Source organism: Tetrao urogallus (assembly GCF_951394365.1).
Source record: "Tetrao urogallus genome assembly, chromosome: 11".
Lineage (NCBI taxonomy): Eukaryota > Metazoa > Chordata > Aves > Galliformes > Phasianidae > Tetrao > Tetrao urogallus.
Genome location: NC_136824.1, coordinates 6493567 through 7070282, shown reverse-complemented (window position 1 = coordinate 7070282; position 576716 = coordinate 6493567). Strand labels below are relative to the sequence as shown.

The following is a 576716-nucleotide window of genomic DNA, read 5'->3' as shown; positions in this document are numbered from 1 at the left end:
CAAGGGTGGGCACCCAGATGGCTCAGCCAAGAATTATGTCCGCTCCATGGAGGTCCTGGAGATTCAGATATGCTTTCCATCAAACCCCATGGGTTTGGGGTCATTTTGAAAGGACTCTCAGTACTGCTTGGTGCTTATAGTCATGACTATTTTGAACCTGAGTCCTTAAAAGGGTGCCTTGACAGAGGAGCTTGGCAAAGAACAAGTGTCTGGGCACAGAGCCGAGCAGCCATAAGCATGTACCTGGGCCTTTTCACAAAGGTTGCTCATATCAGAGCTGGGAGAAAAGCCACCAGAAGTGGAAGGCTATGTGCTCAGAGCCTGTGTGGAGTTAAGAAACGGCCCGCTTACTTCTTCATTTGTTTTTTATAATTTTGTGAGACTGATTCTCTCTTTGTTTACATCTACTTCAGAGCAGCCTGCAATTGAAATCAATATCCTCGATTGACTTTGATGGATTTGCAGCAGGCCAAGAGGGAGACTCAGACTCTGTGCAGCTAGCCTATGCATTATCTTCTCTCGCTATGAGACAGGTCTGTAAGAGAATGACTTATCAGCCCTCCAGTGCAGAGCTTTTTGATCTGGCCCTACCTGATCTGCACTCTTGTCCAGATCACAATTGACTGCCTGGTAAGAAAGGCGCTCCATTTGGTAGTTACATGTCTTAATGACACCATTTGCAGCGCAAATTGTGAGCCTGGTTTATTTGTTTTTAATTGTCGTGGAGCAGGCAAGTTATGCAGGATTTATTTATAAGAATTATTTTAGCAGTGAGTCAGAGAAGAAGTGAATGAATCATATTGACTAACAGAACTTCGCTACCTTTTTTTGTGGACAACTTGTGTATAAAGCAAAAAAAAAAAGGAGAGACAATTCTTTGGCATAAATTAGTTGTTACAGCAAATGACTCAGCCACTGCTGAAAAAATATCATTGTTATCATTTACACCGTGTTGTTGATGCAAATGAGGCTTTAGAAGCTCATGAAATTGAGACCATTACCACAAAGAGTCGTAGATCACACTCCAATCAGGATATCCTGCAAACACACCTGAAAGAAGTCTGTTTTAAAAGAGGGATTGAGCAGGAAGAAAGGTAAGAAACAGGAGGCCGGGCCAAGCAAGAAGAAATGGCATGAAGTGAAAAGCTAAGGGAGGGAGGAGCTGATGATGACAGAAGCAGGAAAACAGCTCTCTCTGGAGAAAACAGCTGTATGTAAAGGGGGTGAAACCAACAGAAAATTGATACTGGTCATTTCTAGGCTATAAGAGAAAGCTGCTGATGGTAGAGGGTAGCAAAAGTAAAAGAGAAGGTTTCCATGGGTTTCTTCTGTTTCCCTAGGAAGCTGCATGTTATTTGTGAATTGAGAGTCCAAGGAAAAGAAATCCGCTGGAAATACAGCACCTAGCTAGGCTGCTGCTTGGGAGTTGGAAAGGAGGAGGTGTGAGGAATTAATTTCAGATCTAGTTCCAGTTGGAACACATCATCCAACTTAAGTTGTTTTGCATTTTGCTGCAACATAGGTACTGTCACTGTTCATGGTTTAGTCTGTTTGGAGTTTGATTTGTCCATTTACCTCCCACTGTAGTCATCTGTGTTGAAACACTGCATCATGTGCAGCCAGGTTTCAGGAGTATTATCAAACTGTGGTTTTAAGGATGCTGGCTGTGATGGGAATCTCAAATGCAGTATTTGCAGCATCGTTGAACCCTTCTCTTCCTTTCCTGACCCCCAGGACTGAATTGGAAATGAGACGATAATTGGTATATTAGATTCATGAAATAGGCCCATGCAAGTTGCTGATTTGTTCTCGTGTGATTGAAATGCAGTTGCTATTGGAAAAACATTGTTTTCACTGCACGCTGTCTGCTACTGGCCCTACAAGCTCCACCTGAGATTTCTAAGTTGAAGGGGTGTCTTTCTGCCTTGACTTTGCCACATATAAGACAGAATCTGTAATATGAGTGTAAAAGATGGGTGAAGAGTCACTGGATCAGTCATGTAAGCAAAAAAGTTCTGGCTTTTTCAGGCCCCTTCCTGGGGGCTGGTGCAGAAACACTACCATGATGCATGAGAAATGTAGAATTCATCTTGTCCCCTCTTTCTCTTCCTTTATATCCCTGGTTGCGCTGGGCCTGCAAGGTTAGCAAACTAGAATATGTTTGTGTCAAGAACAGAAGCAGATGCAAGTAAGGGACACATGGGAACAAATACAGGGAGGAAGAAGTTGCTGTTTTTAGACAGCCGCTTTTCTGACTGAATGCACTTGAAGCACAGATCAAGCCATCCATTCTGCAGAAGGTTCAGTGGAGGTTAGGTAAGATCCCATTGCAGATCCAAGGCCGCAACCCTTCTGCCTTGAATCTTCTAGAGAAGAGGAAAGCTTTCTGCTTTGGAAGCAATTTGTAAAAGGAAATGTAGCCTCTCCGACTTGCCCTCTTGCTAACAGCCTTACTTACCCACGTGGCAACACGATTGAACTGATGCTGTGGGGCATTCCCAACCTGTAGGTCAGCTGTTGCCTGGTGTGCTTCATGTGTTATGCAGAGTAACAGAGGAGGTGAGGGTTGAAACGTGGTCTCCGTGTGTTTGCCTTGATGGACAAGAAAAAAGGTGAAGGATCTGCCTGGCTCTCCTTCTCTATCAGACAGTGATATAGTAATCCTCAAACAAGGACTGCAATATGTTTCATTTTAAGCCAGAGTTACTTCAGTGCTGTGCGTTCCCATCCTTCCTGTAGATACAGCACAGCCTTGAATGAGTTCCCATCATGTTGTCAAGTCTGGTTATTTTCCTGTCGGGTCTTGCAGTATTTCCTGCATAGATTCTTCCTTTGAACTGTCTGGTTGGCTTGTTTTTATAAGTTAATGGTACAAGGGGAGAGGAAAATAAGAGAGCGGTGCTTATGGGAAGGCAGTTTGCCTACACCTTGTCAGCAGGGCTGACCACAAGGCAGCTGAGATGGATTAGCACACCAGTGCCTGCCTAAAACAAATAAACACCAGCTGTTTATCAGACAGGGCTCTGCTTCCTCCAGGAGGACGTAAACAGATTTATGCAGATGAACCTCCCAGGTGCCCTTGCAGCACAGCATCTTTCATGGCTATTCGGCCTTCCTTATGAATTACGGCCAGGACAGACAAGCAGAGAATAGATGCAAGGTTAGAGCAATAACAGCCATTTGTACGGCGCCGGGACGCTTTGTCAGTGCTTTGTGTTTAAAGCTCATATTTAATAATAATGCAGGATTAATCACGGCGCTGATCTCACTGTGAATGGGAGAATTTGATGTAAACTTCAGTATTTTAAGCCTATAGCATGTGAAAAGGCAATTTATTATAACTCGCTTATTATTCCATTTGTGCCTGAAATACTGTGATGGAAAATTTACGGCCTTTCAAGGTTGAGAGAAATTATGATCAGCAAAAGAGCTTTTCTGACTGTCCATTAAGATTGTCCAGTTACTGTCTAACTGCTCAACTTCCCGGACCTATTATATATATGTTTTTCATAACCATCCAAGTTTACTCTTAATCCAGCAGCGCTGCGTGGGTCTGCTATCTCAAAAGGATTACTCCTCCCTTGGTTCATCTCCTTCTGCCATAATATCTTCTTAAATTCTTCATATGCGTTTTCCCTGAAGCTTCACAGGTGACCCTAACAATTTGCTGTGAAATCTGGGTTTTGAAGACAGATGGGATATTATTTTAATAATGTAGACATAATTACACAGTCTGGACGCTGGCTCTCAGAAATGTCTCATCATTTATTAAGACGTTGTTGAGAAGCAAAATTGGGAGCTGAAAATTTGGGGCAAGACCTCAGGGAGTTTGGGAAGAGAGGTCTACTTCAGTTCTCACGATGTTACCAATTATGAAAAGTGTTAATAATTTCAAATACCATCACTGATTATTCTGAGATAGTTCTTTATTTTTTTTTAAATCTCTCATTAAATAGGTCAGTTGTATTGCAGTGCTGCATTTCTGTTGGGATTGTGAGTTTTTTAGTATACGTGGATTCTTCTTAATACAGGATTATTTGACTGTTGCTGATCAGGAGACAAAGAATACAAATATATGGCTTGTCAGTACAACAAATCCTGGATACTACTGCGATGAGTGCTATAGAAATACATGCCAAGAGGAAGAAGAAAAAATGCTTTTCCTCTATTAAGTAAATAGTAGCATTTGAACTTTTCTCAGATTAGGATTTTCCTCACCCAAGTGCATTGCTTAACATTTCAGCATGTAATATTTCGGATTTCTCAAGGTACTCCTTAAACACTCAGCTAAACTAGATGGAGAAGGCAAAGTCCACATGTGATGTGTTCTCACTCATTGTCATTGCAGACTCAAAACCAAAGTCATTTTGGATGTGCCTTCCATTCTGTTCCTTAGTGTTGATAATATTATTAATATTGGTTACTAACAGTTTTCAGTCTATTGAACGATTAATGAAAAGGTCAATGAGATTCCTCTATAGAAGCATCATTTATTACAAGGCCCATTGCCTATGCAATCTTGCTACATTCATCTTCCTTAACAAGCAAAAGGGCCAGAGATTGCAGCTTCTTAAACCTGCCTGTGAGCTCCTAATGAGAAATCTTAATTGTATGAAAGCCATTATGATGTTACTCTTTCACTCTGCTGGCTTTTGGATGCGTTGAGTTGTACCTGGGCTGCTGTGAGGCGTCAGAACTCATGGCCCACTATTGGTGCCTACTGGATCAAGGGTGGCAGGAGCTGGTGGTAGGCTGGGATTGCTGTTCGTGATGCTTCCCTGCAGCCAGTGTGAAACCTGCTGTCAGCCACTCTTGCTTCCACATTGTCCCAAGGAAAATGCATCCAAGCTGATGGTGGCTGCTCACACTGGCTCCTGTGGCATATGGAAGAGTGGAAAAGATTCAAAGTTATGAATTCCCCAGGGTGGGAGAGGGCAGTGTCCCATCTAATGCTCCTGCCTGAGCAGACCTCTGATGTGTCAGCTTTGCTCACCAAGTGCTGGGGAAGAGTGTACAGCTCTCACTGCCCTGCTGTGACCGTCAAGCTGAAGCTGTGGGTGATCTGTTCTGCAGCAGTTTCCGAGGCAGGCAGTTAGCTCCAGTGAAGGGAAATACAGAGGGATAGCCAGCTGCCTCTAGCTGCCTTCATAGTCCATTTCAGGCATGAAAAAGATGCCTCTTCATATTGCCAAGGCAGCTGTATGGGCACTGTGATGCTAGAAAGATGCTTAATGTTTTGGCAGAATGTAGCTGTGCCCTGGTGTTATCCCCAAAAATGAGCATGGAAACCCTCAACTTCTCCTTGCAATCAGTGGCATTTAATCAAGACCCTGCATTTGTGGAGATCTCGCTGGTCATTTGTTTACCCTTTTAGATACCTACTACTTGGGTACATCTAGCCCTTATGAATGACCCTGTTAGGTGATGTGTGAACATCTGGTGCAGACCAATCTTTATGGGCTTCTGTATTTCCATTAAATTAATAGCTGTGGCTCTTCTGAGTCTTTCTGGAGCCTCAGTTGCTGTTCTCTGTCAACCCTTGACATCCTAAATGTCAGTGAAAAGGATCATTGAAATTAATGGTTTGAGTTCACCCCTTGTACCAGGGATTTGTCCTGGGGTGACCTGGAGGGAATGGTTGTGTGGAAGATGGATACAGGTTGAAGCATTGCTGCAGGATAGTGCTCGGTGCTCCCAGCCACCTCCTGCTAGTGCCCTAAGATGCTGGGGTCATTGGTGCTCTTCCTCTTGGGAACACTTTGACTTGGCAATGTTTTGCCTCAGAAATCTGCCTGAGTTTAGGTTATCCACACTGAAATGCAAAATTCAACAGCTTCTGGAAACTCAACCTTCTAATCTCACCCAGCCTGGCATCAGAAGTATGTGACCTTTGCCTTAGCAGCCTTTGCTCCACAGGAGATTAATTATTTCCTGGATCGTTCCAGAAAGATTCAGGTCTTCATAGCTGATTTTGCCCCAAAGGTTCCTTTCCCTGAGGACTCGCCTGCTTCAAGTTGTAGTGAAAACGTGATAAACCTCAAGTACTTTCCTCACAGATGTTTTGCATAAGCCTAGCTCCGTCTCAGAGATGGCTGCATTCCGTGGGTGGGTGAAAAGATCCCCGTAAGATATTTTTTGCGAAGCAATTTCAGCTTGCTAGAAAATTGAATTAATTGTTTTCCATTCCCTGAATTAACCCTGATTCGTTCTTCCCTCAACCCTCTCCCTCCCCTCCCTCCAACAGATGTCCAGCATATTAAGAGGAGAGACATCGTTTTGAAGAGGGAGCTGGGAGAAGGTGCCTTTGGGAAGGTGTTCTTGGCCGAGTGTTACAACCTCAGCCCCACCAATGACAAAATGCTGGTGGCAGTGAAGGTAAATCCCAAGGGCGAGTGGCAGAGAGTACAGCAGGGGCTGCGTGGGAAAGGGAGGCAGGGGAGGGCTGGGGGCTATGGGATGAGATTTATCTGATGCCGGAGATTGTGGTAAATCCACTTAGTCACACAGAGTTCCAGCGTTTTGCTTCAAGGTCGCCTGTTCTCGCCAATGCCAAAGCTTCTCTTCCTGTCGACGCGGACAGGAGACGTGGAGGAGGAACGGGGCTGGAAGGGCTCGGATCTGCGCAGCCGTAGCAGCAGTGGGGAGGCTGCCTTCCCTCTGCGAGGGACTGGGACCTTCTCTTAAGGGACTTGACTTGCTGAAGATGAAACAAAAAGAGGCCTCAGCAAAAATAAGCACTTGAAAGCTAAGCACGGCCAACCAGTTTGCTGGGAGCAGTTTGCTGGGACAGCTTTGCTGTAAGATGAAAGAAGTAAGGCAGCAAGAACTGCAAGATTGCACTTTTCACCTCTGGGACTGGTTAAAGCCAAGGTAGCACAGCTACCCACATCATTAATCACCTAGTTATGTGGCTGGCATCTGCCCATCGGTGTCAGCCGATGCGATCCCATCTCTCAGGTCTCTACTGATCTTCATTTGCATGTAGGCAGAAACAGCATCCAAACTTGTTTCCGTTAATTGCTACTATGAGCTTACATCTCCAGAGTGCCTTTCATCCCAACAGATCATACAGATCCAGAACTGGAGCGGAGCCTTGAAATCAGGCTTTTTGCCAGCTGTGTGGGGGGGAAGCATTCTTCTAATTTGGGCCGTGTTTTATGTTGTAGGTTTTTTAAAAAATGGAAAGGAGTAAAGAAAAGGGGAGAAAAAAGGCTTCACAGATTGAGCTGAGCTTTGGCTGCGTTTCTTGAAGATCTCATGCTCCCAGCAGAGGGTGGAAGCCACTTCCATGGTCACTGTAGCTCTGAGCAGCAACAGGACATGCTGCTTAGGATGTGGGGTCTGTCCCTGCTGCGTTCCAGGGGGCTCCTTCCTAGGGCCAGGACTAGGCAATGAAAGACTGTGGCTAAATGCACTCAGATTTCCAGTGGATTTAAAAACTGCAGCCTTGCAGATCAGCTTTTGATGTGATGGCGTGGATAAGTTTGTTCTTCTGTTCAGCTTGCTTCTGAAAACATTCTAAGAAGCACTAAAAAAGTATAGTCAGCAAAAAGCATTGAGGTTATAAAGTCAAGTGTTAGCAATGCTGGAGGGGCTGCTATTCGGGGCACGTCCTCTGAACACATATTTTTCATTTCTCTATGGGTTTCTCCTTTGTGATGACGGCTCTTGTTTCTGAGAGCTCTCTAGAAGTGAGTGTGCTTGTTTTCACGGCCATCCAGCTGGGTGCTGAGGTTGCATGGTCCCCATTTGGCAGAGGGCAGATAGAATCTCAGGGAAATTGAGGGGGCAGAATCCACCTCGCTGGAGGACAGTGACCAACCTGCCTTTGCAGCCAGACTGCAGATATCAGACCTACATTGACGTTAAATGTGGTGCTTGTGGAGACCTGGCACTCTTGCCACATGAGCAGGAAATTCCCAGGAAGCATCAGCAGAGCTGGCAGCTTGTGACAATGACTGCAACCTGCAGGCAGAGTGAATGGCTTGATGTCACATAGCAATCCTGTGATGGAGACACAAATGCAACCCACCCCAAACCTTCCTAGGAGAAGCATTTTTACTCTGGATTTGGCCTCTTCCTTGAGCCTCCATCTTCTTTTACTGGTGGTAGGTGGACAATTGGACTAGATGATCTCAGTCTTTTTCTTTCTACCTTAGTGATTCTATAATTCTTTCCTGGTTCTACCACTTCCAGTTCTTGTTTCCTTCACTTCTAAAGGCTGTGCAACCTTAGCAATGTTTTTTTAATATCCCATTTTGTGTGATATTTACAAAGTCACAGTCCTCACACCTCGGGGAAGTGACAGAGTGTGAAGGAGATGAAACCAAACTCGCTGCAACCTGAAATATTATGTGCAACTACAGGAGAAAGGGGAGAAAGGAGTCATGGGGGAGGGGAAGTGTTTTCCTGGAGAGAAAAGAAATAATGGGAAGCATCAAAGTTATGAAGATATTAAATGACTAAAAGTAATTGGGTGCCTGAGATAAGGATGGATGCTTTGCCATCTGCACAGCGTAACTATCATCCATCTAAATATCTCTAGTCAAGCTATCCCAGAGGACATAGAATTACAATAATATTATGCCATGTGCCTAGCAGGGTGAGGGCAGAAAAAGGGAATGAGAAAGTGTCCTAAGGCTTGGGTAAAACCTTGCAGGAGATCTGCTGAGTGGGGAAAAGCAGCTCCTGGGGAGGACTCGGTACTTCTCTGTATGTGAACTCAGCACAGCCATCAGGCCTCACAGCTCATCCATCTTGTCCAATATTCTGGACATCCCGACTTTTTTTGCTAAGTGGCCTCCCTTGATATCCTGTGATGACAACACTCTGCTCTCCTATGAAACTGCCCAGTTCCTCATGGACAAGCTGGCCTTCAAGCCTGGTAACCTGCCTCCATCAGCAGCTGCATCCACAGCAGCATCTTCAAAGCAGCCCTGCAATGCTAGGCTGCAACCTAGCTTGGTGTACTCACGTGAAAGACAAGATATTCTCAGTTAGGATACTGATTTCAGCATCAGTCTGCCAGGGGGACTGTTACAAACAGCGGGGAGTGAAAACATGATTTTAAAAATTATGAGAAAAGTCTTGACAGTGTCCTTCTTCAGAGGCAGTTTGAAAAATCCACACAATAACTGCACAGCCAGGCAAATCCATCTTCTGAATAAAGGCAGTATAGTCAGCTATTTCAAAATAAAAGACAGATAGCGAGGACTGGCTGGCTCAGGAATTTAATAATAATGAGATATGAAGCCATTCACCCCTAGGTCACCAGTACAAATCCTGCCCAAGCTGGGAATAATTGGAAGCTATTACCCTCTGTGGCATGTTTGCTGCTTCCTGGGAAATGAGTTGGAGACCCCACTGGGCTGGTAAACATACGAACAAAATGCTGAGGTGGTGCCAGCAGTACCTGCTGCTAGCTCTCCCGATGCAACTGGGTGATGGCAGTGGTTCCTATCCTCTCCTGCCCTCATCAGCTCTTCCTCAATGCCAACACCCCTTTGGTTTTGGCCTCCTCTGGTTTTGCCCATCCCGTACATACGTGTCCCTTCTTTCAGGCACTGAAAGACCCCACCTTGGCAGCCCGCAAGGATTTCCAGAGGGAGGCAGAGCTGCTTACCAACCTGCAGCATGAGCACATCGTCAAGTTCTACGGTGTGTGTGGTGATGGTGACCCGCTCATCATGGTCTTCGAGTACATGAAGCATGGGGACCTGAACAAGTTCCTGAGGTATGTGCAAAGGAGGGCATGGCAGATGCAGCACAGCTGTACCCCTGGGCTGCTTGTCATAGATCTGTGGTGCCCAGAGAGCCATAGACGTGTGCATAGTCCTCAGCAGATCTGATGCTTGAAGTCCAACCCCAACATTTCTTCTTTGGTAGTCCCAAAGGTTGTCCGGGTGAGCTGTGGAAACCAGATGTTTCTTCTCCCACCCCTGCAAGTCTGAAGCTGGAAGGTCAGCAGCCATGACTCCCCATGCCACCCAGATACTGGTTCGATAGCACCAGAACTAAAATACTCCTGAGAGGATCTTCCTGGAGTCCTTCATCTGATTGCTATCCTGGGCAGTTTGCATTTGCAGTTCGCATTTCTAAATTCAGAAAGGAGAGGAGAAATTTAGGAGAGGCCTCAGGCAGTGTCTGTGCAGTCCATCCTTGGTCCTTGTGCCCTGGATCTCAGCAGACAAAATTTTCTAACCAGTGGCACCTCACTACTCCAGAAGATGGGCAATGACAGATGAAATGCCATAATTGCCTTCTATGCCTCTAGAGAGATGCAAATTGCTAGACCCCCACCAGTCACCATTCATTAGCAGATAATTTGCATGCCCTGAATCTGCCACTGATGAGGGGCAGAGAGCAATGGTGGGAGGATGTTTGTGGTGCTGCTCTCTCACGATACAGAAATTATGCTCTGGAACCTGCATGCAAGTGGAGTGGTACTTACCTCTTGAAATAATTAGTAGGTTTATTTCCCAGTATTTACAAAATTGGACCCTTGATATTTTCCTGCTTTGACTGCTAAGTGTGAGCATGATTGCAGCGGGAACAGGAAGCTCAAGCACATCACATCTAGGTTTGGGGCCGGGATATACTCTGTGCTTATGTTTCCACCATCACAACCCATTTCTGCCCAAGGAAAACAAGGGAACAGATCTTTTCATGAAGTTTTCATTTTGAAGCAATCACCTACACCAGAAGGGCTATGGGGAAGGACCCCATGGGCGACCCTGCCTGTGGGCAACAATGAGGTTGGAACTAGATAATCCCTTCCACCCCAGATCATTCTATGAATCTTTCAAGCAGGGCCAAGCTGTCTGCAGCTCTCTTGAAGCATTCACAAGACAATGGCGGAGCTGGGAACACACCTGCACTGATTTCCCCCCTCAATTTGGCATAGTAGAGGCAGACTGAATATGAACTTATAGGTCATCCTCTGTTTCATGCTCTGGATGGATGACATTTTTGGCCAGGTCGGACTCAGGATGGAAGCTGCAAGGGGGTCAAGAGGGTGATGCAGGATTCAGGTTTCCCTTGGTGAATAGTAGGTTTTACTGGGGCTCTGGAGAAATACAGACACAGCACTGCTGGAAGCACAGCATTTCTAGGGCCGGCATTCATGGACTGGGGGCTTCTGAGCATTCAGATCCCATTCTGAAGGCCTGCAATAACTGCATTCCCTCTCGCCTCACCAAATATCTCCATCACTTCCTCCCTTTCCTTCAGTACACACACATAGGTTATTTTCTTCCTCATATTGATAAAAGCCTCCACCACTCCCTAAGAAAGAAGAAAAAGGAACAAGAAAACAAAACCAAAAGCCACGCTTCTTTGACAGGGACCAGCCAATCTTATGATCTTGGTGTAAAGCTGAACCAAACTCCTTGCTCCAAGAAGAGATGGGCAGCTTCTTTTCGTATTCCCTACATCTTCTTGATGCAACTAGATGCACTAATATCCCCCCAGTTAATCTCAAGAGTAGGCTGATGCTCCTTCCTTTAGGACTATACCCATGTGGGATGGAGGAGGGGAGGAAGGAATATGTATTACGCAGGACATACGTAGATAAATCCTGTATAGTAAGATGTAGAGAGACTCAGTGAAAGGAATGATGTTGGCTGATCACGTTTTAAACATGACCTGTTCCCATCAGATGCAGACAGTTCCTTGGAAGTAATTATTGTATTTGAAAAAGGTGGCAGTAATGAGATGGCGTTATGTCCTTCACTTCTCATCTTGGCATAGTTACTCTTGATGACACCAGGTATCATCCACAGTTAAATATGGTGTAACTGCAAGGCACGTCTGGTATAAAATGTCCAGCATGGTTTTAGAAACCACTGCTTGTCCTGCCCATCCCACACTCACTGCAGTATTGCCCACTTACAGCTTCCCAAAACACTCCTGGCTCCTCAGCCCTCATTTCTGGGCTTCCTCTCCTCTTCCAGCTGTTCTGGGAGGAGATGGCAAGTGAGGACCCTTGGGGCTGTGCTTCTGGTGGCAGGGCAGCAGGAGATAACTGAACACAGCAGCAAAAACTATGGGTTGGACCCTGAATGTCTGGTTTCTTTGATTTGCCCTAAGCCCAACAGGGTTATCAAGAAACAAAGGAGAGAAAAAAATTGGGTCTTGTGTGTTGTTCAGTCCCATATCAAGAAGGAGGGAAAGCTCTGTGTGTGCATTTTCATTTGTAAGCTCTCTGCAGGGCTGACAACAGGGTGAAATGCCAGAAACTATTTCAATGAGAACAGTTTCAAAGCTTCAGCGGAGATGCAGCACTGCATCTTAGTCGCGAGGAGGAAAGTCACAGCAAAACCTCTTGCTTTTCCCTAAATATGAGGGCTTTTGTTATTCCACCTTCAAAGAGGCCACAGCAATGTGAGCTCCGTCGGGGAAAGAGACATCACAGAGGGAGCACAGCAAAGACAGGCCTGGTACACAGCTAGGGAGAGGATTTAAAGGGGGACAGGACAGGAATGACCCTGACCTCAAGTTCTGCCTTTACAACATACTTTGTTCAGCAAAATGTTGCCTTTTGTTGTCCAGGTTGTTCTCTCCATCTGCTGACATTCAGACATTACCCCTACACCTCTTCTTGTGTCTTCAGAGTTTACAGCACCTGTGTTACCTCTGGGACAGCTTAGGGTATAAAGGGTACTTTCCAGGGATGCTGGTGTTCTTCTGAAACCTTGCCTGTGATCTCTGGTTGTGTTGGTATATCAAATGAGAGGAGGTTGTTTGGTGATAAGGTGTGCGGATGGAATAGAAGAGGCTGTATGGAATTAATAAAGAGAGTAAGCAGCAAAAATATGATGGCTGGGGAAGAAAACTCCACATATATAGCTCCACACCTGGGAATGTTTCCAAGGTAGAAGAATTAACTGCAGCAAACACGTAGATATCTGGAAGCCAATTCATTTTACACAGGTCCTGCCGAAGAGTAGAATGGCCACAGTGCATCAAGCCACTGGTCGCTCTGCCCTAGCAATCTGTCTTTCACCTGTGGCCATAAGAGGTTTCTTGGAGAAGAGTAAGGATAGAATGATGTGTGGCACCTACTCACCCACCAAATGTTCACCCAACCTCTAGTTCTGTAAAATTTTCTTTTTTCTTTCCTCTGGAGCTGTGTGCGCATCCTCACACTACAGAGCTGGGGGCCAGTCCCCACCCCAGCAGGAGCAGCAATCATATGGGATTCCTACCTCCTGGTCACTTTTGAGACCCAACTCTATGCTTTTTGCTTCTTCCTCTCTATAGGGCACATGGCCCAGATGCTATGATCCTCGTGGATGGGCAGCCTCGACAAGCCAAAGGGGAGCTAGGGCTATCCCAGATGCTCCACATCGCTAGCCAGATCGCCTCTGGAATGGTGTACCTTGCCTCCCAGCACTTTGTCCATAGAGACCTGGCCACCAGGAACTGCTTGGTCGGAGCCAACCTGCTGGTGAAGATTGGAGACTTTGGGATGTCAAGAGATGTCTACAGCACTGATTACTACAGGGTAAGGCAGCTCCAGTGGCCATCCAATGCTCAGAGCGAAGGGAGACTAGGACATGTGACAGTAAATCAGTTTTTGGAGCTCTTGGGCTCACTCATTTGCTTATTCCCTCAATGAAACATGCACACAGATGTCTATCAGGCACACTTGTGTTTGCCTGATCCCCAAACCATTGTCCTCACTCCTTTTGGTCCTGGACACGCCTGTAGTTCAGACATCCAAGCAGATGCCTACACATAAGAGCTCCCCGTGATACCCCAGCACAGTCACACACTTCGGGATGACTCTGATGTCATCCTGATCTTCCTTCCTTCCTATTTTTCTTCCTCTTTTTTACACAGACTTTGATAAATTGGAGGTAATCCAAAGAGGGTGACAAAGATGATTAAAAGACTACAGTCTGTGACCTCTTGTGTTAGATTAAAGAAACTTAATACAGGGACCTAGAGAAAAGGCAACTGAAAGACTGACTGATAAGTGCATAAAATATGGAAAAGGAAATAATAGGCAATTTAAGCTCAACCTCAAAAACACTTTTTTTCCAGCAGGGACATCATTTAGACAATGGAATAATTTGCCAGAGGTAGGTTGCTGAGGGCCTGTCATTGAAAAAGTCCAGGAAGCAACTAGATAAAAATGCCTGGGCTTAGTGCAGAGGCTAATCCTGCACAAGTCTCTGGGGACTGACTCAGTGAGTCAGAAATGACTTTCCAGCCTTATCTTCTGTGATTTATGCTCATGATGTCCCCTTGCCTGTGTGTCCAGCTGCACTGCCCTATCTGCCCGGGGTGGCAGCAACCCTGGGAGGAATGCATGTTTCTTACTCTTCCTCAGCTTGAGAAAATGGAATGTACAAAGCGTTCGGAGCACAAGTGTAGGGATTTGTGGTTGGGCCACCCACCAGGAGAGAAGGGCTTTTCAGCAGAAAGAGCAGAGATTTTTGCCTCGTGCTTGGTGTAAGGCTGGTTTATTTCTGGTTACAGTGCAGATGTTTGGCTCAGAGGCTGATTTCTATCAGTTACCTAAGAAAGGGTTGACCTGTGGGCTTGATCTGATGGCAGAGGTTTTCTTTATGTGATAGGAAGTTGCAAAGTGGAGTTGATGAGGAAAAAAAAGATGATAAGGTTTCTGCTGAGACATGTCATCTCTCCAAGGCCAGGGCACTGCCTTATCACTAAGTTTAATTACTAGTGAGGGAACCAGTCTTCCCTGTGCAGCACAAAAGCCTACGTTGGGAAAAGGTCTCAGTGGACTGCATGAGGTAGCTACAATCCCAACACTGCAGAAACATCAGTAGATAGCGAGTGGGGAAGAGCAGTGGCCAGGGGAAGATGAGAAGCAGCTTGTGAGATCACCCATGCTCTTGCTTGGGTCCTTCAGCAAATGAGAATTGGATGGGGAACCCCCAAGAAGTGTGAACTGCAGAGATCTTCATAGGCCAGCTCACCATAGTGGGATTTGTCTTCTCTGTGGTGTCCTGTAGACCTCGTCCTGTCTGTGCAAAGTGCTTTGCCATGGTTGCTCTGTGCTCTCTCATGCCATGTCCTAAGGCTCTGTTAGTGGACTTCTCTCTGTTCACACAAATTGCTGTGTGTGACCAAAGCAATAACTGGTTTATCCTGCTTACCAGACTTGTGGTACTTTTAGAACTCTAGATCACCAACTCAGTCCTCTATATACATGGAGACCTTTTCTCTGTTGCTATCCAGAGAGGGATCCTAGGAAATTACGCTTTTGATTACTCATATTTACTTTGTTATGAAGAAGCATTTACTTTCTCCTGCAACATGGGTAAGATAAGCAGTTTGGTTTCACTAACAGTAGTGCATTTCTGCTCTGTATTCCTCACCATTTTAATTCCCAGCATCTCTGGCAGGAAAGCTGTCTCTTCCAGGCTCCTGAGACAGTCTTTTCAAGTACACAGGCCCATCACAAAACCCACCAAAATACCCTAAGTGAGGGTTTTTGAACAGAGAGAGAAAACAAATGACCTCAAGCATTAGAACCAGACTGCCCCTGGTCCTCCCCCATGGAAGGTGGAGATGTGGCTGTAGAGTTAAGCTTCAAAACTCCTTTCTGCAGTCCCTGATCGCATCCACAACCAAAATGGTAAAAACTCCCAGGGCTGCTTCTCGATGTTTGTGCACAACATCTCTGCTGTTGACACAACCTGCCATTCCCAGAGGCAAAACCTGGAGCAAAGTTCTGTTTCAGGTGATTTAGCGTGCCCAAGCTGCAGCCTAGGGAGAATTCCACTAAATATCATCAGTACAATATCATATACAATATCATCAGTACACGGTGGAGGGTTACACCTCGAAGCTGACCACAAGTGACATGTCTGGAGGATCTCACTCTGATGGGTCCCTGCATTTGCTGCTGCCCAGGCCATACGAGCATGGATAGATTGGCATGTGGGTATATGAGTGTGTTCCAGGTTGATGATTAACTCATAGGCATTTAATCTCTTTCTTTTAAAATAAAGGAAAAACACCATCTGCCTCCTGCATTTGTGGGATGCAGAAGTGCTTTACAAAGGTGAACTGCTTAGTTTCCTGTCACACATTTGGGTAGGGGAAACAAACGTTTGTGTAACAAAAGCAGCAGAGAGGTTTGTTTCTTCTCTCTCCAAGGTTCTCCATGCTCTGCCTGAGCACAGGTGCATCTTTTTCCTTGTGCATCAGATTCCTGATGGTTGTGGAGGTGTAGGCAGGGGAGAAGTGAAATGGCATCAGGTCAGAAAGCGGAGGAAGGTGGAGGTATAGGGGAGGCTGGGAGAAGTAGCCCACCCTTGTGTGACAAGTCAGGGATGCTGAAGGGTCATTTCTGGGGTGTGTTGTGTAATGTGCCATGCAATCTTTCATTTAGGTCTGTATAGGAATGCAGGGTGAAATAGATCTGTAAGGGAGATAAAAGGTTCGGGAGGAGTTATTTCCCACTTGTTTTCCTTCTAGAAAACATGTGAGCAAGTGACTTCTTAGGGATGTGTCAGGACTGTGACACCAGGTGGTGGGGTGCTGTGGGTCAGGAACATTGTGCCGCAGTCACACTGAGCACATCTGCTGCCTGCCCATGGAGCAGGACCAAGATCAGTCGCCTTTCTTCCCCCAGAATGAGTAATCCAGCTCCCAAACAAAGTCATTTGGCAGCCACTCAACGAAAGGGCAGTATTTCTTTATCTTCAGAAGAGAGCAGCCTTAAATCCTAGTCAGCAGTCCTTAATAAGTTCCAAGGTTACATGCTGCCATGGGTTGGACATCAGCAGCAAAGACATGGGTTGAGTAGAGGAAGGATTAATGCAGGCACTGAATGTCATGAAGACATCCCTCTGTCCAATTCTGCTATGTCCTACCCCTCTAGCATCCTGCCCCAAAGCCCAGGCAGGGCTTGAAACCTCTCAGGAGTTGAGCACCGTCCTTTTGCAGAGGTCTGTCCTGAACGTGCTCCAGGTTGCTGTTCATCATGGGGAGGACACCTGCTTGTGAAAAAAACAAAAAACAAAAAACAAACAAACAAAAAAAAAACCAACAAAAAAAGTGCACGTGCTGGGTTTGCAAATGGCTCTGAAAATAAGTTTCTGACAACATAGAACTAAAAACACAATCAAAAAATGCATTGAAGAATTCTGCATTTTCAACGCTATGGAGTGCTCTATGGATTTGGGAGAGACGAGGTTTACAGGAAGAAGCAATATCTTTTATTAAACATCTGATATTGTTGGAGGGGGAAGAAAAGAACATTTTAGACACACAAGTCCTCCCTAAGCTTTTTTTTTTTCCTTCCTTTTTTTGCAGTGATATCAGTTGATTTAATAAAAGATTAATATCTCTTCCTATGAACCTTGGCTCTCCCATCCTTAGACCATTGGTGCCAAAACAACATTTCTGCTGTGACTTTGGCCTTAGGTCAGCGTTCCTTAAAAAGGGATTCCTCTGGCAGATGCCTCCTCCTCTGAAGCGTGAAGGTTTACTCTGCAAACATTTTCTTTCTTCTCTTTTCTTAATATGGCCAGATTTAAAAAACAACAACAACAACATATTTTTGATAATTTTCAGTGCTCACTGTCAGATTCTCTCTCTCATCTAGACCAACTCTTTCTCTATTTCTTATTCCCTGGAGATCAAAACTGTTTTCTTTCTCCTGGGCTGCAGTCAACTATTTATCCGGTGAAGTTTCCGTGCAAGTAATAGATCAGTGAGGTTTAACAGCTGCCCGGTTCATGTTCCTTTAGAGACTCATTCAGCATGGTTGATAAGACTAATAGGCGAGGCTTGCAATGAAAGCAGATTTAGAGACTCGATGCTTCAATGTCAGTGGGTTAAAGAACTAGATGATCTTTGAGGTCCCTTCCAACCCAAGAGGTTCTATGATTCTAAGAAGGCAAGCTCAGTCCCTGGCTGCACAGACAGAGGAGAGGAGTCTTGTGTAAAAGGTACAATGCATGTACTGCATTCAGCTTCCAGCAAAAGGTCAATTTCCAGCAGGCAAATGCTATGCAGATGCTAAGTGGTTAATCATTTCCTTTATCTCTTCTGCCTCTTCTCACATGGAAAATGCTCAAGGAGGATGTGGATGTCCCATCCCTGGATGCTTTCAAATCAAGGCTGGGCAGCCTGGTCTGGTGGTTGGCAACCCTGCACATAGCAGGGGGTTGAAACTAGATGATCATTGTGGTCCCTTTCAACCCGGGCCATTCCATGATTCTGTTGTTCTATGGAATACAGTGTGCTACTCTCTCTCCCTCCTATCTCACAGAGTTTTGGGAAGGTTTCATATTTGTAAATATTTGTTACACTAAGGAGAGACTTAGAGGTGAAAGAGCATCATTTTCTCCTGTACTAGGTGAGATCATGAAGGGCATGTGCTGTCTCTAGATCATACATAAGTAAGAACAGGGAAATCCTGGAGTGACCTGGAGATCTCCCATGGAGACACGTAGTGATGGTTCAGATGGGCCACTTGGGCAGGGCCATACTCCTACTATGTGCAGGAGTCTGCATATACATGTTGAAAATATTATAGCATCTGTTTACTCATGTGTCCCCTTCCTCCCAACCCCTGATTTCATTATTTCTGTCCTTGTTCTCATGGCAGTCATTCCTTCTGTGTGTCCCATGAGCTGGATTGCTCGCAGCACAGAGGCTTACAGCTGCTCCACTTAACATTTTGGGGGCAAAAGAGCCAATTTCCATTTAAGCAGCAGTGAGACTGGAAAGAGGGGAGGTGAGGGAACCGCTCTGCTGTGGGGGCATGGGATGAAGTGTCTTTGTGCTCATCGTCGTCTGCTCTGCGTGCAGGAAAATCAGCATGTATTGAATGTGCTGGTCTCTGGCATCTCCGTGGCTCCTATAAAAACCTCTGCAAATTGAATTTGTGGCACAGTTCCTCATCTCCTGGAAGGAAGATGTAACAACATCATCTTGTGTTTTAGACAGACGTTTTTCCTCAACTCTTGCCCGTTTCTACGCTGAGGGAAAAACAAATGTAGAAGAGTCTCTGTTCCCCCACCCCTCCCTTCTTCCTGTTTGAAACATGAAGAGCCCTTCACACAAAGCAGCTCAAGTGCAGAGGAATTAATTGGGGAAATTAGGTGGTGTTGTATTTCTGGCATTTTCTCAGAAATGGTAATTGCCCTCATTCTCCACCCTGCCAAGCCCTCTGCCTGCACCTTGTCCCCCCCTCCCTTTTCCTCACTGTCAACCTGTCTTTCTCCTGCTTCAGTGGCTGTTTTCATGCTGTTACCATTTATCTCATTTCGGTAATGAGAGGGATATGGCAGGTAAAGAGCTCTTGGAATCTACTGACATCTTCTTTGAAGCAAAGACACAAAAGAGCAGTTTGTTTTTGGGAAAACTCCCTGCCACAGCACTTGACCTCCATCCTCACCACTTCTCCTGGCTGGGATACATTGCTGCTGCATTGCAAGTCATTTGGCTCAGATATTTTATTTAATATAGCCTTAGTGTTCACTCAAATGTTTAACCTCTCCATGTGTCTCCTAAACCTTCACACACTCATTAAGAGCTAATCAAATGTATGATCTTTCAATCCAAACCCAGTCCATTTTCCAGAGCTTTGAGCTGAGGTTCACTGTTCTGTATGTCCTGATCTAAGACAGCTGCTGGTGTTCATGGTGTCAAACAGAGGTACTACAGTGGGTAGTAAAGTGCTGGAACTCCTTGTCCTAGGACATGGTAGGTGCCAGCAATTGAGATGGACTGAAAAAGGGATTGAACAGTTGTGGAAGCAAAATAATGTATTAGGGGCTATCAAACACAACAAGCAGATCTAGACAGGTGAAAGAAACAACTTGTCAACCTGACTGTAGCAGAAATGCTAAGTCACAGCTTGAACCAGTGATTAAACACCTGGTGGGAAGACAGGGCCAACCCAGGGGATCTCAGGTGCATGTAACGAAGTGCACCTGAGTGACCAGAAGGGCTGGAAGTAAGATCCACCTCTTCCCAGACCTCATTTAAGGGTTGGCATTGGAGATGAGGGTATTTTGCAGCAGATCCCTTGTGTACCTGAGGTCTTCTAAAGGTAGGCAAATTTTCTTTGTTCATTTCTGTATCTGTAGCTGCTGCATTTGGACTTGTCTTCGTTTGCTGTAGCCAAAGACTTTGTCACCTTGCTATTATTGCTGTACCTTCCATCATGTTATAGCATTACACTAACCTATTCTTGAGTAGGTTTTTTTTTGTTTGTTTGTTTGTTTTTGAGTAGTAGAATCATAGAATGATTGAATTGTAAGGGACTTCTAAAAGCTGTCTAGACCAACTTCTCTGCAATGACCAGGGATGTCTCCAGGCAGATCAGAGCCTGGCCTAGCAGAGTTATCAAAAAGACCCACCCATATAGTACACCCATCCAAGAGTAAATATCCACCTATTTCTTGCTTGTAACGTTTTCCATTCTTCTTGCTGTTCCTACTCATGTTCAGAAAATCAGCTGAAAAACTGTGATAAACAGAAAAAAGCTAGACAGTCTCCCTTGATGGAAATCTAGCCAGAATATGTTCCTCTGGGGTGCCACCAGAAACAAGGGAAGGTTTTGTATGGGGCAGTCCTCAAGAGGTAACTGTTCCTGGGCTTTACTAAGGTGTAAGTGAGAGCAGTGGAGAACCAAATGCCAGCAAGCTGCATTATTCTAGCCCCAGGTGCACCAGTAACCATGATTTTTGGACATACTAAAAAGAACAGTTTGCACTCTGGAAGAAGTATTGACATCTAAGGGAGGCTTATCTTCTCTTGTTTATGTTGTTGGACCCATTTCCCTGTTGCTTCCCAGCTGTTCAGTGGCCTTCTCCTGCCTTCCCACCTGCAGGACTATGGCCCAGCTCTCCTTGCATTGGGGCGGCCATGAGATCACAAACTAGTTGGGAGAGGTGGGGAGCAGCCCCAACCCTCAGTGCAATCAGTGAGAGGACTGGAGGCAGAGAAGTTATAGGCTAGTTTAGTGGGAGTGTGGATAAATTATGTCTTGGCATGCTTTTTATTTATTTATTTTCCTCAATGTATCATGTGAAGTAGTGGCTTTTCAAGCAAGGAAGACGTAAAGGTTTTCCCCAGTGTGGCAGGCTGCACTTCAAGGCAAACTGAAGACTCCTTAATTAAGTTATTTACATGGAAGGAAAACATTTCTTTTTCTCCTTGATTCCTGCATGTTCAGGACTCCCATGGGCTTCTACCCCTGTTCCCTCCCTGTTCCATAGTCCAACCTCTCAGTCACAGAGAGCTCCTTCTCCTTGCCAGCTGGATGGAGAAAGCCCCTGTTTGTAAGCAGCTGTCTTTAATAAACAGGCTGCTTAGGACTAGGCTGTCAAAGAGAGCATGTTCAATGTACAATCAAGGGGCAACGATGCACAAAATTGCACACACACACAAAACAGGAATCTCTTCTTGGTGTGTGTTGAGCTTTGAACGCTTAAGTGATTCCACCTCTCTCTTTCCCATTCAATTATGCGGGCAACACATGATAAGATTGCTAAAGGAATTAGTGAGTGAAATCTTTATATTGCCTAATCAATATTGTTCTGCTCAGTACAAGGCATCTCACCCTCCTCTTGGCCCCAGTTGTGTTTTCAGAGGGCAAATAAATGAAAACACAAGTTCACCTTCTCCAAGCTGCGGTGACCAAGAGGAAAAGCAGCAGCGTGTCTGTTGGAAATGTTTGCCATCAGAGTTTCTTCCTTGCTTTAGAAGAGAAAAGATGTGACACAGGAATTATTACAAACCCAGCCAAACCCATGTTTCAGGGCCTTAAAACGACCTGCAAGGCCTTTCATCTGTTGCAGTTATATGGCCTTACAGAAAAAGCCAGCAACCTTACAAGCAAAGACAACAGATGATAATTTTTCTGAGCGTCAATGAGGCAAGACGCCAGATTTGATGGGCCACTAGACTGATCCAATATAGTAAATCCTGTGTTCCACTGTGGATTGTGGGACCAAATCATCAATTAATGTGAAGCTTTAAAAAAATAAAAAAATAAAAAAATCCAAATCCCTTTTAGTTCCCTGCAGTCATTAGTGACAAGATACAATATCTATAGCTCAAATGCTTTGCCAGCATCCCCTGGCAGCAAGGCAGAAACTCCACTCCTAATTTTTCCAATACATAGAAGAAAAACATATGAGATCAGTGGTTTTTAGAGTCAGATTCGGCTGCCTCTTCATATTTATTTAGACGGAGGAATAAATCAGGTTTGGGTTACTTCTGGGTTAGTTATTTGTTATTGGAATAAGTGCATAGTAATAGACCTGACAGGGGAAGATGTTTCTCTTTCAGCTCTGTGTTTGAGGTAGAATTTGCTTTGTTCTGCACTATATTATATTGATGTTTTTTTCCCACTGCTGATGACTTCATCTGCTCTGCTTCCTCCCAGTGTCCATGCCTCTGCCACAGCTGGCTTTAGGATGTGGATTTATGCGAGAGATCTTTCTTCCCCCCCCCCAACTGTAATGCCATAATGCAGAGGCAATTTAAACAACCATCATGAAACAATTTGCTAGGCTTCTCCCCCCACCCATTTCCTACCTCAACTTCTCGGGGAGGGAGGCGAATCAGTCAGTCACGGGGCAATTCCCTAAGCACAAAGAGCTGTCAGCTACATTTAGCAGCTCAATTTTCACCTCTGGAGAAGGGTGGGAAGGCACCCGGGGTGATGACTAGCCAGGCACACCCTAAGCCCGTATTTTTGATTTTCCCTGGGCAGCTGTCAGCCTGAGCTTCTAAGGACTGCAGCCAGAAGTCTCCCCTCAGACCACTGTGCTTTCATCTTAGGATTTTGTTTCCTTTTTGTCCTGGTGGGAACACAAAGATCTGACTAAAAAGCCAGGAGACCTTCTGCTAGTCATTCACTTTTAATTTGTGCACTGAGATCCCTAACCCTTCTCCTCCCTCCCATTCTCCAGATCTTCCTGCACTGATACACAAAAAATGTAGAGCTGTGTTTTCCACTTTCCTTATCCGTTCCTAGGGTTCAGCTGGCAGTTTTGTGGGTGATTGGAAGATGTGGGATGAGGCCCTTTCTTCTTCTCCCAACCTCCAGCAGTACCAATGGGACAAAGACTTTTGGAGAAGAGTAGAATGACGTACCAGGTGCTTCATGGGGATGTTGGGCTAGAGATGCCCTCTTGCTTGGCTACTTAAGACATCAGGCTTGGGATTTTTCTGCAGGCTGAGTTGGACAGGTCCTTGTGCCATGACTGGTGATGGATAAGGAACCAGATGCTGAAGCAGTAGTTCCACAGGAACCACTCATGCCTCCTAAAACTTCTCCAGCTCTTCTGGCTGTGGAAAAGATACTCAGGACCACCAGGGGATGGGGCTTGGCTGGTGGGGAGATGTCTGAGGAAGCCAGAGCCTCACTTGGCTCTTGCTCAGCTTCAGCGCTCATCCCTTACCCTCCCTCTGCACTGATGCAGGTGACAGTGTGGGATGCAGCTGGCACAGCCATGGGATCTCACCCATCCCACACCCTCATAGCGTTGCAGAGCATTGGGGTCTTGCAGCCAGTGGAAGGCATATGGTTCAGTTAAAGACATACCCTTTCCCTTCTTGTCCCCTCGCTTCATCACCCCCATCCCTCCCTCCCTCTCTCACCCTCCCCTTCTCTTTTTGTTTGTCTCCTTCCCTTGTTTTCACCCATTCACTGTCAGGAAGGGCCGCGTCCGAAGGGCCAGCTCAGCGCAGCGTGGCAGCGACACAGACTGGCACCGCCGGCAGCTGCAACAGTGAGTGGATCCTGACCTGTGGGGGACTGTGCCACTGGGGCATGGAATGACACGTGGGGCTTTGGGACTAGGTTGGGTCCAGTGTGTTTGGCAGCCCAGGGGCTCTCGTTTGCAAGGGGAACTGCTCACGCTTCTCTCCTGCAGCAGCTCTCCAGAGCTTGGCTGTATGGAGAGGGAATGTGGGACGAATGCAAGAGTCCTCAGTGCAACCCTCCTCCGTGGGTGTTCAGGCTGTGTCTGCACTAGTGAACAGTTTGGGATGTCCTCTTCTTTATCTCTATGCAGCTAAACCTCTCCTGCTCTGATCAGGATGGTGTTTGCTCCACCCAGTAGGAGTTATTGACTCATAGAATCAATAAGGTTGGAAAAGACCACTAAGATCATCTAGTCCAACGCTGACCCGTCACCTCTGCTCACATGTTCCCTCATCAATAGCTTGGATGCTGTTCAATTGGCATGACCCAAAACCTGTCCATTTAAACAGCTGGACCATTTCATTATCAGCCTGAGTGCTTTTTATTTGCTAGTCTACACACAGCAATCTGCAGCTTGGAGCTGTGACTGAGTGGACTGAAAGCATCCCAGTCCCACCACTCTCCTCCCTCAACTGGTGTACAGAGTTCTGAGTTGGGTTCTGCCGGAGGATCTTGGGTTGGCCAAGGTGGTGGCTGAATCTGTTTGGAATTGAGCTAATGCACTCAAAGACACTGCAGAGTGTGATGAGATGGTTCCCCACGTTACTTCTCAATGTCTTCCCTGTGCCAGAGCAGGGCTCTGCTGTAATCGTGCCAGGGTGCGAGTTTAGTTATCACTGATTTTACAGGGGATATGTCAGTGGGTAAGAAGATGTGCCACCAAAAGGTGATTTTTTTTTTTTTTTTTTTTTTTTTTTTTTTTTTTTTGGTTACATTTATCCCTTTCTAAAGCAAAATTGAATTGCAGGGTGTGGATGGGAATTTAGTTCTACGCTCTGATGTAATTTTGTATCCTCAGCCCTGAAGGCAGTTTTTAAAAAATGATTTCCCTCTGTGCCCTGACACTATTTTTTTTTTTTTTTTTTTTTTTTTGCCTTTCAATCATGTTCTTATGACAGAACAAATATCAGAGTTGACCTTTGCAATGCGACATAATAATATGTGACTTCTTTATAGCTCTTTTCATCCAAAATGCTTAGCACACTGCAAATCTGATCCTGCAGCCACTTACCACTGCACTTCGCACTCATTGTGTGAGCGATGCCTAGGGAAACCTGGGGCAAAGACACCCAGAAGTGCTGTACCTCCTTTACTTACAGGATCAGGCCCTAGAGCTGTGCAGCACAAGCCTGTAAACAGCCACATTTTGCAGATTTCTCCCCCCTGTCAGAGTTGCACGACCAGTGTTAATACGACAGCTTCCCCTTGGCTAAAATGTCACAGCAGGTCATGCTTATGTCATATTTATAGCTATCATCTACAGCTATGTTGCTTTTATTACTTTCTCCCAGCCTTGAATGCATGCTAATTAATAAGCTCCCTTAGCTTGTTGTGCACCATTTGATCCTGTAGAAATCACAGCATTTTAACTTATTAGCAAACGGCAATTAAAAATTATAACTGTTCAAGGGGGAGAAGGAACATAACCACTTGTCTTCTGCATCCCTTCTGAAACAGCCTTGCACTGATGCTTCAGGCTCAAGTCCTTTGGCTTGATAGAGGGTGGAAATTCCAGGCTGCAGAACACTTCTGTTGAAAAACACTTTCTGCTCTTCTATTCCTGTTTGAGAAGGGAGGCCTCAGGTGCATGGGAAGGAAGAAGTGACATTCCAGCCTTGGTCTGGGCTGTGGGTTCTATCAATATCCTGTAACCATAGAAAATTTGGCGTGTCTGTTTCCTACTCTTAAAAAAAAGTGATCTCATCTTCACCCAGGAGATATGTACTTAAAAAAAAAAAAAAAAAAAAAGATGGCAAAGGTTTTAAGGAACACAGTTGTTATGGTGTTGGGAGACAGGTAAGTACAGTGGTAATATGTAGGGAACCTGAACGCTGAGCTTTTTGCTGTGCTGGTTTGAAGCAAGTTAATCTTAGAAGTCCTCAGTCGATAGGATCCTGGCACCCATCTCTTTTTGTTTCATTCAGGATAGTCAGAACCTGGAGGGGGCTCTTTTTCCCCCTCTTGGTGATGGGAAGTGGTCACATTTGGGGTTGGAGACCCACCTGCCATCAGCAGGCATCTGTATGTTCTGCTGTTTTCTGCCACCCTTAGAAAATAAATTCATTAAGAGCAGAGAGGACTGGAAGGGATTCCCTGGATCATCAAATCCAATCCCCCGTTGCATCAATCACTTCAGATTTATCTTTTTCATAATCAAGTGCCACTATTAAATGCGCTCCTCAGGGAAAACAGCCCCAGAATCTCATTGCTTTAACTTGTAGATCCTTCTAATTTCCAGCCTATGCTTAGTCATGGCCTGCTCACTGAACAGCAGGTACCTGGCACAGGAGCAAGAAATTTAACACAGTTTTCTTAAAATAACTGCCCAGAAATACTATCCACAAGAAATGCTGAAGCTGCAAAAGGGAACATGCAAGGTCAGGTAATGACAACAGCGGGGCCTTAGCTCACACTTTGTGTCTCTGCCGTGTAGGACATACTTTACATCATCACCTGCCATTAATCTTGTACGATCTGGTGAAGGTACAAGGCAGAAATGCTCGTAGAACGAAAGAACTTCTTTCTGTTCTTCTCTGTAATATTCATTGTGTAACCCTCTGTCTCCTTTACAAAGCGTAACTAAACCTGAGCTAAACATTTGTCTTTTTTTCCCCTTCTTGGCAGGCTTCTTCATGCCACTTATTGCTTTATTGTACAAGCCATTACCTGCACAGCACCTTTGAGAAGCCAGCAAACTGCAATGCCCTGTTTTACAGGTTAGGAAGGGAAGCACAGAGCTATCAGCTGCACTGCCCAAGGGCACACAGAAAGCGTGACAAAAGCCAGAATAAAATTCCACCCATGGAGCTGCAAAGGCAGTAGAGGCATCTGTCCTCTCAGATGCCCCTGCTTCATTCGGTGCGCTCTTGTTCACTCCAAAGCATCAGCACTCATTAGCTCTGACCCAGACAACAGAGCAATGGCACATGAAGAGCCATCCAAGCTTGGATGGAGCATAAACTGCTGGAGCTGCTCAGGAGGAGGTCTCACTTGACAAAACCACATTTGCTTATTTAACTTGGCAGGTATTCAAGTGAAACAGGCATGGGTGGGAGGTGTCAGAGCTGATCTGGGTACCAGCACGGGATTTTGGCGTTCTATTTCAGTGTTCCTGTTTGGTAAAGAAATCTACTCAAAGCCTTCCCCTCCCCCCCCTCCCCCCCCCCCCCCAATCAATATTTAAATGTCATAAGAACTGTGCATTGCCCACCTCGATGCTCCTAACAAATTAATGTATTTTATTAGCCTATAATCTGGAAATCATTGCTGTGGCTGCTATAAAAGCCTGAAGCTCTTCAGTGGGAAAGATGTCAGCAGGTCTAGAGTGTATGCAAATATATGCCATTGCCATAAAGATCCCAGGGGTCAGTAGGCAGTTTCCAGCCTCCAGCAGCAGCAGCTGAGTGGAGCATCCTGTGATGGGGAGCGGGAGTGCAGAGCTCTGTTTTGATTCTCCTGGAGCTGTGATATGTGAATGCCTGGAACTGTGCATAGCTGCTTCTGATGGATTCAGAGGAAAGCATTGGTGCCATTGACAGGGTGACTGCAGGGTAAGGTGATATTGTGATGGGTGGCTACTGAGCAGGTCCCATGCCCTGCACAGAGCCCATGACCTCTTGCAGGTTGCTCCTCATTGGCCTGGGTGAACCTCAAAAATCAATTACCCTTTGACCAGTTGTATTTCCATCTCTGCAGGAGGCTGTGGTGGAAAAGAGAAGTACCAGGATAATTTTCTGTGGTGTTACACAGCAGATTACCCTGTACTTATGGGGTCACCATTTACCATGTAATTAAGACCTCTGATGCAGGGCCGTCTGCTGTAGGTTTCAAAGCAGGGCTTGGAGGAGCGATATCTGCAGGAGGTTGGGGATGAATAGCAGCAATGGCTGCCAATGCTTTCCAGGTTCCATTAGAGACAGCTCTGCTGGTGATGGAGGATCTGCTGATGTGCCCTGTATGTAGGATGGTGCCTGAGGGATGCCCAGGGGTCAGAGCAAGAGGCAGGCAGCAAGACCATGTGCTCTGGACTGCAACTCTTTGTCTTTCCATGCACCCAAATCAAACACCTGGAGCATTTTGATTATCCACCCTAAATTCCAGTAGCAGCTCATTTTACCTCTTGGGTGACAAACACCAGCCAGCCCTGATCGATGCGCAGCATGTTGCTGTGAGGTGAGATTGTGATCACCCTGCCATAACCTCAAAAGCCCCTGAAGAGGTAAGGCAGAAGCAAAGAAGGGATGAAGGAAATGATTTTTGAGGCAAGATAGAAGGAGCTGTACGTAAAGAGTTTGGCTAAGAATGGTCAGAGTGGGGAGATCATAGCATCAAAGAATTGTTTGAGTGGAAGGGACCCTTAAAGGCCTTCTGGTCCAACCCCAAGCACTGAAAAGGGGCGCCTACAGCTGATCAGGTGCTCAGAGCCCCATCCAGCCTGATGTTGAGTGTCTCCAAGGATGGGATATGCTGCCTGATGGCAAATATTTGCAAAGCTGTGAGCCTGAAGATTAGAATATGTTATTGAGAGAAATATGTAAGTTAGTACAGAGATAATGCATTGAACGTGTTGAAGATGAGGCTATGTGACAAGCAGGAAATTTCCATCATGTAAGCAACATTTGCTTATGACTTCCTGAGGGAGACTGTGGGTTGCCACTGGGATATTTGGATTGATGCCCACCAATACCTTAGCAAATCCTTCAGGTCCCTCACAAAGGAGAGGTGGCAGAATGGAATTTAACAGATTTTTTTCTTTTTATTTTTTTTCAGCTCTTCTCTTTGGGCTGTAAAGCTGTTTCATACACAGACTTGAATGTCATTGCCTGTGCATGCTGCATACACATACCCAACACTCTTGGGCTCCAGCAGCTTATCCAGAGGCAGTGAAACCCGCCAAGGCTTTAAGCCCAGTATTTGTAGTCATGTTTTCCCTTGGAGTTGATGCTCCAGCAATTACATAATTGAGGACTGTCCCCATCTGCTCAGCATTCATCTGCAGGGGTCATTCATCCTACCAGACACTGCAGAACATTAGTGGTTTCTTTAGACTCATTCTCCCTTCCATCCTTCCTCTTGTGGCTAACACTAATGGAGAGCTGATGACTAAGGACTCTGCTAGGAAAACCTGCATAGGCCTGAGAGCTGACCAGCAAGGAAGGATTGTCTTATGGCAGAAACAGTCCGATGTGTCCTACTGGGTTTGTGAAGTGAGCCCAGTGGGGTGGGATGTTTGAGGCAGGAATGGAAAAGACACATTCAGGACAACACGAATGAGTCTTTAGGTCTCAGAAAGTTTAACCCATAGCATCATCTAATAGCCATGTCTCTGCAGTGGCCAAAATCGTGTGTAGGGGCTTTGTCTTTTTGGTACAGCACAGCTTACCACTGGCACTGATGAATTGAATCACTTTGTTAGTAGGTGTGATGCTGCAGCCTCCAATAATGAGCTCTTTATTTCAACATGGCTTGCAACGTGTTTGTGTGAGATGCCATCTGTGCTTGCGCTGTGTTCATTAGGAGAAAAGCATAAGCATCTTCTGGAGTTGTTCAGTATTTCTGTCATATTTCCCTGCTGAGAAACCATCATTCACTGAAAGGGTGAGAACTTGTACCCAAAGAAAAGCACTATAACCCCAACAGCTTAAACAGGCCAGAAAAGCCATTAGAGATTGCGTGACTGGAAACCATCCTTGGCTGGCCTATAGGAAATCAGCTAGAAGGAATGATCCAGCTACTTCATTGCTGAAAGTTTTTTTGTCATGGCAAAGCACCAAGGTTCCATCCTCTGATCTGACTGTATGTTTTCAGAAAAGGAAGAGCAGATTTCAATTTTAAATAGATTTCCAACTTTTGTGCCTGCCTACTATGATTGCACGTAAATGTTCTCCCCAGTTTTTGGCTATAATAGGTGCTGTTAAGATTTGTATGAGCAGAACTGAGCATCTGACCCCTTTAACATCTTCATGTGCCATTATATATGTGTGTATAGGCACCCTGGTAAGCAAACAGGCAGCTCACCCAACACACAACAGCAGGCTGTCAGATCCCATGCAGAAAAGGACTGTTCCTACTGGGAGATCCCATGCCCTGGGTTGTATTAAATTTGTGTTTCTGTGCTGCCAGGCCTTTGCTCACTGAAACTGACTTTTAACAAGAAATAGATTCCAAGCAATCAAGCCTAATGAATTTTGAATATTATTATGATTGATGCCAAGGCAGTTGAACTGGTTATCCGACATCCAGAAGTTAAGTAATGGAGCCTTATCTAAATCATGTAGAGTTGTTATTTAGAATGGCTCTGGCTACAGAGAAAGCATTACTGGTTACCCAGAGGGGGGGCACTGTCAAGACAGAGAGAGGGACGATGGAAGGGGAGATTATGAGATACCAATCTGAAAATATTTTATTAGAGAGTGATAGCATATGCAAGCACTTTATTGGTACTATTTCCTAGGCTACATTTCTTAGGCCACTTTGAGACTTCATTTTTATATTAGCAGGTTAGGATTTATTGGTCAAATCTTCTTCCTACTTTCTGGAGCCAGAAACTGAGCTGATTTGCATTCTCTGTGTCGCCAAACGAGTAGAATCCTGATGGATGTGTTTCTTACATTGTGATGGTTTAACTTAGCCTCTATCTGATTAGTGTTTAGGCTATTAAGTATTTCTTGTAGTATTACCAGCTCACTGCAAAATGATAATGCAGATCAGTCATGGACGATTTCTGTTGCTACTCGCAGTCTTTGCAGAGTATGGATTCCCTTTGAAGTTGGAACCAGCTGATAGCTGTACTGTTTCATGGGTATTGGCACATCCTTGAGATGTCTGCCCTAAAAACGTGCAGCGTCTCCTACCTGGTGGAAACAAATTGGTTAGTCCATGTGGTGCCTGACAAACTGGCTACATGGTGACAGGAGTTCAAATGGGTTTAATGCTGTAAGTGAGGTGCCCATATTAGGGCTGTGGAGCAGAAGACCACGGAGGTCACCATCTGCATAGCAGCCCACTGAACCAGCCCAGCACCATTTGCTTTGCAAGCTACAGTTACTCTGCCCCTGTCCCTTCCCAACTGATGAGCGTGGCCCAAGGTCCTCACAATCCATGTGCTGTGTTCATGTTGGAGATCATGATTTTTGGCAGACCCCTCTCCTAGCAGCGGGTAGCGATGCTCTGAGTTATGGGAAGAGAGAGAAGGAATGAGCTATGGTAACGAACGCACCAAATAGATTATTGGCAAACATAATTAAAAATAGATGCACGATTACTCCTCTGTTTCCCTTTTCTTAACCATCCTCTGCATTACCTCTGGCATTTTTAGATGGCAGATAATATAACTGAGAAGACTCTTGGGTACCGGCAGCTCTTGGAGAAGCAGTGATTTATCTCAGGCCTTTTTGAGGTAGCAGAATTTACCTCTAGCTACAGCCACCCCTCCAATTCTGCCCTCCTCCTGTCATTTGCATAAGTAATTGGCAGCTTGTTAATGGCTCATTAGGAATGCTGGAAACCGTGGGATTAAAACATACTCAGTGGAGCAGAAATGAGGGGAAAGGGGAGAAAGGCCACCGTCCCTGCTTGCAAATTATACCACTTGATTTCAAGGCGATTCAGAATTACAGGTCATAAAGCAGCGAGATTGCTAAATGAAGGAAGGAAAAACAATGTCAATGGCAGGCTTTATTCTTAGACTCGTGTTTAAACACAGTACATGCGTCTGGGGGGAAGAAACAGTCCCTTGCCAAACAGTTCTACTGACAGCAGGAAGGTTTCACCCCCATCTCAGCGTTGTGTTAACCCTGCGGAGCTCTCCCTGCTCCTCAACAAATCCATCTGGCTCTTCCCATCACCTCACAGCAGGGACATTTGGTTCCTTTCCCTGCACAAGTCCAACCCTCAGGCAGTGGTGACCCGCATCTTCCCTGCTTCGGGCTGTGTGGGACACTGAGTGCAGCTGTAGGCATGCAGGACACACAGTGACAGGTCACTTTGTACCATGTAAACCTTCTGAAACCTTCTATGTACCGTAAGGTGTCTTTGCTCACTGGTGAAGCAGACAGCAGGCTGCCAGGGAGAAATGGTTGGCTGCAGGGTGATGATGGGTTCAGGTCTGCCATTCTGGGACAGCAGAGCAGGCGTGCAGAGTGATGCATGGTGTGTACAGGGCGCATGCAGAGTGCGGACACAATTAAGCTGAAATAGTTGTCAGAAGCTTTTTGCTGCTTGTTAACTGTTTTTAAGCCCATATTGAGCGCAATGGGAACAGCAAAGGCACAGGACCTGAAGGCAGGAGCTGTGCCGAGACTGTTTGCAGGAAGATCTTTAGAATAGCTTTGAAGAGGAGGGGGCAACTAAGGCTTCAGCCTCAGCTCAGGGCTGGTACTGCTTCAGGCTTTTCAGAGTCAAGAGAAGAGCTTTGGGATTTTGGAGGGTAATTCTTGAAATGGTGCTGTCAAAGATATAGCTAACGCATTTCTTTCCAATGAAACAGAAAGGAAATTACAGATAAAGTGCTGGGGAATCACATCCAGTCACAACGTGCACTTAAATGCAGCTACCTCTAATGTAAACTACTTAGGGACTTACAAGCTTGGCAAGGTGACAGTTGAGGCCATGAACTATGGGACAGCTAATGTTCAGCAAAGCTCAGATCAGTCTGCATGTCAGAATTAATCCCTCTTCTTTGCACAATGTGCCCAGGAATCTATCAGGACTCACGCACGTGAACTGCCGAGAGGACACAGAACTGCCTCAGTTCTGCTGGACCCAGAGCTGATGGAAGGAAGGAGTCAGGGCAGAGCATTTCCCAGGACCATTCAGCACTTAGGACATATGTTCCTGTGCAGCCCAGCCTGGGATGGCAGCCAGGTCTTCAATTAAAGAAGAGCCCAGGTCATGCAAATCTACAGCAGTCAGGGAATGTGTGTCTTATCACTAGGTCTAGAAAGAGGTGATGTGTTGAGTGCATTCTCCTGGAGAGAAATAGCAACAAGGTTCTCATGGTGGGTAGGGTTAGGGGCTGCTTTGCGGTGAGATCCCAGAGCTAGTAGGGTTCAGGAAGGAGAATGTGGGACTGCCTACCAACACCCACCTGTTACTGCTTTGAGAGCTGCATTCCCACGCATCCAAAGTTCTGAGGGTTTTTCAGCCCTGCTCTGGTTTTGATTGTCCGTGTTCTCTCTGTATATTGCACTGCCTTTGCTGAACACTGCTGTTCCACTACCTGCTGCAGCGCTGCCAGGCTCATCGGGGAAGATGTGTCATCTTCCCTTCCTAATCAGCCGGATGTCATTCAGAAAGCTGGGACAAGGAGAACTCTTTCCCTAGACACCAACTTTCCTTCCTAGCAGACAAACCTAGAGCCTTACAATGCTACGTGTATGTAGCACTTATATAGCTTTACATCTTCAAATTGCTGTACTAGCATTAAGTAATTATCTCTCTCCCTAATGGCCATTAACGCTGCCCTTTCCCCAACCTCCCCCAGCTCCCCAGGGTTCAGCTGTAACACAGCAATGAGCTGCTCTGAGGGAGCGGCTGCTTATCTCGCAGTCTGTGGGCTCAAGCATGTAATGAGGCTTCAGAGCACAGCCCTGGTGCCCTGGAGCATCCCAAACATGTGCCATACCCAACATGTGGTTGTAGCCCAGGTCATGCCCTTGTGAGTATCCGTTAGGAAGCGATGGAGATGATATTGCAATTTGGAGATGGAGACAGACGAAGGCAACTTTGGCAGCTGAGAGGATGCGCACTGATTGCTCTTTATTACTAGGATAGTACTGCAAAGTGAAAGAGCGAAGCAGTGGGGAAAACATGTCAATGTGGGCATGGGGAGTTGATCTAGGGAGAGAAAGTTAGAGAGCTAAAAATGTCAAGTGAAGCTCGACAGCCATGGCAATGGGATAAAGAGGCCAGTCTGCAGGTCTGTGAAGCATTAAAATAACAAGGAAAAAGGGTGAGCTTGGCAGCATCAGGATTTAAGGGGGGGGAACAGCAGAGGATTTACTTGTTGTATTTACTTGAAAGCAAAACTCTCTTCCAGGCTGTGTAGTGCCTCTGGGAGAGATGTGTCAGTGCTGCTCTCTGAGGGCACTGCATCTGTAGCAGCCTTGGGAATTGCACCTGAGTGGTGGATGGGATCTCCCAGCATGTGCTCTCAAAAATGTGACACCCTATTGGAGATGCAGAGGATACTTCTGAGGTTCCCACCGATGAACACATCTGAACCACATGTTGTTATCCAAGCAGTGCTGGGCGTTGCTTCATTTTATGTTTCCCCCAAATGAATGTACTCGTTACTACTGGATTTATTTTTAGTAAGACACGACACTCTCCAGACTCGACAAGTCTCACATGACACTGAGGGTGAAGATGAATATTTGACAGTTGCTGGACTCTACCACATGAGCTTAGCCAAGATTGTGTTGTCACATCCCTGGGACAGCTATTGACTGTGCATGTCACTTTACTGGCAATTTGTCACCCAGATGTGTGTGGAGGAGATGAAAGACCTCGACTGCATTATAGTTTATTACAGCTAAGATGGGGTTACTGGCTTCTGTGCTGCTTTCAGGGCCACTCTCAAGTGGTGTGACTCAGGGCATTCCCATGCATGCAGTACTGCTTGAGCTGCTTGTGTAGGCTGAGGATCTGGTTCATAGATTCTGATTGCCACTAGATCGGTTCAAAAGAGTGTGAGATGGGCTCAATGCATTGTGTTAGCTGTAATCTCTGGTGATTCTCCAAGATTCAGGATATTGCAAATGTAGAGACCTTTGTAATAAGTAATCATCTTGAGACCGCTGGAAAAATAAGAGAGCTAGGGCTACTTAAGGGGAAAAAAATAAGCATTAGCTCAAAACAATTTCTGCAACAATCAAGTTTGATGTATGTCGTGTTCTATCGATAACATTTCCTTGGAGCCCTTCACTAGAACAGAAAGCAACTTGTAAAAGCTAGAAATGAAGGAAGGAGCTAAAATTGCAACCAGGGTTTCAAAGGAACAAAGAAAAGAACATTTCCACTTCCATTAAGGGAGTTCAGAGCAGCAAGCTTTGACCACGCCAGCTACGGCGACTCTGCATGGGAAGTGTAGAGCTGCAAGGAGTTTTATCTCCATGCATTGCAGTTCTGAGTATCTCTGCACTTAGGAATGAAAGATGCTCCTGAGACCTTTTGAACTGCTTCTCTCTTTTGCAGCAGGAGGCTGTTTGTGAGGTAGGAGCAGGTCCACAGACCTCTAAGCGCAGTGCTGTGAGCCCAGGTCTGAATGCTGGCAGATCTCAGAGGAATCTGGCTGGTATCCTCCATGCAGAAAACTGCTAAGCATCAGACCCATCTCACAGCCTATTCCAGCACTGCTCCCACAGCACTGTCCCTCCTGCTTCCAAGAAATGGGGCTTGCCTTTGTACTGGCCCCTCCTCACGCTGGTTCAGTTTTAATCAGGCGAAGAAACCTGTGGGAATGTGGGGAAACCAGGAGCTTGGGAGAGAGTTTTGTTTGTAGGAGAAAGATTTTCACTCAAACAAGCATGCAACAATCTCATTATTTTGAGTAGCCACCCATATGCAGAAATCCTAGAAATTTTCTCCCCAGAATCTTTCATAGGATAAAGAGAGATTTCTGCCTGTCTGAATCAGCCACAGTGCTACCAGGTTATTAGCAATTGCTGTTTTGGTGTCCATAATGAGGCGAGCAGGCTGCCAAGCAGCACCACAAAAGCCCCATCTCTCATCACCGCTAAGCCCTCAGCCACTTCATCCTCAGCAGAAAGAAGTGCCGGACTGGTGGCTGTGTGGCTCCCTGCGCCGGCTGGGCTTCTCAATTAGCTGCTTCCCCACAGATGGTGCTTCTTGTGTAGGACAGAAGAGAGAAAAAAAATTTGCCCTGCTTAGACACACTTGTTTAGAAATCTCTAGTGAATCTGAAGGTATATCCATCTGCTTTCAAGCTGTTTGCGTGCGTTCACCTGCTGCATTCACGTGCCTACTGAATCATAGGATCATCTGAGTTGGAAGGGACCCTTCAAGGCCGTCTGGTCCAACTCCCCTGCACTGAACAGGGACACCTACAGCTGATCAGGTGCTCAGATCCAGCCTGACCTGCAGTGTCTGCAGGGATGGGGCACCCACCACCTCTCTGGGCAACCTGTGCCAGTGCCTCACCACCCTTATTGTATAAACTTCTTCCTTATATCTAATCTAAATCTCTCCTTTTTTTAGTTAGAAACCATCTCCTCTTGTCCTATCGCAACAGGCTCTGCTAAAGTGTCTGCCCCCTTCTTTCTTATATCCCCACTAGATACTGAAAGGCTGCAGACCCTGATGGAGAAAGGACCTTTCTCTCTGAATACTCCAATGGGACTTCACCTTTGGCCTCCTCCATTTCCAGTCTCTCCAAAAACTGGCTTTCCTACCTCCATTAACCACTGGGCATATCCCTGCATGCACAAGCCTATTCTTTACAAACAGGCCTCCTTTTTGCATTGCGGTCCTGCAGTCATTTACATATTCATAGCACTCTTCAAAAAGGCCTGTAGCACAATTTTATGAGCATAACATCTTTCACACAATTAGGTGATGAGCAGAGGCTTGCATTCGGCTTTTAGCAAGCCTCAGCAAGGAGCAGCAAACCCTGCTCTGTATTTCTGGTGGGTGCTGAGGCCCTGCAAAACCCACTGCAGCACCCCACAGAACATTCTGCTCCTTGCCTTACCTCCTGGTTCATCACTATAGGGTTTGAGCACACCCTTGGCATTTTGTTGTTTTATTACTTTACAAGCCCATTTGGGGAGGAGGGGACATCATTTGTCTTGATACATTTCACTCCCTATCCATTGTGCTAACCAGGTGGGACTGGCGGTTAAGCCCATGGGCGGTCGGGGAGGCTGTATCCAACCCAGGTCTTTTGAGCAGCTCCGTGTTGATGTATCTCATGGGGAGGCCCCAAGTCCGTCCATATTCCATCAGAGCTGAGTGCTTCTTCAGGTCCTCAGATCTCCTCATGCCTTTTTCCTCATGCAGGTTGGAGGACACACCATGCTGCCTATCCGCTGGATGCCTCCGGAGAGCATCATGTACAGGAAGTTCACAACGGAGAGTGACGTCTGGAGCTTCGGGGTGATCCTCTGGGAGATCTTCACCTATGGGAAGCAGCCCTGGTTTCAGCTCTCGAACACAGAGGTACAACAGTGCTGAGATACCTCAGCTGGAAATTGTGTTTGTTACCATCTCTCCTTTCCAGACTTCTCATGCACTAATTGTTCCCACCTTGGCACCCATGAGAGTTCCTTACTATGTTGTTTTTCAGGCATAGAGATAAAAATCATAGAATCACAGAATGGCCAGGGTTGGAAGGGACCTCAAGGATCGTGAATCTCCAAATCCCCTGTCACAGGCAGGGCCACCAACCTCCCCATTTAATGCTAGACCAGGTTGCCTAGGGCCCTATCCAATCTGGCCTTGATCACCTCTAGGGATGGGGCATCCACAACCTCTCTGGGCAGCTGTTCCAGAACCTCACCACTCTCACAGTAAAGAACTTTCCCCTGACATCCAACCTAAATCTTCCCTCCCTCAACTTAAAACCATTTCCCCTTGTCCTGCTGTTATCTACCCTTTCAAAGAGTTGATTCCCCTCCTGTTCGTAGGCTCCCTTTAGGAGGAGGTCACCCTGCAGCCTTCTTTTCTCCAGGCTGAACCAGAGGAGAGCCTGGAGAGGAACCAGAGGGAGCCCAGCTCCCTCAGCCTGTCTTCTTATAGGAGAAGCTTAATTATCTCCATTGAGAGCTGGAGAAATTGAGACATGCAGGAATGAAAGAGCTCTACCAAAGCCATGGGTCATCCCTGGTCTCTGCTTTCCAAATTCCTGACATACCTCCATAATAGCCATCTTGGGTGCTGACACAAAACACAAATTATTGCTGGGATGTGTGATGCTCTGCATGTCCTCTGCTCTCCTTCGCCTTATTTTGTACCTGAAGCTCTTACTGCATTCTTCATTTTCTGACAAAGTGTTTGAAGCACGTTGTATGGCACGTGGCACACTTCTTTGGGTCTGTTTGTCACAGGGATACCTATTCTATGGTTTGCCCCTGTTCACTGAGGATGGGACCCAAGGGGGGGGGGGGATAGTTTGTCCTTGTTATTTCTTTGAGTAATAAAAGCTGCAACCCATCAGTGTAGGGCTGCGCTATAAAAAAAGTTGAGGGAAGGATGGCTAGCATTAGCAGTGTCAGAGCTGAGGTTTGAGGCACATCAGCAGAAATGCTTTGGAAGATTTTTGCTCGGAATAGCAGGGGGTATGATGGAAGAGGAGCAGGATGCATTGACAGAGCAGTGCGTGGGAACCTTGCAAATTTTCATCCTACTGTGTATCTAATGGATTTCAGAAATTTCACCTTTTGTAATGAGAAACAGACATTTTCTGCTTTCTGGATACAGATCCCTTAATTAAGTGAGTTGCAGAGATGGCAAATCCAAGGTGTTGCTTTACATCTCTAATACTTGCCCATTTGTGTGCTCAATGGGGCCTGACTGTATATCCCAAAGTAGCACACGCAAACATTTTAGAGACACAAACAATGGAATAGACAGCGACAGAAGTTATTTGTCACACTATTTAATGAGCTGCTCTTGCATTTCCCTAGGAAAGTAAATACAAACACAAATGAGCACATGTAGCTCCTACCCAGGTGAGAGGCATTCTGGAAGAGAGCTCAGCTGCCTCCATGCCTCGGTTTCCTTTGCAGGTGATAGGACTCAGAAATGTGCCCCATGTCTTACAGGAGAAGAGCTAGTTAGGATCTGCACAGATGCAGCTGTATTGGTTTTCCTACCATAGAATCACAAAAGCATTCTGGTTGAAAAGACCTCAAAGGTCATCTAGTCCAATCATCAGCTCATCCCCACCTGACCACTGACCATGTGCCTCAGTGCCAGGTCTTTACACTTCCTGAACATCTCCAGGGATGGTGACTCTGCCATCTCCCTGTGCAGCCCATGCCAGTGCAGCACCACTCTTTTGGAGAAGTGTGCAGAGCTGCTGCCTCTACCAGCTCTTGCACACTGAGTCATCAGAGAAGTGGCTCCGCAACCCTACAGCCCAGCTGGCCAAGCACCAGTCCCTTGGGTGAGGCCATTAGCAAGGTGAGCATGATCCCTCCTGCAGGTTCTGCATGGTCTCCAAAACACTTTTAGCAAGTTTGTTCAAGGCTGGCAGAAAGATTCTTTCTCAGCAGAAGGATGAGGTAAGGAGCCACTTCATCTGAGAGCCTCAGACAGTGCATTAGCTTCTGTCCATGCCCTTCTGTTGTCCTGGAGAGGCAGGACCCACTACTGGGCTCCTGTGTACATTTAGGATGCCTGCCAGAAACCATAAGTTACCTTCAACCTCTCCCATATGTCAACACTGCCAACAGCCTTAAAGCCATGCAGGCTCTTCTCCACACTGCATCCTCCTCGGTCCACTTTAAGCAGCTCCTAATCTCCCCCCTCCGCATTTATTTGCAAGCTAAGGTGATAATTATCTGCTGAGCTGTGCAGCAGGTCCATTACTATTCATAAATGATAAATTCCAAACACCCCTCGCTGGGTGGCTTCCCTCAACACACTGCTTGGGCTCTGCGTTTGTCTGCAGAGCGTGGCAGGTCACTCGTGCTCCGCGACGCTGGGACTTATCAGCTCCAACCGAGGAGGGCAGGAGGTAATAGCAGCTCCCTGACAAATCATGCCATGGTTTCCTCTGCATCCATTCCTCCAGTAAGCAAAACACAGACACTTAGGGGATGCCAGTGGCATACTTCTGAATAGCATTTCATGCTGTCCAAGAGCTCACATTTCTCTCATTAGCAGCACTGACCTGATCCAGAGCAGAGCGTTAGCACTGCAGGTCTTTTTTTCTCTAGCAAAGATGTGATATGAGATGAAATGCTATTATTAATTTTTTTTTTCCAGCTGCTTTTCTATTGCAAAATGAGGCAAAGCTGCCCTTGGAGATGAAGGTAGAAAGAGATGTGCTGAACTCTCTCGTAGAACTCTCCTGGGCTTTGCAATGGAAAGGGCTCTCAATTTTCAGGGAAATAAAACTGCATTTCAGCTGTGTAAAATACGAAAATATTAATTTAGCTTGTGAATTTAAAGGCTTTTTATTTTCTTTCTTCAATTATCAGGAAAGTACTGACAACTTCAATTAAAACTTCATGTAATTTGCTTGTGACCTCCTGTCTGGAGGGTGCATTAAAATAGATAGGTGTCAAAAGAGCAAGAGGCAAGGTTGCAGAAGGAAACAAACTTTTCAATGTTAAAGCATCATTAATGACTCACAAACAGGTGAGCAACGAGGATTCGTAAACTTCTTGGCTCCTCAGCATTCCCATTCCCTAAATGAAGCCCTGGCACAGGTTGCCCATAGAGCTGTATATGTCCCATCCCTGGAGGTGCCCAAGGCAAGGTTGGATGGGGCCCAGGGCGGCCCTGAGCTGGTGACGGCAACCAGACCATGGCAGGGAGTTGGGAATGGATGGGTTTTAAGGTCCTTTCCAACCTAAGCTATTTTATGATTCAAAATGGCACCACGTTAGTCAAGAAGCATCTGGGACAGGACACGATCCAGGACAGGATATCATCCAGGAACTGCCCAGCTTTTTATTCAGTGTTTCTTTTTCTTTTTTTCTTTCAGGTCATTGAGTGCATTACCCAAGGCCGAGTTCTGGAAAGACCTCGAGTCTGCCCCAAGGAGGTTTACGACATCATGTTGGGCTGCTGGCAGAGAGAACCTCAGCAACGGCTCAACATCAAGGAGATCTACAAGATCCTCCATGCTCTGGGCAAGGCCACACCAATCTACCTGGACATCCTTGGCTAGCAGTGGCCACTTGTCAAAAGTCCCTGATCCTTCCTTCCGTCCTTCCTTCCTTCTCCCCTTCCCAAGTCCTTTGCCCCTCAGCTCCCAAACAAACATCTTCATATAAACTCAAGTGCCTGCTACACATACAACACTGAAAACAAAACAAAACAAAAAGCAAACCAACAAAATTCCCAGAAAACAAAGACCTGTAAGGCAGTTTGGCTTATATATATTTATAAATATCTCTCTCTATATAACTTCCACACCAATACAGAAAGAAGCTGCTGTTACAGAAAATTATAAGACTTTAAAAAGAAAAAAAAAGAAACAAGGGAGAAAAAGTTCTTATATATATATATATATAATTAAAAAAAAAAAAGGAAAGAAAGAAAGGAGAAGGTATCTTTCCCCAGAGCAATGAAGCAGTGAGTTGTCATCCTGCTGTGAGTATGGCTCGGGCTGCTGGGCAGGGCTCGAGTCTGGCTATGGCAGCAGTGTTAGCCTGAGTTGGTGCTCTGGGAGGAAAGCCCTGCCCCGGTTGTATGATATGATATGCACTGAATGTGTGAAATCAGTCCTCCCTTCTTGTCCTTGCCTCCCTTCCTTCTTCCCAGCCCACAGGTGATGGGCACAAAGACAGGGCAGTGCCCCTGAACAAATTCTCTTTTACCAAACTTTTCTTCCCTCTCCATCCTTCCCTGTCCCTCTCTGCCTTTTTCTTCCCTTCGACATTTCAGGACAATTTTTCTAATTTGCTGATTCTTAACTGTATAGACTCAAGGCTTTCAAACACACAGTCAAAGGATTGTGGCACCTACGGGTATAACACACCGGGAACCAGCTGCCCACCCGCAGCCAGCACATCGGATGGGCCCAGCCCTCCCTCCTCCCTCTACAGTGGAACTGAACCCCTCCCCCCTGCTGAGGGGGGTCCTGGAGACCCATTCCTGATTCATCCCAACCCATTGCGGTATGCAAGACAGGAGTGCCGTTCGTCTCAGTGCCCAGTGGAGATGGTGAAGTTGGGAGGAACCCCTTATTCCCCCATCCCTGCCTTTTCTCCCCACCCTTCATTTTTGTGGGGCCATGGGACTGTTACCAAGCCACAGCCAAATTAGTGCGAACCCTCAGCAGATAGGGTTGCATCCCCTGTTCCCTGTTTGAGGGAAGGCTGCAGCATGTAGCTGGAAGAGTGCCCGCATCACAGCTGGGCACGCCTTTGGGGTCAGCATATCCCAGTGCCCTCCCTCCTCATCCTCTTCCCTTCCCCATCCCAGCCCCATGCCTTAGTCCAAGCCTTAGGCACAAGCCAGCTTGAGGCCAGGGAAGGGGACAAGGCTAGCGAGATGGCTGGGAACCTCCCAACACCTGCCTGCAGACCCCTTGCAATTCTCCTCACGTCCCCATCCCCTGAAAGGATTGATGCATCTGCCTTTGAGCTGTTGTGAAATGCAGAGGCTGAAGAATAGCTCCACAGGCAGCCCCGGGAGGAGGAGGGGAATGAGGGGAAGGTGCCTCCTGGAGCAGACAGCTCAGCGGATGGCTGCAGCAGCCAGCCTTGCATCTCAATGAGGATAAAGGCCTGACAGGCAGCGACAGGGGGTGCTGGGGACAGCCATGGAGAGGCTGAAGCATCCTCCCTAAAACCCATCTTCCCCATGCAGGATATTATCCTGACCCAGGGAAAGACTGAGTCAGAAATGAATCTTGCCCATCCAGGCCGGGCTGAGAAAACAAAACCTTCCTTGGGTTGTTTTTTTCCTCTAAATAGTGGAGGCTGAGGGGAACCTCAGCCTGGCAGATGCTCTCAGGAGGCAGTGAGCAGGCGCCACAGGCACCGTGAAGGCAATTGAGAAGGCGACAATTGCCAGCACAAAAATAACCTGCTCCGATGTGGTTCTCATCTGAAAGGGAATGCAGACAGGGGAGGAGGCGATGGAGATGGGATCTTGACTCCTTCCCCATGGCCAGAGCAGTGTTCAGGGCCAGGATGCAAGAGAAGATGCATGAGTCTGAGACCTTATTACAGCTGTCTACTGAAAGGGAAGATTTTGCATCCCTCCTCAACCTCTCTGTCTCCTGCCAATCTCTACCTCCTACCCCTGGCTCTGGCATGACCTCGCTTAAGGTTTCAAGTGGGGCAGGGGACGCTGCTACAGGGTTTGTGGAGGCTGTGGGTTTAGACTGTGCTTGTGCAAAGAGCACCTCAAGCTCAGAGTGAGAGAGGATGGGTGGCAGTAAAAACATGCAACCTTCCCCTTTCTGTTAAATCACGGACAGAGAGCCAGTCTCATGCAGCAGAGGCTGGACAGACTGCCACTGGACAGACACCAGCAGCTCACAGCATGGGCACCAAAGGTGGTATGGTCAGGGTCAGGGTCAGGGTGTGAAATGGCAGTCCACACACACAAACAAGGTGCCATGCCACCCCTCCGTAGCAGGTACTCGCTCTGTTGGGAGAGGATATCTAGTTTTCCTCATCTACAACTTAGGTTCATCTTTGAAGTGAGAAAGATTAGTCGAAAAGTTGCCAGATCTGAAATGGCTCTTTTTGTGTGTAGGCTGCTTTGGCTAAAAGGACTGGAGACTGTATCCAGGGAAAAATACGTGATGGTGGTACTAGCCCAGTGCCTCCAAAAGAAAACTCTTCTCTGGGGCTGCCTGCCCCATACCCCAAATGGTCTCTTGCTCTTGTGGCTCTCAGGCACAGTGCCAGATTGTGCAAAACCACTGTTTTGTCCACCCTCCCCTCTTGCTCTTATGCTCTCATTCCTCTTTCAGCCAATTTCGCTGGCCTTTACACAGGCAGATTACCTACAGTCACTGTGTTTCCATAGTCAATGCTTAATCCCTTATAATTATTCTGCACAACAGCTAATTCTCCTTTCCCTCCTCCTTTCCTCCTTGTGTCCTCCTCAACACCACTACACATCCCTTTGCCAGCTCTTTGTACTCCTGACATTGAGGTGAGCTCAGGAGCCGAGCATCACACCTGGATTTGGTGCAACGTGGTTAGGAATAAATGGTCAATGAGAGGCAAGGAGATGGGCCACCAGAAGATGTGAAATGGCTGAGACCAAGGTTCAGGCTGTCTGACTGCTTTACCATTAGCCCCACCAAGTGCAATGACTGCTTTGACAAAAGGTCTTTTTGTCAGAGCTAATCGGGAACAATTGCTTAGAAGAGTAGAATAAGAAGTGCCGCAGAGCTGGCTCCCAGCAGCTGCTGCGTTATGCCCAGTGGGCTGGTGCTGCTGGATGGAGGTTTATTGGTGGGGAGGGAGGGAAGGCTCGTTTTTGTTTTGGAGACATGACTGAAACTGCTGCATCCCTTTTCGGTCTGACAATTTTGGATGGGAAGAGGGAAAGCGTCCGTGCTGAGTTCCTGGTGAACCTTGAGACCTCATTTCAAGAAGGACTTTCCCTGGAGCAAAAGTGGAGCTGCTGATCAGCATGGATGACAGTACCTTTCCTGCAGGAAGAGGGGCTCCTGTGGGGGCTCTGCCACTGCTCCACTGCAAGCGGAGGGAGGAAGAAGAGCAGGTTTGGAGGGAAACCCTCACCGAATGCTACAAATCTAAGTGTGGGAAGTATGTGGAGGCAAAGAGAAATGAGTTCACCGTCTCCATTTTGAAGAGAGATACTTCCTACAACCTTGTCTGCCACGAGGGGAGAGCTGGTAACACATACAGGTCTCACCCAGGTCCAGGGCAAACCAGACCTTATTGCCAGCAACTTTCTGGAGGGGGTTGTTGAAAAGGAGATGGGAGTAGTGTTTGTTTGGGGACTGCTAAGAAGGGGCCACGGAGTCTTCCCCAGCCCAGCAGCATCCTGCTTTCAAGCACCAACTCTGTCATCTATGGGTATCACTGACACAATGCCTTCTTGGTGGTTAAAGTGCTATATGGTACAGATGGCAATCTCATGCCAGGGCTGCAAACAGTGGGCAGTGAATGTGTCTCCAGTCTTAGGGGCTCATCTGTGACCTGTCTCGTTTCTTCCAAACAGTTTTCCTTCCACCATAATCTATCAGGTTGAGAGACAAAAGCTAAAGCACAGCTAAGGGAAGACATGCAACGATCTGCCAGACTAGAAGCCCATCCTGTCTCCCTCAAAACTTACCATTTGGTCCTCTAAATGTCCCCTGATGCATACATTGTGGGGTCAGAAAAGAGCCTGCACTGCCTCATCTCAAGCCTGCGCCTGTGCCCACGGGGTGCTGAATTGCAGACAGGTGATTCTGAGAACATTTGCTGCAAGACAAACACAAAAAATGTGGAATGCCTTTAGAGAGGCTGCTTGTTGAGAGACATCATTAGCTTTGAGCTGTCTGCTTGTCCCCAGGAGTGGGTGGAACAAGGTGAGAAAATATGTGGGGAAATAAAAAAGCCAAGGGAAGGGAAGGGCTGGTTGTCGAAGGCAAGTATCTTGGGCTGGGAAATTGAGACTGGTTTCGGGAGTGTGGCATAGAATTTTAAGTAGCACAGTGGTTACAAGCAGAGAAAAGCAAAGGAAAACAGCAACATGCTAGAGCACCAGGAAAAGCTAGCTGTAACACAGGGCAATGCTGGTTAAAAAAGGAGAGAGAAACCAATAAAAGCAAGGGACCATTTACCCACGCAGAAAACAAAACAGCCAAGGTTTACGCTTGTTCGTGATTATTTTCTTTTTCCGATACCTAAATACAACTGTAAAACAGCATTAAGAAGTTATTTTTTGAGGTCATAGACTGGAACATGGTAATACATGAGCTGGTTTCTTTCATGTGAAAGGCTATTCCTAGAAATCAAGTGTGTGAGGTTCCCTGAATTCCAGCTATGGCTCAAAGAATGCAGACCTGGGTCACTGCAAGCCTACAAAGCCATAGGTAGTTCTGAACACCTGATCATCAGACATTCATGTGCAAATCTGCATGGAGACAGTGATCTGTTTAGCAGTATGATTTTAAAAAGTTTTATTGAATTGGGCTCCATTTTTCCCCTATAGAATGTCTACATCCTTTGCCCCACTGTGTGTTCAACCTGGGGATGCAAAGGTGTAGCAGAAATGCTAAGTCATGGCCTGAAGCAGTGATTGAGCACCTGGTGGGAAGGTAGGGCCAACCCAGGAGAGCTCAGGTGCATGCAATGCAATGCAATGCAGCTGAGTGACCAGAAGGGGTGGAGGCAGGATCCACCCCTTCCCCAACCTCATTTAAGAGTTGGCAGTGGGGGTAGGGGTATTTCACTGGAGATTCCTACCCACTGAAAGTCTTCCAAAGGTAAGCGGGTTATTTTTTATTTTTATTTTTTTTCTCTTGTTTCTGTGCCTACAGCTGCTACATTTGGGCTTGTTCTCATTTGCTGTAGCCTAAAATTGTGCTGTCTTGCTATTAATGCTGTATTTTCCATCGTGTTACAGCTTTGTCTTACAAAAGGCAAAGCAAATAGCTAAGTATTTGGTGAATTATGCCTATCTGTTGAGAGGACAAGGAGAAACTGTTTCAAACTAAAAGAGAAGAGATTTCAGTTGGTTATAAGAAAAATGGTTTGTTTTTTTTGTTTGTGGGTTTTTTGTTTGTTTGTTTTACAGTGAAGATGGTGAGGCACAGGTTGCTCAGAGAGGTGGTGGGTGCCCCATCCCCAGAGACACTGCAAGTCAGGCTGGACAGGGATCTGAGCACCTGATGGGCTGTAGGTGTCCCTGTTCAGTGCAGGGGAGCTGAACCAGATGGCCTTCATGGGTCTCTTCCCAATTCTATTCTATGATCCAGCCAGGAATCAGCTAAGCTAGTAAAGCCATTGCTCACACCGTGTGCTTCTGTAACAGCTGTAGGTGTGTTCTCTTGTTGTAAAGCAGTGGTGAGCATAAACAAGAAGCATAAATGGGCTGCTGGCTGTGATGCTATGCTACAATGGCTCCTTTGACAGCCAGAAGCTAAGTACACTAACAGGGCTCCTCTATGATAGGCACAAGCATACTTCAGCAAATCCCAGAAAGGGTTGTTCCCTATTCTAATGCAGTGGCTTTCTGGTGCAAAAGTATATGGCCTTGGAACTGTAGCATATAATGCAGCTAGTCTCCAGAGGAGTATCAAAAATAGAGAACTCCAGACTCTGCTTTCCAAGAATGCTCAAACTTGATGAACTTTAAGGTGTCCCTCCTAGACTCTTGCATCAGTACACATTTAAGGCTTATTTAAGCAGCTGTGAAGTCCCCAAAAATGGGAATGTCTCCTGTATTTCCTTTGCCATTCACACTGCATGTGGGAATCTCAAGCCTGGTGAATGTAGGAGTCTTCAAACATTCATTCAGACTGGCAGTGTCACGAGTGACACAGGCTGTCAGTTGCTGTTGCAAGAGGAAAGCGGGAGCATTCAGTCTCTTCTGTATGTTTCTTATTTCCTCCCAGTACACTACTGAGCAGTGAAACATCTCTGAGAGGAGTGATAGGAATCCCATTGCTTGCAACTCTGAAAAACTGAACCAAGAAAAGGGATAAGAGACCAAAGAGGAAGAAAAGAAAACAATCTTACTGCTTTTTTTTTTTTTTACTGCTTTTTTTTTTCCTTCCCCTTTTTCAGGGGCTGAACTAACCAAGCTGATAAGTTGCTTCCATCTCAATGTCTTTAATTTCTCACAAACCTAATCTGAGAGGTCTTTTCACATGGAAGGAATGAGCAGTGTCTCCTCTTTCTTCTGCTATCCCCACAATATTAGCATATCTCCATGGACAAAGGAGGCACAACATCTCTAACTTCCTCACATCATCAGGAATCCTCTGTGGGAACCGATCTCCTGCCCTGCACAAGTGACTGATCCTACAGCTAAAAACTTGAGCAGTTGTTCAGTCGGGGTGTTTAACTGCAGAACTACTGCTTTCTTAGGACAAGGTCCCAGCAGGGGAGGACTGAAATACCTCTAAAGAAAATCATAGCTCCGGGAGGTCCAGATATATATGGTTTTTTTTTTTGCACGCTTTCTCTCACTGTCGGCTGGTTTCCAACCTCAACAATCTATATTGCTTGATATTTAGATAGCTGAGTTGCTGCATTCACTCCCTTTTGAGTACAGAGGGCTGGTGAAGCTGTTTGATTTTTGAAGTGGTAGGCAAGATAAGGCTTCTCCCCTGCCCTCTTCTCTTTCTCCCTGTGCAGCTCCTGTCCTTGCAGTTCTCAGGACTTGACTAGCAGTTTTTAAATGAAGCGAAAGTCTTAATGTGAGGTGAATCCCGAGACCACAAACAGTCTGGACTTCAAACAGTGAGAAAATTGGCGCCGAATGATTCCGCACACAAAGCAGAAAACTTTCATTTCCTGCAGGCAGGATGGAATTGACTGTTATATTAAGACTTCAGAAGGAGCACTGCCCCGGAGTAATTTCACTGCTGTCAGGCAATGTTGACATCTAGATTAACCTCTGTGCAGTGAATTTTACAGCAAAGCTCATTGTAATGCATGTGGGGTATCTCCTGTAAATCCCAGCTGAAGCCCACAGTGTCCCACCCTTCTGCACAAGGGAAAGGGTTGGGGGGCAGCCACTATCATTTCTGACCCCAGCAGAGCGTGACTCTAACCTCATCCAGGCCATTTCTGCTGAAACTGATTTCCTACCCTGCCACAGTGACAGTAGTTCCAGACAGTACTTTTTTTTTTTTTTTTTTAATTCCCAAAAGAGGCTTACATCACAAAGCTGACTTTTTTTGTCAGTGACAAACAGCTCCCTTCACACATCCACCCAACAACACAGATTCAATTAAAAAGCGCTAGTTAACTAGTGGCAATTAGCTGCTTGCACTGATTAACTCCAAAACATGCAATCCCTGCAGTGCAGTGATCAGACCCGAATGGCAGATAAACTCCCAGCTGTCAAGAGACCATGGCATCCAACCCTACTCACTGGCCCACAGGTGCACTATTGGCTCTGCCTACCAAACCAGAACTGCATGAATTTAAAAAGTGAACAGTGCAAATCAGAGGATGTGGCAAAAGAAATCTCCTGACTCCTGAACTCAGTGCTCATGCTGTCAAGATGGAAGTTTAGGCCAGAACCAAGCTCTGTTGTCCTTTAGTATGAGATTGGGCCAAGCAGCAAGAGTTCCCAGGCAGGAGCATCACAGCTTCTTTGCACTTTTACTTGTAGAGACAATCCTTTCTGTGGTAGACAAGATACACCTCTGAGATCTACTTCTTCGTGGAAAAACAAACCACTAACATCTAAAAAACTGGAAGAGGAAGGGAAGGGAGTTATTTGTTATAGCTGCACTTTCTCCTTCATCTCCTCATTTTCAAACTCTGATATTGCTCTACAGACTTATGCAGAAAGTTCTAGGCAAGACAGGCTATCAGGTGCAGAATAGATTAGTCACTAACCCTAAGGGCACAATCTCACTAGTAGTTCTAGAGCACACCCATCCTTTCACCAGTAGTTTTCTTTTATGTGTTTGTCAGTCTTTGGGTCACCTATGAAGAGGTGACTTGTCTGTAGTTCACCTCATCTTCAAGTGGAGTTGTGTGCCCCTGGCATTTCTGAAATCAGTCCCATCAGGAAGATTTCTTCAGACTAACATTTACTGTTCCCAATCAGAGTACAGCTGAAAAGGCTATCCAAGGTTATAGAGAAGGTCAAGCTGTTGCTTTGGACTGAGGAAGGAATTTGATGGACCAATTTAACCACTGCAGCACATCAAAACCTGGTGGCTTCATTTAAAAAGTAATCAGTATTGTATTTCGCTTTAGACATCCGTGCATTAGTGTTCTGCAAATATGATTTCCTCTTTGTTTGCATTATTGATGCCATAAAATGTCAGACACATTAAAGAAAAAAAAAAAGAGGCCAACCTTTGGGGTTTGGAATGATTCTGGTTGAATTGCAGTTGGGTTACTTTTCCTTTTATTTCCCATGATAGTGATGCACTCTTATTCATTCTGCTATTGCTTTACAAAGAGTTCTCTGTAAGTGTATTTATTCAGCCAACCATATTTCAGGAAATGCATAACCTCAATTTTTTTTATTTTTTTATTTTTTTTCTTTATGTGGAAATATGTGTGTGGCTGGGGGGGGTGGGGAGGGGAAGGGTGTGGGGAAAATGGGAGGGTGGAGCTTTTTAAGAGCCTTCAGATGCCTGGTACTAAGTTGTTTTTCTGCATTGCTGTGTGACACCCTTTTGCTCCAGTGGCTGGATTGATTTCATCTCAAGAATTGACTTCAGTGATTGTGATTTGAGGCCTTATGGTTTCGCTCTGCCCAGAATCATAGTCATCTGCTGTCACCATTCAGCAGCCATCTGCTGTCCACAATGGTGCCTAGATGTCTATACCACACAGATTACACAGTACTTGAGTCTCAGGCATGTGACAGAGGAGTTCTAGCTCCTTCGTGTCCTTGAACAATGGTGAGCTTGCTGATTTAGTTTGGTTCCTAAAGTCCTCCTCACTTGAGGCTCCCTAACTACTGTTCCCAAGGCAAACACTATTATCTGTTAAGTGCTTTTTCTCCCAGATTATTAAAGAGCACAGGCTTTAGTAGCCATATACCTTCTATGTTAGCTGTCTATAACAAATGCTGATCTATTGTTCAATATTTCTATGATCTTTTTGGAAGAATATTCTCTCTTAAAGTGAGGGAAAAAAGCATCCTCCTAATTTTTGCACTAGTTTTTTGTTCCTTACCTTTTCAAAGAATTTTGACAGGCTAGAGAGAAGACTTGTCTGTCAGTCTGTCCTGTTAACTTGTTTCTGCTTTGATGCACTCACCAGGGAGCTCAAACACGTGGTTTGTGTGGTTTCCCACCAGCTTACCTAGCATGAGAATTAAAGCATCTCTGTCTTGAAAGTAAAAGCGGAATAGGGTGGAATTCTCTCTCCTTTGCAGTAACTTTCATCATTGGTAAGATTTCTCTTGAGCTTTCATCCTTGCAGTGATGATAAGATTTGGGAGGAAGTTGAGAAGGATGCGATGAAGGAATTTAAGGAAGACACTCAACTAGGAGCAGGACTTCAAGGTTATCTGATCACCTGCTAAGCCCTCCCTTGCTTGGTAAAACAAAAAGCTCTCAGCTTTCCATTAGCAGCTTCTGTCCAGCTTTCATGTTCATATTCCTGTTTTGATGGCCTTCAGAAGGCCTCCAGATCTTCTTATCTCCACAGATCTATCTCTATGGTATTCAAACATCCCAAAGAAGAGGCAGTATATAGTCAGAATGGGCATTTAATTCAGCATCCTTCTGCTCCTTTTTCAAAGGCGTAAAGATGGTGAAAGTGTCAAGACAGAAAAAGTAGTGCAGTTTCTTTTTAAACTGAAATATTTAAGATGACATACAGCAGTACCTATAAATATGCCTTAAAATGTTGAATGAGCACAAGAAGTCTATTTGATTTTGTTTTTATGCCTGTAATTTCTCTCACCAAGAATTCAGCTGTTACTCAGCCCCCAGCAGGTTGTTCTGATTGCTGGAGAGATGGTGAGGATTGATTCTAACTGGGATCTGTTTGACTCTAGCCTCATTCTCATGCACTTAGATTGAGACAATAGAAATAATCGGCAAGGGACTGAATTGTTGTTCCTGTGTAACTAAATATTCTTGTGCAACAGCAAGCTAAACTCTGAAGGACTTGAACACCCATAACTTTGTCTGAAGTCAGTGAAAGCTGTGGATACTGAAGATCACTGAGATGTTAGGAAGAGAACAGCAGGAGAGAAGGAAAATTCTAAAAGGGGATGGGGGGGAAAAAAAGCCCACAACACTGTATATAAAAAGAGGTAAGATGGTTTATAATATGAAAAATCCACTCTTGTAAAAATAATAATAATGATAATAATCAGAAAAATAAACAGAATCCTCTCAGCAAAGAAAATTGGCCAGCAAGACGGGAGCAAACCTCTGTCTTACAAATTTCCCCTCACTTTTAATGTCCTTTGTCTCTTTCTGCTAATATAGGTCAAATCTTGTCTTATAGCTTTTGAAATCTGAAATTAATGTAAAAGTCATGTCTGGGAAAGAGAGATCAAACCCTATAGGATGATCTAACAGCTGTGTAGCCCGGTGTCTCTTCTGTGACAAATGTTTGTTGCATTTTTTTTTTTTTTTTTAAAGTCCCTGTTTGAGGTTCAAGTATGATTCACAACAACAGCAAACTACTTCAATCCTCAAGAATAACAAAAACAACCGTTATTAAGGGGGGGGGGGGGGGGAGGGGAGGGGTCGGGTCCATGTCTGACCAAGTGCTGGAGCAGCTTCCCTGCGGATCAGCACCGCGGACAGCGGCCCCACTGGCTGTGCTTGCTTTCATTGCCAGGCCCCAAATCCTTGGCTGATATCTAACAATTAATCTAAGACAACAGTCATTCCCAGAGTTAAACCCTCTAACACATTTTTTTTCCCCACATTATTTTTCCACCACCACGTTTAAGTCTCTTACTCAGAGTGTGAAACATTATCTTCTAGGCTATTGGGACAGCCTGGTATACAGAGACTGTTCTGTTACAAGTTCAGAAATTGAGCATTTATTTTAAAGACTGAATCATGTGATTTTTTTTTTTTTTTTTTTTTTTTTTTTTTTTTTTTGCCTATCAGCTAAATTTGCTGTTTGTAAAGCACAAGGAGACAAATTTATTGGAAAATTCAAAGCAAGGGGCATAAAAAAATACTGTGGACCCTGGAAATCATCTCAAGATCAATCTATAACAAAGTCGCATTACTATGTAATGTAGAACTGTCAGAAAAGAGTCAGAAAGAGTCAAAAACAAACTACAAAAAGAGCAAGCATCAATAGACAAAGCTCTGGATGGAGATGCAGTTATATCTTGCATCTTTTTAAAAAAAAAAAACAAAACACTTCAGTATTCAGATTTTTCAGCTGGCATTCTGGGAATTTCATCTGTGTTTTCCAGATGATATTGTAGAGGATATGACTTAAATTTAGGGCTGAACATCTCTTAAACTTTGTCATCTTCATGAGAATCTCTTTTAAAGGGGCATGAAGGTCCATACACTGATCAAGAAAGGTGGGGTATTACTCCCTAACATATACATCTTTCTGTAAGCAGTTCTCTCTGTACTCCTTCCTCTACATCCTCCCTGCAGTGACTACATCCTGCAGTGACTGGCAGTCATGACTACAGGACCAGCCTGAGACATGCTTGAGACACAGGGCCTGAGAACTTGTGAGTAACAATATTGAGAACAAGGAATTGTGGTCGTATTTCTGATGCTTATGTCCATCCAGAAGTCAGAGGGTGTGCACTTGCAGTGGACTGCAAAAGATGACTTAATAATGAGCTCAGAGAATTAATGGAGGTGAAGAAAGGGAGCAAGGAAGTCTGCTGGAATGCATGGAGAGGAAGGAAATGGTCTGGGATTCAACTGTGAGAGGTCAGACATCACGAGGGTAGTGCAAGTCGGATGTGATCAGATGTGAGGCAGGAGGCAATCCTGATCAGGGATGACTATGAAGAAGCAGTTACTACAAAGTGATGCGTGTTCACCTGCACGGTTCCTGAAGATGTGGAGAAACCTTGCCAGGCTTCTCTCAGGGCCTTCTTCTCTGCAAGCACTATCATTTTCACTGTGTTTATTCCTCTGACAGCTGTTTCCAGCATAAACAGGCTGCCTTGTCTTTGCGCCCCTTACAGCCTCTGCTCAGCTCCCCCACTCTGCCAATTCCCTGGGTGAAAGCAAATTGCCTTTTCTTCTTCTTTTTTTTTTTTTTTTTTTAAAAAAAAAAGAACAACAGTAAGTGTCCTTTAAATTTTCAGTTAAACTGGGAGGCAATTTCTTGCATGAGAGCTCTGTCTAGATAGGCTTACAGCTGAACAAAAATAAATAAATACACTGAATAACCTCTCCCATGCCCACCTTGTCTTAACAAAGTGCTACTTGACAAGTGTTATTTCAATAGAAATTTTTGAACAGGCCAACTGATACTGATTCAGCCTTCAGCAAGGACTACAGCTCCCTCTGTCCCTTCTGTGTCAGACAGGAAGGAGGCAAAGTTGCCCAAGGTTAAGAATGCACACCACCTTCCTGGGCAAAGACTGTACGGGGTCTTCAAGCCATGTTCTGAAATAGATTTCAGGGTTTCCAATGTGCCTCCTGTGATTTCTGTGTGACAGCTGTGTTTGGTTGCAGTGTTGTCATCCAGCAGTGGTTTGCGAGTCTATATGATGACTGAGGCAGAGAAACCACTGTGGTTGCCCATGCTGGCACTCTCTTTACAAGGAAAAACACCATCCTCAGAACATTACAGTCAGGGCACTGCTCCTATACTCAGCTGAACGCTTCAGCTTCACAGGCAGGCATGCCCCCACAAGGTGCTGATCCACATTTCACTCTGGCAGAAGTGGGGCTAGGAGAGGTGGATGAGGCTAGATCTCAGAGGAAAGACATTTTGATAGGGATTGTGTTGTTACTATTATTTAAACCAGCTTGTTTTAATCTCTGTTAATATTAGTGAAAGTCTGCATGAGCAGAAAACAAATCCTCTGGTGATGCGTACTGAATTATTTTTGTTTTAACCCCATGCACTAATCCATGCGTTTGCTTAGTTTGGGGTTTCCTTTGCGCCTTTCAATTTCTATTTGCTGTTTTGCAACTGAATTTGCTGGTTCTCAACCTTTTCCATGCTGCACGCTCCCCCTTTTCCAAAACCTCACTCTTCTCCCCAGCTGGGAACAATTCAGGATATCCCTATAGAAAGAGCCCAGCAAGAGCATCATGGCTGCTATTTCTGCCTGCCCAACCCACCTCCACAAAGCAAATGAAGTAGCCTGATCTGCGTATTGGCCACTGTAGGGTCCCTGCTTCTCCTCTACCTGCCACGTTGTATGCATTAAGCACACTGCCACCATGGAAGGGGATGACTGATACAGCGCTAGTCAAACTTAAAGACTTTTTAAATTCAAGATTTGCAATGAGGTCAAGGGACCTTTTGAAGTGCTGAGGTATTGACTCTCTCCCAGACCTTCCCTTCCTTCCTGCCCTTCGTTGTCCCTAATCCTCTCCCCAGCCTTGAAATGAAACAGAAAATTATTTTTTTAAAACTGCGTTAGTATGTTATGTTTAGTATAAACAATGATTTTATGGCATCACCAAAGGTCATTTTTTTCATCTCTACGTTACCACCCCAGCTTCTGAAGCCACATGCCCTCTTCTCCCCCTTGTACTACTGGCCCTCCCTTTCATTCACCGTCAGCATTCCCCCCCATTCACCACAGCACCTCACACCCAGAGATGTGCATCAGGTTCACCCAATGAGCGCTGGAGAACAGATTTCCCACCAACTGGAACCATTTCCACGTTCAAAATAGTCAGTTGCTGCAAATGAAAAGCAGACTCATTTCTTATGTAATTTTTTTTTAAAGCCTTTTATACCTATTTACATGTGTGCGTGCACCATGTGTACACAGGGGTATCTGTGCGTACAGATGCACAAGAATCTCTCTCTCTCAAATATGAATATATTGTATGTTAGAGCTGTAAATATTCCTTGGTCACGCGTCTATGTCTTCTTCAAAGTATCATATCTCCTCAGTGTTACGTTAACAACTCCACTTACTGATCGATGAAGCTGTGTGTAGACCTGTACCCTACTGACATAGTTTATGTAGCTCTCTCTTCTCAAATAAAGTACAAAACTACTTACTAGCTGGTCCTGCTTTCTGTTCTACGTCGGATATTCTGCTTTAATTTATAAAAACCTATGCTGCTGCATTTTCCAACCATCCCAACAGCAGAGGCACATCCACATCATGCTTTATTTAAACCTGGTCAACAAGTATGACAGCTATAACAAAATATAGTAATCTATAGGTGAAGTGTTGCCTCAAGTACTTTAAATGACCTTATTCACTCTTCCCACCAACTCCCAGGCGCAGCCTTCAACAACCACAGCTCACTTCAGCCCAGTAGAGATGACAGAGCCCGTGCTGCTTTTCCCCTGGCAATGGTGTCCACACCCCTGGATTAAGCAACTCCTCACTGTGCAGAAATCTCTCTGTGACTTAAAAAGGAGTCAGTAGCTGCCCTGTTGTGTTGTTGGTTTGTTGTTGCCTGGAGAGCTCAGCACCTGAACTCAATACCCCACATAAACCTTGGGGCAAGGAACAAGATTAAAGAACATAGCAAAATTCACCCTTGTCACCGTGACTCTTGACATTGGTTTCATGGAGAAAGCACCAAGACCAGAGGATATTTCACCACTGCAAGCTGAAAAAAAAAGCCTTTGCACAGCTACACTTACAGGGCAAAGCCATAAAGGTGATTTGTGAAGTAACGTTTAATTTACTGCAAACGACACCACACTCCAGCTGCCAAGAACTTGACTGACAATTCCTATTTATTTATATCCTGCTATACAATATCTGCATTAATGTTGTAAATTTTTCTGATTGGAATTTTACAGTGTCTGCCTCGATATTTATTGATCATAAAATTATCTGCACAACCTGCTATATTCAAGGCAGGGAGAATGGATGCCAGAGAAATCATTTGACAGGATTTGGGTACCTGTGTCCAGGTAACAGAAGACGCTCAGATGATATTTTTATGGCTTTATGTATTAATCAAGAACCAGCCTTTTGAGCTGCTTTTCTGCCATACCCCCAAAGCCTCTTCTGAAACATTTCCAAGAGCCTGCTATCGGTTTATCTACCAGCAACTCCATATGGACCCCGCAACTTGCCTCATTTGCAGCTTCTCACTCTTGAGAAATCCCACCTTCACAATGAAATCTGGTATTTTCACAACTGTTCACTAAAACAGCCTATGAGGGAAGGATTTGGCTTTTTCAACAGCAGTGAGACCACCCTGTATCTTTTGATTTTGGCAGGAAAAGACAGAAGCATAAAATTTCTGCCCACAAGGGAAAAATTATGAAACGTATGAAACTCACCTGGGAGTTTCCCTATTGCCTGGTAAACAGTCTTCTCTTTCATTCACAGTTTCAGCCATGCAGCTTTCCAGCATCTTCAGTGGATTCTGCCTCCTGAATTTGGGCTTTTTTGTCGTTGTTGTTTTTGCTAGAAGAGATCTTTGGTCCCCTGCAGAAATCAGAGTAGTGCATGCTGGAAGGAAGCACACAAGTGTATCTGCCTGTGTGCTCTTGGTCACAGTTAAGCCCACCTTCCATTCATCAGCATCATATAATCACTAAGGGTAGAAAAGACCACGAAGATCATCAGCTCCAACCATCAACCCATCCCCACCATGCCCACTATGTCCCTCAGAGCCACATCTCCACTGTTTTTGAATACCTCCATTGACACCACCCATCCTCCCTGTCCACCCCTCCTTTGTACAAGGCAGCACCCAAATCTTCCTTCCCTTCAGCTTCTGTAATCTGCCATTGTACAACACCTGTGCAAAGACCCTTGGCAGCCATGTTGAGCCTGCAGGTGTGCACATACATACATACACATCCCTACTAATCCAGTAAGGATATCACCAGCTCAGGACACACACAGATTCTCATCCACCCTTCTGCTGTCCCCAAGGCACCCTTCCTTTGAGCACAGACACCTTCTCTCTACACAAATACACATCTCATGCCCAATCCACCACACAGATACCTTCTCCCAGAGCAACCCTTCTACAAACCCAGCACACATACACCCTGCTACTTCTGCCCACCACTCCTCTGCCTGCTCCTGCTCTCATTCATTAAGAGCCCAGATTTAGCTCGTTCCTCTCCCCATGAATGCTGCACTAGCTATTTATTCCTGCTGCTTTCTAAGACCCACAACCTCACCCCTCATTAAACAGCTTTCTCTTCTCTACATCAGCATAACAAACCAGAGGCTGACAGTTTGCATTTTAACCTCATTAGCTGTGGCCTGGCAGCTTGATGGACAAGGTTCCCTTTTGCTATTGATTTAAGGCATTTATGCAATAGAGACCCTTTGAAATTCATTAAAAATACAGTAAAAGAAAACAAAAAAACCTCTTCTATGTGACCAAGTTCCCTAGGAATCCCCCCATAAAATGCCCCCTCCCTCTCAGTGCACATTACAGGTCCCTGCTATTTGTCTTTGCCTATCCTGGATGAGGTGGTAACATGAGTGTGCAGCAGCTGGCGGAGCATCTAATGGAGCTGGGAATAAAACCACACCAAAGTAAAACAGCAGCTGAGGTTGCCTACAACTGGGCTGTCACAGCAGCACATGCCCTGGATCAGACAGCATCCCCTACGGGCAGGGAGGCAAAGAAAGGACGGGTTCTGCTCGAGGCTCCCTGCACTTCATTCCTGCCACAGCCGCTGTCAATCGGCTCAGGCATATACAGTAACCTTTTCAAGCTCCATAAAACCCTTCACAGATTATCCTTTAGAAAGCAGGAGAGGGAAGCAGACCCCTCTGTCCCCTCCGGGCAGATGGAAGAGAGAGGTCCCGGCCTTCCCCTGGGTTGCAGAGCTCCAGACGAAAGGTTAACGGCACGGTGCAATCATAAGGTACAAGCACAGGGCAGGAGCAGGGGAAATTATTTCCTGCTGAATTGTGGCTGCCGTTATTCCCAGAGAAAAGCAGTGGGTATTCAGGAGCTTCTCATTAGACAGCATGATTTCCATTAGGCTGTCTATTAACATTTTGTGGCCGTAATAAACACCTACATAATTAACACAAAAAAATGAGCTCTCTCTAGGCTAAGACAGGAGGCCAGAACAAGCTGGGAATAGCAGAGACAGGTTGGTTCCTGCCTGGAAATTTCTGCCTGCAAAGGAATTGCTCCTTCCATCTTCCCATGACAAATTCCCTTACAGAGTCAGGATTTAGTGTTCCAGTCTTCCTGGCTCAGTCTACACTTACCTCTAGCATGCAAGCCAGAACGCATTCTTACAGAGCAGGGTAGAATTTATCTTGCAGATCCCACAGGGGAAATTTGGGGCAGCCTGGTATTCCCCAGTCTCCTGCCACAGCAGTGTCTTCCTCCTAAAAACTGATGGGGCAAGAAATACCTTGGGAAACACGCGTGTGATCCCAGCTAGCAGATGAGCCTCAGGAGCTCGTAAAAGGCCCCCATGGAAAGAAGATGGGCTTATTACAACTTGAGCGTGTTTACAACCATGAAGTACTCCAACACTTCAGGTCTGCAGTGAATTAATGGGAACACTGCAACAGAGAGGGAAAAACAGACCTGCCTAGTGGCTCCATCACTGGCTTTCCGTGCCTCCTCCATCCTGCTCCATGCCTTAACAGCCATTTCTGAATATTGCAGTCACAGGGGGAGCTTACAGGTTGCTATGATTCCCCCCCAACCCCTCCTCCCCAGCTAATTGCCAACAGTGCCATGGGTAACCCCATGCACGGGAGGCTGAGGACGTGTCACTTTGACAGGGCTGCCTGTCCCCCACCTCTGGCTTCAGACTTCTGCTACTAAAAATACGTGTGCCCTTTATCATGGCTTTGAAATAGAGAGAGACACTTTGGAATTCAATTAGTCAAACAGTTGCCACAGCAACAAAAACATATAAACTTAAATGATTTATACTTGCAGACACCACTTCAAATAGGAATAAATTTAATACAGCAGCTGGGAATGAAATGCATTGTACAATAAGAAAATTGTATTTTTTCTCTCCCCGATGATAGGCCTCAAGGTCTTAATGCAATATAGATGAAAAAAGATATTTAGGCAGAAGGAAGCAGAATACATTGTGCTGTATGTACAATGCCTGCTTGGAGAGTACAACACATAATGAGCACGTACATCTAATCACAGAGCTCCAATTCTGTTTGCAGACAGCCACAGATCAAAGATTGCAGCTAGCAAATTGACTGCTTGGTTTCACTTTCTTTCTTTGACTCCCTTCCATTTCATGAAACCTTTCCTGTCAGCCCCCGCCCAGGAGTGAAACAAATCTAACCTTATTCCAGCAGCTTCTCTATCTGCTATAGAGCCAAGTCCCAGCTTGGTAAAGCGAGATTTGTGCCTGTGTTTATTTTCAAGCAGAAATGCTTTAGTTCAAGCATAGTTCTAAGATTCAAAGTAGAAATTAATTCCAAGAAATGTGCAGGAAAATATTTCTTCTGCAGGAAAACTGCAAAAGCTTGCAAGCAGATCTAGAATAGCCTATCCAAGTGATAGCCACTCGCAGTAGTTTTGCCCATGACAGGCTGGATGTGTGGTGAAAGCCACCTTTCCTGCAGCTCTCTTTTGATTCCAGATTCTCTGGAGTCTACCTCAATTGAGGCACTAAAGCCAGCTGCTGTCAGTGCCTGGATCAGTAACAGACAACATCCAGAGCAAAACGAAGTGGCTCCAACCACTGCCCTTTTACCATTTACCATCACTCACAAGCAAAAGTTACCGTTTTCCTAGGAGGCATTTTGGAAGCCATTGCCTACACCCAACAAAGCCTGATCAACATCGAAATGCACTACCTGCAGTGGGAAAGAGGTTTTATTCTAACCATGAACAAATAAACAAACAGAAAGGCTGCAATTCTACCGGAAGTCACAGGCTCCTCAAAGGAAAAAGAAGAAGAAAAGAAAAAAAAAAGCAAAAAAACATCACACAGTGAGGTTTTTTTTGCTTGTTTTAGGCAGGAGGTCAAGAGTACTGCTCATCATCAGAGCTGGCAGGCGGGGAGAGAGTTCATGATGCTTTGGGCACAGATCTAGGTTAACACCTGCAACTCTCTTTAGCAGCTTTGGAAAGGAAAGCGTGCAGATGCAGAACAACAGCTAAACAAAGCTAATAATGCATTCATATTTATGTAGACAGGAAGGAAGCTCAATTGCCAGGAGAGTACTGAAGTCTACAAGTGTAAATACATACCAAATAAGTCAGCTTGATGAGATGCCAAGTTTGTTCAGCAGAGTGTGGCACTTTACTGCTGAAGTGCTCCTGTAGCAGGGAAACCAGGAAAATGTCAAAAAGGTCAATGGGTGAAATGTGTAGCTCCATTAAGAAACTATGAAAACAAGTTTGTATCAATACAGTTTAGTGCTATCTTTCTCAATTGCAAAGTGCCCATTGGTCCTGCCATACTGAAGCACAAACATTTTGCTCCAGAGCTCTGTGTACTGTTGATCTACAGCTCGCTACTCTCCTCACAAGGCAAAAATAGAAAGAACACATTTATAAACAAAGGAGCAGAGTTACTGAGTTTAACAGCTGGAAGGCTCCAGATTTCATGCACAAACTCACAGAAACAAATTCTGTCATCCGGCAACACTGAGATCACCAGGGTTGTAGATGTACAAAGATGATCCATGAGGATGCACCATCCTCATAGAAGGCACCTCTCTTCTAAATAGGGGACAAGAGATCTGGGCTTGTTCAGCCTGGAGTAGAGAAGGCCCCATCCCTAAAAGTGTTCAAGGTCAGGTCAGAAGGGGTTTTGGCAACCTGGTCTAATTGAAGTTGTTCCTGCCCATGGCAGGGGGCTGGAAATCCATCTTTAAGGTCCCTTTCAACTGAAACCACCTGACAATTCTATGATGTAGTGAAGCCACTGCGTGAAGATTTGTAGGACACGCATCGCCAATATTTGGCTCCAAAAAGTAAATTAGTAGTTTTACAATATCTCTGAGCCTCTTCTCTCAAACTGGACCATTCACAGGCTCCAAGTCAAGGTTTAAAAAAAAAAAAAAAAAGGATATATATACTGTACATAACAGTACAACACATCTCTTACGATGTTTAGAGCCATCACAATATTTAGACCATGAATCAACCTTCCACAAAGATTACCAAAGATCCTGAACAGTTAGGGGATAGAAATAGAACAAAAAACTAACATTCAACTTGTGAAAGCAAATGTCTTGACTCAGCTGGGAAGCCCCCTCCATCTCCCTTTTCCTATGAAGGTAACATCTGTTCTACAACTTCCCTGCTCCATCTCTCTTCAGTACAATAGCACGAAGAACAGCAAGCTGGCATGTCCAACCCCACGCCACTGCTTCTGGATTAGAGGACGAAGGAATTCAGCAGCCAGCTCCCCAAGCCACAAACTACATTCATCATCATCTTTACAGGCCCATACACAGCTGGCTCTCCTGATGATAATGTGTTCTACAGTCTCCCTTGCTGGCGTGGCTTATGTTAATACTCCATTAACATTGCTAATCAGAGGCAGACTTCTGGCAGCATCTCCAGGGGATGAGCAAATGTTGTCCTATGCCTTTTACTTTAGGAGATCAGACTTTCAGATAAAATCCATTCCTAACATCTCTGATTTCAGCAATTAAATGAAGTTGCCACATCTGGGAGCTGTTCAACGCTGGATGCGTGTGCTTCTCACTGCTCCAGAATAAGCCCTTTTAAACCCCTTTTATGCCAACCCTCAGAAATATGACAGTTGGAACTTTAATTCACGTGGGAAATCAAAGGCTGCTAGAAAAATGAGATGAAATCAAATCGAAGATAAAAGGTACAGAAGGCCCTGAAGGTCCTGAAGGAAGCGCAGGCAGCTTCACCCCAAGAGATGAAAATCTTCACGTGGCAAACCTCAGTCACAAGGGATGAAAATCAAGAGACGCGATGCAAGACATCCACAGAGCCCCAAGCAGGTGCAAGGATTTCTCCTAACTGCAGTATGGCTACTATGTGTCTGATGCCCCCCAAGTCCTGCCTTCAGGAGCAGCTTCCTAAAGGAGACCACCAGCCAATTGTCGAGCCTTAAAGATATCTTTGCCCTCCCTTTCTTCAGCACATGCCCGGTTCTGCTTACCCCACTCAGAAAACTAGGCCTTAGTTTGATCTAAGATCTTCACGGTCTCAATTTGCACCAAGGGAGGGTCAGATTGGATATTAGGATGAATTTCTTCTCAGAGAGAGTGGTGGGGCATTGGCACAGGCTGCCCAGGGAGGTGGTGGAGCCTCTGTCCTTGAGGGTGTTCAATGAAAGGGCAAATGTAGCACTTGGGGTCATGTTTTAGTGAGCAATATTAGCGGTAGTCAGGCTAGATGATCTTAGAGGTCTTTTCCAATCTCAACAACCCTATCATCCATTCCTTCCTGTATTTTGGGAGTATTCTCAAACCTCCTATTGCATTGCAAAAGGAATTGATCTTTAATTGAATAAAGTAGTTCCAGGCACCTTGATATGTTCTGGTATCAAGAAATTGCCTGGAAGTTCTAGCCGCATAGATAATAGCAAGGCAACCTCCTTCATTAATACAATTTTCAAGCTACCTCAGATTTCAGGTGGACTGGGATTCTCCATAAGACTCAGAGGGTAAAATTAATGTTTGTTAAATAGAGCAGGCAAATGCAAAAGCCTACATGGTGGAAATAAAGTTATTTCCAAAGAAAATATCATAAATGAGGCAGAACAAAACACAAACATTGGAAAGGAGACGTGCACCTCCCCAGGTCCCTCAGCAACATGCAACAGATGAGCAGAGAATGATGCAGCTGAAGTAGTGCAGCGAGTCTGATCAGCAAATTCATGCTCTCATTCAAACAGATGCATAAACCCATCTCCCAGCCAAAATTAGGGTATGCTTTCTCTCTGCTTTTCGCCTTCCTCTCCCCCTTGCAGAATTCCTCCACCTCTTGACATCTTGTCTTAAACGGATCTTCCATCTCAGGAAGTGAGTTCTCAGTGATACGCACATAAGGAGGAACAGCTTGGTTTTAACAAGCAGCTGCAGACCAGTCACATCTCACAGCAAAGCCAACTCTTGCCTTTCCCCCCAAAAAAGCCAACTTAATTAACAGAAAAGAAGGAGAACTCACAAACAAACAACCATCAGAATCTAAATGATTAAGTGGTATATGACTCATAGCCATTTGGAAAGGTTTCTCCAGAGCTCCCCAGGCTTCACCAGAACCCATTTAGATGCACAGATCAGATATGCAGGAGCTGCAGGGTTTATTTCAAACACTTCAGGAGTGTGGTTTCTGCGCTCACTCCTTTTAAAGGTCTGAATTTCCATTTCAGCCGAGGATGTTCACCAGAGATGATGAAAACTGCGCACACATACAAGGTCCACAGCACACCCATACAACCTTCAGTCACGGCTCAGAAGTGATTTCTAATACAGTCATCATTTAATACAGTAACATGCTTTGGAGCCATTAATTAACTCATTGTTCTCTGACAAAACTCTCATTCTCTCCACCATTCACGTCTACCCAGAAGGACTGCACAGCACTGCATGTAGAGGTGCAAGGTTTCTGGGGGATGAAGCTGAGCAGACTGTGGGCAGGTGCTATGAAAACTTCCTCGCTCAGCACTTCAGAGCATCTCCATCGCCTCCTGCAGCACCAGTCCCAGTGCTTAGTTCAGTTCCCTGTGCCCAAAACAACAGCTACCACAGTATCCCCAATCTAAGGTCCAGGATTTGCTTTTTCTTGCCTCACTGAGAAATGCCAATAAAGGGAAGATGAAAAATAGGTAGTGAAAAATTGCACCCGTTCTTCCTCTACATAATTTGTCCTCTCTCATTTATACATTATTCAAATGCGCTCACCAGATCATTTACAGTTTTGTTACATGTCTTCCATATGCAGCGTCATAGCATGAGTGAACAGCTAGTTCATAGATGCCGCAGCTCTCCTCCCAGCTAGATGAGGGTTAACTGCCTCGAGCAAGAATTGAGACCCAAAATCTAGCGACGATGCGTGCCTCCTCTACTGCTCTGCAATATTAACTATTCTGCAATTCACTTCTGTTTTGTTTCAGCAGCTTCCCTCCTTGAATCATCACAGAGCAAAATTGCTTCAAAAAAATACCCAGCTATGTGGAAGGCTATTTGGAGAGGGAAAGAGCAGTGTTTTACTCCAGATTTACATAGTGCCTAACTGCAAGCAAAATGTGTGAGTTAAGTCAACTAATGCATATTTCCTCCCCAGAGCCAGCACCCCAGGAGCCCAACCTCTGCTTTCTGTCATTACGGACAGAACACCATTCCTTACACACAGATATCTCTACTGCAAAGGTTTTCAGCTCAAGAGGGGATTTTTTTTTCCCCAGTTAGGAACAGTAATGAATGGATTTTAGGTAAACTCAGGCTCCACACATCCATCTAATATTGCAGGTTAGTACTTCTGAAACCCATAATAGAGTGGTCCTGTCACAGCATATAACATCTCTGGGTTTGCCTAACATTACTGCATGCTCCATCCAGCAGATAGAGAGTACATTTGTGGGGTTTCCACTGCACTTGTCTCTCTCTTTTCACGCATACAAATGAATCTTAAAGTACAGATTAATATTTAAACAATCAGGACTACAAATATCTTCCAACCTGCCCAGACAAGAAAATTCTTGTATGGAAAAACAGAGTAGTGAAAAAAAAAAAAAAAACCAAAAACAACATCTTTGCAAATAGGAATTTACTTTTCATTTCCGCTCCCTTTGATATAACTAGGATTAACTGCATTTCATCTCCTTCTAAAGGACATGTTGGGTCCCCAGCTGTTTTTTCCCCACAGTCAGTCCTTGGAGAACAAAGATTAGGAAGTTAAATGAGTATGGGAATCTCATCTTCGCTTTTAATTAATTTGAAACAAATACATGCTGATGACAGCACCAAAGCAAGACTGCCAGAACTTTCTCCTTCTGCGTAAGGAACCAAGCACCAAAGAACCTGGGATCTTACCACTGGCTTTAACCCTTACTTGCTGCAACTACAGCCCCAGAGTTGGGGTGGAATAAGCTTTGAGAGCTTTAGCAGTTGTCAACTCCATGCATCCCATGTAGACATCCTCTGCTCCAAGCAAAGAAGTGATCCAGTCCTACAGTCCCTTCCCCAATGGCTCTCAGAGACCCTGGAAGAACAACAGCACTCAGAAATGCATCTCACTGGGTTGGAATCATAGAATTGCTTTGACTCTGAGGAGCCAAACTGATGTTTCTCTGCGTGGAGCCGTATCTCCAGCTCTTCCACTTTGTGTTACGTGAGTCATAAAACTACAAACACACTTTGAGTTTTCATATGAAGAAAGGGGAAAAAAAAAAAAAAAAGAAAAAAAAAAAAAAAAAAAAAAAAGAGGAAAACCAAACCAGCCTGGTCATCCTATTTTCTTACCAGCAGCAGTACTGGTGGTGTGACAAAAGCTTGCTGTTTTTTTTTTTTTTTTTTTTTGACTCAGAGTCAGGCTGAAGCAAGAAGATAAGTGTTCTGCTGTTCTGGTGCTGATGAAGTGAGCTATGGTAGGAATGAGAGCATTAGACCAGGAATACTGAAAAGCTATCTGGAACTGGAGGTTAAATCTGAAAACAGCCAACTCTAATTTTGGCAGAGTTTACAAGCGTTGGGGAAACCATTCTGCAGGGACTACAACCCTGGCTGTCAGAAGTAATAAAAGTTCAGCTCAAACAGCAATTCAGAGATGGTCGACGGAGAGGACAGGTAGGAAAGTGGTCTGGATTTACTGATCTGACAGCAAGATTCACTTACACTCAGCCCCAGTAAAAGGAAAATGGAGTGGGGAGCACATTTGCACTGGAAATTAAGCCAAAAGAAGTGGATAATGTGGGAGAGAGGATTCATACCCATCAAGCCATGTTAAAGGTCTTCAGGATAGACCTTAAGCACTACCACAGGGGAAGGAATTAGCTTAAGCACCACAACCCCTGCTGGGGGCTAATTCAATGGGTGCCTCTCATCCATCACAGCTTTGTTCTGCCCCTCTCGTTCTTGTTTTGCCAGAACAAGATTAGGCACAATGACATGGGCTACGGAAGTAGAGATGACAACAGATGGGAAAGAACCACTCACGTGAGTGACCTTCGATACATAGCAACTCAAAAACCTACATCTAATTATGTTGCTGAGAAGCCAGGCACACACAGACAGCGAGCATAAAAATTTAAGAAAGAAAAAAAAAAAAAATAAGCATGCCTAGAGGAAGATTTTGCTTAGTGAAGACCTGAGGCACCAGCACCGCTACAATATGATTCTGTTTGTGCAGGTAACCAGCCCACAGTCTGAGGTTAATTTCAGAGTCTTCACAGATGCAGAAAAAGATTGCCTCACTTAAATTAAACAAAGATTCCTATAGCTGCTGCTGTGCAGTCGCTTCCCCTCTGCCACTGAGCACTGGCATATTTACATGGGGGCTTCTGTGGTTGGGTGCAAGCTGTTTTCAAGATATTTTTTTCTGCTTGCAAGGCAATCTATGAAAAAGGATGAGGCTGGATGTCTTGGAATGCAAAGCACTGAGCTGGATTTTAACCACAGCACAATAGCAAAAGGGTTATGCTTGGCTTTTTTTTATTTATTTATTTTTACTGTTCAGCTGGTAGCAATAAACCAGCACTTGGCTCACTCCTTTACGGAGCGAAGTTCTTTATCTTGAAATAACAAAAGGAAAGAAAGGCCTGTAAAAGAAGGAGGCAGGCTTCTGAAGAGTCATTCTAGAAGCACAGCAGATGTAACTGCTCTGCCTCCAACCCTCACAGGGACAATTCTCCTGGGTTCCTCAATGCGCCTGTTAGAATGTTAGATGTTAGAAAAGCCACAGTTCAGTCTTGTCTCTGGCTAGTAAGAAAAGCCTGGATGTGCCACGTATAGGGCAGGAGTACAACTTGAGCCAGCAGTAAAGTGTAGGGAAAAGCCCTTCTAGGCAGCAGCAGTACACAGTTTTGCTCATACTTTGCACAGATGCCCGCAGAAGTGCACTGTTAGCAGCACCAGTGTCTGGAAGGATGATGTTCACCCAGAGGCTCCTAATCTGAGCATCCACTTAAGGCAGAGAAGAGACAGTCCTCAACAGCAATGAATAGAAAAGGCTTCTTAAGTAAGACTGATGGGCACAGACAGATCTTCTGGCGCTCTGCTTCGCCAGCTCCCAGATCTGTATCAGCATCACATACATTATATGGTCCTCTTTCTGGCTAGGGGCACAGTCATGGTTCAGTGTTTTAATTAGTCTACTCTAGGCTATCTCGGCCATAAAGGCTCACAGAGAGAAAGATAAACACTATGCAGAAATCATGTTAATTTATAAAATATTCAATTAAGAAAAACAAACAACATAAACTAAGATCATCAGAGCTAAAAGACGGGGAAGCCATCCTGCTGGGAGTCAGCTGCTTCTGGCCTTGGGCAGGAGAACACATTCCTCCTCTACACTTCTTGCACCAGAAAGGCTCAGGAAGAACAGGAATGCCTGGGAGGTGAAGCTACAGAGCAGGTCCTGGTGCAGGAGGTGTTGGCAGCACCACCCAGGCCTCTTCACACCCTAGGGAGCAAGATCACTTGCCTTCAACTCATGTTTTTCAAAGCAAAGAGAAGCACAGTCCATCCCAAGTTAACTGATACGCAATGAACTTACATTTCTTCAAACCCTAGGCCCACGATGTGCAGTTCAGATAAATGTAAACAGCTAAAGCTTAAAGCTAAATTTCAGAAGTTTCTCCTGCACCTCCTCCCTCCAAGACAGGCCTCTCGAATCCCGCTGAGAAAGGACCGTTCGACGCAGGGGCTGAACTAGATGACCTTTAAAGGTCCCTTCCAACTCAAATGATCCTACAGTTACGTGATTCTAAATGGGAGAGAGGATGGATGCTGGGAACAAGAGCAGCAGCACGTCCTGCAGATACATTCAGGGCTAGATGTCATAAAGGAAATGAGGAGTGAAAAAAATCACCACGCTTAGGGATGGAAAGGTCCATTTGATCTCTCTCCTAGCCCACCAGTGACAGATCACTCCTCTGTGCTTTGTCCTGTGTTTAATGACTCAAGCAAACAGGGCTTCTGTTTACTCTCTCAGGGAATGACTCTCCAGCTTCAGGAAACTCCAGGGGAAGAAATTTTGTGGTTGCCCCAGTTAAATAAGTGGGGTGGAAAGCAAGAATGAGGGTAAATAGCACCTTTAGCCTGTTCTGTGCCTCTGGAATATGTGGGGCAAGCTCAGCCTTCCCACCATCAGTACTCCAAGAAACCCTTTTTGTCCGTGTGGATCCCAGCTGAGAGCTCAGCATCAGTGCTGTGCAGACAGTCCTTCCCCGCCAGGCTGTGAAATCAGAGTCTGCCTGAAGCCCAGGAAGGCACAAAGCAGCAAGCAGAGAGCCGTCTGGGCTGATGGCCCTTGGCTTTCCTCCTACACCACTTCGCCATCACTCTTCCCGTAGGCCCAGTGTTGCTTCCAGAGAGGGGTGAAAAGCAGTGACCTTGTAAGCATTACAGAGCACTAAGCCTCCTTTGGGGAACAGAGAGACAGGACTGCTCTGGCCTCAATACACTGCATGTGTTACTATCTAAGATTCTCATTATCTCCAATAGAAGCTGTGATTTGTTTCTCAGTTCTCATTTCTCTTTGCACACAGTTGCCTCTCTTTTAAAGGCAGCTTTTCCTAGAAGCTCTGGCCTCAAAGGTTCTTCCCCTTCCCCCCCCTTGTGTGAATTACAGATGTCACAAACACCTCTGACATGGCGCATGGTTGCTCATTCAAATGCAGAGTAGCTGAGGGGGAAAACAAGTCTTTAGATCTATAGCATCCCCTGGGGATATCAGCTTAGGACACACGTGCGTGCCAGTGATAAGCCAAACTAGACACTGGATGTCACCAGCACTCCACTGGAAACACAGAGGAGGGAGCAGGTATCTGGCAGTAAAAACATCCACTCTTAAAGCAAAAAGTCTGGATAGCTAAAGGAAGAAGAGTTGGCAACGCATGAATTAGCGAGGATCATCTAACTATACCCTGGGAGCCAGAATAAATCCAGCAAAGGAGATCCAACTGAGGAGGCGAAGGAAAGGGTGAAAGCAAATTTCCGTTCTAGTTTGGAAGGACAAGCAAGACCAAAGAAGGTGCAGGAACCTCCCCGACATTCAAGAGACAACAAGCCTTCAGAAGTGGCAAAGAAAATGAATGGCGGGTTGGAGAAGTCCACTCTTTTCCCCGCAGATCCTAATTGCCATCACGTCTGGTGCTTTCAGGAAGGGTCCAACCTCACAACCACATCGTACAGCTGCTTCCTGCAAAAATGCCTGCATTACAACGTGCACAGCTGCTTGGGCAGACATAACCCACGCTGGTCTGCCACACTGATAACACACAAGTATGGATCTCCTCAAAGCTCTACAGGATTGCAGGCAGAATCCTTTGAATGCTGGAAGACTTAACGTACCAAATCCTTATAAAGAGGCATTCCCATCTGTACGTGTACATTCCTTAGGAGGAGGGATTCCCACCTGTAAGAGTACATTCCCTCTGGATGGAAAGAAACAGCTCAACTGCCCAACACAGACTCAGCCAAAAAACAGAACAGAGATCCCTGTGAATGCACAGAGCTTTGGCAGCAACAGATGAGATTTGCATACACATCTCCCTTCTTACTCTGCCATAAACATTTGGGTGGAGGCATGAAATACAACATCAAGCTCTGGACAGATGTGGCTTTATTCCAGTTCAGGAGGTGAAAGCTCCCACCACGCTTTTCCTAACATGAAGGGCTTTCTCCCTGGCTGCATAATGATGCAGCGTGCCCAGTTGCTTTGTTTGGCCACCCCATTTAAGCATGCTCCTTTTGAATACCTGGCTCTGCTGGAATTATGAGGAAGGCATGCACTAGAACTGACTGCCACTGTAAAGGAAAGCACGAGCTGACCTTCGGAATACAGAGGCATCAAATTAAATTATAACATTGCTGATAATCACCAGACCAAGGATTAAACTGATTGGGGCCCTGCCAGTGCAGATTTAGCTTTCATTAAGTTCTGCCCGCAAATCAGGCCTGCCCATACCCTTACTCTCAAAGTTATCATGTGCACAAATGCACAGAGGGAGAGCAGAAACCAAAGTACTTTACTATTTAAAATTCTAATCCTTTCAAGGTCTGGAAATACCTGGGGTCCAGCTACAGCACCGCCTATACAACATCTGCCCTTAGAAGTGAAAAGCTGAAAGCAAATCATTTACATGAGGGTTTAAGAAGGATGCAGAGAAACTACAAGAGCAAGGATGTAATCAGATCAAAAAAATCAGAAAAGGTCTGAAAAGAGCTTGTCGATCCCTATGAAATACAGCAAGAGGCTTATTTTTTTTTCCTTGTGTGTGTAAATTTCCTAAACAGCTGACCTAAATGAGTTCTTACCACGATCTGATAGCCTAGGACAACAGAGTAATCCTTCTAATAGGATTACAGGCTGTGCTAAAGGAGACTTCAGGCTTTTATGCTCTGCATTGTAATATGTATACATGCACACAGATACCATGCCTAGCACCTGTAAAAATAACATTTTCCCCATTCACCCCTCTCAGTACTCAGACCTTCTCCCCCCATCTCATTTCCTCCACAATTGCTATAAAGCAGTCATCAATCCGAGACTGAGAGAAGGGGGGGAAGAAGTCCAAGAGCTGAAATCAAAACTGGACAGATAGAATTGCAAGGAATTAGCACCCAAAGAGGACCATTTCTGCAGGGCTCCAAGGGGACAGGCATTACCTGATGCCCTCCAGTGCTTCCAGCACTGTTCAGGAAGGCAGAATAAAATGACTGCCACTAAGGTTTGCAGGAGACACAAAAGCAGACACAGTGATTCAGCAGGAGGTCCCACAGAGCTTTGCAGACCTCCTGGTACGCCAGGCCTGTGCAAATCAAACACTTTAAAGTAAACACACAGGTGCACACCAAGGAACAAACAAATTAGGACAGAGCTACCTTCCAGCTGTGGGAGGTAGGAGGGAGCGTCTGTGCAACGAAAAAGCAAAAGCAAAGCACTCCAAACAGCATTATTTTTTGATACGGAAGTAACTGCATGAGCTCTCAGAGAATTATGTAGTCAGTAGAGTCTATCAAGGAGTCAGCCTTCAGTTAAATGCAAAGGGATGGGGAGCTGGCTTGCAACTTCAGACCGCACTGGTCAGACCGACGCCAGCACACCAACAGCAGCTTTCACAAATGCATTTTGCAAAGATCTTAAAGGAGTGGAAAACTTGGAGATGATGATGGAGAGAATTATAAAGCCACCCGAGGAAGTGGGGAACATGTTTTGCTGCGAGGGACTAAAAGGAGCATCAAAAAAAGATAGTTGTGAGGAACAGCAATTTAGCAACCTCCAACAGCAGAGATCTCAAGTACCAGACAGGTTTCTGCTTGCACACAGGAAAGCAGAGCAAGAACCAACCGCAGCTGGAAGATAAAAGCAGAGAACCCAAGTGGGAAAGCAAGCACTTTGTTTGCAACTATGAGGACAAAGAAGAAAGGACAGGTTCTCTTATGCCTTGAAATCAAAGACTGCAAAACAGCTGGTGGTACCCCTGGAAGGTGTCATTGAGCCAAACATACTCCTTTGCTCAATGCAGGAGAAAGCAAACAATGCTCAATGCCCTGCACTACGTCAGAGAGCACCATACATCAGGCACTGCTCGGCAGACAGGTCTCTGCTGCAGGGTCATCTGGTCTGTGCCACATGGACTTCACCCACCTGGAACCACAAAGACATCTCACAGCTCAGCAGAGAAGTTGTATCCCAAAGGAACAGGAGAAGCTTTTGAAAGATTTAGGGATGGTTTGTTACTTGTCCCGGAAAGAAGCTGCTGGAAACCTGGGTCAGCAGCTCTCCTGTGCTTGTGATTGAGGAGGTGACATCACATAAATGACTGTGGTTGAGAGTTAATTTACTTTACATCCCTTATAAACGTGAACTATCTGGCCAAAGCATAATGCCTACAGAGTGACTGGGAACTGCTGAAGTATTTATAAAAATGAGGGATAACTTTGGACTAGCTGAAAGAGGGGATTCACGCTTCTCTCCGCCCTTTTTTTCCTTGAGGTTTCTGAGAAGGAAGCTGGGAGAAAAATACAAAAATGTAAAAGGCACACAAGCTCCAAAATCACCCTGCACAGCCCCATATGCATACCTACAGCATGCAACTAATACACAACCTAGCACTCCTCTCCCACAGAGCTGCACGCATCCCTCAGTGGTAGGACTACATGGTCAGAATTAATCGCAAAGGGGAAGACAAGGAGCAGGCATGGGATCCCCTTCCAGATGCTACAAAAAGCCATTAAACATTCACATGGCTGAAAGCACTGAATGAAAAAAATACTCATGAAACCAGGAGAGTTCCCATGCACTCTTGGTGCAGGATTAAACCCATATTTTCTCCAGCTGGTCCCACCTATTGTGCTTCCCTTGCAACAAGAGACAAAACACAGAAAGGCTTAAGGTTGGAAGGGACCTTAAAGATCATCGAATCTCCAGACCTAAAGTCTGCGTCCAGACTCTTTCCTCTGAACAACCAGGCAAGCAAGCACGCATCCCCACCTGGGGAATGACCCCATCTCATCCTCACTGGCAATAAGGAGGAAACTGCACAACAAAATCCTCACCTCACTTCGTTGTGGGCCATTTGAGCAACTAGGAAGCAGCCTCTCACCCACATGATCAACATTAATTCATAGAACAGCATGGGTTGGAAGGGACCTCAAAGCTCATTGTGCAGCACAACAAAGCAATGACAGTGCCTTCTACCAGGATACAAATGCTACAGAGCAATAGAAGATAACAAAGAACAAAATTTAGCTCACCCCTTCCAATGACAGGTGATGCCTCAAGAGGAGTGCAATCAATCTCTGTCCAGCTGCTAGCCCTTAAATGAGGGTGAGGAGGGGCAGGCCCAGGGTCCACCCCTTCCAGTCAGTTGGGTACATTGCTTGCACCTGAGCTCCCTGGGTTAGCCACACTGGTGCTCAATCATTGGTTCAGGCCATGATTTCACTGCAGTCATCTAGGTCTGATCCCCCTGCTGTGGACAGTGTTGCCAACCAATAGATCAGGCACCAGATGAATTCACTAAAATTCATCCCAATCCCATATCTGCCCCTCTTCCTCAATCCCCACTTTCTCCATTCCCAGCCCAGCATCGCTTCCCACGAGACCAAGAACACAGGGCTCCTCCTGGCAGCTCCCATCAGCAGCAAGTCAATTGTGGGAAGGGTTCTTAGTGAAACAGGTCTCTCTGCATTGTCTGGGACTCAACCACAGCTCCCAGGCACACAAAAACCACTGGCTGAGAGAATGACAGAGCTGGGTGAAAAGCAATGTGACGGGTCACGCGTCCGGCAGCACCGGTACTTCAATAGCAATGTGGGGAATTTTGAAAGGCATTTGTTTATCGAGGCCATGTGCCACCGTTTGATTGTCTGAAAAACCCAGGAGGGCACCTAAACACAGTATCTCCAAGAGAGTGACAGTCAGGGCAGTCATCACTTGGTATTAAACAGACACCTTCAATACAAAGGGAAAAGACTACAAAAGAGGCATTAAAACAGCAGTTACATCTTCCTCTTAACCCTGATGCCTGTTTCAACTTCTCAGCCTGTCATTAGGGGCTGCCCCAGGGGACAGCACAGTGGATGAGCAGCAGGAAGAGGCACAGGCAGAGAGCAGTGCTGGTCCCCCAGCCCAGTGCAAAGCAGGGCAATGGCATGCAGCTACCAGCGCCCACTACCAACACTGGGCAGACCACCCTTTTCCCCCTGAAAGCAATGATAAAGCAAAGGTAAGGCTGTTTTTTCACCATGCAAGAGGAATGCCATTGCTGGAAGTCTGCTCTCACATTTTTTGTTCAGGCCTGCACACTGGGAAAGACATCACAATGGCCTCATCTTCTGTGGGCTTGCTTCCAAGAACAGCTATTAAAACTGGTAGTAACTTTGCAAATCCTATCCTGCCTGTTCCCAAACTTGGTACTGTTCTTTAAGAGAAACCAAAGGCAGAAAAAATGGTTTTACAGTATGCAAGTCTGAGCTTTTTCTCTCCTCTTTTACCACTTGGGCAAAGAGGCAAACAGTAAAAAACTCGGAGCCTTCAAGATAAAACCTGCATTCCTCATGCAGAGGACTCAGGGTTGGTTTAAAGCAATGAACAATTCCTCGTGTTCAAAAACTGCACTGTCAAACCTCCTCACAGAGCCATTCTGACAAGCTCAAACCATAAGCCCTGTAATGTTTGCTGACCATTAGCATTTTCAGATGATTCCTTCCTCTATTTGATTGTCACCAAATGCAAATATCAGTTTCTTCCAGATATTCTCATGCCCTGTAATGAAAGTAAGGAAGCCAGAAAATAATCTGAATACCCACAAACAAGCACTAAGTCCATCTATAGCTATATTGCCCAAGTTTATCATCCTCTTTGACAACTCCACACAGGTAAACAAAATGTATTTTTACTGTTTTACACAACCAACATTGCATGCAGCAAGACAGAGCTTGAGGGCATCTCCTCCTTCAGCTTCCAGGGATTGCAGCTGCTTGTTGCTTTCCAACACCTGGGCTGGTCCAAGCCCAACAGGGAGTTACAGGACAGGGATGTACTCTGCATCCTTTCCCACCCTGTGCTTCACAGTGAGGTTTGGCTGACAGTGTCAGACAACAGCATAGATCAGCAGGGCTTTACGTGCCTGTGAAAGCTACATCAGTAAACGTACAGCCGAGACATGGGAGTGCAGGGACATAAATATATATGATTAGATTCCCATTGGCTTCAAAGTTAGCTCGCACAGACTGCCTCTAGGCAGCAGCTTCCCAGCTAATTTAAAGCAACTGATACACACTTTCAAGCCTTCCATATATTAAAGAAGGGAGGTGCCCGCATCCCATCTCTCATCCTCTTCACGTGGCTCATTTTTAGCCAGGCTCTCTCTCGCAAGAGCCATCCAAGGACACCTCCTCTAGCTGCGTGGGGGGACCTGCATGTCTGCAATGCACCAACGCCTGAAAAGTGAGGGAATTGTGCAGAAATGAGCCTTTGTTCCCTCTCTCCTCTCCCAAGCATCAAGCGTGACCGGCTGCTGCTGCTGTCTGCAGCTCAGGTCCCACTGTGCAAACACCAGTCCCTGTGCTGGCTGGAGACACTGCCTAGATGCTGCAGAAACAAATGAGAATTTCACCTGGATGAGAAGTGCATAAATAAAACCGATAAAAAGTTTTAGGGCTCGTGAAATGTGCATAATGCATTTTATCGGAGATAGCTGCTCCCATGCTTAGTGGCTGCCAGGGAAAGAAAAATAAAAGGTCTCTTATAAAATTATTACCTTGTCGTTTAAGTCAACAGCAGTGATACCATGATAGAAGCAAGCAGTTATGTCACATTGTTTTATCACTATAATTACATCAAGAACACAGTAACTGTCTGTGAGAGATAAGATGAGGAAAGCAGCCCTTCTGAAGTCTCCTATTCACAGCATTGGGATTTGTAGACTGGTTTGGGCTTTGGACATTACATTCAATTACTGTCCTTGAGCTCTGAAGAGCCTTGTCACCAGAGAAATACAAGCACAGGGCTCCACTGACTCCAGCTCTCCTGATTCCGTCTGGGTTTGTGAGTGATATCAGAGTTGGTCCATTGGGTCACAGAGGACAAAGGTGAGGGAAATCGGCCTCTAACAGGTGGCAGCCATAAAGCAGGCTCCCCAGGGCAGCGGTGGCGGCACTGAGCTGCCAGAGCTCAAGAAGCATCTGTACAGCATTCTCAGACAGAGGGTCTGGTTTTTGGGTGGTCCTTTGTGGAGCCAGGAGTTGAACACAATGATCCTTATGGGTCCATTACAATTACAGATATTTTCTGATTCTACGACCACATTCAAAAATAGAGGCAATACGAGCCCAGTTCACCCACGCCAACCAAAAATGACTGGCAGTCCCATCACTCTCACACATACCCAAACCTCTTATACCACACCACATAGATGCCAAGTGGCACAACCCCTGCTGACCTCATGCATATGCATTTCCCAAAGAACCTAACACCCAAATGCTCCTGCAAACAGGATTTGCCCTAACACCCTGTGGAGTTGTCACCATTTGCTGTTCTCTCCATCCTCCCCCTCTGCTCCAGCAACACGTTGCAGTGACGTTCCTCCCTAGCAAACTCTCCGCTCCTATATCATGCTGGCAATTCATCTGTTTTTATCCCTGTTTCCCATGAATCCCTCTATTTACTGTAAATTGTTCTGAGACACTAAGGCAAAAACGTGTGGAACAATAGAACCTGGAAAGCTGCAATTGCTACAGCTTTTAGTTGTCAACTGAGACTGTGAAAGCAAATAGTAAAAATGAGCTTCGCAGAGTGAGTAGATTTTCTTTTTTTAGTTTTTTAATAGTAAAAGAGAAGAAATGTCACTGATGATTGTTAAGGGCAAAAAAAAAAAAAAATAATAGAGGAAAGCTGCCAAACTGGACCCCAAACTGCTTTCTCCCCTTACTCAGAAATGCATTGATTCATATAGCTGGACAAACAGAATTCAGGCAGCAAGTATATATGAGGCTTTTCTTCTGCATCCTGATTGGAAAGTGTGTTTTAATTAATATTTGTTATCTCTTTATTTACAGATAGGAGGGAAGTAATAATATTACCCCTCGGTAGGAGCACCAGCAGAAGGGACAGCCAGAAGATGGCATCAGCATGGTGGGCACGTGCCTAGCTGACATCGAATCCATCTCCTGCAGGAGATGCTGTCCACTTGGCAGCACTGCATCAGTGCTATTCTGGGCTGCAGAGCAGTCCCAAGGGAACCTCAGTGCTGCAGAAGACAGACCTGGGGACCATCTCCTTTGCCAGACAGACTTAACGCAGAGGGAGATGACGCTAAGGAAAACAAACCTGTTTACTGTTTACCACACTTCTCACAAAGGATTGAAATAGAACGTCCTCATGTCTGAAGTTAACAGCAGCAGTGCTGTTAAGGATGATCTGTCAGGCCACAGAGCTTTATCACAGTAATTACATCAGGAACAAGTTTACTGTTTGAAAAAAGAAAGATTACAAGAAGCAATCCACCAAAACAGCAGCAGTGTCACAGCAGAGAGATATGTAGAAGAGAGAAATGCATTACATAAAAGAGAAGCTGAGAATGAATTCAATATGGCAAGAGCTATATTTCACTGGTCTGCATTTGGAGCACCGGCATGCTCGCAAGCACAAGATTTCTGTTTGCATTCATGTGTGCACCTCTGTTAATTATAAAAATTCACCTCCAGAGGGCTTCCAGAAAATTACAGAAGAACCCAGAAATTTTCCCAGATTTCTAAAAGAATTACACAGATCCCTTCTCACACCCCTCCTTTAGCCTAACCAAAATCCCAACAGCTACCCAGGATGAAACTGTTACACATCAAGAAAGGATTGTGCTTGCATACCCCACCGACATCTCAGATTAACAGCACAGCCATCAGACTGACTGAACACTTGACCTGCCAGTGGCTCAGGGGAGGGACCTCACTGGTTTTAAAGCCCTGTGCAGGCACATGGGGGATGCAGAACAGGGATCTTGTACTGAGCCCATTCCCAGCTTGACAGGAACACACACCAGAGAAGCAACATGTTTTCTTGCCTGCAGAGTGAGGGTTGTGCATCTGTGAAACAACATTTTCTTTGCTCTCTTGGACTAAGGAAATTCTTGAAGGTAAGCATCATGTAGCCTGAGATATCAGGAAGGGCAGCAGCAAACCCAGTGGCAGGCTCCAAGTAGCAGCCATCAGTTAAGGCCATTATTTTTTACCCTGGAGTTAACCGTGGCTCTTGCTCATCACAGTGGCCTCTGCTGCTCACCCTATGCGACCTGCAGGCACACGGGTAGAAAACAGGGAGCAGAGAAAACCATGTGGGCTATGCTGATCAAGGATGTGGAGAACAGGAAAAGAAGGACAGAAGGAATTTTCAAGCTGACGCAGCTTGTTGCATCTTACGAGGTCACCAAGCACAGCTGAGTAAGACCAGAGGACGTCAGTTCAATTCCCTCATTCATATGGCTTGGGAATTTCTGACATCTGTTCACAGGGTACAACCTGCTGCTGTACCCTCACCTTTCTTGGAGAAGCACAGCTCTGAATTGGGAGCAGGAACATGATGCTACAATGATGATGTAGGAGACAGAGCAGAGAGTCTTCAAGCCAACTCAGGTTGCTGCTGCTGAAAAGCCAAAGCAGGCTGCTGTTAGCTTTCCTCAGACCTGAGGAAAACTCCCCAACTATGAGACACATCCTGATCTGAGCCACTCTGAGCACCCAGGGAGAGCTCAAGGTGCACAGATGAAGACATTCACCTTTGCTAGAGGAAGACACAGAAAGGAGTTGAAATGCAAGGAGAAACATAATCAAATTGAAAACAGAGCCAGGGCAATGGGTCCCCAAGAAAAGCACCCCATGACTAATTTATCTCATTTATAAACTTCTACTTGCTGTTCCAAGCAAGAGAAAACACTTCAAAAGTTCTATAATTTGTGGAAATACCTTTTAAGTGCTCAGTGAGGTTGGTAAAAAAAACACAGGTGGATTAGGAAAAGAGTTATTACAGTGTGGGGAATATTGTAAGAACAATGTGCAAAGGATAAACACTCATGTTAAATCTGCTGCTTTAAAATAGGAGAAAATCAGTTTATGCACATGTGTGTGTTTGCAGAGGACAGGAGGTGTAAGAATGTTGCTTGATTGAACCAACACCATCCCAACAGCATCAGGTCAGGACCCAGACAGGCTGACAATGCGCTGCTATGCTGAGAAAAACAGCAGCTCTCTGTATCCAAGGCTTTCAAGCTGCTACTTTCACTTGGGCTTTAATCTCCAAAATCAATTGAAAACAAAGCAAATAAACCCAAGAGATCGTCTCCCCTGGGCTTCTTTCAGCCTCATAGGCAGGAGAAAGATGATCCTTCATGATATCATATTGAAAGCACATACTGGAGATGACTGTCACTCAGTCATTAAGCACAGTTTTGCAAATTCACCTGTCGTTCCACCAACCAGGGTGATTTCTGCATGCTCGATGCATGAGTAACATGCTGGAGCTTTTTGCATCCCATATGAAAAGCCATTATAGATAAAACAGCCAGATCCCTGATAAGGCCTCAAAAGGGCTGGGAGTGTATTGCCTTCAAAAACATTGCCATACCCTTCCTGAGATAAGTTGCACTCAAACCTGACTCACACCCAAGCTCACTTTTACACTCCAGAGCTTCGCTTCTCGTTGCTGTGACTGCACACGTCATCTTGTCTGCAAAGCAAGGACGTATGAACAGGTAGAAACCAGCTCTTCCAGTAAAAAGCCACTTTAGTCACAAAGCAAGAGATGCTAGATGCAAGACAAGTTGTCAGACACTGAGCTGAGTCACAGTGGCAATTAGCGCTCACGTCTGCGCCTGTTGGCACTGGCAGGTGTCACCTCCTGGGCAGTTTGAAGACAGCACTGCAGATAGGGCTGAGTCATCCCACCATCACACAGAGACCTGCCCGCTGACATTGCTTGTGTGGATGCGTCTGATCGCACTGAGTCACCACGCACAAAGCTCCTGGCCTCGACTCCTGTCGGCTCACCTCTCACCTGACGTGCTACTGCCCTCCACCAGCAGGTGCCAAGGGCTAATCCACGAAGGGAGGTGATGGGTTGATGGTTAGACTAGATGATCTTAGTGGTCTTTTCCAACCTCAACGATAAGAATGATGGAAAGACTTGTGTTTTGTTGCTCTGTTTTATAAGAAGAGATCATTCTTTAACAGCGCTTGAAATATCTGCCGCTAGGACTTCACAAACACTCCCACAGTAACACAGCTCCCATGCTCCGTAACACACTTCTGAGCGCTCCCTTCAACTAAAGCTGCAGAGACACCAGCTTGTTAATTATACTGAGATAAAGAGGAAATATGGCAATTAAGCTCCCATTTTTTGCATGTGTCCCTGGTAGGCTTTTGATAACGCTGTCTGCTGCCTCAAGGCAACATTCTCTCACATGAGGTTTCCTGGAAACCCGCTGCTATGACTAAGGCTTCCATCACTGCTGTGCGTTCATGGGCTCACACCAGGAGGTAAGGATGCTCAGGCTGTGGTGGCCATTGTAACCCAAACTTTCAGAGCCTCTTAGGTCGAGTTCCTCTAGGTGCCAAAAGCCCAATAAAGCAGTATTTAATGACTGCCATCAGGATCTGAGGGATTTTTTGCTATTTCATCCAAAAGGGATGAATCTCAGTGACCTGTATCTGTGTGTTGGCTCTGGTGGTTACTCAGGTTTGATCACTGGAAAAGGAGAAGTGATGGAAAAAGGAAAAGCTGGGAATTTTAGTCTGCTTACATGCCCAACAAAACTCCCTGTGCACAAGCAAATACAAAGGTAAGTGTATAGCACATGCTGAGTCACTTCTTGGTGGTTCATTTCTCCTATTTAAGTGAAGGAAGAGGACTTCAGGGTGACTCAAGTACAATAATTAAGTATTGTTTTACTTCTGCAAGCCAAGAGCCATTGAAACAGAGGAAAACACGGCAGCAGCAAAAGCAAAATACACAGTATGGAGCATTTTTCTACCGTTTTTCTTCTTCAGGTTCAACAGTCACTGTAGCATCGAAAATTTTGTTCTAGAGATAAATAACCCTTGTGAAGCAGTTGGCACATGCCACTGGTAGTGACAAGACATAGCAAAAAAACCCTTCATATTTCTCATCCCTACCACGTGCTTCCCAGGCTTCTCCAGCAGAAACAGAGCAATAGAAGATAAATTCTGAGCCATTTATCTGAATGGAGGGAAAGCATGCCTTAATTAAAAGAACTTGGAAACTTTAACCACCATGATCAGGAGTGGATTTATTATTTTCTGAAGATCAGGAGGAGGAGGATAGAGGAAGTTGAAGTAGAGATAAAAGCCTTACGTGTTCCTCAAAGTGGCCGTCGAGGTCCCCATAGTCACCATAAAAGGAGAGGGCAATCCACCACCTCAAAATACAGAGCAACACTCATTTTTAACTGTCCATAGATATTCAGTGCTTTGAGGCTTTGTACTGCTCAGTATTTAAGTGGCATTATAAAAGGGAAATTAAGACATGAAGGAGAGGCGAAGATGTACCCTTGTGGGCTAAATACAGCATACCTTGGGGAGAGCAGGAAGATAAAGATCATCGCATCCATTCAACCTCATGTAAGCATTTGCTCTATCAAGGAGAACCAATTGGCAATGGAAAAAAATAACAGGTCTTCCTGTTAGGATGTCTGTAAATGGTAGTTTGTTACAAACGGGATTTGCTAGGTGAATTTCAGCTGTTGCAGTCTGACAGGCACATGCCCATCTATCACCTTTGTTAGTGCTCCCCAGGCTGCTCACGTACCAGGTTTGGTGCCGTGTGCTTGCTCTAATGCAACACTTGAAAGCCCCCTGCTGCAAACAGGGCCCTCGTGTACATAGCACCGTATAACATGAACCAAGAAACACTCCTCGTTCCACCAGCAGCAGCTAAACAGGCAGGATGGACAACAGCAGGAAGAAAAGCAGCACCATCTCCACTTATTGCAAAGAAGCCAAGCCACAGAGCAGCGTGTACTTAGAGCTGATCTGCTGTGCCAGTGATATAATCAACGTGCCTTTCTTGTTTACCTGGACATGCCAGGAGGTCCCGGCGCCTCTGTGATTCCCAGCATTGAGTGAGCGGGCTCCCAGCACGGTATTTGTTCAGATTTGACAACAAGAAGAAAACCCAGCCCCTGCACTCCCACACATGCCACACCACTGGCAAGGAAGGCCAGCTGAATGTAAACTGAAATGCACAATGATATTTAAAATTATATATATAGTCAAGCTCTTGAGTCAAAGCTGAAACTAATCCTTAAATTGCTCTCCAGTTCTGTTTGTCTCAAAGCTCTCTTTAGAAAAGAATGTTTGTACCCTTTCCTGATGAACAAAAACACTGGGAACTCCTATGACATGCTGAGATTTTCCAGCAGTTCCAAATACCAACTGCCTGCCGTGGGACCAATAGGCGCCAGGCTGAGCATCCCTTAAGGGAGCACCACTCAGTGGGACAGGCTCCATTAGTGAGGTCTCTGTCAGTTTGCTGCATAGCAGGCCATGCACACCTGTCCTGACATGCACGCAGCAAGGCCTGCATCTTGGCTAAAGAGTGGCATGTTCCTGCTGAGACATACCCTGAGACAAATCAGCTTAATGGCAGCTCTGAATTCAGCAGATGAGAAGATCCTGCTCATTGTACTGCCTGCCTGGGGAAGACGACTTTCTTGCCTCAGCAAAGGACGTAGCATTTGCAGGCTACCTTTCTACAAACCCATCTTGAGCTGATTTATAGCATGGTGCAAACAGGTCATGACTTGAAATGTGGCCAAAGTGATCAGACTCAAAAGAGATGAAAAGCACACGCTCCAGAGCAGGCATTGGCTTTATTCTTGCTGCATCTGCCCACAAATTCCCACTCTGTTATATTTGCACCAAGCAGTTTTTCAGCACGGCCCAGTCACCTTAACTTATGCTTCCCACAAGCTTCCTCTCCCTTCTCACACGCTTTGGCCAAGGGAAAGCAGATGTATCCCCCTAGATCTCAGAAATGCACTTAACCCTAAGAAAAGAAAAGGGATTGTTTGATATGGGTCAGCCCAGGATATCAGAACCAGCCTTTCTGCTCTACTTATCCCCTCCTGCACAATCTCCAACTGGGTCAGCAACTTCATGTAATTAGGAACACCCAGGAGAGCTGATGGGTCTAACAACATCTCACCTTTGTTGCTATCACTCAGGGAGCCAGAGGCTCTCAAACCCATCTCTCCCTTAACACCTCCCTCATTCCCTCCACCATCCTCTTATGTAGAAGTTTCATTGACAGCTTTGCACAGCCAGATACTCTACAAACCTAATGCGAGCGGACAAACAACACCTCTATCTGAATGATTGGCTGATAATCACAGATGTGGTCTTTGCCAAGGTTTTTTTTTTTTAAAAAGCACTGAACCCAGTTCAGCTTCTTCCCACCAGCACCCCACTGCCAAAGCACACAAATCACATCAGTTTGAGCAACAGGTCAAAAGAAGAAATCAAAAACACAGCTCCTATTGTCTGCTTTCAAAGGGGGGCTAAATATTGTAAAGAAATGAAAACAATTTGGTTTGGATGATTGATTATAGGAAAATTGCTTATAACTCCAAAGCGTGGCATTTCCAATCACATCTCTGTTTCATTTGTCAGCACCGAATTCAGTTCCTCCGCTGGCACAGAGCCTGAACTGTCCTGTTAGCTGCATTTGGCACACAGCATCCCATTGCAGCAGCTTCTTGTCCCACCCCAATCCCTCACGTTGCACCACCAGGGCTGCCAAACAGGAACACCTGAGGCAGCTCTCCCAGCTGCTCACATTAACCCCCAAACCACGCTCTCTGCAGTCAGCACAGTTTGCAACCTTGGAACAGTCAGGATGATTTGCAGCACCTGAGGATTTGCAGACCCCTTTCGGAAGGTCTTCCCAAAGATGGAGTTACATCTATTGCAATTATGCCATTTTAAACAGAGCTGTGACCTTCACGTCTTAAAAGGGACAGCAGTAACTGCTGCGCAGCAGAAAAAGCACCGGGATGAAAGAGGCACACGTGTGTCAATAAACAGCAGAAAACAGCCCCGCTGGGGCAAAAACGCTTCTGCTCCCCCCAGCTCCTAAAATAAGAAAACAAAAGGGATCTCCTCGCCCGGGACTCCACTACAACAGGCAGTAGCTCTATATAATCCTTTGAATTAATTTTGCGAGCTCTGTTTTAAAAACAAGTTCTGATTTTTGCCCGCAGCATTCCCATTATAAAAGGCTGTTTTAGAACATTGCTGTTCTGACAGTTCAAAACTTTCTTTCAATTTCCTGCCTAATATATGCTTGGCCAGTTTTATACTCATGTTGCTACACCAGCGCTGTTCTTTAGTTTAAAGAATTCACTTCCCTCCTGATGTTTGCTCCATAATGATACATTAACGGAGCTGTCACATAAGGCACGTTTAACCTAGTTTTATCATTAAAAGATTATGACTTCTTCTAATTATAGACAGATTTTTAACTCCTCAAGGAAGAGTCTGTGTCTTTATATTGTACTTAATTATAGAAATGTATGGCGGAAAGGCATCCCATGGGATCATCAGAGACAGGATCAAATATACTTAAGTATTTGTCCCGATTGTTGTTTGTCTAACCTGCTCTAAGATCCACTGAGAAGGGAGATGCTGCATCATCTTACTGGAAAAAAACCCTCTCCAAAAGAGCAATGATGCAGTGGCACAGGCTGCCCAGGGAGGTGGTGGATTCACCGACCCTGGAGGTGCTCAAGAGCCATAGAGATGTGGCACTGAGGGACGTGGGCACCACTGGTGGTAGGTGGACTGTTAAAGTAGATGACCTTAGATGCCTTTTCCAGCCCTAATGAATCTGTGATCCTCCCCAAGCAGCCTGCTTCAGTGTTTTACCCCTCTAGGAATTAGATGGGCTTTCCTAATAAACACTTTAAATCATCTCCACTATAAATTCAAGCAATTTCTTTTTTCCACTCCAGTGACTATGGAAAACACCTCATCTCCAGCCTTTTTATAAGTACTATTTATGTGTAAAAAGACTTACTGCATCCCATTTCCATATTTTTTTCCTCCTAAAATAAACAAATGCACTGTCTTCAAGCATTGTTCACAGTATTTGTTTGCCTAACCTCTCATCATTCACCTTCCCCCCCACACCCCTCACTGGACCATCCCTCCCAATTTTTGAATGGGTGTAGACAAAGTTTCTCATCAGTTCCAGACACCCACACTTGGCTGAAGCTCTGCCAGCCCCGAGCAGATTGCAATAATTGCCTCTCATATCTGGCAAAGAGCACTCTCATTAATACAGTGTTGGGTACAACGAGCTGTTTTGCAGCAGCAGTGCAGGGTTGATTCATATTCTGCTTGTGAAGCAGCACAAACCCCAGGACCTCACCTGCCGTACTGCTGCCTTATCACGTACTCCCTGTTTTGTTTGTCTTCTGTTTTGCCTGTCTAAAAGGAGCACTTTGCACTTGTCTTAATTTCATCTTTCTTGCTTTCAGGCAAGATCCCTCATTTGTAAAGGCTGCTGTAAATGCTGAGCCTTTTTAGCAAGGTCCCCTATTTACCTGCAGCTATGACAGGAGTGCCTGAGAGCTCCATAGAACAAGGGTACAATGCACCCACTGTCAAAGCACGCTGCTCTCCAGCACAGCTCAGTCAAGAAAGGAATGATATTTCACACCTAGATACATCGATCTTCTAATTAATATTCAGGTTATGTTCTTATAGTCCTGATTTTTACAGATAAGCTCCCCTGAAAGGACTCACCTTTCTCCTGAGTAATCTCCTACTACAGGATCTTCCAGTGACCTACTCCAAGCTGTTCAACCATGTTGTCCAGCAACAAAACCCTTCCCCATCCGCTACGCGATCACAGAATGGCTTAGACTGAAGAGACCTTAAAGGCCATGGAGCTCCAACCCCTGCTATGGGCTGGTTGCCCTCCACCAGGTCAGGCTGCTCAGGTCCCCATCCAACCTGGCCTTGAGCACCTCCAGGGATGAGGTATCCAGTTTTTCTGGACAGCCTGGGCTTTCTTCCCTACTTGCCCCTACCAGCGCCCTAAATCAGCCACAACTTTCTGCAAAACAACCACATCTTGCTACCCAAAGCTCTAACACGATCTCTGACATCGCTTTCTTTTAAAGACAGTTTAAACACCAAGTCAAAAAAACAAACTTACCTTGTGGTCACCGAGTCCTTGCAACATAAGGGCCTCTCCTGCTCTGTCATCCAGAAGCTTTCAACATCTCTGTGGACCACAGAAAAAGAAAACAACCTCAAGTGCCCTTCTTCCTACCTCCAGAAAGGTTGGCCTGGGCACTGAAAGGCTCTCAGGAGTCTCCCAGCCCACTCCAGCTGCAAGCACTCAGCTATCAGTTCTCTTTGCTCACCACCCCCTCTGAAAATGCTTCAGAAAATGAGGACAGTCCAGGAGAAAGCTCTGGACCCAGCAGCCTCTGCCTTTTAAGAGAACAAATCCTCTGCATGGTCCCAGTGGTCAAGGAACAAGAAAAAAAATGCTTCCATCACCCTCTTTTGTTTGACATAATTCTAGTTCTCCCCTCCTCAGCATTTCACAGCTCATTTCTGGCAGAAAAGGCAGGGACACTTAAAGCTGGAGGGCTGCAAAGTGCAAATCCTGCACTGGAGACATGAGGTTGGGTAACTGCACCCCTACACCTCTTGGAGAGACCTTTACAACACAATGAATGCCACAGTCCTTCCCTAAGACGCTATCAGCTCATTATGAGCAGAAAAATAAAAAAAAAGTCCTAGGGCAGCTTGGTGCTGGAACTCCCATGCCTCTAACAAGGGAGAGCAAGCAGTGTGTCAGCAGAAGCACTGGGCTAAATGGAGCAGCCTGCAGTCAGGCAGCACTGTTGCTCCTTGTAGAGCAATCTTGCAGGATCTGGCTGGGAAGCTGCTCCAAAGCATTGCTGTGGACAGAAAGCTGATTCTCTGCCCAGGTCACTCACCCATTGCTACACTCCAAATGGCATTTTCTTGTGGTTGTTTAGTATGGAGCCAGCCTTCCTCCCTGCCCCCCATGCTGCATGCACCCCTCTGCTCCCCAATCACTCTCAGGTGGGGCAGGATCTTTTCTGCTTGCCAGAGATGCAAAGCCAATGTAAATTACTTTCCCTTTTGCAATGAGGGAAAGTCTTACTAACAACCTATCAGATGTAGACAGCTGCTAAGGTGCTTTATAAGAAAAATTAAATCAGGCTCAATCTCAACAGATAGATTCTTGTCCCTCCTGAGGGCCCCGCACGGGGCTCTGGCCTTTTTCTCAGTAGTGGAGATCAGCAATATTTTTGTGTTGTTCTCCCCCACCCTCAGCTGAACTCGGTCACTTCAAAACAAGCATGTGGAAGAGACTAATACAGCATAAAGCAGCCTGCTATCACTGAATACTAGGTCATGAGAAGATTGGTTCCCAGGCTTTTAGCCAAAGACATCTCACAATAAGCTCACAGAGGAATTATTTGATTTCATCCTTGAAATCCAACTGCCTCCAATGTTGTGAGCTGGTGGGGCAGTGGAGTTCAGCAAAATCCCCCAAAGCAGTTTGGGTGCCAACAGATAGTACCCCTCCCAGATCAAAGGAACAAAGAAAGCATTTTGCTCAGTGGAGCAAGGTTATCTGCTTTGCAATCCAGGGTCCCTCATTGGCTTTTGATGTTCCCCCTTCATGTCATGGACTCAGCTTCCAAGTGGAAGCAGGGACCATGGAACTGCTGTGGCAGTGGTAAATTACAACCACTGTTCCTATGGAATGCTCATTTTCTCTGTTGACTTTCCCAGCACTGCATATCACCAGATTTGCTTCTATTTTGAGGCCTGATGAGCTCTCAAGCCAACGTTATAATGTGGCCACTCAAATCCACGAGGAATTCAGCAAACTCAGGCTCCAGAAGCTTCATGTATTTATCTTTCTCCATGGGGGTAGAAAAGACTTACTGCACACAGATAAAATTAATAGCTGCTCAGATCCCTTCTCACCTCCAGAACTTCTGCAGACTGCGTGCTAGCAGAAACTATCTGTGTTGTGCATTTGATTTAATATGGTGACAAAGCAGTTCATTCTCTGAGTCTGGAATCCCCCCTGGGTATTCTTTGCTTTGCAAGGCTTCACCTATTTTGCATTAGCTTTAACCTAATTCTCATTGAGGTCATGCTGGTGGATCAGGGGCTGTGCAACTGTACTGCTCTTTCCTTTGACAGGTTATCCTGAAACTAAGGGCTTAAAAAAGGGGAATGAAGACTGGTAGCCATGCCAACCCCTTCAAGTGAGACAGGACTGAGTGCTGGCAATGCTGGGATCACAACCAACAGCAACTGACCTTGCATGATCCCACCTATTTATCAGATAGCAACAGTCACATTCTGAGGAAGAGAGCAGATATTTGTGTCCAGATCTCCAGAAAGCTCCTATGCCAAATCCTAAAAGAAAATGGGATGCATGGGTTCTGCCAATACTCCCCCAGGATCTAAGCCTGCAGGGACAGAAAATGTCTCAAGCAGAAAGAAAGGAAAAGGAGCAGCTGAAAGAACTGTAAATTCTCTGTGTAGGCAATAGTGAGAAGGCTGGAGGAGAAAAGAGCACAAAAGATAAAATCACTGCAGCCTCGAATACAAGTTGCATTTTGTACCATGGATTCTGGGGAGAGCCAAATATGTCAGCTGTTATTATCCAAAAGATCAACGCGGTAGAAGGGCAATACAGGAGAATAACAACAAAGAGGCTAGCACAAACAGAATGGCCTTACAGAGGAAAAAGAAAGGTGCTCACCCACCTCTATGGTCGCAGGGAAAAAGCACAAGGAGGAGATCTCCAACCAGAGATCCTTCTGCAGTAGGGGTCAGCACTTCAATGAGGTCTAAGAGAGGTGCAACCAGGCTCCACCCCTTCTGATCACACAGCTGAATTGCCTTCACCTGTGCTTCCAGAGCTGACCGGGTCCTTTCCCCAGGTGCTCAATCAGTAGTTCAGGCCGTGACTCAGCTGTTTCCATATATCACCAAATTCTTCATCCTCTTGAACAGAGATGATTGAGTCAGTCTTGAGAAAGTGGAGATCATGGGAAGGAGAATTTTCCCCTCCTCGGTCTGGAGAAGGTGTATGCAACAAATGAATTTGCTTGCCATGGTTCCCCTAGATAACAGGGATGCATCAATGCACAGAGAAAGCTTGACTTCAGTATAGTGCAATGGCTCAGTTTTACAGTCCATATGACCATTTCTCCTTGTCCTGGTTCTGCAGTCATCCCTGGTTACCTCAATACCTCCTCTTTCCCAAGGATAGCGGTCTCGTCCTTCCTCATAGCATGAATACCATTGAGGTAGCAAGAGAGTGGCAGAAACAGAAAGGAACACAGACGTAACGTTTCTGCTCTCTCAAAGCAACATACAAATGGTAATTCATAGCCACAGTTTTTCTGACAGGAAAAGAAAGCTGTTCTCTGAGGACCCCTGGACACTGGCAGTGTTCCTCACTGCCTTTATAGCAGCAACACTGACTGCACCTCTGCGGGGGAAGGTTTTATGAAAGTCAGAAGTGATGAAGACAGCAGATATCAGGAGGTAGCAAGAGTCCTTCTTTTTCACATCATTCCCATCCTGCTTCCACAGCTTACAAGCTGAGATACAGCTATGCAGGGTCACAGCTGCATTAGCTAACTCTTATGCAAGTCACACAGCAGCAGACACACTCACTCCCATGGAAACAGGCTGCTGGCCTATGCTGATGATTTGCCCTATACAGAACTGACACATTTTAAGATCTAATTATTATCACAAAGACCTAAACATCATGGAGCAGGCACTCGGCCTTTGCTCGTCAATGCCCAACTGCTCCCACTGATCTCTTCTTTTGGAGCAGCAGTTTGCTTGCTGTAGGAACAGTCTGTCATTTTGAGCTCGGGAACTAATAAGCCAGAAGTGGCTCAGCCCAGGATTTGACATCCTGCTGCCAGAGGCTCAAATTTGATGCCCAAATCTGACTTAATGACATTCTAGATATTTGGATCCCAGTCCCATGTGAGCCATGAGATGTTGTAAGTCTTGCCAGTCAGTTCATAGCCTAAAAGGACGAGGATCAGTTGAACTTGAAATGGAATAGGTTTAGGATTAGGACCATCTGTAAAAAGGCACTGTTCAGATACAGTTTGTGTTGTCCTAGTCTAATAGAAAGTCTCCTGTGCCAGCATGCTCTCAGGAGTTTGCAAGACATCAGCCCCCATACAAGCTGGCTGGCTGCTTCTCCAAAATCAACCTACACACATTGGCAGCACAGCCTGTCACTGGTCCCTAGAAAACAACCCTCCATGAGCACTAAAAATAGCTATTTTTCAAAAGAATCAATTCGTTACTCCTAAATTCTCATGTCAGAAATAGCTGCCCTCAAATTGGCCTTTTATTTTCATTTACCTGTTGCCACATACGTCAGTGATGTCAGACTGCAAGATCCAGACAGTCTCTGCAAATTAAGTGGGGTGTGAACCTTCTTAGGCCACAGAAGATCGTGAAGGTCATGCATGGGGATTTGTGCCACTAGTTTGTTGCTCACAGATGAGCAACCCCCCAGTTGGAACAAAAGCATCCGGCATAACCAAATGCCAAGGAATAAGTAGTGGGTATTTCAGCAAATCAACCTCAGAGCCCTTTCTCTTATTAAATCCCACATTTTCCAAAGGTCACGAGTAGCACTGAGGTCTTCATAACAGCTTCATAATGCTGCAGAAATTCATGCCCAGCAACTCTGGAAAGGCAAAATAAAATATACAATTGCTCTCCCAGCACAATACACCAATATTACCTACCAATATGACTTTTTTTGGTGCAGACGTCACGTCCATTAATTATGTTCCGTGCTTTTGGGAAAAAACACTCGCATTTCTGTAGGAACAAATTTTATTCTTCTACTGCACTCAGTTCAACTTCTGTAGTATGCAAAAGGAATGAGACAAAAAAGTCAGGGGTTATTCCATAGAGATCAGTACATTTTCCAAGGGAAAAACCACACTGGATCAACTGATAACAAATCTACTAATTATCATGAAAACAACTTTTTTTTTTTTAAACAAACCCTCATCCCATCCAGTTGCAAGAATCCAAGTCAAAACTCTGCCACCATCTAACCTCATTGCAAAATATCATTTTACACATTATAAAATATCCGTTGCCTTGCAGCACTTGGATTCTACCCCCCACCCAAGGTGTGAGCTGTAACAACCCTTTCTACTTGCTTGACATTTCTGAGCTTCATTGGCTCAAAGGCCAGCTTGAAAATAAATAAATAAAATTCTTATTTGAACTTCAGCTCCGGTTCAATTACAGCCTAGGGCAAAAACTCAGGTTGATTTCATTTTATCCCAACAGTCTATTTCATTTTTAATTTGTCCCCCTGTCCTTGTACCTGTTATAAAGATGTACAGAAATCAAGAAGGCCTTAAATTAACAGTCCCTCATTTTAACAATGCTCAAAGGCCTTTCACACCAAACACAGATGTGTCTTTATTTGATTTCATCCTTGTATACTTGGGCCTTTAGTGACTTTAACCAGCACGGTGACTACAATAAAGATTACAAATTAAAGAACGTTTTTGAAACCTTGCCCGGTTTCCCTATGATAAAAAAAAGAGTAAGTTTTAAAAGGTGAGGAAATACTGTGCTGTGTTGCTATCAACAGACAACCCCTCTAACTCAGCAGTCTCAGTTTTTATCACACACACACACAGAGCTCATGAGATAGTAATCAATTAAGCATTTTGCTAAAGCACTTAGTCAGAATGAGAACATCTGGAGCCAAAATTCAATTGTCCAGAACTATCTGCTTGCTAATTAATATTCCTTCAAATGGCTCTTGTATCAAGGTGTCTCTCCTGTTTCACCAGCTATTCCCCTGTGGCCCATTCCCCTGCCCAAGCCTTGTTGAGAAACAGTGGGAACAAGAAAGTTGAGCTACAGAGACTGTATTTCAGCACTGTCCCAGGTACATCCACCAATACCATGAAAACATCAGCTCACTTCAGCAATAACAAAAACACATGAAGAAACGTTCAAGAAAATGTGTTCATACTGCAACTATAGGACAAGGATGAGGAGAACATTTTTACTATCGTAAGACCTTATGAGGATTCACTTCCAGTTCTAATATTTGCATTTCACTATTCTCTCTAAAGGATCACATCACTCAGAGTCCTCTGGGTCATGCTCAGGTGCAACTCAGACACGTACCTTCTACGTGGCTGCAAGGCCAAGCCATGCACCTCCATCTGGCTTACATGTGCAATTTCAGGATCTTCAAGCATAAACTGATGCCTGTATAACTTTCCCACAGATAGTGGCTGCTGCTCCTTAATGCAGCCTAGAAGCATCTCCCACTGAACTGCAAATATTTCACTATCGCCCTGAGCGCTGGGAGCAAGGGAGTCCCTTCAGCTGTCCAAAGATTATGTTGTGTATCAAAAGAACCATGCTTTCTAGTTGCAGGAAAACACAATAGTGAGCCTGGAGGACATGCATAGACTGTACATAAAGTACATAAGGGATGCATTCACAAATATTGATAGATCATAAGGTAAGTATTGTTAACAAGCAGCTGAATATCTTCACCCAAGGAACTCTTGAGTACTTTTCAACTTAAGGCGAGTCCGTCCATTATTTTCTTACCTTAATTTAGCCCTGAACAATCTCCCCTTGACAAGTCTACTCACTACTTTCCAGCCCCATCATGTCTTCACAAGTCAGTCCCAGAGCATTTCCCATCGCTCTCTTCATTGAGTTAAGCTCTGAGGAAGGGTACGAAAATTAAAATGCCACACAACCCGAAAGCCCAGATACATCTATTTGATTTAAAGTACATTTCCAATCTCCCTAAGCTTCCAGCAGAGAGAAGGGGACCTGATTCTAGGCAATCTTATTCACACTGCTCTTCCTCCTGCTGCCATGAAAGCATAACGTTGCCTTCTCAGCAAACATAGTCTGATTCCTCGGGGTCTATGCAATGATTGCTTAGCTGAGCCCCATAAAAATCACACTAAGACAAGAGAGAAATCAGAATGTGCCCCTTTCATTCTTGGCTTTTTTATTGGTTTTCAATAGAACTCGTCGACCAGAGACATTTTAGTTTTTACAGAGCTGCTTCTTTTCCCTTTGTAATTTGGGTCAAATGCTATCACCGAGCTCTGCTAAAGATGTTGCAATATTAGCATTGCCATCCCCAGCCTGTTGTGGATATGACAGGTAAACTTTGCTGAGCTGCATCCCAAATCCAAACTGGAATATCAGGAGGGCTGCAGAAAAAAGCTGAGGCTCCCTGGCTCCAGGAGGCCTGAGGCTGGAAAGGAATGAGCCAGCAATAAACAAATCCTAAATGCACCTTGCTGGACCACCTCCTGCAAAATCTACATTTCTGGGCACTGACAGAGTCTCTTCTGGGAATCCTCCTCTTTCTGTCAAGAGATATACTGGAAACATCAGTCTCTAAATCAGAGTAGACAGGGTCAGGAGGAAATAGACAGTGACAGCGGAAGGTCAGATGGACAGGTGAGGCAAAAATCACAGTAAAGAGAACAGAGGCTTCTTGTTGGGCTCATTCTGATGGTGCATAGGTGGGAACATAAGGGGTGCTACGATGTAATTCAGGCTGGTTGTTGCTTAGAAATGGCTGTTTCCCCAAAAAGAAAGCTCGCCTCCTTATTTCTGGCAAAAAAAAAAAAAAAAAAAAGTCAATATGGAGAAGAAAATGAGCAGGACGCCACAGGCTTGGAGCTTTGAAACAACAGCTGAACAGCTTAAGTTACTTTAGGGGACACAACTAGTGATAATTGCACTCTTCACCTTAATTCAGAGCAACAATGATTTTGAATAAGCATCTGCAGCATAGGTAAGACTCTTTCAAATGTACTACACTCAAAGGATTCCTCATGCAGCAAGTGGGAGGAAAATGTTCTCCTCAATAAGGACATGGGATTCTCCTTTTCTAATATCCTTGTCTTGTTCCCACCCCTCCTTTGCTCTGTATCACCAAACATAAGAGGAGGAAATGAATTAAGAAGCCTCCTATTCCTGCTGCTCAGGGACTCCCTGCAAGATTCAGCCCTATTTTTCCCTTATTGCATTTATTACCCTTCTCATTATTGCCTCAATACCTCAGAGTCTGTGTGGAACCTTGAGGACAGACCCCATATGGAAGATATAAAGTGACTCAGTGGAGGACATACACCTTGGAGCATATGGCACATGTGCTGACTAACACAGTAGATAATGCCAATAATAATTCTTTATAGCATGCACGGGCTGAGCTGCTGAACCTTCCAACCGAGGAGTTAAATGCAGGCCTACCTGCTGCATTGTTATTTTTATGTCATACATTAAAAACGAGAAGATGTAATGGGATTATATTTTTGAATGGGCTTCCAACTGTGCCACCTGGAAGTCATGGAGATGTGGGAGGACAATAAAGAAACCTTTAGGTCATAAAAGCTGCAGGAGAAAGCCAGTCAGTATTTGATAACCCAGGTTTATCTTCAAGGTAGAATCATAGAATCACTTGAATTGGAAGGAACCTTTAAAGGCCATCTAGTCCATCTCCCATGAAATGAACAGGGACACCTACACGTGATCAGGTGCTCAAGAGCCCCATCCACCCCTATCAGATACCTGTGCTCAGATTCCATGCAGTCCATGGAAACGCTCGAGGTTTATTCTTGCAGATTGCTGTAGCCAATTTGTTTCAGGCTCTTGGAGGAAGCTCAACAAATGGCTTAGTGGTGGAAGATAAGTCCTGAGAACAAACCATTAATTGTACTTAATATCTCAGCTCTGACATCAGTTCTAGAGCTGAAACTCACTGCCTTCCTGCCCTGCCCTCTCACTGTGGAGGTGGCTGTCACCTCGCACACTGAACCCCAAGCTGTGGGTAGATTGAGCAGCTAGGGTTTTGTGGTCTGTAATTGAGAGAGACTCACGGAATACCTGTGGCAAAGCAAATTGTATAGAACAACCAACAGATAGTCTTCTCCCTTTCACAGCCTCTAATGAGCCCTTTGCTTCTTATCAGAACAACAGACATCCCTACAGCTCCTCCAGCCCACCGTCAGCCTCTCTCTGAGGACCTGGGGATGAATCCCTAAGCAATGGAGTTACAAACATTGAGCTTTTCTGAACTCATTTGTCTGCTGATAGGATTCAGGCCTTATTCCAACCTGCAAATGGGATGTGCTTCACTAGTTCTAAATCACTCAGCAGGTGATAAGTGGTTAACGCCTGGAGCTCTGAGGTGCCTCTGAAACATAATTGCTTATTAAAATAAAACAATAATTAAGTGGAGGACACAGAACCCTGTGCTTTCTGAAAACTGGATCATTTTTTACAATGAGTCACTGAGGCTGAGCAGACAAAGCATAGCCACAAGACGAGGAAGGCACGTATTGCTCTGGTGCAGGAGAAGAGAGGAAATGGCAGCACCTGAGAGCACCCACATGAAGGATGCTGCAGGACAGCACCACAGAAAAGGCATAGATGTGTCTGACAAGCAGGGGGCCATACAGCTTTTCACTGTGGAGAGAGGGGAACAAGCTTCATGCTCATGAGTTCCCAAGCCAATACAGCGCATCTTTTCTGATCTTTACTGGGATTAAAGGAAAGGGTTACTTGGAGACAGCGACACAAATCTTGCCTAGTTGTGTGACCACGTCCTTGATAGTACGGATGGAGATCTACAGCTGCTCAGTTCCCTTCAGGCTCCAGCTGTCTCAAAGCTCAGCACCTGGCTCAGATCCTTCTGGAGCCAGCATACGTCAACCTCCTCACCCTCCTAGCACCATCCATCAATGGTTGATCTTGTCTGTGTGGAGATCTGCATGCCAGAAACTCAAAGAGGTCATCCCTCACAGAATTTTTATATATTTCAAGTGCCAGAAGATGTTTTTATCTTCCTGCAGTTCCTTCCTTACTCTCCTTCCAAGCACAGAGACCAGAAGTCTCCCTCTCTTCTTCAGGCAAAACACCACCCACCTCAAGAGCTTTGATTAGTCAGAGTAAAAACCACTTCATTAACAGCTCAGTAAGTAAACACCCGATTGTTTTCTTCCCCTTTACCGCAGTGTGAGCTGCATGGTTTTAACTGTGCCTTTGGGGCTTAATCCTGATTATTTCATTGCCAGCTGCGGGAACATATCATTACTTACAGTTCTAAAGTATTGCTGAGTCCTTCTGGTCAGCAGGTGAGGAAGGAGCCTGTGTTTGATACCATGTGTCTGTGACCCTGCTTCTCATATGATGGCAAAATCTGTAAGCCCTGAGTTGAGAATTAATGAGAAATCATCAGTGTAATTCAGCTGGAGCAGGAAAGGCCCTAAGCTTGCAGCCTGTCCAGCTCTGCATGCTCATAGCAGATCTAATCCCACAGAAGAGAAGCAAGAATGTACAAGTGTAAGTGTCACCATGTACCCTCCAAACACACCTTGTTTTATGAGTTCATCACAGACAGTAACAGAGAGATGGCGTTACACCAGGGGACTCCTCCATGTACAGCAAGATCAGTACCTCTGTGCAGCAGCTTTAAAACACCTTCTCTGGATCCAGCCGCAATTGGAAAGGAATCACATCACAAAACCGTGCTGTTAGCCCTTTGTTAACAGCTTCAGCGGAGTTGAGGCCGGGTTATGAAATGGAGAAATTGTCTCTAGTGCTCTTCACAGACAGGTTCCTCTCCAGGCCAGGGTGAGAACACCACTCCATCATCTGCCCCAGAGCTCTGCGCACTGGAAAAGAGATACCAGACAGCTTTAACTTCTAAATATTTCCACGTTAAAACTTACTGCCAACACCTCGACAGATCTCTGACCTCGGCGAGCGGGAAGGAGGCAGCAAGCAGCTAAAGGCAGGGGCTATTTTTAACTTAGGCTCATTTCTTAAGGAAGAAATTATTTATAACCTGTATGCATGCGGCGCATCAGGTACAAGGCAGGCTTGGCTGCAAACACTGCTTCATGGTGCTGCCAGCTCTCTCTTTTATACATCAGGAAGCAAAGGTTTCTCTCACAGCCTTACAAAGGGTTGCAGTGAAGCCCTGGAGGTGAGATGACCTGCTTCATGTGCATCTGCACTAACTGTAATATGAGACACAGGAGAGGCTTTGAGGCACATTACCATAGGATCATTAGGTGGGAAGGGACCTCTATGAACATCAAGTCCAACTGTCTACCTACCACCAGTATTGCCAACTAAACCATGTCCCTCAGTGCCACAACCCCATGTTTTTAGAACACTTCCAGGGATGGTGACACTCTCTCTTCCCTGGGCACCTCTCCAAAAAGCAGACACCTCTTTTGCCCAAGGCAATTCACGCTGTTCTCCAGTCTTCATATGAAGAAAGTGGAGATTTCCTGCACCTGCAAGCCCTTTCCTTGCAGCCCTCTCACTTCTACCACCACATACATCCTTTGCCATAATCAGTGGTCAAATGCTTCAGGCTGAGCAAGGGCACAAATCACTTTCAACTGCTGCTCTGATAATTGGGTTTGGCAGGCAATATTTGCCTTTAAGACCTCTCTCATCTTTCTGATATGACTTTTATGAAGTGCATGCTCAAGGATTTCAACTCAAAAGGTTGGAAGGAAAAAAAAAAAAAGACTATTATGATCATTTAATCTGACCTCCCACTTACCTATGGATGTAAAAATTCACACTGTAGCCTTTCACTGAACTCAGGGACTTCATGTTGAGCTGGAACACCTCTTTCAGAAAAGTGATCTGAACTTGATATATCAGATTTCAGTAGCAGAGAGCCTACCGCATCCCTCAGGCAACTGCTCCAGAGGTTCATCATTCCATTGTTAAAAACATTCACCTTGTTTCCCAATTGGAAATCAATGTTAAATAAACACAGATGTTGGATCTTGTTACATCCTTTTCTCTACTGGTCTAAAGACCCTCCTAACATTAGGAATTACATGTTTTCTTCTGAACTGAGAGCAAGCTATTCCTACCATCTATGGGCTATACCTGTTTTAGAGCAGGATACACATAACAGATAGCAGCTTTAAAATATACTTATTCATCATCAGCCTGTGGACTTTGGCTTTTCAGTGTTCTGCTTGGAGAGCCCCAGGCTCATGCCTGTCCCTAAGATCAGGCAGCTGCTGTCACAGTTACACATCAGCCAATTCTAAAGTGCTGCGTGCCACTGACCTCATCCTAGCAGGAATTTTGTTCACGTTCAGCATACAGACTAGATTAGCAAGTGTGCTTTTGGTTTGTATTAACCTAGCCCCCCTGCTGTGTTTCAGGCTCCAGAAAACCTAGAGCACAATTATTATTAAAAAAAAATAAAGAAAGTTTGTTTTTGCTGCCTAAAATTGGGCTGGGAGTCTCCAGATCTCTTGGGATGGAGGTGTGCATTGGGAAAAGAAAAGGAAGAGAGTAAGAGCCAAAGCTCTGATGTCAGCCAAAACACTTAGCCTCTGAGCTTAGCATACAAACAATTGCAAGTCACGTTTTCAATCCCCTGCTTAATGATTCCCAGGATCCACAGATCATTTCTAAGAGTTCTTAACAGGTTAAGAGAGCAAACAGAGCCATGAATTCCTAGAAGATCCATTATGCCACTCAAAAGCTTTGGGGGCCCAACGCTGAGTGCGGTTGAGACCCGTTGATTACAGGACATTACAGATGCAAAAACACAGCTGAGAAGGTGTTTGCAGTTCTCCTCCACAGTAAAGGGCATTTGCTTCTCACTAAAGAAAAACGAACAACACCAGAAACACACATCCATTAAGAAGATATGGGTAATTCCAGCTACCCCTAGAAAAAAACTGGATAGGAAAATAAATATATCAAAATATAGCTTTCATTAGTCACGCACACCAGTCCAACAATCTTCACCCTTAAGTGTTCCTAAAAATAAAATAGGAAAAAAAACCAACAACGAACAACAACATTGCAAACTACACATAAGAAACAGCTTAAGGAGGAATCAAAGCCAACTAGAGTTTAGGGGCAGGAGAAGGAAAGCTATGGAAGACAGACAAACAGAAAAGCCCTGTTTCCTAATTTGAAACTTAGACTTGCATGGGTTGGGTCTTTAAAGTGTGCTGAAGAAATGGAGGCAAGTGATTGACCAATGCCCACCAGCTGGGCCGCCTTGCTGGGCCCCACGCTAAGCCAAGCAGATGTGTGCCTCTCTCAGGCAGCTGAGAGGGCTGGGTTTCTTCCCTATTCTCTTCTCCCCTCATTTATTTCATGAGCTGTTGACTCCAGCAAGTAGAAATATACCATATACTGAACTTGTTGTGTGGAGGTAGATTGTGCAAGTGGGATGAAAGACCCAAGGTGAAGCAAAATAATACTAATAAAAACCCATCTGTATCAGGAGCTCTGAAAAGTCATCTTCCTCTATCTCTGGATATGCCCAGCTCCATCTTTCCCATTTCTATCAGTCCCGCATTGCTCGCTTGGAACTTCTTTTCCTGAAAAGAAATGTGAGGCAAGTTTTTTTCTTGTTTTTTTTTTTTTTCCCTTTTTTTTTTTTTTTCTTCTTGAGAAGAAAAAAAAGAGCAGTCTTCGTATGAATCCATAAAACATAACTTTTATTATCCTCCCATCTGCTTTCCCACCGAATGGCACATATTTGCAAAGCAGCCCTTGGAGGCAAGGGAAAAAAAGGAAAGCAAGAAAGTTGCCGTGAAGAAATCCAGAGTGATGGGAAGATCTTAGGGTAGCTGTTGTAATTTATAATCAGCCCATTAAATATGGAACACTAATGCACAGCTGCTGAGAAAACTTGTCCAATATGTTTCTGCAACAGCAAAAAAGGCCTCTGAGGTCATCTTGGCGCCTACATTATGGTACAAAGAAACTGTCTAATTGCAGAACCTTGTGTAATCTTCAGTATTAACCTCTTTCCCTCACAGCCAGCCAAGCAGCACAGATCTCTGGTTTAGAAAGTCTGGAGCAAGAGAACCAAGGGAAAATGGATGAATAAATCCAACATGAAGAGTTTTTATTGCTGATCTTAGATTTATATTGGGAACAATCTGTTTGTTTTTTTTTTTTTCCCCCTGAGCAGAGGACTACACTGATCACAAAGCAGGACTCACCATAAGACTAATAATGCCTTCCAAGCTCCATTCTCCCATCCAACTTGCCAGTCTTGGCCATAATGCCTTTGGCTTATTATACGAGAACTGAACCTGTAAATTCCACTGCATCTTATGTTCCCATAGTTTTAGGATGCTCAATGTCTTATAATTCCGTACTCAGACAGAACATGATTCTCCAGACAGAATATTATTAATGTCAGGGATGCCCTAGGCAGAACAGGGTGTAGAAGAGAGCATCAGAGCCCAGAGCTTTGAAGCATCATTCAGTCCCTGAGTAGAGGACAGGATGGTGGTTCAAGCAGCTCTGAGACTTGATGCGGATGGAAACAATTTGTAAAGCAGACCAGTGTCTCTGGAGAAGCGAGAGAACTTGGAAAGAAAATTGGAGAAACAACTAAGGAGACCTGTGAGCGCCACACTTCTCAGGTGACCTTGTGGTTTCTAAAGCACCATCATCCAAAGCTAAAATGGAATGACTTCTGTCTCAGAAGTCCAGGAGCTCTCCACAAACCTAAGGTGATGTGCAAATGAGCCTTAGCTGACAGCCAGAACCCAGCGGAGGAAAAGCAGTGAGGGCTGCAGTTTCAGCTCTCAGTGGTCTACATGTGAAATTTCCCTGGCTTCTACTTTGCAAGGCCTGCGTCCCTGAAATTGAGGTCTGAGACAGGCCTCAACACTTGCTCATAACTTCCATAACCTGGCTGGCATCCACCCAACACTAGAAACTGTTGCTGCCTCTCTCGAAATTTGGCTCAGACAACACAAATCCCAGCTTCGGGCTAAGTGAACATTTTGCTAACCATTCAGCACGGCTGGCCTGAGTTCCAGTTTGCGGCTGATTTGTTTTCTGTGGGAAGAGGCGAGCCAAAGTCACCCACACAACCCGAAGGCTGGCTGCTCTGCCAGAGGGAAGCCATGGCTGAAACTGGCTCTGTGTCTGGAGGCCTGACAAGCTCGGGGTTGTGCAGACAGATGCTGGACCTGGCTGCTGACAGCCATACAGGCAATCAACTGTAGATAGAAGGTGGAGCTTGTAACTTCTAATCATGTTATATAAATTATGTTGACTGTACAATCTTGGGTTTGACACTATCACAGCGTAGTCTTACAGACATGCTAAGTTTCTTAGTAACCTTCCAAATGCTTCTGCAAGAAATCAAAAGTACCGACAACCTTTGAGTGCTTGTTAAAGCAGATTGTGCTGAGACTGTGCTGAGACTGTGCTGAGGGGAGGGCAAAAAATTATGGCTGAGCTAGCACCAGGCTGTCCACAAAGCCTTCTCCAATTAAAAGCAAAATGGTTATGTCAAAGATAAGGCAAAGAATTCCCATGGTATTAAATCTTGTCTAATTAGCAATTGTTAAGAACCAGCGAGCAGTTTGATTTGGGTGAATACAGAAATCTATTAATAAAGTTATTTGTGAAAACAAAGTTAATCTGAGATATGGTGGTGTCACTGTCCCTGGAGGTGTTCAAGAATCATGGAGATGTGGCACCGAGGGACATGGTCAGTGGGCATGGTGGGGATGGGCTAATGATTGGACTAGAGAGTTTCAGTGGCCTTTTCCAACCTTAATAATGCAATGATTCTATGATATCACGCAACAGAAAAACTTAACGAGACTAGAAAGTTTTTGGAAGAGCCTGCCTCTTCTCCAGAGGAGGTAACTATCAGCTCACAAAATGTATTTGGTTGCTCTGTGATCATTCTTGGGCGACCCTGAAAAACGAGAGGAGTTCAAATAATAAATCTACTGGACTACACCTGCTTCCTGTTTGTGGTCCAAATGTGGATTAAGGTCTCCTGGATAGTTATGACTTCTACTTTGCTGAGGTTACTTCTTTAGACCTTTAGCTAACATGAAACCTCTAGTAACTACTACGGGCCTGGGACTCTTTCTTCCAAGATCCAGACTGGCTGCAGATAGACTGATGTGCCCATAAGTGTAAGCCTCAAAGGGCTTATCCTTGCAGTTATTTTCCTAGCTACAAGAGGGTGACATTGTCACACGTAGCTCAGCATTAATGCCACTGTAACTGGAAGAAGACACATCCTCTTTCTCACAGTATTTTTTCCTCGTAGTACACATGAGACAAGAGACTTCAGACAAAGTCTCAGAAACTCACAGATTTTTGAAAGTTCAGGGAGGAAGGATTTCTATTTTGCCAGCACTTCTAAAATTTACCTCCTTTCCAGTCATTGTAGCAGTGAGTATATTTTGAACTCCAATAACTTATGGAATAATTCAGTATATTGGTTTTCATGTTGAAATAAAGCTACGCAGGCACAACACATGAAGTACAGAATGCCTGGGGCCTTTTCTCATATTTCTGGGAGCTGCTATCAATTTTGTCCTGATAGATATTTGGCTCCATCATACTACGCAAAATCAGTAAAAATTGAAAGAGAAAAGCATCTTTTGATTCATCTCTGTGAATCAGAATGTCCTCATTTGGATGTCACGGGAAAAGTCCCAACACCCAAGTGGCCAGAAGGACAAGGGTCATTTCAGAGAGATTGGTAGGTGAAGAAGTTGAAAACTGGATTTTGTGGAAAGACTTTGTGGAGGATCTGAAATATCCACTGGGAATTTATTAAAGCCAACAATGCAGCCATTCTGTAGCTTTTCGAGGCATACAGAGGATCAGGTTTTCAGCCTTTCTCAAGCTTATTTCCGCACTCGAAATTGTACTTGTTATCCACAAAACTGGCTGCAATTACTGTGCTGGGACAGTTCGGGTCTTCACTGGCCATATCTTTGTACACACAACCTCAGGAGAACTAGATGCAAATGCAGACTGCTTGTATTTGCATGCAAAAATTGGAATTTTCCATATCGAAAATGTGATCCTCACTGCCTCACCCAGTTTGGAGCACGAAGCGATAAACACCTGCTTTTAGAATTGATTGAGTCATTTTTGTCTTTCCTTTACTTCAGTCTTGACATAAGAAAGTGTTTCCAGCTCAGTAATTCATTGCAACTTCCAGTGGTGCCTGGGGCAGCTCTGAAGGAAAACTGCAGCAATTGTCTGAGCTTGATTTCTCTCCTCCATCCTTCCTTGGGCTCTTTTCACTCCTCTTTCTCTTCCTCTTTTTGGGCAGCTTTGTGCACCACTGCCACAGCCATACATTTTCAATTTCTTCCCTCCTGCTCCAGTCCCAAATGGCTCTCCCACCCTTCCCCTTATACCTCACTCATATCTCAGAGCAGTCAGCCTGTAGGTGTGCTATTTGCACACACTTTTCTAGACCTAACAACTGAATTTTTTTCTCTGTGTGGCTAAAGCACTGGTTCAACTCCACAGTTATTCCCCTTTTTCCAGTTTCATCTGTTAAAATCCTCTCCCCAGCTGCACAGACTGTGACATCCTTCACTTTGAGTTCTTTGTGTACGAAGCTTCTGGGAAAGGAGTTAGCTGAATTTTGAAAATCAGCGATGAGTGGGCTGAGGACCGGGCTCTCGTGCCACTGCAGCATCAATGCTTCCTCATTATTCGTCCTTCTTTTTGCCTATATTCATTCAGGCGTAACATGAGAAGCAAACAGACTCCTCCATCTCTTTTGGTTCCACATGCTACCGTTTACCCATAGCAGTTTTATATGAATTTATGATAATGACTTTTTTTTTTTTTTAATGCTTTTTCACGATAGCAGTGTTCTATCTTTATCTTCCCAGATCAGCTATGTTCATCCTAGCACAGCCAAGCCATGACTGAACCCATTGACCATTAAAGCACCCATTTATATTTATTAACATGGGAAGTCTGGCCATGGCCCTGCGCTTAGACATGTGTGCTCTGTGCACACACACGTTGCTCACACCCCACTCTGCACAATTTTGAGGTGGTAAACGTCTGATTTAATTTGTGAACACATCTCACCTTGTATTGGCACTCAGAGAGTTAAAGCCAGCAGTTTATTTCTGTGTTGTTGTTGTTGTTGTTTTAATAGTGACAGCATGCTTCTCAATTTCTGCATTATTCACACCTCAACAAATCTTATTTCATTAGATTTTGGGAAATGCAATGGTAATTTTGGTGATTAACTTTAAATTGGGGATAATGCACGAGCAGACATTAACATAATGTCAAAACAATTTTGTACAATTGTTACTTAACCTTGGTCAAATCATTTTCACCCCCAGCGTCCTCCCAAATGGACCTTTATTAATATGACACAGACAAACATAAGAGAACCCTGGGCTTGATGCAGGGAAATGATTAAACAAGAACACTTATCGGAAATGATCACGCAGGGTAACAAGGCAGCAGGGCAGATCACTGAATTCTCATCTTCTCCAGGCTGCATCTGGCCTTTGGAGGAACGACAAGCGTGAGTCCTTGACAGGATGCTCAAGAAAGGTGTCATAAATTGTCCTGCCTCGGTGACAACCAGCAGAGGCTCAGCAGCAAGATGTTTAACTTCTTGCATTTATTATACACAGGTGATTTTTAAAGCTGATGAATGGGTATTAATTACTGTTGAGACTCAAGATCTTTAATTCTATCCTGATGCTGCAGCTCAATGTGAGAGGAACATATTTAAGGGTTGAAGGAGAGCTTGTTCTCAGCAGCCACTTCAGTCCATTTACAGCCCCCAAAAAAGCATGAAAAGCACCCAGCAGCGATGTGCTGGGGCCATTCTGGTGCTCTCACAGCCAGGGAACATTTCCTCCCTTGAAAACTCACCACCTCCTCACTGCGTGGGTCAGCACCACTCATCATAGAGCCATTATGGTTGGAAAAGACCTCTAAGATCTGGTCCAACACTCCACCTACCACCAATAGTGCCCACTGACCATGTCCCTCAGTGCCACATCACCACGATTCTTAAAGGGGAAAAAAAAGATAAAGAAAGGAAGAATAATTCTGGTCCATATTTTCTTTAGAAACCTCCTTTTTTGGTCTTAGTCCATGTTTTGTTAGAGATTTTTTTATTATTATTATTTCACATAATCGGTCTGAATGGAACATCATAAATCTGAGAGGGTAATAAACAGCTCATAAAAAATCACTTTTCAAACTGTTGCTAAAACAACCTCCCAACAGTTGGTGCTCTAATAGCTCACTGGAGGGATCAGAGAAAGCTGAGGTGAGCCATGAGCTCCAGGGAAACAAAAAACAGTGTTGTGAGCTCAGTGCCACAGCTATGGAAAAGCCAGTACCAGTCCACATAGAAAGCACAAGGCAGCTATTAGGAACTGTTTGCTCCTTTCTTTGCCTTTGATCTCTTCCATTTTTTTTCTCTGTAATACAGTACCATTTTGAAGGTTTTGAGTTTTCTACACAGGGTCTGAGGTTTATGAGGAGGTCTTGCAGGGAGGCGTTTTGTGGCTTGCAGCAGGTAGGGGATGTGGCACAGATGTTCCAGGGAATCGTCTGGGCTGAACATGTGTGAAGGGGTTGGCAGGGGTGTGAGAAACACAACGTGATGCACAAGATGGTCTCTTCTGCATTAACAGCTGCTTTTCCATTTGACGTCCTTTTCTGTTTCAGATGGATGTGACCACAGCATATGCTTTTACCATGTCTGCATTTTACTTAAACCATATTTCTTAAGGGGAAAAAAAAAAAAAAACAACGCAAAAGGACACTTCTACAAACTCTCACAGCATAAAAGTGCTCGTCTGAGAAGCAACCCTTGCTGCTTCTAGGTGTCACTGAAACAACAAGCCCTCAAACAGAGAGACCATGCATTAAACAAGGAATCACGTTGTCTCTGCAGGCATCCGTTTGGGTAAGGAGGAACAAAGCATGAGTCACCATGACGTGCACGAGAGAAATTATGAATGACAGGCTAAAAATAAAATGCTTTCAAATATAGTTTGACTGAGGAGCATATTCCTCCAGGGGGTTGATACCTGCTTATCTCCAGCTGGGCAGCACTGCCAGCCGCAGAAAGGTGTTGAAGCAAACAGCTCCTCATTGTCCAGAAGCTGCAGTGGGATTCAGTCCCATTGGATGTGGCCAACACCTCTGTTCCTAGGGATTGGGCACTGTCTGGCTGTGGGTAATCATTCATCGGTCCTTTGAAGGCCAGACATCACCAGTTTAGAAGAGTCCTCTTCTGTGTCAGCTCAGACAGCATCCTGTGAGGCTGTCAAAATGTTACGCTTTCAGCCTGCACTCAGTGGAGCTGAAGTTCAACGTTAAATACCAGTGATGATGAAGTCTCTCTCTCCGATAGGTGCTGTGAGTGGCTAATCAGAAAACATGTACAGAGCTGTCAATTCCATGAAGCTCCTCCTAAGCTCTTAGTACACTGATATTCTACAGTGTAAATTGCTTCATCCCCAGAGATGATCCTGCAATGACTTGAGTGCATAAATCCTAAGGTCCATGCTCAGTTTTTTGTGTTTACTCACTTTGATTGAGCAAGGGTTGGGTAAAGCCTAGACAATCCAGGAAGACCTGATGGCATCCTGTCAGAGTCTAAATTCTGTCCTCTTCAGGTCTGTTGTGATGGAACAAGGGGAAATGGTATCAAACTAAAAGAGGGGAGATTTAGATTGGATTTAAGTAACAAATTTTTGCAGTAAGGGTTGTAAGGCACTGGCATAGGTTGCCTAGAGAGGTGCTGGATGCCTTGTCTATGCAGATACTACAGTTCAGGCTGGATGAGGCTCTGAATGCCTGATCATCTGTAGGTATCCCTGTTCAGGACATTTCCCCTTGTTCCATCACAACAGACCCTGATACAGAATCTGTTCCCCTTTGGGTCCTGAGGGGCCAATCTCAGGTCTCCCCAGAGTCTTCTCTCCTCCAGGCTGCACAGCCCCAGCTCTTAGCCTGTGCTCATAGGGGACGTGTTCCATCCCTCCAGTCATTTTTGTGGTCTTCCTCCGAATGTGCTCCAGCAGACCCAGAATTTGACCCAGTCTGCGTCAGGCTGACACTCCAAACCAACAAACAGCATCGTGATGTCAGAAGGACAACATCAGGTAGGACCAGACCAAACCCACATTGAGGTAGGGAGCAGAGAGCATCATTCAGTTGTCAGTGTGCAGTGCTGGCCCCCCTCACTACTTCCCAGATGTAGAGAAGGTGATAAATGAGCACCAAGCAACCATGTTAAGTGATTCATGAAATCTGCAGATATTATCACAAGACACAAGAGTCCGGGGTACTTCTAGGGCTGTGAGACAGACCTCAGAGAAGAAGATAGCTTTGCCTTGATTTTGAAGACTAAACGTTGCTAACTTCCACAGGCTGGGAAGGGGATGGTTCTCAGATCTTGAGGAACAATGAGGAAGCTACAGGGGTGTCTGACTAGCCTTTTTTTTTTTTTTTTTTGCTAATGAGCTATTAGAAGTTGTTTTTGAGCCATACTCTTTGCCCTCATTATAACTACATTCCCATAAGCAGAACTTTCTGCCTGTTGTAATGAGCAGAAATCTGGTCAGATGTGTGGTTTTAATGAGATACGGGGTAGATGTAAAACAGAAAGAGTAACATCTGAAGGGAGGCCTCAAAGTGGAGTAACAGAAACAGGTAGAGAATTTACCACAACAGAGAAACCTGGGTAGGACAAGAGGAACAAACCATCTTCCTGTCACAAACAGAACAGAACTTGCCCCCCAAAATTGAATGTGAATTTAGGAGGTGATTTCTTGAAGGAGGTAATTCACCAGGAGAAAAGGAGGGAAGCCAAAATCAGATCCAGCAGCTAATGACACCTAAGAGTTCAATGGAAACACTCGCTGTCGATTACACCAGTGAGGAATGAATGAAGCAACCAGCAGAACAGTTCCTTTGTTCTCGTCTCATATCGTTTCATGAAAATTAAAAGGGCAGTTTTCACAGCTGGTGAAAGACTTTTTTTTTTCTTTTTTTTTTTTTTCCCCCTTCGCTCTGCCATCTGATGCTGTCTCCGCTTTGAAAACAGCAAATTTATGCCTGAAGCTGAACGGGTAAAAATTGGACTCTGTTGCCTGTGGGTATTTCGCCATGAAGAGCAGCAGGATCTGATGAGAGATTTCATCCAGATCAAATCAGAGAATATTCAACAATGTCTCTGTTTTCACAGGAGACTCTTGGAAAGAGCCAGGGCTCAGCTGGGAATGCTGAACATCCTCAGTGCTACGTGGGGGGATGCTGGGACTGTCAGCTTCATGCCTCCATTCTCTGATCCCTGTGAGACAGAGTGATATGAGAGAGATCTCCAATCTGAACCCAGACGGAGGAGTTCTTTGCCATGCAACCATGCTATGTCTCATGATCTTAGAGTCACAGAATCACAGAATCTCAGAATGGCTTAGGTTGGAAGGGACCTTAAAGATCATCAAGATCAAAGGCCCTGCCGTGGGTGGTTGCCAGTCACCAGATCAGGCTGCCCAGGGCCCCATCCAGTCTGGCTTTAAACAAGAGTAAAAATGTGTGTTAATTCCCAAATTCTCTACCAAATTTCCATCTGATGGTGATCTCCAGTCCTCTCTTCTTTGTTAGCATCATTCTTCTTCTAGAAAGATCAGTAGTGAAACATTCACCTAGACTTACCCTGCAACAATTACCATCGAGCACCAGGACAGGTCACAGCTACTGAGCAAAGTAGGGAAGAAATCTCCGTTCTTTCAGAAATAAACAGACCTTTATCCTGAACCTGGATTTATATCAAAGCAGCACTATTTCTTTCTCCTGGTGCTTTGTGCCTGCTCAGACTCATTCCTGCTGCTTTGAGCTGTGCATAAGTGTATTCACGTGGGAAGCACAACAGTGGCCGTGTTCAGAAGAGAGGACTTGCAGGCACAAGGGATACAGATTTGTGATATTATCTTCAATGAAATTTTAAACACTGCAATTGCTGATATGGCTGGCTTAGCATCCCAGTGCTGATTGCCTCGTTCACACCCTGGCTCTGACTCAAAGTGTTTTCATCCCCATGTGTGTCCCTGAAATGGTTTCTGTCCGAGGGCTTCTAGAACATCCCATAAATGGGGAGTTATTCTCTGAACCCCAACAACTGCTCCCATCTCTCTGTCTAGATGAGATTGTAGCCAGACTTCTGCAGCTTGTCATTAGGAGGGAAGAAGCACAAACATTGTGCAGTACTTGGCCAGCTGCAGCTCATGGCCCCAGAAGCCTGTGTGATGCATTTCCCAGCCTCTGCGCCTCCCAACACCTTCTCCTCACCAAGAATTGCTCTGCTGTGACTGTGTCTCTCTATTTGCAATAGGACAGCCAGCACTGGTGTTTTCTGCACTCTCCCTCGAGCTGGTGTTTGGGAAATGCAGGATTCTTGTTTTATTTTTGATCATTAGATGTCGAAGATTCAAAACGGAATGGCTCTGAAGGGTTCTGTTACTGCAGATGCTGTTGGTTTGTGATGTAAAATTATGCTTTACATCCCTGCATCCCACCTGGAATGGCTGAGAGGAGGCAGACAATGGGAGAGCTGCTTTTACTAGTATTTTCCCCATTAGCAATCAGCAGAGAAGCCACTGGCATTAGGGGGGTGCATACATTTAGGTTGGAGTATATATATATATGCTGACACGCAAGCATGTGTAAAATGCATGCAGTGTGAATAGGGCACCTGAACATCATCAATATGCGCATGAACAAAGGATGCCTGTGCATTCTTGTATTCACCTTTTATTTTTGCATATGCATAAATCTGCACTCCTGAATGGAATTGCTAAGGGTCATTTTGGGTTTAACCTCCAAGACTAAGAAAGGGTCTCTTTCACTGCCTGCAGGAGTACATATATATGTTCAGGAGGACATCTGTATTAAAGGGGCAAGGCTCTGTTTGCATGTGGCTTAAGGACTCAAGTGCTGGAAGGCTTGTAAAGCTTTCACGTGGCGCAGAATCTGGAAGGCAGAGATAGACATAAGTTCAGTGATATGGAAGGGCAACATCATCTCTACTGTAAGACCTAGGAAAATGTGGCATCCACCTCCAATGGGGGCTAGGTGCCCACGTTCCCTGTGACAAATCCCTTTTGGCTGTGCCCTGATCTCCCTTTAGACCTGCAGGGATGCTCAGCTCAGCTCTCACAACACGGTCTGGATGCTGGTGCCCATTCAGTTCTGGAGCGTTTCCACTCTTGGCAAGAAGCTGTTAAAAATAAAGGGGTGGTGGGGAAGGGGAATGTATCACCTAATTGATTAGCTCCGTGAATCATGGAGATGCTGGCCTGTCAAAGAGTAAATCACTGAAGCTGTCTTTGATGTCTCCTTCGGTCAAGGACACATCAGCCTGCTGCAAATGTTGTCTTTTCTTTAATGTGCCTTCTCCCCTTCTTTCTTTCTTTTAGGCTTGTGCATGTAGGGATTTTCTTCCCACTGGGTGCATGCAGCTGCCATACCTTGTGTTTTGATTCCTTCAGCAGCAACCAGCTAAGCAGGGTTGGGTAGGCCTGCAGAGGAGAGATCACTAAGGAATGGTAAATGCATGGAGGGCTATTAGGGACTTCTCAAAGAAACTCTCTCCCTCCTACCACAGTGCTGTCATGCACTCTGAAAAATACCTCCCATTGTAAATAATCTTCCTGAAGCTAAAGAAGACCTCGGTTAAATCTCTAATCTCATGGTAGCATCACTACATTGCTGGAGAAGTGCAGAAATGCAGGTGGGGATTCTGCTGCTGGCAGAAAGGCATTTTTGCATTGCAGATCTTTTTACATTATCTAAGGAGCTGTTGGTTGTTTCTTCCCATTTCCAGCATGGCTAGAGGTGCACTAGCAGTCATATAGTGCTGAAAGGCTACAATAACAAACTAAGAAATGATGAAGCTTTTGTGATGGAGTTTCAGTGCTCACAACAGGAAAAGAAGCCAGAAGCCACGTGAAAAAAAAAGAAAAAAAGGAAGGGAGGAAGGGAGGAAGGGAGGAAGAGAAGAAGGGAGGGAGGGAGGGAGGGAGGGAGGGAGGGAGGGAGGGAGGGAGGGAGGGAGGAAGGAAGGAAGGAAGGAAGGAAGGAAGGAAGGAAGGAAGGAAGGAAGGAAGGAAGGAAGGAAGGAAGGAAGGAAGGAAGGAAGGAAGGAAGGAAGGAAGGAAGGAAGGAAGGAAGGAAGGAAGGAAGGAAGGAAGGAAGGAAGGAAGGAAGGAAGGAAGGAAGGAAGGAAGGAAGGAAGGAAGGAAGGAAGGAAGGAAGGAAGGAAGGAAGGAAGGAAGGAAGGAAGGAAGGAAGGAAGGAAGGAAGGAAGGAAGGAAGGAAGGAAGGAAGGAAAAAGAAGTGTTATTCAGACAAAAGAGAACAAGTTAACCAAATTCCTCTGAATTTAAAGTCTGAGCCATGTGCTGCATCGGATGGAAGATTGCTCCCCAGGAATGAACTGCTTTTCCTTGGCTTCTAGCCCATGCCACCTGTCCAGCTCTGCCTAGGTAGTGCAGCACAGTGCTAGCAAGCATCGACTCTGTGACTTGGACCTGGGCCAGGCAGGGAGATGGCCTGTTAGTAGCTGTCACTCACATGACTGAGTTGGTTGTGTGGCTGTACGAGAGGATTTGGCAATGGAAGACTCCTGCCAAGATTTCCTGCATGACAGCATCTCTATACAGCAGAGCACAGCCTGACCGAGCTTTTTCCTGCACTTCCTAAGAGCTGGCTGCAAAGGTAAGGAGTTGTGACATTTCCAAACTGCCCTATTTGGAGGTCTCTGCAAACACAAGCTGCTCCCTGTCAGAGTGCTGCAGGCTGCATGTTAACAGCATGCAGGTACTGGCACAGAAAGGGAGAGAGTGGGGCGCTGGCACCAGTTTTACCCTCACAAGGTGGCCTGCCCCTGTGCATGTAGAAGGCTGTGCTCCCAGAATATGCCTCACTGTCATTTCTTCTCACTCAGCTTCCCTGGAAAGCCATGCAGGGAATCATCATCACTCAGCAGGCTTAAAACAAGCCCAAAGCATCAAAAACAAATGAGAAAAATGGCTCAAGGCAAAGGTTGAAATAATAACAAAGGTAGTACTGAAGAAAGGTGAGATGATGGTGGAAAAATGCTTTATGATAAATGCACAAAACTCTTTAGGCTTGTAGCTTCTGCTCCTGCCATAAACTCCACTGGAGAAGGTATTCTAGATTTTATTGTCTCCATCCTCCTCTGCGAAATGAATGTGATTTTCTCCTTGGGTTTCTCTCCTTGAGGACAATGTCAGCCCATCAGCTTGTCTCTGGTAAGGTACCTGGATAAAGGTCCTGGAGTCAAAGGCAACATTTCCTATCTTTGGAGGGATTACTGTGGTTTCTCTGAAGCACCTTTTATTTCCCAACAGCTTTCTTGAACTGTGATGACCAGCACATGGTGCAGTATTCCAGCACAGATCCCTGCCTGTCATTAATACCAGCTCACTCTTGTTCCTCTTCCTTCTCTTTCTCTTCAGGCCATTGTCTTGGAGGACAGTGAGTTTATCTTCTAGACTAAAATCACCCATGGATGCCTGCTTCTAGAGATCACTGCTTTTCAGGAGAGCTAGAGGTCCTTGGAGGAAACAGTGAATTATTTCCCTTTACATTCCCCATCTCCATTTTGCAGTCTGTCAGGTTTAAATCTGCTTCATCCACACCACGCTAATCCTGCTTTGTTCTAAATTCCTCCTCAAAATGACAGTCAGTATCTATTCAAATGCTTCATATGGCAATCTTGTTATCATTATCAACCAAACGTGTAATTTTCTCCTCCTCTCCTCTCCCCAAAAGTATATGATCTTAGTTTATTAGATTCTATTTCTATAAAACAAGCCATAGTATGAGGTACAATAAAAATATAGAGAAAGGTGATGAGGCATCTTATTGCCACCTCTGAATTCTGATTGGATTCCCAGGTAGGCAAGATATTTAGCCATCAGAAAGACTAAGCATGTTAATCCCTCTTAAAATCTTGGCTGCCAAAGCAGAGGTGAACGCTGGAGGCTCTTCTAAGGGCATAATACTGTTGAACTTAACAGGAATGTAACTTCTTGTGATTTCCTTGTGTACTTTTAGTTAGAAACTCCTGACAGGATGCTTATGTCTGAATTCATCTACTGGAGAAGAAGTGATTATTGGAAATGTAAAGATGATGGTTTCACATTACAGTGTATGTGTAAGTCCTTTATTGAGACTTGAGATCTTTAAGATCCTCTCAAAGGTAATCAATGGCACTTTAGTATCCTTTGAAGCTTTTATTCGCAACACTTTCGTGCTACTTTGTGCCACATTGACTTAACTATTTTCCTCCAATTTAAAAAAAAAAAAAAAAAATTACTCCAGATCTGCATTTAAGATGCTGCAAACATGGTGGGTGATCTGTCAACCTCTCTCACACAGTGCATCAGGTGCTGCCTTTCTACGGTAAAACCTGGGGTCATCATCACATTTTCATATACCGCAGAACAGCAGTGGGCTGATTGATTGTTTTACTTTGTGCTAGCCATTCTGAGAGCTGGTCCACTGCATCTTCAAAGAGCTCAGCAGGACTGGGACTGACTTACTGAGTTACAGTGCTCGAAAATACCTGATGAAGCTCTAATGTAAACGGGGCTGCAAAGCTCTGAATGTGCTATATTGTATACGCCTCATGAATGAGAGCTGGATGCTCTTTAAAAATGTGATTTGCAAATTTTAAGTCTTCACAGATGTTTAGAGGTTGATTTGGGACCTTAAATAGGCTGCTTCTTTCCCCCCCCCCCCCCGACTACAATTTTAATCTTGCACAGCCATATGAGCTATCAGTGTCAGAAACAGCTGCTTTGGTCCAGCCCATAATATCTTTCCTGAGAAGGAAGAACTGTCACAAACAACCTGTAAGAGATGTTAGTCACGTTCCTTATGTAATACTGGAAGCATCCAGTTATTATGCTGGTGAAAGTGGTGTGAGAGTCAATTTAGAACAAAATAAAATAGCTATGTGCAAGATCTTTGAAGAAGAGACTGTAAATGTGCAACATGAAACAAGGAAATTGTTTCAGCTTCCTTATGATTTTAAGTCATATTTCATTTACTCTGCTACCATTGCAATCACAGCAATAAGAACATTATAAAGGCTGTCAGAAGGAGCTGAGATGGCACCGTACCTCAAGACTCACTTTTCATAATCTCTAAAACCTGCACTGTCCTCAAGAAATCTTACATCCCTTTAAAACTATAGGATCATTAATGTTGGAAAAGACTTCTAAGATCACTGAATCCAATCCCAGCCCCGCCCCACCCCCCATGCCCACTGACCACGTCTCTGAGCGCCACATCCCCATGGTTCTTGAACACCTCCAGCAATGGTGACACCACCAACTCCCAAGCAGCTGTGCCACTGCATCACCACTCTTTAGGAGAATAATTTTTCTGTAATATCCAACCTGAACCTCCCCTGGCACAACTTGAGGCCCTCACCTCTTGTCCTGTCACTGTCACATGGGAGCAGCAGCCAACCCCCACTTTGTCACAGCCTTCTTTCATGCAGTTGCAGAGAGCAGTAAGGTCTTCCCTGAGTCTCCTCTTCTCCAGACTGAACCACCCCTGTTCCCTCAGCCACTGCCCATAAGATTTGTGCTCCAAACCCTTTACAGCTTTGCTGCCCTTCTCTGGATGCGCTCCAGGGCCTCTGTGCCTTTCTTGAAAGGAAGGGCTCCATCCCAGAATCAACCACTCTGGTTTTTCCTTTTTTCCTTTTTCTTCTTTTTTTTTGTCATATCACTCTCTGCAGTGCTTAATAACCTCATACTTTTCTGTTGATTTCTTTCTATGGCAGAAGTCAGAGGCATTTACATTTCATGGATATAAATTGCCAAACTACACCTTTGAAAATATATCAAAAACTATAATTTATTCATCTGCCTAAGAGATGCCATGAATCTCTCGTTCTTCCATACCTTAAATTCAGCAAAGCTCTTCTGCAGGCAGTTTTCCTTGTAGCTCAGCCTTATTTCAAAGGAAAGCATCTTCCCATGCACAGCGTTGTGCCCCACCTGTGAGAAAGACCAGGAAGAGTTCAGGGATCAGCACCCCAGGGTCATGCATGACCCATGTTGGAGTTGGCAATGCTATTCCCTGTGACTGGGAGCACAAAAAATTGGAAGCGAGGCGTGAAATATTTAACCAGGCTGCCACTATGTAAAAATGATAGAGTGGGGCCTGAGCGGAACATCTGTCAGCGAGGTGGCAGCTGGCGGAGCCCGGCAAGGATTTCCTGGAGAGAAATGGGGCATAACTTACTAATAGTTGCAATGCTGAGCTGTGTGGGAGGGCGAGGGAAGCATGTGTGAGTGAGCGTGAAGAGCAAGAAGAACAAATGCCCTGAGGAACCTCATTTGGAAGGGCAAACATGAGTGCTGCAGCATGAGAGAGGAGATACAGATGAGAGCAGGAGTGTGTGCACCTAGAAGGGTGATTCCTCATTGCCCAGAGGTTCTTGCTACCCTGGTTCTGGCAATGAAAGATGATCCTAGACCTCCTTCCTTGTAGATTTTTGTAGGTGCAGATGTCTAGCTGTGGAAAAGGAGAAGCCCCAGGCTTTTTAAGAAAGGGAGACAAAGAGCAAGCTGATGATTTTCCTTGGTAGTTCCACTGCAAATGGAAAGGCATTCAGGGCACAGCCTAGCAAAAAACAAGAGCTTTTGAGTTTAAACATCATCCAGCATGGTATGGGGGGAGGGAGGGACGATACTACTCTTCTTTCTGCACATGTACTTTCAAAGAAGCTCCAGCTGATCTTCCCCAGGACAGACAGTGAGTGGCCCATTGCTGGCTTGCTCCTTGCTCCTGCAAACAGCCCACTTCTCCCTGCACTGAACTCATGATAGGATGCCTATGGGAAGGGACATTAGCAGCCACTTACACTCAGCAGGTATTACACAGCTCTAGGTCATCCCCTCCAGGGCAAATGGAGGTGAGACTGGGGGAAGAACGGGCGCTAGGGAGAGGGTGAAACCACATCTGAGAGGGAGCAGACTGTGGCTGCTGAGGAGGGGTGCCTGGAGTGACCTTCAGGGATGAGATGCAAAGGTTAAGAAATGCAGAAATTAATTTCCCCACCGTTACCACTGCCCTCCTGCAGATACTACTGCTGTCTGCTGAGTTTAGCAGTGCTTTACGAAAAACTATTTCCAATTTTTGCACTAAGGCAGAGAATGCCAGGCACTGGCAGATTTATCCATGGCCCAGAGTACTGGAAAGGGTTAATCAGCCAGGGTACATGGTTAAGAGCATGAGTGTGGGAGACAATGAGAGAACAGAGTTGGACTCAACTTTGCATTCTCCCCCACACTCATTTTGGAGGGTGTTTCAGGGACAGGCTGTGAGGAATGCACACTATCTAATCTGCATGTATAATGTAAATATGCACATTTTTATTTGCTCTCTCCATCTGCAGGGAACTTGCTGGCATCAGAGTGGCCATGTGGTCTCATAGCAAAGTTTTCTTGCAAAAAGAAAGGAGGAGACTTAGCAAGGCTGCTTGCTCTTCACTTCATGTGCACATTGTGCAAATGAGTGCACACAGACCATCTTACTTGCACTTTCATGTGTTTGCTCTTTGCTCCTAGGGCCTTTAAATAAAGGTTGGATCAGTCTCCTTACATTTGACTGAATGGGAAAATCAGGGTGGAGGGTGGGAAAGAGAAAAAATTACACCTGGCCACTCTTAAATGATACTTTCTAATCTCTTTGTCCAGCTAAGCAAGAAATAATTAATATGGGGTAAATTGCTTTAGTCTTTTGGCATACCAAAAATTAAGTGGAGGTAAAATCAAAAATGCTAAGTTTTTTTTCAGGCTGAGAAAATCAAAATGTTTCATCTGAGATCATCAAAATAAAGCTTCCAGGCTGTATTTTTGGCCGTTTTTCTTTTCCTGATTGCATTTGAAGCAAGTTGACTAATTTGCAGATTCACTAAACCAGCCTGATTCTGCATTTTTGCTGAAGAATAATTTCCGCCAAGAGCTTTTCACCAGCTTCATTGTGGCCTTCTGAACAATGATGCTTGCACTGACTGGGGAGCACCACCAGCAGCTGGAGTCACTTGCCCTGTCATCAATAGCCTGCAGTGCTCAAAGTCCTGCGTGCCCTATTAATTGTCTGTCTCCTGACTGGCTGAAATATCTGACTTTGTTGTGTTAAACTTGCAATTTGATGACTTCAAATCAGGGAGAGGTGTTGCTGTGCAGGAGCTAAGGGTGTAACAGCCCAGAAATTTGCACAAAATCACCTGGATCTAATTAAAAAGTTCCTTTATAATGTCTTCCAAGAATCTACTTCTGCCTGTCTGTTTTTGTTTTTGTTTTTAAGGGCATGACTGACTAAGAAGTGTTTTTAATCTATTTTCCATATTGTTCCACAGCATGCATGTGTATGTGTGCAAGGTATTTGTGTGTATGTGGTTGTGACAGTATAAATATTAATAGCACAAGGGTGAGAATACATGTGGCCCTCAAATGAGGTTATATAAACACACAGCTGCTGTGCTATTTGTAAATTTATAAAGACACATTTCCATCAAGAGTGTGAAAGTCAAATAAGCATGTAGAGAGAGAGAGCACATATGCTTCATAAACTGTGCAGGAAGCCTATAGGAATTACATGGTGCTGCTTAAATCATGGTCCCACTGAGGTCAACTGGAGCCACGTCACTGACTTCACTGGGATCAAGACTTGGCACAATGCACTTGCTGTGATTTCCCTGGGTAAACCAGATCAAGCTACTGGAAAAAGCAAAGATCACAGTCCTATCACAGTAGCAAAAGAGCTGCTCCCTAGTGGCTGCCTGACATCTGAGCCAGATGGGGACGATGCAGCCATGTAGCAGCCACAGCAGATAACCTCCACTCTGGCTTCTCACAGACTCTGCTGCTGTTGAGAGAACAGAATCTGGATAGGATGCTGCACAGGGAGCTCTGCAGCTGCCTCCCTGCATTCCCCTAAGCACTGAGCTGTGCTAGAGAGATGCAGTGGTGGTACATCAGCCAGGCCAACAAAAGAGCATCGCTTGTGTATTTGGAAGGGTGATATGTTGACAGCACGCAGGGCAGATATGTGAACTGCCACACAGTTCCATTGTTGTGGCTTCAGCAGCTGCTTGCACTCACACTTTCCCCAGGGAGGTTTTATAGTTACTGTCAAACCTCATTCTGGATGACAGAATTTGATGGGTTTCATCCCAGAGACAAGGTGGAGCACAAAATGAGATGAGTCAGAGGCAGGAAGGTTTCAACTATGTGTAGAAATTATTTGGCCAGAGAAATGGATTAAGAAATTTATAAAGCCTCATCTTCTCCTTCTGCAGTATTACATTTCTCCTACTGCAGAAGGTGATACTCAGAGCCCAGCAGCAAGTCTAGGATCCTTCTTTGAGCTCACAGAATGATCTTGGCAATGACAGCAGCATTTGAGTCAGGGACATCTTCCCTAGAGGCTATTCTCAGCCTGCTGCATCAGAGCAAGTCCATGCCCAACTCAGAAAAAGGCCCTGCAGTGTTGGTATACATTCTGTACCCCTCAAGTTATGGAAGAATTGGAGTTATGTGAAACCATACCCTACATTTCCACAGCCTTCCTGGGTCAGCCTCCCTCATAGAGAATGAACGGTTCTGATTTGGTACAGTGTTGGCCCAGAACTCTTGAGAACCAGTGAAGAGAAACAGGTAGGGCCAGGTGGCAGCTCAGACCTTAGGTGAGCTAAGGAAGGTGGGCTGAATTTGATTCTGTCTTTGGCTGGGAAAGCTTACCTTCTAATGTCTGACTTAAATTGTCCTCAATGGAGGGGATCCATCTGGGGGAGTAATTTTGCAGCAGGTTGGGTTGTGTGTACTGCAGTGTTGCACACTAACCACCCTCTGTGGTCAAGACCCGATACTGAAATGAGAATAACAGCTTTTCAGGTAATTGAATTTTCGGTTCACTAGCAGTAACACTTCTTTTCTGTATTGTTTTTGACTAGTTGTTTTCAAGCTGAAAGTTAAAGAAAAAAAATGGTCTTAGTTTGATCAAGACACTTTTTGTCCCTTTGTAACAGGTAATAGCTGGGTTTTGAGCACAACTTTAAACATTAAATGTAAGGTGATTTCAAATTAAACTAAATATACAATGGGAAGAACAAAATATTTTGTTGGAAAATCACAAAATGTAACACTGAGATGCAAGTGACAAGTTTGATGTCAAAATGAAGTTTCTGAATTCCCCCTCCAGCCTCTGAGATTCAGTGAAGCAAATACAAAATTGCAAAAAAGTTGCTGTGCTACTAAAACTGCATTACCAATGAAAGAAAATAATCCCCAAATGTCTTTCCGATCTAAAAAGTGATTCCACAAATGCAAGAGATCAGGCAGATGTTTCTTGGACACAGTGTGGAACTGCTTTAGTTACGGTTTCAGCAAGTCACCCCTAGGCTTTACATTAATGTCTCTGCTCAGTGATCACGAACCTCTTGTAATTTGGTACATAAAAACGTCCTGCTAGCTCCATCAGGGATGGAAGATAGCTCCCCTCATTCAGACCACAGTATAGCAGCAATGTGGGCTTGATTTATCATACCTTTCTTGCAGTTATTTGTATTTGTTCCAGCCAGCAGACTGGCTTTTGTGATGTTCAGTTCTAATGTGGGGAGAAGGCCCTGAAGAGAGCGATAGAAATTTTATGAGAATGGTTTGCATTTCATCCCAGGGGTTTCTCTGCTGTTTAAGCAAAACATGAGAGAAGAAAGGGAGTGAAGGGAATCATAGAAGCATTTGAGTTAAAAGGAACTTTTAAAGGCCATCTGCTCCAACTCCCCCACACTGAACAGAAACACCTACAGCTGATCAGGTGCTCAGAGCTCCGTCCTGCCTGACCTTGGGTGTCTGTAGGGACGGGGCACCCACCACCTCTCTGGGCAACCTATGCCAGAGGGTTAGATATCCAATAGTTTTAGATATCCAATCTAAATCTCCTTTCTTTTAGTTAGAAACAGTTTTCCCTTGTTCTATCGCATCAGACCCCGCTGAAGAGTCTGTCCCCTTCTTTCTTATAGCCCCTTTAGGTACTGAGAACCCACTCTCAGGTCTCCCTGGAGCCTTCTGACCCTGAGGCTGCACAGCCCCAGCTCTCGGCCTGTCCTTTTAGAGGCATTCTATCCCTTGGGTCATTTTTGTGGCCTTTTGAACACACTTCAACAGGCGCACATCTCTCCTGTACTGAGGACTCCACATCTCTTCCCTCATCTGATTTCTGTGTCTGTGCAGTGGAGGAGGCACACGGGTTTTGCAGAGGAGGACTGGGGATAAGTTAGGAAGTCAGGTCAGAGGTCGATATTCCATTCAGTGGACAAAAGAAGCAGCCAGCCCTCCTCTGGGTGTGTAACATATTTGTAGGCAGGGAGAGAAAAACCTGGAGTGGGAAATTTCACCCAGCCTATGGACACACACAGAAGAATGCCAATCTCTCGATGCCTTCTGACTCAAGCATGGTCACAGAGACCTCATATTGCATTGTTTGGGGTGGGATTTGAGGCAGACGGAGGGAAGGAGCCACTGCCTGAATCGAGCAGGGTGATTGCATGCTGCCAGAGAGCCGCTCTCCTCAGCACAGCTCTTCAGGCCTGTACTTAGCTCAGCTGGATGGCCTGGCCTGAAGCTCCTGCTCTGTTATTATCCAGATGGGGGTATTCAAAGCTGCTCGAAATGTCCGTGATTGTGCAGGCAGTAGGTGGCAATTTGCAGGCGAGGGCCCTGCACTGAGGTTGACAGGACAGCAGGCGACCGGCAGAGGTGGCAGCAGACCTTGGGCAGGCGATGGCTGCGTGCTCCCCCTTCTCAACCTCTCAATTCATCCCTTCTGCATGGGAGATGGCAATGCAGGCTCACAAAACTCGTTTTCGCCTGGCCGTCTTCAAACACATGTGACAGAGGAGACAGTTTATCTCGTCGTGGATGAACTCAGGAGCTTATTCGGTTGAAAATTTTCCCAATTACAGCTATCTAAACATCTACAATGCTCTCTGAGCCATGAGGTCTGGGATACGACCATGGGGCCATCAGCCTGGCAGTTTTCAGGAGCTTTGGTCACCTGGCATGCATGCCCTGCTCGGCTTTAGCTGTGGTCTGTCCTCATTGCCGCCCTTCAGATGAGAATCCCCTGTGATTTCTCCATGCTCCTCTGATGCATGCACCTTTCACTTTGATTTTCCTCTCCTGTCGTTGGCAGCACAAAGAGCTGCCAAGCATCCAGGCTATGTGATTGCATATTCCCCACATCCCTTCATGATGGATATTAATCTGCTCTGCTGTATTTCACTCTGATTTCCTTCAGTAAACACTACTAAGGAGTGCATGGGAAGATGAAAGGAGACATCCTGCAAAGTCAAGCATGACCCCTGGAAGCAGCAGGGGTTCAGGGATGAGCCTGTGCCTACCCCAGAACTATACCCTGAGCCAGGCTGAGAAGTGATGTGTAAGAAGTAAAATTGGGTACAACTGCTCAAGAATCACATTACATTTGATATCCACAACAGAGAAAAATGTAGGTATCTTTGAGAAGGAAAGTAGTTTCCACAACCTCACTGCTGGCTGAGGAAACTGGTGAATGATCAAAACAAACAAGAATCTGTGGAAGTATCTCTAGGAAAACTGCAGAAAAGTCATTGACTTTGTTAATTGTTCCATACCAGATTATCTGTTCCAATTATGTTCTTCCAGAGAAATAAACTGCTTCTATCCCCACCCTGATGGTTAGGAGCAACGGAGTAATTACCTGCAATATTGCACTTGAATAGCAAAGCCACCAACATTATTAAAGCTACAATAAACTATAGGATACAACTGACCTCCGCAGTTCTTCCCACAATATTTGTCTATTTTGCAATTCTGGATCTATGAACTCCTGCTATTCTCTGTCCCTTTGAAATAACAATGTCTGCTCTACACTTTGCTTTTCCACCGCAGATCTCAAAATGCTTCACAAAGGCAAGTATCATTACTATCATTTTATGGATGAGAAATCTGGATGCAGGGAGGTTAACTGCCATTGTGCTACCCTACATTTACTCTTCTTCCAGCAGATCATCTGTCTACGATGCAGGTCAAATTTCTCATTCATTCCTGGATCTCTCTCCCTTCAGTATTACTTCCCTGTTCATCCCAGTAGAATCCAAAAGCCTATTCAGAGGCTTAAATTTATGTAGAGTTATTGACACTGTGTTCTGCTCTTTGTCTCCCTGAGGTTCCTGGAAAATTCTGCTATTCTTGCCTGCTTTAAAAAGAGCTGAGATAATTTCTTTTTCTATGAGCACAGATTAGAAAAACAGATCTGATTCATGTGTCTCCCAAAGTCTGACGGAGCCTGACTGTGGGAATCCAGTCCAGACTCCTTGCAGGATAAAGCATGATTATTCATTATTTTAGATTTAGGTTTCTACCTCAGCAAAGTGCCTGGCTTCACAGGATGAAGTGGTGGTGTCTCTTCATATTGGATCCTTCTTGGCCCATCTTTGCTCAATACTTAGGTTCATGCTAAAAAGTTCAGAGGAAATATATTTCAGACTGCAGCCCAAACCTGACCTTTTTTCACCCAGCACGGCGAGGAAAGAAAATGAATCTTTGCCTTTGAATGATAAACTGTTTAAAAATAGGGCTCATAATGGCAACATTGACAGACTTTCATTTATGGCAGCTTCGGTATGATGAGGATAGTATATTTCATGGAGCTGGAAGGAGCAACAAGAGAAAAGAGAAGAAGAAAATAACATAATTTCTCTCTGAGGTGTTGCTCCTGGAAAACCAATTACTGGTTCTGTACTTCTGGAGGATGTGAAGTGGTTAGCAAAATATCAAGCAATGGTGCAGAAGATACTTTTGTCACATCTGAATTTCTCTTTGGGAGATTGTGGATAGGACACCAAAGGCAGAATAGGTAAAAGGACATAATTCAGTCTGTCGATCTACAGATGCTTCTTTGCACAAGAACCTTCACACCCCAAAACCTTTTCTGCAATGTACACTTTGGAGGAAGCAGAGTGAGCTCATCCTCATTAGAAAACCACTAAAATAGCTGTGCAATGAGAGATTAAAGGTTATTCAACTCAAAATCCTGTCTCTGATAGGGTTATAAATAACAGTATGAGAATAGGGCAAATATTTATGCCTCCTTTACAGCTTCCTGAATTTCTACTGGTTTTAGCCTTGCATTATTTTAGTTCCCCTGTTGCAGTCCCCTTGCACAGATTCTTCTAGTTGCATATCATGGTACAGTACTGATGTTTGCACCTGAATCTTACATCTAACTATGAGCCACACTGCATACAGTTTTTGCAAACCAAGGTCAAAGGCATTTGCTAACTAGTAGACATGACTATGCAAAGTCTTCAGAGTAATTCTTAAGGACAGAATAATTAGAGGCATGGAAGTAAATGCAAAACAGGATTAAATGTTAAATAGAGAGATACAGAGTTTCAGGCTATCTCAGTATCCTTCTTTCATAAGATAATTGATTTTCTAGACAAAGAAAATGCAGTAGATCTAATCTATCTAGATTTCAGTAAAGCATTCGATACGGTGTTGCATGAGAAATTGTTTCATTGGATAATATGGGGTATAGCACAGGCATTGTAAAACAAACAAGGAAACAGCTGAAGGGAAAACAACAACAGGTTTGTTCCAAGGATGAAGTGTCAGCTAAAAGGAGGGGTAGTGTGGGGTGTCCTAAAGAGGCTTCCTGGAGGCTAATCTGGCTTAAACTTTCATAAATGCTCTACATACAAAAAGTGCAGATACTTTTCTGTGAGTACAAACCTGGAAAACCTCAGCACTGGTTAGACTGCACTTCGAGTACTGCATTCAACTTTGGGCTCCTCACTACAAGAAAGACTTCAAAGCCCTTGAGTATGTTTAGAGAAGCTGGTGAGGGGTCTGGAGCACAAGTTTTATGAGGGGCAGCTGAGGGAATTGGGATTATTTAGTTTGGAGAAAAGGAGGCTCACAGGTGACCTTATTGCTCTCTACAACTGCCTGAAGGGAGGTTGTGGTGAGGTGGGGGTTGGCCTCTGTTCGCAGGTAACAGCAGTAGGTTGAAAGGGAATGACCTCACGTTGCACCAGGGGAGGTTCTGCTTATTATATTAGGAAAATCTTCTTGTTCAAGAAGTGTTTGGGACATGGCTTAGTGGGAAATACTGGTGATAGGTGGATGGTTAGACTGGATGATCTTTGAGGTCTTTTCCAGCCTTGGTGATTGTGTGATTCTACGAAATGGGAAGAAGGATTGAGCTGCCATACGAGAAAGGTTACATGATTTTGAGAGTTGGAATAACAGAAAAAGGATGGGATCCACTAGTATAGATTGTAATATCATGAACTGAAGTAGCAGAAAAGGAGAAAAATATGGATGTTGTGACTGATGGCAAGGTAGATAGCTATGACTCATCAATGTGATGTCATAATTAAAAATGACAGTGTGAGGTTGGGGTATAGCAGCTAGTGTGTTTCTGCTTCATAGTACTGAACCTATTGTACAAGGCTGGATCTTTGATCTGGTGACTGACTCTGAAGAGGTGAAGTCAGAAAAAGGAGCTGCCACGGAACTGATGTGATTGAGAGACTGGAGTCATAGTCCTACCAGACAGCCTGATGTTGAAGACTGAGATAGCTGTGTTTGCAATTCATGAATATATCAGTGCTGTAAACACCAGGTGGGAACAAAACCACTTTAACCTAAAGGGCAAGGCTGCTAAAAAAAAAGGTACCTGTTAAATAAAAATGTATTCACAGACACATTCAGCTTAAATTTCAGAGAACGTTCTCATTCCACCAGAATAGTGAACATCAATTTGGAGAAATGATTTTTAAAAAGCCTGCTAAGTTGAAGATGGAAAAAGCTTGGCTATATCATAGCTGGTCTGGGGGACACATGCATAGTACATTCCCAGAATATTCCACCTCCATCACTGTTTTTTAGCCACTTTTTAATCAGCACGTAGAAATGAAATCATAAAACAGTATGACTAAGGAAACAAACAGCCAATGTCCTGGTTGTATGTTCTATCAATCCCCTGCTGGTACCTTGGCTTAGAATTATTTGTGTTCATTCTCAGTGTCCCATATCTTACCAGTTCAGTTTCTAACACGTATTTTTGCACTGCAGTTAGGTATGTTTTGCTCAGACTGAAATACAATATTCACAACTCCCTGATAGCTGTGAGATTCCCTTTAATATGAATTTCAGAGGTGAATCCTACACCCCAACAACAGAGACACATTATTTACGTTTTAAAATGACCTTGCCCTTCATCCAGACAACAGTGGTCAATCTAAATTATGTTGCTCCAATAAAATGTAGTTATAGCTGATGAGGTCAGATACATTATTTTTTCTTCTCTAGGCATAGCCTGCAGCCTCAGTTTGTAGTGGGTTAGATGGCACTTATAGAGTGATCTCTGCACTGGAAGAACAGATTGACATGATGGGCATGAACAGTTTAGCAGGCTGGAAACTGGTAAGCTGGTGTTTACAAGCAAATCGGTGTAAGTGCAGGCTGTTTCGTTTTTGAGAACAACACCAGGGGTGCTTTGAAGTCGCATGCTGCAACAGCTGCTTAACAATTAACTGAAGGGAAAATCATAAAAATAAAGACAAGAAAAAATAATAGCCTTTGAAAAGTGACAAAACATTGTCTAGTCTTTGAACCCATATAAGGATGTAGCATCCAGGAAATGAAGAATGTGTAGGAATAGTAATCCAGGAAATGAAGAATTTGTGTACAGGACACCTCTTCCCATATGCTCTCAACTTACCTTCAACTAACTTAATTTGATAACTCCTCATTTTCTTACTGTAAAAGTCAGTGAATTTTAATTCCCTATTGACATTTTCTACAGTGAAATAACAGTGGAAGGAGACAAACTTACTGCGTCCCATAGGTTTTGGCCACTCAGACCTTTGAGGACTATAGATTACACCTGCTGCACAGCTGGAACAATTCAATGGCAGAAACTAGAGCATCTTGAAGACCCTATATTTTCTTTTCTTTTCTCCCTCTAATTCCCAGACTTATTTTGAGACCGATCCATCCTACAATGCCAATGCAACTTGCAGGTGTTTCCTGTCACTATTTCTGACCACAATGGCTGAAGATAACCTCATAAAGGTAACAAGGGTTATGCACAAGAAATCTATATTTTTGAGCTCATGATGATAATAACAGGAGCCGATTTGTTGACAATGTCATAATTTCCCTATGAATAGTATCATAACATAGTCATGGAAGCATAGCTAATTGAAGTCTGACTTGAAACTAAGGGGAATTTGGCCTCTTGTTTAACAGCATTCACTTAATTTACTACTTTCTAAAATAAGAGTCAATAAGCAAACAAACAAAAAAGCTTTTGAGTTCGTTCAGCAGGGAAAGAATTATGACATGAAGGATAATGTCTCCCTATTTTATAATAGCTCTGGCAATAATACACTGAAATCGTTATGAAGCCATGATCATATCAGAGACATTGAGCAAAGAAACAACCACAACAAAACTCAATTTTACATATATTCCTTCACATGAGAGAGAAATCAATCCATTCTCATAAATAATATACAAAACCCTTGAACAGCTCAAAATTCAATACACTTATTAGAATGTCACTAGAGCCCTGGGAGCCATGTGAATATAAACTTAGGTAGAAACAACGATCCAAGCTCCATCATTTCAAAAATTCCTAGATAAAGAGTGGCCATTAAAGATATCATAGGATTTTATTGGTGGGAAGGGATTTAACACACTACAGGGACCCCACTCTTTGCTCTCAAGTTGGTCAGCTGTGTTTGTTGGGAAATTACTAGGTTTTATGCAAGGCAGATGAATTTGGAAGAGGATGTGGGTAAGACTGTGGATTACACAGTCAATTTATGAGGCTGCTTGGGCAAAGGAGGCAGTAAATCTTTTGTAGTCATGTATGATATCATTTTTCACTGGTTTGAATAACCTTTGTGTCCCAGCAAGGTCACACGTAAAGACATTTTTCTAAAGACAAGGTCCTCTGTTTTGCCCTTCCATTCCTTCAGGCCTGATTAAACCCCGGTGCCCCAGAACGAAAGGGCTATAAGCACAAGTTCTAAGTATCTAAATTAAGCTCATTCATGTCGAAATACCATGTCTTTTCCTGCTCATAAATAGAAGATGCTACAAACAAATGGGGTTAATAAAAATTATCTCTGGTGCTCTTCCAAGCAAAGCTGTTCTTTTTTTTGTTGTTGCTGTTTTCTTTCTTTAACTTCAGCAGTCTCATCTGTACAGAATTAGTAGCTATCATGAATGCGAAAGATTAAACTGTTCTGATTGCTATCACAAAGGCATTTCACAGTGGAGGTGTTTTTGTTGTTGTCTTTTTGTTTTTTTAGGGCGGGAATGATTTTTCCTTTACTAGTAAAGATCTAAAAGGGACAGTAATGGTAGTAACTCATTCCATTACTGAATAACATGAGAAATTCCTGTGCACTGGAGGATATGTGCCCATGCCCTCAAAACCCACCAAGTGCATGTTTTACTTCGAGCATCCACTATTTGTTGATATTCCAGTAATCCACAATCCAGAGGCAGTTTCTCTTCCTTGCTCATTCCCTCTTCCTGGTGACTAAATCTGTATACTGGGCTACCATCTCCTCCAACCATGCCTACCTGTGGTGCATCTATTCTAATTTGCCTCACCAAAACCTTCTCCAAATTTGCGTGTCCTCTTTCACAGGCAGAGGAGAGTGAATCTGTCACCCATTCCCATACAAAAAGCGGGACTTTGTGTAGGACGTGTGGCTGACAGAGCCACCAAATCTAAGCATTATTTTATGAATTGCACTGTTTGTTTTCAAATGCACACACTGAAAGATATATCTTATGTTGAGCATATGACTGCCATAATAGTCTGTCTCATAACAAGATTGTTAGCCAGAAGGGAGAGTGAAATTACTGCTTTTTTTTTTTTGTATGTGTAACTAACCATGCCTGGACAGAAGGGCACATTTGGCATCATTTGAAACACTGATGTGTCTCAGCAAAAGCTCCTCCTCAAGGCTGTGGGAATACCTCACTGCATCTGTGCAGCTCAGAGAACTGCAACAACTCTGCCTGTCATGCACAGAAGTTAGAGAGGTGGAGTAGCGAGTGAATTACTTTAGACATGCAGAAGCTTCTCTTGACAATGACAAGAATGGCAGGAGCTCAGACTCTGAATCCTGAATACACTAAAACAAATGAGACAATTCCTGCTAAGTAGCAAAGTGTATTATTATTATTAAAAGGAAAGTTTTTAAACGCAGAATCAAGAGGACTGAGTAGAGCTAATGCATCAAGAGCACGGAATGCTGATTCTCTGCCATAATAAAAACACTGATATGAATGAGAGGAGGAACAAACCATACCTGCGTAACTGGACAGCTTATCTTGTGGTTTGCCTCTGCGCTTTGGATTCGATTCCTCCTATCTTCACAGCCCATTTAACCAAGTCCAAGTGCTTCCTTTCTCTGCCTGCCATCCTAATCTATGTAAACCAGCTCAGTCAGGCATTTTCCATTGAATTAATACATATTAATGGGCAGTAATACATTTGTACTATTGCATACATTTTCTTGAAGTACAATTTTCCATCTAAAGCATTTTGTTCACATTGCTGCATGGTAACTGCATCCACAATAATATCTTTAGTGATTATTCATTACAGGAATAATACAACTGTGCCAGACACTGTACTTTATGTGGCGTTATGCTGTATTCTTGTTTTCTGTTTGCTCGTTTTTTAAATGAATATGCAATTGTGTTTGTAGACTAACTGTATTATTGTTATTAACCAAAGAAAATACTTTTCTACTCAGCTATTGGAGAAAGCAGTAGACAGGTAGAAATCAGACTTTTTAGGATACGGACAGAAGTTCTTTTCAGGGCAGTAGATGTAGGCTTTAGACTAAGCTCCATACCATGAGTTTAATATATAGATTATAATGCATATGAAATGCAGTAAAATGACAAAAACTAGATGCCAAATGTTATTTTAAATTGGGCAAAACTGACGCTTAGATTAGGCGACAGGAGAGTTGTCAAATAGACACACATCTCATTCACACTGGGGTTTCCACATACTGGCAGAAATCTCATAGGAGTCTGTGTTTAGGCTCAGATAGGACTGGATGTGAATCAGGGACAGTTGTTGTTAACAGTCAGATGCTTTCTCAGTGCAATGGAGCAATGTGTGCAGTGCATGTATAATAAGTAGATGTTGGACATCCTCTTTTTTCCTTTGAAAAAATGAACACTGTGTAACGAAAATGGAAGCATGCAAAGAAGGTAGTGGAAGGAAGCCTGACTTCCATTCACAGTGACTGGTCTTTTCTCTGGGCTGGCTCACCGTTTTCCTTGTGCCCTGTAAGATGCCCTCTCCATGTCACAGCCCACCCTCAGGAAAAGAGACAGACTGTTAGGAGTGCTGCAGTCAATTTGCCACCGCAGTAGGATAAAACAGAGATACAAGACACCATGTGGAACAAGATTGATGGGGTAATAATGTGTGTCCATCTTTCTCACTGGAAAACTTCAGCATCAATTATTGTGTCAGCTGTAATTGTGTTGTCTGTTGAGCAGAGGCAGACAGTGCCTTTGTTCTAACGAGACAGGAGGTTCTGTCCTTCCCTATCATGATCTGATATCTTTCTGTAGGGAGTAAAGGCATCTCTTGAAAACTTAGCCACAAGTAAACAGGCAAACCATAATTAGCTGCAGCAAAATAATTAGCAGTATAAACACCCTCAGGCAATAAACAATTCAAGTTACTGCTATGGAAGCAGCTTGACCTCACTTAGTGTCTATTATCTATAACTTCCTAGTATCTATTGATACTGTAGTGCCAAGACCTATGGAATCTGCCAAAGTTTGTTTCTATAATTTAACGAGGAGACAGTCATTCTACAGTTACTTAGGAGATTAATTAACTTGTCAAATCATTAAGTAGACAGACAGTAATGGAGGTTCCCATTTCATAATTGATTTATCATTTTAGAAGCCTCCCAGATTTAGCTTCTTTGGATGAAGACTTCCATCAAGAGAAAAATATTAAGATATGGCTGAGACGAGGGGAGCTCTGTGTTCATTTATTTGACCTGTCTAGAACCTATGATTTTCCCCAGGATTAGAGAGAGACACAATAAATCCCACACGTATTTCTTTAGGATAACAAAGCGTGTGTCGTATGTGAGCTTTTAGATCTGGATGAGTATCATTTTGGCGGCAGTGTATTAGCACTGACTGAATGACAAGATCACAGCTTGAAAGTATGCTGCTCCTGGGAGTGTTAAAGTGTCCTGGTCAACTGCTGGGCTCATGATCAAGTGCTGATTTTGGCAGACCCAGGTTCAACTTCCTCCGCTATCTGTGCAGTACTGGTCAAGTCCCATAGGACTGTGAGAGGTCCTGCCTACAAGAACCACATTCAGAGCAGCTTAGCTCCCACTGCAGCATGTAAAAGCAGATTTTCTAGTTTCTTTCAGCATCTAAAAGACTGTCATTTTCAGGAGAGCCTGTGCCCATTGAGAATGCGAAGATCTTGGAAAATCTTTGGCCCTTCATCACATTGTACCTCATCTACGAGACAGGGATGAATAGGTTTGCCCAGCAGCCTAAGGGAAGTGGGTCTTCTGGGAGATGGCATTCAGTGATGAGCTGAGTACTGACTGAGTTAACACTTTTTATGTATTCTGGAGCACAATTATTCCCTCTGAAAGCATTTCAGACACTTCAATGGCTCCTAAGGAATTTGTACCATTGAGTCTCCAAAGTCTCCCTGGCATATTAGTTATCTGAGAAGAAGGCAGTAAATAGAAATACCAGGCACCATTCACCTTGCTCCTGAATGCGGAGGTTCACGTGAAACTGTGCTACAAGGGACTATGAAAGCTGACTCTGCTGATAAGATAAGCTCATTTTCTGTTATTTTGTTAGAGGCATATGTATTACTTACATGAATATGCTGACATTTTGTTGGAGCACATGTGAAAACCCTATCTATTTGCCTGCCAAAGATCTTCCCAGGAAAACAGTTGTTCTAACCTGTTTAGAGAAAGCATCCATAAGGATATTAAAATCCTGGGTGAGTGAAAAATACATCAAGACATAAATCTGAGTCCAGATTTGTTTCTGTATCTGTTCTGAGGGGACAGTGGCCTGGGACAGTTTATTCCAACCTCTAGTTGATGTGAATAATTGTTTTGTTTCAGGCTAGAAACCCTCGACTATCAATAAAAATGTAGTTGGTGTGCTCAGTCTCCTGTGTGGTACCTAATGATCCATAAAACTGTTTAAAGTGAAGCTGCCAACCTGGTTTTGGCCCAACCTGTAACACTAGTTTTGATGTATGTATATTATACAAATGCAGATTCTTGCTCTGTCTTGGCAGCAAATTTCAAACTTCAGGAAGAATAGGACTGCCTGCACAGACTTCATTTACCTCCTTTATGCACCTGCATTTGTGTATTATATTTCACGACATGATCACAACTGCAACTTACAGTGTTCTATGATCCTTCTCCCAAAGCGCTGGGAGATATGGCAACTTCATTGTAGGATTGATGGAAAATGGACAGGGCAATGAAAGCGCCTGTAAAAGCAGCCTCCACCTTCAGTACCTCCACAGACAAGCATAAGCTGGCTTAAAAGCATTGCTTTGCTTGCCTGGCCATAGTACATTCATACATGTACATTGTTTGCTCATAATCAGTCTCTTTAGGGAATCAGAGAAGAACACCTTAATTATTGCTGATGAAGAGGCATGAGCCAGGTGAAGCCTGGTGGCTCTGCTCTCTGTATGTTTGCATGTCCTGCCTGGAAGAATGTTAAACCTGGCTAATTGCACTTTGTGGTGTCTAGACATCTTTAGCAAATGCTTCTTTCCTTTCCCAGCAGTGCTTAATATTTACTTTTGCTTGTTCCACCTCATTCACCCTGCACAATCTCCAGAAATAGATACACTGTACAGATCTTCATATTCAAAAAGAATGAAGACAAGCTTCGAGGAATTTGGAAATTTTACCATGAGGATAAGCCATGATGCCCTGGCTTCTCCTGCTTCTGACTGATCCTTGCACCAGTTGACATCACTTGCGTCAACAAGGGCGCCTTGCATCAGATTCTAATCTTTGCCTTCAGCCTCCCAAGGAAGATAAATCACAGACCTTTCACTACAGAATCACAGCAGACTCCTATAAATGGTATCAGCTCATTCCCTACTTGCTGTTATTTCTCTGTCACAACAGAAGGGCTCCAGCAATGAGCAAACAATACTTCTTACCAAGAAGCCATCACATCATGTGAATGTAGACATTTGTTACTAATAATGAGACAGCCAAATGCCCAAACCAAATATGCAAAGTGTGATCGTGGGAACAGACACTTACAGACGCAGAGCTGTGAAAATGTCATGGGGACATCAGTGGAAGAGCTGTGTCAGAAAGGAATTCTGCTCGCCCTCATCCCAGCATCTCATCTTCCAAAGAGGAATAGCATTAAGGTGTTGCACAAAGCACACAGTTCAGGCTCCCAACTGCTAGCTCTGCTTGAGAAGTCACTGCACCCTGAAAGAGAACCTGGAGTTGTGCAGCCATATCCATCCTCCCCTGTATCTTCTCAGGCAGTCTGCTTGGTTCCTGTTACACCATAGCCTGGGTATGGTCCTGAGCTGTGCAGGATACCCTTCAGCAGACTCTCCCCTCCCTCTGCTTGTGGAGAGCATGAAACATTTTCTAAGTAGCATTGTAAAGAAAAATCCTCTAATTTGTCCTTCAAGAAGTACAAAGAAGCCAGATGCCCAGCATATGATTTTGGTAGATATTAGACTAACACAGAACAGACAATTATTTGGTAAGAAATCACCCCATTGTTAATGAACCCTTCAGGAATATTAGCAGACTGCACTGGCTTGTGTAAGTTTCTTGAATTTCCGCTGTTCTTCCCTCCCATATTCAACCTTCTTTTTCTCCCCTGATAGGTAAGTGTCTCTTTAGATCCTTTTCACCTGCCACTCCATTTAGGCAGCTTCCTAATTAATTCTCTCAATCACGCCCCTTCCCTCAGCATTAATAGACAAACATATCAGTTCTACCCCTGGAGGAGGGAAGGCAGTTTATTTTTCCCAGGACCAAAAATAAAATTAAACAATTGCAATTCAATTATCTGCCTATTTTGTGTCTGCTTGGGAAAATCTGACCCATGTATTCATGTGTGTGGTTATTACTCCCCAGGTGCAGAACTCTACCCTTGCCTTTGCTGAACCTCATGAGGTTCCTCTTCACCCAGCTCTCAGCCTGTCCAGGTCTCACTGGATGACAGCACGGTTTTCTGGTCTATCAGCCACTCCTCCCATCTCTGTGCCATCAGCAAACTTGTTGAGGGTACATTCTATCCCTTCGTCCAAGTCACCGATGAAGATTTTGAACAGTACTGGACCCACTACCACACCCTGCACCACTGTTACATCAATCACCCTGAAGTTCTGGCAGGATGTCACATCACGAAGCAGTGGCCTGTTGCAAAACCGCTATTCACACTTTGCCCCGGGGACATGTTTAGGTCAGAGCTGAAAAGTTGTGTAATATCTTCCATTAACACTACTATAAAAAGGCTGCATTTGAAGCTAGCAAGTTAAGAGAATTGTTCAGATTGGAAAAGAGCTCTAAGATCATCTAGCCCAACAGTCCACCTACCGCCAATACTGCCTGCTGAACCATCTCCCTAAATACTACATATACCCTTTCCTCACACACCTCCAGGGATGGGGATTCCACCACTTCCCTGGGTACAAATGTTGATGTGACAACTTTTGAATAGTATGACAATTATTTTTTTTTTTTCTGAAAAAAATTCCTTGTCTTCAAGCAGCATTGCTATTGAAAAAGGATAATGTGTACTTGCTGTCATAAAAACATTCAGGAAAACATTTCAGAATAACAATGTGCAGATGTAAAAATGTGTCTCTTGAAACCCTCATATCCAATAAACAAAACAGGAGATTTCTAAGGAGTTGCATCTTCTAGATGAATTTCAAAAGCAGTGGGTTTGAAACTGACAAATGCTTCCCTTAAGCTCCTCGCTTACCCCCCATTTTACCCTCAGACTGGCATTCATGCATGGAATGCAACATCAGAAACAAACTCTGCCACTTGCTCATAAGTGCCTACCCATTAAACACTACACACAATGACTACTGAAGAAAATGGGCCCTGGGTGACTCTCTTCCACTCACAACGGTTCGTGGGCTTCATTGTAGTTATTTCCAAAGATAATTGTAGAGATAACATCATTTAAAATATCTAATGTTTTATTCAGTATTTTGGTGCGTTTCAATTATTTCCAATTATAATTCCACAGTGTTCTATTTAACACAATCATTGTCCTTTATAACATGTTTCAAATCAAATAAACTGTTTGCCTTTATTCATCACTGCCTTCTCCTATAGATGTTTATTCTGGATTTCCCTTTGTTGTTTTTTTTTTTCTTCAGTTCTCTATTAACTTGCATAGCCTTTCATTAACTCCTTATGCTCCCTCTGACTCTACAACCCAATCATGCCTCTGACGAAGAGCTGTCTGTGCAGCTCTTGAGACAATCACCATCAATTAAACTCATTAAAAATCAACACGATCCAATAACAAGCACCAAGATACAATTCTGGCTGGCTGAAGAGTGTTGGGGTTCTTGGAGTTAAGCATAGGCCACCACGGGTGAGGACCATCCCAAGAGCAAACAAGAACAAGTTCTTACAGGAACATGAGCGCCATGGGAAATATGCTTCAGTCCACCTAAAACATGGGATCAGGCCATTCTTTGCTTCATTGACTCTGTAAGGAAATAGTGCGTGAACTGAAAGAGTTTCCTAAGATATGCACGCAGCGATTAGAGCCTTTACATGATTTTCCTGCTTCTTTGTAGCATAAAGCATATTCATGCCTTGATAACAGGAATTGGATATCCTGTGATTTTGAGGGAAAAAAAAAATGTTTGATCTGAAAACTATTTGAATCAATGAAAAAACTACCACTTGATATGGGACAGGAACAAACCCTTCATTTGCAAATTGTTGTCACCTTGCAGTTCTTTGAAGGTGAGAGCTCCCAGTTCAATAGCTTTACGTAACTGTCGCAGCTAGCTGGGAATAAAAAAGTTTATTTTATGTAGAAGCAGAACAGACGGAGTCTGTCCTTCATTTAACTCCTTTTTCTTGAGGAAAAATTGCCACATTTTTTAAAAAGTCTTAAAAAAAGTCATTGTACATCCCCAGAGGGGGGAAAAAAAAAAAAGAAAAAAGCACAAATATTTCAATTAAAAATCACACAAAAAATATGATCATTTTTTCTTGGTGAGATATTGTTAAAAATGAAGCATTCATACTTCTGTTTGGATTTGTTGCCTCAGTGTTTTCTGTTAAGTAGGACTTGTTCCCACCAAAAAGAAATACGTATTAGACTGCAAACATCCAGAAAGCTTGAAAATTTTCATTTGGGATTCTTGTTAGGAAATGGAAAATTAGAAGAAATCAAAATAGGTCAGGTAAAGATTTTCATCTAGCCAAAATAGCACTTTTTAATTAATTTGTTCTGAATCACAACATTTCTCTCTGCTCTAATCACTGGTCTGAAGTCACCCTGCAGCATTCAGGAGCTGATTTAGATGCTCCCGTGGGTCTCCAGGAATGGGAAGAATAATCAGTCAGTCATCTTCCTGCTCCCACAGTTTGCTGTTGTTGAGTAATTCTCAAGATCACACTACCCTCTTGCTGAAACACTTTGCTTGCCTTACACTTTACCTAGCAACAATGACTGCAGTAATTACGGCCCCAATCCAGCAAAGCACTTTACACATATTCCTTACTTAACATGCTTTCCCTGCTGTTAATAAGATATGCATGTACTTACAGCTAAGCCCAAGCCTAAGTGACTTGTTGGATGGACTCCTAAACTCCTAAATGGGAGGTGCTGCGATCTGTTTTGTAGGTGTGTCCACAGGGTTTTAGGAAATGCATCTTGATGGTGGACAGAAGTTGAAATGATTCAAATAATTCAGTTCTGAAATTGATGAAGATTCACTTAAGCATCTTCTTTTCCAGATTCCTTGTTAGGTTGCTTTAATCAATGTCCTCCAAGCAGTTTAAGAGTGGGGTTGGCTCTGTCTGACCAAGCTCATGAATTATTTGCTCAGCACTTGCAAGGATCTGCTGAGAAGACAGACCAACTCATAGAATCATTAAGGCTGGGAAAGACCTCAAAGATCATCTATTTCACCCGTCCACCTACCACCCATGTTGCCCACTCAGAGCAACACGATGCTGAAATGCACAGTGCTTGTTCCTGGACACCCTGCTCTAATCACCTTGCTGAATGAGCAAAGTTAACTTTTCTGACGTTTTGTACAAATTATATGCTTTATAGCTATTTTACATCAAAGCGATCAGCCTATTTTGATCAAAGCTCCATTTGAGGTGATATAAACTGGAAATTACTGTAATGTACTCTGCTCCAGTAGTACTTACATTTAAGGAAAAAAAAAAAAGAAAGAAAGAAAGAAAAAAAAAAGCATTATGCATAGTTGGAGGGCAAAGACTGTTCTTCCTACCTTCCTGCACTGTGTAACCTTATGGATCCCTCTGACAAGAAGCAAGTGACATTAGTTAGGTTATGTAAATACAGCCATTCAGAATGCAGTGATATTCCTGTCCCCTGGGGCTGTCAAAATAGTAATAATAATAATATCGCCTTTACAAAGAAGAAAAAAATCTCTCTTGAAAGTCACTGATGAACTGTTTCAGAGTTTTCCTGCAGACATACTATTCTCAGAGAAAAAATGCCTTTGAAATGGCAGGTCAAAATGTTTTAGGGACAAGTCTTCCTGATCAGCGAAAGGAGGCACATTACTGACAGTGCTATAGGGAACAGGTATCTCCTAAAAAACAACAGCCAATACTTTCGCCTTGATCTGAGAGGCAGGTAAGACAAATTGCAGAACATAATGTAGGTCCATTGCTGGGCAAACGTAATACACATTTGGGTGATGTCAGGGAATTGCATTTAAACCAGCCCCAGTTCTCACCTGTTATATTTAACATATACTCCAGCCACACAGATGTAAGTATTGTTGGTACAGGTGCAATGGCTTGCCCTGTGCACACAGTTGATCCCAGTCATGCTGAGTAGCCTGTAGCCCTCTGCAATTTGATTCTCCATGCTCTTTCTTTCTACTGCCCCTGTAAAACCAACTTGAAGTTTAGGGGCCTCTCCAAAAGTCTGAGAAAACCGGATCTGTGAGTGAGATATCATTCCGAGCCTGTCAAGTACAACAGAGTAGCACACTACATTTTACCACTTGCAGATTAATCTCTTCTCTCTACAGAGATATACTATGAAATATCAATATATTAAATCTCTAATTCAATGATTTCAAAATTAAAGTCTCTGTCTTTTAAATCTGAATCCAATCACAACCATCCAGACACAAAGAAGACAGGTAAGAAATCCATAAGTACCACTATGTGGCTAAAGAAGAGCTATTCAAGATAGCGCACAAACATCAAAGCAAGGACAGACTGAAGTTAATACAACCAAGCATATTTCAGTTGCTTCACAGGAATAATTTTGAGAGACTTCCTAACTGAATCATCTCCTGCTTTTTCAATTCATCCTTCCACAAAATCTGTTCTCTCGTTTCAGGATGGAGCAGCACCTCTATCCCAGTTTGGAGCCGTAAGACTTGGATTGCTGTTTATTGCCCCTGCTCAAAGCCAGCTCTCTCCTCAACGCTACTCAGTGTCTCTTGGTTCCTTCCTGAAACCTGCCGGCCTGACAGCCCTCACCTGGAGCATCCCAACATGCAGCTGTTTGCAGCTTGCATTAGCAATGGGGACAGGTAGTCAGGGCATGCTCACCTGAAACAGAGCTGCTGCTGAGGTGAAGTGATTAAAGTATTAACTGCTGGAATAGCTGTCCATCCCACTCATCTCCATCAGAAGCAATTAATATGGATTATATATATTTTGCAAGAAGAATATCTTTCATTTCGAACCTTGGAGTAACTCCAGAGAGGATTAAGTGGAAGACTGAATGAGCTAATTTGCATAAATTAGGTAAAATGTGAATAGTGATTTGCATTCAGAAAGGCTCTCTTTGACACTTTATGATATATTGATGCCATCTGGAGAACCTAGCTCTGAACCAGACATTTATTGGGCTCATTTTCCCCAGGCTGTTCCCACAAACTTTGTGGGAATGTTCAGAAAAATTCCCCTCTCCTCCTGTTGCTCGCAGCAGGGTTAAAGACCTTTTTATATTATTATCCCTTTTAATTCAGCAGAGGACAATTCAGACAGCTTAAGTAGAAATAGATGGTACACTGGAAATACTCTAATTGCAGTTCTTCACCTGAAGCAAATGCTCCCGCAGTGTTGTATTGAACACCTGTGTTAACATAGCAGTACAGTGCAGAGATAGGCAAAGGTTCAGGTTGGATTTTCACATCAAATTTCTTTCCTCACCTTATTTCATTTCCTTGGGAAGACATTTTATGAGCTTCTTTTTACCTTCCTCTAAGTCATATAGCAGTTTGCCTGAAGCATCTCCAGGTCTTATGAACGCTCTTCTAAGACAGAGGACTTTTTGCTGCTGCTTTTGGAGCTGTTGCTGCTGCCATCACAAAGTACCTCAGTAGACAGTTTAAAAAGTGCAGTTCTCCACCAGCTTTTCTTCTGTGCTGCTGTGGCTCACAGTATTGACATACTGAGCCTCAGCACCACCGCTTTACACAGACAACAGCATCTGGCTGGAGCTAAACCAAGCAGAGCTACCAGCCACTCATGGGGGAATGACAGCTAATGGCGTGAAGAACATCCATGCCCCAAGGTTTTTAGGGTGAAGAGACAAAGAAAAGGGTCAGAGAAGTTCAAGATGCCAGAAATAAGCAGAAAACCTTTTTAGATGCAACCTTTTAAAAGTAGGGTGGTAAAGAAAGTTGGCATCAGGTTTTGGATGTGATTTATAGTATTCTTATGCAATCAGAATTGTCACCAGCCCCCCCAGAAACAATTCTTTTTCACAGCTCTGTTCAAGACAAATGTGTCTGAGCTTAGAGACAAACACAAACGGAGGTATGAGTCACTTGCTCGTGCAATTGCCAAGTTCACAGATTGAACTCTGAGACAAGTCAAGACTGCATCAGCTGCCCATGCTTGAGAGGTTGGATTTTAAATATCTGAGATTAACAGCATTTGGCTAAAACTCAAAACTGGGCTAAAGGTAATAAAATCAGATTCATTCCAAACAAACACCTTCAGAGACCATTTGAGATGTGAAAAGGATGGATAAGGGTTTGGTGATGATATGATAATTGTATAAAAACATATTTATATATCCTGAAATAAAATCCTGAGAACTATGGAAAGCTCTCAGAGCTGAAGAATTAGAGGTCATTTCTATGTGACCCAGAGGCTGAGATGGTATCAGAAATACTTAAGAAGTTTTAGACTGTGAATCTCTGTTTCTCCCTACCTCCTTCAGACCATTCTTTTCCTTTTGAGGATGCAAGTAATAACTTTTTTTTTTAATGCAACTCCTGGTGTGATATATAAACTTTTAATAGTAAATGGCAAGCTGACAATTTTTGGACTAGAAGTTTTCTTCTTGTTGAATGTTGGGAGGTCAGTATAAACTGTTAGTAGAGGAGTTCAGTTTAAAAGAATTTCCCCTTTTGGAAAGAACAATTTTTTTTAAGTGGCCCAAACGTCCTCTTTCCTCATTTCCAACAGCTGAGTTAATTATGTTTTCATTTCAGAAAGCTCACCACAATCTAAATGAAACATTCTGAAATGTATATATGAACTGTGCATGGATCTAAACTGTACTTTTTTCAGATTATTGGTTGACAAGCAGTGAGGTATCCAGACGGAGAAAAACATTTCGAAGTCTTATAAATTCTTATAGATAGAAAAAGCATTTCCTTCACCAATCTACTAACAAATAGCAATAATAACGATTGTCATAATTACAGTGATGGTGAGTATGGTTATTGGCAATTTAATCAAACTTCTCCCAGAAAACAGGAGGAGGTGGGAAGGAATGAAGTGGGTGGATGACGGCTTAGAAGGATGTTCATTGATCAAATTGTTCATGGTGGATTAACTCAGGAATGGAGAATTAGATTTTCTTTTAGCTTTATCTGTTGAAAAGACATTGAATATTTGCTTAATTTTATTGCATATGTGCGGCACAACTCGATGACTGCACACAATTTATACAAAAGAATACAGCAAAGCAATAAAATGCCTATTATGTTAATGTTCCCAGCTTGGGAGGAGGACCAAATTCTAATTTGTGGTCTTCTCCAGCTCTGCACTCTCCGCTCCCATATTCCATAGCTCAACCTCTACAAAATTGGCCTTAGTGGCTTTACGTTGTGCCAGGGGAGGCTCAGGTTGGATATTAGGAAAAATTTAATTTCAGAGAGCGGTGATGGAGTGGCACAGCTGCACAGGGAGGTGTAGGGTCACCATCCCTGGAGGTGCTTAAGAACTGTGGGGATGTGGCACTGAGGGATGTGGCCAGTGGGCACGGTGGGGCTGTGCTGGTTGCTGATTATCTCAGAGGTCTTTCCAGCCTTAATGATCCCATGACTCAATGATTCTAATGAGCTGAGCTCAGATTGAACTGAGAAGTAACAAAAACTTCCATGGAGGCCCTTTTTGAACCCACGGAATGTTTAGGGAGGTTGTTCAACCAGGCAAAGTAGGAGGCTCTCCTTGACGCTCCCTAGACTGAAGGACAAGCTGTATGCAAGTTTATTTCAAGCTTTTACAATTTGTTGGCCATTACAACCTATTTACTTTTTAAGCATAAACCTGAACAATTCTGAGCCAATAGCTTTTAGTTTTGCAAAATTTATAGCTGCCCTCTGCAGACCCTTTAGGAATAACCCATCTGACTTCTTTGGGCTGGTGGGTGGAAAATCACTGATTTGCACTGAAAGTCTCCTGGAGAAGCACTGCAGGAGGGGCAGAGTAGCATCCTGAACACGCTGAAGTGAACAGAACTAATCTCCACTAGATATAATGCAGTGAAGAAGCAGTTACAGCTTTAAAACTGCCCGCTTGGGTCCTGGTAGCTACACAGCATGGTGTGACCTAAATTCCTTTCTTCTCTGGCAGATCTGTGCTGGGCTCTGCACTGCTTGGTACCACAGCACTGCTGGAACTTCCTACGCAGGGAAATGTAGACAGATCCCAACCATGTTTTTCTTGTAGTCCTTAGGGCCTTTTCTGTGTGTTTTAGCAGGAAACTTCAAAAGTCCCTGCCATGAAAAATCAACAGTTTCTTTGTCTGGGATAAGACTTGTAATGTAAAGTTGGCTCTGTAGCTGCTTCTGTAGCTGTGTGGGTACAGGATTCACCTACATTCACTGCACTTTCCACCCGGGAGAAAATGGTACAGCAATACTGAGTCTAATCAGGTATTAAAAACAAAGTGAATTGCGCTTGCTGTAGAATCAGGGGTAAATTACTAGAGCAATGATAGAGCCCTTCTCCTGTTTTAATCCATTTTAATCTCATTGTTGAGTTAATAAAACCTATTGGTTTACTAAATCAATGTAGGGTGTGATTCATTATTATGCGTGCTGGTACAGAGATCCTAATGCAAACTCTCTCTGCTATAGACTGGTGCATCACTGATCCAAAGGAAACTGGCTCCAGGGAAAAATTACCTCTTACCAACTGTCATAGAAAGCTACTTGCTATGGTAAATTTTTGCTTGTGAGAGAGATTTTGTTTGACTTTGTTGATGTTGACTGCACTTGAGATATTTTTACAAATGATTTAATCTACAAACAGAAAAGATACCTCCCCTTGTTTGAGTTCATATTGGATTCATTTGTGACCATTAGACAAAACAGCCATGTCCTATAATGAAGAGGGATTAGTAGGGAAACAAATATATTTGTTATTTTTATTCCTCCCCCTGCATTTATCAGAACAAGCCTGTGTTTCCAGTTTGCATTTCATTTTCTTTATGGCAACCTGCTGAAGTCGAGGCGTAAGTTAAAGAGACAAATTTACATTAACTCTGATTTTTTGCTGTTTTTCTGTCTCAGATCATATCGTTCCTGCCAACTGTCTTCATTCAGGGGGGTCAATCTGCATTTTGCTAGAGAAACAGATGCAATTTTTTTTCATGCTTTTCCTCCCAGTAATTCTCTGAAGACAATGAAGTTCTATGAACTTACAGAGTATTCCTCTATTTATACCTTTGCAGATGTCAGAGATTTGACAGAAGCTTTTTATTATTTGAAATCCCTTTTCAGTCTTTCCTTTTTTAAAGTTATTATTATTAATTTTTGTAAAAAGACCTGGAAGAGCATGAAAATACTGTTGGGATGTGTACACTGGTTTTCCTGGTCAATAAAATTATCCAGTCTGTCACAGCTCCTGTACACCTGTGCTACGTGCAGCCACAAGTCCTCGTATGTAAGAATACATCCCAGGGTGACAAAACCAGGTCTCTCAAGGACTTCATGACAGCTGTGAAGGACTCCAGGTTCTGACACAAGATCGAGTGAGAGCAGCTTAACAAGCCACCAAATATCAGAAGAGTTGAGGCAGCAGTTTGGGCACACATTCTTGGCTTGTTGCAAAGATATAATAAATGCAATTTTACTCATCTGACAGTGAAACAAGATGAAGGTACATCGTGTTATTTTGCATTAGCTCCAGGCAAGGATCACATGCATGGACAGGTACGTTCACCCAGCTGATATGCAATAACATATTAAATCTCCATGACCTGATGTTTCATCCAAACGATAAATGTTGATGTTCCTGCCTGAACAGCCTCAAGCTTTCACCACATCAGCCAAAGGAGATTCTTTAGCCAAGGCTGATCAGGGAAAGGTAGATGAAATAATCATAAACAAGTCTACTTGGCGAGCTCCGGCCATACCAGCATGTTTCTGCTGCTCCCAGCACAAAGCTGTTCCTTGTGCACACACTGGAAATGCTCACGTACCCTTGATAGTAAACTTATCTCAGAATACCCCCTTGTGACACCAGCAGCTGGCAGCCACTACTCAGCAGAGCCTGAGCAGCACATGGGTTACAACTCCTTCCTAGCACAGGGCACTTCCAGCAGGGAACAGACACAAACTGTGTTTTGTGTCATGGCCAGAAGAATCGTCACGCGCAGAGCTTGTAGGCAGAAAACTCATTTTGCTGGCGCAGAACTAAACTCTGGAGTCCTCGTAACACCTGGAGGATTGTTCTTCTTAACCTACTTGCATTTTATTTTGCTCATCTCCTGTTTCCACCTCTGCCACTTGAAACGATAAGTTACAAATCTGTCTAGTAGAGGAATTTCTGCTCCGTCAAATGGCCTCTCTGGGCTTTAGAACTCCATTAATTAGCATCTTTTAAATGGTTGGGTAATATTCGTTTCTCCTTTTCTGAGACATTTCCCCAAGCCCTAATTTTAATAAAGCTGGTGCTCATGAACATTTGAATATTAAAGCCCTTGGTTACAGAAAGACGAAAGATGCATTTCAAAAGACGGCCAAAAAAGGATGACTTAAATGGCTGACATAATTTTGTGTGTATACGTGAGTGTGCATCTGCGAATGTGCAGCGCCTCTGAGAGACAACGTTGTCTTCAAGGCATTTCTGTGTCAGTATCTATAAGGTCAGGATAAGTGCAATTTGGGAGGCGGCTGTGTCTGTCAGGGTAGCAGCAACATCAGGGGCCCCCAGGAAATGTTGTTCAGTGCAATATGTTTAAGTGTGGATGTCAGTTTATTCCAAAGCACACTAGAAAGGGCCCTCTTTGCTTTGTATAGCTGCATGTGCTGTTTTGAGAGGAAAGGTAAGGAGAAAAGTTACCGTATGCTTAAAGGTCTTATCCTGGGAAGGGTGTTCAGTTGTTTTTATTGAGATGATGAAATTGGGGTTTCTTCAGATGGGATTAAGGGAGGTGACTGTACCTCTGTATTAGCACAGGTGAGGCTGCACCTCGAGTGCTGCGTTCAGTGTAGAGCCCCTCACTACAAGAAAGAATTGAGACCCTGGAGTGTGTCCAGAGAAGGACAATGAAGCTGTGAAGGGTCTGGAGCGCAAGTCTGATGGACAGTGGCTGAGGGAACTGGGATGGTTCAGTTTGGAGAAGAGGAGCTCAGGGGTCGCTCCCTACAACTGCCTGAAAGGAGATTGTGGTGAGGAAAGGGTCGGCCTCTGCTCCCAGGTAGCAGCGATAGGATGAGAGGGAATGACCTCAAGTTGCAGCAGGGGAAGTTCAGGTTGGATACTGGGAAAATTCCTTCTCAGAAAAGTGGTGATGCAGTGGCACAGGCTGCCCAGGGAGGCGATGTTCCTGGAGGTGTTCAAGAAAAGCAGAGATGGGACACTGAGGGATGTGGTCAGTGGGCATGGTGGGGGTGGGCTGGAGTTGGACTGGATGATCTTAAGGATCTTTTCTAACTTTAACGATTCTATGATTCGCTGAGACTTTATAACCCTCGGCTGTGGCTGTTGGTACCGAAGAAGGAAGCAGTGTGCCTGATTTTGCACTTTGATGTTTGGGACGATGGTACTAAAACCAGGTAGGTAGGTAATCCTTTTTCTTTTTTGCACTGTCAGATTCAGTTGGTTGTCACTTGCATGGATTTCCTCCCTTGCCAGGGGAGGACCAAGGTTACCAGTGGAGGTGTCAGACCGATTATGTTTTCTGCCATGTTGATACATCTTGTCAACTCCGGACAGGGCACAGACTTCTCTCATTCATATCTTACAGGCTAGCAGAGAGGTATCAGATAGCGCTGATTTCTGCCTTATCAGAAATCTAAGACTGAGTGATCAGTGAGGTATAAACATCTCTTCAGATACTTCAGCTTGGGCAAGATTTAGAGCAGTATCTTTGCTGAAAGCTTTTGTACACTGTCAAACCTCTTCTAAATCGGAAAGCTGCCTATCAACGTGCCATATTTGCTCAGAAAGCAGCTGTGTTTTCCTGCTAGATGTAATGGAATGGCCATGATTTGTAGCAATTTGTAGCTGTTGTAAAATGATGATAATCTGTTATTCACAGCCCTCCAAAAGTGTGATCATGGGGCTTTGCTGAGCTGTGCCTGCTACCCAAGAGAATATGATATATTAAAATACACTGGGAAAACGATTCTTCTTCAGATTAGATATTAGGAAAAAAATCTTTTCAGAAAGAGTGGTGATGCAGTGGCACAGGCTGCATTGGGAGGTGGTGGAGTCACCATCCCTGGAGGTGCTCAAGAACCGTGGGGATGTGGCACTGAGGGACGTGGTTAGTGGGCATGCTGGGGGTGGGTTGGGGTTGTGCTGGGTGATCTTAAGTGTTCTTTTCCAACCTTAAAGATTTTATGATTCTATGATTCTAATTCACCTGCCAAGCCCCATTCTCACCGTCTTCTCTGCTGTGGCCATTGCCAACCCTGACAGCAGTCCAAGGAGAGTTCTTTGAGCTAATTCCTCCTGCAGAGCAAAGGACACGCTAGGGATGCTCTTCACCTGTGAAGGAGCTAAGACTCATCCAGAAAGACTCAAGTGGAAGAAATAAATCATTTTTCAATAATATCATTCTCTGTATTTGAGTCAGTGACAGTCTGAGATAACAATTCTGTCTCTTAAACCTTTTCCCTTCTAATGAAAAGGCTTTTCAGGAACAATGAAGCACTGCTACTCTTGCGTAGGAGCAATACTTGATGCGACAAGGATGCGTGTGCTGCACTAAGTCCTGGTCCCCTCTGTCAAATCATGGACCTCTATCAACTTAAACTTAAGGAGGTAACTTAATCCTTTAGGTAACTCTGCTCACGGAACAGTCACAGGTCAACACCGTGCAATGACTTGGGAGACAGAAGGCCAGTATCTTGTGTTCAGAGGTCAACATGTTGAATTCAGAGGAACTGTAGCAAAAACATAATGTCAGAGAGCCCTTAGGATTCCATGCTAGACCTAGCACCATAAAAATGGCTCCTTGTTGCTGTGCTATTTCCCTCTAATCCACTGAAAACCCAAACAGCGCAGAGATTCTTTCTATAGGAACCTGCAAAAAATGTTCATGTGTGGTCACCAAAACAAAACAAGCCAGAGCTTTGCTTTCCCTTCACCTTGCTTCTTCAAGCTGTCTGTATGATTTGGGCTCATTCTGAAAGGACATTTTGCAATGCTTCTCAGTCCAAACTCCAAGTGAAAACAGAAGCTGGGTGAAACAGAAAATGATTCGACTTTGCTGCAAATGAGCCTAAACAGAATCCATGAATTAGAAGCTACCAGCAAAATGTCTCATGTAGTGGAGGAACTGTTTGGGTAATCTGGCAACAGCCACACTGTGGCCCTTCAGTGACATGTGGACTGCAAACAGATCTACATTTCATTGTCACTTCTTAAGAAGTATCCTATCATCCTTCAGCAGTGAATGCAGCAGAGCAGCCATCACTGTGCCTCACTCCTTAAGCTCTGCTTCCTTCCAGCATATCCCACATATGAAGGGCTGATGCAGGAGGTTGAACTTCTCTACTTGAAGTAAAGCAACCAGCTGCCAGGCCGGCTGCTTGGAGGGATGCAACAGCAAATGGAGTGTGACAGCCAAGCATTTTGCTGAGGTTTCTGTAGGGCTTTACCAGCTCCATAGTGCATAGGATGTGCCTTCCTTGTCTTTAGCACACAGGGGTCCTGTGTGCTTCTCTTATATTTTCCTTGTGATTAAAACTTAGGATGTTCTCTTTCAAAAGCACAGCCTTGCCCACACTCGTGTTGCAGAAGAAATCTGATCTTAAAGGATGGGAAAAAAAAAAAAAAAAAAAAAAAAGAATATAATTTTAAATGTTCAAAGGCAAATATTTGCTTTCTCTATCTTATTTCTCAGCATCTGATAAAAGAATTGCCTCGAAGTAGAGACCCTTCTAGGTGAGATGGAGAAGAATACATTTTTTGTCTGGGAGATGCATAATAGGTGAAAGAAATTATTACTGGTTCTAAGCATAGAATAAAACCCAGCTTCAGGCCTCCTTGGCCTGGGATGAAAATATCTTTTCATGATTTGTACGTGCATGGAAGAAAGTGAATCCTTTTCTCTTGTCGTAATTGCATTTTTAGTCACAATTGCCTGTTATCTTTGCATTTCCCACAGGTGGAGATATTGGTTTCCACGGCAGGCTTGCTGTAGCTGTTCATCTCTAAAAACCCTTTGTGATGTTACAAAATGCCAGGCTGCCAAGTAATCAATGTGGTTGTTTTTTTTTTTTTTCCTAATGAACACACATGTGCAGGCAGTAATTTGTTTACTCAACGCCTCATGCAGGTTTGCAATTTACTCCAAAAGTGAGCAGCAGAATACGGAGAGAGCAGATTGAGGTTGGGGGAAGAGATGGAGTCCCTTCTCAGGGGCTGCCCCAAACCCATCCATTCGCTGCCAGTCCATGACACCTCACTGCAACCACGCACATGGGAACCTGATCAACTTTTCCCCATTCAAAGATATTAAACTATGCCTTTCCCGTCTCATTCACAAAGTCTCTTTGACAGAATGGAAATAATTCTAATCACTTACATTTATTTGTCCCTTGCTCTGCACTTTTACTGCAGTCTGATGAAACTGGTTTGGTCAGCTTCCCATTTGTTAATAGGCAGATTCCCTTTCTGATTTTCAGTCACGCACAACACAGCAAGAAAACAGCTCACGGGGGTGATCAAAACACCTCACTGAAACCATTTCTGCTTATTTTGTGTTTTGCAATTATTCTTTTTCCCTTTTTTTTTTTTTTTTCCTTCAGCGCAGTGGAAGTGTTGAGTCAAAATTAGGTTGCCAACATCACTTAAAAATAGATGAATTATTTCAAATCCCACCTCAGCATTAGAATCCATAGGCAGTCTTAGGAAAAAAATAAAAACAAAAATAAAGAAAACATTTCTCCTCTGAAATCAGAACAATTGATATAGTTATTATTTGCTTTACCTAACAAGCCCTGAATTTCAGATTGCTTGCTTGCTTGCTTGCTGCTAGAGCTGGTGGATATCAAAAGAGTGCAAGCTAAAACAGGATCCTAGATTGCTGGAGAAAAAAGTATTAATCTGCTTTCCTCTCCTGCTTCGGCCTTAGTCTGTTGGGAGAAGTGTGGAGGTGAAAAGGGCAGGGAAACAATTTCTGGAAACCTCTGCAGTGGCTACAAGTGAACAGCATGAAAACAGGTCTGAAACTCCTTGAAGTATTATTTTATCCCTCTGATAACCTCACTCAAACTGTCTTTCACCTCTTCTTTAGATTCCACTACAAAAGGAAAGGAAGAAAATAGGCCAATGAAGGGGGCTGGGAGAGATCTTTCACACACTTTCTCAGAGATGTGATGGTAACAAAGAGGAACGGACCGATTCCCTGGATAAATGCGGGGCTCTGTGTGTTGTGAAGATCCAGTTTGCACCAGATTTCAACTCCACAAGACCAGAACCACCCTTTTGTTGAGCAGATCTTTGCCCTGATCCCATCCCAGCAGCTAAAGGAAAGCTGACAATACAATGGATGAGATGTCTTGACTTGGTTTCCAAGCAGGGCCAACAAACATCCTTGGGTAGATAAAGCCATGTTCCTGGGCTCCATAGTGTCCTCCTGCAAGGAGAAGGGAACTGTGACATCAAAATCTTTGCTCCCTTGGGCAGAGACCTATCTACCTGTCACAACTCGATGTGTTTTCAGTGCAGTTTTATGTGATGGATGGTTTGGGTCCCCTACATTTACTGGCCAAAAGTTAATGTGAATGCTCCAAAAATTTGCAGAGGAAATGAAAGCCCAGGATGTTTCTGAAATCTGGGAGACAATTAGTGTGATTTACATCCTTGGCATTACAAGGAGCTTGAAATTTCTTGTGTTCCCATGAAACGTTATTGGAGAAGTGGGGCTTGGGAAAGTTATATTGGCTGAAATACATCAATCAGGATGCTTGTGAATAACGTAGCTCCTAACACAGATGGAAAGCTGATAACAGGCTAAGGGGGTTTCAGATCACGCACAAGGACACATTTTTACAGATGCTGGAACTGCTGAGCTGACTGCTTTTCATTTGAAAACTACTGCTTTGAATGGGCAAGAAATGTCTTTGCTATACTTAGAGGTGGATTAAGAGATGGAAAAAAAAAAATAGAAGGGCTACTTCATGTGCCAGCACATGAAGCTGCCTCTGAGTATTGCCAGAAAAGGAGAAATGCACAGCTAAGACTTCTCAAAATCTGGCTCTAATGAGGAGCAGGTGTGAATTTTGCTCAAACATAGGTTGCAGGATGGCTCCAGGGAAAAGGCAACATATTAATGCAGTAGGAAACGGGAACACAGAGGAGCAGAGAAGTGGGAACCTCTGGACTCCAGCCGTTAAGAATTAATTTGGTGACACATGACAAACTATTCCATGGTCACATTTCTTAGCGATCAGTCACTCTCATCACGGGGACTGAGGGTGCACGGTTTGGTAGAAGGACTGCTAGAGATTGGGAAGGTCTGAAAAGCACCGGGTGAAGGAAAATGCTGCTTGGCAGAGGGGAGCACATGCATGATGGAAAAGTCTCCAAGCTGGCAGCTCCGGAGCAGAACACAAACATGAAGGAGAGGCAGCCAGAAGTGAGGGATGCTGGTGGAGCTGGGCTAATAAGGGGATTTCCATCTTTATAGATCATTTAGGGAACTAGTCAGCGTGATGGTGCCTTTAATTTTTTAAAATATAATTTAACTTTGCACATTTTTGCCCTATATAACCTTCTCTCGCCTCTCCCCAAAGAGAGCATTTCAGTTCACAGTGGTGAGTCACCATGGAGACCACAACCATGTGATGGCAAGACGTGACTCCACACTGCTGCAGCCTCAGAACTTAATTATTTATTAATAGGCTTTTACCCTGGTAGCCTCGAGAGATGCAACATCTTGTTACCAAGGCTGGGAGAGAAACAAGAAATAAAGGCAAAAAAAGGGGGAAAAACAGAAGCAATTACAAATAATTAATTAGAAGCACTATAAACATGCCAGGAAACATGTAAAAGGAGTAGAAATTGAACTCAGAAACCTACAGGTCAATATTGTTTGGCTGAGGAAAGGTCTGGCAAGGTGGAGGGGGAAGATTCGATATAAGGAAGGTGGTACTTGTGCTCTTGTTTGCAGGGTCAGCTCGTTGGGTACTCCTGCACTCTGACATGGCCCTTAGGGGAAATACGTTGTGCACGTTCTCAACTTGGAAATGAACCCTAACAACAAGATGGGCCTGCTCTATCTTTGAAACCTCGCCATATTTTGATCATCCATACAAGGAATAGGGACCATGGAGACACCAGGACCACGTGGCATTGATACTGAGTCACAGTTCTGAACTTCAGAGTCTAACGTTCATGCAAACATCTCACTGCCTGAAATGCTGGCTAAAATGAACCTGGCAAATAATGGGTCAAATCACAGCAACGAGTGTCTGTTTACATAAAAAGGTCACGATGCACAGCGAGGCTTTCTCACTTTGCATTTGTTTTAATTGAACAGCTAATCCAACCTCTCATAACAGAGCGTAAGTAAAGGCTGAGGACTTCTTGAGTTGTCTCCTTAGCATCTCTGCACTTCACTTTTCCAATAGACCTCTGTTAGAGTTACAGGGCAGCACTGTACCATATTTTCTGAAGCCTTCTGCCCAGTTTGATTAACCCTGAAATGTTCTTAGAGATCCCCACAAGTGTGATAATTGGTGACTTGGCACTGCGAGGAGAATGAGACCATGTTAGCATGTTTAGAAGGCTTGTAAGGGGACACCTGTGCCCTCAAGCTAAATATCAGATATGACAAGACAATGGACTGGGCAAGAAAAATGAAAATTATTTCATAAAATGTCTTCAAAGGAAAAAAAAAAAAATCATTAAAACATATATTGCAATCCCAAGCACAACATAAAGCAAATCTAGAAGAACTGCATGGCACAGAGCCAAGCAAATTTAAGGAACAAATCTAGCAAACAATGAAAAGCAACAGCTCTGACCAAAAACAACCATTAAATGTTAAATGCTGCTCTTGTAACTGACAACACCAACAACTTTAAAGGGCTGTTTTACTAGCATGCCTATGTGTGCGTGGGGAATAGATAGTCTGTCAAAGGGTTGGCTGTAAATTTATATTTCTTTCTTTCTTTTTGGATATTTTAATTCCTTTACTACTTCGTGGTAATTGAAGGATAAATCCAGAGCCCAACTAATTAGCCTCAACAAGACTGGAGCACTTTGCACAAGGCCCACGTGGGCACGAAGGGCTGTAGGCACAAGTAACTCTCCGGAGCAGAGTGGGGAGTGAGGATAGGGCAGTGTGAGAAGTAATTTTCTCTTGTCCTGAGCATCCTGAGCTAAAACACTCATTCATGGTGTGGGAAGAAGGACTTCACTTCTTCACTCTTTTCTTATCCTCTCGTCCATCCCCAAGAACCCCTAAGTCTCTATGTTTGCCCCTGCAGTGAACTCAGTGGTGTATTTAATCATCCTTCCCCCTCCCTCAGCAGGTGGTTTTTTGGGAACATCTCCTACAAGCTGTTGTGTTCTTCCACACTTGCCAGACTACACTCTAATCATACGTAGTGCTGCAAGATTAACCTGTCATTAAAAATATAATTGTTCTTCAATTTGCACTTCTTTCTTAAACGGATGTTGAGCAGAGCTCCAAAGTCCTGGCTGGAACTTTGCTGCAAAGCCTCTGGCAACAAAAAAAGCTTATTATTTGCAAAAGAGAGGATCCTAATTGGAAAATATGACGGAGAGAAAATAGTGAATCCCCAGTAATCTCCTTCCAAAATGATAATGCACGTGGCATAATGAATATTAATGCATCGTATTTATGAAATGGGGACACTGGAAAGTGCAAGATAAGATTTCCTTCTCTGTGCATTGTACTTGGCAAATAACACTCCACAGAGTCACGTTCACCCAGCAGAGTCATTCTGCACACTTCTGTCACGTGGATAAAACTGAACTGCTGCTAAACAAAAATGCACCCACAAATTCCTATATCTGTGGCATTACAGTGACCAGCATCCCGCCTCTGGTGCACCCTACCCACCAGCCTCCACCTGATTGTTAACTGTCATACAAGCAACACACTGTTCACACAGCCCTTCCCATCCCCATAAAGCCAGGAGGGCTCATGAACAAAAAACATGCAGATGCTCTGGTTTCCACTATTGCTTAACAGTAGGCATCAGCCTGAGTGATCTTGGAGAGAGGGAGATGTTTCATCTCTATTAACAACATAATTAATGATGTTAACATTAACAACATAGCTGCACATTAAAGTCAGATTTGTCATCCCTTCCTGGCCAGCGTCATTCTATTCCTTCTCAAGACCCTGGAAGTACCTATGTGAGAGAGTAGGTGTCAAGCTAAAAAGTCAAGAGCTCATAATCTAGCCCTTAATTATTCAGATATTAAACACTAAGAAGTGCCCAAGTACCTCCTGAAGTCTTTGGAGGAGGTGCTGTTACCCAAAGATCCCTGCACTGGTTAAATTCTCCCTTCCAGCACTGTAACCAGAGTACATAAAATTTTCTAGGACAACTGCCTCTCCCTTAAGTATAGTCATTACCTGTTCTGGCAGACTTCTTTGTAATTTAACTTTTTAGACTTCAAAAATAATTCCCAGAGAATTGAAGTTTATTGGGGAGAATTACCCTTTTATTTACTTGCTCATTCCCACACTAATATCTTCCTGCTATCTGCTTCCTTTGGAATCAAGTGGTTAACATAGTTGCTGTGTAGAAATGTAGATTTCCCCTGGCACTCCTTGGAGTGAAGAAAGCATAATTTCAGACGTTTTCCTCTTTAGGTAATGCATCTGCCAGCGCTATCTCAATATTTCTATGGGACAAATGAGACTGACAGCCTGGGAGAGCAGCAAAGGAAGAGCCATCCTAGTGATAAAAGCCCTGTCTGGGTCTCCAGGGATGTGCACTCAGCTATGGCCACAGTCTCAGTGTGAAACCTTAAGGAAACCACTTAGTTTACTCATTCTTTAGTTCTCTACCTGTCAAGCATTTGACTTTCCTTCCACTCCTTCTCTACCACGTTACAAGCTCTTAGGTGCACCCTGTATCTCATCCTGTCATGTTATTTAGCAGAAGGAACACCGGTCTTTGCAGGAGACTTTAGAAGCTGGAGTTGAGATAACAATAGCATCGACAACGAGAAATAGCATCCTCAGAACTACAAAGGTGATTCCCTGCGTTCTGATTTCAGTCCTCGCAATCCCCACAGAGAATCAAAATGTCGTAATCATCACGTGGTCCCACCAGGATTACAGAGCAACGATTCATCTGCCAAATACTTCCCCAGTTAGCACTCCTAAGATGACAGTTTGAAGTGAGGGGTGGCTTTGAGGCCATCCTAGATCTTTGAGAGGGTTGAGCACGGAGTGTGATGGCAAATCATGTGCTGTAGCTCTAACCCTTATCCCTGTAACTTCTGACAAAATAACCTGCTGCTTGGAGCCTACAGCACAGGCAAGACCAGCTTTGATTTCATCCCTGACTGAGCACTGTACACACAACACAGTGACACACATCTCATGGGGACAAGGAGATGTATCCCACTGCAATAGCTTTGGGATGAGCTTCCTTCATTTTAGCCCCAGTGAATGCTAGGATTTGCATCTACACGTGTTATTTCAGAAAGAATCTAGCACTGTGAGAATAAGCTTCCCCCAGGCTACCCAGAAACTTCAGTTTCTACCATTCAGGACAATATATATGGAATAATTATTTTAATCAGGAGATGTGTTAGAAATAGGACATGTGCAGCTGTCGTGTGGTTCCCTGCACATCCTGGAATGGCTGCTTGAAAAAGTGGATTAAAACTGTAGGTGGAAGGGTAGTTGCCATGGAAACTGCATCATTGGAGGCTTCATTTAAATCTTTTCTTCTTTCTGATAATTTTCTACCCATTTTACCACTCTGGCCTTGGACCACTCCACCTTGGGCCACACGTGCCCCTATCAAACTATCAGTGATGCTGCAAGCCAGGAGTTGGGGATAGTAAGACAAAACACGGGAAAGCAGTGCTGAGATTGCAGTATTTTGTGGGGGTCATGAGACAAGCTGACTTCACTCTAGGCTCAGAGGTCAACCAAATGACCCCAAGACGTAGGAAGGACAGATTCTTTCTGTGCTAGCACTGACAAAAGCCACGTCAGCCCTTGCTGTGAGCACACTGCTCTGGGGTACCAGAGCCATCTCAGGCATTCCTGCCTAGAAGACCCGTGCCCTCTGCACAAGGAGCAGTGGACACGTGCCTAGCTGCTCATGGACTCATGGTGTTCTGGGAGTGGGAAAGAAATGGTGTTTTTTGAGCAGCCAGATGCCATTTTAAAATAAGAGGAGGATATAAGAGAGGTCATCTCCAGGGCAGCAGCCTCGAGCAGAGCAAGCACCACCAGCCAACATTTTCCATGAGAACATGTTTGTGCTGAGGACTAACTGAAATTAAGTGCCTTGGCATATCTCTCTGACAATGAAATAAACCTGAATTAAGCCAGCTACTGAGATGAAAGTGCAACACAATCACGTCCCTGGGGCTGGTGTGGAGCATGAAGCATGTTTTCTGCAGCTGGAAAAGGACAGAGGAGCGAGGTTGGACTGAGCAGATTCACCCAATGTGAAGTGAAATAAAACACGGAGGGCAGGCAGCTTACCGTGCTTCTGGAGGAAGGTGCTAGCTGGCCTCTGGCATTCACAGGGTCACACTTTGAAGTCTCTAATGCAAGAACCTTTCAGTGTTTCTCTGAACCTCGCCAGATTCATGCGCAGTAATTCCGTTTCAGACTCGAAGAGAGGGATAATTGTTGTGCAGAGACTTCCCAGAGGACTCGAGGACAGCTTGCTTTGCAATGTAGCAAACCAAGGAGAGAACCTAAAACTTTACTTCTCGGTCTCCTTGTCTGCTCTGTGGAGCTGATTCCTCCTGACACCCCGGGCTGTACAAACATGTTACCAGCTTTGTCTGGCTGTTCTGCATTTCACAGCTGCCACTTCAGGGCTCTGCTGTAGTGCTACATCAGGGCGTGGAGGTGGCTTTCCAGATTTCTTCATGTCTGCGATGGAAGCCTTGGCAGAATCTGATGAAAAATGAAGAAATTAAAGGATAGGAGTGAAATCCATTTACTTTCACAACCGTAATGCAATCAGTTTTTCACTCCTTATTTTTACAGTGATCCTTGCTCTTTGTGACAGCTCCACTACTTCATTAATATCATGTATTCTGGCATTATCTGCACAGCCTCTGACAGGTCAGCTGGCTTTTCTGGGATTACTCATAGAGGTAGGAAGCCTGAAGGTTCATTCTGCATATGCTGAAGCACAGGGTTTGTAACAACCCTTAAGCCTCACTATTCACCGCAGGGATTTGGCTGATGAATTTGCTTGCTCAAGGGGGCAAATTCCAAATGCTATGAGATAAATCATTTTATTAGCTAATTTGTTTATTCCTTTCCTCCTTTCAGGAGGGGCTGGGGTTGAGGGGAGTTCATGTTGGTCTAGCATTCCTGAAAATGGCAGTCCTTTTGCCAGCATAGAACATAGCCCTACACAACGTAGATCTTCAACTCTGTGTCCAGCACAGTACCCGTTCTGGGTCATACATTCAGAAACATAAGCCTGCTTTTACCATGAGCTTTTTGCATGCTCCAAAACCAGGTATGGCAGTTAGAAAAGCAACTTCAGGAAAATCACCCAAAACCAACCTAAATCAAGCAAGACACCTGTCACTAAACCTCCAAAACTTCCCAAATGGCTCCATTTGCACTGAGAACAGACGTATAGCACAGCTTTGAGAGAGCATCCTGCTTGACTTATCTCCATGGGGCTCTGCACAAAAGTAGGTGTTTCGGTACCCTCTCTGGGACCCCACTCTGAGTCCCACTGTTGCTTTACATTCTCATCCTTTCCAGAGTCCCTTAGCTCTCTCCTCCTGCAGGGTGTAATGTGGGCCAGGGCCACACAGACCATTAGGTCTATAGTCCCTCTCTTGGCTTCAAAATCTCTGACTTGCCAATGCTTAGTCAGTGTAGCTAATGGTTCTGATACTGGCATCCTCGTGGTGCTGTGTTATTGGTTCAGTACGTTATCTTAACCTGCAGTTTGTGCTGAGAATAATTTTCCTTAACCACATGGCTGATTTTCATCTCCTCTTCATGGTACAGCACTACACAGGTGAGTGAAACTGCCACCAAGAAGTCTGGTGCAGCATTAAAGAAAATATCCTGAAAGGTTATTATCAGCATTTTCCTTGCATATTATTGTTCTGTAATTAAGCAATACGCGTGGCTTGAAAATCCTTGACAAATCTTAACATGATTTATAGGGATCATTTGTTTTAACTTTTTGCTAAATGGCAGCAGATTTGGAGCTTTTATTATAAATTGTTTTCATTTAGACTTTAACCATCCTCTAGCCTCTGGGTAGAGCACTTATTTGCTGCATGTCATTTTTTATCATTTAGGTGCTGGACCTAAAACAAAAATAGAATGGAAGAACAGTCCCAGCAGAGAGAAGAAAATGAGAGAGGCAGAGGGGTGAAGAGAAAAAAAGAGTAAAGGAAGAATCACACTGGGTGACTGATCCTCCAAGGAGAGAGCTGGAGAAATGGTGGGTGAGAATGGGGGCTTAAATGATCTTCAGATTAACTCCGGTTTCGACTGTTTTCCCCCAAATACCCAGAGAGCTCCAGTGCATCCAAACAATGTTCGCAAACTCCAAGAGCTTAATGAGCTCCATCTAGGTCATTATTCAGATAAAAAAAAAAAACAAACAACACAAACAAATCAACTTTCCAGAAGGTGCTTCTTTTGTTGTTGTTTTTAGCACTTTTCTACCCATTATTCTCGGTTTTGGAGAAAAAGCAAAACCACGTGGTTTGAGAAACCAATCAAACCATATGAAAACTGAACAATTGGGACTAACGAACCTGAAAACGATCGGTCCAAATTATTCAGTAAATATAGCACTTAAGAGTAATGAAGCTACTTACGCAGCACTGGGACTGGTTTCAGAGCTATTTGCCAACCAGACAGCAGTCTAAACTTGAAGCAAACGCTGGGCCTGATTCATCACTTTGTTTTCTATCCCCACATGGCTCCGGTGACTGTATCGCAGAGTAATGAGTCAACTTCATTACTCGAGATGTGCAGTCCCTCTGCTCACACTCAACCTGCTGCTTCCTCTTCACAGAGGTCTGGCAGAACTAAGTTGGATGTTATGCAAAATTTAACAGCTTCCACTAGATTTTAGCGGGTGCAAGAAGGGCTTGGTGGTACACAGGAACAGGAGCAGAATCACTGCAGTGTTTTGACCTGATTATGAGCATTTTTCTGCTGTTTCCTCGCCATGCCTCTATTTTTTCTCCCAATACTTCCCATCCTATGGTCTTGGATTTATCTGAGGAGCAGAAGGACAATGATGAAGCTGGCTTGGCTTTGCAGGGTTGTCTCTGCATTGTGTCTTTACAGTGCTCCTCAGAGACCTCTGGCAGGAGGAACATCTTCAGTTGAGCATCCTGGGCAGGAGGACATCTTCAGATCTACAGAAGTAACTCCAGAGCATGAGACCACCAGAACAAACAGGTTTTTCCTCACACCATCTTCAGATTTTCCCCATGCAAATAAAAATAGAACTGAAATCAGAATTGCATGTTTCAATGCTGATTTAATACTGGAAACTTCAAATTCAGCATCAATTGAGATGATTATATTCTGTGAAGACTGTTTAACTGTTCTCAATACTAGCAGTATCTGATAATAATAGCAGTGATTTGTCTGTGTTGGCGGCAGTGGGAGGAAGGCTGGATGGCAGATATGAACAACTCAGACTCCCAGTTCATAGAATCATTTGAGTTGAAAGGGACCCTTAAAGGCCATCTGGTCCAATTCCCTTGCAGTGAACAGGGACACCCACAGCTTGATCAGGTGCTCAGAGCCCCGTCCAGCCTGACCTTGAATGTCTCCAAAGATGGGTCATCTGCCAGTTGGCTTATGTGAAAGTGCAGCCAACAAGATGAACTCTGCATGGATGAGAACAGTGGGGAATGGATATGTAAGGGAGAGGTCAACCACAAGGAGTGTCAACCCCAAAATACTGAACCTCTTCTGGAAGGGGAATGGTTGGAGCTCTGTTTTCATGAGTCAGAAACTTCCTTGCCAGTTGCCTGCATGCCACATCCGTAATACTGGAGTGAGGATGTGGAAGGATTTATAAGCATAGAGGGTGATAATCTAGTTTAGTGTGACAAATAGGCCCATGAGCAGGACAGTCACTGGCTCACCATAGACGTCACTTGGAGAGCCTCCAGCCTTCCAGTGCCGGAGGCGCTGGCTTCCTTCCCAGCACTTCCCTCTACTCACAGCCCTCCAGTGAGTTTTCATCACTTCAGCCTCTTCCAAAACAATGACCCCGATGTACTTAACACAAGGTGTTCTCAAGATAGCCATGATGCTTAGCAATGTGTTCAGGTGCCAAACATCAGTTAGGAATTTAGATGGTGCATTGCTTTCTTTACCGCCTCTCCATGTCTTTTCCCTCCTCTTCTCTTCCTCCCTCTCTGTCATCCTTCTACAGAAGCTTGAGATGAAGTTAGAGGCTGCTCTCCACTCACTTCTCTACCCCTACTACTAACTCTATAATAACCAGCAACACATCAGCTTCTGTAACAGCTCTTCTGTGAAATGGGGATGGTATTTGCTTCTCCTGCTGTAGCTTGAGGCTTGGCATCTGAAATTTTTCAATCATGCCTTGGAAGAGAGTTTCAATACCCCTTGCACCAGATGCTTGCCTTTATCCACTCCAGATAAGGTGGGCTGAGGTGATCTCATGATTTCAGGAGTATCTTCAAAGAGGCCTCAACCCAAAATATTACAGCAAGGAGAACTTACTGAGCTGTTTTTTTTTTTCCTGATAAGCAGCAGCATCAGGATGTGCTGAGGTGAGCAGCCAGGTGTCCTTCCAAAGTGCAGAATCATTTTGCTTGAGTACTGTAGGTAAAACCAGGTAATCATCTGCACCTGCAGGAAAGGTGTGCACAGATGACACTGATAGATAGTAATCTCCACTAATACATGTAACACACCCTGATGTGTTGTATCCCAGAGTAAGTGCTTTCTAATTATGCCTGAAAACTCAGCTATTGCATTCTCTGAATCACTGCAGTCCAGCTCTCATACAGAAATCATTAGCTTATGGAAATGCTTTCTTTTCTACCAGCAGATGAAGCCATATGCTCATCCAGAGGCAATTACTCTTCTAATACAAGTTCTATAATAACCTTAAACAGTACAGAATAGCATAATAGTTTGCTTTAATAAATACTCTGGAGTACTTTAGCTGCACTGTAAAATGGCCTCACAAAATCCTGTTGCAGTTTCTTCATCTTCCAGTCTCTTTGCAATGACCCCCATTCTTCTGGCCAAGACTTTTTTCTTTTTTTTTGTTTTTTTGTTTTTTTGTTTTGTTTTGCTGTGGGGTTTTGCTGTGACATCCAAATAGGGGAGTTTTGAATCACAGATGTGAGAAATTAAGAATTCTTTTAAACGACCTTTCATCATATGTTGGAACCAAGTATCTGTCAGGGTAAAATCAATGATAGCTCCCAGAACTGAAAGAAAATGCCCCAGACTTAATACACTCCATGCACAGCCACCACGGCTCTATCTGAAAGGAAGCTAATAGAGTGACTGGTTCTGTGAGTTACCAATGTTTGAAATAAACCTGTTGCTAAAATGCTAAAGAACAGTGTAATGTTTTTCATTACAACAAAAGCAGGACTCCTGCTTCTTTGCCTTCGTGGAGCCATTAACTATCGCTCTCAGCTCTTGAAATCTGCACACCTGTGCCTGCTAACAGAGAGAGAATGAAACCATCTCCTTCCTTTCCTCGCTCCTGTGGGAATGTGTATGATAAGCAAAATGCTGAATGACCAGGACAGATAGGAACTGAAGAAGCATGTCCCTGTGCTGGGACTTAAGCATCCTGTTGCCGGTTTGTGTGAGGCTGAAAGGAAAGGTGGGTGACCCTCTGGTCTGTTCTAATTTGTTTACATATTTCAGGTGGGCCCAAGGTTTCTGTTTCCATCTCCTCTTCCCTGCGTGCTGTGAATCAGGCAGCGAAGCTGGGAAGGATCCTGTGGCTGACAAGAGCTGTTATTTAACATGAAATGACTCATGTGAGAACCGAACTTCTTTGGGGACCATCTGAGTGATATCCACCCCACGCAGACTGTGTGCAGATGCAACCTTTGCCCCATGGAACTGCCCGGGTCGGGCACCCTTGGTTCACAACAACTTTGTTCTCAGTCCCTCTGTGAGGAACAGGGCACAGCAGGACTGCCACCTGCATAGCAACCAGAGAACACCGAAGGAAAAGGCAGAAAGACATTTCTTCTCTCCCTCCCAGGTCCTGTGATGTGATCCATCCAGAATACATAACACTCCCTGTGTCCAAGAGGAAAGTGCAACCAAAAACCACCCGGAGACATAAATATTGTGGCTGCAGCTCATTTAACTAGTATGTAGATGGACAAAACAGCAACAGCATTACATATAATGCAGGAACATTAAAGAAAATATACTACTTGCTGGAAAGCATAGTGCTGCTCTCCATCTGCCTTATCACTGGATTCCAATGGTTGGGTGCCCGCAGACCTTTTGCATTAAATTTTACATTGATTTTTATGACTAGTTATTACATCTAATGTCTGAGTGCTCCAACTGCTCTGTCTCCTCCCCGGTGTGGTATGAAATAAAGTTCATGGCAGAGGTATAATGGATGGTTCGGGCCAACTCCAAAAGTGGGGGTTTATCAGGTAATTATTTGGGGGGAGTCAGAAAATGTGGTTTTTTATGTCAATATATAAAAACTCCATTAAGTTTGGAAAGAGCCAAAACATGTCATACCATCGGTTCCCAGTGCTTATTACTTTAGCCCCATTCCTCGTTCCTCCTTCTCACTTCCAGAGCAGTGTTTCTAGGCCTCTGCTCTGTTGAGAGGAGGTCTATTCCAGTTTCCTGTCATTCACAGCCCAAGGAGAAAACTAGTTGGATCCTCCATTACATTCCTTCTTGGAGCACCTGTAGGTAGTAGGCTGGATAATGGCAGATCCAGGCTTCTTAGCAGCCAGAAAGCCCAAAGTCTACAAAGCTCCTTTTAAAAGCTATGAGACTTTCAAACCCATCAGTGCTAAAGCAGCGTTAGTACAGCCTTTGGTAAAGATGTGCTAATACTCTGTGCATCCTGGGACATTATTCACAGCAAAGGCAACTCTTGATGCTGGCCTTGAGAGGAACTCCACTCTCACTAGCAAGGGCTAGAAGAGGTTGGGTATGCATAGGCCAGCTCCTGCCCATGGTGATGCAGTGGCACAGCTGCCCAGGGAGGTGGTGGGGTCACCAACCCTGGAAGTGTTCAAGAACTGTGGGGATGTGACACTGAGGAATGTGGTCAGTGGGCATGTGGGGGTAGGCTGATGGCTGGACTGGGTGATTTAGTGCTCTTTTCCCATCCTAATGATTATGATTTGCACTTTTTTTTTTTTTTTTTTTTTTTTTTTTTTAAAACCTGAACCACAAAACAATAATTATAATTAATAAATAAAAGTCGTTACACTGTGGTAGTTCAGGTTTGAGGGGGAAGCAGTGTCATTTGGCTGTGGCAGAGGAAATTGTGTCTTTTCTGTATATCTCATTTATATCTATCTAAGAGGAGCTGAGCCCATTGTCTCAAAATTGCTTTGAGATGGGACAGGTTGAGCAGGCTGTGGATGCATGAGCTATTAGAGCTATTAGTGATGGTGATGTTAGACAGTATCGCCTGTCGGTCTGCTTTACAGTTATAAATGTGGATCATTTAAAATACAATAAGGGGCCAGATGCTCAACTACTGTCTGACATCTATCTACTAGGTTGTTGCTGCTGCAGATTTAGCATAAGTCAGTGTCTTTCCAGGGCAGATAAATATTAAATTTTTGTTGTTGGTGATGGTTTTGAGATCCAATCCATGTCCATGACATCTGGACTCATTCATAGAATCATTTAGAATCATAGAATGGCTTTGGTTGGAAGAAATTTTTAAGATCATCCAGTTCCAACCCCCTGCCATGGACTGGCTGCCCCCCACCAGATCAGGCTGCCCAAGGCCCATCCAAGCTGTCCTTGTCGGGTTGCATCTCATTGGGATGATACTTGGTTGTGTATACATTGTCCTGAGCTTGCAAATGGGGATTGGAAAGCAGGGTCCAAAACCATAAAACTGCACATCTTCAAGGAATGCTTCCTTGTTCAAAAACAGAAAGTTTAGGTCAATTTTTTCCAATGTGCCATGGACCAAGTAATCCATTTTTTTCGCCTGGCTGGACGCCTTACCTCAGCAAAATGCCAGTTCAACATGTGTTAAAGAAGATGAAGAGCTCTATGAACCACAGTCCTTAGGTTCACGTCACCTACACGCCTGCATAATGTCTTTGGACCAGCTGCTGAACATTATCTGTGGCTTCTAATCCTCTAATTTCAGAGTTCTTTTGTGCAGATTATTGCTAAAAACTTCATGTAATTAATATCAATTATTTAGATTTGCAGTTTAATCAGTGTCAGATATTTCTCAGCTCAGAAAGCAGCATTATTCCTGTTGCTATTATTACTAATTGCTAGTCTCGGTCACCCAAATAGAGGATAACAGATACAAATGTAGAGCCAGTTAATACTAGGACTGTGCATGACACAAGCTGACAAAAGCCAGGAAATTCACAGGAACCTCATTTTCATTCTCCTTGCTTTGCCTGAATCTGTCCAGCCTGATAAATCTCGTCTGTCTGTACCTTCTACGTCCCTTTGTTGCCAGGTAGCTGGTGGATTCAATTTAGTTTATTGTCAAACCATTCTCAATAAATACACATTTGAATACTACATTTACTCACATAAACGATGCCATGCTCCTCCTTTTCCTACTCCAGATCACTCTCGAACCTGGACTACAACACTCATACCCTTTTATTTTAAAATGCTGTCAGCTGTGCTTTCTGGACACAAACTGCAGTCACATAACAGTCAATATGTGTCCATGGTCATCATGTTGGCACATACAGCAACGTTTTTTCCAGTGGACTACAAAGCCAGGTGGATGCTAGTCCCTGACCTAAGTGCTAAGGGAAAGATGTCACAGGCAAACCAAAATGTGGTTTGCCTAAGAAGGTGCAAATTTCGATGGCTGGACTAGATGATCTTAGGGTTTTTTTCCAACATTAATGAGTCCATGATTCTATGAACCTGATGCTGGCAGCTCTGGGATTGGAACTAACATCTCGTTCAGTTCTCAGACTCAAACTGCCCCCTGCCTTACCAGCTCTCTCTCTTAGGATGCCTGGTACTAGGCTGTCCAAACGCTGTAGAATTAACCCTGGCAGATGTAACCAACTATTTGAGATGAGGAAGCTCGTAGAGACAGACCTTGTGCCCTGGAAAATGGGAATGAGCATCTTGGACTGTGCAGCTTCACGGAATTATAGAAGTACAGAATGGCTTAGGCTTAGGAAGAGACCTTAAAGATCATCTAACTCCAAGCCCTGCTGTTGGCAGGGCTGCCAATCTCTAGATCAGGTGCCCAGGGCCCTATAGCTTACCTTGGGTAAACAGGACCACAGCACAGAGAGGGAAGGAGATGAACATTAGTCACTGCCAGCAGATTTCCAGGGTTTCAGTGTTGTCTGGGCTGCACCTGGAGGCAAAATAAAAATGTATTTCTGAAAGAGGACTAGGGAAGCTGTAAATGCTTGTATTCTGGTAAATATTGAGGCCAAGAAGGCATAGGTTAGTAGGGCAATAATTGCATAAGGTGTTGGGTTATGCACGGCTTAAAGCAGAATGTTTAGATGCCTGACTTCTCCCCAGATGCATTTGCCCTTTTCAGCTTTCTTTGTTTCACTGATATTTTCCATGCAATTCAGTCATTTACAAGTATCTCATGTTAGAAATCCTTTGCTTTACTGATGTTAAGAAATTCCAGAAGCAATTTCATGGAAAAATTCGACAGTCCACATATGCTGCAACAAGGGTGAAAATGCTGTTATGTGGTGAGGAAGTGATCCTGTATCAGAAACAAGGTTTTCTCTATATCTCATCTACCCACATTTGGCCAAGCTAAAAGCAGCAGAAGAGACAGTACAAAGCACATGATGTGTCACAGTGCTTATATTTCCAGTGAACTACCTTCAGACAGAGTGGTAAATTGTAATTGTGGCGTGGTTTAATTTACAAACACTTGATTTTATGGCCTTAACACCCGCTCAGTGCAATATCTTGCATGTAATGAAGAACTTCATTCGTCTCTCAAAGGGACAGTATCTTAGAGTGAGTTAGATGCTAAACTCCTACTCAAGTGTCCAGAATGCTTTGGAAAGTCAATAGGAGAACAACTGATAGTTTGCATCTTGAGGTGTTCCCTGAGCAACAGGATATATAAATACATAGGCATGTTCAGAGCATATCATGCACACCCAGCAACAAGAGCTACAGTAACTGCTGGCACTCAGATATGGGATATTAGATATAGCCAAACGTTGTTATTCCAGGCCATGACTGCAATGCACAGAGTGGAAGGATCCTGGCTTGCATTTAGTAAGGCACAGGAAAGGTTCTACTGGTGAGACCCGCTGGCTTTTTTTCTTGACTCCACATAACATTGATCTCCATTTTATGCAAATGCATGCATAAAAATTTAAGTGTTTTCATTTAGAAAAAAAGAATAGTGAAAAAAAACACACACAAAAACAACAGAGAGAGAGAAAATCACAGTCCAAGTGAAGTGTTTATAATAAACCTATCATTTTGGAGGGAGAGAATGTGGCATTCTGCACTTTTTAAGAGAGCATCAGCTAAAAGCTATGCATCATTCTCTTAAAATGTTAATGTCCCATTTCTAACTGAATAAATAAACCTCTACAAGTTGTATGCAACTAGTACTAATGAATCAGAGTGCAGACTGGGAAAAAAAAGAACCAGCTTCTGACTGCAAAAAAAAAGCACCTTCCAAAAGAAAAAAAAAGTCATTATTTAAAAATTGCTCCATTAATATGTTGCAAACAAAGGGCTGCAAGCTTGAAAGGACCAAACAGCTTTTAGTTCAGAGTACTGGATTTGCAGCAAGATTATAAACAAGATCCTCAGCACACCCGTCACACAGAGCATGCGTTATTAAAACATTCAGAAGCCTTTTACCCATTTACCATTTCCTTGAGATGCTTTTGTTTTGCCTCCCTAATGTATTTACAATGAGCATGCAGTCTCCACATGGTTTAACATCCAAATCAAAGATGTGATGGAGGCAGACAGCTGCATTTCATGTCTCAGTTTTATGGGTTTCACTGAGTTCCTCGTGCAACAAAACCCATTGCAAAGATCAAGATAATGCAAGATCTGATCTCATATATGCTCATGTCGAGTGCAATGTCAAATGAAGACTCCAGGCTATTTTCATCATCCGAGTGCTGAAGTTTATTATCTGTAATAAATTCCTGCCTAGGAGAGCTAAACAAGGTCGTGTTAGACACTAAAGAGCCACCTGGAGTTCTTGCCCTCAGGAAAAGCAAAATTGGACAAAACCAGTGGAAGGTGGGAGAAGGCAGAGAGGAACTGATTCATTAAGGCATGCAGAGCAGGTTAGTGGTACTGCAGCAAGTCAGTGTGCATTGAGTTAGTAGCACTGTCCTGGTGACAGTGCCTTCAAAAGTCATGCTGAGTTCTGGCACAGCATTTTTGGGGCAGCAAAGTGCTTGTGATTTGCTTTTCCAACAGCGCAGCTCTGGGAAGCTTGTATCACTGGATCTCCCTCAACAGAGAGATCTGAAGGAATGCCTGAGCATCATTCTTGAGCACACTGCCTTCCCTCTGCTGCCTCCGAGGGCGGAAACATCCATGGGATGGCAGCACTTAGTCCTGCCCGTGCTGCTGAGAAACCTCCAGCCAGCTCTGGGAGGCCAATTGGCTCCTGCTATGCCTGGTGAACAGTATGCTTATAGATGTCGCTGGCCTGAGGACAGCTGATTCCTGTTTCTCACGTGTGCTTCAGCCTCTCTCTTCGTTTTTTTCCCCCCATGAATAGGCAAGTTCACTGTCAATGTCACTTTTGAGCGGGTTGGTTTCAGCGAGAGCTCCCTGAACGCTGTGGTTCCTATTCTTTCCAACACAAAGAAATTTCAGAAAGAACTCTGCAATTTCTGAAGCAGGACCTTACCATTTTGGAATTTCTCATATAATGAAGATTCCTTTTTCCCAAACAAGTCGGGGTTTTTACAGATGTCCTCATTGCAACACTTGTTGTTGTAAAATGTAATTCATTTGAAAGTCAATGTGATGAGGCTGAAACAAAGTGCTTCAACCTTACCCAAGCAGAATGTTAAATAAAAGTCAGATGATATTGATACTGTCCCCTGAAACATTCAGACTTCTCAGAATCAGCATTTTCTCATAGCGAGCTGTTCCAGATCTCCTGCTGGCAGCAGTCTGAGAGACATCAGTTTTTTCTGGAAAAGCTTGAAGAGCCGGCTATTATTATTATTACCAGCAGCAAAATGCATAGCAAATGGAACTGGAAAACAGGCAGGAGGCTAAACTGCTCCGACTTACTGGTTTGCTAGTAGTATGGTTTTGGGTTTGGTGTCACAAAGAAGATGAGACTTCACCTCTGCAAAATACTCTCAACTTCTCTGCTTCTATGTGTTTATTTGTGACTTACATGCACCTTCCTCCATCTACATGCTACAATTGTCTGGCACAATTTTGAAACTACTATTGCCTTTTATGCTTTTAGCCATTATTATTTTTTTTTTTAACCAACCGAGTAGAATAGAAAGGTAGATCCAATGTGCAGGAGAGGGATGATTTTGGACAGGTGAGTTCAATGACACTCCAATCAGCTGAGTGAGCTGGACTCCTGAAGTGTGATGAGGCCATTGCCACTTGCTGGCTGCAGAGACTCATTCAAAATCTCTGGTTGTCAAGTGCAATTAAAAAGCCTCTAGAAGTGTACATGCACAGTTGTATGATTTCAAGAGATGGTTAAGCCTGGATGGAGGATGGCCATGGAGATGAAAATGGGGCAGGGTGTGTTGGCGCCCCGTGGCTGCTCTCTCACACCTGAGTAGCAGAAGATGCAGCAGAGAGCAGAAAGATGAATATAACCGTCTCTGAGGGTTTTCATCCCAGCTGGGGACCTGTGGCTGCCATTACCTTCACATAACATTAAGTCTCCAAATGGCATTTATAAATGTGTCTTCCTTTCAAAGGGATTATTGACCCGCATGGCTGACACATATCTTTCCAGGCTGGGTACTTCATTTGTGAAATGCATTGTCTTCCCCTTTAAGGAGTTTACTGCCTCACTGACCTTTATATTCTACAAAGAGGCATTTTAATCTCCCACACTGCTGTGCTGCTAAGTGGTTTCTCATTTGACTGATGCTACTCAATGGTCTTTCCATGTTGACGGGCTCTATTAAGACACTGGGAGTTAGTCTGAAGCTCTTCTAAGCTGTTATTTGCAGTAATAACACTCCTATTTGTTCCCCACATTCGCCACACCCACAGGAGGTGGGAGGAGATGTGGGCATACAAATTCTCATTTAAAGAAAAAGCAATTTAGGATTGAGCTACCTCAAGGCAACTGGAAAGGGACAGAGCACTGGTTCCAGTATGAGCCAGGTCAGACTGGAAATCTTTGCATCCATCAATCCTCCCATACAAGAGTTTCCCAAGATGGTATTTATCACTATCACAGCCTGTTGGGCAGTTTTATGCTAAGCACAGAGAGCATCTCAGTGTTTTACAGCTGAACATTGTAGCTGTTCACTCCTATAAGCCTTGCCTCTCTTGTGTAGAGCTTGTACATAAACAAATTGTGAGTGCTCGTTTTTCATCGTGCTTTTTTCCATGTAAAAGTTGCCAGTTGCATGAGATACAAGCCTTGAAAGGAATGGGGAAGAAAAATGTGAGAAAGAACTGGGGGAAAAAGTCTCCATGGAAGAAAAAATGTGTTCTCCAGCAGACTTGTTACCTGTCCCTCTATCACAGAAACCATGGGAATGGCAAGGTTCTATGTCTTGCATGCAGGAGCCAAAGCCATGATTTGGTTCATCCAGTGCAGGTAAGTAAGGTTATGGACAGAACTGGGAGTCAGTCTGCCCAGATAATTCTTTGTGCACGAAATTGAAATGAGCCTTTTCCACAGCTGTAGCCACTGGGGTCCAGGTCTAGTGTCCTCAAGCACAGTAACAATCATTAGCAGACAGGGATGCGTCTGCTTGTTTTCATCACCTAAAGGAAGGCCGTTAAAGTAACCAGCCCTGCCTTGGTCAGTGAGATTGTTAGTACTGGAGGATAAGAAAATGCAGTGGTGAGGAAGCCAGCTGCAGATGATGCACTAAGACCTCTGCCGACTGAGCAACGTGCCAGGAAAGCCTGTTGGATGGAGCCACCAAGATGAGGCACTGTTAATTACAGGACGGTTGGGAGTGCAGCATTATAGCAGAAGACAGATGCTAGGATGTAGCCTCAAAAACTGGCTGAATTCTACCCAATACTCTACCTAATACTTTACTCAATATTCTACCCAATACTTTACCCAATACTCTACCTAATACTCTACCCAACAATGACGTTCTTCATCAAAGGCAACAAATGGAAAACAAAATAAGGACTAGGACAAAAATTGTATTTCTCCCCAAAATGCTGGGGATGAACCTCTCTGTCTTCAATAATGAACACCTTCATCTTTGAACTTTTCCAGAAGTTGACAACAGGAAGAGCACTGCCGGGCCTGATTTCTCCTAGTCACTGAACTACATGAAGTTTTTCTCTGCTCTGTTCTCCAGAAACAACTCAGACTGGAGGTCAGCACAGAGGCATGTACTCATGGTGACACATCAGCCTCAAAATGCACTTGTCTGGGTGAGCTTTTCATCATTATTTTCTGAGCTAGCCTCAATGAGAATGTATACATGTATAGTGCAACAATAATATCAACCTGATAATGGCTAGGGAGAGAATAAAAAATGTGGGCTTTATCAAGAAAGAAAAAGATCTCTTTTAACAACAAATTGTAACTAATTAGACTTTGAATGGGAAATCAAATGAAAGTGCATGAAGGCTCAATTTTCCATACAGCTGACGATCTGACCTTTTTAGGAGTAGGAAAGAAAATTATTTTTAATTAACATGACTAATCATTTCCTGTCATTTTCAGATAATTGGCTTTGTTGAAAAAATGGAGCTGTTTTGGGGGAAAGTGGGGGTGACACTGTCAGCTTCACTGGCACGCTTAACCTTTTAGTTCCTGCCTACAAATAGAATTTTGAATCCTTATTGTCATGAGGAAGAGGTTTTATATGAAAACGTGGTACCTCACCCCCCTTCCTTTCCATATGGCTCATAGAAATTCATGCATAAAGAAAAATATTTGACATGCCACTAGACTTCTCTCACTTTGAAACAGTCCTTTATTAAAAACTGCAGAGGAGACAGTTTAGTTTAACAGACTGTTTTCAGCAACACTTCAAAGTCACTCTTGTGATTTAGGATGCAGGGTCAAATCTTGAAGTCTTTAATAGCATCTTATGCTCAAGCTGGTTGGGAAGTTGGCTTGGCTGACTGCAGCCAGCTCCTATTCTGACTAAACTGTGAGCAGCTGAAGGTGTCCATGCTAACTTCTGTAGAGACTGTTTCATTGTGCTTGCTTACCTGAGACGTGGAAGCCTGTAATAGAAATCTCAGACCATGAGATATGACTTCACTCTCTTTTAAGCAGCAACAAAACCGGGTGCATTGGAGGCTTTCCTAGGCAATCAGCATAAGGTTTTAATGCACACTTCAAGGGCCAGGCAAAGAGATTGAAGGGAGACCAAAGGAAAGCAGGAAGATTGAACGTCTCTGAAACATGACCTGCAAGCAAAGACTGAACAGCCTGGGATCCCTCAGTCGAGAGAAGAGAAAATTCAGTGGGGAACTTAAGTTTTGAATAACACAAAAAAGGCACTTAGAAAGGCTATAATTTGCCCTCTGCTTTCACAGTTAGAAGAGTATCTAGAAATAGGAATAAATTGCAGCAGGAAAGACTCAGAATATATATTAGGAAAAGCTTTCAAGTGAAGAAGAGAACAAAGCACCAGGGATACGGTAGAGTCCCTGTCCCTGGTGGTCTTTAAATGGGACAAACATCTGTCAGGGATGACATGAGGACAGTTTGTCCTGCCCTGGGGCAGAGAAATGGATCTGCAGCACTGCTGAGGTCCCTTCTGCATGTGATGTCCATATTTGCATGGGAAAAGGAAACATCCCTGTTTGATTCCAGATAAAACTCTAAAAATAACAAGCAGCTTTTAAAACAGAAGGAAGGCATGAGCACATACATTCAAAGTGAGTAGCAATGGACACTGAATATAAATGCAGGCACAAAAGAACACTGTAGCTCAATAAAGTGAGTCCACATATACAGATCCTTTACCCTGGCCAGGAGCTGCTGATTGCAGCATGGTGCTTGCAGGATGAAACTGCTGAGTGGTTTCTGGGTTGGCCGCTAATGCAGCCATAAGTTGGCTTCTGATATAGTTGATATAAACAATATCCCTTAATACTGTTTGTTAACTTTCAGCTAGATCATGAGACCAGGCCTGGTGGCATACACCCCAGTGTCTCCTGAGATATAGGGGTGATGTTAGTCTTTACAAATGAGGGAAGGAACTATTCAGCGTGTTGCTGCCTTCAGTTTCTTCTCCAACAGAGTGGTGATGCATTGGCACAGGTTGCCCAGGGAGGTGTTGGAGGTGCTCAGGAAGATGGTAGTTGTCGCACTGAGGGACGTGGGCAGTGGGCATGGTGGGAATGGGTTTGGGTTGGACTGGATGATCTTAGTGGCCTCTTCCAACATCTATGATTCTTCAGAAAAAACTGCGCTCACAGAATGGCTCACCCATCACATCCTACCACCAAAAATGAAACCAGAGAGATGTGAGTGGAAGCTGAACGGGTACCCTATGTAGAAGTATCTCAGACTTGAAGTTTTCCTAAACCCCTCTCTTGTTGCTCCCACTTGCAAAGCTCTCCAGTCATAGGACGATGAGAGGCAAGCAGGACAAATGCCTGAACAATATAACTACAGCAACTCCTGTCTGTTCTTCTTTAACTGACATATTCCACAGCCATGCATTCCCCTGTTTTATTGATATCAAACCATGAAGTTATTTCTATTCATGAAGCAGATCAGAACAAGTTCCACTAATGACTAAGAGATGTATTTGGAAGTAGAGAATTCTGCAAATTAGCAATCAAAGACAATAAAAAAAAATCAAAGATACTGCATTACAAAATACACTTTGTTCATTTATTTTAACAAGTATCACTTATTTTCAATTATTTACAGTGCTAGTTAGCATACTCATAAAAGTACTGTGGCACATTGAGTTAAAAGTAATGGATTCCTAATGCTGTGAGATCTCAGCAGAACACTGCTAATAAATGGCAGCACAAAAATCAGGGAGGGAATGTCACAGTGGGTTGCTTTCTGGTTTCTTTTTGCTTGTTGGGGAGGACAGTTTGATGAGATGAAGATAATTGGGTCTGCAGACTGAGTTAAGAGTTGGTTGGGTTCTCACTGTAGTTTTGTAAATTCCTGCATTGGGCTTTGTGTCTTCCATCCCCAGCTCCCACCCCCAACCTCCCTTTAGGAAAACCAGCACTCAGGGCCCTTTAACTCAGGGTGCCCTTTCAAGTCTGAATTCTCCATCTTCCTTCAGCTGCTCATCCTAAAAAGACAGTTATTTTTTTGGCATTTCATTTCCTGCTTTTTTCCCCTTCTTCTTGCATCTTTTATAGATGGTGATAAATGTGAATAACAATGCGTGCAGTGTGAAAGGCAGAGTGTAAAACTCAATTCCATTCGATTTCTCTTTTATTCCAACTTTAAGTCTCAGATTTACCCATGTCTCACTCCACCGGACCTGTCACCTGAATTAAATAGAGACTCTTAAAACTGATTGCTGCAAAGAAATAGATCTTAGGAGCAAGAATGTTGCAGCATTTTGAAGAAAATTTCCTAATAAACATTGAACCTCATTTAAATTTTATTTCTACCCCAGAGATATGGAAGCAGCTCCGTGCTAATCGGAAGGGGAGGAAAGTGACCTTAATTTCGGATGATCTATTTTCAAAATCCTGTTGAAAGCAGCAAAATACTCTGATAATTCACACATCATGTAAATGGCAGAGAAAGGGAGGCCGGCAGGCAGGGAGGACTGAGACACACTTGTCTGCTTTGACGCGTCACTGCTGACACCTGCTGCGTCCCCGGCTGGCACAGCCGGCTTCCTGAGAGCAGCCAAAGGAGCAGCTCCTGCAGCTCGGTCAGGGGAGTCCCTGCTTTGACAGCAGCTGGGTTGCAATGTCAAGCTTGTCCACTCCGTGACAAATATAGCAGGTTTAACAGTGAGAAGAAAAGCAGCTGTTTGGGTAGGAAAAGCTCTTTCCAACTCCATGCTGCCTTTTTTTGTTTGTTTGTTTGTTTTGTTTCCCCCACCCCACTATTTTGATTTTCCAATTTTATCTTCTATTTTTTGGCATATTACTCTATTATTCTACGATTCTATGATGTGCTGCTGTAGTGAGAGCTGATACAGGGGCAGGGAGTTCTAGTTTAGAAAGGAAAGTGGCCGTCTCAAGCAACGGTTGCTTCTTTAGCACATCTTTCCTGGTCTTTGAATGGGCATGGGTTAACTTGGTTGTTGGCTCCTTGCCAATACACAGGAGTAGCTCTGGCAAAAACTATGGCTTTCTCTCTGTTCCCTCTGTAAAATGTGGAGTTTTCACCTGCCATAAATCCTCATGCTGTAAAAGGCTTCTCAGCAGAAGGAGAAGCCCGGCGCAGTTATCATCGTTATCTGATGTGACACAATAAGCGTTTGGGAGTCGGCTTACTTTGGCATGGTGGCATAATGAGGAATCTGATGGACAACTTGTATTAACATCATGGAGCATGGGAGGAAAAAAATGAAATAGAGAAGAATTTTCTCTTTAAATAGGTGCTTGATAAAGAACAGAGGCAGGTAATGGATAGATTTGCTTTGTTAAAGAAATGTCCATAGTATTTGCATTTTATAATTGTTCCTGCAAAGGTTGGTGTGAGCTGAATCTCTGTTTAGCTTTCTTGTGCTTTTTCTTTTCTTCCACTGTGGCATGGCAGAATGCTAAATAGCTTTATTTTCATCGTGCCAGGGGTTACAGCGTGATCTTCAGGCATTCCTCTCCTGAATAGCAAACCAGAAGCTGGACCTAAGTGAGGGTGCAGAGGGAGAAGCCTGGCAGGAGCTGACCCCAACAGCACCTCAACTCATCCACCTCGCCCCGAACAAAACCAACCAAGCAGCAGAACTAAAGAACCATGCTCCCTGTTATTAATCCCTCTGTGATTCTAAATGTCATGCTATTACTGTACGCACAAAGATACTTGAAGGTTTCCTGATTTCAATTAAGATTATTATCTCCTCTGAGAGATGTTTTTCCTGCTGTTGGGAAATCTCTTCAGCTGATCTGCTCTGAAACAGCAGCAGACAATGGTAAATAGGCCTATTTCTATTAGGTTTGCTTTCCCCCTGGACTCTCTCTGCCTTGTAGAGGTCCCATTGCTTTGCCTCCCCGGAAAGAGATGGTCAGAGCTGTGGGCTGTGGGCAGCAAGGATTGGACACTCTGTCAGAAGCACCCTCTTGTGAAATACTTGGGAAAAGCAATCTACTGCAGAGACAACGCTGTGCAGGATTGGATACAGGGACAGGTAAGGGGAGCCCAGGTGAAATGGCCTCCCAGCACTGCTCTACTCAAGCTGTTTGTGAAAAGGATGATACTATGAGGCCATTCCCTATAATTTCCCAAGAAAGGGAACACACTTCAGGTAGCAGCACTTGTCACAACAAAGAATCATAGAAGTTGGAAGAGGCCACTAAGCATCTCATCCAACCATCAGTCCATCACTGCTGTAACCCAGATCAGTAACAGCTGAGCCCTGAGACCATCCTGCAGCTCTCCAAGGGCCTCAGGGACCACCTGAGAGCCTTCTTCCAGCTCCCAGGGCACGGGTGTCTGCCCTGAAAACTGACCAGAAGAACTCACCACCTCTCTGTAAGTCTCAGCACTGAAACCAAGAGCTGAGCTGGCCAGGAGTAGAAATCACAGGTAGAGTAAGAGAAAGACAAATGACTAGCAGATGTGCGCCCTGATATTCCACATGAGCTGTGGCTGAGGGGTCAGCCAACTGCAGTCTGCAGGGTCTAACTTTTCTTTGATACTAAAAATGCTGAATATTCAGTATACTAGATACTTGCTGATTTCTGTTCCAGTGTGTAAGTCTGTACAAGCTTACATCTGCCACAACCCCAATCATTGTCACCTGCCTTACTACTTTCTGGATACGAGCTCCCCTCTCCTCCGTGACCATCTCCAGAAGTTTCTCTCTCACACAACTTTAGGATGAGAAACATTTTCATCTCAAAATGACTTTCTCTTTCTTTCTTCAGTTTCACTTTCCCAGAGCAAAGTATAACCAAAGGAAATGAAGATACATCCTAACACCAAGGCTGCCACTGGTTACCATTCCTTATGAATGGTCACAGAGCCTCCCAGATACACATTAAGCTTGATGTGGACTCTCTTAATCTCAAGAGCATTGAATAAATGGGGAATTAGCCTGACTGTGTCATACCAGAGATGAATGTCTTACATCGACACAACCTCCAATGAGCACCGCACATCATTTAATAAATATATTTATTAAATACATAAAAGATTTGTAAATGGGGCTCCTGTCTTCTCATCTTCATCCTTATTTAACATTTATTTTCTTGAGATGAGACAATATTTGTTAAATCTTGAACACGTCATTGCAAAATCCGCCCATGGTTTATTCAGCCTGACTCTAAATATTAAATTTCAACATTTGCTAGACCTGGCTCCTTGTTTAATCTACCAAGATCTCTAACAAGCGCAAGGAAAGATTTGCTAACTCAAAAATAACTGTTATTGAATCTCCAGTGGGTTTGTAAAAATCTACATAATATTTAATAAATCTGCCCTAAGATTTGCTTAAATCTGTTTAACCTCCATTAAAATGGGAAAAGGAATTTGTCAGAGTCCTTGTCGGATTCATGCAAAACTTGGTAAGTATATCAGATGTTACCCAAATCCTATTAAATTGTCATGTGAGCTTTCTGTTTCATTTCTCATCATTGTTGATTATTAATGTATTTGTGCATAAATAGCAGCCGTCTTTTCCTGAGCATGGCAACCCTTCTCCTGTCCTGCTCAGTCACTGCTGTGAGAATTCGGCTGGTGGGAAATTATAAGTCACTGCCAGAGGTGATCTCACAGCATTCCTGCTATGTCACCCCTCCAACCGCAGCCTGTAATTTTGCAGCCCTTTGCTGGGAATGGATAGATTGCCTTCGTCAATTTTAGACACCTTCTCTAAGGAGAAGCATTCTTAGAAAAAAGTAATCATGCTGTATCAATAGCAGAAACAATGCTCACCCACCTCTTATTATCCCAGCACTTGCCAGACTAAGGCAGACAGAATAACAAACATTGTACTTAGTTTTCAACCTGCATGCAGAGCATTTTTATGTCTCTATTTGGTTCCAGTATTTCTGTGGCAGCGATCCCAAATTATCTTTGGCCCAAACCCTCTGCCAACTTGTCTTGCAGATCACCCTGCACCCTGATCATAACATTTCACTTGAAAAGAGAAAATTGAAAGCAATTATGTTTTTGTGTAGTTCTCTACAACACAATTCCCTTGGTCTTTCAGCACCCAGGGATGGTTAAAGCAGTCTGAGAACTCTCCAATCTTTTCGTTTCTCGACTGTTGCCAAGAAATTCCTTCTTCTTCATGACCATTAACACAGACCTTTGTAGAAGGGCTGAGCTCGGGGCAGGTAGCACAAGGTAGCAGATGATATGCTAACACTCAGCCCCAGAGATGGAGGTTCAAACCTGCTCAAGGCAAGGGTGGAAATGAGCTCAGGCCCTGAATCCAGTCCCAATTTGCCAATAACAGGAAACATCCCACCATTTTTCCTGCTTGGCAATGTGTATGCACAAGGAGATAGCAGAAATAGGACAGCAGTCAGTGCTGCAGGATGCCTGCACGAGGACTCATCACCTAATAGCAGTAGTTCTGCAGCACAGAAGAATTTTCACTGAATGCTATGGAAATGTGTGGGTAGGATAGCCATCAAGAGCAGCTGTTCTTGGAAACGTGCTGGCAGAAGCGATTCCAGTACATAATGGGCAGATTCAGTGCTCTTTCCAGGAGTTTCATGGCAGTGCTATCAGACTCTCCCTTCAGTGCTTATCAAAATCCTCTTGCAAAAACATGATGCCAGTATATTATTTAATATAAGAGCTTTGATATGACAGTGAAGAAGACCAGACAGGCCAGACATGACAGATAACTGTTAGCAGTTAAAGCTTCCACTAAAAATAAAGGGATGGATTACAGAGAAAGGTTCTGCTTTCCAGCGGGTCCCACGCACAAGGGCCCACATATTAAACATCTGAATGCGAGCTCAAGAAAAAATATGTAAGACTCTACAGATCTGTAATTTTGCATCATTTGCTACTGGGTTCAGGCCATCCTCATCACGATTTATACTCTTGGATGTTCCAAGCGTTATTTATCACTACAGATCCTGGAGCCAACTTTGAGGAAGAGCTGGTAAGGATGATACAACCCTGGGGTATTTGGGGATTTCTTAAAATATCATTTATGGAGTTGTGGAGTTGGGAGAAATCTTTGAAAGTGGAACAGAAAAACACAGGCAATGGAACTGCACGTGTTCTGTAGTGGTCAGTGGTTTTCTGAGTGCCTCTTCCATGTTATCTGTGGCAGGTGCACAGCGTATGGATATGCAGTATGCATTTCCACTTCTGGAAACGCAGTCTTGTGAATGGAAAATGCAAACAAAATAAACAAATACAAATAGAAATCAATCAACCAACCCATCAAAGAAAGTACATCACCACAAAATGCCTGAAGGAGATCTGAGACTGCTTGTGTTCTAACCCAGTTATTTAATGTACGATCTGTTTCATCCTGAAAAGAAATCAAGTCCCAGGCAGGCATAATTTTCCCATTAATTCATGTCTATGTATTGAGGCTGATGAATATAGAGATGCTGAATTAACGGTTTTAAGATACCACAGGAAGAAAAACAACTCCTGATTCAGTCATAGCCAGTACATGGGACTGGATTCAAGACCCAGCTACTTTACAATCGGTCTGTAATAACAATTCAGTTCAATTTGACAGTCTTGTAGGATGGATGAACAAATAAACAACCTCTTCGCTACAGTGGGATTAGCATTTACCTTGAGAGCAAACTTCATAAAAAACGAGGAACAAAATCAACAGCTAAGAGTGTAAAAACTTTTCCCGTGGCATGAAAATTATAGGCAAGATCACATTTGATGCTCACTAAAATTTATCGCAACAAAAATAGCAAAAGGAACAAATACAGGCAAAAAGGCTATCTTTGGCTCAGATGTAGATTAAAAGGAAAAATATATATGCTAATAAAATAAAATAAAAACCCAATCCACATCCACTGAAAATTGGGACAAAATAGAGGAAAAAAAGAATAAAAAACCCATCAAACTTGGCCGAGTCCCATGTTAAATTTATCGCACGGTACGGCAAAAAAAGTCTCCTGAAAAGCACTTGAACTAACAATTCAACCACATGAGAAACAAGAAATTTGTCAGATACTTTACGCCGGCAGTTCATGATCAGGGTGTAATGGGTGCTCAAAGAGGAGAAGGCTGTAATGCAAAGCCTCGATAAATTCCTCTATCAGAGTCCACCAGGGAGGAGATCAGAAGTTTGAGAGGAATGGACCTGAAGCGCTCCCAATTCGAAATGTACATCAAACAGCTTTCAGGATGTTTTTTATGAAGTGCGTGGTAACAACCTTCCCAGGCCAAAAGCACGCTCAGCGATGATAACTGCGAGGTGAGGCACATGAGGAAAATCAATTTTAACGGTAAACACACAGCAACAGGTTCTAAATCAGCTGGCTTCTGGGAATCACTGCAACTTTCTTCGAAAAACTCTGTTTAATGCTCAGCAGATGTCAAAGGCATATAGAACATGTTAGGAACCGTCAGAACAGAATCAGAGAATCGTTAAGGTTGGAAAAGAGCTGTACGATCATCTAGATCAACCATCCACCTACCACCAGTACTGCCCACTAAACCACGTCCCCAAGTATCACATCTGGCCTTTCCTTAAACACCTCCAGCTTGGAAAACAAACAAGTAAGGGGTGTATGGGTAAAAACATAAGTAGCACAGAGGAAGTGACTGTAAGCAATCATTCGCTGTTTCTCATCAGGCAGAAATCAGAGGCGCCAAATAAACTGATCAGGCCATAGATTTAAACAAACAAAAGGAAGTCCTTCTCCATGCACAAAGAGTAATCAAACTGTAGTGCTCATTGCCCAAAGTATAAACGAGTTCAAAAAGCAATTAGACAAATTCATGGAAGAAAAGAACATCAAGGGCTTATTAAACACAGTGAAGTGGATCCAAGCTCTGATGTGGGACTCTATAAGCTGCAGATTAATGAAAAATGGGGAGGGCGGTTGGCAGGGAATTTTCCTTCTCTGTTATTCTTCTTTCTTATGTTAATTTCTAAGCACCCAATAATGGCCACGGACAGACAGAACATCCTGGTATGTCTGAATGTTTGCTCTGCAGACAGAGTTCTTTCCCACTGTAAGAACTGCACCTCTTCCAATAGCTGCCAGCATTGCTTCTCGGTGCAGTTTCCTTTTGCCCCTTGCACATGACGAGCAGTAAGGGGAGGCCTCTATAGGAAACCTTCCTGTTAAGGCAACACCAAAGGATGAAGGTGGGCAGTGGGTTGTCCCATTGGTGCTGTGTTCTGCACTTGCTGGGTGGATAAATTGTCAGAGCAGCTGATTTTGCTGCTTAGACAAAGCTGGTGCTCAAAAGCATTCGTTGTGCTATCTACTCCCAACTGAGAGATGACTGCTGATTGTCTCTGAAGACCTTTCGAAACCGAGCTCCAATGTATGTTGGCGGGTCCAAAGAGTGACAAATACGTAGCACCAAAGAACCTGGAAACACCGTAGCGCTCCTATCACAGTTAATCTTTGGAGCTACTTAATCAGGGTTCTCTAACAGGGCTCTCAGTTACTGAGGTTCTTTTTAATTTAGAGTGAGAGCGGTGTGGTAATTAGCCTTAACCAGGTCACTGATCTGAGGGGAATATACTCTCCTAGAATCTACATCCATCTTGCATACTGGTGGGAGGGGAAGGGCTGATAAGCTTGACATCTGTGCTCACAGTATTAACAAGGTAAGTTAATACTGACCTCCTGTTAGGGCCCTTCACACCTAGCCAGCAATGGAAATGCAAGGGCATTTCTCCTATAAACCTAATCATTCCTTTTCACCCAGTGGTATGATTGCACTGACACGAATGGAGGGTTTTCACCTTTACCTGAATGGAAGCACATAGGTGTTCTCTGTGACCCACCTTTTGCTTCACAAATATCACTGACATGTATGAGTTTCAATAGGAACTCTGTTCCCTCCCTGCTCCTGCTCATCCCAGGGGCAAAGCTCAAGTCCCAGGTGTGACCTGCTGCCACATTAACAGCTGAGATAGCAGATTGTGCCATGCAGCTTTTTTGGGGGTGTAAGGACAGGGATGCTGAGAACCCCAAATGGATGTATTCATCTCAACAGCCCATGCCTTGCTACTAGGACAGGGAGATAGGGGCCCTGCATGGGCACTGTTTCACACAACATTTTCACAGCCAATTTCTTCATAATGAGAGAAGTCCAAAACATTTGGCACTTGCTGTTTCCTCCCATGAGCCACTCACTGGTACCAACCTGTTGCCAATGGTAAGCTCCAGCCCATGGTCAAGCAACAGTGCTCATCCTCTACTGTGCACCAGGTATGAAGAGAAGGTCAACATTAACTCTACAGGGTTTCTTACAGGCCTTACATTTCCAAAGTTCTGCTCAGCAAGGCTCTCTTTTGCCTTTTCAAGAATCTGTTTTTATTTTTGCAACCTTGGCTCTGCAGGAAACTCTGCAGGGACAGGTATCTCACTTTCTTCATACAGCCTTCATGGGAGACCAAGAGGAGGCAGATTGACCCTTTCCTCTACCCAAATTTCCACATGTTGTTGTTGTCATTGCCAGTATTTTTTCCTTTCTGACTCTCCTGCCAAACGTATGTCTGCTTTGTCAATTTTTTTTTTTCTAGGAAAAAAAAGCCCGTTTAATCTTAATATATATATTTTTTTTCAACTTCAATAGCCTTAAAATTTTCCGTAGAGAGTTGTAAGCCCTTTAAGTGTATTTAGGTTGCCAGATTTCTTATGTTCTCTCTCCAGGAAGCCAATTTTGCTTCTAAGCTCTTGAGAGAGGGCTGGTCTCATCTTTTCTTGCACTTTGAAACCATTGTACAACACCTTCTCTCCTCCCCCTCATCTTTTCTTCATCCTCTTTAGGTTTAGCATTTGTCCCTGAGGTAGCATAAAGGCCAGAAACCCTTCCCAGGCTTGTGTTAAGCTCCTTACCCACTCTGGGCCTTTTCTGCACACGCTTGTGAGTCACTCCAGTGTTTCATAGTGATCGTCCCCACGTGCACTGCTTTACACCAGGCTAAAGACACGAACCAGGACTGCACAATTCCATGGCCGTGTGCCCTGCTCTGATTCAGATATTCTATTTTTTTTTTTCTTTCCAAAACTCATCTTTTAGTGAATTCAGCATGGTTCATTATCTCATTTTTTCCGTACCAGTTTTTCTGTAAGACAAAGATGCTGTCCTACTCCTTTTTTCTTTTTTTTCTTCTTTTTTTTTTTTTCCTACTCAATATCACCCCTGGAATGCTGGGCATTCCAAGGTCAGGCTGGATGGGTCTCTGAGCACCTGATCAGCTGTAGTTGTCCCTGTTCAGTGCAGGGGAGTTAGACCAGATGGCCTTTAAGGGTCCCTTCCTACTCAAGTAATTTTGTGGTTCTGCGACTAATAAGACACATCCCCTTTTTTCAGATATCTCAGTTTGGTTCCATACTGCCACAGCATGATCAGATAAAGATACAGTGCCTAAAACCTTTCACCACACATGTGGGGATGAGCTTGTTTCAATTACAAAAGGAAAATGGTTCCACTGTGCAAACTGAAGGCAAGGCAGCTTGCAGTGTCTGTACTGAACCAATAAATGAGTTCTGTAATGCCCGACCTCTGGGAAAAACACAAGTCCCTTCTTCAGATGTTGGCATGTTTATAAACAATGCAAAAGCAAAAAAAAATCAAAAACAAACAGAAACAAGCAGTTGAAGTTTTCTGTGAGGAGAAGAAAGATTTACACTGCTGACTGACCGGCTTCGTGCTGAGATTGGAGCAGGGTAAGCAATGTATCTTCAGGCACTGGGGAACGGCCATGGCTAGTCAAGAAAAAGTGCTGTTTATTTTGTGAAAGGTTCTAAACTGAGAAATTCTCAGCTTCTGTAACTCATGATGACAAAATATTTGCGGGATCAATGAGGTTACTTTTTACTGACCCCCTATTTAACATACATAAAATATGCATACATTAGCATGCTTAAGTAGCAACATTCCAAGCACATTTGGGAACAAGTGCTTTGACTTGTGCTGTAATACATGGGGGTCCACCTCAGAGGGGCTGTGCCTCCCTGGGATGTGCCAAGAATAGGTATGGCAAGGATGTTTCACACACCCACCTAGCACCCTGGAGATGGGAAATTGTCCCCTGGGGCTCATCAGAAAATGGAATGCCCATTTGATAGAGAAGTTTGGTTAATCATGAACCAGGACAACAAATTAAACCTTTCTTTTTCTTCTTTTTTTTTTCCCCCCATAAACTGAAATATTATGAAAACATTTCTTTTCAGTCTTATCAGAACACTCAGCCATAATATTGTATTGCTTGCAAATCCATTCAAATAATAATTCTGGTGCACTCATGTACAGCAAAACATGAGACCTTTTGCACTTAAAATCTCAAACCACTGCTTGGTTAACTGGCGCTCTGCAGCATGACCTTGGGCCTGAACTCTAAAAAGCAGCTTATGAAAGGAAAAGTTCCAGATGTAATTACGGCAGGAGCCTGGCTACTGAGAAACACAGAGCAAAACACAAATGGGATTAGTTTCCATGAAATCTTGACGACGGCTGTGTAATTCATACAGGATTCTTTGGCTTGTCGGCATCGTTCTTGCTTTCTAGGCTCCACTCGTGTTATCTCTGAGCAGAAGAAGGCCACTATTGTTCCCCTGCCAGCCCCAATAGCCCTTCATTAGATTTAAGAGGAAGTGGCTGTGGGAAATGAAGATTAACATTTTGGGAGCAGGTGAGATTATCTCATTGAAGGTTATTATAGTTTCTATAAATCGAAAATAGATGTCTACGTATACAAGAACTACTGCCCAGCAGATCTATAGCATGAAGTATAAACAGAAAGCCTGGGGAATATTTAATCACAAGGACTTGTAGTATGTGTCTGGGCAAGGCAATGGGCTGTTTAAGTGGCAATGCTGAGGATGGGACTGGCTAGAAACTGCTGGGGGAGATGCAGGGCAGCATGCAGATGTGCCTTAAAGTTAACTTTGATGGAAGAAGAAAAATGAAGCAAACGGTAATTAAAAAATCTTCACCCTATTTGTATAGAAGGGATTTTTCCATGAGTGTTTGTACTATGGCACGGGGCCAGTTGGAGCCCCGAGTCTGAAGGCTGCTTTTATTGATGCATTTGCAACCATGAGGCAATTACTGTAGCCTAAACCAATTTTTGATTGCTCTGTTTGGGACAGGATTATTGTTCTCTGTTGTAGATGGCCAAATTAATCACACGGGTACATAAGGCACAGTATGCATACTAAATCTTCATCTCATTTCACCTGTATCTACCAGGCCACAAACAGCAGACACACAACAACAATTGTAATTAGAGATGGACCAGAAGAAGGGTGTGCAGAAATGGGACAATTCACATGGTCTGGCTTAGGAACGACAGCTGCACAACAGTCAGAACTTGCCAGGCAAAAAACAGTTTCCCTGGGGTCATTCTGCTAGGCTCCCCAACCTCCAGCAGTGCAACCACCCCCTGTCCCTGAACTGTACCAGTTGTAGAGAGAGTCAGTGGGAGAGCAGAGGTTTGTCAAGAATAGAAAACACATGCCTCTCTTCTGTAGCTGTAGTGAAGACCTGTATGTCTGGTTTAAATGGGAAAACCATTTTGCTGTTTAAATCTGCTGCTAGACTTCAGAACATATCCAAGTAAAATGCAACAGGCTATGAGTTTAGCACAGGGATCAAGAATTTGGGTTCTGAAATCACTGCAAGCTACTTTCCTTATGATCTGTTTCTTATCACACCTGCAGGTGACGAGATAGGTTTGTACAGCAGCTTGCAGAGAAGTATTGCATGTGCTGCATGCATTCAGTCCCCTCGTTACGTAGCAAACACTTGCTGATTGTGTTCCTCTCATTTGCTGCCCAGGGAGTAGGTTGCCAGTCACCTTCTATTTGTTTGTGATCAGCTACTGATCTGGGCAGCCTGGAGGAGAGTGAGCAAATAATAGCAGTGTTAAAGATCCCAGAATGGGGAATTCACTGAAGGTGTTGCTTACTATGGAATAAGGAGGCCATAAGCCCTGTTCCCTCTGCAATGTCATCAGTCACTGAACATTTGCACTGCAGGGAGGTGACTTTCTTCTATCCCCTGGAACACAGTTCTGGCACTTTTGCCACTTTGTGCTGTTCCTTTCACCTTAGTGCAGTTTTTAAGCACAGTGAGTGCTTAAGGATTGCACAGGGGGAAAATGAAATGCTGAAGAGAGGCCCATCCAAACATGGTACCTCCTCTGGGATACTTCTGATCTCCTGCACTGCCTTTTTGCTCTTGCCCACAATGGGCTATTGGGTCAGTGGATTCCCCAGTGCCACGAAGCAGAAGGACAGGCACGAATTGCTCAATATTCTCTCCACTGGAGCAATGCTGCTGCAGCAATCCAAATAGCCACTGGCAATGTTAAACAAGGCTCTGCTCAGTTTTTCAAGGAGACTTTAAATGGGCTTGTGCTTTTACTTCTGAAATAAATGGGAACAACCTGCTCACAATCTGTGCAGAGAAAGAGACCTTCCAGAGTGGTGGCCATCGTCTTGGCATGCCACTGAGGCTTCGTGAAGTTTTGTGGCAGGAAGAAGTATGAGTGATTTTCAGTAATCATCTGAGTCATGGCACACTGATCTCATCAAAATAAAAAGAAGATATCCCTCATTTTCCTTCTTCTGTTAAAAAGAAGCTTCTTGTTGTATAATTGTTGTTGCAAATAATTCAGACTTGTTTATTACAATCTCATGGAAAGGAAGAGAACATTAGAGGTGGAAATGTGATAACTACTTTTGTTCACTTCTGTTATCAGAAAGGCAGAAACTGCTAGGGACAGGCTCCCATCAGGATCCGGAGGTAGGCAGAAACTCTCCAAGCAGATAGCAGTCTTGGAAGGGCAAGGGAGAGATGGGATTCAAATGGGGTTTTCTCTTGACTTTGCTATCTCAGCCCCAGGAACTATGGGCCCCTCATGGTGGTAATGGTGATGTGAAAGAAATGAAGGATGACACAGAGGAATGTAGTAACATGAACATATACAGGAATCACTTGCAACCAGGGATCCTTAGTCCCAGCAGTATGTCACCACCAACTGAGATATGTTTCCTCCTCAGAAGGGAATATGGTCTCAATGAGACAGGACAGCAGTAATAGGAGGTATTATTCTTCCAGTGTTACACATAGGCAGCTTAGGCAAGCAACTAACTCACTCCTCTTCAGTGAGTCTGCAAGAGAAATTGGTCTTAAATCTACACATCCTGGGGCCTACTGCAACACTTACGCCATAAAATCATCCTTCCCTGTAGACTGGCTTTCTTCTTCCGTTTACAAATGCTCCATCAGTGCCTAGTTCTGCAAAAGGGACCTGGCCGTGCCTCAGGACAAGTCTCTCTTATGAGAGACTCAGTGCTGCTCACTTGGAAATGCTCTCGGTAGGCTGAAGAGTCAGGGGGAGCCCTTGAAAAACTGCCCCTTTATCCCTTGAGTTTCATCCTCCATTTCACCTAAGCAGAGACTTCCCACAGTAACCAAACAAATCAGCCACACTTTATTTAACAACGACTTCTAATAAGAATCACACATGGCAGTACCTTCATGCCAGTGTTTCCTAGCCCCCATCCACCAGAGACAGCTTAGCCAGGTTGCTCATATCCTCTTCCTTCGTGCCAAGGAGAGGTTTTGCCTCATTCTTTCTGTCCATCTTTCCCATCACACTCTTTTCCACCTTCCCATTTCCCTTAGATGAGAAAAGCAGTGCAAGAATAGGGCAGCCTTTACTTTGTGGTTCAAATGACACTTGAGGTCGTCTTAAAACTGAGCTGTTTCCTGCAGTCCAAGTGAGTTTAGGACAGGATCACCCATCATCTTACCCCCACACCATTTTCTGAAACCGGAGATATAAGTGGTCTTTTGGGCAGATTGAAATTCACACAGCTGCTACTTGCTCCTGTCTTTCCCGTCTCTCTCATTTGCAAACCATGCTTTGAGGACATGGAAAGAGGCACGAGGCAATATGTTAGACATATGTCATCTCTAAGCTTTTCCTTGTGCTTATTAATCAGTGCTTTGAGCATGCTCCTATGGTGAAAAGGATAAATAGTGAGAAAAGAGATACTGTAAGTGAACCTGAGAAAGCACGGGTAAAGATTTAGCTGGCTGGACATCACTCTGAATCCTATCAGAGCCTTCTGAAGTTCTGGCATCTGGGAAAATTTGCTGGGAAGGTTTCAAAGATACACTCCCTCATGAGCAAATGTGCATGAAGAAGTGATTTTTTTGCTTCGCTTGCAGTTCTGGAAGATCGGAAAAGAGATTTCCTTCAGACTAATCCAAAGCATACATTTTAAGAAGTGTTTCCAATAAATGAAAAGCAAATTGCCACAATTCAGAAGAAAGATTTTTGTTGAACTGAAAATGAAGTTTCTTTCAACTTTTTTTTCCCCCAATAAAACTGCATATATCCCCTAATAATCACTTTTTTATTTCAGAGCATTCTCTTTTTTAAGCTAAAACAACTGAAAAAGTTGACCTACATTCATGAAATATCTGCACTAAATTGACCAAGCTGTATTACAGTTCGAGAAACAAAACAAAACTGCTTTTATTCAAGAAATTCAATCCAACCAGGAAAAGAAAACCACGATGCCATTTCAGTTTCATTGTTTCACTCAGAATGCCATAAAAAATAACTAAGTTGAATGATTTGCTGAAACTTGCTCTAGTTTAGTTTTGGACATAAATAACCTCTGTGAATTTGTCTCTTTTACCTAAATGCTGCTGTCAGCTTTTACAGAACAGGCAAGCACACTGTCTTCCTTGTTTAACAGAATTTTAAAAGGGTTTAAATCAGCCCCTCAAAACAGAACAAAGCAATTAAGAAGGCAAATTCAAAGACAAATTGTTAATAGGACCTGACCACTTAAGATCTCTTAATACTGTGTCTGGCTGCTAAATATTGGTAAATCTAATCAGGGCTGGCAGTAAATAAAACATGTGTGACATCAACAGTTCTGCCTGAATGCTCAGCATGGAAAAAGCAAGGCTCTTTATCATCAGTGTGGAATCACTGGTAACTTGGGGGCATGGGAGCCTCGCACAAACCTTCAGAAAGTGCGTGCGTTATTCGTGTCTTTGACTAATATTGTCAACACTTTTGAGTTTGCAGATCTGGGCTGCAAATCTAACATGCTCTTGGCATGCTCATGCCATTATCAGGGCAGGATATTGACTGTAGAGGTCTAAGTGGAAAACACCATGGAAACACCTTTGCTTTGGCATTTCTATGTTTTGCGTGCTGAACAGGAGTGGGAGGAACAGCAATCACCAACACATGCATTTTAGGTTACGTACCCCACCCCCCATTCCCCTTTTTGAATGAGAAATTATCCTTCTTTCTGAAATTAATTTAAAGAGTTGAAGGCAAAAAAGTATCTATCAAGGAGACCCATAGCATCTTCTTTCCTAGCACAGATGTGGCACTGAGGGACATGGTTAGTGGGCATGGTGGTAAAGCGTTGATGGTTGATTTTAGTGGTCTTCCCAACCTTAATGATTCTATGGTACTAGCCATTGCATTTTAGAATACCAGTGGGGCAAGTACTGCTGCAGGGTCAGCACAGGAAAAAATAAAAAAGAACAACAACAACCCATTTGTCAGCTAAATTTAAATAAATAAGCCCAACTGAACACAGAACCTAAGCATCATCACATAGACCTCAGCACTCTCTGTCTTTGCTCACAGTATGGTAGCAGCTTCACAGAATCACAAGGTTGGAAACGTCCTGCAAGATCATCTAGTCCAACCACCCTCCCATTCCTATTAGTACCACAAGCTACTAAACCATATCTCGTAGCTCCTCATCCAGGCAGTAATCTGTACTGATGTTTATTGATGCTTAATGGCATCAATACAGCTTATCCTGCTTGGCCTATTGATGCAACTGGGATCACAGCTTTGTCCAAAAACACCCAATTTCTCAACACAAATGCTTGGCCACGTTCCTCTTTGGCTTTCAGGGCACCTATGAGCAGAAGAAAACTGAAACAAGCACTCTGCAGTGTGAGTCACCTACAACATATCTATATGGCAGGAGATGAGGCCTTTAGAGGTAATTTCAGAGCTATTTGGGAAGAGCTCCATTAAGAGAAGATGAAATCACTTGGTCAACTTTCGGGCATGCTCCTTTTTGAGCCATGGATTTCATAGCTCCAAGTGAGCCATGGATTGCTGCTGGGCTTCTATAATTAGTCCTGTGCATGCTGTCCTGCCTTGCTAGCACATCACTAGCAAAAAAGCATTAAGATGCAATGAAAGCCTGGATTGGATTGAAATCAGCTGCTGAACTCAGCTGCTTCTGGTGGAAGAGCTCACCCATTTGCTTTGCAATCCAGTCACCCCATACATGGAAAGAGCCATCTTGACTGTCAGCTGTGTCAGGACCACTCTGAGAATTACATTTGCTTTGCTCAAAGGACATTGTCACTTACTGAAAGAGAATTAGGAGCTTGAGGCCAGAGATATTGCTGTTTCTCTAGTAAACAAGGGAAAAAGGATGGCAAAGGATAAGCAGAGATGCTCTCTACTGAAGTACATTTTCTTACTTTTTTTTTTTTTTTTTTTTTGCTCAGTACCTGTTAATTAGGATAAAAGTGGGAAACACTATCTAACAAGGTTCCTGGGAGCAAATTGGAAAAAAGCATTAATGAATTCAGCATTACAAGATGGTTTCTAAGCAACAGAACATTTCAGTTGAATATTAACCTTAGTCACAAGGAGAGAAAAAAATGGTCTCAGGAATAACCTAAATGTCAGTGAATTAAGACAGCATCTCCTCTGTGCAGAATTGCTATTGGACATCTTAAGGCAATTGTGGCTTGGTTATTTGTTGAACAAACTGGTGGTTGACAGTTTAATTTCCAGACTTTTTTTCAGTTAATTTGCTGATTTAGTATGAATCATAATCATGATTGTAATACAGGTTAATTGTCATAGAAAAAAAAAAAAGTGTAAATCTTCTGACATTAAATTATGTATAAATATACTGTTAAGAGTTTCCAACCACGATTAGATTAGCCACAGTGCATCTTCAGGTAGGAAAAAGATGAAAGTTGAAAAAGCAGTGGGACAGGATCTTGAGGATGTAAGAGATGAGAATAACAACACACGGATTCTGTAGCTATTTGGCTGGTGAGTACGTAGCTTGACAGGTCAAAAAAATGGCTCAGTGCAAAAAGGGGGATCACGCAACTGAAAACAGGCTATCATAGCCAACAACTGAGTAACAGAGAAACTGATCAAGGGGAAGAAATCCATTAAACAATGGAAACATGATCACTTTCAATCATAGCACCATCTTCTCAGACAAAAAATCGCAAGTCCACCACTGTTTTCTGCACTGAAGCAGTCTGTTAAAGGCCTATGAAGAACACAAGCTTTTGATCCCTAAACTTACAACTCTTATTCTTTGAGGACACGATGAAATTTTTGAAGGTGTATGAGTAAATAAATGAGTTTTTATGAAATAAAAGTAATCACAAACAGTCTCTCCAAAGAAAAGTAGCGTCTGAGGAAACTTCCCTGTTTTAAAAGGACTGCAAATACAAATTCATGTGAACCAAGAACATACAGTGTGGTTATATTTAAATAAATTAGACTGATTGTTGTAGCTGAGTCGGTGTAATTGTCCTGAGGTTACTGACTCTCCTCTAGTCCATAGCTGAGGGAAAATCCAGTGTCAAACAAACAGAGATAAATGTGAAAGCCGAGGCAAGCTGACTGGTATGTTTTAGCAGCTCTATGAAGAAACAGAGAGAAAGTCCCAGTTGTTGGTGTCTTCTGGCTGGTATCTCAGAGCAGTTGCTCATAGCCAAGTTCTCACAATAAAACACACTAAAAAAAAGGTCTTTAATTTTGGTAGTATATTTGTAGAATTACAATGAGTCAAATTTAATATGAAAACCTGTCTTTAAAAATTAATTAAAAATACAATTTTAGGCAGGTTCTGTACGACTTCTAATCTGTAGCAAAATTCTGTAATAACAGTCTCACTGGGATTCTTTACCACTCTTGTATGAAATTTCTGATAGTTAAAGAAAAACAGAAGAGAAATTGAAAAACATTCCTAGACAAAAACCAAGCTAAAAAGTGGAATTTAAATTACATCATGAGCGTGTAACATATGGGTGAAAACTTTTTGAAAGAGACTGCAATTAGCCCCTAAAGCAAATCTTACAAACCCCAGTGGTTCAGAGTTATTCCACTGGAAAAAAAAAAAAAAAAAAAAAAAAAAAAAAGAAAAAAGAAAAAAAGAAAAAGTCATTTCACATTCAGGTTGGAAAAGTAAATGTGATAAGCGATCTCAACTCTACTTGCAGTGCTGATACTGGGGTGAAAACACGTGAAACATAATTGAATGAGTCTATAAAGACTGTCACTTACAAGCTGGCTATACCCAATACCCATGAGCATAACAACTTCTTTATTCTATGGCATGCCAGTGGCCAGGATTGGGTGGCTCAGCATTTCTTCATGATTCATGCAAACACTGGAGCAAAAGAGCTTTGTGCATGATGGCGAGGAAGAACACAGGATCTGGGCTGCTGTATGTCTGATTTTCCACCTGTTTTTTGGCTTGGTCCATTGACCAGCTTCTCTGTGTCTGGCCAGACAGTAGATAAGTAGTGACCACCTAGATAACCTGCTTGTATTCAGGGCAAAGCATTAGCATCCTGCACTGAGGACTGTAGCAGACACTTGGCCCTGATACATGCTATGTCTCTCCCTAACTGATACCTCCCTGACTGATACCCTCTTTTGCAGAAGGCAGCAAGAGACAATTTGGCTTGGGTGAATTAAAAGTATGCAAAGGGCAGGGAAAGAAAACTCTGCATGACAGAGTTCACCATGGAGCCGGTTCTGCTTCACTAGGAACTGCTAATTGTCCTCCACATGGAATTAACTCTCCAGTCATCCCAATGCTGCATCTAAATCTTCCCTTTAATGGGCTCTCAGGGAGCAAGCGGTGTGCAACCTGAACTGTGCGCGCCACTGCATCCATCTTCCCCTCATCACTCTCACGCCATGCAGCAAGAAAGAGGAACAAACACTGAGTGGAGCTGCTTGCTCCAGCTGTAATTCCCAAATCTGAGCTGCTGCTCTGATGTCTGAAGAGGAGATTTCCTCAGAAAGGAAGGGAGCTTTGAAAGAGCATCTTCCACAGCAGAGAAAAACCCGGAGAAGAGGGAAGTAGAGATGCTCTGCTGGGCAGTGGAAAACAAAAATGGCTCTGGGAGAGCAAAAGAGTTGGACTAGATGACTTTTAAGGGTCCTTATCCAACAACAAGATAATCAGTTGTATCACAGACATGCTTAGGCTGAGTTCAATTCTACTTCTGTTTCACAACTCTGGTTTTCACCGTACCCAGCACAATGAGTTCTAGAAATAACACTGAATGTGGTTGGTTTGGAGAGAGAGCAAGAGAAGGAGCTCATTGGGAGAGAGTGTCATTCCCATAAATGACAGGGAAATCACTTTTGTTTCTATGAATGCCATGGAATCCTAGCCGGAGAAAGAGGTTGTTTAATTACAGTGGGTCAGGTATGCCCACCCTCTGTCAGGATCAGAAGCATGTATATGCGAGTCTGGAAATCCAATAATTGGTTGCAAGAAGCAAAGGATCAAAGTGAAAAACATTCCATGTTAAAGTCTTGAGGTAATTCCTATAAGACTGCCATCTAAACTCTAAACAGTCCAGCTGGCAAATATGAAGTCAAGAAATGCATTTACAAAAACAAAAAACGACCAAAAAACAGCACAACACAACCCCACAAGAAAAGTCCAGTTGATAGACTGTCCTGTTTACATGGAATAAATTCTCCATCTCTGCTAAGAATGAAGGTTCAGGGCTAAGCCACTGATTTCACAGGAGAAGGGTGGGAAGTGAGCTGTTTTCCCCCATGACCAAATTACATGCTTTCCATTCACACATCCAGGTGCAAGAGCAGCTTTTCTGTAGACGTTATTTTTAAACAGATTAATTAATATTTCCGTTTGCCTTGAGTAGTTCGTAGAAATTAAAGGAAAAGAAATACAAGACAGTGTAGAAACACAGGGAAAAAAAGGGAAGAACAGCCAGTGCTACTCTAACACTGACAACAAAAGTCACCCTTAGATGAATTAGTGATAAACTCCCGGGGAAGACTTCAGTTCCATATGGTGATATTTAATATCAGTCACGTAGATGTGGCCAAATCAACTCCACATCCTGCAGTACCTGTGGGACCCGCTCCTGCCTGCTTAGCATTCCACTGCGCCCACCCATGAAACGCTGCAATTGTCTCTCCTGATATAAATAAATAACTCCAGAATGCCAAACAGAGAGGGGTGGGGATGGGAATGATAAATCCCCAGTCAGGAATGACCGCTTGAGAACAGCAGGCCATGGCTGTGATTTAGTGGTGCTAACGAGCCCCGACAGAAAGAGCCTCCAAGCAGCCCATGGTGGTAGCGTGGGTCCTGTCTGATGGAAAACAGGTGTGAGGGTTTGCAGGCTCCGTGTCTCTGCCCTGCTTTTTCGTTGCTGAATTATTAGCTAGAAAAGCAACCTCTTCCTTCACACCAGGGGATGGCTCCAAGCCTGCTGGTCAGTGTGTGCATCCAGACCCGGCTTAGTCCCACAGAGGCTCAGCACGTCTGACAAAGTGAGAACAGTGCCTTTCTGGGTTAGGTTCTGCCCTGCACAGCCATTGTTTCAGAAGTTGCATGTGCAAAACTCACTTTCTTTGAGGAATGAGGTACCTTGTTTGTCTTTGCTCCCCGGTGTTCCTGCTAAAACCACCGATCCTGGCCAAGCATCCTGTCTGCTGGAGCACAACCCAGGCAGCCTCAGGACCAACTGAATCATCCCTCTGCCTCTGGTGGGGCCACCACAAGCTCTCTCCAATTAGCGTTAAGCCATCAGTGCATCCGGATCTGTTTTCAGGAACCGGATAGAAGCTCTGCTGAGCACTGTGCTTAATCCAGGCTTGTTTGCTGTGTGGCCCTGCTTCTCCCTCTTGAGTGTGATTGAAAATAAATTAATATGATAGGATGAGAGGGAATGGCATCAAGTTCTGCCAGAGGAGGTCCAGGTTGGATATTAGGAAAAATTTCCTCTCATAAAGAATGGTCATGCAGTGGCAGTGGCCCTGGCTGCCCAGAGATGTGGTGGAGTCAAGAACCAGGTGCTCATGAACCGTGGGGATGTGGCACTGAGGGACGTGGTCACTGGGCATGGTGTGGGTGGGCTGATGGTTAGATTAGATGATCTTAGAGGACTTTTGCAACCTTATCACTCATCACTGTCCAGAACTGTCCTATTGACTTCCAAAGGGCAAATACTCACGGAAGACTCCAAAGCTGCAAAAGGTGCAAAAGTGGACAACTCCTAGCATACTATCATTTTTGTGGATTTTGTTTATTCTTCTGATCAGTGAAGCAGCACCCAGCAATAGAAATAAAGCCTCAGGTTTGGCAGCAGGTTCTGACTGAGACAAATATCCCAGGCAGCAGCTTAGGTCAAGTTCTACCTTATTACCCTCATATGTATGAGTACCTCCCCACATGCACTCACTACAGAGAAATGGGCCACGTGCACTTCCACAGTATTTATAACCACAGTTTTTCTTCCCCTGCCCTAAGTCAACTTATTCTTTGGTTTCCTACTGCCCTGAAGTCCATCAAAGCCAGTTGCCATGGAAATGGTTGTGATGTGCTTCCACAATGTGCTCATCTGTGAGTGCATATCAAGAGCTCTCTCTGCTGGTCTGGAATAACCATCCCTCCCTGCTCCTGTGGTCACAGCACTGCTGGTCTCTGGAAGCTCTCAGAATTACAGCCTGTGTTTCTAAGCATCATCTTTCCGAGCTAACGGGAAGCACTCAGCTTGCATTCAGCTGTAACACTCAACTTCTGCTTCACCCAACGCTGAGCATGCTTGTCCAGGGGACCAGGGGAGTGCTGGGGAAGGAGAGACCTTGTCTGTGGTGGGTCTGCTAGGGAAAGCTCCAAAGCAAGATCATAGGAAACTGGGGATGGGGGAAATGCAAAACACATATATTTTCTACTTCAACATGGCTGTTTGCTTAGGAAAACAGGCATTGAGCTAATCCCTTGCTTAAGCAGTATTCTTCATTTCAGTAAAAGTTGGAGTTCCTTGTTCTCTTTTTCACTTCACCAGAACCTCCTTAGGAGGAATCACCGTCTGACTTTAATCTCATGGAGTGTCAGTAATTCTTCCATGCGCTGGGCATGCTTTGCTGCCTCCCAAATACTCCCAGGAGCAGAGGAGCTAAGAGTTGTTACTAGCATCATTTGTTACTATTATCTCCTCCTTAAACTATGGCTTTTTAGGAGACCTGCACAGGATGGTCTGCCCCAAAGTCCCAGACATTCTCACATGCAGAAGGTTTGCCTTTCCACAACCTGGAGCTGCATGGCCATTAACAGATATGGTCGCTCTCAACCCTCTGATTTCCCTTTCTGCTTGAGTGCTCACTCTGTATGGTGGGAACTCAACAAGAGGTTTCTTTGCAATGCCTTCTGAGAGTAGAACTCTCAGAAGCACCACCTTGAAAGACGTTAGGATCTGACTTATAATTGGTGTAATTACCATATAAAAGAAAGAAAGCAAGATTTAATTAACAGGGAACTTCTCCTAAGCTTGCTTTCCACTAAGCACACAGCTGAAGAGCTAAGCACAGTATTTCTCAGAATGTTTGATATATTTTGGTGTCATGGAGATGACATCTTTCTGATGGAGCCAATAGCAGCAAAACAGCAAAGACAACCACTGAGGTGTTACCAGTTGTCTGCCTTCCACTTTTTGCAGCGCAATCTAATTGCTAGCTTTCAGCAGAGCCCAGAAAGGCTTTTTTTTTCTTCTTTTTTTTCTTTTCCTTAAATATAACAATTCCAAGAGTTGTTTATTTTTAAGGTTTTATTTTCAAATTCGTCACTTCAGAAGTGCATGGTTGTGTATGAACGCTGCTTCTAGTCTATGCATAAATAATCCTAGGTGCTTTCCAGCCCCCCATTCTTTGTTAAAGCTGTTTGGAGTCACAATTAATAAGGGACCTCTTGTTTCCTCCAACCACTTTCCCTTTGCTTTAGGAAAAATAAAGGGGAAAAATAGCCATGGATAATTTAGGAGGGAAACGTTGCAATTACACAGTGCAATGGAAGGATTATGGGCAAAGGAAGCTGCTGATGTTAGCATCTAAAAATCTCAGATAAAAACATTGACCAAACACAGATTATTTTCCCTCCCGTCCTGATTCTTAGTTAATAATTGGCACAAATAATCAATTGGAACCATAGCACAAATACAGCAGAGAGGCCTCAGTAAATGATTCTCTTCCACGAACTTATTAGAGCTGATTAAAACCTTGCCATTGATTTTTGGGCTGTCCTGGGGAGACCAGACACGAGGTCAAGCACACAGTGGATAAAGTGTGTCATTGAATACAGTCCTTCAGAGAATTAAGAAGAAACGCCAAGAAATTACATGGAAGTTTCAAATGCTGATCCTGAGATCTACCTGCTTCATAATGCTTCATTTTGACAACAGCCATCCCCTTCACATCCCTCATCCCAAACTAATGAGATATTTAGTCACTGACAAGAGAGCACTGTGCTGACAGTGCTCACAGCATTTTCAGCCTAGAAGAACAAAGCCAGACCGCTTTCAAGCCCCTAAAATAAAACCTTTGCATTGTCCAGTCCTATTTCTTCTCCACCCATTTTTCGGTCTCTCCATCACTTGAGAGCATGACATAGCAAGACTGAGAAAGATGCGCAGCATCCCGGGAGAGAAGAGATGCTGCCAAGAACGTGCTGTGAGTGCAGTTTACTTTTTTTATCCAAGTCCATCACCTGGATGTGCTGGTTTCTCCTAGTGAGTTAGCCTACAGCAGGTAGGCTCCTTGACTGAGTACTGCACCAAGACATTACCATGATTTACAAGAGCTCAGGAGGAAATTTTGGTCATCTACTGCTGTGTATCAACATAGGTCCCGCTCTCATATCACCCAGTGCAGAGTAAACAGTGCCTGGTGCCCTCTTTTACACGCTTGGGACTGCTTACCCCAGTTAGACATTTAACATTAAGTCAGGGCAATCTGAGTGCAACCCTTGCACACAGATTTGAGGTACATGTATTAAAAATCCTCAGACACCACAACTGTTGTACTGAAATGTATATAAATGCCTTGAGGTGTGGAGTACCATAGCAGCAAGAAGCCTCCTCGACAAACTGTTTGGATTCCTGGCTTGTGTTGCAGTGTGCCCAAGTAAAGGCAAGGTGAGGGCTAACAGAGCCATGTCAAACTGCTAGCCAACTTTTGCCTTTTTCTGTGAGATGCCGAGCGTGTTTGGGCAGCCAGATACCCTCTGGGGCCACTGAGGATTGAAAGCACGTCGAGCACAGGTTTGGATCAGGCCCATTTTTCCACCTCTTAATCTGCTCCACCTGGCACAGCAAAGCCTTTGCTGCAGGAGCGGATGGTTGGTGCACATGAAGCCTGGAGGCACCTGCAGCTCCCTCGTACCTTAGCACAGTGCTGCTGGGGAGCTTGGGACACAGCCAGCTTCCTCCAGCAAAAATGGGCAAGATGCTGCCTCATGCAGACCTCATTTGCATTTCTACTCTAGATCAGTTTCAACTCCATCATCCATGTGTTTGTCACAGAGGATAGGCAGAGCAAAGAGAGAGGAAAGCAGCTGAGTGTCTCTTCTCAAATCACTGCACTCTCATTTTGTCACTGACTTCCCTGTCATTCCCCCCCCCCCCCCCCCTCCCGGCCCAGATCTCTTCAGAACCTTCCTCTCCTCTTCACTGACGTCAGATCATCATTAACACTATGAATCCATCCCTGGAAACATTTTCCCTTTGTAAGGAAATCAGATTTAAACTAACAACCCCAGCACACCATCTTTTAATCTACCATCATTTTTACTGTCCCTTCATGAATGATTTAGGCTCAAACTTTGGGATGACGAACGGCAGAACCACGTGGAAAGTAAACGGACAACGAACTTCAGTAACATAGGAGAGGTCACATCAGTTCAAAGCAAGTGATTTAAAGCAAAGAGATTTTTTTTTAATTCCTTGCATTGGTAGATGTGACAGGTTCAGCTGGAGAGGAGGGACACGAGCTCCCTGCATTGCCAGACAATGATTCGTCAGCATCTGATGCTCGGAACAATATTGCTCAAGTGTGAGCAAAACAAGGATTCCATGAGCAGTGTGTCATCAGTCAGACTCTTTGTGAATCTATGGGGAGCAAACAAACAGCTTTTTTTTTTTTTTTTTTTTTTTTTTTTTTTTTTTTTCCCTCTGGAGAGGTGGGATGAAGAAATCCAGGAATTCCCAGTGCTGCATTTCTGCTTTTCTTTTAAACAAAACCTTTTGAGATCCTATTTTGGAAGCAGACATATTTTTCTTTTAAAGGTTAAGCCAAAGATAAAAATGAAACACAAATTGTGTCACTTCAAGTAAAATGGGTCAGCTAGTCTGAGCACATATTTCCCCCTATTCCAGCAAACAGCATGAAAACAGCGTGCAGTGCCCCAGCCCTGGATTGGTACTGCTGCCGAGACCCTCAACCTTCCTCAACCTTCCTCAGCCAAAGGGAAAGTCTGGAAATCACACAGCAACAATCAGATCTCTCTGTTCAGCTTCTTCGTCCACTGCTGAAATGAACAACATTTTCAGCATTGGTACTGCTGAAAAATGTAGCACATGGAATCATTAAGGTTGGAAAAGACAACTAAGACCACACAGTCCAATCATCAACCCATCCCACCATGCCCACTAACCACGTCCCTCACTGCCACATCCCCACAGTTCTTGAACACCTCTCCAAGGACAAGGATAGGAGACATCATCACTTTGTCCTGCTGTCTTCTCCTGGGAAGATCAGCTGCACTTTTTTATCTTTTTCAGCAGGTCACCTGATTTGGGATGCGGGACAGTGGGACATGTTTTCTGGTGCTGTGTGGAGCAGCTGTTCTGCAAATATTTCTCAAACTCAGTGACCCAGAATGGTCCTTCCCAGTCCTACATCTCACACAGCTGAGCAGTTTTGTACTGGTCTCAGGAATCTCTCAGACATTCTCAGGGATGTTAATGAAACAGGTCAGTGCAGTGGCAATGCAAACCAAAGCTTAAGATAGCGCAACTCCTTCCTCACAGTTTTCAGTAACTTCCTTCCACATAGAATTTAGTTTAGAGTTAACTGATTAGCAGAGGCCTTCAAATGCTTCCACAAGGGACTGGCTTTATTTTGGACTCACAAAAAGCCAATCAAAACAGTAGAGAAGCAGAAAAGCGAGTCAGTGACTCACATTAATTGTCATAGAGAGTAAGGGGTGGGAGGGGGAACCAAACAAAACAGAAAGGCAAAAAAGAAAAAGGAAGAAAAAAACTACAGACTACACCTCTTAAAAAGCTTTGCTCGCCCCAGACGTGGAGCACTGGATGAAAAATTGACTCTGTGAATTGCATTATAGATTTTGAAGATGGGTCTGTTTCTGAGAGTCTCAGATTGGAAGTCTGGGACGTGCTGCCAGAGCTTAGGATGGCAAGGAGCAGCCTACACCAGGAAACTGCAGGACACAAGCAGAGAGCACAAGGCTCAGTGCACAGATATCTGAGGGGTCTCTGACACTCTGCCCATTCCATTGGGTTTGCTGCATGCACTCACACCCTTTGCCCCCTGCAATAAAAGAAGCCACACGTGCACAGCAGGCACACAGACACCAGCTGCACATTGGAGCCGAGCTTTGCAAGAGCAGCTTTACAGACAAATGTGCCATCAGCATCACATAACCAACACAATGTGCATCACTGCAGATTTGCCCCTTCAGTTGCTGTGGTCAAGGTCCACCTCTGAGCACTGCTGGCTGCAGTCATGTGGCAGATTAAATCCTTGCAACTTCTCACCCCAGATGAGCAGAAAACACCTGCCAGAGCGTGTCAGTGCAAAGGGGGCACTGCAAAATGCAGTCAAAACAGGAAAAACCGATTAAGCCACCTGGTTTATCTCCCTGTCAGCAAAGAATTTAGGTCAGATTTCAGGTCTGCTTCCCCATCTCTCACTATTTTTTTTTATTCTTAAATTAGCCTGGCATAAAAGGTGACATAGGCTGGTTTGCTTAGCAGTAAGGATCAGTATATTAGTTTAAGGATCAATATATTACTTTAGCAAAAGGAATCAACATGCACCGGTTCTAAGTTTCAATTTCAGCTTCACTTGGTGTGTGAACAGCCTTGTTTTTCTCATGATTCTGCTTCACAAGAAGCACTGGAGCCACAACAGACAACTTTTATCTTTTGCTGTTTCATACATGCTCATATACAATGCTCTTTTATACATTTTCCTCGGATTTCACATAGATTGATTTGGAAATTGCTCATTATGGCCTAACAAGCAATGGAAACTTGGCCAATTGGCAAAATACAGCTAAAGGTCAGCCAAAAGTTGCAGTGATGAAGCTGATGGTGGAAAAATGGGGATAAAGGAAGTGGGAGTACAACCACCCTAATGCAACCACATACTCAAGGAGGGACATTAGTGTGAGTTGTTGGCATGCAGATTCCTTCTTTTCCAACACACTACATACATAGGTCTTAATTTCTTGGTCCAAAAAGTTTTGAATCTTTTTACAAGTTTCACTTTTCTGATGGAAACCCCTGATTTTCCTTGCCCACATAGTGGGTTAACAAGAGTGAGCAAGAAGATATTTCCAGTTATTAGAAAAGATATTTCCAAAATTCAGAAAGCATCTAAATAACAGATTTCCTTGAGATTTTCACTCAAAAAACCTCCAATATATTGAGACATCAGTTTTCTTCTAAAAATACGAGACAGAAATATTTTTGAAAGATTTGGACAATTTCATGGGACAAAACCTAATTTTCTATTTCTATTATAAAATCCCTAGAAGGTAAAAGATTAAAACTGAGCTCCGTATTTCACTTCCACAGTGACAAAAATATATATATAGTAGAAAGGGAAAGTGATTATTTTATTGGTAGGAAATGGTTATGCTAATTTTGATGGGACACAAAGGATCAAAGATAATATATCCTGGCCAAGTAAAACACTAAAAACTCCTACATGAAGCTCAGAGTTTTCTGTTTTATTTTTCTGTTACAAAGATTTTAGCAAGCAATGACAAGCTCCAGTGGCAAGTAACTCCAATTAAAAATCGTTTAATTCTTTTATTAAAGGTGAAAAAAAAAAAAGGAGAGAAATACCAGCTAAAAGTCTTTGTAGTGTATAATATTATGTAAAGATTTAATTTTACAAGTTCTCCCATTTCTTCTTTCTTTAGCAACAACTTCAATTGCTTAAGATGACCCCTCCGGACAATTTTTTGGGTAGAATTAAGAATGGTATTTACTATTCTTTATGGGGAAAGGAAAAAAGTACTGGGATACTCAGCAGCTTTGTGTTCTTGCCCTATTTTCAGAGCCAAGGATTCCTCCTTAAAAACAAGTTCAACGTGAGGACCAAGAAAGACAGCTAATAATGATCCCTCAGTGCTGGATAAGGGCAGGTGAGTTCTCGGTCACCTTAACCTCTCAGAAACTGAGCAAAATCATGTACCTGCTGGGTTGTTTGAGATGCTGCTTTCACCTGTCTTTTTGTGCACTGTCATTTTGCTGTGCTATTACAGAGATGCAGCCTTGATCTGTTTTTTTTTTGGTTTTTGGTTACTTTTTTTCCCCTTTGTTTTAAAGGCAAGAGCTCATTGAGTTGAATTTGTTCTCCCAGAGCAAGACGACAAAATCTGAATCATCACAGTTCCAGATGATCTGGTGGTCCAGCATGTGCACTGGTAGAGCCTGTTTCATCTCTACTCCTTTTTTCTTCATACAAGGGTCCCTCAAGGATGGAGGTGAATGGCCTAACCTCTCATCACACAAACTCCCCAAGCAAACGAAGAGAAGCTCAGAAGAAAACAGATGTTTCCTGTCTTCTAAATGAACTCCCTGCCCACTGGGACATGCTGCAAAATCTGCCTTCCAGGATATCCCTACCACCATATTCACAGTTCTGAAAAAGGCAAACGAGCCACGTCAAAGAGAGCTCAGGCCTGCTGAACACATGTTCCTGTTCTACCTTCCACTTGTCACTTCTCATTCAGGTGATGAAATAATCTGATTAGATGAGTTGGGAATCATCGAGCTTCACTTGCTGTCCATATTTTCACATCACAGGCAAAGTCAGAGCTTGCTGGCAAACCGTGAAGCATGTGCTGAGAGCCTGGTTCCATTCCCTTGGCCCCAGTCTTAGTTCAAACATCGAAATATCTGAACTATCTTGCTCTTTTCAAAGCTCTGCCTGTCTTTCAGACAGTGAGAGCCTCTTTGCACAACCCACTTGCACACTCAAGCGTCCTTTCCTCCGCTCCCTTCAGCACGATGAAGCTTAACTGGTGAACTTCAGTTTAGTCATTATAGTCATCAACTGTATTTGTGAATAATAAGGATAGAGGCTGAGACTGATTAGAAAACAAACCAAACATGCTTGAATATACACATTGAAAGCAATAAAAATATTGCTTTTATGGGAGGAAAAATTGCTGCTGTAGACATGATGACCCCATGGATCTCAATACACCTTCACCCATGAATACTGCGATGGAGAAAAAGCAGCAAAGATAACTCAGATAACTTATTACTGCATTATAATCCAACTGAATGCAATGTCTTAATGACCCCAGTTATAGTTATCAAATCATAAAGATTGGAAAAAATCACTAAGATCACCAGCTGTTGATCCACCCCTGCCATGCCCACTGACCACATCCCTCAGTGCCACATCCCTACAGTTCCTGAACACCTCCAGGGACAGTGACTGCACCACCTCCCTGGGCAGCTGTGCCACTGTATCACCACTCTTCTGGACAAGAAATTTTTTCCTAATATCCAACTCGAACTTCGCCTGGGGCAACTTAAAACTATTACCTCTTATAACTATATTTTTCTGCATGCATTCTGCTCCATACATCTTCAAGCATGTGGTTTTTAAGGTACTGAAGAAGCAGATAGATCAGACCTTATGTGTTTGTCATGCATGAGCTACTTGTGGGCTGACATCAGGCACCTATGAAGATTGTGTCACAGACAGTAGCAAGGACTCAACTTTATAGATAGTCTCTTGGGAACTGTCACTGGCTATTAGTTATGTGTCTTGGAAGGCAGAGGCAGGGTAGTCAGGAAGTGGGAGAAGGGCACAGGGATGGGAGGATCTGTACTTCAGCTGAAGCTTAATCATGGCAGTCAACTTCCACTATCATAATTAAAAACGAAAATGAAGAAGCAGTAACATGGCACTGAATCCTTATTGCCTTGCAGGAGAGCAGACTGCAGCTGCTGCTTCCCTACACAAACTGCCTCATCCAAGCCAAAAGCTTAGAACTTCTGGCTGGAGGTGGGCAATATATTAGAGTAACGACTGGATCTATTGCAGTGAGTCCTACATGGATTCATTAATACAAAAGCAGGCAGTAAGCACTCTTTCCCCCTTTGCCTGCACTTCTCTGCAGGTGAGCAGGGAAGATGCATGACCCAGGTTTCACAGCCAAAGCATTTGTGTTTGCTATTTTTGTTATTGAACTCTCTCATATGAAGATAAAATAATCCCAGAAACTGGGCTGTAGGATGTGTCAGAGGGAGCAGAGGCAGCCAGAAGCACGCTGATCGAGGCTGTGTGTAGCAAGCAGCATGGACATCATCACACAGCCAGAGCATTTCAGATGCAAAGAAAAACACTAAAGGTCCTGGAAACACAGAAAAGATACAGCTGGATTTAAAGAGGAAGGGGAGATTTCTGGGGAAGGTCTCTCAGCAGACATTTTTCTCAGATTTATGGCACAACTTTGGAAAAGTTGCTTTGCATCTTTACTCTTTTGCCTGCATAAAGCTTTGGTGTACTTGAATGCTGACTCTCCCTTGTGATAGAATGGAAAAAAGCTTCCTGCCCCACACAGCTGCATGTGTGAGAGGGATTTTCTGCAATTATTGTGGCAAGAAGCAAGAAGAAAAAAAGAAGAATGAATCTTTTGAAAGTGCCTGACATCCCTACTGATGGAAGGTTTTGTTTTGTTCGGCTTTGTTTTTGAAAAACTAATCAAAGAATGAATTCCACCTTTCTTTTTGGCTGGATTTTGCTTTATTACATCTCTTTATTTCAATTTTGTCTGGTTTGATCAGACAGTTGAGGTTTCTTTACTTTCCAGCTGGTTCCATAAATCAGATCAGCACATTTCAGACTGCTGCACCAGTTTTCCATGAGCTGGAATGTAAGAGACATTGTTACAAGCTCTCATTGAACCTAGCTGGCAGTAAAACTCATGGAAAACATGAGAAGTGAATGATGAGAAGTTGTTTAAAACTTGAGTAAGTATTCACCAGGGGAAACAAAAAGTCTGTGCTACTTTCATATAGCTAATATTAATTTACTGATTTCTTGATTAAAATGAAAATGGAAAAATGATTCCCAGCAGGTCCCTCTTCTTTTGCTAAGTTAATAGCAAGGATGCCATTACACTGCAAATGATGCTAAAGCCTAGAAATGTTTTCATCTGTTCAATTCATTCACCCAGCAAGGCTTGGTCATGTTCCACTTGGATAGGACAATCTTTCTGTCTTTGTCAGATGGAAAGAGAAGGTTGGAAGAGCAACTCATCATTGCACACACTAACAACTTGCTGCTAATGGGAGTGAAAGAGCCTGACATGGTGAAATCAGTCTGGAGAGACAAGACAACAACCATCCAGCTTCGCTACTGGCCAAAGTGTCCCATGGAGGAGGACAAAAGAGCAAAACTTCATGGGAGAAACAGGACAACATGGGATCTCTAACTCCAGAAGCATAGAAGATAGATGCCTGATCAAAGCACAGGAAAGCTTCCTCTTGGAATGTGTTCTTTACAACAAACTCAGTTCAAGGTAAAGACAGAGGGAGCTCTGGGAGGGGCTCTTGAACACATGGAGCCCAACTAATTTCCTTTCAGTAGTATCTCTAAGCTGGCAAAGTGCTTTTTACCTCTCTTTGGTGCTTATCTATCTCTGTTAATATTGATGCTAATAGCAACTGAAGATTCAGGTCCTTTACAAGAAGTTGATTGTTATTTATTACTTGTACCACCATTTTGCTGTCATCCTTTTATCTTCTCAAGAAAAGCTAACTCCCGAAGATGAAGTCAAGAAGTTATTTCAAAGGGACCCAATACCTCCCTCTGATGCTGCTTCTGGGAAGACTCATAAGGTTAGAAAGGAGAAATCCAGCTTCAAAAACTCATGTCCAAAATACCTTCAGACTCCTTAAGGGTGTGCTCCATGGCCTTCAACTAATGTTTTTCAAAGGTCAAAGATCTCCACTGGGTCCTGGATGTATCTGCCAGCCTGTGCTGCTCTTGAGCACCTAAAATGTCACACCTATACTCAGATGCTTGGATACATCTCAAAATGTCAGTGCCTTTCTATCAGTTATGCAAGAAGGACGTTTATCTTCAAGAGGAAAAGTGAATCCCTGAGGCAAAGCACTTGAATACAAAGGCTGTGATGAGATACAGGGGAAGCCTACAAGCACAAGTACACAAGTACCCAACCCAGAAACATTATCACTATTCAGCAAAAGTCTTGGCTGTTCCAGCTCAAACAGTGATTCTTTCTGGGCTGCCAAGATGACATGAAGCTGATACACATGCTTGCCATACACCACAGCTAAGTGCTGCCCACACATTCTGGAAGTATCTAAGGCAAAAATGGTCTCTGCGATGGAGTTAGCACAAGATAGCAACCAGCAAGCGTAGCTCTGAATCAGCTATCTCTGGAAAGCAGAATGCATTTGAAAAGGCCACCGCTAGCAGCTGTGCTTCTCCAAGATGAATTTTGCATTTAACACACAATTATTTTTCCTTTGCAGGAATAAAAAAAGAGACACTGAATTCCTTGGGGACAAAAAGCTCTGTGAGCTTGGCCAGTGGGCAGGATGTTTGTTAGAGACTCTGGGTCAGGTTGGGGCTGGCTGGGATGGTATCTTTCACTTCAGATGTTAATCTGGATGCGCATTTATCATTGAAATTCCACCCATTTGGTATTGTTTGTTACTTGTATGGCTACTATGCCTCTAAAATCCATGTAACGTTAAGCAGTCAGGCCATCATAAGGTTCAGTCTGTCTAGGTGAATGCATAATAAACTTGGACTTATGGCCAGGTTTGCTCTTGCAAACCTTACTTTTAGTAGGTAAAAGTAAGGATGAGTTTGGCTTTGCAAAAGAGTGTTACTTGAGCCATTTGTTTGCACACTGGCTGGAGGAGCAGTATTTCATGTGTGCCCCACAGTGCCTAGACTTCACAGGCTGGAGAACAAATGAGGTAGGTCCAGACAAGTAAAGTTTGTCCCAACACAAAAGCAATACTAAGGATCAAGAACATAGAGCTAAACTGAGTTACACCGTAACAGTATAGATGTAGCCTCCAAGGCCCTGGACTAGCAGAGGAACATCTAACACACAGCACTGTGGGTCAAAAAAATGGTACCCTACAGGTTATGACTGAAGAAGAAATCACTCCAGAAGACAAAAAGCAATGGAAAAGGAATTGTGACATATCCTGCTGCTACAGTTCCAAGGCTGCACCTTGGATCAAGAAGTTTCCTGAGGAAGGAGCATGGTTGTAGTCCCCGCCTTAACAGGGAGCAAAGAGTACTATCAAAGTGATGATGATTCTGAACCACTATGAAATAGCTGCTTAGATCCCTCAGGGAGCAACTGAGCAACCTGCTCCTGGCAAACACAGCTCCCTCACCCTACTTTGTAATAGGTCTTCTTTCTTATTTTGCACTTGTAGGAAAATAGAAACCTCAACTGAGCATACCATACAGGGCATGCTGTAGGAAGAGACCGCAGGCAAAAGTATATAGTAAAACCACTAAGTCTGTGCTGTGCCCCAGCTGCAGGTACCCTGGAACTCCAGGGAGCCACTTGTGACTTTGATATGCTTGAAAACTACAAAAGGAAAACATAAAAAAAAAATCACAAATGCATCAAAAAAAGAAAAGAGTCTGCTTTTTCTGAAAGGGCTCTTTAGATGACCCAACTTTCAAGTCCTCCATGCACAGAGACAGCATAGCTGATAAAATGATGTATTATTGGATTAAGCCTGATAAACACCAGCAGAACCCATAGCACTGAGCTGGAAGAGCTGCTCTGCCATGTCCTCCTAGAACACCAGCTAGGCTTCTATTTCACTTCCAAGTCTGCAGTTCTCTCCCCCAAAAGAGCTGAGGAGCAGCACTGTGGAACACTTCCACTTCGCAGAGGAGCTCTGAGAGCAGGAGCTGATGGAGGGAGGCAGCTTGCTCGACTTAATGCAGAGCTCAAAGGCAAATTCCGGCTCCAAAGAGCATGTGAAATTTGCAGTTTGCTGCAGACGTTTTTTTGCTGATTGTGTCACACTCAGTTTCCTTAGGAGGAAGCAGGGGAACTCAGCCTTATTTGCATGAGTTTCACATCCTTCTCCTTGGCTGAGAACACACTGTGCTATTCGATGGACAGCTCCTTTCTGATTCACTGCTCTAATTATGTTTTACAGCCGAAATATGGTACTTATGTCAAAGCTGATGGGTAAAATTCTACTGAGAAGCAACAACGTTTTGTAGCATTCTCCTGTTGTTCATTTCCATGGCTTCCCTTCATTTTTTTTCCCCCAGTGCTCATTTTGCAGGCACTAGTCATTCTGGAGAGAGATGTTCTCACCTCCTCGATGTTTTCTTTTGACTAACAGCCATATACTTTCTTTTTATTTGTTTATTTATTGGAAGTTTACAGGCATAAGGTGACAGAAAGAGAAAACACATAGAACAGGCTTATGATTTGTCTCAAGTAGCTGATAAAGAACTGGAGTATTTGCCTGCAAACAGACTTCCACAGTGACAGTCTTTTTGTACAGGATAGGACCACACAGATTTGGTGACACGTGTACAGATTTTACAAGTCTAATTCAGACCCTTGTGCTACCTGGGCCTGTCTCTCCAATATGCTATTATCCCCCAAATGCAGAACCTCTCCTGGGCCACGTACCAAGGGACAACAGCCATCAGTCAGCATCTCTTCTCACTCCACCAGTGAGAGCTGGGCAGTTATCTCCTGGATCTTGACAGGGACTATCCCAAATTAAGGACGTAACTCAGCTTAGGCTTGGTTAATTCTCTTGAGAGGCTCAAAGAAGCCATCATTCAACTGCAAATCTCATGCAACAGACTCACAGTGTTTCTCTCGAGGGAGAATGTCTGGTGTGATTCTCTCCCATTCTATCAGAGGAGGCATGGCCACATCCAGTACAGGACTCGAGAGCACCATTATGGCTGGATTTAGCATCATGCCATTTCCCTGTCTCCTGTTATTTTCTTTAGCTCAACTGAGGTTAGAGCTCTTCCTGAGGATCAGTTTTTACCTGATAGTTTCATGCTACAAGCTCCAGCAGGACAACATGCTTTTACTTATGGCCAGACACCCTGAGCACTTCTGCGTGTGTTTCTCAGCTAAAGTGGGGGGGAGAACATTCACTACTGCAACAGCAGCAGGAACACAGCTTGGGTAACAGAGAAGAAAAAACCCAAAACATGATCTCTCATTTAACGGTGCTAAATGACAAATTGCTTACAGGCAAGGCCGCCCACTGGGGGAACCAACAAGAAAGTGATTGCTTCTCATTTCCTAGAGACTGCTGACCAAAGGAGGGAAGGAAAGAAGGTGCATTTGAAATGCTGGTCAGGTGCTTTACAGTGCTCAAGTGTAGCTATTTTCTCCATCCTCACAAGAATGTTTGGCATGACGTTATTCTTAGTCCTTGCCAACATTCAAATGAAAACTTCAGGTGACCATTTCAAAAACAAAGATAATTTTCTTTCCATGCTCAACTCCAAATTTAGTTTCAGCAGAGCTTGAGGTGCAGATGGTTTTCTTTTCTTTCTATTTTTTCTTTTTTTAATGCAAGTCAGCCAAGTTTAGAGTTCAGAGATCTGTCTTTTCACACCGCACCTGCTGATGGTCCAAGCACCTACGCTGTGCTGGAACAGTATGTTTGCACCACCCCTTCCCTGCCAAAAAAACCCCACATTCTGCTGTTGCTAAGGAAATCTTTTACCAAATCTATCAAGGATAAATTCTTAATTAAAAAAAAAAAAAAATCATATATATATATATATTTTTTTTTTCATTCTTTTGTTATATTTGTTTGGTGTACCACAAAGTGCCTGTTCATAAAGCATAAAATTCATTTTCTTAGAATTATAGAATAATTTAGTCTGGAAGGGGCCTCTGGAGGTCACCTAGTCCAACTGCCTGCAGAGCTGACTTCAAAGCTGGATCAGGCTACTCAAAGCCTTTTCAAACCAAATCTCAAAAGCCTCAAGGATGGAAATCCCTATCTCCCTGGGCCTGTTTCAGTACTTCAAAACACTTCCAGCAGTTTTTTTCCCCTTTACATCCAGTCAGAAGCTCCCTTGCTCCAACCTGTGTACTCACTGACTCTTGTCCTCCTACCGTGCACTGAGTTTGGCTCTATCTTCTGTATAATCTCTCTTTCAAAGGTCTCTAGCCAGTCACTATGGGCACACAAGGATCTCCCTGCCTCACACATACGTGTTTGCTCTTCACTCCCCTCCATCCTGTTCACATTTTTTGCAGTTTTTGCCTTCAGCTTTGCTTGAAATGACCCATCCCACACATCCCAGCATGACTGGGCTGAGGAAGCCTACCAGATGGAAGATGTGAAGGAAAAATAGATGAGGTAGATCTGAACAAAACAGCAGTATAGGCATCCAGATGGGAGAAACAGTCCTCATGAATCCCCCATACCCATTTGACCTCTCAGATGGGACTGACTGGCTGATGACTATTCTGCAAGCATCAAGAACTGCCACCTTTTGCTCCCCACTGTTAAGAAGCACTTGATAGAATTAGCATACGCTAATTAGTATATCCTTTGTGTCATAACAGGTTCTTTGATAAATTTTGATTATATTTTGGTGCTTGATCTTTACGTTTCAATTTCAGGATGCTTCATATTGTGTTTTTATTCTTTTCCTCTGACGCATCCTGATCAATACATTTCTGAATTCTGGCAGGAATCCTCAGGAGTGTTTGCCATACTTCTAAGCAGGCCAGAATCTCTGTACTTGACAACTCAAAGACTCATTGAACTTCCTTGGGTTGTACAATGACAGCCATGTTAACAGCTTTGACTCTATTTTCCAGACAAATTACAAATAACCTTTCAATAGTCTTATGAAGGGATTTCTCCAGAGACTATCAGGCCAGATTTGTACTTAGAGATCATTCTGTTCTCTGAATAAACTGAGCTTACCAAGAGGCTGCAGTTTAACAATGGCACTGTTCTTAATTCTCTGAGATTGCAATAGTGCTTGGTCTGGGATGTACTGATGCATTCCCCAGTTATTCTGTATAAAAAGAACCAGTAGCTAGCAGCAGTTGATACTGAGGAAGGCCAGGTTTGAATTCATGGCTCAAATTATGGAAAAAAAGAGCTCTGTAGCCTTAGTCTTCTATTATTTTGTTATACCAACGTGTTTTGTTTTGTATGCAATTGAGTATCAACAGTAGGAGAAAAAAAAACGCCAAAGGGAACAGTCTGTTGCCCTCTCTGTCAAGAATGTTTTAAAATGGTTCATTAAATGAGATAAATTGTTTTCTCATTACTATTCAATCCAGTAAATAATGCATTTTTGAAGAACACTTTATTAATTAAAAATGTTTACGTCTTTACTAAACAGAATGCAACAACTCTTTCTAATATCAAAGTTGTTACTTCCCTGGTGTTGTCATTTGCCTACTAAATTATCATTAAACAAACCCAAAACATTAAATATTTACCCCTAGTGTCAAACTCCTCCTGTAGAGCTATACAGAGGGCAGCTGTTATTGCCTAACATCCCAGCTGTTTATCTATGCGTAGGACCATGGCTGGAATCCCACATTATCTGTATGGGGTGAGGGAAGTCTATAGCTTGGGCTTGAAGAAAAATACCAGAATGAGAAGGGCAAACACTACAAGAATAGGGAGAAGGGCTACTTATCTAGCAAGCACTTTGATGTGTCACTGATGAAAATAATTCTGGGGATGGAATCAACAAAGATGGAACCAACATGGATGGAACCAATTTTGCCTCCTGGCGCTCAGAAAAGCATTTGTCACCTTTCTAGTGAAAAACAGAAACTGCCTGGCTGCTTCACAGAAAATACAGTCCTTTCTTCCTCATAGCAAGAAATTCTAGGGTTGAAAAAGACCTCCAAGATCATCTAGTCCAGCCACACACCCATCACCAACGGTGCCCACTAAACCAAATCCCTCAGTACGACATCTAAACGTGTAAAGTTTAGACCAAAAGCAACAGAAGTTTCTACATTAAGAAAAGGTAGCATTACTTTATCAGAGAAATAAGAAAAAAGATCATTCCTTCAGCAAATTCCTTCTAAATTCCTTCTGACTCATCCCAAGGCAAAGTGTCATCTTTTCAGCTCATGGGAGGTATTTAGCATTGCTGACTCAACTGTTGAGAAATAAATGATTTTTTTATTAAGGGAACTTCTGCTTTATGCGGGCACATTTTACTGTCCTTAATACAGCATTCCAGTAAGGGTTTGTGTCTGTCCTCTCTGCTTGATAAATTCCTTCCTTCTCCTAGCAAGACACAACATGCCTCTGTAATGAAAGATCTGATGTTCTATTTCTCTAAAGGTCTAGAGGTTACAGTATTTCATGATTGTCGTTATTTATGCACAGCCCAGTTAAAAGGTAGGACTCAAAGCAACTTTAAGCTGATGAGCTGAAGTAATAAGCCTCTCTTTCTGCCAACATCACATCAGAGAGTGCTCCACAGCAAGGCTGTATCTGTCATAGTGTGTCTCCTTACAAATCATCTGCTTGGAATTTTTATGAAAGGAACAGAAGATACAAACATTCGCCCTTTTGGGAGGGATTCCTCCTTCTATCCTACTGCTGTGACGTGATCCTTTTTACATGCGAGTATTAAGTAAAGCGACAGAGAGATTAAGTCATGACATATCACACACACTGCTCGGTACAAGATGTAGACTAAAAATTTCATGGCCTGGCCCTTCTCTCTCCCCCAAATGAGCAGAAGAACACATCCAACATAATTTGAGATGTGGAGCTCCCATTTGACTGAAATAAGAGTAAGAGGTGAGCAGGAGAGGTAGTACTGTTAAATGGAAAAATGAACAAGGCAACATAATTACTCCAAAGTTACAGGACTTTGGTCACTGTGTTGATTGCTTGAATGCGTTTCTGTGAAAAGCTTTTTCGTAAGGCACAGCTTCATTTCCAAAATGTTAACAAAGCTAAGGCCCCAGGAGCAGGCAAGAAAATTAGAAACGTTCACGTATTTGAAAGCCTACAAAAATAATCTCCTTCCATTTTCAGGACAAATGCAGGGAGCTGCAGCAGTATGTATCACCCTACTGAGGGTACTTGAGGCTCTGCAGAAGGGAGAAGGGACCATGAGAAAGCTGTTTGTCACCCATTTTTCTGAGTTCCAGTCTCATTTTGTCCCAGACCCCTCGGTCTGTATGGCACATCACCAATTCATTTCAATTATACCATGTTTTTCCAGCTTGGGCTAGTCAGAAGGTCTCCATAAATGCTTACGAGTGCACGTAACAGAGCTTGGTCACCTCCTGCTGGAGTCATTGGTGTGGAGGGGAACAGAGGGCCAGGGGACAAACTGGTTGCTGCAGACAGGAGGCTGCTAAAAAGGGACCAGGAAATCAGTGACAGCCTTGCTCAAAGGGGTAGAAAGACAATGAACCTAATGAACCCAGCATGAACATCCCAGCTATCTGCGTGGTCCTTACACCAGGAGTCTTACTGGCTTGTGCTTTGATCGTGCCCCTCGGGGAACAGTATGCATGAGCTGGAGAAAGAATCAGGACGATGCAAACAGATCGGCAGCAAGGGTCTGACAGAGGAGACCTGCAGAGGCAGGTGATGAAGGATTTAGAAGGCAAAGGAGTGAGGAGGAAGGCAGCCAAGGAAGGTAAGGCAGCAAGGAATTGCAGGGCCCTGCTGGGGCTGTGATTGAGAGGGAAGAGGAAGCAGAGGTGACTGATTAAAATAATGCTGGCTCTCAAATGTGTCTGACATTTGGATGAGGCAGTGTCTCTTAGTAAGTATTCAAAGCAAGAGCTGCCCTGACTGGTTTTCTTCACCAAAGGAAAAACAGCTTTTCCCTTGATAGAAAGACAAAAACCCCGGTTTGATTATTGTGGGGAGTGCTTTGAAAATTTTTTTAATTACCAAGTAAATTAAGAAGCTTAGAGGCAGACGAGAGTCCAGTCAGGTCCCTGAGCACTTCAGCTGCTGAACCTGCCTGACTTAAGACTATCCTACCTTCCGTGTACCTCCCATTTGAAAAAGACAATTAAAGGGGACCAGAACAACCTCGAATTCAGGAGGAGGAAAACTTGCTCGGAGCACACGTTTCTGTCTTTGTTCCAGTTATTTATTCCTTTTGTCTTTCAACATCCAGCAATCAAAGGAATTAAAAGGATTAAAAAGCACGCACAAAACAAGTGATGGCTCAATACATCAAAGCAGGTGCGACAATGAGTGGAATAGGAGCCAGGCAAAGCGACAGCTTCAAATTAGAGCCGGAAAGCCGACACGTGGAGCGGCTGCAACACAACGCACGGATCCCGTAAAACATAATCGCAATTCAAAATGCAGCCTAGGATAAAAGCAGAGCAAAACGCACACGATGGATGTCATCGAGCCCCATGATGCTTCAGATGAGAGTTCAGCAAGGCACGGCCCCTTCTTTAGCTCCAGCCAGCACAAAGCTGCTTGCCCAGCATAGCCCCAGACATACAGGCAAGTTCAATGCCTCTGCCCACCCCTCACCTCTCAGGTGTTGTCAAACACTCTGCTCCTAAGCTGAACAGATTGAACAGTGTGCTCCTTCCTTTCCTAGCTGCAGATAATGGCAGAGACCCTAACCTGCAGTGACAGGAGTGTCACAGCACAACGTTCCCAGACACATTCAGCCTAATTAAAACGTCCGCTGAAGTAACGTTCAAAAGCTGCACGCGGCTTTTTAAAAGATCCCACACGGCTGTAAATTGAGTGCTTTCTCACACTTGCAGGAAAGGTTCCTGGCTTGTCATGTGTTCCAAAGTGATCTACAGCTACACCCCGCAGGGCTGCAAATGAGAATGAATTAACACGGGGTTCTGGTGACCCACACTGCTGTGCGTGGAGGTGAGGAACAGGTTGAGGGCACTGCCAGCCCATCTTCAACTCTACCACTCTCAGCACCTGGCGAAAAAAAATCCACAACCTGAAAACCTCACATTTACTGCATACAACCGAGGATATAACCAAAGCAGGGCAGTCACAGAATTGCCTCCAGCATAGTCAGCATGTCTGTGCAGATCAGAAATGATCACCCATAGCTGAACACCACCACCTACCAGCAGGAAGCTGGCTTCTTCCCCGCTCCTACCTCTCTCTTACAGAATTGTTGTAACGTATTGTGAAAGCACTCTCAATTGTTCCCTGCAGATCCAGTCTGCCCAGCTTAAGACTCCTCCCTTGGGATATGTTGTTGTATCACACCGATGCAACGTTGCTACAATTGGTGTTCGGAGAGGAATGCAATTTCCATTCTACAAAATAACCAAGATTTCCAAACACACTTGGTGCCTCTAAGCAATGCTTTGAAGCTTTGCTGGATCGGGTCCTCAGTGTAGGCAGGATCAGTACAGTTCATTGTTATGAACCATGATATAGGATTTCAGTGCCCTGATTTAAGCAGCTCCTGGTCACCTGAGACCCAACGGCTGCCTGGGCCATTACAGTGGAACATCTTGTGGTTACTCAACAGCATCAACACACTGCAATGCAGCGTGCAAGTCGGAGCACTTGGCCACTTTCAGAGAGTGGCTGGGCTTCTGCCAGTGCGCCTGGCAATACTGCTCCCAGTGACTATCACCAGCACACAGTACAGAGAAGCACTGACAGCATCAGCCAGCTTTGTTACACACTGAATGGAGGAGAGAGACGTTTTCCAGACACGCAATAAATCTATGCAAAATGAATATTGTATTTGTTGTCCAAAAATGTGAAAATGTTGTCTTCTCTCCCATTGCTATCTTGAAAATCCAAACTCATGGGGAGAGAAGCAGCTTGGGATGCACTGCCTGAAGGACACACTATTCAACCTGTCACAGAGGCCAATAGCAGACAGACAGGTTTTCAATTAACTCCCTGTGTGTGACAGACTCAGATAGCTCTTCTATTAGCAGTGCTTGAAAAGGCCACAGAAACAGCAACACTTGTTCCCTTGAAGAACCACAACTTCTCAACACTCTCAAAGAGGTTTGCAACTTCAAATAAGCCCTGAGCCAAAATTGGATCTTGATTAGAAAGCTATTAAAAGGTTAAAAAAAAAAAGTGCAAGCGGAACAGAGGATATAGTTAAAGGTACATCTCTAGGTTTCTAAGGAAAGAAAAGAAAGGGAGTTCATTTCTCATCAGTGAGTGGATCAACACAATTTGCTGGTCTGCAGATGAGAGCCATCTCTGTCAGCAATGCAATTGAAGTGCAGGGCTGCGTGTGGCTAAACAAGAGTTGGCCGCAGATCTTCTTTCTCAATAGGTATTAGTAAGGCAAATCTGGTCATTGTAGGAGACACAATTCAGATCTGAGATCTGATGATAGGATATTTCTCTCCAGGCTGGGATCTTCCAAGGGAGAGTTCAAGTGAGGTAACTCTGGTGGTCTTTGGTACCCAGAGTGATAACGAACACTGTCCTTAGAACATCTTTTAACAACAGGACTCCTTTCTACACCATCAGGATTACAACTGAGCTCAAAAATCCTGCCCACAGCAGGGGTGTAGGAATTAGATGGTCTTTAAAGGTCTCTTCCAATCCAAGCCACTCTATTGTTGGAAACAAATGAAATTTGTTTTCCACTGGGTTAGCATCCTACCTCTCTGCTGGCATTAAGCCGAGTTCTCACTCATGGCTGCTCATCACATACAACGTATGTTGGCCCTGAAATCCCCATTTCTTTGTCTACAACATCTGTATAAGGCAAGAAAACATTCATCTGATTGGTGTGCCAGCATGTGCTGGCCTTTTGAACCAGCACAGGGCATGTAATAATCACTGCAAACCTCCAAAACATTGCATGTTCCCAAGGAGCATAATTTCTTCTGTCTAGAATGGCTGAAACTGGTCAACAAATTCAGAAACCAATAGAAGAATACTGAGCAACTGACAGACAGAAGATGAGAGCACACATGACTACAGATTCTTAGCTTCTTAGAAAAACAGACTAAAAATAGAAATAGACTGAGAAATGAGCAAACTATGAGACTCCCTGAATTGTGCCCTGCAGAGGTCTGTCTGCAGCATCTCTGAAGCTAAGGCGGATGGAGAAATCCTTCTGAAAAACTTGGAAAAAGAAGTTCATCAGGAGAAAGGCAATGCTTGCTGTTATCTATCTATTCCCTGGCCTCTGGAAGTCGATAATTGCATTTCAGCTTAAGTGTAAGGAAAAAAGGGTGAGATCCTCCCAGCCTTTGATCACATAAAATGTTTTACTAAGGAGAATCATTGTCTCCCCCTACAGGGTGATCCATATCAGAGGCTAATGAGTTTGCTAACGAGGATTACTACAACTGCAGATTTCCAGCCTCTCACAGAGCAAAGTGTGCAGAGTTCAGTCCCTGAGGGAGAACTACTGCACTGGGACACCCCGGGGTTACATTGAATGTAGTTACATAGGGTGACTAAAGGAATCCTGTGCTGCTAAATATTGCATGACTTCACTGCAAATCTCCCATTTGCTTCTTCACTCTTGTTAAAAGTCAAGGGAAGGAATACATTCTTCCTTCCCCCAAGCAACACTCATTTAGATGCAAGTGGGAATTTCTTTCAATGCTGTTCCTGGCTCTTCTATTCAACAGACAGGAGTGCTTATTAGGAAAAAAATAAGGGAAAACCTGATCACATTCCCAGTGTTAGTCAGGCAAAGTTCAAGTAAACATCTGTCCATCCTTCAGTGATGGTCTTCCCAGGCAAGTTCAAGGGCAGCTTAACCTCAAGCAGTGCGTTAGGTAACATCACAACGAGAACTGCTCATCTCTACAATTATCAGACCTGGTGTCCTACTCTCTAGCTTAGAACAGGTCAGCATGACAGAACCTGATCCTTAAACTGCACTACAGATGACAGAATCATAAGGCTGGAAAAGAGCAATAAGGTCACCCAGTCCAACCCCAGCTCACCCCCCCTATGCCCACTGACCATCAGTGCCACATCTCCACTTCCCTTGAACACCTCCAGGGACAGTGACTCCACCACCTCCCTATGCCAATGCATCAACGCTCTTCCTGAGCAAAGTGAAACTTTCTGCTGCCAGAAAGGGGAAAGAGCAGGAAACAAAGAAAAAAGAACCTTGCGAGAGGTGTGTTGCTGTTATAGGAAGAAAAAAAAATAAAACACCAACCAGAAACCTGATCAAAAAGGTCTGCTTAAAGACAGTACATATGCCAGCTCCAGGGTATTTCAAATATTTATGGTTTGCTACATATTTAATCTTTAGGAGTACCAGGGATGCTGCACACAGAACATGATGTGAGCACACCCTGTGTCTGACATGACTGTAGCTTGTAAACCACTGCAGCACGAGAAGGAGAAAGCAGACCCCTGGCAGGGGTGTGAGGCTCACCTTGCTGCAGGCCTCATGCTTTTTTCCCTAGAAGCAAAATCTCCCTGCAATAGGGCCAGATTTAGCAGGAAGGGGACTGTTTCTACCCCTAGTTATTCAGTTCCAGGCACACACATGGCACCTTTGGAAGTGCTCTTGCGGCAGGCAGAAAGGTGCAAAGGAGATGCAGTGCAAGATGATAGCCTTAGGCCCACTGCCACCTCCCCAAGATGTGTTATCCCACCTCTGTCACAGATAACAAAAGACTGTCTTGCTTCTACCACACGGCCTTAATAGATTTCGTGCCTTCCAGATGATTAATAACCTGAAGCAGATTAATATTTAAGATCACACGGGGGAGTAATTTGCAAGGTACAACGGAGGTTTTGATTCTTCTCATCCAGGAACACGGACTGAAGTGCTGTAGCAGGAGTTGGTGCGTGTGCAGAACACCTTGGGCACACACAGGACTAATGCATCTAACACAGGTGCTGTAACTCATGATTATTTCAGCTCATGTCAGCTTCGATTAAGGGAGATGTCAGGTTTGCTTGCTCTTTTCCTCTACCCAAGTTTGTGGAATGAAACCCACAACTGAGGCAGCATTTCAAGAAACTCAGTGGCTTTTGCCCACTGCTTGAGGGCTGCTTTCTGACTTGGGGTGGAGCCTCATCAATTATTCAAACTCTTGTATTTTAACTGCCAGAGAAATTTAGGATCCTTAACCCATTTACCAACTCTCACGTGAGCCAAGGGCACTAGGGAAAAAGAAAGAACTTCATAGAGGGTAGAAGTGTTCATGCTCACAAGGAAAATATACGATGTGATGATCTCAGGTATAAAAACCATGCCCTGCTCTACTTTTCTTAGAAAGGCTTTTACTTCGACTTGCTCCAAGCAGGCTGTAAAAGCCTGTCAGCATCAGCACTGCTGGGGAGGTCACCACTGAAGTCATCCCTTGGTGATTACTACCAAGTCTCAGGTGATGACAAGCCAACACTGCGGCAGATTCTCCCTAACAGCCCTGTAACTACGTGTTATTATTCCAAATAGCAGCATGAGCTTCAGGTGTATCCCTGCGCCTTTCACACACATCACTGAAGGTTATAAACCTCTGGGTTACACCAGGAAAGAATTATAGCAGGAGAGAAGCACACCAAGACTGGCCTGTCCCCTTTCCCAAAAGGACAGGTAAGATGCATGCTGAGTGAGCTGAGCCCTCCCACGGGGAGATCTAAATTACAACATGTAGTACTCTTCTGCAGTACAAAGAGATTGATAATTTCCCCTGCTTTTTGCCTGCCTGCTGTATTCTGGCATGGCTAGGCAGTGCAAGGAAAGCTCATTTGAGCTGTAGTTAAGAGATTACAACTGGACCGTGTCTCACTGTGCTTTCTTTCCCTTTACAATGACCAGGTCATCATTCAGACAGGAATGATGGTGCTTAGCGATGTGGAGAGGCATTAAGCTGTTGAGCTTCTGGCACCATGATCAGGTAGGTTTTGGCAGGTTTCAAAGTTCAGCAGCTTTTAGGACTGCCTGAACAACAGCTTCCTGCTGTGGCACAGCCATGGAGGTGCAGGGCATTTCTGCAGAGCCAGGCTGTGCTACAAAGAGCCAAGGAACGGGCATGGCAAGAGCCAGAGGAAAACAAAGCGGCATGGTCAAAGTGCTCAGCCCCAGCAGTTTCTGCAGTGTTGATTATGCACACCACAAAAAAAAATAAAAAATGAGGCTGAGCACTCAAGATTAGTTTGCTAAAGCCCCATCTCTATTCCCATACCAATGTGTGTGCTGGGGAGTTTTACCATGTAGTCTTCTCCCTTTGTGAGTAGTCAACCAAGTAAAGCACAACTGCTTTGCAAGACTGCCAGCCTTAGCCCACATAGTATTTGCATTAGACTATTTATCACTAGCACATTCTTAATACAGTGTCATACAATCCTCCCAGCAAATGCCTGGATGCTTCAAATGTACAAATTTTAAACAATTTTCACACAGAGGGTGCTGACACACTGGAACAAGTTGTCCAGAGAGGTTGTGGATGCCCCATCCCTGGAGGCGTTGAAGGGCAGGCTGCATGTGGCTGTGGGCAGCCTGGTCTGGTGGTTGGTGGCCCTGCACATAGCAGGGGATTGAAAATAGATGATCATTGTGGTGCTTCTCAACTCAGGCCATTCTATGATTCTATGATAATTCCTAAGACTGCAACGCACAGAAGTTGGTCTGCACAGCCTAAGAAAATCTCAGCAATTTTAATGTAACAATTTGTCAACAAATAACTGGCAGTATGTAAGACCCTGCAACTTACTGGCTTGCTTGGAAATAGCTTTCCAGACATTTTTTTAATAGCTATGTGTGGGTGAACATGGATTCCTGTAAAGAGATTCGTACAAAGGGAGTATAAAAATGTTTGACTACAGGTCACAGAAAGAATATCCCAGACATCTTTTAAAAGCAACCTTCTATTGATAAAACATCGGTATTTTCCTTCAATTCTACATAGCTTTGTGTTTTGAACATCCTGTGAACACCATGTGACTTCAGAACGCAAACCTCATCTATGCATTTCTTGAAAAAAGAATCTCAATTTTCTGATTTCAGATGATTAGTTAGTTTAAAGGTATGCTCAACATTTTATCAAGTATCAAAAGCATCAAAGAACAGAAAATGCCCCTTTTTCTGTTGAGGAGACTACCTGGAGATTTCAACCGTAGTTCCACCATCCTGAAAGACAGATTATGAAAGGTTATTAATCTGCCTTCCATCTATCTATAGCAGCCTGGGTATCATCTCCATGTATGCTAAAAGCCCCCCGAGAAGCTACGCTGTTCTTATCAGATGTGGCAGCCGGTGGAATACCAGACGTGGAAGATAAATAATAAACGAGCCTATATTTTTTAATCTTATGTCAGAAGATGTTAACTTAATGTGGATAATGGAGACTTCACAGCCTTTAATACCCTGCCCATGAACTTCAGGCAGCCTTGCTCTGATAGCCCTGACTTTTCCCTGAAATCATGTTTTTGAAGGCATCAGCATTTCTCAAGGGCTTTCTCAGAGGAAAGCACAGCACCATGCTAAATGAACTCACTCAGGGCTGACAATTAACATTCTTCAACTGCATTTAAAATCTCAGGACGTGTGCTTTGAGACATCAGAAAACACTTCTGGTTCTCCTGACATCTTTTTCCCTACAATCTCCCCTTCTATAAGGGTGGTGAAGCAGCTGGGGCCTCATTCTTTTGAGTCAGCCTTTTCATCATCATGTATTTAGCTGGAAGACAAGCAAGAGAAAACAAGGTGCTACAAGGGGTTTCTGGAGGGAAGAGGCTTAGGAGCTACGGGTGCAATAAGAGAAATAGAAGCATCAATTTAAGCCAGTCTCTGGCTGATTACATCTGGTAGTCACTGATGTGATCTAAGCAAGCTTCAGGTGCCCAAAACAACAACCCAAAACAGCAGCAACACTCAGCCCTCTCTGCTGAGAAAACAAAGAACAAAACATTTCTCTCTCCTCATCCAGGCCAAAGCAACATGCAAAATAGCAGCCACTGTACAATTTCAATGCACTGGGGATGTCTGAAATAGAAGAAAACAGAGAGAATTCAATTCACTTTTTCCTTGTCAGAACTATCGCCTTCCTGGAAACAAGGAGTTAAACTCTACCGTGCTACACTGCACTGAAGAAGCAAAAACAGGAACATAAAGACAATCATTGGTCACTGAAGAACCCAGTTTTGGCAATTCCTTAAAAAAAGTGAAAGATGTTGACATCATGTGTCACTTTTGCTACCTGTAGCATCAAAATACAGCATGTGCTTTATTTACAGTGGCCATGAGGGAAATATAGTCTGATGTAATTGTTAAAGATCTGTTCGTATTCCAGGCAGCAAACTACCATTTACAGGATGAAATTGTTTGCTGTTTAAACACTGCCAGTCAAGGACATTAATTGCTGTGGGTTAAATTAAACTAGATGGCACAGCAATGAGATTTGAAGCCTGGGTGGGGGTGGGGAGGAAGGAGGAGAAGAGCAATCTTCTCTCATAAATAATGATATCTGAAAAGAATCTTCATAGGGACAGAATAAATCTACAAAGGACCGAGTTCAAATCTAGTTCAAACCCTATGGGCACTCCAAGCAGCCCTTGAAAGGGCAAACACTCCCCCACCCCAAAAGGAAGAGCTGAAGCGTCTATAGGGGTATTTATTTCAAATACCTGATCAGCAGCAATGCCATAACTGAGGCTGGCTGCCTTCCAAGTTGGGAAAGGGAGAGAAGATGCTGCTTTGCCATTTGTAAAGGAAGCCGTGGTAACAGCTAGTGGCAGCAGGCAAGGAAAGGGGCAAGTCCTCATGGCTTTGCTTCTGTTCCTCACAAATCTCCTACATGCAGAGATATACAGAGAGATGTACTCATATGACTTTGTTGGGGGTAGAGATAATTTTGGTCCAAACATCTTGCACTTGTACCCACTCTGGGTGCCTTGCAATAAGCTCCCTTTCCCAGCTCACAGGAAGGCATGTTATTTATTCCTTTACAAATGTAAGCCCATTGTAAATAAATAAATAGCAGCTCTGGGCACTTTTTTTGGAGCTGTCTTTAAAAACACTAATCGAAATGTAATGACAGGCTGGCAGCCAGCTCAGCTATCCAGGCTGTTGATAACCAGCTAAGCTTTCCAGCTACAAAATTAACATAAAGCCCGTAAAGAAAACTGTCCTCCTGTCAGTCATTCCTGTCCCAAGCCTCTGGGAAAATGGCAAAAAGTGCAAAACAACAAAAAACAAATCAAGCAACCAAAACTACATACAAGAACTTTGCTGTATGATTTAAAGGTCAGGAAGTTATGGTGTAATTTAGATTAAGCAGGGACTTATAGAATCATTAAGGTTGGAACAGACCTCTAAGATCATCTAATCCAACCGTCCACCTACCACCAATATTGCCCACATCCACGAATGAACCTACACTGTGACCAGCCATGGATACTTGCTATTTCTGCAGTCTCCATTAGCCCTATCTCTTCTGGCTGTGCTTTCCTAAGATGTTACTATCAGCAAATGCTTAACCTACTATAACCATTAGATATGCCAGAAGGGAAGGGGCACCGCTATTGCTTATGGCACCTGTACAACACAAGCTGCCAGAGGATGCTGGGATCCCAGGACATCTCAGCCAGTTCTGCCCCTATTGGAAGGCTTGCAGGAGGTAGTCTGAATAATGGAACCGACTGAAGTAGACCCTCAGCATTAATTCTGTTCAAGTACTTTGCTTTAAAACATAACAACAAAAACAACAACAAATAACCTAGCATCTCCCCCCCAGTTAATCACATGCCTAGGCAAACTAATCCCATATTAACAGACCAGAATGCAATTCCTCAGTCTGTGCAATCAATTTTACCCTGGGGTAACACTGACGACTGCAGACAACCTGGCATGCACTGACTGCAGATGATCTGGCATGCAGAAGTGAAGGCCTGTGGTTTTCATCATTGTTTCCCAAGCTGCAGTACAGCCAACAGTGACACCAGCAATACCAACATCTCCCTCCTGCAGGGCCACCCAAGAGCTCCATGTTAACAATTTGGCATTGCTGGCCTTCAGGTATCATGGGAATTGACTAATTTCCTGATAATACTGTACCTAAATCAGTATTTAAATTGCACATTAAATAAATACTCTGATTATTAGGAGCAGGCTTCTTGAAGTTGAACCACCAGGTAGCTGATAGCTATCCTATTACAAACTCCAAAAGCCTCAGTAGAGATGCACTTAATAATTGTTTGGCATTAATTTGTCATGCAATAATTATCCTATTAAATCTAAATTAAACCCTCCACTCAGACACTTCAACTAAAGTGTGAACATAACAATTAAGGGAGAAGGGGGAAAAGGGGATGATTTTTACATCATTTTCTGCATAAGACGTTGTGCTTCTGACTAGCAGAAACAGCAGCAAGAAGGATTTAAGGCATTGTATTGAAAAGAGAAATCATCATGAAACTGAAGCTGCACAAACAAAAATCCATCTTCCCCAAGTTACATATGGTGCACAGCTTAGGACAGCATCTTCCTACACTGCAAACTTCAAGACGTTCATTTCTTTCCCATAGGGAAGTTGTGTCGCACTTCCATTCCAAGGCACAAAAAAAAAAAAAAAAAAAGATAAATAAGTTTAGACAACTGATGAAGGCTGGGATTGCTCTCATCTATCTAACCAAATAAAAGCTCAAAATCCAGGCTGAGCTTTTTTCCCCTCTTGAAGCTCCTTCTGTTGTCAACAGGCAAAGATCGGGATCTCCAGAGAGAGATCCATCCCACCCACCTCTGAGCTTAGACCCGACAGTAAAGCGAGAGAAGAATGAACCCCATCTGAAAGCCAACAGGAAACCTGGAAAGAGAGAGGCTTCAGTTCAGCTCTCAAGTCCTAGGCTGAGATTTGAGGCACAGAGCTGTTCTTCTGCATAGGATAATAGACTTTCAAGTGCTTAAAATGTCATTATGTAGTACTGCTGAGCCGAGGGCAGTCCGTGGGTGTACAAAAACAGTTTTCTGTCCTTACTCTTACCAATTTAATTTTGGAATCAAGAAGAATGGCTTTTTTAAACCAAGTCAAGGTATCCCTGCGCTGTGGTTTACAATTGCTCAAGGAGATTCCACACAAGTTGCAAAGTTACCCAGCACATGACAGCCACAAGAGGCTTGGCTTCCATTCACCAGTGCAGCCATTCCTTACGCAGCACTTTAGGAGTCCTTTCAGGAACTCAACTTTGCTCCCACTTTGGTGTCTTTTTAGAAGCTCAATCTTGTTCCTAGAAGAGGTAAAATGTTAGGTTAAAACCCTGTTTGGCTTTGTTTGTTCTTGTTGTTTAGCTCGTATTTTTTTTTTCTTCTGCATTTTCCTTGGAGACTGCACCTCCTCCAGAACCCCAAATACCCACTGTCACATCAGTGCATGACATTCCTCTCCTTTCCCTGCCTGTGCTGAGCACTCCTTTCTGCACCGCTCTCCTAGGAGATAATTACCTCTTCACCTTTCCCTTCCTCTGCTAACACTCTGCTCTGCCAACTGATTTTCCCACAGAGACAGTATTACTCATCTCTCCAACAGAACTGGTGACTTCTCAAATCATACTCAGCTCTCAGGCCTGACACTTCAGTCTCTGTTCTTCAGCTCTACCAGTTTGTACAATAAGCGCCCAATCCAGATCCTTAGGCTGTTACAGCTATTGTCAACCAAAATGCTCCTCCTCTAAGTCACTGAAACACCGAGGTCGGAAAGACCACTAAGATCATCCAAGCTCAACCACCAGCCCCAAGACGTGGCCGGAAGGAGCAACCTTAAGTTGCTCACTGACCTCATTTTGCACCCATGGGTCCATTTCCAACCACACAAGTCAGCCTGGGTTTAAAGGGTTGCCTTAAAAACTCACCCTGAAGTACCAAGAGGGAGGAAGATTAAGAAGGGAGACATATTCTGAAAGCAAGAATAACAAGTGCAGTAACTAATAGGATCTCAGAAGAGTTTATTTGTGAAATTCTAACAGATCAAGCTAGAAAGAAAATACTTGCATTCAGACATCTGCCAATAATAGACTGGGAAAGCCAGCATAAATGGGGTCTGTTCAGGTAATCATAAGCAAATGCAATTCAAAGCAGATGAAATCAGATTCTCTGTTTATCGTGAGTGGCACCCACACACAGTATATTTAGCAATATTTTCTTTCAAGTGAATTTAGTCCTGGTGAAGGTGTGAGACTGACAGCCCTGATGGCTCTCTGCATCCCATAGCTCTTCTCTGCCACCAGTCCTGACCAGGTATAGCCTCCCACTCAGCCTGCAGGTCACCCAGTGCCTTGTGATCAATGAACCAGCTAACAGCGGGTTGTTCCAAAATCTCTTACAATAGCACGAGAAGGGGAAGAACCCTGCAATCAACCAGATAATTCCACCATGTGAATGTAACGTTATTGCCCAATCCATGTCAGGAAAAGACTGGTCTGTGCTCCATAGACTGGAATGGCTCTTACTCAGCATTACTTCATTCCAGTACATGAGGTCTTGGACCCATCATAACTATCCACAAAGCATTTCCTCATTCAGCCACAGACAGAGAAAAGCACTGCAGAGGTCTCTTATTTTTTTCTTCCCAAGGCAATGTTATAAATGAAGCAAAAGGCAATCGTAGGACTGCTGATAATGCGGTGCTCTGAAATATCTGTCATGAAGATCATTACTGTTTAAGGACTGGAGATTCATTACCTCTGTTGCCCTTCTAGAGCTAGTGCCATTAATTCCCTCTTCTTGAGCAAAACCACAGGGTGTGCTGCTAATGGTTTCCAGGTTGCTTTTTGGATGGTGCGAAACCTATTTGATAATTAGTTCTCTAATTTAGCGCTCTTTCCATTGTAATCACTCCCCTCCCCAAATGATTTCACATCACTCTCTTTGTAATCATTTCTTTGTTTGTTTCATTTCTCATTATCACCACTGGAATCACACTGATAATATTCATTTCATCTCTCTCCACAGCTCTCCTGTACATTTAACTGTCACCATCTGTACACACGTCCCATTGATCATTTGAGACTTCTTAACTGCCTTCGTGTGCGTGGACTTATGAATATATGGAGCGTTTAAAGAAGCCTTTTTAAAATTTGTTACTGGCTGGCTGTGTCCCTGCTGGATCCCTCTTGGGACACCCAAGGAAGAACAATTGTTTTATCCTTCCAAACAACACTAACACTGCTGCCTACCCCTCATCTTTCACAGGGCCCTGGAGATCTTTAATAGCATCCTACACTGGCACTGCTGTGCTGTTAAGCCTTCGTGAATGCAACAACGAATTAATAACACTGCTATATACCATAAACAACTGCTAACATAGAGGTAGTGGTAGCTCTCCTGCAACACTGCCATATTCCAATGGATAAAGCAGATCTGTCTGGTTCATCTTGCTGAGTCCGCTCAGAAGATACTTGCAGACTGATTTTCTTCCCTGCCTTTTGTTTCTTTTTCCCCATAGAAGGCAAACTAGGGCTCAAAGCCAAATCCGAAATATCCTGGGGCTTTTCACTGCCTTATAAACAGTTAGTTATAGTCATTGATATGTTGTTGGCATGCAATAAACCCTTAATGGCCAGATTGCTTGTAAAAATACATATATATTATTGATGCATGTAACAGCGGTGCCTGAAGGCCCTCTTTGAGATAAGTTCCCCATAGTTTTAAGACCTAGACATGTTCACATTAAACAGACACTGTAACTTGAATGAACTTCACAGCCTAAACAGAGAAGCTAGAGAAACTCTGATTTGACAGAGGTCACAGCAGAAATGTGCGGCATACGCTGGAGTAAGAGCCCACTTTCTAAGGCAATTAAATGCTTGGCTTATAATTCACCCATTGCTCATATTGGTAGGAAACAGAGAAGAATGAATTTGAGTAGATGGCAAAATTCTGGCTAGAGCTGCTATTATAATGCTGAAGTAGTAATGAAAAAAAATCAGACCCGCTCTGCTTGGTAAATGGTGATGCTCTCCTCTTTGAGATCTTAACCTTCAAAAAAAACAGGGTCACTAACTCCACCTTTAACACACATCAAAGCATGATTTCTTTCAACTATGTATTGTAGGATCAACATCAAAGTCACTCACGGTCAAAGTCTGTCTTCTCCAGCTTTGAGGCTGGATTTTCACTACACGAGACCCTGCTGTGACCACAACCCCACCAGTAAAAGCAGGCACTGAGCATCACGGAATTTCTGCCCAGGACAACGACCTGCATCACTCAGCCTGCTTTCAGCCTTGAGCAACATTAAACAGCAGTAGCTGTTAAGCAAAGCACAGCAATCAAGCTATATATGCCTAAGAGAAATCTGGTCTTTCAGGGCAGCTTCTTGACCTGGTAAGTTTGAAACGACTATGGCTTCTGAGTCAACTTGCCCAATCCACACAAATACACGCAGACACTAAGGAAGTGCCTTGGTTAGACCAAACTTAGGCACTGAGATGAGCAGCACAGTATTCAGAGAGACTTAAAACTGCAGTGTCTGTGAACACACTGATCAAATTGACAAAACACAACCCAAGGAACTTGTGTTCTACAGAAGTTCTTGTAATAGGTAAGCAGAAGTTTTAAATGAGGACAACTTGCCTGGGGGTTTACTGATCACGCATAATGGCTTAAATCATTTTAATGTGGTGCTGGTACATGTCATCTCTGCTTGCTCCTATTTGCTTTACTGTTAAACAGAACAGTGTCACACGTGGAAGACACACGCACAGGCATCCTGCTCATGCCAGGGGAGGTATGGAATAGGAAAGGGCACAGAAAATTGCTTAGTATGCCTAGAGTTGATGTAAAAGCCTAAATTTGGCAGTCTGTCTGCCATTCTGTGTAATAACATTGGGGTTGTAGAATTTGCACCTGCACCAGTATTCATAAATGAATGTAAGCTTGGTTTTAACTTAAAGAGGAACGAAGATGTGAGGGAGTCAGCTATTTACAATCTTAACAATTCCAGCTTTGTTACTGGGGGTAGAATTCATGGAAAATGGTTTCAACAGAGCCAGTGTAACCAAGGCTCATATTCACTAGCTTTGACAACACCTTCAAAGTTAGAACTTGCTTGCTTAGACAATCCCACCCATTGGTTTGCAGCTTATTCATAATAATGTCTCCTGCCTGCAGTTAGCCCAGAGCTGTATTTTGCTTTTAAACAATCTGGCAGTTCCTTCTGATCTCCTGAATACCCTTGCCCATGTAACATGACTAGCAGCCCATAATGCTGCGGTTTAAGATATGTCACCATTTCCAGCAGGAGGGGAAGAAAAAAAACAATGGAAAACTCTCAGCAGTCAGGTAAATTTGTGCAAGTCACCTTCTCAAATGCAGAGACACATCTGCATGCCAATTTTTAGGCCAACATTTTTGTGCATTCACCTGGAGCAGAGAGGCTTTTTCTGATGGAAGCTAATTTAGACATCCCCATATATAAAGAGTCAGGGTGGGAAACGAGGCTGTTACTGAGATGTGTAGGACTGTGCACGACCTGGATTCAACACTGAATAGTCTATGTGGGAGGAGCTTGCTTCAAATAAAGAATGTTTCCAGTGTGTAGTCGTGATTCCATACTATTTCCTGGGGACTTCATTTGCTGAGCAGCGAGTGCAAGAATTTAGCTGCATCTCCCCCCCTTGTGCCTAGGAAGGCTTAAAGAAAAGGAGAGGTTGCTCTTACTTGCCTGTTTTCCCTGAAAGACTAGGAAGACTTCAACACAGGAAGAAGCTGCCAGCAGTGTTTACTTTTCTAGCACCTGTCAGCCTCTGCTGCAAAGTCTTCCAAGCAAAATTTTCAGTGGTCCCCAGCAGTCATCATGCATCCTCTGCAATGATCCTCTGCTGCTGCTACATTCTCCTCTTTCTGGCAATGGGAAGAATCCAGTGCATTAACAGCTCAGGCCCATGCATTTAAAATCCATCAGTGAGGCTCAAATGACAACAACTCAAGATGAAAAGCAGCAATACTACATCAGTTTATGGCAGAGCGTATGAACAGGTGAGAGAGGCATCCTTGAAAACAGTAACATCATAAAGCTTAAAAATGTGTGGTTTTTTTTTTGTTTGTTTTTTTGCTCCCCTGTTCCAGAATGAACTCTTGTGAAGTCAAACAGACAAAATCCACCTCTAAATCCCTGAAGTTTCAGTGTCAAGGGGACCAGCTGAAAGGGATAAGTCAGAAAGCAGTCAGCTGCTCCTGGCAATGACACGTGTTAAAGAGGTGGTAAATCCACCATTATATGACTAGCTTATTCCTACAGCCAGTTTCCCCAGTACTAGGCACAAACTTAGGGCAGCGTACTTTGAGTAATCAAATAAATTAAAGACTATGAATTCAGGCATAACTCAATAGGAATAAAGATGTTAATATATTCTTGAAAAATATTTGTACAGGTGTTGTATAGAGCACGCCACTGTTGAGTTCCCTGCATTACATTTTAGCTGAAATCAAGCATATGGAAAATTCTTAGGAAAGTCTGTTATTTGCCATGCCCAGAACTAAGCAGCACCATTGAAGTATTGCAAGGAATCTCGTTCCCCTGAGGCTGCTAGCCAGTATTTTAGACAAATCTGAGGAAGCTTCCATGTACGACTTCAGACTTTTAACTGAAGCAAACCAGACTCCCGAACTGCACTCTGGTCTTGTAAGACAACCATTAATAACAGCAAAATGAGAATTGCCAAGATTATTTTTTCATGTGTTTTTATTAACACGAGGTACGACCGTGTGGTCAAACTGGTGCAGTTACATCAGAAATGAATTTGGTCTCTTATTCAATTATCCTTCAATGCACTCCTGTGGTCAAGGTAATATATCATCATCATCATCTCCACTTCTGCTATTCCCATTACAGACATTAATTCCAAGAATGTGAATCATTTATTGTCGAGGGTCCTGATGCTGTAATAGGATGTACTGGCAGAGACCCCAAAGCACACAACAAATTCCACTCCCCTGGAATGAGATGAGACTCATCATCCTTCATTAGGACAATTGTTGCAAAGAACCTCCTCTTAAGTCCACTCAATTGAAAGAATGCTTACAATCTTTAATTTGAACCATCAATAATTAAATAAAGAACCTGTTTTCATTTACTGTGACTTGAGCACTTTTAATTCATCAGGCTGCTTTTGGGAACATCTTTGTCCACACAGAAAAAGGATAAAAAAGAGACAATACTTTGCAGACATTTAAACATGAATGCTCTTAGTAGACAAAAAGGATAGGGCTACATTCAGTACACTCCATTTTTCCCTGTCCACCAGTCAAACCCAGTTGACTGCTTTTTTTCCCTCTTTAAATGAACGATGAAACAATAACTTCGTGCTGATGACCTTACTGGCACCTGACTCACCTGCACTCCTGCACCAGGACTGTGCATTTAAAGAGCATCTCCAGATTGTTCCCATGTACTGTGTTTCAACTCCCACCATAGAGTGATCTTGCCTGGATTCCTTTTGGGTGACACTTCACTTGAAGACCTGCTCCAGAAGCACTTAAATGCTGATTCACATTTAGTCTGCAAGGCCAAACTAAACCTAACGAAGTGAACCCCCTTGAAACATACACAGGATCCTCAGCAACAACACTTGTGCTCTTTGTTTCACACTATTTGCTAATGCTGAGTAATACACCATCTCACACCCTCCACCTGAGGCTGACACAAGTGAAAACAGTATACAAACCAGTCAGGCTGATTGCACTACTGTTACCGAGTTGTTAGGAGAGACACATGCCCATTGTGAGCTAGAGCAATATTCTAGCTCTCCCATCATTGGTCTCCAAACAGCTATTAAATAGCCCGGGAACCTTTGCTGCTAACACAAAAATTCAGTAAGAAATAATTCTGCCTGCTAGTTAAACTGCAAAAAGCAAGTAATAATAGCAAGCAACGCAGGAATGTCGTATATTTTATTCATTAGCATTGCTAACATGGAAAATGTGGCTTTTCTTGTGATGAATCTTACTCATTATGCTTTGACTATGGAAGAACATATCCAGAATGTTGTGTCAAACATACAAGTACACACTGTATATTTAAAGTAACGTGGAAAACGGCCAGTTTTAAAATATTTTTAAAAAGAAGGCTTTTATATTGCCACATACATTTCACACAGATGTTCAATATATATTCTGAAGTACATAGCAATATCAAGTGTATGGAAGGGAGGGGAAGGTTTCCCATGCTCCACCTTCATTATGGGACTCACTAATGAGATTAACGTTCCTAGTAAGAGAACCAAGGGTGAGGGATTCGTGGTGAGATCTCTAGAGCTCGTTCTGCTCCAGACTGGACAATGCTTCAGCATTTGCAAGCCAATCAGGTATTGCAACTGGTAGCAAGTTGCCTCAGATAGAGCCATAAATATATTCATCATTATTCTTGCTGGAAACCAGTCCTCTTAGGAGGATGAAAAACAAAAGAAAGAGCTTCTTTTTAATTCCTGAGAGGACCTGTTCATATATTTGCTTACTGTTTAGATTTCACGGATCCTGAAATTTGCACAGAGCCTTGGAGTGTGTTCTGTTCCATGATTAAGCGAAGCACAATGCAGAAGTTGTGTTTCACAGCACTTCAGTTATGATTTGCTTACAAACAGTAGATCACAAGAACAAGATCTACATTCTGCTCCCATCATAAAGAAGCATTTGTGCTTAGTTTTCTGCCATGCTACTGAACTGAGAGAGATCAGGTTCTGCAGTGGCCAGATCACACCTGGATGGCAATCAGATGCCTGATGCCATTCCCAGCTCTGTCATAAACAGCTCTGCGAATTCTGAGCCAGTTTCTTCAATCCTTCCATTTCCCTTCCTCACACTAAGGAAAATTAGCATTTTCCATAGTCAATTCCCCCACTGACTACTTCAAACTAATCCACAAAATGAATATACTTACTATCTCCTAGAGGAAATGACAGTTTGATTTAGAAATCAGGCATATAGATAATTTATTAAGTTTTCTTTATACACTCACACACATACATGTAACCTTTCTTCTAGGATCTAGAGTTCTTAACTAAAACAGCCACAGTGAAGAAGGAAGCTGTGAATACATACAGGGTCTCTTAAGAAACTTAATCCTATTAATAATTACTTTGTAGATAACCAAAATAAAGGCATCAGAAAACAAGGAACTTGTCTACCCTCTACAAGGAATGCACATCCCTCACTGTATTAACCAATGCTGCTACGTCTTGGCCTTGATCCATCAGTGAAAGTGACTGAGATGGCTCTGTACCATCCATCTTCAGGTTCATCACTAAGACCTACTACCTGATGGACAAAAGAGTAAAGAACAGAAGCCTACAAAGTGATGTGGAACACCCACGAACATTTCCTTGAGGCACCATTTTACTAAGCTTTTTGCACCACAGGAAGCCACCTGGGGTAGCACAGATTTGCTGTCATACACACGGTACATGAAAAAAAGCAAAGTAGGAAAGTCACAGACAACAGTAATAAGAAAACTTTTTTTTCCTGCTTTTGGAGGAAATAATGCTGGCTGGAATTAAAAAAACAAGTTTTCCATTATCACTTTTCATGGTACCCTCTTTCCTCCAATGAAGAAAATTGAAACATGGAAGATGGCATGCTTTGTTGTTGAACACATTTGAACATTTCCCATCTCATGTCATCACAATTAACAGTTGCTTCTGTGCATAGACCAAACCTTCAGATATTTCAGAATCCAGGTAGACAGAATAACCTCCTTCCTAGAAACAAGCATATCCACCAGCAAGCAAAACAAAGGCAGCTTTGGTAGAAAGAAAAATAAAGCAAACATGTAAGTGACAGCTGGAAGCGTTTTCTCCAGCATTCACAAATGCTGATAAGATAGAGAAACACAGGATTTGTTTTGGTTTATACAACTAAGCACTTACTCCTAGAGACAGAAGAAAACAGATTTGCCAGAGAACAGAAAAGGCCCACTCTGAAAGGTACATACTTAATATTAACTGCAGCTCTACCCAAATACGGATCACATAAGAAACAGAGCCTCCTCCATTTCTTCCGCAGTCATATTTAATTTCTTCAAGCTGTGACTGTGAAAGTGAAGGGTGAACAGTGGAAGTGCCACGGAGCTCTGAGAAAGGAAAATGAACTGAAACTATAGCAAACTACTCACTGTGAATAAAAGGACATTTATATTAAGGTGAAGATGAATATATTTCACGTAAATATCAAGCCAAGATCTGACTGCAGTAAGAGGATTTCTTATTTGTTTGTCTGTTTCAGTTACCTCTGAATAAAGATCTACAAATACGATCCCCACCTTATAAAATCCTTTGCTGAGGGGACAATGGATCAGATTATGATCTTGCTTATGGCTTTGTAAATTTCAAGTAAATTCACTATAGGCACACTGCTATAAATATTTATAGTTCATTGACAATTGAAGTGAGATCAAGTTCTATTGCATACAAGAGGCATTTTAAATAACAAATGTGTATTTTATACTATGAAAAAAAGCTATCCACAAAGCTTAAGTTTACTGCTGTGAACAACACTTCCAGGTACTGTACAATCCAATTCCCTCAGGCAAGACCGGTTAGCCTCTCATTTCTTCTACAGAGAAGAAACAAACTTGTTAGAAGCTCTCTTCTTTAATGGAGTGAGGAAGGTACATAAAGGTGCAGTGCAAAAATGGGTGCTTGGTTTCAGTCTTTATTTCTCTCCTTTAATTATATGCTTTGAGTGCAGAAGTACAGTGGACCATCTTGGCAGCACAGAACACTTTAAGAGGATTGTGTTATATTACACTGGGGAAACTGACAATTCTTTAGGTCACAAAAGGGAAGACTTGGGCATTACAAACTCAGTTTCTTGCTGTTGAAAAAACGATCCCAGAAATCAGCCCAAGACAAGCAGAATTTAGTTGGTTACAACCTAGTGTTTTCCTTCCATTAGTTCTTTCAGGGAAAGTTAAAGGATCTTGACACTGCTCAAGAAGTAAAGACTGGAAAGAAAGGATATTATGGTTGAGTTTATGGCTGTTAAATAAAGGGATGTGACCCACAGTATTTGCAGCACTATAAACTCAAGACAGCAATCTCAAAGTAGCATTGTGTTGGATCATGCACAAGGCGGCCGGTCAATCAGGGTCAGGTCATAGCAGGAGCCTGGAAGATGGCACGATGGAAGAAATACTTCAGCATTAATCCACTGAGTATCTTTTCATCTCTAGTTCTTTCATCCCCCAAATGTGACATGCATATTTCAAATTAACATTTTCACTTGATAATTACTTAATAAGATAGGGATTGAGTAAGCAAATAGTGGCTTGAGAAGGAACATTTAATTTCCAAGAGCGTCCTCAGAGATGCTTCATTGAGGGGAGCCTTAGCAATTACTCACAAATTCGGTGTCAGACACATCTCAGTAACTCAAGAGCCAAGACGACAATGTGCATTAGTGCTTGGAAGGTTGTAGGTAGTGATAATCAGATAATGAACATCACAGCGGTGAATCTAAGGCAGAAATTACACAGCTGCTTGCCTGAGATTTGAAATGCAAATTATTTTGCGGATTTACTCAAACTCTCAATCCTTTTTAATGCCTTGTCTCAGTATTGTTGGGACAATTCCTCATTTGCTTCATGACCTCTGTCAGATGCTTGAATTTGCCTTGATGAAGATGATTTTGGCTGGAAGAAGTTGAATACGATGTACTTCCATGTTACAATGTACTTTCATAAGGACAACGAAGAGGAGCAAAGTTCAGCAGTGAAATGCATTACTTCAGTGCTAATGGATCAGTCCTTGTGATGGGATGTGTCAACGTAACGCTGCTCTGCTTGGCCCCCTCGGGAGTGTCAAATGCCTCAATGTAGTTTTGAAAGTTAGTTAAGACGATTCAGACAGGCAAAATAACTGGCTAATGTTCATCAGTTAGTTCAGTCGCTTTAGTTCAAAATATCAGCAAGATACAGAGCACAGTAAAGCCAGACTAAGTCAGGTTTTGTGATATGACTCAACAACACAAAACATAGATAGTCAACACCTGAAAATGGACTGTTGCCCTCCTAGATCCTTTCACAAGGAAATTCCTTCAATTCTCCCCCCATCAATGGAAGATACTGAGCCCGTGACAAGCCTGCCTGCTAATCTCTAGCTCTGCTTCCCACATTACTGCACAAAAGCAAAATGACAGAAGCTCTATGCAAGCATCCAGATCACTGAGATTTTCTACAGAACATGAAGCCTTCTCCCTAAGTACCAGAATATGGGCTATATTCATATTCAAAGTAGTACTGTATGCTCAGAATTCCAGTCAAAATTGTTTGCATGAGTCACAGTGGCTGGCCCTGCCTCTTATCTGTACTCCCTCAAATTGAGTACTTTATATGTGTATCTCTAATACAGTTGGGCAGTATATTCAGCAGAAGTCACACAGAGTCCTCAAACATAAATGCACACCCAGTGATATTCCTAATGTGAAGGCTAACACACATTCAAATGGTTTTTAGCCTTTCCCTCCTGCTGAGTAGGAAAACATCCTTCAGATCTACTAGAAGAGAATATTCTGGAAAAGAGTATATCATTACTTTGCCCCCAAGATTTCCTCTTCTTCTCCAATATTGTAATAACGTATTATGAATATGGCTATTTACAGTCTTAAATTGCTTGCAACCTTCAATATCCGCTTGCAAAATGCTAACAATCTTAATTCTGTATCTCATCATGGGACATTGGGCATGGATTGGTAAAATAGCAATTACTTTTTCTGACAACTGTTGTCCTGACTTCCTGCCAGGGCTAAATTTGGAGTCCTTCAATCATTTGTTAATAGATTTAGTGATTTCCTTTTGCTAAAAACTTTGATTTATACTGTACACTGCCATCCCTCCGAATTGTGAATCCGTAAATGCTTTGAGATTAGATAGATGGATAGATAGCTGGAAATTTAAAATCAGATAATGTTTGTGAAGAGCCTAGGGATTTCTGAATAAAGGAGGCAAGAGAAATGCACAGACTTCTTGCTATGTTTCAATGCATGAATGCAAAAAGAAGGCGGGAAAAACCAAGTCCAATACTATGGTAGGCCACAGAAAATTGATTGCATTAATCCACAGCTTTTCTGTTCTCAGCCGTCTCCACTGACACTCACAGAACTAGACTTCATTTGTCTCCTCTGAGATTTCCTTTTAAAAAAGGAATCTGAACAGAGCTAGGCATTTCTATAGAGGCCAGTTAATTAGTGCTGAAGGACTCTGATCATATCTTTCACCACTCCTCCCCATTTGAGGATTCTACATAATAGCCTTCCTTAAAGAAACCAGCTCTGACACAGCACCTCCTAGGAGGCTTATCCATGGTCCAAGGAGAAGAACTTCAGTCTCCCACTGTCTGTAGACAATGGGCTCTTTTCTTCTTCACCTCTCATTAATGCTTATGGGAGAGAGAAAGAACAATACATTGATTTTAAAGAGAAAACCTCTGTCCCCTATGGAATCATAGAACCACTAAGGTTGGGAAAGACCCCAGGATCATCTAGTCCAGCTGTCATCAATATTGCCACTAAGCCATGCGCCTCAGTGCCACATCTCTACATTCTTGAACACCTCCAGGAACAATGACTCCACCACCTCCCTGTGCAGCCTGTACCAACGCATCACCACTCTTTCATTGCTTTTTGTTTGCTATATATCAGCTCCTACCCAAAGAATTATTTGGAAGAGGGAGAGAACTATTAAAAGCGTTTAGGGAAATATCAAAGCCCACAAAGCTAAACTGTATGAGAGAACAGCAGGCAATAGCAAAAGACCTTGAGGAGCACGAGACTAATTAGGGAAGTCGGCCATGCGTTTTGTTATCACTCCATTACAATGAATCGAAATGAGGCTGGGGTTGAACATCACTGCTCAGCAACACCTTGGGAACAGGAGCAGGTGAAACCTGATGTGCCCTTGTGTTAGTTGTTTAGGCTCAAAGAGCAGCAACTGATACAGAGCTCATTTCAAAGCAAAAAATACCAGTAGTATGTATCACTAAAGGTGAGAACTTTCAAACTGGAATCAGGTAAATAAAGTCCATGGGAATGTAAAACAATAGTCAATGAGGCAACAAGGGGAAACTGTGACAGGGAGAAGTAACCATTAAACTTCATGGATACTTGTTTACAAACAATTTTCTTGTGCTAATAGCTAGAGAGGATGCAAGATTCAGTACTTACCTGTACTTAACTGAGAGCTCACCTGTCATATACACACAGAATAAACCCCATTTCAATGCACTTTGCTTTAAATACAGTAATAATCCCAATTCTATGGGACCAAATACTAGAAGTCTTGCTGTGCTGAATTATATCTCATCTGTCTCCTGAGATTCTGCAGTAAAAAGTGTTGTTTTGCATTTCAGCAATGAACAAAGTGATTCCAATATACAATTTGTTTGTAAAACACTGTCAACCAAACAGATCTTGAGCAAGAGCTTACTCTTAAAGTGAAAGCAAACAAAAACCCACCTCCTTTCTGAATGTGAGTGACAGCAGACAAACAATGACAAAACAAGATGAGCCAGACTGCTGATTCTACACCACTGATTCCATTGGGAAAGACAAGGCTGTTTGCAACAGCATCAAAGGCAGCGGGCAGTTGCCTGTCGCTGGGTTGATGATGTTAACAAACAGCCTGAAGGTGTGAAAGTAGATGCTGCAGTGCTGGTTCAAGAATCAGGCCCCCATACAAGCATCTGAGCCTGGTGGAAACGTGTAGAGCATTTGTTTCTAACAGTTTTTCAGAATGATTTTGTCACTCCCAACTGAGCCTGCGATAGCAGCACTATTTTTCTTTCTGTAGACAAAGACCCATTGTTTAATTCTTCTGAATGCTATGACAACTAGAGGGGTGAAAGTCAACCTGCAAGTGACAGTAAATGCATTCTCTCTCTTTTTTAATATTCAGTGTATAGATTTGTAACGCGGTGTTCAGCATGATTCTCCAAAGCTGCTCCTAAAACAGCTAGGAAAGGCAATCCACTGTCAAAGCAATAGCAGCTCTTCACTCAGCAAGTTTGGCATTCTTCATTTCCATCTTTTGTAATGTAAAGGGGCACCAACTGATGACACAGACCAGCATGGGCTGGCTGCAAAAAAAAAAAAAAAAAAAAAAAAAAAAAAAAAGAAATATCCCCTTATGCAACAAACTCTGCTATCATTTGCTTTTGCTTTCACTTTTTATAGCTTGACTTAATATAGTCAAGCAGCACTGATTCCACAGTAGAGGAACATTTCCTGCCCCACCAGCTGAGCCAGTTTCATATTATACATATTAAGCTCATATCAACCCCTGGACACAACCAAACCAGAAGACAGATGTTTGATAAACATCTAGTCTGGATGGGAAGGAAGAACACAATATTGAAAGAAACAAAGCAGAACCTTTTACTCCTATTTGAAAAAGCACATTGGTTTGGCATTGGCAGCAGAAATTTAGAAGTGAACCAGACACAAAAGTTAGCTTTGTATTGGAAACATTTTGATACTGATACCCATCTCAGATTAGTAAATTTGACAGTGCTGTTTGGCAAGATAAACTCCTGCTTCCTTGCAGGTCACTGCATGGTGATGAGGAATATGTGAAAAGCTCTCGGTGCAGCAAAACTACAGACCTTGAAGCATTTAATGAATGAGCACTTGCTGCTCTCCATCATTCTGCTCACATCACATCATCAGAGTACAGATTACTGTCTACAGGAGTACCAGGAACACCTCAAAAACCATTTCTTGTACCAAATTCCACAGAGTGGAGACTGAATAGCAGCTCTATGCCATCCCTCCAGGGATGTGGCCGTACTAAGTTACTAACCAAACAATGGCCGTTCAGTTACTTGAAGGAAAGAAGTCGGATCCTAGAAACAGGAAAAGCTGAATTGCATTCCTTTTTTTCCCCACATCTTGGTTGCAGCATGAACAGTAGATGACCAAAAGGGAAACGTTTTCCTGAGATAAAAAAATATGAGCAAGGTGCTCATCATTGATCCATTAGCACCACATCTATCAGTACTCCATAAGAACTAGGCTAGCCTCAGAGACTCACCTAGAACCTGCAACAGGAAGTCCCAGGTTTGCCCACTTTAGATATTCCCTGTGGCTAACTCCTCTTCTGAGGAAGTTTCTCTTCTTTTTTCCATGCCTGCACGTATTAAAGCACCCAAAATAATATTTTAAGTGCTGACAAACTGGAAAGCATACAAAGAAGAGCAACGAGAAATGAATTATGAGTGCGGGAGAGACTCACAAGGAAAGATTAGAAGAACTAAATATGTCTAGCTTGGCAGAGAGATGACTAAGCATGGGGGAAGTGATAAATGCCTACAAATATTTGAAGGGTGTATACACTGAGGAGGCAGAGATTTTGCAGTGAGAGGCATACCAGGTGGTGGGATTAGGAGCAAAAGCATGGAATCACAAAAGAACTCAAAAAAACCCCCAAACTCACAAAGCAAAAATGCAGCTGAAGGATAGACAAGCAAAACTCTGCAGGGAAGTTAAATATATCCACATTCCCCATGTTGGAGATGTGAAACGTTCCTCAGAGACAGGGAACTCAGTATATAAGACATATGGGAAGGTGGAATGAGTGCTCTGGTGCACAGAACTAATGGAAAGACTTGGGCCTGGATGTTGGGAGACCAACAGGAGCCTCAGGAGACTGCAGGTGTCTCACAGACACTGCAATTATAGAGCTTCAGTCAGGAAACAAAGGTAGATTTTGCATCCAATGAAAATCTCAAGGGAAAGGTTGGTTTGGACTAATTTAGTGACCCTGAACTTGGTAGAGCTACAGACTTTATCTGACCAGATGTATTCCAGCCAGATGCTCCAAGGAAGCAGAAAGCTCTGGAGCTGTTAAGTATTCTAAAGTATGGCTGTGGAAAGTCTGAAACATCAGGAGGGTATGCAAAAGCATCATACTCCCTCATCAGACAAGAAAGCTTAACCAGGGTGAAAGGAAACAAGCAGGAGGGGTTTGTTCTTGGCCTGATGTAATTTCTGATGCAGAGCACACCAGTGCTCCTTAGAAATACATGCACTGAACACACAGAATCATAGGACCACTAAGATCACCCATCACACCCACTAAATCGTGTCCCTCAATGCCACAACACAGCCAACTCATCCTTCAGGGCTAAAAACAAAAAACAGAAGGAAACTTTCCTTCTACAACATATGTGACATATTACATTAGTGCTCTAGGTCCTGCCTTAAAGAGACACAGCTCCAGTGCTAAACTTCTCCCTTGCACAATCTTGTGTGAAGACAACAAAAAAAATTCCCCACAAGTCTCAATACAGGAAGCACACAAGTCCCCATCAAATTCAGTTTGAAGAGAAGACACAGCCCCAGCTTGAGCTTCTAGGGCACACCATGTACCTACCAGAGTACCATGCTTTTGGCTGGGAACTCTGTAGCAACTGGACAGATCAATATGATGGGAGAAGTGTTAAAACAGAGGTGTGATTATGGAAAGACCAGCACACTAGGGAGATGCTATAAAGGAAGGGAAGAAGATTGCTCACCCATATCAGAAGATCCCAAGTTTGCAGGGGAAAGCTTCACCAAGCAGGGATCTCCAGAAAGAGATCCTTCCACAGTGGCAGTCAGTCCTTCAATGAGGTCTAAGAGAGGTGCAGCCAAGCTAAATTGCCTTCACCTGTGCTCCCAGGGCTGACCGGGTCCTTTCCCCAGGTGCTCAATCAGTGGTTGAGGCCGTGACTCAGCAGCTCCCATACAAACTCTGCTAATTGTGAAATGCTCAACTATTTAACAAGCAGAGCTAGTTCGCAAAAAGAAGATATTTGATCAGAGTGAGAATCCATGCTGTTGAGTATACAGCCCTCTAACCACCTACTGAATGAGAGGAACAAATGGGGCAGCTGGAGGTCACAGCAGTCAGTGTGGTGGATCAGCCTAAGGAGTACCATAAGGGGAAAAAAAACATTACCTCAATCCTTCACTAGAACAGCAGTACCAAGTGCCTCAGCACAGGTGCTATCCCCATTCCAGCTGAGGGAAGCAGAGACAGAAAAACAAAGGTTGTAGAAACATAAGATTTGCCAGGGTTTCCCACGTTGCAGAAACTGCAATTCAAACCTAAAGCCAGCCATCGCTTCCAATAAGCCACAACCTCTAAATAATAAAAGCCCTTAATGCAATTCCCCCCAGAGATGACAGCAGATATCCATCACGGGGTCCTCCCATCACCATAGAACTGGCTGCCCAACAAACAGATTCTTATCAACTGTAAGAACCAAGTCCCAGAGCAGCTTCTTTACAAGGCAGCCCCAGGACAGAGCAGCTGCAGTGGCCAAGCATGAGACATCCCAAAGCAAACACAAGGAAATAAGAGGTAACAGATACACTCTTCTCTCTGCTCTTCCTAAAATGTGACTCTCGCACTAACAGAAATCATGAAATATCTCAGCACAGCCATTATGCAGCTCCTGCTCCACTTAACACTGGATGAAACACGACATACCTGGGTCCAAACATGGTGGTGAAGCTCTGCAGAAGTAGGCTGGCTTCTGACTCATTGGGAAAAGCAGCAGGTATTGTTCAAGGCTCAGATGATCCAATCTCCAGGCACAGTCTTGGCACTCGTTGCAGTGTAATCATAATGGAGACCCAGGCTCACAATCATAAAACAATTCAAGCTCCCACGTCCCAGCATGGCTGTAACAAGTGACCAACATGACCCTGTAACAAATACAGGGCTGCTGTAGCTCCTCTTATCAATTAACCAGATGTTTAACTTCAGCATCCCAGCTACAACTCAGCACAGAAAAATCACATCTCCTTTCACCACTTAGCCCCAACCCACCAACTCCAGCCAGAGCAGCTTTCCCCTTGCCATCTTCTTTGTGCTGTTACTGCAGAACAGGTGCAGCACATCAGGCCCAGGACGAGCTGCAGGTGAGAAACCACTCCATGTTCTGCCTGACCCAAACTCTTAGGGGCCCTACTGTGTAAACATGAAGCACAATTATATCCCCTCTCCACATGGAATCACTTTATAGAATTTATTATTATTATTTGGAGCTCAAATTGAAACCCTCTGGCCATGCATGAGCACTAAGCCTGCTTAGGGAGTGCAGGAAGCAGCTAAAGTGGTGAAGAGGGAAAGATTTATGACAGACAGAAAAGAAATTTTCTTTTCTTGCAACAAGCCTCACATTCCTAATCTATTTCTGCTGTTCTTGCTGTTCTCTACCAAACTTCTGACAGGTCTTATAGACTAACACTTACCATGCTGCAAGCTGTTCCCCTAAATCCTATTTTATCATACTTTATAACCACCTGGCTGGATTCCCTTGGTGGTATTTTTCACTCCTTCTTGTAGTCCCTAAAAGCAGCTGTACTGCCAAAGCCACAGCCTTCATCACCCCCTTTCTTCCTTCTCCTATAATTTCAGCTCTTCTTACCCTGAGTTTCTTTTCTTTTTTCTTTTTTTTCTATTTTTTTTCTTTCTGGGGAGGTCCCACCTGCTACCTAAAATTCAAATAATCGCATTATTAAAACAGATTGATGATGGTTTACACCTGTCTTCCAAGCAAAATTTCAGCCTCACCTCCGTTCTTTGCTTCAGCAAAACCTAATTCTGTAAGATCTTTACAAGTGTATTTCTTCCCTTGATGAAGTGCTATTAGGTGAGAATTTAAAGGGAGGTCCATGAAAGAGAAAAATAGTGATGACAATGAAGAATCTCTCTGAAATTGTCTTTCTCAAAGGTCCAAATGGTTTCCTAACAGCACAAAAGTGTCTCCTGATTATTTCTGAGCTGAGGCTCAGGGAAATCCTAAGGGTGGGCAGGTGGGAGGATGGCATGGGTGTCATCAAGTAAACATGAGCATTTCTGAAGGATGAGGGGGGATTTGTAAATCCTGAATGAAGGAGATAGGGGGAAGCTAGATAGGAAAGTAGAAATGCTGTGGCCTCTGCCACTCTCCTGCTGATGCTGGAGCAGCCCAGGTAGTGGCTACAAGGGGGGCTCAGGGCTCCAGGTTTCCCCATGCTGAAAGCTTCCATGCATTTCCCATGGTGGTGGAAGCAGTCTCCTGGTCTGCAGGTCCCTGTGGACTCCCCTTACAATCTTCATCAGAATTTTTGTGGCAAGTTTCCAGTAGGGCTTTGCAATTTCCATCCAAACTATCAGACACATCTTCCCACCTTTGCAGTGATTTGTCCCTTCAGGTCTTCCTCTGGTAAAATAAATGGTGCTTCCCCCCCCAGATTTTGTGGATGAGACCTGGGCAGTTGCTGCTTGTGCCCATCTCCAGAGCCAGCAGTGCTCCCTTGCAGGAAGGAGCACTGCTAACACGAGCTTCATGCTGTGTTCCCATGGCAACCCAAGTGTCACGTTCATCATCATCTCATTTATGATAAAAAAAAACCACAGGTCCAATGAAAAAAATCCAGGAGTCCCAGTGGGCTTTGCTGAGGTTGGGTGGTTTTTCACAGAATCACAGAATGACATTGGAAGGGACCTCTGGAGATCATCTAGTCCAACCTCCTTGCTCAAGCAGAGTCCTTTTAGAGCACAATGGAATGAATATCATTTTTTAACCTCATTGCTAGCACCATTCACCTCAGGGCTGCTGAGGAAAGCAGAACTTTGTTCAGTGATGGCACAGAGGTTTTAGCTGTCTGGGATTAAAATGCATTCAGTCAGATACATACAGTTCACGTCTCATCTGTTTTGTCTTATTTTGAAGCAGGGGACATACGATCAACTTACCACAGCTATAGAAGTTACTAAATGATAGTAGAAGAGGTTTCAGTGTCACCTACCCTATTGACATGACCTGGGGATAATGACTGCTATCAGTTATCTTTGCTCAGTGGCACACGATGACTTATTAAATCACAGCAATTTAATAATATGGATGGATTTGGAGTTGTTTTGCGCAAGGCAGAGGAAACCTTAGTGTGCATCAAATCCCCTTGTTGCCCCATGTTGTTCTCTGCTGACGTCTGTGTACCAGAAACCAGACCCATCTGGAGCTCCATCACTTCCACCAGTGGGTAGATGTGGTACTTTTCTAAGTACTTCTGTGTGGTTTAGTGGGCAGAACTGGTGGTAGGTGGACAGTTGGACTAGGTGACCTTAGAGATCTTTTCCAATGCTAATGATTCTATGATTCAATAGTGACAAAGCATTTCCATGCAGGTCAGTACGCGGGAGCTCACCTTTCAACTCTGAGACAAAAGATGCTACAAAAGGGGTTCTGGAGATGCGTTGCTGGCCACTTCTGGAGCTCTCTGCTGTGTTGCTGCTGGAGGCACCAGAAGATTTAAGGCCAGAGGATTCATTTCAATCTCTTTAGAATCAGTTCCTATGATTAGTTGTTTTTACTGTGGAAGAAATGAAATAGGAACCTCCAGCCTGAGGAACAGAGAAAGGGGATCTTTAGAATAGCGCTTAGGAGAGAAGCATCTGCCTGGAAAGTGAGATCACACCTGAGCTTAAGAACAAAAGGAGAACAGAAGTGTGGGAGGAATGGCAGCATTATACAGAGTCCCTCGATAAGGCAGAAATAAATAGCTTTTGCACAACCCAGTGCCTACATCCTCACACTGAAGCATGGATCCAGCACAGTGCAATATTTAGGTGAGCTGCTATCATGAAGTCACACAGCTCAAAGGGATATCTTCCTTGACATATGAAAACCACTTAGGGGTAGAGGATGCCTAAAGAATCTCAAAATGAAAAACATTAGTAAAGTTGCTATTAATCCTCTGTTTCAATCCTCAGTTTTATTTTGATATGATTCAGTTTTCCCTCCCCGAGCAGTTTAGCTGGCCCAGCAGAGCAGTGTTTGAGTCAGATTTATACCTGTATCTAGGGCAAGCACTTTAGCTAAGAGCTTGCTCTGATCTCGAGCAATCTCTTCCTCCTCAAAGACCCGACAGAAACCTCACACAGGCAACCTTTGATGAGAGAGATAAAGAGAATCTGGTTATATGCACTCACATGTGATTTTGTGGAAGAAGAAACTGGGGATTAAGGATGACGAAGGTCAAAGTAGGAGGCTCTGAGGATGCAGTGACATGCCCGACCTCTGCATGGCAGCAGAGTGGGAGTATGCTGAGTTTTGTCCAGTGGACTGAGACCTCAATTTTTCTCCTGGGAATGAGTTTTCTCCTATTGTCTCCAGCTGATCTCCAGCTGTGGCATTATCTTGCTCAAGTATCTTTCAGTATCTACAGGGGGTCTGTAAGAAGGAAGGAGACAGACACTTTATCAGCGTCTGCTCTGGTAGGACAAGAGGACATGGTTTCAAACTAAAAGAGAGAAGATTTAGGCTGGAGATAAGGAAGAAGTCTTTTACAGTGAGGGTAGTGAGGCACTGGCACAGGTTTTCCAGAGAGGTGGTGGCTGCTCCATCCCTGCAGACACTGCAGGTCAGGTTGGATGGGGCCCTGAGCACCTGATCAGCTGTAGGTGTCCCTGTTCAGTGCAGGGGAGTCAGACCAGATGGCCTTTATTGGGCCCCTTCCTACTCAAACAATTCTAGGACTCTGTAAGTCACTGAGCCACTTTTGTGCTCAATTATTGGGAATAAAGAGATGAGCATCCCAGTTGTTTCCATTGCCCACACCACAGCTCTGAACAGAGGAGAAACGAGTTTCAAAGCTTACTATTTCCTTTCTGGACTCATCTAAGCTAGCAATCAGCTGTGGCATACAGATGGAAGTACCTGACGGGCCATTAGGGTTCAGCCTGGTCTCCTGTTAGTCCACTCATAGGTTGGGAAACAGAAAAAAATGCTTTCAAGGTTACACGATGTAAAGAAGTCCATTAGCCTGTAAGGGGCTGGGATGACAAATAAAACAGCTCTGGACAGCCTTAATTAAACACAGCAGCGTGTTCATTCATGCCTTGCTGAGTGGCATTTCTGCAGAGGAGATGAGCTGTTCTGGCAAGGTGAGTACCTGTGTAATCCCTCCTTCTTCCCCTCTGGAGGGGCCGAGGGGGGGTAAGGGCAGCTAATGAGCCAGATGTGCTGCCTGCTTGCTCGCTCCCCTGCCTGGCTGCCCATTTAGAGGCTGCCAGGGAGCTGGAGTGTGCCAGGCAGGTTTTTGTAAGCATGTGGAAATTAACAAATCTCACTCTGAGCTGGAAAGGGCAGATAATTGAGAGAATTAAAATTAAGAAAGAAAAAAAAAAAAAAAAAAAAAAAAAAGAGGGAGAATAAGAAAGAAAGAACAGGGAGAGCCAAAAGGAAATACTTCAAAGGCCCATAGCCTGCAGCCCTCATTAATGACAACAAAAAGAGGATGGCACCCTTACATTTTAATCAAAAGCAATTATTTTTTCAAAAAGGTGTTATTGCTCTGCAGTGCAGTGCTGCAGCCCCTACCCACAGCAGTGCCAGCATGGCCAGCTGGCACCCAAAGTGGGGGTTTCCTTGGCCTCCTGCTTTCTGCACTGCCCTAGAATAGCAGCAGAAGCAAGAGTGAGCAGGTGCTTCAGGAGAAATGCCTCTGGGAAAGAAGATTGAAAGCTACAGGAAACCAGAGGCATTAGAAACATGACTGAAATCTAAATCCCAGCCTTCCCTGGCTGGTCTCTGTACAAACATTGCATGTAGGATGTTAACCTGAAACATAAACCCAGTGAAGCTGTGGGTGCCCCTCGAGGTGCTCAAGGTCAGGTTGGATGGGGCCCTGGGCAACCTGAGCTGGCAGGGACAACCAGCCCATGGCAGAGGGTTGGAACAAGATATTCTTCGAGGTCCCTTTCAGCCCAAACCATTCTATGATTCTGTGGATCACCGGGAGGAGGCAGCACACAGGCAATCACAGGGCCTGGGGCAGAGAGATGAGAGTGGCACCTGTCTGGGCAGATTCAAGTGGAGAGTCCAAATTGCAGTTATGTAGAGTGATGTGGGTATACAACCATGTACATAGGTGTGACAGGCTAGAGAGGGTAAGTGAGGCCTCCTCAAAAGCCTAAGAAAGATGTTTTTCTTCAATTTCTTCCCTCCCTTCCATGAAAATTCTTTGTCTCCACCAGTGAGGCAGGAACAAATGCCCACAAATGTCAGTGAGGCAAGGGATCTCCATAAGAAAATGGATATGAGACTAAACCAAGGCTTCTGCTATGATATGTCATATATGTTGGACTGTTCGTTCCTCAGGACATCTTTGTGAAGGAAAGGGTTAAAAAAAAAAACACCACCTGAGCAACACAACATCTGTGTGTGGAAGATCAGAACTGGGCTCAGTGGTCACACAGGGAAGAATCCATCCTCAGGAAACGTCATGAAATTGTTTCAATTAGTGTAAGAGAAGACACAGCAGGTGAAGAGGGTTTACAAAGTCAAACTTTCAATTAAAATAATAATAATAATTAAAAAAAAAAACACAGATAGGAGAAACACTTACGAAACACTGACTTATTTACCCAAAGGAAGCAAAAGTAAGTGCATTTAGCTGTAGTTGGAAGCTGAAAGTTTACATGGGCTTTTCAAGACAGCACCACATGCAGCAAAAGCCTATGACTGAAATTTTCATAAAGGCACACAAAAAAAGATGAAGGCCAGATACAGTTGCGTCTGGATTCAGTCTTTCAACATATCAGCCTATGTTTACGGAGCAAGGCAATGAGGAGTCGTCATATTTAGGCAGTGGAGTCGTAACCTGGTGTAAAAAAAAATTGTTGAGGAAAAAAATAGTTGAGAACCCTGCCAAAACGAGGCGTGTTCCTGGGGTGGAAAGATGCAGAAAACAGCTTGCAAAAAGAGAAATCCAATTTCTAATGCATATTAGAAACTCTTAGGGTATTTTACTTAAAAACAACCAAGACAGTATGCCACTAACAAGCCTAAGACAGAACAACAGGGGATATTTTGCATGTATTGTCTACATAGACTGTTGGGGATTTTCAAAGGCATATATACTGATTTTTGATAAAACCTGCAGCATTACTACAGTGCAAGCACTTTCCATAAACAAAACTCTTAGATTATTGCTATTGTATGTGATAAGGAAAAGCCAGCTCCCTGAAAACATCCCTTCTTGCTCCAAAATTTCAGTTCCCACTGAGAAGAAAGAGACATTCTAACACAGCGTGAAGTCAGAGAGAGGTGAGCGCCGTATTTCCTCCAGCTTGATAGTGAGGGAAGCAGAACTACCAGCTTCTATAGATTATTCACTTGCACCCCCAAATCCCATTTTTCTAAGTGCCTGTGAAGTTTATTAGGGCGGTGAGGCACAGCTGCTCAGAGCTGTGTGGCCCATCCCTGCAGGTGCTCAAGGCCAGCTTGGATGGGGTCCTGGGCAGCTTGAGCTGGTAGGGGGCACCCAGCTCATGGCAGGGGTTGCAGCTCAGTCCCTTTCAACCCAAGCCATTCTATGATTCCATGATTCTATAATCCTTGATCCACATCAGCACTGAGCTGGAAAATACCAAAAGTGTGCCGTGTGCAGGCACACACACAGACAGTGCATTCTGCAGTTGTTTGCGGTCGCCAAATATCCAGGAGTTTGGCAAAACACGTCAGCACACAACTCACATGCGATTTGCTCTCTGAGATCAACCTGTTTCATTTAACTCATCATCTTTCTACAGTGACAACACTTGATGAAGGAATACAGTGCCTGAAAACCATTCTTTCCAGCTCTAACAAGTGGCCTCTTGTTGCAAACTTGGCTTCTCTGACATCCGCGGGCTATCAGAGCTACAGCACACTACATCAGGGCTGCATGCCTTGGACAATGTGCCAAGGTGGCTGCGCAGTGCTGCAGAGGACAAGAAGCTCTTTGTGAACCTCTTTTTTTAACATTAGCATTTAACTAAGCCACACCTCTGAGCTATGTAAGGTTTGCTCACAGCTAGCTGCACGGGGAGAATTCAGCAACCTTCGGGACATTAAGAGATCCAAAGTCTCTTTGTGGGAGGGGGCAGAGGACATTTCCCCATTTTTGACCCCCAATTACTTTCTCACCCACCAGAAAGGACTGTGTTGGCTGGTGCCTCTGACAATTACCAGGGCATGAGTGGTGTCAATTCCAGCAGGGACAGATGGGAGCAAGCATCCTGATGTGCCACAGTCTCACTCTCCATCTCAGTCCATTTCTGATGCTGAGAGTTTCCCATCAATGGTGTGGAGTTGCCAAGCAACATTTGTTGTGTCCCTCGATGGGCCACTGCATACCGTGCCGTGGCAGCTCTGACTTTGAAGAAAAGGGTTTGTTGTGAAGTGCAAAATAACTTTCCCACTCTCTTCTTCTCTGCTCTCTTCTTACTTGATGAGGTGAAAAATGAATCATTCTGAATATGACAGATCAAATCCTGGATTCGGTCGCTCTGGGGTAAATCTTGTTCAAAATTGTCTCTGGGGAATAAATTCACTGCTAGATGCCAAGGACTGGAGCTGCATACCTGGCACACACATCCAGAATACAGCGAATGTTCCCGCACCATACGCATTAGAGAAAGCAGCTAGGACTGGTCAAATCACAGTCAAAATTATTGGCAAATAATTTATTCAGCTATAGTCACAAAAGTATTCATCTTATCCATTATTCTCAAACATGACTCAACCAATTCCTGGAAATATCGCAGCTAAAGCCTCTCGTTCTGAGCTGTGAACCCTAAGATTTAAATTCTCACTTAATTCCACAGCTCTTTCTCCCCTTGTTATTATGTTCAGCAGTGTGCTGCTGCTGTTCCTGTGCCAATGATACAAGGTTATAAGACTTAGACAGTTCAAAATGTTCTCTCTGCATCAGTAAAGCTAAAAAGTACAGAGCAGCTCTTACAACCATGAGCAGGCAGGCCATCTGGCACAGCAGCTCTACCATGCACTCCCTGCTCTAAGGCTCTTGGCATCTACCTGAGTGCCAGCCGCCAGCGAGTGCATGCTTCGACCACAGCTTTGTCTGGGATGGTGCCCCTCAAATCACCAGCATTTAGGGTTTTTGGATGTGGAGGAGTGGGACTGGATGAGCAAAGGATGGGGTAACTGAGCTGGGTGAGGGGAGCTTTGGTGCGGACTCCTACATGGGAGAGGTGGAGGTGAGACTGATACTTATTGAGGTGTGTTGACATAAACAGTGGTGAACAGTGAACTGAGCTTCAATAGAATGCTTTTGGCTTTTCTAAAAATATATAAATAATGTGTTATTTCATCACAGAATCACAGAATCATTAAGACTGGAAGACCATGCCCACTGACCGGGTCCCTCAGTGCCACATCCACCCTTTTCTTGAAGACCTCCAGGGATGTTTTGGTTCACAGTATACTCACAGCTGCTTAAGCAAAACAATACCATGCAGGTGTTGTTGTGGGATATCTTCTTGGGGTGGCTTCACTAAGAATTTCATGAGGAAAAGAACTATCTCAGCAAAAGACTATTTTCACATATCTTAGACAACTGTTTTAGCAGGCATGTAGACCTTCTATGTCTCTCTCTACATCTTCTCTACTCACAGAGTAATTTGGCCTAACTTCTAGAATAGTAAAGTGATGATGAGCCCTAGCCTTCATGAGTTATTTATCAGGTATTATGCATTTATCTTACACATATTTCATATAAACTATACTTCCTTGGCTCCTTATGGAAATGTTATGTGAGACAGTATTGAAAGCTTTCCTGAAGCAAAGGCATATGTTACTCCTGCCTTATCCTCTAAGCCAATTAGCCAATAAAAGAACAAAATTAGATCAGCTTGACAAATCCATGTTGATTGTCTTTTGCCACCTTCTTATCCTATAGCTGCTAATTAATTGATTGTTTCATAATTTGTTGAGATTTCTCTGCAGGCACTCCACTTAGCTGGCTCTTTCTTTTTCCATCTTCACAAACAAATACCCTATTTGCCCTTCTCCAGTCTGCAGAATCCTTTTAATATGAGAGAAGCTTCTGAAGTCCATTCTTAAACATTCAAAGACTGCTCTCCTTGGGCAGTCTGAAGGGGAATTCCCTCAGGTCCAGCTGTTTGAATTCACTTACTCAGGGCCAGGTTGGATGGGGTCCTGGGCAGCCTGAGCTGGTGTGGGCAACCAGCAGGGGGTTGAAGCTGGATGGGTTTTAAGGTCCCTTCCAACCTAAGATATTTTATGTTTCTACAATTCCATGATTCTAATACCAATGTTTTGGAGATAAACAGAGTTAAAAATACAATGACTATTCCAACTCTCTGTATGCGCTCTCCTCCTGTGGTACATAATGCATGCTTTCATTCCTCGTAGCATATTTATAGGATTTCTTTTTCTTCTCTTGTGTATCCCTAACCATCACTAACACATTCTGTGCGAGGACCTTTCTGATTTCATCCTTCATCTTACATGCTTTGGTACCAGTCTGTTCTCATTTTGAGTCATATGCTATTGCTTCAATTTTTTTAACAATCCTTTTTTTCATTTTTAAAACAATAATGAATTTCTCACACACACTTTGTGTTTCACTTTTCTTCTATTCTTCCCCTTGCCCTAGGAGATCTTGTCATTCTAACTTTGCTCTAATCTCTAAGTCAGTGCTTGCTGGCCTGTATTCCTCTTTTCTTGACCCAAGCTATCAATTCCCTGATGCTTCACAGCCAATTAATCCTTCTTCTGTTGTTCCTACCTTCTCTTTTCCACGTGTCTGGGAAACTGATCAAGTCATATCTTGGAGTATGCACTAAGGCTTCATATTCTTCCTGTTCGGCCCTTACACTCCTAGTACTTGGGGTCTTTTCAGATGTTTACCAGTCTGCTCCATTATCCTTCCAAGCCTCTCTTTTTCGCCTCTATTAAATTTTCCATTTTATCAGCTCCCTAAATAGCACTCTGATTGATTCTTGGAAGACCACTGTTTAGTCAAATAATACAAAGGATTTCTGTCAGCACCGTTCATGCTTTCATCATGGAGATTTGCCTGGTCCACCTGTGCCACCTTCCACAAAGACTAAAGGAAAGCTAGTTGCCCCTAGAAAGGAATTACCAAAGATCCCAGCAATGGGCAGCATTTCTTTCTTTCACTGACTGCAGATATATGATGGAAGCAAGAATTATTCCCTCCCATCTGCCTTCTTTAAGGATCTGAAATTGTGCTGTAAATATTTGTGATTTAAACCTCCTTGTCGACCTTTTCCCTGCAAATAAATATTAATACTTCCATGGATGTAGAAACAAGCACAGAAAGCTAAATATATATATATATATTTAATTATTTTATTTTTTTTTAATTAAAATGTTGTGGCAAAACCAGGAAATCTTTGCAGATCTGTGCATGAGCATGCACTGTAAACATGGAAAGCATACACTGGAAACCATCCAGACAAAGCCATCAGTCAGGCATTTAGGAGCAAGGGAGGCAAGAAACAGGGCTCTGATTGCAATTGCATCAGCTGGCTAGGAGCTGGTGTCCAGAGGTCCATTAGCCAAAGGTAGTGTTTGTTTATTGGGACTGGCATTATTGCCAGGGTATCCAGTGGATGATTGTTTGCAGTAATTGATTTGTCTTTCCCTCTTGCTCACCCTGAATGAGCTACAAGCTGCCTAATCGAAGGCTAAAAAACTCAATGCCAAAACAGCTGCCTCACCATCTTGCTGCAGATCTTGCTAGAATGATGGCCGGGCCCTTTTCTCTACCTTCTCCTTTCTTTCTCACTCCCTCCTGTTCACCTCATTCATTTCCCTTCTTTCCATTTTTCTTTAAGTGCAATAAAAGAAGCAGAACAAAGAAAAGGCAAGGAAAGTAGCCACAAAATGCTGCATCAACAATAAAACATGTTGGATCTTCCAGAATATGTCTCAGGATGTGAGTCCCTAGAGAGGAAACCTAAGGCCAGAAATGATACAGGCTTAACCATCATGAAAAGCACTCACAAAACACAGCACTGAACACACAATGCAGTGCTGAGGATACAGACTTGGCTGCCATTTATGGAGTGGGGAATACAGTGGCAGATTTATTCTACAGTAGAGAGGGCTGTTTCTTGGTACTGTTAATACTGACACATTATCTGGGGACGGAAGAAGATACACAAATGGGAACAATTCTCCCATTTCTCTGCCTGTCTTTCCCCCACATGCCCCCTACTCCCATCTCTCTCTGTTCTCATCATCCCTCCCCCTTCACTGAGTCCCCTTCTTCCTCTCCAATTTATATCTTCTTCCTTCTTTACCCTTCTCTTTCATCTTTTCCTGATGTGATTACAAATACAGACTTTTTAGCACTCCAATCTTTTGCATGTTATCTCCAGCTGGAGACTTGTGGCCAGCCCTCAGCCTGAAAAACCACAGGACACTTCACAAACACACAGGGTTAAATCCTACTCTCTCTAAAACAGCTGTGAAAGCTTCCATGGTGTGAGGACCAGGTGATGGGACAGGATAGGTTGATAACAACCTGCAAAGAGAGACTTTTAAAATTACCCAGCACTCTTTGAAGAGGAACAGTCTAATGAACCATCACTATACGTCGATAAAGTGGAAAGCAGTGATGGCAACTACCACCGCACTCCTGCACAGAATAATTCCAGCTGCCTCATCAATTGGCAACTTGATGCTGAAATCCCTGTAGTATAAACATGTGGGCAGCTTTACATCTCTATTTCTTGCCCCTCACCCTACACACCTACCATGTCACTCGTGCCTTGCTGTATTTGCTATGAGGAACCAACACCGTGCTCCGGTTTCGCATCAGAACTGAGGCTGGGAGCCAAGGCTAAGCGACTCAGTCAGCAACACATAGGAGATCTGTGGGAGAACAAAGGATACATTTTAAGTGTCCTTAGTTGGATGCCAAGCAGTCGCCCACTTGTGCTTTCTGTCTCCCAGTGATGGATGGAGTGGATCACCTCTGAGGACAGATAAGGCAGGAGATAGCGCTATCGCCGGCACCTCTGCTTTTTGGCAGGAGGAGAAAAACGGTGAGGAGTGGGGCTTTTTTTTTTTTTTCCCCTCCCTAATCTGCTCCCTCCTTGCCTCAAGAACAACCCTGTGCACAGTTGTGTAATATTATCATCACTGTTATTTTCCAGAGTGCTGTAAAACCAGGGAATAGAGCACTCTGACAGCCTCATAACAAACAGCAGATAAAACTAATTAGATTTTGTTCTTCCTTCACTTTGCTGACTTGATTCTTTTTTATTTTTATTGTTTAATTATTTATTTTTAGCCCAGAGGCTTACGCACACGTGTATTCTGCCAGGCTCTGGCAAGGCATCCTTCGCATCACCTCCGATAGGAAACGGCGCAAGGCTGAAACAGAGGCAGCAGTGTGAGCACGGCTCCGGCCGCATCTCTTACCCATGTCATGTCACCCACGGCGAGGGGAGGAAGGAGAGCATGGCTATTCAGAGCCGCTAAGAGAGTCAGTGAGACAAAAGGCATCAGTAAAAAAAGTTAATGTGTCTGGCGGGAGCCCAGGACGGCTTCTGCGGTGCGGACTATCTGAATGCTGTCTCTGCTGGCCATTACGGAAATATTTGGCTCGCGTCTCAACCTGACAGCCTTGCTGACTCTTGAGGAATGTCAATGGTAGGGAGCAGGGAGACGTCCCTCTCCTCCCTCCCCTTCTCCATCGCTGTTTCCAAGTACTTTGGGATTAGCTAGTGATGGCAAGAAAAGGCAGTGGCCTCGTTGCTCAGCACTTAGAGGGCTGAAGTGAGGTGACGTGCCTTAGCATAGGGGACAACAGCTCCATTCACTAGGGAAATACCAAATCAGAATTACAAGTGTGCAAGAATAAACAAGGCTGGAGTTAATCTAAAGTTGTTTTACACTCTGTTTTATTAAAGTCAATGCACTTCCGTTCCTCTGTGCGGAGCCTAATTCTGCCTAATTACCATAACTCAGGGAGAATTTTAATAACAGAGCGAGTGGCATGCAGTGGAGGTTCTCTCCTGACCTCTAGAGGTCTATCAAAAGAAGAAGAGCATCTGCTTCCCATAGAGGTTCTTGGAAGAGACAACGCCATCCACCAAACTGTTTCTGCTGGAAGTTTCCAGGTTCCATTCCCTGACAGTTGGTCACCCAACCCTCCTCCCTCTGGATGTTCTTGACTCCCAATTCTTCAGTAGCACAGTGGGTACCCATGGGTTGGGGGTTCACCTGCCCACCACCTCCTGCAGTGCCCTCACCCCTTGCTGAGAAGTTGTTTGGCACAACAAGGAATTTGTCAGGGAGAAGCCTGGGCCAGGTGTTTCCTATAACACAGCAGCACAATACCTAAAATACCGGTGTCGCAGGAAGAGAAACACTGATTTATTTTTCTTTTCAGTAAGATGCACCAGTGGCAAACATCAGGGAGCACTGTTCCACTATTGCTGTGGAAGGGTGTTGGTACAGAACGTAGTGTGGGAGGTAAGAGCAGCTCTAGATGTACATAGGTTGCTCCAAAAGTAATGCTGACTTTTTATATCCATGGAAGCTACAACAGATGCAAAGAGTACAACATCTATCTGCACATTCGCAGCTACAAAATACCGCTTTCAGCATAGCTACCACCATTGGCTATGCATTTTCTCAGTGGAGATGACCCAGTGTCACTGCCACCACTGCTGAAACACACATCCCACTGCCTCACTGTGCTCACATCCACTCATTGGTCTCCATAAACATTCAGCAAGCGTCAGTGCCAATGGGTGCTACTTTTTCCCCATGCAGGAATTCAGTTCCACCCCTTTGCTTCATATGCACCTCTATGTCAGACACCTTCTGTCAGACTGCCCCTCTGCTGCCATCTGTCACAGCAACAAAATGTAATGGAATATTGCTGGAAAGGTTCAACCTATGCTGCCATACCATCATTATCAGCCTCTGGCATTGTGGATCAAACTAATAGAAATAGGAAGTATTATTTTCAGAGTAGCCCTCATATATATATGCACATCTACAGATGTATATGCCCAGTAGTGCTTTTTGCCCAGTGTCCTGGGGCCACATAGAATACTGAAGATCTTACATCACGGCCTGTGTACGCTGCAGACTGGATTCAGCACAGTGTGAGTGTTTTGTCATGCATATGAATGTTGGAATTTGAAGTTAGCTATGCACACATATCATTTTTTAATAATAAGCTTTTAAGCAACGTTATACAAACTATTATAATGGGAACACCTGTTTTACCTCATTGGTGTCCATTCCTGTGAGCCATCCTTTTATGAAAATTCAGTATTGTATGCAACAAGCTGCACGCTAAGGCAAGCAGAACATGATATCTGTACAGAGAACACTATAGCTAATGAATTAGCTCAGTCTATGAAGCTCAGCTTCTGAGGACCCAAGCTGCCTGTCTTTTGACCACTGTCATAAAAAGAGAGGTAGAAACACAGAGAACTGTTATGCAGTGTTGCAGGCTTTAGAACACCTGCATACCGAAACTCCAGCAGCACAGGAAGAAATAGTTTCTCCAAGGAGCTGGCTCCTGATGGAAATGTATGTTCAGGCAGTCTGGGGAAGGGGATCAGAAATGCATCAGAAGAAAAAACTCAGTTGGCACCAACAGCTCTATCCACAAACAGCATAAAGATGAGAGGATTACAGGGTGCTTTTAATCACACATCAGTAATAACAGTAATCACCAGTACTGGGGGTCTTACAGTCTGTAGTACTACAACACACTGTATGTTTGTCCTCCTTGAGCCTTATAAAGAGAGCAGCGACAGAGCTGGGAGCCTCTTGCACAGTGCAATTACCTCCATCTGGGTTCAAGGCAATTCCCCATGTGCAGCAGCAGAGTGTTAGACATGTGAGAAATACAGGCAGTATGAGGAGAGAGGTGATGTGATGTAGGCTTTGTGCTTTACCGATCTCAGGCATGCATTTGTGTTCTTGGTCTGTGTTGGAGCTCAAGAAGCTGCATCTCCATTGCTTTGGACATCTGTGTGAAAGCACAGTGAATTCTAACGCTGGTGGAATTAGGCTTGCAAAGACATTGCTATGTTACTTATTCTGTAAGAGAGCACTTTATAAAATCAAGATCTGTTTTTGCAGGCAATTTTACGAGAAATCTCTTTCTTTCTTTTTGTTTTTTTTTTTTTTCCATTTGGAGATAAAATAAGTTGTTCCCTTATGGGAATTGCCAGAAGAATGCATCCTATATATAACCTACCATTAATGTCTTCTGTTATATTGCTATCCGGCACAATGGGGTCCTGTTCCATGAGTTAGGTTTCCTTAGTGGTATCATATTAAAACTAACAAAGAATAATCAGTCACTGGACTGATTCTTGGGCTAAATTCACCCTTGGATATTGCCACCATCACTAATCCAATTGACATAATTTTGGAGGACCGTAGCTACCTCAAGAGAACACGTTTTTCTCCTTGAAATGCTTCCAGCCTCTCTCACTCCCAATAGCAGCCTTAAACATTATCTGTATTCCCTTAGTGCATCCTGCTGGAAGGATGTCTCACAGAGAATCATAGAGAAAGTATCATTCCAGAGTTCGTGAAACAAATTCTTCCACTTGGGCCCATCAGTTCAAGGATGAAGTGGCTCAAATGAGATTATGCTGGACTAGTTCATTCTAGTGAAGCAAAGATGTAAATTTAGCCCAGGTTTCCAGAGGACTGCTCTATATGGTGGTGCTTTCCTTACTCTGGCACATTGGGTTTCACATGCTGTTGCTGAGATACAACCAGTTCAGGAGCATGCACAGCCTGACCCAAACTGCTGGAAACATGGTCAAAATCCTGATCAGACAGAACTCAGATGCATGTTCCACAGCTCAAGAGAAATGAATGGTAACAGAGAGCTGTCGCCAAAGGCCTCACAAACTGCCACAATTCTGATATCTGTGGGCAAAGGCTGCTGTCCATAATAAAAGCCTAAGCCAGGAAAAAGGATGTTCCTTCAAAAGTCAGAAAACCATTCCTCATATCAATCTATATGAATCCACACACTAGAGGCAGCCATGGGATGAGGATTCTGCTTAGGAAAGGATGATGTCCTCTTACAGTACCACTGGGGCCAGTGGCTCCTCATCTCTGCCTTGTTATGAAGACATCTCTGCCTCAAGGAGACATTCTCAGTACATACATGTATACAGATCACACAAACATAAAGACAACTGTCAATGCAGAACTGGAGCAAGACATCTGGGAGGGATGCTGAAGCTGGCAAACAGACAAACATGAGCAGTAGCCTGAAAGTCAAAGTCTTGCTCATGCAGGGCTGCTCTCAAACCCACTGTACGCTCCAAGCGGCGCAGAACTCAGAGGAAGAGCCGTGTTGCTGGATGCTGGCTGGTTGGAAATGTAAAGCCCCCTGAGAGCTTTGGAGCTGCATGTCTGTCCTGTTGTCTCTCCCTCATCTTCTGCCTGTACTTCTACCCACGAGAGGCACTCCTGGATCTCTTGGTCTAGCTCTGAGAAGTCCCCTTCGCCATCAGAGCAACTGTCAGTGTTATAATCGATTTCTTCCGCACAAGGAGGTTCATCTTCAATCTCCAGGCTGCTGTTGCTGTACCTTCTGCAGAAAAAAAATCACAAGAGAGACTGGATGTCATCAAAGGAGGGTGTGTTATCTAATGGTAAAAGCAAGGAACAAGGAAATCCATTTCCTGGGCTCAGTCTTGGGTCTGTTAATGAAGCATGAATTGGCACTGAGCATGATCCTGTATGTCTTTGTGTCTGTTTCATCAGCTGTAAAATGAAGAGTGATATTTACCTACCCCAAAGGAGAAACACATTAATATTGTTATTATTCCTGCTATTGTTAATGTAAAGTGCTTTATACACACACAACACTGTTCTTGCCTTGAGGCACTTAAAAGGTTAAGGATGCTGAAATGTAATAGAGGAGGTATCCAGTTTCCACAAGGTTTCTGGTTTAATAATCATCCACTTCATTGTAGATCCATTGGTAGTGTATGACCTAATTAATCCAGGTGGTTGACATGCTTTGGTGTCTTTGCCTCCTGTTCTGTGCAAGCTCAGAGCACTGTTAACAAGAAGAAGCACAAACAGAAAAGCGGAGACTTCTAGGGACTTCCAGAGTTGGGCAGAAACACCAAAAGTGCTTGTGCTACAGCCAGCATGGTGTCACCAAGGGCACCAAGATTGTGCCTGTCCAACCTAGTGGTGACCTTCTATGATGGAGTGATGGCATCAGTGGGTAAAGGCCCCAACACAAAAAGATGTGGAACTGGTGGAGCAGGTCCAGAGGAGGACACATCAGCAGGCTGGAATACCTCTCCTATGGTTTGACCATGACAGGACAAGTAGGAATTGCTTTAAACTAAGAGAGTGAAGATTTAGATTAGATTTTAGGCAGAAAGTCTTCATTCAGAGGGCGGTGAGGCCCTGGCACAGCTGCCCAGAGCTGTGGGTGCCCCATCCCTGGAGGTGCCCAAGGCCAGGTTGGATGAGGCTCTGGGCAGCCTGAGCTGGTGGGGTGACCAAGCCCATGGCAGGGGGTTGGAACTCAGTGATCTTTAAGGTTTCTCCCAACCCAAGCCATTCTATGACTCCATGTGTTTTGGAAGGAATATGAAAAAGCTCTGCCAGCACAACTTACTGAAGAAGGGCCAAAATCAGAAGCAAGTCAGAATAGCTGAGGACAGACTCTGAATTGATGCCACAGGTCCTTTGGCTCTCAGAAGGGTAGGTTACATTGCCACAGCCTCCTGCCATTTACTTACAGGAGTGGTTGTAGGCTTTATTTACACATTCACTTTCAATACATTTTCTATTAAGTTAGTCTAATGCAATATTTATGACAAAATTGTAACCACTAGACTAGGTGGCTCTAGGGCATGAGCTCTTTTTGTGTAGTTCCGTTTTGGCCCTCAGTCCATGAGGGCAGCTGGGTAATATTTTGAGACCAGAAAGAAGCCTGTGGTTTCAATGCTGCCTAGGTCAGAGTCTGGATGAATCAGGGGGACAGATACAGTGTTTTTCACCTCCAGGTCAGTGTTTTCAATCAGACTCAAAGCAGAGAATGTATTGCTTTGGGGGACTGGGAAAGGAATAATAATCTTCCGCCACTGGGCCAGAGTTTCTAATTTGTCCCAAGTTGGGAAGAATGAATGGCTTGGCAGATGGAGTATATACAGATTTAATGTGTGGTCTGCTCATTTACATGTCAGTAACCGGAATAATCTTCCAGCTCTCAGCTGTTTCACAGCAGTGCCAGCATCTGAGGTTTCAGAACATACCAAAGGTGTAAAGTATTTCTCTTGGATGTATTGATCTCTTCCCCCTCTTCTCTGCAGTCCAAAAAAAGCATAACCTCTTCCTACCTCTGAGTATCCAGATCTTAACTGTACACAGACTATCTGCAATCAGAACCATGCAGCGTCAACCCAATTCTTCTCTGGCTGATCTCTAGCTTAGTTTACTTCAAAGGCAGGATATAAAGGATTCTCTGAAAGCTTAATAGAGCTGTATAGCTTAAAAATAAATAAATGAATAATTATGCACTTTTTCAGTTTTTGGCTCCACTTCAGTCTGCCCAGAAATCTAGGTCAGGAAGAACTCACACTAAAACTGAGTATGTAACATGAAACAAAACAAAACAAACCAGGACAACAATCCTCTCAGCGCAAACAGGAACAAGCAGTGGTCTCAGTATACTGAGTCTGACCAGTGGTTTTGATTTTTCCCTTCTTATTTTTTTCAGACGTAAGCATGGCATGAATTACCACAATACAAAGTACCTATGATAATGTTCAAAGCTGTGTAAACTCTGGGGAACTCAATTTTTCATTTTTAAGCTTTCGATGCTTTGCAATCAAAAAGGTCCTGAGCGTATCTGCTTTCAGTACCGTGCTTGTATGTTTGGAAGGAGCTGCTGATGCCACTGAGACAGAGCGTAGCTGCCGCCCAGCTCCGTGCTATTGTACAGATGGAACAACAGTTCAGTTTTCAATCTAAGAACTGAATGTCACACATTTGCATTAAAAGGATAACAGTTTAAAAAAAAAAGCCCTATTATTACTGAAATCTGGGAACCCCATTAACAGAGGACCTTCGGCATTTAGTTGATAGCGTAAAATGATTTTAGGAGTGGATTTCTGTCTAAAAGAGGAAGAGAGCACAAACACACTTTACTGTGACGGGGAAATTGGGAAGTCAAAAATCAGAAGATGAAAGAGAAAACCACGGCAAACATGCATTGCCTTACACTGAAGACTAAACAGACAGTCCTTAGAAAGTACGTATGCATAAAACCTTTGCAAAAGACTTCAAAAACTCTCCCTTCCAAGATGCCTCCTGCCATGCTGATTACCTACACGGAACACAAAAAAACTCAGACAGTTCAGTACTTGCACATGTACACTCAGAGAGAGGTTCCCCATGTGGGAGCATGTGGCCAGACAATTTAGAGGCCATGAAAGAAGGATTTCTTGCTCTGCAAGTTGCTTATCTGTTGTGACAGTGAATGAGCAAGCCAATTAACAAGGGCCTAAGTGGTGACTTCTCCAATTTGGTCTGCTACCCACAACTAACAGTGCCGGTGTCACTGCCACAAATCACCTAATGAGCTACCAAACAGTAAATAGATGGCACCAACTTGCAAATGAGACACTGCAATAACCCTGGTGGCTTGGAAGTTGAAAGGCTCTTTCTTTGTCACACTACCAAACTATACAAACTGGCTGCATTTCTCTATCACGTGGAACTTTCCATCACAGTGACTCACTTTCTGCTGCAGGAAGATTTAAAACACATAACAAAGCAATACAAATGGGTTATTTCAAAGAGCAGGTTAGAGTTGCTTCTGAAAGAGGAGAGGTGGTGGCACGCAACACTCCTGGCGAGCCAGTAAGATACCCACTAACCAAAGCTGCCAAAAGCATTAGATGCTGGTCACTAAGACCAGCTCCTTTAAGAGACAATGCAAATAGTGAAGTATGGTTATGAACAGAAATGGCAACTGCACACAATTTAAGAGGGTCTTAATAAAAGAGATTTTCTGTTAGGAGCAGGTTCTTGGTATTTTTGCTTTAATCTGATTTTTAAGAACTGCAAAAAAATTAAAAAAAAAAAAAAAATCTTCCCTCAGAAAAGAAGAAAGAAAAACCAACCAACCAAACAAAACACCCAGGGGACATGAAACAGATTTACCAAAGAATAATGATGTTGTTCTTACAGAATGTAAACAATGAGGAAAACCAAAGACACTACATTAAAGAACTCCAAGACAAATATAGCCCGTGAATACCACTGAACGTGAACGCAGTGCAGAAGGGGGGCAGTGAAGGCTGTTAATATATCTACAGCCAACAATCCCCAAGTATCACGAAACATGTATACGTGTTGACTGATTTACTGATTCAAAACCTACAGCCTCGTAGCCCCCCGTCTATTGCAGCTGATGAGAGAGACGCAACAGCAATTTGCAACTTTATTATGTGATAAATAGAATTTCTTTGTTTTTACTTTTAATTTGCATAATCATTGAGATGTGACTTGATATTAATTAGCTCTGCTTTTGTATGTGGGCGTGTTTGTTTGTTTGCTGGGGTTTGGAAAGAAAGCAAGCTTTGGTACTCTGTAAAATAAACAAATAAATGCATATACATATATATTTCTTTTTTTCCTGACTTAACATGGGGAGAATCATAGAATGACCTGGGTTGAAAAGGACATTGATCATCCAGTTCCAACCCCCTGCTATGTGCAGAGTTGATAACCACCAGAGCAGGCTGCCCAGAGCCACATCCAGCCTGGCCTTGAAGGCCTCCAGGAATGGGGCACCCACAACCTCCTGGGCAACCTGTTTCAGTGCCTCACCACCCTCTGTGTGAAAAATTTCCTCCTAAAGAACAATTTCAGCACTTCTTTATAAGTCAGTTGGACTGGAGCTTTCTGGTACGGCTAGACAACAACTCATTCAGGTGTTTCCCATAAACCTCTCAAGAAAACACAGTATGGCTTTGGCTGATAAAATACAGCTACATGATGTATATGGGGGATGACTGATGATTTCTCTCCAATACATAATTCTCCTTCAAATGCACGCACATTTCCAGGACATTGGGAAAAATACAGAGATTTCATAAGTAATTCCTTGGGATTTTTCACTCACAGTGCGGCAGGTCACTTGCTATCTGTTTATTCTACTGATGGCTCAAAATAGAATCTTTTTTCTTCTGGAAAGAATGGGCATTGACAACTGTCCCTCTTAGGGAATCTTTGACTATTGTTCAGGATTGCTGCTTGACCTTCACTTGACTTGCCTAGCAGTTGCAGTGTCGTAGAGAAGAAAATGGAACATTTACTTTTTTTGGTACATATATCTGGCTCTGCTCATTCTTGTGAAATTTGCTGCAGTCTTGCCAATGCAAATCTACAAAATGAATGTTTAAATGCATCAGACAAAAAGGAGGAAAGTTCTAAGTCTGGAGACCAGCACTGACTGTGGATATCAAAGCCTCCCTGTGAAGATGTACCAACAAATAATCATGTCTTTATCTTTTCTCTGCAGTGAAAAATAGCATCCTGGTAGCTTTGTATCATCCTATCCATAGCACTATTCCCTTCTTCCTCTAAACCTTCTCTCCATCATGATATGCCCTAATCCTTTGGAAGCTCTCCAAGACAGGGATATAGCCGTGCATAAGGAGCCAAGTATATCTATGGTACAGTTCGTAGACTGAAATAAGACAGAAAATGGCTTTCTTATAAATTTTCAAGATATCAGACATTTTACTGTGAGAAAACAGAAAAAAGAAAAAAAAAAGATTTTATTTCAGCACAAACAGGCCAAGTTCCCAGCAATTACAGCATTCACCTGAAAGTATAGGGCATTTTTCTCCACTCACACAGGGATTTGAGAATCCAGCCAGTTTCCTGACCTTATGGAAAGATTATCTCTCATTTTCCAGCAAAGCTGTACCAACTATAGGGACTGCTATACACAGACTGGTAAGGAAAGTGTCCTGCAGCTCTTATGACCTCTTTGCAGTGAACTGGAATTGCTTTGCCCTTCCTTTATTTTTCATTAAAATTCCACCTATGTCACTGAATCTAAGAGTGTGTGATGTTGCACGGTCTTGCTTTTGAGGAATTCATATGTTTTATTAAACATATTTTACAGGAGCACTGCTTCCAAAATCTTGTAATGAATCTAAAATGAATCTAAAGCAGCCACAGCCATCCCAGAGCACAAATCTATCTTTAATGGCTTCATAAAGTATTATTCTAGGAGATAAGTGAAACAACTATGATGCTTTTAGGTAATTACACCTAGAGCAAGAAAAACCCTACAGCAACAAGATGCCAATGAAGAAGGCCTTTGGTCTGCCCTTTGTGTCTCGATCCAATTGCTACAAGGTCTGGTGCACATCTTGCTATGACTTTCCAATTCCATCTCAGTAGTTCAGGAGCTCCTCAGGGAGCAGCCTGGCTTCACGTCCTGCCTGAGAAAAGCCAGACAAGGCATGTTTAGTTCCTGACCTCGCCAAGGGAGGAAATTAACTATGAGCTGATGCAAGATGGCTCCAGTTTAAAGAACTATTGCATTTGCCTCCTTTGTTGCTACACAGTAAACACGAATGATGTGAACGTCGTAGGCTCCCACGAGATCTGCTTTTCCAATGACTCCTTGCCAAGGATTTCTACATCTTACAACATCTGAGAAAATGCAACCTAAGCCCTAGGCAATGCCAGGTGCCCTGGCTTTCAGCCCACTGTGGCCCATCCTTTCATGAACGATATGAACATAATTAAACACTGCCTCAAATTCTGTTTGCTATGGCTGAGAGAGGTTTGGCCTCTTTGAGTGTACTTTTTTCCTTTTATTTATTTTTTTCTTCCTGCTGCAAACAGCCAAGAGAAAGGTGTAATTCATTGCTGAGATTTGTACTAATTAGTTTTTCAGGAGTTCCCAGGGTAATTGCAGGCTGTAATATTTATAATTGATTTGGCCAGATTAAAAATGAATGTCTGGTGCACCAGTTAGATATGTAAGAAGCAAGTGGGGCTTTATCACTCGGAGAGAAAGGAAGACAACTTGAAAATAAAACAAACAAACAAAAAAAGAGTGTGAAGAGCAAGAAACAGGCTGACTCCTGGCCAATGCTGTCCCCTAATGTTCATTCAGGCTTGCAACAATTTAGCCCTGGACAGCATTTTGCTTGTAGCCAGCAGATTTGTGTTAGTCTTGTAAGAAATGTCTGCTTCCATTCTCTCCATTGGTGAGAAGATGGTTGATAACTGCGTCAAGAACAGAGGGAAAGCTGAGCACACACTTCTCATTATATGTCTGGGAGACTGAAAAGCCTTGTCTGAACAGGAGGAATTGCATTTAATTGAATTACAGCGTGTTATTAGTACAGCTGTAATCCTTCTGTGAAAGGTGAGTTTGAGTAGAGGACAACTGGGTGTGTTTCTACTGTTTGTTGATTACATGGCCTGCCTAGATTCCAGATATCTCTATTCAAGTCCACGTATGCTTCTAATACTAATAAAAAACTCATGAGCTGATCTTTAGACTTGCAGGATGGAAAAGCTGGTGAGAAGCCAAAAGCTGTGGATTTGGTCTTATGAAAAATCATTAATTTCTTCTTAATGGAGAACCAATCTATATATCACTGCAGTGCTAACAATGCATCTGTAGCTGTAGGCTTGTAAGCATTAATAAAACCAACTGACTTGAACAGATGCAAATCAGCCATGAAATGGAGCTCTGGCAGTTGCTGCAGATCCCAAAGGTAACTAGTTTTCTTTCTCTCTCCCTTCACAACTTCTTAGGTTTTGTCTTTTACATTTCAGCAGAGAAAAGCATCAAAATAAAATAAAAATCTTGCATGCAGTTTAGATGAGATTTGTAAACTTGTATATTCACTTTGTTTTGTTAGGATGCCCTATCCTCTTCTATGTACTATATTACCTGGCTTGAATAAGACACTAAAGATCTTATAAATCTGCTGCTTGAAAAGGTAGATGTGAATAAAACAACTGCAACTCCAGCAGCACTGGAAAGCTAAATCAAGGTACTAAGCAAAACTTCTGCTTAATGGTGAGAAGTCAATTAAATGTGAACCTAAATATGGGTGTAAGCATGCCAAAGCCTGCTGAATCTCCAGACACACTACACATGTGATCTGCTGAATTTAAAGTCACATCAAAAAAATTTCAGCCACCCCAAACAACTGTGGAACAATTTATTTATCTATGAATACCATCCAGCACTTTTTTTCTCTAGCAACTCCCTGGCAACGTGAGACATCCCTGAAGAAAATCTGAGACTTGACCGTCTGCATCTGCACAGCACTGTGCTCTTGAGAATTAGGACAAATCTTAAGACAACAGAGCTCAAGACCTGGAACTCAAGTTTAAGCAGATTGAATACCTTTATAAGAAGGCTTGACCTGAGAGGAGGTGGGTGCTCCATCCCTGCAGACACTGCAGGTCAGGCTGGATGGGGCTCTGAGCACCTGATCAGCTGTAGATGTCCCTGTTCAGTGCAGGGCAGTTGGAGCAGATGGCCTTGAAGGGTCCCTTCCAACTCAAACGATTCTAAGGTTCTATGACTCTAAGACACTTGATATAATCAGGCACTGTTGGGTGACTGAGCCTGAGTTGAGCTGTTCAGTGAAAGACTCAGTCTGGTCTTGTTTTCCAGATCCATATTACACTAAAACTTGTTTATTTAAGAGAAAAATACCACACAGAATCTGGATCAGCCTGCAGACAGCCCAACCACATCTTCTGTTGAAATCGATCAAAGGTTCTTACATGACAAGTAACTGTAAAACTGCTCATTGCTATGTTCTGCCATCATTGGATAGATTGTGCAGTCTTACACTAAGAGAAATTTATGGCCAGCTCCAATGAAGCAGCTTGTAGTAAAGAGTTCAAAATCTGATCTGCTGTAATCTTGTTACGTTCATTAAAAATGGGAGGTAGATGCAGGAAATAAAAGATGGGCGACATAAAATAGATGGGTTAATATCCACCATGCAGCAGCACTGACGGTGGCTTGGGTTTCACTCTGACTTTAAGAATCAAAAGAAATGCTTCTAAAACCGATAACATTTTGACTTTGCACAGCTTATGCTTCCTGTGGAAATGTGAGCAGTCAAGTCCCCCCGTATGGGACTACTGGAACTCATTAAAACACTGAATAATGTGAGAGATGCTGAAAATATGATTTGGAAAGTGTTTGGGAGCTTTGCTCACAGAGTCTCTACCCCAAGCAATTTCTTCTCAAAATGATAATCAAGTTATTGATGATACTTAGTAGTCCAGCCACTGTAATACAAAGAGATTATTGGAATCGTAATTGCTTTTGGGTGCTTCTGGTAATTGAGATGTTGGCACTGCAGGAAAGAAAGAAATGCAGAGAGGTTTCTGCTTAGATGCTGAAAGTTTGCACTGCTGAGAATAAATAATGTAGAGGAATGCAGCTTCTCCTGGGTTCTTGTTTCCCTTGGTGCAGATTCATATCATTCCACTGACTTCATCCAAGTTTGTAACTGGCTCTATATATTTAATTTTAAAAGTCCAAGTTCCATATGTATATATCCCTTAGTTGTCTCTGAGAGACTTAAAGGATTTGGGATTTTTGAAAGCAGAATGTTTTAAGATAGCCAAGACAGTTCCAGTCTGTGCCTTAGTCACATATATATGTTATGTACAGGGTATTTTTGGAACAGATAACCATGTATGTAAATATTTTCTTGCATACGAGAGGATTGATGCACTACCTGATTGAACTAAAAACTGCTGTAAATGATTAAACTTCAACCACTACACCGCCTAAAGGAGAAAACAACCTCAGTTTTACTAGCCTTCCTTTGTGATTTCTTTATCTGACAACCACTGTATGGTTCAGAGAATCTATATGTATACACATACATAAATGTATTTAAGTGTATGTGTGTGAATACAGATATGTATAAAAAAAACACAAAGTAGAATACCACCTTTTATAATGAATGATAAATAGATACACAGGCATGTATATACACACACTCAGACACCAACACACCTACACAGCCACACAATTACACTGCCTATTCTCTATTCAGAGCACAGTTTTCATTACAAGACATAGGAGGTCTCAAGAGATACTCCTACAGGTAGCTGAGAGATAACAGTAGATGATCACTGAACCTTGATGCTATTGAATTCAAGTGGAAGTAACCACAGGGAAAGTGCTGGCTACTGACCAGGGCAAATCAGTCCTTTGACTCTAGTCTTCAGGTGAGCGTTGGCAAAGCAGCAGATCAACAGAAGGGAGACTCAGAACATCTGGGTAGGATTTGATACAGACAGGAAATTCAACTGGCAGGCAGGAGTGGTTGTCTGCAACAGAAAGTGTTATTACCAGCTATTTGAGAGATTAAGCTAGAAGCTAAAAGCAAAACTGTGTGGCAAAGGTGAAATAAAATCTTTGATTCACTGTAGGGAAATATGGATTTACTCCTGTTCCACATGAAGCCAGCTCATTCCTGTACCTTTTAAAGTAAAGAATGACTGTTTTAGAAATGGTGTCTTCAAAGAGGTAAACGATGACCAAGATTAAAAGCACTGAACTCTGGCAGAAAGGATGATTCAGGAGCTGGAGTGTCCAGAGACGGGAGAGGGTCTGGCCTCATGGAGGGGTTCAACAGCTGGTTGATGACTGGATTCTGCTCTACAAAGAAAGCCTTCGAGCAAATCTCAGCTTAAGGGTCACTGAAAAATTTCTGGAGTGTTCTGAAAACAAAGAGTTTCAGGCCAACATGGTGACAAAGCCCAGTAGGTTCCAGTCTGATGGATATCTGTCATCAAAACCATGTCATGGAGTAATCTCCACAAGTTCCTGCGTTATCACAGATTTCTTGAAATGAATCCAACACACATCTGTAAAATCACTGTCACCCCAGAAGTTATACATTTCAATGTAAGCACGTTCATCATGACCGATCTGTGCAATTTCCTGTAGCTTAAAAAGTTATGAGACTGATACATAACTTTTGATGTCCCATCCTTCCTGGGGAGAACAAAGGTGTTTAGCCAATATAATTAGAAAAGAGTGCGTGTGTGTGTACATCAATAACAATAAAAAGCAAAGAAGGCAAGGTTTTGCTTTGAAAGCAAATTGAAGTGGAGCTCATGGCAGAAACATCTGATGAACTATGTGTGATCACAGATAACCAAGAATAGATATAGTTAAAACTTCAGCTTCTGCCTTCATCCTAAATCTTCCCTCAGAAACAAGGAGATTCAGATAAAACAAATCTGAACGCTCGTGTTCAGCGTATTTCAAAACATTCTGATCAATTATGTTTTTACCACAATATGGCACCAGCTCCAGAACCTTACTTAACCTCATTCATTATGCAGCTGATTTGCATATGCTTTGGACTCCATTAAGGATTACAAAAAATGTCAGAGGCAGCACAGCAGTGGCAACTCTTTCTAATTCCTTGATCTTGCCAAAGCCCTGCCAGATGTTTCATGAAGAATAGCAAATATTTCATTATCCTCTCCTTGCCTCCCAAAATTTGCCTGTCAGGAATCACAGTGAAAGATTTTGGTGATTTAGCACACAAGAAGAACATCGGGCACTGAGTGCTAACATAATCATGAAACACAACCTTCATCCTACTGCAGAACTCAAACAGAGTTTAAAGGATTTTCGGTGCCAGAAGGACCGACCAGTCAGGAGTATGGAACTCCCAGAAAACAGACCAAAGAGGAAAAGCAACAACTTGCTGTCATCCACGTAGATGGCATCACAGTGCAAAACGAACATCATAAAGAACACAGAAGAGCTGCCATTGCTGTTCGTTGTACAGCTGATTTCCTAACACTTCCCTCTATTCCAGTTGTAGCTTTTTAACAATCTGCCACCTGTATAACACTGAGATGGTGCTTTGGAATGAATCAATTTGTAGATTGTAACATCTATCAATTCTCAGCAGGGAACGTTTTCTGAAGTCTCTACTAAAATGAGTATTTCCTGAATATTTTATAAAAATCAATTTTCAAATGCCTGCCAAAGTGTTCTATGTGCTTTACCTGAAAAAAAAAAAAAAAAAAAAGCAATTATATTTTCTTACTGTTTCTGTATGTGAATTTATGTGTTTATGTATTTATGTATGCATATATGAGTTCCCATTACAGTTCTTAAAAGAATGCAACACATCACGGAAACCAGCAAATTCAGAGTGAAAGCTGAAGCATCATAAACCGATGAAAGTATTTGTTTAATCAAAATGGGATGTGTATTTGGATGGATGGAGCAAATTAGAACACAGCTTGCAGAGCAGTGAAACAATCACTTCACAGAGAACCACCCTAAGGATGTAATGTCACCCTCTGATTTACAACCAAAAACAATAAAAGGTCAGTTCTTGTGTGCGAAGTAAGAGGCTGAAAAGATGTGTCAGAGTGTGCATCAAGGGAAAATTGAATCATGAGGCTGAAACACTTATGTTTGAAAGATAAAGGCTCTGCACTCGGCAGGCTCACTGTCACTTTGGGCAAACTGCTCTTCTCTCTTTGCCCCAGCTCCTCAGCAATGTGGAGAGAGCAGGCTCCATCATTCCACCTGAGCAGCAAGTTCATCGTATGGGGGTAGAGCCAAGGTGCAGCTGAAGCCCTCTGCCATCTGTCTAGTGTAAACAAGGGTCCAAGCTATTTAATTACCTCTTCTATGTAAATGCCTCTCTCTCTACCAGAAACAGTATGAAAATAGAATCATTAAGGCTGGAAAAGGCTTCTGAGATCATCTAGTCCAACCGTCCACCTATCATCAATATTACCCACTAACAACCTGGATGGATCCAGTCCAAAAGCTCCTCTCGGCAAACTAAGATTTCAGCAAAGAAAATACCAAGTTTCCAGATCCACTGGGGAAAGAAGTGACCGTTCACAATTCTGCCAGACAAGAATGTGGAGTTTAGCCGAGGGAATGATGAGGATGTAGAACTCCTGCTGACATCAGTAGGAGAGAGGAGTGCAGTAATACCAAGGATTAGCTGCAAGGTCGTATTTCAAACAGAAGTGTTATAATTCTTGCAGTGCTGGAAACAAGTGAACGCAAAAAAAAAAAAAAAAGGGGGGGGGGGGGGGGGGGAGATTATTCAGATGAGAAAGAAACTGTTGCGAGCTGCCAGATTTTCTGTGCCCAGCCTGGCCTCTGATTTTAAGCTGTCCAGCTAGTCTGTCTAGCACAAAACAAACAAACAACAACAACAAAAAAACAGCCAACCAGCTCAAGGATAGAAAGGCTGAGGACTTATGCTGGTTTCACTGGAGCTGAAAACCTCATTAATACGTAAATCTTGTATTTCCTGGCATTTGCCTTTGTATTTACGTTTTATTAGCTCCATTTTTTGTACCTTTGCTTCAGGAAGCTGCTCACTGTACCAGCATAAAATGACATCTGCTCTTCTCACAGTGGGTTCTGTCTTCCAGGAACATGAACATCAGAAAAAGACCAGACCATGAGATGTTCTGGCTCACAGATTGTCCCCTAAGGCATTGAAAAAGCCCACAAAAATTATATTCTCCAGTACAAATAGAACAAATCCAAGTGCTGGACTATGCATATACACTTTACAGAGGGGATTCATTTGGGAAGGCTATATTCACTTATGTATACAGGGTTCCTGACTACTATGCTATATACAATCTTTTTTCCTTCTCAATTTTCTCCATCACATCAAGGTAACATCATTTTTTTTAATAGCAATTTTTGCTGCAGCAGCTTTACATGGGTACTGCACTAATTCTTCTTCTGCCACTAACTCACAATGATGAAGGGGGAAAACAGAGAAGGGAAAAAGGAAAAGAAGGGAAAGGAAGGGAAAGAAAGGAAAAGGAAGGCAAAGGAAATAGGAAAAGGCCAAGGGAGTGGGGAAAGGGGAAGGGGAAGGGGAAGGGGAAGGGGAAGGGGAAGGGGAAGGGGAAGGGGAAGGGGAAGGGGAAGGGGAAGGGGAAGGGGAAGGGGAAGGGGAAGGGGAAGGGGAAGGGGAAAGGGAAGGGGAAGGGGAAGGGGAAGGGGAAGGGGAAGGGGAAGGGGAAGGGGAAGAGGAAGAGGAAGAGGAAGAGGAAGAGGAAGAGGAAGAGGAAGAGGAAGAGGAAGGTGCTGAGGAACCCAGGCTCTCCAATGGCAGAGATAATAGGCCTGTAGAGCAGGTGCAGCAAAGACAGACTGCTGCTGACTTTGCCGTGAGATTGCCAAGCTTATACTGGACTTTCTTCTTTTCTGCACAGCCAACCTGCAGATAAACTGTGTCAGATTTAATGGTGCATGATACAGGCAATTCAGTATCAAGGAGAAAAAAGCATCTCAGAGGCAAGATGGGTTATCAGCTTAGCTCCAAAAGCAGCCTATCAAGAAACACTGCCAAGGCGATTTCAGAAATCTATAATTTAGATGTTACCTTAAGCCTAAAACTTTGTTTGAAAACTTCATACTTCTCACAAGCGGGCTAGCAAAGCCCAGGAGGATCAAACTAGATATCAGTTTAGATGACAAAGTAATACACTTAGTGTATATGAAGTGCTGTACACATGAAAGGTACAGGAAGGATGGCAACATCATATGGCTTTATCCTGCAAGGAATCAAAGCTGTTATTATACAGCAGTTTTTTCAGGGCTATTACACTCCATTGCTTAGCCACCAATCAGCTTACCTTTCTGGGCTTCCCAACAATACGAATTGCTTTAAATAACAATGCATTTACTTTACATACAGGCTTCTCAGCCTGAAACACCCCTGAAACAAGGGAAGCATTCTGATGATTTACACGGGGAAAGGTCTGTTGATGCACTTGCAGCTGCATTGTCCGACCAAGCAGCTGAGCTCCTGAACAGCATCATTCACCACTAATTCCACAGCTATTTCTGAAGCAGAGGAAAAACTTGTCATTTTTAGAAATGAAAGTGAAGAATTTCAGATTCAGTGAACAGCCAGTGGAATGATTTTAGGGATGTACAATATAAGAAATGTGCCCTGTGTGTAAGCTTGATGAAGATACAAGGCTCAACACCTTGATTTTTAATACTCAGAGTATTTCTTGGTTTGCTTGTGACTGAGAAGTGCTGTGAAATGGCAATCACACCACTGAGAGCCTATGGCACTTTTCACGCCAGCCTTACATACTTTATCTGGGGATGGGCAATACAACAAGGCATGGTGCAAGATGCAGACATCACTGCAGTGCAGTTTTTACTGTAACTGTTTCCTACAAAGCCAGCAGTTAAACACACTCCCACAATTAGGGCCGTACTAACCTAGGCTGATGAGGGTGAATTCATTAAACAAAGGAGTAAATAATGCACTCAGAGCTCTGCGATGACAGCAGAACAGAGCCATGTACAACAAACCCAAATCTGCTGCTCCCTGTCTGCTGCTCCAAACTGCCTCCTTCCACTTTTTCATGCAGTTCCAGACATTTCTGATGCAAAAAAAAGGCCATGGGGAGACAACGAAGGAAGAAGAACATTTCCTGAGCTGTCTATGCCCTCGATGCTTTCAAGGTCTGCCCCTCTCAGCAGCTTGGCATGCCCTACTCCCACACCGCTCCCTATGGTCAGGAAATGCCTAACATTTCACTTCTTACAAAGGATCTCCTTTGAGATGGATTAACCTAGTACTCCTTAAACTCAGACCCATCAATTTCCTCTGTTGGAAACTTTGGATTTAGATATCTTTGCTGTACTGGAAAATATCCACTGATAACAAGCAATTATTATTACAAGATATATCCTTGGAGATAGAAACTGGATGATAAAAAAAGTCTGAAATGAAGGGAAGAGGGAAAAACCAAAAATACTCTTCTCACTTAACCTGGCAGAGTTTTAATCACTTTCCCAGCATGTGGTACCCAAGAGCCCTTGGATGGCTTCCTGAACAAGACACAATTGGCACCTACCATGTAAAGCACTCGATTCTGACAATAATATTAAGCATCATTACTGAAAATGGATGGTAGAGTTCAATGCTAATTTCAAATTTAATTTGGTGTTTGAAGCCATTAAATATATATATATAATCTTCTCCCCACAAACTAGGGTTTGGGCCCTGAAGGCAGCATCCATAGCAAAATAAAAGACAGTTGGTGAAGTTATTTCTGCGAGGCTTTACAAGCACACGTTAGATCAAATGATTCAGAAAACATACATCTAATAGAATGCTTGTCATAGCAAGAACAAGAATTAAACTGTTTGTGGTTAGGACTGTTTTGAATCATTAATTGTAGTGGTAAGGAGGTGCTGTAAGAGCAGAAGACCTGAGGTTAACGTGCTTGTCTTTCTACCTCTGTGCATACTGGTGGTGTTCAGGTCACAGAGAAAACGAGGTGAGCAAACCAACTCTGACAAGTGCCAGATTGACTCTGAGGTACATCATAAACTCTCAGAGCACACACGGTGCTGAGCAAGCAGCACAGCAGTGGCCTGGAGGGTACTTTCCAGGGCCATGAGAAGGAACTCGTCGGCGTCAGTGGCAGTGTGATAACACATGCTAAGCAGAGACTGATAGCCCCAAAATGAGCATCCCTGCTGGCCAAGGGACCACAACAGGACCAGCTTCCCTGGGACGGCTCTCAAGTTGGGCAGCAGTTACCAGACACATGGTCTGACAGTCTCAGCGGGAACGGGTGATCAGGTAGATGAGAACTCCTGTCCAAAATGAATTATAGGAGAATAGGATGCTCCGTGTTGCTGCCGTGACACTCAGTAGTGGGACTTTAAATTGCTCTCTGTGGTACCTCTCAATGAGATAACAGGAGAGCTGGGAAAGAAGCATCCTGAATGAGCTTGTGGGACGATAGCAGCAGCATGGGCCAGACCAGCCCATAAAGCCTGGCCCAGGCCAGTGCCTAGCATTGGAAACAAATTTGAAATGTCATCTAATTGTAAACGTGGATATTAGAGTCATACCCAGAGTTTGGACTATTTCCAGTTCTGAAATCCAAGCAACATATTTCCTATTTACTTACTCGATATTTCTTCAGCACCTAATTGTCTACCTGCTGGCCTGGCCTTTTCTGCCATACTCTTGCCAGGCCATCAGTGACGTGTCCATCAGGGTGAAACAAGCTTTGAATCAGGTGATAAATTGCTGTTTTTGCTGCAGCTGCTAACATCCCTTAAATATTTAAACAGCATGATTTGTACACACACCTAGTAGCTACTTGGTTACCTCCATTTTGGATGAGGTACTATGCACTTTCTTGGATGTGTGTGTCAAATATTCATAGATGGTAGGCTTCTGAAATATCTTTGTGTAGTATTTATTTATAGCATTTATTTATTAACAGGATCAATCTTTATGTGCCTAGATATATTATTACTTGATGCCTCATCCATTTTTTTCCCAGGCAGTGTCTTTCTATCTGACAATATCCCTCTTCCTGCAACATCTATTCACAGTACATCTGTCCAAGGTATCTCCCCCTGCACACTCATAGTATCCATCTCTTTAATTATAACTGTATATCCACTCCATCTAACGCTCGTCATCTATCTGCAGCACTTACTGTATCTCTGCACACCATCTCTTTATCTAGGCACTGGTATCTGTCTCTTTGACGTGACTCTATCCCTTTCTCTCAGTCATCCACAGCACCAGGGTCTAATTGTGGATTTTGGACCACAACTATCACTTCCTTTTTTTTACCGGGTTGTGCTCTACAAATCACTGATTAATTTATTTGTTTTGCTGGGAAGGTGGATGTGAGATGTGAACTTTAAGAGGGTACAAGTACCTTAGGGTCAAAGACTCTTTCCTAGGCTTATTTACTTCCCTGCTTTGTGCTAGCTGCTCACTGCTGCAAGGGCGGGAGCTGTACTGAGCTGCTGTTATCTGAGAAACTCATCTTCAAACAGAGATGCTGCAGTGACTACCACTCCCCTTTCCCTCTCCCTTTCCCCTTTCCTGCTCTCCTCCCGTCTCTCCTCTCTTCTCTCCCCCAACACTTTGAATCTATTTCCCTGTGTTTGTTCCTACTTTACTTTTGCCCACCTGGCATTCTCAGGATGACAAGTAAATGTGTCTTCCTATTAAAATTTCAATGCCAAATAAATATTAAAGCCAAAGGAAAAATCCATTTGGCGCAGATTTACTGCGATCTGAAACGTTAGGCCCAGCAAAACACTGCAGTGAGAGGTTAAACAGGTTTCACAGCCACTCACTTCACACCTTATGAAGGACTCAGTGACCCTCTGCTCTTAAAGCATACGATAGGGGGAGAGCTCCTGCCCATCCAGGGCAGCAGTCTGGGTGACAAGGAGAGAGATGTGCTCTCAGGACCATAAGAAGGAGGACAGTGAAAACTAACACCCCTTCTTGCTTTTTCTCCTCCCTCCTTTTTTATCATCCAGATGAATTGTGACAAGAATAAAATAATACAAAAGATGGTCAGGTCACCTGGAAGTGATCAGAGAGTCTGTTAAAATGTCAGGAGCATCTGGAAGAAAGGAGGATAAAAAAGAAAAAGCAGAGCAAACTACGACAGAAAAAGGAAGGAAGGAAGAGCTCACATGTCTCCGGTTTTGGTTCCCTGAACAAAGACCAAACACTTCATAATTTTCCTTCACACAGGGCCAGTGTGGTTCAATGGCAGAATAAAATATGCATTAATGAATTAAGAGCTTCACTGCTTTATGGGTACATTTCACTCTATCCCTTGTTTAGAACTGCTGGAAAAAGGACTGAGATGCAAAGTAAGTCAACATGAATTGACCGGTATTGGCATGGAAGGAGCAAATCATATTTTCAGTGAAGTCAGCAAACTTGGCAACAGCTTCAGAGTGGAACTGGATTTCACCTGGTAAGTAAAGAACCTCTGGAGGCTTTCTCCAGAACTATCCAAAAGTAGGAACAGGGCATCCCTAAATGGACACAGATATTTGAGTGCCAGTGGTAGCTGTCAGCTGAGGCAGTGGCAGAAGTCTGACTTGCCCATCCTAGGCTGGCACTGTGGTAGACTAAAGGTGAAATGCCTTCTACTCCTCAGAATTAATCCTAGCTGTCTTTGTTGGGGCTTGAAAGAGGTGTTTGATGTTGGTCCTTGTTTTCTAAACAGGTAAAATATTGCTCTGCTCAGACTTACGTCAAAGTAAGGAGTGTAGGAAGAAGCAGCAGCGGAGGAGGGAAAACAGTGAATGATGAGAAGTAGGGTCAGCTGCTCAAGAGGTTTTGCCCAAATGTCTCTCCTCATGTTCACCTAGATCATGGAGCGAAGACAAAGTACGTACTGATTGGAACAGGATGTGGACACTCTCCAAAGGTAGATCAGAAAGAACAATCCATCTCTTCTGACTGGGCTATATAATTTACTCATTGTGAGCAGATGGGTTATGAGGTCTGCCATCAGTGATGAATTATATTCCTGATAAGTCATTCCTAGCTAATGAGGATCCATTATCATTAGCTGCTAAGGAAGAATAACGGCTTGCCAGGACAGAGTGGGAGTTTCACAATTTCCAGGGAGAAAATTCTGGGCTGGTAGCCACCTGGCAAGTGAATTTTCAGGAAACCAGAAGCTTTCTAAGATGGATGCCTTCTGCCTACCTCAAGTTTTGGCTTTTAATTTCCTCGGGCAAGTTCAGGAGAGAGAATGTAAGAGGAGGTGGAGGAGGAGGAAGCGAAGGAAAATAGTAGTAACTGTATCTGATAAGACTGTGATTAAATCAAGGTCTCACTCTAATTACACTGCATTTAAATAAACTTTGCCTAGTAAGTAATTGTAATTAAACTACAATTAAACCCGTATTTATATCGCCATTTCCTCCCCTGCACAGCTGTCTGTTTCCACCTCCTGTCGCTGCTGTCTATCTGCCAAAACTTCTGAATTTAGCATGGGGGACTTCACGTTTCCTTGGACTTCCTGGAGGAGATGTTGTGGGGGACAAGTTCCGAGATTCCCCCATTTCCACAGTGCTATCAGCTATAAGGAGCTTCTGTTTTCATGCTGTGTGGGAGGAAAGAGATGCAGCTGATGCTAAAGAGAGGTGCTAAACTGGATCTTAGGGAAGGTTGGGAGGGGCAGAGATATGAATGAAGAGATGTGAGTGTCTCTTCTGCTCTCATGGGAACTTGAAACAGTACATATTCCCCCTCTCATTATTATTATTACTTTTTAATTTATTCACATTTTGGCTAGACTTAAAGCTATGCCTGCCCTCTCCTTTGCATCACATAGAAGCATTAAGGTTGGAGAGACCCCTAAGATCATGTAGTCCAACCATCAACTCATCAGATATGCTTGTGCCTAAGCAGTGCTGTACATGACATGGACCAAAAGAGATTACTTACCTACACTGAACCTACAGGTGAGACTCCAGAGCTGGGAATACAGCTGTTACTAGCTGTTCTAGGAATGCTCACCAATTCAACATTTTTTCATTTCCTTTATTTGCAGCACTGAGCTACCTACACATACCAGCCCTACAGGTGGTCTTTAAAGTTTACTGCAGTTTTGAACAGTTGGGATGGGTAGGCTGCTGTGAAAAAAACAGGAGGCTCTAGTCATCTAAAGTGGAAACCAGATTCCTGCCAAGAATTTGAAGGTGGTAAAGAAAGAAGATAAACAAAAGGAGAAATGGAACTGAACAAAACAAGGGATAAACAGCTAAAGGGAGAGTGATAAAAATGAGGAGGTGAACACATATCACAATACAAAGGATGCCCAGGGCTAATAAAAGCAGAGCAGCTTCTCTGCCTTACCTCCCTCCTCACGAGTGATGATGGAAAACATCTCCATTTGTGCCTCTGCCATCACACAGCTCTAATTAGGGACTGGAGAAATACCACTGTCACCCTCATCTGTTTGTGTTCAGTCGCTGAAAGGACACCATGCATCTCCCTGACAGCTAGTCATTACAGGTTTGTATGAGCACCCCTCCTTCCACCAGAGGTATTGAGCCCTCTGTTAAATACCTCAGCTGAGACCCTCACTGCAGTTCTGTTACTCAAGGGAGGTGAGCCATGAAGCTTTTGTCATTGGAACTCACTGCTAGGAGGATAACTGCATCTGTTGGAAGACAGACTGAATGCTAGACATGCTAGAAGCATACCAGATATGTTGCTTCAAATGACACAGCAAAAGGGAGAACCCAGGTGTACATGTGTGGGGTGCCTGGAAGTACCTATGGGTACGATGGAACACAATAATCATAAATTCTTATTATCCCGAAGTAGTTTCATAAATCTGTGTGGTTAAAGATCATTTCACCATGTCTGCTGTGTTCACTCCCTCCTCTGCTCTATCTTCCTTCAGGCACTTGCTATTTGTCCCCGAACAGCTGGTCTCAGGAAGGTCGTTATGGCAGGTATTAGCAAGAAAGAACAGAACAAGCATCTTAAGCTTGATTTTGTGATGTGACAGTACTCCCCTGATCGGGTGTGATTTGTCATGTCACAGAATATAGATCCCAACTCTATGACTCTCAATTTCCTCTCAAACCTTTCTTTAACCTACAAAGCTCAGTTCTACTTCTAGAAATAGGAGATAAAAGCAATACTACTGGGCTGACATTTATCAGAGGAAAGATTGGACATTTCTTTCCCTGCAGACTCCTACTCCAGAATCACTGTTTATTTATTGGATAGTTCAGCAATATCATTCACTCATAATCAATCTGATTCAAACTGCATCATTTCCGCAGCTTGAATCCTCACTTCCTAAATCATAGGGGTGAAAACCCCTACAGGCTGCATATACCCCCAAGTTCCCCCACGTGCCTCTGTAGCCTGTGTCTTTTCTAATCAAGAACCAGTGAAAGAAATGCCTTCTGTGTAAGCACATGAACCACTCCCCCTCTTTGGCAACCCGCTGCCCACAGAGACATACCATTGACTCCATGATTACTTTCAGTTTGCTTCAGCTCAACTTAGAGGTGCAATCAAAGGAGGCAAATGACTGTCACAGGTCAAAGCCCAAACCTTCCCTTCCCTCCTAATGCATCTGTGAGTGCCTTCGGCTCTTTGTTTTCACTTGCACTGAATACAAGTCTGCCAGTAATTTTGTTCTATTAGGCAGATGGAATAATGTGAACAATTATCAGCTCTGTGTGCATTTTCTGTCTTTCTACTTTAATGTAAATACATCTATTTGCAATCATGGATGGCCTTCAAAGCTCTTACAGATCTTTCAGTAATAAGGCTTAGACAATAGTCTCCTGAGCTCTTAGGATCAATGTCCAGCAACAGGTAAGGTTGGAACTACTGGTGAAAGCGCAACTTTCTGTGATGCTTTCTGTGCCTGTTTGTCACCTATCTGTCAGCCACCAAATTCAGGCTGTGCGTCGCAAGTACTGTGTGCACAACTGCAAACTCACTCATTGCCAAAATCCAGTATTCAAAATAACAATGAGCACAGCATCTCTTCCCCTCTGCATGCATTTGCACAAAAGCAGTAGGCAACGGCCCACTAGACTGGTTATATTTATGCTCTAGAGCATGATCAGGAACTACCGATAGGAATACAAGTTTTGTCAAAGACATAGCCATGGAAGGATTAAGGACCCAGCTACTAGCGAGCCCCAGATATTCTCTCTGAAATCCCACAGCAGGTGAGAGCTGTGGGAAGGAACAGAAGAGCAGAACAGAAAGCTTTGGAGGGCAGAGGCAGAAGACTCTGCGACATTATTCTTCATTCAAAATGCAGATGAATTTGCCAAGCAGGAAGTAATATGGAGAAAAGGTGTCTAATGTATCACATGTCATCTCTGCTGTCACTCACACACTTTAATTACCCTTAAATCAAGTGCAATAGCTTCACCAGCCCTGAAGTACGTGCTGTCTGTCTCCTTACACACATAATAAGGCCTGCAGGGATTTTAGAGACTTTAGCATTTCGTGTCTCACTGCTCTGATCCTCAGGTTTCTTTTAGCATAAAATCACCTGAAAAGCATTGGAAGGCACAGCCTTATTTTTATCAATCCCTATTCTGCTTGCCAAGCCTAGCTGAATCAATGAATGCCCAAGATTGTGATTTGGATTCTCTTGCACAGACTATATTTGTGTACTGCTGTTCCCATATGTCATCATGTACTTGTTATGCTGGTTGTTACTCCAGTCATATCTAGCCAAGGAAGCAGTCACAGCAGAAAGCTTACAATATTTCTAATTTACATGAAAGTTTTAGGGATGGACAAAATCTTTTGGGAGAACAAAGAACAGAAATTCCCAACCACTTCTCTTGTCTGTAGGGTTCACATTCCAATCAAAATGTATTGTTCCTACGAGAAGATTTAGGAATTTAAGATTTAGGAAAAGTTTAGTTAATTTTATAATTTTTTCATTTTTAAATATACAAACATAGAAATGTAAATAAATAAAATATATAATATGATATATATATAAATGATATAAATACAAAAACATATTTATATTTTTAAATATGTGTCTCTTGGCCTTCAATTTGCCAACTACAATGGCTCACCATTCCAGGACACTGGAGTACTGAACCACTGTAAGAAAGAGCAGGATCAGTCTCAACCAGCCACCCAGAATTAGGCACCTAGGCCAAACTGAATTTTGTGGCTACCTTTCAAGTCAATGGGGAGTAAGTGATATATTCTAGCCAGAGGTAACAAAAGTTAATAGGGTAATCATCTTTTAGTAGTCCATTCAGCTCTTCAGAAATCACAGAAGAGGCAATTTAACCAGTTCTGGTTAGCCACTCAAGCTTCACATAGAAAGGGTTACATTTTGCAAAGTATCATGCTGCTGAAAGTGAACACCCCATTTGAGCAGAGACAGATGAAGGGTATTACAATGGTCAGTGTAAAAAGAAACAAGACTAAAACAAGAGATCCGCAGACCTGCAAAGTTTAGAACTGGTATCAATCTTGCACCTGGGCTGTCTGAATATTCTGCTCTTGAAGTTAGGATATATATTGCTGAACTAGGAAAGGTCTAAAGCATACAAAACGTAAGCATTTGCTTATTTTTCCCTGCAAAGACAATGAATGTGTTTTGCATTACATGTGATGCAAAGTGAGAGCAATCCTACCCCCGAAGAGCTTGCACAAGAGTGAGCTGGAATGTACAAGTAGTATGATAATATATTAGGTGGCTGTACAGTGTTATCCTGAAAATCTCAGCCTGTTAGCAAATGATGGTTTTGTTAAGAAAAATGATGTGTGGTTTGCTGGCTCAGTCTTGCAGGATATTTTTTGTCCCATCTGGATGGAAGGAGAGGAGCCAGAGTCCAGGCTGAGCTGTCCTTGAGGAGAAGACCTGGGAGTAACATAGCTTAAGTGGAAAGCGTGGGCTGGATTTCTGTTTTGAGTTCAATTTGTGAATAAATAAACCAAGAAATTTGCCACCTGCTTGGGACGCACTTGAAAGAAAAGAGAAAGAAAAACATCACAGGGGTTCTGATTCTATCAGCGCCATGTTGTCGAGTTCGAATCCCACCTTGGAAGCATCCCACAGGAAATGCATTTGCAGGAAGAAGCTGAGAAAGGAAAGAGCAGTGGAGTTGGGAATCTGGGCTACTGCTGGTAGAAAAGAAAGCCTGTTAGAATGTGGGGGTGTAAAAGCCTGGGAAAACATTACTTTTTTAAAACAAAAACTCAAGCAAATTTTTAGCAGGCTCTGCCAAGACTAGGAGAACACCTCAAATAACAGGAAAAGATGTCAGTGGAAACAGCAACAGAAGAAACAATGCATTTTTTAAGAGACTAGGGCACTAATCTTTTCCCATCTTCTGATTTTCCAGATAAAGATACCATACATGTTTTTATATAGGTGTACATGATGGTATGTCATACACAAACGTGAGGATTGTGGCTATGTTATTGTCTCTGAGTTGAGAGGATTTTAGGTAAATAGCTGAAAAATGCAGTTTTGTAAAGGTCAGAAGGCCTTTGGGTCCCATCGCTTTCAACAGAACTCAACAGCTAAAATAGTTTTTAGACAAACCTTGTAGCTTTTCAGGTCACAGGCTGTGCATAACCTATCAAAGGTAATTTAGGTGCACGTAATGGAATGAGCTCAAAATTAACCATGGCTGCAGCAGCAGACAAAAGGAAGCCAACAAGGAGAATTCTGAAGATACTGCAGTCTGCCACGTGGGTGAAAAGACAGAGCTAGCAGATGGAATTCTGTTTTGTTCACAGCGAAGGAGCCTGAGGTACCAAGAGAAGGGAAAGAGAGGTGATCATGGCATTGGAGGCCTCACTAATCTGAACAGAGAGGAAATGCTGGCTTCTGGATGTGACCAGGTACATCTGGTGACGTTATCAAGAGGGAAAAAGGTTTTGGAGAGAAGACATAACGATAATAATGGGTTCAGTGGATGAAAAGAAGACATGGAGATAACGCACTGAAAACGAGATGTGGAGTAGAAAGGACATTTTGGATAAATCATTGGGCTAAACTCTAACAGTATCACTCTTCAGGAACACATAACAGAGCCGGTAACAAAACTAACCGTTCAGTTTCAAAGAGTGGGACTCACATTCAGGCTTGATCACAAAGGAAAGCAGCTTTGGTCATCTCAAACCAGCCCCTAACAGTTGTCTTTCACCGTCACAAGCTCAGCAAGCAAATGGCTTTGAACTGTCAGCCTCTGCCTAAGGGTGATGGACAGTAAGAGATATGGTAACACAGGACTGACATGGTCTGGCAGAACTTTGTGTTCACGTTTGAAATCTGAACAGTAAGAGGTGTGCTGACTAAGGCGGTTTATTCACAGAGCTGTGGAAGAAGTTAACGCTTTCATTGTACACACGCTCCTTCTCTCTATCTGATGCTGCTGCCTACTTCATTTTGCGAGTTTCCATTCATGTTTTATCCATATTAAAACAAGCACTGCTGTAATGATAAACAACAAATGGTGAGCATGAAATATGACTGCTGACTTCACAAATGTACCCACAACTGAGAGAAGAATTCCATGAAGTATAGGAAGCAAATCAATATCTTTAGATGTGGAAAGCAGTCCAGCATGGTTTGCAAGAATACACTGAGCACACAGGCCAAATTCATAATCTGGTAGTGACATGCTAGGCACTGGTTGTGAAATGCTGTCGCCCAAGTATCAGCACTGCACATGCCTACTGTGTATATCAGATCCCTTGGTATGTGACTTGAATACCTCCCTTCCTCCCTGTTTGTCTCCCTTCTCAGGAATGCCGAGCAGAGAACCTAAAATCAGCAAGAGCAAGGAACGCTCAGCAAATTTTGAAAACAATGCCACAGGTAGGTAAATATCTGAGGAATATCAACCCCTTGTCTCCTTAGAATATTTTGCTTTTTCTTGTTTTTACATATGCACATGCTGTAAAGCCTGTTTATCTGTTCTTTGCTTGCTCAACGAGTCTCCAAAGCCTCCTGTGCCCTAGCTATGATTCATTTCTGAATAATTTCATGTAAGACAAACAGCAGGTTTCCAGTTCCCCACTCCTGTCTGATATTGCTGGGCACTCCATCATTTGGAGACAATTTTTTCCCGCTAGTCTCAATCTTTCCTTTCCCCCCTTTCCTCCCCTTCCGTGTAAAATCATCGCTGCTACATTCTGACCCCTCCTAGCTTGCAAATCACTTTAAGTGGTGGATAGGTTGAGCCCCAGCTTTGTGCATGATGCATTTTGTTTAAGTTGTTCGTGCTGTTCCAACATCTGTCATATCCTCCACAGTAGTGCAATCAAACTGTCAGGGCTGAGTGAAGTTTCACTGATCCAATCTGCTCCTTCTGTGATTCCTGTCAAAAGTATCAGGAGGTGGTAGATACAGTTGTGTGCTCTTTAAACAACAGATCTTTATTTTTTGCACATTAGAGGAAATGTGATTGTTTCTCTTATGCACCCAACATAGTTTCTCTCCTTGCAAAGCGTGCTTGGAATTGGTTGCAATCACAAACCATGATGCACTTCCTGGGCTCTGCTGCATTCCTTTGGCTCTTCAGCCTTATATTTCCCTTTCCTATGTAAGGTCAGAGCACATAAACATCTCTCAGTCTTGCTGGTGCCCATACTTCCACAATTCATCTTGGAAGAACCTGGGAGGAAGTTACTTCTTGGATCCTACATTATTATTATTAATGACGTGATTAAGTCATCTAAAGTTTGTGGGGGAAGGGGTAGGGAGTCATATTTTAATAAGCTCCCTTCTGGATAGTGCACTGTGAATGCTACTCCCGTTACTGAAACCAAAAGGAACTGATACTAATTGATATTATTGATACTAATCACCTTGACTAAAAGGAGGCAATGTTCTTTCATTACTTAAAAAGCAGGTACCTTTGATATGCTTTAATAACTGACAGAATTAAGAAAGAAATGATTCCATCTGTGCTCTGTTAATATGCAGCACATATTTTTAATCAGCTTTACAGCACTATGCACCTTTTCATTTCTGACTGAAGCTTTAAACTCTTGCTGTGAAATGGAAACTTATGGTCTTATGATTTAATACAAAGAACCTGAATTCGAGGTGAATAGCATGGTTCTGCCCCATTTCTGTGTTGACCTTATAGCCCATGGCTTTCCCATCAAGGCAGAAAGCCTTCTAATTACAGCGAAGCACCAATGGAAAATGGAACTTAGGATGCCACTGTGCCCTCATCTCTGATACTTATACTGGCTGGTGAATCTTGCTGGGATGAAAAAGCAGACTCAGAAACACTTTGATTCATTAAAGAAAAAAATGTTTAAAAAAAAAAAAAAAAAAAAAAAAAAGAATCCTTAGATTATGGACTTTCGTTCCCCAGTGCTTCTGCCTCTTTAAAAATCTCCATCTCCAAACTTGACTGCTAGAAAAACATGTTCTGCTTTCCAGGATTTGCCATTACTTCCTTCAGAGCATCCCAGCCAAGAACTGGATGACTCTGCCCTGGGAATCTTCCCCTGAAAACTCTGATGGGGGGTGAATCCAGGCCTCCATATAGGAAACTGAAAGGATTATCTCTGAGTTCCAGCTTGGAAGCTGAACTTTAAAATGCACACACATACACACCATGTACAACCAAAGATTAGGTAGTCAGGGGAGAAATAGCTGCTGCTTCTGAGAAAGAGAAAAATGTAATAATAATTTTGACTAAAACAATGAGTTCCCAGCCATTATCTGAGGTTAAACTTTTAGCAGTGCCCACGTCTTGTACTTCAAAGGAAATGGGAGTTTGGAAGTGAAATACAAAAGGGGAACATTTGGTTGGCAAGAACTGGAAAATAAAAACATATTTTTTTCCATGTTGGAAAAAGAGGAAATTAAATCTGAGCTGGCCAGCTAGCACCCAAAATCCCCAATAGTGAGACAAGATCTTTTTGTAGGAGAGCTTGAGGTGAAGCCAATTCAATTAGTTCCCACAGTGTAACTGTCAAGACCCAAAAACTAGGTGGAATAATGAACTGATTAAAACCTGTAATTGCAATTCAATGGAGGAAACCATTAATCATGGAGATGGCAACATTCTTTCATTTCCAGGCTCTGCTCGGATGAGCTGCCAAGAAAAGGGACCATAAGGATAAAAGACTAATCTGAAATGGAAAAGAAACACCCTGGATAGACAGACATGTGCTTCCATGAGGGATCAGCAGGAAAGAAAAACCTTCTCTAGAAAATAAGAGTGCTAAAAAATGCACTGTCATTTTTTTCTTATTCTTTATTCCTCACCTCTCAGTGGTTATCACAGCACCTCAGAAAAGTTCACAGCCTGAGTGTCAGTGATGCATTGGACCCCACTCAAACCAAACTCAAAGTCATTTATTCCACCTTTCACTTCTTATGTTTCTGATATTTATTCCTCTTCTGCTACAACTATTGGTCTCACCTTCACAATGGTGACAAACTGGAGGTGTTCCCAAAGCAGTTGTACCCACAACGAGGTGGGTATCCACTTTGCTAACTGGTAACTCCTCCAGAAATGTTTTGATGATGCCACCTGTATCTATCCTGTTCCCTCTACTGATATCTCAGCTGCTGCAGATGCTGCCATGGCACACAGTGCATTGCAGAGGGAAACAATGAAAGGAGCCTTCATTTAAAAAAAAAAAAACTATTTTAATCAAAGGCAATATTTTTGTCTATATTTTTGGAGATACCTGTGCTCAGCTAGATCTTCACACCTTGGCTCTTTGCTTCCAAAACTTCACTCAACTCCTTTGCACCCTACTGATCCTTCAAGATTAAGCCCATGATACCTGCAAAGTCACTCTCGCTTTTGCTAATCTACATTTTCCCCTTGGCTGGCTCCTTTACATCCTGCCTCTAAAGATAATTATAAAGGGAAGGGTTAGATTGGGGCTACCACCAAGATGGTGGATTTTCAGGTCAAGTTGGAATAAGAGTGTGATGGAGAAAGGGAAATTGGAGAAGAGATCTGAAAAGCAATATTGCAAGAGAGCACAGCATAGAGAACTGAACAGGAAATTAAATGCAAAGCAGTATGGGATAGGATTGCTTCACTTATGTCAAATGAGAAAGAAGTTTGGCAGAAAAGGAAAAAAAAAAAGGTAATTATCTCATTTTCAGAACAGATTTGTCAGGGTGTAGTATTTTCCTACGGATGTTCCATGTAACCTAAAATCCCAGTGAATGCTGCAGGTGTTGTAATTAACAACATCACCACTATGGGGCTCTTCTACAAGCAAGAAAGGTTCAAATCAAGGACATGCGAATTGTCCTGCTGGGAAGAAGGCACGTGAAGAAATAGGGTGAGAGAGTGAAAGCTTCTCGTAGCCTAGCAGACTTCTCCCAGAGGGCTCTGAAGAAGGAAAGCTTAATTAATTGTAGCACCATTGAAGCTCTGCAAAGAAAAAGCCTATTAAGTCATGAGCTCCATCGTTCAGGCTGCACTTCAGTTCCCAATGAACTGTTCCACGATAGTGTTCAGTGTCCCTAGTGGTGAGGTTTCTGGAAATACTGACTCACTGAAGCAGTTGTGTGTTGAACAGCAGAAGAGCACTGATACCTTTGGATCCAAAAGGGCATAGTTGCAGATCCCGTGGTCTGTAAGTCTCTTCTCAAGTACTGTTATTTTGATTAAGGCATAAAGCAAACCATGTAAGAAAACTAGAAGGTGGAGTACAGGAACAGAGAAAATGGATTTTCACCTTCTCTTTGGCTAACACATATTCATTCTTCCCTCCAAAAACATCTTTCCAATAAGACAACTGCTCTCTGCTACAGCTGTGAGCTGCAGAGTGGTGACAGGTAGTCTTTCTGTCTCTCACACATTACTGTGGCAAGCAGAAATGTAGCTCATTACAGAGAAGCAGAATCTGAGCTGTTTGCAAAACTTACATGCTTTTGAACTCACTGGAGACATACCGGGCCACTTTGCCAGCTCCCTCGCTTAAGAGTGAATAAATACAGATTTGAATTAATGTGATGCTTTAATGTGTTGGCTTATTCTGACCAAAATAAATTCTAGGAGCCAGTTTCAACTTCCAAGTCTTGCTCTTAATATGTATACATCCAGTATTTATTTAATATTATCCTTTTTTTTTTTTTTTTTTTTTTTTTTTTTTAAGCACCAGTGATCAGCACAGTGCCCACCATCCAACCTATGCCAAGGAAGAAAAAGGCCCCAAAACCCCACCTGATGTAAAGGCTGCAGCTTCCAAATTGTTAGAACAATATGGGGGTTTAGAAGTAGGCTACTAGCTCCAGGGACAGTTTGAGGAATGAGGATTTTTAGCATGAAGTTTGGGTGAATGTATTCCCTTGCTATGGGGAAATGAAGAGCTGCACTAAGCAATCCATACTTGGACTCAACAATGCTTTCCTGAAAGACCAGATGGGATATAAAAAATAAAATCAAATAGGTTCACTCACTCCCATCTGGAAATAGTCTTCCTAGAATTTTACTGAGTGGAAAACTCTGCCTCCAGGGTGCCCTGAGGCGTGATATTTTCACGGCGCTTTCTGAATTCTTAGCCTTGTTATACTGAATAATCTCAACAAGATTCTCAGCAGCCTCCAATCACACAAAATTCATCTGCTCTCACTTCCGGCACAGAAGTTTATCTCAAGCCATCTTTTTTTCTGACTTTACAAGAGTAGGTGGGGACAAGCTACCTTATGTTCATCAAGGATGCACTCAAGCAGCACCTTGACACTTCTTGTGTGCTGAAAATCCACTATCCTGCTCCCTTGGAAGAAACTTGTTTTTGTAATCAGACCAAAAGGGGTACAGTAATGAGTCCTGTGAGGTTAAAGAGGCATCAGGATCATACTAAAGTAGCTGGGGACTTAAAGATAAAACTTTAGCACTGAGACAGACCTCCGAGGCTCCCAGGCCTTTTATATTCCCTGGAATATTCCCAGCTTCTCTGTTTCAGGATCCTTGAAAACCAAACAACTTAAAAGACAGCCAATACCAAGATCCATTTCTAGAGTCTCCATGCTCTGCTCCTGCTTTTTCCAGGTGACTTCACCAGTCTTTTTGAAATCTCTAACACCCCTCTTGGTTCTCCAGAGATCATACCAGGATACGTTTATACTGCCTTTCACTTCTGTTTTCAAGACCTTCGCCACATTTATTGATTTATGCTTTGTTTCACGGCACTGCATTTCTGCTGAAGGTGACCCCACGTCTCCCCAGACTGGAATGTTACTCTTTGCAGGTCACGCTCTGATACCTGCCTGGCTCCTGTAAAACATCACTCTGAACTGCCCAATGGATGTTTTGACCAAGGAGTTCTGCTCATAACATGTCAAACAAGCTTTGGAAATGTGCACAGACTGCCTTGACGAGGAGAAGCTGGGATTGTGTCAAGTTCTTTGAGTTTTAAAGGTCAACACATCAGCTTCTCCAACTGGCTTTCTTATGGCTGTAATTACAGCCCTTTTTCCCAATGTAATCAAACAAATATGTCTTGAAAAAGCATGAACTGGTGGGAAAAGATCTTCCTTAGAATTAGCACTGCAAAATTGAACTCTCTCTCTTCAGATGAAGAAATCAACTTTTGTCTTTAGGAATCAAATGATTTTGCTGTTTCTTGCCCTCCAGTTATCTACAACCTACTGATGGAGCTTGATGGGAACTGAGATTTCACAGAAAGTGTTCCCACAGATAGACTCTGCAACTTATACTTGAACTCATGATTAAGATGCTAATTTTAAAATGTATTAAGCACCAGTCACACCACTTTTAAGTTTAGTATTTGAAATTGATGTAGGAACCAAAATGTATTATTATAACCCCAAAATTATCAGTAGTACCATTCAGAAGACAACCACACACCTCAAACAACGCTGTTACAATGTGGCATACGTACTCCCATTCCACAGTGTTAGCATCCTAAATCCCATTACTGCAAAACAATTTCCAAACTGAAATGTTTCTTTGATGCACCCAAGCCATTTCTGCTTGCACTGTCGATAGCTCAAAAAGTAATGCCTTCCATCCATTTCTGTGGAAACTACAGCAGATACAAAGAGCACAACAATGCTGTCTAATAGAGTAAATTCTCAGCTACAAAATGCTATTTTTCAACATAGTCACCACCATTATCTACATACTGTCACCAACAATGAACAAGAGCCTGCACACTGCATACAAATCTGCATGGCCATCTGGAACATGTCTTGTATTTAATTCTCTGGTGCCACTGCTGAAATGCATCACCTATCATCCCACTGTGCTCACATCCACTACTATGTCTGCATAAACATTCAGGAAGCACCACGTGCACTTTCACGTCAGGCACCATTTTGTCAGGCTGCCCCTCTGCTGCCATCATATAGCAACAAAATGTAATGGAATATTGTCGGGAGGATTCAATCTCTACTGCCATACCACCTCACCTGCCTCTGATGTCATGGGCCAAAGCAATAAAATAGGAGGCACTACTTTCAGAGCAGAACTCGTGCATTTGTAGACAAAATAATTCCCTTGCCTATTCATATTTCCTGCAAGCTGTTTACAGATTGTGGTCATGTACCCCCAACTTCTCTCTTTCCTACACTTGATTTGGTTCACCACATCTCTCCTCCTATTTCTCTAATCCCTCCAGGGCAAGGCTTTATGTGCCTTTTTTTTCCTAGGCTTCTTGTAACTGTCAGGAACTCTGGAGAGTCAGAATTGCACACACTATTAAAAGGTGCCACAAAGCAAAGCAGAATAGCTAACAGTGTTAACAGTGTCAATGCTTAGGATAGTCTGAAAAAGGCACGGTATTCCAGTGGTATAAAAAGAGCACAATCCTACAAACACGATACATACTGTACTGATATATATCTGCACAAGATCTGATCGTAAATACATCTTTATATATTCTCACAAAATTTCAGCATATACTTTGATAACGAAGAGGAACTCATGAAGAATGACAGTGGTTTATTTATAAATTATGGTAGAGAGGACAGACAGTGAACAGGAAATCTAATACAGATTTTCCTCCCTGAGAAAAAATTGCTTTGAAATATACTGGAGTCAGTGTGCTCGAGTCTCCATTTTCATACAATAACATGAAATACTACATGATGGAATTACAGTGTCTATGTCAACACAAGACTTTATGAAGTGATGCGAAGCCATCAAATTAACGCTGAGACTCTTTGGCATGATGACTGAGATATATGTGGTGGTTCCCCTTATAAGTGGAAAGAAAAATCCATGGGAAACAGTACTATCTCATGAGTTTGTTAGTGTGAATTTTCCCTGCACGAAATGCCACCCCTTCTTCTGCATAGACTGCTGGGAGGAGGCCAGACCAGGCAGACATTCAGGAGGGATGGAATACCAGACTTCACCAGCACCGTTTGGTGCAGTTATTCTTAGATGTATTTACTTTTCTTTAGAAAAGGAAAAAGCAAATTTCAATCCCCTCCTCTAATCAGAAATGTTTTCAGGATTTATTTCTACTAGCTAGAGAGCTGTTTAATCTCCAAAGAAGATAAAGTTTAATTCTTTCCTAAATTCAATAACATCCATAAGCTGTTGGCGTATTTTTGAATTTATTCATCTTCTTCCTAGACTGACTCTGCACACACGAATCACCACTGAGCTCCAGGAGCCTTGTAGCCACCTGAAAGCTAGACCAAGAGCATCTCCAGTGACCCGTAACATCTAGTGATCCAGGCACCTTTTTCCTAGTATACCTCAGAATGTCTCTCTCCTTTCCTGAGGAATCACTCCCATTTCTCATCAACTCCAAACGAAACTCCAAATAGAAAAATATGGGAAAGAGACCAGACTGCAGTCAAGGTAGCATTCTGCCATTGTGGTAAATTTATGCCTCTGTGCAAATGTAGGTTTTGTCCTCTGCTCAGGTTTAGTCACTAAAAGGGCCAAGCAGAAAATGACTCAGTGGAGAGCAGCAATAGTTTCTACTGTTATACATGGGAACGAAGGTAATCCATTAGAAGGAAAATGAAAAGCTTCGGGATTACGAGCGGTAGAAAGTAAAAGAGTATATATATGGGAGAGGGCTGCAAGATAATGTCTGGAAGGGTAATTACTGTTTCCTCTCTCTTTACTTTCACATAACACAAGACCTGGAGGGCAATTTGCAATTAAGGGTTACCCAAAGAAAATGGACAAAAATGAATCACTATTTAGCATGTAATTAACCTGTGGAACTTAGTCCCACATGGTATTCCATGGATAAAGAGCTCAGACAGAGCCCAGGGAGGATTAGGCACTACTAAGAAGAGGGATAGCATTTCGCGTTCCACTGGCTTGGATGAAAAATAAAATACAAAGGATATCAATCTTGCTGCTTCAGGGCCTAAGTTGTTCATTGTGATCAGCAGCAGGTAAAGCTCAGCAGGATGTGAAAGATACAGTACTGCCAATGAAAGCTTTCATGCACTGCCCTGCCTATTGGCTTCTACTTACTTATATCAGATGCTTATATGGCTCCCACAGTTCTAGTATGTGAGTTCATTACAATCAGTAACATATTCATCATCACAATAGCCTTAGAAGGTACAGAAGAGCTTTTCTCCCTGTTGTACAGAGTACAAAAAAAGAGCTTTCACAACTTGCTGGAGATGCAGAGGGAAGCAGAGCACTGCATGGCACAGAACACCCTTTTCATGCATTCTTCCTGATCACTGGACCCTACTGCACCCCACCCAGTTCAGATAGCTGGCTGTTAAAGGAGACAGGGTAGCTCCACTCCCATGACTCCTTCAAACCTCAGTGCCCCAGAGCTAAGCAGGTAGTATAATTAAAGAGCATCCCTAGCAGAATCAAGCCATTAACCTCTGGTGACCAGTGTTTCAGAAATTCAGTTCTCAGGGGGTACCTCCCTCTTCGACACCGTTGATGCCCAGCACTACCACAGCACTTGGTCTGTCCTTTGGGCTGAATTCCAACTGGTAGTGCTGGATAACATAAGGCCTCTTAGCACGTGATGCTTCCCTCCCGCTGTGCCTTTATCTGTATAATTTTTAGCACACATAAGCTCACTTAGAACAAGCCCATGCAGCTGCTGCATGTTTTATTTACCTAAGCAGTCCCGGAGAGTGCAATGAAACTACTCCCATGGGTTGCACAATCTGGCAATCTTTTAAAATGACAGATGTACAGAAACTGTAACTTTCCTCCATGCAGAGCTGGGTCACACATCTCCCTTTTTTAAACAGTCCTATGTGTACTATACCTCGTGTCATTTCTATATAATCATTTTGTTCTTTATATGTGTTTATATGCGTTTAACTAATGAGAAGATTTATAGGTCTATCTGTGGTGATAATAAAACTACAGCAGTCCTTTAATGTTCTCACTCCCTTTTTTGTTTTAACCTTTTCTTGTAGCAGTTTCGCCCAAGATGGAAACTTAAAAGGTCCACCATGATCTTTGCTGGAGAAAAGAGTCCACTTTGAAGCTGCCATCCAATGAATACACGGGTCATTTTGAGCATAAAACATAAAGAGACATGAACTATGAATGTTTCTTCTTCTCCAGTGATAAGTATGTATGAAGGGAAGGCTTTTTTTGCTACCTTTGGCCCGTTGTGCAATGCTTGTTTAAAAAATGTTCCTTGATACCGATCTCCAACTGGTGCTTCACTTATCTTGAACTCTCAAATGTCACCAGCTTTCAACTGGTGCTGCAAGATCCAACTTACGTAACTACAAAAGGAAAAGCTATTTTTTAATCAAGTCTCTTCCTTCTCTTCTTTTTCTGCCACTTGACTTCTAATACAAAAAAGGGCAAGAAAAGCAGCTATACGTTCCATAGAATAAGACTACTCTAAATTTGGCCAAACCCCTATTAATTAGCAAATTTTATCTTAATACAGCACAAACTGTTAAGCAAATTTGGTTTGTAAGAGGTGCTTCTACTTTACCGGGGCCATAGCCAGCTTTTATACACAGGCTAGTAGATCCCAAAGGGACACCAACAGCATCCTCCAGGCGAGAGAGATGCTTCATGAGAAATACAAAGTACCTTAGATATGGGATGTGGAAAGTGGGTGCTCACAAAGATTGTCTTTGCAGGGAGAACACAGGTGAACGCAAGCTGCAGATTGCATCATTGGCTTGGTGGTCACAGGGATGCACAGCTGAATCATGCAGCTGGACAGACAGATTTAAGGATAATGATGATATCACTTTTTTCAGAAATAAAAAGACACAAATTCCATGTTCAGAAAGACTGCTAGGAATTATCAGTACTCTACGTTATTCCTCAATCTGAATCATCATCATATTATTGCCTCTGAAGTTCACACTCTGAAAAAGTAATCGACTTTTTTAATAACACATCTCAGTACAGAACCAGTGAGCCAACATATTATAAGAGGATAATTATATGGGTAGTTCTTGCCTTTCTACTAGTGTCTTATTCTTAGGATCTAAACAGGGGACACACTTTCTATAGCACTGCTCATCTGAGCATATCAAAGTGCTTTATAGACATTCATTATAAGTAATTACCAGCTGGCATGTGTGAATAATTTACAGAGTGGTAGAAGTGGAATTCCTATGGCTCTCTCACTTTGTTTCTCCGCTCTGCACTTTCTACCTTCTCCTTTGTTCTTCCTTCTGTTCCTGGCCATTGCAAATTAGGCATGTCAGTAATTTGAATATCGTTCCCAACCACATCTGTAGCTGCCTTTACCTGTAAATACATGGCCCTACATTTGGAAGCAAACCTAAAGCAGAAGAGTAAGGATGGAGAAGCTTTCCCAAAACCAGCTGTGCCAGTGGGCAGCTTTCTGCCTCCAGCTGCGTTTCATCTCTCATGAACTGCTCCACCAGCACTAACCCTAACCCTTTTCCTCTGGTAAAATGTAATGGCAGCCAGTAAGCAGGTGTGAGCTACAGGGAGGGGAGCAAGAACATGGCGCTGAATTATTTCCACAATTACTTCCCACAAAAAGCCAGAGAAATGAACAGACCAGAACTCATTAAATTCAGCTACAGTCACTTCTGAATGTGTCTCATGAAGTCAAATACATTTTAAGCATTTGAAGATTCTTTATCAATCAACAGGAGAAAAAAAGATAATTTATTTTCAAAATTACTGTTTTCTTTCCTCCGTTTTCCGTACAGATTTTAAACAATTCTGCTCATTCGGTCTTTGCTTTTCATTTTTCTCAGTCAGCTTTGGGATTCTGTCCCCTAGGGCAGTCTACATTCAACAGCCGCAAGCATTTAAAACATAATTGTGAATTGTCATTATTGTCATAATTGTCATTTTGATACTGCTTTCATTTTCCTGTTTGTTTGTTTCCTACAGGATCTTAATTGCCTTTTTCTTCACAGATTTTAAAATAAAGTTGATGCTTGAGGGAGTTTAATGTTTGAAGAAGAAAAGAACAGTGATCTTCATCAGACACTCAGAAAGAAAAGCAACTCAGAGAACCAGAAGTGGAAAGGTGAAGCAAATGGCTGAAGGTGTGACACAAAGCCAAGTGAAGTACAATGACTGAGCACAAAGGTGGGAGCTGTCTACCAAGACAATACGAAAAGGTTGAGATGTTGAATAATCAGAAAGAAAAAAGGGAGAGCTTTCATGGCAGGAAAAAGAAAGGGCAAAAGAGAAAGAAGAAGCACAATGACAACGTAGACTCGTGCACACAGGAGGCAAAAAGACGTTTCCAGTGATAGACCATATGGACAAAGATATAAACATAAGCGCAGATGGATTTCTAAGGCAACATGCAGAAACCAACCAAAAATTACAAGAGAAGAAATGAATGAGGTGAATTGTTTAAAATCTCTACAAAACAAAAATAAACATTTTGAAGAGAAAAAAAAAAGGGGGAGGGGGGTGAGGGAAAAAAAAAGAATAACCTTTTCCAGCATAACAAAAGCATTCATTTTCTAAAAAGGCCACTTTCTGATACAATTTTTCCCATTCAGCCAACGTCAAACAGCTCTAGTTATGTTTCAGGCCCCTAGGGCAAAAAGTAATCTGTGTTTGAAATGAGAACATCTTTGTTCAGACCTTAGGCCAACAGCAACCAAGGGATCTATCAGCGCTGTGGAGAAAAACGGCAGGAGGAGAACAGTGGACAAACATTTTAATATCTACAGTTCTTCATGACAACTTCAAATAATGCAGTGCATTTCCTTCCATTTCAACTGCTACAACAGCTTCTGCTGTAGGAAGGTGAGGATCATCCACAACATGCAGCTATGTAGCAGATGCAGTGCATGGTCCATTACAGAATCACAGAATCACAGAATCACCCGGGTTGGAAGGGACCTCAAGGATCATGTAGCTCCAACCCCCCTGCCTAGCAGGGCCACCAAACATACACATTTAGACCAGGTTGCCCAGGACCCCGTCCAACCTGGCCTTGAACACATCCAAGGACGGGGCATCCACAACCTCCCTGGGCAACCCGTTCCAGGGCCTAACCACTCTCCTTGTAAAGAACTTCCCCCTAACGTCCAACCTAAATCTTCCCTCCTTCAACTTGGATCCATTGAGCCCTACAAAGATTTCCTGGTATTTTGCAAGCCGATCTCTAGTTGATCAGCCAACTCACTGCACGAGAATGGTATAAGCAGTTCAGATCTAGGGTGAAAGTCCATAGCCATTTGATAACCAGCTGACGGAAAGCCTCACCAGGTGGGACTGCCATCAGTATCTCTGTGCTCACTCTTTCTCCTCTGTACACTGCTCAGAACAGCAGTTTCACCATCCCAGTTCCTTCCTGGAGCCACGCAGCACAAAATTCCCTCTGTTCATTAAAGCGTTCATTCAGAAGAATGGCTGGAAAGCCTGAGAATGCTGTACCATTTCAAAGCTTTGTGTCCAGGCTTTTTTTTTCTGGCTGCCACAGCTGTGATTAGATGGAAGTATCACTTCGTAATCAGAGCTGCCAAATGGATGGATCAATAGAGAGCTATCAGCAATTAGCTCCGTTGTAACTGCCTGGCACATTTTTTATTTATTGAAGCAGGCAAGTCAAGATGCCTGGGGGATAAGCAGTTTCTGGCACATCAGGACATAAGGAGGAAGGGAGAAAAGGAAAGGCGTTGTTCCTTTTGGACACTACCCCTTTTCCCTCCCTGTACAGCTCCAAGGCACGTGAGCATGTGTGCATTACACACCATTACAGAATCATCTGATTCATAGTGGAGGCCAGGTGGCACAGCAAGCTAATGCATCTCTCTTCCACCTTCACAGTGGTAGACAGAATAAGTTTGCCAATCTCGGGATATTCCTATGTGGATTTTTGTTTGCTTCAAGACCTGTACGTTCACTTTTTTCACCCAAAGGAGTTTCCACGACTGAAAGAACTGGCAATGTCACAGAGCAGGATTTAGTAGAACTGAGAATTGCTAGAGGGGCAGAACTGGGAAAAACAGATATAAATCAAAGACTTGGATGCATTAGCAGTGCTACATGAAATGGCTGCTATGAGAATGGCTGGAAATATGTAAGTCCATACTGAGGAGAAAAACAACTGAGTAGAGCTCTTTGGAGACCTGGGACTAGAACAAGTCCATCCAGAGCTGCGAGGTAGAAAATTGCTGTGGCCTGTGGCCAGCCATATCACAGCTTTGTTTCACATTCATAAGCAAGAAAAAAACACCGAACATTCTAATAATGAAACAGGCCACCTTATAGTAAGTGCTAATTTTTAAAATACGGTTTTAGCTGTATGATTTATCCCAGTTGCTTTTGCTCTTGTGGTATTAGCTGTTTCTTGAGGCATGATTGCTTCCAGTTTTGGAATGCATTATGTTCAGTTCAGCTTTGGAGATCATCCTACTGGAGAACGGCAGAATGAATTTTTAAAAGAGCCAGATAGTATTACTATTTTTACACTGGTGGTTACTATTCTTTCTCACAGGAACATCTCCCTGCTGGCACTACCGATCCAAGTCAGTCCTCATGCTGAAGGGCAGATTATTTGTAGTCTGTGCCTCTCCTACAGCTGTAAGAGCTCAACCATGAAAGGAAGCAATAGGCATCCTGTATCCCAGCTGCAGCTTTCTGCCTGTCTGCTACTTCACCCAGCTGGAGAAGTTTGGCATCGCTGCCCCCTGACTGAATTAACCCAAGTTCAGGCAAGCTCAGGATGAGCCTTCTCAGTCCCAATAACGAGGCCAGAGAGAATCATTTAGGATGCTGTCATTAGTGCAAATACATAACTTTTGAGTTCTTGAAGGTAATTTTGGCTGTTTCCATAGCTAATAAAGAGTCTGTTGTGTACTGACTCGAGGCAATTTCAGCAGGATATTTCAAGTCAATCTCAGCTAAGTCCAATAACCCCCCCACACCTCCACCTCCCTTATTTACGCCCTACAACTGGACACTGCAAGTCAATGATCATTGACAATATGACACACAGATCTACAGACCTAGCAAGTCTAATATCAACTTAACTGACAGCACCGGATCCTGGGTACAATCAGAGGAGAGTCAAATGTTCCAGCTGCCAATAGATATGCCCTTGGCACTGACCCTGCGTGAAACATCCTCAGCCAGAGGGAGCAGTAGAAATCAATTGAAATTGTTTGGAGTGCCAAACTGTCCATACCTTTCAGCATCTTCTTCTCCTCCTTCTTCTGCTACAGGTGGTCCACTAATCAGAAACTCTTTTCTATGTGTTTACACAGTAAACAAATAAAGCTTTAAGGAATTAACAAGATGAGAGGGTTTTTTTTATTTACTGACAGAATCAAAGAGCTCATCTCTTTTTCAAAGCCCACGGGGCCAAATGTTTGAAATTTCTCATTGATTCTGTGGTTTCCTTTTCCAATCTTGTTTGCAAAAAGCTCTTGAATTTTCTCCTCTGCTTGAGAAGGACACTTATAGTTGTCACTTTTGCCTACTCTGAGCATCCATCCTACCTATGAACAGCTTTTCCCTGGAGTCAGAGAACACCTGATACTTGCCAAAGGGAAGGTTTGCAGTAAGGTTCTGCTCACAGAAGAGGGAGCAGAGACTTTGCAAGAACATGTTCCAGCAGTTCTAGCATGCTTAAACGTTCCCTCAGGGTGCGCTTCAGATGACTGAGAGGATCTCTGGCCAGACGACAGCTCACCCCAGGATTGAGTGCCATCAGCAGGCAGAGGTTTAGAACAGCTGAGAATCAACCCTTAGGTCTCAACACCATTTGCCCATTCTATATGTGCAAATATCAATTAGTAGTGAATGCAGACAATGACTTGCTTGAAGCAAACAAAAGCGACAGATCACATCCTAAAGCCCAACCAAGAGCTAAACAACAGCAACAATTTCACATTAATGTGTGTCTGTGCTGCAGCTGAGACAACTGTCCTAAAGTGCAAGGACCTCAGCTTTAGCTCTAGCACTTCATACTGTGAAGCCTTCCATATTTCACTTTGTAGACTGGCCAATGAACAGTTCAGCCATAGAAAAAGCACTGACTGTCTCACCCCTTTCATCTCCCCATAATCTGAACGTGAGAGCAGGGAGAATACGGGATCACTATGAGCGTGGACTGGGCAAAAAATGTAAAGCGAGAAGAAATACACTCAAAATAACAGCAGTAAATCTGAAAAGCACTCATTCTCTGTCTACGTAGCTGGTGGTATTGACAAACCATAGCTCCTTTGCTTTCTCCACAATTGCACCATCAACCAGACTTGTGGAAGCAATAAGAACTCCTTATCCAGTATTGGTATACACTGAGATTCAAAATTACTTTCAGTGGCAAAATGCAGGTTTGAGTGCTCTCTCCAGCATCTGCTAGGTCTGAGAACATCAGCATCAAAAGATACTGCAAATGTGTCACAGTTCTTCATTACTCTCAGAATAGCAGATAATCTCTGCTAAAAGACCACAGCGATTTGCTGGTCAGAAACTTAGCTTAAATGGGACAAAGTACCACCGAGTTTGAGAATGGTTTGTTTCTTCAGTATGAGCTCTTGGGCACCCATCTTCGTAGATACATCTGTAACGAAGGACTACAAAAGGTTCACCAGAGATGCTGCAGAATTCAGTGTTTTAGCATCAGTGCTGAGTGGCGATTATCTCGTCTCATGAGTTTCCTTCTCTTAAGCAGAGACGGTTACGTTATTTGGAGAATGCCTAAAATGCATTTTTGAGAGGCAACTGTGAGCTGATGGATTATGGGAAACTGCCATCACAGGCACCAGAGCCATTAAGGCTGACTCAGGTCTGATTACAGTTTTGCATAGAGTAAGTGTGCATCTGAAGAGGCGTAATTTAAAGGCTCATTGCCTGCTTCCTACCCAGCGTTGTGTGAGAAGGAAAAGCTGTGCAGTCTGCCCCATTTGAAATCACCTGTTTGTGTTCTACCACAGAATTGTCTACAAAATCTCATAAACTACTAAGTGATGAAAATGATTGGCTCATTCGGAATTGCTGTAGAGCGATCAGCCAGCAAACTGCAAAAAGAGCAGGAATTGATGGAACATTCCCTGCTATTTGCTTTTTGAAACTTCTCTGAAGTCAAAAACCTGCATTTTGTTACTCTCACTTACCTGAAGATAACTAGGTGTTTTCCTATGCCTCTTCTTTTGCCGTTATTTTTCCCTGAAAAGCTACTTGCATGTCGTGCAATGCAGGATATCTACAAACCAAGAACTGCATTAGGTTTAGGGTTAGATGAACGTCACCTTCTACCACTGTGTGATAGAGGTTGCAATGAAAGCTTTTTATTTCCATCACGACCCTTGTTTCTAGCTCTCCTCCATTACTTAGGAGCAAACTCATTCAGTCACAGCAGTTAGGACTGGCAGAGCGTGTCTGTCCTATTAACTTAGATGCTGGCTCTATTCTGATCCAGATTGAGAGCTGAACAGCTGATTTAGGCTGAGTTTTCACACGTGTGGGCCAGCAGGCCCTTTAGTTCAGCAATACATCAGAAGGCAGAGAAAGATTTGGTTTTCACTTTGAAAATTCAATTCCTCACCAGGTTGTGATAAGGGCTTGGGTTGGTTTTGAGGTGTTTGCTTTGTGTTTTTACTGGTAGAGCACTTGTTACAGAGAGAGACGGCTTTTAATTTTGTCTAGCTTTCACATGCCAGTGCCAAACAACACCCACTTTGACAGAATCTCTTTCTTTCTTTCCTGCCAACATCTACCTGCCAGCCTCTGCCATGTTGTTCTTTTTAATCCTCGAGTCCTTATTTTCTCTACTGTCAAACACCTCAAGCTATAAAGACCTCAGCCCTTAAACATATCCAGAGACTGTCAGGTCACCAGCAAAACTGCAGCTCTAAATAAAACCACCTTCAGTCCAACAGCCAGAAATTAAAATGCACTGTGAATCTGTATTTGCATGAGCAAAGAAAAAGTCCAAAATGCAACCACTCTTAAATTCTGTACATACTTAACTACGCTCTGGGGCATTTAGTATCTACAGGACACTGACAAAGCTCTTTGCATCCTGCCCCAACTCACAATGTCTTTCTGTGATTCAAAATCCAGCCCAGGAATCTGGAAGCATTCACTTTCTCCTCAACCAGCACAGTACAGTCACATTCATTTCCTTTCCACAAGAAAAGAAAGGGAGTTTTGCAGTCAGGACAGCAATATCCTGACTGCTGAGCCAAGTCACTTGAATTTCACTTTGCAGTGGGTTCTTGGAGGTGGTCAGGAGCATGCAGTAGCCTGGGTCACCACAGAGGCGATGGCTCTACTGTTGTCCATACCATAAAGCTGATCATAGAGAGACTACCTTGGGAATACACAGTCTTCAGTTTCTTTTCCTAACAATTCACTGCCAGTAGGAAATTTCTAGTAGTTACAAAAAGGAGCAAGGACTACCATATTTAATAGGCCTTCTCTCTTTCTGTATAACAATGGATTTCCTTTATTTTTTTCCTAAGCTACAGACTTGGCTACTGGAGATAGCTGACTTGTGATGAGAGCAAAAAGGAGTGACAGGGTATTTCATAGAACTACAGAATAATTTGAGTTGGAAGGGACCTTTGAAGGTCATCTAGTCCAACTCCCCTGCAATGCAGAGGGACACCTACAACACGATCAGGTTGCTTAAAGCCTGGTCTATCCTGACCCTGAATGGTCAGGGTATCCACTTCTCTGGCAACCTATTCCAGTGCTTCACTACCCTTGCAATTTTAAAAAAAAGACCTTTCACTTGGATTTGTTGAACCTCACGAGGTTCTCCTGGGCCCACTGCTCAAGCCTGTCTGGGTCTCTCTGGATGGCATCTCATCCCTCAGGCGTGATGGCTACAGCACACAGCTTGGTGTCATCCACAAACTTGCTGAGGGTGCACTTGATCACACTGTTGATGTTATTGATGATGGTATTACTGACCCCTGAGGGACACCACTAATCACTAATCACAGACTTCCATCTGAACACTAAGCCTCTGAACACTGCTTTTCTAGGTAGAATCTTGCAACTAGTTCTTTGTCCATCAAACAGTCTATCCATCAAATTCACATCCTTTCAATATGGAGAGAAGGATGTTGTGTGGGACTATGTCAAAGGCCTTACTGAAGTCCAGATGGATGACACCAGTGGCTCTTCCCTTGTCCACTGATGCAGTTGTGCCATCACAGAATGCCACAAGGTTGGACCTGCCCTTGGTGAAGCCATGCTGGTTATTGCTTATCACCTTCCTCTCTTCCATATGCCTTAGCATAACTTCCAGCAGGATCTGCTCCATGATCTTCCCCAGCAGAGGTGAGGCTGACGGGCTGGTAGTTTCCTGGATCATCCTTTCTACCCAAATTAAAACAGGGTGTGACATTGCCTTCTTTCCAATCACCAGGGCTTCACCTGACTGCCATGACTTTTCAAATATCATCAGGAGTGGCTTGGCAACTACATCAGCCAATTCTCTCAGGACTCTGGGATGTATCTCACTGAGACCCATAGACTTATGAATGTTCAGGTGATTGTGAACCTGATCGTTACTTACAGAGGGAATGACATTGCTTCCCCATTCCCCACCTTCTAACCCCAAACTACTTGACGTTGGACTAGATGGTACTTAAGGGGTGACATTAAAAAAATAATCTAAAATGATGCTGTGGCCTGAATCACATACGGCCTACTGAGATCAAATGGAACATTCATCTGAAGAGACTACATCGGGGACAGGAGGGAAAAATAAAGGACAATGGAAATAATTTCACATGAAGAAATATCTTCCTTAAAACAACCAAAAAGGCTGGGAGCCATAGTTGGAAGCACCAGGCAATTTCACCGCAGTTCCTCTGGGAGCTGGTTGTTTTCCTGAGACTTCTAATTAATTATACATGCCAGTGAAGAGATATAATGTGGCTTTGAATAAAACAAAAAATAAAATTCGGAATGAAGAAGAGATAAAAAGAGGAAAGACAAAATGATTTTGTTAATCTAAGCTTGAACTAATTTTACTTTAATCAGAAGCTGACAGGAAAATGGCAAGCCCTGCTGCTTGTCACACTCAGCAGAGATGTCCCCATTGTCTTTAACTGATAAAACATTTCACTGCTGACCTCCAGTGGGAGGAGAACATTTCGTTTAGTGCTGTCGAGTGCAGTTTCAACAGATCTCAGTACTTATTACAATCTGCTCCGTGGCCATCGCTCCATGAGCCTGAACAAAAGGGATTTGTCTGTCTAAATTCTTTTATTTTTTTAGGGCAGGAGAAGTATACTGCTCTTATAAGCTGCAATGACCTTCTCCACGACAAGGCCAGAGCAGGCAAATTTGAGCTAAAAAAGACTTTTGGCTCACTGAGACAAAGGTGAAAAATCTTTTCTGTTACAGAAATTTCAAATGGTTGAATATCAGATTTCTGCCACAGAAATCTCAAGTATTCTGATCCGCAGCTCTGTGTGAAGTACCTCGTTCACAGAAACCATCTCCATCCTCTATATGGCCTCTTCCCCTTGTTTAGACCTTCTAGAATGCAGCCCACAGCTGGTCTTCATTTATTGAGTTTTATTTGGATATTTCCAACACAAAAAACCCTGGTTGCCCTTGACTCCAGTTATCAAAACAAAAAGAGAACAGCAATATATCCCAAGAGCCAAAAGGGTGTCGGTCCTCCCAAGCAAAACATAGAAGTCATCATAGGAGCAATCCCCTCCCATCCCCACAAGCAGATGCACTGTCTGCTTTGCATTCTGAAAGCAAAGGATAATCCCAGCTACTCTGGACCAGAGCTTAGAATTTCTTTTTCTGCCAAGGACCCTTCTTAAAAAAAGCGTTTGACAGAAGCTCAAATGCCTCCACTGAGCAAAACTATAGTAATAAAGTGTACGAAGAGTGCTTCTCTCTTTACTCAAGTAGGACTTTTCAAGCAACTGGAGACTTTAGCTGAGAGGTAACCTTTCAACTGAATCTGAATATTAACAGGCAGACAGTCTGGATCCTGGAGCACACATGATAAGCTGCCATGCAAAGGACTACCATCTGCATCAATGTTGATTATGCTCCTAGACCACTTAGGGGATGCCCTGCAGCAAGTTCTCACATAAGGGGAAGAAATATGTCATCAGAATAGTGAGCTTGAAATCAAAAAGAAATGGTAACAGTACCTAGCTATCATCCCTCAACATGCTGCTATATGCTCGCAAGACAACAGTGCAGGATAAAACATCTATGCTAGACTGAGTAATTGTGCCTTAGATAGCAAAGACACAATCTCTTCATTTTCATTTGTACCAGGGCACTCCATCACCTACCTTTTTATTATCAAGCACTTCTCAAATAGGGGTAAGGGATCGATTATTTTCTCTAAATACCACACAACACCAGCTCCATTGCATGCTTGCTGGGTTTTCAAGCAAGCATCTCTGAAATTCACCTCAGATATAAAAGGATGATGCTACATACTTCAAAACGCTCATTAACACTCTGATTTGCTTTGATTTTTTTCAAAAATATGGAAATGACAGGCTATAATTTCTGAATATTTTGCTGATTAGTACTGGCACATCACTTCCTCTCTCCTCATTTTGGATCCACCCATCCGTGCTCTCTTGCCTTACCTGTAATCTGTGAGCTACTTGTGAAAGAGTCAGTCCTTCTGTTACAAGTCTGCACATTACCTAACACAGCAGGACCCCAGCTCACAACCAGTTCTCTTCTTCTGCTAACAACAGCAGCTTGCCCACTATCATCTGGACTGAGTGCCTGTTTGTCCAAATCTCATTTTGCAGTAAACCTAGAGACAGGACTCATCTCTGCTCTGCAAAATTTGTTTTTCTTTTCCTCCCCATTTCCCCCTGGCTGCTATTCATCAGCTGAAGCCTAGACCAGATGTGCCACTGGTCTGATGCCCATTGGCAGCTCTTATGTCTCTGTAAAACAAGGGCACTGAAACAAACCAGCTTAAAAACAAAAAGATTGTCTGGGACCAGAAATAGCAACAGCTGGATATGAACAGTCACGTAAGGAGGGATGGATTGAAACCACCAATTAACCTCAAGTAGGTCAAAGAGCTATTTGAAGGCTAACACATTCTAGTCATAGATGGCAGGGGTTGAATTTAAAGCAATGGCCTAAAAGAGGAAATCGTTCTAACACATGCCTTCAGAATTGTCTTAGTATCTCTTGTTTTTTATCAAGCCATATTTCTATGCACAGCACTGTGTCTCTCAATGTGGCAGCAGAGACCTGACATCTGCATTTAAACTTAATGTATGCAGAGTATGGAACCCCACTTAGTTGTCATTAACTATTAAGATCATGGCTGCTTGAACTTCCTTCTCACTCCCTAAAAAAAATTGTCTGGAATACATTGCTAAGCAAAACTTTGTAGGACATCATGTTCTGTCCTAATTAATGGCTCTTGATTTTGATCTTTGCAGATCTGTTCGCCCTACCAGACTCCTGATGGTGCAGGTATTTCTCCTTACAAAACAATTTCAACCTTTCTTATTTCAGAATGTCTCTCACTACCCCATTTTTTTTTATTTCAGGTATGTGCTATAGACTCAAACTCCCTGACCCTTTTTTACCACCAAATTTCTAACCCATGATGCATCAACATTTTTATCCATTGTCTTTTGCATAACACACAAAAATTAAAATCTACAGTGTGAGGTTTATCTCCCCATTGCTTGGGATTTCCAAGTCGCAACAGAACTGTGCTCTGTGACCCCACATTCCACCAAGATAAGCACTACAAGAAGTGCCTGTCACCTGTCCATATATTAAACTATTACTACAGTTTCATAAACAGCAGCCCTTCTGTGCTTTTTTAGTTCTTTATTCCTCCAGCATGTTTAGAAGTGCATGACTACTGAAATGTGGGCAGCGAAAGAAAAAAAACCAAAACACTGTAAAATGCTGTTTTGTTTGTTTTTGTACCATACCTAAAATTAATGCTACCTCCTGTTCTTTTGAAATATGAATCAACCTTTGTTCACAAGATTGGCTAGAGTCCCTGGGTTGAAGCAAGAAATAATCAACAGGCCTCTTCTGTCCTCAGTTCTGCTCACAGGCTGAGCCTCTCAGATTACTAGAAAAGAGATTTTAAGAAAATGGGGGAAAATGTTCTGTGACACAGATCACCAGGGCTTTTTTCCCCCTTTTCCCTGAGCGTTTCGCAGTTTAGCTTTCCACCAGTCACAAGCAATATCTGCTGTGTCGCTGCTGGCCAGTTTCTCTGTAGGTCAATGCACAGCTGCTTCTGCAGCCCCTCCCCAGCACCAATCTTGTCACTCAGGTCAAGAGATCTACACCTGTCTCATTGTGCATATGATGATGCCAGGCCAGCCACAGCAGTAAAGGTGACAGTCTGTCTAGATAAATCTACACTGATACAAAACGGAGGCTGTCCATTGGCAGGCAAACAAAACAGAGTTCCCTCCGTATAAAAAACAATGGGACAAAATGCTATTTTCTCTTCCAAATTACAGTGTGAATAGATTGCTGTTGTTCACCCCTATGATTCTAAGAAGGTATCATCTTCTCTCTACAATAGAGCATCCTTACAATCTCTCTGTCAAATCTCTGCAAACCACAAGTCAGATGTATGCCTGTGGAGCACACAGATTCATGCACTTTTTCTCAAGACACCTTCTGCCTCTCCTTCAGCTTCTGGTACCTTTCTCCTAAGCTGTCCTTAAGCAATTCTGAATTTCTCAGGAAGAGTCTTTTAATTCTCCTAGCATGGCCTCCATCACCTGATCCACAAACAAACCTTCACATACCTGACAAAGGAATCCTGAGAGAGAGGGAGAATCCTAAGAGTTTTGTGCAGACTGTGATGCACGAGAGCTGCTGCTTCACCTTCCCCAGCTCAAGAGAGGTAGAAAGAAAGTCAAGGCAAATCTAAAACCAGACAGTATCTGTTGAAGAACAAAAAGAGCGACAGTACTCCAGAATTCCACACTTCCACCTCTAGCACAGGACCGAGATAAAGAGAATTAGACAAGAGTTTCCTGAGGACAGAAGCACTCTTCTTGCAATAGCTGATAAAAGTAAGGTGGGTTGTCACTACCTTCTTTTGCTTTAAGAAACCTTTTCAGTTCACCAAAGCAAAATGGCATCAGGGCTAACACACAGACACATTCTGATCATTCTGTTCTATATTTCTTTCACTGTCTGACAAATGAGATGTTACTTCTTAAAGTGTATCCTCTACTTATCAGACTGGCTTCTTGTTTCACATTGGGTTTGCAGACACTGTAAGGAGTCAGAGTATGATGGAGTGCCAGTTAATGCTCAAATAAACCGTCTCCGAATTCTAAAGATGAAATGAAAAAGAAAAAAAAGAAATATGTCTTGTACAGCTAAGTTAAACTTTATCCTCAAAGTGATGTACTTCCTTCTGGGAGCAGAATTCATTTGAAAGAATCTTCAATCTGTGCTCCTTGCAAGAGGAAGGGGATGCGACTCCAGCTTTGCTCTAAAGGTTTTCAGTCATATATAGAGAAGCAGAAAAAATCTGGACCACTTGGTACTTTGAATCAGCTCTCCAGATATTCTTCTTACTACAGTACTTTGTGCCAGGCAGGTCACTCTGCAAAGCGTAATAAATTTCCTTCATAGTATTTGTTAAGTAGAACATGAATTAATTCCCCACCCTCTATACTGGAAACATATTTCTGGGACTATTCACACTGTATTACCTTGTTATCAATATTCTTTTTGAATGCAATTAATCCTACTTGAGATTCCAGTTATCTACTGGAAATCCCTTTTTGCTGCATGACAAAGGGATGCAAGACAAAGAGCTGGATGTACTCTTCTTGTTAAATGGGGACTCTGCCCGTTATCCATCAGTTTGAATTAATGATGTCACCGATTCTCAAAGGTATTAAACTGGCCCTTCTGCCTGGGGTCAGGCTTACCATGGACATTTCCATATAGTCCAGAACTGTGGAGCTGATGTCTATGGGACGATCCAAGACCATAAGGTTTTCTCTGCATCTACAGCTGTATTATTTCACAGAAACTCACGGTACATCCAACTTGACCAGTATGTGGCTTATGGTTTTGCACACACTTCCTTCTGCTACAGGTTGTGCTACAAAATTCCATTCCAAACGCAGTCATATCGTCCTCTAATTAGAGATAATGCAATTAACTTCACATGCAGAAACTGGCAGATGTTGCCTATAAAGCAACAGGAGTAGTTTGGCATAGGAACATTTCTTACAGCTGATCTGTGAGCAGATCATCTTATTTGAATATGAACAAAATACTACTGAACATTAACTTGCTCTAGAGTTACCCAAGAAGCTACAGGAAAAAAAAAAATAGTAATTTAAAAAGCATTAAACACAGATCTGGAAAATGCACTGGAACTCATTTGTTCCTCTACCTCTTGCTTTTCAAGCCACAGAAACTGCAAGAATTTGCAAAGGCTTGGATTACAATTCATAATAGTCATGGGAGAAATGAATTGGTAAGCAAGGGACAGGTGATGAGGTGAGAAACGCAGGGAGGTTCATCACAGAGTTCTGCAAGTTATCACATGGATAGGACATCCAAATACACAGGTACACACAGCTATGTGTATGAGTACTTAGGAAACTATCACACTAAATGTATCTGCTAATGCAAAACAAGGTTTGTAAAAATACAGGATTAACAACCCAGAGCAGAAATCCCATCTCCACTGCATACAGTCTCTGACAAAAGTCACACTGGCTCCCAAGGGCCAGGTTTTCATCTCACAGGAATCTGTGAGCTGGTTTCATTCAGATCAAATAAAGAACTGGCAGTAGAAGATGAAGTTCTGTCTTAACCTTTGCAAGTGAGACACAGAGCTGAGTTATGGGACCCTGATGAGCTATGATACACACTGGCTGAGTAGCACAAGTTTGGTTTGACCTGAATTTTTTGCAAATAAATTGTACCTTTTTTTTATTTTATTTTTTTTTTTTTTGTGCCACTTAAATGAAAATCTTAATCTCTGATCAGTTTTGCAGAAATTGGATTGCGATGGTGGATTGTGCAAAAGGCCATGAAATCGACAAACCCGTAAATGGGAGCATACAGTAAATCTAATAAAAAATCTTATTCCTGCTCATGTTACTACTAAATCTTCCGTCTCTTTTTATTTGGTAGAAGGGAGAGATGGGTTTTCAGACAGTAGGTTACTTGTCTTTTAACAACCTATATTTCTAATCTAGAGAGAGAGAGAGCATAAGGAAGGAAAACAAAACAAAAACAAAACAAAACAAGAAACCCCATCAAAAGACAAGCAAATCCTACAGTCTTTTATTTTTTTTCCCCTGCAGATCATCTGCAGATATTTCACCACTTCCATGTTTTCTCAGTGCATTTAGAAAGTCTCTGGAACATGTTAATGGTCTGGTGACCAAGTGGCCATTGGGAATGAAAAATGAGCCAGCGATGGAAGGGCGGTGTGCAGCTAATGATTTCCTACAGGAGCTGATTAAACATTGCCCTTCCATCTCTTGCCACCTAATTCAGCTTCCATAGCTGATTTATGGAAAAAAACCCACCACGTATGGCTCTTGCAGCTTTGCAAGCCAAGCCAGCCAGTCACAATTTAGCACCACAAGCAGCTTCTCCCTAGCTTCTAATTTTCTTATAGAGAAGAAGAAAAAAAAAAAAAATAAATAAAATAAAAAAAAAAAAGAGTATGGAGAAAAGTCACTGCATTGCCTTTGCTTAAAGGATTGGGGGGAAAGGAAATGAGGGAAGTCAGACCAAAAAACCGAACAGAAACATAAAGGAGGGCACCAGGTTCAGCACTTGGGATTCTGTTTATGAGAGGATCATTACTTCACAGAAATCATTATCCTTTTCAAGGCACAGAAGAAGACAAGTACAAGTTCCTATAAATGGAATCTGTCTGGTGCTATTTCAGTATGTTTAAAAATAGCTCTGCACCTCATTTTCCCTAATGCAGCAATGCCTGCTGCTAGGCCTTTTCCAGTTAAGGATTTACAACATTTCTTGAAAGACTGATAGGGGAAATGTGCCTTATTTCTTTTTATTATTTTTATTTTCGATATGCCTTATTCAAGAGTAGGCTCCGTTCTAGAAATAGAGGCATAAAGGCAGAACACTGAACCCACAGAAAGGCCTGCTGCAGCTCACTGCATGCCTATGAGGGGCAGGAGACACATCTGGGAATCCTCTGCACAACAAAGGCTGTAACTTCATGAGCTATTGGGAAAACACTGCAGTCAACCACCACTTAGGCTCTCGTATCAAATCCAGGCTGGTGAAGAGTTCTGTAGTGGGACTCAACAGAAAAAGAGAAGGCACAGATTTCTACCTTCTGGGAGGAATTAGCAGCCCATTAGTAAAGTCTAATGGGCTTACAGCAGCACAGGTGGTATCTGCTCTGCCAACTGTTAGGCATCTTAAAGTTAGATGCTTAATCTAGGTTGGTTAGGCAACCTAAGGGGAAAGACTGATCACATCACATCAGGTCCTACTGCTGACCTACCTCAGTGGAACTGGTGCTCAGACATTTCGATGCACCCAGCTGGCAGATAACCATTCACTTTCTTCTGGTTGGGTGGGTTTTCTGTCTGCTGGACATGGCACAGAGGCTTCAAGAGCAAGACAAAAACCAGACACAGTGAAGGAGGACAGGCAGAGATGTGCGGTCTGGAGTGGCAAGAAGTCAGATAGGAAACTATCTAAGGATGAGTGATAATCTATCTCGAGAATGCAGGAAATGACATAGTAGATCAAACCCATACATATCTTATCTCTGACATCAATCTACCAGGGATTTGAGAGTGAAATGCAAGACATCTCCTACAGCAAAAGATTATTTGAACTGCCATGCTAATGCTTTTTTTTCTTTAATTTCATTAATGGCAGTCTGCGTGTGCCCTAAGAAGTTAGAATCATTAAGGTTGGAAAAGACCACCAAGATCACCTAATCCAGCTGTCAAAAGTTCCCTCCTAAATCACTACAGATTTCTTATATATTATAAAAGCTATAGGTAAAATATACTATTCTCATCCTGTGAATGTTTTAAAGACACTGAAGCAATAGCCACCTCCTCCTAGACCAAAGTGAAAGATGTAGCTTGCATAGGTCAGTGTATAGCCATTGCAAATGAGTAAATATGAGTCAAGCTAGTTGAAATCAAGCTGTACATTTCATTACCAGTTTGATGGACTTTTGGCCAGAGCTGATGGAAAGTTTCTTACCAGCTCATGCAGAGTCATACTGTGGTGCCTAAGCAGGGGTAACAGAATGGAGGGAGAGGAGGCAGAGCTGGTGAGGGCACAGCTAAAAGGCCAGGATGACTGTTTTTTTCACTGACACAAAGAAAAGGAGCAGGGAGGCCAGGCTAGCTTTTCCCAGCAACCTCCTGCCCCAAGTAAATGCTGTGCTGCCTATCGTGAGAGCTGGCCTCCAATTTCCCGAACCTTTCAGTTTAAAGAGATGGATTTTGAGTATATAGCATATGGAAAACATAAGATCATCTGAAACCAATCAGCATTTTTTTATTTCATTTGACTATAATAAATAATAATAATTAAAGAAAAAGGATCACATTCACACACAAGCCAATGTCCAGGATCCCACTGCATCTCCATTAGGTTTGACCAGAAGACCAACAGCGACCACTGTGCCAACCAAGAACGTTTTGAAAGTTTTTCAGTTTCTCACAGAAAGCCTTTGTATCTGCATTACACTCAGTACGAGAACTGCAGCTTGGCCAGGAGTTTGGATGCCATGGCTACAAAACCAGTGATAACATCAGCAAGCCAGATCCTCAAAAGGGGAGAGATCAGGGAATTCCATGAAAGCTTTTTAAACCAGACATGAGTCTGGCCTAATAATTTCATGAAATCAATACTGAGCTGTAATTGAAGACCAATTCAAGAACAAAGGTAGACTTTGCTTTTGATTTTCCTCTTGAGATCAATTGGATATATCTATTTGAATTTTCAAAGACAACAGAAACAATGCTGGCCTAGCTATCTCCTCAGCTACGGTTGCCAAAAAGTAGTCACATATATCCATGCATATTTTTTAATTCTTCTAAATCTCCACACACACTTTTTTTGGTTTTTTTTTGGAACAGACACTGACACCAGAATCCATCATTCTGCAGAAACATTTCCCAGTCTGCTTTCTCTTCCCCAGACAGATATACAGATGATGCAATTTCCCTGCCATCATCTCAGAATGAAAAGCTTTTGATAAATCTCAAATTGCAAAGGCATTTTTCCCTCTCATTCTTCCTGACTTGTGCATTGAGAATATGCTGCAGCAGAACAAAGTCCAAGAGTGTGTGGAGGAGAAAGAATGATTTAAACAACAGAAAGGGCACAGTCAGATTTCCCTAGAGTTCAAAAATTCACGTTGACCAAAAGGTCATCTTGGCATAGAAAGAAAATGGAAAAGTTCTAAGAGGAAGTCAACAAAGAAACTGCTTTGCATGGAGACATTAATTCCATTAATAATTACGCATTGAAGTAAGAAGTGCTAAACTGTTCTATGACAAAAGACTTGTTCTTCATGCACTGTATGCACACAGCTTTAGGGAGTCATGAATTCAGAGAGCAATGTTTCTTTTTATAGTTATACAACGTCAAACCATGATGGCCCAAAATCTTAATTGGGGTCTGGAGGTCCTGCCATAATAATAATAATAATAATAATAGGAGCTATTTAAGTTTCTGCAAATAACATACATCAGCGTGAGACAATCAAAAGCTTTCTCAGCTGGATATCAACAGGCTGTGCGTGTAAAGGTAAAACGAAGAAATACATGATATACTTTCCTGGATCCAGTCCTGCTCCCACTGAGGCTGAGAGCAGAACTCATGTTGACTTCTCTTACAGCATAACAGTGTTTATAAGAAGGAAGTATTATTTCCCTGTTGACAGTCTTTGGGCAATGCCATAAATAAAAGCTTTGTATTCTCTTCTACACCTTTTACTCTGGTGCCCAGGAAAGGCAGCTTTTGAATTTACAGTCTGTACAAGACAGGTGAAACAGTTCTGACACAGGCTGGCCCAAGCCCACAATTCAGGTTATTTACCAGCAGCCAGTCAAATGACAGGGAAGCAATTTGCACCAGAAAATTTCATACACAAAGAAGGGTAAGAAAGCCTTACTTTCTTATTTGCAATTGTGTAGAGGCTTAAAGGAGCTAATCAAAGCTCCAAATTTCATCAAATTAGAATGTACAGCTACTACATATGACTCTCCGCCTCAAAACATGTATTTTGTAACAGATAACATATCCTGCACTACTAATCCTTAAGTGATACAGAAAAAAAAAAGAGATGAAAAAGAAATAGAAGTAACATAAAATGTAATCCTTTTTTATCTTAAAAAAAAAACAAACAACAAAACAAAAAGGACTCCCAAAAAGGATTTGTGCCAATACAATATATTTTGAAGGTGGACTGTTGTAAAACTTTCCCGAAAAAGATCCGTTTTACTAAAGTTGTGTTTTCTCATGGAAAATGGTCTCAATTACATTTTCCTGAATGGCTATATGTCATACCCCATATGCAAGCTGTAGCTAAGCACTGGTGATTCCCAAGTTTGCTCAGATATTTATGGCATCATTTATAGCTACTCCATTTTGGTGAGAAATATTTTGACTTCATGCTTTAGATACAGCTCAACAGGGTCTAGACAGCTGACAGATGAAAAATTGGAGCTAGTCTGTTCATACACCTAGCATCTTTTTAGGATGCTTTTTAACCACCTGGCTGCATGGCTTCCTCAGACCTGTGTGTTGCACAGGGTTGCCAGTAATCATTAAAACTGCAGCACTAATCTGTAAAACAGAAAACCTCCTGTGACACAGATGACAAATACCAATTGTATCAAAACCCAGTGCATCAGGCTCTATGTAAATCCTGGCCTAGATTTCCAGCATGTCCTTGGAAAGTATTTGGATCATTAGATATCCTTTATATTGTTCAGTAAGTAATATTATGCCATTACTTTCATAATTTTTACATTTATGCCAGTTATCAGAAGATGCAGTGTTGTTTTCTGTCCTCAAAGACCCTGCACATCAGCTATTCTTGTAGTCATGGGTTATACAGAGAGAAGTCTGTAAAAAAAACTGGATTACAGAGCACTCCCTGGGTGAAATCACCATGAAGCATTATGATAATGTTAAGTACTTAAGGAGGTTTCAGAAAACACCGCGTTCAGAAGTGACTGCTGCCCTTCCATTCATGCCTTACGAGGACATTAGTAAAAGGTCTTTGTGGCTGTCAGTAAGTTTCTGCTGGCTGGGCACAAAATGCCCAGCCATCTTTTTAGGATGCTGGGTCCTCAGCATAAACACCACTACGTCTGCTTCTTTTTTTCATGTAATTGTTACCTGCGGAATAGATCTCCCTTCCTTTCTCTTCCTTTATTTCAGTTCAATATTCCTCAATCATTTTTCTCTGGGAAAAGTCTGCGTCAGTTTAAGGAGTGTGGAGCTAAGAGAGATGGCAGGAGCTCAGCTGACAGGAGTCCTACGCTCTCTGCTGGTATCTTTGGAGGAAGAAGGGTGACATTGGCATGGCATGGCAGCATATTCATTGTGAGAGCAGATTTCACAAAATCACATCCAAGTCTTTAAATGGGCTATTTCTCCTAGTCTTTCACGTGTACTGAAAAAACAATCTGGAGTGGTAAACATAGCTCCTTGCTTCAAGTTATCTGGCCTTCATATAGGTTGGGCTTGCAGTAACTAAAAATAATTACAAATTACACCGATCAGTTCATAATATTGACTTACACAAGAGAAAACAGAACGATCTTAAAACACCTCACTGTAGAGGTTATGATTTATTATTCCTATTTCTACAAAAGCAAAACCACTTCTACGACAGCAAAACCAAAGCACAAAGATGTAAGAGCCAGTACTGTAGGCACTTTATGAAAAATGCAAGAGTTTCTGGCTCACAGCCATTGGATCTGGGGGAGAGCTCAGCCTCAGACAGCCCATTAGTTTCATAAATGATTGTTGTCAAGTAGTTTTAGCAGCATTTTCTAAACGAACAAGATTTTTAAAAAGTTTCACTGGAAGCAGGACTAGCGAAGCCTGAGTTCCTAAAATTTATCTAACTCACTTCATGGGTCTGCAACAGCCCCAGTTCCTTCAGTCAAGCCCTCCATGAACACCAAAGCATTGGAGCAAGTCCAAAACAATGTGTGGGGATACACATACACTAGTATGCTAAATGGCCAGTGAGTCCACTGCTGCACACAGGACAAATACTAGTTGAGCTCTGCCTTCCTTACACCAGTGGCAATGTGCTCTGGGTCTCTCTGCTCTACTCTAAAACCAGTTTTGAAAACACCTTTAGAATCTTAATAAGACATACCCTCTCCCACATTTGTTTGCATCTGGGTAATGGATTCAAATGTTATCAGGGAAAGACAAACAGCATTATCACTGAGATATTTTTAAGGAAATAAAGTGATTTGCAGTACTGCTGACATTCACCAGCAGTCCTGCTGGCTAGATAAGGCAAACAGCCAGAGAACAGCAAAGGACCAGCTGTACTCTGCCTTCGGAAGCTGGTTAGTAGGAATCATGATTGAAGACAAAAGAAAGTACTTGCTGTTCTGATATAACTCTCCCGTGTATCAAAAGCCTGTTCTATCTTCAACTTCTACCTTCATTAATGTTTGACCAACCATCAAAAGGAGATTCATCAACACTTCTCTTGATTTAAATAAACATACAGAACTCCAAATCACTGCAATGTATGTAGGTAGGACCAACTGCTAAAATATGGCAGGAGAAAGAGGTCATAAAAAGAATGCGTTAGAAACAAGGAATGCATTAGAAACAGTAGAATGGGAAGGACTTGATGTTTAGAGCTTTCTACCTGCAATCACCCAGCTGTCCCAAGTGTTGGCTTTATTCATTTTAGATCTGGCACCAGGGATTGCTTGAATATATCTAGCCTGGATCAGCAGGCTTGAGATATTAATGTCAAAGCAGAAAGATTGATGTCTCTATGTTCTACTATCATTTTCTAAGTTTTTCTGAAACTGTCTCCTGATTTATCTGTTCTGTGACTGTAACCCGCAACTGCTCATTAGTTGCGAAGGTCACTCAGAAAGCAAATATTTCTGCCTACTTCCACTGTGCATCAGCTGTATATATATGAGCTCTCCCAGCACTTAGAGAGAAAACTAGCTTAAACTTCAGTGACTTGTTTCTGATAATTAGTAGGTAGAGCATGTATATGTATAGAAGAGTATTTTTTCTTGCTATTATTTTGTAGTAGAGTTTAGCAGCCTAATAAAGCGATGAAAAACCACTAGGAACGATAATGCACAGACATGGAGAACTTTGACACAACAGGAAGGGTCTGCAGGGAAGCATCCTCCTCAACTGTGCCTACGCATACATTCTTATCACTTGCAAAGTACACGCAAAGTACTCTCCCTTTTTCACATGACCTCACCTGCACTAACAATGCTGTGGTCATCAGGAAGCAGCAGATGTATTGTGGTCAGTTGTGTTGTGTTTGTGTCAAGTAATAAAATACAGAACCTCTTCTCAAGTTCCCAAAGATATTTTTGGAGAACCATACACCTAATTCAGTTTTTGGCAAGTCAATAGAGTTAAAGGAAATCCAGTTTTGATTAAGACTGGTAAACCAGTATATGCAAGTCATTAAGAGTATGATCTCATGTTTTCTTATGAACCAGAAGAGTTTGAATCTGGAAGACAAAGAGGCCTCTAAGGAAAACACAGATGTTGTAAAGAACTAGTAATTAATGTAGAATGCTCTTCCTTGATAATTTCTACTGAACCAGCACCCAACATGTTGCTATCCTTCAGATAAGACATGAAATCAAGGTCATGATTAACCTGTCCTTTCTTTCAAGCTTTTTTTTTTTTTTTTTAATCCAATATACTAGCCAAATTCTGGAGAAGATTACTTTATGTCTGCATAAAATACTACCATATCTTTTTTCCCATTAACAAATTTGATGCAGTTCTTGCTGCTGTAGAACAGTTGCTATGTTCCACCCCAGAAGTGTTGGATTTCAACAGGGAGCGAGCAATTTCTTTGTATGCTGTGAGAAAAACCCTCCGGGATTCTTTTGAATGAAAGGAGCTAAATAAATCTCAGTTATTGCTATTATGACTTTCTCCGGCATTTATCCACAGAATAAATGGATAGGTAAGTTGATTTTCAGGGCTGCTCTTCATTATTTGCTGAACAAAACTACCTGAAAGTGCTTCTCTATTACTTACACAAAATTTAATTTGGCGACTAATAGACTCAGGCAACTAAAGCAGGCAAAAGTCTATAATCAACATAAGCAGACCTGTATTTATTAGGTAGAGACTGGGGACTCCCAGGCACAAAAGGCTTCTGTGAACTTTCCAAATTTTGTACCAGGCTTTTGTAAGCTTCCCAGGACTCATCTAAATTCTCAGCACTTTCCTTCCCCTTTAGCTCACATTCACATGGCCAGATTCTAGTCTCCACCTCAACTGCTGGCTTCTCTCATATCTGGCTGCCCATTCTTAGAGCTTTCCCATAATGCAAGAAGTCTAAAAGAATTGCTTGAACATTTAGGATGTTGCTTAGCTACCAGGAAGGTCCTGTAAGACTACTGATAGCAGGCACAAATATGAGCAGCTTGACAATACTTTTCCTTGCTCCAGAGGCCTGCTGAAACCACTCATCACTTTGTTGGTGTTTTATTTGTATTTCACTGGACTTCTCTCTTCCCTTACTGGCTTCATTTCTCAAATATAAATCAGTACAAGATTGGGTTTTTATACAGTGGGATCAGATTACCATACATTCAACACCGGCCTTCTGCCAGACCGTGGGTAGTCATCCTTTCCCAGCTGTGTACCACAGACATGTTTATAAAAGACTGGAGGATGCAGTTGACACCAGGTAATCAGATTCCCTAAACAGACAAGAAGTCCATTCTGTCCCAATGCTCTTCTGTGGGAAAGGATGGTAAGAGCAACTGCTCAGGAGAGATGCTTCCAGATCAGGTTGTTTACTGCAGAATCACAAGATGAACCTCTAAAGAAAATAATTTTTCTACTATCCAGTGATCATACATTACGTTCAGTTCTAATCCACCAAAGACAAGCCTTCATGATTGACCCTGTCCTTTCACACAGTCATTCCAGTGCCTTCTGATAATCCAGAAATCCCAAGGAAATCCATACCAATAATCCATGGATGATTTACTTTTCCACATTAGATGCTCAGATAATCTGGCACAAGGATGAATAAAGATATATGCAGATGCCAAAAGGATAACTCCTGTATTCATCCTGAATATGCTTGGGTGGATGAAATACTAGAACGATTCTCAAAGGTCTGATGGACCCTTGCACTGTAAAGGTTTATAACATCTCTCATAAATCCTTGCTGCAGAAACAATATACTAATATTGCAGTGCTTACTCTACAGGGCCTGCCTGTAGCTCAGTTACTGAGTCAGGTCAGGTAGTTATCCATATTGATTAAAGAGCTCGTGAAACTTCACTAATTAATTTTCATAATTCGCAGCTATCTTCTTAAAGTTTGTTTTACCTCTACAGCTATCCATCTTCCTGAACTGTAAATAGGAGGTAGATATATCAAGCTTCTGTGGAAAAGAGGTTCTTTTAAAGCTTTATCTGGACTAACCAGATGGAAACACAGACTATATAGGAAACCTGTAAAACTTCCCCAAAAGTGTTGGTGCTAAATGACTTGCTACTTCAAATTCTTTTGTCACAGAGGCAGCCATAATTCTTTGTATAACTAAACTTCTGAAGATAGTTTCCTACTGTCCCCTGGTACTGGGAAGTTAGAAGAGACCAACCTGTCTCTTCTCCCTGTAGGTTATGATGCTCAGCCGTTCAGAAGAAATCAGAACTTTGTGCTGCCAGAAGCAAAGATCTTGAGTCAATGACAGGAGTACAAAGGCTATGGCCAAAAGAGGAAGTTGAGTGAGTTACCTTACAGGGATCCACCAGACCTCTGTGAGGGATGGGCACCTAACTCCAGAGTGGTGATGTACACATAAGAGAACTTTCCTCATAGAAAAAGGTATCGCACAACAGACTACATTAATATAGTGCTCAAACCTGAAACTGAGTCTGTGCATTTAATGACTACACACTAGCCTCTGTCACAACAACTAAAATGACAGCTGGTAGATGGAAGAGGTCATAGTTTAATCAATTCTTTCTCTCTTTGTTTTACATAACTGAGGGTGATAGGCAGCTAATACATTTCACAGCCATGTGATAAATTGCACTGTCACCTGCACTTTGCCTGATACTTCTTCTTTGTCAAGGCTGTTTCCACCATCCCTACTCTTACTTCAGTGCAACTGCAATAAAAGTCACAAGAGTGTCAACTTCTTACCTCTGACAAGTGGAATTTTTCCATCAGTTTTTCATAGGCAAAAGATCAAGGATGGGGCATCTATAGTGTAAAACCACAGTAAGAACCTTCACGACTCTAATCAGAAGCTCTATGTCAGTAAAAAAAAAATATATATATATAAGGCATTTTAACTTTGCTCTGCAGCTAGCTGGTTTTGTTTCTTATCACAGAAGGGTCAAAGAAGCAGTCTAAAGCCATGTTACTTTCAAGTAGAAAAGAAATATATATATATTTACTGATAATTTTCTGCTTCCCTAAATCCTATATAAATCAGATTCTTGCTAGTCAAACCATGTTTTTACAGGTAATGTGATAAAAGAGTTTCCTGGCACTTAGAAGGATGAGTTTCCATATTCATTCAAGTCTTTGCCATACATGATAAAACAGCTATCCTAGAAGCAAAAATAAAAATAATTTCAGCTGATTGAAACCCTCCCTTAGCTCTTAACAACAGATGCTGCAGAAAGACCAGATGACAGGTGCATTTCTTGTTGTCCACCACACTTCCAGATCTGTCACTCTTCAGATACAGAATGTGGCTTCTTTCTAGCCCTTACTCATGGATTTATGCAAACAAAAATGGGAGCAGGTGATACATGCCAGCACCGAACTGGGATACTGCCAGGATGCTAAAGCTTAGACATACCCACACAGAATACAATATAAACCAGAACAAATTCTAATTCCACAAATGGCAATATTCTACCTATATATTTGGCTAATTCATTACCTTTTACACTGAAGCAATAAATCTCAACTGCCTTCATAAAACAGGGTTCGTAGGCACTGAATTGTGTGTGGTTCAAATTGTGAATGAGTGCTGCACTATTTTTCTGTTCTCTGGATTCAGCCATCATGAGTAAATACAGCAGCAAGATTGGAAAATTGCCCACAAAGGTGATAAAATACAGGATTCAGCTGCTTTTGGTATGTCCTTGAAAATTGATAGTTGTCCTTTCTTAAGTAGAAGTTGAGAAGGGTCAGGACTTGGAGGCTCACTGCACAAAGCAGAGTATATTTCTCCACGGGCAGGAGCTTGCCCCTATTTTTTTTCAGGCATACTTGTCTATCTCTCTATTTCTTACTTACATTGCTGTCACATTTTCCATGTTGCCCACCTATTCTAAGAGGACTCTAAAGATATCTTGCATTGCAGCTTTAATCTAATTAGAAGCCAAGTTGCAGTAGCTTAATTTCACTGGAAGTTCAATACCGGTATGGTCAGACTGTAAGCAAAGTACAAAATTAAAGAAACATTCTGGGCAGGATGAGGGCAGACGATTTCTATGTCTTTGCTTCTGTTTTAATAGTTTGGTGATCTCAGGGTGCCAAATGCATTTTCCCTGCCTTGGGTGGAGAAGAATGGCAGTAAGAAAAAAAAAAAAAAGGCTTTTCGCTTAACTACAATTATTCTTTAGGGAGGTTCCATTTGTTGAGAACAAGAAAGTTGTAGCATGGCTGACACTAAGAGATTTCAAGTGCTTGCCACTTCATATATAGGGAGGTATTCAGAGAATCTCTAACAAACTACTTCCCTTCACACAGTCCTTTCATGGAAAAAGAGGCATATTCTTAATCTTTCTTGCAATTTTCATTTCTTTACAAAAGACGAGACATAAAAATATGGCAGCTGGACACTGAGAAAGATCCTTTCCTGTTTGTCTGCTTTTTCTATTTGCACCAATCTTCCATCTTTGAAAATCAGGCAAGAAAATCTTTCTTATCTTCATTCTGCATAGCCCATCTGCATCTGGGAGGACATCGATCATCTCTCTATGACACTTACCAACAAGTATGCTAGGTGATTTAGCTAAGGTAGGGAAGAGATCAATTTCATCTACATTAATCTGGATAAATGTTAGTCAAGAATGAGTGGTCCTACCTGAATTGTACCAAAATCCCCAAATGGACTAAAATCCATATCTTTCAAGCTTCTATCAGAGTTAGCATATAGACATACTTCCATAAAGCTGAAGCAAAACATTATGACCAGTTGAGAAGAAGGAAATTGTTTAATTCACCAAATAGGCCTTTCTAAACCTCAGAATCTCAGGAAAGGAACAATGTCATAGTTTCATTTCTGACTCCAGAACATGGACATGCATTAATTTACTGTTTTTCAGGACCTTGGACACAGGCTGTTATCAAATGCTGCCCACCATCACTGTTTCACATTTAAACTGTTCCTTTTGAAATGACCCATATGCTCAGAATAACTATAATGAGTAATGGTTTGTTCTTCAATCTTTACATCTTTCCATTTGAAAATCTGGATGTAAGACTGATTTTTTTTCTATTTCCTGCATATACAGTAACTTATGGAGGATGTCTGTTTCATTGTTGGAGAAACCTGGCTATGAAAAGGAAGAATGCAGGCAATAACAAGCTCTTCATTTTCCTCCCATGACTGCTCAATAGCTTGGGCTACCAGTTGCCTCTATCCTAGCTCACATCCAGCCAAAGCACTAAAAAGCTGGGCGGATCATACAAGTAATAATGATGTTAACAACATTAAAATGGTGGAAATTTATTCTTCTGAGTTGCAGTCATTTCCTCCAAACATATATATGCAGGGCAAAGAAGGCAGGTTCTCACATACTCAGCAGTAACTCAGTAGAGCAACCAATGCCTTGTTTCTCAGCACTACTGGATCTGCTTTTTGTTCCCTCACTAGGAATACAGCCCTAAGAACAGCATAGTGTTCAAAATGAATCAGAGTCCCCATTGTGCTTTCAGGGACAGGATGATGCCTAAGTGTAATCAATGCATGCCAGTGTGAATTTGGAGCATGTAGTGCAATTCTAGTTTAGGGTTGTCAAATAACTCTTCTAACACAGTCAGTCTTCAGTTGCGTTATCTCCCATTTTTTCAAATCATTCCTCATTTCCCAGATGCAGTTCTCTCTTATCTCCACATTCATTGCCAAGCCCATGAGTGGCCCTCTTTGATTTATGTAAAAGTTCAACCTTTAAATTAGTTTGGAGTACACAAAGGCTGAAGAATCTCATTCATCAGTTGTGAAATTAAACAAGCTTTCTTCCTACAATATCCAGTGTACCTTGCAATTTAAAAAGTCTATTTCCAAAGTATTGATGTACTTCATATCTAACCTTATCCCATAGAGAGTCATCAGATCTTAGGAAACCTATTGTGAGTAGAGGAGCAATGGAGGAGAGAAAAGAGAAATCCATGGAAAAGAATCTCGCTCTTCTTTCGTATTTCTTTTCTTTTGTCTTCTCCTTTCTATTTTCTGTATTTTCTAATGTTATTCTTTGCTTTTAGACAATGTGTCCACTATTTCCTTGAAGGTTTAAAGAATGAGATCCCATGAAAATTACTTGTCTGTCTTTCCTGTTATCTTCCCCTTCCTCCTAACATTCAGCTTAAAGGCTGCATGTTAGAAATAATTATTATTCTCCAGGTTGCACACGAGACATCAGAGCACTTTTTGCTCAAAAAAAAAAAAAAAAAAAAAAAAAAAAAAGGAAAAAAAAAAGAAAATAGATACTAGACAGGATTAGATACAAAAGCAGTGAAAATAAAATATGAAAGGATTTAAATTTCCTTGCTTAGGATAGCATTCTCTCATGTACTGTGCACTCGGAGTCTGATCTAAAACTCACTGAAGTCAATAGAAAGACTCATATTATATTCAGTAAGTTCTGAATAAGCCCCTTTTTCCTCATCTTCACCTCTAAGTCTGTAAACACAGGAGAGCTTATCAGTTCTTCAGGTACAGAATTAATTCATGGCATTCACTCCTACTGTTTTTCTTTCTTCTAATGCAGTTTCACTGCATTTGAGCTAAGCACAACTGGAAAGAACATGCCCTGGCCTACAGAATTCCACATAAATGAACATCACCACAAGTGGCATGAATTAAATACACTTGTTCTTCTTTAATCTGGAAGTAAGGAAGGCAAAACATTTGGGATTTGTGTCAGAAATTAGCTGCATGGCTTTAAATACTGCTGCTTTAACTGAAGAATTCAATGGATGTATGCAAAACCATACCCTATATATGTCATTCTGTACATATATGAGTGAAAGCAATGCAACTTTGTGCATGGTCAGTCTGGGAGAAGTAAAGCTGCACAACAGATGCTGTGCATCTCTGAGGATACAGCTGCCACTCAGCAGCTATGAAATTGTTGGTGAAACTACTAAACATCAAGGATTTGAGCTACTGAGTTCCTTAGCATCCAAAACTTTAATGAGAACTTGAAATACAGAAGCACATTGAATATTTCAGAGTTGGAAGATTGAACTTGAGGTTTTACATAAGGGCTCTTAGTAAGGAATTTGGAAACTAGCATCAAACAGTTTGTCCTTGAAGTTGTCTCATAAACATTTCTTGTTCAGATGTAAGACTGAAGTAAAATGCAGGTATGGCCACCGTGTACTGCCATATTTACTTTTCGTCCCAATTTCTCCCTTTTATATATTTATTCATCGTTTTGTATTCTTCTGTGCTTTTCCAAATCCCAGATAAGAGCTGTCCTTAGTGTTCACTAGTGTCTGCCCTATCATATACAATTGCACAACATGCTTTCTACCTTATGGCATGGTCAGTTTTCTACAGAAATAGAAATCACTATGAACTAGAAGCTGCTGCAATTAGAGGACACAAACACCCAACAGCATACAGCTACATATTTCAATGTTCAGATAATAATCACTAGGAAAAACAGATAATACACAACACTGAGGCATGCAGCACGCACACTCTCACACCTAAACATACCCAATCCATATGTACACACAGAAGAGGTTGGATCTTTCAATCAGAAGAGTTTGTACAGAGTATGCTAAAACAGGATTTTTACGGGCAGTAAGACGTATTCATTGGAGAGAACAAGCAGGCTTTGTAGATACAGGATGCTCCATGACCCATCACAGGTGTCAAGTCTTCTTGCTACAATTACTCTCAGAAAGCAATGAAACACTCAATGTTCTGCTCTAAACTTAAGTTTCATTGGCACCAGAAGTGAGGGAGGCAGGCATAGAGGGGCATCAGTACTTACATTTTCAGCATAGTGTTTATGAACAGTTCCTACGTTAAAGAACTCTGGAAAGGACAGACTGTTGGATAGGAAAGAAATTGTTTTTTGGAGGCAGCCAAGAGGATAATTCCCGAGTAGCATATGGATATGAAGGTGTTCTGCTTGCTCAGAATGGGCAGGTTAGGGAATAAGAGACAGAGCACTGCCTTGTATGTCAAGGTGTTTCTCTGAAATCCCAATTAGAGTAGGAGACAGATTTGCTGACAGTGCTTGCATGGTGATTAAGGAAAGTAAGCAAATGAGTGCTGTGACAAAAGCAATATCTTCCTATATCACCAGTGGGATCAGGCATGAAGGTCTTTCAGTAAAGCTGCTTGCATCTGAATGTACCATGGCTAGGCTCTGGGTGTACAGAATACCAGAAACTCACGAAGAAAATTTTAAATACTTGAAACGTAGAACCAGTAAGATATTACAACAAAAAAACATAGCAGTGTAACTGACAACCCTCACTCCGGCATGAATTAGAGATTGATTATTAATAAATGAGATAATTACCTCCCCCTCAGTGACAAAGAAGAAAAACACAACCTTTCTTACTTGCTGACACTGACCAGTGTCAAAGCTATTGAACTTCTTGGATCCCCCCAGATTCCACAAGGTGAACAAAAGGTACCCAAGCAAGAGATCTGAAAGCCTGAGTTTAGAGTCATCAGGTATCCAGCTAGTATAATCAGATGATTCACTAGGCCAGTTCTGGGTTATTATAGAGCAGTAGCCAGACTAAAGTAATGTCAATACACTGGAATTTATCTCCAATCTACTTTTAATACCTTCGATTGATCAGAATCTACTGCCAATACCTTCAAAGAAAGAAGATGCTTTGGGAAATAGAACTTGCAGATTGAGAGATAAAGCCAAAGTCTTTAGATAAAAATGAGAAAAGATTTTGCTTGTCATTTCATAACTGTGATGAAATTTGTAATTTGTGTTTGAGCTATGTTTTGATAGAATAACGTGGCTGTAAATTGCTTGACTACAAGTATGATTTCCAGGTAAAGCTGACTTTTAGCAGAAACTCTGTTTCCTTCAGAAGAAACGAACCCTGATACCAATCAGCTTTTCTCACTTCTAAAGACCTTGTCAACCCAGCACAGGACATGCAGTTCTCTAGCATTAAAGTTCATCTTTTCCTTGTAAGCAGTGTCAGAAGAGAAAGACAACACACATTTCAGAAGCATTTTGGCCTTACAAAGAGTGATGCCATGGAAGAGCTCCACCAAAACTTAGCAGAAGAGTAAGTTCAAGTGGACAAGGCCTTATGAAAATCTTCCACAGAACTCAATGGAGGTGGGGATGGGAGGGTGGATGGGTATATAAATGAGAATTCTTGAAAATCTTCTTCTAAGAGTCCTAAGAAGAACTGTCAATTACTGGGGAAAATATATATGAAGAATATAAACACTAATTATGTTACTACAAATAAACAAGGGTTAGGAGACCAACCTGGTCACATCACAAGCTCTTTGTTGACTGTAAATGTGTCACAAAAATACACAGAAAAAGATTAAAATAGATTGTTTAATATGAATGAGTACAAATGTACAGAAAGAACACCTAGGAGTAAAGGTGGAGAAATGAAGGCACAAAGTGAGATGACTGGCAAAAATAACACAGAAAAGGATGCAATTCTTTAAATTTATTAGTAGCAAAAAACAGCATAGTAAATGCTAGTTTGCTCCTCATCAGAAAAGCAAATCCTACTGATAAGGCTGCAAAGAGACATTTTGCATCAGTTTTCATAAAAAGGTCAACTATGATGAATTAACGTTGTTAAGAACTAACAAAGAAGTAAAAAAAAAAAGGCCTAGAATATAAAAGGAATAAGGTAGAGAAGTTACATAGCTTAGATCTCTCCAAATGAGCTGAATCTGCTATACTTCTACTGCATTTCTAAGGAACTGACTCAATCAATCTCAAAGCTGTTAACGATTATTTTTTTAGAATTTAGGAAAGCTGGTGATGAAGTAGATAACAGATACAATGTACAGACTTCTTTTGAAGACAGAAAAAAAGGAGGAGACGAAAAACGACAGACCTGTCAGCTTAACTCCAGTTCCTCAGAAGAAAGAAACAGTTTAGAAGAAGTTAGGAGAAAAGAGACGGGTATCATTCAACACACCTTTATCAGGAACAAATTATTATTATTAATGATTCTAATTTACCTCTGTGAGAAGTGTCAAGGAAACAGAGTGGACAAGATGCCAAGAGACAGTTTCCAAAACTTTACTATATTCTCAGGCCAGACAAGCAGCATGGTCTAGATGGACTATAAAAGGATGAATATTTGTAGATTGCTCCAAAAATAATGCGTCCTATTTATTTCCATGGACACCACTGTAAATACAAAGAGCACAGTAACACTGTTCGATGCAGTAAAAAGCTATTAAACACTGTTTCTCAACTCAGGCTCTATCATTAGCTATGTATTTTCACCAGCACTGAACAAGAGGCTGCACGTCTGGAACACAGTTTGTCTTTCACATCACTGTCACCAGTGCTGAAACGTACCACTCAGTGCCTCACTGTACTCACATCCACTGATTGGTCACTGTAAACGTCCAGCAAACATCAGTGAATGTCAATGGGAGCCATTTTTTCTGCACGGAGAAATTCACTTCCATGACAGCCGCCATTTTGCCAGACCTCCCCTCTGCTGCCATCTGTCACACAGCAACAAAATGGAAAGGAATCCTGGTGGGAAAGTTCAAACTCAACTGCCATACCACCAATATCTGCCCCTGACATCCTGAACCAACATAGTAAAATAGGAGGCTTTACTTTCAGAGCAGCTCTCGTAAAAATTGCTTAGAAAAAGTACTCTGAAAGTAGTTCTCAGTCTTGCTGTCAAAATGCATAGCTGTACTAAATGATCTTCTGCAGGACCTAGTCATGGAATTGGTACAATTCAATATTTTCATTAAAGATTTAGATGAAATAGAAAGTATGTTAATTTGATTTGCAGATGAAACCAATGTAAGACAAGTTTGCATTAGAATTCAAAATCGTTTTGACAAACTGGAAAAGCAGCCTGAAGTAAACAGCTGCAATTCAATAGGGTCAACTACAAGTTACTACAACTAGGCAGGAATAATCAATGCTGCAAACACATGAATGAGAAGCAATGACAAGGTAGCATTTCTACTGGAAAACAACAACAACATTCTGCACTATTGAAGACTGCAAGTCGAATCTGAGCCTGCCACTCTTTTTTGTAACAAAAGTGCAGGTACAATTCTGGCTGGGTATTAAAAAAAAAAAAAAGTTAACTGGCAAGACACACAAATTAATCTGTTCTCTCTGCACTGTTAATCTCTGCTAGAATTCTGTTTCCAGTCTCAGGAAGCAATTCACAGGCAGACTTGTCTCAACTGAAAAAGATCCAGAGGACATCACTGAAAAGCAAATAAGCCTCTTCCTATGGCTAGTCTGGGTAGGGCGAAAAAAAATACTTGGCAAGGACTTCCTATGGCAAGATAGGACTTAAGACAGACAGCTGGAAAACATGCTCTAAACATGAGAGTTGTAAGAGCTGGATCAGATTACTTACAGAGTCTGGTAATCCCATTATTAGAGATCTTAACAGAAAACTTAGTCTAACATAACAGAAATGATGCAGTTGAAGTTGAAGAAAAAAGATGACCTGTGGAGATCGCTGCCAGCCATTAGCATCCTAATTTTATGCAACCACAACTGAAATATAGGAGCAATAATTCCAACATTAAGTGGCAGAGCAGAGGCAAGGGAGCAACTGGACAGTTAGAGGACGTGTCTGCTAGAACAGCGCAGGATGACTTTCATTGGGAATGAGATGCATTGGTAAGATACCCAAGACTGGAAAATCAATCACTACTGGAGACAGCAGTATTTAAAACAAAATCACTGTAAGGTCAGAAAACAAAAAGATGAGAAAGTATAATCCTGTATCAATATGCACCAATTGAATTAGGCAGTATAAAATGAAAGCTTGAATAAAACTTGCCTACGGTACTGCTAAACCTAGGAGGATTACAGGTCAGTCCTTGCAAACTCACTCCTCCTCACAAAAACTCCAGAGATGATCCAAATTAAGGGAATTAGAACAAGCCTTCATTGACGAACCGTTAGGAACAAATAGATTACTGAAAGCTGTGTACATTTTATCAGCAGCGACCAGGTTTGGCAGGGCTGTTATCACTGGGTCTTAGTTTATAGAAGTGTAGATGAAGGGGAGAGACCATCTGGGCAGAGCTGCCAAGTGAATCATAACGGATCAGGAGCACAGGGCTTCCCTTCAGAAGGTTGAGCTGGGAACACCCTATTGGGAATTCTTTCTCTCACCAATTTCATCTGATCTCTTCTCCCTAAATCCCTTTTCTATTCCAGGCTTTGTTTCTCTGGGGCCACTTATAGCACTCCTTTGTTGTGACTGAAGGAAGGAAACAAAAGAAGCAGCAAAGCATTTTTCTGTATTAAAAGCACAAAGATGAAATGCTTTGTTGACTGAATGTGTACTCTGCATTCTTAACTGTTCTGGTCCTAAGCATAGCAAAGTCTTCAGTTGCCTCGGGTCACATTCAGAGTACAAGTCAATATTTCATCAGTCTGGTATGGATTACAGAGGACTGAATTATCTCAGTATAAATTCTGGATTGCATTTTATACAGTCCATGGGCCTGATCCCTCCCTTCACTTTCCTACCTGCATTTTAGGAAAGGCTGCAGGTAGTTGTTATTCAGTAGGGTTTTAATAGATACATTTTCAGTTCTCACACCGATAGGAAGAAGGTTAGACTTTACAATACAAAGAACAGATGACAGCCATAAACTATCCCTTCTCTTCTGCCTCATCTCCACCCCCCTTTAAGATAGCTTTCCCTATTTAACTTATAATTGCAGTATGATTTTTCTTTTGGGGATGAGATTCATATCAACTCCACCATAAAGCAAGCAGAATAAACTTTATCATGGCAAACTACAGGCAGGTAAAAGTAAAGTCTGCCACCTCTTTTCTAGAAATGAATTAGCTCTGGTGCTATAAAATCTCTAACAAGTTGGATTAAAAGACAGACTCCTCTTACATCTTTATTCCCAACAGAAATAGCACTGCTATTGCTGGGAGATTTATTCATGTCACAACCAAAGCACTTCACATTCCCAAGAAGACTAAGTCCTTTGGCTTTTACCTCTTGTGACATCCTCAATACATTACCCTTTCCATCCGCAGACCAGGGTATATTAGAGATTAATACAGCTCAGCAACTCAAAACACACAGATTGTCAGTCTCGGTAATCAGCCTGAAGAATTTAGAGGACAGTTGTTATTTACTGAAAGTGATAAGAGACCCAGCAGAACACTTAACTCTAAATAAACAATGTGGAAACTTCACTACCCAGAAAGTCCTAAGTGGCAAATACACAGCTCAGATGTTCCTGAATATGGCTTGATTGCATTCATGCTGTGAGGCAGCAAAAGCAAAGGGAGCGAAAGCTTAAGTCAGAAGGCAGGGGGCCTTTCTCACATGGATCTGCTCTCGTGTTTAGCACTGGTTTGTTAGTTCATTAAGAGTGCGTTAGAAATCTGTTTCTCCATGCTTCTCACCAGCTCCACAGTGCAGCAGGGTGCCATTTGTTACAGCACAACTCGGTAATGGGGCCTTCTGGCATGTGAGCAGCAGCAGCCTTGCCCCAAGGGCTACGCAGAGCCTGAAGGGAGCTGGCAGAGGCTTTGTGCAGCACAGAGGTAACTGCAGACAACTCTTCACTTCTCTCATAAGTTTCCCAGTAGAGAAGTGTCCTAACAGAACAGTGAGAAGACTGCAGACAACCCCCATCTCCTCAGAAACATGCAGTGACATACCTAGCCTACCCTACCGTTGTGAATTTGAGCAAAAATGGGGAGCTGGGAGTCCTGAGAAGTGCAGCACACAGGACAGTGCTTTAGCACTTTACCTTTCTTAAGCTTGCAGTGGTTTCTGCTCACCCTAACGCTGGAAATAAACCCATTCTCCAACAAGCTGTTGCTGTTCATTCTAGGACTTGTGATGGAGCTCTGAAAATAGTCAAGTGGCACAACAGAGAGGGCTCCTGCATTTATGCCAACATCAGGATCCAGAGCCCAGGGATCTGAACGGGCTGATAATCGCCTCCATCGCTGGGCACTAAGTGGTTAGGCTTTGCCAGCTGCTGAATTCCTGCCAGCAGCATGTCTGACATCCTATAATAACCAGCCAGATGTGGGGCTAAAGTAAAACCTGACAGAGTTCACAAAGAAAATGGTGTGCCTGCCTCCCATGATCAGCCCTTGCTGATCTTTGAACTCGGTTGTTATCTTGAAGGAAAGCCTCTTCTGAACTTCGGTATGAATCTAATTAATGAGTTAATTCCCTGCTAATCTATTCTCCTCTTTGTGTCCGTTTCATGATTAATTTAGTTCCAGTGAATTTCCTTTACTGACTGCAGAGTAGAAACACACTTCCTATCCTATTAATCTCCACTTCTGACCCATCAGTAGGGCACTAAACAAGGGCAAATGGCTCCATGCTTTTATTTTCTGAGCCAAGTGATTTCTAGAACAGTAAGGTGGGAGGAGGTAGGGAAATTCTGCAGGCACATCATGCTACTATGTAAGAAAAGATGGAGTAAAGGCTGTAGATTAGTTGAAAATTCTGCCCAGTTACATCAACTATACATCTGACAGAGAGGAAAGAACAGCAAGGCTGCAAACTCTATAGGAATGTCATTCGGATGTAAAGGATCAGATAAACAGCCAAGCCCAAACTCCAAGAAGATAAAATCTGTTGAGGGAAACATAACAGAGGTCTGGGTTTTGTTACTCCTGAAGTTCTGAGGCTCCCTGATATACTTCCAAAAATATTTTACTGGTGTGGAAGAGAAGATCTTGACTGGAGAATACACAGACTTCTCTGTCTACCTCCACCTTCAGTACTCTTGGGAAAAAAAAGGGAATTTGGCCTGTTTACCTGCCTGCTGAGGTAACAGTTTCTCTTTCAGCATCTAAATCTTAGAATGAAGTCCTCATCATTGAAAAAAACATAATCTGCTGTTTAAACTAATAAAAGAACAACAAACCAAACCAAAACCAACCTGCATTACTGCTAGTAGTGTACAAACATGAAAGAAAGCAGCAGTAAGGCTGATATTTTCTTAGGAAAGCTGAACGATTAATAACTACCTGGAATAACATGGGGAGTGAGCACACGGCTGCAGCTTTATACCTCTGGATCCCATTCAGGGCTAGGCCGTTTATTTCCTTTAATGCTTTACATCTGTTAGCATTAAGCCACACTAACAGCTCTGATGGATTTACATGTATCTTGCTGTTGCATGCATCTCTTGAGAGATGAGGGATGGGAAAGGTTACCTTCCCGCAATTGCATTCCTACCCCACAGCTCTCATGCAGCCTTCAGGGAAGCATTTAAAAAAAAGAAAAAGAAAAAGAAAAGTAAAGAGAAGCAAAACCAAAAGAGCTTCCTTCCCCCATGAATTAAACAAAAATGTTTTGAGGCTGTGTAACATCCATAGAAGAAGAAATGCTGCCGGTGATTAGCATCGCAAGCCTTCCTTCTGATGGCACATCGTGTCGAGGACATTTTTAATGATGGATCAAGGACACTGCTCTTTGAGAGTCACCTTGTTTAGGCTGTGCTATCTGTAGCTTTCTTAGCATGCAAACCCAGCACCTCACAAGAGATGCAGTAGAGGCAGAAAAGCACCACAAGGCAAAGAAGTATCCTGTTTGCAAGGCTGTTCCTGTCACACCTGCAGGGGAAATAATCTCAGATGTTTCAGAGAGCATCTTTCTATTGATCCTTCCCCAACAGCCGTTTACTCAGAGCCTCTCTGTAAGGAGATGGAAATGCCAGAAATGAGGAAAAATACTCCAAAAAAGCAGAGACATGTAGTGAGCCTATCCATTACCCCCTTTCTGATAAACCCCAGCCCATGCACCAGAGCACTACATTTCTGAGAAGCCTGAGGAATTAGTCGATGCTGCATTACAGAACAGCCTTTCAGATATCTGACACTGGTGGGAATAAACTCCTGATGGACCACAACCAAAAGAAGGACATGAGCTAGCAACGAGAACAAAGATCAAAAGTCATGCAGGGATGCTGAGTACTCTGCTCCCAGTTTCTCTGTATCTCCAGGTGTTGGGCCATGCATGACTAGATTTCCCAAGCAGACTGGTGTATGGCCAGCAGGAGCAGTATTACAGGCTTAGCTTTCAGGCCTTATTCCCCAGACACTTTCTCCACTTGGAGCACAGACTTTGATCCTGAGCAGTACATTTGCACAAAAAGAGCTTGGGTGTGATTTTAAAGAGAGAGAGAGAGAGAGAGAGAAAAGTGAACAGAAGTTTTGCTTCTAAGTCTCATGTCTCCAATCTGCTCCTCCTTGAAAATGGCAAAGACGTCTCAGAGACATTGTCAAAGGAACCAACCAATTTTTCAGCCTAATTCATTCTTTGCAGATCCATTAAAAAAATAATTTTAAAAAAAATAATATAAAATTCTTGAAACTAAGGCAGTTTTGAGAATCACTTCCATGAAAGCAGGAAGGGACCTTAGGTCCCAGCTTCTTACAGGGACCCTCTGTCTTGCTCACTATTTGTGCTGCCCACAAGCTGCCAGCATGACTTCCTCATCCACTCATCTCTCTCTCTTCTATTTTGACCATTCTGGACTAATTAGGTAAAAACTGTCAAGTCAGACATAACACTGAAATCTAAAAAGTGACGTAATTTCTTATGGGCATGCACTTTCACCCGAGAGTCTCTGGTTTCCTTCACAATACCTCTCTGTGACCAGTAATCTTCCAAGATAATTACTTAAAGATAAAATGGTTTCTCCAATAAGCTTCAACTGCAAGGCCCGCAGACAACAATGTGGAAAATATCACAAAACTGATTTTAAGAATTGCTATGCTTTCTCTATCGAAACCATCTTGAATTCCTGTCTTCCTACATGCTAAAGGATAATACGTACAATCACAGAACAACACGATTTGGAAGAGACCCATAGAGTTCACTGAGTCCAATTCCTGGCTCCACACAGGACCACACAAAAATCAGACCGTACGCCTGAGTACATCAATAGGGAGGGCTCCAGAGAAGGTGATAAAAGTCATTAGAGCAATAGGAAGGCCAGATAATATGAACATCTTTCATGACCAGATGCACAAGAAGAGACGCGATCACTGTTTACAGAATAACTGGCAATTTGGGTACTCCCAATTATTCTCTCTTACAGCAGAGGACAAAAATGCATTTGCAAAGGTGCAGTTGCATCAGCCCAGCTGATGAAAGGAAACACTTTCTGAGCAACACACAGCTGATCTATAAAACTCAAGAGATAGCAGGGTGCAGTCAGGACCAGGGAAAGATTCAAAAGCATTAATCACTTCTACAGAGAACATTGCAACATTTCATTAGAAAGGATTATTCTTATTATAATTGCTGGGAAAGGCTATAATTTGTCACATTTCTCAGTATAAATAAATAACTGCCTGAAGATAGAAAGGCATTTCCCTACAGGGTGGGGATAGTTTGTAATTGTCCATGATGGCAATTTCTTGCATCTCTCTGAAATCTCTAATGCTCAGCACTGTCATGAAGGATGCCTGACTGGCTGGACATACTACAATGGATCCTGTCTCACAATTCACATATTTAAAGATGAAAGTACAGGTTATGTGCTACAATGAAAAATAAGTATTAATGCTATGGAAAGCCTGACAAGATGAATCCAGGTAGCAGTACTTTACCCAAATTCTTGGCTGCCCCCTGCAGTTCAAAGGAGATCAAACATTATTTTGGTATTTGGAAGCTTGCTTGCTATTTGAATGCATCGGACTTTTATCTTTTAATGAGATGCTGATGCTTTATGGAAGATACTGTAGAATGGCATCTTCAGAAACAATTCTGAAGTACAGAGTATGATGTAAAAACTTGTTGAGCAGCCCAGAGAGAACAAACTGATTAGACAGGAATAGATTGAGAATAGATGCTTTCTATTCCTCCTTTTATTCTTTATTTCTAATGATACTGCCCTGATAGCTCTTCTTGAATTCAGTTGCTTCCACTGCTTACTCTTCCTCCAAACTTCAAATCCTCTAACTCTTTCCAAAACAGGGATTTAAGGTAGTAACTAGCTGTTAATGCTAATAGGAAGCCATTATAGTTTAACTGGTGAATAATATGCCATAAATAAAGCTGCTGGTAATGTACTTTTAAATGGTTAAGGATGTAGTTGAAAGTGTAACCACAAAGCCTACTTCTGTTTCTTTAAAAATGAAACTCATTCTTCCAGAAATTAGCTTTACATCCATCTGAAAAACACAAGTTTTACCAAGAATAAACAGAAGCAGGATTGAGAGACGTATTCAGCAAGGAACTCTAACTGCATCAAAGGGGAAAATACGGAGAGAATATGCCCTAACAGCTGTAAACAGCTGTTTTTCTTCTTTCCTCCTACACTGTTCAGAGCCTGCTTCTCCTTTCTGCTCTGGTGGTGGTCAGTGCTTGGCATGTTGTCTTTGCTCAGCCTGCACTACTGATATCTACAGACTGGCCATGGCCAAAGAGGCACGGGTCCCTCATCTTGCGAGTGAACTTTCCCAATATTCATGGGAAATGGATTTGAGCTTTTAGGCTTGAATTTTTTTCTGTTTTGCAGATGTTAAGTATTCACAGAACCACAGAATGGCTTGGGTTGGAAGGGACCTCAAGGATCATCAAGTTCCAACCCCCTATGAAGATCCATGTGAAGTATTAACTTCATATGATCTTCATCAACACATCTCTACAGGCCGGGCCTAATTCTTACAAATCTTCCTGCTAACATCAAGTTAAACCTATATATTTTAATGAGTCCCCACTATTTCTGAGGCAATATAATGAATCGTCAGAGGCTACAGCAACTGGCTTACATGTTTATACTTCTACGCATACGTGTTCATGTGCATCGGTACACGTGTGCGCTGGGTCTGAAAACACCAACCTGCACGTATTCACCTCATGTCTCACACAACAGCCCTGCCATGCCCGTCTTTCTAATATCTCATATGGCAGCAAGCAGCAGGGGCTGCGCGTGAGTCACAGCCACAATACACTGCACAGCCGGAGCCTCTGACAGGATATACAATAGAGCTGAGATGTCAGTGGAGGTGGCTTTGGAGTACTTTAAAAATGCTGTTCAAGTGCCAACTTTCACCTCCAAATATGACACTTTGTTCGCCCACCCGCTTTCGTTCCAAGTGAAATGTTCCTTTTACTGCACTCGACAGCTTTAATTATGAATTTATCTGTCTTTTCTATCCCTATAACTGTTCAGTCTTTCATTTGTCTTGCATAGATTTTTGATATGCTCCTAGATAGAAGTTGTATACTGTCACCATGGTACAAGTGGCCTGGTCAGACACTCATTTGCAGGCTGGGCATCAGACCAAAACCTGCAATAAGCTGTTTGCCTCGAAAGCACAAATCTCGTGTGTTCCCTCTGCAGAGAAAGAATGCAGAGACAGGGACACAACTTGCCTAGGAGTGTCATTACATCAGAACCACTATGTTTTCCTTTGCTCTTATTGTCTGAGAAACTTAAATACGTATAATATTCTGACCTGAGGAAAACATGGTGGTTTTACTGAGGTTTCAGCCCCTTCTATCATATTTTGCCCATGACAGGAGACCTTCATTTTAAACAGCAGCAACACGTGTAACACTGTCACCATCAATACCGTGCAGGACTGCAAGGCTTTGATGCTAGTAATGTGTGGGAAAGCAATCCACCTAGCTCCACAATAATGTTACATGGAGTTCCCCAACACTGCCTCTTAAACACCCAATCCATGGTCAATCCAAAATGTCACATCTTGCAGCATTCAAAATGACCAGAAGTCTAAAAAGATCAATCCCTTCATTATCCTTTGTGCCTTCTAGAAAAGATTCTATCCTGTTCCATGGTCAGTGCTACCCTGGTCTATAAAGGTCATCTCAGGGAAGTGCACATCCCTCATAATCCAGTCTTTTGGGGGATATTTCATAACTTCATTAATTACTTCTGAAGCAATCAGCGCTGTATTTCTATCCCAGCACGTGAAGGGACCCAATAACTTTTATATTTCCAGTTAGATTTTAAGGGAAAAGGGCTGCACTACAGAAATACAGATGCTCCTGATCAATACGAAAATGTCTAATACCAGACAGTAGCAATGTGCCTCACAGAAAGGGCAATGCAGAGCCCATTTGTTCTGCTGGATATATACAAGTTCATTATTGGTACTCCAGTCAGATCTGTACGTGTACAGTAATCTGAATAACCTCAGATATGATAGCGTGCAGTCCTTCTGTGATTCCTTTTTCTGCCATTTGCTCTTTTTCTCTCATTCCTTCCTGCTGCTGTTTAAATTGCTATTATTAGCTATTAAAAGATAAATGAATTACCTCTGAAATAAGCATGAATAATTGTTCCCAGCCTGAGATAGGCTGGGGCTGGTATTTGATAACAATCAACAAAAGCTGTGCAGCTCCCAAGGTTATTTCATAATAATAATAAAAATCAATAGGAGGAAAATAGGGACAGCTCCAGAAAGTGTTAATGAAAAGTTGCTGAATTACAGTGGCTCACCTGTGCACAGCTACATAAAAGCCTTCTGAATACCAAATACATTAATTATAGACTGCATTGCTTGGCTGAACCTCCAAAGAATTCATTGGGCTTGTATTCTCCCACTAACAAAGGAGAGATGCTGAAGAGTGCTGGATGAGAAGGATGAAGAGAGGGAGGGATGGAAGAAAGTTCATGTTCTTATTTAGAAAACACGATTATCAATACATATACTGACAGTAAAGTCTGAACCTTGTAATAGATCTAAATCCAAAATCAGAGGTGTTTCTGCTCAGTAGCAGCGCATCAAGATTTTAGGTCAGACCTTGGACAGCAAGAAGATATTCCTCTTTTGCAGCATCTGTATGAAAGATCACTGAAAAGTATACATTTAGAGTATTTGAGCAATACCTCCTGGTAGTCATAAACTGATTCTGACTCCTTACAGTAATGTGAGTCCACTCCGGAACCTGTCTTCAGCTGTTCTCATAGCTGACACGCTCCGTTACTGTTAGATGTGCCTTGAAGAGTTACATGAAATACATTAGCTCCTTTTGCCCCATGTTCTATGCCACTAACGTGACACAGTGTGGCAAACGTGACACTTGGCTTATTGGATAAATCCAATCACCATCACCATGCCCTTTTTCCTCAGGCATCCAACTACAGAAATATTCATAGATGTTCACAAAGCAGTAGAAACTTCAAATTCCTTTACTAGCAGTACAACCTGTGACTAAGCTAAAAAATGGAATCAATAAACAACTTCTTCTTCTGAAAGCTGCCACAAGATATTTAATGTCTACAGATGATCAAGGTTAAAAATGTTCCAAATCTTTACTTAAAGAAAAACGAACATTCAATCAAACAGAAATCTGAATCAAAACTGCTAGATAATTCCTGCTGACATTTTCCAGGGAATTAGATTCACAAAATGATGAAAGAGGGCTTTCATCTTCATGCATGTGTCAGAGGACTCCCCAGAGTCCAACCATCCAGCCTGCCCCAGTGGACCAGATGCCGAGCCTGCTGGAACTGCAAGGAGATGGGGGCGTTTGGGAGGGTGAAGCATTGCCTTGCACTCAAACACTCCAGCTGAAATTTCTTCCAGTTCGTATAATTAAAAAACAAAAACAAAACAAAAAAACTGTAACAATGAATGAATGAACTGTAACAATGAATGAAACCCACATTCACCTGTAAGCACAAAACGACGCAAACCAGAAAGCAAAGGAGCCATTTGCCATCACTGTACAGAATTCTCATGCCGTATTTCTGCTGTTCAAAGATAAAGATGCCTGAACTGAAATCAACATGCCACGCTCCTTCTTTGTTCTTCTGCTGTTTGAACTTCCCACTTTTGGGTCTGCTTCGCTCTATTCTGATCCAAATGGCATTTTGGCCAAATAGCTTAAAAGATGAGTGGGGTTGCTTGCACAGCCATAATCAGGGGAGGATGCATTACAGAGAAGAGATGGGAAATCCAACAGTTCAATACTATCCAGGATTGTGATGGTGCATCAATGCAGTATAGGAGAAGAGCAAGCACAGTTCCAAACGATCTACAAATCCTTCTTGTCAATTATTGGATTTGCCATTCACTCACCGACCATTTTAACTGCTCATTGCATGGAAGATGAAAAGATTACATCTGGACAGAGGGCCACGGTAGTGATTAAGCATTCTGCCTTTGATTAATATCACAGTTAGGTATATTTACCATCTGGGGCAGAGAGAAATTTGGCTCTGCTCAAGAAACATAAGAAATTATAAAGAAACACAAGAGATGAATAATATCTGAGTCAGCAGAAAACACTTAATGACTTTGCAAGGGTCTGCCTCAATATGTAAGAAACATCTCCCAAAAAAAGGGCTACAATTGCTGCAGTATTTGCAAAACACTCCCAGGCATAAATGCAAAAAGAGAATGAAGGAACATGCCATCCATTCAAAACATGAGGAAGAAGGGGAAAACACCTTTAACAAGGGAATGATCTTGCTTTCTCAAACCTGTTCTAAGTGAGCAGTCACTTCTCATCCTCTTTGTGGTCATGAAAAATGTGTAGTTACCTGGGCAGCACTGACTTAAAGCCCAACTGTTTCATAGCAAATGAGGCATGAAACTTATTATCAAAAAACATGATGTCTGAAGTACATGCTGTCATTTCATTTTCCCAGAAGAGAGCTTCCGAATGCCTGAACTGAATGCAAGGCATGGTGGGAGGCTGGAAATACAAAAATTAGTGGTTCTTTTTGAGCAAAAGCACATTTCTGAAGCCAACATCTACAACACCGTATCTTTAGGAGTTCAGAGAGTAAAATACCTCTATGATCAACTGACACATTACCTGGTTTTTCAGAAGAGGGCTGCCAAAGGCAGGAAACTCTCCACATATTTGACATTTGACCTTGGCAGAATGGTCCTTAAAACTGGCCTTGTTGCATGCTGGTGGAGAAATAGTTATTTGATGCAAAAAAATACCTATAAAAAGTCCGTGAAAAGAAAAACCCACAAGCTAAGTTCTTTAGTAGGTCTTGTGCAACGTGAGGGTGATGATGCCTGAACAAGTGTGAGAGTTAAGGATAAATGTCCCAGGGGCACTGGATGCTAATTAAAAGCTGGCTAATACCTTGAACGATTTAACCACTAGACAGGCAGTCCCTTTACTGGACTTTCCCCAGTTTTATAAAGGTACAGCATTGAGTAGGAAGTAGCTTTCTGTGGAAAGAGAGTATCTGAGTAAGGAACTTGCAGTTTACTGTAGAGATTTCAGAGTTAAACTATTTCCAAACAGTCAAGCACTTTCAGGTAATCCAGAAATCCTATGATCTCAATGCACCTCATGGCAATAATCTCAATTGTTACCTGTTGGCTTTTAAGGCAGCCTTAAGAAGGGCAAATATCTATCCTGGTAACTAAGCTCCAAGTGGAGCTTGGAAAAGTCCTGAATGTGCTTAGTTTCTATCCATCCCATGAGCTTCAGTGAAACACAGGGAGAAAACAGCTCTTCCCTGCCCCTGTACCTGCAGCCATCGCACATTAAGGCTCTGATGTATCTTATGTATGTATCTACCTTATACTTCACCTTTTGGCACGATCATGAGACAGCTGCCACATAGACCTCAGAGAACCAGTGACAAAGAGCTTTTACATGAACTTCATGCTGCCCAAAGATTTCCAGGCTCTGGGGGAAATACTCTGCTGTTCTGTTAGTGAGCCCCAGAGATGAAAATTCAACTCCCCTTTTACTTATTTTCAAATGCAGCTACTTTGTTACTGTGCCTCTCCTGGGAACTTATTCCACAGTTAATGCTTGTGAATGACTTCATTTACTGTTCATGCTAGACTGAGGTCAAGAAGAAATTCTGGCTTATGTTCCAAAATGTATTTAGTTAGGACCACTAAAGGTTTAGTACACCTTTCTTTGGCTCACTGGAGACTGTACACTGAACACTATGAGATCAGGTGGGAGAAATCCCCCATTCACACCAGGATGCCTCCACTACACCAGTCACTTCCCCAGCAGCTATTACCTTGCTTCAATTTACTGCTTAGTGACTCTGACAGAGCAAATAGTTTATTCTAGAACAGTAGCCAGGTCCAGCCTGCTCCTTCATCCTCCTCACAGCAGTAGTGGAAAAGTAAGGCTGCAAGACGCCCTGAGCAGAGAGAGCTCTAAGAGGAAAATTAAAAGACACATCCACTTATAAAAGCTGACAAGTGAAAATGTTCGCTGTTGTAGGGAGATGCTGAGATGCCAAGTCAATGCCACGCACACCAGACACCATGACAAAAAAGACACAAATGCAGAACATGAACTGTAGGGGTTTCATAACAGAAGAGACCTCTGACTTGTGATCTATGTACCTTTGCCATGAGACATTTCATCTGGAAGTCAGGTCTGTCCAGTACTGGATTAACTTCTCTTTCCATGGCTTGACCTGTCACCCAAATTACTATAGAGATGGGCACTCAGAAATGCACACTGAGAAAATTAGATGGACGTATTTAACATAAGCACTGTGCAATGAATCTCACTGATCAGCTGTAGTAGTCAGTGCAATTTCAGCCTGCCTTCTGCAAAACAAAATCCTACCAACTAAATAACGATTGTATTTTCATCAAGGTCGAGCAATAGTCTTCATTTTCTTTTGACACTGTTAATCCTGCTCTGATAGGAAACATCCATATGCGTATCCTTCTCTAGACGTGTCAGCAAGACAGTTTTCTGCAATACACTTCAACAGAAACAAACATTAGCTGCAGTCGGTGCCACTGGCTCCCACTTAAACACCCACTGTTCATTACACAGTACAGAATTCTGGCAAAGGGATTGCCTGCAAGGTGTTCAAACAACTTCTGCTCACAGTGTAAAGCACACAAGAAAGACATCCCACACCATAACCATGTAGAGCACTCTCTGTTGAACCTGCAGGCCCCAAGTTTAACTCTGCTTTGGCAAAGGTACAAAAATAATTTGGGTATTTCCATCCTCACAAGAAGAAAGCACACAAAGTACTCAAGGATGCTGTGCATCTTTGTGATTACTACTTCCTGCTCCTTAAACCTCCTAGACTTGGAAAAAGCAGACTGTAATTTCCATTGACGTAGTGACACACCACCAGTAAGCAGAAAGACTCTGGTGACCTCCTTGTGCTACCTAGAAGGAGAAAGACTGGAGTTCATCTTTACAGAGTAAGATTAGGCTGAGTGGTACCCCAAACTGCAACCTCCAGAGAAATGTTTTGATGGATAAAAGTCTATGAATTATTTTATTTCAAAGTCTGAGCTGGGGGGAGAGGCCTGGATACAGCTGCTCTCCTGCCCATAGCAGTGTGTTCTCTGTATTCTGCATTCTTCCTTTGGTTCCTAGGCCTCCTATTCCCACTAAAATCAAATTATGCAATTCTCTTGGCGAGACTCAAAGAAACCCAGAAGCAAAATTTTAATTTTCTGAATCAGAATCAATACACTGCACAATCATTTTCAATGAATTATTTACCATAAAATAGAATATGCTTACAAACACCTTGGTCCCCATGTCTCCCTTTTCCTGATCTCCCGCAAAAAACCTCCTGCAGTATGACGAATCTCTAGACAGGAGCAAACAATGCAATGTTTACTTGTACTATAAATGCCAACTAATCGCACCTAACCCATCAGAACTCCATAAATCTGCAATTCTACCCAGTGAAGTGAAAGCGAACAAGTCACCATCACACTGCCTTTCAGCAGTGGCACTCCATCCCCAGATGACATGGAGTTACTAACGCTGGGGAACCTTGAAAAAACAGAGTGCTTTGCTTTCAACCACCACAAACATGTCTGGAATGGTATGGGAGCTTTACAAGACAAGGGATTTTTCTTTAATTGTTAACTTCTTTAAAAGTATTTGTCATTGGAGAGTGTCTTACTGCTATATTGGTAAAGGTCCATTACCTACACAACATCAGGAAAAATGAAATGAATGCTCACTAACATGAAATCAACCAAGAAAAAGGTAATGGGAAACCGCACAAATGAGAGAAAGTGCTCACGGAGTCAGTATGACCAGATGGCTTATTTTCAGTGTTTGGGGCAAGTCAAAGTTCAATATTTTCCTTCCCAGAAGTTGTTTTCATGCAAAAGCTTTTCTAGCTCTAATTCAGAACTCAAGTTTTGATTTATATCTCAAACCCATCTACCTGGCCAGGCTTCAGTAGTTCTCTCTAATGACACACCAACAATTTGTCGGATGGCTGTCCACAATACTGAAACCATTTAGGATACATGCTAATTGCTTCATTTATGTGTTCCTATGTACAAGCGAGCACAGCTATACCAAAGGAATGTCTCTATATTTTAGTTCTCTTTTTTTCATTGTTCCCCATAAACATTAAAAACCATGAACAAGCTTGTAAGAATGGTTTCAGGCATGAGGAACAGGTGGTGCTAATGTCAGTTAAGTATTCCTGCAGGGGGAAGACTGGAAGCTTGCTGTAAATTATGGGGGCATTTCTGCAACAGAAAAATTGGCTTTTCATTGATGAAGCTGGAAGCACTCTTTGATAACAAACCCACTGGGAGCTTCAAATCATATCACATCGCTAAGTTTTTCTTTCTCCATTTGTCTTGAAAAAACATTACTGCAAGTGTAAGTGCTTGCATGTAGCACTAAGAAGAGGATGGTTTAGAAAGACCACATACATCTCTGCTTCATTACAGCTGAAGCATCCCACAGTCTGACATCCAGGGCAAATTCCCCATATACTTACACTGAGGCAACCTCACTTGCATAGATCCCACTGAACATAGGAAACTAAGAAATGAATTTTTCAATTTGATAAAAAAAAACCTCCTATGTGATTGTTTGGATAATGACATCATCACATGCACCAAAAGTCAGAAACCTATGCTTTATATGTCTGTAGGATTGGTGCTGTGAAGAAAAGAGGAATGACAGTGTGAATCCTTGCAGAATCAGGCATAAAAATTTCTAAATCATACCATCAAAGCCCTTTACTAATCTTCAGTATTAGTTCCCAGTGCTATAGCACTTGGAGAACGTCTTCCCTGTAGGTGATTGTCTCCACAGAGAGATATGAGCTGGACAGAACATCACCTGAAACTTCGGTTTCCTGCTGATGAATTACTCTGGGACAGTGCCATCCATATGCTCAAGTAATATTTTGAGAGGAAAATGAAAATCACAAGAAAACTGTCACTGACCTTTGTGCCCGGTCTGTTATTGTTATTTCTTCCTCCAGATCTAGGAGTAGCGCTGCCTGAGCCATCACCTTCTTGCTGCAGGGCAAGGATTTGAGGTGCAGAATGAGCAGAGCAAGGCAAAACTTGCTTCCCATCTCCTCCAGCTCTTGAGTTCCCAGCTGCAAGCCCTGGTGGAAAAAGTAGGAAGTTTCATTGCTGAGTGTACAAACTGCAGGTGTTGGGAGATTGTTTTTCAAGAGGACAGTTCTTAGATTTCTTCCTCCCAACTGAACGAGGTGTTTGTTTGCTTTCTATATATGCAGAAATTTCAGTCATTCATGAATTCAATGACAGCATTTGTTCTACAAGATCTATTCAAAATAGCTTCTATTTTACAACTGGGGAAACAGAGGCAAGTAGCATAAAAGTTGTCATTGTAAAAATTAGACTCATACCCAAGGAGGATCTGACTAAATACAAATCATTATGTCTTATTTTTTCTTTCTCTCTGCAGAAGTGTCATCTCCCTAAGCAATGGGAAACAAATAGGTTTTATAACTGAAAATACTGGGCAGTGGCAGAGATTAAAGAAAAACAGTGAGGAGGGGAAGGAGGGAAGATCTTTAACAAGTTATGAATTGTTTTTTAAGAAAATCAATTACAAAGTAATTGCAAAATAACAAACAGCTCTGAGGAATTTCTCGGTGTATTAAAAGCTTATGTCTCTTGTAAGGATGTGCAGGCAAAGAAATGCACAGACAGGATTGGGATTACCAACATCACCTTTCTAAGAAGACTCCTTCAAGCTGTGGATCCTCACTTGGAAGAACCCTGACTTCGATAGTCTATGCATGCTTTTACACTAAGTAAAAAAATACAGATCTAACAAAAAAGTAACAAGGCCTACACAGGAGTAATCCAGCGTAATTACTGGTAGTTTCTCACAAGCAGTGAGATGGCAAGAGACCAAAAAAACCCCAAAACACAAAAGAATTGCTGGAAAAAAAAAATAACCCTAAGAAACTGCAAAATCCCTCATCTTTGGCATTTAGTGATCACATCATGTGTTACTCCTTAATGCTATCACATCAGGGGTTGAATCAATTGCTGAGCAATTGCTGCCTTTGTCAGTATCAGCCCTGTGTGCTTTTGAAGCACAAACCACCTCTGCAGCCAACCTTCTGACAAGAACTCCAGTCCCATTTCCAAGACTGTTTCCTTAGCAACTGCCACAAGTCCACGTTCACAGCCCTGGCAGCAGCCACAAGCACGGTGTGTGCTCCATCCAGCATGGCCTGCACTTGACCTTCCACTCAGTGTTTATTAGTGGACATCTTACTGGTAACAGAGCCAATATAATATATTCCAGTAACCCATAACAGGGGGCTGAGCTCTGATCTCATATTTCTCAGTAGTTTGTTTTGCTTTTTAAATTTTTATATGCTTCCTGTTTAACGTTGCATTTGTAACTTCCCTAGGATCTTCTGCAGAGCTGAGAGAAAACGGGAGCCAACAGCATGCAGGTGGATGGAAGAAAGATGTTTCTCAGGTGACCATCTACAGCTCCCTTGTAGTGCTTTTTTTTTGGTTTATGTTTGTTAGAGGCCACAAAGTACCTCACAGGGTGAAAGCCTCCGCTTCAACTCCAGCAGGTCCAGAATGTACAAAGAAAATCTAGCATTACAGAAGCCCTATCTGATAACAAATACATTTTCCTGTAGTAATACATTGAAATTCGACTTCTTTTCTGAAACTCTATGAGTAAATATGAATAGGTAATTATAATGATGAACAGGAACAAACAATGCATTATTTTGAGCTCAAACAATACTGAGTGGTTGGACAGCTAGATAAACAGAGGACATGCCTGAAAGAGCACACAAACAATATGAGAAAACTGAGCCTCACTACCAGGCAGGGCTGAAGGACTCTGGAGAACTGACTTCTGCTCTCAGAAAGTCTCTTAAATATCTTTAAAGCAGTCAGCAAATCTCTAACATCATTTCTTTTCCCATCCTAATCACCTATACTGCAAGCTTTGCTAAGTAAGAGCCAGGTACAATGAACTATAGTAATTATTAATAATGATAAGAAAACAGATGAAGAGGCTTTGAGGAACCAATGGTCATTAATACAAAACAGCTCTACATGGATTCCTAACTTTCATTATTTTACTTCAGAAGACATTTTAGTGTGCCAGAGTTACAGTCAGCAGGTAGAAGTGGTGACATTTCTGAGCAAAAAAAATGTCACTTCCACAGCAGAAGAGTTATTCTCTCAGGGCTAAAAAATACAAAGAACATCTTGGGGCTTTCCCTGGGGTGTATCTCAGGGTCCTGCTTCCAAGGCCTAGTCAGCACACTAAATATCTATCGATCCAGGAGATGCGAATAGTGACAGTGCTAAAACTCAGCCTGTGGGCTTACGATTCCCTGGGGTTTTATTCAGATATGAAGAGGCCTTAAGAAACTATGAACAGAGAAATAATAATAATAAAACTATAATACACCTGAGAAGCCTCAGACAGTAACTACTCATGCTCTGAAGTTAGCTGCTGTATGATGGATCCGTATTGCTTTCAGAGCAGTCAGCTTGGGAATAACAGCAGGAAACCTCAGCTAGAACATTACAAGTTAACACATTTAATTCACCTCAAACACAGGCAGACTTATTTTCTAACTCAGAAAATGCTCTCCCTCTTCTTCCTCAGCTCTCAGCAGAGGTTAGGGCTGAAGCTGCATAGGTGACTACCATTAAAGTGAAGATGTCGACAGAACTGACGTATCAAACTAATGGCATTGATGATATCTGCCAGCAGTGCCACGAGCTGGTGCTCTGGTTAGGATCCAGCCCCTCTTGCATTGCCTGAAAGGGATTTCCCTCGTAGCTCTGCAATACACATGGCTGTAAAAAATGATCAGATCATGCTGAAAAGTTGTGAAAAAATTATACAAGAGATAAAGAAAGAGAAGTGGTGAACTTTGGTTTTGATTAAGAAGCAGGTAGGAAGCACGCATCCACGGCAGTGAAGCTGCGTTGTTTCTACTCATAGTGACAATATATAATCCATTTGCCACTACTGTACAGGAGGAAGCTGTTCTACCTGTCAGCAGGTTCTCTGCTATGCCCTGAATCCTCAGTGACCCTATCCTTCTCTATCACAATGCCTTATTGCTCTGTCCTCCTTTGGAAGCATCTATATGAGAAGCGGAGCACAGTGCAGTCTTCCAAGCCAGCAAAACCTAAGCAAAGTCTGAATCAAAAAACTGCACCAGAAAGCTGCAGACAAGATCATCAGTCTTAATTAGTTTAGGCTCAGAGATATGCTAACAAAGCTATTCTACTTTGATGATCAGCTCATATCTTTGCACAGTTCTTGCTCTTCGCAACGTGAAAGTACCAGTCTGGATCAGCATCGGCTCAATACATCACGCTCTGCTGCACAATACAAATATGCCCACTGGTCCCATGGGCCCCCTCATGCAAGTCTTTTAAAGACATAATGTTAAAGGATAACAGGTTAATCATTTCCTGGCTATTATAAAGAATAATGGAGCTAAACATTTTTTTGCTAATCTCTTCTCATTTTTTCATACCACAGCAGACAGTACGGTAAGAGACATCACCCAGTAACTCTCTAATATTTGGATGTGTCTTAATACATTATTTTGTGGGAAGAAACATTCCAGAGGAACTCAACATGGCTAATCAGATGAATTAAATGGACACAGTCTGTTAGCTCTTGGTCTAGTTAGACCAATACATTTCTTCTCTTTTCTGCCAAAACCGTTTTTATTATAACAGCTAGGGCAGTGAGGTGTTCACCTGCATCTCCTAATTGACACTGTGTCACAGTAATAGAAAACATGGAAGGAGGAAAAAAAATAAAGCTATTCTGTGATTTATCGTTTGGCCAAGATAATGGCAATAAAAACTCTCCTAATGAAAGTTGATGAAATCATAGCGGAAAAACAGTCCATTCACATTCAGCACTGATGCATCAACTATATACTCACAACTAAATGCTTCCAATGTCTCTCAATTTGCCCAAAAACACATCACAGGATAAAAGACAATGTAACAGGAAAACTTCATTATTCATTACTCATATACTTTAAACAATCCCACAGCCAAAGGCAGCAACAGCTTCATAACACAGATATTGTTGAAGTAGGTGGAAGGACTCCAAAAGTTAAATGAGAAATTTCTCTCTCCAGCAGGGTAGCTAGAGCTGCAGTTAAACTGGAGTTGAAAGATATTAATAAACACAAGTAGACAACAGATTTCAGAGCCATCATTTTTCTCTTGCATTCAGAGAAAAGGGATCTTTGGCATGCAGTATGGTCACTTTTGGGCACTGTTCAATCCTTGAGGCAATATTTTTTCCCTGCAAACTTACTTCCAGTCAACACATATACACACACATGCAGAGTATTCTCTGCATCTCAATAGCTTTACACATGCACAATGGTTATGCCCTAAGGCTGAGTATAAATAAATTGACAGTCTGGTTTCCCACTAATTCCATCAGTGAGCTCTCTATCGGAATACTAATAGAAACTGTTTTGAGGCTGTACAGGACAAACCACACAGCTGAAAGAAACATTTGGTGCCTGGTGCCTGCAGCTGAAATTTTAGCCCGGGCCAGCCCCAAAAGACAGTGTTCTTTAAACCCCTGTGAAAGAAAACATGCTGACACACATTGGGGAACCAGTTATTGAGATGAGGACAGTGGGGAACGAGCCAGCTTTTCTCATGCCTCAGAGATCCCTAAGCAGTAGGTATGGCAAGCAGAACAGACAAAGTTTAGGGGATGGAAATTTGGGCCAAAAGATTTCAAAGGGATTAGGCAAGCAGAAAAGGCTGAAGAGAAAGAAAAAAATCGGGTAGCAGGAATTTCTAGAAAGATGAGAGGGGTTGGAGTTAAAGACAGAAGATGAAAGGACTGGAGAGATAAAAGGATGAGAAAGAGTGAGGGGTGGTTGAGGTCAGTGGATGCTGATACGGAGGAATGATAACAAGAGGAAAACTAATGGAACCCTCAATCCCCATCTCACTGTTGGAAAGGTGTGCCTCACTGTGAACGTCAGTCCCCGCTATGCTTAGTACTTTGGCCACTGGGTGAGGAAACAAGGCGCCTTCCAGCTTGCCTTCAACCCACTCTGAAAATCTGCTGAATTTGGCTGGTGTTCTGATTCAGCTGAGACTGAGCAAGCTTCTTTGTTTTGGTACCCAAGAATGGGTTATTGATTTGTCATTCAAACGGACTCTTTCCCTGGCTAAAGATGCTAACAAGGCAAGATTATTCAAGGGATGGAGGGAAGCAGATCAGAAAGGAGAAAGAGGCCTGAAAGGCCTGCTAATAAGAGAACTGAGGATTTAGCAAACAGTAAAACTGGTGGTCATAAGTTATTTAGATAGCATAGAAAACCATCCAAGGTGAGCACAAGGATGGGACTACATTCTCATCACCCTCCCTCAGAGACTGCACACTCACACACAGCAGTAGTGGTTGGGTAAGGAATGCTTCTATGCTTATTGTATGCTGGTATACCTCTTCTGCGCAGCTCCACGAGACCAAAGATAGTACAGGGTACCTGAATGTCTAGTTTTGCCAGATCACTTTTTGGGTATCATTGGCCAAATGTATACATTTATGTCAGGCGTAACTGTGAAAAGTGGCAGAATCAGGAATAAAAGATGGACAAAAATAGAACGCAAAACCAAGATATTCTCCCCTATGAAGACAAGCCATATAGGTAAACATTATTCCTTGCAGAGCTCTTGTTTTCCAATAAAGTTGAGTAGTAGACATTGGTCTTCTGTCTCATGCATTACCATGTGACATCCTAGGGAAGCATTTTTAGGCTCCAGATGGACCCAGACCTAGCATTAACAGATTATCCCTCACTGCAGAGGCTGAGCAATCTTTCACCACTTCCCGCAATGTCTTCTCAAACACAACCTAAAAGGCTGAACGAACAATATGCGAAGGCAGAACGGAGCACTTCAGAGGAGCCTGCACTGTTTTGCAAAGACTGGGTCAGCAGTCTCTGAAGTTCTGATCTAAGGATTACTCTTGTAGGAAGAAGTCTACCTGCATGATCCGGTTCAAATGGTTATCAGTACATCATGCATTTCTCACATTACCAAGTAGCCATAATGCACGTGGAGGAAACAGGAGGAAGACATGATACTGAAGGTCCAGAGGGCAAAGAACAAAGGTAGTGGGAATTGTCAGTATGCTTTTGTTGTTGTCATCGCTTGTTTGTTAATTAGGGAAGAAAAAAAAAAACAGAAAATAAAAAAATAAGTGCTATTTCCTGAAAGAAAACAAATACCGCTCCAGATAATTAACTCTCCTACTTGGCAGACAAGAAGTAGAAATGGGGAAACCATTCAAGGTCATACAGTGATTCTGGGCAGTGCGAGAAAAGAAAGCTGTTTGATACTGGTGACAACCAAGTGCTTTGTTCAAGAAAATTCCTTTATTTAATGCAGGTCCCAGTATTGGCAACAGGCTAACTGGTATTACCCCATCTGACTGTGCCTTGAACATTCATCTGTAGTCTACCCACGACTTTCTCTCACGCATATACCTTCTGCTATGTGAACTCTGTGGAACCTGGAACAAGTCACAGACAGGTTATAGCCTGAGGTGCCTGAAGATTAAATGTGAGGTGGAGCAATAAGTACATCTGAGAGTCTGTGTCAAATGAATTAGCTCATAAAAGCAGTCTGGGAAAGCAAGAAGTTGAATTTTTGCAAGTCCTAAATTGGCAGTTTAATCCCTGGATCACTTTTCCTCCCCCTCTACTTCCACTTCTCTGCTTGTATGAGTGACTTCAGCATACAGAAAAGTGAGCAGACTCCAGGCCCACCCAAGCATTTTCAGCTATGAGTTTAACCCATTTGGCCATATTTCATCGTGGAAGTAAAATAATTTCCTAATCCTGGCTGGTGATCACTACATGCTTGGGAACAAAAGGATTTATGATGTTTATTCTGGCTAACGTAAATACAGATGCTATTCAGAAAGTGTCTAACCTGTTTTGAACATTCTTAATACAGCATTTGTCTCCATAACGTCATTCACTATCAGGTTCTCCTGGTTAATTATGTGTTATATAAAGAAGCAATTGTATCTTTTCATGAAACGCCCTCCATATTGTTTTATATTACACAACACCTTGTTATTTTTCTGTGTGGCTTTAAAGTAGAGTAAGTATTTACTATAACAATACTGGGAAATTCCACAGTAGATTTTATTTTGAAATTCACTATGCTATAATCTGCAATGCAGGAAGCTTTGAAGCCTTCCCCTCTCCCTCTGATAAAATACATGCTATTCTGCCTAACCCAGAAGTGATGAAAATATGTACTGACCAAAACCATACAGCAAGGCTAGCGTGCTTTTCTTCCCCATCCAAAATAAGACCCCAGGATGGATGACGGTATCACTTTTGCACCAACATAATGATAAAGGCACTAGAGTGCATTTAGCAAGAAGCCAGCACAGCATGACCCAGACATCACAGCATGCTCCAGCCTGATAGCTGTCTGCCCCACAGGATCTCTGGTGCTCTGTTCCCATGCTAGCACATTACAGACACAGGCAGACCAGCAAAGCTGCATGTTGGCCTTGCAGCAATGTTACATGGAGTGGAATTTAATGGGGTGGCGAGTCTGCTTCCTGCTATGCTGCCACCAAATATCCACATCGCTGTGAAGCCTCTCCCCAGCAGTGCTGAGTGTTACTGCTGACCTCTCTGCACTCCTTCCCTTTCTCTCTCAATAGCTCCAGTATCACTAATACTCTCCCATATCGAAGCTGCCTTCCAGGCCACTAAACTCCTTCATGTGCTTTCTCTAGCCCCCCTTTCATTATTTTTCTCTCTTACAAAGAAAATAACCCATAACACACACAGTAGTCCAAAGGAGGTACTACCATTCACATCTACAGGGATATTATAACATCTTCCAAGTCTACATTTTTTCACATACACAGGCATCTTACTCGCTTTCTTCTTTAATGCTGCTGCTGCACATAGCACAGATATCTTTATTGAGCTGTCTTTCTAATCGCTACTTATGTTTTTCTGAATAGTAAGAGCCAATTCAGAGTACAACCATGTGTTTGAATGCTTTAAACTGTTCCTTCAAACATGCTTTACCCTGCCACCGTCTGCATTTTATCTTCCATTCCCATAACCACAATCTTGCTGTCCTCCTTCCTACTGTATAATTCATTTCAGCTGCAAACAGTAAATCTTAGTATTTTACTGTTCTCCTCATTTTTCAGTCATTAAAGAAATACAGACCAACTCAGAGTGGTAGCTGGAGTCACCTTACTATCCATTTCTTCCCACCCCAATGATGCTTAATATATCCCACCTATTTTTCCAGACTTTTAAGTAGGTTTTCACTATACAAATGACCCTTTTGTGCCTTACTACAAAACTCCAACTTTTTTTTTTACTTTTTTTTTTTGCAGGAAGCTCTCTTCTTCTTAGTTCTGACTTATCTAGGATATCCATCAATGCTGCTCACTTAAATATGAGTCTTGACAAATGAGAAACTTTATATATCATTTCTCCTTCACTCTTCCACTCAAAAAAAAAAAAAAAAAAAAAAAAAAAAGCAAACAACCCACCATGTCATCAAGGTAATTAACTCAGTCACTGTGCTTCCCTGTCCTTGTGTTTCTCCAGTGCTTGTGGTTCTTTTTTTGGTGATTCTCAGCCTCTAGAGTAAATTTTAAAACATAAGGAATCACAGCGCGTTGCTAAGCACGTTTTACATGTCTGCTATCTACTCTACTGGTCATTATTAATGATCAAATCTTCCATTCCTTTGTTCCCTTACAACTCTTACAGGAATAAAAGCTGAGCTTTACCTGATTCTGTGTGTTGCAGCCTTGGCTGAATATAAAATAACACCAACAGATAACATGCAGGCATTGTCTTCCTGCATAAAACAGCAAGCGCAGTCCCACAGCATTCTGCTCTGTTCCTGTTCTGGCTGCCCACCAGCTCTGCCAATGTGCTTGTGGCTCCAGGACAGCATAAATAGCTCCAGAATGCATCCAAATCTCAGCCCTCACAATTCCTTATTATTCCAGTCCTGAGGGTCCACTGTTTCCTTCCAGAGCCCTTTGATCATGCCTTGGAGCATGCCTCTTTTTTCCAGATCTAAGTCTGTCCTATACTAAACCCCTCATTTCCTCCAACTCCTGCTTCCATTGGCACCAAAGCAAAACTTCTACCCGAGGGCAGCCTTCTTGCCTGGGCCACACCACGTGCCAGCTCCTGCAGTTAAATTACCGTGCACATATTCACAGATCAGCACAAGACCTCTTTATTGGCCTCTCTAAAAATTTACTTTAAACATGTCTTCACAAAGAGATCCATGAGTGAGAGGTAAGGGCACAGAGCCATCTACAGCTCTGAGCCTTCCTCTCTCGTTTCTCAAATTTTACGTACAATGTATGGCCATCCCCTTACTCTGAGACTTTTTCCTCATGTCAATTTTTCATCTTTTTTAATTTCATGAGTTCTCTTTGGTCATCTTCAGCTGTCAAAGCTGGTCTCCCTACCTAACACTCCCCCCAACTTCAGATCAGTGATGGTAAGCAACTACAGTTCCAGAATGTATTGTATTAGCACTTCTGAAACAACAAAGGAACCATTGATTTTCCAAGCCAAAGATACACAGAAAAGCACAAAGAGCATTTATGCCCAGTTCAGATCAGAGAGGAAAGAGATAATGTTTGGTGTGGAATCCAGCTTGGTAACTGTTCCCTTTGAAGCTGAAGGATGGGAGTACAAATAAGGGGCTCGTTGGCTGTTTACTAATGGGTGTCAGCATAATTATTCTGACAGAGGACACTTCTTGCTGCTTTTTACATTTACTAGAAGAATGAGCAACAACAGTGAAAATCTGACCATTTCATTTTTCTCTTTTTCTTTTGAGTACTGTGTCCTAGCTACCCAGGGCAAGCTGGTAACACTGAGTGGCACTCAGGCTGCAGAATCCTCTTTGCTGCCTGTTTGATTTAATATAATTTCATGCAGCAAATGTATAATACAATAAAGCCACAGAAAGAGTTAAAGAATATGTGAGAAAGTTATCTCAAAGTAGAGATTCTACCAAAAGGCCTAAGGAGCAAGACTGATCATTTTACTGGGAGGCTGGTTAGAAGGGACATCCTGTGAAGGGTCTTGGGAGTACAGACCACACAATGAGATGCCAGACATCAAGATAAGCTCCTCCAGGTGAAACAGTTGCTATCAACTGCTAATCAGGATTTGTAGGTCTGCAGAGTCCAAAGGCTGAAGATTCTACATTATTACAGGAGATATAAACCCATGGTGCTTGACCATAAGAAACCGATCAGCAGCATGAGCTTAGACATTTGGATTTATCTACCAAGGATGAGTACCAATTAGACACAAACTTTTGCAAACCACCTATAAGCCTTTTCCACTCTATAATCCCACCAACATCTCCGCTTACTGTGCTTTTGGAAAGAAATCAGATGTTTGAAGGCTGTAAGAAACAGACTGAAGAAAGGGAAACAAGATCAGAGAGACAGAAGTAGGGTAAGGGGGAGCAAGTGGGATAACTGATGTGACTCACACAAAAGCAGCTTATGTTTCCTCTTGTTCCGCAATGAATATTTCCACTTTGGCTTTTCAGAGACCAGCCAGAAGCAAATGCACAGCAGCTGAGTAATGCCTCAACCTCCAGAGCATCAGGTCAAAAAAAAAAAAAAGACATTAGGTCTCATAAGAATAAGCTACATGTCTCTGAGTCTTTGGAGACCTACTGACCATTCACAGCGTGATGCAGGCAAACCTTTATTAACAGAGAAGATGCTGACTCCAGATTATGGGCATTCAAGACTTCTCATCTTGCAGCTGTGCTACCTGAGAAAATTTGCATAAGAACAAGCTGCCTCTTTCTTAGAAGTCTTTTTCAACCTGCTTTTATGATTTCCACTAAAAACGATAATCCTCTGTTTGTGACACTGCAATCATTTCCACTGCAGTCAAGTGTAGTGCCCAGAAAGAGGATTACTGTCTCAGTTTGGGGAAGTATACAGACTTCAGAAAAAACAAGTTTGAAAGCAAATGACCTTGGTAATAAAGAACAAAAGAAGAGAAAACCACAGTGCATATGATCAGATCTACCACTTTCAAGTACATCTGATGCTTCAGGCTCATAAAAACTGATAGTTCCTACATATGTTTGTACAATGGAGCTGGAAAAAATTGGCAACGTTTACCTTCACAGCGCCAACCCAACATACATTCAGATTTTTCCTTAGACAAACTACCAATGTTTTAAATGTAAACACTGGAGACACATATACAATAAACCCAGTACAGCACACAATACCATGCATTCAGCACCGTGTCTTGTGAGGAGAAGCATCGCCTCACGTGGTGCTGAATGTCCAACAACTGTTCTAAATCATTGCCTCTGGCAGTTGCTCTGAAATCCAAAGAACAAACAGTTAAAAAAAATAAAAGCAAAAGCCTTTTTCTTTTTCCCCCCAAGAAGATAATTTAGCGTGACTTTCTACAGAACAATTTGCATGGGATTACCCACAATACACTGCATTATGGTAATACTCTACAATCTCTGATGCATATTAGACTGGCAGTATTAAAAATCTGTCAAAGGAAAAATAAATGATACAGGAAAATGATGATGTAAGACAGGACAGTAAACATTCTGCACCTGTGTAATCTGCCAAAATTCACTCCAAAATTGGCCTGGGAAAGAGAATGAGAGTATTGCGCGCTCGGAACAGCTTTAGGGAACATTCCCAACTCAAGCAGAAAACAATACCTGACTGACACACGGATGTAATCACAGAGGAGTGGAAAATACAACAAGCCCGAATGAAGAGCTGAATAGGAAACAAGGAGTGATTTTCTTCATTTCTTTGATTTCCCACTGGGCAGTAACCTGGAGGGAACCATCCCTCTTGTTCATCCAAAGAGGGCTCGGTTCACTACCCTTCACCACACACGTTCACTCAGTCTGCCTTCTGCTCCTCTCCAAGGCCCGCTCTATCTTCTGATGTTGCTGGTGATCCTTAATAGACTCTGGACAGCCTCTGTGTTTTGTTCCCAAAGCTATTTCAGTCACGGAATCCAAACTACTAGCATCTCCTTCCCTCAGCCACGGTTGGCTGCTCAGCCCTTCAATGGGCTTCACCCAGGGAACAGGGACTCCAAGATTTTCTTGCATTGACCTTGTACTTTCCTACGTAAGAAAAGCTGCAGGAAAATAGTATCAAATGAACTGACTTTGCCAGTTCCTTACATCATATTCCTAGTAATTCAAGTAATTGCCTATCACTCCTCAAATCCCTAAGAATCACAGAATAGCTTAGGGTGGAAGGGACCTTAAAGATCATGGAGCTCCAACTGCCTACCACGGGCTGGCTGTCCCCACCAGCTCAGGCTGCTCAGGGCCCCATCCAACCTGGCCTTGAGCACATTTAACTGGGCAGAGGCATTCTTCTGGCAAAGCTCTCACACTAGCAGGGGTGACAGACACTAAGGAGGGAACAAGGCATAGGTTTGGTCGAGAGAAAGGAAAGAGAGAAGTAGTATTTTCCACATGGGTTTCTTCATTAGTTCTCTCACTACTAAGTTGCAGAAAATGGAGGAAAAAACATTAAAAAAAAAAAATCAACAAACAAGCAAAGGATGAGGCCAAATTATATTTGCTGAAGAGGAGTTATAGAGATTAGTGTAGTAATTAATCAAGACAACCATGTCAGCAAGGGTCTGACCTTTATTCCTGCCCTAGTAACAGCTTTGTCCCTGATGACTTTTGGCTTGCATGCTAAAGCGATTTAGATACATCCCTCAATTAATCGCAGGATATCCTCAGGGAGATAGGAGAGCAGTACTGCAAGCTGCAAACAGGGATGCTGAATCAGAGGAGGAGTGACCTAGTGAAGGGCACCCAGTGAAGGACATCTGCAGACCTGGGAAGATAAGCCACAATTCTCTTCACCTCTTATACTTTACCCTTCACTGCTGGAAGCAAACTTGTTTGAAGCTAATAATTTGAGATTTTGCCATATTAAAAAAAATAAAGATTTTTTTTAAATAAAGGAAAAATGAAAGTCTTAAATAACTTGTCTTTTTCTGTAAAGAAGCAACAGCACCACATCAGACTCGCTCAGGCAAGATGAAAGACAGCTGCAGAGATCAGGGCATCAGTTAAACTTCAGTTACTTCCCTCTTCTCTCTTTTTTTTGTGAGATAAAGTCCTTCTCTCAGGCAGATGCACTGCCTATCCCACGCTTGTAGAGAGTGTGGAGTCCCTTGCTCGGTGTTTTGGGTCACTTGCAGCTTCTGGAGTACCAGCAAGCCTCTGAGCACTACTTTCTGACAAAGAACCTCAAAGCTCTGCAGATGCAGTTGGGCACCTGAGCATACAGGAGTACCTTCTATCCTGCACAGCAGGGACAGACACGTGGAATCTGAGCTCTCTCAGAAAGACAACATAGAACTACACACTTTCAGTAAATAGAAGGACTAAAAAGCTACAAATTCAGGAGAGAGTGTTGATGCTGAAGATTGGCAGGAGACAGAAACAATGTAAGAAGATGTCTGCTTCTATTAGAATAGCCATTATCACAGCAACTGAATACCTGAATGTTTTTGTCTCCTAAGAAAAGAAAGAAACGCATCTGCACATCAAGTTTGTCCATTATGGTAGTTACAAGCAGAGGCTGTCAGAGCTTTATGCCTGTGAATTACAGTCCCTGTCAGGCTCTTAGCTAGTCAGAGTGAACAGAAGCCTTAAATTAATAGCTTAAGTTACAAAACTCAAGATGAGCAGCTAACACACGTGTTGAGTACACCCAGCTGGTTGTGAGGTTTTCAGATACTTGGCTGAATGAACCCCAGATCTCCTGCCCAACACAGACAGGGTCTGGTATGAAGTCTTGAATAGATTTTCTAGGGTTTATTTTTAGCAGCTGTTCCACAGTTCTGATATGGAACAGAGACAACCCAGACACGATACTCCGATAGTGAAATTAATCATTCTTTCAGAGCTCTGAGAGCACTAACAGGCCATAAAGGTCCTCAATCAGGCCCATGTGGGCCTTCACCCATACCCTCTTCCTATCCTAAGAGCCCCACTTCAGCTCAGGGCTCTGTCGTAAATGTGCTGGTCTCCAGCTCCAGTTGCAATGCTTGCATGCTTTTACCTGACCACACACCCTACGAGCCTAGACTCTGACTCACAGAACTGACCTCCCAGCTTCACCTTGTCACTGCGGACCTGCCAAGCAGTTTCTGAGCTGTCTGATCCCATTGACATCACCAGGCCTTATCCTGCCTTACTGACTCATGTTTTTGCTTTGACGTTGGACCTGTGGACTTGCCTAATGACTTGGGCTCATAGCTGAACCCAAGTACTCTTCAGAAGCCTGGTCTGCTTACCGTGCTTGGAGGCCACGAGACACGGTATAGGTATACCATCTGGTATTATCTCAATTTCTCCTACTGCTAGCACTGACCTTAATTCTTCTCTCAGAAGATGCACACATACTATCTTTCTCCCATACACCTCAATACAGAGGTTACAACATCCTAAACCAGGGCTAGATTAAGACCAACCTCACTGTACTACCTTACTTTCACTTGGCTGACATCTTGTTCAGAAATAACTAACACTTATCACCTCTCAGCCAATGTGTTTGAATTTAGTCAAAAAAGCTTTTCAGAATAAATAAATCTTTAAACTTCAAGTGTCAAGTTCATTTTTGTTAAGGCCAACAGAGCTATCTCTCACTACAATCCAGCTACAAAAATAGATTCTCTTTCCTTAGCTATTGTTGGCAAACACGGGTTGTAGTGAGAGAAGTTATTTCTGGACTTTTATTGGCAAGCCTTTTTTTCAGAGACTAAAAGGAGGAGCTGGTGCTGGTGGAAAAATTGTTAGACATGACTTTCAAGAAATGGCAGTTTCTGCCAAGCTCTTATGCACATTTCTCTAGGGGGAAAAAAGGCTTTATTAGCTTCTCTTTTAGAGGTCACATCTACGAGGGTAAGTGAAAGAAAAAGGCACATACAGAAAGTCCTCGGTCTCAGATTGACAATCAGCTGCACAGTCAGGGCCACAAAAGCCCTTTTGCGCTTGTGCCTCTTCTTTCACAGAGGAAAACCCCCATTTTCTTAGTACAAAATGATGGCTGAATGCGAATGCAGTGGAGCTTCCAGCAGATTTTGGTACACTCTGTTACCTCCTACTTGGAAACCCCGTGCACTTCTCATCAGGCACGTACATAGATCTGTGCATACACACATTTACACGATCACAGATGCACAGGGGCACATTTCTCATTTCATTTCTCACAATCTCACATTTCACTCTAGTGTTATAAGAAACCCATCCATAAATATGCAATTAAAGTTACACGTTCATCAGACACACTGGTGCACAACTGAACACCTGAAAGTCTGAGAGAGCACGCGCTGGACTGTTTTCCACACCCATGTGTATCCAGATTCATATTAATATTATAGTCTTCCACAGTCTCTAGTTTGCACCCACAAATACTAACTGCATAAACCCATCCCAGCAGTACAAACACTCATTTAATGTGTAATTCAAAAAGAATAGGCAGACAGCTAAGTGGGAACATTCCTATCTGTTTCTCTCATAAATTTTGCACGTGGTCTTCAGGCATTTGTCAACAGCATGCTAATCATCTTCAGCAGTTACCATTATAAACAGTAGAACATAAGAACACAGATCTCAGGCCTTTATAAGTGAATGCATTACACTCAGCAATACCTGTCACCACTCAATAAATGTAAAGGGATGGCACAGAATTGTACTTCTACTTCTGATGCATTTGCTTCACTGTAACATGGAATTTTTCAGCAATGATTTAGGAAATAACAGAATAAATATGACTAAATGGAAATATAAAAATTAAGCCCCTTTACCTAGACTCCTAATTACCTAGACTCCTAATGAAAATCTAAAATGACTGTCAAATGACTTGGGAAAAATATACCTGTTCTTTTCCACTCCTTCTTTTGTATGTGAATTTAACATACTACTTGTCAGCACACAATAGGTTATGCATGCTGTAGTCATGTATAGCCATAAACCTCAGCTGTGTCTCTTGTGACTCAGTGACGTTAGCTCTGTCCATTCTATATTCTCTGTTACTATCGTTTTGGACTGGACAATGCACCAGCTCCCAAACTCAGCAGGCCCAGTTCTACCACTTCCGAATTTTCCCACTACAACTCCCCTAGAGCCACTCCAAAGCCCCTAATGTGTGGTGTCAGTCTTAAACAAAGAAATAGAAAAAAATGGTTCAGCAACTGGAAACAGTAAAAGATGGCTGTGATTGAAAATCACTTCCCTGTTTGTTCTGTCCAGCTCTGGGGCCTCTCTTCTGCATTCAAAATCCACTGAGGATCGTGCACAATCACTACAGACAAGGTTTTAGCTCTGTCCCTACAGGTTCTTTCACCAGGTCTGTAAGAGCAGTAGGTACATCCATTCATAGGGGCAAATCATTCATTCATAGGCAAGCAGTAAGCCTGCAGAGGTAGGTTAGGGTTGCATGTGGAAGTATCCTCTCCATGCACTCTGCTGCTGGTTTTCCTCCAAACAGGATGCAAATCCTGCACAGTCCTATAGGCTGAGTTCTCTCCATACAACAAGTAGCTGTGCTATGGCACACAAAAGTGCCAATGTGCCATGCAAGAATTAAAGGTTTTATGAGTTTTTTCTCCACTTCCACCACCTCCCCCTTCCTCTTACTGTCAAGTGTATACACATGAATGAGATGTATTTGGGCTTCGTGCCAAGACTCTGTAACACAGACACAGAAGTAACGTGGGTAAAACATGATTTGTTTAGGGAGTGCTCTGGTTGTCTTAAAGAGAAGGTCTTCAGTGACTGATTTGGCCTTTTTGCAAGCTTCTTACTGTTTGAATTCTAGATGAGGACTTATGAGACCTCACATCCAGTTCAGTTTATCACAGCTGTGCACTCATGTGAAATCAGTGGAGCTGACTGAGAAGAGCAGGGTACTTGATGAAGCACCTTGGGGATTGAAATACGTGTTATTAAACGTACATGAAATAAAATCTCTCTTCAAAATTTCACCCTCATTTATTCCAACCAATCAGAATCTCGAGCAAAGGTAATCTGGCCTTAAATGGACTGTACTTACATATTTGGAGAGAGCCTAGAAGCATCATGTGCTTCTCATTCTTACAATACATGTGAGTAGATAACATGTCAGATCTTATCACTATGAAACCAACCTCTCTTTGGGCTGTCCCTCATCTGTGAATGCTTTCACACAGATGCTGAAATCTGAGCTTTTCTCTTCCAGAGAGCATCACAAAAGATAATTCTGAAGAGACACAGAAAATTTTGCTAATATTCCTCCTCCTTCCTAGCACTGAGTTCACAGAAAACATCATTCACGTTACAGCAGCTAACAGCAGACACTAAAATGTTACCTGAATACCCTGAGATCAAATGTCTGCCCAGAAGCAGTGAGTATCAAAAACATGACAAACAATTCATCATTTATACATTGTATCTCTGAATCAAGAGGTTGAAGGTATTTAAATAGGATCTGACTTTACTTTTGTTTGTTGTCTTTTCTGCTTTCTGTCAGCAACTTCTCTAACATCCACTGCTGTGGCAAATCTTGCTTATCCTGTCTTCCTATGCCACAAAACATAACCAGATTGGTTTGATTTCCACAACCCCTATGCTGAGAAAGATAGTACTAAGAAGCTGTAGAAGAGTCAAGGAATACGTGCTGTGTTCTTTTCAACATCTTGATAAACACTGGATGAACAGTAATGAGAAAACCTTACAAGGAATAAGGCACTTCCCCTTACTCTACAACACAGCAGGTCACGCCAGCTTAGAGAGCCAGTACTGACAGCAGTTGCCTGCTTTGTTTTGCTTTCCACCACCTTAGCCCCCTTTTGTCAATACCTGTCATTAAACTGAGCTGCACGGTGCGAGGAGGCCGCCCAACCCTTCTGCTCCAATCTCAGCTAGAAGAGGAGATGCAACACGGCCTCAGAAGACATCCATCTCCTCTGCACGTGGAAGCCCACAGGACAGCAAGGCACACGTTCACAAATGCCAGCGCTGTGAGTGTGCTGTCTGTCAGCAGGCTTCATTGCAATCCTATACACCACACTCCATACCTCTAATTAGTTACAAATGCAAAGGAGCTGAAAGACAGATTTCCCACCTAGCTTTGCATTTATTAAAAGGTCACCAAGGAAACGTGATTTTTGCCTGCGAACAGAGATCTCAAAAGCTAATGAAACCTGAACTTCATCATTGCTGTGTACCTTTTCTTTTCAGTTTTCATTTAGAAATGAACTTCCTTTCCCCTTCACAAGATAATCCAGGCTCCCACAAGCGCTATGCAAGAACGATTTGGCAGAGAGGGTGAGACTTATGCATCCCTTCCATTTCTCTTCACACTGACAGCCATGAAACAGCGTCATATGACAGAGGAACGCTACACACTTCAACATATTTTTAGTTGTACATAGCAAATACAGACCTTCAAGGAGCCACATGTGCTACACATAGGTGCACAAAATACAGGGACATATTTAAAGCAATGTCAATTGCACACCTTTTGTGTTCTCCCTAAAACCAGAAACAAATGCATACATAAAAACATCTTCGGGCACAACCTCTTGTATAACACGCAAACACATCCTCTAAAGGGCATACAAATGTGCACCTAGCTACTGCATATACAAATCTATTTGAAAAAAACAATTATGTGCACCCCATAACTCACTGGTAGTAACATGCCATTGCCACTTGTGTGCTCGTGTCTGCATTCTAACACATACCCCATCTCTATGCATGCAAGAAGCCCGGGAATCAATAACCACTTACAGCCCTTCAATCCAACACTGTCAACTTTGTTCTCCTCTGTTTATAGTGACAGGCAAGCAAACCAAGGATAGGGGACACATCAGTATGCAGCGTAGGAGAAGTGGACACTATCAGCATAAGCAACAGACAGGAGCTACTGAATTCAGTAGGGGCTGCTCTTGCTTCCTGCAACCAAACAAGCAGAGCAGCCACTGTCCCAGAAATCTGCTTTATTCCCAAGAAATTCATGCAACCAGATGGAAGAAAGCAGAGTAATAACTGGAGGCCATTTTCCTAAAACAATATAATTGTACAAAAGAAGATTCAGGAAAAAAATGCAATTCTTATCTGCTTCCTAGGTCTGAGCAATGATCTTGTCTACATAAAGATGCACAACATGCTCAGTATAACACCAGAACAATTCGATATCATATCCTGCAGAGAAGACAGCATGAAACTAAATATACTTCAGACACAGCAGGCTACCTTTAAAATTGTCAAGTTGCTTCGTTGACCTTTTAAAGTGAATGAACATACAAATGTAATGCATTTGAGAGCAGTCAATACCTCAGTGAATTTCAACCAATCCAGCAGCATGTGGACTAACCAAAAAGCTGTTGGCCTGGCATGAGCTTTAATCGTGTATCTCCATCAAAGCTCACAGCCTCATCCACCCAACTGCCATCCAAGCATCTCAGAGCTACTCAGTCTCAACCTACAACATAGCCTCAGTTTTACAGTCCTGAGTTTCTCACTGTATCTATATTCAGAAATCTTCTACATTATGAACACGTCCTATTATGCCAGGCCTGAATCTCCCCTGGGCAGAGATTGGCATTAATATAAATATAATTATGGTTTTTTAATAAATGTATGATGTCTGTCACTCTATCTCATTAAATTAACAACAGGAGTGAATTTTGTATTAGTCGTGACAAGGCCCATTTTCAAAGCTGACATTTAATATCACTCCCCAGTATAATCATACATCAGGGTCCACAAATTAAAGGATTTGGTATGAGCAAGGGATGATCAAATGCATGAAACCACAGAAGCAGTACTGGTAGTTTGCTGCAGATATTCAGCCTGTGTAATACAGTTATCTACAACTGATGAACCAGCAGAAATTCCAGCCATTTCAGTGCACACGAGGGCTGGTGGAAACGTGCTTGATTTAGAAAAACTTCAGCACTTTGACCTCTGGAAGACATTCCAATCACCAAAGACACTGGCTTGATCAGAAAAGTGACCTTTCAGTCACTATTTCAGAGCCAGTCTGAGCTGTTTTCAGATTCCATCTACTTCATTCTCCCTCACCAGAAAAGACAAGAGGGCTGCTCACAAAAGGTCACTGGGAAAATGGTGTCCAGCTGCCTACTGCAAACTCCCCATGCACCATCAGACCGCAGGGAACATAAAACCCACAGCTCGCTCAGTGCTTTCATCTTTGGCGGAAAGTGGCAGTATTGGCCACGGTGTTGACTTCAGGTGTCTGTTCACCCAGGTGCAGGACATCTGAAGGTTGTGAGCAAGGTACTGTGTTGCCCAAGCGTGTTTATGCTGTGTTACAGAGCTGTCTCCCTTTTTCCCATCATTGCCAACTGGCGATGCATGCATGCCCTGGGCCATCACAGCATGGCTGTACAGCCCGTTCTACCCAAATCAGATGACACTCAGATCCAACTCTATTATTTTTCAACGCTGGGAAAAAGAACACAAGACAAACAATAAAACAATGGAACTGAAGGCATAATGTAACAGGAAAAGAAAGTGGCAGAGGAAATATCTTCACAAGTGCTTGTCCTCCATTGTTTTCACACAGAATTAGCATTTCAAATCAAATAAACTACTTAATTCAATTCTCAGTTCTCTCACAAGCTAACATCATTTTATATTTATCTCCAAGTCAGAACAAGTCTCTCCACTTGCAGCCTGCTGGCCATCAGCTTTTAAAGGAATACTTCCCACTGAGATGCTAACTGTCCTTCTGATCATGTGGCAAAAACATATACATATTTAAAATTATATTTTGTAAAAGAAGTCATCTCTACAGGAATAAGCTACTGCAAAATGGACAGTGTTTCAGGGCTTTTTATTCCTGCTGTACGTAGCAGTACTTCTCTCCCAAACTCATTTGCAATATCTTCCTCAAACTCATTGAAAGATAACCTTTCTCGTTGTGTTTCTGTATGAATCTCGGATTCAATTTTCCTGTGAAGTTCACTCTCTATTTCCAGCACCTCCAAAGGAAACTTTCTGCGAAAGCTAAGAAGAGGTGGAACACAGTCAGAAACTTGATTAGGAACATTTTGGGAAAAACTTCTTAGTTTTTAACCTAAGGCGAAACTTCTTTGTAAAGTATCCCAGGTTTGAGGTGGCTTTTCTCAGAAAGAGCTCCTTGGGTTTTATATTACATTTCTGATCAAACCGCATACAAAGGATAGCTTTTTATTTTCCAGTCATCGCATTAAATTCTTTTTTACTGCCCTTAGTAGTGACTGCCATGAATTTTCAGTTATATTCTTAGCTTCCCATATCTAATTCCTATGTTACTTTGGCTGATATCCATTTTCCCCTTTTTATCTTGCTCAGAGGGAATAAACCTATGCATTTATCCCTCAGAATATCTTTGATCAGTCATGGTTAGGTAAATGACCTCTACTGTTGTTCACTCCTATCATTCAGAAACTCCAGTATACGCTCAGTGCTAACAAAAAAGAAACAGACTAAAATAAGTGAAATCCACCTCGTTACAATCCACCTATTGTATAGATTCTTCATCAGTGCTGAGTCGCTGTCCCCTATACTCTAACTATCACCTTCTCTTTACTGTTATACCAAGATGGGTTTTAATTAAATGCGTCCTCAATTCCAGATTAGAGAATTAAGCTTTTTTTTTTTGAGTATGTAACAAAATCTATTTTTAAAACATCAATTTTTATTTATAATGCCTCTGTAATTTTTTTTTTCTTCCTCTTGTATTCTGCTTTATTTCTAATACTTCCTCAACTCTGGAATATTATCCATTATTAAGGGAAAAACATACATGAACACATGTTAATAGAAATGCTGTCCTTCGCCCATATTAAACGTAATTGGGTCATGATCACCGGTGTCTAGGTAACCACCGACTCGTACACTGAAGATTAATTCACCTTTCCTATTATAATGTGGTCCAAAATAGAGATAGATTAGATACAACATCTTTTGTGCTAGAAAATAATCATCTGTAATGTTCAGAGTCTGTAATAGTATTTACTGCTCCCTACATGAAATCTCAGGTATATAACACCCAAACAGAAGTCCAGAACTACACATTTACTTTTTCTGATGAATGCATTTACTTGCAAGGTAACTCATCTCATTTTACAGCTTGATTCTGTGGGACAAGCAGTCTCCTTAGCTAAACTTTGTCAGCACACCTGCAAAGATGTAAACCTGAATTATCAGAACATGAAGACAATGCCATTCCATCTCCTCCAAGCTGCATACACTGATTATCCTTTCCCTCTCAAACAGGACTGATCTATATCTGCAGATTCTCAAATTCCAGAACCACACTTTTCCTATCAGGTTTCAGTACAACCAATTACACTCAATTTCAACAAGACCTTTCAGTTGATCTTGTTCACTATTCAAATAGTTAAGAGCAGTGTGTAGACTTTTGAGGAATGGATTTTTTCTGCAGCTTTTCCTGTATTTGAATGATTTCTTTAAGACAAACTATTTAAGTTTGAACTGCGCTTATTTTAATAGAGCTCTTTTTTGCTGCTTCAGCATTATTTCTCACTTTGTGGAAGATCAGATCTCTTCCTCTGAAGCACAGGAGTCCCTCAGCCAGACATCCTCTATAACCACAGGAAAGTAGTTCAGTTTCTCCACCAAGAAGTCTTCTGCTGCACATCATTTACGCAATCCTTACCCTTCCATTTTCTCTTCCTTCTCTCAATTTCAGCTCTAAAAACCTGTCAGATAATATTAACAATACATCTTTCCTTTTCACCAAGAACCTTAAGCGTCCTATGACACACAATTCCACTCATTTCCACACGCATCGTCTAAACTCATCTTTGTATCTTATTTGCCTTCAGAACAAAGTGCACAGCCATATCACACACTTGTTTACTTCTCCGTCCACTTTTCCTAAGTGGAACTCACGATAATTACTTGGTTGAAAATATTTTAACGATTCCTTGCCTCATTTCAGCAGCTATTAATCAAAGATTAATCTTCTATACTCCAGAAGCTGTCTGTCTTGAGTGTCTGAGGGAAAAATACTATAAAACATCAGCATTGAATGTCTCCAAATTCTCCTTCTCTCAGCTATGAGTAACCAACAGCTTGATTTCTACTGTCTCCAGCTTATTCATGTCTGGCCTGTCCCCACTTATGGTATGTATGGAAATCATTTTTGAATTGTCCCTAATGTCTGCATTTCCACAGGTTGTGTGCTGTGCTGAAATTTCTCTTTTCTGATCATGCATCTTCACTTGTAGATAGCCACCATCTGGCATCACATGCATAAAAAATTTCTTCCCTGGACAAAAATTAGAATATAGCATATTCCAGACAGATCACAACAAAGTTTTCTCTTTGTCATCCATATTCAGTATACAATAGAGACTCTTACGTAAAGATAAGCCACGAGCTCCAGAAATATCATGTCTAGACATACTGCCTTTTCTGCCTCATAGATTATCCAGCACAAGCAACCCCTTCATCTCTAAGTTTATCACAGTCAGAAGCACACATTTCTGCTCTGCTATTCAGAATTAAAGTGTTTGCAATTCAGTTTGGTTTAATTTACTTTGGAAATGAGTTAAGCCAAATTTAATTAAGGCCACCTTAATTCTGCTTCACAGTGTTGACACGTGGCTTAATGTGGTTTAGCACAGGACTTTCCACTTGCTCCTTTAGCTAATTCAGAGGTACTTACCTGCACGTTCTCATACAAGCTATCATAGAATTCAGCCTGTTTTAATTAATCATCAGAAAAAAAAGTGAAAGGAGTCTTGGTTGCATAGCAAGTATTTTTAAGAGAAGAAACTGGGAATTACTAAAGATCTCTTTAAACCAGCAGAGAAAAAACTAGAGTACATCTGAAAATAGCAGGCAGACGAATTCAAATTTGTACAAGGAAATAATATTTAGCACTTTCTGATCCCTGGAACAAAATACCAGGGGACCAGATGGATTTCCAATCACGTGATGCTCTCAAATCCAGTCTGAATTCTTTCTTCTACAAAAAATCTTCTTACACAAACACAAGTTATAGGGTTTGGTACAAAGCTGCCTAGGTGAAGCCCAAAGGCCTATGCTGTAAAGAAGGTCAAAACCAGAAGAGCTGATGGTCCTTTCTGGGACCATAAGCTGAAATAAGTGTTGTGGAAGAAGGAAAAAATAGAGGAAAGATAACACTGTTAGTACAGAGCTTAGCACATAAGAAAAAATAAATCTGGATTGGGAACACAAAAAAAGGAAGAGACCAAAGAGATGAGAACTGGATGAAAAAAAAGAAAGAAAAAAAAAAGAATGCACCTACAGATTTCAAAGTTGGCGAGAATGAATAGATCTAGTTTGATTTCTTTTTGTCAAGATCAAGGGACCTACAACTGGATCACAGAAGAATAAAGATAGCAGCAAATGTGGCAGAGAACAACAGATTAAACAACCTGGGAGCTACAGCAGCTGTGAGAAGTACGATGCAGAAATCAGCAAAGGGACAGAATGGAGAAAGAAGTGAGATCTGATTTCAATATATAGTTTATACTCGATATTGGAAGCATATGGGAAAATATTAAGAAAGGGGTTAGAAAAGTGCCATAATTATTTATAGAGAAAGTTACTCTTTATCATTACCACATCATTGAAATAATCAGGCCTCATGCTGCAGCATATGAAGCAGACAGGAGGCAGGTTGTGTGGGCTGGTAGGATTATTTCTTCTTTTCCATGTCTTAGTGTAATTGAATCAGTTGCACCACAGCCTGGTTTTGTTCTCTTAGGAACCACGAGGAACCAAACTCTGTATGAGGCAGGATACCTGATGATGTGGACCAATGGTCTGATCCAGCACAGCAAATGTTATGATAATAAGAGATGCAAAATCAATCTTTGCATAAAATCCTGTGTGTAAAAGACTTTGAAATTGTGATGCTTCTAAAATCCATGCAGAACAAAAGACAAACACAGCTCCTTTAGCCTGTGCTTTTGCCACCTCCCCATTCTTATTTTCCATGCCTGAGGAGTTCATGATTAGACTATGAGCTTCATCAAAGGGCAATTTTCAGCTGCCAAATAGATTTGTACAATAAATCCACATGGGACCAGATTAACAAGCAAGAGAGACATCAGAAATCAAAACCCTAGCTGCTGTAATTCCATAGAAAACTTGAAAGGATGATGTGCAATGATATTTAGACTTTTAAAGAGACACTGCTAGAATACTACAGCTAGCTTTCATTAGGAATTTTGCTTTTCTGTCTCACATCCTTCCCAAGAGTTCTTTTCATTAGCAGACTTAAATCCCACTGATATTCAAGGTTGCACCATGCAGAACTGTTTAGTGGGCTTCAGTTGAAAGAGTAACATTTCATGCAGAAAAAAAAACACAGACAGGTGTGTATGACTGCAATTGTCTGATTTGTGTCACCATTCATTTAATTAATAGAAAATTAAAATTAATCTTTAAGAATATAATTTGCTTCACTTGTGTAGTTTTCTGTTTGTTCTAATAATCTGTATTGTGAAAGTAGTTAGGCCTCTAACAATTCTACATCTGAAGCCATGCCAGATATTCAGTTGTAACCTTAAACTGAATAAACAGGATTTATAAATGGGCATGACCACAACTTGACAGTCATTTTCAGCCTTCTGGCTATACAAAATACGGTTTAATTTCTGAATATGGCAGCAATGATTTAATTCTAGGAGATCCTGCTGCTTCTTATAGCACCTGTAAGAACCCACTCCCTTGGCTGACAATGGGATCACATTGGTTGCTTTTATGCCTTCACATAAGTACACTGGTTTTGTTCATTTTCAGATGGTGCCCCCGTAACAGTATCTTGTCAGCTGAATGAAAACATGGGAACAAGGCATGAGTCCATACCTTGTTCCCTCACAAAGTGTGGTATCTTTTCCATGTGGACACAAATGCAATTAATTGCAAATGGACTTTTTGCTTCTAAGCTGTCTGCGTTTGCAATGTCAGCACCGAGGAATCTTCAATCTAATCCCATTCACAACTTCTAGAAAATGGGTATGACAGCATTTCTGGTTCCACGTAGTCTTGCTCTTAATTTGCCTTCTAGGTAAGCAGCTTGAAAACCCTTTTAAATCTGTACCTACTACCACCTCTCTTCCCGAGAATATGGAAACACTGGGCTGCAACCAAGGAAAGTGTAGAAGTAGTTGAGGGAGAAAGATCTCATAAAAAAAAACAAAAAAGCAGAGATATCAGTTATTTACAGTATATTGGAAGGGGAAAAAAAAGAAAAAAAAAAAGAAAAAGAGAAACCAGCATTCAGAAAGGTTCAGAATCAAGGTAACATCTGTTCTCCTTTCCTCAGCCCCACAGAATCTGATGTGTCCCTTAGTTTAATAAACCAGCTGCTAACTAGGAGATGCTCACATCATTTGCAAGTAAAAAGAAAGGATTGTAGGGATTTGTTGGAACAAGCACTTTAAGACTAAATTCCAAACAGAAGTGGTAAACAGCAGAGCTAAGGCAATTCCCATTGCATGATAGTGGAAAAGAGTTGAGAGCAAGAAGGGAGCACATGATGGCTCTGCTTTGTTATTCTAAATACATGCACGTGCAGTGTACCTCTACAGAACTAGATGCTTCCAACTCTGCAGAGTCAGAGTTTCTGCTATGATCTCATCCCATCATTACTTTCTGTTGTGTTGAAAAAATAAAAGAAACACAAAGCAATTACAAACCACAATACGGGATGGGACCTGATCTCCAGTTACACTGACAGACAGCCCTCAATAATCTATCTCCAGCAGAGACAAAGGAACTAATTTAAGATACTTTTACTTCCAAAGGGCTCAGATTGTACTAGGCTGCTTTTTTGGAGTGGGGAAGCAGAGATTTTATTCGATCAGCTTTGAAATTGGTTCCAAAAGGCAGAGAAGTTAGCTGATTTTTCATTTCGTTGTAGTTGAAGACCATATATATTTCTCCTTTTGTAACATGTTTATATCAACAAAATCTGGGTTAGGATATAGCGCTCATTTTTTCTGCCAAGTCTGTGGAGAGTTCTCATCCAAGACTTAGCTCATCTGACTCAATCCAGCCTAAGAGGACCAGAAAACACAGGTTTGTGGCTGCAAGCCACAAGTCATGGTGCTGTGCTTGCAGACTAATCATTATGTTACTCTGGCAATCCAAGGAAGATGAATGCTCACTGTCTTCTGGTTGGTTTGCTCCTTCCCACATGCCTTTGCTCATTTTCTAAATGCCATTAACCTTTACGTTGTCGTATTCACCAAGACTAAAAGGTACAATTAGAATATCTTGAAAAGTGAATCACAATTTACTAAAAAGAATCGGTGGACACAAAAAGGGCAGGAAAATATAGAAAACAGGAAGCAAACTTTTGCAATGGGTAACAACTAAAGAAAACATAATAAGCAGAAACCTTAATTTAATTATTCAATCCTTAGATTACTACGAGATAACTATTTTTTTTTTCTCTTATACTTTTCTTACTATTACATCTGCTTCCAATTTGAGTCACTTTGGACCAGAACTGGAAGCAGAACTATGAAGAAAAAAAAAAAACATTCTTCTGTATTTCTCAGCATCTGCCTTTGAAAGACATGCCCAGGCCTCAGAGGGTTTGCTAAACACACATTTTGGAGATCGTTTTTTTGGAAAGAAACTTCTGGATGCTTGTGAAACTTACCCGTACTTAGGAAATGTGTAAAACGTGGGAGACAATGGAAACCAGAAATAGGAAAAGTCTCAGACTTCATAGAAGATGTAAACAGTTTACAGGAATGCGCATCAGAAAGCACAGAATAAAGCCCATCTCTCTTCTTTTCCCTTCTGCAAATAGTTGTCAAATGTGCTCTGTGGCAAGAACATTGCTGCAACCATTTCTGTTGGTGCCTGAATGCTGGCAAAAGTCCAAATTAAAATTATTTGCAAGTCTGTGCACTAGGCGTCCAATTACGAGAATGATCTACATCTTACTGGCATACAGAAGCAATGTTATGCGACTGCAAGCTCCCTCAAAACAACTCAATTTCTGACTATTGACTGTAATAAAGTGCTTATGAGTAAGGCATACATAAAAATTCCTCAGAAATACAGTATGCAATATGCAATAATAAGGAAGATAAAGAAAATCTTTCATTGCCTACAGTTAAGTACAAAGAAATAGTGCTGCAATTTCAGGGACGAATGATATATTAGTAACAATACGGTTACTTTGGGCAGAAATGGGTCAAACCAGAGCAGTCCACCCCGAAAGAGTAGCAAGAGGAAAGGCTTTCACCTTGGCATCCTGCTTTATTTCTGCCACACCTTCTTGGCAGTTCACTGGTTCATTACTTGTATAAAATAATTCAGTAAACACTAGCCAGGTTACAGGGCATACATAATGGCAGCTCTTCCCTTTTATTAGACTCTCATCTCTACAGTAACTGTATAAGGGGCTGGGATGCAGTGCTTTTTATCCAGCTCTGCTACCAGTTTATCAGCAGCTCAGTATTTAAGTACTTCCATCTCTGAAATACAAACTATTGGCTCTGATCTACCAAGAAAGTTATCTTGGTTTTATGCCAATACAGCATTAAGAAAAGATGCAATTCATTAATCTACTAAACAGAGCAAGGCAAACTTCAGCAAGATGGTACATGATTTGTACAACACACGGCACATTACTGATGACACACTCACTCACAAGAAGATGGCTCACAGAACCTTCAGGGACATTTACTCTCTATTTATTTGGGGTGAGTTCTGTAGAGATGAGGGCTTCTAACAGTTAGGCAGGCCATGACTTTGCCAGCTACTCCAGCCAGGTTCTATCTGCCAATTGCTGCTGTATCATCAGGCACAATTTTACCTCTACCTTCTCCTACTGTAAATGACTGGAGAGGATGCAAGCAAAACCAAATCAAACCAACCAACAAAAATAAAAAAAACAACAACAGCTAAGTTATGGTATCCATCACCTCTGGCTTGCTTCACCACTTCAGTGAGCTGAGTAGTTGGACTCAAAAGAGGAAAAACTCTTCCAGCATGAGCACGGGTTCTGTGGAAGAGCATTCCTGAAATTCCTGAAATCCTCCTTTCAACAAAGGTGTTTTGAACTATCAACAATTTCTTATGAACGTATGGCCACTCTGCTTGGTGCTGTTCTGCCTAATTGCAACATTTCTGCAAATCAATGGCTTTCCCCTCTCATCAAGCCTGGTGATAAAAGTTGGGGTATTCTACTCTTCTAACTCAGAAGCATCAGACTGGACAGAATTAATTCTTTTCTTGATTCTCCCAAAGACTTTCTTCAAAAAGGGATCCATGTCACCAGTAAAATCTCTTTCAAAGGGTCCTGTCAAGATATCTGGAATAATTTAAAATCTCATTTGTTACTCCTTGTCGTGCATATCCCTTTGAAGCAAGAAGCTGAAGTCTATTTACATTAGTACTTCATTTCCTCCACCAGGCACAACATGTCAAGGAAAATGCCTTTCCAACATAGCACGTACTAAAAGAGCATGAAGCTGAGTTTTGAGATTTGCTGTGTTGCTAATATACCTGTTTTGGAATGCAAATGTATACATGGCACAAAATATATCAACTTGTAGGATGATGAACACAGTTAGTAAACTGAACAGCCCAGTGCAGTATGTTACTACAGGGGTCTTAACTAGTAGGCCAGGTAACAAAGAATCAAGAAGAATAAAGTGTATCATGATAGGACATGGTAACAACAAAGAGACACACAAGTTTAAAAATGAATCACACGGAAGAAACTTATAAGAATATCCACATGTGTTAGTGCAGATTTGATTATTTTGGGCCCATGATTGCTCCTGATTGTACTGTGTAGAACCTCTCATGGTACAGCCTTACATTCAGTATTCTACAAGCCAAATAAGACAAGATAGCTCAACATCTTGCAAAAGGAGGACAGCAATAAAAACCTGGAGGGTAATAGTTCCATTGAAGGAGTAATACACACTGCTTTCACACTGCGAGACAAATGATAGGCAGTTTCTGAACATTTTTTGTTTTGATTGTGTGACTGTAAACTGGTAGAAGTAGGAAAGAGAATTCCTCATTGAAATGGGCCGCTTTGTTTTAAGCAGCTTTCAAATGGAGACGCTGCTGTTCTAAGACTCAATTGGACAATCCAGACAAAATGAAAGAGTCTGGACTTTTTTTCCCCTTCTTTTCTTCTTCCTCATGTTGAATAAAACCTTAGATAAGATCAATAGTTCCTTTAATTTTATGTTTCTCTTCCTTAAGGGTAGATGGCTTATTGCATTTCCATTGATCACACAGACAGAGAGATTCAGAGACAAGTCATCTTTTCTTTTGCGCTCATTTCTGCCCTCCCCCGTACCCATTGGAAATCAAACGACTTTTAATCGAGGCTGGGGTCACAACTGTTTCTCATTTACATATCACTAGTAACAAATTCATACCTTATTTTTCACTCACTAAAATGCTTTAGAAATGAAAGTCACATTTCTATCCAAGATATGAACACACTGTGCCTTCGAAAAACTTCAGGAACTTCTTTTCTGGACTTTCTATCAGACAGGCTGCCTGTTGGTTTAACTCGGCCCTCCTACAACACTGCTCTGTGCTGAGAGGAGGCTCACCTGACAGCCCTATGCATTTAATACTTAAGCCTCTTGCAGTCTTTTTAAAGCTTTCTTGTTCTTCCTAAATTCTTTGCAAACTCCCTATCAGATATGGGCAACTCCAAGCACAAGAAGTTTGTATCTCAGTTTACAGCCAGCAAAGCAGTTGCATTCACCATTACTTTCACCATTTTCAAGCAGGAAGAAAGATCAGGATCCAGAACTGCTATCAACACTATCAGAAGTCTGACCACCAGCTTACTAAGTGGTGGTGGACTTGGGAGACTGTTGCATAAAACATTTTAAATCTGCTGGCACACACTTAAGCAAATTTGGTTTGAAGATACTAAAGGAAGTAGAGAGCAAATCATTAGACATTGATAAAAACTGATGTCCAACTGCTTTTAGATGTTACTCTGATTATCTAGGAAATGAGTTAAATTCTCCATGGAGATCACTAGGAGTTTTACCATTGATGTTAGTCAAGGTAGAATTTTCCCCCACTGTCTATAGGTTTAAAATCCTGCCACAACCTGTGGTGCCTATTAAAAACCCATTAGCACTTCTCAGAGTAGGGAGCACTAAGTGTAGTGCTCAGGGCAGTTACACTCTTTCTTTAAACTGTCTTCAGATATTTCTTCTGCCTTTTCTATCTTGGAAATAATGCGTCGAGCACTGTTAAAACAGTAGTCGAGAACTTGCTGGCTACATTCTATGGAATATAAAAGGATAGTATAGAGCTTGAAAAGAACAGTGATTTGAATGTCTTATTAATTGTTATTTGTAATAAAGGCTCTTTCCTTAAGGGTCTTTTCGGATCCTTAACCACATATTAATGCTCTACAGATGAGGATTGCTCCCTTGTGGGAGAAATAAGGTGGAGCATGGAATCCCTTCCAAGAAAGCAACAGGATTGGGAAAGGAACAAAAAGAATTCACCATTTGAGTAAGTGGAGAATTAAGAACAGCTAAACACAATTACCAGAGTTCAGACTGTGTACTTCAGAAGTGCCAAGAGGCTCCTGTCTCAGATGCACTCACTCAGCATAAGTGCAGTCCTTCCCACAATATCTAGAACCTCATTTGGTAATAAACTGGTCCATCTAGTTCATAGTCAAAGCCATGGCCTGAGCTCATAGATCAGCTACCTTTGGCTGATAGTAACAGGAAATTCCAAATGCAAAATTCTCAGTGCAGGCTCCTAAGTTTAGCCAAGCAAATGCTCAGATTGACTGCAACAGAAAGTGTATGACTCCTAATATTCATGTTAATTACCTTAGACTTACCTTAGACTGTGAATACCATTAGACATAAATACTCTGCATCATCTCAAAAACATTCCTTCCTTCAGCTCAATGCTTTTGGCATTAGACTGGAATTTCTTTTTACTTCAGTGTCAAATGAAACCTCATAGCAAGGAATCCACTTCCTTGGCATGGAAGATTAAAGGAGAGAGGGATCATGGAAAGATTTAGCTGAGAAGAAACCCAGAAGGCACAGCTACACTCGTATTGTACAAGGAAGCTGGCAATATCAAACAGCAAGAAAACAGCACTCTCTCTTCATTCCTCCAAGCTCATGAGGCATGCATTAGAAGGAGGGTGGACGTAGTTCTTTGGAAGATGTTCTTACTTTGTAGAGGCCGTGGCTGCAGCCGCAGTACGTGCTCTCCATGGTGTAGCTCCTCAGCACACCCATTTCCTGCCACACCACCACCCGGGCCGTCGACTTGCGGGACTTTTCTACAAGGAAGCTGCAGCTGTTCATGACAAACGCAGGGGCCACTTTGTCCAGGATTTTAGGAAGAGTCTATGAGAAAGTATCAGCAATTAGAAAATGAATTGAACAGATGCACGTGCATTTATATCACCCACACATCTACAGAGACCTATGCTTTCTGAAGTGCGTATCACCAAATCTATCTGTAGAAACTGTCACTGTGATGTTCCAACTAGTGCCAAACTGGACTCATCTTCATCCCAAGTGAAATCTTCATATTCTAATGTTTGCTTTTTTTTTTTTCCCCAGTCACAGACAAAAATGCTAGAAGTACATTTGGTACATCCCATCCAAAATGAAGTATCTGCACACCAAATAGTTTTGGACTGCTGAAGTCACTTACAAAGTTTTACTTTCAAGCTGCTTCAACATTAACTACATTTCCCTGTTCTGCCTAGCGGGTTGCAGTCATAGCTCTGCACACAATGTTTCCATTCTCTCCTTTCCAGCTCCTCCCATTATGCATTCATAATTTGACAAGGGATTCAGCTACAGGAAGAATTTTGTTTGAACAAAGCACATAGCAGAGAAAGGGAACGTGTAATCCCACTGAAGGTCACAGATAATTATAGGAAAATAGAGCTTAACATTTAACTATCTTGCATTGTGAAATAAACCAAAATATTCTCATCTGGGATCACATGGTACATTGGATACACTCCACATAGAAAATGACAATAAAGAGTAAATTTGAAAATTCAGTAAAATTATCTCTTAGCTCTGAGTAATTTACTTTTTCTAGACATCATTTTTGTCAACAACAGCCTATAAACACTGCTAATACACTGTGCTATCAAATATTTCTATCAGTGTGGATGCAACACTTCTTCATGCTACCTGTAAAAATATATTCTAGATACATTAACACTAGGTGTGCTGTGTAGAAATTGGGCTTTTACATACATATGCATATAAATTGTAGTACTTGCATGCTGCTCAAAGACCATCTGGTCCATCAAGTGAAGAGCAAGCAAAATAAGAACTTTCATTATTTCTTTGATGACAGCTTTCTTAAACTTCTGAATGGAATGGAATCATCCAGAAGGAGCTTCTGCTCATTGCTAATGGCATTTACCCTCAAATTTCATTCAGTTTGGGTGGTGAAAGCCAACCAGCTAATTTCACTTTCCAATAACAATCAGTGAAACTGATTGATTCTAAGCAATTCTAGTTCCACTCTGTTGAGCTTTACGTCATCGCTCTGTACAGGCATACATGGTTTCATCAAAATTGAAAAAGTAATGTTTAATAGCAGGTCTTCTCTTAAAGCATGACTGATGCAGATGATATATCTTTGGCCTAAACTATTCTGCCACATCCACTGCAAACATCTTAATCATACATACCTCTGTAATAAAGTAAATGTTATTTCCAGTATATCCTATCTACAGCTATGAACGGACCCTACCAGTTCTGTAAGGTGCAGATCTGTAGATCCATAAGATCCATTCATCAGATGAAAAAACTGATGAATAGGAACAAAGTGAGAGGTTACATTTCAAATCTGAGACCAGCATGAGCCTAACTCTTAAGTCAAGATCTGCACTGTGCTATTAAGAGCTACAGCATTCCTTTTCTTGTGAGAATACTGAACAGAGGAATCTTTAAAATTGATTACTTGCTCTGGACTAAACATTCACTGCTTCTGAATTGCCTCCAAAGTACAATTTGCTGCAAAATATTACAATTCCATGCAGCACTTCCAGGTTTTCCTGGAGCCGGGTTAAAAATACAGCACAGTCACCCAAACAATTATAATCCTGAGCACAATCATTAGATCCAGTTAAACCGTGCGTGAAGGCCCAGATAGTTTTCATTCTGCCCTTATCTGAAGCAGCACACAGATTTTTGTAAATATGAAATACCATAATCAGATCCCTAATCCAGTTTAGTCTTTAAAAACAATTGAAATTATATGCATAATCAATCTTTTACATTTGATTAAATAGAAACGCTGGCAGGTAACAGTAATGTCTCTGTAGTCAGGACTCATTTAGAAGCATTAGCAAATCTGAATTTAATATTCTTTTCATTTCACCAGCTTTCACTGGATTTCACACTAATAGGTCTTTCTTCTCTGCTTTTCTCATTAATTATCTTTCAATTGTATTTTTGGGATGGTGAAAACACATCTTTTCAAAGGATTCTTTTATGACAATACATTAGTATAACTGCACACCCTGTCTCTCACGCAGCTAAATTTAGCATGCACAACAGCAGGGGTGCTGCTCCTCATACAGGACCCCTGTCCATAAACCTCCATTCCCATTTGGTCAGAATGGAATTAGGATTCTTTACTGATGCCCCTTCAGAGACTGCTGTCCAAGGGCCTGGAATGGCGATTAAAAGGAGAAATCCTGAAGCTGGGTTTTGCGATGCCAATGCTGTGCAAGTCATCTGAGGCCAAATATTAGAGGGTAACAATGACTCTTTCTCTCATGAATGGTCAAGGGCTACAGCAAAGGCTATTCAAAAATCACAATTTTCTCGAGGTATTACGTTCATGTTTTTGGGAAGTAAATCCATCATGGAGGCCAGGATCATCCCCAATTACTCATGGAAGGAAGGATAGAAGCTTCCCATATTGTGCAAAAGGGAGAATTCTAACCACAGAATCTTTCATCTAGGCCACTGCAGATTCTTGGACACCCTTGGAGAGTTGCTCTTGGTTTCTTCATTGCAGATTCAAGACAGGCACCAGATGCTGAAAGCAGCATTTGAATTCTGTTTGTGTAACAGTGAGCTATCTTCAGCCTTTTCCAGCTCTCTGAATTCAAATACAACAAGCGATGTTCTGATTGTAAGCACCCTACCTGCTTTCCTTGTGAAACAAGTGTTTCCACAAGGACTTCTCATGAGTTGTGGATGAGAGAAGCACACGTATACTTGGAACTTACAAAACATAAAAATACAACATCCCTATTAGTCAGTGGCTGAAGACATTAAAAGAACATCTTAATAAAACGAAATAGAGATCCATCTATTGACAATATTATTGCTGATAGCTGGTGCATAAAGATACCAGGAATTATTTGAATTTTTCTGCACCTCTACTCCTCTGGAGAAGTTTGCACATACCTACAGAACTTGTGATCTGACCTCATCTTAAGGAGAGGTGTAGGTGTACATGTATGCCAGCAACTGCAGAAAGGAACAAAGTGGACCTACCCTGTAGCCAACATCTTCTGTGATAACTGCTGTGTCAACCGTGCAGCCTGCTTGCCACAAAGTCTCCTTGATGCTGCAACCATAGAGGAACACATTCTTTTTCTGGGAGTGGCCATGGTAGTCACAGAATACCTAGAGAGGAAAAAAAGGGAAAATCTTGAATACTGAAGTAAGTTTCCTGGTTCTTCACAACAGACACTATAAACACTATATGTGAAGAATTCTTTTCAGTTCTCTTCAGAAAAACCCAGTGCTCTGGGCCCAGCCTGTAATCAGTGTCAAACTTTGTTAGTCAGCTGTACCTTGCTTTATCTATTGGATCTGACATGATCTCATGAATCCAGTGTCAACACCAGTGCATTTCTGTCTACAGCAGAAATAAACATGACACCTGTGCAAGATTCTATGCCAACTCAGGAACCTGAGAGTTCATGGTAACTTATGATACAACACAGCAATTTGTCAGGCTCCTCTGACTTCTCAACTCCAGCATTATCTTCAGGAGATTTAAAAACTGCACCTTTCCCCAGTAATTAATCACCTTGGCTTCTTTAAATTCAAAAACTGTGCTACGTATTTTTCAGGAAAATGTAATTGTGCAATTGTGTAAAAATGTATCATAGTGGTCAGATCCTTACTTGAATTCCTGGACATCAAGCACAGAGCATTATCTATCTTTGTGACAAATAATCTGATTCCATACTCTATCATACATTCCATAATCTATCTGTCTAATCCATCTCTCATGTCATATAAACTAGGTACAAGGTACACTCCAGGTTTTAATGGAAGCTTTGATTGCCCTCATAGGCAGATATCAACTCCAACAAAAATGAAAATCACAATTTAATGACCCAAGAGGTAAATATTGACACAAGTGTTAAATAATAATCAATCTCATTGCCCTCAGAAATATGAAGTCAATACAGACTGCTGTTACGTATATTCTCCGTGCCTTTCTCAGGAAAATTCAGAAACCTGTCAACGAAAAGACAAGGATTTCTGAAGAGAAGACATTGGTTCATTTTAAAACAATATTTAGTGCTGATTAGAAAGGAACTTCATGATCTCATTTAAATAGTTTTCTGAGGCATGTATCAGAGACAAAGAGACAGGTGTCAAGAGGTAGGGAAGAACTATGGATCAATTAAAAAAAATGAGGGAGAAAAATATGTATTCTTGTATAAGCACAGACAGATGGAGTAGCTCAACTTCTTCCACCGTTAAGGCAAGTTTTAGCCTAGTATGCTTATTTACTAGTTACACTGTAACTGAGTTTAGCTGCAGCCGGTCAGGAAGTTTAATAATCTAGGAACTGAGTATTTAAATACTTGCAGCTGCTCGGACAAGCTGTACACTGACTGGAGATGCTAAGACACACACACACAGAGATTCATCCCACAAGTCCTAACTAACCGCACAGCTGTAGCCACAGAACACCCTGAGTTGGACGGGACCTGCAAAAGGATCACCGAGTCCAACTTTTGGCTCCATAGAGACCATCCAAAATTCAAACCGTGTATTGAAACTTCCCCTCTTGACCCTCCCCTGAGGCAGCTCAGTGCTGTTCCCTCTGGTCCTGTGGAGTCACCGGAGAGCAGCGCTGAACCCCTGCTACCTGTGAGGCTCTGCAGGCCGCCATGAGCCTCCCCTCAGCTCCTCTGCCCTAGGCAGAACAAACCAAGGGACTCCAGCAGCTCCTCACACGCCTTGCCCTCCAGACCCTTCATCATCTTTGCAGCCATCCTTCAGACTCTAACAGTTTTACCTTCTTATCTTGTGGCACCAAACCTGCACGTAGCACTGGAGCTGAGACCACAGCAGAGCTGAGCCGCCAGGCCACGTGCACACACAGGGCTTAGGCAGCCCTGCACTGCAAGCAACTGCCTGAAACACAGGGAATTATCCCATAAAGGCCCCTTCCAAACAGCTGCGTTTATTGGTTCTTTTAATGACGGGCATTTTTCCAGTTAGCGTTCCATCTATGCTTCCAGCAATACAGACATAGATTAGTTTAACCACAGGTACCACCTAGAATTTACTCCTATGAATATCAAAGAAGATTTTATAGCTGTGGTTCTATTTCGAGGCAGAGATCCCAGCTCAACCGGGTATCAATTACCTGCCAATTTACAGAATTACTAACATGCAAGATGCATATATTATTACCTAAAAGATTACTTATCGGAAACCACACAGGGATGATCAGCTGCTCAGATAGCTTTGCTGCCTGATAAGTAGGAGGTCTATAATTCTGCATCTCAAGAAACCTGCCAGTGAGTCCCTAAGTGACAAGTCAGGAACAAGCGTTCCATATTAGTAAAGGATTATAAGAGCCAAGCTCTGTAACACCACTGTTTCATGCCCTGGGATGCATCACTGATTGCCACCCACCTCCACAGGAGAGAAGTCAGCGCTACTGGAAATATTGCCATTCCATTTGTGCATTGCATAGACCTTCATTTTAATTAATTTTCCTGAATATTGCAGTTATTCTCAATGTTTATGACAAACTGTTTTCTTTTACGATACATTCTTCTGCTCTATTTTTATTCTACAGAGCAGCTTAAGCCTCAACATTTAGCCAAGAAAAAACTGTATTTTGTAGTTACAGCACCCAATGAAGAACTTTTCTGGGGTTATGTCTGAGCAACCACAAGGCAAGTTTGGGACCTACCTACCCATTTTTCTCTACTCTATGTATCTTGTACAGCTGGGATACTAACACATAGTCAGATTCCAAGTCTTGTGCTCAATGGGGTATGACTCAAGATACACATGCAAATTTTGATCTATTTAAAGTTACATACCAGCATTGAGCATCATAAAGGTAAGGACCTGCTTTCAAACTCAAAAACAATCCCCCTCACAGACTCACTCAATGACTCACAGAGTCAGGAAGCTTTTAAAACAAATGAAAAGCAAACAGAAAATGGAAGCAAAAAACTCTGTTGGCAAACAGAACATTTTGAAGTTTCTGTATTTTTTCTTCAAAAATCTCCATCTTTCCTCAGTAGCATTGTGAGAGCACCCAACCTGAGTCTCAAGGTAGACACATCTAGCATTGTTTGCTCACGAAAAGCTACATCCTTCCAGTCAGATCTGTTTCCAAGCTTAACACAGAACACCTTTGAAAGAAAACACTGCTTGGTGTTTCCTGGTCCCTGGGAGCTTCTTTCTGTCCCCTCCAAAAGTAACTTGCTCTCTGCTGCAGCTTGATCTGTGTATGAGCTACGCTTTTCTGTTGCATACTGCAAGGTGCAACTTGCAAACTGTACCATTTCCTCACCACAAATGCTCAAGGGGAAAGCAGCATCTCTTTCCCCCTCAGTCCCAGCTGCTCCCAAGCTCACTCTCTCATACTCCCACTGCTCTCAGTTGGCAAGAAATCCCCCGCAGTGGAGAGCTGCAATACCACAGAGTACATCCAGCCCCTTCTTTTACTAGGGTTTCCAGAACCAACAAGAGAAGCAAAAAAAAAAAAAAAAAAAAAAAAAAAAAAAAAAAAAAAGCACTTAGAAGGCTGTTTTCTATGGCTGAAGTTACCAATTAAAATAGGTTTGGCTTGAAATGCTGTTAACTTTGAAGTTATTTCCTTTTCTCTTTCAAGCATCTTTTCTTTGCTTTGAAGAAACTGCTTGCCCATCCCCAATATAAATGAAACTAATCCACTCCACAGAAATCGTTTGGCTATCAGTGAAATTGGCTTCATCGCATCATGGCAGTGAGTGCAAGGCAGAAGAAACCCAGCTCCCTTCTGTAGTGGGGAAAAGGCATTTGTAAGCATGTAAAAACCAAAATCAATGTACTCTTCAAAGGCAAAGAAAAATCAGTTTACCACGACTGACATACTGCCTGCGAGTGAGAGAGATGATACGATCAATAGCCTTACTTCACTCGGCAGGATGAAAACTTCCACTGGGCTCATGTTCAACTTCATGCATTTGGATATGACAGGGATGGTTCTGATAAATTTAAATTAAAAAAACCCAACAAGATAAGCATGGTAAAACAAAATTGATCAGATGTAGCTCAAAACCCAAATAAAATGTAGGTAAGTAAACTCTCAGCTGCAAGTTGAACTTCCAGTAGATTCCTCAGACTTCAGAGCTGAACGTCGGGGCTATGGTTTCGGCCAAAAATGGCATATTTCCACAAAAATTCATTTAAAGAAACTCACAGACATTTGCACCTTGTCTGAGGATTTTCTCATCAAGACCAGAGGGAACTGTGCATCTTTGGACATTTCCTGCCTAACTGGGGCTATGAGAGGCCAACCTGCCGGTCCATCCGCTTCCATTCTGTTCATCGACATTTGAAACTCTCAGCATTTTTTATCCTGAAGTCTCAGAACTATTCGGTCTACTGAGCACCAAGACAAAGCAGATGAGGATAGATCCCATATATATCCCAGTAGCATCATCCTCGTGAACTTCTGGTAGCTCTCCCCAAGTTGTTCTCTTCTCACTAAAGCAGCAGGGAAGTTCAACCGTTTTGAAGACTACCTCCTGTGTTTCTGTGATTGCACAGATTGCTCCAGCCTCAGCTTTTGCATGATCCATGCAGACCACAGAAGACTACAGGCTTCAGCCTTTACAGAATTTCTTCTGTCATTGCCAGAAAGACAGCAATAACCTACTACCAATATCTAGCTTAGTTGAAGTACTTTGAGGATACTAAGGAGCTTTAAAGAATTTATATTCACATTGCAGGTGTGCAAAGACTCTGAAGCTTGGAGTTGGTTAGAAGATTCAACAGATAATCCAGGACTTTCAAAAACACTCCTGAAGGATGAAGGTGTAACAGCATAGGATGCTTTCCAAATCTCTCTAGCCATAAAGCAAGGCTGCTCACACAACTGCAATAAGCAACAGAAGATATTGGGAGTTACTCACCAGAGGGGCCCGGCCGATGCTGCGCAGATAATACAGAAGACCTTTGGTGTGGTAAATTGTTGGATGAAGCTGAGAACTGGGCGTCAGCCACTGTCTGTTCAGATCATCTCCACTCAAGGAACAACGGTGGCTGAAATCACAAAGCAACACATCACAAACCCCTGAAAGAAAAGCTGATTCCAAAGAGTTCCCGATTCTGGCAAGACCTGGCACAATGATGGGGAATGTCAATTAAAATAAAAGATCGAAGATTTTTAACATTGCATTGGAATGAATCAACAGCCAGTACGCTTCAGAGGTGCGTGCCGCATGCAGATTTGATCATTTCCTTTCCTTCCAGAATTCACACAGTTACAGCCCTGAAAATAAATGCAGATTTTCCTTTACCTAAGTACACACACAATCAGGACTACTTACAAACAAAATTATCTTCGGAAACGCTCTAAATTCTGCGCTATCTACAAAACTCACCCAGCTTACATGCAGCAAAGGCTTCTCAAAACCTCCACAGCAAATAAGTATATCCAACTCCTACTCATTCTAATTGAAGACAGGTGCTTGAATCTCTTCGACCAGTCTGAAATATGTATGCACTTAAATGAGATGAGCTGGATATCTCATTTAAGCTCCTCCGCTCATGAGAAATGTAGCTATCTGAAGCACATCAAGAAGATCTTGATGCATGCTACATCATTATGTGGAACAATTACCTAGATTCACTGCAAAGACTGAATAAAAAGCTAAATAAGGATCTTAGATTTGCAGTGAGAAAGTGTTTTCATTAGTTGGCTTGAAAATATTCTGCTCCTGACTCAGTGATCAGTGAAAAATTTTGCAGGATATTTGATTGTAAGGAGCAGTACATCATCGTGCAATTTTGCAACATCTGACTAATTTCCCTCATTAGTGACTGTGTTCACTGCAGAGCCTAACTATTTTAAGTACTGGACAAATTCCTACTACAGAGTTACACCCAGCTTTGCTGTTCCAGCCTAGCAACAGAATAAGTACAGATGTATTCCTGGGGACACAATCTGGTGCTCTTCAGGCAGAATCTTGCATTAAAATTGGGGTGCATTGCATCCAGCAGTTCTGACATTATCAGTGCCTTGCAAATGATGCTTGCAGAAAAAAGATCTTAAAACTGGAATACTTGAAAAAAATACTAGATACACTGGAGAACTGGTTAAGAAAGGAAAAAAAAGAAACAGTAAAATTCACTAAAAATGTCATATGATTTTAATGGAGGAAAACAAGGTCTCTGATGCCATCTTGGGGTTTCTGGCAACATCACAAGACCCATTCTGACTTTAGTTCTAGTGTTACCTGAATTCCCTTCTTTCTTCATAACCCATAGCTGCTACATTGCTCATTCTGAAAGTTGGAAAATATTACCAGTAGCTAAAGCACGAGAAGCCACTGAATGCTTCTACCAAAAATTCCATGTGAAAACATGACCACCTCTGTTATGCTTCTTCATAGCCCTTCAGGCAAAGTTACCTGTAGGCTCACCTCTCCTGACCTGTAGGACATCAGATGCTCAGCTGAGATCTACAAGTGTATTTCTGCTAAGAACTTGTGTACATACACAACTTCCTTCCAGCAGGTACAACTCCATTTTAAAAGTCACTTAACAAAAAAACACTTTGTAATATATATATATATATATATATATATATATATATATATATATATATATATATAAATTATTTTTCTTTTAGAACACAAGAACAAACACATGTTCTTTTAGAAAACGATGCAAGAAAAAAACTCCTAATCAACTCTGCAGCATTGCAGTGCTTCTCACTGCAGCGTCTGGTTCTGCTATGGCCTATGCTCTGGGATGCAGTGCTGGTTCACAAGCACAGCTTCTACACAGGATGCTGACATGTCCATAGCTCACAGTACCCTCACTCTTTGGACAGTCTTCACTCTGCCCATGTTGCAATTTACCAATTCCATAAGTCTGATAAAAAAGGAGGCTCTTCCTAGTGGAGACCCTATGACGGTTCAATTGCCCCATGCCATTCACAGGCAAAGCTGTTATTTACAGCAGGGAAGGAAGGTAAATTCTCAGCAAGCAGGCAAGAACTGGGAGGCAAAGTTCAGTTTTGTTCCTCCAATGATGAACATCTTTGCTCATTTAAATGACCTTTAAACATTAGCCCTCTGCCTGGCAGCTTGTAGCCGCAGCTCTGAAGGAGATGCAGAACTTTAATTAAATTATGAGACACTGATTTTTCCAATCTCGCTCTCTCCCTCTGATCATAGTGTTAAAGGCTGTTTATTTTTGGAGATCCCCACCAGCTCTGTTCCCTTGTTCCTTTCCTTCTTCTCTTCCTCTCCTAATGGCGATGACATTCGCAGATAATGGTTTTGTCCGTTATGCTCTGCAGCCAAGGGTGAAGGTAAAATATGAAGCTGATCTCAACTGCTGATAGCAAATGAAGGGACTGGAAAGCTGAGACTGGCTTTCTACATTTGGCAGGATTTAATGAAATTCACTTCTCAAATCAAAAGGCATTTCTCACAACGTAGTTCCATGCTATTATGTTTGCTTTAAATGCTTTATGTCTTCTCTCCTTTGCAGCATTAGTGAGACTACGTGACAGCCCGGATGGGACTACGAGCAGCTCAAACCAAGTGATAAAAATGTTTGCCACAAGGAATTCCAATAAAGTAAAGAAAACCCCACCTCTATCTCTATACAGATTACCCGTAATTAAATTGTATTTCTCTTGCTCACAAGTCTGATGCTTTGGATTGAACTTCTGTTACAGCTCTACTTCCTTTTCTACATTTAAACAGTTTTTCGATGAGGGTCAGCATGTGGGACAGCTGTTAGCTGCCTCTTGGACTATACTGCTTGGCTACCAGAGCACAGCAAAAGGAAACTATTTTCTCTTCTGTTCTACATAAGAACTGAAGTGGCTCCATTAAACATTTCAGCCACAACCTTTGAGAGATATGATCCATTAGGGCCACTGCAGAAAGGATCGGTTCCACAGTTTGAAATAGTCTCTGCAAATATCATGTCTCTCCCACCAAGGAGACCAAACACTTTTGACCTTCTTAGAATAACTCAAGAAAACTATGGAGCTGGTAGAAGATAGGATCCTCTAAGCATAACTAAGCTGTTGTAAAAATGTATGTAGCCAGAAAACACTGCCACAGTGATACACAGCAAAGCATTCAGCACTCACAATTGTCTGAGGAAACAAATGCTTGGGCAGTCTGTTCTTCAGATATACTAGTGCCATGTGTCCCTGGAAAATGAACAAAGTATTCAAGCCCAGACCCTGGAGCAAAGATCTGATGGAACACATACAACTCTCCTTTGACTGGCTGTGAGCACAGAAAATTCAACCACAGGTGAATCTGTTGATGCCTGTTGGTTGCAAATATCATTATACATCATCAATAATACTCCTGCACCTCTACAAGCCTCACCTCTGAAGATGTATAAAGGTAGGTAGTCATTCAGAACTGCAAATGGGAGAACTACTCTATGAAAACCGGATCCTTAACATCTCCAGTTGATATACACCACAGTCGTAAAGATGAGGTTGAGTTTTCTCTTCTGAATCCACAGGCAGTAAATGCACTTCTAAGAAAAGCATTAGGTCTTTCTCTGAAGGCAGGGACACCTCAGAGGGAGTTAATGAGAAACAGGTTAAGTTGCTAAAGCATGGATTTATTCAGTTAAAAACAGAATAATATTTTAAGTCTGTTTGCAATTGAAAGACCTTGCTTTTAATCTTGCACCTCAAAGTTTGACATTAAGTTTTACTGAACGTTTGTCTTCTTTGTTGTCTTACCCTTAGGCCTGCTTGACTTAAGTGCAAAGCAAAAGATCCCAAGCACCTCAGCTTCCAACTTTACTGAATTCTGAAACGTGTTTGGACTGGGAGACACTACCTAAGCTAACCCAAGGCTGATATGGTTAACAGAACTCTTCAGTTGGCTGTGGTAAGACTGGATCACTGCCCTGCATGGAAAGGAAAATGAGAGGGGAAAAAGAGAGAAGGGGGAATACAGAGGGAGGAGAGGAGAAAAAGAAAACAGACACCAACCCCCCCTCGCCCCCCCCCCCCCCCCCAAAAAAAAAAAAAAAAAGGGAAAAGGAAATACAAAATAAAGACATGGGGAGGATAAATACAGTGCACAAGATATTAGACAAGGAAGAAAGCGAGAAATGGAGAAAGAGGAAAGTCACTTTTTAAAGAAAAGATGTTGCTGTGCTTGGAAGATAAAATGATTCAAAATCTCCTGTCCATTACAGATAAATGGAAAGACAGGGCCCATCATATCAAATGAATGATGTCAGGACTGATAATAACAGCACCTGGGGCACAGTGAACTATGAAATCTAAAGGGATGCATTGTGTTTGATATGTAGAGAGCAACATCACCATTCGCTGTGCATCTTAAAAGCAGACAGCAGTACTAGCACAGGATAAGAATATCTATAAAGGAAAGAAGGCACAAGTAAACATCAGGATGCCGTTGAACAGCATGTGGCAGCCTCAGACAGACACAGCATGCTGGACTTATAAATAACTACTGCCTACCTAGGATGGAAGCAAAGGAATATTTGCATTAAAGTGTTTTGGTCTTGCAATTAAGAAAGCTCAGATCAGCCTGAGGTGTGAGTACATGTGGGGAGGGCAGGTGGAATCCTCAATTTTCTTGATTGTTAATCTTCTCAGAGAACAAGCCAGTGATGTTAGGAAGCAGCAGAACCAGCAAAGCCCTCCTTCATAATTTAAAGGAAGATGTGACAGAAATGTAATTATTTTTTTTACAGCTTGAAGTCCATGTGCTGGAACTGACTACAGTCACCATGCATTTACTCCATGGAGAAGCTCATCCAATGCCATCCAGTCACTGCATTGTAGCATGTTGTCCATGATCATTCTAGAAACAGAAAGTCCCCACAACAACATAAATATTGCACATATGTGTGCAATCCAACGAAACACCAGTTTACGGCAGCTAACTAATCTTTCATTTTCTGAAATTTCGGTTTTAATTGCATTAGGGAAATTTTGGAGTGCTGAAGACCACTTTGTAGAGCTCTTCATATAATCCATTTCATTTTATAGCAGATAAATACACAGATAAGCACTACAGCACACTACAGCTGGAATCAAAAATGGGGAATTAGAGGGCAAGGTATTTTCCTACTGTGCTCTGGGCTGCATCATTAATTTCAGAGTGAAATTTCTTTCCCATCATTAAAGTGGGCTGCTTTAAGTTCCCTCTGGGATACCTCACTTTTGCATTTTGGCAAGCTGCGAGGTTTCATTGAAGAAAAGTGATCCCTTCCCCAGTTACTGCAAGAAGCAAAGGGGTCAATGTTCTTTCTTTGTTCAGGGTCTGAAGTTATCAGATTTTCATTTTTTTCACAATGAAATATAGGTGAATAGCTCCAAGGCATATATACAGACACCAGTGACCAAAGCAGTTTCCATCTACATTACTGCAGCTAACAATTCACTACTGTTCATATACTATTCTTTCTTCTGACTGCAAGCAGTAGGAGTGCTAAAATTCCTATGAAGAATCAGGATAAGAGCCATCTGCCTTTCCAATATAACCAAAGCAGACACAAGTTCAGGAGCCACGTCTATGCCACATCTCCTCTTCAAGTTTTACTCACCTCATTTCTAAATTGCATTTATTCTCCGCCCCCCCAGAGCCAAGTCCTCAAGCTTCATTTGCCCCACACCTTACTTTCACACTGTTTTCATCTCAAGTAAAGGCCACAGTGGCTATTGCAGGCTTGATGAAAATCAAGGTCTGAAAGTTATCTCCTCCTAAGCAAATACCATGAAGGACCAAGCAATGGCAGTTTCCCAATTGCACTGTGACCCCTTGCTGCCATACTAGCTTACCTCCAAGCCTGTAAGATGAAATTTCTTACTACTACCTTTTCTTAATTGCACTTTTCACACACAATATTATCTTCTAGATGACACCTGCACTATCTGGCTGCCAACCAATTGAACAAGGCCACTGGAAAATCCTGACCACCTTACACCACTGCTGCTCTATGACTTTTCCATTTCAGCACAGATTAATGAACCCGTGATGTGTAGTGCTTCCTCTTGTGCTAATGGTATTCTAAAGAATCACTCCACCAGCTTCTTCTTGCCTACCCACATTAGAACACTGATGCTAATTAGCGCAATGAGCCTTCAGAGTTTCACCTTCTACATCTGACTGATTTTTTCACAGTGGACAATTCTTACTTCCCAAGATAAATGACGTAGTCTGTGCTTTCTCCTTTCGGTGGTGTAACTGTGCCTCTGTCCTTGTTCAGCTCTGATAGGAGAGTTCCTTTTCTCTCAGTGGACACATTTCGTTAAGACGCATTTTGTCACAAACCAGTTAGACAGAATGAGATCTACATCACTCCCAGCTAACATTGTCAATGTCATAATGAAATGAGACAAGAAGTTCACATGACCTACTGAAAAGGTGAGTTAACAGCATTATCACAGATGAGCTAAACTACCTCCTCAGTTCCACATGAAAGGACGCTCATCAGATTTCTACTCTTTTAGCTGCAACAACAGTAACTAGCAAATAGGAGAACAAATTCACCTGCACTTGGTGACACTTTGCACTGTCATTTATGAGGAAAATGCAAGTTATGATGATTTGTACTATTTTATGGAGGAGTAAATAAGGATTCAGGGAGCTGCTAAAAACTGAGTTCTCAGTTTCTTGACATCTACCATGAGATTGGCTCATCTCTAGGCTCTGTTTGCAATACCTCTGAATACTTTGTCACTGATAATGCAGCCCTAAAACAGAATTTTTAATCATAAGTTTTGACTAGAAAAGTAAATCTTCAACTCAAGATTTTTCTTTTAACAAATACCTGCTTTCTGGAGGAAATAACAGCTTTTCCTCAACACCCTATTCTCTTCAAAACTTTCCATCAAAACTTCAAATTGGACAATTCAGAACTTTAAACTGCTTAAGAGATGCCATCAGCATACAGCAGAAAACATGCATTTAAGGATTCTTAGGTACTCATTCTTGTCTGCCTGAGGGTCTCGTTGTCTGGGCCACACATCCTGCAACACAACTGATAGCCTTGACAACAGTAATTCAGTAAGATGCACAATTATGGTGCAGCATGGGAGGCAGGAGAAGCCAGGACAACGGGACAGTCAAACAAAGTTCAAATAGCACTGCAGTGACACTTCCAAATGGAAGCGCTGTTTTTAAATGGGGAGGTTTGGTTCCAATTTTGACTACTGTTCATTGAAAAGTTTTCCACTAGGAAAAAACATTTTTTAAAGACAGCCTCATCCTCCTACAAACTATTTTAGCTAATCCTAATTTTGCAGGCATAAATATTGAAAAAGAGAGGACACTCCTGCAACAAGACAGCATATCAGTGAAAAACTAAGACCAGACTCTAAGGTTTCATGAGAACAGACTGAATAACTAACATTTTACTTCTGAAGTGATGTCCTTTAGCCTGCTTCTAAGCCTTGTGTTCTTGATTTTCTTAATTTAAATGTGGTTTGCAATCATATACCTGAAGAAGGATTCTTAACTGACTTAAGCTAGTTGCTCACATATGGATTGCATTAATTGAGTTGATTTAAAAATCTGGTAGTTAAATCAGTGTGATTTCTGTATACAAATGAGCACTGAGAAATGCATTTTCTAGATTGTTCTAAAACTTAAACCAAAATAAGTGACACAGAAGGGCAAAGTGTGGCCCCATACATTAAAAATAAGAATTACAAGCAGACCATCGAGAAGAGGCCAAAAATAAAAAATAATTAAAAAAAAAAAAAGATAGAATATGCAGAGATCTTCAGATCCATTAGATTTTCCTAGGATCTTTATGCAGTCCCATAGTCCAGCAGGTAGCACTCATTCCTCCAAGCAAGAGGGAACTGAAGACGTTAATAAGAACGGGAGGAAAAAAAAAACTCTCAGAGCTGATGCTACGAATCAGAAATATTCTGCTAATAAATTACAGAATAATTGAACTAATCCAAAACCATTTCCAGTGAGTGGTGAAGAACCCTTGTACTTATTTTTTAACAATGAGTGTAATGAAACAGACACTGCACAAGGACCACAGTACAAGATACTATGGTAGAGTTCCTTTCTGGACCATCACTAGGTCATCCTGGTCTAACCACGTCCAACATCATATAAGAGATTTCGCCCAGATTGTAACATCCCACTTCCACAGGCTAGGCACTGATTCGGGCACTGTGCACCTACCTAACAAGAGAAGCCTTTTTGGAAACCTGGAGTGCCTTTCCAGTTTGGGGCCTGCAAAGCTGTGTGTGTATCAGACTTGTTTCAGCAAACTGACACCTCACAGCAAAGCAAGACAGTGATTTGCCAGCTGGCACTGAATATGGGAAAAAAGGAGAAGAAAAACTAGCTAAAAAGGAGGCAGAGATGGAGGTGAAGATGAGATGCTTTACATTCCCATTCTCCATCATTTCTCAATTAAAAACAGGCAGCGGGGATGAGACTCTGCAAATCGTACCTGTATGATGAGTAAGGCTGCAGAATTTCCAAACAAGACGCCTATAGGCACATTTTATTCAGTCCTGTGGGGGGCTGGAAAGCTGTCCTGCCAAATATGTTCTGTCATTTTCTGAAGCGAGGTTAATAATAAATTCATTTTCTTCTTTTAAAATAAAATGGCTGCTCTAGATTAGGCTGTCCCTCCGTAACGCTGTTTATGCTCACACATTCACCCTTCAATATGAGTTCTTGTTGCTTGGGATAGATGGTGTTTTTCTTCACCAAACAGGACTGGTACAAAGCAGGTTTATTTCGGCACCAGGTTGCTCAGAGCAGCACAGCAGCACAAGGAGAGACCTCGCAGTACATGAGGCTGTGATGGGATTTACGGTGGAATTGACCACAGGTTGACATCTACAAAGACATACTATACTTCCTCCGTCAGTAAATTAGAGTTCTGACAAAGCACCATTATCTGAAATATGCTGAGTGGTAGCTTACAAAAAAAGCACAAACCTAAGAACCCAGTTTGCCAATTCCCCTCTCCACAGCAGGCACGGTTAAAGAATTTAACGCTAGATTCTGCTAGTTGCTCACATTGGAGGAGTTTTCTCTTCTTCTTTCTACTTTCCCCCCCTTCTTTTTACAGTCACGCTGTAAAACCAGTATGACTGATCATCTTGCTACTGATGCCTACAAGTACATCGGAAATTCCCACTGTAACAGGCTACACACACTGTTATATGGCAATTCCTGCTAGCTTCACAGGCTACTTGCCTGGCAAATACAATCTCTGCAATAAAGTAACAATACCTCACAGGTTACTCAACAATCATATGCGCGAATGCAAGCTTTTCTCCTTTCCCAACACAGAATTTCCAGCTCTGCCTGTGAAGTCCACTAAATAGTCAGGAGTCCCTATGAAACAATTTGATTTCTTTGTAATAAGTGCTCCTTCCTGTAGAGATAAACAATAGTTATGGATCGGGTCTGTTTTCAATACAGCTTCCATGTCAAAATGGAAAAAAAATGAACAGCAAAACAAACCAACCAACCAACAAAAGCCTTACTTTCAAGTTACACCTGACTTTGAAGGGAAATGCATGCTTTCTATTTAACTAGACACACATTCCATGTATCCTCAGAGATCAGGCAACAGCCGTTCCACCATCACTAGAAAAGCATTTGAGGGACTGATCGGCCACTGAGTAGAGTGAGCAGGCACAGACAAGCAAAGCAGTTTGGGGTTATATCTGTAGATGCATTAAGTTGTTTTATTTACTTCCCCCTCTGCATATGCACTGTATGACTTCAAACCTCAGCTGAATGCTAATTCTGATACAGAAAAAAGCAACCACTAAAACAAATTGCACTTACATAACTGCTCATCCAAGCACAGTGTCTCTGGGCACTTCACAATAGTAAAGTTAAACGAAGCATTCAATACACACTTATTAAAATAAAGTATTCACTGGAGAAACCTGACGGGCTTTGTAGAGGTCTGCAAAACGTTCAGAAAAAAAAAATTAAAATATCCATACAAAATCCAGTAACAGATAAAATCATTGTAAAACAAAACAGACCCAATTCTCCAGGAAAACTCACACATCAGCAAGATTGGGCCAAATGTTTACGAGAGTCCATGCAAGTGGTAAGTAAAGCTGGCACAGAAAACTGAGGGTGCATAGAGAAACTGAAGACTCCTAGGAGGCAGGATTTGAATTTGAGGGGAGCCAAAAGATTTGCCTTAGAAACCAGGCCAAACACATTAAGTGCAGCAGTTTTGCTGGAAGTTTCTAGTAAAAAAACAAAAGTCAAATTAAAACTAGGACAGTAGATAGGAGCAAATGTAAGCGGTTCTTATCCACTCATGTGTGCAGAAATCTAAGCTGCCTTTTTTTTTTTCACAGCAATTGGCAAATTTTAATTGGGGGCTGGTACAATCAGAAAAATCCCTCTTGAAACAGATCTGTAAAGTGAAGTTACTTGAATACTGAAATAAATGACCTGATTTTTCAAAATATGGAGCTACTCATCACTGCCTATTGAAGTTCAATAGAATTGCAAGCGCTCAGCATCTTCCAAACTCAGGAAATTCTTAACTAGCTTCCTAAAACATATTGGATCGGGGCAACTAATTTATGATCCTTACTATTCATTTTTATCTCTGTTCTTCAATTGAATCCAGAAGCTTTACACATCAGAAGATATCAGCAATATTCCAGAATGGAGGATACAGAACTTTTATAAATACTTGGGTGAGTTTCTGCTCAGCTCTTCCCCCCCTTCCCTGCCCTCTGACTTGTTTTTAATGTAATGAAGTAGAGGAAAAATCTCGTAAAGGGTAATGAATCATGAATATCTGGGCATCAGTGGGGTTTGAAGACACTTACGAAGAAAATCGATGATCAGCATCCAATTCTGGTAGCAAAGTGCTTAAAAAACTTTCAGATTAGAAGCACTGTCCTGTGTCAGTGAGTTAAAATATTGCGTTCTGGTCAAAAGATGAAATATTTCATGGCATAGCAAAAGACGACGCAGTAGGATGACAGAATCTCTTATTTAGATGTGGAGAAAAAGGTACAAGAAAAGAACACTGATAGGACCTCTTGTAATCCACGTAGACAGCTAATTCAGTTATGACTCTTCTACTTCAAAGGTCCATGGGTAAAAGCTGATACAGTGCCAGTGAAACACAATCCATATTCGTTGGCTGGTCTAACTCTGCATGCTCAGTCACTGAACAAGGAATAGGACCATACTGCCTACCTTTACTTCAGTCAACAACTGAGGACTACAGCTTTTCTCTCTCTAGTTAGAGAAACAGTTTTCAGCTCCTCGTGGGTAAAGAAAGGTTTGCCTGTGACTCTATGTTTTAATTCTTAATGCACATTCCAGACCTAACAGGTGAATAACAGTACTGATTTATTGCTAAGTGCATCATAGGGCAATAGAACTTACGCCTCTAAGGAGAAATTGTGCTAAGCTTCAACTTTAGACCAGAAGGGCTTCAAAACTGCTTTCTGAAAACCGATATTTTGTCACTGCTAAAAAACAAGCTTCAAAGCAACTTTCAGACATATTTTTCAGAGGAGGGGCATCCATAGCATTTCTATCCATAGAACGACATGGAAAGAAGTACAGGGGAATAAAATTCTCCATTTGAAGATGGATTTGAAACAGAAACATGCATTGTGCTTAGAATCATAAGAAGAGGCAGGAAGGCTAATGAGTCTCTGGAATATTTCTGATGCTATCTGATAGTGTTTTTCTGTTTTGAATTTCTGCAGGACTCCTTGTTCTTTGAGCTATCCTGCCCCTCTCAGACCCAGGAGAGATTAAAGACTCAGCTGCATAACATTTAATCAATACAGATAAGCTCACAGAAATATCCTCTACAAAAATCAATGTGCAAATTCAAGTAGGCCATTCTGATCAACTGGAATAAATGTTGCAAATTATTTTGACCATGGCTGTAAAAACACTGAGGAATAAACAATGGCATAGGAAAGACCTTAAGATCTAAGTTATCTTTCTCCTATATATAAACAGCGTAGTTCAACTGTCACTGTTTGAATTTGGGTAAATTAGTGCTTTCTCAGCTTCTTATCTTTTCAGTACATTTGTAAGCAAAGTCATCTATTGCCTAAAGCAGAAGACCTAGAAAAAAACTTGAGTCTTCTATCTTTCTTGAACAACTTATATAAATAATTATATATATATATATATATATGTAATTAATAATGTTGTATAGTGCCATAAAATGCTAAATATCTTTTATTCTTTTTAAGGTATAACAATGCTTACAGCCCCTCTCTGAAAACACAGCACCTAATCCAGACAGAAGAGCACAGGATTTCCAGAAATGGATGTTTTTGTTCTGATTTTCTGTCCAATTGGCAAGCTTCATGACCAAAACTTTCCAGTGAGTTAGGAAATAAAACAGCAAACCAAACAAGCAAGATTTGTTTTGTCATTTCTGAGTGTCTGAAATAAAAATTTAGACTTCTTTTTTAATGAATTACCCCAACCTCCCTCAGAGTGTGGCAAAGCCACTTTTAACATGAACTCTCCACTTCAGCAAGACCATCTTTCTCCAAATAAACACTATTCAAAAAATTATATAATCATTGATGAGATGCTAGAACAGGCTGCCCTGAGAGGCTGTGGATGCCCTGGTTCAATGCCAGGTTGGATGTGGCCCTGGTTAGCCTGATCTAGTATTAGATATGAAGGTTGGCAGCCCTTCCTGCAGCAGGGGAATTGCAGCTTGATGATCTTGGAGGTCCCTTCCAACTCAAGCCATTCTATGACTAAACTAAGCCCAAAGTGCTTCTTTAAGATATTACTGCCATCACTTTACCCATAGGTGGGTAAAACTGATGTTTCAAGAGAACAAAACATTCATAATCATACCCTTGGACAATTTTTTAACCTCCTCACAGTCTGAACAGCAGTTCCTTAGTGGTGGATGGCGTGACAGATGCTTATCTCTAGCACTGAGTGCTGCAAACTCCCAGTAATGGAAAGCGAACAGGGACAACAAAAGGAAAAAAGGAAGAGGAAGAATTAGGTCTTATAGAGCTCATTTCTCTCCAACTCACACGACAAATCTGTTGGCCCCAAAATTATGCTCACTGAATCGCCGCACCGAATGTATTTCTCATGGTATGACTCCACAGCTGCAAAATCCCAGCTGCAATTAAGGAACTGCAGGGCTGGATGTTCTATCATTTTTATACATGCAGGCACTCCAGCGGTGGCTACGGCAGGCTGCAGCTGCCTGCTCTCAGCCCCCAGCTGCTGCCTCACAGAAAGGCAGTAACTGCAATTGTGTGCAAGCGTTAGGAAAACACAAATTTTGTGGGTGTTGGAATGGTTCAGAACGGCTCAGCTTTATTTCATCCCAGCACTTCTCAGCTCAGTCAGGTGAACAGGACTTGCTTGGAAGACAGCACAGAACGTGGTTTTACACCACTGGAAAGGAAGAGGCGATGAGATGACCTCCTAAGCGTTATGGTTTCAAACAGAAAAAGAATAGCTGAATTTCAGAGTAGACACATCTTAGAGGAAATCCTCATGACTACAGTTGTGAGACAGTTTCCAGTGATTAAAGAACAGGTAGGTGCCTTTTTCTCATATTTGTCTGTTAGGATTTTCTCATCTGTGAGGCACTGAGTACTGACTGCTGTCTAAAAGAATAACTGCATTGGATTCACAGATACTAGGGACAGATACTAGTTCACAGATACTAGGGACAAATTAACAGCACGACAGTTACGTGAAAAAGTACACACTCATGTCTTCTCAATATTAAAGTTACATCATATATGATGAGAAATACTTCTGAATACACCCTTTAGAGAGCACACACCTCTTTCACCTAGCATAAGCCTAAGATAATTCCATCTGAAGACACTGGCAAAGGTGGAAGAAGCTAAGATACTTCTGAATGATCGTATATTTGACAGCTTTGCTTCACTGTGGCATCAGGCTGAGCCCTTCCCAACTCTCCCATTCTTTCCCTTCATCAAGTCCATTTGTTGTTTAGATGCATTGCCATTATGAGTTCAGGGAAATGGTCTGTAGTGTTCAAGCTCCTGTTTCTTAGCAGAGGGTTGTCAAGGTTGTGTGGTTTGGTTGTGGTTGGACTTGATGATCTTTAAGGTCTTTTCCAACCTCAGCAATTCTATGATTCTGTGATTCTTACCTTGTTTTGTACCCAATGGTAATTAGCATGAAACCTTTGATCAATTTTTGCACTTTTTTTGTTTTGTTTTTTACAGTCAAAACTGTAAACACTGTAGAACTATTCCACTGTAGAGAAGAACAACATACTGACACCTGCAATGGATCTCACAGGGACTGCAAACCCACACAGAATATCTCAATGCACTCCTTACTTCTGGCCTTCCAGTGCTGCTCAGGAATTTTACATTTCATTCCATCTGTGCAGAGAGGATCATCTCTCCACTACCCCAAGAAAACATTAAAAAGAAAACTTTAAAAAGAAAACACAACAGAGAAAGCTGTCACAACATTGAAGAAAAGTGACCATCTTCTGACTCATTTTTTTCAGCTCGTTCCAAGTATAAAGCATTGTCAAAAGATCATCCTGTTCTGCTGATAAGATGCTTGCCCAAGTAAATTAAAGACATTATCTAAGCCAAGAGGGGCTTTATCCCTTTGTGATAAAGCCAAGATTATACGAGGAAGCACAGGTTCCCCCTTCCTGCCTCTTTTAGGTCTCTTGGTTTACCCATCTCTGTCAATAAAATACTGAATTTCACTTGGAAAGAGTTTTGAAGTCTTCACATGCTTTTGGTGTATACATAGTACAAGATCCTTGCCTACTGCTGCAACAGTTGGAAAAAGAATGCTGAGCCTTGTCAATATGAATAATCTGTTTACCATTGATGCCAAAGAATTGCTGGAAGGGGATAACATTGGCCCAGTACTTCCAGAGCAGTGTTTGGCCTGGCAGTGAGAAGACAGGATGCCGTGGACCTCTCCTAACTTATGCTACTGGCACTAGCAGCTGGGTAGAGTTCACTGTCTTGAAGTGACAGAAGAAAAAGTTCAGCCCCACTCTCCTCAGCCTGTGCTTCAGCCTGTTACAAGGAACAGGCAACATGGATACAGAAATAGTAATTGTTTCCATGCTGGATGATCTCCAGATATACTACAAATTTTCTCCTTGCAAGATTAAAAATTCAACTTAAAGACTTCTGCTGCTGGCCTACAAACACAGCAGGATGAGTCAGAAGTTAGGGACATATTTGCTGCCACCATTTATTCCAAGGCCCTGTTTACTCTAATAAAACGTTATGCTATTTCCTTACTTTGGAGGACAAGTAATCGTGAGGTCTTACTTACCCAATGGGGTTAGTAAGATGCATGCATAAAGCCACTCAGCCTTATAGACAGTGACAACTTTTAGCTTTCACAGTATTCCTTCTCAGCTACTTCTGTTCATCCTCCAGGGATGATTTGTCATGGTCCATAGTAGGTTTCTTGCAAAATTCAACAACAGGTTACATCATTGGTTTAACTAGAGTGCCTCAAGTGTTCTCCTTCTTGCTCTTCCCTTTGCCAACTTTCAGTCACAACTATCATCTCAACAGGAATGTTATTTGAAGTAATGGCAATGCTTTGGAGCAGGTTCCAAGGTAAATTAGTTTGCGTCCATCACAAATTCCCCTAAAGAAAGTATACGTTCTTCTCAGAGAAATCTCCAGGACAGTAAATATTTGAAAATAGTGGCTCCAGCAAAGATCCCAGCATATCACTGACAAGGCCTCTTAAGAGGAAGAGAGTTTTGCTGGAGCAGTAATATGGGAGATGCCATTTGAACAAAGAAATAATAGAAATCAATACAGTCAAATCATGCGTCTTGCAAGTCAGTAAATCCTCCTGAAGCAGCTGTAGTGTCAGGAATAATGCTTAGGACAGATGGATTTTATTTTCTCCCATATGTATAATGTGACTTGAGAGCCTTCAAAGGAAAGAAACGCTTCCCTGGGTACCCTGATTCCATGACCTAAATTGAAGTTAATTCCAAAATGTTTCCAATCATTGCAAAGGGACAGTTTAGTCAACTGTATTTTCAAAGTATTATTTACATGCACATTCCAGGACTTCGTCACATGCAAAGCGTCTCCACTGATTGAATGGTCACAATTCCTTAACGGCATTCAAAGAAGAGAGATGTTTGAATTTTATTTACTTACTGATTTATTATTATTATTTTGCTCTCTGCTTGCAACTGCAAATATGCCTTTGCTGCTCCATTAAACTGATCACTTATCTATGTTTCAAACTCATCTCAAAACGTCCACACAGAAAATATCCATGCTACATTTGGAGAAGCTGTGCCTTGCATTTATGCATGAGATTGTGGGTTACATTCTAATGGATACTTAACCTGGACTAAAAACCTGCTAACATTCATTGTAAAAAAGGACTCAGGTCACATCCCACCCAGTGCTGAATACCAGTACATGACTCTGCCACAATCCATCCCATAGTTGCACGGAGTGGAAGGGTCAGCCCTTCTGCCATTTACCCAGAGTCAAAAGAATGTCAGCACAAAGAATGGAGCAGATCTGTAGTAGGGAAACTCACCCCAGGCTTAGGCTAAACCAGATGATCAGAGAAGGTTTCCTGCACAGCAAATATATATCTCTAATATTCTCTAACAGAGCACTTTTGTGTACACATTAGGTTCTAGCAAAAGTCGCAGTGGCAAGAAAGCATCAGTATACATCTCTGTTTTGTTGTTCCCAAAGGAAATGGTTCCTTATCATCACTATCCTTGCATACACAATGTTTGCTACTTGTTTTTAGCAGCGATGCAATTTTATTTTTTTTTTAATCTGCTAGCAGATGTTTCAGTCAGATGTTTCACAGAGATTCTGAGTGGTTGACACGTAAAGTTTACAGTTTCTTAGGGTAGAAAGATTAAAAAAAAAAAAGCCAACAAAATCCAGGAGAACTTAGACACCGCAACTGGGTTACACTTCCAGTAACACTATCAGCCTGAAAACTAATTTCATGTACTTCAGCAGAGCAATTGTGGATCTACAGCAGAATGCAGGAAAGCAGAATGCAACCATAAGCCACGGTCCCTATGTTGATCAATTTCCCCATCAAGCTGATGGCACGAGAGATGCTTCACATAATGCTACTCAAAAGGCCACCAATTTTTTGTTTTAATCACTTCCTGTAACAATGCAAGCAAGAAAGTTCACCAAATCAGTGCTTTCCTATTTTGACTGATTAGCCAGCAGAATGCGCATTTCCAGTACATTTGTAGGCTCAGAATCTGCCAAAGATATCACTGTTGTCATTTAGTGCATTATGGTTTATGTTAAAAGAAGTCATTTGTATTATTAAGAGGAGCAAATGAAAATAAATTACTTAGAGCCAAGTCATAGAAATTCATATTTCTTCAGTTCCTGGATGTAAGATGACCTCAGTAAACAGATCAAAAATGTCACCCTCCCTTACCACTCATAGCCATTATAATGACTGCACAGAGCTCAATATTGACATTCAGTGCCACCTATTGAAGAAGATGGTGGCAAATGTCAAGTTTTGTCCTGTTAGAGTAGAACTGCCATATGATAGCTGTCTGTCAATTCTTCGTTGTGCTTTTCTACCTTCCTTTTAACTTCTATTACATTGTATGGCATGAAAGAAAAGATGCCTCCTTTCCAACAACAAAACCATCTTCAGTACACTTCAGAACTGCAGCAAAGAAATGCTTATGGATTGTGAAAAATATTGCTCAAAGAAGAGAAGCCTTATATTTAGGGGGCTGATCCATCAATGACCTCCGAACACCTGGACGTACCACGGATATGCCACACATCATTCTACATAAATACAACCATCTCTTTCTTTAATGTACCCTGTGGCAGAATATTAAAATATAAAAACAAAAAATATATGAAAACAACTGCTGTCTTCCCTACTGGATGTCTATCTTTTTAACCATCAGATATGAGTGCATATGAAAAGCAACTTCCTTCTCAAATCCCCACTGGAAGCAACAGGAACACTGTGTTACAATCAGCTCCACACAGATAAATGTTTTATTCAGATCACACAACTTTAAAAAAAAAGAAGCCTATACTGGTTAATTTTATCTAAATAAAACCCACAGTGTGGCTTTTAAATGATTTCAAGACATTTTCCTACCCCACTGAGGTACATTTTACCTATTTGGGATGAGTGGCATCAAATGCAGTTGCTGAGAGTGAAACCCCACAGATGTTTGCAGTAAGCCATGGAATCCAGAGGCCTTTCCACACATCCCGCAGATAAATGGATTATTACTAACATGATTTTTCAAACAAGTGATCAAACCCAATCCCACTTCGCGTAACCAAATGAGTTTCAAGGAGGAGAAACAAAGAAATCTACTGCCGCTTTCAAGACTGACAGTTTCTCTTCTCTTCTAATTCTTCCTCCCACCACCACCTGTTTTGCACAACATGTTACTAATATTGTAATCACCGAATTATTAGACAGAGAATTTACAAGCGCCACTTGCTTTTTCCTTGGTGATGAAGGGAAACTGCCATAGCAATGAAACTACAGATTATATCTTCTAAACTCAGGTTTGAGGAGAGCATAAGCTACACTGAAGATTTCTGAATGCTAATAACAAGACCATTTAATGCTGTCTATTATTTAATATAAAACAGTTCTACATAAGTAATAGGGAAAATATTGTAATAGAATAGGCCAATGGGGAGCAAAGCTACTTAAGAAATACGATACAGTCCATTGTATTGAATAGGAATGAGGATGGATTACTTTACAAATACAAGAGAACTACTAGGGCAGAGCTTCCCTGGTTGACAGCGTGGATGGATTCCATAGAGCTAAAACTGTGACTGTAGGCCAACACTGAGGTATATTTGGCAGAGCAAACAAACAAAAAAAAAGGCTGGAAAGAGTTCTGGACAGAATCTACCAGTAAGGACAAGCGATGCTTCAGAACTTCCATATTTCTTGGTCCATGTCACGTTAAGTGGGAATTCTACCTAATCTCAGCGGATTATCAAAACAAAAAATGAATAAACAAGGAAGAGTGGGAAAGCAGCACACAAAGGGCAGAAGCTGAAATGCAAACAGAAAGACTTCCACTAAGAAATGAAAAACAAAAATAAAAGAGACTCTAAACTGAAAAGAAATTGGGATTTCACTCCCTTTGGGGGCACTGCAAGGAAAGAAAACATTGTATGCTGGGATAGTGAAGAAAACAATCAAAGATAGGGTAAATATTTATATTTCTATTCATATAACTGAAAAGGTATAAATCATAAGAAAACCAACAGCTTGGTCCTCAGGGGATTTCTCAGTGCCGTTTCGTTTACACAAAGAGCCCCAGCACTTTGCTTAGAGCTTATTCCATCAGCTCCACTGCAGAGTTACAAACAAGGAATCAGGGCTTTCAATGGAAAAGATACTCATATTGCTCTCCTATGGCTGTGAAGCTTCTGCAGCATTGTGGTTCTGGCTTAAAGTTCATGCTGTAAATCCAAGTAGCACCGTGTGAATATCTGATTACAATCCAAGACAAAATGCTAGACAAACTCTCACTCACCTCCAAGCCCCAGAAAGATAAGAAAAACAGCACACACTTGTCCTCTGACAATACTTCTCCTTCTCTGCCTTCTGCAAAGTGACACAAATACTGAAAATAATCTCATTTTCAGTATACTCTTTGCTACCAAGAATTCTAACACAATTTATGGACTATAATTATAACTCAGGCAGTGAAACATCCAGCAACTGAAGACAACAGCTGGTCTCAAATTCATGGCTAACAATACAATGTTATCAGCCCCAAAAAGCAATTACAGACTACGGACCTTTAAACCAGGAAAAAAAAAATAAATGAAAATCAAAGACCATGGCAGATAAAGGCAGTGTCAGTTTCCAGCCTGGGATGCCAGCCAATCATTTGTGGCTGTAAACCATTGACAACCTGCTCTGCCAGGTTATAAGATACTGGTATCACTCGCCTATTACTGAAGCGCAGTTAAAACATTCAAACATGACAAACAGCGACAGCTCCACATCATGGTGAAAAGGAATTGAGTTTCAAGCGATAGCAGCAACGCTAACGCTCCAAGGAAGAGAACAGCAGTAATGCTTGATACATCATCAAGCATCATTGCCCTCTTTAACAAGGTTTACCTGGTTACGGGTAATAACCATAAGCAGTGATAGCCAGTTTTAGCACAGACTATAACTTTTGAAGACCAAACTACAAGATGCCACGTGACAATCCTGCCATCGTTTCTTCTGTGAACCCAAAGCACAGGGACTCAGAACTCTGTGCATCTGAGACATCAAAGAATTCAATGCCTAGGTCAGAAAGGCTCAGCAGACATTGTATCTGGACTAAACATCACCCTCTAAAAAAAACCTGAAGAGATATCACCCTCTCAGAACTGCTCTGGATTTGATTTTTTTTAACCTATTTCATCTTAAATACATAAGCTGAAAACCTAATACAATGCTAGTGTGCTGTCAACATCTCAGTGAATGAGAAAGCTAAAGGAACACGAAGAGGTGCATGGAGGGTGAAGGGATGCTCTGCCTCACTCCACTAACTGATTGCCATGACTTTACGTTCAATATGAAACTGAATTTGTAATTTCTCCCTGCTCTGCTTGTTCATCTTTTCTCCCAGCTTGACTTTTCCTTTTTTTATAGCCTTACTCTTAGGATTTCCCTTGCTCTACCGTTCCAAGCACTTGTTTTCTCTGTACTCAGCCAGGTCTTCCTCACTGTGACTTCAGCTGTACGCATTAGCAAAATTGGCTGCTTTGATTAGAAACGTGGGAGTGGAAGGCAGATAATAGCCTGGTTCTCTAAACCTGATCTCCCAGTGAGGGGTCACTGATAGGGGTCAACAGCTGAAATAAGTGTCTCATCACATGAAGAGCTGCTGAAGAAAAAGCTGTACTGTCAAATGAAGCAGAGCACAGCAGTGCTAGGAGTTGGAAGGGGAAAAGTTATCTGTATGTTTAGGCTGGTATGTGTTTTGCAAATTTTGTTCTGAACAGGAGCTATCAGCTCAACTGTAACAGAGCCTGAAGTCCTGAATTTAACTGCAGGACAGATTCAACTGAGGGAGTTGCAACTCCATCCTCCCAAGAAACAAGCTTGTTAGAGGAGCTGCGGAAGGAGCCACTCTTCTACCAAACCTGCTCCCAAGCAAGCACCAGGCTCATCTTCTAAACAATACGGCTGCAATAATAATCCTGAAGGATTTTTTTTTTATTATTATTTGTTTAAGGCCAGTTCACTGATGGGCTTTGATTAAATTATCTCCAGAGCAATCTATCTGTTGATTGACACTTTTAAAATACCAACCAACCCAGATTATTTGACACTGGCTACTGATGAATCATCAAGTTAAAGCCTTTACTTTAAATACTACTGTTACGAATGAAATGTCAAATAGTGACATTTGATATTCTGCACCAATTACAACCGTGCATGTGGGCACATAAACACCACTTAAGCGGAGTCAGAATCAGGCTATTAGGGTTCAGGGATCAAAAGAGACAGGCTACTTGTCTTGTCTGGGTTTATAGACTGCATAGCTATCGAGGGTCCGTTAATCAAGTAGTGGAAAAAATAGCTGTTATGGGTGCTGCAAAAAGAGATGATCTAAAGGAGGTTGAAAGGGATGTGTGTCTGAGCTGTGCCATGCATTCCTCGCTTCTCTTGAACAGCCCCCAGTTCGTGCGTCATGCTGAAACAGATTATACAAACAAGGAGGCACTGTTGGGTTAAGGGTGGTGAGAGAGAAGAAAATTAAGACTAAATGTTGACAGACTTTCCATCAGTGTGAAGCACAGAGCTGTGAAAGTCTGCGCTGATTCTTAACTTGTATGGTCAACAAGGGTGGAAAGTGCCTTACAGAGGATATTTCTGTATCAGGTCATGAGAGTCCAAGTCTTGTTCCCTCAAAAGTACTTTTTATCCTTCGTATTTATAAGGGCAACAGTACCTACGTGTCTCCTGCACGTGGAAAAGCACAGATCATGACTTATACTCCCCTGCATTTCAGAGTCAAAGCAGTCAACAGAGGTGAAAGAAAGGAATAAGGGAACACTAGGGATTTATTAGCAGACAGAATGATGCCATCAGTCCAGGACTTGATAATAGATAGCTTTTTTTTTTTTTTTTTTTTTTTTTTTTTAAAATGAAAGCTTAGCTTTTCAACACTGAAAACTCTATGGGTTTTTGAAGCCTTCTGAATAAGTGAGTAAGCTGCAAGACAACTTCTTTTGAAGGTAGGGCTCATCCTTGACACAAATATACAACAGGATACCTCAGATATTTAAATCAACTTTGACTTGAAAATTCTGAACTCAGAACTCCAGGCTCATCAATTCCCATGCAAACATGCACTTTCCAGCTTTCTTATTTTCTCTGAGCATACCACTGACCCTATTTACAGCATCCCCCAGCCATACGTGTAGCTTCTTCTCTTTTCAACGAGATGGTGTTCAGAGGAAGCCAGCATGATGGATAACAGAAGTCCTTTGACATACTGTGTCATTTATCACATAACAGCCTCAATCCTCCTAACAGGGCCTTCTGCATATGTCACTGTCAGCTCTTGTGCCACCCCAATGCATCAGAAAGAAAAGTTTGAATATGAAGCACTGTAATTCTTAAGTCACAGCTCATTGCAGCTTTCCAGACATGAAGAACCATTCTATCTATCTGCCAGCTTGTTTGTTTAATTTTCACTCTGTCTCACACGTGAGAAATTAAGCCTTCAGCATAGAAGAAAACCAGGAAAATGTCAGGTCTGGCAGAAAAGAGGAAGATAAAAAAATCTCCAATTCCATCAGGAATCCAATGTGACATTTTGAAGCACAGAAAGAGACAGCCTATGAGCATTAGGTATCAGAAAAATACTGGCAGCTTTAAAGAGTTCCATCTCCTTCCCAGCCTGGAAAAGAGGTTCTCTAATGGGCTGATGTGAAACTAGGAAGCTTAAAGCAATGCAGATAAGCTCCTGAACTCGGCTGCTTAATGGAGGCATATCTCAGCTCTTCAACCTTTTCAAGGGCACAGAATGGAGTTAAAACATCCAGGAAAGCCTCTAGAGATTATCCAGTAGGCTCTGTTTTGGGCTACCTAAAGTAATCAGAAATCACTCTTCAATGCAAAAATTTTTACCAAGTCAGTTCCCAAGTGACACATGAAAACATAAGAGGAGACTGGAGCCACTGCTGGGGCCTCAGCTCTGCTCCGTGTAATACTCACACAAATTCATCACTCTCTGCACTGTCTCTCAAGTGTTAGAGATGACAATCAAACCACGATCCATCCAGGCTCTTTTGCCATTAGTCTGCAGGCACGTAGCCCCATCATGGTACTGGCTGCATTCACTGATAGTATCATGTTTGGGCTACCCGAGCACAGACTCCTCACAGCATTCATTCAAGATGATGAGGGCTTGCTTTCAGATCTCTGCTACTTCATTTTCTTTCAGCAATGCACAAAACTGGCCCATTACACAGACTCATTTTGTACTTGTTAGCATTTCCTGGGTTACAAAAAGTTCCATCTTAGTTTCAATGATTCAGATTCTCGCAGTGTGAATGGTGTTAAATTCCAAGAATTAAGATGCCATTTTGAATCACAAGTGATTTTAAAATATGATTTGCCACTTCATTAGGTTATTGTTATGCAGTCTATATAAATTTCCATTTCATTAAAAAATTTTCAAAAGAATCACAGGCAAATTACAGCTTGAAAATTAGTCCGTAAAACCTCATTAAGCCAACCCTTAATAGAATTATGAACATGGAAGAACAAAAATTTAATTTCTTCCTCAACAAAACTTTACTGAGGAAACTCATACCTTTGTGGCATTCATATTCCTGATCACCTATCTTGATGTTTACTCTTTCTAAAGGAAAGTAGAACCATGGAGGATATATTAAACAACATATTACTACATTATAACGTATATATGGATCATAGGTCAGCTGACTCAAAGGTTCCAAATTTCATTGCAAATTTCAGTATCCTCAAGGTTTCAGTGCAGCAACTTGAGCAACTTAGCTCAAACTGTCTTCTCATTACAGAGCAGATCTTATCTTTTCATCCCCTCTATTAAGTATTCACAGTAGATAACTTCATGTGAAAATATTAAAGACGTGATAGAGCAGAGTCTAGTGAGCCTCCAGGAAGCCTATGGGCCAAGTCACTAATAAGCCCTTCAAAGGCCTTCACCCCTCTGTAAGCAGTTTTCTCTCTGAAGCTTCCAGGATGGAGCTCTGAACCAACAATATCAATTCTGCATTCCCGCGTATTTCACAGTTTGGTGTACAGACAGACTTCTTTGTGTGTACGAAGGGAAAAAAAGATAAAAGAAGGATAATTCAGCTAGGGGCAAGTCTTGGTCACCACTCAACCACAAGGCAAACTGGGGTTGAATTCCAACTCGCCATGAGAGTATCTTAACAGTTAGATAGAAATATTAGCTTATGCTACAGAAACAATTAAGAGTCATCTGGAAAAGGAAAACACACTGCTGAACTACTGCTTCGTAGCCATGGGTTCACATTCTTCAGATTAGAGCAGAAATATCAAGGAGGGAAAAAAAAAACTAATAAATCAATACAAGTTTATTTCCAAATACAGCTTCAGTATAGCACACAGCTAAACATATGCTTGCTTATTTTTGTGTCTAACTTGCACAAGCTCATTCCCGAAGGATGAGCACAATACTGAAAAGTGAGAGCACAAATGGCCACTTTAATGCCTAAACCCCAACTTGACTAATTGCACATAAAAACACATACACAACTTTCAAGCAAAACTGCAGTCTTCGAATCCTTACAGTCTGTATCAACATGGTCTCTATCACTTTATGACAGTATGCGCATTTACACAGAAAATACTGTTTTTGGCAGACCTCAAAACAAACTCCTTATTTAGGCTTACATCAGGCTTGAGCAAGAACACATGCCCTGCAGCTAGTCTGTGGAGAACTAGTGCTTGGTGGACACGTGCTGTTTAGGGACCAGCCATTCCACTTGAGATCATGCAAGTAAAATTGTGGTTTCAGAGCTGCCACATGTGTTTTTCAAAGATGGATAAAACAGTGAGGGAAAACAAAAATAGAATACAGAAGCAGTTTGATTGCATCTAAGGGATTTCTTTTAGCCACTCTACAGCTCACAATATCTGCTGCACACCCAGTTGCTGTGACTTTTGCAATGTCACAGCTTAAATCCAGCAATGTCCAGCATTCAGAGGCAACAGGTTCAGAAGTTATAAAGAACTACTTTGTACCAGCCTAAAGGTAGTACACTAAGCAATGCCTGACATTAAAGTACATATAGTTTTGTTATGTCTCTTTGACACCCTTTGGGACAAAAGATATAAGAAATAAATTGCTGTCATCACTATGCACACAATCAGAACTGACACAAGGCAGCAAAAAAGGGAAAGGCATGAACACTGGTCAAACCAGTTCATTATAAGTAACAGCCCTGAGCCGGGTTTTTGTTTCCCTAAGAAACCACGTAATAGAAAGACAGACTTGATTCTGATTATTTCTTCTGCTTACAGCAACAGAGGCTTTTTCTTAACATTTTCCTTTTTATTCAGATTCCCAGCTGTATTAGTATTATGAGTTGGGAGGCTCAAAGCCACTGCCTCTGAGCAGCCTACGTGCTTGATGAGATCCCATGCTGCTCAGATCAGTCTAAAGATAGACAGAGAAGTAGAATAGTTCAAGGGTGCCCTCACCTGCACATCAGGGAAAGAGACAGAGATTACAGCAATTTAAGGTACAGCTCTTTGGTGCTCTTCACTTGAAAACTAGCATATGCACAAAAACATGTTCCGCAGGCATGAAGGCGTTCCAGAGCAAGCTTTCTTCACCTGACACGTGTGTTTTGCAGGGGTGGGGAACAGTTAGCCCTCCACTGCCTTCAGCAGTGAGCTTTCTACACTGAATGTTAGTACATGTTTATAGTGAGACACTAAACAGATCAACCAGAAAGAGGTGTGGGTATTCCTTGCAAATGGCTTAACCCATGGAACATGGCCTGCCTTTCCAGCCTTGACTCCCCAGATATCTCAGCCTAAATCCAAGGAGTTTACTTTGAATCACCTAAAAAAGTTCACATAAAATGTAACAGCCATAATCTTCTGTAACTTTTCTGACTTCACTTTCAGGCTCTGCTTTACAGCTCTGCTATCACAAATACTATCCAGAACTGCTTTGCTTAACATTACATCCACCAGAGCATAGAATTCACCACTAGCTCAAAAGTGGTACTAGAGATTTCTATGACAGACTAACAGCTATTAGGGACTTGGATGAAAGACCATCACATTTTTTTCATGTCACTGGAGCAAGGATTTAAAACCACAGTCGTGCTCTGTAGAAGTGACAGACTAGTGCAATAAACTTCATTAATACCCAAGGCTCTTTTGCTGCTTCTTCTCATTTTTAAGTGGTATTAAAATAGTTTATGATTGTTCAGCCGCTCTGCACTTTACATCCTCTTACGTGTCATAACCATTTCGGGGATGACAGAAAAATAGTCACTTCTTTTCTTAATTTTTTTTTTTAATTACATTAAAAAAAATAAATTTAAACTAACAGACAATGAATACGGGATCCTCAAGTTCACGTTACTGTTATCACTGTTATCTGCTGGTACAAACATCACAGACCAGAGATAGAACTGGGAAGCAGGTTTTTGCTTTAGATGGCTCTCAGTGGGAGCAGGTACCCCCAGATGGAGAAGGTACTCCTTTCTCATCAAAAGCTGAGCTTCTGAAAATATGGGGGAGAAAAATTAGAGAATATAGGAGATAAAGAAACTTTACTACCAGAGATGCCACACCAAAGAAAGAGCCCCTTTACTCAGCCAGAATGGTGTTACTGCATAGTAACTTTACACTAGTAGGAGGAAAGCTTTATAAGAAAGCTCATAGAGAAAAAAATAATCAAAAACAGCATTATGCTAAACTACTGACCTTGTAACAGATTGATACGTGTGTGTATTCAGAAATAAAACACTTTGCCTACTTACAGCCTACAATACATACGCAGTGGAGTAATATGACTCCTTCAACTATCACAACTATGCCTTAAGTACTTACCATTTGCTGTGGACACATGAAAGCAATCCAAAAGATGGTTTAGGATCTAGACTGTATTGCCCACTGTCACTTCCTCACTGTTTTCTACTTCCTCAGCAAAGGAGGTAGAAGAGCTCTATTGAACGTAATGGAATATTTAACCACCTTATACAGAGATGCATCCACTTGTGGAATTTCACATGCCAGTTCTAACAGCCCAGGGAAAACTGGCTGAGCTCAGAACACAGCAGGGTTTCTACGGCATCTAAATGCAAAAATAATCACTATTCCCACACAATGAAACATCACCGTGCTTATCTGAAGGCTCCCATCAGGATTACAACATCACCGAGTTGGAGCGTGTTCAAATACCAACTTCATAGTTCTATAGTATGTACCGACCCAATGCGCATCATTACTGAAGCCCTCTTCCCTGCCCATCTCACCCTCTCCTTTTTGTTTTGTATCATTTCCTCCAGCTCAAATCTGGCTAGATGACTTCAAAAGCTCTTCATTTTTCTATTCCTTTAAGACTCCAATGTTTTGCAGCATTAGAAGTGTGGTTGATTTTTTTCCCCGACTCCCAGCAGTGCTGCCTTTCAGGTTGCAGGAGACTTTTGGTTTCCCACTCTATGTCATTCCAGCATCAACTTAATTTCCTGTTTTTCATTTTCTTGCTGCTTCCCTGGAACATGCAGCTGGTTTCATAAATTAAGGTGGCAATTTGCTCAAACTACTGGGGTAAAATTTGCCCGTGTAATTACCGTAATTGCACATGCAATCATATGAACCATGTACACAGGTGAACTATTCAACCTCAGCCTGTCCTCTGTAGGTGCATTTTTGCACAAGCAATTTTGAAAATACAGGCTTCCAGATGAAGCTTATTTTTGTTGATATGCCTCTTTGTCCCACTTTTAAAAACACCATTTTTCAATTGCCAGTCCATTTCTCCAACCCAAGGCAGTTCATATCTGCTCTCCTACCACAGTACTTTGCCAGCTGTTATTCAATTGAATCTGTTATTCAAATGAAACAGAGGGCAAGGAAGAGCAGAAAAGAAACACAGAAACAGAGATGTTGAAGAACAATAGTAGCTAAAATACACAGCTAACTAAACATAGACATTTAAAAACCATCACACAGTAAGGCGACTCTACCCTTGCATAACTAAGCTCTAGATGTTTTTATTCATATGCTTTTAGAAAGAACTTCTGTGCATATATCACAAAAAATGATGTGTTTTAATACTTAAAAGGGACTGAATGGTCATATAAAATTTGAAATGTCACTTGGAACTCCAGGGATGTCCAGTTTGCAAGGTGAAAGAAATACTGCTCGATTTATTACACAATAATATATGAAGGTATATTATGAGAGACAATAACCTTCATTCCCAGGCAATTTCAGCTTTCCAGGTAGTGTGGATATTGCAGTAAAATATTGGACATTCTTCACTGCATCTATAAAAGTGAAGTTTTTACAATTTCATTTTGTGGACTTTTTTCCCATCCCATGAATAACAACTCCAACTCTGAATCTGTAGCTTCCAAGAGGCATTAACTTGGATAAGACAAGTTGATCTTGAGGTGAGTGATCAAAACTAGCCCTTCTACTCATGACATGAGCTTCTGCCCAACATGTTCAACATTTCTATCAGTACTCTGTGCCTACTACAACCAGGAATCAGATGCAAAAATCCATGTTTGTCAGTATCTATGCGAGATCTCATTGGAGATTTACCTATGGGGTCAACTGGATCAGGGTTTGCAGATGCATCCTGAAAATTTCAAGAAAGCATAAAGGAATTCCTCGTCTTACAGAGTTCTCCAGTCCCAGTGCTGATGATACTGAACCTCACAAATCCTTATTAGGTGGCTGTGGAAGTCACAGCAGTGAGATTCCTCCTCCATCCTAAGAAGCGACAGTGAAGAAAAGCAGTAACTACAGAACTTCCATAAACTGCATCATTAGAAAATGGATTAGCCTCCAAAACAGATCCATTAGCCCAGCTGCTCCTCGCCTGTCTGCACAGAGCCTAGCACAGGCACAATTGCTATGGGAATAATATATTACAAAGTGGACCTAAATGAGCATAATAACAAACAAAAGAGAATCATACACACTCAAACTAATGCAAATAAGAACATAATTCAATCAACTCATTAACTTTACTAAAAGCTAGCTTTGTACACCAGCCTCCTGGCTCCTAGAACTGTCAAAGGAGTGCAGACATCTGATTATGAACTCCCATTGTCAGTCAGGAGTCTAGACATGAATGCTGAACAAAAATAATTCCTTTCTGAGCCCATGGAACATCGTGTTCATATCTAATATTCATGCTAACTTGAAAATACAAGGTAGTAGCCATCTAAAATAGAATAATTTCTAAGGCTAAAAGCTGAACTGTTTAGTAGTCTAGGACATCAATATCATTGAGCCCATATCAAGTGATCTTTACAGTGAAATTCCCAAGTGACCTTGAATAATCAGAACAGATTGGGTACGAAAGCATCAAGGGAGCTGCATGCAGCTCATGGGGGTATCTTTACTGTTTCAGAGCAAACACTGTGTGTGCTTTTGTGACTGGAGGACTAAAGAAACAAGAAACAATGCATTTGGTCCCTCCAGTTCTTAAAATGACCATTAACTACTTTGTTTTTGTGGATGTTTAGAAGACAGGTGATACAGGGCAACAGTAGTACAGCACTTTCACAGGATATCGACAAACAAGAGAACAAAGGTCACAGACTTTAGATACTAAGAAACCCTAGGCCGTGTCTATGCCAGACCTCCTCTGCGAGGTCTTTTCTTTGGTCTCTACCAAAGCATACATACAGTGGCACAGCCCTCTGGGCAATTTACCAAAAACTAGCATTGTGTTGGCCTGTTATCAGGCTGGACTCTGGGACAGGCGCTTATTATCTGATAGATTGAGTCTATTCTCCCTCCCGACCTCCTGGAAGCACATGGAATATGCTGGAAAGTAAAAGGAAGGGCAGCAAAGCACCCAAAATTTCAGCTACACAGCTTTCAGAAAACAGAAGCACCAAGCAATAAAACCAACTGCTGACATGAGACTGGTGCTGAGTCCCACAGACAATGATAGCAGACAGGCTCCTATTTTAGAGACTCAAGGAAACAATAAATTAGGTGAGGGTGTGTTAGAACAACAGCTGGTTGCTAATTAGTCGCAGCCCCCTCAGCAGGGTATCAATAAAGTGGCAAAGAACATCTCGAGTAAATTAAATTTTAAAAACCCCTACTGCAATCACTCCCCTGACAGACCCTTCCTTCATCTCCCTTCTCAGCTTTTTATTTATTGTAATTACTTTAGTAATAAGATTTGTTTCCTTGTTATTATATATATTACTATGCAGGGCAACAACAACAATAACAATAGCTAGGAAGAGTTATGTTGCTTATTTATCTCCATGGCTGTTATTGGGCCACTGGGTGGATAGAGCAGTGAGGAGGTGGGTGCCAGGGAAAAGCAGTAAATAGAAGAGAAAGCATATTCCTCAGGAGCAGAGACATATGGGGACATATTTACAAAGGAGCAAACACTGACAATGAGCGAATACATCTAATAACTCAGGGGGCCCAACAGCTCCAGCTGATAAAGGAAGGAATAAACAACGCTGCATGAGAAGTGCTGTCAGAGGGAGTCCTGGGGTGTAGCTGGATGCCGATGGAGGTTTACCACAGGAGAGCCAAGGATGGACTGCCACGTTAGCACAGGGCAAAGGGCTTTGTCTGAAATCGGGTCACCTCCCACAGCACACTGATGTACTCAGAAGAGTTTGGTGGATGGTCAGATTCCAGTTCTGGGTCTGCCAAGGGAGAGCTTGCAAAGAGGTAAGGAATAATATACCCATGTTTTATCTTATGTTCTTCACGTACTAACCAGATTTCATAGAATCATAGGCTCATGAAGTTGGAAAGACCATCTAGCCAAACTATCAATGCATCTCCACCATGCCCACCGACCACATCCCTCAGTGCCACATCCTCACGTTTCCTGAACACATCCAGGGGCAGTGACTTCACCACATCCCTGGGCAGCCTGTGCCACCTGCATCACTGCTCTTCCTAAAAAGAAATTTTTCCTAATATCCAACCTAAACCTCTCCTTGTGCAACGTGAGGCCATTACCTCATGGCCAATAGATCTAACCTCCCAAATCATGGGCCTCTGCTATAGGGAATCTGCTGAGCACGTCAGGAACAATTAGGCTGCTTGCCTTGAAGAAGTGTAAGTGGTCTCAGCCCTATTTCACTAGAAGAACTAAAGGTGGCAGACAAGCACCCAAAATGTTCAGGATAGCCTGCTGAGCAGACCATGCTGCCCAACAAGAAGTGCATTTTCACCAGTTATGGCTCACCACTGATGCAGGATCACTGCCCTTTTAATGGGGGCAGCTGAGGCAACGCCTGCAGCAACAGAGCAGCACTTAGATAAGAGCCATCTATTCCACTCAAAGAAAGTTCACCCACAGTTCACAGCACTTCCCAGAGCCACATTACAGAGGCAGTACAAACATTCCCCAGACGTGGCATCTTCCTCTGTTCTGAGGTCTTGAGTCAGTGCTTGCAAATATACCATCTTATAACGTACAGCTCAGAGCACAGCCATTCTAAATGAGCAAGGACTGAATCTTTTGCAAAAACGTTCTTTTATCCAAGAACACCTTGCTTTCCATACGCACCTACACAACTACTGTTGGCATGGTGGTACAAATTTAGAGATGGGGCTTCTAAATACAATATGGTCCATGTCTGCTCAAGAACAGCAGACACTCAAGAACAGCAGCACATTAATCCTGGAGCATCTCACTCCTAGAGAGACACTCTCACAATGCATTAATGACAGTTTGAAAACATTCCTTTCCCAGCCTCCTCACGTCACTGCACTATCCTTAGAGAAATGCACACATTACAGACTAGGTAGTCTGGAAAGAGACTTTAAAGTGTGCTTGCAAAGTGCATGGCATGCATTCAGTTACGCAAGACTAGATTCTGAGAATTCAACTTCTCTTCAACCCTCTGTCCAGAGAGAAGCAGACAAGAGAAGCAAGGGGAGGATAGAAGGGATATCTACAGCTGCATGGCTTTGTGCCACTACCTCAAGATTTACTCCTCAAGGATGCAGTTCTGGGTCATAAAGTGACTCCTCAAGTGCAGCCCTTAGCTTTTTTGCTGTCCACATTCAGCTCTGCCTCTGACTATCTGGAGAACAAAATGCTTTTGTGCAGGAGAGCGTGCAATAACAAAAAAAAAATAAATTAAAAGAGGAAATAAAAGTTACATACATAAATAATGCTTTTCAGTACAGGGACAAGCTTGCTTCTGTTCTTGCTAAGAGTATCCTTCAAAAAGAAAAAAAAAAAGGCCCATGTTGCAAAAAGTAAATGGGAAAGATTAATAGTTTTGTAACTTCTGAGAGCACGCAAAGGAAATGCATTCTGGAAGGGTTTTCAGAGGACATTTCTATCTCTCTATTTCAGTAAATGTCAGAGTTAAAGCTTTTCTCTGCTGGATTCCAGGAGGCAATAAACAAAACCCTGTAAGTAAAACAGAATGGAACAAACAGCCCTACTAAAGTGAGAGTGGGCATCAATAGAGACAAACAAACACAAAACCCAGCTCACCTGCCTTACCTTTAAGCAGCAGCAAAGCTTACTCAGTCTACGTTGTGGGAGGGCAGGTGCAGGAGAGAACAGGGTGTTTTTAGACCAGATAAAGAATAGTCCATGGCTACAATCCAAAATGCAAATCAGGATTTCCTCTTCCTAACTGCTACTATGGTTACCTCGTGCCTTTGAAGAAATTAGCAGCACCAAAAAAAAAAATAATCTTCCTTTACCAAAATAGTCTCACCGGCTCCCATCTCTATTGATTGGCTTAATTCATTTATAAAAACGCATCAAGTTCCTCTCATTGAAAAGCTTCTTTGATTCAATAGTAGAGAAAGAAGAGTGAGAAAAGGGTAGATAGAAAAGGAAACGTGAAAGGGAGTAAAGGAAAAAGAAGAAGGTGGCAATGCAGGAGAGAGACACGAACTCAGAACTGAGATATTGAGCAGTTCAGGACTTTTGGATACTCAAAAGACAGATTGTGCATGAGAAGTCTGCGCGCAAAATATTTTTTAAATGAAAAGCACTTATCTAGGAGTTCCCAAGTCTTGTTTGATCAATCATCTTGCAAGGCTAAATCATTTTTAATTTAATACTTCTGGGAAGTGGGGGGGAAGCACTCGGCACAGTTGGCAAGCACTGCGCGTTAGCATTTGGCACTATTTATTATTGCTGTGTACGGTGATATAAATTAGGCTATACTGATATAATTAATAACCCTAAATTTAGGGGGTAATAAATAGCAATATTTATATGAAACTGCAGTCTCTGAAGAAGTCCAGCCAAAAAAAATCCCCACAAAATGCTGACTACCACATTGTGACTGTTAATGTACGCGTGGGAGCACCAGGTGTGTGTGTGCAGAATGTATGCAGGTGTGAGCAGACACAGAGGAATGGCTGCATGCACAAGCTGTTAACAGGAGGGTGTGCAGCAGGTGCACAGAGAAGACAGCCTAAGAGCACATCATGAGATGGTATGCAATTGCATAGGCAAGTGTTGGTGCACAGGCAACTTGTTGCTCAACTGTGTGGTAACAAGTTTATGTGGAACAGTGTGGACAGCCAACAGTGTTTGGTGCTTCTTTGTTAAAAACTGTTTGTGCTGCCATAATTTAGCTTTTACAAGTTCCCTTCCTGCCCCTGGTTTTAATGGATGAATCAGAAGAACTAGATTGAAGAGAAAATGCTCCTAGTACACTTATTTCACTCCATTTCAAGCTGTGTGAAGGTTGTGGTGTGTCATTATTTTATTCTCCCAGGAAGAAAACTCAGGAAAAAAAAAAGGAGGGGGAAATGCCCAAGGTCACATACTGCATCAATAGCAGAGCCAAGAACAAAGCACAGGTCTCTCACTCACCCAGTATACTTTATAGCAGTTTCCTAATCAAAGTGCTACGCTTCTTCATGGATTCTCCACCGCTGTGTAGAATGGAGTTCCTTCTATAGCTTGCCTGTTTAACCATGATTTAATTTAAAAAGGTGATAGAGGAATGAGAGAAAGCAGTCAGCCTAACACCAAACAGTACTCACCTTGGGGTCTCACAGAATAGCCTTTGCAAAATCATCAACCTACAAAGACACTTCTCTTTAGTAGTTTAATGTCTGTCACTTCGGACCATCTTATACTACCATTCTTGGACATTAAGACTACTTTTCCTTGTAAAAAAAGAAAAAATATACAAATAGACCCATGTTCTGACCTGATATGGTTATCACAGGTAGCATCCCATCTCCAGCAGTGGTCAAACGCCACTGTGTGACAACTCCCAAGATCCACTTAATAAAAAGCAATGTCTAATATTAAAATATACAGCCATTAACAGATCAGCTGATTATTATTTAACAAACCCTACATCCGACTGCTGCTCAGGACAGAGCAAAGGCTGCCCAGGAAGGCGGTGGAGTCAGCATCCATGGAGGTGTTCAAGAAACATGGAGATGTGGTACTTAGGGAACACAGTTTAGTGGGCAATACCAGTGGTAGGTGGATTGGACAGCTGGATTAGATGACAGAATTCTTTTCCAACTTTAATGATTCTATGAGAACATTCACACAGCAACACAACTGCTCATCAGCTCTCTCTGGATTGAACAAACTCAAATTAGATGTGATATGAGGTAGTGATTTATATTTTTATGTGATGACAACCTTACTCATACAGACATGCTTGCACCACCACAACCTTCACTTAGCATCAGCAACAGGACTCAACTCTCTTCATCGCTGACAGACAGGAATAGATCCTCACAGCACTGACTGATGTGCAAGGGAAGGCTGTTTCCCAGCTCAGCCACACACAGAGCATAATCGCATTACTGCCGTCATATCCGTGACAGAGGAACATTCTCTGCATGCAACTTTCAGATCACATTAACCAAAGCAAATACCAAGTCCCTGATCGCCTTGTTGCTGCACAAGGCTCTCGAAGTGTGATTGCACGGTATCCTGCTGGGATGAGCACTCTTCCACTGAGCTGTGCCTGCAGCAGGGAGCCAGCTGGGGAAGGGGCACAGCTGGGCTGCTGGAAGAAATCTTTTGTAACCATGCACTGGCATTCATCTTTGTGACGGGCAGGGAAGCATTATGCATAGCCCAGTACAGAGGACTGGGGAGGAGTGAGAGAGTGAGGAGCTTCAAAAGTACTGCCAACAGAAAAGAACCCAATCCTTTCTTAAATAAAGATACTGAGGTAATGAGACTAGAGCAGGATTAATTCCAGATGACAGAAGGATGGATAGTAGAGAAGATGTACTTCCAAAGCACGAAGATTCGAGATCAGTGATAATTCCAAATAAGAGATAAAACACGACAGGACAAAATGACTGGTAATGGCCTCAAGTTGCCATTGGGGAGGTTCAGGTTGGACACCAGAAACAACTTCTCTGAAAGAGCAATGATGCAGTGGCCCAGGCTGCCCAGAGAGGTGGTGGAGTCACTGTCCCTGGAGGTGGTCAAGAAATGTGGAGATGTGGCACTGAGGGACATGGTTTGTTGGGCACTGTGGGTGGTGGATGAACAGTTGGACTATGTGTTCTCAAAGGTCTTTTCCAACCTTACTGATTCTATGATTTTATGAAAACAACTGCTTACCACAAACAGGTATTCTGGAGTCCAGTACAGAGCCAAGATATTTACTGGCCTTCATAGTGGATTTGACATATTCATGGAGATTGTAAATCTCGAGGCAAATAAGTGGCTTCATGAAATGTGTTGTAGAGACGTAAAAAATAAGTAGTGTGGGCCTGCTTACAACTGCTTAGTCAGTAATGGCCTACAGACCCTTTTCCCCAGAAAACAGTTTCCCTCATAATATTGGCAGTGATTTGAAAGACAACAGAATTTAACACAGCACTTAAACCTGGACAAAGTAGAACATTAAAGGACAAAGAAACCTGCATATGCACTCACAGACAGTAAGGGACTGAAAGTTATCTCCAAAAAGCTGTTAATATCTCTAGGCCAAGAAAAAAACCTTTTCCTTCAGAGCAGGAGCACTTCAGTCCACTGAAAAAGCACATAGGAAGAAGAGAACAGAGCCATGGGAAGCTTGACAGCACAGTATTTAAATGTGAGCACAATGGAATGGTTCTCTCCCTTCCCCAGGCTTCATACCCAGCTACAGAGACATGGCCAAGCCCTTGTTCCCCTGCTCCTTTCCCACACCAAATTTTTCCATTCATCACCAGGTTTAACTACAGTTGAAGCTCCACACCTTCCCATGTGATGTGAGACAGTACCCTTCACCCAGGTATCACCAAAAGCCACAGTGTCCTTCCTGAGGGCCCTTCCTCTACTACGCTCACTCCTGACAGCTGAAGAAAAAAGGTCAGACATTCCCTCCAGCCCTCCATCTGCTGGAAACTTTAATTAAGCAGAGTGAAAGGAAAAACAGAAAGCCACAATCTTTCATTTTTTGCTTCTGCTGTCTGGAAGAATCAAGGAGGCATTTGGTGCCTGCAGAAGCTTCCAATACTCAGGGGCAGCATCCAGCTCCTCCAAACCGCCCTCCCAAACTACAGCACACTCATGTCCTGGAGAGCATAACAACACAAAAACTATGTTCATAGTCACGGACTAGAGGCTAAGAACATTCTAAGCTGCCCTCTACTGAGATCTTCACCCAAGGCCAAAAGGGATTAGATTAGGACCAAATAAATTCAAGTTTTTGCTTAAGGTCTTTTTCCTGTTTCTTCAGCACTTGATCAGCACAACCTGATCTGAAACCAGATGAATGATTGTAGTTGAAGAAAAATTGTTACTCTATATTGTGCAATGTGTTTCAGTGCTTGTCTAAAACCAGCCTTCAGGTTTCAGAATCCATTCCAACAAGCTTTGCAACAGTTCTTACCAAAACCTACGAGCCCTTGTTAGCAGGTCAAAAAGCAAATTTCCCCCTTGTTATGTGATCATAACATCCTGCCTCTACATCAGAGACAATTAAGTCTTATAAACAACCCACAACTCACAATCACTGTGCAAGTACCCAATGAAATGAGCAAACTCCACTGTCCTTGAGGACAGTAGATTTTTTTTTTTTTTCCAGCACAGTGCATGCATAACCATATATTACTGCACTCGCCAACCCCTCAGAGGAATTACTCTTTCACTAGCTGCACAGCAATCCTTATTTTGTTTCATTTTAACATAGCAAGACTTTTTCCATCCCTAGGAAGGTTAGTATGGATGGGCAGGAGCAATGTAAAGGCAGCTCTGCAGAACGCAAAACAGAATTGTTATATTCATGGTATATTCATAAACCCAGAAAGACTTCGTATCTCTTCAGAAGCATGTGGGAGGGAAGAGGGAAAAGGAGGTAGGAGAAGGAGGGAGTTTCATTATATAGAAACATTTCCACGAAGATATGAGCATTTAATAGATCCTTACATATCTTTCACCCATTCAAGCTATATAAAGCATTAATTAAAGCCAGTTATTCCCAGGTATATCAGCTTGCAGATAAAGTTTGCCCTGCTGTTTTGGCAAAATAGATAGCTTTCCATTCAGCAAGTAAAATTCAATTTGTCTGCTATCACTAATACTCCACCCAGAACACTGTAGGGCCCCACACAGGTACAGAATCATGAACATCTGACACGTATGAGACAGCACACTGAGCTATATCCAAGATTTACATTCTCCTTATGGGACTGATCAGAGGATGAATAAAGCACAAGACAACGGGAATTCTGGGCCAAAACGTTGAAGACAAGACCTGCTAGGTGGACAGCAGTAAAGCCTGCAGGCAAACCCAGTGAAAATTCACAGTAAACATGTTACTACAACGCACTTGCCATTGATGACTCCATCAGGGTTGAGCATGGGGACAATCTTGAAAATGAAACATTTCCTCAGGAGATCAGCAATGGGATCACTGCTCACAAGGAACTCCAGGGTCCCCTTCATTACCCAGCTGGCGTTGCTTTCACCGGGGTGAACACGGGCCATCAGAAAGACATAAGGACGACTGTCTGTAAAACAAAGCAAAGGCATGAGAATGGTATGCGCAGAAGCTGCAGAGATATGATGATGTCTTCTTGTTTGAAAGACAAAAATCTTACTAAAGTTCATAAATTCTAATGAACCCCTACTTCAAAGTAGACTTGCAATTTGGCAGAGAAAATTGCCTTGTTATCAGATATGTTATTTGCCATTCCTGTGAAAAAGCACCCACACTCGGCCTAGTTATACATCTCCAAAAACTCTCTGTATACATATGCTTAGAAAAGACCAAATTTGACAGCAGATTCTTTGAAGATCCCATCTGTGTTGAGCAAAATCCACAGACAGGCCAAGGCAATGGAAGAAGACAGAGGCAGACACCTGCCAGGCACAGAGAATAAAAGAAAAGGACAAAGCAATGATGTGTCTTAAAATTATCCTTTTGTGAGTGTTCTGAGTGTTCACAGTCTCAGGCCTCTGTCACAAGTCAACCTGACAGATCTGCTACAGTGGAAGCCAGTATCTGTCAGGGAATCACAACGATGCCATGATGTTTTTTCCAGCACTGTCAGAGCACAGGCTGTCTAGTAAAGGGACAGAAAACAATCAAAGGCATCATCTGAGTATCCTTGTAAACCAATGCTGATTTAGCAAGTTGCGCTCCTGCGTCCTCAGCTCCCAAAACTGTCCTTCAGCTTTCTAACCGCTTTACAAACCATTACTCAATTAATGTGAAACACAGAGGTAGAATCATAGAATCTCTTGAGTTGGAAGGGACCCTTGAAGGTCATCTGGTCCAACTTCCCTGCAGGGATGTAGACAGATTTGGAAGCAATCCCACTTGTACCCCTCCCCATTCTTAAGCATTTAGTGAGCATATCCAGTCTCCACTCAAATTCATACAAAGCAATCATCCTGCGTTCCAGTAAAGCAACTGGAACTTCTGCTACTCAATATCCATATGTTATTTTTTTTTATTTTAAAATCATTCTTGCACCTTACCCTGAGATTCATATATTTTCATTGATGTGTATACATAAGAGCCCAGTGGACTGTAAAAGATCCCTTCAGTCAACAGAGAAATACTAGTTCTGCTTTTTTTAATTTAATATATATATTAAAAAAAAATCTCTATTCTGCTCTAGCTAGATGGTGCGCATTACAATCTACCTTAGAAATGCTTTAAAGCAGCAACAAGCAAAAACTATTTTTCACAAAGGCATCAGTTGCATTTTGCTATGTCCAAACATTTTCTTCTTTCTCCCATCATCATGATTTAGTGCTGTTTCACAGGCTCATTGCTGAGCTAAACTTATGGGACTGTGTTGTTGTAGTTGAGAATGAGGCTCTTGAGGACTCCTAATGGACAACAGCTGTAAATAGCACAAAGCAAAATAAAACACGCTCTCTTGCAATTGACGAAAACAGCTTTAACAACTCTTGTCTCTTCTATACATCGAGAAAACATGCAGCATGTTAACTGAGAGATTCTTTCTTCAGTTAATGCAAGAGAAAAAGAAACTATAGGAAAGGGTTTTCTCATCTCAGAAATGTAAGGTTTGCCATAATTCTGCTAATTGAGGATACTGTGAGACCGGCAGAGATGCGAATTCTGTTCTTCTCAAGACTGATACACCCCTGTCTAACATTCAATATGACAAAAGCTTCCTGATCTTAAACCCCAGGAAATGGTGGACCCATAGGGTCCAGATGGGGAACTCTCTCTATTCCACTTAAAGTCCCCTTTATAAGCTCCCCTCCCTGACGGACACATCTGCAATGCCAACACCTCATCCAAAGGAGAGATGCAACAAAGGTAAGCACCAGCAGGCAAACTGCAGCTCTTCTTATGCATCCACTCCCCCCCACAGATCACAGACAAACGCTGTGCTCTGCAGCATGAAGACTAACCAAGCACTTAACAGAGCAGAGAGATGGTGATATGGTCATAACACTTGTTACTCTTCACACACGTGAGAAACAGAAATGGGACTCTTCAACAGGCAGGAGTCACTTGATCCTATAACTCTAATGCATATCCTGTAATTCATCTGCCACGAAGTGGCTTTAAATAACCACGATAAACGTTAGAACTTAGGAAAGCAGCGTGCAGCAGTGCAGGCCAGCCCCACTCAGGACACGAACTGGCAGGTGCCAGTCAAGATTTGTGCACTTAGCTGAGCTGCTACAGTCATTCTTGACTCACCATGCCCCATGACTGCAGTGCTCTGATTTCCACTGGGCCTCAGCTACTGTTCTGACGTGCCATTTCAGTCCTGAGCCTTTTGATACCAGCTTGTGCCATACGGCACCTGCTCAGGACATGAGACACATGTTCTTATATACTTCCTTCAGGACCCAGGATTGAGCTCAATGCTTCAAAATCCCCAAGCCAACTCTTAGGCAGAATCCTCCCCAAGTTCTGGGGAAGCTGCCAGAAAGCTCAGGTTACCCATTTATCTCTGCAAAGCCCACATGACACGTAACCTTCTCCGGGAATGTAAATAATAAAAAGAGAGAGCAGAGGAACCTTTTCATGCTACATAAAGCCTCATCCAACAGATCTTGTCTCATTACTCTGTGTTACATTCTGACATGGCCAGGATATAACGTGGCACTAACAAACCCAGAGATGAGAGATTAAAGCATCACTGACGCCTCTTGCAAAACTTTGAGCAAAAATCCTTTGAGTAATAAATCCAACGTATCATCTACTTTCCACCTTCCCTTCTCTTTATTCATTTTAACTGTGGATATATGCATGAAAATAAGAGCTTTGTTCTCCCAGTACTGCTAACTTGTTGCTTAATCTCCTGTCTGTTGCAGGGATCTGCCTCTCTATTTTATCTGACTTTGAAGTTACTAATCATGACATCAGTTGGGGAAGGATCAATCTGAAATAAAAGAATGAAACCCCATTAACAAATCAGTGTCCCCCCTAAAGAGGGGCACAGAAGGGAAATGAAATGCACTACCAGATGCCCTGACCTGAGTTAAAATTCAAAATAATATCAAGCTGATATCTGGGCCATCTGTAAGGGAACATGGCATTTGTAAGGGAACAAGGTTTTGAAATGATACAAGGCTAGGATTTTATTAGGAGTCAAAGGGAATCATATACATAGCATGTGATAAATTCAACCTAGATCCAGGTCTTGACTGGAATTGTTCTGGCTGTGCCTTTGCATACCTATCTTCCTATTACCTCCAAGCCAGGGTCCACAAAACATAGGCTCCCCCCCCTCTCCCCCGTTCCAAAATACAACGTGACTTTATCATCAGCCCTGCACAGATCAAAGGTTCAGGTTTACCCCCAGGACATAGGAGATAAACCAAGAAAGCCAATGCTCCTCACAACTTAATTATCTGTGACCACTACAGCATATTCTGAGAGTCAAATGATGTGTAAAAAAGAGCACCAAACGTAGCTCTGCCATGGGTGTCACGTCTGCATCCTGCCCTGGATACATCTGATCTGCCCAAGGCTAGCTATGCAAAGTCAGACAAAGACAGGATATGGTGTGATGTACAACGAATATATTAAAGTATATTGGTAACAAAAAAAAAAAAAAAACCAACAACTTCAAATACTGAGATCACAAAAAACATGAGATGGCTCTGAGGCAGAAACTGTGTCAGTCGCTTTCCTCTCCTAAAACTTTCCCTCAAGTTGTCACTCTTTCAGTTACTGCAAGATGTAATTCATACCTCCCCCATTTTCCCCATCTTAGCATTACTTCCTGGCCCTGCTTTTGGCTGAATGCTGCTGAAACAGACAGCTTTTAATGCAGAGGCAGCTTACATAGTCTGCAGTGCCCACCGTTGTTTTCCAGAATTATCAGTGAAACATCCCTCCCTTAAATGCACTTACATCACATGCATTATCACTGTTATGTATGGCAAAGAAGTGAATGCTACAAATTGCCTTGGCTAGCTGTTTTTCTACCTTCATAGCCTGGTGGAGGTGTTCCAGGCTCCAAATTGCTTGGCAACCTCCCTCTGTGCACATATTTTATGAATTCGCTCACCTCTGAATCGGAATCAGAGATTGAGATGAGAGATGACTGCAGAGATGAATACAGGTGCTGAATGCTCTGCATTCAGCCTTGGTGCAGTTTGACATCCTACTACTGCTGGATATTCTTGTTGTTTGTTTTTGTGGGTTGTTTTCCCCCCCCCTTAACTCCAGGAAATCTGTATGCCAGGATCTATAATCCATTTGGGGGCAGATTGCAAAACCCCAAATCCTGAAGGTAGATGGAAATTCTACCATCATTTGGCTAACCTCCCATATGATGGAACGAAAGGAGACCCACATGAACTAATTTGTGTTCAAACAAAAGCTTACCTCTAGCAAAGGATAGGGAAACAAGTCTTGTTTTCAATTCTTGTACCTGTGGAAAGCCTACTATAACCTTTTGAAAATTGTTTAAGTTTTTAACTAAAATCTCCATCTAAAGCAGGTGCATCTGCATTAGTCTAGCAGAAACTTCAATCACTGCATTTTGAGCCAGATATGCCAACTCAACATTCATTGGCATATCCTACACTCTAACAATCCTCTGAGCTATCTAGATACTACTGAGCTTCAAAATTAAGTGCAGCTACCCTATTAGCTTCACAAGCACTCATCACAAACTGCCTTGCATTTATTGTAGGGTAAGAACATTCCCATGCATGATTGTATGCTGCACATTCTCAGTCTAGCCTGGCAGCAATATCCAGAGACAGACTATTGAGACAGATTCCAAGGGAATAAAATTAAGATGGAGGACAGCTGGTTAGCAAGGAGTACTGCCAAAAAGAATTGGGGGATTATATCAGATGAGTTGATGATGCAAAGAAGTTCCAAAAATGACAGCTCTCCTTCTGGGACACACTAACAGGCAGTGTCCCAGCTAACACAAGGAATGCTGTTGTTTTTTTTTTTTTTTTTTTTTTTTTTTTCTCTCTCTCTCTTCATTCCCACTTTGCTCAACTTAGTGAACAAAAACAATTTGCTGAAATACTGTGTCTACTGCTGGCCACCAAAGTTCAAAAATGGAAACTGAGGAAAAAGCCATTAAAGAATGATAAAATATTTGGAAGTCACAACTTTGAAGAAAATTGAAGAAAATGGATTTTCAACTAGAAAAAGAAAGATGAAAACAGAAGAAACAAACTTTACATTGCAAAAGGATGCTATAAAAAAAGAAAATCCGTTGCTCTCACTGTCCACTAGGACTAGGTCGCATTAAAAAAAAAGTTATTGTCTATTTGCTAAACCAATCTGTAACAACTTGACTGCATTCACACGTGTGCCTCCATATTTGCACTACCTTCCTTTAAATCCTCATTTATGGAAGTTCTGTATCAACACACTCCACCACAGAGCTCAAAATAGCATCAGTGCTAGGTCTATTATCCCATAGGTCATCCTAGCTATACATTTAGAAATCAGGTCCAAGAATGCCCTCCATGCCTCTGAAACCAACTCTTGTGTCCTGAGATTGGCTGCAATCGCTATTCAAATTCACACCGAACCTCAACCACCTCTTCTGATCTTTCCAGTGCAAGGTGACTGCTTTACTGCCTTATGTCAGCCACTCAAAATGCATGTTAAGCATTAGGCATTAATTAGTGACTACTCAGAAATACTTCATCATGATATTTTGACATCTGGGCTTCTTCCAAATACAAATCAAAAACAGTTATGGAAACTTCTCGATTGGATGCTCTGTTGCTAACAGCCTTACTACTGTAAGAACGGAGTAGCACAACTACTAGGAGTAATACTACTACTGGGATTTCCTTTACTAATAATTATCTCCCAAAGCCCCTCTATTATCCTTAAGTCTACTGGTTTCCAGCTCCTGTGTATACCCGAGCCTGCCCTTTGAAAACAGCAAGAAGCAAAAATTGTAACCAGCTCTAAGAGTCCTTCCATCTAGAGAGCCAATGCAGAGAGCTCTAGATTATCTGTCACAAGCAGGCAAGGCTCTATCGTCTCCTGCTTCCATAACACATGCATTACAACCTTAATTTTTTCTACAGCAGCAGGTACTCAAGTATTTTCTACTAGCATGTATTTTCTGCTACTAACCATCAGTGCATATATTTTTCAGCCAGCGTGGGAAAAACGTAGATCGCCTTGCAGAAACAGAACACCTTCGAGACATGCCAAGTAGCAAAGAAATATTTTCAAGTTAGGTGCATTTATGGCTTTCACTTTCTGGGTTTTTCATAGGATGACAACACTGAGAGAAGATGCAGTCAGCAGATGCAGAAGACACTGGAGAAGAGATCCATAAAACAGACTACAACACTATGCTCATTCAGCATGAGCAAAGCAGTGGAACCATTGCCCTAAACTGTCCCATACGTAAAAGAAGGTATAGGCAGGACATAAGTGCAGCAGAGACCTGCAGGATAAGTGCTGCACAGGCAGAGAAAAGAAATCCACTGGCTATTTTCTGAGAGAAGGATTTCATCTGAAATGAAATCAGGCAGGAGGAGCAGGCTGAGAAAGTTTCCATTGTCATAAAAATATCTCCCTGGGTAATCCATGCTGATGGGAAAAGGAAACTCTGATAATTTATGTGACAGTTTAATGGGATTTTGGTGACACATGATACTTTAGAAAGAATTTGCCCAAATCGGACAGACAGGACTTTAATAAGGTTTCTGCTTCAAAACAGCAATATTTTCACCCTTTACTCTTGCATTTTATCCTACACATACACTACTTGCTCATAGCCCATCTATCTCATTTGCAGGGCATATTTCAATATTGTGAGAACAACAATTCTGCATTTTCTGGTGACATTCCCAGCTAGAGAAACCTCTGCGTATCTGATCCCCAAAGCGATCAAGCTGACTTTGCATCCACAGGGCAGAGCATCAGAGCTTTGAATTCTGAGCCATAAGCTCTGTGGATGTCATTAATAGCTTCTCTGTAGAAATCAAGGGCAGCAGATGGACAGTCTGCAGCAGAGATCACTCACAATGGGATGTCCCCAGGGCACACTCCAGGAGTAAATGTCTCTCACACTGACTAACACCTCAACCCATTTCTTCTCCTTATGAGAGACAGCCTTCACCCCGGTGCAATATCCCCCCGCCCTTCGTTGCCATCACTCTGAGAATAGGCACAGCACCAAAAGTAGTTGTTTGAGTACTAAACTATGGTGAAGCCAGGGTTAATGGGACGTTTGCAGGAGTTGAATATCAGTGAATTATATTGAAGAGCTTCCCCTGTGGAGAAGTAGAAGTTAGCATTAAATATACATTGCCCAGAGCACTAGAAGCCATTTTGTACATAACAACCTTGCAGTAGCTGGGGACAGAGATAACCCGATAGGCATATGTTTTCTTACTCATTCCTATGGATCCACCTCCAAAGCCCTCATTTTTTTCTGGAAAAGCTCCTTGTGGGAATCTGGGCAGGAGAGGAAAGGTGTGGGAATGCTTCAATGTTTTGCCCAATGTTTTTGTTACCACAGGAAGCTAAGATCAGTGTGGGGCCTGCAATGATATCTGTTGGCCCTACGATGGGTGTGGAAAACAGAGCACTTGCCAGCATTTCTGTCACCACTGGGACTATCATCGAAATTTAACAGGGAAACAAGTTGTGTTGTGTAGTCCTTCAAGCTCTTCTGCTCTACATGAGACACATTCTGTAGTAAAGATTTAAAGCCCACCTAATACCACCAGCAGCATAAAGCAGCGCTCGTTCTTAAACATGGGTTGTGTCTTTAAGAGGTACAGATCCATCTCTGCCTCTGTCTTGAGGTCTTCCTTGGGGAATGACTTCTAAGAAATAAAATATACTAAAAGGAAGTGCAATCAGAGCCTCCCATTATCAAAGGGATAAAATATCAATTTTTGTCAAGATAAAAAGCATCGTAGATTGGCTCTGATGGGAAAAATTAAATTCTTGGTCTTCACTTGATTTGATATTTATCACGCCACTGCACTAGAAATATTCTGGCAGGGAATGTTTCTTAAAATATTATCTTGCGTTTCTCCTGCAGTTAGCAGGCTAGGAGAGTATTAACCTGTGTGTCTTGTTGCACCTAAAAATCCTCATAGGAAAAGAGAAAAAAGAAAGAAAAAGCCTAGAAAATAACACCTTATAAACACTGTGTCAACAGGTTCTCAATAAGGTATCTCATCTGTGGAACCACTCCTGTCCAAGTCCATCACATATTTTAGAATATCCCAAAAGGAATTCTCACTTTTCACGTAAAGAGGCTGATAAGCAAGAACCGTCTTCCAATTCTTAACAATTAATCTTATCTCAATAGCAAGAGCTTGGATGAACTCATAGAGCTGAGTAAGAGAATGAAAGTAGAGGAATAACATAGAAGGTCCTTCAGGGAGATCACCATGAGAGCACAACTAGTAACAGCCCAAAGATCTTGTGTCATGTCATAGCTGTGCCATTTTTCATCTTCTAGGATATGGGATATGTGCAGTATACATACAAAAAGGGTTTGGCTGTGGTGGTGAACTGGGAAGGTTTAACACTACAGCAGTGCAGAAATATCTTTAGGCAGACTGTCCTACTGCTGTCCACCCTCCAGTGGTGCAGATTCACGTATCTTTCAGCCTTGACAAGTCTACTTCTGGATATATAACATTGTCTTGATAAAGAATTAAGTGGGATGAGCTAATAGTTGCATCTAAAACATGATTAATGTAACTTTATCATTCACACACACACACCAAAAAAAGTATTTAGGAGAACACATATCAGTTTAATGTCAGTGGTCCTAATCTGTATTCTCCTGGCCAAAGAGCCACCTTTATATACTGCATTTTTTTAACAGTTTGTGTTCAAACTCTCAAATAAAAGGCTCTCAGTAGCTGTTTAAGTAATGAACAGAACATCAGTTTTTCAAGGAAGAGAACACAGACGAACCATGAAGCCCGCAAGCAAGTTCAGAACCAAGCAATACTGGCATATCCTAAAGACGATCAGGCAATTGAAATCCTATTTCAATTTTCATAGCATAACCAGAACTTCAGCGTACCTGACAGAAAGATAGGTAGAGCAAGATTTACCACTGCAGTAACATAGATAGCATGAGGAAACTTTAACTGATGCGTGTATGCCAAGACACTGTGCAGTCACCATAAGATCAGGAAGAAGTTCTTCCATTCAGATGCTAGCAAAGTGATTTCTGATGAATCATGACTTTCTACATCAATCCCTACATGGAGTGGAATGTCAAGCTAGAAAGACTACTAGTCAGAGGAAAATTGTTTCTTCTTAGTTGTAAGATGGTAGGAAGGTTGCGCAAAGGAAAAAAAAAGATTTTTTTCCCCCCAGAAGTTGCTACAAAGCTTAGAATAAAGGTATTCCTGAATAAAGGAGTCAGGCTGTGAAACAGTCTTACCAGTTCCAGAAGGAAAACTAATACAAGTGAACACAATGTCCAGTATCCACTTGCTTTTCCTTAATACCATGCTACGTACCATTAAAGTGGGAGTTTTCACACAAGAGATCAATTTGTTATTTGATTCATATCTTCTTAAGTGATATTCTATTTCAAATATGATCTCCAGAAGGCTCTTTTTGTCAAATAATTTAACAGCATGAACGATGGCTGCTGATCAGCTTGAATTTCTGATGTCTACTACAAACTACGCAGACTACGCTATAGGTTTGTGAAGCTGATACTGCCTGACATGTTTCTTCAATTCTGGTGCCTCCTTGCATATTCAACCCAACATTTCCCTAGCAGAGTTTTTCCAATTTATGTTGCCAAGGAATCCTTCCACTGCAGCTCAGCCATTCTTTACAGTCTGAACAAATCCTTACCTGAAATTAAGCACTTGCAATGAAACAGTTCTATTTCAGAGCATTCACTGCCACTTCATCTTCAGCTCTGTAAACTATCAGAATGCTTTTAAAGGAAACACTTATTTAAATAAAAGAAAATCCCTGTAAATCATAGTCATGACAAGCCAACAGCAAGCATTGCAAAGATTATTTATCTTCCTGCTACATCTAACAAAGCTTCTTTGCAAACAGATTGTTTGCAAAGACTTCTAACTCACGTTTTCTAACTACAGGAATACACTAATAACAAACACCTTCTTATATCAATAAGCTTCCCCTGTCGTCTAACATCCCATCAACCCCAAAATCAAAGGGTCTCCTTCAATTATTTTTATTTTGTCTTAACATGCTTTCTTCATGGATGAAGCAACCAACTCCTTAGTCTTACTGCCTACTTGTAATCCAAATTCATTTCAGAGCTTGCATGCATTAGCTGCATGCTTTAATTTGATTTATTTTATTTGACTTCTATTAAATTACATTTGAGACAGGTTAGCAGATGGCCTCATGGGGAGCATCTCACCAGCATCATCCAGCGTGCAATCAGCAATTATTGTATCTGAGCTGAGCCCAATTTCAAGTCGCATCCTGACAAGCTAACAAATAAGGTCACAGTATCTGCATTGCAAGTAATATCCCAACTGGTAGGAAAGACACTTGACAAGCTTGAAGGTGGGCCCAGAGTGTTCTGGTTGCAAGGGGAAGATGTAAAGGAAATTAAGCAGCAAGTCACCACTTAAGAGCAGGGATGCTGTTTCAAGTCCATCCGCATTCTGCATAGCTTGCAGGCCCACCACCTATGTTACTACAGACTATGTCACTACATTGATTGCTCATTCACAGTTTGCAAGTGCTAAACACAGGGGGAAGATGGATAGGGGGCACCACAGCCACCGAGATCCCCACATCCTTCACATTTCTCATGCTTCTTCTTTTGCCCCTGGCCAGTCACTCTGTGTGAAAAACAATTCCTGCACGTTGCATTACACTCCACGGTGACCCTCGAGCTGTTTTTTTGCCCTTTCAAAACACTTGACAAAGCTGTCACAGAAGGAGCTTGGCATCTGGAAGCTGTGACAGACACGATATGACCTGATTCATAAAACATAACTAAACAGCTTGGGCTGCCAGAGGCCAGGATTTACAGGACTGCGTTTCAACAACGGCCTTCAACGCCTGCTCTACAGAATGCACTCCTACTCTGCTGCAATACAAATTCCCTGGCTCCATTGGGGTGACCTGCAACGTTACAAAATGACAGAGCAGCTGAGACACTAATCTTATTACAGTCTACCCCGTCTCCTGCTGGTCAGGAAGGGGAAGGGATGACCTTGGCTGCACCTTTTAAACCAAGCTACAAGGGCAGGGAATGCTTTAAAAATAAAGACATCATTTTTTCAGAAATGACTCCAGCGCAGCAAGCACAAAGGAAACAAATCAAGGCACTGATAGTTTGCTGCATTATCCCTACAGCCTCACTTTTACAATAAAAGTCTCTCTGCATTTTTATTTCCTGAAGGTGCAGCCTGACCAACAGCGTATTTAAGGACTTTCTGCATCCCATCCATAAGCCCTTCACTTTCACTTCAATCACTAGTTTCAGTCTTCTGTTAGGCAATTGCCATGGTACCAAAAGGCCCTCTGGGAAATCTGTCAGACTGATGCTAACAATAATAAACTCCATCTCACTCATCTCCTGAAACACTTCACAAACTGATAATTACACGTTTCAGGCATATTCCAAGTTAGTAAAGCAGGGATTTGAAGAACAACTGAATAAGTTGCCAAAGAATAGCATACACATCAGTCACTGAGTTCAAGCTTAACATCAGCTTCCAAAACCCTAGTCATGAACTATTCTGTACTATCCACATTCCTTTAAGGAACGAATTTCAACCATGAACAACAACTTCAAAGCAGCCCCTCTACTTTTTAACTTGGTATTATTTCCATTAGCCATTAAAATGAATTGAATCTGGCACCTAAATATCATTTATGTGGTCCTCCCTCAGTTGTGTTAACTGTCCTATACCACTATGCTACAGCATGACTGTCAGTTCCACACCAAAACCCATCTGCTCCACCTAAAATTAGCACATGCAAACCTTCACAGAGTGCCACAATTCTCCTGCATCCACTGCTACTGTGTCTTGCATTCAGACTATGGGAGAAAAGTAATGTTTGTAGAAAGTAAAAAGTAACATGAAATCAATAAATCCAGATCAAGGGAAGAATGAGGAGAGGAAATGGGCTGTTGCAGTAGGCCTTCACTCAAGGAGAAAAAGAAAAGTCTAGAAATTCAGAAAGAAAAAAATCAAAAGAAAACTTTCATGTACTTCCTGAGTCACCAAGGATACTTTAGCTAGCTGTGGGTCACCACATACCTCCAACCCATCCTGATTCTGTCACTCACATTTACTCAACAAGGATTTGAACACAAAGCACAGCCTATTTCCAAGAGACAAAAACAGCACCAAAGCTGAGCGAGCAAATCTTTACACCAGTTTCTTAAACAAATTCAATGAAGAAAGAAAAGAAAAAGCCTGTAAAAAAAAAAAATGACAAAGTGGCAGGGAGATTGCATCTTTTTCCCCACAACTAAGTAGCACGACAATTGCAATTGAGAGAGCAAATTAAATTCTAAACGCACTGATGATTCGATAGATACCATTTTCTGATAAATGATACAGAGAAAATGGCTTCCTTAGGAAACAGTCAAAATCTAGAACAAGTCCTGTTGGTTCTGGGACCTGATTCAATTATGCAAAGTTCATTAACGTAAATGTAAGGTAGAGTGGGGAGAAAAGGCATGGAACATCTCTCAGATGCCTTAAGGAAAACAGTCCTGACAAGACCAGCAAAGCAAGTACTTGGGAGGCCTGATCACAGATACAATGGATAGCTGGTGACTTCAAAATCCAACACTTTCCTGGGTGCATTTCTTCTTTTTTTGTTGTTGTTGGCTTTTTCCCCTCTGCTCTTTTAGGATAGATGAGGAAAACAGGAAAGACACACTACGTTGTATTTTTTCCTTCTGTTTCCTAATTCTGCAAAATAACAAAAGGATGTAGAAGAAATCACAGAGAAACAAAAGTGGCCTAAAATGAAAGCAAAAGTCCCAGTGAGTGTAGTTTTGTCACCTAGAAACTGACATCCATCAGCCACATAAAAAGCATTCGGAAGAGATACAGAAGTCCAAGTTTAGCTCTCTGCAAAAACTGGTGCTCTTTACAGTATCTGCCATGTCACTTGTCAACTAGTTGATCTTATCAGCACATTTACAGTCTGAACATAGCAGCTGTCTCCACTTGTTTATTGGCAATTTCTATTTCTGCATTAGAAACAGGTGGGCAAGCTCAGAGAGCTAACAAGTCTCTCTTTGATGTAGACATGGACAAATCCTCTCATTAACAGCACAGCATTTTAAAAATCATTATAGGGTATTTTCAGTCTTATTTCATTTTATATATAATTGCAGCCCATTAATTGCAAATTCTTGTTTCTGGAATCATAAGCAACAAGAAGCATCAGCATCGCGGTGTCTGCAAACTACTAGTTTCAATATATTGCTGTTCTTATTTCTGGGATAAGAGTGGCTGTATCGCTCACATAGCAATGATCCTATTCTAGAATTAGAGAAAAGAAACTCACTTAAACAGATCTGATAGAAATCTGCAGAAAATATCCCAGAAAAATCAACTGACAGGTGGGAATTACTAACAGCAGGTGTTTGGTATTACAAATACAAAACCAGGGGAAAACCAAATGCATGCCACATATTGCAAAAATGCCTCCTCACCCACTGGGGTTCCCAGATATATTAATATTAGGATTAGCTGAGAGAAATACCACTTGCTGTGTTTCACATGAATGTAGAACTGCCTGCACGAAAGTGGGCAGAGCAGCTGAAGAGCCCACCTGCAGCTCTGCGAAACAGGCAGTAAAGCTGCTCCATGCAACCCAAGCAACATCAACAACTTATAATTCATGACTAGTTTAGTCAACCTTCATTAGGAAGTGCTCCCTACACCATTATCCCAATGGTTTATTTGTTTAGTGTATTGATAACACTTTCCCCTTTGCACAGCAGAAGCCCACTGTTACAGAGCAGAATACGCAAGATCCACAGGACCACGAGATAGCAGTTTGTACAAGACCTGATCATCTTCTCCTAAACTATCCCCGAGTTCCCAAACCAAAAGCAATGGTTCACTAGAAGAGTAGCAGTAAAGCCCACTTTTTGCACTCAGAGCAAAGGCCAAAGACCAGTTTATGTGACCAAAAGGCATCAGAAAGCAGTGTGAATCTGGATTAAGATCAGCATCTGGTCCAGAGAAGAAAAAAACATATAACTGGAGACAAAAGCTGTTCTTTATGATAGCAAGTACGCTTGTTTGGCTCTGACATCAGCTAATATGCATGATGCAGTTGGTGAGCTTTCCAGCCATGTATTATTCTGTTTCACAGGGCAACCCGCCAGCTCTCCTGCCTCTTGCTCCCCGAGCACAGCTTGCCTAGTAGTTAGCAATGAGGAGATACAACCAAACAAAGGACAACAATTGGTCACTGTGACAGCCCAGCAGCTCATCTCCTTTTCTTTGAAAAATACTTCTTAATTACCTTACAGACAGCAGATCAGAAGGAAAAGAGCACTGCAGAGAAGCAGCACATCTACCACTACAAAACTGTAGCCTCTTACCTTACAGCCATTCTCCAGCCCAGCAGCCAACAGGACTTCCTTCTGACTTCTCAAGGACAAATTGGTGCGATCCACAGCCTACCAGCACGCTCACACCTCCAGCTGGAATCTAAAGCCTAGAAGCAACCGATTTGTCGCAGGTGTGTGGGAGCAAACCCAGCAAACTCCAGGCCAACCCCCTGCACTCTGCAGCACGTGCTGCAGGCCTTAATTAGTGCAATCACCTGTGATTAGTCACGTGACTAACTGGGCAACATTGTGACCAGCTGGAAGAAACCCCTTCCTGACCTCTGCTGTTACCTCGAGTCACAAGCCTCAACTCTTCACCCTTATTGCAAGCATATTGCTTATAACAATATTCTCTGGAGTCAACCTGACCCTAAAATTATGCCCTCCCTCACGGAACCTCTCTCTGTCACATTGAGAAAAGATGTAACTCTATTCAAATGCCTCCCTGGCTAGTTTATCCAGTAGCACGTTGACCTTTTAGTGTATGCCCCACAGCATTGTGTGTGACTGGAATTTACGGCCAGACAGCGGAGATGTGCAGCTCCATGAAATACGTTCAGGTATTTTTTTTTTCTCCATGCCATGATTTGAAGTGGACAACAGAAGCCTGGTGGAAGTTCAATGTTCATTCACCATTTCAGGGAGTAAAAGCTGTCTAGGGGCTCTGCTGGGTCGTATTTCAATACTTCTACCAGATACACAGGCTGACAATTGGAAGCACAACATCTGTGGGTTTTGCCCGAAGCCTTTCCCCTTAAGGGAGAGAAGATGAATTATTTTTCCCCCTTCTGCGAAGGTGAGAATTTGGACAGCTTATTGCTCCTACAGAAGCTTGCAAAGAGCACAGGGTTTTATGACACAGGTGTGTTCCAAGCAGCTGTCTCTATATTGTTTTGGAAATACATGAAATCCACATGAACTCCCCCAAACCTTGTCCAGTTCCATCCATAATTTTGTAACAAAAACAAAGATAGCGCCGTGCAGTGTGAGAAGGCACCTCTGAGCCATTTAACATCAATCGTTTCAAAAAATAATGACAAGTTGCATACTGATGTAGACTTTTAGGATGTTTACTTCATTAATGTTTCAGAAAAGGCTCTGATATATTGAAAAAAAAGGAGTATAGCCAATGCTAAGCATTATTCTAGCCCAAGTCCATACTAACCAAAAAGACACAGCTAATACATTCCAGAAAATGCTTCTGATAATCAAAAATATTTCCTCTCTGGAAAGGGCATGATAAGGATATGGAAAGTTTATGAATCTCTTGGAACAAAGAGAAGACTGACTGCCTCAAAGGCAACATAGTAAATGTTGAAGAAAAGGCAGAAATTTGCACAGAAAAAAAAATCCCCAAAGAAGACCGCAAGGCAGCCCCATTATATCTCAGATTTTCCCTGTTCAACTCAGCTAGCTTCCACCTTTATGGCAGCAGACTAAATACCCAAAGAGGTTTTGCAGGAATTTGTCTGGAAATGGAGCACTGTTGGGGACACAGGGGCTGCCACCCTGTTGTGATTTCAAAACATAAGAGAGAAAACGTGTTTCAAATTGAAAGATGATCTGGAGAAATGTAGGGCACGCATTGTGAGCATTAGACGTCTGGAGATCTTCCCTTTGGCTTCAGATGCTTGACAAACTGCCTATTTGAGCAGAAAAAGTTCATCTCCTCAGCTCTCTGTTTAGCACTGCAGATTACATGACAATTCTATTCAGCTGTTCTTCTCCACTGCATTCAAACAGATCACAATTTTCACAACAGCTGACTTGCTGTCACCCAAAACAAAGTGTTTTGTATACGAAACAAGAGACAAACCAGTACCTCTGCAAATTAGGAACAAGTCTTCAGCTGAACAGAGTATATAAATTCACTGTTGCAGACATACCAAGCAAAAACTGTTTGTGTTTTCTTCTCCTCAGTTTGCTATAATCATCATCTCATTCAATTTCTATACGCACTGAAATCTGTTTATTTTTAAATACAATCACATGTAAGGGACAGATACAAAAAAAGAAGGGAGAAAAAGAAAAGGCAGTACAGATTCTGTAAATATTAAGGAAATACAGTGCTGGAGGACTCTGAATAAGATGCAATTTGGATCATGTTCAGAACTTAGGTGGGCAGAAGGACAATCTGAAACATCTTCTGTTTAAATTCATGGAAACACCATCTGACCAGGGGCATTGGCTATACTCCTTTTTTTTTTTTCAATATATCAGAGCCTTTTCTGAAACATTAATGAAGTAAACATCCTAAAAGTCTACATCAGTATGCAACTTGTCATTATTTTTTGAATTTTTTGATTTGAGGAGAGGATGTTTTCTTAAGTTCTTGGTTTCTTCTCAAGACTTTCATCAATGGTAGTAATGGTGTGTCTTCTACGTGATGTATAAATGCCATTACAAAAGCTTCCATCCTTTTCACAGAAACCACTCGACACCCAGACAGAAATAGGGAGAACTGTATTGCTCTAGGAACAGTTGGCATATGGGTGAAACTTAAGGGTTCAGCAGCAATGGCTATGGGGGTGGGTATATGTGTCTGTGTTGGAAGCGATACAGCGTGAGACAACAGTAAGAGACCGACAGATGTGCTTGCTGCTGTGAACTGTGTGCAACCAGCACAATCCTAGGTTAGCACTCCAGCTCAATTGCTACGGCAGTTCTTCTGGCTGCTGGAAAGATCATTACTAATCAAAGCAGGTCATTCTACCTCCCTATTTCAATACTGTTAGATGACAGCTTCCTTGAAAGAGTGCATTTTCCTTTTGGGTGGGCTAACTCCAATAAGGCATTGATCCAATTTGATCCTTGTTTCATTAGGAGATATGTCATCTCCAGCCTTGAAAAAGTTATTCAAGAGAAGAGAGCATGAACCTTTCATAATTAATATGCAACGCCAGTTGCCACACGGGGAGCAGGCATAGTTATAACAACTCCGAGTCAATAATTCATAAACTATAATGCATTATTAATCAATTATTGAGACCTGAATTACATTTAATGAGATTACGCTGATTGGAGCACTAAACTGTTTGAATCATATTGATGTAATCAATGTGCTTAATTAAACTGTGTACATTTTCCACATGATCATTATTTCCCAGTATCCTGCACAAGTGGCCTTGGCAATTCTCTGCTGTTCGTTGCTGAGGAGTTGTTCTTTGTCGTAAATTGCATTTAAAAGCAAAGAGGCTCACTTCTTTCTAAGATGAAAGCTGCAAAGCAACCATCAAACTAATTTAAGCAAATTGAGAAATGTTAGAATGTTTCCCCCAACAACAGTGTCTTTTTCATTCTGCATTCTGAGACCAAGTTAAGTACACCTCATTAGTCTCACTTAACCCCTCATTCCAGTTCTAGGAACATCAGAAATCCAAAGGGCTCAAGCATCCTTCCCTTCCTTATTCCAAAAATATCACTCTTTCCATCATTAGAAACACGTTCAGGCAGAAAATGCATTTTAACTCCCAAAAAAATTACATTTAACTTCAGGAGATGTCATTGTCTCTCTATAATAATTTCCATAATGGCTTCTGCAGCTTTACATATAGAGGACAAGCAATGACTAAAGAGTTAACTCCAAGTGACAGCTGTTACAGATGTAAATCCATTTGCCAGTGCCATATTTTGCTTAATTATTAACACCCTTTCTTGCTCAATGCTTGGTCTTCACAGGACTGCAGGAAGGGCAAATTCTACCAAGACAACAAAGTAGAGCCTCCCAGTTTTTTTTTTTGTACACATCTGTGGAGCTGTAAAGCTCAGCACACATCGTTGTCTTTCCTCAGTTTCACTTCCAGCCCTCTCAGATCAACAGAATTTGATAAAGTTTGAGCAAATGTTGTGTCGTTCACAACTGAGCTGCTGAATGACAGAAACACAAAAAGCAGGGATGCAAGGAGTTCCTGGCTCATTTCTTTCTTTCCTCATTTCCAAGTGACAGCTGTTACAGATGTAAATCCATTTGCCAGTGCCATATTTTGCTTAATTTTTCTTTCCACTACTGCTAATTATCTAAGACATTCAGGTTTAACTTTAAACCCCAGCATTCATCTTTGTAAAGCTGTAGAAACTGCTGTAAGGGCACTCATCAGGTATGTGGGCTGGGGGAAATACAGCACATAACCAGTACTGTTAACAGGAGTCACCACAGTACAACCAGCCATGAAGAGTGCTTTCCAGCTACTTCATTTGTGATACCATAAATGATGACTGCCCCGTTCCACTCTGCAGAAGTAACAATGTCCATGTATTCTCAGTGGATGCAGGACTGACCCCCGTGGTAATATCAGTCCTGTCTTTGAGATGAGAATGCAGTAATGCAGACGGTCATCAGCCAGTGACAGGCAGCTGTATAACTATAGAATAACAGAAATCTCTAATCCTTAGTGAATTCCTTTGTTTGTGTTTCAGTTATCTTCTTGTCGTAGGTGCCATTCCAGTTCATCAACTCTACTTTAGAAATGCCCTCTCTTTTCCATCTCTAACTGGACAGGTAGCCCGCTCCACCTCAGTGTGCAGCCAAGGAAACACCTGAGGAATGCTTATATAGTAAACTCAAAACAGTAGTACAGAGTAAACAGTCTTTCTCTGAACACTCCTTTCGTACTCAGTGTTTTCAATTCAGTCACTCTTAACAACAGGAACATACTGATGCACTGTACTTTCTTCACTGGAATAGAATTTTATCATTACCCATGTATGACTGGTTAGATGTGTTACTTACACCTCTCCTTTGAAGAGATATCTGCCCAGTTGCTCTGCCATTTACAGCAGTAACCTACAGCCTGCACAGGCCAGTCAGCTATCCTTCACAGCCTTATTGGCTCCTGCTAGCTGCAAGGCACCCAAAGAATCAGTTGCCACCTTTGCCTTCCCAGTGATTTATTTTGGTTCAGAAACTCAGGATGATAGATTGGAGAAACTGCTGCTGTACACACTTTATTTCTGATTTATTTTTATATTTATAGTGAATGCTTCGAGTTATTAGTTCTCTTCCCATCATAATTAAACATCACTTTCCACTTGAGTGAACAGAAAGAGACAAAGTGTCATTCCATCATCCCTATGGGCATCTTGTAGGCAGGAAGTTAAGTCTTCATGTTTTAAACATTTTAATGCCTCAGCAGCACAATGCTACAGGTACAGATCAGCTAAAGAAAATCTTTCATTAAAGTTCAGTTCTTGTCTAAAAGGGGATCACTGTGCATTACCATGTCCATCATTTCCTGGAGATTACAGATCAAGTTCATTAAATCTTCCTAGAAAATATATATGTGTATATATATACATATATATATATATATATATATATACACATACATATATTTTTTTATATTTATAATTTTATTATTTTTATTCTTCCTACCAAACTGATAAACTCAGCTTTTGACATGAAAGAACAACTAGATGTGACAGATTTTTGTACCATTAGAAGTTAGTCTTAGCAATGAGTACTATTTTATTACATTCTAGGGTCATGCACATCTCATTACTAAAAAATGGCACCTACTGAAGAAATATATATAACAATATAAAGAAGAAATATTGATGAGATTAGGCACTATCTGCAAATTTGCAATTGTCTGTATCTGTTAAAAACTGGAGCACACAAGTCAACAACCAGGAATGGTAGAGATTATACTAATGAGCAGAGGTTAATTGCAGCGTCAGAGAGGCTTAGTAGAATGCAGTCACATATTGCATATTTGAATGTGTAACACTGTGAATTAAGAGTTTGCAAACTACTACTAAGTGCACACACACAATGTTAACACTGCCTTCATTGGGATATATGCAACAGCCCTCTGCAAGCTCCTATTAAATTCACTAAGCACCCAAATTTGCTTTTGTCATTCTCACTGCTTCTGCACTGATTAAAGAACATCTCAAATGTGATGTTGAGAACTGATTCCTCTTGCAAAGTCCCTCTCATCATGGAGATGGTGTGACTCTATGAGAAAGAATAAGGAGGGAAAGAGGGATGCGGAAAAGATAGATGACAGGAAAGAAACACAATCCCTTCATCTCATCATTTGTGCTTATTACATATGGTCAGATCGAGAAAATAAGAGCTTTATCTTCATCACAAGTCTATGTGAGATACTACTTGGACTGAGAAGCAAAGACACCCTTTCTTGCTCGTTGCTTGGTCTTCACAGGACTGCAGGAAGGGCAAATTCTACCAAGACAACAAAGTAGAGCCTCCCAGTTTTTTTTTTGTACACATCTGTGGAGCTGTAAAGCTCAGCACACATCGTTGTCTTTCCTCAGTTTCACTTCCAGCCCTCTCAGATCAACAGAATTTGATAAAGTTTGAGCAAATGTTGTGTCGGTCACAACTGAGCTGCTGAATGACAGAAACACAAAAAGCAGGGATGCAAGGAGTTCCTGGCTCATTTCTTTCTTTCCTCATTTCAGTTTCAGAATTGAGAATTTAATAAAAATAATTCAGTACACCGCCATCACATAAACACAAGACAGAAAGAGAGGAAGGAGAAAGGAGCCTAAGTGAACATCAAGCCTCACATAAACTAGGCATAATGAAGAAAAACAGCAGCCCATTTTTCTTCCCTTTAGTATGCAGTGAATGTGCAGTTCCTGCAAGTGTGCATGCCTTGTGCTTCCTATTAACAAGGTGCACATTAATAAATTTAACTCAGACAAATTTAACCATCCAAGGACCACATTAATCAAAAGCCTGACAAGACCAAACTGAAAGAGCTGAGTGAGGAAAACAAAGCACAGCTGACACAGAAGATGCCATGCCTTCATCGTCCCTGCGCTGCTCCCACTGTATCGGCTTCCCCAGTACTGCAATAATTCCTTCCCACTGCACTCCTACTGGGAGTATCATGCTCTCCTCCCAGCACTCTTCACCCAATGTCTCTTCATCAGTGATGTTTCCCACTCCTCGTGCATCTGCACTGCAGGAGCATTTCAATCAGAGTACAATCATGTGCAAGAGCTGAAGCCCTAAGAGTTTTACCTGAGCCACTGGTATTATTGAAAAGAATATCTCCAGGTACAGATTAACACGTGTACAAAGCAGAAATAATAAACGTGATAGAAAAGTAAAATGGCTATAGCTCCTGAGAACTACAAATTAGACAGACTATAGAAAAAGTAGGAAAGAAAAAGGGCCATTAATTTTTATTCAATACCTATGTGCAAGTCCATGAGTGCTACAGAATCACTCTAAAGCTGAAATGTATACGCGTGGATACTCTTCAAAAGAATGGGAGTTACTACTGGGAAAGTCTCCCCTCTTTGGCTCCCTCATAGTTACTGCTTCTGAGTTATGTTTTTAGCCTGCAAAATATTGACAAACAGACCCCTCCACCAGCCACCCCACTTCACACAAGATGAGGAAACTAAGAAGCAACTGTTGATCACAGCCACAGAAAGCAGCAGCACAAATTAGACTAAATGCGTCTCCAAAAGCCATAATTATCCAAGCTCAAACAAAATAAGCATATACGTGGTTATTCACATTTGCCTGTAGGCATCCTCACAGCATAAAACACATGGTGTGCTTGCTCTTCTTCCACTTGATAAAACAACAAATATTTTCATCACCTAAGAGTATTGATGGTTACATTTATAGTCTTGACATGAGAAAACATGAGAAAAACTCTGTTGCCTTGCCTTGACACTGTCTCTCCCCTACCCAATTTCTCTTTTAGCTCAGGCAGTTGGGTTTTGTATGTATTCTGGCTTGATTGAGTTCAATTGTTTCATGGATAGATTTAAGAAGTCAATATTACTGCTTAGCAAAGCTTCAGTAGAAGAATTTATTGGCACACCATCCCGCAGGATTTTGGTCAGAACTAAGAGTTTCAAATGGATTCCTGTGAGATCACAAAACAAGAGATATTCATATCTTGAAAATAAAGAGGATTTGAGACACATAACTAAGATTTGAACCCAGATATTACAACAACCCAAAGCATTTGAAATAAATACCTGTTTGAAATGTTCACAGATTGATGAATCTTTCAGCAAATCTGTGCTTAATGCGTAGCCCAAGCATACAGCACACTGGGAGGTGTGGAAAAAACCTTGCCACAGACAGGTTAATGACCTTTGAAAGCCTGTCAGACTCAACTTCAGTGCTGCAAGATGCATTCTCAGAGGACAGAGTGCTTCAGAAAAAGGCAATGCCTTCTAATACTGTCACTTTTACTTCATGATACTCCCTAAAAGCAGCACGCCTCTCGGGTTATGATTGCTCTGGTCAGCACTGTTTTCATTTCCTCATGATCCTCATTTCTGTGTATCTGTGCTTCTCAGTTGTCTCAAGTACAGCTGTAAGCTCTGCATACACAGAGGTCATCTATTCTGTGCTGTAGCACATCTGGCAGAAGGTTTCAGTTCACTGCTGTCTCTAAGGACTGCAGATGACACAGTTTAGCACATGATCACCATATGCAATTACAGTTCCTTCTTGTGACAGGAACCAAAGGTAAAAACATCCCTAACTACTCCTGCTTGACTTCCATTGGTATAAGTCTATGATTTTCTTCTTTGTCCTGATCACTGTGTCTGCATGTCTGCAGACTGCAGCACACTGTTGGGTCAGTCAGCAAGATCGGCACTTTTTCTCTGGGAAAACAGATGGATATTTTGAAATTGAAAAGCAAGCCTCTGCAGAAAGTCCTTTCAAAGCCAAACGTGCTTAATCCAATGTTTAGCACGCTCACTTATCATGTGACTGACCCACATCAAGTTCTTGCTTTGTTCAATCAAACCATTAGCTCACCTTTTTATTTTGTACCCTTGTTGGAAACATATATTAATTGGGGCAGAAAACCTTGTTCACTGCTTATCTTATCTGTGTGATTCCAAGCTGCAATTCCAATTTCAGTTGCCCTACTAAGCCCGTGTGCCAAGAGGTTTGAAAATCGTTGTACATATCTAACTTCTAAATAGGTGACCACCTGCAGAGTGCCAAACATTTTCCATAACCAGTTTCCCCCACCACAACTCCCACCCACTGGTTTTCTGTTCTGTATTATTATCTATCACAGAACAAAAGTTATTAAGGGCAGGAATTCTCTCTTCATGGCAGGTGCTGTTCATGCCTGACACAGCCAAACTCCATTATCATGTACTGTATGTGATATTGTAATGTAAATAATGCTAATAATAGCTAAGCCAGCAATACAATTTTCTCTGACACTGCCTCCAGTTGCCACCATTAAGGCTGTCTGCAGGCAAGCACCTGATGAACTCCCATGTAGGCTCTGGTTGGCAATTTTTTTCAAGTTTGCTTTAAAATTTCAGCCTCGAAAAGTACATTTATGCTCAGAAACTTGCTAATTCTAGAGTAAATGCACTAGTACAGGTTGCTGAAAGAGGTTGCTGAGTCAGTCTCCTCAATGGAGGTGTTCAAGACTCATCTGGACATCTACCTGTCAGATCTATTGTAGAGAACCTGCTTTAGCAGTGGGGTTGGACTTGATCTCTAGAGATGCCTTCCAACCCCTGCAACTCTGTGATTATTATAATGAGATCTGAGCTCAGGATGATTATGTTAATGTCAGCATAACAGCTGTCACTCTAACCCCGAATCAGGAGAGACAGCAATAACTTCCCCAACTCCAACATTTGATGTTCCTTTTAGTTTATGTACTTGGCATGGACATTATGAGATGTTCAACTCAATTATCACCACATACTTCTGAAAAGAGAATTCCATCATAGAATATATCACAGAATCTCTTTGGAAACAGCTAGCCAAATATCTCAGTGAGATAACCTTAAATATTTGCATATCAAGCCATAAGATCCTAAAGCAATGTAGATCTAAATCTAGAAGTTCTCCACTTATGTTACAGTTATTTGTAAGAGCAGAGGAAAGAACTCTTTGTGCCTTATTTCAGACTCAGGGGAAAAAAAAAAAAGGTTGCTCTCTTAATTCAACCTATATGAGGGTAGTCTGGGTAGTCTGACATTCCAACTTGAAAGTCAAAGCGAATCCAATGTGATGCTAACCAGAATCTTCTTGTCATTTGCTTTTGTTTACACAAACTAAAGCAGCATCATTAGTCAAAGCCATCGGAGGTCTAAATTTTTTACTTTCACAGTTAGAAATGATCTTCTTTAGACTTGGCATGGCAGAAATGATAATCACCAGTAGATAGCATACCTTCAGTCAGAACTAGGGCAAAATGCAGGGAGCTATATTATGTCCAGATGGAGCTTCTGGGCATGCTAGAATTCGAACAGTCCATTTCAATTATTGTACATACCTGGGAGTGATCTCGTACTTTTTTGGCAAAGAAAGGCAAGAAAAATCAAGTTACTAGCTTTTTTTTTTTTCCAATACTTCATTTGTCTACTTACAGAATTGTTCTAAGTCATCACTTGTTTTAGATTCTGGCATAGCAGTGATTGTGAGCAATGGGCATGTATTTCCTCCTAGTGTCTGGCAAAGCGCTTGTTGCCTCCAGTAGACTTTCTTGGGGTTCCTGCTTTGTTCCAGGACATCAAGATGGGACTGAGAAAGAAGAAAATAAGCAGATTCATCAGTGAGTCCACTGTCGATAAAAACTGATTTTATTCCACTATCTGTATGTCATTACTGGCACTCATTTTATCTCTTGCTAACTTACCAGCTCCTCCCTCCTTCCAGTTAATATCATCTCTTTGTACATGCCATCAATATCCATGAGCCATTCAGAATGCATCCTCATTCACCAAGGCTGCACATGATATTATTATCTATGTCATTTTACCAGCACAGCTCCTAGGTACCTTTATCACTGCAAAGGAATTTCTATGTATGCATGAAGTCCAGAAGAAAATCACGTGTTCTTTATGTATAGGCACCATGTAGTGTGTGTGAAAAGTTGTCCTTTTTAGCATTCATAGAACTGGCTGCTTAGCTGTCAAGCACGTATTGCTGAGACTCAAGAACAAGTCCAGATTAGAGGCAGTCAAAAAGTTTACATGAAAACATTTCGTATCATCATTAGTGGATAACATGAGCAAGTGTATCTTTCTAAGAAAGCACTTAAAAATGAGAGGTTTTATTTTTTTTCCCCCACCAGATTTCATGGTTGCCAGTTTTAAATAATTCTTAACATACAACAGCTTCTTGAGAAATTTGAGAAAACGAATAGCCAAACTAAAAACAATATCTTTTTGGAACTATTTCTGATCGCCTCATCAGACACACAGCCCTTCACCACCCACACAGCAGATGACGTGCAGATCTCAGTGGCTCTCTGTCTTCACACTGTAAGTGAAAGTAGCAATGATACTTCAAGTAACCCCGCTGCAGGGTGCTGCTAACTGCTGTGGAATACAAGTTGACTAGCTGTCTCTAGACTGGTAGAAATTAGACATATTGCTGTATGCATGATGCTAGCAGAACCTTAACTACAGTGCATGAGGACAAAGAGCAACCTTTACATTCCAAGCATTTGTGCTAATGAGTCAGGGCTAAATCTTAGACAGCGTTTAAGGGACAAGACATTTATGTTCCTAAAACCTCAAACTTCATCTTTCAAACTGCTTTCTCAGTGACCACTTGAATGTAAACACAGAGCTGAAATTTACAGTCATCTGTGCTGTAAAACAATTAACATACTGCTCTATAAAGTAAATTCAATTATTAGACCCATTTAAAGAGCTTACATAGATACAGTTAACTCAATATCATGATTTACTTATGTTTCTAATCCCAGTGAAACTTAATTGGGTACAATAGCCACAGAGATTTCAGCCAGATATCTAAACAATTAACACTATAATATAAAAACAGATAAATTACTGTTCATAAAATAAATATAATTACTAATGGACAAAAAGTAATGAATTGCAGAGTGCACCCAGATCAAATAGGATTCCACAGCATAGTAAATATGCCTGTAACTATTAAATATATATGATATTTTAAAACATTTCCAAATGACTGACTCCAAAAACGAGTTTATCTTCTTCCCCAAAGCATCATATATTTAATTGAGCCCCTGGGTTCCTAATCACTTTTAATTTATTACTGATATGTAAAATCAACGTATTCCAGCAGTGGTCAAATGCTTTAAACTAAAATCTGCTGGTGTACAGACCTGATTTTAGTTTATTCACTGTGGAAATTGAAGTAACATGGAAATGTGTAAACTGCATCACTCAGGATATTCTAAACCATTCCAAGCAAATAAGACTTTTAGAATTATTAGATGCAATAATTTTGCTTTGGCTAAATAGCTGGACAGAATAATCTATTGATCTTTTCCATCCATAATTCTCATTTACCAATTTTTATGGTCCTAACTGAGCCTGAGTTCATTTGAACTTTTCCAGAGGCAAAATTTCCTTCAACTTCAATGAGCATTTTATTTGAAGAGGTGGTGAAATACTTCAAGACTTGGCCCTGCAAGTCCAGGAATAATCTCTTTTTCATCTCTATTCTATTCATTCAGGAGTAGGTGAGATATTCAGTGATTCCCAGAGCATAGAAACTCTCCAAGACTCTCCTGCTTTTTTGCCAGTGGAAGGTAGAAATCAATAACAGTAAAATGATGATGAGGCATCGCATCTCCATAATAAAGTATGGTGGCTTACTTCTTCAGTATTACATTTGTCTTCTCCCCAGCAGTATATATGTGCCCTTAAGGTCAAAACCCACTCCTGGGACAGAGCCTTTTCCTCACTGACACGGAGGAATAGTTGGTAGCCATAAGCTTGATGAGAAGAGTGCTGGTAGGCAGTTTGGACCGTGAAGGCCTGAGTAGCTTTCTCCCAGATACTGAAAAGCAGTTTCTTTAAACATCTCTAATGGGATGCAAAGCACTTGACAAGAGGCTGGTTTTCAAGAGGGAATTAATCTAATTAAACCATGCTGGCAGCATACAGAGCTGCAAGGCTACGAAGTGAGAGAGCACTTTGTACTCTGTCTCCCTCAAAAATCTGTGTATACTTTCATATCTAATAATGGCAAATTAATATCCATGTAAAAATTAGAATAAGTCTTTTTTTTTTTTTTTTTTTTTTTTTTTTAAACCAAACCACACTGGTTTGGTTTCAGAACTAAAAAGGCTAGCAGGAGAAATTTATAAAAATATATAAAAATATATATTATACATATATATACAGATATATACACGCATATAAATGCATATATATATATAAATATTTATATAAATATATATATATAATATAAATATATATATTTTAAAAAATTATATATATATTAAATATATATATATATATATATATATATATTTTTTTTTTTTTGCTAGAGGGCAGAAATGGTGGGTAAAAGACTGACCTACAGGATCACTCTTCATTTGCGGTAATATCTTTTCCACCCTCAGCACTGAAGCAAAGCAAATCCCAGAACCCCTCATTTCCCTTCTTTTATTCTACTTTCCATTGATATCTTTGGTTCTCCCACATTAATCTGAGAAAATATATTGGATGTGTTTACCAGAAAACTCCTTTAACATCCACTTTTGACCAGAAAAGACTATAGGAAATAAATCTTTCCCCAGAAAGTAAACAAACACCTCCTACTGCTCCAACTGGAACAGATGAAACAGCTGGCAAGGAGGATTTGAATGAAACCCAGCACTGTGGTATCACTCTGCTTCTGGGTGTAGCGCTGAAAGCCGAGCTGCTGTCTTCTATCAGAAGCAGCAGTGAGCAGCCTTCACTTCTGATTTGTCATTACCTTTAGAATCCTCCTCCTCCTATCAGGGGATACCACATCTCCAAGCAAACGGAAGCATCTTTGGTTTGCATTGTCTTACAACTGTAATGTTTGCACTCCAGCTTATTCCATAGTAAAATCATTTTTCCCCACAACATTCTGGGCTCTGAAGCTAACAAAGCCTGCAGCTTCAAGTAAGACAACGAGAGCATCATGATAATTAAAAAACTGCTTGTGAGAGCAGACCTCTGTGCTATCACAACATTTCCTCATCCTCAAGCAGCTCCAATCTGTCAGGCCTGCTGTCTTATCTAGATGGACATGTCAGCATTACCATCATTGCAGAGTAGGTGTAGGGGTAATGGTAGGCCAGATAGCAGACATCATCTTCGTGAGGGAACTCGATGCTGAAGGTGAGAGTGTAATAGCATTTTCCTCTTGAGCCTCCTCCTGGAGCTGCACTGCAGCGGTAGTGGTTTCTGAAGGAAGAGAAAAAGGGAGAAGTAGAGAGTTATCACTTCCAGACTCAACCCACTGCTGTGCAAAGCCTGGGAAGGCCTCATGCAAATACGATCAATCCAATCCCAGTAACAAGAAGGGCAAAAAATAGAAGAGTGCTAAACAACATTCTGTAGTATAACAATGCATCTATCAGCTGTATGAAAAGTAGGAAGGTCTGATAAACTGTGGTCCTGCTAGACATAAAAATGTAAGAAACATCATGATTTTAAGCACCACTGAGCAAACCTAGTTTCAGGGCTCTGTTGGGATTCACTGTCCTCACAGTCAGGTAAGCAACAGAACATTACAGAACAGCATGTAGCAGTGCTGAACACAGCCAGTTCCAGCTGCTCCAGGATGGGAACTTTCATAGGAGGTAAGAGGTTATTTCATTTTGTGAAGGTGAAAATAAAAAAACAACTAATGCTAGTTCACATAGTGCAGTCTAGATATTTAAACTAACATATTCAGCTAACATGGCTGTATTGCTTCGAAGATTCAAGATAAAACTTCTTATTGACATGCCTGAACAATTCCGTATGAAAATATTCTGTGAAAGCTTGAAGACTTCAAAAAGACAAATAACTCACTAGAATATGAAACCAGACATTCAGGAAGACAAAGGATAATCCAGGAAAAACACAGGCCATTTATAAAAACCTTTCAAATGTCATCAATGGCTCCCTCCTGAGTAGGAAGAGGAGGGAAATGGGTTTTTATGGAGACTGCCTACAGAGACTTGACTTCACGTATATTTGCAATTTAAAAGCTAACCAAAAATCCTCTTTTGGAACTCCCCTTTTCAAGTCCTTTTCAATCTCTCCCTGTAAGGGAACACGAGGGTCAATTTCTCCCTAGGAGACACAGGACTGGGCTTGACATCGAAGCTAGGAGGTCATGAGCCTCACCAGCCAGGGTCCTCTCCCATGGTACCTGAGCAGGGCATGCCCAGGGATGGCAGGCATGTTCAACCATGATTCATGAGCTTGTGGTAATGAGTCCTCTCTACAGCATAGACAGGCAAGGACCAAGTGGCCAGGACAGAGTTTAATTAGGGCTTCTCAATCCACGGGCAAAGGGTGTTGGGTGGAATACACAAAGGAGGTTGGTCAGGACCATCGAGGCCTATTAATGTGCTCAAGCCCTTGGAGATCCCTGCATTAAAACTACAAAATTTTAAAAAGAGCTTCTAAATCTATTCCCAATGTAGTCTCTTGCAAGAGATGTACTCTGGTAAAGAGATGACTTGAGACTGAGTAAGAAAGTTTTCTTTCAGCACAGATGAAGAAACAATTCATTCACTTTAGGGAGAAGCTTCACAGCAAATTGCATCCACAAGTACATTTCAAACAATATTTTTCCCACACAGCACCAATTACGCCGTTGTGGAACCTCCTGATTCTGAAGGACTGGGAGGTTTCTTTGACAAATGTTATCATCAACGTTGCATTAAAATGCAAAATAGAGAAGGCAACCAAAAGATGCAATTTCAGCTCCTGAAATTTACAATACTAGTTTATTTTGCTGCTGTTCATTCTTATTCAAAGGGGTGGAGAGAAAAGGTAATTATTCTTGTCAAACTCTCCAAAACAATCAGCTCTTTTTCATACAGAGGACACAATACAATGCTGTTGGGTTAGGGTTTTTTTTGTGGATTTTTTTTTTTTTTTTTTTTTTTTTTTTTTTTGGAATACCTGAATGTAATAGTTAGAAACATGTAAATGATACTGAGCAGATCAATAGACAGTACAGGAACACTGAGTCCCACAGGCAAACCAAAAACCTACAGTTTTATCCTCAGATGAACCCCTCACCCCAACACTTTTCTCACAAATAAATTACTGTAGTATTGGACAAAGAGACTCAGATTAAAAAAATGCAGTGAATCAACAAATATAGGAATATTTACCTAGCAATTTTTTTAAAGGTCAGGACAGTACCATTTGATCTAGATCCCATTAGTTTTAATGGTGAAGAATGATTAAGAACCATTCCTGTATTGTGGGGAAGGAAAGGACTCATCTCCCTAGCCTCTAGCTACAGTCAGCATTACTTGGAAGGCTAGATAACCTCACTCATGGATAATTTTCACCAAGTGCTGAGATCATCTGAGTTCTCCCATCCAAATTTGTATTTGTGGTCAAAGACAGTGGAGGAAGCAGGACTTTGCAGGAAGATACTGCCCATATGGTTTCCATACACATTTGTGAAGTCTTCCTGCCTGTCCCTCATGGGTAAAATCTAGTAAAATCTTATCCTTCTATCATCAGTAATTCTGCAGTCAAAAAGCCTCTCCTGTCTAAAATGGCCACCTAGCCCAGAAGCTCTGCACCACCAAACACCTCTGACCTTGACAGTACCCTAGCAGACCACACTTCTTTGCCGCTGTAGTGCTCAGATCTGATGATCCTGAGAGTACAGATGCACAGCTCTCAAAGTGCTTTGCAGTCTATTTCATTCTTCTTTTGAGCCTCTCTGCAATTCCATAAAACTACCCAGATGCTTCTAGACTTTGAATTTGTGAGGCTTCACTGTTCTTCACTCATATGCCAGAAAAACCACCTGCGTGTGCACAACGTAAACGGTCACGTATTCCTACAGCATATAATCTGTTCACCTCACAATCCACCATATGATGCAGTAACTCTGAAGGAAACTTTAAAAACAGCATTTCTCTTTCTTCCCTCCCTCTTTCCTGCAGCTGCTGACACTCTGAGATGGTTCTTCTGCTTCCCTGTTACCACACCAGGCTAATACTTTTTCTTCAACACTACCCTACCAGCAGGAAACCCAAATTAACAAGCAGGGAAGAGACTATTATTCTGGGCTATTCTAGGCTTTGCTGGTGCTGCAGTGTTTGTTGCAACACTGGCACAAGATTTATTTGTCTCAGTAGGTGAGCATCAGTGTTATCCTCCACTTACATGCCCTAACTTATCCTTGCCTACTTATATGAGAGCTGAGATCGTCTTCCCTCATGCATTTCTACAGGACTGTGCATGATGAGGGCCCTATCCTGACCAGAATTCTACAGTATTACTGACAGTTATAACACAGTTTTCCTAATGAACTGAAATGCCATTCAGCAAGATCTCATCTTCTGTCTGGAGAGTGCAAATGTGTTTTCACCTTTCATCTGTATGGCCTTGATGGAATTAAAAAACAACCATAGCAACATCTGTTCCTCACTACTTTATTTATGTTCTCTTTCCAAAAGTGTTCCTAAAGTCTCACGAGCTTTCTAGAAGATAATGCACTTGTTATTAGAAGGGAAATAAGAGACCAAAGGATGCTTTCTTCCTTTTTAAAATCATCTTACAAGTTGTATCTACCATGCCTTTCAGTCACTTAATAATAATTAAATCATTTTGCTTGCTGCTCTCCTTCAGAAATAACATACAGGTAATATATTTTTAATACAGCTATGATGACAAGTTAATAACAATTATAATAATACTTATCACTTACACTGTGCAGTAATTTTTTGAGCTTAAACCTTTGCAAGCATTATCTAATTAAAACTTGCCTCCCATTTATCTGGGTAGTAGGTAAGTGACTAATTATCCATGTCGTATAGACTGGGAAAGTGAAACATATACAGTGAAGCTCTTGGCCAAAGATAGATACAAGCTGGTAAAGGAGCTAGATTCTACCTCAGGAAATACAACAAGTCTTGCTCATCTTATCTTCTAACTTCCTGCCTGAAGAACTTAATATAGTCAGAAGTACTGGCAGGTGATGGAATACACAGCAGTGTATCAGCTTAGACTAAAACGGCAGAAGAAAATATCTGGCTTGGATTACCAGAGTGTTTGAAAAAAAGCCTAATTGGAAAATTAACTGTTTATCACCTGCATCCCTTTGTCCAAAATCCATCTACCACTTGGAGCTTGTTATGCTCATTTTACAACGTGTCCTGATGTGGTACATGCACTGTGCTTTAGTAGCACTTTGGTTTATAACAAAGTAGTAGCATTTAACAATTTATGGTTCATACCTAAATTCAGCTGTTACTTTGGGGCCTGTCACACTGGAAATTGGAAAATACACCACTTCCCCTTCAAAGCATGTCCAAGTTAAGGCACTTTTATTCTCCTGGTTGTAGGCAGAATCCTATGTAGGCAGTAGAATGTTCCCATGAGCATCTCGCTACTAAGGCTTACACTCATGCTATGAACATCAGGTGCCAGCAGTGTCACAGCATCTCTCGTGGATATCATCAGAACCAAGATGTAGCCTGCTAATGACGATTCCTTATAATGTGGTTATAAAGATGCTGAAGAGAAAAAAAGACCTAGTTCTGACACTGCTATGGCCACCAAATAGCAAAGTCTTTAGTGGTGGTGTGAGAATAAAACACTCCATGTGCCTCATTATTATCTGTGGAGTAACTATTGTCTGGAAAAGCTAGGGGTTTTCTAATACGCCTAGAATGAGCCATGAAACCAAAAGGCACAAGCATGTTGTCACCAATTCAGCATGCTGCCATTGTTCCTCAAATAATTTGCTGGAAAGTAATATTATCCAGTGCATAAAAGCTGCCAAGACAGCAAGTGAATTAGATGATCTTATAGTAACTGCAACTCTGTTTATCATGGGTGTATCCTGTCACATCTTGGAGAGGCAATAAAATAGGGCAGAAGCGTCACTCAGCCTCCTTTTGACAAGAACTCTGCTAATATTCTCTGCAAAATAAAAGCTCTCTTGTAAGACATATGGGAAAGGTACGCAGTGACAGAGGTGTGCCACAACATTCATCTTTTTTTGAGTGAAGTATCCCATCTTCAGCAAAGATGAATGTCAACAGAGATGAGCATCACCTGGATATTTCGTGAATATGCCTTCCCTCCCACTGTCCTTCAGCTCAGAGGTTGCCCTCAGTGAGAGCTGTGCAGCAGAAACAATTAAGGGCATTCCAAATTCATGAATTTGGTACTTTTACCTGGTAAAAGTAAATAGATGAGGTCCCCTGCAAAATCTGCCAGTCCGTCCCCCAGGATATGTGACCAGAGTGAACAAAAATGAAGTGAGATGCTCTCCCAGAAATACAAGCAGCGTGGTATCACTGCAGTGATCGCATCTTCTCCTGTTCTGAAGCCATCATCTGAGCAATCACAGACCTACTTTGTCCGTACTCCCTACCCTAGCACAGTTTCTCATTACTGGGAATCAACTTGATAATCAATGAAACAGAAGGGATTTGACGTTCAGCAGAGGTGAGAGTTCATGTGTATCTGTAAGAATTCTTGTGTACACAGAACATGTACAAACAGGGAATGAGACAGACAGGAGTAGTCAGTATACATATAATTCAATACAAAATTAGAAAACACCAAATCAATACAACTCCATTCTCTCATATTCTAAACAAGAATCAGATTAATTGATTAATTGTACAATCATGGTTTAATCTTGGAAGTCAGCTGCTGTTTAATCACTTTACAGTAACTATCTTGTTAATGACAGGATAAGCCATTGCTATATGGTAAATTAGCACACGAAGCTTGCCCAGCTTGCATCTGCTGGGCTTGCTCATTTTATCTTGTATCCAGAAGCCCCTACTGGAAGAAACCAGAGGTTGCAGGCATGCAAAAGGAATCCATTGCACCACAGTATGCTAGCTCTCAAGAGAGCAGCTTCAGAAGTAGAAAAGGTGATGTGAATAAAGGTTAGTTAAGGGTTTCCGTTCTAGGGAAGTTTCTCCCTTCTAAGGGAGAGAATTCTGCACATGCCCTGTTCTCCTAAAGCAGATTTCAAGGTCTCACTTTTAGCTGTCTCCTGAAGTTGGGGGCACACAAAACACAGAACTAGCATCAATTTAGGGGCATTTAAAACACGGCACTGTGGTTGGAGGTTAACAACATCTATACAGCTAACAGGAGGGGAACTGAGGAGCTATAGACTGTTCACCACTACTTACTTGTAGTAGCTGATATCATGTCCTGCTCGAAGCCAGCGAGGCCTGCCCTGGAGAGCTTCCTTCACCGAATACAGAACCAGCTGCATGCCTGCAGAAAACAAGAGTTTCAAGTGACGTGACATCCCTGGCTGGAAAAGACAGAGATGGAGAGGAAAAAGGAAAACAAGAAGGATTATTATTTTCTCTGTGCTCTCTTGGCAGACAGTTAATGCAAAGTAAATATATTTCCATGCTTGGTTCTACTGTAACCATGTCAGTCCCGAAAAACACTGCCAGAAGAGAGCTGAATTAGGGTTTGTTAGAAAATAAATAATCCTGCTGGCCTTTGGAAAGGAAGACTTCAGCTGTTCTGTTTACAAACACATAGAGGAAGGGATAGAAGAGAAGAATAGGAATCAACATATCAAACAGATCAGGAATTTGTTTAGTACAGTATTTCATGCTTGGCTGCACTGTTATTGAATCCTTAATCTTGCCAGAACATTAGAGGCCTTGTGGTGCATCTGGAATTATACTTTCAGAAAGAAGCAAGAAAAACTGTCCTAGAGTAAGTTTTTAAACTTTCAATTAGACCTAAATAACACTGATTATTATGATTGATACTGACTACATTGAAGATCTAAATGCTGATAACAGCAGCATCTGTCTTTGTACTGCATTATGCTGGAAGATGACTTCTTCCTGACCTCCAAAACATTACTGTTTCAAGCCCTGAGCTATGCAGCTCCATCTGAACTGTGCAGCTCCATCTGAACTGTGCACACGTTTATTCACAGCTCCATGAAGCAAGCCCATTTGCAGGCCATTTTTCTAGCAAATTCTTTCACTCTGCCACCTGCTTGCCCCCTGTTAGTGGTACAGCAAGGATCCTGCCTTTGCAGAGAGGCACTGGGTGGCCCTAGTGAGGTGTGGGCTTAAGATCTACACTGCTTTCAGCATCCCAAATTCCATCTCCTTCCTTTCCCTGTGAGTGCAAAGCTCCATACATAACCAAACTGCCTCAACAGTAATGACCGATACTGGTCTGACATCTTATTTCAGTTTAAAATAAATAAATAATAAATAAATAAATCCACTTTTCCTTTCCATTTTCCACACACAAACATTCCATTTAGAAAACAAACACAAATCAGGCTTATGAGACAGATCTCAGTATTTTCCAGGCTGGAATTCATAGGTGGAAAAAAGGAAGGAAAGAGGTGGAAGCTGCATTTCCCAGCCTGCCCTGCTCCTTATCACAACTGTTTCACAGAATGCCTTTTCTGCTGATGTGAAAATTAGGCAGTGCTATCCAGCTGGGAGCAAAAGGGAAGAGAAGACTCAAAACAGGCTAATAATCAAGAGCTGTAAATTATTGCCACTCATGGCACTGAAGTCCTAGTATTATGACATGGGCATTAGCCCAGGGAAGCGCAAAGGAAATCCAGCAAGTAGGCAACACCTCTTTCCCACTGTCTGTGAATATCAAGCACGTGCTGGCAGGGGTGCTGAGCCTCACTCACCCAAGCTGAATAAGCTGGAGCACTTGTACTATCTCAGTGCAGCAGAAGCAACCCACAGAAGAGCTGTTTTAACAATCAGTCCCTCCTATAAGCCATGCTAAAGCATGTCATGGTTTACCCTCATTACACTGGATGCTTTTTCAAACGTTTTTCTTTCAGATATGTATTTTTTATTACATGCTTGAACATGCAAGTCATGTCCAATTTCAGTTTGCAAAAAGAGGTGAAAAACGTTGACAACAGACAAAATAGCAGATAATAAGCAGTCTCCCACCAAAAATACTCAGAATCTCAAGCTATGAAGACACCAGTGGCTGTATCAAAGCTAGCAGTGGGGTTTGCAATAAGAAGGACCTCAATATACTTCATTTTCAGGCTGCCACCAGATACACCATTTTTAATGGCTTGCTTATTCAAAAAGCAGAATAAGATGACAAACACAAAATTCACTTTCATTTGGGATCTATATGAGTATTTGAACTTCAGCCCTTAGGGCTAAAGAGCAAATGCCTTATAATTCATTATGCCACTCATCCAGCCAGTCTCACAAATACAAGTGACACATCATTCTAGCTCCTAGTGCTATTATTTGTTTTAGGTACACTGATCCTGAGAGTGTTCCCCCCTTGTGATGTTGAAGGTTGTATCCACAGTGCTTCAGAAGAATGTGAAGTCTGATATTAAGGACATATTAAACATTCTGAATCTGGTCTTGAACTGGTGTAAATTAGCACAGCTCCATGGAAACAAATCAAAAACTCTCTATGCCAGCTAAGAATTCAACCCACAATCTTCATGCAGATTAAACAATTTTTCTGCTAAAATGAGTACTGAAAGCTAGGATTTGCCCTGGCTATTTCTAAGCAATGCAGCCTTTCTCCTGACAGACTATGACAGGAACTCAAAGACAGCTTTTGACTGAATTTTTTGTATCAACAGAAGTCTCATCAGATCTAAAGGCAGAGAAATGTCTTTCAATAAACCCAAAAAAATCATTAATATTTGTTTGAGCATTATCTTTATTTACCTAAATCTTATTAGAGCTCTTCAAATCCTGTGCTACTCATTCAATCCCAGAAGATCCCCTTTCTTTCTTCTTCCAACCCCAGTGCCGTTCTTCCTCAGTTCTGGTTTCTAATCAAAGAACAATGACCGTTTTTTCCACAAATCCTATCTCAATACACAGTTCGCTCCTCAGTTGTGTTGAGGATACGGAAAGGTTATCTGTCAAACCTAAAATAACTCTTTTGGTGGATTTCAGTGCAAATAAAATGAAGCTTACTGTCTTCTTTATAGACGTGGAAATTTCAAAACCCTTATGGGATGAAAAGTATATCCATGTGAACAGAATGCTATCCCAATTTCCCCAGAACTCATACCGTAATTAAACTGGCTATTGAGCTTCTCACAGTTGATAACGTTGAAGCGATAGGGAACTGCTGATTTCATGCCACGGACTTGAAAGTAGAACCACTGGTGATGCTGGTTGGTGTTCACATCTGCATTCATAATTAAATCATACTCAAACCTGTTAATGAAGACAAAGAAATGGTGCTCATGAACATCCTACCAATCCACTACTGAATCTGCTGAATGCAACCGAACGTTAACTCTGTCAAAGAGCTCCATCGAACCAGTGGCATCCAAACACACCTTCAAATATTCACAACATTTTAGCCATGTAAAACTTCACGAGCTCTGCTTTCTCACTCCCGATTCTTTCAGGACATCTAAATATTGGCAGGTATCGTAAGCTCTGCATCATAAAACTTGCTGCCCTGGCTGGTGCTTTCAGAACCCAGCAGAACCCCAGCATGTCATGCAGTGAACAGAGTAGAAAGCCTGGCTGGGACACAGCCACTGCAGGAATACTTACTCACGCACTTGGATGGCTTTGCGAAGGTTACCCGATTCAAACTTGGAGAAGAACATCAGACAGCTTGGAGCACCTGGGCTTGAGTGACTGCAGTAATTCAAAGCAAAGATACCAAATAAGCAGGTTGCTTCAAAGACAAGTCCACCCCAGCATCTTTTGTATATTAATACAGCTTTTTATAAGCTCCTCGCAAGTAAGACCCTGAGAAGTAGCAAGAGATTAGCAAATCCATAATCTTTCTTCCAGCATCCTTCTTGACTCTTGCTTAATGATTCTAAATTTCATCTTCTTTTTCTTTCCCAGCAATCACTTTTGTCCCAATTCTTATTGCTCTTCATTCTAGTTACTTTCATCCCTGACTTATTCCCACTAGTTCATTAATTACACAATCCAGCTCTATACAAGCTTTCCATTGTCTGTGACTAGACATAGTACAGGGCAGATGAGAAGGCCACAATCAGACAAAACTGCAGTCAGTTTCAAAGCAAATCATTTCCCCAGGGCCATGTGCCAGTACTCTACTCCTGCAGTAAACGTTTCCTGTTGGGCCTTGCCTCCTACATCACTTCTTGCATACCTTTATCTGAGGTTAACCAAGTAAACAGAGCTCACTAGCAGCACTGACAGCGCCACTAGTTACAATTCCCTGTGTTTAGTTCACTCACCTGGGCTCATCTAAATCAAAAACAGTTCTTCCAATCAAATCACCAGGCTGGATTAAGCGACGAACATCATCAAGTACTTTGTCCCTAACAAAAATAAAAAGGAGAAAAAAAAACCCAACAAATTGTCACGACACCGTGAGAAGTCTCAGTAAAGGTAACCTAGAAGAAATGTGAAAAGGCTTAAAAAATTCTTCTGAAGGACTGGTAAGAAGAGTTCAGATAATTTCACATAAACTTCACCTGTGTTTACCTATTTACTTAACCATGAGAAAACTCATACTCAATATTTCCATTACTACAAGTTGCCTTTCGGATGAAACAACTTATTCTACACAGTTTTTACTCTTTGCAATATTCAATCCAGTCTGTTTTATCCCTGGTTTCTTTCCAGACAATTTCAATCCTCCAACTGGCCAGTCTTGCCCCTATAGGAAAATACCTGTCGTAACTTTCAGGCCCACTCATCTGTCTCCCAATCTTCACTCCAAATCAGTCTAAATTGTACTCATTATTAAACTGAGGTTCTCTGATCCCAAAAGAAGATCAGATGTGGAATGCCAGATTTACTTCCTGACCTTTGCAGCAATCACGTTATGCCCTGAAGCATAATATGATTATTCCCATTTTAGCCGTACAGTTACACATTATTACAATCACAAAAGCAAAGCTCTTAGAGCAACAGTGCAAGAAGATGGGATCATGAATTTGCCTCTAAACAAGACTTTTAGCTTTTGTATTTGCTACAGAAAGAACTCCCTCTAGATGTCAGAAAATAGTGCTTCTTCACAAACTCCATTTGGTTAGTGTTCATTTCATCATCTTTAAAGTTTAGCTCAGAGTCCTGTACATTCAATCTCTTTGTTGTTTGGTTATAAACTCCTATGTCACTAAAACAAAATGCAAACTCATTGCACACAGTCACAGATGGAACAGAAACAACAGTGGTTACAAAGAGAATTTCCTCTCCCAAATACACCTTTTCCTTCCATTGTGCACCTGAAATGGCAAGAGAACAGAAATCTCTAGCAATGCACCAAAGGGAAGACTCATTTTCATTCTTTTCATCGCGTTGCATGCCATAATTCTGGGTCTTGGTCTATCTACTTTAAAGAAAAGGCACTCACAGATGTTTCTCAGTGCTCTGACCAGATTTGGGCCTCATTGCATACATAGCTACACGGATACCGATACATTTATCAATAGCTAGATTAATACCAGTTTAGAATATGAGATAGGTGAGTGTTCATGGACTCACAGAAGCCATAAAAATCTCCCTCCAGCATGGCCTCTGCCACCTTTATCTACCAGGCAAAGAAAGAGCAATGCATGGGCAAATTCACCATTCCTCCACTGACACACAGGACGTCAATATCAGAAACAGGCCTGATGGTTTCTAATCCTGTTCCCAATCCAATCAGATGTAAAACCTAAATAAAAATATCCTGATGCGCAGCCTATCTTCCTGTGGCAAACAGTCCAACATTTGCTCTATGACTTCCTAGGCAGCTCAGAGATATGACAGTCAAAACCTAATCACATTAAAGCAGTCACCTTTGAACTCCATACTGCCGATCCAGCATGGGCATGCCATAAGCAGGAGGCTGGTGGCCCCAGAAATCAGGGAATGCCAAGTCTCTGTAGGCTGGTATGGACTTGGTACATTTGGCCCTGGCTATGTAGAAGTGAGGGCTGTGGAATGGAATATTCCCTTGGTGTTCCTCCAGAAGGTCTGTCATTATTTCTGCGGTCTCTGATCTGACTCCAGAAGTAGGATCAATTGAAGGTTCACACTCAGGGTTAAATATTTTTTTGTACCAAGCAGCTTCTTTGGGGAGGGGACATGGAGAAAATGTATGACTCTTGGCTGGCTCTTCTTCATAGGAATTTGCATTTTGGACTGTTTCAGCAATCTCTCTCTTTTCACTGAGCAGACTCCTTGAGCATTTCTCCTTCTTTATTGAACTCTGCAGTGAAGCTTTGAAATCCTTCTCCCGTGGATCTGATTCTGCCTCTGTGTCACTCTGGGTCCTCCATCTATGGTTTGGATCTTTCACAGAATTACCACTTGGAATGAAATGAGATGAAGTGGAGGGAAGATTCTCAGTCCTGTCTTCTGACTTATTCTCTTCTTCGGATTCTGAATCAAGCTCCTTTAAATTTAAAAAGCAGAAGAAATTTAAAGAAACTTAAGGACACATCATGCCTCCCTCCAGAGAAAACCCTGCAAGAAATAAAGAGAAAATATCTATAGATCTTCCAAAATAATAAAATAATTTCTCCAATAAGACAGCCATAGTAGAACTACCTACCAGAATTCCTTTATCCACAAAGTTGTTTCAATGGTAGTCCTCCGAAAATAAAAAAGATCAGATTGAGTAATATCTGATCAAAACCCACTGTTACCATAAATTTGATAAATAAATATCATATCATTAAATATCATAAATTTGATAAAGATAATTCACAAGGCTCTTTTTTTTTTTTTTTTTAATTTGATGTTACAGCAGGTGAAAGGAGATCAATCTATTATTAAAAACTCCACCCCTGTTTTCATGCAAAAGTATAATTTAATCCCATTTAATTACTTATGGACACAATAAACCTGACAGCATTGTACATATAGGAGATACATTCATCCAATGGTCCTTTTTCCATGTTCATATTTGAGTCACAGCTTTCAGCTTTCCTAAATTCACTCTGAGACTTGTTATCTAAATTATTATCTGACAGATTTCTCATGGGGCAATTGATTCAGTAGCACTTAGTTAATCCATAGCCAGCCAAATGTGCATCAAACATCATCATTCTCTTTCTATTATTCTTGATTCAGGCCAATAGACTACAGCAAAAGGTCTTAATCTTTGTTTTTCCAGCCCTATAAGACACCTGGGTTTGCTTTCGCAATGGGCTTGCCTGGTTATCTGCTGTCAGTATATCTTTTCAAGTAATTCCTAACTTCATGAATACTTATATTATATACTATATAATAAGTATATTATATATACTTATAAATAAAGGAAGTCATGCCATGACTGTACCTGAAAATTACGGGAAAGTTCTGGACACATAGCTTCATATTGCCCAAGCTCTTCCTCTGGCCGGTCAAGCCCCGGCCTTGACCTCAATTTGTTTACATCTGTCTCCAAATCATAATCCTACAAAAACAGAGATAGAAAAATATGTGCATATTTAACATGACCCATATGCACTTCTACATGACTGTAAAAGTAATATTCTGCATAACATTCTTTGTTTCCATTACCATAGTGAATCCTACAACTGCTCCTCCCAAACTCATGAGGGCTGTAAACTCAATTAACATAATGGCAAATGGAGGCACAAAAAGAGAGACTAGATTGTGAAAAAGGAAAATTTGGAGTTTTGCTATCTAGGAACATGCCTGGAAATACTGTGAAAAAGCTCAGTTAAAAAAGTATCTAGACCCACTTACTTATACTTGAACCTATTTATAAGCATGTCAGCTTGAGAGGATCCATAATAACGGACATCAACAGCTATTAGTTGTTCCAGGGCACATCAACAATTTCCCTTATGTTGTGCAAACCAATAGGTATATGCTCTCCAGACACAGCTGGTAATATTTTGATTCAAAGAAACAATATCATTTTTAAAAAGTGTATTTACCAAGAAAATCCCAATAATACATGAAAGAAAAATGGCCTCACAAGCTACCGGCAAAATTGGAAAGCTTGACAGTTCTACCTTTGATTTAGTCAACCAAATGACATCTCTAATTAAACAGAATGGCCCAACTCAGCATCAGAGTTTGCAGGAATCAATTGCTCATATTTTACATTTCTCCCTCAACGTTGTTGATACAGAGCTTTAAAAATCTTGCCCAATCAATATTCTGCACTTTATCCCTAACAAAAAAAAAACAAACACAACAAAACAACAAAAAAAAAGCCCAGCAACTTTTAGATAGTTATCACTGAAGTAGGGATAAGAATTATATCTGAATCTTTCATGTATAAAAGCAACCATGCATCTATGTGCAACGCTCTGTATCAGATCTCAGAACCAAAATGAAGTTTTGGTTCAGAAGTTATCTCATTGAGAAAGGTACACTGAAAGTTCATTACTTATTCCCTGCTTCATCATGGGAGATATACAACCAACATACAAAACAGACAGTAGTCAGAACTCGTATTCAGAGCAAACTCTTAGGCAAAAACCACCAAAGAAATGCTCACTTCTGCTTGGTAAACACATACGAATAATGAAATGGAACAAGCACATGGGATGTTTCTGAATGAATAACTAATTAAAGAAGGAGATAAATTCTCAGTGAGCCTTATTCCTAATGAGCATCTTGATGAGTTCTAAAATACAGACAAAACATACAGATAGGGCCAAGTTAGGATGCCGAGCTACTGATAGGGTTTTCATTCTTGTTTTGTTAGTTTTTATACTTCCTTTTTTTCATCGTGTGACAAATTAAATTAATACTTGGAGAAAAGCAGGGCAACAAATGAAACAGCCCTTCCATAGAGGTCTCAATCATATCTAAGTAGTCTATGTTTGCAACTTTGTTTCTTCCCAAACCAAAACCCTTTCCCTGGACCATAACACTTCACACTTGCGTATAAGCTTGTATGTGTCTTCAGAACAGAAGTTTGCACACTCAGCTCCTGCCTAGTCTTCTTTCATTTGTTTTGCCAATTAGATCATGGCAGAGAGAGTGCGCAAAGGGAGAAAACAGAGATATTGAATATTACATCTTATTATTTGTGTGCAGCAGCAGATGATGGACGTATCTAGGTTCAAATGCCTCACCTATAGCTTAAATGAATTAATCTTTCTCTTACAATAGGTGTATAGCCCAACTGTGCACTGATATGGGAACAAAAGGAGGGTTAGACTTGCCTAGGTGATAAGCTTGGTAATTAATAGGATAAATGCAGGGACTCTCCACTGAAAGACAGTCCTTTCTCTTTTTCCATCTTTCAATTATCATTGTATTATATTATTATTCATATAGCATACCCATGCGGAGCACATATATCTACATTCTCTGTTTAGACGATTTATCAGGATGTCAAAATGGACAACAGTTTATTTTCCAGTGTATGGATGATAAATAAACTGTCATTTACATACTTACTTCCTCTTTACCCTCCACATCATCTTTATTCAGGTCTTTTTCCGTGTCTTCCTCACTATCACTTTCATTATCATCTGCAGAAGAGAGATACAGGCAAATGCATTCAATCTAATATCCCTCTCAGGCCCTCCACAGCAATACGTGCCATCTCATGTGAGGCACACATGCCTTCCAACCAACACAATCCTGATTAAAGCAGATTCCATTTCTTAATCTGGTATAAATGCATTTGGCACTAATTCTCACAGTTCTTAAAGCTCTGTTCGCTTGGAATCAAGCACTGCCTTTCAAAACCATGACAAATATCACCATGATATGGATCCAACTCTTATTACAAAGCCACAGAGATTTTCTGCTTGGCTGCAATGACATTACAGGATGCTCTTAATCTATATTATCTAGATTAGGGTATTTTACTGCTATCATCATTACGGTATCTGAGTATCTTCCATGTGCAACTGAAAGCAACAGAAAAAATGTTTGTGCATATCACAGAGTTTACTGTTTCTTTGTTTTTGCAGAGTGGCTGTTCTGCCTGTGCTCCAGTTCTTACTTCCAGCAGGTGCTGAGATACATCATTTACTCAAGTTATTTGCCTGCTATCTGCTTTTATTTTAGAAAGGAGAAAGGATAATACGTCCCAAAATTATTTACTGAGAAGACCAGAAGGCAGTGCTATCCCCAGAGCCATGCACAGGCAGTTGCCTCCATCTCTCTTGCTGTCATGGAACTGTGGCACTCCCAGCCTCTGCCACGCTCATTCTGTTCCATTACTTTTTGAATCACAGATGGATTTATTTACTTATACTATTTCCACCATTTATTTTAATCTTTTCTCATTTATTCTCCAAACAGAACCTCCAAGTGTCAAGAAGATGTGGGGGTGGTTCTATCCCTAATGAGTATCACTGTAATCCAGGCTAATTTTAACTACAAACCTCAGGATAAGGCAGATAAAACTCCTTTCCCCAGACACTACACTTAATTCTCACATCACGCTCCATTTCTTCCTACCAAACTCACCCTTCAGCAATTCACCTTCAGATCCCATACATGGACATTCAGTCTTGACGTTCCCAGGAAGAGGGAAGGAATAGGAACTTCTCACTGTCACCAGAGGCAGAGGCTCCTTGGGGTAGCACTTCCGTAGAATCTGAGTCACAGTGGTTACAATTGGATCCAGATTCTTGCAAGATAAACAGTCCTAAGAACAAAAGAACAACAATATTAAGAAAGCCGGCGCCTCTTACAATTGCCCAGCCTACTGCATGTGATCTCCTAGAAATGTTCTTCTGATTGGAACATCAAACCATTGCTATCACATAAGGCTTTCTCCCCCGTTTACAAAAAAAGTAAAAATAAAAAAAATTTAAAAAAATTAAGTTCTGGAGTCTATTTCCTACAGAAATAACGGCTCCCAGGAGATTTCTATTCTCACTTAACAGAGCCTCTCTGCTCTTCAACATTCGAGTCAGAGCATACTGCATCCATTAGAGTATAAACAGTAGCACTGAAGAGATAAATTCCTTCATGCAGATATGAAGTCTTGCAAAGATCCTAAATTTTGAATGTCAATTCACAACAAAATCTATGTTTCCATATCTTTATTATTGCTATCTCCAGAACCACGTCAGAACTAACACAGGTAAACCAGGACAGCTTCACCATCTTATCACTTTCCTCAGTACACTCTCTGAATGAGAACACTTGCTGTTCACTCTTCTATATGGTTAAACACTGGACCAAATAGCCTGAAAGAACACCTTATATCACCTAGTCACAAAATACGGAATTCCTTGAGAATCTTAAATCTACTCTTACAATCCAATGTAGAAATCAGAAACATAAGGAGCTATGAGTCTCCAGGTATACTTGAAAGATTTGGAATATTTTTTTTATCTGTATTTATTACTTCACTATAGACAAGTGACTACTTGGTCTCCATTTTATGCCTTTCCTTACTGCTTATGAACCAGGATCATACACGAGTTTCCTACCTGGACTCCTTATTTTTATTGTAACAAGAACCTACCAGAGGGGCACACGTGCACCTTTAATGTAACAGACAGGCAGTTCAGATAACTTATTAATGCTGTTGCCCAAAGGCACATTGCCTAAACACACACAACGTTCACAAAACCAAACCACCTAATTTTCCAAAATCTTCACATTTCCCCAAATACCATGTATACATTGTATCCATGCCACAGCCTTCACCAGACTGACTAATCCATGCAGCATCCTTCTTGAGGTTACAAGTTGTACCACGCTTACCAGCAAGCTGATATATTCAGTGATTTGGGACTAAGGCTTAGCTCATCAGAACAGGAATGCAATTCAAACAGCACAAATGTGCTGTATGCCTGAAGAGGGATATTAAAATAAGTTCTAATATCATCTAAAAACTTTGGTCTCACTTCAGTACAGATAAAATGGTGCTCAGTGCTACTGTCTCACAGTCCATAGTCAGGACTCTGGCTGGACAAGAATTCAGCAGATGCAGTAAGAGGTCAGAAGAACATAAAGCCCTTTTTAATAAGCAAGAACAGAAAAATGGCTGGGTTGATTTTTTTTTTTCTTTTTTTTTTTTTTTTGTTGTTGCTGTACAGGATTTTAGTCTGTTTTCTCATGTATGATTGAACAGCATTATAAGATTCAGTGGGATTAACTAGGATTCCTGTAGGGAGACTAGAAAAATCATCTAAAGCTGACATGCTTACAGGACTCGCTACAAGAATCTTAATATGTATTTCTGGATCTCTGGCTGCTACAAACAAGGGTGAGAAAAAACAATTTTGAAAGCATCTCCAAGGAAATTCTACAGCAGTTAGAGCAAAAGCCAAGGAAATTGATTTCTATTTCAAGTTCACCCATTCATATGGTATTTGGGTGCCTTAAGTTCACTTGTTATTGAAGAAGAGATAAAGGAAAGTTTGCATGTGGGGACAGAACAGCCTTGACTATGATTTACTATACTATAGAGTTTACATGCTATCATTTACCAAGGAAAACTGTTCTGTTTTTACTAGAACACAGTGAGTGCTAGGCTACAGCCATCTTAATTCATTTCAATGTGAATTGAGCTAGTCAAGAGCAGGGCATTTTCATACTGACCATTTCCACAAGAGGAATTATTCAAGAACATTGCTTGAAAGTAGTGCTTTCCTTTACAGAAAATTAACTTAAAGATGTTAACAAACCTTCAGATAGAAAATTGAATATATTGTACTACTTTCATTACTGTTCTTAAATTGCTTTGAGGTTCCGACATAACATGGTTTACAGGTGACTGAAAAATGGTGTATCACTGTATAAGAAAGCTTTTTTTTTTTTACTGGCACCTGAGACATAGACAGGAGATTGCTTTGTTTGCGTGTGAACTATCCTATTTATTTTGTAGTGGATGAGGGAGCAGAATGATTCCTTAGCCCAGATACCCCATAAACAGCTAACCTGAATTCAGGGGATTTGCTTTGAGTTCCTGTAGTTAAGCTTTTCTCCTTAGAATCTGTAGTAGTCTTACCAAGACATTATAGAAAGGCTTAGATATTACATCAAGGTAAGAGATAATTACACTAATAGAAAACATAGAGGAGAATATAGACTAACATTAACTTAGAACAGACTCTATATACCAGACGAGCTTAAGAAATCACATGAGCAAATGATACAATAGCAAAAGAATGGTCTATACTATGGTCTTTCCTAAAGCAGACACAAACCAGTCTTCTTGTCTCAGAGTAGGCAGCTGTCAGTCACTGCATGCACAAAGCCAGACAGTTGCTGATGTGAAGAAACTATTTAACTGCCACTGCAATCTAAGCAAGGCTTGGAAGAAGAAATGGAAGTAGGAAGTGTTTCATTTTCACAAATGATTTTATTATCTAAAATTATTTTTCATTCCAGGTAGGAGTGGAACTCAATTTTTTTCTCCAAGCTCTCCACAAACCAAGATGCACCTTGTCCCAGTCAGTGTAAGGAAATAGTCTTAGAACAACAGCCTCTTTCTGAAAAGTCATAAGCTTAAAGGCTGTAAAGCTATAAGCTCAGGTATTCTGGATACCCATGTAAGCCCAGGCACTTCAGCTGTCTGACAGTCCATACCATGAGCAGTTGCTGAGGGGTTCAGTTGAAAACCTGCCCTGTGAATGGGGGCTTCACTGGGGTTTGTCAAATCCATCCCAGCAGAGCTCTTTTGACTTCAATAGAAAAAGGGGGAAAAAGTGTCTCAGCAGAACTTTTCTAGCCAGCCTTTGACACCTTTAAAATCACATCAGTTGGCCAATTTGCTCAGGACTAAACACCACAGCCAGCACATTCCTAAAGGCATTACAAAGTTGTCTGCATAAAGAACCACTGCTTTCCCAATCGGGAACTGCCTTGCTCTCTTTCTCTCCAAAGCCTGCATTTCTTCTTAGAAGGATGAACTTCCCATTTTCTCTCTACTATCTCCTTCTATTTCATCATCTATGAAGATGTTGATGAACTTTCAGTGGCAGCAGTAGTCTCCACATTCGGTCAGATCCAAGAAGAGCGAGATCTTACAGGGCTGCCAGACACCTACTGCTCCCCATCTTGAGGAGAGACTGACTACAACAAAGAAGAAATGAGCAAATGTGGAGCTTTGAGCCTATTAACTCTGGTAATTCCCCTTTCAAAATCAACCTAAGTATAGCATAGAGCAGAAGAGAATAAACTAGAGGCCCCTGAAGCTGTCATTTCCGCTCCACTTCTAACCTTTGGACAGATTAGCCTTCTCAGTGCTCACTGCATACTTAGTGTGTCATTTCCTGTTTATTCACCCAAGGTGACCCCAGGTTTGCACTTTTCATAGTGTTGCTCCTAGGCTGAGCTATCAGGAGATGTTAGCTCAGAAAAAAACATGGGCTGTAGAAGGCACTTGAGAGAGAATAAGCTGACATCTACCCCCAAGCAGCTGTTACCACACTCCCTAGTCAATTTTCTGCATATCAGGGTGTTGGCAATAAAGAGCTGATACTCCCTGAAAGCTCTGCTAGCTGTGGCCACCTCATCCCATCTGAAGGGAAGGCATGGGGGGGAGGAAGAAAAAAACAAAACCAAACTTCTGTCATTCTATCTCCTAGGTTAGAAATATCTTTGTAACAAGAGAATCATTCATGATAGCGACAGAAACAGTGAAGAAGCAGATATATTGCCTTACAGTCCAGTGTATTTGATAGAGGAAAAGCAGATAGATGCTCATCCTGTATAGGATGGTTCTGGAATCGGTTAATGCATCAACCATTGAGAATTACAGTAGAAATACCCCTTGTGGAATTGCACATGTCAAGAACCGAAGGCTTCTCAGTATTTCAGTATTTCTCCAGTATTCTCTAGTGTTTCTCTAAAGGAAGCATGCTGGCAAGAGACAGAGAGGAGTACATTACTGTTCTGTACGAGCCCCTTCTACATCTTACAGGGTTCCCATCTTCAGGACCATCATCTATTTTTTGACAGAATTACATTAATGTTTCACAAGGTTAAAATTGGGCCTACTGAAAAGCAACTAATTGATGTTTGTCTTAACAAAAGCTTGGCTAAATCAACACTTTTTGGTAGAAAAGTGATTTAGTGGAATTATCCATCTGATAGAAACCCAGGATACCTGAAAGAAAACATGTCATGAAACACCTTGACTCTTCCGTGGAAACTCTGCACTGCACTTTGGGAGAGAATGTCCAAGCAGAGAGCGGGATATGATGAGAGGAAAAAAAAAAACCAAACAAAACAAAACAAAACAAAACAAAACAAAAAAAAAAACATTAAAAATCCTGCTACAACTCCTATGAGGAGCAGTGGGGATTAACATTAGTTTTAAATGGGAACATTTTCATCAGACTGAAAATTGTCAATAATTTTTATTTTAACATTATCATTTTCCACTCACGACAGAACTTCTTGCAGGATGTAACGTCTAGATTTCAAGACACTTTTACACTGAGAGATAGGATGCAGTGCTAACTACCAATCCATTTCACTAAAGCACGAAGCACCATTTACCTGCACACTTGTGAAGAGAATCTCCATACCTCGAGAACCAAGGAAAGTCTCCCTGCCCAGCTGGATGTTGGTGATGTGCTTTAGGCAGAGCAGGAGACCTCTACGAATATAAATGTAGTTGTTGGAGACATCGTTGTGATGCCAGTCTTGATAGAGCCTCAACAATCCACCCAGATAACCTCTGTTCACTGCTTGTCGGCTGTTAGATTCTGAAATGAAAGAGAAAAGGATGAATTAAACTCTTTCAGCTGCTCATTCTAGTTGACAGCCACATGGCTATGCAGTGCTTATAAACTCAGACTTTAACACCTCTTCCTCATCTCATGGACAAAGCTAAATCTTTTGATGCTGTTGCAGATTAAGATGTTATTTGTTAAATATGAGCTAGGTTCTCAGATTTACAAAAAGAAGTCTCACATCTAAGCGGAAACAGTCAGCCAGAAGACTAAAAGAATGAAGGCTTTCTTTTAGCAAACCAATGCTGGGGTAGGCACAGAGCCCTTATCTCCTTCCAAGTGCTAATAAACCTAATCCAGATCACAGCACTGTAAGTGTCTCTGAAACTAAAGAAACTCCTGAGGAGTGAGAAAAGCCAAACAATAAGATTAGCTGACAGCAGGTCACACGCTCTTCACATAGTGAATGTATTTTAGTCCTGACAGAACACCTCGCTGAGATCAACAAACACACAAACCTTGTAGCTGCACAATCCTGTCAACTGTTAACTTCTAAATACATTCCCACTTGTACCTCTATAATGAAAGCCATGAATCAAATTATTCTGGGAAATCATAGCCTGTCTCCTAACATCATGAGACAAAATAAAACCCCGAGTATATAAAAATTAACAAAATACCACCATGGACAGCATTTTGGGCTCTCTTCTGCTGCTTTCTGGTTTTGAAAAAAAAATTAAAGGCAACGTTCAGATCATTTTTGAAGGTTTTACAAAGCTCAAAAGATACTTTCAAAAATAAAAGCTAGTTTTATAAAAAAATATGAAGGGAAAGATGTTGACGCTCTCTTAATCACACGGATACAGAACTCAACAAAGAAGATTAGAAAACTTGGTGATAAAAAGTGAATTCCTCCATACGACCATTCTGCAGCACAGCCCTTCGCCAACTGTGCTCCGTGCCCTGCCCCACAGGACGAACATGAAACCATACCAGATTCCAGGCTCCCTCCCTTCAAACTAACCCTGCCTAAACACACTTTCCCAACCGGTCCTGACATTTCTGACAGTGATAACACATTAGAAGCTGCGAGGAGCTCGCCAATCAACCAAGGGACCAGGTAGCATATGTGAGACTGGAGCTCAACTCCTTGAATACCGATCAGAGTTTGCAGCTCACAACAGATGGCTCTTGGTATGGATTCTCCAGAGCTAGTAGGCTCCAATTCATTTCCAGTCCATTAAATAGAGTGCCAGAACCTCTCACACCTGGAACGTTAATCAGCAAGGATTCACAGGGCAGGAGAAGAGAGAATAAAAAGGGGTAAAGACGCTGGATGAAGAAAATTGGGAGCAAGGAAGCCAGAGAGAGAGCAGCTAGCATACAGCTAACCTGAATCCCAGTGATGTAACAGATGAAGATTTTGGGAAGGGGAAGGAAGTTACCTGCAGTCATCTTAGTTGCTCTCTACAGTATATCAGCAAACTCTTTCCCAGAGAAAGGATTGGAAGGTAGATCTGCAGCTACCTGGCCTTGCCCTGCAGCTTGCTCTACCACTGCCATCACAGGGCAGGTGACAGTGTCCCAGCAAAAAAATCCCTCACTTCAATCCTGATTTGCATCTTCACACAACTCTGCTGATGCCTCTGCACTGTCTGCACATCACGCTGGCATTTCATTCTTATACCTTACGCACAGCTGTGCCCAGACTGTGCCCTACACTGTGGCCTGCATCTCTGTGCAGCCCTTTTTCCCCTTTTTAACCTTCTCATACTTTCTCTACCAGTACAGCTTGTATTCCAGGGCTTCATGGTTGTCAGACTTTTAGCTTAACCTTCTCCTTTGACCTTCACTCTGTTTTTCTCTCCTTTTTTTTTTTTTCCCCTTTCTTTTTTTGACTCCCTGCTAGAAAACTTTAATTGCTTGAGAATCCTTTATCAATTACTTTATTCATGATTTCCTGCTAATCCTCAACCAGCTGTCATGTTTACTAACCTGCAGGATGACTTACCCCTTAAATCAGTCAATCTTCCTTGAAGAATTACTCAGAGAGCTCTGTAAAAGTCAATAAGTGTATAAAACATGACAAGAAGAGTCAGGCAGTGTAAGGTAGGGACAATTTGGATCAGGCTCAGAGCCTCCCTTAACTCTTCAGAGGCAGATGAAATTGGACTAGAAGTAAGGATTTACAGCCCCTAGCATTCACTCCTTGAAGTCCAAGCTTTCTGTGTCATTGTCAGCAGAGTGAGAGAAATACCTCACAAAAGCTGCTTGGGGAAGTTAATTAAATATAATTCTTATCAGATGTGCTCATGAGGTTTTCATAGAAACATTAAGGTTGGAAAGGATCATCTAGTCCAACTGCCACCTTCCACCAACGCAGCTCACTAAACCATGTCCCTAAGTACTACATCTACCCTCTCCTTAAAAGCCTCCAGTGATGGTGATTCCACCACTTGACTGGGAAGCCTGTTGCAATGCATCACTACTCCCTAAGGAGAGTCATGTCCTTCAAGACAGACTTCCATGTTTGGATCCCAAATCCATGGGACCAGAAGACAGCTGTCCCAATGCCTCAGTCTTATTACTGGATGAAAAGCGCTGAGAAAGCTGAGAAAGACAGTTTTGTTATTTGTTTCCCCCATGTGCTCTCCTGCACTTATCTCCTTTAAGATCAGAACGGTCACTTTGGGAAGAGCAGCTGAGATAGTCAGTTCTGCAAGCAGATAGGAGAGGCAGGATTATACTTTGCCAGCACTTTCATCAAAAGCAATGAGCATTTAACTGAAAGGGAAAGAAAGCTTTCATTTTCCTTCTCCCATTCCACTGATTCACTTCTGCTCTTGTGTGTGTTGTTTTTTTTTCCTCCAGTGTTTTGGTTTTTCTCTTCCAGATTTTTTCAGTTGTACAGTCAAAAAAAAAAAAAAAAAAAAAAAAAGTATCAAATAAACGAAGGAGGAAGCATGCCAATATCTCCAGAAGGCAGAACAGAAAAAGAAGGCCTCCCCACCTGTCTGTGTCTGCTGGTGTCTCCATCTAGGGCTGCACCTGCATGTGTATCTGCCTATACGTTGGCACAAATACAGATGGTGGAAATGAATCATACAGGTATAAGCAGAACTGCACAGATTTGTGGGCAGCAAGAACCCACCCCTCCTGGAGCGAGTATGCATGATCTGTGTTGGTAAAGCAGCAAAACATTCTATGCCTTTTGACCCTTTTTGTTATTATTTTGTTAGTCCCTTTCCTTTTCCTTGAGTGCAGCCAATGTTTTCAGTGGAAACAGAAATTCTCCTCCTAGGTAGCTTCCAGGAGTGTCTAGACATGCATGTGGGAATACCCAACGTCTTTTTTATTTCCACCCTCATTTAGAACTTAACATCCACTTCTGGTTTCCGGGGCAGTGCTGTTGACCAATGAAAATATCCTCTGCTATAGTGACAAAATATCCAGCCGAATAATCCGTTCAGTTAGTTAGGAGAATGTGACACGGATGCACAGCCAATGTGTGTCATTACCAAAGGAGAGATGCATCTGAATTAGCAAGGGACTCACACAACGAGGAAATCCACAGTTGTGAAAGAATTCTGATTTTGCAGTGGGGGTCAAAAGACAGATGAAAGCCAGGTTTTGAGTCTAGCAGATAAGACTTAGGACAGCTAGTGGGGCTTTGGCACAAGGGGGAGCATTTATGAGGCTCTCTCTTGTATGCCAGTCCCTTTGAAGCATTTGCCAAGAACACAGGGAGCACTGGAAAACATGCAGCATTTTTAATCACAAAACTGAATTACGGTCAACCTGAAATATGATGAGCAATGCATTGCTTACCAGGCAGAACAAAGAGACTTATCTTTCCATCTATCTACTTAAATCTCTTTGTTGATGCCACTCAGCTGATTCATCATGCCACAAGCATATATTGCTACAGTTTGGAGATAAGAATGCTCTGCTAGATTAACCCTATGGCCCCTAAGGGACAAAAGGAAGAACAAAATCTTCAGCTTCTCTGCTCTTCTCCAGTCACTGTCTCTTAGCAATGAAAGATACAAGTGAAGTGAAAACATCTATTCTATTCTGCCATTGTGAGACCATTTTTTGCTGGAGATAAACATGAGGGTGCCCTGCAGAAACAGAATGAGGTGTCCTCAGAGAAATCTTGTCACCCATCCAGCCCTGGGATAAACCCATACATGGTAGGCTATAGAGTTCCAGCAAGAAGTCAGTATTAGACTCAACTATTTGGGAAGGTAGAAGGCTAATTCTGTGCCATAAACTTCACAGGCATCCTTGAGAACCAAAGCATTAATTTGAGCATTTAGGATAGAGGCCTAACACTTGCACAAAGTAGAGGCAGGACTTGCTAGCACATATAAGTTCCTGGTCTAGGTGCAGAGACACTGTATGTTGTGAGCTTAACATCAGCACAAGAACAGCTCATTTTTTCTACTCTGAAAGTTCCAGGTTTTGGACTGTAAAGTAGTAATCATATAAACTATATCATGAGGTGCAATTCTTCACTAATTGGCTTCTGTTGCACTGTTTGTATATATAAAAGAAAGCAAGCCAAATCCTTCTGAAATTTTTGAACTAACCTCAGAAGGAAAGTGATCTTCAAAAAGATCCCTCTTCCTCCTTTATTTTCCAGTTTCAAAGCATCTTCGGGTTGTAGCCCAATAGAAAACCAAAAATAAAATGCAAAAAATAAATAAATACTTTCTGCTTGAAATTTCCAGGTTGATTTTTTTTTTTTTTCCCTCAAAGTGGTTTGAAAGTTCAGACAAGGATGCTAGAATTTGGAAGACTTCCCAAAAAATTGGCCACTGAATTTTCTGAAGCCCAATCATCACTGGAGGCACAAAGACATTGCCAAGACACAGACAGTAAGCAATCACTGTAAAGGATATCAGCAGAGAACAGTGCAACTTCTTGACACTTAACTCCTCCACACCCACCCTCAGGAGCAAAACAGCAAGAAGCTGCCATGCCCCAGGAGATGAATGAACCTTCTTCTGTAAAGAACTTAGCGATTTTGCCTGGGACATCTCTACAGATGAACATCAGTCTTCGAAAGGGTATGAAAAGGAGATTGAATCATTTTTCCCCTCTTATAAAGCTCTTCTCAAAGTGAAGCTTTAAATCAGGATCAATACTATCTGCATTCTGAAACTCAGGAAGAAAGCACAAACACAGAACTTGTTTTAGATGATTATGAAGCTATTTGCAAAATTCGACTCTGATCACATTATTTCACATTATCCCACAAATACTGATGATAGGTTTGGGGCCAGACTGATAATGGAGTCTCAATCCAGAGGTGGGAAATGAGGTCTTAAAATGATTGTGAGGAACAAGCATCTTGCAAAATACCTGACAAATCACTGACATCGTGCTGTGTTTAACTATAGGTCTACTTTGACACAAGACCAAAGACCTATAATTCAGTAGATCTGTTGCAAAGCATTATGAATTCAGGCATAGAGGGTGCAGGCCATTCAAACTGTAATGTGTGCTAGAACACTGCTTTCTGTTCCTCACAGTTACTCGCCCCTACTTGATGCCAGCATAAAAGGAAAAGTATGACACTGATTATTTTATCCTGCCAGCCACAAGACAAAATCCTTATGCTTTGATGAAAAAAAAAAAAAAAAGTGGGTGAAAGGTTAAATAAAGGTTAGTTGACAGAAGATGAGGCAGAAAGAGCAGAAAGTGAGAGATGAAAGCCTGGGGGGGGAATAAGGGAAGAAAAGAGGATCGAGACAACAAAAGGAGGAAGGTAAAGATACAGAAAAAGAGGGGAAAGGCCATCTGCAATAACTGCTGTTCGCACATGGAATTGTCTTGATAAAAGAGGCATGATCAGGAGGTCAGCACAACCTGTCTCTTTAAATTGCTCATTACAATTTTACTAGGCAAGCATTGCAACAAGGGCTCTGCCCATTTCCCTAACCCTTTCCTTCAATATCTGCTGAGCAAATGCCTCCGAGATCAGCTCTAGCTAATTTCCTTCAAGGCATGCAAACTGCTAATTCTGGGAAGTACAGATAGTCAGGAATAACAAATACAAGCAAAATGAGATTAAAATAACCTGCTGATAAACAAATTACTCACCAAAAAATAAATATTGGATTAAGCTCTGGTGGGATAGGGTTCCCTATAATCACATCGCCATCGTGTGGCTCGAGGTGCCACGTCCAGCAGGGATCACACCAACTTCATGCCTGTCCACGCTTCTGCATCAGGCATCCCTTTTTCTTCCTAAAACTACAGTTTGTCTTTTTTCTTTTGGTTGGGTGAGTTCACCCAAAGCAATAGCTTTTAGATGTGCAGAGAAGCGGGACAAAGCCAAAGGAGGCAGGAAAAATAGCAGGTGTGCCTTGGGACGGAGAAGAGACTCTGTGAAGTACGCTGTACTTTGCTCTACCCCTATTTCTCTATGATTATCTGTATCTTCACATGCTGTAATAAATATCTAGAAACTGAGGGAAGGATGGACAGAGGTAGCACCAATGAAGACTTGACTCATATCCAAGAGAAAAGACTCCTGATGCTATGTTATACAGCACCATTACATCTATTTAATAAGCAGCATATCCAGCCTACTGTAATGTGATAATGAGCTCAGCTACTGAAAAAACAGCATGGTGAAGAGACAGCAGAGGAAGGCCTCACTACAAGCTACCTGCTGACTGTACGTGGGCATGGCAAGTAACACACAGCAACCAGGAGGGCAACACATGGGACAGGGAAAGTACTCTGGATTGCTTAGAAAAAGATAAGAAGGCAGGAGTGAGAGTGGATAGCCAGGTGTGAAACATCTTTTCCCTATCTGTAACCTGAGCTTCTACTGATAGAAAGATATGGCACTTTGTTGGAAGTGACCTAAACATTATTCAGCACCTCCGTGACTGTCACTGATATCCATTCATGCACAGGGGGACAGGATAATCAAGATCCCTCTGGTCTTGTGCTGGGTATGTGAGTATTTCTTCTTTGTTGCGGACAAAGGGTAAATTTGCAGTGCCTTTTCCTCATCCTCTCTCCACTGATGATTCTTATTCCGAACCATTTTCTTACACATAGCATTATGCACCTGTTACAGTGGGCATTTTGCATCTTCTTCTGTTAGGAGACAGAGGCCAGAGAGTCTCCAGCCAGGCATTGGCTCTGCAGAAGGACTAAGTCTTAAGCAGAGCTTAAGGAAGCCTGAGGAGATGAAGAAGGATATTTCAGAAGCTATCAGGGAGACACACTGCCATCTGCCTGCTCCCTTTAAAAGTGCGGGGTTTTCTCCCATGGCTGTTTGCTGCCAGAAGCAAGAGGGGCAGTTTCACCTCAATATCTTCCATGCATAACCATAACACTCGTGCCTGCTTCGAGCTGAAGCTTTTAACAATCCAACAGCCCTGCAGGGAGATCAGCAAGAACAGGTGTGCACTTGTTCTAACATTCATCGGATTTGATTTTCAGCTTTCTAAGAACTCTAGGGTCATATGCATAGATAAGTTAACTGTGATAAGCAAAGCTGTGCTGACAATCATGAAAAACAATTCAGTTCTTCTCCTGCCATGTTGACTATGGAAAAACCAGAGATGTTTCTTACATTCCCTAACCCACACCTTCCAAAAGGCACAGCCTGCTAAGCTGTGTGCAGCTACACCAGAAACCTGGAGCTTCTAGTTTCTCGAGCTTCAGGACAAGACAAAAACCAAGAGACATTCTGACCACTGAGCAACAGCCTGCAGAAAGCATCAGAAAACAGAGTACAAGCTGCCCTGCAGGCTGTGGTGCTCTACTGTGCATCACAGTGATCCTCCCAAGTGACAATGTAAGGCTGCTTTGCTCTCTGTCCTTAAAATACAAGAAGCATAAGAGAAAGAGCCCAGGTGTCTTGAGAACCCAGATTGGCTGAGAAGAGCCACAGAGAAATTTATTCTAAGAGTAAGTATCCTCAAAACTTACTTCACCCTGGGAAAACAGAAAGGAAAAAAAAAAAAAAAAGAAAAAAAAAGCACCAGGGGAATTTGGAGCTGAATCCAGTCCTTCCAGATTCCCTAGAAAATCCTCGGCTCACAAAATGATTCCCCCCACGCAGCACTGACTTTTACAGCATGGGTTTAGAACTTATTTTACAATTTCCTTTGGTGATTAGTTGTTCACTTCTCCATATCATCCTCATCTCTAGACCCAGAACGAGCCTTGAAATAGGAAACTAATACTTTTAATATCCTGGGCCAGCAGAATTTCACTTCCCGTTCCTGGTACCTGCCATAGAACAGGAGCGCAGGAGAAAAGCTCAAGCTGCTTGATGAGCTTTCAGCTCTTGTTCCACTTTTCTAGGTTTCTCTCTGCACTCCTTTCTATTCTAAATGCTAATTTTGCTTTTTATATTGCAAACAGCTGTGGCATAGCCCCACAACCCCCCTTATTAAGATTTAGTGCCCAAAGCAGAAGGTCTTTCCTCGTTGCAATAACGTGACCTTTAAATCTATGCAGCAAGGTTAATACTGGAGCATCGTTTCAGAATTCATCACTGCGACTCGGAGACAATCCCACTGCAATCTGCTCATTTAAGCACTGCCTTCAGGACTACAGATTTTCACAAATGCATTATTCCTAATACTGTGAAAAGGAAAAAGGGAGGGGAAGAAAAGGATAGAGAGAGAGAAGGACAGTACGCCATTGTGATTTATTGGAGAGTAGATAGTCTGCAATAGTAGAGTGCTCTTTCTTAATCAAAGCTTTATTAAGTTCTAGTAATAAAAGGTAAGTGTTTTTGGATAGGAAAAAGGCAGGAAAGGGTAACATGTTCATTTCAGGAACAGTCACACAACAGTGCGCGACTGAGAATCCCTGTTAACGTCTCCAGCACCCACAGCCAGCTGGTGCAGATGCCAAGCACAACCTGCCTTAAGTATGCCCCAGTAATGCATAGGCTGCAGCCCTGTCTTTTAGGTCTGCATGAAATCGCAAGGGAGAATAAGGTCATGCTTTTTGCAGTGCAGAAGTCTTCCAAGCCTTTTCCAGTAACAATAGTGTTTCCAGGTCAGCTCACAATACAAGAGCATCACAGGACAGAGAAGTCTTCAAGCCATTTCCCGGTAACGACAGAGCAGAGCAATGAGCATTATTCACTGCCTGGACAGCTTTCCCCAATTTTTTTCCCTGTACCAAGCACCAGGACAACCACTGTTCTCTGATTATTCAAACTAAGCATCTCACTTGGTTCCCTCAGCAACTTGATCCTGGGATCTAAAGCATCTCCCATAGATCTGCATGCATACAGAGCCACGAGGTGCTGAAAAGCACTGCAAGACTTATAAACAACTACCTCTTTTTATTAAGCAGTGCTTTTTGGGATTTAGGGGGAAGTGGATACTAAAAGAGAATGAGGTTCAACAAGATCATTCCGTCCAGCAGCACAGCACAGAAAGAAAAGTCATAATATGAAGAAAAACTTACTTGATTTCAGCAAAGCTGCCAGAGCCTCAATGGCTGCCCTGGGGAAAGAAGAAAGATGGAAAAATGTCAGTTTCTTTGATAATTTTTTTAACCTTCTTCTTCATGATCTTCTGGGTCAGGCTTTGCAGTTGGTCTAAACTGACAGCTTGAGCTGCAATGTCTTACACCAGCAGAGAATCCAGTTTCTGCAGCTGACTCAGTTATTCTAAACGACCATTAGCCCTCTAGCTTTACCGTTACACTGATTTGTAGTGACCATTAAATGTAAAGAAACAGCCACATACCCAAAGTAATGAAGCAAGTCTTTAAACTACTGCCCTAGAACCATTTCTTTGTATCACACTCAGCATACACCCATTCCAGACATCAATGCTTCCATCTACATCAGCAGATAGATTCTGCATCGGATTGGGATGTCAGCATTTTCCAATAGATTCCACTCCCTCCTCCATTTTTCCAAAATAAACTTCCCCTCCATCCTTCCCTTCCCACCTGCTTAAACTGAAAATAAGGTTCATTTCCTTATAGTTACATCTCGTACTGCAGCAGCAGGTAAAGGTTCCCCACTCAGATCAGGGCTTGTAAGAAACACGTTAATGTGATGTGAGATTTGCCCCTAGGTCTTAAAGAGTACTAGTAGAAGAGAGATAAGCAGAGATTTTTTTGTTAACCTTTACATCAATTCAATGCACAAGTAAGCAACTCAACTTGCCTGACTCAGCATAGCATCAATATAAACGGGAGCCAGAGAGATCTGCACTGAGATATACTCATTCCCCACATGGTATTAGCTCCATCCTACCAGCCACTCAGAAGGTTTCCCTTTCCAGCCATGTTCTGCTGGAGCAAGAAGAGCCATGTACCAACCTGGCTTACTGCTGCGAAGTTTCAAGTGCCTACAGCTTATTGAATAAATACAGCTGCAAAACCCTTCATGCCCGTGGATTCCTTAAAATGTAATCTCTTTAGAAACCAATCCCCAAATAAAATCACATTAACTTCCATACTGAGCCAATTATCATCTGCAGCAAAAAATTACTGTTTTCTTTTTTGTCATCAAGCTGCTGTCTGTTGCGTGTTGTAGCAGTGGCTGAGACTGAGAAAGATTCAAGATCTGGTTCTTGCTGATGTTGGGTTGGTGTCTTTGTCTAAGGTCATGCTTCCATAATTAATCTGACAAAGTTCAACACCAGCATTAAAAAAAAAAACCAATCACCAACTGCACACATCTGCATAAAAAATACTCCAAGATACAGAGGAAAAAAAAGCAACAAAAAAAAAAAACCAACAAGAAATAAAAAACTAAAATCCCACCCACGAGGGGAAGTACAGTCATGCTCTCATTATTTTACTTCCACCCAAACAGCAGCCATTCAGCTGGTGGGAGGAATACTGTCACCTACCAGCCATTCTGCACACTCAGGTGAGATGTGCTACATCCAGTGATCACTTAGCCTTTTCTTAAGTACCCAGCTTGGGACAAAGTAAATAGCTTTAAACAAATTACAATTTTGTCCAGAGCTCCTCCCAGAGCTCACATGCATGTTTTAAAAGAAAACATTACGTGCCTAATTTCACAGTAGTCTCTGTGGGCTTTAGGTGATGCATCAATCACACACCTGAACAAAGCACACCTGAGCAAAGGAGTGGAGGAAGAACACAAGTATTTCTAGATCCATACAGAAGAGGCACCTCATTTACTGTATGAATTTTCTCAACTTCCACCTACTTTTTGAGCAACACAACAGTCCTGTAGCTGTAGCTAGCTGGATTTCTCATTTGCCATACTAGCAGCCTAGACACTGCCTTATCTCAGTCCATGCCACACGTAGTGCTACAGTAAAATGAGGTGGAACCAAACTAGTGCATTTCATCTCCTAATTCACTGCAATTCAGAGATGATTTGACACAGGTAATAGACAGTGTTCTGTGTGACCTACAGAATGTGCTCTACAGGTACTCATGAGCAGGTTCAGACCCAGTAGGCTAACCTCAATAGTACATTGTTTTAGAGTACATACTGAAAGAAAGAGTAATTAAATACACAAGTGTAAACTGCCAAATGGATCAAACATGTTTAAGGGACAAAACAGACTTAAAAAGTAGAGCAAGCCAGCCTAACTCAATGTATTTCTTGGATAACTGATTTTTCTAGACAAGTGAAACACAACAGATTTCTCTGTTGTTCAATAAAGCTTTCGATATGGTGCCACACTGGAAATTAGTGAACTGGGAGAAGATGAGGATTAGTACAAGAACTGCAAAGGTGGGAGAGGAACTGGTTGAAGAGGCACTGGCAGGAGATGTACAGCAAGAGGAAATTATTGGACTGGAGGGAGGTCACACATGGAAGTTCTCAAGGATGCATTTTGAGGCTGATCTTATTTTATACTTTCATTAATAACCTCAACACAAAAAGTCAGAGTAAACCAACAAAACCTGCTGATGGTGTGAAGTCAGGAGCTATTACCAACATCGGGAGTTTGGATTATCTTTCAGGAATAACAGGATGTTTTTGAGTTCTGAAGCAATAGAGGTGGGATGAAGTGTAATGGTCAAAGTGCAAGGTTATGCATTTAAGGCTTAATAAGTGTTAATTATGAGCTGGGGCTCCTAATTGGGAAGCACCCTGGATAGATGAGCCCATTAGAAGATTAGGACAAGTGTGACCCAACAGGGTGAAAAGGACAGATCGGGTCTCAGACTGTCACTGCCAATGGCAAAGGGAAAGCATGAAGGTTTTAACTTCAGGTTTCACTCAAACAGCTGTGTGCAGTGCTTGAAAGGAATGATGCAGAAAAGGGCTAAGAAAACAGAGTAGCAGAGAAATTTCAGGAGCCTTAAAGATTGAAGTTTGGTTACTTTAGCAAAATAATGGCTGAAAGGTGACTTGATTGTTCTCCAATCTCTCCCACTGGGGTGGGGAGAAGCAAACACTGCATAAGACAGAGAGCTACTCAAACTGAAGAACAAAGCTGGCACAAGGACAAATAGATATAAAATGGCCATGAATAAGTTTCAACTGGAAATTAAAAGAAAGCTCTTAAGCACTGGAAAATGAGGATCTGAAACATCCTCTTGGCAGAAAGAGAATGAACAATGTAATGAATTTGAAAAGGGAGCCTGAATTTGCTTATAACAGGCAGTGGCAGGAGAGCTCAGGTGCCAATGAGGAAAGGCTCTGAAAAACCTGACCCAGAAATCACAGTAGTTCTATATGCCTTAATTTTAATCACGCATAAAATGGAACTGAACGATAAACAGTTTCTCCAAACACAAAGTTAACTAGCCAGGCTAGAAAAGACCAGCAACACCAGTGTAAGCAGGAAGCCCAGGTAGTCTGGATCTTACATCCAACATTGCTCTAGAAGTACAAAACCAGAGTAAAGATGCAGTGCTAGAACTTCCAAAAAAGCCTCTCTTACTCCAGCTGTTTGCCATCCAGAGATTTCATAAGCTACCACTGGTGCCTATGGAAGTTGTTTTTTTTTTTGTTTTATTTTGTTTTTTTTTTTGTTGTTGTTGTTTTGTTTTGTTTTTAAGTGAAATTTATTTCCCTTCCATGTATTTTTGAAGCTGTGCAAACTCTTCACACATACAGTATCCCAGGAAAGAAGAGCATCACACAGTGCAGCTATGAACTCTCCTTGCATATATATTTTAAGCTTGGAGTTAACACCAGCATTATAATTTACACTTCAAGTCAGTTGTCAGCTAGTAACCCCAGAATATTATCTACCTTTAGCACAGAACAAATTCAAACACACAAAACACCCTACAGGAAACAACAAGTCAGAAAAGACAAGACAGAATGGGCTTTCACTGAGAACAGCAGCAAGTTGATGGATGTGTCAATGGGCTTACAGCAACCCAAGGCAACTTGTGTTTGTGATACCAGCACCTCTTAACAGCATATGGTAAACCAACAGCATCTTTTCTGGCATCAGAAGAGATAATGAGATGAGTGAATCTGGGTTGGGAAGACAGAAAGGAGATAAATAGCGCATGAGAGCAAGAGAGAAAAATAAAAGATGGGAACAGGAGGGAAAGTTTAAGAGCAGAAGAAAGATGTCTCTATGAGCCATATGCTAGACCTGAGGATTTGACAGCATGCCCAGTTCAGAACTCTGCATTTGTCTCAAGAAGGAATAAGGGATAAAACGTTTCATTAAAAACGAACTGGCGAAGCTGTCCAGATGCCTTCCTCTGATTTTCTGTTCTGCGGCATTACGTTACTCAAATCCTTCACTGGGATTGACAGAGCAGGTATCTCAAAGGAGACTCATTCATATATTTCAATAAAAAGATGTATAAATAAAGTTGTGCTGTCTTAAAAGGCATAATAATAAATGCCACACTGTAATCAGAAAACATTAAAAACTGCCTGTAACAGCAGTGCAGACAGCAGCTCTGAAGAATGGAAGTCTTTTGAAGTGTTTCCAAACCAGCAGCTTGAATATCAGGGCAGGAGTGCAGCTTGCAGGCAGATAGACAGTCAACTTCCAGATCTTGTGCTTAGGAACCAGGAGCAACAACAAAGAGAAAAATGTGCTTCCCAAGCCAAAGAAGAATCGGATTAGCCAAAGTCAGGCTGCTCAGCATAGACAAAGAAAAGTCTTTTATTATTCTATTCTTCTATTCTTCTGTTATTATTATCTGATGGGGGGGTCACCCCGTCAGATCTGGGCTATTGGGACAGTGTCAGCTGGAAGTGCTGCAGACAGAGGAGACCAGGAGGCAGCTTCTCTTAAGTCCCCTTCCCCACTCTGATCTTGGCTCATAAGGCTGCAGCTCTTAGCATTGCTATGGACAACTCTGTCTCTGTTTCTTGAATTGATTGCTTACTTCTGTTCTACACACCATTGGAGAAAACCCCCTGGAAATGAAGAATGTTGTTACAGAAGGGATGCCTGGTGAACTACATGAAAGGATTTGAAAACTCATAGGGCATGAGGAGTTTGGTGCCCATCTGTTCCTTGTTACTATGGACAGGGAACAGCTGAGATGCTAAAGACTGAACAAAGAACTGATCCAACAGGGCTTTGTAAATCAGCTCCCAAGTAATATAACCAGCATCTTCCTTCTCCTGCGAGATTTTATCTTTATACATGCTTAAACATGAAACATCCTTTTATTATTGAACGAAAGCTAATGATTTGGTGCTTCATTAAATACCTCTTCAGACCTGATGCAATTCCTAAAGGCAATCACACCTGGATAATGAAGATGGAACGTACTATCATTAGAGACATAAAAGATTCGCCCCTGCCTGGCAGCCCACATTGCCTCAGCCTACTCTCTCATTTTGCTCTTCGTCTGGCTATTTCTCACTGCATTCACTTGTTGCTGTCATGTTCATTTTATATCTCACGCAGTGCGGGGCATGGACCATGTTATATGTTTGTACAGCATCTAGCACAATGGGCATCTTGACTGAGGGCTCAAGGTACTACAGCTTACATGCTTAAAGTCCATAAGCTCCAGTTGCTCCTGTCTCTCGAAGGAATTAAGTGCACCTAAGAGCACATATTGCCTGGCTGCTTTTCACCCCCAGCTCTTGGGACTTGTATTTAGTTACTGGAGCATACAGTCACAGACTAACCCAATCCAAAAAGAAAACTTCACATTTAACAACAGAGAGACATTTGGAAATAACACGTAGGAACCACAGCAACAGGTGCATTATAAATCCCATCAGAAGGTAGATCTCACCAGAGACAGATGCCTCAAACAGCCATTTCCATTGTGGCCCAGAAATACAGATCTTAAATATGTAAGTACTTCCACAGTAATTTGCTTTGTTTTAAAGTTTTAAAGCCAGCAGCTTTGCAAGTTTTGAAAATTCATGGGGAAAAGCTGCCTATGCTGCCAGCATTTTCATGGCACTGCTGGTCTGCGACTGACAAAAACACACCCATCATCATGTTTGCTTTAGCTCCAGCTTGCTAGCTAGGTATTAAAACTTATGCTAAAAGCATAGCCTGCTTACAGTTTGCAATGTCCCACCCATCACCAACAGGTGGTGTTCAGAGATCCAGCTGTTTTGCACAGATGTGCTTTTGACGTGGTGCCAAAGAAAAGGGAACTAAAAAAAAAAAAAAGTCACACGCTCCTTCTCTAATGGTTACTTCAATTCCAGTGATCTGATTTGTTTTCCTGGAAAAGCACATACTGCCTTCGAACAAATTACGCATCTTCCATGGATGCTATTCTCTCTGATGCAATTCCTTTTTGCTGAATAGAATTTGAGAACAAACTGAGAACAAATTAAATTCATGCTGAAAAGTATTTTCTCCCCACCTTCAAAGACTTCTATGAGCATTAAATGTCAGAGTAAGGTGGTAAAAAAAAACAACGAAAGCAGTAAATGAGCATGTACTAAGTCAATTAAAAAAGATCAACAGTGAAGGGAGAGATTACTCCCTACTCATTAAGCCCAAAAGAAGCCCTGAATTGAATTTTTTCCTGTCTTACACACTTGTGTGCTCCAAATCACACACTGTGCTTATTGAGAAGTTATGGTTGTAATGCAGAAGCTCCTGGCCTGTGTGAAGTTCTCTGTTCTACCCTAAGTGGCCAATGTAATGAATGTATTTCAGTTCCCAGGCTCAGCTCAAAGCCTTCACCAAAGCATCTTCCAAGTATCTCTGTCTTCCCTGGAGCCTGATATGTTACATCAATGGAAAGGTACAGCATTTCAGCCTCTTCTATTTCTGCCTCCCAGGAAGAAGAGTCACCCCAGGGCTACCCTCCAGGCATTCTTACAAGTATCCTACTCTTTCTAGTATAGAAGTACAGAATGAGAGACAGCTCTATCCTAAAAATCCATCCCATTCTTTTAGCTTCTAACTTAAATTAGCTTAAAATTAGTAATAAAGAAGAACAAGGTACAGGAAGTGCATTTAAATCCTTGCCAAATAAATACCCAGGTATCTCATGCTGCATGGTACAGAGCTGGCATCGCTTGCAGAGGCAAAAGCTAAAGCTCAAAAGGCTTCCCATTCCTGTCAAGCTCCCTCTCTGGGGTCAGATGTCACCAATAGAGCTGAGGCAGGCTGTGACTGCTTGTCATTCACATCAAGGTGAAGGGGGTCATTCAGTCAACACAGGTTTCTTAAAAGATCAATCACCCAGACAATATTAAGATGACAGTGTGAGAACCCAGCTCTCCCACCTAAGGGAGGCATGCAGAGGGAACAGAGAAGGGCTTGATGCCACCCCTGATCAATTCAGGATGGGGATACTCAGAGGCCACACTGGATAACAGCACAGCCCTGCAGAACATCTCACACACGCACACTGAAATCATGTCAGTGAGCGAGGTTAAAACTCCCTTCATCCCCAGAGAGCTGCCTTCCAACCCCATTTCACTCACCAGTGGGAAAGAACCTGGTGGTCTGTTGGCTCAGTCCTTTATTGTCACTTCATTCATCGTTTATCGGTTCACAATAACTGACAGTTCACACTCTACAGACCAAAGGGTTGACCAAGGAAAGCCAGCTAATGTAATCCTTTAGGATTTCAGCAAAGCTTTCAATACTGTTTCCACGGTATCCTCCAGAACAAAACATCCAGCATTCATCTAGGCAAAAACAAGGCAATGGGTGAACAACTGGCTGACAGGTCAGAGGGTTATGGTAGATGAGGTTACATCAGGCAGGCAGCCTGACACCACTGGGATTCCTTAGGGATTCATTTTAGGGCTACTTCCCTTGAATGTTTTCACAAATGATTTGGAATGTGGACTTGAAAGTTTACCAATAAAGCTCATGTACAACATGAAATTGGGAGCAGCTGTTGACTCTATTGAGGGTAGAAATCTTACAGAGAAATCTTGACAAATTCAAGTGTTACCTACCCAGAAATTCCAGAGTCAAATCTCAATAGACAACCTGGAATTCTGTCATCATGAAACTAAGTTGAATCATAGATGGCTTGCCATTGGGAAGTCTCCAATGGCAAATTTTGAAAGAGAAGCTGAGGCCTGGGGGTACCCAGGGCCTTATGATGCCATATAACAAGCCTACATTCACACAGTGTTTGTCTGCAAGACCTTTATGTACAGTCAATTTCTGGCAGTAGGATACCCAAGAGCAGCTTGTAGTGTCAGCAGGCCAGGCAATAAGATATCTGACATGCCATTGCTTGTGCCCAGAGTCAGTTAAACTAATGTAAGTATCTGTACAACTTAACAGACCTGGAAAAAAAATAAAAAAAAAAATCACAAAATGCGAAGCTGAAGTCCTGAGAAAGTTCAGTCTTCCCTGAACATCACCAAGAAAGTTACAAGGGTAACTTCAGTGTCAGCCCTTTCTTCAAGCACTAAGACAGATTCCCCTAAATAAAACAAAGAATGTTCAGTATTGAAGATTAAAAAAAAAAAAAAGTGTTTGTTCTTTTTAATGTAATGGTACTGTTTCCCTATTACAAAGCTCTAGAAATGGATCCATCAGTTTACATGGCACTTCAAGCTCCCTCTCTGGTTCTGTTCAGATGAAGAACATCCATAAAGAAAAGCCAAAGGAAAACTTAAAGCTTAACGTTCTTCAGAAAAAGGGCTGCCTTGTAGAGCCTCTTGAATACATGCAGGAAGCAGTTTCTGGAATCATTTCTTCCTATGCTACATAACCAGGTACAAACTGGATGTCTGTGAACTGGCAATAATGTCATATTAACCCTATAGTCTTATCCAGATCTGCCAGTTTGTGAGGGTCCAGTTGCACAGCCCACCTATAGTAAAAGACCATGCTTTGAATGCAACTGCAACACTGACAGAGCATAGAGTTACATCCACTTTTCCAGCAGGAAACAATGGGAAAACACTGAAGCTAATTAATCCTCCTGAATGCAATGCTTTCCAATTATCGAAGTCCATGTGTTTCCCAAATGAGGAAACATTTCACTGTTACGCACACAAGTAAAAGCAGTTTTTCATACATTGCTCATACATAAATCCCAAAACATAGTGGCCAGAGAGCACTCTGAAAAGCTTACATACAAGTGAAATTCCAACCCAATATAGAGAAGATATTCAGGAGCAGTCACCAATTTTCTCCCAGTTTCCAGCTACCCCACTTTTCACCTCCTCCAATGAGATCCTCTTGCCATACACACGCAGGTTATTTTCACCTACCCTTTCACACAGAACTTGCTATGGATTGGGCACTTGTACAGTTTGATGGTTTTAAGTAATGCTGCTGAACATGAACCCACTTGGAAATATTGAGTTGTGGCTGCTTATAAACCCCTTATGCGTGTACACGTGTAATGCGGAGCTTAACTGGTACTACTAAGCCAGTCTCAAGTTGAGATCAACTTGCACAAACATGCTTGAGAACAAAGTAGTGCTGTCCTAGAGACTCACATCAGCTATCTTGACCTATGTTTCAAAGGCATTTCCATGTCTAAGCACGCAGCTAGCACCAAGCAGAATTTTTCAAAGCCCATTTGTATGTTAAGATCACAACTACCTTTTATAACTTAGCAGAGTTGAGCCTGAACCCCTCCAAAAGGCTTTCCAATGAGAATAGTGGATCTCCAGCTTTACCTCTGTACATCTAAATCTCTAAAAATCTGGACTCTTCCTCAGAAAACTCAGCCTTAACCAACCCAAACCTCTTAATTCAATAGAAACAGCCAGTCAATAAGAAATATTTCTGGTCTATCTTATAAAAGAAATGTCAATTTTGCACACTGTTTTGGGAAAACTGGACTGCAAAACACATGTAGAACACTGCTAGAAACATACAGCACTCAGATTTGCCACAGGCAAGTAAAGTAATGATGAAGACTTCAGGGAAAATAGATGTTGCAATTGCAGAGCAGGGAGAAAAGCTTATTAACTTGTCTGGGAATTTCAATAAGGGTTTAGCAGAAAGAAACCTGTCCTGCTATTTGCCTCCCTCTGTTATTCTGAGGGTTGCCTTGCTTGAAATGCAGGAAGGACAATGGGGATGCTGCTGTACTGTGTACTATGCACAGATAATACACAGATAGATACCTCTGCAGAAAAAGCCAAGGTATAGAAACTGAACACCTTTCACTGCACTGCAGCAGCTTTCTGGACATAAGATTTCCAAGCTGTCATCAGGAGAGCCATCAAAAAAAGTGATCAACTTCAGATTAAGTAGGATAGCTGTTGCAAACGAGGAAGCATCCCCTGCAGAATCCATCTGCGCAAGCAGGCTGAGCCACCACCACAAACACTCACAGCAGTGGGCACAACTACTCCAACACTGCTGTCAATGCCCTTGTCCTCGCCTCAACTCTGCAGCTCAGGTAGGACAGAAGTAGGACATCTTGCTCCAATATGGGCACCCTACAGACTGCAGGTCAGAGATGAGGCTCTCTGCAGCACCTCTAAAGATATTTGCATTTCAGAGACCTGTCACGGGCTATGTAAGAATGCAATGGAAACAGCTTTGGTGAGGGTCTTGTCCTGAAAAAGAGTAGTACATATTGTTTAGAGCCTTCATCAAGATTCAGAGAGATCGTATTGTCAGCTCATGCTGCCTCCCACATGGCATGCTGCCCAGCTGGCTGCTCTGAGTCAGATCCAACACATGGGTCACATCAAGACTTTGAGATGATGAGTAGGAAGACCATACACCCAGGGGCAGGCAGTGCACAGCCTCAGATTTCATCCCCACATCTATGACCAAGGAGACTTGTCAGCAGACAGCATGCACTAGCCCCAGGTGCAGCACCGGCCACTAAGTCATCATGCAGCTTGCAAGCAGCAAGCATCTGACTGTGGTGGCAGAGCTGGCCAAGCACAGTGATTTATTTTTTTTTTTCTTCCTGTTTCATGCATGCAACTCCTTATTAAGCAAACTAGTCACATCTTTGTGCTGGTGCTTGTTCTTCACAGCACTTAGGTGGGGGGCTGGGGGCAGGAATCACTAACAAGCCAAAATATAGCAAATACTGGGCAATGCCATTGGCCACAAAAAAATCAGCAATGTCATACCAGCATTACTGCAGGGGCTTTTTGAAGCATTAATTTGCAGAAGCCTAACTGTTAGCACTTGTTTCCCCCTCTTTTCATTGGAAAACTTTCATCTGATATAATCAAGCCAGGCTCTGTTTAGGATACGAAAACAGGCCATATCAAAGCCAAGGCTGGTAGAACATCAGCTGTAAATAGAGGAACGAAGCGGCAGAGATAAATAAAAAGCACAGTTTAAAAAAAAAAAAAAAAAAAAAAAAAAAAAAAAAAAACCAAGCACTATTGGGACAGTTCTTCTATGTGCCACTGATTTTTCTGCACAGAAGAATCTGGAAGGCAGTGAAAGTCAGAATAGTCACACGTGTAAGAGCAATTTAAAAAAAATCAAAAGGAAAATTAAGCTTTTGGGTACACAGTGAGAGCTGTCATGCCATTGCAACATATGTCCTATAGTACACACAAAGATCAAACTATATCCATTTAACACAGAGAGAAGATAAAGTAAATGAGCCAAATCTATGGGACAATTGTCTTTATCTCCTATAATAGCCTCGCTGTTGCTGCAGGCAGACAGTAAAAGCTCAGTCTCAAAGCCATGACCTTGCAAAGATTCAAGCTTCGGGGGGAATTTCCACTCCCAGCCCCAGCACTGCAGCTCTATTTGGAGTCAGTAGCCCTGTTCTTCCTCACCAGCCACGTCAGGCTTCCAGGTTCTCCCCTCTGTGTTCCAAGCCTTGTCTCTGAACACATCCCAGAGCTGCTCAGCTCTGGGTTTATTTACAGATTTTACTGGCATTGCTGCCATTCCAAGTGTTGCCCTGCAGATAAAGAGACCAGGAAGAACCCTACCAGCGTTACCAAGACAGACCTGTGCTGCTAATAGCACTGCTATTACAAAAAGAGCTTTCCTAATGAAATCTATTCCACCTGCACTCAGTAAATACTGTAGTTTTTCAACTTGCTATTTTGTTTTCTACAATCAGCATTATCTAACTGTCCAAAGAGCCTGAAAGCGTTGGAGTTCACTCCCTCCCGCTCACTGGAAGGCAGTCAGTTGTACTGCCTGTTCTCTGTATTGCTAAAACCAGCTGCCCTGCTGCTGCTAATGCTGGGGCAGCTCCAACAGCATTATCAGGATAGGGAATCCTAGTGTAGAAAGGCTGTTGCTAAGAGCTTTGACACCATGTCATTTAACTCTGATGAGGACAGGTCTAATCACTGTGATGTTTTTAATGCCACTGATAATTCTAGAGACTGGTTCACACCTCACCTACCAGCACTGGTGGAGCTGAAAAAAAAAACAACAAAACCAACCAACAAAGCCAGCCATAGCAGCCCTAGGAAATTCTTCAGGTTGTTTTTGTGTGGACAGCACTTGCTCAGAGACAACACTGCACTCGATTCTTGCTATTGGAAGTCTGCACTGATACTTTCTTCCACTGTTTTCAAATTTCCCATGCCTACCTTCAGTCTGGAAGCATTTGCTGGGAGGGTCTTTCACAGCTGCCATCTACCTCTTTATAGGAGTAATACGCTTCTGGGTCCAAGAGGACAATAACTCAGTAACTCAGGTGAAAGACAAGGAAAAGAGGATTTCTGGGCTCTCAGATGTGCTGACACACAAGTGTCTTCAGCTTTATCTAGTCACTTTCTGGCTGTTATCAGATTTATGTCATTATCCAGTTCAGTGCTTTCCAAGGGACTCCATCTCCAGGACTAGAAAGCAGGCAGGTGGGCGCAAGCTCGTCACCTCAGTGAGGTCATTCAGACAGGCTTTACTCAGAAATATCCCTCCCTTCAGCTCCTGCACCCCAGAGCTGTCTGACTGATGCCTTCCGAAAGCTCTGGCACTTCACATTTATCTCAAACATGTTTACAAGGTCGCATTGCTCAGCCTTCTCCTCACTCTGCCAGCTCCTCATTCACTCCACAATCCACTTCAGCCCCATCCTGCTCTCGAGCATAACATCTGTCTCCCCTTCCTCATTTTTCCACTTCTCTATCCTCACCAAATATTTCAGACAACTCATCTTACACTCATTACCCTCAGGAAGACATTAAAAAGTGCAATCTGATGTACAAACACTGAACATACAAAAGCCTATTCCAGGGGACTTGCCCACAGTAACACACTGTTTCTGTAAGCCCTTCAGACATATCTTTTGCCTTCGATTTAGACTTTTTGCTTTCTTTACTCTTACAGTCTTACCAACACCTGCAACAGATCCTTCTTCCTGTACCTGCAGACTTGGCGTAGCCTGCCCAGTCTTTCTCACAGATAACCTAAGAGCTTCCAGAAGCCATCCCAAACCCTTCATTCAGAGGGCTGGAAAACCTCTTACAAAGAAAGGTTGAGGCAGTTGGGCTTGTTTAGTTCGGAGAAGAAAAAGGATCTGGGGTTACCTCTTTGTGGCCTTCCAGTACTTAAGCTTATAAGCAGGAAGGGGACTGACTTTTTATATGATCTCAGAGTGACAAGGCAAGGGGGATGGCTTTAAACTAAAAGAGAGATTTAGGTTAGGTGTTAGGCTGGAATTTTTTACTCAGAAAGTGGAGAGGCATTGACACAACTGCCCAGAGAAGCTGTAGGTGCCTCATCACTGGAGGTGCCCAAGGTCAGGTTGGACGGGGCCCTGGGCAGCCTGAACTGGTGGGGGCATCCAGCCCATGTCAAGGGGTTGGAGCTGGGTGGGCTTTAAGGTCCCTTCCAACCCAAACCATTCTATGATTTCTTCCTGTATTACAAACAACTTTATAATCTTTCTGCCTCTGTTATCATTTTTCATTTTGGTTTATTCCACAATTCGGGCTATTTACAAAATGCCTAGCACAACTTGTGCACATCAGTCTTTACTCATCCTTCTATGGAACTACCACATTCAGCCACAAGGTGTTCTCAGTGACAACAGCAGTTCATTTACCTTTGGGCAGCACTGATGTGAAATCAAGTGCTACCTCCCAGTTGGATGGGAGTGACAACCAGTTAAGTGAGAGAAGCTCAATCTGAGGCATATCTGAAAGACAACGTAACTGCACTGAAGCACCCAAGTGTCAGCTTTAATCTAAATACTACAAAGACCAATAGTGAAACAGATATGGCAACACAGAATATAACCCCTGACTGGATATTGTGTCCTACGAAGCTTGCATAGCCCACGCTAGGGGCCTTGCTGCAAGCCTTAACAGTTGTTGTCAGAATGAGGAACATTAAAGCTAGGGCAGAGAGACCTTCCCACCAAGAAAAGCAGAGAATTGCCTGCAGTACAAATACCCAAAGCCAACAGGCATGGTCAGGCACGAACCAAGCACACAGAGTCAAGAACTTGAGAACAGCAGGAACTTGCTCCCATACCATCTTTCCAAATATAATCCACCAGCTCACTAAAGGGGAAGAAATAATGGCAAAACAAAGCAATGTCTTCAGTTGAAAGCACTGCTTCTTTTTGAACTCTATTACTTTTAAATGAAATAAGAGAAACAAAATAGGCCTAAACAAAGGAGTCCTTTTCTTAAAGCAACAGTCTCACTGTAGGTCCATTTATAATCCAGTTCCTCCCTGTCAGTGAGTATCAAGACAGTCCTAGAAGCGCGTTTCTCTTTGTATTGTGCTCACTCACCACCCTTAATACCCCCAAAACAGGTTATCTAAGCTTAATCTTGCCATACCAGAGGCTACCAAGAGATGGCATCAGGGTTTCTACATGTAACACCTTCGGCCATGTGCAACAACCATGGTATTTCTTTCCACTTTCTCAAGCCTTCATCTATTTTCAAGCCCCATCTGAAAGCATCTCTTTTCTCCCTTGCCTCTATCCCTTTATTTTTCAATTTCTCTCTTCTGCTGCTATCAACAGTACAAGACCAGTGAAGTATAATTCTGCAATCCAACTCTATTTACTCAGCAAAGCAGCTCTGAGGTACCATCAGTCTGAAATGAGATTTTATAGCTTATTATTAATATTAGAACAGGTCATTCTTGGAGAAAAACCACACAGACCATAAAAAGAACAGAGAGGAAACTGCATAAAACTAGGACACCTTTGGCTCAGAGCTCATTTCTTCTATTACAATGGCTCACTGCATTAAAGAAAATAAACCCTAATGCTTGAATTATCTCAGTGATGCGCATCTCTCTGCTCCCTGCTATCTGAAATACTAGCCAGGCTGAACAGACACTTGGTGTAAACAAAAGTTTTAAAGGCAATTTCTTTTTCTCTTGTTGCTGGCATCATATCATTCAAAATAATACTAACTAGTTTTATTTAGCAAGAATTTCTAGCTAAATCACATGTAGATCAAGCCCAGATGGGAAACATGTCATTTGGTTGTGACATAGCTCAAAAGAAATCTCATTCCCTCCTGTGAGTTTTCTATAGGGATCAAGTGAACCTAATAGCAATTTGAGAATAAGCAGGCAGTAAGCATTGATTAATTCTGACCACATTCCAATAGAATTGTGTTACTTTCCAACTAAATATCCAAACCGCTCAATGTGATTAATAGCAAAACAGAGACTAACAAGAGGAATTAAGGATGATTTGCTTTTGATCTCCTGTCAGGAACTGTTGCCAAATAAACAAAGGCATAAAGCTTTATGTGGACTGCTCCACAAAAAGAACCAATCACAGCAGCTACTGTATCAGGTCACCAAGGAACTAATCACCATGTTGGTGTGTTGAATTTCCTCACTCATCCTCAAAATACTGTCTGACAACAGCCATGTAACATGTTCTTCTGTTCAAGGAGAGGGCAGCTGAAACCTTAGGACAATTCAGGAGATGCATTTGCAGCAAATGTCCATGGTGGTCAACCAGGAAGGGATTATCCAGGATTAGGGCTGAGGAAAGGAGCTGCCCTGCCTGGAGCCTGGGATGCATTCACAATTGCATCTCTTTCATGTGTCTCTCCATTATCTCTTGTTCTTAACAGAAGAGATAATTCTAGTATTCAGGCCATTTCTGCTATGTCTCCTCTAAGGGAGACAGCCAACTGCCATTCCAACCCCTTCTCCTCTCGCTAAGGTCACAGGAGATCATTTTAACAATCATTTGTTGATGTGGCAACTCAGTCACTTTTCAACACCACAGGCTCAACACTTCCATTTTATCTTGCTTCAGAAGCACCATTTATGAGGGCAGAAAACAATATCAGTTGCGTGCAAACCATTTCATATAGAAAAGACTATATATATTCAAAGCACACTTAAAGCAGCGTACATCCTCCCCTTAACTTACAGCTGCAGTATTTGCAGGGTCCTTATAGTCTCCTTGGTCATTCTGATAGTGTCTGATTAAATACAGGCTTTCGTGTTTAGGCGTACTCTTAAGATCACCTTAACATTTCTCTTTTCTTGAATGAATTCCACTTTCAAGAGTCCTGTGAAAAAAAAATCTCTCAGGTCCCATTATGATAGAAGTACGTGATGACAATACGATGACAATGGAATCACTTCCTGACTTCTGAGCTTTTCAGATTCACGAGTCACTGCCCAACTCAAGACAGCCCTCAACAAGTATCACCAAAGAAAACACACAGGAGGTGTTCTCATCCCCTCCTGGGTTTTGAGCCCTGACCAGCTGGAGGACAGCACTTTCTAAGTCAGTATCCATCCACCCAACTTAACCCTGAATTCCCATCACGCCGTTTCCACATTATTCTCCAGTCAACAGGGAAATAAACAGTCCCCTCAGACTTCCAGTGGCAAACACCTGATAAAGGTAAAGACAGCCCCACTTCTTTTTTCATTAAATATACAAGGAGTCCATATAACTATTTTATCTGTGGTGGGTATGTGAGAGGAATTACTGCCTTTCATGGAAACTAAGATCCACTGCAAGCGTCTGAGGAGCTGGGACCACCCAACAAACACTAAACATCAGATTTGTGATTCAGTGTCAGAATCAGGCAACCCTGGACACGAGCAAAGACAGAATTTCTTCATGTTACATCTTCTACTGAATTAATCTGGCACCGTTCCCAGGCTTGTTAATTCACTTTTTGCTTTTAATTAAGTAGTCAAACTTCACTAAGAACAACCCACTGAAGAAAGCCAAGTTTCGTGAACATTCACAGAAAGCAAGATTATTTATTATTATTTTTTTTTAGTTCTGATGAGCACTCATTCTTCTCACAATCTGTGTTTAATAGATGTACTCATTGTTCAGTGTGGTAAATAGATGTACTCACAAAAAGCTTTAAGGAACAAAGACATTCTCTAAATTGGTTTGATTAAAACAGTAGGAATGAGAATGCCCACCAACCTTTTAAGAACAACAGAGAATGATAATGTCTGAGTGGTTCCCTTCCTTACAATTTCACGCTCACTTGCCATTTTCTAAAGACAGAATATTCCTTATGTGAAAGAATCAAGTTCTGGATTTTTACTTTGATAATCCATCTTCAATTCAAGGCATCCAAGAAGAGACTGGCACAACACATGCAGCCCTCAAAGCTATTTGCTTGATGTGCCAGCAGCCTGAGGAGGATACCTGATGCTTGGCCACCTGGAGACACATCCAAGAAAAAGAGATCCAGCTTCAGAGAACAGACATCTGCCAAAGCCACATCCATCTGTCCACAAAACATCCAAATGTCTCCTAGAGCAAGTGAACTGGGAAGATGAGCAAGACTGGTGAAAGAGACATGGGAAAAGTGGGAGACTAGTAGAAGATACAGGGAATAACGGAAGGTGAAAGGAGTCATTGAACTGTGTGAGGCACCAGGGCACCAGTGGTGTTACATTAGAGGAGGTGTTGACAGCAAAAATCGGAGCATCCCACTCACACACTTCACTATTGACATAAACAGAACATCTGGCTTTATTTAAAACTGTCCTTACAGAAATGAACTAGAAAGCTTTCACTGCAACACAACACCACACAAGACAGACAAGACAGTCTAGAGTCTCCATCTCACTCAGATTTGATAGTACTTAAGTTAGGAGTTCTCTAAACCCCAGTAAGTTTCACATTTTGCCCTGTGGGTTTTGCTTCAGATGCAGGCAGTCTTAGAGAAAACCACAGTTATGGCACCAGCAATCTGAAGACCTCAGATGCCTAACTAAGACCAATTAAAGTCCATGAGTCAGTCTCAGGGGAATCAGAGCTACTTGGCATGCACCCAGAAAAGGTCAATTGGAGCATTGGAGACTATTTCTAAATACCCCAGAGCTTTGCCACTGAGAAAAATAAATAGAACTATGTATCTTGTTTCCACATCTTAGCTGGCTGAATAAATAGCTCTGATAGCACACTCTCCAGGGTAGATTCTTAAAGTGACATTGGTTCTACTGCCCAGGACAGGAGAACACGGGTGCAGCCACAAGAGAAGTGCATTTTCAATGTGGCATTCCTGGCAGCTGATCAAAGAACATGGATTATCTCTGCCCCCACAGTTGCCAGCTGTTCCTTCCCAGCAGCAAGGCAAATCATGGGGGTATGTGGTTATGGAGAGAAGCTATCAAGGGCAAATACAAAGGGAGGATCAGAGACTTGCAAGGAGGACATCGCAAGATTTCTTCTGTAGGCAGGTTACAGGCTAGAATTCTCTTCAAGTTCCATACCAGCAGCCAAAAAAGAAGCATATGCTTTTGTGACCAACTCACTGCACCAAAATAACTTCCCCTAGATTTCAACACAGGGGCTTTGGGACGAGCTGTGCAGTCTGAGTCAGATGACCAACAACAAACGCAGAATAAGACAGAGCATGTGACTCTTTTTCTCAGCATCTCAGAAAGTCCATCCATGAAGTCCCTTCCAGAGTAACCCTACAATTTTCTTTAATTAGATCTACTTAAAAAACAGACTGGCATTTTACACATACCTCCATTTTCTGATGAACTTTAAACTGCCTTCTGTTTTCAAACCATAGTTATCCCAGGTATTTGTTAATACTGGGAAAGATCTGCAACCCATTTGCAGTCTAGACTTCCAGTCTCAGGACCTATATTCTTGCCAGCAATAGTGCTTGTTGGGGAAAACAGTCTCAAGAACAGTACACCCAAAAAGACAGCAAACAAACACCATCCCCACTAATGAATTAGAAACTAGAGCCTTTAAATAGGTTGCAACTGCTTTTTAAAATAAAACAGGCTTTCATGCTTCTGATGTGAAGTAGTCCAGCTGAATCATAGAATGACAAAATGGCGTGGGTTGGGTGGGACCTCAAGGATCTTCAAGTTTCAACCCCCTGCCACAGGCAGGATTGCCAGCCACCAAATGAAGTATTAGATCAGGTAGGTTGTAGAACAGATTTTATCTTCCACCTTCATACTCATGGAAATACATTGCAGAAAGAGCCCAAATATATTAGCAGAAAAAGGAAATTAGGAAACTGAGCAGTGAGGTAGACACCAAGACCTTTTTGTCCAATGGAAAATAAATCCTAGCTTGTCAGCAAAACTGCTGTTTTATTAACAGAAATTCTGACACTGTTTTCTGCTTCTCTCCCATAATATCTCTTCTAAAAAAAAAAAAAAAAAAAAAAAGTCTAAGAATTGATTAAGAGAATTCTTACAGGAGTTGAGAGGAAGCAAAACCCAAAGTCTGCTAGTTGTCTATAGTCTGTGCTTTTGAATGGATCTCAGAAAAAACCTGGGCTAGGAATGTTTAACAAACCAACCTCTCCACTTCCCTCAGAGGAAGCCACAAATGGAAGCTTTGCACAAAATTCTTGTGCTCTCAAGCAACCAGTCCCATTGCATAACAAAGAACTAGAGAAATGATAGAGGCCCAAGTCCCATTACACCCAGATCTTGACCTATGAGACAGACAAGTAGTACTAACGTTAGCCTAATTGCAGCCAGTGCCTCAGGAAAACACAAGGAAACCAGGGAATTGGGTGGAATTTCCTTAGTTAAGATAATGGACTCATCAATCCCTTTTGGTTGCCTCAGAAGACAAGTCCAGCTCTGGAACTAACTTATTTTGAACCTTACTGTCATAAAACAGTTCTCTAGGCTTCCTGAGTCTTAAAGTTGTACCAAGAGGCCTGAAGAGAAACTTGGAGGGTACTAAGATATCCTAGAAATAACACCACAACAATAATATCCTTAGAGTTGAGTGATATCCAAATCCCCATGCTGGAAACACACTGGATCATATCATATTTTTGGAGTGATGGTGCAGAGAAAACTACCACTGTGAAGCAGTTCCAGGTACTCAGTACTACAGTAGAAAGCCAATAATGCAGACAAAAATGAGCTGGCTTCCATTAACAAGGCAGCTGTAGGAAGTTGTGCATCTGCTGGGCCTATTTGATGAGACAAAGTGCTCAAATTTTTATAACCCCGGATACATAGGTACAAAAACTGGAAAAAGACTGCATTAGCAAACGAAAGAACTAATGTTGATTGCAAGTTAATCAATTGGAGCTAGGAAAATAATTCAAATTCCTTCCTTTGTAGTGTATTGTGTAACTGGTTGTGGCTGGTATTTGGAGAACTGGTATTAATCTGTCACAACATCTGAAAGGACACAATTTATGGGTGCCCCCATCCAGGGTGACTGGCCCACACTCCTATGACAGCTATGCATAAAATGATCAAATTGTGCCACATTTGTCTTTCCACCTGTCACCTACACATCACACCCAACCTAAAGCTCCTTCTTCAGTAACCGCCATCCACAAACTGCACCCACGTTGAGTCTGTACAGAAGCTAGGCTTGACTGATTATTGCTAAGGCTCTCATGAACAAGTAGGAACAACGTGCTCCAGAAAGCAGAGCATGTCTAAGGGAGAGAACCAGCAGGTTCTGTGTTGCTTAAGCAAATGTGTGGGCAGAGGTCATAGCAGTAAGTTCTACCTTCTGGTTGCAATGAACAAACCACACGGTTTGGATGTTCATCTTCTGTACTACCTTGAAATGCATCTGAGGCACTGCCAGAATGGAAAGCTTGAGGAATAATATTCTATATTCAAACAGGTACAAATATACTATTTGAAATATTTAGAATGGACTTCAGAACAGTCCTAGGTTAACACTAGCTAGAACTGTTATTCTTCAAAAATACTGGAATGATTTAATCACAACTCTTTGCACAAGGAAAAAGACAAATCTGCCACAGTTCCACTGAACCTGCCCCAGGCAGGAGGCTCTTGCTAAGGGGTGGGCAGGAGCAGTCTGCTGCTCGGATGCGCTTCTCAAACTCCAGTCCCGACTGGAAACTGAAGGATGATACCTTGTAATCAAACTGCCGTCGCTACAAGTAAACAGCCACCAGCATGAATCATATGATGAATCACAGCATAAGCGTGTCCTTCAGGGAACTATTTCTGCCTCTTAAAAATCTGCAGATTTAAAGTGAATGGAAATTGTGCATCAATTTCTGATTTCTTTGCCTTTTCACGTGGAACCAAAATTTTATTTCTTGCTGGCCTGGAAAGATGAGTTTCCCTTGGGCTAGTGCCTACCTTACAGTCCTGATGTGCTGCTTGCTGTAGGGAGTGATGACTTTGAAAAGCAGCTCCATGGCTCCATTGATGCCAAGCGTGGTTCCTGCAGCAACTAAACCAATAAAAGAGAAAAGCAGTCAGGTCTGAAGCAGGCAGTCTGCAATGAAGTGTTTAGAGCTGGTGCAGGGAAGAGACTTGCTGCCCCTGAGGTTATGAGGAGATTTCTATGGGCTCCCAATTGTCCTAAACAGATCATTTTACAAACAGAGGAACAGCAGCACAGAGCTGGCAATGGACACACCTTTACACAGAGTCATCCCAAAACCAGTTCTCAAATAGTTTGCTTCTTCCCCGAGTTTCCCAAAGCTCCTTCCTCTGTGAATATTGTACTCTCTAGAGAACAAATCATAATTGAATACAGTCAGGAAAATAACAGGGCTCAAATTCTTCCTACATTTGCCAGAGGCAGCTGCATGAAGATGGCTTACTTCATAGAGGCATGACGGAGGCTCAAGTTTACTTCTACTTGTGCTTTTACTCATCAGTTTGGAAGCGTATTTTTGGGAGGGGTGCTGCTGAGTACATCTTAATTTCAGCTACCTTTAATCCTTCACTTGACAGCACACACTGGGAGCATTTATAGACAGTTCTGGCAATCCAATTCTAAAAATGCCCAACGAAGACTCTAGTTGTTTATTGGGCCACAAAGACTGCAGAGTCAAAAATACTCAGACAAGATGGAAGCATAGCTGGGCTGGAGGCACCTGAAGAGCAACAGGGCTGCTCCGGCAAAACAGTAGAGGATGGATTTTTTTGGTAGGGTGAGGGGCTTGGCATGAGCAGGAAGGAGGCCAGGCTGCAGCATGCATTCTGCAACCTCTGTAACATCTGCAGCTGAAATGGGATGCAGGTGCACTGAAGCAGAGCAGTGATTGGTGTAGATTATCATTTCGGGTGGGAGGCAACATAGGGTCATTACACAGCTGTGAAACTCAAATAAAGCCACATTTCAGCTTCTGGTCTTGGCTGCATTTTCAGTCAGACTTGGTCTTTCAAATGCTGCTTATAGCAGGGAGAAGGGCTGAATGTTGAGGTTTGGCTGCTTGCCTGAGAAAGCCCATTGCATGAAACTAGCTCCTGTACAGCTAGAAGGGACCTGCGGGGCTGGGAGCCAGGAATGCTAAATCTTAAGATGCATGAAGGCAGACTGCAGGCAGGATGACTGTCAAGAATTATCTGCTGGGTTAGGAAAGGGAGGGAGGAAAAAGAAATGGTTAGAGTGAGCAAAGAGAAACTTGTGCTGACAAACTCAGTGCTTCACAGCAGGGAAAACCTGTATGAATCTGTAAGGATCCTTAGGGGTAATACTGGAAATCCTGTTGCTTGAATTGCTTAATATGAAGGCATAGCCAAACAAGACAAGGGAAGGAACACTAAGACAGGAGATGAGACCAGGCATTAAGTTCCCAGCTCTAATCTGTACTTCCTGAAGGACCCTGAATAAGTGATTTCTCTCTGCCTCTTGCCTCTGTTGCTCCAACTGCATTACTCTACCCTGTACAGCTACTCTGAGGATCAATACAATCAACAACAGTGAAACACCTGGCTATTATGATAACAGAAACTGCATAGCAACTAAAGGTACCCAAGCCCCAGCAAAGGAGTTGGCTGTATGTATTATGGAATAGGAGACCACTGCCATAAATACTTTCATATTCATGAATATTTTCCACCTATATTTGATAGTCCACATGTGAAATACTTTGTAAAGGCTGTATAGACACTTCTAGGAATATTTCTTTTTAGGGTTATTCTGGATTTTTGTGTTCAATTCCATGTATTAACAGTGCACGCAGACACTTCTAAACAGAAATGCTTATTTGCACTGAAATGACTAAATAGAACTCTACTAATTGACATGCTGAGAAAAGGAGGAAAACCTAGGTACTCCTCACCATTAGAAGCACAAACCCGCAGGACCCAGAGGCAGTGGGTGAGGTTCAGGTGGTGACCCAGGTTTTGCCTCGTCAAGCTCAGAATTACATCAGTTGCTTCTGCTTTCTGCACTTTAATCCCAAACTTCCGGTCTGTGAAGTGCAAAGCAGAATCAAAATTACTGTAAAGACTAAGTATCTGCAGAACTCTTGATAAACAAACCTGGACCAAATCTCATAAGAGAGGATTTCATTAAAAATTCATTTAAGTGTACCAGTGAGTTAGATTGCTGTTATTTGCAGGTTACACCGAAAACAAGAGAACATCAGAATTACTTACAGTCACCATATACAAAGAAAAACCATTTTATGATTTCACTTTGGTTAAGAGAATCAAAAATAAATTTCTGCTAGGGGGGAACTTCTCAGCTAGTAGTTCAGCCCAAGGCAGAATGTGCGTGAGTACACTCTCCCTGTCTTTTTGCAAGACTTCCAACTGGCCAAACTGTAGATGACCAGTATTTCCAAAGTAGAGCAACCCAAAACTAAAACTCAAAACACTAACAGGAACATCTCAGTGCTGATTACTGCTGAGACTGTCTGTTAGTTTTAAGCCCACTCCCCTAACCCCGAGCATCCCACTGTGCAGCAGTACCTTGTTGGCCAACCCTGGCCAGGAGGCGAAGCAGAGGCAGGAGGATGCTGGGGTCGGGTGGCTCGGTCCGGGCAGCAGAGATGAGGGCCTGCAGCAGTGCCTCACTACCCCCTTTGCTGATCACATAGTGAATTCTTCGTCCAGTCCCTGGGGAAAAGGGGACAAGAAGGGCTTTGCTCAGACCATCCTCACCACAGATGTGCAGCATTAACTTTCAACCTGCACAATGCACACAGTGTTCCCATGGCCTTCTCGAGTTGTTTTATCGCCATAAACCCCAGATCATTTGCAGAGTTGACCTCTTGATTGCCCCCCGACTGGAGATGTGGCTAATAGTGATACAAAAAAACAATGCTCTCTTCTCATCTCACTTCAGCAGTCATTACCTTCACAAAACCACTGCAGAGGTTTTTCATTGTGCATTGATATGCAGTACAGAGGAATAAACAGAGGCACCAACAGATTTCAAAGGCTCAGAAGGGTCAGTGATCTTTTCTTAGATATTGGAAATTAGACCAGCAAAAAAAAAAAAAAAAAAAAAAAAAAGAATCTCCAACAAGCATCTGCCAAATGAAAATGAATCCTGGGGAAGCTTTCAGACAAATCTAGGTCTTCAAAGAAACCAGAAACTAATCCTGCGAGCCCTACCACGTCAACAAACAGGAGTTCATGGTCACCTTTGGCAGCTGAACCAACTCTCCTTGGTTGGAATCAGCTGCACGTTCAGCCCTCAGAGCACCTGGAGGGGAGATGCTTCTGCTGCTCTCCCAGTATGCAATCCTTCCATCTAATGAGGAATGATCCTGCAGGACTTGCAAGGAGCAGCTTAGCTGGGCACACAATGCCTGTGATGGGGCTGTGAGGACTGGGGAACGCAGGAGCCTCCAGTTCTTACTGATGTAGCCTAGTAGTTCAGTTGGGTTGAGAATTACTGAACAAATAACATTAATAATATTTCTGAGGTGGAGTGCCAGGGAAAATACTTTTTTTTTTTTTTTTTGCCAATTCACTTATTTTTTGATGTGGCTCAGGCACACATAGCAAGCAACATGTCATCCTTGCAGCCCTGAGGTGGAGGTGCCGAACTCCCTCTATTATAATGTATTTGTGGTTTGGGAAGTCAGGTTCCTCTCTTTGTTTCACAGCCTCCCCCCCCCTCTCTCCCCCCAAACTGCACAGGTGAATATTTCCAGTGGCTGATTACTAAGAATTAGGAAAATCCTGTCCTTAGCGTGCAGGCATTGTCCCAGCAGTGCTTCCTTACCCAAAGAGAGCAGGTCAGTGAGGACACTGAGGATATTCAGGAGGACATCCTTGTCACAGGAGCTCTGAAAAGGAAACACAACAATTTTAGTGTTGAATTCAGAACAGTGAATTTCATACTACATCAGGCTACAGTGCCTCATGTAGTGCAGACGCACCGAAATCCTTGTTTAGGTACTGAGTACTCTTTGTGCCATCTGGCCTGTAAATACATGCAGCCATATTGCTAACACCTCCTAAAAGCCTCTGACAGACACAGTGATCCTACCACGCAATATTTAATACACAGTAGCATTTCTGCAGTGTTTATATCTTAATTCTAAAGAACATCTCTTTCTTTGGATCAGTCTGGTTACCTCAAAGCTGAGGAAATTAACCCAGCAATGTGTTGTCATTTTCAATAAGAACATCCGTTATTATGGCAGATGGAAAAGAATATCTACAAGCCATATCAATCTCCTTCACAAGAAAATCACCCTGTCTTTGCAGCTTTACAGCTACAACCACATGGAACTCTGAAGGCTGGTGAGCAGAAAGATACCCTAAACTTATTTTTAATCAAGACTGAGCAAACAGCACACCCTGACATCATGCTTTCTGCTTTAGATTGACCCTACATTTTTCTCTAGAGGAAATGAGATACAGCATGTTTGTGGAGAAGGAAACACTGGCTATCTACCATCCATCCGTGTGATACATTGCAGCCCTTACTTGAATCCTGCTCTATCCAGATTTCTTTGCTAAGATTGAAGTCTCATCAGTCTGTATTGTTATATGAGAGAGTTGGGTTAAGTTCTAGATCTCTTAATTTCTGTACAAATACAATGCAATAAGAATTTCCCAGTATAACAGCAAACATCCCTTTTGGTAGCCTTGGTTATTAATAACCTTAGTTATTTCACATAAACTAGATCAGGATCACTTTATCACCCACTAAGTTATTAAAATAGAATAACATTTTTCACATATATGGCTCTTGAATGTTGAAGCGCTTCAGAAATTAAACCTACCAGTACCCATTCTGGATATATGTGGTCATCTTACCAGCCAAAGTGACTTAACCATTCTCTGACATACTTAACATTACGTAACTGAATATATAAAGGCAGAAATCAAGAAGTAACATCTAGCAAAAAGAAGTTATAGAAAGAACATAAAGAAAATCTGTATAAGTCAGACCTGTAAGGATGGCTGTTACTAATGCAGATGGACATGTTATTTCCAGTGGCTCTCATCTAAAGCAACAGCTCAATGCGAAACGGCTCTGAGGATGGTGCAGCTAATTAGGCAGCTCTATATTGTACCCTCTTGCTGTTGTAGTGGAGGAAGGTGTGCTCTCAGATGTGGGAATGAAGCACAGAAACCGGTCAGCTTTCACAGCTAAGACTGTCAGCCAGAGCTCCCACTTGTGTCACAGAACTCCTATGGGATGCTCAGCAGCTCCCTCCAACCAAGCTTCCAAAAGAGTCACTATGATGGCACTTCTGGTTCTTTCTCAGCCAAGACAAGCTATTTGACTTCAATGAAATACAATAACTCATGGTCCGCCATTACAACTCTCATCTTAGAGAGGACATTCAAATTCACGGAACCAGCTCAACGGAGTGCACAGAGAGGAAGAGCTGCAGCAGGGTTATTGCAGCTCTGAATACTGCTACTTCTTGGTAATGGATAGTTTCAGTGATGTCTTTGCTCATTATCCAGTCTTGAACTGTCTCAAGTCTCCCAGTACATTTAGAGGAAGTAAATAGTGATGAGAGCTCTCTTCCTGCATTTCTTGGCATTTTTTAAGCATGGACTAAGTAGTCAGGAGCAGGCTGTCAGGGGTGATGAGTACCCACCAAATTTACAGACTCCAGGAAGAGTTACAGTTCTCAGCACCTTTTTTAAATATCAGCCCTCTAGTTTTGTCTTGCTGCCTCTCAGTATCCTTTTTCTCTGTAGGTGGATGGATTACACATTAAGGTTTCAGTAATGAAGTCTTCATTGATTTATGCTCCTATTACACTGGGCTGTTTATTTTAACTGATTGGATTGTGGGTTTCCTAAGCCATTAACACAAATAGTGATGACATAAGATATCCTCTGCATTTCCATGCACTTTATCCAGGGGCTCAGATGAACAAAGAACTTGAGGGGACATGAAAGATCAGCTTTTAAAATGTGCAAATTAGAGCTAGGTTATATTGCCAAATATTTTATGAGTATTTATTCTTGGTATTTTAATATTAAAATTCTGATTGGATTGGTGCCTCATCATTCCCCTTCCTCCAGTGCACTAGTGAGGGAATTGGATGGCTGTGTTTGCTGAAACAGTAGATAAAGTGCTGGGGTCCATTAGAAAAATGTATTTCCTGCAAACTTCAGTGGCAAAGATTTCAACCACTGCATAATACAGAAGACCACAGAAGAGCACAGCTCCAATTAACAATAGCCAGACAATTACAAAAAAATTCAAACAACTCCAAAGTTGCTGTTGTCTTACAAGATGACAATTTGCCTTTTGAATAGAAACGACTTAGATTTCGACTAATTAGCTGGCGATGCACAAAATTAAAGATATTTGGACACTGAGTTCTACTAGAATTAATTGCTGAAATTAATGCTTATACCAAACTGTCTGTGGAAGGATTCCCAACAGATACATTCATGAAAAGGTTTCGGGAAATCTTTTTGAATAGGAAGTACATTGAGAAAGTCACAATTTGTGCCTGATCTAAAAAAGATGAATAGGCTAATTTCTTTAACGCAAATTACTTACCCAGCTCTGGTTAAAATAAACACATTAATTATTTCTATTGAAAGATATGCTTGATGTTTAAAAAAAAAAAATGTTAAGCAAAGAGAGAAGTGAAATTCCTCCTGCTAAATATTCTCCATTCCTGCCAGCACTTGTGGATGTTACCTACAATACCCGTACACACACAGACTAATGAAGATGCATTCACGGTATACGGGTGGAATGCGAACAGAGGCTCAAGTTAGATTACAAAAATCACCAACCTCCTGCAGGATTTCACTAAAAGGATTTAGAATTAGAGCCAATTGTTACCTATTAACAACAGGCTGTAGCTGCCTTCACGGCTTGCAGCCAGACAAGGGCCAAAGGAACAAAAAGCATCACTTAAAAATCAAGCACGGCTGTACTTCTTGGCCAGAGCCTCTCATCCTAGCCTTACTTCAGCAAAGCCTGCTGTCTTTCTCACCCAACTGGGAGTATCATGGGGCTGGCTTGAGAGATATTTAATCAGCTCCCAGCTGATCATTTTCCTCTGAGCTTTTTCTGGGAATTAATCCCTGAAACACCGGGGCTTTGGTTAGCTTGGCTAAAGCTCCTCATGCATAAACAGGAGGATGTAGAAAGCTAGGAATAAGTACCACCACAGCATGTGGTCATTGATACATACAGGCAGCAAGAGATTGTCACATTGGGCTTGGAGAGGAGCTTGATCCCAAGATCCTTCTGACCAACAGCTCAGGTTAGTTGGCCAACCTGGGAATGATACCCAGGGAAGGAGTTCCTGTGTGCTGGTCCTGCTGTTGGGAATGTGCCAAGACAAGTTGTTACTCACTTAAGACAAGATTATAACAATCACAACCAAGCCACTGAAACAGGTAATCACATTTCAGCAGGGAAAGATTCCAGGGATTTTTTTCCTACAAGCTTTGAAGAGCCACCAGAGATCATTTCTCCTGTCCCACCCGAAGGACAGCAGCTATCAGCTCAATACCCACGTTAGCAATGGCCTAAAATGAAAGCTTCAGTCACTTCTGTGTCTCTAGGGCTTTCATAGCTTTTGCCCACAGGCAAGTACTCCTCCAAATAACACATGCAAATTACAGAGTGTTTACTGTGAGTGTAAGCATTACTGTTACAAAAAAAAAAAAAAAAAAAAAAAAAAAAAAAAAAAAAAAAAAAGAGAGAGAATGCCTGGAAAGAAATCATACAGCATTAATTTGTGCAGCACGATGTTTGCTTATAAATAATTTATTGGGGGGAGAAAGAAACATGAGGCTGTTATTCACCCACAAAAATTATAAATGCAGAATTAAAGAAGTCACTCCTGCAGGGCAACAGGTAGCATGTTTTCTGACAGCACTCCTATTAAATTAATTGTTGGATATAGCGTATGACCACTTGGGGAGAAAAAAAGAGTCCGTGCTAACCAACTTCCAGAGTTTTTTGTTTTTTTTTTCCGTTTTTTTTTTTTTTTTTTTTTCTTTTTTTTTTTTTTAGATAGGCTGAGGAATAGGATGTCCAGTTCCAGGTTGTTTGTTCATTTGCTTGTTTTAAAATAACCTGCTCCTAAACAGGGAAGCAGAATTTGACACGTTCAAAATACGCCCTTCTTTTTTCTCTTACCCTTCATAAATTTGCTCACACAAATAGCAGTAGTTGGACTAACTGTCCACGTAATGATGCGTGCATCTGCAAGAAGATTTCTCATTCCCTGTACTCAGAGTCTATGAAAGAGAAATCCTGGTGTGCAGTTGCACCTAATGAAACCAATGCAATCCCAGGGGCCAAGCAAAATCTCTCCCCACTTGCTCTAAAGACCTCCAGAAACTACTGGGCTCCCAATAGCTGAATCCACACTTAGATTCTGCTCCTGATGCTCCACCACCAGCGAGGAGAAGGTGTGCACAGACTCAGCTATTCCACAATACTAGCAGTATGGGTTTGCCATCTGGACATCTTCCCACACCTGACTCCCTGGTCTCCAAATAGCCATAAAACCAGGCTCCCTGCCTTACGTTCTGCATCTTGCTGGAGCAGACTGCTTTTTCTAATTTAAGTGGAGCTAAAAATTCACACTAAAATAAGAGAGCAAAAAATCCCTGTGTGCCCCCATCCTCAGCCTCACAATTCAGCCAGCTGTGCTTTCTTGTTACTGGGGGGATCTCCAGAATTTCACTGGGGAACCTCAAAATAAGAAAGTATTGCAAAGTGATTACAGCTAAAGTTTTGTTATTACTAAAGCACTTTGTTACATCATTACTGTCATCATCAAGCCTTAGAGGAATGCTGAGAACTTACGATCTTGTTTCTCCTGTTCCTAAAACATCCATATATCCTCAGCATTGTCACCATCCTCTGTGGTAAACTGCACTTGTCTCACCTAACCTTGATTACCTCTGCTCAGGAGTCAGATAGGTCAGGAAACACCAAGGAGGAGGGGAAGGGATAGGCTCTATTTATAGAATGGAAGGAGGACCTTGCTGCTAGGATAATGTCCTAAGTGACCTCTTTAATCCTACAAGAGAGGCATTCACAGCTGTGTGGGATCACGTAGCCCTCAAACTGTATGCAGGGCAGCCAAAGGGCCTCTGAGAGCATGACATGTGGTCCAGCGAATCCTTGCTCCTGTTTGTGAGCTGTGCTTGCTCCTTCACACCTATGTCCAGCATTCCTGACACCCCATTTACCCAAGCACCAGCCATTTTCCTTCCTACTGATGCTCAACACCAAGCCAGGCCCTGTGATTTACTGGATTTTATACCAAAGGAAATGTTAAACACTCAAAAAAAACTTCCCTTTCTCACCTGATGCAATTAGATGCAGGGCTTTTTCCCATCTCCATTGACCTGAGGTCAAGTTTTTGGTCATCCTTGCTTGCTCTTGCAACCTTCTATAACACACCAGTTCACAGCTGGGTTCAGTAATGAGGTAATGTTCACATCAAGGACAGACAAGCAGGTAGGGTAGACAAACAGGACTGTGTAGAAACAACACCTGAAAGGCAACTTTCTCCATGTTATTGTACTGGACTTTGTTCCTGATCATTGAGATTTAGGTCTTGTTCTCAAAAGATACACGCTACAGACTTTGGGACTGAACTGCTGCAAGGCAGACATGGGCAAAGTCCACACTTATATCTGAATGCCTTCGAAACACTAAAAGGTGTTGAGATGTAACAGCTTTGACTGAACTGATCTCCAGCCAAAATAACTTGGTGAATAACACTGTGGAAATCATCTGTGCCAAGGAATCTTACTATATTTAATGCAATAAATTGCACTAACATAACACCTTTCATCACAGGATCACAGATTTCTTCACAAATATTAATTAACACCTGCCCCACCACATCCTTCCTCATGAGTATCAGATTCATTGTCCCTTGTTTGGCCTGTTTGGCTGCAGGGAAATATCACCTAGTGATGCCTAAGTGAATTTCCCACCATCTAAGTAAGTCAGTGGCAAAATCAGATGGGGACTTGAAATGTCCATTCCAGTAAGATGAAGAAGAGACAAATCCCTTGTAGGGAATCTGAAAGCCAAACTGGGAAATAATATCAGTGAGTCCTAGCCCTCCTTGTGCAGTGATATTCATCCTTGCATCCAAGCATGGGGAAGATGCTACACTTTACTCACAATCCACAGAGGATTGTGATCTGAGCCCTCAGTTTTGCCTGCTGTGTCACCAAGTCTCCAGACCTGTATTACTTAACTTCAAAGCAAGGTTTTTCCATCATCTGTGCCACACTGTTCACGTATCACACTAATAAAGCTTTCGCACCCAGATGCTTGCAGGAATTATGCTCTGTTGGGCTGCAATTTCTTGGATGCCTTTAGCAAAGTAAATTGCTTTTTCTTGCTTGCTTTTTCTCATACCAAAGTTCTCTGTGAGTTTAAAAAAAAAAAAAATACAGAGCTATCCTTCTACACAAGTTCCTCTTCACATATAGTTTGTTTTTGTCATTTCCTCCTCTCACTTATGCATCTCTAATAGAGCAATTCCTTTATTATGCAGAACTGATGGCAAAGCACATTATTCTATAACCTTATAATTCTTCTGTTGAGTTGGAAGCACTAAAAGGAGGAGGAAACTTCGAGGAAAATCAAATCACATGATATTCTGAAGAATTTCAGATATCCCTCTGAACACTTCTAGAGTTTTTCCTGTAATTTCCACTGCAGGTAAATTCTCAGAGGACATCTATTTCACCATAAGTTGCCTGTGACACCTAAAAATTTCCACTGGATTTAATGTTATATCATCCATTTTTTTTCCTTGTAAGATCTATTCTTATTCTAATCCTTAAATTAGCCTAGCATGTGTCTCTCATATTCACTTAATATTTTACATAGCATTAGCTATTCTTGCACAACATCTTCCATACTCATGCTAGCACCTACTGCCTGTTGGTATTTCTTGGATTCAAACCTTGGTTTATACCTATACTTCATATTACTTTACCTGTCACTGAACTATTTTAAAATATTAACATTTCATCCAAATGTTGCTCTGTTACAGCTACACAACAACTGCTACCCAAACTTAACAGGGAAGGATCTGTTTTTCCTATTCAGCTGTAGTTTTCCTCTAGCAGTGAGAAAGAGCATCACGAAACAGGCTACAACTTTTCTTTGCGAGCTTCTGTAGCTGCCACTCCAGAGAATGCTCTGTCTTTCAAAGGAGTGGATTTATGAATTAACAAAGATTTTTTTTCCCCCCCTCAAGCAAAGCCATTTCCCAGAATACGATCCTTGGAAAAATTCCAGATGTACTTGCTTTTTAATAAAGCCACAGATTTTGAAGTGTAAGCATGTGCAGGTGAAAATAGACAGCTATAAGCAAGGACAGCAGTGTCTCCATATCTCTGATGTTCCTGATCAGGCAGGGCACCATGAAGCCACAGGAGTCCCTCCACCTAATCTTAGCTTGCCTTGGCACTTCCTTCCATAACGCTGCATTCACTTTGGGCTTCTCTCTCTGTTCCAGTGCTAACACCCCATTTGATACACTTTAGCCTGACATCAACCTGTACAGGGTGATGAAAAGGAGCGCTATAAGGTATATCCTGGTTGAGACTCACAGTAGTCCTTTCTCTTGCTGAGATAAGCGTCCTTGTGTCAGCCTACTCCACTTTCAAAAGTGCTTTCTGGAGCAGTAATGAATATGCCTTCAATCAATCAACACTTAATAATGATGATTGAGGCTAGGGTAATGGAAGTATACTGTTAATAACTACTGTTAGCCACAGCTTATTTTCTTAGGGGGTAGAACGTGAAAGTGAAAATGAAGAACCTATTTTTTCCATCCAGTCTAAGTGAAAAAAAATAAAAATCAAACAACTAATGAAATTTGGCATCCGTAATGAATAGCAAAGTCTGCTTCCAAATCCTTAATGATTCAAAGTAGTATTACAAGTAATGTAAAGCAGAACATCTGTCTAACTGCATTGCTGAGACCCATCTGTCTAGATTTTCACAGCAGCCTCTAAAAAGCAAAGCCTTCAGCTCTACCAGTTTTTTAAGAAGTATGACAGGGTACACCATTCACCATCCAGAAATTAAAAACACTCTTATCTTCAACCCAGATCCCATTTAAGTCATCCAGAAAAGGCAAGCCAACGCCGCCATATTAAAGGCAGGCATGTTTGGGACTTCCTTCAGCTCTTGTTACTTCAGCTCCACAGCAGCAGAGAAGCATTTGCAAATTAAGTGTTGGCCAGTCAAGCTAACAGGCATTTTGTTAGCTCAGTGAATGAGCTCACTGCTGTGTTTGTACTCTAGGAAAAAGTGACAGGAAATAAATTTAAAAATACGAGCTCAGTGTTCTGTCTGAGACAGTATCTGCTTTCTGAGAGTAAGGTGAATTACGTTGGGAATACCCCAGTAGGAGATTTGGTGCATGCCAGAGCCTAATCCAATACTTTTATCCAACGCCAGCACGTAGAGACCACCACAATGTAGTTGTGTCCTTATGTTTGAGCATGATTTCAAGATCATTGGTAGAACAGATCACCATAAGCTCTGTCAGGACACGGAAGGAGAACTCAGCTAGGAAGTTTTCCAGACGCTTAGATAACCATCTCATAGATAAAACCCTTCAAAGTTTTCTGTGAGATACAGCTTTAGCTACGGGATCTTTTGAAACAAACCACTCATAAGCATGGTTTTCATTGTAGATGAGAACCATTTTAGTGCATCTCTAATTCCAGCTGTCCCCTTGAAATCCTTGTGCGTTATGGGGAAATCAGGTGACCTAAGTCCTATTGGAACACAAACTTGAAGAAAACCACAGCCAGGCACACAATCTTCACGTGGCATCTCAAGCTCCTTCCCCTTGTTATGGCACACTAACATGGGGCAAGGGGCCATTCAAATGCAGGAGATTTTCCCAAAGAGGAAGCCAGAAAAAAAAAAAAAATTTCAGTACCTCTGCTGTCCTCTACCCTCTCCAGAAACCATGAGGATGGTGCTAGCTTACTCCTGGAAAAACAGAAGGTTGAAAGAGGCAGTTCAGTTTGTTCCTCTGACTTCATCAGATTTGTATTTTAATCATAGGGAAAGGTCAGGTGGACCATTCGCCCTCCCCTCCTTTGCAGCACAGACAGGTGGGCATTCCCTATGCCAAGAGAACTGTTCATGTTTTCCCTGCCTGTTACACTCCTGCTTGTCAGGTTAATCCTGAATGAAATATAGAGCCAGCTTCATCCTCACTGTGATCTCCCACTTTGACCTTCCAGAAGAAATCCCACAAAAATAAGAGGGTGGTAGAGAACCATCTGCATTGAGTCCACTACACGACTGTCATCTGCTCATGGAGTAAGTTGTTCTACACTTTAACTTGGGAAGCAACGCGATTGCTTCTCAGCACTCAGATTTGACAGATGAAGTTCGGTACTATTTAGCAATCAAATGAAGAAATCAGGAGGCACAGATATTAAATGAATTTGATAGAGAGAGTTTTAGCAGTCCTGAGAATAAAGCCCAGGAGTCTTGTTTCGGCCATCAATACTCCACCATTCTGTATGTTGAAAGGGAAGAAATAGGTAGAATAGTGAGGAGGAGCAGATCAGTCCAGCGTGTAAGAACTCATCTTCATTTACTGTAGGGATCAAATTCCCATTGGGAAACCTCTGCTTGTAAATTACACCAACAATTAATGCACATAAAAGACTTCCCAGTAGTGGACTGCAGTAAAATGCAATGCTGTAGTGCTTCCATGTCTCTAGCGTCAGAAAAATAAAACAAGTGTTCTGCCTTCAAGCATCCCTTGTTGAAAGGTGGAAAAAAAGGCAAGAACTCCTTGGTAGATTAGTTATTTCTTCCACAGGACTCTTCTGTGTCAGAATTACTCAGGTTTCAAAAAAGACTCACCATAAAAGTGTTGCTGTACTCATTAATTCCAACTCAACCTACAACACCTTTAAAGAAAAAGCTGTGTTCCTCCCAGAAAAGAAATCACAAAAAAAAAAAAAAAAAAAGACAGCCTTGCTCTCCAAATCCCCTAAAGGAAGGAGGTTTCACTTTGCCCAGGGAATTTCTTGCTGAGCAGATGTTATTCTGTCAATCAATACGCAGTGCAAAACATTCATTCTCTTCTGTGTAGCTTAGTACTGCCTGTGGGCAGAAGGTCTCTATTATATTACCTTTGTCCTTTCCAGGAGACATGAAACAAATGACAAATTTTTTATTCCTAAAAACCTTAATTTTTTTATAATATGGCAGGTCTCCATCCAGTAAAACAAAAGCCCTAACAGTACAACAGATCAGCAGGAAATACCGAGTCATGGATGTGAATTTGTTGCACTTTCATTGATTCGTATTCTTGCTTCAATAGGAGCTTTAAATTAACTGCCTTTTCTGAAATAAAAGCACGCATTCCTTCTGATGCACACAGTTTACAGGACTGTAGGCACTGAGGACTCACTCCTGTCAACTGTGCTGGACATTCACACTTAGAGCTGTACAAGATCAAACTGTATGGCTTCTTTCTAACACTCATTCCCCACTTTCTGCATCAAACTTGATTTTGTCAGTGGGGAGCAGAAGGACAGTCAGGTGAGATTGCCTTACACCATTAGGGAATCCCTGGAGAAGACTGTAGGCCCCTATCAAGGAGTGCATCCCACCACTTTCCAATCTCGTTCTGGCCCTAATCTCCCTCAGCAGCCCAAAACAGCCTGTTCCGATCAAGAATCAAAGTCCCTTCCCCTGTGGAGAGGAGCAGTGAGCTCAGCACGCCGAATGGCTTCAGCTTGTGGAACAGGGTTTGTGTCCTATAGCACATCAGGCTCTGTAGGCCAACAGGTGCAAATAGACTATCGATGAGACAAGCATTTATTAACAGAACAGAGAAACGCAACAGGGAATTATTTTACATCCAGGTCTGGTGAGAAGAATGTAGTCATGGTGCTAAAGTCTGGCATGGCACAATAGCAAATATGGGTGATCAGTGTGTTTGCACATAGGGGATTCACAAAGACAGGAAAGCCATACAACAACCCTAACACAGCAAAGGGTCACCTTCCCCCCCAAGGAGCATGGCTAATTTCATAAGGAGCAAGTGGCAAGAATCACCTCAGTTCTGTACTTTCCCTGGGCTCTTCAGGAAAAAAAGGGAAAAAAAAAAAGGGGGCTTTCACCTTCTCTTCCCTCAGAAGTACAAATTCTCCCTCTGATTTTCTCACGAGCGTAGTGAAGATACGTGCTGTGCTACCCATCCTGACACAAACAGGAGTGATCTCACAAAACCAGTGCCCCTATGACAGGGACATCTCCGGGGCAGTTTTCAGCCCTGCTATCTCAGGATGAGCAGCACAAAATCCACCCCCTACTCTTAAACTCCTGGAGGCGTTGTTCTCCCTGTTAATGCACATCCATGAAACTGCTGGTGTTACGAGACGCTGCTAAAGTTAACCAATATCAGCCCATCCATTTTTCGATACAACCTTCTAGGACTCTCTGCTAAGTGTAATGTAATAAACTGTCATTCAGAGATGCCCACCAATGTATTTTCTACCACAGACATATTTTCCCATTACAGATAAAGCCAAGAGCACTGCTCCTATGCATAGGAGAGAAGAAGTGCGTGAAAAGGATTGCCAAATCATTACAGCACAATGTAGCATAATACACTGGAAATAAGATTATGCTATATAAAGAAACATAACCAAGATCTATTCAAACAAACATCTCTCTGTATGAAAACAACTCTTTTCATGTATTTCACAGAGGGAAACTATTGAAGCCCAAGAGAAGGTGAAGGTGGAAATTTTCCATTGACACAGATATTGATGTAGTATATTAATATTAGGCATACAAAACAGCCATGGAAGCACAGTAACCACCAACAATATCTGTGATTTACAAATAGGAAATCAAATGATTTGAATATTTTTAAATCGTATGTGAAAGCTAAGTATGTCTTAAACAAATGCATTTACTTTCTTACATAATGTAGTTTAATGTGCGTGTCCGTAATGCTGCAGTTGTCCAAATAGTATAAAATACAAATATAAAATACAATATAAAGCTGCTCACCATTGTATAGCACACCATTATACTACATATAAACAGCTGACCATAGGTGCAAAGTCAGGTTGAGAAGCACGGCTTTTAAATTGCTTGTGTCACCTCACTTGGCCCCCTGGCATTTTTTATATTATTTATTATTACACAGTAACTTGTTTTACTTCACAAAATCCCTGCTCCTGTATGAGCAGTGCACGCTTCCCTTACAATAACCCTGCGTAGCTCTTTGTCCTCAACATTTAACACGTGGTTCTGTACATTATTTATTGTGCTCAACCCAAGACCCATACTGAAACAGAATTATTGATTCACTTCTGTTTGAATCATTATTTCAGCAAAACCTCACTTTTTTTTTTTTTTCAACTATTAATTGCCTGATCTTCTCTAACACCAATGGGAGGCACAGTGGGATTATTAGCAATTTAACACGTGATTAAGCCAGATGCATTGGGATGTAACCCACTTCATCAGCCCTGCATTCAAGTGATTTAGTGACAAAACTATCCCACCACATTTGCATTTCTACAGCAAGAGAGCCAGAGGGTCTCCAGGAAAGGACAGACTGAAGCTGACTTTTCTTCCTTGGCAGAGGAAGTCCTGTTCAGATTTCTGGGGCCAGAATACAATGCACTTTCCTGCTCATCCCAGCTGCATCTGTTGGTGCTCTGATCAGCCTCTGGGTAGATTTTACACCTCAAGGTCCTACATTTTCATTAACGCAGTCACAGGGAACTCTGAAGAGCCCAACTGAAAGCACTGTCAGAGGAGCTGGCAGCATGCTCAGAGAAACAGCTGCAGCCAGCCTGAGAACAGAACAAAAGCTTGGTCTGAGCTCAGCTGGTGGAAGGGTTTCAGCAAAGCCCAAAACGTGCCTCAGCTGCCTCTGAGGGCTTTCAGTGTTCTGCACTGACAAGAATGCCAAATGTTGATATGTCTTCCATGGCCTTGTAGGAATTTGGGGTTGATGCCCAGATGTTGCCTCCTTTCTCTCTTGATGGTGCAAGGGCTCCTCCTGCTTAGCAGTGCCCCACGGTGGTGAGCCAGGAAGAGCTCTGAATTACCTTTAGGTTCTCCTTAGACAGAGACAATGTGATAGCTGAGGCAAAAAGAACAAGCAGTGACTCTGAAAGCTGTGATGCTGGTGTAGAGAACCTCTGTAGAATTGCCTGCAGAAGAGTATTTCTTCTTTAAAAAATGAGCATATGCAACCTACGTCTTTATGCAAAAGCAATAGCAGATAACCAGTTCTCAATTACCCGATAAAAAGGGGGATGGTCACAATGCAGTTAAAGAAAAAAGGATTTGCTTACCCATCCCAAAGAGGAGGACTCACCAAATACTCCAAAAGGAAGGACCTGCAGATAGAGACCCTTCCTTTGTGGCAGCCAGCCCTTAAATGAGGCTTAGGGAGGGGTGGAACCAGGAATTGCTTTCACCTGTGTTCCCAGGGCTGGCTGTGTCCCTCCACCAGGTGCTCAATCATTGGCTCAGACCATGACTTAGCAATTCCCATACAATGCTACTTTGGCATTAGAGACAGGAGAGTACTGACAGAGCATCCAGTGTTTCCCTACGATGGATTTTCCTTGGAACACCATATCCAAGTGCCTCATTGATCTAACTGCACTGCTTTTGCTGCTCCAAAGATAGAATATTTTTTGTAAGGAATAGGAGAACACTAAATCCACTGCTGTTTACTTTAGGTATAACAATCTCAATAAAACACAGTTAATGAACCACATGAAAATGACCATCTGGTTTTGAGCTGAGTTTTCTTCCCTGTAAGAGTATTCAACTAACCCCTGGCATGCCAAGCTGCCTCCCAAAAATACAGAACCAAACTCCAAACTCTCCCACCTCCTGTGCAAACCAGCAGGTGTTCTGCTTGCTGAGAAGTTCCTGGTGTTTTACATCCATTTTGCTCAGTCCCAGGAATCTCAGCTGCTCTGCTGACGGTATAAGTGCAAGGATGCAGAGGAGACAAAAGCATTTTGCAAAATGCATTTATATTCATTGTCACTGGAGCAGCACAGATATCTTCCCACTTGACTTTAGGATAACAATAGAACTGCCTTGTCAGCCAGCCAGCGAAACAGCTCGGGAGAAGCAGCACAATGGAACAGAGAGGTTCAAGTTAGCAAACAGTGAATCCTGCATCTCTTCCCTGCTGGGCACCACAGTCATTCAGACAGGAATCCCTTTACACAGATCACATCCTCGTGGATACATAAGATTTTCACCTCTTTCCTTTTGAACCATAACATTCAGAAACCTTTGCAGTCCAGCACAGTAGGGTTTAGTATGAGCCAAAGATCTGCCAACAGCCCCAAGGGTTGCCAGCTTAGTGGAATATGCACGCAGACAGTGTGGCTTTGGGAAACATGTGAACACTGTGCTGAGAGCCAACAGGAAATCTGGGACTCCTCAGGCAACACAGTGCACACTGCCATGCAATAAGGAGATGTTCTCAGGAGTAACCAAGGCAGGCTCATATCTCGGCCTGGCAAGCAAAGAAAAGAGCAGGGAGAAAGCAGAGGAAGAATCAAAATGTTGCTTACTTAGCATGCATCTATGCATCTGGAGGACGGAGTGAGATGAAGCTGGGATAACCAGCAGTATGAACACGGATGCTCTAAAATCACAAATGATTCAATAATCTGGGATGCAACAAAAGATGCTGCATTTTCTATTGCTCTACTTAACCACTGATAGTTGTTTTTTTTTTTTAATCAATGCCCACATACCTCCTTTAGGCATTAAAATAAATAGGGGATCTTAACCCAAATCTGTCTGGGATTTAGTTTTAAGGAGGCTGCCTGCAAAACATCAGAGTTTTTCCCCTGAACATAAGCTGTACGTGGAGACGATGCTGATTTTTAGCACGGTCTGACTGGAGAGTAGAGTGAAGAGTAGTAACCAGCCCAGCCTTGGAGTAGGTTACTGGACTGGCTAAGAAAGACAGAGCAGAGCTCGATGCAAAGACATTACTGTGATGCAGAGATGGGAACAGAACAGGATGAGAGACGAATGGGATAACTGTAGGAGCAGGTGGGATAGGGAGAGTCAAGAAGAGAGACCAAAGAAGAAAGTATCAGGGTTAAAAGCAAAATAAGAAATAACAGAAAGTACCTAATGGTTTGGCACTGCAATACTGATACAAAACCTGTGAAAAAGGGAGAGGTTTTTCTTAAACCTGAAACTCACATTTGAAAGCTGTACCTTGTAAGCAGTGAAGCACTTCTTACCTAGGGATCTGAAATGTCACATCTTCCCTGCAGTGACATTTCAGTGACAAAATGCAGCCACGCTTTAAAAGCAGTTTTTTGCTTTTCACCTTGTCACTTTTCAGAACATCTGTAACGAGTCATGCTCCATGAGTTTCTGCTGTCATTGGAGGATCATGTTCCCTTTTTGCTCTGTTAACAGTTCTGAAGAACTCAAAAAACCAAATGTGTTTCTTTCTTTGACTGGAGCAGGAATTCTGTGACAAAGTGCACAGTGTCAACAGTTCTAAGAGTTTTGGTCTGCGTGAGACCATCCTTACCAAAGCCAGGTTGTGAGACCAGGAGTCTGTGCCAGGAGGAGATAAGCTGGATTGCTCTCTCAGCTGAAGGTGATAGAGCATTTCTCAGGTGGATACATTCCTCAGATTGGGAAGAATGATCCATGCCAGTGCTTGGAAGTAAGATAGAAAACTAGTTGTCAGTGTGTGACTGAAGGAACAAGGCTGGTTTTGTTCTGAGGTCTGTAAAGAGCAGCTTGGTGGGTGAATGTTCCCTCATGCTCCAGCTGAAAGCTTTCTGTAAACAAACGAGACTTACGTGATAAAACAAAGGGAAAATACACAGTAATACTGTCCTGCAGAACATCCTGCTGTACTCAGCAGATATGTTCTTCATGCCCAATAAAATAATATGAGCTAGCACTGGCAATTTGGCAGGACACAAAAACAAAGCCACTGTGTTTTGGACAGCTGTTGGAGAAAATAAAAAGTGTGGAGAGATCATATCAGCAAATGCAAATGTCAACAAAAGTCATTATTTCCCAGGCCAGCACTTCCAGACTGTGACTAGCAAAGGTCCATTTTATCTCTGAGTTTGTGTACCTGGGACAGGTGACGGCGTTGGAGAGATTCACTGATAAAGTTTTGGCTAAAGGTAAGAGAGGAGGAGAGGAATCACAACAAATGAGAGAAAGCCCGTCGCTCTTCTTTAAGTGAATATGAATTTTTTGGAAAAAAGGTTGCTGTACTAAGGTTAGATTTTGTAATGCTGTGGTTGAACGCTCAGCAGCCTTGCATTTTTGCCAATACCCTTGCAGTTTTGCCAACTCTTTCACTTGGTTCCAGGTTCATCCTCTTCCATGCAGCTTTGTTAATGAGTCACATATATTAAATCACAGATCCCAGTTTATTCCTGTGCCTTGTCCCTTTCTGTCCCCAGATTATGCACAGAGCACGAGGACTGTTAGCGTTAGAAAGTATAAGAAGAAACAGGAGATGCACACTCAGTTCTCAGTTATCCAAAGTAACAGACTGTAACCTGGATGTGGCAAAAACACGATCTAATGCAAAACATGCATTACATATGCTGAAAGAGCAACAGGGGCAGGCAAGTTACACTGCCATAAAAAAGAACAGTAAACAACTTTCATGTGTGCCCATTCTTCTGCAGAACTCATCGCCACAGGGTGCCATGGAAGGCAAACCAGAGTTTGGCAATGTTATGAGAAATAAAAGTTGTTGACAGTTACACAAGCTTGGATAAAGATGTCAAGGCTGATCACTGTGTGCAGCTATGGTTCTGGAGCCAATTACGTACCATGGGGTTTTACGACCTTCTATACACATTTCTGACGGGTCACAAAAACCTTCAGAAACACAGAGCTGAGGGACATGAGCTCTTGGGCTGACCCAGGAGGTAAGTCTGTTTCACACAACGTGCTCCTTATTTCCTGCTCCTGTGCATGCAGTAGCGCAAGGTTTTGGTGATGCATAAAGCTGTCAGAGGATGCTGCTGCCCCAGATGTAAAGATCCTGTAGCGCACACTGCCCCAACTCTTGTCCCCGTGGGGCTCTGACCCAGATGAGGGCACCTTAGAAATGCAGACAATTGGAATTTCACCATAAACGTCTAAAAGCTGTTTTCTGCACAAGCAACTTGTCCTGGCAGAGCAATTCCCACCCACCACTCATGACATAACGGTACCTCATGAATGCATAGGTTCCCTTCCAAAGCACGCATCTCGTTTCATAGAGTGGGTCATGCCTCCTCTCCTGTGAGACCACAAGGAGCACATACATGCTGGGAGAAAAGAGAACCAAGGGGATGCCCTACAGACAAAGGAAGAAATACTTCTCCTGTCCAACAAGTGTGATCCTGGAGTGGAACATTTCCCTCCCCTCTGCTCCTCGGGGACATTTGCTGAGCACTCCACATCTCACCAAGCCCAAGGGAGGTCTTGCTGCTTTGCTGAGAGTGCTTCGGGGTCTTGGTGAAGTAAGTTTGACAGGGAGGAACTTGCAGCCTCCAGGCAGATCTGTTTACTCATTCTCCATGGCGCTCGGAGCAGTGCTGCACGCTGCTGCAGCTCGCCTCGCTCACAGACTGACAGTGCTGTCAGGTCCCATTCATCGCAAAGCAGCCGATTCCTCACACCTCCCTAATTCCCCTGCTGCACACAGCAAGATTGCAGAAGCCGAGGCACTGCAGAGAAGGCTTGGTGATTGATGCATAGCAGTAACTGCTAGCGTTCGTCTTCGGATAGTGAAACTTCGTTTCATAAAGGTGCTTTAGGGTGGGAGGTGCAGGTCAGGACTCCTGTGTGCTGATGCTTTTAGAGACAAGCCAGCAGGGAGCTCCTAAGAACAAACTAAGCTCAACAAGTCACTGCTGGTGAACTAAAGAGGAAAACAAGCCCAAGCACCTCTCTCATTAGTTCAAGCTGTTCTTACCTGGAGGGTGGAAAGAAGGACTTTCAAGCCACTGGCTTCTTGTTCTGCCATGCTGCTCCCCACTCACAATCTCTCTCGCTAGCAGCAAACAATGCAGCCAGAAAGCGTGCCTGGCTGCTGCCCCTGTGCTGTTTAAGAAACGAAGAAGCTAAACACAGATCCCCAGACACACGCACACTGCTACCACCAATAATCACAGCAATGCAACTCTAGACCTCAGCAGGAGAGATAAATGTACCCCCTCCCGCCGAGCTCTCCCACTGTGACGAGAAGATTAATCCCTATATAAAGAATCCTAGGGATTAAGTAAAGTGCTCAGTAAAGGTCTGGGTGCTTGGTGTGTGGCAAGGGGGAGTGTGGGGAGGGTGGCAATAGCAACAAGAAAGCAGAAGAGCTACAAACCTCAAAGAAAGCCAGCGAGAAGGGAGGGAGCTCACTGGCTGCCTGACAGGCCTGACAGGCATTCCCAGCTGATCCGTTCCAGACCCTGCGTGGATTTGGCTCTGTTTGACTCTGCTCCTGTGAAACCGGAGATGTTGAGAAGGCAGAGCGAGCGAGAGAGATGCCCTCAGTCTTAACGAGCGCTGACAACGAACGGAAGATAACCCAGCATGAGGGACAGGTGGAGTGGTATCACTGAGGCTCACGGAGAGTTTTGAGCTTCCAACTGCGACGCTTCTCTCCAGTTGCAACCATGAAGGCCATGGACAGTGCCCCAAAGCAGTCACAGGGCAGGGAATGCATGCAGAGGGCACTGCACTGCAGTGTGGCAAAGCCCAGGGAAGGAGAGTGCTTCCATCCTGTGCGGCCTCTCTTCCCCTGCAAAGTGCAGTTGTGGGAGAAAGTTTGCTCCAAGAGCTGCTACAGTGATTCACATGTACCTCTTCATGTATGTAAGGACTGTAGCTCAGAGCAGAGTTTGTTCCCTGGTGCATGAACCATGCTAGAGTGCAGTTGTAGTTGAAGCTTGGATTCTTAGGAGGGCACAGAGTCCACACGTAGCTTCAGCTGGATGATATCAAAGAACTTGATAAGCAAGGAGGAGCAGGTAGGAAAGATGAGTGGAGAGCTAGGTGAAGTTTTTCCAGGGACATTTTTTCAATGTGAAAACATCACAATACAAACAAAACTTTTTTTTTTTTTTTTTTTCAGGGATGCAAAAATTTCAGCTCAGCTTTCTTACTGCAGGGATGGTATCACTTGAGGGAGATTGGTAGACTGACAGTGGAGATTATTATTTGATAAGCAGGATATGAAGGTTGGGTCTTGTCTTTCCAGTTTGTGAGCGTTATTTTCAGTCTTTGGCATTTCAAATAAGTACTTCATTCTGGCGTGGGTCTCTTTAGTCCTTCTAGTAAGAGCCTTTCCTCTTTAAATGAATAATTAGAGATTGCTGAAGAAGTAACATCAGCCTTGGTCTCAAGGCAAAAGACAAATGTTTACAGATTCAGCATTGCAAAGCAACATGGTAGATGGTCGATGTGTGCACACAATTCTTTGCTGATGCAAAGCAATCACAGATTGGAGCTAAAGCCTTAATCTTCTGAGGAGCAGTAAAATGAAGAATAAACCATTCCACTCTTGGCCAGGGACTATTTTCATGTGATTATGCTTACACTCTGCAGAACCGTTATTGACCAAGTGTTCTAGGCAGATGCTAAGATAAATCCTTTCCAGCTCAGCCCAGCAATGTGTGAACAAGTGATACAAGCATGACATTCCTTGGTTTCTGTGTCTGCCAGCAGGATCCCAGGACATCACTACCAAGATATAAAACTAAACAAATTGAAATACCTGTGCATAATTATGGAATCACAGCAGTCCATTCATGGAGAATGTTACAAGGACTATTGATTGATGGACAAGATGCTCTACAGGCAACCAGGCAATAAGAAGAGAAGTTATACAGCCTCTTTTGCCATGCAAATTCAGGTTCAGAGATTTCAGTTTTCTAAATGAAAAGACTAATGTCAACAAGAACAACAGCAAATGATGCTGCACTCCATGAAATACCATATTTTAGGTAGAGATGGCATTCTATCTGAAAAACACTGAATTTTGACCAGCCTTTGCAGGCATATTGCTTTATTGCTTTCAGCATACCAAAGAGTTAAATGCAGAGTGGCACTATACTTTTGTTGTGTGTCAGTCCATCTTATCTCACTGGCTCCCCTGGTCTCTGGAAATACACTGAAAACCTACCTTAAGTTAAACTGAAAGAGTTTGGCTGGGCTCTATGGGTCTTAAAAGTTGAGAGCTTAGGTAATACACAGAGAGATGAAATCATACAGTTGAGTGTAGCAACTGTAAAACACAGATGGCCTTAATGGAGAAAAAGTTCTAATATTAGAGGGGTGTTAAGTTTGGTAGAAAGAGGTGCAGGGAGTAAGAGCATGCTGTGTACCATACTTTCCAGATCCATTTGTGCCTTGTAAAAAGATTAATCCTAGAGGCAAGGGAAATATCCAATGCCAGTCTTGAAGTCTTTATATGAGTTAGCACATTTGACAAGTGACATTGAAGCAAGGCTTTAGGTTTCTTTCACATCAGCAGGACTCAATAAAATCTAATAACAGACCATTATGTAAAGAGGATAGAGAACCAAGGGAGTACAGGAACAATGTCCTCAAATGGTCTCGGAAGGAGGACAGTAGGTAATGGGTTTTATGAGCAGAGCCAGCACACTATGTCTTCCACAAATTAATGCGCTGACAGAAAATTATATCAGAGACAATTAGAAGCTGTTTAAAGGAGCTTTTCCACACTGTTGCTTCATTCTCTTTCTTGTGACAATTGTATCTGCTGCTAGAGCTGTGTAAAACTATTAATTCCCGCTGTGTGAATGTTGAGAAGTCAGTGAAAGCTGGTGGATGTAAACAAACCACAGTCTGGATGTCTTGGATCCCCTTCCCTAACAGATCACACTTCCAGATCCCCCATCCTCTTGCAGGGATTACTAATTAACACAAGATGATCACCTCTCCCTGCTGCATCATGAGATGCTAGATGAGTAGTTAGCTTTCTGTCCTGCCCTGAACACAATGCTGTCCCCTGTTATCAGATCACATTTTCCATAAGCTCAACGATTTGGCTATTTTACCATGTGAAGAAGCTTTAGAAACAATTGCAAACATTTCACCACACATATGGCAATGCAAGAGAAAAAGAATACCAACAGCATAGGTTGGGGAAAAGACGTGTCTTCTGTTCTTTAGAGTTTGGGGATAGTTAACTTAGTTGTGCCCAGAGACTACAAGAAAGCATCATACAACACAAAGCTCGGGAACTTGCATTTGAATTTGCAGGGAGATTAACAAATAGAAATGCTAATGAAAGACCCCAAAAGTGACAGTGATGTTTACAGCAACATAAGTTGTAACTTCAAAAACCCTTTGAAAACAAATTCAAAGCAAAAAAAGCTCAGAGGTCTCTAATTATTCACCATCATTCATAGCCATTCCTTCCAGATTTCTGTTGAATTTCCAAATCTGTTGTTAGTTTCTAAGAACAGGAGGTCCCTAACTCAATACACTAAGGCTGAATAAGTTAGGAAGCCTACACAGAGACAAATGCCAGAGGTAAAGCATCAACATTCTCCCATCTATTCATATTACGCTGTCAATCCAGCTTGATGATTAGCTTGTTAAAGTTTATATAGATGCCACTGTTGTTTCCCCTGTGCCCTCAGGTTTATGCGATCCTTAAACAAAATGGAAATTAAACTCATGACTGCAGCTTCCTACCGGTGCCAGAGTTAATGTTCTTACGGGGAGGACAGAGGGCATTGGAAGCTCAAAGGCAGGACCCCTGGGCTCTCTGCAGTTGCTGTACAAGCTCTGACCTGTAATTTTCTTTTCTTGTGCCCAGGGCAAAGACACAGAAACAAGTTAAAGATGTCACCTGATCTCCAGCAGATATGTGCTCACTATTTTAGCCCACAGCAAAGGTAAAATAATGCAGGATGGTTTTACCTGCATTAAAAGAGCACTCAGTCCAATTATTCCATTTTATGAGCATATGCAGAAGTCATTAACATGGATCAGCTGGCGCTAAGTAGAGTTCTAACCACAGAAACTTGTTCCTATACCTAAACCTACATTTCCCCTGCCTGTAAAAGGCAATTTTGAAGTTTTCCTTGTTGACGCATTGTAAAGCTATAAAATATGCAAACCCTCATTCAAAAGCATCATACAAAAATTAAAAATGTTTTAAACTATGACACTGCATTGGAATGATAAAAGGTTAAAACTCTCCCTGCATGAGAGAATCTGGACATTTTCCTTGTGAATGAAGTGATGAGAGGAAGACAGAAGCCCTCTGTCAGATAGTTAGCAACTGTAATATTATTGATTCGTAAATTAAAAGTGGGAATCCCGTACAAAATAGAAATTCCCAGCATTATTTTCACATTTCTTTGGATTCCAAACCAGAATTCAGCCTGTTGTTACTCATGTAACACTGAATTGCATTTGAAAGTAATTCACAGGATAAATAAAAATTAGCCCAGGGAAGACTTAAATACAGCAACTGTAGGACCGGTATCAATACCTCCAGAAAAAGGTGAGCAGCCACAGCCAAACTTCACATTTCTGACCTACAGTCTACACCAAAGAAATGCAGACATCATTCAGTTTTTAGATATGAGCGTTAAATAAAGCCTAAATAACAAAAATCAGCGTGGAAACCTGTGAATAACCTGAGGATATTTTTTCCCTGATTCTCATAAAAATGATGCCAATTTTGCACTCACATTGCACACCTGGTTTCTAATAGAATTATTTCAATTTTTAAACCAGTGAGACAGATTAGAGAGTAGCCAGATTCCATTAAAAATGGAAAAAAGAAACCCTAATTAGATAAATTGTTCATTCCAAGGCCAGCATGACTTTTATGAAACACAATTGAAATATCATGGTGTAAAATACCCAGTTAACTGTCCATGCTTCATTTACATTAAATATAGAAATGAGCTCTCCTGTCAAAATTACATAGCCAAGAAATGTGTATGTATCTTAATGAGGAGATATTGTTGGGTTTTTCTCAGTAGCAGTATTATTTGGATGCTCTTTTCTCTAACAGCCCTTCATTTTCACTGCCTTTTGTTCAAGCACAATGCTTATCATAAGTGATCACCAGAGCAATATACATGCAGAGATGATATTCTGTTTATAAATGCCTACGCAGAGGTTTACCTCTCTGAATAACAACCCCCCCCCCCCCATGAAATAATCACACTTCTACAGTACTGAAATGGTTAAAATGGGAATGAAAACACAAGTTGTGATGTGAAAATTCATTCTCAGATGCTTTTGGAAGCTGCCCAAACCTTCTGCAGCCGCTGGATGGCAAGTTAATATCTTCTGGGTCAGAAACTGACCACTGGAAATTGCTGGTCTTACACTGGCTTAATATGAGGCTGGTACTGTACATGGTGCCTGCAGCAGACAAGGGGACAGCAGGCTTAATCAGAGTTTTGCTCCTCTGGAGACATCCCTGCCATCCCACCTTTCATTTTTTTCCTGCACAGTGGCAGGGTCTGGGAGCTTCATCTGGGGCCATGCAGCAATTCATTTTTGCAGCAGCATGATGACCAAGGATATAGGATGTACAGGACATAAGGATGGTGTATCAGAGGCTACAGTGGCTATGCTATCTTCTGTGTCAATACACGATACAGGATATTTTCTTGTGTCACTGTCCTTTCTGGCAGATGCTGAGAGGCATCGTCCTGTAGAAAGGCACGCTCTCACTTCTTTATTTCCAGATCACTAAAGCCTACACCATTTGTAAAGGCATTAATAGAATCAAATAAAGAGATCTGCCATAATAATATGTTAACCCAGGCTTGAAAACACACTGCATTTGCTGGCTAGGCTCAAACAGATTTCACATGACCTCTGCATGCCTTGGATCTCCTTTGGAATAACAACGGACAATGTTTTGTCAAATCAAACTCTGAGCAGTTGAACAATTTTGTCTTGAATTGTTTCATAAACCAGGAGTGGAAACATGCTGGCTTTGTGCCATGCTGTCCTTTCCTTCATCTAAGAATAAAAGCTTTCATTTGTCAGGTAGAATGTATGCTTCTCATACCCTGACAGATTGTCAAATATTCTGAAATATACTTTGTTGGGCTCTTATTTAAATCTAGTTCATGAAAAGCCAGCCATATATTAAACACGCATACACAGCTTATCTTCAGAAAGATGCATTTAACCATTTGACTGCTGTCAGATGTTCCCACTTTGAACCCTCTTGCTGCACACTGCACGCACAGTGGGGGCTGACTATCCTACCTCCCATCAAGTATCCTATCATGCCAGCATCATTTTGAAGGACAACAGCAGGGATGCGTTGAAGAAGCAAGGGAGGAGGATGAAATAATAAAGCAATAGTTAATGGCACTGATGCCTTAATTGCACTTTTTTAAGTCTCCAGGCAACAGTGCAAGGCCTGTTCTGCCACTTGCAGCTCAGTGAATGTTTCTACTGGACAAAATGCCGTCTCTATTTTCCTGCAGACATACCTGTATCAAGCTTTTCAATTGCTCGTAAAGGGAAACAATGATTTTTCCAACCCCAGCAACCTAGTTCTCCTCTACTTTGTCACTTGTGTCATCAGTTTTGCCTGCCTTAAAATGTTTCTATGCTAATTTAGTTTTATGTGGCACCCACACTGCAAAAGTGTGAGTACAGACATAAGCGCAAGACAGGGAAGAATCTGTTTTGTTGAATGTTTAAGGAAACGGACTTTATGGCAGCTAGACGCAGCAGTACACAAAGTGTTCCCATTAGCAGAACAAACTGTGGCATATCTGTCTCTTCTGTTTGTCTCACATTTAGCATCTCTGACAAACATAGCAGTATTCAGTATGCAAAGGCACCAGGGGGAAAAAAAAAAAAAGTAGCAAAAACAACCAAAGAAAAAGGAGAGAACTCAAACCAAATGAGCAATCTGGTGGGTTACACATTAACAAGACCAGCAAGTGGAGAAAAACATGGAAACTGGGCTGTTGTAGGTGATACCATATCAGGACACAGAGAATTGACTCCAAAACACATTCCCCATCTAAATTTTTGTAGAAGCTTGTTCAGCTTTTCAGCCCATCCTGCTTCCTCTTGTTTTGCTCTGATCGGCACAGGCTTCAAAAATGAATGAATATCCCAGTCATCTTCCAGCCCATTTAAATGCTGGGTTGGGTGAAAAATGCCCATAAGGAAACAAAATGTAAAGAAAGAGCGAAGTGTAGGAACACGAGATTGCATAGATAACAGAGGACTGGTGATGCTATGCTGTTAGCTCATATTTAGTGCTACACAGAGCAGCTTGTCAGAGGGAACAGCTGAAGGACACGTTCAAGAGAGTCAGAGAGACAGGGAGCACCTAATGAAATGAGAATCTGTTTTTGATCACTAGATGTCTAAACTTGACCTTCACCATAGCAGTAACAGCAGTGACCCCCTGTAAGTTTGCAAGCACTTCATCCCACGCAATCAATGTTTTCAGCAACAGCAGGCTACTGAACTTTGTTAATTGTATTTAATGATCAATACTGAATGACTTTCTCTACCAAACATCCAGAAACTGTTCACAAAACTGATCAGAAGCCATAGGAGTGACTGTTCTCTAAATCTAACGTAATCGGGAGTGAACAGAAAAACTCCCAGGGAAACTCCTTCATTATCCCTGCATTATGAGGCAGAAATGTTAAAGAAAATGACAGGTGCTGTTTGTTTGGGTTTTTTTTTTTGAAGTGGTTATTTTTTTGTGAGTTTAGTCTGTTTTGGAATTTGCACTTGTGCCTAGTTCTTCCATCGACAAGCAAGAGAACTCCTATCCTGCTGCCCCTGGCTCTCCTTAAGTCTGGAGTTGAATTCTCCAAGGCTGGACTCTCTGCATACATAGTAAGTTTTTGCTAAGACTGACCCTGAGTGCTGGTTTGTGACATAATAAATGTGTCAGTGCTACAGAGGCCTTGGAAGCAGACTGTCAGTGCTGAGGGCTGCATGAGAAGCACAGCTGGAACTGAGAATGGGCAGTTATTTACAACCTTGCATCATTAAAATTCTCTCCATCCTGAATGATGAATAGTTCTCCTGTGAATAGGAATACAATGAAATTTGAAGTGCAGGGAAATTTGCACTGCAGGGAGGGAAATCATCTCAGAGACAGAGAAGCTGTAAGACTGAGGGACAGCATTTGTCTACATTTTGCTTTGATGGAAAGCACAGAGGGTTCCTGGGAGATCCGTCTCTGGGGGCAATTGAAAACGGTCTCTTAGAAGGACAGGTCCTTCTGACTTTCGTCTGTTCTGCACTACTAAGAAATATATCCCACCTCTCAACCTTCCTGCAAACTCTCCTGGAAAGAAACAGTTCAAAAGAACGGGTCCAGTTTCCCACATCCATGAAGGCAATGGGAACATTAGCTAAAGATACACCATGCTACGCCGTGGTGAATTGAATGGAAAAGCCTTTTCTCATCAGAGGAACGTAGTGGATGTCACATTTCTACTCAGCCACAAATTTTTAATAAAACTCTAGAAACTATCTTTGGAATTTCTGCTTCTTGTAAAGCACATTTTGAAAGAGACCAATGAGTTTGTAAGTTTTTAGGGTGAGTGCACAAACTCATAAAGGGCAGGATTGTGCCCATCGTTCTTCCAAAGTAAATTTAACTATGGAAGAGTTAATCTAAAACTACTTTCATGTGATCTCTGAGTATGTCAGTGATGTCTTCCAGTGCAGAGGCATTAGCAATGCAGGCCTCTTCTGCATAGGTCAATGCTGGTTTCTACAAACACAGCATAATTGCTAACAATCCCCAGATGAGTCCTTCCATTCAAGCTGTGGCAGCTCCTCCTTTTAGCACTGGATGTGCCCAGAAAGTTCCCTGGTGTGCCTATCAATAGCTCTTGACATGTATAAAATGCAGTAAATATTAATCCATCAGCTCTCACAACTCCCTCTCTGGGAGCCAGGCAATCATTTTTGTTCCAGCTTACACTTTGTTAAGTCAAAGCGGAGTCTCTCAAGGACACACAGAGCATCAGTGGCAGAAGGAGAATAAAGGTAACAGTGTCACCACAGAAAAGCACAAGGTGGGCATATCTGGGGAGGAAAGAGGAATCGTCTGGTCAGTTGCATTTTTCTATCTAAAGTCAATGAGCCTGTGGCTGCATGCACATTTGTGTGCATTTCAAGCACCTTACCACTGCTTCTGAGCGTCCATCCAAACATCTGCACCTTTTCGGCCTTTGGGTAGCATTTCATGAGCTTGTATGTGAACCTGTCTTACCCTGGAGATGAGCTCAGTGAAATTCTGAGATTTATTTATTCATTTCTAAATAAAAGTTATCTCAAAGAACATTTTTCAACTAAGAGTGGCCACAGAGGTTTGTGCCTACAACTTCCTCCCTGCAACATGGAGCCAAGCGCTGATTATTCCTGGACTTGTCCCTGGGGCAGCCGGTATGACAGCACTGGCATCTCTAAGGAATTCTTGCAGCAGTGGCCTCTAAGGTATAAGCCAAGACCTTGAGAGTAGAGCATTATTCTTGGAGAAGATGGATAAAAATGCACAGCCAAGGAGAGCTGCCTCTTGACTTCATTATCATAAGTGTTTCTTGTGCAGTTCATTACATGAAGCCGTTTTGCCTTGCATTTCCTCCAACACTTGTTAGGGGAGGGAAGCCCAGTGGCCTGATACATCCACTTCAGCTCCCTCCTTCAGCTGAAAACTACTCAGTCACTGCTGCCTCTTTTTCAGGAAAACCTTCATTTCATTAAAATTTAATTATTGGTTTAATTAAAATAGGCAAGCAGCAGTATGAGACGTGTATGTTTTTTTATGGCTGAAGGAGATTGTAAAGTCCTCATTCATTTCCCAAAGTAGCTTCCGCAAAAAATCAGGCTGTCTTTTTATAGGCCAATTCTCAGTGCTGCTTTCAAATGGATCCCACAGCCATTCATATAGATTAATCCGGGCAGTGAATCAGATCCTGCTCATTGGCTGCCTTTCAGAACATACTAGTGATGCTGTGGGAGCTCCATGGTAGAGCCCTGAGAGCTGATGGGACTCTCTAAATGATTAATTAATCTTCATCCAGACATTTTTCAGTTCTGTCTTAATTTATTCACATTGCAAAACAAATTTAGTCTTGGTGAAATGGACCAGATTGAAAAGCCTTGGGTGACTAACAATTGCTCTGTTATTCCCACAGAAAGCATGAAGAGGGAAAACATCTACGGTGTTTTTCTGATGATGCCTATGCTGTGACCCAAGAGACAACAGTCCAACCTCAAAGCATTCTCAGCCTCTGTTTTTTCCATTAACACCACTACTTCAAGGGGTAGCCCAATTTCAGGCAACCTGGAGCCTCACCAAGACTTAGAGGCAAGATTCCCAATTATTCTTTAAAAAAGACAAAAAGTCAGGGGTTCTTGTATCTTCTCACAATGGCTTCTCTGGCATCCTTAAACACAGTGGGAAATCAACATAAAGCAGGTAATAACACACACACACACACACACACAAAAATTGCCTTGGGCTGCCTTCTGAGAAGATCTCCAGCTGTTCCATGGAAATGGTGGGAAGAGACAGTAAGGCCCTGCAGGATGTGGGGGTATGTCTAGTGGTAGAGACCCCCAAGTGCAGTCATGCTTTCCTTCAGAACCAAGTCCATTAGTTGCTAATGATTTTCAAGTAGTTAAAGTGATTTTGCCCTCTCAACAAGGATGGGAATGTCTCTTAAACTCCCAAACAATTGGGTCTTTGACGTTTTTAAATGACTCCTCTTTCCACCAGTGAATTGAGCTTCAAAAACGCTGCGTAGCCATTTGTAAATGCTGTTTACAAAATAATCACAAGAAAAAGATGAATATCCAAAGTTTCAAATATTTTCAGCTCATGGTTCTATGCTGGGCTACCTGCCCAGGGTTTTGCAGTATTCAGATCTCTTAAGCCATAATCCAGAAAGAAAAGAAAGAAGTAGCCTTTCATTTAGAAGAAACCCTCCAGACAATTTTGCAAGTAACTGCAGTGACCTTCATTTACACAGCTCTCTCCTGCAACACTGAGAATGCAAGTGAAGTGCAAAGCTGGGAACAAAGTGTGCTTTTTCAAAAGGTTTTTTCGTTTCTTCTGTACTTGCTGGAAATTTACTCTCATCATTTCTCATTTAAAATATCATCCTATATATGCCTGGAGGTTGAAGTATGGATCTCTTTTCATAACAAAAAGCATACATCAGTCTGCAGGTACAGGTCTAATTTTCAGCATTACCCTGAGTTCCTGGTGAGTCTGGCAGCACTTGAGAAAAATCAGGTAGCAATGCTAGTACCTCTATATCTTTCTCTTAAAGGTATGGTGTGATGGTTAAATGGATGGACTTCTGCATTTTTGTCTTCTTCACTTTGCTTGAGTCATTAACTTGATGATAAGACATCCCCTAGCTCCTTGAATCCTATTGGATCTTGATGGATTTGCAAATAGTTCCATAGTTACTATTCAGAATCATTAGTGACATAAAAAACAGATATCATTTAGAAAACCTTAGAGCCATAGACATTTGAAAGCAAAGAGCTCCCAGGGTATCAGGTAGGCATTCTATCTTGTATGCATACATAGAAACAATATTAGACAGACTTTCAGTCTGAAGTTGTAGAGCCGTAAGAGCTGTTCTTGTGCTGTTATACTCAATCTCTTTGTGTCCTCTTGTCTTCATCAATAACATTAGATTCACATCACAAGGAATTTCTGAAGCTTTGCAACTTTGAGCTCTTCAGCTGAAAGGTGCCATGTAAGTGTAAACATAATTTTATATTCTGGAGGAATGCTGCTGAAATAAGCAGTATCTATTACCAACTAGCTGTAAAATTTGTGTCTATGTCAGCACTTAAAAATCATTGATCTGCAATAATCTCAGCATGGGGAAAAGAATATGACCAAAGGTTAGAGCAGAGAAACGCAGTTTTTGCCATTAGTGCCCAGGAAAGCAGAGCTAGAGAGCTACTGCACAGAGTTCTGGACAGGGAAATTGTGGTTGCATAAAGCTTCAGTGCTGATCCCTTCCTGACTGCTGGAATAACACTCAGATAGATGACCCAAGACCAAAGGTGTCTGCAGCAGCAGTCTGGTCACAAGACTAATCATCGTTAGTCTCCTCTGGCTGCCAGATTGCAGGTAACTAAAAACTGTGGAGTGCCACCATGCCAGCACAGCCCAGGCACTTTCCAAAGTGAGAGAGCATTCCCATACCCTGGTATGGCAGCAGTGAGCTTGGTGAATGTCTCCTAACAGGTTTTGCCTTTGAACTTCAACCTGCCTCATTTCATTTTATCTGGTAACAGCAGAGTGGCTGAACAATAGGTATGATACAGAGAAATAACACAGATGGAGTCTGCCCAGGGGACACACTGTTGGAAGTGGAGAAGTTTAAAACTCTGGTCCTCAGTACCTGAGTGTACTGTGTTGCACATTTTGTCCCCTGAGTATACTTACCTCCCTGAAGGCAGACCCATTATTCTCTTTTAAGAGAAACTGGAAAAATCTCTCCTCAGACAGTTCCTGGTTATTCCCCTCTCTGTGAGCAGTGATGGCCATCCTGCCCCTCCACCTGATCTAGGGTTCTCCCTTCTCCTCTCTTATTAGTGATTTAAGACAACTTCACTACTCCACTGCCCTTCCTCCTGCGAGCAACCCAGGAATTCAGTCCCCTGATAAACCACCACCGTGGACCCACAACTGCCCACCTTGTCCTCCTGTCCTAGAACCTGGTGGAAATAACCTGTGTTATTCCCTGCCTTCTTGCTATGCCATATTTTAGCCTCCTTCCCTCACTCAATCTTGAAGGCATTGCAGCTACCTAGAAGGGATACCATCTCCCCAGTATCTGGGCCCTTTGGAAATTGCCCTCAGATGGACGGGAACCAGCCAGTCCTTTCTGAGTACCCACTGGTAGGGTACTCAGATGTAGTACGAGATGTGCTAACCAAAGTTATCTCCATCAAATTACAAGGGCACTGCAGATAAACCAAACAGGCAGTTTGATGCTGCCCCTCTCCGGTTGCTGGGAGAGGAAGGGGTGATGCAAAAGCAGAGGGCTGACAGTGATGAGAGACAGGGCTAATGTAGGACGCCAGGGCTGGTATCAGAGATAAAGCAACGGCAAAATAGCACAATATCATTACCTGCCAGCTCTTTCTTTGAATCCTTCTGAGTCTGCACATCCATAATTGGGGACTTGTCTCTGCTGTCTAGGGCACTTGGCAGCATGCAGCTCTCCTCCCCGGAAGCAAGATTTGTGATCAGATTAAAGCCCATTTCATGTTCTCCTCGCTCAAATCTCTGTCATGCTCGCTGCTCCCCCTGATGTTTACATATGGTTGGCTGACTCATTTCCACATGAAGAGCTGACATTTCTCTCTCACATCCAGCGCAGGGGTCATTGGTTGCTGCATTAAAGGGAAAAGAATACAACGAAGAGATTTTCTAATCACTGCATCGGATTACAAAAGAATGTAAATCACCGAACAGCGTTTTTTGTTAGGAGCAAGAGCAAGGTTACTCCAGGTAGTTCTCAAGCAGCTCGATATTTCACACAATACACCCACGTGCAGGAGGGTGCTCACGTTCATACACGTGCTGGGCAAAGAGAGGCTGGGGAAAGTGCTGCAAAGTTAAGGAGCTTGTCCATTCTGTGCTGCATCCATAGCTTCCAGCTGGGAAGGAGCATAAGCTCCTTATTGTCCTGTGCCTCTGTCTGCTATCTGATAACCTGGCTTAACGTCCAATCTGCACTCACTGGACACGAGAAAAGTGGGCATGTTAGAATTACAGCAAGTAATAGGAAGTACAGAAACATCTAAGGCAGATACTGGACAGATGTTGGACCATAAGATTACTAACAATAAGCCGGGATTGCCTTTTTCTGCACTGCCATTCACAGAAACATCACTACAAGAAAATGATCCAGTGTGTTTTTACTTAGTTATGTATTCTTCCCCTAAGGAAGCTGAGATGGCTCACGGGAAGAAGCAAAAGGAGCAAATCAATAAAAGCACAGAATTGTCCTTTTAGCAGAATTGTTTCTTTGGGGGCTAACTGTTGCACAAATGGGTAAAAGGACAGAAATCATTTCAGCCTGGATCATCCAGCAAAGGTACTAAGGACATTACACGCACCACCCATCATGTTCTTGTAGTGAAGATGGAGAATGTGTTTTGCATTTGTCACTCATCTCTGCCATTTCTGAAGAACTTCCTATTAGGCATCTGCTGAAGTCTGCTGGAGAAATAACGATAAAAAAATAAAGGGCATTTAAACATGACCTGAAGCCCACAGAATCCTCTGGAAGGGTCTCCACACAGTCCTTTTCCAACCCTTTGTGCCTTGAGATATAATGGGGGCAGAGAAGGGGAGCACAGATAATGAATTGCATCCCCACCGGCCAGCAAACAGTCACCCATAGCAGGCAGCAGAGTCAAAGGGGGGAAAAAAAAGAAGAAGGAAAAAAAAAAAGAAAGAAAACTCAGAGCCCATAATCATTTTATGATTCTAATTTAACTTTTATGAACATGTTTTGTGCTCCCCTAGTCAGACTCTGGTATTGATCTTTTCAGTATTGTTAACTCATAACCAGACCATATTTGAAGACATAAACTTTAAAAGGGATAATAAAGAAGAGCCAGACTGCACTGGCTTTATTATCCTCAGTCTAGGGACTGGGGGCTGTAAATCCTATTGGAATCAGTGAAATTATGCAAGTGGAGATCAACTCCTGGCTTTGTCAATAGTTGAGATATTGGGTACCAATGTCATCAGTTCCTATTCTGAGTTGGAAGTGGAACTGTGTTGGGACACAAAGCAATGGGAACATAAGAAGTTACACAAGGGAAAAGGAAACACTGACTTTCTATCTGCATGCTTTTGAGAAATGGGGCAAATTGCAACACTTTGAGCCATTTCTGCACCAGATTATTCAGTGCTCAGATTTAGATTCTGTCTTCCAACCCCATCTGAGGTCTAAGCAAGAGCATTTAAATCTTGCAAATGGTGTTATTCTTTAGTGAGAGCGTTGACCCTGAGCACCAGCACAGGGTGATGGATATCCTGGCTTTGCTGTACTGCATGTGCTCTGTGCTTCAGGTCAGGGAGGTTCACATAGCTTTTCCAGGCTTCTGACTGATGGATAACATGAAAAGCCTGAATAACAACGTTCATGGGCTTTATTCTCTCCATGGTAACAATACAAGAAGGGCAGTTTTCTACCTCTGTCTGTTTCTGGAAAAAAGAAGGAGCGTGAAAGCACATGACAGATTTTCTCTGTGAAATGAATGCGAATATAATGAAATAAGGGTGTGGGGCACTGCTTTCTGCCTGGTGTATGCAAGACGGGAAAGGTGTTCTCAATTTGAATATCAGGCTGAAAAATCTTGTGGTAACACTTATTCAGTTCCTCCGAGGTCTGATCTGGTATTCGAATCAAAAGTGCGGGGCAGTAAGCTCCGAAGTTCAAGTGTGAATCTGTATCTGCTTGCAGATGGACTCGGCAGTCCTTCTTCAGACCCTACACAGCTGCACGCAGCTGGGAACTGCACACTGCATCTCACAGACAAAAAGTAATGATAAAGTCCCAAGAAGTCAGCAACTCCCTTTGTTCAAAGTGAGCCACAACTCGTAGTTTTCAGTTCTTAACAGTGCCTCAAAATCGCTGAGTTATTGTAACTTCAGATTTTGTTGCATGCACTTGAAATAGCACAACTCTCTGTTTTCTCAGCATCTCCAGTCCCCCAGCACCTTGCTTCTCCCTGAGCTTCTCAGGGTTGGACTGCATCCCACAGACCTATTTCTGCATTTTCAGTGACTCACACCAGCCAGCATCACCGTGCTATTTTGTGTCTGTTGGAATTAAAACCCAAAGGGGATCTTCAAAAATAAATAAGAGGTTGCATGGTACACTGCCAACAACTTGGAGGGAGCTCAGAAAAGAGCAACTGGGATGAATAGGGAACTCAAGGCAGTGACTTCTGAGGGAAGATTAACATTGCTAAAAATAACCCTCTCGGGTAACTAACGATTAGCAGGGTATGTGATAAAAGTTGCTGTGTATTTAAGAGTATAAACAATCAAGAATGGAATTGAATCTTTAGAGTGCACGAAGGAGCTACATTAAATAAATGAGGAAAATAAGGGATGCAAAACAGGGCATCAGCTCCTCTGGCTCTATGATTGAACTATTTAAATAGGTCTTGAAATAGAGTCATCTGCAGTCATTGGAAATTCCCCCTCCCCTTCAAGAAGGTGGTGGCAACTATAATATACAGTTACTTCAGAGTTACTGATAGAGACAGTGACTTCAGATGCACTTGTAATGCAGGACACCAGACTGGGGGTTCTCCTCCCTATCACCTGCCTCCCCTCCAAGCTGGCAGCATCTGGAAGGAGCCAGACCTCAGCCTCTTTCTCCAGAAGAAAAGCTCACTGCATCTGGTTTGCTTTATAGCCCAGAGGGATCGTTGTGATTGTTTAAGCTGACCCAGTGCATGGCACATGGTCTTTTCATGCTGTGCTTGCTTCACTGAGTAAGACAGGTACATATCATTGAACAGAATAAAAACTGTATTTGTTGTTACCCTTTTCTGTATGCATCCTAAGAGTTACCATGGCATCAGCACAAAAAGTGCTACTATGAGCACTAGATAGGACTCTGAGAGAGATTTGCTTGTCCTCTCTTCACTTATTTCTCCCTACCCCCTTGCCTGTCCCTCCTGGAATTATTTTCTGCGTGGCAAAGCCTTCCCTCTTGCATCAAGACCCATCCTTCAGTTTCCTTCCACTGTTGGGGTACAACTAGATGAAGATTATGTGTCTACGTGAAGGAAATCAGGATAAACTATTCTACTATCTTTCTACACCACATGCCTGAAGATGACACAGTAGCTATTCTGCATTTTAGCATTCTAAGATTTTAACTATAGTTTCACATGATAAACTGAGCAAACCAACCCATATTTTCTGTGAAGAGATGTTTGAAAAGCCATATCCAGAATAATAAATGGTTTGTTGTTAGATGAGAAGGGTATGCCTCACAGAGAATTTACGTGGTGCATCTTAGTTCTGGCACTGCTCATTAATAACCAGAATGAAAAAAATAGAAAATAAATGTCTAAAATTTGCACACAACATTCTACTCAGAGAAACTGAAATTATACTAGAAGGCAAGCTTAAAATTCAACATAAAAGCGATGAGTAAGGATGATCAACAAAATAAATACAGAATGGCAAAAACGGTTTGCAGAATGGGACCTACAGAGAGCCAGTGAGGGAAGGGGGGCTATGTGAAGAGGAACAAAAACCTATGCTTGTTGCACATACAGGCTGCAGCAGAGAAGGGAATGCCCTTTGAGTTCGGAGCAGACATTACAAAACATAACAAATTGACTTGCACCAGGATCAGATAGCAGGGTAAACCAGGTAATGTGAAGGCCATTGAGGCACTGGAATAAACTGTGTGAGTAGACTGCAGCATCCAACACAAGTGTTCAAGAACTAGCTACACAGACATCTATCACGCACCATATAACACAATCAACCCTTCCTTGAAGTAGGCAGATATGGTGTGCTGCTCCTTCAGAGCCCTGCATTCAGACAGCATCCCTTGCCATGTTGTTTAACCCACTGCTGCTTCTCGCAGTTTACCTTCATAACTGCTTGGTAGTAACACGTGTGCTTCAGAGCTACATGCTGACCTCTTCAGTTTGAGAGGAGGTGACACTGGAGATCAGTCAGGAACTTTCGGTATGCTGTTTTTGTTTCATTTGCACTGAGGCCATATTTATTTTATTCCATCTAACAGCTCTTTTAGACCATTTTGCTCTCTGCTGGAAGCATGATAAGACCCAAAATGTGGGTTGTAAATAGCTGGGAAAACTGCACCTTTAAGTCTAATTTTACGTGTAGCATCTCTTATTAATATTGCAACATTTATTGTGAGTTTTAAGTCATCATTGATTTTTATTAAAAAAGATACTTTTTATTATATGTGCATGCTGCCAGCAAAATAAAATATGTTTTTTTCCCCTCAGTATGAATTCTCATTAATCTTCTATGAGTGCTTGAGAAAGTGAGAAGACAGCTCTCATTCTGAGGCTGCATCACTGCCTCAGCTTTCTGACCAAGGTATTGTCATTCACTCCATTGGGATGCAGAAGAGCTGCTTAATTGTATAAACCAGCATGTGTTAGGTGGGGACTGAGGAAACAAAACAGTCTCCTGTGACTTATTACATCTGGGAATGATTAGCTCAGCTATTATGTAATTAAATTTCAACAGAAACGTGTAAAATATCCAGCAAGGATGGTGAAAGCTTTTTGAGATACTTGCAAGCAGCTAAGGGGTGTGTAAGGCCAGGAGCAGAAAGAAGATGAGTGCATTTTGTAATCAATGTCCAGGTGTTTTCTTATGTCAAGAAGAACTGGGTCTTACTGGTAATATGAAGGTTTTGAAGCATTATAGTCTGAAGAGAAACTAGACCCCAGAGAAGCCTCATTCATTAGGAGTTTTGTTACCTAGCATAAGTAAAGAAGTAAAGGGCACAATGACTTTTGTTTGATTTTCAGCCAGATTGGGTAATATAGCTCTGTGTTAATTGAAATCTGCAGTCTGACCCTGCATTAACTGGGGAGCAGACAATAAGGATATGATTGCTCATTAGACTGGAATGTAGGTAAACTAGATCCCAGTTGGCTTTGGTCCTGTGCATTTTGATAAAGATACCTGCAAGCACTGGCTATAATAATAATGAAGCTGTGACAGGGACATTAATGCAAATACAGTGCAAATATAAATGAGTAAACGCTATTACAACTGAATATGGGGTATAATAATGTATATAATTAAGAAAATTAATATGTAAAGTAGTTACACAGAGTATAAAAGAGCATTTTTAAGACCAGAGGCCTGCAGTGCTCTTTTCCCCAAGCCACCAGCTTGCATACCAGGGTGCCACGCTGCACCAAGGTTTGTGAGCACATGAAAGGCAGATCTGACTGCTGGCAGACTGTGTGTCAGAGTGTTACTTTGATTTCAATGATAAAGAGGATTCATTTGCCTTTAGATCATCTTTTACCACACAGGTGCACAAAAAAAAACCCAAACAAGTGATAATTTCATTTACCTGTTCAGGCAGGTGAACGGGAGGTATCTGCTAAAGGTGCAGCAGTCCCAGGACAGGTCTGCTAGTGTTGGGTTTAGATGATCTGTGAGAAAGCCACTTCCATTTCCCTCCCAGAAACAGTCCTTGGTATAGAGGCTCTTTCTGAACTAACCTTCACCACCACACATCTTGTGGAGCATCCAAGGAGGAGGGAGAGGTGCTGGTCCAAGCACAAAAGTAATGCCCACTCAGGTTTTAAGGCTCGGTGACTTTTTATTCTTTTTCTCATCATCGCAATTAAGGCCCTGTAATCAGCAGCATCAATGCTGCAATCAGCCCCAGCAATCAGCCTCCTGCCTCCAATGCTGATGAACAACAAAGTCAAGAGACCTTGTTAAAAAAAAAAAATAAGAGAGTGGAAGTGCATTTACACCCCTGGGTCTGCGGCCCTGAGAAAGAAGTTGGTATCTTGCTGAGGCCTTTGAAGCGAGGCTGAATTCACAAAATAGCATCTATCTGCAGTGAGTGAGGGCTGTGGAATCATGGAATCTAGAGTTGGAGAGGACTCATAAGGATCATCTAGAGGTGTGTGCTAGCTCCCATCAGCAGGCTGGCCAAGGAATTCAATGAAGGCACAGCCCTCTTTTTCTGTCCTGCAGTTTAGGTTTGGCAAACATAACTCCAGGATTGCTGAAGTCCTGTGAAATGAAATATACATCCTGGTGCCTGAAGTCCGATGTGATCTGAATCCCCACTTTGCATCAAAAGGAAAAAAAACAGTCAAGCTAAGAAAGCATTTTCCATATGAATCACATCAGTGTCTCCAAGTTACTCCACTACACCTGCTTTTATCACCCCCATCTAGGAAATCACCTTTGAAAAAGGAAGATTTTTTCTTGTGTTTCAGCTGCATCACTTGTTTTGCCTGCTGACCCATTAATTATCGGTCTGTGGCTTCTGACAGTCAGGGCACAGCAATGTACTGGGGGTGATGTTTCCACTGGGAGTGGAGATAGGAGTAGCAGACCTGTCCGGCCCAGTTGCTGTAACAAGGTTATAATGCAAAGCTCTGAGCAATTAGCCAGTAGATTTACCTCCCTGTCCTAAAAGCATCTTTATTACTTAATCAATCAAAAGCAATTTATGAACAAGGCTGAAGTTTTACAGGGAGCTATAAATCTGTCTTTTGTTTCCACGACAAAGCAGGAAAAAACAGATACAAAGCATCAAAAGACACTGGATCAATTAAAAAAAAAGTAACTCAAAAGAAAATAATTTTTCACAAGTAAAAATGGACTCCATCTGTCAGTCTACACACCAGCCTAAACATCATCCATGACAGAGGCCTGAAGAAGTGGCACTGTAAAGTAAAAATGAGAGCTGACTGGGGCAGAGACTTTGTCTGTGCATACCTTCCTTAGCTGTATTGCAGCCACTGAGTAGCAATATAAAATAATAAGAATGCTGAGTCAGCAACAGCATATATGCTCCAGATGCCCTTTTTGCTTCCTGAACATCTGACCCTCTGCCAGGACAGGGCAGCATTAGGATCCTTTTAGGCGTAGGTACAATACTTGCTGCCTCCAAAGAGAGTTTCTCAAAGCCATGGCAGTGCCCAGACTCTCCTCTTTCTCTCTTTTGGTTCGTCTTGCCATTAGAAGGATGCTACTGGAAAAAATTCACTTGCAATGTTTCTGTACGCCAGAAGCAGCTGAGCATGCAAAAGCACAAAAAGCTACATGAGGATGCCCAGTTCTGAATTCTTTCTCAGCTACTGAGGCCAGGAGGCTGTTTTGCATCCCTACAGCACTGCTTCTCCGGCATACACTGGTTGGACCAGTTAGATTTCCATACCAGCTCATTGGGATTATTACCTTGGGACAGATGGAATCGGCGTTTGTTGGCTGAGTGCATCTCAGCTGGTTTGGCAGCAATCCCAGTGCCACCAGCCCCTCTACCTCTGACATTCAGTGCCTCAGCAATCCTGCTGACGTCTGCGAAACTGGGGTGCAGATACAGACATTAAAGTCCCACTTAGGAGAAAGATACTGAAGAAGTCTGTACTGAACTATGTGCAAGAGCTAAGCTGGAGGCTGAATTCACCTTATCTTGTTTAATAGTTTCAGGTTCAGCTTTTTTTTTTTTTGCTTTTGACTGCTCTGATCTTACAACTCCCAATCCCGATGCTGCAGTTTCCCACCCTGCCTGTAAGTGCATGATTTACACCTTTAAAAGCAGAAACAATGATTTGATTAAGAGCAGCACTGCTTCTATACCACTGTTTTCCCTGCTTAAGCCACCCAGCAGAGTTTCCCACATTAGGTGTGTTCTCTGCCATCACAGTGCCTGCTGCCCGCCATGCTGGGACTGAGCCTGCAAGATCAGAAAAGACAGGGCAGCAACATGCACTGGTCTCACATTTCAAGACCTAATAGGAACAAATGTGTCATCTCATAGTTCACTGATTTAATGGCTCTTGGTGTTTATGACAAATAGGCGCTTCCTGATTTCATTTCATGCACTTTATTGCAGATAATGAAATTCACATGCTTGCTAGTTCAGCACTGAGGACTTGCTTAGCTGATTCTGGGCAAAAGCTCTGCTTCGTGAAAAGGTTCAGTCAGAAGCTATCACTCCTGCCCCATTGGGATACAGATTCCGGCCCCTTTCTGAGGAGTTAAGTAACTACTGAGCAATGATTTACATAAGCAATGATTACCATAAAAACATCATGAAACATTAAAAGTCGTTACTCATTTAACAGCAGGGATATTGACGACCCATCTGATTCTCCCTAACAAAAGAGTCAAAAATTATAGATACACATAATTCCTTGAGATATACACAGCATGGATTGATCAGTGGCTGATTTACCGTCCCAGCCCACCACACGTGCACAGAAGATATACCTGTCTTCCTAATTGGCTCTGAAAACACAAGATAGGTTTCATTGCACCCTGGCCCTTATTATCGACATTATTTATTATTGATCAAATACTGACAGATGTTTTCAGTGTTCCATAAACATAAGAAGCTAAAACCCTTGTCCTGTCAAATAAACACAGGGTGTTTAACTCTGATGGGCACCAAGAATCCCATTAAATTCAATAGACACTTATCCCCTCTTGGGAGAATCCATAGACAGACCAATCTGGACATACATAGTTCTCCTGCTGAAGGCACATTACAGCGAGTTGTGAAAAGGAGACTGCCTAAAAACTGTGCACAGTTACGGTCTTTAATAAGAGTCTATTGGAATTTAACCCAGAGAGGAAGGGGGAAGCAGGTGATGATTAACACCATCCACATTCTAAGGAATACACTCAGAGAGAAAACAAAGCAATGAGTCAAGACAACAGGACATCAGTATCTAAGCAATCTGAGTAACAGGCTTTATTGCACCATAAAACCGAGGCTGCTCATGCCAATGAGATACACATGTAGATACTATTTCACTAGAATCTCTGAAGAGCTTCTGACCTATTCCTGTTCCAGAGAACAAACTAAAGTACGGGTCCACTGCAAATACGAAAGAAGGTTTCATTTCAAGATTGCTTTTAAACAAAACCCAACAAATTAGGAATTTTATTAGAAGCTATCACAGTCTATTTTCGTTTTTATCACGGTAAGCTGCTATTTGCTTAAAAGCAGACTTTTTTAGTGAGACTCGCATATTAAACATGTGTTAAGTGATACAAGAGTAAATTATTTTGGCATTTCACCATCTGTGAGTCCAGTTCTTCTGATTCTCAAACTGAACTGTACTTCCTTGAATATATCACAGCATCCAGAAAAATCGTGGAATGATTTTAGTGAAAATTCAGGAACCCCTTCAAAATTGCCAACAAATTCCATTGCTACTAAAAAGACTGGCTGGATCAGAGCAAGACTTCAGGGTGAATTTTACAATACAGTGTACTGCTTCCAGTGGACGTACAGGTCTCCAGCTTGCAGACCTTTCATTTTACTTCAGCAGATGCTTAAAATTGCATGAAGGATCTAAAAAGAAATATTCCACTTATTTATGGGCACCTGCTCTTTGACATTTCATGAGCTTCTGGAATTGGGCTGTGCAGCAAGTTTTCTCTCTTTCTCCTTTTCATAGTATAAATGATAGCTTGTACTTTGCCCTGTTTCCTACCCCTAGACCGGCTGCAGCAGCAACACACATTCACCCAGATTCTGTCAAATGTTGAGAATTAGATACAACCACATCCCATCCCACTTCTGCCATCTTTCTGAGTTGGAGGCAATGGATTAACACAGTAAGCCTCATCAGCTACAAGTGCATTACAGCCACCGTTGAGCTTATCTAAGTAGTTTTTTACTGTGTAATTACTGCAATTATTTTAATGGACAAAAAATATTAAATGCTAGGAGCTTGCTTCCCCACTGAAGCCAGGAATTAGCAAAAGAGCTTTCCTCTTGTTTATTTAAGGACCAGAAGTACTGCATTTTCAGAAGAAAATGAGCCTAATCATAAGTTTTACAGCTTCTGAACAAGGATAGGTCTTAAACCGTGAAAGGCCATGACTGAAATGAGAGGTAGTCAGAATCGCGGTTGTCATACCTAGGATGGGATATTAATCTTCAAGTTCTAAGAAGCGAAAATGAAGAGTGAATTTCACTTTCAACTTTTATGAAGAAATTTAGAGGATGAAAACCAGTGCAGTGGCAACTATTTCCCCCATGAATATAACTCCACCTGCTCCTTCGATTGCATCCTAATAACCAATCTCTGGTTTTATCACTTGGTAAGAGTGAATGGTTTAAGAGAAGGAATGAAGCACAGTGATCGCCTTTCTAAATTCTTTTGCCAGGCTGTTTTTCCTCAGTGTTCATACGATGCTAAACAAGAGGCGGTAGAAAAACAAAAATGAAAAATCAAACATCATAAAGTGATGTTGTTTTATTAAGCAGGATGTGAGAAGAAACATATTGTTTTTCTTCGGAACTTGCTTTTGGGCTCACGAACAAATCAGGGTGCAAGACGTCACCACACCCTTTCCAACAGCTTCTGTGCAAAGATTTGGACTAAGTCTCTATCAAATGGATCCCCAACTTGATCTCCAGCCAACATAACTTCACCCTTTTTGACTATGAGGCTCTCTCAGCTCTCTGGACAAGGTGAAGAGCAAAGCAAAGGAATGAGGCACTGCATAACGAAGAGCAGAAATACTGCCCGGCTTGCTGCCCGCCCCAACACCTGCTCTCTTGGATGTATGTTTTATGCTGTTTATCATCTTTAAGTGGGATACAGACAGGCATGGTCGTACACACATACTTCTACTTTTGATGCATGTTGCACCTATAAAAATCATGCCTTTCATGCCCATGGGACCAGTCAGCCCAGACAGCCAAAGGATCAGTGAGATCTTGGGTGTGCATACTCCATATTCGTAAAATAGGTGCCAGCAACTTTGGAAAACAGCCCTTGGCATTTAACAACACGTTCCCTTGCCCTCCGCTGCTGCAAAGCACGAGCTGCCATGGGAGTCACCAGGGCAAGATGCATGTCTAGCAACTCTGTGAGGCAGTACAAAATATGTTTCATTGTACCTCATAAAAGCATGATATTTTAGTGTACAGGAATTTGTTATGCCAGCTTAATAAGGGCTGCTTTCATCTCCGTGCACCCTGCTAGGCTCCCTCCTGCTTCCCAAGCAGGAGATGTGATGTTCCTCTGGAAATTCTGCCACCTGGAAGGATCAGGCTCATCTTTCCCTTCCACACCAGGCCTCCATTTCTCTTCAAAATTCATTTTGAAATTAATTTCTCCTGTTCTCCTGGCATCTGCCTCTTAATTTGACTCATACTTTACTATTGATCCTGTGAATGCTGAAATTTATTCACCAAGCAATGTCGCTATGAGTACTATTTTCTGTATTTTTTTTTTTCCTGTTTGCTGGCTGGCCTCATCCTAAGAAATATTTTGTAATCTAGTTTCTATAGAAGCCTCCTTAAAAAAAAAAAAAAAAAAAAAAAAACCTTTTATTGAATGCTACAGAGAAAGTTGGCATAGCACTTACATTGCCACATGCAGGATGTTAATCCTAGCTTGTGAATATGTTTCTTTGGAGTCCTGCAGCTCTGTAAGTGGAATTACTTTGATGACTAAACTGCTAAATCAACACTTGTCTCACTCTCTTTAAAAAATAATTAAATCAAGTCTCCTTCACCTGCCACTGAAACAAACAGAAAACAGACAAATTAGGGTCCTTTGTTGTGACTCAACGTTCTCAGCATTTACTGAATCCTGTCATGATTATTTCTTTCTCTTTTGTGGAAAGTTTTATATTCTCTCGTTATGGCAGAAGCAATAGAGGTAGCTTTTCCATTTATTTTTCTACTTTCACGCGCTTGTTCTATTTGAAAAGATTTGAGAAACTGAAGAAACGGATGGATTAGCGGTAAGAATTGCGGCAGAGGTGCCAGATAAGGCAGGATCTCTGTACAGCTTCAGTCCCAAATGGAATAGTACTGCTATCTGGTGGCTATTCCATGACTCATGGAAAAATGCTTTGGTTGCCTCAGGCCCCTATTTGGAGGACAGGTATACATAGCACAGAGATTTGCAACCGAGCTGATCCAAGCAAAGAAGCCAAGGATTAGCCAGGCCATCAAGCATAAACTCACATTGACTGACAGGCCGAAAAAAAAAAGCAAAGAGCTCAGTTGGGAGGGGTGTAACAGGGAGAATATTTTTGTCAGATTGCTGGGGACAGGGAAAGATTTTCAGAAAGTTGTTTTCATCACAACAATTTCCTGATGGTCGTGAGATTTAATTCTACAGAAAATTAAACAGATAATGTCAGCATGTCCCACTTGTAACGGTCTCTGAATTGAAAGCTGTCATGCTGTTACTCAAAACATGCTTTTGAGAAGAAAATGGATGTTTCTTTTGTTAAAAAAATTTTATTTTAAAGAGCTGACATCAGAACTAAATGCTTCAATTCCGTTGAGATGTTACGCTTTGACCCAAGATTAATGGGGACGCTGGGATGTGGAGAGGGTTCAAGTATTTCCAGTATTTTCAGCACTATCTTAGACAGATGGCGGAATTAGACTTAAAAATTATTCTTAAGCAGAACACCAAGATCCCAGCCATATTTTGTCATGAAAGAGATTTGGCAGAAAGAGAAGTCCAAGTGGAAACAGACCTCCTCTGTAATTTTGGTTTTGGCTGTCTAGAAAGGAGCCAGCCATGGAGTTCAGATCCTGACAACACTCAGGCCCATAGATAGAGTGAAACAGCCTTTGTCTGGCCAAGATCATCCACTTGGATCAAGGAATCACAATTCTGATGAGAATAAGATGTGTCACAAATAGGTCTGGATATGTGAGTCGCAGATGTTAATTACAGCCAACCCTTATTTAACTTTGTGTTTGATCATCACAATAAACAGTGGTATTGACTGAGGTGAAATGAAGCAGCAAAATCTATTCTGCAGAAATTGTTCAGGGACGTTCAGACCTGTCTGAGGAAGCCTTGCTTTCTCCTTGACACTTTAAAGACCAGACACGAACAACTGCTACTGTGACTTGCTGCTCTAAATATAGAATAACACAAATTATCACATGCTGACAGGTTTCAGTTCCATGGATGAATCTGCCAGTGAGGCCCTGAAAGCATCTCCCCTCAGCCATCTGCAAATCTAGCAGATAAGGTCTCTGCAAATAACACAGTGAAACCCCTAGTTTTCTTCATTGTATCAGCCAGCTCATCCCACAGTCTCTCCTTGTCCCTTTGAGGATAAACTTAGTTCATATGAGCACCCTGCTCTTTGATCCAGCAAGATAGATGCTTTTCTCATTGATGTAACATAGAATCACAGAATGGCTTGGGTTGAAAAAGACCACAATGATCATCTAGTTTCAATCCCTTGCTATGTGTAGGATCACCAACCACCAGACCAGGCTGCCCAGAGCCACATCCAGCCTGGCCTTGAATGCCTCCAGGGATGGGGCATCCACAACCTCCTTGGGCAACCTGTTCTAATGTGCCACCACCCTCTAAGTGAAAATCTTCCTCCTAATGTCAAAGCTAAACCTTCCCTGTCTTAGTTTAAAACCACTCCCCCTTGTCCTATCACCATCCATCCTTGAAAACAGCCAGTCCGCCTCCTGTTTATAAGCTCCCTTCAAGTATTGCAAGGCCACACTGAGGTCTCCCCAGAGCCTTCTCTTCTCCAAGCTGAACAAGCTTACTTCCCTCACCCTCTCTTCATAGGAGAGGTGCTCCAGTCCTCTGACCATCTTAACACGATGGAGGAGAATTAAACCTCTGTACTGGAGAGGACCCAATTTTTCTCTTATAACAGCATTGATACATCTGCGCCTGACACTCCATTATGTAAACTCTGGCCACGCCAACCACTGCCAGTGTGTTTTCCTATGCACACAATTAAAGGTGCCAGAGAAGCACCTTAAGCAGAATCTTATTCTTAAGTCTCACTTCTGATAATTTTCCAAAAACAGTATTGTGGAAAGAATTAGCATCAGGTCGTCAGGTTTTGAAGTGTAAAAATGTTGAGATGTTTTTCAGTCTGCTGTTTCATACAACTAACCTTCTTAATGCAAATTTATTACAGCTTTGAAAAACAAAAAAAACCAAAAAAAACCAAAAAAACCAAAACCGCTTTGTTTTGAACTAAAAAAAAAATATATATATATATATATCTCAGGAAGTTTTGGAAAAAAGTGTTCCAGCAATTTCAATGTTAATCCTGAAAATATTAATTGGGAGATTTGTGACACAATAATTTGCGTCATCTCTCTATGCACAAACTTCCATTGTGGATTGGTTGTATCAAAAGCCCATTGCTGTGCTGCAGAGATACCCCACTGTCTGGAAAATGTCGTGGTACTCAGCAAAGGAAAGCAATATCTGTCAGTCCGTCACCAAAAAGGGCAGTTGCTCAGATGAAACAAGGAGTGAACATATTTAGCCCTCAGCGTATCAGAGGCAGCCCTCTTCTCCATCCTCCCTGGAGAGCAGAGGCTTATTAGAGTATTTCCATTTGGAGTTTGGACACTCAGGATTCAGCAGGACTCTGACCGAGCACACATTAGAAGGAAATCAGAGCAGGAGAACAGACAGGGTTTGTCTGAGTCAGGTCGGTTTGTATTCTGTGATCTCCTCACAAAGAGTGGACTGTGCTGAGAGTGCCTGGAAAATCCTGGGCTGTTTGTTTTGTTTTATTATTGTGTGTCCCTGGAGATGTAACTGCAAACCCTAGGGGAGCAATTCATACCACCAAAGTTAGGCAGCTACCTCAGGCACCAAATTAGGAGTCTTATCACCTCTCCAGATAATCATGGAAAAGAGAAAGGCCAATTCAGCTTGCTGAGGATACAAATTACCATCCAGAAGCATTTATCTGTCACCATTAGTTTTACAGGGAGCCTGGGGCGGTCACAGATAGTGGAATGAATGCCCCTGATCCCTGGGACCCTGCAGCAGAGCAGTGGAAAGAACCACGGGAAAGAGAGATGGTAAGTCGTGTTCCTGTGATGGCAGAGGAGCTTCTTCTCACAGAGCAGGCCTTCCCAAAGCATTCTGAGACATGAAAGCCCACATTCTGACTGATCACAACCTTTACCATCATGAAATTCCAACTCTCCTACTCAGATCACACCTAGCACCAGAGGCTCTTTTTTGTCTCTTCGCTTAGTATCATCTGGCAAAATTATCATTGCAATAGGGAACAGTTTGTTCCCTTGATCTTCCCCCTGCTGATGCCTCATATCCTGCAGTTACATGGCTCCATTAATGCCTTGCTTTCAGCATGAACACAGGTATTTTGTGAATCTCCTTCACTCCAGGGACCAGGATAACTCCTTATTCAGGATGGAAAAGCACATAAACAGAATATTTAACGAAATAACTGTAAGCGTCAGTTATACCTGAACAAAGAACTGCAAATGGCTCTGTAATATGCTTTATACTTTCTTCTTCCTTTAGATTGCACTGCAGGCTATTTACAATTCACAATTCACATATCCCTGCATCTGAAATGCCTTTCTTTCTCACTTACTTCTTGATTAAGTGACAGTCTAATCTCAGTGCAGCCTCCGAAGTTGCAGCAAACACAAATCTTTCCAGAGATACCCAGAATAGCTGTTTTATTTATTTTCATTATTTTGCCACTCACTATTTGCAGTGGTTATTAAGTGGAAAAAAGTGGTTGAAGGGGTTACTAAGGGGAAAAAAGTCACGGATAGAAATCTGACATTCACATGTCAGCTCCTCAATAAATAAGGTCAACTCTGATGAGGATACTTGTTGGTCTCCAATTATAGGTCTCTTAATGCATAAATAACACTAATGCATGGCATCTGCTATCAAAGCACAACTCATAAAAAAGATGCCAATTGAAACCAACCTGGCTGAAAACTGCCCCTCTTGTTGTTTCCCGGTTTTTTGGCTCAGTGAAGATTAAGATGCTGACCTGAAAGCAACTTCAATCACCCAGCATCCATAGCTGGGTTCTGACCAGCCCTCCCAGATCAAAATGTGTCCTTCTCACCTTCCCCAGGCCCCCTTCCAGCCCACAGCAACAAGTGGCCTAGTTGTATGAACCAGGCAGGGCAAACCCAGCTCAGGTTCCAGTCTAACCACTGCCACCTGCAACTTGATCCCAGTGGAAAGAGGACCTTGGCCACACAGGACACTGACCACCACTGTGAGGACACCTCAGCCTGCCTTCAGGATTTAACAGCATAGATAACACTGTAGTGAGAGGCTTAAAGCCCTGGGGAGAGTGCTGACATAGCCATTACTTAGGGCTGCAAAAGCGCCTCGTGCAATATGTTCCCAAGGAACCAGCACCTTGTAGGGCTGTATGCTTCCAATTACATATCACTTGTAACTCGAGTTAATTAATGACTCCTTTTTATCACCTCCTTGGTATCATCTGGTAAGCCGACTCTATCACTCCACAGTTCCCAAAATGTAAGTAAGGTAATGGGCTAAAGATGAGAACCCAGGGCTGGTTGCCAAAAGCTTCCTAGGCTTGTTCTGGGGGCACCTTAGTTCCTCACTAATACTTTTATCCCCCTCCATAAATCTCTGTTTGCCTCAGGTTGGTACTGCTTGCTTTTTTTGGAATAGCACTGTGGCAATTCCCCAAGCTGCAACCCCTGGCACAACCTTCAAACAGAAAGCGAAAGGCTCTCAGGATCAGCAAGAACACGTGGCACAGGCAGCAACACCTACAGGAGCCTCAGGACATCTAGGTTCTTCATCTGGCTTTGCCTTTGGTTTTCAGGGTGTAATGCAATGGAAAGCACATCAATGGCAACAGAGCACCAAGGTCCCGGGCTGCAGCAAATGGGGATTTGCTCAAGCGCAACAACCACAGGCACAGAAACAAAGGAAAAAAAGCTGCTTACCTTTAGATGGCCTCAGGTACACAGAGAGCTCCAGCAAAACACCTTTGCCTTCTAACACCAACCCTTAAATGAGGGCTGGGAAGGAGTGAATTCTGCCTCCCCCCTTTCTGGTCACTCAACTGCATTGTATTGCATCATTGCATGCACCTGAGCTCCCCAGGCTCAGCCCTGCCCTCCCACCAGGTGCTTAATGCTACGACATTTCTGCTACACAGAGGAACACATTTCTGATTGTTATGCTTGTTTCCCATGAGCAGCTTGCAGACATCTTTGTAAAATATTTGATGGCATTGTGGATGGGAAACACCTAGCAGCAGTGGTGTCCTAGTGTCTGAGTGCACTAGTGCAGACACTAGACCTTTTCATCTCTCTCACTTCATGGCACTAACATACCGATACAAAGAGAAAAGCATAGCCTCAGTTAACAGAAGGAAGAAAACGGACTTCCATATAGTACAGCAGTTTCCTTTAGGCTTTTCTCCAGCTCTACCTCCATAACCTCCCTTTAATTACGCTTCATATGAGTTTCAAGTTCCCTGGCTGTAGAGATCGGCAGAGAGCAAAGTGGAGCTGCTCTTGTGAGACAACTCTTTTGCTTTTGCCAATCTGGTCACTCTAAGATGGATCTCGGAGAAAAAGTGGTGATGAGAAATGTGAGCAAACAGCAAGCCTGGCCCAACCTCTGCATCCCTCTTCGTAGCAGCGATATGCACCAGTACATCTGGAGTTAACAAAATGCACTCAGCAGGGCTACTCAGGGGCTGAAGAGGGACTCTAATATCAGGAACAGCAAGAACAGAAGGAAGAAGAAAGGCAAAGCTACCTGCAGCTGAATCCTGCTAATGCCGGGCACTTCTAAAGTTTTGTTTACAAGGAGCATGAGAAAAGCTGTGGATTAACATCAGCATTTGCAGAAGCTATGAGAACAGCATCGCTGTGAAAGCCGGTGACTTTCAGCATCAAGGGAAGGCTTTCAGCCTCTTACTGGTCTTGCTGGCAAGGTGCTTACAGACAGTTGTGTAAGAGAGCAGAGCTAAGAGGTGTCTGGATGGAGAAGGAGCAGTCCCAAGGGAAAGCAGAAATTGTCTCCTTTTTGAAGAAAAGGTGAGCTGTGATCCCTGGAGCATTTGGCACCTTTGCTTCCCTGATCATTCTGTATTACTGTTCCCAACACAGCAGGTACCAAAAGCTTTTAGAAGAGTTATGCAAGGCAATTTGGTTGGTACTTTGCCAGAAGTTAGGTCCAAGATAAGTCAGACTGCAACATTAATTGAGCTGTACATTGGGGAACAGCAAAGACTCCTCTCAGGCATCCGATGAATCAACCAGCACGATTTCTGCCCCAAAAGAGTCCTCTCATCTGTGCACTAGTGAGAAAGCAATTTGTTCTTCCATTTGTCTTACTTCACTGAGGTAGTTCTGTGACTTACCTTCAGGTAATGGCACAAATGAAAAGTGGTGGGCAGGGTAAAGGAGGTCTGGAGGGATGTTTTAAGCACTTCAGTATGATTTCAGGCTTCCAGCTAGATCCAGTGTTTGAGACATCAGTGTTCTCACCCAAAGTGATCCATGGAGTTACCGTTCCTCACCAGGAGAGCATCTCTCCCTCCATTCCCATGAGACATTTGCAGTGGTCAAATGAAAACAATACCAAACCCTGGGCTATTGATGAAGGCAGAAGACATTTGTTTTAAGATCCTTTTTTTTCTGTAAGCCAGCAGGTAGCCATCCAGGACGATCCAGGATTTCAGTCTCCAAGACATTTCTTCATTATTATATTTAATAAAAATATTTTAAATCCTCCCATCCAACAGGCTACCAAACTGTAAAGAACAGCTCAGATTGTGCAACAAAACCTGGCTGTGGGATGAATGTGACCTGAGCATCTCTTGCCTCATTCCAATGATTTTCTTATTAACAGGAACTCACTAGAACGAAAAGAATTGCTAACAACTTTCTGATGACAAAATTCCCCCTTTGTATTAAATGCATTCAGCTAATGGGGAAAAGCAGTCATACAATACAAAATGTGTTAATATACCATAATCTACTCATATATTATAAAACTTGCTTATTGCTCTGGTGATTGATTCATTTTTAGTATGCAACATGCTGAGCATCGCGTGCCTTACAACTGCTGGAGCACAGTTATTGTATTGATTTGATGTGACAGTAGCTCTGTGTTTAAGATGGTTTATGTTTTTTAATTTGCGATTAAATAAAAGGATGTCTACTCCCTTAGATGGCTGGCAGTTGTTTATACTCTGAAGTTGTTGATGAAGCAAACTTTTATTTGGCTTCATAAAACATACTTGTTTTGTCACTCCAAAGCACATTAGCTGGACTTCTCAGAGTGGTTTCTAGTCTAGCAAAAGATAAAACTAAACTCCAATCCATTTTAAAATAGGCTGGGTGACAACATCAATGTTGCGATGGGACTATAATGAAGTAAGCAAGCTGAGAATATTGTACTATTGATAAAAGTAATTGTGATAATATCTTATATTTCTGTAGCACCATTCATTCTGAAGGATCCAAAGTGCTTTTGATACTCACTTGTTCCTTTGTTCATTCCTTCCCCTGCCCCATTTCTGTTATGTATACACATATGTTTATAATATACATATATTTCATTTAAGCTTCCTCATCCTACAGTGCTGATACCCTTTCAGCTCTGCAGGAAGGAGAAATCTTGACAGCTTCTTAAAATCAGCTGCCGCACAACAGTTACGGAGCCACAGATGGGATTGCTCCATTGTCCATGACACTGAGAGAATAACTATCCTAAGGATGAACACTATTGTCTCACCCATAAGAGAGTACCTCTTTATGCTCATGCTGCTTGAGTCAGGGCAGAAAATGGAAAGATAACATTTCCGCTCTGAAAATGTGCATTGCTACTTTGTAGCTTTCAAGCCAGTGAAGGAGCCACAGCTGTAAATATTTGCCACCATCAGCTTGTATAGTCTATCAGCCCTCATTGATTTGTTGCATGCCAAGTCAAGGGGTTAAAACTAATAGGAGGACATTTAAAACCAGTGCATGTTTCAAATATAGATAAAGCCTGGCCCAGCTGGCTTGAGCCCAGAGGTATAACCTCCAAATGATGCGATTACCATCTCTCCATTACCTTCTTCATTCCAAAGATTCCTCATTGTGTGAATGTGGCACGTAGAAACCCCAAACATTTGGAGGGTCAAATGTTTCCAAATGTTGTATAAAATATCTCTCCAGCCTAGGATGGTCCTCCAAAAATTCCACAGATTCTGGGCTATCCATTCATCACGCTAAATTGAGTTCTTGTCTATATTGTGCCATATGAAACCTGTTGATTACTGCATGATGTACTATAGCTTATATGCACCAGAAATTACTGTGTCACCTTGTGCTTGTTAAGATAGAAACTGAAAAAAAATAATCATCTGTAAGTATCAGGTCAGAGCCTGAAGGGGATTTGTTTTGACTGCAGTGGTGCCACTTTTACATGAATATTCCAGCAAGCAATTATAAATGGAATGTTAGAGAGACAAATATTGAATTCTCCCCTCAAGGAGGCTATTAAACTAGTCATCATGTCACTGTTTGCCATTATTCAGTTCAGAGGTCTGTCTTAAGGAGCTGGATCCGACCAGCGCAGGAACTGATACGTGCCATGTGACCTCAACATCTACTCCAAACAACCAAAGTAATAAATTATGAATATCAAGTACCCCAAACGCTGTTCATGGCTAATCATTTATAAGCAGTCTGCAGGTCAAAATGTGCCTTTCACTGACTGATCAATTTTTAGGGCAGACGGGACAATTACATCATCCAGCTATTAAATATAAGCAGCCAGCATGTTTCAGCTTATCAGCTTGAAATACCATGACACAGACTATCATCCTGGTGCAGTGCATTGTTGAGACACTGGTGTACAGACCGCAAACAAATTTTAGAAGCAGCTTGAGGCACAAACACATCTGGCAAGTTATGTCACGAGTGGAATAAGAATAACACCCAGTTGGCTCCACAAAGGGATGGAGGTGGAGGAAAACTGAAAGTTCACACAGCAACGTAAACTCTGCTTTTCAAGATATTACAGCTTATTTATATGTCAAATGTCTTGGACTACAAAAAAAACAGAATTATTAGATGAAGTCTGGCCATGTTCCACACATAAGGTAGCATAGGGTCCTACCCCTCTGCCCACTTTCTTAAAACACAGGAAGGTTTGGTAAATATTTGGTACATGTTTTATGGTATAATTCATTTTTTCAGTGAGCCTGCTTCCTATTTAGCTGTAAAACACAAAAGCTTGGAGCTGAGCAAAGAAGGGCTCCAGAAGTTTGATCTCCAATCTGTTTAAGAACAGATACAACAGTGAGGGAGTCTTCTTTACATTTCATTTCATCTCCATGGATCTTTGAGTTATGGAGACACTTTTCATCAGATAAAAGAAAGAGCAAATGATCCCATCTAATAATTCAGATCCCTGCTCAGCATCATCCTGTAAGCTGCAGTATTCGTACAACACCAAGTAGGAACATTCTCCCCACTGCCTCAAACGGTGGCACTGACTTTCCTTTCCAGAGGAATCAGGTCATGCATACATCACTCCCTCTGTGCATTTTCTGCTCCTCAAAATACAGCCCTCATCATGGGCATTCTGGAGGTAAAATTGGAGCAACCTCAATAAAACTGGGACTTCATTTTTAGCAGTGTTCAGTCTGTACTTCTAATGGGCAACAAGAACACCCATGGTCATTATTATAAGCTGCTTTGTGACACAGGCTAGGCTCAGATGCATTGGTTCTAGAAAGAAGAAATTCAGAAAGCATCTTACGTATCACCACCTCTCCTCACAAGAACTTTTGACTACAGGCACCATTTCTCCCAGCAAGGTCTTATGTAGGCACAGTCCCTCACACTCTGCATGTCCCAGATCCATCAGCCTCTTGTTCACACATTACTTATTTCAGTGCTGAAAGCCAGGCCCAAGGCTCAGAGCCTGCTGGGAACAAAGCCACACTGATATTGTTGTGTTTTGCTACTCAAAACAGCAGACTGCAACTCAGCATCAGTGCAATGTTACAATTGCACTGTGAGATGTAAGACCACAAACAACAGGCACGGGAAGTCTTTCCAAACCCACAGACAAATTTCCAGAATGGCAAAGCTGTTCCTGTTCCACACTGAGGGGAAAGAAAAACAACAACAAATCCTTTTGAAAACTTCTGATGCTGTAACAAACCCAAGTCCCTGTCTGTTTCCATGACTTGTATTTCAGAGCTTGACTGCTGTACATTGCTTCAGCATGCCTGCATCAGTGATCCTAACAAAGCAGCTATGACCATTTCCATGAATATTCTCACTTCTTTGCAAAAGATAAACTCTGCAAAGGTTATTTTCCCACTGTTTGCATCTCTCCAGATGGCCGTGATCCTTGAAGACAGAAGGGCATATTCTGTTCTTATGAAATTAAGAGCATCTCTTCATCCTCTTGGTTTCAGCAGCCAAGTGTTGCTGGCTTCCTGTCCCTAAGGCTGAGTGATACAGGACAAAATCCAGTGGAACATGCACATCTCACTTTTACTCTGTGAAATAAATAGGTGAGGATCTTGGCATTAACTTCAGTGAGAATTCTGCATGGAAGGTGAGGAGAAAATACAGTGAGAAGCAGCTAAGTGGACAGGGAGACAAGAGCAGAAAGCACACTGATTGAATGCTGGTAATGTCAGCAGGTAGCTGACTGCCTAGGCCTGTACAAGACTGAGCAGATTTCTTTGCTTTTCTTGTACTTATTTTGACACTGTTTGGCTCCACAGAATTAGCTATAAATCCTCTTTGTATCCTGAGAGATGACAAAAACTCTTTTGTTCGTCCCTGCCTGAAGCCTCACTGCCAGCACAGACCCAGGAGTCTCTGATGGTAACCAAATGAAGATGTCTGCATCCAGAGGGAAGAAGAGAACCAAAGAAGTGGAGTCTATTTTTCTGGCTGTGTTGCGCACTGGGAGTGCATCTCAAAACACATGGACTCGTCAGCGTGTGAACAGATTGCAGCCAGATTTTTGTGGCAGTTCCCTTGGGAGCAGAAGTTTCTATTTGCAAAGAGATCACAAAGGCTGGGAGTGATTTTAACACAAAAAGGAGAAATGTAAAAGCTTGCAACTCTTCCCATTGCAGTTCGGTAGGTGTTTTGCCTCTAATTTTAAAGAAAGCAGGCTCAAACTTTAAAGGGTGGCATGCAGTTAAAGAATAAAATGAACTCTGTGGTGAATCCTGACCTAATGCTCCTCTTTTCCCCTCATTCCAGAGTAGAGGGAGACATTTTTATGAAGCTAAAAGGCAAATAATTTAGAAGTGATGCGAAGAAAGCTGTTATTTTTTTAGCACACTGCAGACACCCTGTGGAATTAGCTGTTGCAGCAGGTCAACGAGTCAAAGAGTTTGTAAGGATTTAAACCAACTGGGATAGCCTTACAATGACAGACAACCGCCGGCAGCAGTACGACACCCAGCTGAAGGAGCAGGGAGAAAATCAAGCTGCCTTCTTCAGACCCAGCTTCTCAGGGAGTCTTGCCTGCAGAGAAGTCAAAGAAATGGCCACTAATGCAACAGGACAGGAGCAGCAGCTTCAGAGAAGGATGATGCATTTATTACAATGCGCTACTAAATCTCACCCACTGTGGCTGCTCTCCTCTTCCCCATCAGGATGCTGAAATAACTCTCTTGGCTCCTGCTCTTGGCCTTGTGGGTTGACTAAGCTATTCAGAAGACAGAAATCTCATTTGTGGGAAATATTTTCACACACACGCACATACACAAAAGAATTAAGTTATACTTGGAAGGACAAAAGGAATTGTTTGCACACATCACATTAAGGCTGCCTCTACATTTTTCTTCAGAACAGGAGTGGGATTCTGAAGAAAATCTCCCAGTCATCAGTTCAGCACACATTGGCTCCGTTTTGCAGAGCTGTTTTGCTGCTCATGAACTAGATTCCTTCTGGAGAAAATTAAACTAGAATCTCCACCCCAAAAGTGCAGCAAATGTGCTCCAGACCTCAAGGCAGTCATAAGACATAATGACCCAGCTGATGTCTGGTCCTTTAGACAGCTCTGAATCATATTTATAATGGGGACATTTGTTGCATGGGACCAGATAGATCTAGCCTGAAATAAAATCCCCAGCCTTTATGCATCCACTGCTTCTACTTTTCCACTCCTATTAGACTGATTTTCTTGCTTGACATAGACATAATGAACAGGTTAGGGTTTAGGGCTACACCTACAGCTTTCCCCATCTAGTCAAAAAAAGAGAGATAGCCCTATAAGGAGGGATTTCTGGTATGCTAGAATAAATGACAAAGGTAAATAGAGGCAATTTCTGGACAGCAAATAGATGTCTATCTCTGTTGGGTATCGATGGAGCTAACATTACCGGTTTTTTTCTGGTTGTTAAAGCTACGCCAGAAGCTTCCCAACTTCTGTCTTCCTTTTTTGAGAGAAATCTCTCGACTCAGAGTTGATCCATAACAGCAAAAAACATCTTACCAAAAAAACAGAAGACTTCCAACATGTTCATGAGAGGCAACTCCTGATACAAACTACATAGCATAAGGGGGAAAAACAAACTCCTGATACAAACTACATAGCATAAGGGGGAAAAACAGTAACCCTGTGCTTTTTCTCTTTGCCTGTTGGAAGAAAAAGCTAGAGTCTACACACAAGCTAAATTTACTTATTAAGTGAAATATTTCTTGTGTCAGCTTGGTATATTTAAGCTTTCATTTTTGCATTCCTTCGGGTTATTTCCAAACTTTAAAGAGAAGACAAATGTTAGAAGTAAAAAGATCTTTTTTTTAAGATCCAACCCCAAATAAATGTTAATCTTACATGTTTTTCTAGACTGAGGTGAAATCCGTCATCTTTAATCCTTGGGGAATGTTGTCCCCTGATTTCTTCACTCAGCTTAGATTTTTTTTTTCCTTAACAGAATTTAAGCATTTCTTGAAGTGGTTAAGGGATATTCTTATGATGGGTCAGAAGTTGCCATCCAGGAGGACCTTTACTGCTTCTGGTTTACTTCATTACTGGAAATATTGGCAATCCTGGTGAGAGTAAATGCAGCGTAGGGAAAGTGTTTGCACGTTTGTAAGCAAGGCACAGCTTTAGTTGTTTTGGTAAATCAGTTGAGAAGGTGCCTAGTGGTCAGTCCACTTGCTGAAATGGTACTTTCTTCAGGTACATATGGACGAATATTGATGAAACAGATATTTCTTGGGGTGCCTTCTTTTTGCTTTTGCTTTTTTGGTTATTTGGTTTTTTTGTTGCTGTTGATGGTGGTTGGGTTTTTTTCCTACAAGACTGTAAAAGTTCAAAACCAAGCCATATGAAATATGAAAGCTTACAGAGTAGAGCAAGATGGAGCCAGTCCAGTCTAGGTTTGGAGCAGAACTGTGGGGAAAGGCTCATTTTCAGCAACCCAAGGTGTGCAGATCTAAGGCTCCAAACTCTGTCTTTTCTCTAATGATAAACAGTTTATATCTCTCTTCACACACAAAGGGAATATTGCCCAGCTTGACCTCCCACCAGATTTAAGATTGGAAGAAGTGGGATATTCAAGAAGCAAATTCTCCAAACTGAAACGCTGCCAGAAAATTCCCCCACCGAGTGCAAAAATGAGACACAAAATCAGATTTCAACCAATTTAAAGTTAAAAAAAAAAAAAAGAAAATAGACTGTATGCTAGAATATCAGTGCAGCATTATAACCCTGATTCATTCTGGCAGCTTAATCAAGCTTCTCTCATTAGTTCTAGTGCAGCAATATAATAATCCAAAAATTCTCTGCAAGGCAAAAAAGAGGTCAGTGGAGAAGAGCCAGCTCTGTGTGTGTGAAACACCCCTCTTTTGCACTGACTGCTCTATAAAGCCATCGCTGAGTGACAGATGGGGGCCACAACCCATCTCTTGCTCCTAAGCTGTCCCTTCTTGACATGGATGGGGGTGATCTTGTGTCCAAGCCCTACCCATCCCATGGACAGTGCAGTCTCTGGCCATGCCTTTTCCAGCACTCTCACTCATGTGGGTCATTTCTGCAGAGCTCTAAAACTCCTCTCTCTCTGCACTGTCAGACAGATGAAGCCACTGCTGCACTATATCATGCCAGCATTGAATCACCACTGTTGTTTTCTCTGAGAGATTAAGCAGGTATTTATTTCTCCCCTTCAAGTTTTTACGCTGCCACCAAGCCTGGTTTTCAGTCTTGAGTGTGACTGGGCTTTGATGGATTTTCTACACAGCGTGGCCACTGAACAACTCCCACGTGCTTCTGGAGTGACTTCACTGTACAGTTACAAAGAGCTTAAATGGTAGATGGTGCTGTTACCACTCGGCTACTAAGGCCTAGTTCCAAACATCACCACGAAATTCAGTTTTTGTTGCTCTCTCCAATAGCACGGTTTCCAGGAGCCAGTATCCATCGCTTCAGCTCAGGTTAATCAGCACTGAAAAATGTTATATCTTAGACAGAATATTTATTCATTAGTCACAGTGCTCATGCAGGGACTAGCTCCTGCTGTCAGGCTGCCTACCAAGGCTGCTTTGGACTAGAAGTAAATAGAGAAGAAAAATTCAATCTTTTGTGAAACTCTGTCTAAATGGGAGGTTTGCAACCTTTTCTTCAGAGAAGTGGGAAATCAAAACAAGAAACAACTTCAGCTGAGATGAATATATGATGGTAAGAGAAAGACAGGAATTTGCATAATGTCTTAGATCTAGATTCAAATCAAGACTCTGAAAGGTTATTGTGCCTGCTGACTGATCCACATGAATAGCCAGTAATAGCATGTTTGCGAGAACAGAGCTGGTCAGGAAGAGGCTGGCACTGAGGGCTGTCCCCAAATTACATGAGATGCTGTCAGACCAAGGGACTGGAGCAGCAACTCTAGGGCTTCTGAGCAGGACATGGAACGCTGTGGAAGAAGTAGCTAGGGCAGCTCAGGGCAGTGAGGAATGCTTTCCAACAGCACACTCTGTGAATCAGCAAATAAACCCCCAGACTATTATCTGCCCTTTGCAGATAACCTGTACATGACAGCAAAACAGAGAGGGACTAGCAGCTCACAGAGTTTTTCTCTAAAAGAAGAATCTAAACAGCCCCTCTATGAATATTTTTGATTATCTCAGGTCTTCCAGAGCTGTGAAGAAATTGAAATTTCCTCTTCAGTGTTTGCCCATTGCCTCTTCTATAGATACAAGCTTCACCAAGCACCCACACTAAATCTGCCAGCACTTATTTTCCACCATCTGCATAGTAATTGCACTAGGAGCTGAGTTTAATATCCTTAAATTCCCATCTTGACACGCTGAACAGCTCCTGGCGCAAAAGGTGCAAGGGGCTATTTAGTCTCAGGTTATTGACCCAGAAGGAAGAAATCCAAATACCAGTTTTCTTCTTTCCTCTTCACTCACCTCAGTGGCTCTGCCATTAAGATGCTTCTTATCTCTTCGGTAAGTACAGCTTTCTCATCGCTGGGTCCATCCACCCCATTCTTCTTTCTCTCACTCACAGAGAGCACTCTTGGAGGCTGTGAAATAGGTTGATTTACAGGTGGGTGGTGATGTCATGGTGAGAGGATCTGGTTCCTTCATATATGTAGACTGCATAAAAAATAAAGATGCTACGAAGCCTCGTGTCACTTAAGAATAAATGGAAAACTCAGCTCTTTGACGTGGCATTCCCCAAATGCATTGCAGGTGTCCACAGATCTGAGGTACACCTCCATCTTCCCCAAAGCTTCCTTTCTGTAACTTTCAACTGCTTTGGATTAAGGCATTGGAACCGGCTGCCCAGGGAAGTGGTAGAGTCACTGTTCCTGGAGGGTTTCAAGCAAAGAGTACCTGTGGTTCTGAGGGATGTGGTTAATGGGCATGGTGGGCATGGGTTGACAAACTAGATGATCTTAGGGGTCTTTTCCAACCTCAATGATTCCATGATTCTATGATTTTATGAATCCCAATTTTATCTTGGCATCACCACTCAGTCAGTCAGACATTCAAAACTTCCAACATCAAAAGAGCTCCCAGGGTATGCTGAGACCATGTCTGAGCATGCTGCATGGTCCAACTATTCCTCCGGATACTCCAGCAAGTCTTTTCCATCAGGAAAGCTCAAGAAGATAAACCTGGTTTGCTGGCAGAGCAATTGAGATGACAGTGAAGCACTGCCTGCTCACCAACCTACTTGTATCGCTTCTCCAAGGCATCACTTTGCTGAGAATGGTGCTGCCTCTGTTCACTTGAAAGCTCATCTTTAGAGAGAAGTCAACTTGGGTCAGTGTACAAGCACATGGATGCTGTACAGATGTGTTGTATATGAATATTACCCAGCCCACGTTTTGGTCTTTTTGTATGCTACTGAGAAACAAGTATGGAAATAACCTCAGTCTCCCCCAGTAGAAATGGTGTAGCTCAGACATGATGCAGAATAATATTCTTTTCTGTTGGGTCTTCGTTGTAGGTGCACAGAGTGTGTTTTGATGGGGGGATCATATTCACAAAAGACTCTGACCGGGTTAGATGAGGGAATAACACTATTAGTAGGATTAAGCTGTCCCACTTTACAGAGCCTAGCAGCAGACCACTCATAAGTCTGCTCTGCATGGGAGTCGAGCAGAACTCCCCCAGGAAGATGCACGAGGAAGGAAACCACAGCGAGAAACTGAGATCTGCAGCAGTCAGAGAGGAAAAACGTGGTGTCAGACTGAAGAACAGATAGAGAGCTGCCCTGCTCCTCGTAGCAGAGGTCAACGCACGCCTTTTCAAAAAACATCTTTTCTTCTAAAGCATGAACTCTCTTATTTTTTCCAAGCATGGTGAATTCATCTTCACTGCAGACAGCAGACCTCTCAGCATATGGGAACAAAGCAGAAAATACTGTATAGCACAGTCGCTTTTTATGTCTTTATTTTTATTAGCATGCAATGCAACAAAAGCATTTAGTTAAAAGAAAACAGTAGTTATTGTTAAACTGAGCCATAAAAAATACTATAAGGCTCATATTTTGTTTAAGATTTAATAAACATGGGAAAGACAAAAGCTTTGGAGGATTTTCTGTTAATACAAAATATTATTTACTCTTTGTCAAGGGAGAACTCTTCACCAAGTGTTTTAGAACACATCATTACCCACCAAAGATTGAAAACTCCCTAGATTTTCTGAAAGTTTAATAGCTAGTGAAATCTTAAAAAAATAAAAAGCCTCTTGTTTTACAAATGCTGTAGTAACTTCTAATGTCAGGAATCACAAACAAACAATGCAAGAAAAATATTTCACTCTGGTTTGGGGAACCAGTTGCCCAAAACAATGAGGCTCCGACTCCAAAACTGACACGAAGCAGAAACTAATGCTAGTCTCTCAAGTACTTGAGCTGAGATGAAGGCATAAATATTGAAATAGGGTGAAAATAGGATTCCCTTAACGTTGACAAAAGATTATTTAAGCTGCATATTTCTGTCTACACATCAAGTTATTCATTTCCAAATGGCTATGAACAGTACATGTGTAGAAATGTTATGATCTGGGGATAAGAGGAGACCTTAGTGCTGTTAACTTTAGCCCACAGAAAATTCATTGCAGTTCCTAACCTGCCTAAATTAGAATTGACTTTCATATTCACACAAACCCTGGGAGCCCAATCTTAAGATCCAGTGCAGATAATCTACCTCTATATTTTTGCATATAATACAAGATTTGCCAGAAACATATGGGAAAGCACATTCAAAGGCATAGGTGAACATTCAGGCTCTTTTCTTCCTTTGTACTCTCTCCCATCAAGTTATGCAGATACTTGGATGCTCATATAAACCAGTGGCACAAATTAGAAATGAAGTGCACCTGACTAATGCCTCTTCTGCTGCAGCTAGGAAGGCAGAGGAACAAATTATGCAGAGGTTTCCTCTTTCCTTCATCTGTATGCATGTTGCATAATGTGTCGTACTTCAACATTAGGACCAAAATTTTTTATTATGCAAACTTATTATGACTATCAAGTTCTCACTGAGCGTTAGCAAGCTCTGAAAGATGCTATTAAATATGTCAGTTTAACTTTCAATTGGAGCCTATGTATTTTTAATTAATAAGTAGATGAATGTACCAGAGGCTGCCACTAACTTTGCTATTGGGTTAGGGAATGGCAAGAGTTCCTCTCTAGCGCTGGCTGTGAGAGCATATTCTCCTTTTGTAAACTTGGAAAACAAGGTACAGTGTTACAGAGCAGAGGACACACTCATACCTTCCATTTCATATGTATCACTGATCTCTATCCCCTCACTCCCATAGTTTTGCCCTTTTCTTCTCCAGTTCCCACCTGCATCTGAAATCAAAGGGTGTACGTAGGAGGGGTGGCATGGGCAGGATCTCAAGGGGACGATGAGATGTTTCAGCTGGATGATACATAAGAAGAAAGAAGGACCCCAGAGGCTGCTATGCATGGGAGAAGTATCCTCACAGCATTGGCTGCTTTCTGTATTCTGGTTCAGTCCCTCACTGACTATACTTGAGAGCAGACATTGGGGTCTAGGAAAATATTTGTGAGGCAAAGATTTCTAATTTTGACATCCTTTGGAAAACCACCTTCCCATGGTAACTTGTCTTGGAGCTGGCTGTGACACAGATGCATAACCCTGCAATGAAGGTGGTGTATTCAGGAGCCTTCTTCAAGGAAAATCTGAACCCTCTGAAATCCTCCCTCCTAGCTTTGGAAAAAACAGCCAGGGCTACTAATGCCTTGGGCATTCTACCCAGAACTTGGACTTCTGGTCTTTCGAGATCAGGAAGAGGATCTGAAGAGAAGCAAAGGGATGTTATCTTTAAAAACAAGCAGTTGCTGGAAAGGTGAGATAAGCAGGTTACAATGCACTCTGGGTGTAATTTTAAATAATTGACAGAGCACTCACAGCCCATATCAGGATGCTTTTTCACTGTTCATACATCAAAAGGAATTAAATACATTAAATAAATGTATCTGAAGAGTTAAGTATGTTGAAATGATAAATGGATACAATCTGTTATCATGCAAATTCAGATCGAGTAGGATGAGATGACTGCCTGTATTGCGTCTGGCTGAAAACAGCAGTGGAGAGAAACTGTGCTATTCCTTCATGCCTTTGCTATTAGGCTTTATTACCTCTGCTTCAAAATCTGTCACCCAAACAGGCAGCCAAAATGGAGGGGAACTTGCTCTTTGGTCTGAGCCCAGTTTTTGTGTTTTGTCATTCAAGGTCATGTGTGCTCATCCTAAACAGGTTCCTTGGTGCCATTTAACACATATCAGATATAAAACGAGGAGAGAGGAAGATCCCTAGGTCCTTAACTAAAAACAGAAAGCACCATTAGCTCAAACTCTCTGAGCTCCTGTAAGTCACAGACCACTGAATTCAACTCTGGTATTTCTGTTGAGTACATGAATTTGTTCCTGGCTAGATTGTCCAAGCATCTGGTCTGGGAACTGAAGGGATCTTCTGATGAAGGAAGTACAGATTCCCTTAGTAGTTTGTTACAGTGGTTAATTGTTCCCCATTATCAAATGTATTCCTAATTGCTCATTTGAATTTGTCTGGCTTCAGCTTGCAGCCATTGAGTCTTGCTCAGCCTTTCTGCACTAGATTAAAGAGCCTTTTAACACTATCTTATGCTTATAAATGTATTTATACATCCAAGTTAAGTCACCTTTTGCTCTGATGTTTGATGAACTAAACAGAGCTTTCTAAGAATTCCAATTACATGGTGTTTTCTCAATGTGTCAAGTCACTTCTAGATGTCCTGCCTGCACTCCATCTGATTTTTCATCATCAGGTTGCCAACATGGAAAATTAGGTCTAGATTCAGTAAACTGAATTTCACCTATTATTTCTTACTGGTTGCCTGTATGCCTTTAGAGGCACCTCTCTGCTTACACACTTAATGCTCGCCCTAGACCATTTGCCACTGCTTCACAGGGTGGGTGTTCACATTCAGTGAACTGTTGACTCTCGCTCAAGAACCCATTGCAGCCCTACTTTCCTGGAGAAGCTACCTATGCTGCAGGTCTTGTTTCCAGGTGTGTTCCTGCCATATGTCTGTGATGAAAGAGGATGATAAAGAGGCAGAAAAGCGAATCGCCATAAAGGGTTGGGGAGGAAATATGGTAAAAAACAAACATCAGAGCTGAGAGTGGGTGAGTCACTGTGCAAATTAGGAATGAGTAGCTGAGTATTAGCCTTGTTCAGCTGAAACTGGTGATGCACTGTCCTTTCTCTGCCTTGCAAGATCTTTAGCAGCTCCACCTCAATGTGTTCAGAGGTATCTCACAATGCTGATGAACATCAGCAGCTCCAGGAAGGCCAGGAGCTGTCTTTGTGAAGCACGAATTCAAAACAAAGAATGCTAGATGTGTTGAAAATATAGCACCCGGTTCTGAGCTCCCAAAGGTTGAGGAGAATACATATATGCTTGACATGCACGTGCTTAAACCAACACGCCAAATCACACAGCTGCTAAAACCATGCAGCTAATTAGCAGGCTGACATATTTCTGATTGCAGGCCAGATAACTGTAGGAAAGAAGGGATACGTGCTCAGAGTGTGGGTATTTGTATGTGGCTGTTAAAAAGGGTTACGGAAATAAAGGAGTTTTTCACACCCTCCTGCTTTGAATTTCACTTGTCAAACCAAGAAACCACTTTGGATTTGCTCTGATATCCGTTTAATTCCTGGTTATTTTTCTCTGACACATGCAGTCCGCTGGTGCCAATTATGTGCGATATATTTCTGCCAACTTTGCTGTGATATTGCTTTTAATAATTTATATGAACATGCTTCATATGCTTATGTGCTGCTCTGTACATGTGTGTGCGTGTTTGTGTGTGCTTGTGTGTGTTGTCTCTTCCCAGTTTTGAAGCCACTTAAGCAAAGAAATCTTATATAAGACCTCCGTAATTCCAATGCAGAAAGAGAACTCTAAGCCCCCATGTCGAAACAGCCAGGGAGTTCTAAGGAAGCTTTTTCCCAAGCAGGACAAGCAGGAATTTAAGTCAGCCTTATCTAGTACCGTTGTTAAGCATCCTTATCTTATGAATATCAACAAAACCCAAACTGTTTTCCTGCTGAATTTCTATAATATTTATAGCTGGGCACTCCAGCATAGGCATGATCTATTGCTATAATCTAACATGTCACCAGTCTCACCAGCTGGAAACCCAGCAACAGTATGGTATGGTATGGACTGCTTTACAGACAATGAGCATCTTAATAGGTAACAATTAAATATTCATTTAGAAAGTGATGGAATCAATTCAGTGGAGATACAGCCCTTCTAAAAAGCGCTTTCCACCAATAATTATCTCACTTGTGCAAAAAGGTTTTGTCTGATAATTAAGTCTGTAATCCTGTAGTAGAAATTGGGATGAGGAATCTCTATGTTTCTCTCTCTCTCCACAATGCTTTCTAGTGTTATTAACAGTATGAGATGGTAACAAGAAGGCCAGTAGTTCTCTCTGACCAACGTGATAGGAAAACTGCTGTTTGGCTTCCAAAAAGGGGAAGAAAAAGACAATTCAAAAAAAGACTGAAGTAAGGGAGTATTTGGGGAGCGAGAAGGGGCACAGACATACGCTAAATTTCCTTTATTCCAGCAACAGCAATAAAATTCCCAATATACCACCACTTCATCTCTAGTTCATCAAATTCTCCTCTGAGGGGCAGTTAGCTGCAAAAGATCTCTTTCATGGCAGGAGGAGAGTAAGAAAGAGCTTCTTTGTCTTCAGAAAGAAACCATTTCTGCTTTTGAACTACTTCCTTCAACACTGATAAAAAAGGCCTTTCATCCTCCTCTAAGTGCATCCATTTTAAGCTGGACTCAGTCAGCTTTTCAAAGTTAACACAACTCGATCAAAACTGAGTTAGCCTTGGAAACTGCACATTAACTAGAATTTGATGTTAGATTAAGGAATCAGGGGAAAAGAACAATGAGAAAAGTTCTCTGACTTTAAATATCCCCTGGAGGAAGCACTCAGGCACTACCTCATCTGTTCTGCAACTCAAATGAGAGAGGAAGACAATACAACGTACTTAATATTTAGACATTAACTGGGAGGGATGTGCCAACCCATACTCCAATGCTCTTCTCCAAAAAAAGTCTTTGTGGAAGTACAGCAAATGCTGAAAGCAGTTGGAGGTAACTAACAATGGGATAATGCTGCTTATCCCACATCTGTGTGGTAAGAGCACGTTTCCCTCATAGCACTTAAACCCACCACCCTGATTAAAGGTATCATGGCACAGATGTATCAGCTAAAGGACTAAGAAATGATGTTGGCTATTGCACATGAGCCAGCTTAGGCTTCTCAGCTTGGTTTGTTGAGACAGTGAATATGGATGAGCAGGGGAAAAGTCCAACAATTCAACTACAGCAACTTCTGGAAAGTCATAGTTATCACTACAAGACAATTAAGGCAGTGATTATTTCTGCTATTGCTATCTATATGCTAAAAGTGGCGTCCTGAAACACGTCATCCCAATATGTTGTTCCACTATCAAAACCTAGCCTCTTCTTTAGAGGACTGTATTGCAGAGAGCGGAGAAACACTGCAGACAGAAAGGAGAGACTGATTTGCAGAAACACAAGTAACTGGGGTTGCAGTATCAAATCATGAGTATAATAGCTTGGGTATTTCAACTCATAAAGCAATTTCTGATGGTTCTCCTGAGAGTCTGTAGCAAAATTAAACCCCATAGGTTCTCCTAGAGGTGCTAGTAATATTGCTGCTACAAGAGTCCATGTATTTCAGACGTCAGTGACTCTTCTCAGCCCTATTGCCTGTGATGTGCTTCTTAATACAAATATTACACAGAAGGAGTTAAGCCAATTTCCTGCACTTTAGAGGCAATTTACTAGACCTTTCCTTAAGAACTGTTAGCACATTTTTTAGTGATACAGAAATCTCGTCAGTGCCCAAGCTAACAGCTTTATTGAACGTTCCACTGTAAGTTGCACACATTTATGTAAGTGGAACTAATCAGCTAATTAATGTTGCTACCTAAATTATCGTGTATTTTTCTTATTTATGTGGCCAATTTGCCCACTAGAAAATGGTTCTTAAATCACAGACTACAAAGAAATCCTGAAATTGCAACTCCTATATTACAAAGTCCAAAATGCTCTAACCCAGAGATGCTTTCATGTATTTTGAGCAAACCAGAGGCTTCCAAGGGAGCGATGGACATTGCAGCTTCAGCTAGCTGCACTGCTCCTTTGGCACCCTCACAGAAGGCAATAAGCTGATAGCTGATTTATGCAGAGATACTCGCTTCCATTTCCATCAGCCACACTTGATTTGTGAGGATTTTCCCAATAGCAAAAACGTGGATGCAGAGGAGAAAGAAATTCTACCTGGAGGGGCTCTGCTATCCCATCTGTTTCATTGCTGCAGTCTGAGGGAAGAAAGATGGACCTGTTTATGGTATACCTACACTGAAACCACAAGAGCTGAGAGAAGCTGGGCTCGGGCACAGGGAGGCTCGCAATGGAAAGCAGGCATGTCTTTTCCATCCTCTCCCCTCCATGCTTCTCTCGGAGGAACCGGGCCATCCGTGGCCCTGACAGCACATGAGTGATGTGCTGGTGGCGACTGCCACCTCGTGGGCGACCAAACCAGAGAGAGATGGAGCATTCAGCGCGAGCAGCCCTACCGGTAGAAACCACTCAGAGGATTTTCAGCAGTGGACATGCTTTTTCTTGGCCTGCGTAAACCCACTCATAGTTTTCTGTAGTTATAACAAAACGGGACCAAATCAATCAATCAATCAATCAAATAAGACATTTCTGCTGCAATCCAGCCCAAGTAACATTGCTTGCCAGATTCCCCATCTTCATACAGCGTGTCTTTCTCCAACTTTATTAGCTATCCAGAATTTATAGGAGGCAAATAACAGCCTCACTCACATCCCATTTCCTGCTGTGGGATGGTTCAGTCTGGAGAAGAGAAGGCTCAGGGGAGACATTATCACTGTCTATACTCCCTGGGAGGAGGTTGTGGTGAGGTGGGCTCAGTCTCTGCTCCCAGGTAACATAAATGAGAGGTGATGGCCTCAAGTTGCTCCAAGAGAGGTTCAGGTTGGATAGTAGGAAAAATTTCTTCTGAGGAAGAATGTTGTCACCATTCCTGGAGGTGTTCAAGAACCATGGAGATGTGGCACTGAAGGACATGGTTAGTGGGCATGGTGGGGATGGGTTGGGGTTGGACTAGATCATCTTACTGTGTTTTTTCCAATCTTAATGATTCTATGCTTCCTGGCTAGATGTATCTGCCTGATCACAGCCTGCCTTGAGTACTACCCACCAGCACCAGAAGATGATGGAGATAGCTTGCAAACTGGATTCACTTCCAATTCAAACCATTTTAATTCCTCCTTCTCTTCATCCCTTCAGAAGGCATTGGTCCCATATCACTGCTACTTCAGGGTGTTGCTGTTTCCAAAAGGCTGCTGTGCTGAAAAACCCATTATGTTCTATAGGCACATCGAGGCTTTCTCAACATTTGAATCATTCTTCTGTGCACACCAGCTATAACACATTTTACTGTAGTGTGTGGGGAAAATAAGGCATTGAAAAATGGCAAAAGCATGTGAAAAAGGAGCCTTAGAACCCTATTCTCCTGCAGCTTCTCCCCTGGTAGGAAGTTTAGCCTGGGAACATACAAACTGTAATGGAGAAATATAAAAAGCTTTCTGATGCATGACTGGAATATGGTAGCATGACACAGCTTGATGTTGCACTCTCATCAGTCAGATAGCTAAGTTATCAGGATCTTCACTTAGCCCCAGATCACCCACTGTGTGCCAAGTAAGAGAAGATACGTGGAAGAGAGAGGAAGAAAAGGCTGCTCCTGGTCCAGCAGACTTCTATGGACTCCACTGCACTCACAAGAGGTGTCCTGAACAGAGCCCCAAAGCAGTCTGAGGAATATTCATACAGTCTTAATGTACCATGACTGCTGCCTACCAGTTCCAGATAAGTTGGATTAATAAACTGCCTTTCATTTGTGACACTTCAGCATGAATTTTACATTAGGCTCAATCCAGTAAAGTTCACAACTGACACGCTTCCCTTTATGACAATCCTTTTCAATTGTTTTTTACACTGGCACGTCATAAGGATGTTTGAGCTGCTTCTGGCAGGGAACTGTCTTTTACCTTGAAGAAAAAGAGCTTTTATAGCCCACTCATGCCTACAGCATTACTGAATAAGGTTGGAAAACAAAGCCCCAAGTCCGTTTTTACTATTAACAGGTCAGAGTTTTTTTAGTATTAGTGAAAGCAGAGGGGTGCTGGCTGCAATGCTGGGATGATCACAGTGGAAATTTTGAATGCAACGAGGGTTAGGCTGATTAAAACAAGAGCATGACATGATAAGACCAGCAGATCTTTTTGGAGCTATTAATGCAATGCGAGTGGTCATGTCCACCAATTAGAGTTTACATGGCACTCGCTAAATTTATTAGACTATGAATCTGCTCTTCCTTAACTGACAAGCGGCACGGCTGATCTTCATCAAAATTGTGCAAGTAAGGATAAAAATGGAAGGATGGAAGGATGATCTGATTACAAGATGTGTTTATCTCTTGATAATGCACATTAATCAGCTACCACCTCTCTGAGAAGCAGCTACTCAGGTTGGGGATCTTCTGAGGGATGGATCTCTACTGATACTGAGTGAAAATGGGAGGTATAAGTTTGGGTGCAGACTGTGTTTCAAATTGTGACTTCAGCCTGACAAAATAAGCAAAACCAAAGCCAGCTGGATGGGTTCCTGTCCTGAAATGCCAGAAGACAGCCATCACACAGACTGCAAAATCTTACAGAACTCAGCTACAGTTATTTCCTGAGTAGTTTCATCCATGAAATGGGAAAAATTACTACAACAATGTTCTTTCTCCTTACCTTTTGTCTTTTGGGC

General features: G+C 42.3%; 2 protein-coding genes across 4 annotated transcripts in view; one reads left to right on the top strand and one right to left on the bottom strand.

Moving 5' to 3' along the window:
* Positions 1 to 40793, top strand: part of NTRK3 (neurotrophic receptor tyrosine kinase 3) — a gene marked incomplete at both ends in the record, with an annotated part of 177561 nt that extends 136768 nt beyond the window's left edge. For 2 of the 3 annotated variants that reach the window (XM_079541059.1, XM_079541058.1), the window contains 5 exons: positions 6245 to 6375; positions 9561 to 9733; positions 13261 to 13504; positions 36953 to 37111; positions 40608 to 40793. In XM_079541059.1, coding sequence (XP_079397185.1) covers positions 6245 to 6375; positions 9561 to 9733; positions 13261 to 13504; positions 36953 to 37111; positions 40608 to 40793 — 893 coding nt within the window. Of the gene's footprint in view, positions 1 to 6244; positions 6376 to 9560; positions 9734 to 13260; positions 13505 to 23663; positions 23739 to 36952; positions 37112 to 40607 lie in introns of all 3 variants that reach the window. The other variant, XM_079541057.1, reaches the window with a different exon arrangement.
* Positions 40794 to 257251: 216458 nt separating this feature from the next.
* Positions 257252 to 525238, bottom strand: AGBL1 (AGBL carboxypeptidase 1; the record flags this gene model as incomplete). Its single annotated transcript, XM_079540867.1, has 23 exons — positions 257252 to 257558; positions 343496 to 343662; positions 375871 to 376047; positions 379186 to 379317; positions 384081 to 384210; positions 422180 to 422360; positions 447216 to 447369; positions 450863 to 451007; positions 456950 to 457037; positions 459831 to 459979; positions 460328 to 460414; positions 460993 to 461076; positions 462544 to 463142; positions 464031 to 464147; positions 466118 to 466191; positions 467156 to 467321; positions 472139 to 472347; positions 481774 to 481811; positions 503133 to 503226; positions 505070 to 505201; positions 505704 to 505850; positions 506968 to 507031; positions 525188 to 525238. The coding sequence occupies 23 exons, from the start codon at positions 525236 to 525238 to the stop codon at positions 257252 to 257254; spliced, it is 3492 nt and encodes a 1163-aa protein (XP_079396993.1).
* Positions 525239 to 576716: the final 51478 nt, after the last annotated feature.